At 39.3% G+C, this 501965-nt stretch overlaps 1 protein-coding gene across 1 annotated transcript; it reads right to left on the minus strand.

The window, feature by feature from the left end:
• Positions 1-51747: 51747 nt before the first annotated feature.
• Positions 51748-332799, minus strand: CPA6 (carboxypeptidase A6). The gene is made up of 11 exons (XM_004588030.4): positions 332455-332799; positions 206433-206508; positions 137969-138093; positions 126966-127080; positions 124290-124391; positions 122039-122143; positions 96549-96659; positions 95998-96088; positions 61993-62195; positions 56325-56409; positions 51748-51935 (listed from the first exon to the last, which is right to left on the minus strand). The coding sequence occupies exons 1-11, from the start codon at positions 332568-332570 to the stop codon at positions 51748-51750; spliced, it is 1317 nt and encodes a 438-aa protein (XP_004588087.2). The 5' UTR covers positions 332571-332799.
• Positions 332800-501965: the final 169166 nt, after the last annotated feature.

The following is a 501965-nucleotide window of genomic DNA, read 5'->3' on the forward strand; positions in this document are numbered from 1 at the left end:
ATTTATAAAGAAAATAAATGAGTAAAATATGTCTTTAAACTCAGATATTGTTCTCATTGTCCTCCAGGAAAAGGATCAACACTTTGGACAAGGCAGATGGAAGGCAGCATGGCAGATTGAAGAATTTAATTTAGAAAGAAAAGTATGGAAATTTGTATTAAAGATCATAAGGTAGTATCAGATAATAGGAAAGCTGTATAAAAAAAAATAACAATGTATTTTAAAAAATTTCCAAATCTTGAGCTGTAGGTTGAAGGTAAGATTTTTCCATGAATTTTAAACTATCCAATGTTAATGTTTTACAGTCTGATAAAAATTGAAGCCATGAGCTCTTAAATTTCTATAAACTTAGATTTATATGTTTATCTTTCACTAAAATTATGTACAGTTCACATGATCATAAGAAATAATATTCAAAATCATAACCCATGGAAAAATGCAAAGTAAAACCACAATGTGATAGTAGTACATACCTATTACAATGGCTAAAATAAAAAATGCTAACAGTATCAAGTGCCAGAGACGATGGAGAGCAATTTGAATTCGTATACATGCAAAATGGTATAGAAATTCTGGAAGACAGCTTGGCAGTTACTTGTAAAGTCATGTGACCCAACATTGCTACTCCTTTTATTTACCCTAGTGCAATTAAAAGTTCTGTTCACACAGAAACCTTTGCACCTATGTCTATAGCAAGTCTATTCATACTCTCTAAAAATTGGCAACAACCCAGGTTTTGCCTTCACTGGGTCGATGAATAAACAAACCAATGCATTTATGCAAGGGAATAGCATTAAGAAATAAAAAATTATTGATACCTGGTTCAGCTAAGATGAATCTCAAAAGCAGTGCACTGAGTGAAAGTAGATAATCCAAAAGATTGTGAACTATGCTCTCCATGTCTATACCATCCTCAAAAAGACAAGATAGTGGTTAACCACAGTCATATATGGAGCTAGGAAAAGTCCACAAAGGATTAACACAAAGGAGTTTTTAGGAGTCATGGATATGTTCCATATCCTTACTGTGGTGGCAATTACATGAATCAATACAGACATCTACCAACATTCATAGGACTGTTTACAAAAATAAGTCAGTTTTACTTTATCATATATATTTTTTAAAAAGTCTACTTTAAGTAACACCAAATAACAGTTTTACTTCTATGAGACTACTAAATCAGAACCTATTGGATATAAGCTAGAGATGAGTAATTCCCAGAGATTTTTCTTCTACAGGTTAAAGAAATACAGGTTTGTTACCTTAAGCAGTAAAACAAAAAATAAAAACAAAAACCATAAGTAGTATGAAGATAGAGTAGTATCTGCGGAGTAATGAGGCTAAGGGACCCAGGTAGGCCATAGATTTGAATTTTCTGAATAATTGTGTACAATTCTATGCACTAATAAGCAAGTAAGACTGTAGTAGCACATAAATGGTCCCATTGCAGAAGTTAAATGTGTTGAAATTCTCCTTAAACACATTTAGTGGTTTATTGTTGTTTGAAGCTGAATAAGGGTCCATATTTCCCTAACACATCATAACCCCAAGAGAATCCCTTACCTAATAGAAGATACAGACATTGGATTCTTTTCTTTCTCGCTCGCTCTCTCTTAAAGATTTACTTATTTGTTTATTTGAGAGGCACAATGGCAGGAAAAGAGGGAGAGTAACCTCCCATCTACAGGTTCATTCTTCCAACCAGGAGCTTCATCCAGGTCTACATCCAAGTGTTAGCCCAGGTATTTGGGCCATCTTCAGCTGCTTTCTCTGGTACACTAGCAGTGAGGTGTTATGGAAATGGAGCAACCAGAACTTGAACCAATGCTTTTTACGGGATGTTGGCCACACCAACCCTAACATGGAAGTAATGTTGTGAAACAGTAGATCTCTCCCTCGCACTGTAACTTTGTTTTCAAAACAATAAAAATAAATCCTTTTTTAAAAATTTTTTTCCCTTTTTCAATAAAAATATCTACAATTCTTTTTTAAAATAACTGGTTTAGAAAAGAAGAATCAATAATTCAGTTTCCTTCTAAGAATATAACATTCTCACTCATTAGAAATGCATACAAGAATATATTCTCATTATACACATCTGTCTTCTCCACAAAAAATATTTCAAGTATATAAGATTTTTCAAATGCCCTTATACCTTGCTACACAAAGTGTTGTCACAGGACCAGCAGCCATTAGGAACAGGCTAAAGATGCATACGTTTTGCTCCCTGCCTCCCAGCCTACCTAATCAGAATCAGCTCTGTAACAAGGTCTCCTCGGGGATCTTTGTACAGACTTTGAAGGATACAGAGCAAAAAGTCACTGAGCAGTGTAGTGCTCCATGAAGTTTGCTAAAGAACCAAAGAAAATCTAAGACCCTAAAACTAAAGAGTTAAAAGGGAATCCTGGCTCCTGGATTAATTAAAACATAATCTATTTCACTTGTAATCGATAAATTACTCAATGATACAAAGCCATCAGTGAAGGCCCACAAGTACATCCATGAACTGTTTCAAAAGGGAAACCAAGAAGTAGGCATTTCAGCTAATGCCTAAGCAGCTAAGATGCCCACATGCTACACTGGAGTGCCTGGGTTGTTACCAGCTCTGACTGCTACCTTGGTTTTCTGTCATTGCAAACCCTGGGAAGCAGTGAAGATGTTTTACATAATTGAGTTCCTGCTACTCATGTGGGAAACTTAATCATGTCCTCAACTCCAGTTTTGACTGCAGCCCAGCCTTAGCCTAGCCATTGTGGACATTTGGGGAGTGAACCAGTAAATTGGAGGATTGGAGTGCTCGCTCTTTCTCTCTCTTTCTCTTCCTCTCTTTCTTTCTCCCTCTGTCTCTTAAACAACAACAACAACAAAAGGGAATTAAAAATAGACTAAAACTCTTGATAAGCATCTAGTCACCTTCAGTTAAGTTTCCTGTTTCTGTCTTTTCCTCTATCACATTCTCATTTCCCGAACGGTAAAAACACTTTAGAAGCTTAGCCAAAATGTGACTCTGCTGGGTTTAACACTCTATAATGTCTTCCCACTGTACTCAGAGTAAGAACCGGGGCCCTAACACACTGAGGACACAACCTCACACCCTGTGATCATTCAACTATAGCTATTATCTTCCCGGCTTCACCCACACTGGTCTCCTTGTCATTCCCCAGACCTTTAGCAGCTCCCTCTACTTCTCCATCTTTGCACCCGTTGCCTCAACTTAGGCTCCTGTTCCTCCAGATGACTCATGGTTCATTTCCTTCAGGTCCCTGCTTGAGCATCTTCGGTCTTCCTACCCCTGATCCTTTTTCCCATAAGCACTTTTCATCATTTCTCATTCTATTATTACTTTAGTTTGGTTTATTTTTCCCCCTCTGGAACACAAGTGTCTCAAAGGCTGGCATTTTATTCTACTTTATTGCCATTTCTCTAATGCCTGAAAGAAGAATTGTGGGTGAATGAATGTAGGAAGAAGTCATCCTGTCTTAATTTGTGTGGTTGCCATAACAAAACACTGTAGAGTAAGTAGCTTACACAAAACAAAATATTTCTCATAGATCCAGAGGCTGAAAAACAAGATGAAGAGGCTGGTAAAGCTCTGCCCCTAGATGATAGGTCCTGTCTCCCTGTGTCCTCACATGGCCTTTCCTTGGCATATTTCTTTCTCTTCCTCTTTTTTTAATGCTTCCTATCCCATCATATTAGAATCTTAGCTATCTCCTAAAAGCCCCACCTCCAAACACCAATACATTGAGGGTTACCTCTTTAAATATGAATTTGTTTTGGGGGATGGGGTACAGCTCAGTACAGAGGAGAGCTCAAAACCAATTCACCTCTATCATCACCAAAGAAATTATGCTTTCAAGATGTCTTTCGTTTAAGTCTGTACTTAGTATGTCTTTAAAAAGAACATCTCTCTGACAGAAATGCTGTTGCCATGGGTTGTGCTGTCTGGTATGATTCTATTTGAGCACATGTCGGGGAACTCCATGCTAGGACAATCAGGAGCCTGTGTTGCAACTCTCAGTCAATAATCAGATATTCCTGACTCTATTTTTAAAAGCAAAATAATTCATGACATTTGTTGTAGTTACTACTCAGTCCCATATCTCCCTTGGAATGTGAGTGAAATGTTGCTTTGTAAAACATATTGTAACTGTGCTGCTTTGAAATGCTAACATGTGCACACCATACCATAGTGCAGAAATCCTTCCTGTTTGCTGATTGCTTCTGCAGTTGTGAAAGTAGTAGGGGCAACTTGTTAAAGGAACATGTGCAGTCTTCACCTATATTCTAGGGCTGTAAATCTCACAGAAGGGATTGGCTCTCTGCAGAAAGCACTTTGTCTCAGCACAAATGACCCTACACTCCAACAGCCCAAGAAAGAAACCTGAACAGACAGCAGCATGGCTTGCAGTAGCTCAAGTCCACACCTCCGGGAAGGAACTCCAATCCCCCTTGAAAAGTTTACTGATGCAAAAATTCACTGTTTATTCCAAGCAAAACCTAGTGATGGGCAGCTAGGAACTTGGATCTCCTCTTCAAGCATCTAGTTTTAAAAGCTTATGGTTATAAATTCTCTCTGGACAATGGCACAATGGTTCAAGTAGTTAATCCTTTGCCAGGATCTCATATGGGCACCTGTTTATATCATGACTGTTCTGGTTCCAATCCAATTCCTGTTTATGGCCTGAGAAAGCAATGAAGGATGGTCCAAAGCCTTGGGCCTCTGCATCCGCGTGGGAGACCTAGTAGAAGCTCCTGGCTCCTAACTGGATCAGATCAGCTCCGGCCATTGCGGCCATTTGGAGAGCGAACCAGCAGGTGGTAGATCTTTCTCTGTCTCTCCTTCTCTCTGTAAATCTGTCTTTCTAATAAAAATAAAGGAATCTTTTTTTAAAAAAAATAAATTCCTTCTCTGATTCTTTAAGATATACTCTTCTATCACACAAGCTGTCATCTCAAGGATCTGAGAACCTTCTCTTTGAAAAGCAAACATTCAAGGAGACACTTCTGATTCCTGATTGAGTCCCTGTAGGAAGGTAAGAGTTGAACCTTCATGGATTCAATGATCTAACACTACTACTTCTCATTTTGAAAGATACCAGTAGTTGATAAATACCAACTATCAAGATAGATATCCTCATCACATGGTCCAGTGTCGCCTTCACTTTTTTTATAGGTATTTCTTTTAAAAGATTTATTTATTTATTTATTTATTTATTTATTTATTTATTTTACAGGAAAGACAGATATACAGAGAGGAGGGGAGACAGAGAGGAAGATCTTCTGTCCGATGATTCACTCCCCAAGCAGCTGCAATGGCTGGAGCTGAGCCAATCCGAAGACAGGAGCTGGGAACTTCTTCTAGGTCTCCCATGTGGGTGCAGGGTCCCAAGGCTTTGGACTGTCCTCCACTGCTCTCCCAGGCTACAAGCAAGGAGCTGGATGGGAAGTGAAGCTGCCAGGATTAGAACCGGTGCCCATATGTGATCCCGGGTGTGCAAGGTGAGGACTTTAACCACTATGCCATTGCGCCGGAACCCCCTTCACTTTGTGGCACCCTTCATTTAGCATACATCTTTGGAAGCGTGTGTTAAATCTTTAAGAAGTTGCTTGTTTTTGTTCCAATTAAATTGAGTTCCAGTTCACACTGGACCCACTTTGCTATTACACTAGTTATTAATATATTAGTATTTTTAATATTAAGAAAAATTTAAGATTTTTATCAGCTAACTGCGTTCTCTAACTTTTGTCCAGCTTCATTTGTGTTTGACAAGACCAACCCTAGAGTTTCTATTTTAAGTGGAAATAGGTGGGATGTAGGTATCAAAATTGTATAAAAGCTTTAATACAAGAATTGTTTGATATAAATGCAAAATCAAGTAAAACTGCTCAGGGATTGTGGTCATCGAAGAACAGAATTTGAACCTATGGCATTATTATTTCTTGAACTTGTTACAAACACAAATGCTTGTCCCACCTCAATCTACTAAATCTAAGACTGAGGCTATAGCCCAACCATCTGTGTTTTCACCTGCCCTCATGGTAGTTTGGATACATTAACCTTTGGGAACCTCTGCTATAGAGGGTTAAATTTGTTCCATGTAATAGTATAATCAGGAGTGGTTAGTTGTTAACTTGACCTTGAAGTCTCATTATGTTAATGAACATTAACCTGAAGAATGTGTCTGCAAAATTTCCTTCTCTTACTCTACTCTTTCCATCTGCCTTTGCCCTACTGTATTTTCTCTAAAACGAGAACTAGCACAATACTGGCCCACCAACAGTCTTGGAAATCACCAGTGAGCCTTGGAAATTTTAACTCAATTGCTGAACTTCAGTAACAGCACTGACCATTGGAAAGAGTAAGCAGAATCCAGGGTTTAGAAGATACATTCTCTGTTGGCAGTGAAAAACTGGGCAAACGGAGACTCTATGATGGACTATGTCAATCAGTGGATTCTTCAATGACCTCATCGTGCTTGGAGTGGCGAGACTGGCAGCGATTCAGAACTATTGAACTATCAAAACCCTTGAGCAAGAATCTCGGAGCATGCCCCACATGCTCATCCTTCAGTTCCCCCTTAAAGCTCCTGAACAGCTCAAAATATGCCTTGTGGCTAACATTTTTGTAATTGGAAACATGTTTCAGAAAAAAAAAAAAGACTGGTATTGAAGAATGATAGTGTTTATAAATTATTTCCTTTCATTTCTACTTTTATAGTTTAAGATTTCTTATGTTTTCTTCCAGAATATATAACCAGTTCCTTGTCAGCCTCTAACTCCGCATCACCAGAGATCAGAAGGGATGTTGGGGAAGTAGACAGTCACTCACTCTGAGGAGAGAAAGGAAGGTCACTGGGAGAGGGGAAAGGAAAAGCAACTGTAGTTTTCTGCTTTTCTCTTGAGTAAATGATGAAGGGCAATGGCTCCTTTAGCTCTTCATCTCATTTGAAAATGGAAACACATGTTCAACAAAAAGAAGCTGCTTTTTTGGGAAACATTTTTTCTCCAGAAAACAACAACAACAACAACAAAGAAGGCTATAAGAACTCTGTATTTTGGGAAAATAGATTTTCATGTTTCTCTTTCTGAAATGCTTACACAATTTTGCAAAATATACGATATGCCCACACATACAGTTTCTTTTTCAAGGTGTACAGGCAAAGAAAAAAAATCCTGAAATTTGGAAATATGTGGATCTTATGTTAGGATTTTTATTTTCTAAACATGCAATATTTTCTGGAGTCTTACCTCATCTAGAATGTATTTTAATAAACCATTATTCCTAAATGGCATCAAAAAGTTGCATTATGCATCCTTGCTTCCAAATCAAAGATGGACTCCCAATGAAACTATGGGACATGAGCAGACAATGGGATGCTGGACTGTCTGACATTGTCTGTACCAGCAATGACAGGGCACACTTAAATAATAGACTGATGGAATCAAATTCCTTATGAAGGATATACTATTATAACAACATGGGGAAAATCAGTGGGGGTGGGCTTTTGTGGAGGGGCATTGGGGGGGATCTCAGACTACAAAATTGTACCATAAAATTCAAAAATTCAAAATAAAAATTCAGAAACATTATTTCCTTTAAGAATCCTTCAAAATGATAAAAGAAAAAATAAACAAGTTTTAAAAAGAATCCATAAGACTCTACTGTTTTTCAAATGACCAGAAGTGTTTCCGTGAAATTAATTCAGCCTTGACTTGTATCAATGAGTCTTTAAAAAGGCCTAGAAACACTTCCATAACTGCTTGCAAAAAATCTCAAGTCTGGTTTGAAATGATTCTTGCCTCCTTTGTCAGGGTGTTACAGCCAACGTGTAGAGGGTAGAGGTGAGTTCAGTTGGGAGGGACAAAGTGGTCTCCTCTGGTTCCAGGAGGAAGTTAATGATTTTCTCTTCAGTGATATTATCCACCTACCCCACATTGAACTTGAAGTCCTAGAGCCATTTCTAAAAAATTCATTACTTCATCACTTCGTTAGGCAACAGGTCTTGCTAGTTAAAGCCTTAAAAAAATTATATCAGGAAACCACAGTTTTAGCAGCATTTCCGAACTTTGGTCCATGTCACGCCATGAGCTTGCCACAAACGTCTCAAAGGTAGGACTAGGATGTGGAATTCAAAACTTATTAGAACCTTGTGACTTTGTCAAAAATTAAAGCCCGAAAAAGATGTGGGAGAAATCCTTATTCTGGAATTAAACATATGCTTACTTTCTTCATGCACAGTAACCCACTTGTCTTAGAAAGCCTGTTATATCATATAAGCTCTCATAGGAGGATAAGTAAGACAAGATCCTCAGAGAGCTTATAGTGTAATCCAAAGAGAGTTGCAAACATATAAAACAATAGCCTAGTGTATGAAGCAGGATAGCATAATTGTTAACATAGAGACTTACCCACAGAACTGAAGGAGCAGGGAAGCAAGAGTGTCTGAGTCTTTCATAGCAGCATCAAATGGTAATTGGTACAGTACCAAATAGTAGTAGATTCTAGGATAGATTCCAGATTTAAATGTGCACAACTGTAAGATGAGAAAGCAAGATTCAAATGGAACAGATTAAATTATATGATGCCTATGAAAGTCGTTAGCATGTGTTTTCACTTACTGTTGTGAAAAGCAGTTGGCATTTAATTTAACCCTGAAGGATAAAAGAATTTTAAAATCAGGAGATAGCCTGGAGTTAAAGCTTGAGGCTCAGAGGGGAGGTAGGGAATGAAGCATTTAGTAAATATAAATTTACATTAGATCAAGTCCCAGGATATTATGAAACATGCCACAGAGTTTAGAGGAAGTGTAGGAAAAGGTGGTTATTTTGTCTACTCTTTCACATACTTTATTGTGTTTTCTCTGGTCTAACTGGCCTGGTTTAAAAAAAGAAAAATTCAGGGGTGGGTATTTGGCTTAGCCGTCAAATTGCCCATGTCGCCCATTATAGGTCCTGAATATGATCCGGTGCTCCGGCTCCTAACGCCAGCTTCTCATCAATAGGCCTTAAGAGTCAACAGGTGATGGACTCAAGCAGTTGAATCTGCCACCTCCATAAATATATGCATCAAGGTTCCAACCTCTAGCTTTGGCCTGGCCCAGTCCCAGCTCTTGTAGCTCTCTGGGTAGTAAACAAGTTCATGGGAGCTCTTTTTTTCCTTTCCTGTCTCTTGACCCATTGAATAATAATAATAATAATAATAATAATAATAATAATAATAATAATAAAGGAGAGTAAGGAAATCAACTTGTTGCCATAGAGAAAAGCATTTTGGAAGTACCTCAGTGTCCTAATTAATGAATGGGGAAACTCTGCTTCCTCTACTCCCCAGACTTCTCTACAACCAGTGCTATCATCTCTCCCAACAGCATTAACTCTACCTCTACTGTGTCCTACATCACACTCAACACTCCAGTTCTTGCTACTTTAGTCTCTGCCAACAGCAGCACTGTCAGGAGCCCCCACTGCTGAACAAATCATACCATGGCCACCAGGCATGGCTAAGGAAGCCCAAGCAAAGGAAATATGCCATGAAGTGTCTGCACGCCATCCCACTGGGAAATACCATTGTAGCTCTGGTGAGGCCAAGACACAGCAGGTGGATCCAGATGGCACCTGGTACTCTACAAATCCTCAACAAATTAAATGAAATTTTAATTTTTATAAGGTCTGGATTAAAATAAACTCTGCTTCTTATTGTGTGAATCTTCATAAGTCCCTTTTCTGAATAAGTGGGGTTAAGAATGATAAGAAGCAATTGGGGTGTTGCTAGATTTGATCCCGAGTTCTTAACATCTTCTATCACAGCCCTCGTTACCACTTCAATATCATTTAAAAGATAAGCATGTGCTTTTCCTGGTTACAATAGTGTCCCCTTGTCTAAAGATTTGTTGTTTATTTTGGCTATCTACAGTCAACCAAGCTCCCCCAAAAATTAAATAGAAAATCCCAAGAAGAAACAAAATTTGTGAACTTTACATTACTATTCTCCACAGCATAAGTGCTCACACTGTCCCTTTCTGTGCAAAGATATGAATCATTCCTTCTGTGGTGTATGCACACTATATATGCTACTTAGTAGCCATTTCTGTTATCGTATTGACTGTGGTAAAGTTGTAGTATTGGTGTTCTAGTAAACCTGATTTTACTTGATAATGGATCCAAAACCCAAGAGTAGCAATGCTTACAATTTGCTGTGTGAAAGTGGCAAAGTGTTTCTTTTAAACAAAAAGCTGAAAGTTCTCCATTTAATAAGGGGGAAAACCAATATACATAGGGTTTAGTGTTATCCACAGCTTCTGAAATCCAGTGGGGGTCTTGGAATTCAGAAAAAAGGTAACTAATGTAAAATGATTTTATGTATTTAAGTTTCAAATATATCTTCTATACTTTCTTGGAATTCAGAATGAAGGTAACTAATGTGTGAATATTGTATATATAAGATATAAACATGTTATAGTACTTTATTCATTAGTTACCTTATATATTGTAGATGATATACAAAATACAATTTAGAAAATATCAAACTCTCTTCCTTTCGAAGTTCCCAGAAAAACAAAAAGCAGACTTACATTGTATAGGTTTCCTTTTGCTACTCTAATAAATCATCACAAACTTGAGTGTTGAACAAAAACATATTATCCTGCAGTTCTGGTGGTTGGAAGACTGACTCAGGTCCTACTGGGGCAAAGCAAGTGTCAGCAGGACTTGTTCTTGTGAAGGCTCCTTTTCCACCTGATGGAGGCTGCCCACATCCCGAAGCCTTATCCACCTTTCTCCATCTTTAAAGCCCCCCACCTGTGTCTTTCTCATTTTTCCTCTGTAGTCACATCTCCCTCTGACTCTCTTCTCAGTCTCCCTGCCATTTTGAAGCACCCGGGTGATTAACACTGAGCCTCCTTAATAATCCGGAAGCACCAATTGGCTGTTTATCACCTGCAACCTCAGTTCTTCCTTGACATGTAAGTAGCATGTTCACAGGTTCGAGGTGTCAGGGAACAGACATCCTAGGGAGGTCATTATCTGATCACACCCCAATGATCCATGTCCTCAGAAACCTTAACTATAAACATTATTTGGCTTATTCTTTTTTGAAAAAAGATTTATTTATTTTATCAGAAAGTCAGATTTACAGAGAGGAGTAGAGACAAAGAGGAAAATCCTCCATCCGATGGTTCACTCTCCAAGAGGCCACAATGGTCAGAGCTGCACCAATCCGAAGCCAGGAGCCAGGAGCTTCTTTCAGGTCTTTCACATGGTGCAGCAAGGCTCTGGGCCGTCCTCGACTGTTTTCCTAGGCCACAGGCAGGAAGCTAGATGAGAAGCAGGGTTGCCGGGACACGAATCAGCACCCATATGGGCTCCTGGCACATGCAAGGTGAGGACCTTAGCTGCTAGGCTAACACACCAGGCCCTTGGCTTATTGTTATTAAGGTTGCATAAGCAATGGTTTGGCTATCGTTTTACTGTGTCCCCCAAGGATTCATAGGCAAGAAGTTCAGTTGTCAGTGTGGTAATGTGAAAGGTGGTGCAAGAGTGAGGGCCTAGCGGTAGGTATGTCCTCAAAAGGGCAGGTAGTGTAGTTCTCAAGGAAGCCAGTTAATGCCTGCAAGAGCGGCTGTTATAAAGAGAATGAGCCTGGGTCTTGAATCTCTCTGGCTTCCAATCTCACCACGTATCTGCTTTCCGCCTTGTACACATGATCCACCTGTGATGCCAACTCTCAAGTAGTGATATAACTTGTAAAACTCTCGCCAGAGGCTAAAGAAATGGCACTGCCTCACACTGGACTTTCAGACTCCAAAATGTGAGCTAAATAAAACTGTCTTCTTTACCAGCCACAGGTATTTTGTCATAGTAATAGCAAATGGGCTTAGACAGCATATGGGGAAAAAAAGTAATATAAATTAACAAACTATTCCTCCACTTTAAAAATGAGATAAGTGCATGTGGGGAGTGGAGATTTCTGAGAAACTGCAGACCAAGAGGTCAAGCTCTGCTTTTAGTTCAGCTACTAATCAACAAAGGTGCTTTCATTGTAACAAGTGGATCCTGAAGAGTCCCTTGCCAGATGCCAACGGAAGGGGAGTATGCTAAGTGAGTGACTCATGAGTTCACCATATTTAGCTTGAATAGGAAAACTTTCTGGGAAGAATCAAGAGATATTCTAATTAACACAGAAGTCACTGGCAGTAGTGAAGGCTGCGTATGTCTACACTTGTAGCACCACCTTGTGTAACTCAGGCTGCTGAGTTCTGTGAAGGAAGGATCCTGTGTGCACACTTATTGGAATAGTTTGAGTCTGATTGGGCCCCCATTTCTTCCTCCTTCAGTGTTCTAAAAATACACAGACATAAAGTTACATTTTCTTTTGGCAGGTCACTCATGAGTCATCATCAAAGATTTTTATAGGATTATCTTCATAGACAAGCGATTCTTTAGATAAGGAATGAACAGTAAAGCAATTCACACTCAGAACAAATGACAAAATCTGGAACCTGGTGGTTAAAGTCCTCACCTTGCAAGTGCCAGGATCCCATATGGGTGTTGGTTCATGTCCTGGCTGCTCCAGTTCCCATACAGCTCCCTGCTTGTGGCCTGGGAAAGCAGTCTAGAATGGCCCAGAGCCTTGGGACCCTGTATCCACGTGGGAAACCGGAAGCTGCTCTTGACTTCTGGTTCGGATTGGCGCAGCTCTGGCCATTGTGGCTGATTGGGGAGTGAACCAGTGGACGGAAGATCTTTCTCTCTCTCTCCTTCTCTCTGTAAATCTGAATTTATAATTTAAAACAATCTTTTAAAAAATGAAACAGGACCCAGCACGATGGCCTAGTGGCTAAAGTCCTTGCCTAAAGTGCACTGGGATCCCATTTGGGTGCTGTTTCAAATCCTGGTGGCCCTGCTTCCCATCCAGCCCTGCTTGTGATCTGGGAAAACAGTCGAGGACGGCCCAAAGCTTTGGAACCCTGCACCCACGTGGTAGACTCGGAAGAAGTTCTTGGCTCCTGGCTTTGGATTGGCTCAGCTCGGCCGTCGCAGTCACTTGGGGAGTGAACCATCAGAGAGAAGATCTTCCTCTCTGTCTCTCCTCCTCTCTATATTTGCCTTCCTATAAAAATAAATCTTAAAAATAAAAAAGAAACAAAACCCAGTAAAATCTGAGTCATCAAATAAAGTGAAGAAAATCACTTGTTACTTGTACTTTGGGTAACTTAATTGTAAGTGCCAGGGGATATTTTATTTATTGATAGAGCACCTATCCCCTAAAGACTTTAAAATCACTAAATTACTGTGATGTGTAAGAGAGGTGGAAACGGATATTTAGGCAAAATTTATCTTACATGATGAAGAGGGAGAAGGATCTCTCATTGAAACATTTCCTGTGTGTTTTTTCTTCCTTTTTCACATTGCGGCAGATTCTGAATCCCAGTCTAGTGAAAGGGGGAAAAAAATGAAACTCAGAAGTGGGGTGAGGAGTAAGATGTGTCCTTCACTCATAATGACAGCCTTTCAGAGCCAGTTACTTGTTGATGCTTAAACCCAGGGGTAGCCTGGCATTGTTCTGGGCCCTAAGGTGTATCAGATAAAAATAATCCTTCAATTAGGAGGCCACTGATTTTTAAAAATTCCTTTAGACCATTTACATTCTCAGAGATGCAATTGGTTCCAAACTTTTGCTTCCTTGGTTTGTACGTACAATCACACACAGAGGCTTCCTTGCGTTGTGTATACACACAGACACACACACACACCATTCTACTCTCATGAGGCATTTTTTTGTGCAAAGTAGACTTGACTGAAGTTTTGAAAGACTCTTTGAATCTCACCTGGTACCCCAGTTTTGTGTCATTCACTTGACTGTTTCCCTCGTTCTAAAAGGCCGGATTCCTCTTATTTGGTGATGCAAAGCCAGGTGCCATCTCTTTCCTTGCCTCAGCGCCTTCCTACACTTCTCAGGTGCTATCTTTCTCCGAATGGCTTATCAAAGGTTTTCCCCAGGCACCGTTGCCTTCCTGGGAGGAACTCAAGTGCCAGCTGTTAAGATCATAAACATCTCAACCTTGTGTGATTTATTTTGAATGCTAGTCTTTTCAGGCCTGAGAAAGCTAGCATTTCTTTTGTTCTACAAATATTTTTTGTGTGCTTATTTTATGCCAGACATTATTGCAGAACTGGGAACACAGCAGGGAATTTGACAAAACCCTGGCCCTCATGGAGTTTCAGTCTCCAGGAAGAGGAATTTTTAAACAAAGAATGATGTACACAATTTATTAGCAGCTGTGGTAAATGCAACAGAGAAAAATTCTTGAATACTATGGAGAGAGCATCATTTTGGTGAAAAGGGAGAGAAATGAGGAGTGAGGGAAGGTTTGCCTGATGATATAGCAGGGCCAGAGGCTTCAACAAGGCAGGTGTCCTCCTAGGTCACTTATTTTCTCTATAAATTCTGCCTCTGAGGAGACAGCAAGAAGAGAAAGTGTGGGACCAGTGATGAAGACATCAGTCAATCTACCTGCCTCCCAAATCACGGTGTCTAGCTTGAGATTGGCTCCTGTTTGCTGCTAATGCAAACCCTGGCTCAATTAATTGTATTCTTACCATCACCCTCATGGGAGACATTCCTGGTTCCTGACTTTGGTCTGGCCCAGTCCCAAGCACTGTGGGAATTTGGTGGTGGGGATTGAGTCAGCAGATGGGAGCTCTCTGTTTATGTCTTTCTGCCTCTTACATAAAAGAAAAATGATGATAAAAAAGAATAGGAAATATGGTATGAACTAATTCAATAAACAACTATTGAAGTCGTTTTGTTTGGTGCTGTGTCAAGAGTAGCTGACACTTATATATGAAATAGGTTTAAATATATATAATATGTAAATAAGCAATACATAAACATAAGTGCATAAAAATAAATGCTATATATTATTAAATACATATTATATAGATATTTATATAAAATATACAAACATAAGGACAAATAAATTATATTCATATAGTACAAAATAAATGTATAAATATATACTATAAATGTATAATATATAAACTTACAAATATATAAGAATATATCAATGTGGCACAAAGTGTACAAAAATGAAGAATGATGATTTGCTATGAAGTATGAAGTGAAGTGGCAGGGGTGAGGGCCAGGGGACATTGTGCCAAAGAAGGGCTCCTGAGCAGAGGCCTGGGGTGTAAGGAGCTTGCAGAAGAGTGTTGAGCCAGGGGAAAGGCATTTTAGAGACCTTACTGAGACAGATGCAGTATGTCTGATCACGGAAAAAGACAAGTGGAGGTGGAGGAACTGGGGGTGGAAGTTTCTTGATGTGGGATCAGGAGGCTATTGCTTGTTGATATTTTAACCTAGGGGTGGCCTGACATTTTGTTGGGCCTTAAGGTGTGTAAAATGAAGTCAATCCTTTAATTCTTAGGTCACTGATTTCTAAAAGTCATGTAGGCCATGTGGTAGAGTTGGGGTCTTTTGAGCAAGAGTAAGAGGAAGTTATATGTAGGAGAGGGATTTATCTGATTCATGTTTCAAAAGATCATTTTAAGACAGGATAGATAATAGATTGTTTATTGTAATAGTCTTTTTAAAAGGCTTTTTTTTTTGAGAGAGAGAGAGAGAGAGAGCTCTTCCATCCACTGGTTCATTCCCCACATGGCCAGGGCTACGTCAGGTTAAAGACAGGACCCAGGATTTTCTTTCAGGTTTCTTAGCAGCTGCTCAAATACTTGGGCCGTCTTTTATTGCTTTTTCTAGGCCATTAGCAGGGGACTGAATCAGAAGTGAAGCAGCTGGGACACAAATTGTCACCTGTATGGGATGCTGGTGCTACGATCTATGGTTCTTTCCACTATTCCACAATTACAGCCTCTATTGCAATACTTTCTAATAACCTAAACATGCAGAATTGCTTAAATAAGTTACAGTATAATGTACAGTGGAACTATAAATCCTTTAAAAATGGTAGCACATGCAATTGTATATGCTAATATGTAAATAATCCATAAAAAATCAACTTGCAGTATAATGTATGTGTTATTCTTTAAAAATAAGTCTAAAGGGCACTATTTTATACATATATCTTTGGGTGGTAGCAGTATAGGGATTTTTTTGTTCCTTTTTACTTATAAATATTTTTTAGTTTTTCTATTTGAATAATCAAAAAGCCTTTGGAAATAATGTCACCAGACTTAAGATCAGAATATTGCCTGATAGCAAAAGTATTTATATGTAGTGGTGGCATTTACCAAGAACTGTATTTACCTACTTGAAAACATGAATACTTTTTTTTTGTAGCACATTGCAAATGTTATTCCATAAAATTTATATTGCAAAATCAAAGGTGTGATCACATTAGATAACATTACTTCAAATTAAAATTTGTAGTGTTTCTCTTTTCTCTGCAGGTCTCCTTCCTTGTCTTTGATCATACATTTTCTCAGACCCATCTTGAACTTTTTTTCACTTGCATGCCAGCTTTTAGGGGCTCTACTGTGTTGCCTTGCTTCATTTTCTGAATTAGGATTAGAGACTATTTCTATGATAATTGCACTTAGAATTTCTAATAGAAATACTTTTGGGGCAAGTTCGGTGGAGTAGCAAACTAATACTCTGTCTGCAGTGTTGGCATCACATATGGGCGCTGGTTTGTGTACCAGCTGCTCTATTTCTGATCCAACTCCTTGCTGATAGCCTGAGTAAGCAGTGGAGGATGGCTCCTTGGAAGACCTGGTGGAAGCTCTAGGGTTTGAACCCAACTAGCTCTGTTTGGGGCAGCTGTCAGGGGAGTGAATGAGCAGATGAAAAATCCCTAAGTAACTCTGACTTTCAAGTAAAATAAATAAATCTTTAAACACAAAACTAAACAGAATATTTTAAGGAATGCAAAACTAAAACTCGGTGGAATTTAGTTGAGTTCCAGGTATATTTTTATGAGTCATTGTTCCTCTAGATTTGTTCTGAAAGCATTGCATAATGTTAGCCTTAAATTCAATTCTTTCTGTCCTAGGTGTTAGCACTGGGTAAAACATTAAGTCCCTTACATATTAGTTATTCAATAACTGCAGCACATCTGACTGGATGTCAGTGGGCAGTGTTTAGGGTTTTCTGACTGTAGCAGCGTGGGTTAAAGTACTTAGCCATCTTGGTCTTTCTGAACTCTCTGTTAATTTCCCAAGAATCCTTTGAATTTTATATTTTCATGTCATGTTTTACAACAGTAGACTGTTATAAACGTAATAAGTCTCTTGTACATCATCCAAAGCTAAAGGTTACTTATCTTGTTCATTGCTGCCTTTTTGACATCTTTTCTGTCACTATTGTAGAAACAAGCTGAGATTTCCTAGGTCTTCCAATAGTTTGTGTTCATAACAATTTTAAATAAATGGTGAAGAATTTATTACAACTTACTGATTATTCTAGGGGGAAAAGTACTGATAAAAAGCGATTTTAAGGTAGACAGCTTTAATTCTTTCAGATACAGTAGCTATGGAGATATATCTCTCCATTGTGTCAAGGTGTTAGCAAGAACTCCTCAATACTTGCTTTTGTCAAAAAGCTTTTTTTTTTTCTTATAACAGCCATTGCTATACTAGTGTTTGTATATTCCAGCTATTAAAGTCCTTTGCAAACAGGTTGTTCTTTTGTTCCATTTTTTAAAAAATAGCAACATCATTTGCTGTTGGTGGAGTAACGATACACTTCAGCTTATACGATCCTAATGAAAAGTCCTGATTTTAGTGGAGAATGTATTAATCAGAGCAATGACATTTTATTGCACCACATTTTCTTTTAAATCACCACACTGAACACAAATACATTTTTGATCTACTTATCCAAAGAAGCATTATGCCTTCTGTTCACTTCAAAACCTAACAGTAACCATTAATGTCTTATGGTTTCCAAAGTGCTTTCATACAGATCAAGGATAAAAGGTTTCCAAAAATGTCCTAAAACCTTAGGTAGTGGTTATGTTAAAACAAAAAAGTAAGTAGCTGTGTAGTACCATTAGAAAATCTGACTTCTTGCACTGGCATAGCCAGTTTTAAAGACTGTGTGATATTGACCTACAAGTCTTATAACCATTTGGCCGAAACAGCAACTGGGTGGATTTTTAGTCCCATCAACAAGCACACACTGATCACCTAGCATTTATGATCACATCCCAGAACCCGAGGGATACAAATATGAAATACAGTTGAATGCCACTTTAAAGAATCTCACACTATAATAATTTTTAAATGACTAATTACAGCAGGAAGTGGGATGGAAAGTATTCAAAGTATATTTGTGGAAATAAAAAGGGAAGAACAATAAATTTGGAGAAAAAAATATAAGGTAAGCTTTACAAAGAACCCTATCAAAAGTGTATTAAAAAAAAAAAGCAGAAGAAACTACCAGATTTGTTCTTCAAAGACATCTTCATGGAAGCTTACGTTTGCATTCTGCCGACACAGTCAACAATCAGAGTGTTTTAGAAATTGCCTCTAGAACCTGTTTTGAACCACAGGACAATCAATCTCATCTCTTTGTCATCACATTTGGCTGCCTTCTGTCAAGCAGACAGCTTTCCTCCCTGTGGAGGAGTTAGGATTTGGAGGTTGGCCGGCCTTGCTAGCCTTGTGATCTGTGGAAAAATGAGAAAGGAGGGATGTCTCTGGAATTCGCAGGACTTTATGGGAGTTCTGGTGGTGGTGTTCTTGTTTTCTGCTGAGCCTACATAGCCTGTAGAAGTATAGAAACATTGGTGATATGACTGAAGAAGGCCTGTCTTCAGTAGAATTACGCTGTTCCTGGGTAAGTATCTTCAGTAACATCTAAGAGGAGATTTCAGTCCTTCCATTAAACTGCATGGAAAAGTTAGAAGGAAGAGACTGTGTTTTTACTTTGCATACAATGAAAACAACCCAGGAGCAACTGCTGAATTGGGAAACTGGGGCTAGGACATAAACCATTCATTCTTAATGTTAGAAGCCATACATCTTACTGTGCCAGAGATGGCAAAGTTTTCTATACAAAATAAATCAGAGGTCAAGGACATCTCTAAAATATTTTGGAAGCATGTTTTAGTTTTATATAATTCACAGGTAAAGGAGAAGGGACTAGAAAGAGTGGAAAGGGTGAGTTATACAGTGGAAAATGACTAGAGAGAGAAGGAACTATAGTTAGCAGAAGAAATTTAGGCCCACATCCAGATGTCATACTTTTTGTTATTGCCTTTAAAAGTGCTATGTTATGCATGACCATTAAAGTTCTTTTTGTTATAAATTAAAATAATTTAAAATGTATATACATTTTACTTTATTTATTTTTTTTAAAGATTTATTTATTTTATTACAGTCAGATATACAGAGAGGAGGAGAGACAGAGAGGAAGATCTTCCGTCCGATGATTCACTCCCCAAGTGAGCGCAACGGGCCGGTGCTGCACCGATCCGATGCCGGGAACCTGGAACCTCTTCTGGGTCTCCCACGCGGGTGCAGTGTCCCAATGCATTGGGCCATCCTCGACTGCTTTCCCAGGCCACAAGCAGGGAGCTGGATGGGAAGTGGAGCTGCCGGGATTAGAACCGGCGCCCATATGGGATCCCGGCGCATTCAAGGCGAGGACTTTAGCCGCTAGGCCACGCCGCAGGGCCCTATTTATTTATTTTTAAAGATTTATTTTTGTATGTATTGCAAAGTCAGATATACAGAGAGGAGGAGAGACAGAGAGGAAGATCTTCCATCCGATGATTCACTCCCCAAGTGAGCCGCAACGGCTGGTGCTGCACCGATCCCAAGCCGGGAGCCATGAACTTCCTCCAGGTCTCCCACGTGGGTGCAGGGTCCCAAAGCTTTGGGCCGTCCTCGACTGCTTTCCCAGGCCACAAGCAGGGAACTGAATGGGAAATGGGGCTGCCGAGATTAGAAACGGCGCACATATGGGATCCTGGCACATTTAAGGTGAGGATTTTAGCTGCTAGGCCATGCCACGGGGCCCATACCTTTTACTTTAAATGGAGACACAGAAAGAGAAATGTTTCCAATCCATGTTGGCCCCTCTGATGCTTCCAACCACGCCTGGGCCAGGCTGAATCCAGGATCTGGAAGCTCAAAGTCTCCCACAGAAGTGGCAGGGACCAAAGGATTTATTATCTTGCACTTGTTATCTTCTAAAGTGGGCATTAACAGGAAACTGGAGTGGAGAATAAACAATACTGTATGCAAGTATCACAAGCAGTGTCCTGACGACTGTGCCCTTTGACCATTGCTGAAGCTCCCCAGACTATTCCTAGTGATATTCCAACAGAAACCCATCATGGGAAAATTTATTTCCAGGAACTGTGTGTGTTAACCTGGGTTTTTGAAACTTATCATCATGAGGAAGGTGAGTCCTTGGGTCAAATTAGATCCTTTCCAACTAATGTAAATCTTCAACCCCAACCATGAAGAGACTGTAAGCCAGTGGACTCTGAATAGGATTCATTGCGATTGGAACTGAGAGATTGGCAGCAATCCAGAACTGATGAACTATCAAAAAAAAAAAAAAGTTAACAAATGCTTCTTATGAATCAGCAGGATGAGCACTTTATAACAGAGTACTGCTTAGTAATTTCATGGCAGTGTTTACTTTAGCATTCTCTGTTGGGTAGGTGTAAAATATGACTGTTCTCTAATTCTTAGAGTTAATGATAAAAGAGTAGCTAAATGTGTCATTGGATAAATCATACATTTGTGCAAAATAAAGGTCAAATGATATTATTACATGCTAGCAAAAAGAAAAAAAAATGCCAGTTGGAAAGAAAAAGACAGGAGAACACTGGAATGATTCTGAGCCAGCATACACTTAGAACGGGTCTGATGAATCCAAGAAAGCCCAGCCTAGACACGGGGGACCTAAAATCTTCTGTAAATGAAGCAGTATTTCTACAAAAGGACATAATCAATCAAATTGTTATCGTTATTTTGATTATTTAGTTATTTTCCTTGCATTTGATGCATAAATTTATTTTAAATTTAAAATTGTAGGAGGACTGTAATAAGCATAAGACATAATGTTTTTTAAGATTTTACATATTTAGGGTCTAACATGATGGCTCAGTGGCTAAATCCTCGCCCTGCACATATTGGGATTCCATGTGGGTAATGGTTTGTGCCTCGGCTGCTCCACTTTCATTTATCTCCGTGCTTAAGCCCTGGTAAAGCAGTAGAGGATGGCCCAAAGCCTTGGGATCCTGCACCCTCCATGTGGGAGACCCAGAAGATGTTCCTGGCTCCTGGTTTTGGATTGGCTCAGCTCTGGCCATTGAGGCCACTTGAGGAGTGAACCAGTGGATGGAAGATCTTTCTTTCTGTGTCTCCTTCTCTCTTTAAATCTGCCTTTTCAACAAAAATTAATAAAGCCTAAAATGTACATATTTAAATTAAAACAAATCTTTCAGTCTGTTGGATTCAAGCATCATGTTACCCCAGCAGCTAGCCAATTTCAAACAATGAATCAATCTACAAAGTTTAGTGAAAATTAAATCATGTTTGCCTGTTGGTCTTTATTAAAACTCATAGACTTTTAAAGAGGATTTATTTATTTGAAAGTCAAAGCTACGGAAAGAGGGGGGAACACACACACACACACACACACACGTCTTCCATCCATTGGTTCTGTCTTCAGATGGCTGTGACAGCTGGGACTGGGCCAGAAATAAGCCAGGAGCCAGGAGCTTTTTCCAGGTTTCTCATGTGAGTTCAGGGGCCCAAACAGTTAGGCTATCTCACCCTTTTTTGCCAGGCCATCAATAGGGAGCTGGATTAGAGGTGGAATAGCCGGGAAGTGAGGACATGAATCAGTGTCCATATGAGATGCTGGCATTACAGGCAGTAGTTTTAACCACTGTGCCACAATGCCAGGCTCAATGTATTTTGCACTAATTTTCAATTATTATTTTGTGGGCAATGAGCATTAATATATTTGTTTCAATTTTTTTCTCCTAGTACTCCTTAGTCGGATAGATATATACATATATACTTTAAAATGCCAAGTATATATTGATATAGGAACTAAGTATATGTAAATGAATTATTATATACCAATTAATGGGAAGATAGCAAAGACATTGTTTTTAACCTTGAGAAATTCAAAATCTGGCAGAGAAGATAAATGTGAAAACACATAATTATAAGGCAACCAAAATAATTGCAATAATAAACATGTTTGAAGCAAAAAAGATTAGCTAATCATTTCTAGTGGAAGATAAAAGGGAATTTACTCATATTAGGACTTATTTTTATTGTTTCATTGATTAGAATTTTTACATCCTAGAGTAAAAGACCATTGTCTGTATAGGATTTTCACATTTTATCTCATTATGCAAACATCCCTACAATAGTCTTGAAAGTACGATAGCAAGTTTGCCACACAGAATAACAATTGCTTAACACACCAAGGAAGTGTTGAAACTACCCTATCTCAGGCTGGCGGCGTGGCCTAGCAGCTAAAGTTCTCGCCTTGAACGCGCTGGGATCCCATATGGACTCTGGTTCTAATCCCGGCAGCTCTACTTCCCATCCAGCTCCCAGCTTGTGGCCTGGGAGAGCAGTCGAGGACGGCCCAAAGCCTTAGGATCCTGCACCCACATGGGAGACCTGGTACCTGGTTCCTGGTTCCTGGTTCCTGGCTTCGGATCGGTGCAGCACCGGCCCGTTGCGCTCACTTGGGGAGTGAATCATCAGACGGAAGATCTTCCTCTCTGTCTTAACTCCTCTCTGTATATCTGACTTTGTAATAAAAATAAAATAAATCTTTTAAAAAAAAGAAACTACCCTATTTCATAAGCCATTTTTTAATTTCAGTATATAATACTATATGCAAATATAATACAGTTACTACATGATATACTGGACATATGCAACATTTTATTCATTCATGAAAATCAAATTAATTCATTTGGGAAATCCTGTAACTTCTATGTTCAATATATTACATAGCTGCCAATGAGAAACCAAAAGTTTTTCTGTTTCAGGGATAGTATCCGTTTGTAGGTTAATAAATACACTCAAGCAACTACTGTTTGTGCCAAGTGGCCTAGTATCCTGAGAACTACATTACTAAGATATGGAAGAGTTCAGAGAAAATGCTTAGTTTGGATAGAAGAAAGACATGGCTTTTTTTGGAGAACATGAATTTGAACTGGGTTTTTAGGGATAGGCTGAGTTTTATAGAGGGCTTCATTGGGAGCAAATAACTGCCTCCCCTCCTCAGACAATAATTGAATCATGTGAGCACATTTGTAGGGTGGGAAGAAATAGGTTATATTTAGGCAATATCTCAGTTTGAATGTGAAGCAGAGTTGTGGCAAGTAATTTTTGAAAGGTTAGCTAACAATAAGTCATAGGTGATTTGAATCTTGGAAAAAAACTAGCAAGCCTGCAAACATTTACTAAGGGTTTATAATTGCCTAGGAGTTGGGAATTCAGAGATGATTGAAGTGAATCCTGTGCTCTTGGGCACTCAGACACATGACTGACTGTCTTGGATACAGGTGTAATGCACTGTTCACAGAATCTGAGTGTGCTGTAATGAAGACACAGAGGACTGTGGGGGCAGTTACCTCTCACTGGAGGAGTTAAGCAAAAAATACTAATATATTACTGAAATTGAATTTTTTTTTAAAAGATTTATTTTTATTACAAAGTCAGATATACAGAGAGGAGGAGAGACAGAGAGGAAGATCTTCCGTCCGATGATTCACTCCCCAAGTGAGCCGCAACGGCTGGTGCTGCACCGATCCGATGCCGGGAACCTGGAACCTCTTTCGGGTCTCCCACGCGGGTGCAGGGTCCCAATGCATTGGGCCATCCTCGACTGCTTTCCCAGGCCACAAGCAGGGAGCTGGATGGGAAGTGGAGCAGCCGGGATTAGAACCGGCGCCCATATGGGATCCCGGTGTGTTCAAGGCGAGGACTTTAGCTGCTAGGCCACGCCGCTGGGCCCGTGAAATTGAATCTTAGTAAAGGAGTACAGAAAAAAATTGTTTCCACTGCATACAAAATCCCAGAGACATGAAAGAGTTGGCTTGGTCAAATTACCAAGTATGACACTAAAAGTACCAGGAATTAAGTCTGGAAGTAAAAGGTGGGTTCTAGATGAGAAGGGCCTCATGCCTGTGCTAAGGCTTTTGGACTTAATTCCCATTGGCCTATGCTTTCCACTCTTGGGGTTTTGTGGAACGTCTTTGAATACAAGCAATGCACCTCAGAGTTCTTTCAGTGAATGATACATCACATATCTGTGCTATGGCCCCATAAGATTTTGTCACCTACTGACATCACAGTCATGTTAGTTCGTATAGTACACTCTATAATGTTGGCACAATGATAAAATTAGTGAACAATGCATTTCTCAGAACATCTCCGTATTGTTAAGCATTAATTCTAGTACATGACTGTATTAGAATTTTTGGCAGACAGTGGAAAGGATTAAAAGTCTGGAAACACTCTATAAGCCAGTAGCAACTGTAGTACAACCATTCATATGGTGTAGTTATAGTGTCACAGTGTCTATAAAAGAACTCATAGTCACCACATCATTTACTTGGTTGACTTTCAACATCATGTTTCTCTTGGGCTGTATACTCAGAGGCAGTGTTCTCAAAGTTCCAGTAAGCACCAGCTCTCCCCTTGGTGTACTCTTGTTACTAGAAGTCTCTTCCTTTTATTCTTATGGAGAGTTATTCTCTATTTGCTACCTCACATTTTGTTTAGATCAGCATTCTGTTTGACAGAAATAGCTCTTAAAAGTTTGAACATCAGAAAAAAGTAGATCTTACCTATTGATCCAGAGGTGGTAGGATGTTTGCCAAGCATGAGACAAACAATTCTGTGTTTTACCAGATGGAAACCATTATTAGAGGAAGAGAGAGAGTCTTGAAAGATGTTTAAATAAGTGGATCCTGGGCCCAGCGGCGTGGCCTAGCGGCTAAAGTCCTCGCCCTGAACGCCCCAGGATCCCTTATGGGCGCCGCTTCTAATCCCGGCAGCTTCACTTCCCATCCAGCTCCCTGCTTGTGGCCTGGGAAAGCAGTTGAGGACAGCCCAAAGCCTTGGGTTCCTGCACCCGTGTGGGAGACCTGGAGGAGGTTCCAGGTTCCTGGCTTCGGATCAGCGCAGCACTAGGTTCCTGGAATCGGATTGGTGCAGCACCGGCCTTTGTGCTCATTTGGGGAGTGAATCATCGGATGAAGATCTTCTTCTCTGTCTTTCCTCCTCTATGTATATCCACCTTTCCAATAAAAATAAATAAATCTTTAAAAAAAAAAAAAAAAATTGGGGCCTGGCGGCATGGCCTAGCAGCTAAAGTTCTCGCCTTGAACACACCGGGATCCCATATGGGAGTCGGTTCTGATCCTGGCAGCTCCACTTCCCATCCAGCTCCCTGCTTGTGGCCTGGGAAAGCAGTCGAGGATGGCCCAAAGCTTTGGGACCCTGCACCCGCATGGGAGACCTGGAAGAGGTTCCAGGTTCCCGGCATCGGATTGGCGCGCACCGGCCTGTTGCGGCTCACTTGGGGAGTGAATCATCGGACGGAAGATCTTCCTCTCTGTCTCTCCTCTCTGTATATCCGGCTTTCCAATAATAATAAAATCTTTAAAAATAAATAAATAAATAAAAAGAAGTGGATCCTGTGACCAAAGTGACGGTTTGAGCAGAAGAATCAAGCAGCTGTGTATAAAATGGGTGTTGGGTGATCATTTACAGTTATTATCAGGACTGGAGCCAGGGATTCAGTAAAGAGGGACATGATGGGTTTCCTTTGACTATATGAGGGAGGGGCATTATGAAAAGGAGTAAAAGATGGATCTGACATTCCATGCTTGGTTGAACAGAACACTGGTGCCATTTGCAGAAACAGGATAGTCAGCAATAATGGCTGAGACAGCTTGAGAAATGTGGCTCAAGGTAACCAAATTTTAAATGGTGGCTCTAAATTCAGTGAGATTAATGTTGTCCTTTGGAATATTTTTACAATTCCAATAAAAGTCTTTGGAATAGTAAATATTGCTCAACACTCCAATTTAATAAAAATTAGGCTTTTTCCTCATCGTGTTTCACGTATAATTCCCCTTAAATGAACTTTTTTTAGAGATTTATTTATTTTTATTGGAAAGGCAGATTTACAGAGAGAAAGAGGCACAGAGAAAAAGATCTTTCATCTGCTGGTTCACTCTCCAAGTCACTGCAATGTCTGAAGTTGAACTAATCCAAAACCAGGAGCCAGCATTTTCTTCTGGGTCTCCCATGTGGATACAGGAACCCAAGGTTTTGGGCCATTCTCTGTTGATTTACCCAGACCATAATCAGGGAACTGGAAGCAAAGTGGATCAGCCAGGATGCAAACATAGGGTATATGAGCACAGTGGCCATCGTGGATGCCGGTGCTTGAATGTGGAGGATTAGCCACTTGAACCAATGCACTAGCACCACAATTTTTTTTCAAGTGACTTACGGGCCTGGCGTGGTGGCCTAGCGGCTGGAGTTCTTGCCTTGCATGCGCCAGGATTACATATGTGTACCAGTTCTAACCCTGGCTGCCTTGCTTCCCATCCTGTTCCCTGCTTGTGGCCTGGGAAAGCAGTCAAGGGTGGCCCTAACCTGTACCTGTGTGGGAGACCCGGAAGAGGATTCAGGATCCTGGCTTCAGATCGGCACAGCTCTGGCCATTGTGGTCACTTTGGGAGTGACTCATTGGATGGAAGATCTTCCTCTCTGTCTCTCCTCCTTTCTGTACATCTGCTTTTCCAATAAAAAGAAATAAATTTTAAAAATAGGCGACTTACCTACATTTTAAACATAATCCATTAATATAAAAACATCTACAACACTATAGGCTTTAAGAAGAAATATTTGGGGACTATACCTTTTGGCAACAGGGACATAGTAAATAAGTTATGACTGTAAACCACTTGCCAGTCTCTGGTGGCTGGTAAGTTCACTTCTCCTGAGCAATGAGTCTGTGAGACTGTCTTTGTGACACTCTTCCATCCTGGGGGTTAGGGGATAGGTTCTTGCAGATACCTGCAGAACAGAACACAAGGTGCAAACAGGTAACTTTTAAATAGAGCAATAACCAGGTGACTCTGATTTTTGAGCCCCATTAGTTCTCTTGCCAAGAATGAGGAAGTGAAAAACAACTTTCTCTTGTTATTTCCTTAATCTGAAAAATACTGAAACAAAAACCCCAGAATAGCCCAGTCTCACTATTTAGTAGACAGAGCATACACCAGAATGATAAAATTAAAAAGCTTTCCTTATGATGCATGAACCTGAGTCAGGTGCCCCAGACTTCCTTGGGGATGCCTTTGATGAAGTCTTTGTCAATAGCCCTCATCTTATCAAACACCCAAGATGGCACAGGGAATGATTTGATTGGTTTTCATATCATTAGATTGGTTTCCTGAAATACATCAAAGTGAGCATCTTTGGCTGTCTAGAACCTTAACCGTATTTTCTCTAGTAGCTGCCCATGGAAGCCTGTAGGGTGAGAAGAGCTGGAGTCTGAGTAAAGGCCTTCATCTTGCAGGAGAAGGAAGAAGCATGGCAGAGAGGAGTGTTGAGACTAGAGAGCTGTCTTTCTCTTTCATTGTTGTTTTATGTTCCATAACATTTCTCCCTCCCCCTTTTTATAATGCTAGAGTTTTCCAAATGAGCTACATAATTGTTGAAGGACAAAGGTTCAACATTATTTCACTTTCTCTGGTACCTGATAATGAAAGTGTAGGTGGACAGAGTTATTAACTGACATGGGAAACTTTAAAATAGAAGGCGCATGCTATTCCAAGTTGCAGTAAGAAGGGAAGTGCCTTGACAATGGTATTTGACAATGGCCGAAGTGAGGACTGTGCCTTGTTTCTACTTTTCTCTTCTGTTTTCTACTGAGAGGTAGAAATAGTACTGAATGCTTGGGCATACCTCCTTCCAGTGTCCCATGATACAAACCAAGCATTCCTTCTGGAGGCATTATCCACACAGCTGATAAAACTGAGAATATATAGAATCTACTTTTTTGAACTGTCTGCTTATTCTGTAATCTTTGTGTGGGCTCCCAGATCACTGTGCCAGCAGGGACAGAAGGCAGGATTGATTACATCTATTCAGCCAAAGTCCATTTACAGCAGAAGGTGGACAGTACTATACAACCCATGGTGTGTGTATACATTTCATCAATCTGATTTCAAATGTTAGAACCTTTGAGTGCACGTCTCAATTTGTACACAACCTTTCGACTGGCTTTTAATTGAGGCAGGAGGATATCCTCTCGAGTGGGAGGATAATGGTGTTTATTAGTGCAGCTCATGGCTTCCCTTTTGTAAGCCTTTGGTTGCCCTTGGCTGGAGAGATGTCTGCCACCTTCACTTCTGGGGCTTTTGAGCAGCTGCTTCTGCTTGCTACTTCACATTTTCTCAATTTCTCTTCACCATTTCACAACCAAACATAACTCTATTTATGCATCTTTTTAAGCTTATTAATGTGCTCCATGCCTCCTGGCTGCAAAAAGATGATAAAAATCACTGGAAAAGAAATTCAATAATTAATGAGAGTCTTTTATTTTCTATTTACAGCAATAAGCAAAAAAATTTGTTCAAAAATCTCAAAATGTGAACCTAACCTTCTACCCCTAAAGGCAAGAAAGGTACAGTTCTCTGAACTATAGAAAGAATTCTTTTAATTTTTTTTTAGTCTGGGGATTGTTAACAAGAGTATGGCAACAAAATTTAATTGTCTAGAGGAAAGACTAAAAGTGGGAAATGCTGTCATTCTTGGGTTCTCCAAGACTTCAGAGCGTTAGTCATTTAAGGAGCTCCTGTGGCCATGAAAGCACATTCTGACTGTGCCCGTTCCATCTAACTGGGCCAAGTTTTGGGTATGGATAATGGAACAGCAATCAAAGCAGAGCTCTTTATTGATACGAAAATATTTTCTTTCATGTATTTACAGACATTTTTCTGAACACCTCTTGATGCTACAACCCATGCTCTCTTGTAATATCACACTAAATTTTACTTGAACAAATATTATGAGATCACACATGGAAGAGGGCATACACCATCTGTGGGGAGGTGGGGGACTATCAAGATGTAGAAAGAACCTGGCAATTTACTTTTTTTTTCAGACTAATCAGCCAAAATACTTCATGGATGTTAGCAGAAGACTTGAGATTCTGAGGTCATCGACCAATGACTTCATTACTTGTAGCCTGGAAAGCAGCATGTGCAGGATGTGTTTGTTCAGTTCCCATGGTCCCTGAGTCCTATGGCAGTGAGAGGTGACCATGGTGAAGAACACTAGATCCTTGTGTCCTTGGTACACCTGGTAGGAATATGCAAGGGTGGATGATTAGGGCCAAAACAGATTTCCTCTTGTAGAAAGTAGGAAATTTAGCAAGATGATGCACAGAAAAGACTGGGATGGATAGTTCTCACAGAAAGGACTCATAGCAGTCAGAGAGAACCCTGAGGCATGGGAGACACAGCTTTTGGAAGGACAATGAAGAGTCTAGCCATGACTGCGGCAGCAGACAGAAGGCTAACCAAGTAAATTGGTATCCAATCATCAAAGGAGTTTTTTTCTTTTTTTGCCATTCTATAACTTTTATTGTAAGCTCACAGATTGTACAACATTTTAAGCAGAATGACTTGACTGAATTTCATTTTTTACTATCTGGTGGTAATACAAAGTAGACTGAAAGCAGGGATAAGCTCCATGTTTCTTCTACAAGGTGATCTTGGAATACCACAATTAAACAAATTATTGGAGAGGAGCAGTGAGAGGGAAAGAAGGAGAGAGAGAAAGAGAGCCTTGCCATCCACTAGTTCCCCTCTTCAATGCTTGTGACAGCTGGGAATGATATGGAGTGAAGGCAGTACCCAGGATTGCATCCTAGGCTTCCAAACTGGTGGCAGAAACCCAATCACTTCAACTGCCACTACTGCCTTCCAGGGTCTACATCAAGAGCAAGTTGTAATCAAGAGTCAACTATAGCACCCATATACTCTGATGTGAGATGCTATCCTAACTGGAGTCTTAACTACTAGGCTAAGTGCTTGAACCACCTCACTTCTGTTACATACTTTAAATTCCCTCATTTTCTCTCTAGGTTTCACTACCTTATTGTACATTATGGCCCTTCTTGTGTTCAGGGACTTCATGAACTCACCCTTAGGCTTGGCAGCCCTGTTCTTCAACCCACACTGACTATGCTCAGATATTTATTGATACATAGTAAGAATATTTCTATTTAATTTACTATTTTTTTCAGAATTTTATCATTGTAAACATGTTATTTCCTGGGAGTTCATCCAAATTTTAAAAATATGCCAATATTCTTGTCAGAATTTTTACTTGGCATGATATGATTTATAAATTCAAGTCTAAAAGGTAAATTGTAACATTCAATTTATTAAAATACAAACTCTATTCCAGACAGTATTTCTCTATTCTAAAAAGGAATAATAAAAAAACAAGTATGTGATATTCTCTAATATTATAAATTAAATTAGTTCTATTGAGCAGGAGGAGGCTAAAATACAAGTTCTTTTTTTTGTAAGTTAAGATCCTTCCAAATTTTGCAGTGATGATGGCTTCCTTTTCATTGAGGCCTAATATTTGTATATATTAACAGGTTATAGTGCAATAGTTTAATATACACATACAATGTATAATGATCAAATAAAGGCAGTTGACATAACCATTACCTCATGTTATTTGTAATGGAAACACTGAAAATTTTGAAATATGTAATTAGTTGTGGTCAATCGCTGTTATTCTTCAGTGCTATAGACCAATACATTATTTTTCCTATTGTGTTTAACCCCATTTTGGGAAAGCACTCTCAGAGAGTTCTCATATTAGTTTCCTGTTACCACTGCAACAAATTATAACACTCTGTGGCTTTCAACAACACAAATTTGACCTACAGTTGTGGAGGTAAAAAAAAAAAAATCTGCAACCATTTCCCCTGGGCTGAAGTCCAAAGGTTGGCAGAGCTAGTCCCTTCTAGAAGCTCTGATGGGTGGAGCTTGCCTTTTAAAGCATCCTTCTATATACCTTAGCTTAGCCTTGCTACCTAACTTCAGAGTACATCATTCTAATCTCTGTTTTCTTCATCACATCTCCTTGTTTGGTTTCTCTTTCACCCTCTCATAAGGGCCACTCATCTGGGTCCAGTCAGATAATCTAGAATAACCTCATCTCAAAAATCTTTAACCAAATCACACCAGCAAACTTTGTTTTTCCTGAGAAGGGAAACTTTTCTGCCTCTGAGGACTAGATGATAGACATGCTGAGTGGAGAATCATTTCAGCTGACCAAAATTCCACTTTCCATGGAAAACACAGTTTTTGTCTCTTTCTACAGCTTTATTTGGTTTGGTGTTACAGCTGAGCCAAATGGGTTCTCCAGACATATCATTTACATATTGATCTGACTTAGAATCAGTTTAGAATAGTAATGTCTTGGATCAGGAGCTTTCTGAAGGCATCTCCTTTTCACACAGAATGGCTGACACTTATCTATGCCAGGCAGGCTCATGAACTTTGCCTCTCCTTCCCCCAGTACAGCAGATCCTGGTTGTGTCCTGCCTGTATCTCTCCTCTTTCTCCTTTCAGTGCATCTTGCCTTCTAAACTGCTGGTTTCTGCACTCTTTTGCTAAAGATGTGCCCTTTTCACTGGAACCTGTTCTACCTGTGCTCAGGAAAGCTGGAAATGCTCTAGAAATTATATCACCAATTCCCATCAACCTTAACTCATGAGTGCAACTGGTATATAAATATTCTAGTTCCTTCACATTTCTTTTGGTAATTTGTTTTATCTAGACATAATGTAATTCACATATCATGAAATGATTCATATTAAAGCATTTGATTCAGTGGTTCTCATTGTATTTGCAATTTTGTACAGCCATACTATTAATTCCAGAACTCTTCTTTCCCTTCTTTTCCCCGACACCCCTCTGCCCGGGAAATTTCAGGCATGTTAGTGGGTTCTCTACTCCACATCTTCTCTCCCCTGTTATCTGTTTCTGCTTTCTGTCTCCATAAATTGGCCAGGATGTCTATTTCGGATTTCACATTTATATGGAATCATACACATCTGCCATCCTATGGATGGTTACCTTCAAGATACATACTTAATGCTGATTCCCAGATTGCCCTAGCAGGACTAAGCTCTGGTTGTCTACAATGGCAAAAGGCAATTACCTGGCCACCTTTTCTTTCCCATATTTTTTTGCTTTCCAGTTGGTATTTCTAGGATGATTTCTCAAATACAGTGCTTGCACTTGAACCCTTTCTCTGGGATCAGCTGCTGGAGGAATCCAAGCTAAAATATTGGGATTATTAAGTTAATTCATTATATAAGCAGCAGCTTCTGCAATCTTTAATGCAAAAGACACAGCACAAATAAAATAGTGGCTGTACCTGCTCTCACTGAGGTTATGTAAGCAAGGAATAAAGGCATTAAACAAATAACAAGTGAAATGAGAGTTATGAAGGAGTGAGTGAGAGAAGCCCTTCTTAAAGACCCAAAGATTGGTAAGCAATCAACCAGGTGAGAGAGGAAAGCATCTAGGCACACGAACTCATTCTAAGTGATGCAATGAGCCCAGCACTGTGGAAGATTGAGAGAAATCCATATGGCTCTTGCAGAAAGAGCTGGAGGTGCTTCAAAAACTGGCAGGAAAGAGCAATTAAACAGAAGTTTATTATGCAAAAAAGGTTGAAATCCATGTATAGGTTTTTTCCATCATATGTATTTCCATGAATTCACATACATGGATTTCAAACTTACACTACAATAAATTTAAATAATCATTGGCAAGGAGAGAATTTAGATTTTCTCTCTGCTAGCTTACCTCCCAAATACTCATACAAACTGAGGCTGAACCAGGCCAAAACCAAGAACCTGAAACTCAACCCTGGTCTCCCACATGGGTGGCAGGGATCCAGATACCTGATTTGTAGCCACCTGATGTTTCCTATGGTGCACATTAGCAGGAAACTGACACTGCATGTGGAGCCTAGACTCAAACTCAGACACTCCAGTAAGGCTTGTGGGCATCTTGTATGACATCTAATGACTGGACCAATTGCCAAAATGTAATTAAACTTTTTAATTGCAATTTGCTTCATTGCATTTCGCATGAATGTTTTGAAGTACCCATGTAATTGAAGTAGATACTTCAATATACTTTCAAGGAAGGACTTCTTAAGTTCTAGATGGAGTGGTCTATAGATAGTCTTACATCTCACTTGAGATCATACCCTTCCCAAGGCAGACTTCATCTGCTGACTGAGGGAGGCAGGGGTGCAGAGGTCTAGCCCCGTGCTGTGTACAGGACATTCTGGTGGGCAACTAAGAGCCTTATCTTCTATAGGGTTTGAACAGAGATTACCCTGCTTCCTCAGCCCAATCGGTTTGCTGTTTTCCTTTCACAAGTGTTGACCCTGAATTAACACCTCGTTCCTTCAATTTTGAGTCAAGACCTGCTCCTGGAAAACCCAACATTCCACAGCAGCAACCTGAGTAATTCTTCCTGAGTAATGGTCTGACCAGGTTTATCCTAGAACACGAAGAAAGTGAGGTCCTTGTGGCCTGATAGACATGGACTATTCACACGGAGAATGAGAGAGATTCGGAGAGAGATTCGGACTCCTCATGGAAGCATTTGCATGCAGTTTTGCCCTTGGGAGATTCTGGTTTTTCGAGAACAACTCAGGGAGAGTGACAATTTGTGATGAGCATCAACATTTTGTGATGCATTTCAAATGTATTTCATTCTTTGTGCGTTTCCAAATTTGTCTCAAATGCTAATACTGATATATATAAATATATATAAATATATATATAAATATATGTAATATTGAGATACACACACACACACACAAAACTTTGTCATACTAGTATTATAGCTTGAATTTATACCTGGGATCACCCAGGAATGTGAGCAATAGGAAATAGAGGTATTTTTTCCATAGAGGTTAATGTTAGATTTTATACTACTGGTATTTAAAATTTTATGTTCTGTCTGGGCAGTAGGCATTTTATTATTATTTTTTAATATTTTACACTGCTTTTTAATTTAATTTTTTTCTTTTTTTGTTTTAATTATTTTTTAATAATCTTAGTTGATTAGGGAACAAAGTGTCAAGGGCTACAGGGTGAAAGTGGGTAATACCATTGTTTCCACACCAATATCATTTTACCCTGTATCTGGGGTCAGGGAAAAAAACAAAGGGAAAAGCCCCACCCAACCTGCCACCCATCCCAGATCCTCAGCGGGAGGCGCGCTCTGAGGGTCCTGCTCATACAGTTTTGATAGTTCATCAGTTCTGGATTGCTCCCAATCTCTCAGTTCCAATCGCAATGAAACCTATTCAGAATCTACTGGCTGACAGTCTCTTCATGGTTGGGGTTCTAAGATCAGCAGTTCAGTTGGAGGGATCTCCAAAGAAACTTCATCTGAGATGATCCCAGGCCTGATTCTTCTGCGAGTTTGCTAGTACAGAGTCCAACACTGTCCGTCACACCAATCAACTTATGCTCATGCTGGTCGTTGGGATTGCTGGGTTCATTCTGTTTCCAGCCCTGTCTTCCTCGTGAACCAATGGGTGTTGTAGTCCAGTTCGATCCTGCCCACTTCATACTCGGTCCTCACGCAAACTGCTTGGAGCTGCAGCCTGGTTGGGGCGACTCCCCATAACCCCCACCAGGCCTGCCCCCTACCCTGGTTCCCATGCTTGCCAGTACGCACTGCAGGCTTGTCAAGTCTGTCCCACATCCTGTTTAGCTCTCGCATGTGTCGATGGGCATTGAAGCCCAGCTCAACCCAACCAACCTACTATCCAGCCCACACACCTACTGGCAGGTGCCCTTCTGTACAGCCACCCCTGCCCCTGTCCTGGTGTTCGTGCTGTCCAATGAGAGTGGTAGCCCCGAAGGAGGTGTCCACTATTTCCCTTCTAGGCCACACTCACTCCCAGATTATGCACTCTCCAGTTCTGGCATTTGACTTGACAGAATAAGCTCCAAGTGCCAGCCTCTGCCATCTAGTACTGCGACTAGCCCAACCAACCCTCACCCACTCTAGTTTTTGCTTGCACCAGTCGGAACAGTCAGCCCACCGTGGCCCTTCCCTTACCTAGCCCACATGAGGCCCACAGGTGTAACAGCCCTGCCTATTCTGATCTGCCCCCATCCCAACTCACGCTGTCCAATGGAAGTAGTTGTCCAGCAGGGGAGCCCACATTCCCCTGTCAGCTTTGCCTCCTCCCCCTGATTATCACATGTGCTGTTTGGGTGCTGCAACCACATCTGGTACGGTTCATCTCACCTTGGCATTCCTTATCGTGTACTAGTATGTGTCGCAACTGAACCTGGCTCGACCCACACTCTGTTCTGGCGCTCGGACTCACCAGCGGGTCATGTGAACAGGTTCAGCCTGGTCTGCCCCCAATCCATGCCATGTGTATACCAGTGGGATAATTTCCATAGCCTGTTCTGGGCTGTTTCCTATTGTGCTTCTTGCGCTTACCTGCAGGGACTGTGTCCTGCCAGAGGAGTTGCCCAGGATCCTCCATTAGAAACTCTCCCTGTGCCAGGTTTCGCGCATACCAGTGAGTCCATGAGCCATCCCTGTTCAGTTCACCTCCTGTCCTAGCAGGAACAGTGGTGTTTCCTGACTGTTCTTCAACCCAATCTGGTTCTTATTGCTGGATGTTTCAACCCAGCCATGGCTCTTCCATACCCCCATACAGCTTACACATGGTTTAGTAAGGGCTGAGACCTAGCCTAGTCTGTTATACATTTCCCCTGGTCCTGCAGAGCACCAGATGGTGTTGGGGTCTGGCCCGGCTTGGTGCTTCCATTCCCAGTCCACACTTGTGCCAAGTGGGATTACACTCGTTTCCTGATCGGAACTCAGCCTCATTTACAGCCCATGCGCTCATTGGTGGGAAACTCAACCCAGCTAGAGTATCCCCTTAGCTGCCCAACTGGGCCTATTCCCAGCCTTAGATCTTGTGAAGGCCAGTGGTTGCTCTGATTCAACTTGGTAGAGCCCTTCTCTTGTCCTGTCCCCTTAGATGCTGTGGATTACCATCCCTGTCTTACACAGATCAGTAGGTGCAAGGACCTACTTGGCATGACCTGTGCTCCAACCTGATTTCTGTTGTTTCTTGTGAGTTAAGGTTTGTTCAGCCCTGCCCATTCTGTCCCCTTCCAGTGGCAGCATGGCCCACCCCACATCCTGTTAAAGGATGCACTTTCAGGTGCTGCTGCCTTGACCTGTGCTGACTGTTTTGGGTTCCTGCACCTGTGTGTGATGGCAGGTGGCATGGTCACACCTAACTTAGTCCATCCCAACCCCAGCTTGTGAGCTAACCAGGGGAACTTGTATTTAAACAGGGTTGGGCCCACACACTCTCACAGAGTCTACCCCCAGACCAAGTTCTCTCGCGTGCTGGATAGAGTCTTGACCCTGCCAAATGTGACCACTCCACCACTCCACCAAACAGTTGGGTAATGGTACCCATCACTGCCAAAGAGGCCCCCATCCATAGCATTGGTGTGGGCTGGTGTGTGACGATCAGTGATGTTCCAGGCAAACAGGCCATTTCTGTATTCTGAATTGGGTTGATGTATCTAACTAACTTTAATTGTCTCCTGGGTACTTCCCTCCAAACCACCAGGTCTCAGTCCCCATGCATGCCTAAAACTTCCATGACCTTGTCAGTGGGAATCACCCAAGATGCACTACTCACCTACACTAAAATTGGACTTAGTCATGGGTGTCCCCAGGCAGCAAACATATTTTAAAAAACCCCAGAGTTTGAGCCAGGCGGCCAGCAGGCAAAGCCTGGCACCAAATGGTGCACTGGCCGCCCTGGGGGAGGCCGAGGACTCGTTCACTGCCTTGCGGCAGTGTCTTTGGCATGAGCCCCCAGCATTGGGTCCGACCCGGCAGGGGCACCCCCCCCCCACAGCCGCCACACTGTGAGGAGCAGCACTTGCCCCCAAACCCAAGGCCCAAACCCCTCCCAAACTCACCCAGCCACAAGATATTAGTAGCTGGGCAGAGCTAGGAATTTTAACCCAGTTCCCAAGTTCCCTCATGGCGCACTTACCCTGAGGAAAGAACTCTCTTGGGTCCTGGGGGAGGCCGAGGACTCATTCGTTCACTGCCTTGCGGCAGTGTCTTTGGCATGAGCTCCCAGCATTGGGTCAGACCTGGCAGGGGCATCCCCCACAGCCGCCACACTGTGAGGAGCAGCACTTGCCCCCAAACCCAAGGCCCGAACAGCAGTAGGCATTTTAAATGATAAGTAAATGCTATTCCAGCAAGTGCTTTGAAAAGCATAAAAATGTTAAGTAAGTTGGTGAATGTTTAACTTACATTAGTTTAAACAGGGTTATCCACACTCTGTCTTTATTTTAGACCTTATTGGTGGATAACATCCGGCTCACGCTGTGTAAGCCTTGTGAAATCCTTTTATCTGGACCTGTCAAGGCAACCGCAGACAAGACTAGAAACTCAAGAAATCCATATAGTTGGCTGATTTTTTTTAACTTTTTAAAAATTATATTTTTGACAATCTTTACATAGTTAATTGGGGTAAAAAGGTTCAAGGGCTATAGGGAAGTGGGTAAGACTATTACTTCCATATTGTTTCCTTCATGTATCTGAAGTATAGGGGGATATTGAGGGAGAAACCCCACCCAGTTTCCCACCCACCCCAAAGTCCCGGATGTGGGGCATGCTCTGAGATACTTGCTCAAGTGGTTTTGATAGTTCAACAGTTCTGAATTGCTGTCAATCTCACCACTCCAAGCACAATAAGTGGCATGATTCCTCTTAGCAGATCTCCAAATCCTTAGTGACAAGCATGGCTATTAAAGCAAAGGCATGGCTGCTTAGGTCCCCTGCCTCAAACCCTTCCCAACCTGGGGTTCTACGTCAGGATGAGGTCTACGGAGCCCTGACCTAAAGCTCCCTTTCTCTGCTCCTTTCTCAGGCCAGATGAACCTGAGAATTTTCTTTCCTTCTCCTTGAGTTTGGAGAAGCACAGTGCTTCTGGGATTTTAAGATTTTTTTGGCAGGGGAGGGGAGGCAGGGTAGAGCAGAATGATTTAAAAATCTGCCGTTTAAATACTTGGTTGAACAGCAAAGTAGGTTTTCAGTATGTAAACAGTGAAAGCAATTGCATGCACATGAGGTTCCTGAATAAAACCAGAAGTTTCTATGATGATAAAAATCAGGATGGTAGTCACCTCTGGAGAGGGCATTTGACTGCAAGGTCTTCTCTAGCATGAAGGTAATATTCTATGTCTTTATGGGAGTGAGGATGTGTGTTTGTCAAAACTCACTTAACTGTATTGAAAGATTGTGCATTTTATTTTATGAAAATTTAAATAGATAAAACAGGATAACAAGTAATCAGAAAATAAAAGAGAACTGACTGTAACAATTCATTCACTGAAGATTTAGGTTTCAGAAATGTTGCCTCTACATTTTCTGACTTAAATAGGAAAGACCCACCATCAACATGTAGCTCAACTCAGGAATATAAATGCATTTTAATCCATAGTCAATTATTTCTTATTAGAAATCCAGTACTTCACATGAAACAAAGCTCTATGAACAGAGGAAAAGTGCACATCTCATAACCTAAAGGTGGCTTAGATGAGATTCGCTGCACATTTCTTCAGCCTTTGTAGCTAAATATTCAGTTTCTACCTGAAACGTAGCCATAGTGTTTGGAAATTAGAGGATCAAATCTTGTTTGACTGGAAATTAGGGGATTCCATCTTGTTTGACTACATTCAGGATTTGCACTTGGCAAGGGAATAAGGTCACTCAGTACATTACTGTGACCCCAGACTGGTGAAGGACTGGTAGAATAATATTTAAATTTGAATTTGATGATGTAGTCCAGTGAAGTAGGAAATCAGAAAAAGTAGGATGTCAGAAAAATTGAATTTCAATATACTATAAGCAACAAATAATTTTGTAGTATAAATACACATGGGACACTTACATATTCCTTACATATGTAAATGTGTGTGTGTGTGTAAGGACATATACTGAAACATTTGATTTTGTGTTTGTGAAATTTAGATTTCATTGAATGACCTGTTTTTATAGCCATGTGTGGCAACTATGGAACACACCAAGAGGACAGGCTTCTTATCCCCAGGGAAAATTGAAAACACAAATAATCTGAGTCAGTGGTTCTCAAACTTCAGCTTGCATCAGAATTACCTGCAGAGCTTGTTAAAATTCAGACTGTTAGAGCCTCTGATTCAGTGGGTCTGGGCTAAGGCCCTCCCAGCATTAGCATTTTATCATCGCCAGGTTCCTTGGATCTTGCTGATTCCAGGGATCATGTCTGAGAAATACTCATCTGGGGTGATGTATTACATATGCATGTTCAGAGATTGTTAGAAATGCTGTGTTAATGTACCTTGTTCATTGCATTTCTGCCTAGCACATTAAAATATGCATTGCTAATGAGAGACAATACATCAAACATATTAGGGATTGTAATGTAATATCAATAAGGCATGTATTATGCATTGTTGCTCATGTTTTTGGAGTCTATATCCACTCTACACATAAGCTATTTGCTCCCTGTAACCAATGGATTACCTCATAAAGAGAACAAAATTACACATTAAAATGAGAATAGAATTAAATTTTGATAAACCCATAAAATAGTAATATAGAATTTTTGTTAAATTATATACTGAATAAATATTTAACAAAGTGATATGCTTAGTGATTTTATTTATGCTTTATTAACCACTACAACTTGCACAGCAAATTGTGTATATACATACAACCTTCCTCCAACCACAGGATATTAGGAGGACCCAGAATGGGGCATCTACATCTTATTTCCCAGGGACTGAGTTGTCTTAGAGGAAAATAAAAAAGATACTTGTTTGTGCTAGCCATAAAAACGGAAAATACTGGAGTGTTCTAAAGTGATTGTGAAGCTGGCATTTTACATTTCTACCCTCAAGATTGATATTTTGTTTTGATTTTTTTTGATTTTCTGATGATTAGTTTGTTGATTTAGATTTCAATTTTGAGGGGAGGGGATACACAGAAGAGAAACTCACAGGGAATGAATGAGAGAAAGATACTAGAAATTTTTTAATGGGTGCCTGAGTCCTCAGGCCACTATTTGGAGATTCTTGATCCTGACTACAAATGCATGTAAAATCTAAAGACTGTCTTGTTAGAGAAATATCCTGAAGTATTTGTGGATAAAACTATGTTCCACAATTTTTTTTTAAGATGCTGCAGCAAGAAAAAGTTGTAAGAGGAAAGATGAAATACATTTTGCAAAATGTTAGTAACTGTGGAAACTGGGCAATAAGGTTTATTAAACTATACTATTTTGTGTATGTTTGAACATTTCAGTAATGGATTTGAAAAAGTCTAGAAATTTGGCTTGTGTCCATAACTTTGCTATAAATGGGACAAGGAACCATAATTAAATCCTGTAAATATCCTTTGCTTCAAATTTACAAATGATCATGTTGTAATTACTCAACCAGCAAGTCACCACTGAGCTAGGCTCACTGTGTAGGTAGCATTCTCATGTTACTACCTCCATTCCCAGGTATGTTGACAGATACCTGAACAGTATAATGTACTTAAAAAAAATGAAACCACTTTTCAAGCATTATCACAAGATCCAAAGAATTGTATCCAGAGAACTGTTGAAATTGAGTCAAAATGCGTGGAGTGTGGATCTTTGGTAAATAAAAATTCCCGAAGACTTGTTATTCATGTTTAAGAATAATTTTTTTAGGTTAGGTGTCTGCTGAGATGGCAGCTGCTCAGACTCCTATGTTGAGAATAGGACAGGAAAAAAAAAGAAGCAATACATTGCACATCTTGTTTCTGGAGAAAAAGCAAAGCAACCTTTAAGATTTCTAAATACCATCTGTAACTACTATACATTAAAATAATTTCCTCCAAAGGCAGGTAAATATAAAAAAGAAAAACTTAAAGGGTAAAAACACGCAACTTGTATGTCTATTGCTGTGTGTGCAGAAACATAAATGATTTTTAAAAATTTGGAACACAATCCAAAACCTGGCTGGGTGGTATATTGCCAGAACTGAGTAATAGGTATGGTTTAGGTCCAGGAATGACTTAAGTTTTACTTTTTTATATTTATCAGCATTTTGGGGAATTATATTCTATTCCCTAATAGGGGGTGTATTCTCTCCAAAGTTAAAATCCTTTCATAGTGTGTAGTGTACCTAAGTTTCTTGTACGCTGCTCCAATAGACTGTCAAGTGAGAACACTCCCTTCTGGGGCATTCTGGGGAGGTGAGTTTGGGTGGGAAAAGTAAAGGTAGTGGGTATTTGAGAACACCACTTGTATGTGGCATACAGCACCTCCTTTGGGGATGAAGATGGTGGTTGTGGTAGGGGTGGGATTTCTTGAGCATTGTAACGCAACAGAATGCTGGGTTACCCAGAATGAGCACAGAAGTTGCCTAGAAAGGAGGTGTTAATGTGAACTTCACTCTTTACGATTTTGCTTGTGAGCTGCCTTGACAGGGTAGTATCAATCAGACAGTAATTGCTCAATAAATGTTTATTGAGTAAATTGTCTCAGGGGGTGGATTTTTTTTTCTGGTGAAGTGCTTGTTTGCCATTGGCACAGATTAGTAAATGTTATCCAGTTAAAATTTCAGTTTGGGTAAAAAGAATTTAATCTTAAAATTCTTAACCAGAGTTTCAGATAGATATTTTCCTCCCATTAAGACTTATATTTAAATTAGTTTCCCCTTGTCTACAGAAGATAATGGAAAAACTCTTTTCCCAAGTGGATATACTTTGTCTGCAGAGTACTGCAGAAAAAAAAATGCACACCTTGATTAGTTGAGTGTGAGAGAAGTAGATCAACATGGAATCCTCAAAATCATTTTTGCACAATCAATGAGGATTCTTGCATAATTTGGTTAGATGAGCGACTCCCTCCCCACTTAGTCAAAAGGCTGACCTGCATCCTCCACGATGTATTTTTACATGTTTGGAAACTGTAGAAAACCTTGCCTGGTATGAACACTATGGAATCAAGTCCTTAGCTGTTTTCCATGTGTCACCTCCTTTAAGCCTCATATTATACCTGTAAAAGGACTCTTGTTATTCCTACTTCTCACTTTAAAAATAGAGGAAGACACCCCTGGAGCCCAGGACTGCTAATCAGGACCTTTCCTCTCTTCTGAATGAAAAGCTAAACTTTTTATCCCACTGTGCTCTCTTTTCATTACAGCAATTACACTTGGGACTTTGAAAACATCTTTCACATTCTACTCTTGCCATTTTTTGTTAATCTTTTGGAAACAGAATCTTACATTTTTTTTCTTTGCTAGTGCACCAGAACTAAAAGCCACAGATTAAAATCTATAAGTAACACTATCTATTATCATATTCAACCCAATAAAGGTTTTAATAAAATGTATCATATGGTGCTAGAAATTGGAGCTGGCTGATTAAGTATGATTAATACATGGATACTGATGAGATTACTAGTCTTAGGCTTAGAGCCCAGGAAAGATGACCCATTACAGACTACAGAATTGGCCTGAGAAGTTTAACGATGGCCCTCATTGCTACTGCAAAAGCTCACAGCTGCTGTCTCAGCTACCATTGCCATTTCTGTGTCTTCATTTCCCCCCACCACATGGATTCTGTGTGGTATCTTCTCCTAAGGTTACTCATTACTATCACTAGTTAAAAAATTAAATGTATACTATATTGATTGCTTTTAATATAGGAAGAATATTTAGCATGAAATTTATCCTTAAAATTTTTTAAGTGTATAGGCTACTATTAACTATAGCTATAATGATTTGTTAACTATAAGGACAATGTTGTATAGCAGAACTCCAGAATTTGTGCATCTTTCATGACTGAAACTTTACACCCATTGAGTAGCAGCTCTGATTTCTGATCAAATCATATTGGGTGAAACTAAATCACATCTCTGGGTCCTACAAAAGAGATTGGGAAACTACGCTTCATCGGTTCCATCTTAGCAGGACATATGCTCTTATTTTTAATTAGCATGTAATTATAATACATACAGGGTATAGGTGTGACATTTCTGTACATGTGTATAATGTATCTTGAACAAATAAAGGAAATCAGCACTTCTGTCTTCTTAGCATTTATTTATGATTAGAACCTTTGAGTTCCTCTCCTTTAGAGAAAAAGACAAGTGGGTAGAATATTGCTTTAGACTTCTGGAGAGTCCAAGGGATAGTGGAGAGATGACTGCACAGTGAGCCCAGGAGCAGAGCACACAAGGAGCACACTCTACTTACACAACCAATCCTCTCATGAGAACTACCTTCCAATAGGTAACCCCAAAGGATTCAAAGACTGCCACTAACAGCACCTCCTGGATCCATACACAGAGTAAATCTCCACGCTTCATTCATCAACCATTAATGTTAATGCATCCAATCATAGAACAGAGCTTCAGGTTTAAACATCTGCATAAAGTTGTTGGAGTCATATTCTGTTCAAAATGTAATACCGGTCTACTAACCACTCACACCCACCTGTAGGACAGACAATTTCCCAATGATATTTAAGTGCCACCTAGAAGGATGAACAGGAATTTACAGATTGCTTTGAGATCTGTGAAATGTCGCTTATGATTCAACAAGTCTTTGAAATGAAAGCACTTTGGCAGGGACCTGCATTGTGACTCAGGGAGTTAAACTGCTGCCTACAATGCCAGTATGCCTTGTGAGCTTTGATGTGAGTCCTGACCCACTTGTGATCCAGCTTCCTGCTAGTGCATTTGGGAAAACAGTAGAAGATGGCCCAAGTGCATGAGTATGTGTCATCTACATAGGAGACCCATGGAGGGTTGTAGGCTCTTGGCTTCTGCCTAGCCCAGCCCTGACAGTTCCACCCATTTGGGAAGAGAATTAGCCATGGTAAATTTCTCTTTCAATGTCTCCCCACCTCTCTTTGTTATTCTGGCTTTCAAATAAGTAAGTAAATCTTAAAATATTTAGTTAAAATAAAAAAAAGGACAAGAATCCTGAGTTTTAAACGAAAGATACCTATTAGAATAAAAAAGAACGTTAGTTTGATTTCAAGTGCTCAGTAATGTATTATTTGTGAGTAAATACTACTTGGAGAGACTATCATCACAGATAATTAGTTGGTTTTTTGACACTCCAAATTATTTCAATGCTGCCTCTTTAAAATACCCTTGTGTGTCTCATATGATAGTTTGTGACAGGTGCAGTGACACTATCTTTCAATATTTACTCTTTCATGAAATTTTGTTGACCTTGACACAAAGCCATTAAAGCTATTCACATGTGCTGTCCCACCAAATGAAAACTTGACACAATGTTTTAGGCCAATATTGCTAGATAGTCAGCTAGATTTAAACACATCCACAACACAATTTCTACTTTAGCAAATACCTGATAGTCTTCTTGAGAATATTGAATACTGCTCTGAATTACTGAAGCATTCTATCTAGAAGAGCAGGGATCTGTGTCTCAGCCAAAAGTGTATTAGTAACAGAAATTCAGTAACTGTCTCTGTTTTCTGTTGCTATAACTGCATATCACAGACTGGATAGTTTATAAAGAATAAACTTTTGTTTAACTCACAGTTCTGGAGATTGGGAAGCCTAAGAGCATGGTCTGCCATGGGGTGAGTACCTGCATGCTGCATCATGACATGGTGGGGGGCATCATCACACCATGAGACACAGCAGGTGTGCACTCTTGTTATTTAGCCACAAATGCTATAATTAGGTCCCACCCTCAAGACTTTACCTAATTTTAATTACCTCCAAATGGGCTGAACACAGGAATTTGGGGATTAAGTGTTCCATACATTAAATTTCAGCGAAAGCACTCAAACCATAGAAATAACTAAACCCAATACCAGTCATTTTCTTGTGCTTTCCTCTGGAGTAGGCATGCCAGAAGGTGGGCTTGCTTTCATGGAGTAGTTGGATGTTGCTCTAACTTTTCAGTTCTGTTGCAGTATAATATGGAAAGGCCATGAAACTAACCTCTCAGTTTTATTCGTAACTTAGCAATGAGGCCCAATATAGTTTCTATATACTGTAACTGTTCTGTCATTTAAAATTTTTTATTTTTCAAGATACAGTTCCATAGGCTCAAGGATTTCCCTTCCACCCTCCCCATTTACTCTCTCCTCACTGTTTTCCGCTGCACTATTACAGCAGTATAGTCCTTTAGCAAGTCACAAGTCCATCATTCTTCTATTTAAATGTATCATGGCATTGTAGGTATAGACATTAATAGAGAATTATAAGCGGATGTAAGAACTTCATCTGGGTTGGTGGACCAATGATGGCTACAGGGGTTGGAGGCATAGATTCTCTTAGGCTTCTACTAAGGAAAGAGGATATAGTCCTAGAAGTTGTAACTGCAGAAAAAAGTTTGGAAGTTGGAAATAGGGAGGGCCTACCTTGGAAGATCTCCAAGCAGCCTTATTTTCATGTGCATTATTCAGATGTCTTAGCAGCCCCCAAGTGCAATGTGTTTTACAAAAACTATTAGGTATTCAGTGTAGCTGTTTTTAGGTTTATTATGAAATATTCTGATTCGTGAAAATATTCTATTAAATACAATTGCTCATGTAATTACTTTGCTTAATCTACAGCATACTTTAATTAACATTGCCAAGAATTCAGATTTAATCAATTGGATTTGATCGAGTACAACTTAGCCATCAATGCTTTTTATGATGCAGCAGCGGGCCTGGTGGGGGTTACTGTGGGTCGCTCTGACTAGGCTGCAGCTCCTACTGGTTTATGTGAGGGCCGAGTATGTGCTGGGCAGAACCAGGCTGGATTACAACACCCATTGGTTCCAGTGGAAGTCGAGACTGAAAACAGAACTAACCCAGCAACTGCAAGCACCAGCTGATCAGGGCGATGGACTGTACTTGCTAGTACATACAAGAATCTGGTCTGGGAACACCTCAGACAAAGTTTCTTTGGAGATCCCTCCAATCGAACTGCCAGATTCAGAACCCTAACCAGGAAAAGACAGAGAACAGAACAAGTCAATCAACCACCTCAGCCATATGTTGGCAATGAAATACTGGGCAAATGGAGACTCTATGAGGGACTGTGTCAATCAGTGGATTCTTCAAGGACCTTATTGTGCTTGGAGTGGTGAGAATGGCAGTAATTCGTAACTGGTGAACTATCAAAACCACTTGAGCAAGTATCTCAGAGCATGCCCCACATCCGGGACTTTGGGGTGGGTGGGAGACTGGGTGGGGCTTCTCCCTTATATCCCCCTATACCTCAGATACATGAAGGAAACAATATGGAAATAATTGTCTTACCCATTTTCCTGTAGCCCTTGAATCTGTTTACCCTAATTAACTATGTAAAGATTGTCAAAAATATAATAAAAAATGGAAAAAGTTAAAAAAAACCATCAAATAAACCCGATTAAATGCAAAAAGAAACCAAATTATTGAAAGTGAAAGTAATATGCAGCTCTAAAACCAATACATTTTCTATGTAACAGTACATCATCATGTGAACTATACTTTTTTTCATCATTTAAAGTTGCTAACCATAAAGTTTCATTATTAGTCTGTTTCATTCTGTTTCTATAAATAGCCTATTTAAAAAGCTCATTGGGAGAGTTATAATCTAAACATTTAAAAATTTTTTTTGTGTCTACTTCCTAATAGACTTTGGAGCAAAATCTTAAACTCAAGCAGCAGTTACCAATTTTGGCTTTGAAAAGACAGTTACTAACATCAGTTGTTATGCTCACGGTTATCAGTTGAATTTCATTCCTTCCAAAAGAGATGCATTGATGATATTTTACTCATCAGTTTTTCAGAGTGTGTTTTGTTTGGAAACGGGCATTCCAGGTGCAATTAGTTAAGATGAAATCACATATGGGTGGGGTTGGCCTCTGGTTCAGTGTTACTGTACCCTTATAAGAACAAGGTCATATGAAGACAGAGACACAAAGGGAGAGCACCATGTGATATCAGGAAGAGAATGGAGTTACGTAGCTCTAAGTCAAGGAATGCTAGTATTGCAGACAACTGTTCAGACACTAGGAAAAAATAAGAAAGGATTTCTCTAAAGGTTTCAGAGGAAACATAGCCCAGTTGACACCTAGATTTTGGACTTCTAGCCTCTAGAACTGTAAGAGAATCAATGTGTGCTGTTCTGTTTCCCAATCTGTAGCAGATTGTTAAAGAAACCAAAACACTCACTTTCACTGATTAAATTGAGAACTAAAAGTCAGCAATAAACTGAGTCCACAAAATTACTTTTTTTAATAATGGAGGGAAAAGTTTCTTATAAGCTATTTTTAAAAATATTTATTTATTGTAAACTATTTTTAAAGTGTTTGTTCTTTTTAGTTGAAGAAAACTTTTCAAAACCACTATTTACACATATAAATATATATATAAATACTTTATTTCCTCATACATAGCACCTAGCAGAGTACCTTGGACATAAACCATTCCACAATATATTTTGTGGCTTAAGTTAAAAAGATTAAAAATGAAAATAGGCTATATAGAGTAAGATAACCACTTACGGAACTTGATCCAAAATATGTGTACAGTGCTACTGAAATGTGAGCGTTATCATTGGAAAGAATTCACATAAGGTTCATCAAAGAATTTCATCTTGAATCTATATACAGATAATAAAGAGACTCTATAGCCTGCAGTTAGTAGATATTCAGAAGGTATGTTTTCTGTTGCACTGATTTGACTTTGAAAAATATACTTTTAATACCTAGATTATGTGATAGGTAGGAGCAAATAAAAATATACATTTTGGCTCCTGGTATTAACTTGCTAGCATATGTTAGCAATATTTGATCAGGGCAGAAACCCAAGAATAATTTGGGGAAGTTATCTGTAAATTCTCTAGCTTTTCTCCCCATCACTCTTCACTGCTCTTGGGAAACAACTAAGAGTTGATTACACTTTGTCACAGGGGTGATTTTAAGATGTGAGTGGACAATAGCCAAGAATTTGTACATAGGCAGTTAACAGAGAAAGGACCATGGTGGCAAACTCCCAATCAATCAAAGGGAAGAGTTTCCTTTTATAAAGTTCCCTGAAAGTCACCAGATGATACTGACTGGTGTGCATTTTTTTCAGGTCCTTTGAGAAGTAATACCTTTCCACTCTTGGAGGTCTTTGGAGGTCTTTGTGACCATTTAGTCTTCCTGATTATTCTGGGCACTTTTGGCTTTTGCCTAGTCTACTGGTGGAAATAGCTGGCATAATAACACTCTCCCCTGCTTCCAGAATCAGTTTTGAGTGTTTTGTGCTAGGTGGGGTGAATTTAAGTTCCAATTCTTTGGTTGGTGCATTTATTATTAGAACTAACCCTCAAACTTGTCCAAGATGCATTTCTGTAAGCATACTTCAAAATGTTCTGGAGAAATAAAACTGAAATGCAAGTTTATGATACTGAGCACTTAGTCTAGTGGTTGAAATGCCATATTGGCATTAGAACACCTGGGTTTGATTTCTGACTCTAAACTCTAGTTTCCCATTGAAGCACTCCAGCTGGATTAGGTTCCCAGCTCCTGGTTTGGGTTCTAGTCTGGCCCCAGCTGTTGTGGACATTTAGGGAGTAGATCAGCTGATGTTCTCTCTCTCTGTCCCTCTGTGTCTGTGCTTCTTCAAAAACCAATTATTTTTTAAAGGATAAGTTTATTTTGGTGTATGAAAATTTGAAATAAAAAAGAATTTGAAATGCTTTGGCACAGAAGTTAAACTGCTACTAGCAATGCTGGCCTCCCACATCAGAATGCCGAGTTTGAATCCCATCTGCTCTGTTTCCAATCCAACTTCCTGCTACAGCACCTGGGAAGGTAGAGGAAGAAGGCTCTTGTGTCTGGACCCTTTCCACCCATGTGGGAGACCAGGATGGAGTTCTTGGCTTCTGGTTTTAGCTGGCCTTGACCTAACTGTTGAGATTATTTAGAGGAATGAATCAGCAGACAGAAGAATTTTCTCTGTCTCTCCCTCCATGTATCTCTGCTTTCAACACAAATAAAAACTATTTTTTAAAATTAAAATTTCTTAATATTTTCCATTAACTTTGTGAAAACACCCTCATCACTGGGACTACAAAGTAAAAAATTTACATTAGATTTCTAAAACATAGACAAAACTGACATTTTCTGATTGTTTATAACATTCTAACTTCTAACATTCTAACATTCTAACTTTAAAACTTGAATATTGATACAGAAACAATATATAATTCATCAACATAAAAAAGGTACAGTGGTGAGTTGCTAGAAGTTTAAAAATGATCATTTTCTTTTAAAAGGTTGATAATCTTTTGTGTTTCTTAATTTCAAAATAAAACAAGTCAATATGACAAAGCTTACAACAAAAACAACTGCCCCATGTCTAATTCTTTCTTATATTCAGTTCCCTCATTAATTGTTAATCAGATTAAATGATTTTTCATCTTTTTAGTTGTCATCCAGTGACTCTTGTCTTATTCTTAAATAACAAGCACAAGTGGCTATTTCTTGGTTTTGTGGTCTTCAAGATGGACTACAGGCTTCCTTTTATAGAATAAGAGGATCTAGCTCTCAACAATTCCCCCCACATCACAATTCATGGTTAAATTGTTTTTTGAGTACATTGTACAGATAGTCCTTGATTTACCGTGATTCCGTTTGGGACTTTTTGACTTCATGATGCTGTAAAGACCCCCCGTGGAAGCTGTATTTCACATTTTGAACGTGAGTCTTCTGGGAGAGTGTTTTGCTCACGGATGTGCTCTGGTGAGGTTGAGTGTCAGCCATGAGCAGCTCCCAGGCAGCCTGCAGGGAGCTTGCTTTTGTGAATATATCTATATGCAGCCTTCATACGTCATTGAGATTCTTGTATGACATGCTCTCAAGCCTCTGAAGACATTTTTGCATTCCTTTTTGGCAAGTTTTGGTGGTGTTGAGAAGGTCCTCATGGTTCTTTCTGTGATCTATCTTGTCTTCTCACTTGGGAAGTCTGACGGCTCATTTCATTTATTCTGAAGGTCATAACAGTCTTGGATAGACAGATGCTGAAGAGGATTTGTATTTGCTTTTATCAAATACTTGGGGGTACTACTCTCCAAATTTAATATTTATGAAATCCCAGGCTCCAGGTTTTTCAGACCATTTTGACAGTCTGATTTTGAACCATACATTTGTGTGAAGGCAGACTTGATTGTTCTAAATTCTCAGTGGCAGTTTTTCTCCTCTCCACTCTTGCCCAACTTTGAAATGGCCCATTTTTCTTGAGGTCCACTTCAAATAGTATAGGGGTCTCTAAGATATAACTCATTTTTATTTTACTTCGTTATTTATTTTTAAAGATGCATTTATTTATTTCAAAGTCAGAGTTACAGTGGCAGGGGGAAAGGATGGAGGGAGGGAGGATGGGGGAGAAAGTGTGGGGGGTATCTTTCCTCTGCTGGTTTACTCCTCAGATGGCTGCAGCAGCCAGGTTTAGGAAAGACCCAAGTCACGACAGGAGCTTGTTCTCATCCAGGTCTTTCATGAAGGTGGCCAGGGCTTAAACACTTGGACCATCCTCTGCTGCTTACCCAGGCACATCTGCAGGAAGCTGGATCAGAAGCAGAGCAGCTTGGACTCAAACTGGTTCTCTGATATAGGATGGTGATGTCTCAAGTTGTAGCCTAGCTCACTGTGCTTTAATGCTGGTTTGCTTATATGACATTGTTGAAGTCTTTAGACTTGTTGCTCCTTTTAAAAAAATTTTTAATTATAGGCATATGGCACACAAAAACCAGTAAATAAAGAGGATATGAATAATCTGAGGTCCTGATACATTATATGCTTACTATATTAAGAAAAAGAGTTGGTCTTCTCCTTTGCAAAAATTTTCATTTCAAATGAGAATTAAGTATCTAACTGTCATTAGTAACCTAGATCTTCATTGAAAACATGACGTTTGTTGAAGGAAAATCTTTAATTAATTGGTACATTTTGTGAAAAAGAACTTGGAAACATCTCTTCCTCTGTAATCAAAGAGAACTCAAAAGGGCTAGCTGTGTGTGTGTGTGTGTGTGTGTGTGTGTGTGCAAAATAGTGTTTTTTTCTCTTGTAACAAATTAGGCTACTCTAATTTTTGTTCTTTCCTGTTGTGAGAGTTGACGTTTGTGAGAAATTTCCTTTGAAATTTATAGATAAGTTTAAACAACTTCTCAGGTTATCTTTTTAAAAAAGTTTGTTCATATTTTACTTATTTGAAAACTAGTTGGAGACAGAGAATAAGAGTGAGAAGATTGAGAGTGATATCTTTTGTCATCACTGGTTCATTCCCCAAGTGGCTGCAACATTCAGCACTGGACCAGACTAACGCTAGGGGTATGGAGCTTAATCCAGGTCTTCTACATGAATGACAGGGACCCAAGTACTTGAGCTATCATTTGCTGACTCCCTGATGCATTAACAGGGAGCTGGATTTGAAGGAGAAGTGAATGACAAACTCTATCCCAGGCATTCCAGTATGGGATGTGGGTGTCCCAGGTGGCAGCTTAACCCACTGAACCCCAGTGTCTGTTTCCCATTCTCTTTAAAAATCATTTCTACCAGCACCAAGCAGCCAAAACTGAAACACTCTCTGGAAGTTGACTTGACACTGGTGCCTCTCAGGGACACTTCTTTAGCAGGTGCATTGTGATATTCTTCACAGCCAGCATGGTCTCTGTACAGGTGGGTTTGATGAGCATCTCTGGCAGTAAAAATCCAAAATAGCCAGTGTCACGTAACTCAAATGCAAATGAATAGGGAATTCCATTTTTGTAGGCCCAATCCATTGAGCTCCCAGAGCTCACGTCTAAAAGTTAAAAAAAAGAAAAAGTTAGCCTCACTAAAGAGTTTCTATAATTTTTCTAACTGTACATGTAGAACTTGCTGACTAAGCTGCACTAAATTATGGTAATGAAATATCCCTTCAAAAGTATGATTTAATAGTCACTTTTGGTATCTGGTTTGTGGAACTTGTAAATCATACTTGCTAGCATCTTTGAGGCCATAGTCTAAGCACCAATACTTTGCAAGTATGATGGCTTCAAAAATGAACCTCAATTATGACAATATTTATCTTCCCATCACTATATTTATCAATAAACAACCTATATCAAGAATGTTAAAAATATTTATTTGAGAGAGAGGGAGATTGAGTGAGATCTTGCGTCTGCTGCTTCTCTTTAAATGCCTGCAAGAGACAGTTGAAGTCTGGAGCCTGGAACTTAACTGATGTCTCCCACATGAGTAACAGGAAACCAAGTACTTGTGCCATCATGTGCTCCTTCCCAGGATGTATTAGCAGGAAGCTGAGACAGAGGTGAAGGAGCTGGAGCTGGAATCACTGTTATCAGACATGGGCATCCCAAGTGGCAATTTGTCTGCTGGGTCAAACATCTTCCCCATTTTTCTTTTTTCACTTTTCTAAAAAAATTTATCTTCTAGTTTCTCATCATTTTCAAGTTTTGAGAATAAGATTGTTTATCTCAAGACATCTCATTCTTCTCTTCCCCTAGTTTTCAACTCCTGCTGACTTTGTTTTTTTTTGCTCAGGTTTGTCGTTTCCAGTCTTCTCTCTGCATCCTTAACAGTTTTCTTGGCTCTTTTCTTGGTCATGGTCAATTATATTACAGAGTTGCTCACCAGATTCTGAAACTGACTTTATTGTTCTTTTCTGCCTTTATTTTTGCTAATTTCCAACCCCAAGTCCAGTTTCAGTTCTACATAAAGAAGCTAGAGAAAGTCTTCCTAATAATTACTTATTTATTTTCATTTTATCCAAAAGGGGAAGAGAGAGAGAGAGAGAGAGAGAGAGAGAGAGGAGAGAGACTCTTTCATCTGCTGGCTTAGCCTCCAAATGCCTGAAGAGCTGGTTCTTGGCTAGGATGAAGCCAGCTCATTCCAGGGCTCCCATATCAATGACAGGGACCCAAGTACTTAAGCCATCTTTGGCTGCTTCCCGGGAAGCATATTATAGGCAGCTGAATCAGAAGCAAACGAGCCAGGACTTGAACCAGGCACTGCAATATGAGATGCAGGCATGCCAAGTGGTGACTTCAACTGCTGCATCCAATACCTGCCCATAGAGAAAGTTTTGGCTAAGCAGATGTGTCTAATCACAACGTCCCTTTCTTCTCTCAGTGCTTCACCTGCTCTGTGTAGAGCCCTTCACTGATGGAGCTTTTCCCGTTCCCTCCTGTCTCTCCCTTCGCTTTACCACTTTCCCTATCACCTCATCTACTGACATCAGAGCCCTCTGACTTTTCTCTTTCTAGCTTAAGGGGAAAAATTACCCGTTTTCTGCGTGTGTCATTTATTGATATCATTTGCTACCATTTTATCTGGCTTTGAGATAGAGGGTTGCTTTTCCAGGACCTTGTTTCATGGATCCATTCCCTTTCTCTTGTGTCTGAATTGACTAGGAGATTCAAGGACCCATTTTAGTTATTTTCATACTATAATCTCTTGAAATTCACATTTTAGAATGTTATTTATTTGAAAATTAGAGAGAGAGAGAGAGAGAGAGATTGATTTTCAGTATGCTGGCTTATTCCTTAAACACTCTAAATATCTGGGGCTGTGCCAATCAAGAGGCAAGGCTCCATTCAGGTTTGCCATGGGTGGGAGGGACCCAATCAATTTAGCATCCATAGCCTTCCAGACACATCAACAGGCAGAGAAGGTGGAACTTGAACTAGGCTCTCCAACGTGGGATGTGGTTACCCTCTGTGGCAGCTTGACCTGCTCTTCCGCAATGCTGCTTTTAACTTCTGAGCCACTTCCAGTTGGATTAGCGCCTCCATCTACCTGCTAAATTTTGTTTTTGAAAGTTGCCAAGAATTGCTGTCCAATTTCCTTTTCTAGTTTTTGCTTTCCTTTCAGGTCCTCCTTTGTACTTTTCCATTGCACTTAATATTACTGAACTTAATATGGCTGAACAATCGGTGCTGGCAATGCTGTCCTCCTGGCTCCTGTGACCTCACACACTCCCATGTTTTAGCACCCAGAAGAAAGCATAGGCACTGCAGTTAGAGTGCTGATGCGGGCTATGCCCACTCCCACTACCTGACTTCCCTGTACCATGGTCTCTCTCTCTTTAAGGAATTAAAATTTATTTTTATGTATTTGAAGGCAGAAAGACAAAGAGAAGCTGAGAGAAAGAGATGGAGGGAGGGAGAGTGAGAAATAGATCTTTCATCCATGTGTTCACTCCCCACATGCCCATACATAGGGAGGGGCCAGGCTAAAGCCAGGAACCAGGAACTCAACCTGAGTCTCCCATGTGGTGACAGGGACCAAATGACTTGGGCCATTACATGCTGCTTCTCTGAGTGTGTTAAAAACAAGCTAAAATCACGAGCAGAGGTAGGACTCTAATCCAGGTACTCTGAACAAGAAAGCAGCATCCCAAGAAATGGCTTAGCCAGTGTGCCAAACACATGCCCCTCCATTTTTAAAAAAGAAAATAAATACTAGTTACACACAGTTGTGAAAATGAAATGGAAGAACACTTGAACATACCTAGGATATATTAGCTGTTACTTCACATTTTTAAACCCCGTAAGTGTCTAGTGTGTTCCTTTTGCAGCATAATAGATTCTTAGTCATTTACTAGAATGACAAATAGATCATAGAAATATCTTTGCATGCTTTTTTTCTGAAATTTATATGATCCAGCTTGATATAACATTATTATTACATTTATAGAGCATGTTCATTTATTCAAATATTTCATTTTATGCTAATATACTATATTAAATATAATAAACTAGATCATATTGAGCTAGAATTGGAATCATTATGGGACAGGGACATTTAAATGACTTGTTGCCTCTCAGATTCCCTTTGTTTTGGATAAGGACAGAAGACAGGTTGTGGCTTCTGTGTCCCTCTTGTTAGAGTGCACTGGAACAACAAATAGTAGTCATGGTAGCCAAAGGCAGAGACAATGTGTGCCAGCAGTTGTGTTATGGGATGTGACAGGCTCATTTCTATGGTAACAGTTAGTTCTCAGAAAATACACTATGACTGTGCTTTTATACCTTGCTCGAGAAGTGAGCTATTAGTAAGCCTTTTAAAATTTACATGCTAATCTTTTAATATATATTATGCAGCAATTAATTGGTAATGTGACCTTATAAAATGCTGCACGTTTTTCTCCATCAGCATGACTATTGAGAAACAGTTCAAAGAAGTCAGCCATGAAACCAATAATCAGGGACTTTGAAAAATAAACCTACCGATACTTATGACATTCTCATTATTAGGATAAACTTATTTGACAATGTTAACTGACACACTAAACTTTTCTTCTGATGGCCAACAAAGGTAAATGGTAAGACACTAGGAATATAATGACAGTTTGATTAAGGAAATCGAGACATGTGCTACCTCATTGGGGAGAATAATGAGACATCACTGTATGTACAAATATAGATGCACCCAACAGCGTGTATGTCTGTTCACTTTCCTATCCACTCCTTGTCATTCAGATATCTATGACTTTCATCAGATTTGCTAAATACAATCAGTGAGTATTTGAGTCCGAATGACTGTGAGAACTGACTTTGTCCAGTTCTTCATGTTACAGTGGCAGAAGCAGAAGCCCAGGATTGAGAACTATTGGCCAGGATGACATCCTTGGAGAACGAGGACTCAATCCATATCTTAAGACACCTTGTTCAAGTTCTCTCCATATGCCCATTTGCTCCTTGTTTCATTTAAAAGGAGAAGTACTTCAGAATCACCTTTTGAGGGAAAATTCAGCTGAAGGAGCAAGATTAGAAATAACATTTCCTAACAAGAACAGTGGGGGGAAAAAAGGGAAGCTGCTGTAAGGCTGAAACATTTACTTCATCATCTTTCCAAGGCCCATTTCCACCCTTCCAGCAGCTACAATTGCTTAAGAAGCCCATTTTGTTACTTTCCACTGTCATAGATCTCAATTCAACTTGGAGTCATTACTGCAAGCTTAGCATAGTCTCTGCTTAGAATTTGTTTAAATTGGTACAGTGATTTTTGTCAAGCTGTGTAAAGCTAATCAGATGTAAACTCCCTCTATCTTCCTTGGCTAATTTGAAAGTCCCTAAAACTTTTGCTTAGGGAGAACACACCTTCTTCTTTTTAAAGGGAAGTAACAACACAGGATATTGGTTCAAGGGAGCAGACTCTATTAACACAATGTACACAGGAAACTTACACAATGTACGTGAGGCAGGTCCATATCTGTACTGTACCCCGTATACAGACCGAAGTGCTTTCACAGCTTTATGAGCTGCAGATTCCTGTAATGAAAAGTGGAGAAGTTACACGCTTTATGTTCTTGCACTGAAACTTTCAGAAGCACCAGCATGTTGTTTGAGTTTTATGGGTTATCAACACAGAGAACAATGAGAGACGTATTAGTCAACAGCTGTATTTCATAACAACATGTTACTTTTATGTCCTATGTTCTATTTTGTAATATGTTTTAGAATGCATATACATCACTTGACTAGTCCTCACATCAAACTAGTGAACTGTAATAGTTCCGTGTTATAAATGAGTAAAGGAAGGCTCAGTGTGGTTAAATGGCAATGCTGGGGTGACATAGCAGAGTTACTGGGTTGGGATAAGTACTGGTATTCTCTCAGACTCATCTGGTGTTCTGTTGTCTTTAGTTTGAGGAAATATGTTTCTACAAACTGCAAAATGCTTGACAGGGTAGGCATGATGTGAATTTTGCACATAGCTCATACTTAGCAATGTGCCTATATATAACAGATACTTAAGTATATTTTGTATACATGATGCATAAGCATACGTTTGCAAGGGTATTAAGATAACTCATGTTGGAGATGAATGTTTGCTACAGTAGTTAAGGCTCTGCTTGGGACACCTGTTTCCCGTTATCAGAATGCCTGATGTTGCCTCTCAGCTTTACCTCTGTGTCTGGCTTCTTGATGACATGCACTTCTGGAGACAGTAGATGATTGCCCAAGGTCCATGTAATACATGTGGGAGACTGGATTGAGTTCTGGGCTCCTGGCTTTGGTATAGCCAGACCTGGCTTTTGTGGGTGTTTGGATGGTAAAAGTGTAAATGGGGAATTTCTATTTCTCTGCCTTTCAAATAAGCAAAAATTAGTAAGAAAATCTAAAATTTAAAATTTAAAAGAGAATTACATTGATTCTTGAGTGTAACATTCCAGTGGATATGTATAAAGTATTTATAGCATGCTTGGTTCAAATGAGAAAAATCTTCAATTTGGGAAGAATTATTCTTCCTGGGAATGGAAATAATTTCAAACATGACCTCCAAGGTTACATGAACTTCTCTCGCTGTTTAGGCATCCTTCTTAGATGCGTAAGTTACTCTTCCTACTAATGTTAGGGATTAGAAAAAAGACTCTTGGCACAATCTAATTACTAAAAAGGGGAATATTTTAATATGAACTAGAATGAGCCTGGCTTCCCATTAAAACATTTCCAGGTGGTATAAAAGCCCTAGTTTCAGCAAGGAGTTAGAGAAGTATTGAATGACCAGGGAGATAAAAAAGAAGTGTGTTGAAACCAGTACACAAATCTCCCATTTCAAGTTGCCTGTGAATAATTTAATACTTTAATTGAAGCATTCTGGACAACACGGTGGCATTAGACCGAGCTTCATGCTGCTGTCCTCTTTCAGCTCAAAGTTGCAAAAGGCAGTATTTGCAGCAAATGTCACCCTTAGTGAATATTCAGGGATCAGACATCAGGAGCTGGCGAGCTATTTATTATTGAACTCAATGATGACGACATTCTTCTCACAGGAGCCAACAGAAAAAGAATGTAAACATCATAATGATGTATCATTGTGGAGAATGTTCTGGGATTTTAACAGCTCCTCCAACAGTCTTAGCAATATTCCATGACAAAAGCAGATATTTCTACATTTAGAAGATTACTGCATTTTGCCGATGAGGAGACCTTTGTTCCTCATTGTTTCGATGATGAAATCCAAGTTAAAAAAAAAAACTATTTTAAAAAGATAACTGTCTTAACTTTTTTACACAAAACATGTGCACAGTTTTAGGATTTCGATATCATTGAACATCTGTTGTTCAGGTACAGATGCATATTGGTAAGTGACCCAATAAAAGGTGAAATTTTACCAGTTTTTCCCCATGAATTATTTTCATGGTAGAAAAGCTGAATATCTGTTTATTTATGGACCAATGCCATAGAATAGTGGGTTGAGCTGTGACGCCAGCATCTCATATATGTGCTGGTTTGAGTCCCACCTGCTCCATTTCTGATTTAGTTCCCTATTAATGTGCCTTGGAATGTAGTATAAAGTGTTTCAAGTGTTTGCTTTCCATGTAGGTGAGATTTGGATGAAGCTCCAATTTCCTGACATTGGCTTAAAAGAGCCCCAGGCAATGCAACAATTTGGGAAGTAAACCAGCAGATGGAAGAGTTCCACGCCACCCCACCCCCACCACTCCGCCTTTCAAATAAATGAAATAAACATATTTTCAAAAAAGTATAACTTAGTGATTTGTCTTTTTCCATTGTTTCTATTTTGAGTTACCTGAAAAAGGGCCTACCCCTCCCTTTTTGGTCCTTGGCTACTTAAGGACTATATTTTTAAGTTAAACATTTTGTATTTAAAGCAACTTTAAAAATGACTTGAATGTCAGCAAAAATAAAGTCTCTAACACAATGGGTTATTTTTAAAGGATTTTTAACAGAATTTATTGATTTCCAGTTAATTTTCAGGACTACATAAATTTTTGAGAATTGTAATCTTAGATTCATGATTAGTTTATGCTTAACACACTCGAAGATTTTTAACACTGGCAGTATTGACAGTTTGATGCTTTCCTGTGAAGTAAGCATCTTGTGCACTGTAGAATGTTGAGCAACAGCCTTGGTCTCCATCCACTAGATGCTAGTAAGTTCCCTTACAACTCCTATGATAATCAAGAATATCTCCAGACATTGCTAAATGTCTGTTGACAGGCAAAGTCATCTTTGGCTGTAAAGCACTAATCTACTCTTACATTCCCTAATCAAAGACAACTCATGGAAGGAAGGCGAATTTAAAAAATGCGGAACATTCTCTTGGTATAATTTTCATATACTGCATATTCCACCTCATCTGCTGTATGAACATGAATATTATGCCCATTTGGAAAGGGCTGAATATTTCACTACAGAAATATTGACATACAGATTTCCTTGGATTCCAGTCAAGAAAAGCAACTACCACAGCACCAACAAAAAGAAAACTAATGGCTCCATCGAATAACTAAAGAATTACACCACAGAAATAATTACCACCTGTATGGTATTTCTAAACAGAGGTAATATTCTCAGAATTTTTGCAATGATGGGAATGATGAGAATGATGAATACAATTCGCTCTCTGGACATTCCCTAAGACTTCCTCTGCCCTCCTCATATCCCCATTCATTCCAGGTCTTGCACATCTAGTTCAAGGATTTCTGAAATATCAAGAAATGTGTACATCATTTGGAATCCAAGGTATATGGAGAAAATAACTGCTTTTCTTTTATAAAAGCTTTCATTCAAGTATAACATTGGACTGTAATAAAATAAATCAATCCTTGGTCTCTGTTCCTGATTATTGACACATAACTCCTTTGAGATCTTCAGAGTGTTGAGTGTTTTCTATGCTAATGGGATGATTTTTGTAGGGAGCCCCTAAATAGCTTTAGGATGGGGGTTATCCAAATTCTATCATTAAAGGATTGGAACTTTCATACCGAACCCCAACCTCTGAGGTGGAGGGGAGAGGACCCAGAAATAAATTTCCATGGCCAATGCAAAGATTCAATCAAATGTGTCTATGTCATAAAGCCTCCATAAAATTTCCTAAACAATGGGGTATGGAGATCTTCCACACCAGTGAACACACCAAAGTTTTGGGAGGAGAGCTCAGAGAAGGCATGGAAGCTTTATTCAGTGCTTACCTGTTCTCTCTCCTCATCTTGCCTTAAGCATCTCTTACTGCAGTTGTGTTTTATAATAAACTGGTAGAGGTAAGTAAAGTACATTCCTAAGCTCTGTAGGTCATTCTAGTGGGCTTTTGAAACAGGTGAAGTGTTTAGCCTCGCAATTATGACAGCTATTTCCCATATTAGAGTATGTGGGTTTGATTCCCATATCAGGCTTCTGACTCTAGCTTGCTGCTAATGTGTACCTTGAGAAGCAACAGTTGATAGTTCAAGGGCTTGGGTTCCTGCCACCCACATGGGAGACTTGGTCAGCATTGCATTCCATGCTCTGAGCTTTGACCTTGGTCCAGCTCCAGCCTCTGTAGGCATTTGTGGAGTGAGTCAGTGGAAGAGAGTTTTCGCCTTACTTTCGTTTCTCTGCCTCTCAAATTAAAAAAATAAAAAAAGGCAAAAGAACAAAGAAAAAAGGCAACAACACAAGATAGGAATCTATGACTTTGTAACCAGTTTGGAGAGATGTGCGAGTAGCCTGCATCTCCTTCTACATGAGACTCACAGCAGCTATGAGAATAGCTGTGGAGGACTGAGTCTCCAGATATGTAAAGTCTGATGCTAACTCTGGGTAGTCAGTGTCAGGATGGAACCGAATTGTTGGACATCCAGCTTTTATCAGAAATAAAAAGCTTTTATCAGGGATACTAAAAGAGAAACCACACATTTGGCTTAAGAAGGAAAAAGAAAAAAACCAAATACATATACTGACAAGGACTCCAATATTAAATCTACAGTTCAATGGATGATCACAAATTAAACGCATTTCTGTAACCAGTATCAAGGTCAGGGAATAGAAAGACATTAGTGACCGAGAAACCTTCTCGGGTCTCCCAATTAGTCACCATGCTACTTCCCTTTTCTCTAAAAGTAATTGCTATTCTAACTTCTAACACTATTTTTTGTTGGTTTTAAACTTTATAGGAATTTAGATACTCTGATTTGCATTATGATAAATTATGTTTTGCAATAGATCACTTGTTGGATTTTCAAAATAAGGAGAGAAAGGAACTCTGCTTTTTCATTTTCTGGTAATCTTATGCCTGAAAGTCTATTCATTCTTAGTACCAACTGGTCAAATACATGCCCAGGGACTTACTAGCTTTAAGTAAATAGTGCTTGTAATTAAAACTTGCTTTTAATTAATGAGAGCCAGGCTATAATTTATGAATAATTATTTACTCAATAAAGTTAATTATAGCTCTGCATATGTGACCCAAGCTCTAAGACTAATCAAATCCAATCTGACCTTTTACATATAACCTGTGGTAAGGATTTAGATAGATTTGAAATGATTATATGAGAAGCAGGACAGTGGGTAAGAATAATAACTCTAGAGTTGGATTTTGGGTTGAATTCTGGCTATGAAACATAGTAGCCATGCATTCTCAGTTGGTTTCATTTCTGTTACATTTCTCATTCGTGAAAGAGGGAATAATGCTTTCTATGATTGTTAAGAGTAAATGAATTTTGATCAGGATGACATTCTGCCAGCTCTACCTTCAGACCAGAGATCGTCTCCCCAAGAAACTGTTGAATTTATCTGGACAATAAGATGCTGGACTCTGTGCTTTGTATATGTTTGCAAAGAAAAAATCTTGACTGAATTTGAACTGTAATATTGTAACAAGGTGGAGAAATCCACCATGGGGGGAGGGTACGGGGAGGGGTTAGGGCAAGCCCAGAGCCTATGAAACTGTGTCACATAATGCAATGTAATTAATTAAAAAAAGAGTAAATGAACTCTCTATATACACAAAATACTTAACAGGATAAACACGATATATAGTGATTATTATCACTGCTAATTAGAACAATCATAGCACTGGAAATGAAACATTACATCTGATATACCTATACAGGGTTGAATACTTACCACACAGCTGAAGTTGGGGATAGTTGCGTATTTGTAAGAATAAGGGTACAGCAACATCTGAGCATATGCATGAAATGAAAGGTAAGCTCTAATGTGCTTTCTGTGTTTTCGGAGGAAGTTAGCTACTGCTTTGACTTCTGGCTCAGATTCTGGGAAAGGACCACAATATGTGTCATCGCAAGGGTGCATAGAAGCTCCTTCAACTGCAAGGCAGAAAAGACAATGTGGTAGGAGAGGGCTAGAAAGAACTGAGACACAAATCAGCATTGTTAAACTGATTTTCTATTTCTTAAAACATATGGCTTTATTAAGCAAGTCACCTAGCTTCTTATTTACAGAAATCAATACTGAAAATTCAAGACTGATGCAAATTCCTCTGAACAGTAGGAGCCCTGAACGTGATCTATGTTCTATTTTTTTCCTGAAATTTTGCAAAATATCTTTTTCATTTTTGGCAAACCATTTTAAATGGATGACTCTATTAGCTGTCTTCTTTCGCTGGAGAATTAATTCTACAGTCCCCTAGAGCAGGCTGAGTTCTCCATTTAAATTCTCCACAACATCTGTAGTTTCTGTTTACAACATCGAACACACTTGTAATTAATGCTCAATATTTGCCCATTCAATATCCAACCAAGATTTATACTGTTTTGGGTGCCTGGGATACACTAGAAACCACACAGGGGAAACAAAATCCCTGCTCTAATAGAACCCAACTGCATTAGAGTCTTTGTTAGACTCTGCTCTGTGAAGACAGAGAACACATCTGTCTTTTTTTATTGGGTACTTATTTGTCAGAACAGTAAGGTGGCAAGTGTTCAACAAACACTGGCTGAATAAGTCAATGTCAGATCAAAAGAAAAACCTAGACATTTATAAGATGTCACATAAGATAAAAATTAATACAATAATAACATGAAATGGGGTCAGAAATAATCCTGTAGGACATGCTTAACCAATTTTATTTACATTTGGAATCAACAATATCCAAGTTGATTTTTGTGAAAATCAAGAAGCTTCTTCAATTGTTTGGGCCAGTTAGAATATCTTCCAAACTAAAATTTAAAAAGGAATTTTGTCTTATTTTATTGGCAGACAAAGTTCCTATCCACTGGTTCACTCCCCAGATGTGTGGGAAATAAGAATTCACTCTGGATCATCTGTGTGTGAACGGCAGGGACCCAGCTGCTTGAGTCATCTCCTACTTCCTGCCAGGTGTGCATTAGCAGGAAGCTTACATGTGGAACTGAGGCAAGACTTGAATCCAGGTTCTCTGAAATGGGAAGTGGGCCATTCCCAAATGCCTGCTCCAAGCTAGATTTCAATATTTTTATAAACCAAATTTATAAATTTATGGCATACTTATTGAGAGGTTTGTACCCACCACAAAGTGCCATGGTTCTAAGAAATTTTGCAAATAATTAGAATTTCTGTAATTATTTGCCAGCCTAGGTCATTACTATATATATCTCTCTTCCAAAAACACATCTCTCTTTCTGAGAAAGCGATCATTCTCTCCACGAACTAATGGAAAATGTTAGTGGTATGTATTAGTCGAATTGGCTACTGAGTATGAACAGACAACCAAGGCGAACAGAGCTAACTCTTGAGGACAAGAAGTGTTGTTTATGCTGTAGCAAAGGCAGAGTTGACAGGGTAACTTGCAGCAGTTGAGGTTTCTCTCCCCTGAATCTCCTTATGGAGATTCCTCATGAACAAGCACACGATACAAAAACTATAGATGATGCCATGAAGAGAATGGGAAACATAAAGAAGCTTGTGTGGAACACCAGCATAACTCCATGGGAGGATGTGACTAGAACCATAGCAAATCATTCCAAAAGAAGCCAAAGAAAACAAGAATTTGCCAAATTCTTCGTAAATGTTATAGAGAGCTTAAAAGAGGACACTGGAAGCCAAGAGGGAAAAGGACTTATAATAATATACCAGTCAGATGTCGCAGCAACAAAAAGTTTCACTCACAGGGTTGAATGAATATAATTAATGAATTAATGAGATAGAGTAGGGTTTGAAACTTTCCCAGCAGTCAACAGGAAGGGATAAAGAAAGAATGACAAAAATGAGAGGAAAAATTAGACTGAATATCAATACGTGGTTAAATATGGATCTAGAAAGGAAGGCAAAAAAAATCTGAAAAACTGCTAATTAACATTTCCTCATAATTAAGAATTGAAGAGACTTATTGAGCACTGAACAAAAGAGACAAAGGATAAAATATCAATGCTTTGACACACTAAAGTGAAATTTAAAAAAAGGAAATAATTCCAGTGAGTGAAAAGCAGGTCACATTTGGCTTTTAGCAGTCATGCTAGATGAACATGCTCAAACTATTTTTTAGGAAGAAAATCTGAATCTAGACTCTCATATCTAGCTGACCTGTCACTGAAACATGAGAGTAAAAGAAAGACCATCTATGGCATACTAGGCTTCAAAGTTAGGTTACAAACCGCCATGCTCTGTGAACACACAACAAAATGATGAAGAATTCAGAAAGGCTACCTGACAGGAGAATTACAGGCATGTAAGCAACTTAGTAACATATGCTTTCCAAAGGGAGGTGAAAAAAAGATGTGGGTATCAAATTGTTGGAGATAGCCAGCTGATGGAATGTTGGAAGGCAGGAGACGAGAAGAGGTAACACATATGAACTGTTGGTTTCTTTTGAAAAGCAGATGGGGATATTAGTTAAGTTCAGAAATTAATGAGAGAAAAACCCCTCAGACCTATGTATGGATCTGAAGTGAGGAATAACCGCCGTAAGCAAAAGAGCAATAGAACAGGGGCAGCTGTGGTGGCACAGCGGTCTAACCTCTACTTGGGGTGCCAGCCTTTGGTGTTGCAGTGTCTGGTTTGAGTTCGGCTACTACATTTCTTTCTTTTTTTTTTTTAAGATTTATTTTTATTACAAAGTCAGATATACAGAGAGGAGGAGAGACAGAGAGGAAGATCTTCCGTCCGATGATTCACTCCTCAAGTGAGCCGCAACGGGCCGGTGTGCGCCGATCCAAAGCCGGGAACCAGGAACTTCCTCCAGGTCTCCCATGCGGGTTCAGGGTCCCAATGCATTGGGCCATCCTCGACTGCTTTTCCAGGCCACAAGCAGGGAGCTGGATGGGAAGTGGAGCAGCCGGGATTAGAACTGGCGCCCATATGGGATCCCGGGGCATTCAAGGCGAGGACTTTAGCCGCTAGGCCATGCCGCCGGGCCCGGCTACTACATTTCTGATCCAACTCTGCTAATGCACTTGGGAAGCAGTAGATGATGACTCAAGTACTAGGGTCTCTGCCACATGTCTGGGAGACTTGGATCGAGTTCCTGGCTCCTGGCTTCAGCTTGGCTCAGATCTGGCTTTTGTGGCATTTTGCAGAATGAAGTACTATGTAGAAAATCAGTTTCTCTTTTTCTCTCTTCCTCCCTCCCTGTCTTCACCCTTTCCTCTCTCTCCATCTCCCTCTGTCTCTCCTAGCCATTCAAATAAATTATCTTTTAAAGAAAAGAACAATAGAACATGAACTTCATTATCTTTCTCCCATTCAATAGGAAATGGAATAGGAAGAAATGGTAGAGAAGGAAAAAAGGAAATGGCAGGAATTAAGATGACAGAAATAAGTCTTAATGTTATAAGGATAATGAAGAGTAGCAATACATTAATTCACCAAATGATTGATATTTTTCATAAAAAGTAAATATAGCAATATCAAGTCTACAATAACAAAATGTGCGGTATAAGCGAATACACTAAATATCTGCTTTTAAATTTTACTTATATTTTAAAATTTTGGACTTTTCTTCCCCCCCTAGAAGAAAATCCTCTACAACTAGGGAATGTATATGATGAATTACTAGCAAAAACTGTCAGTGGCATGGGAGGTTAATGGAAGTGGATCCTATCATGTGCAACGGTCCACAGCATCTTCTGCAGGTCTTTGTGAAGTGACCAGGTATCATAGGGCATCCTTTCTTGCCCAAGCGAAGATTCTGGAAGGATGGCAGGGTTATCTTGAGGGTATAGTTGGGTACCTGGGCAGCTGCTCACTTGTGTGCACATGTGCTCTTCACTCTGATGGGTGTTGGTCCATCTGGCCAAAGAAGGAGAGGGACATGACAGTGCTTTTCTAGCCATGGTTCAAAAGAAGTGTCTTCTTCTCTTGAACTTCCTATTGCCTGGAAGGAGGGGGATTTTGGAACTAGTGTTTTCAGCTCAGCCCTGGACCCAGAAGATGGTAACTAAATGAGGACAGCTAGGCCATCTGGATGCACATGAGAGGTTTTCCAAGTTTTGTCTACTTAATGCCCCAGGGATTCTGATACTGAATATATGTGTCTTGATGGATATCTTATTGATAAAACCAAACACTTGCCCCTTAGGTCTTTGATTAGATAACTGTGGTTCATCTCTATGGAAGGCTGAGGACATAAGATGGCTGTAATGGCAGCAATATCAAACAACTTCAAAAAAGCCTGTTTTGCCCGTGAGAATACTTAATCATCTAGATATTGAATATTTTCAAATACACAACTCAGCATTATAAGAGTTACAGTTACTTTAACAAATGTTAACAATTTCAGAAAGGAACTAATACATTTAATGTTTGTATAAAAGTGATTAGCCTCAAATTTTTTATGCACATGCATACAAATTCCCTTTCATTCCCAAGGACATAGTGATAGCTTCATGACTCAGAATCATCACAGAAAAAAAAAAACTGAGCCATTAAATATCCTCCTACATGGTTTAAAACTGTTAAATTGTGTAAAGTGAGCTGTCCTCCATAACGTGAATGAAAAGATAGGTGCAACTGGAGAGAGTCATTTGCAAGAGCAGGCAGGCTAAGGAATAAACAGAAAGAATACAGTTGTGGAGGATGGGCAGGACCACAAAAGACACAGGCTGAGATGAGAGGCAGGACAAAAGGGTCCTGGTTTCAGAAGGGTAGGGAGGCATAGATTACCTTCCCCATCCCCAGACTTGGCATTCTGCTAAAAATATTCTCCCACAGCACTAGCACCTGGATTCCACCAGTGGGGACTGGCGGCTGGGAGTGTGAGGGTACGGGCTTGCAGGGGGTCTGGGGATGGCACTGGTGCAGGCTTGCTGGTACCTGGAAACTCTTGTCCAGGCACGTGCAATAAGCCTGGGGATTTCTGCATATGCTTGATTCTAGTTGGGAAGCAGGTGGAGGGGTCGGAAGAGAAGAGCCCTAGATAGCAATGCTGGCTGATGGACTGCACTTGAGGAATTGTGAACAGGCTTGGGTCTCAGATGGGCAGAGGGGTAAGGTCCAAGGCAGGCATGTATGCCAGAGGACAGGGTCTGGGAACTCTTCGTTGAGCTTGGGTTCCTGGTTGGTGAGCAGAGCTTCAGGCCAGCACACCATACCATCAGAAGACTTGGCTTGGGATGACTGGGCTGGGGAATGCATGTACTCCTGAGCAGAGGGACTATATGGATTGCTCAGGGAAGGGGATATGGTGATGTAGGGGTGGTAAGACTGCAGGTGAGGAATGACTTCTGGGGGACTTCCACCAACAAGACCACTGTAGTTGCAGGTAAGTGAGGGGGGTAAGACTGAGCAGTTCGGAGGAGGGAAGCTAGACAAACTTTCTGGGTCAGACCAATGCACCCACCGACATGGGAGACCTGAGCTGGGCTAGTGAGAATTGACCACCACTGACTACTGGTATATACTAACAATAGTGCTGGGGGCCTACCTGGCAGAGCTAGATCACAGTACCTACCAGTAAATGTAGGAATAGGGTACAAGTAATGTTAGGCTGGGCTATGAGACTAACCAGCATGTGAGAGAACCAGGTCTGTGGAAAGATTCTGTGGGGCATGTGTGGGCTCTCCCATGTTGAACGGCAAGACTACTGTTCTTGCCAGGATAGGAGGTAGACTAAGTCAGCCTTGGTTAAGGACCCACTGGTGTGTGTGTGTACGAGATCTGACACTGGAGACCTGATAGAGGAGCTTGGGGAACTCTGTCACAACACAGTCCCTGCAGGTGAGTGCAAGAACCAAGACTTACAGCAGCCCAGATCAGGCCAGGTTATAGGACCTGCTGGCATACATATGTGTTGGATCTGGGGTGGGATATGGGATAGACCGGAGTAGTCTGCTGCCCATACTGTCATGTGCAGGAATCATGGCAGGGGGCAGGCCTGGGGGCCACTCTGACTGCAGCAGTTCCTGTTGGTGTGCATGAGGGCCAAGTGTGTGGTGGGAACAGTTGGGCTGGGCCAAAACATCAATTGATTTGCATATGAGATGGGCCCAGAGATAGAACTGACCCAGCAACTGCAACCACCAATGTGTGCGTAGGCTGATGTGAGTGACAGATTGAGCCAGACCCTGTACTGGCTGGCATACACAGGAGTCAGGTTGGGATTACCTCTGGCGAAGTTTCTTTGGGGATCCCCCATCTGAACTGCTGGACTCAGAACTCCAATCAAAGGGAAAATAACAGGATCTTGTGGGCTGACTGTGGAGTGCACATATCAGAACTGGGCTTTCTCAGTTGCTGAAGATGGTGCAGTGGACCACATGTCCAGATGCACATGGGGGATATGTCAGTTCATTGGGGTCTGCAGAGGACATGTAGTACCATAGCAGAGCAAAGAGGGCAGAACAAACTGGACAGCTCTCCCCGCCAAATTTTGACAGCCAGTATCTGGGTAAATGGAGACTCTAAGGTGAACTATGTCAGCCAATGGACATTGGAAGGATTTCTTCATCCTTGGGACAACAAAATCAACAGTATTTCAGAACTATCAAAACCACTTGAGCAGATCCCTCACAGCGTACTTCACATCAGGGATCTTTGGATGACACTGGGTGGCTGTCCCCAGTGCCCAGCTATTGATGTGGTTAAGATGTGTCTTCGCTCTTCTTCCCCCCCGTAGATATAGAAAGAAGAAAAAGAAAATTGGAAACAGTGGTCTCATCCACACTCTCCTATTCCTTGACCCTTCCCACCTTGATCAGTGGGCCACATGGGCATGTACCCTTTTCAACTATGTAATTATCATCAAAAATTAAAATAAAAAATAAAACTATTCTTCTCTCTTGGATTTTGAATACTGTTCCCTTGTATGTGTCTCCAAATTTTCTGTTCCTTCCTTCCAGTCTCCTTTATGGGTTTCCTTTTCTCTATCAGTCCTGTAAATGAACTGGAACCTAATTGTGCATTTATCAACCATTTTCTGCAGTCTTCTGTCTCCTCTGCTACTACTTACATGCTGATCCTTGGAGTTGTTCAGCAAGTAATAGCTATGCACACTACATCAGTGTGTAGGTACCACATACTTGCATGTATCTATGAGCCATCAGAGGTTTCTGCCTTATAGATCTTATAGTCCAGTGATGGTGGGGAGACACAAACACTAACCACAGGATTATGTGAATTAGACTAGTAGATATGTGTGATAGAAAACAGAAAAAGGAGAGCAATGTAAGAAAGATCAGGAATCCCGGGAAGGTGGGCTGCAGGTGTAAAGATGGTGCAAGGGTCTTCTCAGAACTGGCTTTGAGTGGACCTGCAGGGCACAGGACTCAGCCATGACATCTGGGGAAGAGTGTTGTTGGCTGGGAAACAGCCAGTCCAATACTTCAAGGCAAGCATGAGCTTGCCAGTGTGGCTTCAGCCATGTGCTAAGGTGACAGTAAAGCTGGTAAGACCCCACCATCAACAGGAGTCCAGACTGTTTTTATAGGTCATTTTAAGCCTTGGGGACAGTAAAATGGTAAGCAAATATAGCATTTTGAGCTGAGGATTATTATCACCTGACTTACATTTTAAAGGGTTCACTGTAGCTGAGGTAGGGGTGTGTGGGGTGTGTGTGAGTGTGTGTGTGTGTGTGTGTGTGTGTGTGTGCTGGCGGCATGGGGACCAGGGTAGGAGCTGCAATCATGAGGTGAGAGATAATGGTGGGATGGGCAGAGATACAGTTACAGAGATGGTCAAAAATGGTTGGAATCCAGGACATTTCCAAAGGTAAAACTCAAGAGATTTCCCAATGGATAGGATGTAGGGTATAAGAGAAAGAGAAGTATTCAAGATTATCTTTCTGAGCAACCGCATAGATAAAGTTGCCATCAGCCTAATGCAAAATGGCTATGGGAAAACGGAGTAGAGTGAAGATGGAGCAGGTATCATTTTGGGATGTTTTGAGTTTGAATTGTCTATCAGATTCCCAGCTGGAATGCCAACAGATGTGTATAGGAGAGACTTTGGGGCTAGAGATGTTCTGGGAGTCATATGCATGCAAACAAAATGATTGTAGACAGAAGGACCAAGACTGAATCCAGGCATTTCAACAGTGAGAGTGCAGGAAGCAGGAGAGGAATAAGGAAACAAGTGGAGAAGATATAATAACCTCTTGGCATTTTTTCCATAACTCCTAGCTAGGTTAGGTGTTCTATACAAGCCTATAACACTTTCGATACTCATTCATTACACAATTTAGTATCCTTCCTTAAAATTGTGCACTTTCCTGGTTTCTTGTTCCCTTGCCCAAGCAACAGTGTTTGATTAATTCTGAATTCATAGTGAAGCCAAAACACCACTCTAGGGGTCAGGGTTCTGGTGTACTCGGTAAAGCTGCTACCTGTGATGCCAGTACTCATGGGTGCTGGTTCATGTCCTGGATGCTCTGCTTCTAATCCAGCTCCCTGCTAATGGTGTGGGGAAAGCAGCCCAAATGTTTGGGGACCTACACCTATATGGGAGACCCACACTAATCTTGTGGCTCTGGGCTGTTGAGGTCATCTTGGGAGTGAACCAGTGGGTAGAAGATCTCTCTTGCTTTCTCTGTAACTCTTCCAAAATATAACAAATAAATGTTTAAAAAGTTAGTCCATTATTATCCTACACGAGCTAAATAAACTGTGTAGTGTTGAGACGGGCTGTACCTTGAAAGACTGACATGAGTGCTGTTTGTTTGAGAAACATATTCGTGACTATGATATTCTATAGCATTTTATGGGTTGGCATCCCACCAATGTTGTTTACCACAAATTAAGTATTGATTCAGCCACAGAATGGGATATCACAGTCAAAAATCTTTTTGCTAGTACTCATCTCTGAATTTTTGCTTTTCTCATCTTCTACACTAATCCTGCCTTTACAAAATAAAATTGAAATCCTGAATGGCTGGATCTCTAACAAGAAAATAAATGAATTCAGATGGAAAAAGATTATTAAATCTGTCTAATTTTATTTATAGTTTTTGAGGATACTATTTAGGTTTTACTAAACTGACATGAAACAACTCACAAATAGTATTGAACAGTAAATCCCTTCAGGATTTTATGTATCTTTGTTGAATGTATTTTTTGAAGAGTTCTGGGCAGGTCTGACCTCAATCACACAGATTCTGATCAGAAATATGTATTATCTTATTGAAAGACAGTGAAAGCTAAAGAAGGGCAATGAAAGCTAATGTACCAGAAGGTGGCATTTCAGGGAAAGAAGCAAAAAGCAACAAAAAAGGCCCAATATCAGGAAGCTATGATATGATTTTTGGAGGAAAGTGCAAGAAGCATCAAAGGCACCACTTCATGCTTCAGGTTTGTGAGCATCTAAAGGTTATTAGTTTTCCCTTAGCTTGCCAGAACCAATATATTGTTTCTGAACGTAAGATCTCTTTCCTATCTTCCACATATATATGTGAACAGCTGTACAATGCAGTGCAGAGTAGACAGGTCTGAGTCTTGTCGACTGAAACAGCACACACCTCTTTTCTGTACACTTCAGCAATGTAACTTCCGCACCATACATCACCTCTTCAGTTTCAGAGCACTGACATGCAAAACTCTGCAACGATCTCATAAATCTAGAATGGAGGCAAGACACTCTCGTATGAGGAAATCAGAGGACAAGATGATGCAAGATATTATACAATCATAAAGTATGCAGCACAGATTGCAAGTGCACGGGAGCACAGAGGAGGGAGAGGGTTTGAGGGGACTAGGAACCCTTGGGAGGCTGTAATGGTAGAGCAGAGACTGCAGGAAGCTCAAGATGGATGGGGCACAACACACAGAAGACATTGAGCAAAAGGTTTTCTTTGTGCTTCGCCATTTTGAATGATAAGATGAGATGAGCTTGGAGCAAGACCACAGAGAGCAACTTGTAAAGCAGCAATGGATTGTGCAGGATGAAGCTGGGCTGCAGCCACTGCCACAGTGCTAGCGGCTGAGTGACAGGCCCTGCTATGGCTACATCTGTTCTGGCAGATGTGGGAATTGATTCAGTTGTTCCCACTGAGGTACTGGAACGTGGTATTGCTATTGGTAGGAAGGAGCGCTCACAGTCCTAACGTGCACACTGTAACATTACGTAACTAAAATTTGTGTTTGGTTTCCTAATAAACAACTTGCAATTTTTCTAATATAGCTTGCAAAAAGGAAGAGGAAAGTGGTATGAAATCAGTATAGGTGTGCTTGGAGTTTTTGGTAGAAGTGAGTATTTATAATCTACAGGGGGAGTAGCAGTGGGGGACAAAAGAGAATGGTTGGATTAAAAATAATGGCTATCATACAGAAACAAAAAAAAATAAGCATTGATGAGGATGTGGGGGGGGAAAGTTACCCTAATTCACTGTTGGTATGAATAAAAACTAGTGGAACCATTGTGTTGGACAGTAGGGAGAGTCCGCAGACATTTTAAAAATACATATACCATATGACCTAGTTTTCCACGCCTGGGAATATATCCAAACGAAATGCAATGAAAGCTGCATATGAGAATTATCTGTCCTCCCATGTTTAAAGCAGTATAATTCTAGCAATAGTTAAGATATGGAACCAACCCAGGTGTCCTTCATCTCATGATTGAATAAAGAAAATGTGGTACATGTACACTATGGAATACCACTCAGACACAAAAAGGATGAAATCTTGTCTTTTGTAACTAAATGGACCCAGCTGGAAACCATTATGCTTAGCAAAATAAGCCAGTTCCAAAAAAGACAAATATCATACGTTCTCTCTATCTCGTGACAATTAATACACCTATTACAAAAAATGTAATCTCTATAAGTGAAATTAACATACTGGGATTTAACTGTTGTTTATAGCTTCAGTGTGTACTTCTGAATAATAGTAGGATTTCCATTTTTTCTTCTCTTTTTCCTTTTCCTCCACTTGCTATGTCATAATACCTTTATATATTTGAATGTTAAGCTTATGACCTTGAAACAAATGAGTATGCCACTGAAATAATTTGGGAAAAAAGCAGAGATTTTGGGGAAAGGGGGATTCAGGAGCCCCTGTGATTCTGAATTTGTATCGTGAAAAACATGAAATCTGGGCCAGGCACAATAGCCTAGTGGCTAGATCCTTGCCAACTCCCAGGATCCCACATAGACACACCAGTTCATGTCCTGGCTGCTCCACTTCCCATCCAGCTCTCTGCCTGTGGCCTGGGAAAGTTGTAGGATGATTCAAAGCCTTGGGATACTGCACCTGTGTGGGAGATCTGGAAGGAGCTTCTGATTCCTGGCTTCCAATCAGCTCAGCTCTGGCCATTGTGTCCACTTGGGGAACAAACCAGCAGATGGAAGATCTTTCTCTTTCTTTCTTTCTATAGATCTGACTTTCCAACAAAAATAAATAAGCTTTTTTAAAAAAAACATGAAATCTACTCACTTTATGTAAATAAATTAAATTAAAAAAAAAAAAGGAGGAGGTTCCTGGTAGGAGAGAGAGGTTGCTTATTGGGTTGTAGTTGGACAGGAGGAAAAGCTTCTTCGTTTAAAAGTATCCACATGCTTATTTATTCTGAGAGAGTTACAGAGAGTGGGAGAGAAAGACAGATAGAGTTATCTTCCCCTGGTCACTCCCCAGATGGCTGCAATGGCCAGTGCTGGGCCAGGTCAAAACCAGGAGCCAGGGACTTCATCTGGTTTCCTACATGAGTAGCTCAAACACTTGGCTTATTTCTGCTGCCTTACCAGGTGCAGTAATGGGGAGCTTGATCAGAACAGGAGCTGTAGGGACATAAACTGGTGCCCATATCCTAGTGTCGCAGGCAGTGGCTTTAGCTGCTATGGCACAATACTTGCTCCAGGAAGAATAACTTCTAATGTTCTATATGGCACAGTAGGATAAATATGGGCAATGAAAATTAATTATACATTTCAAAATAGCTTGCAGAAGGAAATTTGAAGGTTTCCAGTACAAAGAAATGATAAATTTCTGAGTTGTTAGATATGTCAGCTACCCTTAGTGTAACATATTATATACATATATTGAAATGTCACACTGTACTATACAAACATGTACAATTACCATGTGTCAAATAGAAATACATTTTGTAGGAAATAAAATGACTGCTAAGATTCTTTACAGCCTCAGTAGTTTTTGGTTCTAGTCAAAATGAAAAAATGTCAATGTAATTGCCTACTTACTCTTATTTCCTATGTATCTGAAGGAAAATTTTAATAATAAGAATCGTATAGCCTCATTTACTCGATGAACTGTATAATGAAGACTAGAATACTAGGAAGTGAAGACATGTTGTGCTATGCCTCTTCATTCCCAGAAAAAAGATCACCCAATGAATTATTTTGGCAATAGGATACTAGATTTTCCTCCTTGGCCTCTATTTACCATGTCATGAAAAGTAGAAAGTTAAACTTGTAACTGTTACTAAAGGATCATGCTACTATGATAATACGGTGGAAAAAAACAGTGGGAGGGGCTAACAGAAAGGGAGGAACCTTTACACTTATAAAATTTGATTATGGAAAATAATAGACATAAAAATAATAAATTAAAAATATATGCAAAGCCATGCTACTTGATTTGTATTTTGTTTTTATTCTTAGTGGCAGTTTCTAAGGATGCATTGCATTCTAAGACTTAGTTTGCAAATGAAACTGGTTCTCCTCAGTGACAAAGACAGGGCAATGGATGGCAGTTCCTGACGCACGTGGAGGATATGGCAGTCCACTGGGGCCTGCGGAGGACATCTGGTACCATGGCAGAGGAAGGAGTATAGAACAAATTGGACAACAACTCCAGCCAAAGGATGACAGCAAAAATCTGGGCGAATGGAGACTCTAAGGTGGACTATGTTAGCCAGTGGACATTGGAAGGGTTTCCTCACCCTTGGATCTGCAAGATCAGCTGCATCTCAGAACTATTGAGACCATCTGGGCAGAATCCTCAGAATGTGTGCCAAATTGGGGACCCTGGCTTGATATCAGGTGACTGTTCCCTATTCCTGGGTACTATGGCTGTCGGGCGGCTGGGAATGGCTTCTTCCCTTATCTTCCGCTTTTCCCCAGAAATGGGAAGAAGAAATAGAAAATTTGGAAACAATGACTACATCTACTTTTACCTAACACTTGATCCTTTCCACCCTGATCAATTATGTAAACATCATTTAAAATAAAAAATTTTAAATATAAAAATATATTTTATATGCAAATAAAATTTAAAAAATTTTAATTTTATTTTTTAGAAATAAAAAATTTTAAATATAAAAATCAAAGTTTTAAAAGACAAAAAGAAATAATTTCACTTAATTAGTTTTGAGAACCTTTTCTTAAATAAGACTTGCATTCCTGCCAAAGTTCCTGTAACCACTTTATAGATCTGTTTCTCCTTGTGCTACAAACCTTAGCATATAGGCACCCCATTATTCAAACCAGAAATCATCTAAAATCATCATAATCATCATACAGAATTATCAATCCAGAAATCTGAAAAGACCTTTTGGTGTCACTCTTCTTAATTTCTGATACACCTGCTCATTTCTGATGTTCTAGTCAAAGACTTCTCTTGAATTACTATTTAAGGTGCCCTGACTTTGAGCTTTTTAAAAATATACATCTTCAGAAAGCCTGAGTCACATTCACAAAAACACAAATCTGAACACACAAGTTCTTTGCTTAACCCTTGGCAACAGTTCACTACCACCTTCAGGATGAAGGGGTTGGCTGAGTCCCTTTTTTCTACATTGTTGGTAGTAGGCTGAATAATGGATCACAGAGATCACCAGTTCTTAATCCATGGGACCTTTGAATGTTACTTTAATGGGAAGAAATTTAACTGAAGTGATAAATTAAGAATGTAGAGATTTTTCTGGATTATCTGGGCAGGCCCTTAATGTCATAATAGGACCCCTGGAAGGAGGAGATTGGATTTTAGACAGAAGCAGAGGTTTTGTGGCAGAAGCAGAGGCAGGCAGATTTAGAAAGAGAATATACACTGCCATTGGCCTTGAAGGTGGCAAAATTGGTCACAAGGACTTGAGGAGCTGGAAGGTGAGAGAACAGCTTTTCCCCAAGTGCCTGCCTTCTGCAGCGGTGAGGCCTTGCCACAGGCCAGTGAAGCTGCTATCAGGCTTCAGGACTCCAGAACTGCAAGGGGGTAACTGTGCATTGTTGTAAACCACTAAATTAGTGACAATTAAGATCTCTTTCAGGTGGTGAATAAATGAACCATGGCACTTCTGGCTAATGGAATATTACTCAGCACTAAAAAGGAGCCAATGATTGGACAATGGAAAGATAGAGAAGAACCTTAAACGCATGGTCATATTGTGAGAAGGCTACGTTGGATGCTTCCAACTGTAGTAGACCCTTCATATCTGTGGATCTCATGTTGATGATACGACAGATTGAAAAGACTGGAAAAAAGTTGCATTTGTTCTGAACATCCAAAATCTGGGGATGCATAGATCATTTATATGAGAGATCCTCAGATAGTTTGCGAAAATGTATATTATCAAAAAACTATGCATGGATTTGAAAAATATTCATATAGAAATGAACATATTTTAACTCTTATTTTCCATAGACTTTCTGATGCACTTTACAATACAGATCTGGTTGCTAGGGGTTGGTGGAGAGAAAGGGAAACAGGCAGGGGACACAGGTGTTAAGGGCAGTAAAACTACTCTGGTTAATGTGATAGTGGTGGACAAAGGTCATTACACTTTTCTCAAAACCCATTGAAAAGAAAGCCCTGGGTGAACTCTCTTGAAAGCTAGGGACTTTGAGTAACAATGTTCAACTTGGGTTCACCAACTGTAATGAATATATTGCTCTGGTTGGGGGTGTGGGTAATGGGGGAGGCTGAGAGGATGTGGGGGGTAGGTTGGATGGAAAGCCTTGTGCCTTGCTCTTTTTCTCCCATGAACCAAAAATTGTTTTAAAAAACATAGATTGGAAAAAAGCAAAAAGCCCTTGTCCACACTTTCCCACTCTCCCAAGTCAGAATGTCTCCGTCCTCCTCCGTCCTCTGTGAGTGTGATGTGCTTCACCTCTATTTATCAGCCTTCACTCTGCTCCAAATCACAGCTGGCTGTTTACATGCCAGACTCCCGCACTGGACTGCTAGTTTCTGAGAACAAGAGCTGAATATGGTTTCTATTTTCCTGATATTGTGCTCTGCTTGCAGCAGAGGTTCAATAAATGTTTATTGAGTGAATCAATCTGCCCCACAGCAAGATCCCTCTTGGTCTATCCCATCAAAATTCCATTTGTGTTTTTTAAAGTCAGTTATTATAATTTAAGATTATAATAAAAGGCAAGAGATTGCACAAGAGCTTGAACAATGATTTTTTTGCACCCTGTCACACCTTTAAAATATGCATAAATAAAGGCAGAGAGATATTTGAGAATATGAATGAATAAAAATGGAAGAGAAACTAGTTTTGAAAACTATTCCTATTTTATCTGGGATTGCATCTTTCCAAATCTAGGGGGTAGTGAATAAGGCTAACAAGTGCTATTTTTTATTGTGGAATTTTCTGGAAAGTCAGTTTGGAAGCTTTCTCTCAGAGTTACACAGGCTAGAATAACATGCAAGGACTTCCTTTTAAATAGATGCCAGCTCCAAGACAGAATGACTTTGAGCTTCAAAGCATCATGTTATCTGTCAGTTAAATAAACGTATCTACAATTTCATCAGTCAGGAACTAAATTTTAAAAATGCAATATAACATTTTGATTAAAACACTTTACTGATACACATGTTCTATTCATTCCACACAACAAAGCAATATATTTTTGGAAAAAAAATTGAATTAGTATTGAGCTTTGAACTTATTCTCACTTTTATAGTCAGCACATCTATAGCAATACCAAGAGGGATGATGGGGGAGGTGAGAAGAATAGGAGCTGGTCCATTTGGTGTTTATTAGATGAGATCATATGGGCATCTGATTTTGTGGGGTCCCTTCTTTGCTATTCACCACCTTGCCCTATTTGGGTGCCAGCTGTAAGTGGTGGCAGTGAGGAGAGGTGACTGAAGGAGAACTGATTTATTCATAGGCCTGCAGGGTGCCTCTTTCTGCCCTCCCACTTCTGTTTTACTGTCAGGAACTAATTAAATGGAATGATCAAATTTAACAGGTGGAGATAAAGTTTTGGCATAGGGGTATTACACGCTGGAGGCTGATTTCAATTTAAATATTTAAAATTTTTTAAAATACTGACTTATTTGTACTGTTTTAATTTTTTAGGGGTCAATGATGTGCTATGACATGCAAATTGTTCTCTTTTTCATCTGTCTACTTGTCTACTTCTTATCTCTAGAAGTAATCACTTTTACTGCTTCTTTTGTATAATCCCAGAGATAAATTATGTATTCATAGGCATAAAAGCAGTCTTATTTTATCCCTATGAGGCAAATATCTTTTTTACACAAATAGCAGTATTCTTTGCACTTATTGATCTTACTTTGTTCAACTGTGTGTGTGTGTGTGTGTGTGTGTGTGTGTGTGTGTGTGTGTGTAATCCTGGAGGTTTTCCCACTTCAGACATAAGGCAGTTGTTCCATTATGACTTGAATAATACAAACTTCAAAGAATTCATGGAAAATCATATTAAGCAACATTTATTTTGGTGCAAAAAGTTCTGAAATATAAGCATAGTCTTCATAATACACATTTCCATGAGCTTTTTGGAAGATCTCTCATATTCTACTGGATATTCCAAGCCTAATTTAATCAACCCTTTGTTGATGAGCAGCTAGTATGCTTCTAAACTTTTGATATTGTAATAATTTAGAGAATGCTGTAATAAATATCCTTGCACGTGTATCATTGCTAACATTTGTGAGTATAATAGCATTATAAATTTCAAAATGAATTACTTAATTAGTTAATTCAAAAGCTACATGTAGTTTTAGTAGGTATTGTCAAATACACTTCCATAGAAATTCTACCCACATTAAAAAAAAGAATGATTTATTTTTATTGGAAAGGCCAATTTATGGAGGGAAGGAACGATAGAAATATTTTTCACCCCCTGATTCACTCTCCAATTGGCTGCAATGGCTGGAGCTGAGCCAATCCAAAGTCAGGAGCCAGGAGCACCCAGGTAGGTGCAGGGTCACAAGACTTTAAGCCACTCTCCACTGCTTTTCCGGTCTACAAGCAAGGAGCTGGATGGAAAGCGGAGAAACCAGAACACAAACTGGTGTCCATATGGGATGCTGGCACTTGCAGGCAGAAATTTAGCCAATTGGGTCATTTCACTACCCCATCACTTTCTTAAAAGGAGTATAGAATTGTTGAATGCTTTCTCATATTCCTCAAATCTTATTCTGTCTTTTATACACACACAGAATGGTGATATATAATTGACTTATAACAATTATCAATTGGTACACGTTAGACTGCCAGGAAAGATGCTTTGATGTTACCATCATTTGCACATAGACAGGTAGAGAAAACTATAGTTCAAGAAGAAAACCAGAAACTGTTTCCTTGATCTGAACACTGTCTGAACAAACATTCCAAAGGAACACCAGTCTGCTGCATATAGCAAGCGTTCAAGAAATGCCTATAGAATGACTCCTTTGTTTTCACTGAGCTTTTTGAAATTCTCAGTGGTATAGTTGGATGGCACAACTTAAAGTCTCATGGTGGCACAAGATATTGTATTTAAATGCTATGCATCTCCGGATCTGTTTCAATATGTGCACTTTCAAACTACATGCAGCTTAACTGGTCACTTGGCTAATTGTTCACAAGTAGTATGGGTAAAATAAAAATGGAACATGCACAAATACAAATTTGCTCTTTTAAAAAAGCAGAGTTCTCAAATTGAGGTAAGAAAGCACTTATAAAAAGAAAAGACAAAAAAAAAAAAGACAGCAATAGAGTTCCAACTGCAGTACTTTGGTATATTTTTTCCTAGTCCTGGTCCCCACCCCCATGTTAGTAGGCAAATGTGTATATCTCATATGCATACATTGATCATAGAATATATAGATTCAAATATTTTATAGGCTTCTAATCTTAATAAATATATAGTGATATTAGACTCAATATTTCATAAACTTTTATTATTTCAAAATGAATCTCTAACCCATTTCTGTGGCTTCCTAAAAGTTCACAAATGAACGTATATTAATATATTAACTCATTGCTGTATTGTAGAATAGTTGGGTTGTCCTCATTCTCTTTTAAATTCATTTGAGAAATAAAGCCAGAGACAGAAAGAAAATATGATCCACTGGATCACTCTCCAAATGCCAACCACAGCTCCCAACGGGGACCTTAAATGGTCATGTGAATCATATAGTTCACTCATTTGTAAATTTGGAGTTGTTTTTTGCATAAAATAATACTCCTTTCAGATTCTTTCCATGGAAGTGATAATGGTTAGAAAGGGTGCTATCATTTTTGTGAGTTTCTCAGTGACATCTCCCATAGACTTCTAATGCGAGCTTCAACAGCACAGCTTCCAGAATAAAATCTGCAGAGTTCAGCAGGATGGATGTGCCATGCCTTTCATGCTTCATCTTAACCAGGTAGGGCTCCTTGCACCGTTCATGCTCTATTCTATTTTCCTCAAGACCTCCCAACCTCTTCTGCCTCCACTGGCCCCTGAACTCTGCATGCTTTGTTTCATTTACTTTCTGTTTCACTTTAGTCTACCTGATAATAGGTGTATTTTTAACATGCAATCTGCTAAGTCTACTCTATGAGATTTCTCTGACCTTATTAAGTACAGTGTGCATGTGTGTGTGTTACTACCATGGGATCAATGATAGTTAATTTTATGTGTCAGTCTGAATAAACCACGGTGCCCAGATAACGTTAGGTTATGCAATTGTGAGTATTCCTGTAGGGGTGTGTTGGAGTGAAATTAACATTTAAATTAGCAGACATTGAGGAAAGCATGATGCCTTCCACAATGGAGAAAGGCCTTATCTGAAGCGAGGAAGGTCTGACAGGAACGTAAATATTGATGCACACACACAGCAGTGAGTCCTTGAGCAAATGACCTTCAGACTTCAACAGCAACACCTACTCATCCTGGTTTCCCAGCCTGCCAGCTCAGCCTGCAGATGCTGGACATGCAAGCTTCCTAACTGTGTCAATCAATTCTTTACAGCAAATCTTTTTTTCCTTATTGGCACCATTCCTCTGCAGAACCTTGATTAATACAGTGTTTGTAAAATTTCAATTCTTTCTCTGCTTCACCTCTGCACTTCCCTTGCTCGTGTGTGCTTTTCTCCTCCTTCTCTTCATCCATCCTGATCTGAATGATTGTAAACCTCATGAGGACAGGGGATCTGGGGGTTTATCTTTGCTTCCAAGTGTCTAGCCCAGAGTATGGCATGCAGTCTCCTTTTTTTGTCTGAATGAATGGAAGAACAGATAGTGATTTCAACATGCCTCATCAATCTGCTGTGATTTAAATACCCCAAGACATGCTATTCTTGTGTTACTATAGCTTGCATTTTGGTTGACAAATATAAGGAAATAACTTAGCTGATACAATGTCCTTTAAAGTTATTTTTGATACTAGGAGGATGTTCATTTTATCATTTATTTTCTAGGATTTGGTGTCTGTTTAAAACATTTTTAGCCTATTATAGTCTTGGAGTTTTTCTTTATTTTGTGTATGGACTTTTCAAAATATTCCTCATCTGAAATGTTTGCTTTTGCTTTCTGTCATATTAAACACAAATATTTTTTATTGCATAGTTTCTCATTTCTATTTTTACTCTGGCAAAAACCAGTTCTTTATGTAATAAAGATATATTTACAGTTACTATTCATTGAGGGATATGCCATGATTGTTTTAAGGATTTTAATTATAGTATAGTTAGGTTGACTTTTGATTGTGTTTCAAAAACAAGGTTTTCAAACACTGTGTAATGAAGCACTGTTTAATAATAATGATGTTGAAGAGCCTATACAAAATGTAAAAAAAACCTCTAAGACACCAATTCAAGTAAGTAAATGATAACACAGGCATCCTCCCGGCATCAAAAACGATTTTAAGTAGTGCTTTCAGACAGGAAAGCAGCCTTTGCATCCACATATCTGTGCTCAACAAGCTCTTCAGTACACAGCAGCCAGAATGCGTCTCTGAAAGTGAGTCAGGTCATGCTGCACCGCGTTTGGAAACCCTCCAGTGCTTTCCCACCCCACTCAAAGCAAACTCCAAAGCCCTGTGGTTTGCCTACTTGACTTCATCTCCTGCTTCTCCCGTCATGCCAGTCATGCTGCACCCCACTCCCAACTCCTTGTTGTCTCCAGTTCAGCAAAGGGGCCCACCCTGGGTCTTGATACTGCTGTTCTGCCCACCTGCATTTGCTTTGAACAGACTTCCTCTGCTTGTAAAGGTTAGTTTTCTTGGAGTGGGCTCCGTTCGCAGCCTAAAATAGCTGACTCACAGCACCTGGGGAAGCTCTCTTTTCTGGTGTTGACATTCATCTTGTTGCCATTACCACAGCCTTAGTTTGTTTTGTTCATTGTTATTTTCCCAATGTCTGATTCAAAAAGTAAGCGAATAAATGAATGACTCAATTCATGCATGTATCTGGTAACCTGAAGTGACAACTATATAGGCTGTGCTTTTTTTTCTTGCAAATATTTCCTCTTATGCCTCCCAAAATGTATCCATAATTAATATCATTTATTTTTGGGAGTGCTTACTGACTCCTTTGTATTCAGTAATGTTCTGGAGTTCACTAGGGTTTTATGCAGTTTGGGAAATGCTGGGAGACAGTGAAAGGACATGATGAGTCCTGATGTGCTTCTTGCCTCTGTTCAGCAAATCCCGACTTCTAACAACGCTGAAATGTGGTAAACACCACTGTTCACCTATGTCTTCATGTAGTAACAGCATTCAAAAGAGATTAGTTTAATATCAGAAACATTACTTCAAAAGGAATTTGCAATAAAAATAGACATCCAAGGGCCAGGATTAGGGTATAGCTGGTTAAGACCTCACCTCTCTTACTGGAGTGTCAGTTCAAATCCCAGATGTTCTACCTCTGATCCAGCTCTCTCATATGCTTGGGAAAGCAGGGGATCATAATCCAAGTACTTGGGCCCATGATATCGTTACAAGAGATCTAACGGAGTTTTTGGTTTCTGGCTTTAGGCTGAATCAGTGCTGGCCGTTGAGGCTACTTGGGGAGTGAACCACTGAATGAAAGATACTTGTCTCACTCTGTCTTTCAGAAATAAATAAATAAATAAATAAATAAGGTCTTTATTTTTAAAATGGGGTATGTAAATTAAAATGACATTAGGAATCTAACAGCAAAGAAAATATTCAATATTCATTAATAGTAGTGACCCAGAAGGAACACTATAATATATGTGATGTTAACAACAGTATAGTAACAAGAGAAAAAAATCAAATCAGATATGCATAAAATGTTTGAAAATCATAAAAACATTGACTTCTCAACTGCAAATGATTCATTTGTGGGAAATATATCTGAGAGATATAGTTTGATTTCAGTTAAATTGGAAATGTAGTATTGCTGAAAGCAACCAATATAGTGGAAAAGGAATTAGCAGATAAAATCTTTCTAAAGACCCAATTCACACGTTCAAGACAAGATCGGAGGCCTCCAAAAAGACTGACCAGCGTGAGAGGATTACCTGCTGAAACTGGTGTAATAAAAAGACTGGACCTAAAAATCAGTACCAAATGAAAAACCAGCAGCTCAGTGTCCCAACAGCCACGGGAGTGATTCCGCTACCTGAATCAGGTCTTGCATCAAAAATAGCATTTTTATATGCTGCTGACGGCAGTGGCTTTGACAGTTGAGTTCTGTGTAAAAGGCTTTAACATCATGTTTGTTATACCATTATCAAACCTTTTAACATAGGTATGTGTTAATAAAGTTGGATTGAAAACAATAAATAAACCAGCTATTGTCCATCACCTTTACATAAATGATGAGAAAAATAAAGTTTTATTAATAATCTGTGGTTATAAAAGGTTCATTTTAAAAGACGTCTGGGCATGCTATGTGTTAGGAACATGAAATATAAAACAGGGACATGAAATGATTTCTGTGTGTAACCAGTACCTAGATTTAAAAAAAAAAAGGGCTCAAGTGCAACTTCACAAAAAGATAAAATAGCTCTTCACAGTGACACATTGGCTGGGAAATATGTTTGAATATGAAAAGAAGAAAATGAAAGGCTTTAGTGTTTTCATTAAATCTTGGAAACAAAGGGTTCTGAGTTTAGCCTATGATCTTCTTTCCTGGAAAGAATGAAGTTTGCAAAACCATATTTAAGGTTGATGCATTACATGGGGCATTGAAAGGAATTAACAATATATTCTTTAGCTAAGTAGTGCTAAGGAGACAGAGATAATAGCCTACTAATGTTTCTAACAAGTACATTTTTAAAAAAGACAAATTAGCAGAGTAAATGGAACTGGAACACGCAGAGGGGGGATAGCGGTATAATAAGCACAAGGAAAAGAAAAACTAAGCTGAATGTCAGATAAAACTTTTTAAGTGGGATTCTTCGCCAAGGTAACAGATACAAAATGTGAAATGAGATAATTGTGAAAGTCTATGTTTCAGGGTTTCATGAAAAGGCACAAAATCCACTGTGGCAAGCTTAAGGAGGGGAATTTTATTTTGAAAAAATAAATAAGATACTAAATGCTGTCAAAGAGCCATGGGGAAAGAAACCCTAGTTTAGGTCTTCTTGGATGCCATCAAGAGCTGTGACAAAGGAATCAAGATGCCTACTGCCTCTTCTAAGACGGGGGGAACACAGAACGTTCATGAAAAATCAGGAAGGGGAAGTCTTCCCAAACCTGGGATGAACCTCACACCTCACAGTGCTACTGGTCAGCAGGAACTGTAAGAACCACAAAAAGTGATGTCTGGGGTTGGCATTGTGGTGCAGTGTATTGAGATGCCGTTTGCAACACGTTGAACCCCTATTGTAGTTCTGACCCAGATCCCTGCAATGCTTTCTGGTTAGGATTTCTGACTCTGGGGTTTGGCCTGGCTCAGTTCTGGGGTTGCAGCCATGCAGGGAATATTATCAGCAGAAGAAAGATCTCTTTCTTTTTCACTCTACCTTTCAAATCAATGAACAAATCTTGGAAAGTGCCCTCCATTTTTCTTCCATGCTCCAAACCACCTGAGAGGACCACTGTGGTACAGCCTACATCACATCCAGATCTCTGGCCTCATGGATTGTAGGATATCCAGTCAATCTTTTTGCCTTCAGTAGTACTAGACAACACTAGAAAGGGTGTGAATGGACAGAGAATACCTATCCATCGCACATACTTGACATTCTATTCTAAGAGCAACTTAAAACCCCCGAATATAACAAAGCCAATCACATCAGCAAGAACCAGGTCTTAAGTTTCAGTGTTCATTGTCAATTGTTTACATCATCAACAGGACCATCACTCACTTCTGGAATAACAGTAAGAAACATCTTAAAGCTGCACACTTTTATTCTGAAGCTTTTCTTTTGAAATTATGATAGTATTCTTCCTGCGCCATCACTACTCGAAAGAAGCAGGAAAGAAGGAAGATGTTGCCTGACATTGTAGATGCTATATGATTAGTTGCACATTAAGATTTTTTGTTGTAGACATAATTAAGGTAGCAATAGAAGATCCATCAACAAGAAGCAGGCCAATTTTAGTCCTGAGTTAATGTCTGAAATTCTGGCAATACTCTAGAACTGTGACAGACACTATCAAAAGCTCCTGCAAACCAACTTTAAATGATCAAGAGCTTATCTTAAATACACAGCAGGTTTTTTTTTTCCAAAAAATGTTGGTGATGGGACAAACATGAAGGAGCTGGAAAGAAAGCAACTGAAGTTGAAGCCAAAAGCTTGGCAGGCCTGCTCTGGGGATGTACTGGTCTGTGTCCTATAGGCCCGTTTCCATAGCTATCTGTAGAGGAGATTAGGTAACAAGGGAATAAGGCCCAGACACACATCTGAAACTCAGAGTGCGACACTTTCAGTAGAAATGTGGGGTATAAAAAAACCTGTCTTCCTCTCATGAGGAGGAAAAAATATTCACCAGATAATTCATAATCATATGTTTGTCATCACATACATTTGCAAATTCACATTACCTGTATAATATGTGTGGTCCAAGATCAGAAATATGAATAGCACCTAGGCAATCATTATTTCCTCTTCCTACTTACATTCCCAAACTTTCATTTTCTCTGTTTGCTAATGTGATAATGAAAAAATCCCAGTCTTACTGTTGTTTTGATGCCCAGATTATTTCTTTACAGCCACTATCAATTACTTCTATCAACATGAAAGAAAAGACACCTCACATAAAGTAGCCCCTTAGTGGCTTAGAGGAACGGTTAGCAACAAGGACACTGAAGTCAGCCAGATCTAACTTCTCACTGTAATTCAACTCTTGTGGTCCTGAGTGAGTTTCCTAACTTGCTTTTTCATTCTTGGCTTCTTCATCAGTTACGCAGGGAAGATAATAGCATCTATTGAGGAAGATATCACATTGAGCACTTAGTATGTGCTCAGCACATAATGAATCCTTAGTAAATGCTAATTTTATATAAAAAATAACAATGAGAAAACCCCTTATGACCTAAAATCTGTTAATCTCCAGTATTCTATGCCCTTCTTTTTATAGAAATTTATAGAAAGCACAACTCAGCATAATAATTTAGCTCATTGATTTTCTAGTTTTAAAATTTCTCTGTAAGACTACACAGATGTTAGGGAAAGGTCTTTTCTGTCTTTCTTTTCTTCTTTTTTTTTTTAACAGTCTAGCAAATAATAAAATAAGCAAGCAGATTTTCTTTTTACATTTATCCCGATTCCCAAACAATTCTTCAGTAGCTAGTTACAAACTCATCAAATCTTTTAAAACATATTTCTTCATTTATTTTAGAGAGTTACACAGAGAGTGAAAAACAGAAGAAAAGAGATTTAAAAAAGATTATTTATTTGAAAGGAGAGGGAGAATGGATGAGAAGAGGGGGTGAGAGGGAGGAGGGAGGGTGAGAGGGAGGACAGGAGAGATGAGGGAGGTGGAGGGAGGATGGAGGGAGGGGGAGGGAGGGGGAGGGAGGAAGGGAGAGAGAGAATGATATGTTTCACCTGTTGGTTCACTTCCCAGTTAGCGATAATGGGGCCAGGGCTGGGACAGGCAAAAACCAGGAGCCAGTATCTCTTCTCTACAGGTAGCAGGGTCCCAAAGCCTCTGGGATATCTGATCCCACTGCTTTTCCCTGGCGATTAGCAGGGAGCTGGATTAGAAGTGAAGCAGCCAGGACATAGACCCAATGCCCATAAGGATGTCAATGTTGTAGGTGGTAACTTTACTTGCTATGCCACCATGGTGGCCCCTCATTAAATTTTTAAAGATAGATTTACTTATTTGAAAGGCAGAGTTACAGAGAGAGAAAGAGAATGGGTGAGGATGAGGGAGAGGAAGTGGGAGAGGGGGAGATCCAGTTTTCAATTGTTGATTCATTTCCCAAATAGCTACAATGACTGTGGCTGGGCCAGGCTAAAGCTAGGAGCTTGCAACTCCACCTGGACCTTCCACACATGGGGGATAAGGATCCAGATACTTGGGCCATCTGCTACAGCATTCCTAGGCACATTAGCAGGGAGCTGCATTAGAAGTGAAACAGCTGGGACTTGAACCAGTGCCCGCCCAGCATTTTTGGTAGCTTAACCACTGCATTAAGTCTTTCAGAACTTTTGATTGAATTTATAATAACTTGTGCCATAAAGAATGCTTGATACATTTGTTTTGATTTAAAATTGGACTAATTGGGTCTGGCATGGTAGCCTAGTGGCTGGAGTCCTTGCCTTGCACACACTGGAATCCCATATGGATGCTGGTTCATGTCACAGAGCCCCTGCTTCTCATCCAGCTCCCTGCTTGTGGCCTGGGAAAGCAGTCAAGGATGGCCCAAAAGCCTTTGGACCCTGCACCCACATGAGAGACCCAGAGGAAGCTCCTGACTTTGGATCGGCTTAGCTCCAGCCATATCTGCCTTTCCAATAAAAATAAAAATAAATCTTTTAAAAACTTTTTGGACTAATGGAAAATATCTTACAGTCTGCACTGACAGAGGAAGAAATCTCAGAGACCTAGTTCAAGTATCTGCTTGATGTTTAATTGCAACTATATTTTTGTCAAAAGTCATTTGGATTGTGTTCACTGTCCTGTAGGAGGGTATATTTTTATTGAGTTTCTTGCCTGTAATTTTTTTATGTGCATTAATTTTCTCCCTAAGCTTACCTAGGGGGCTAGACAACTATGTGAGCACATATTCAGGTAGCTGACCCAACGCCACACCTCTTCTGCAAGTGGAATAGATTACGCTAATTATTAAATGGTGGTTGTAAAAAACTCTAAATAGGGCTGACGTGTCATTACAGGCTAATCTTCTGTCTGCTGGCTTGGGCATCCCATATGGGCTCCAGTTTGTATCCTGATTGCTTCACTTCCCATCCAGGTCCCTACTTATGGTCTGGGAAAGTAGCAGAGCATGGCTCAAGCCCTTGGGTCCCTGAACCCATACGAAAGGCCTAGAAGAAGCTCCTGGATCCTAACTTCAGACTGACCTGGCTCTGACCATTGTAGTCACTTGGGAAATGAATTAAGAGATGGAAGATTCTCTCTCTCTCTCTCTCTCTGTCGGTCATCTTTCTATATAACTCTGAATTTCCAAATATAACTTTAAAAATTATAAAAAAGGAACACTAAACAGAATTATTATACTTCACAGCCAAATTTAATTAAAATCCTCCTTAGACATCTTTGAGTTCCAAAGTCTTTTTCTAGACGGTCTAGCATTGTTACTTTTTTTGTATTTTCTTCTTGTTATTTTCCATAACATGCCACTTCCCTTCCTTCCTCCCTATTCTCACCCGCACCAATTTTCTTCTGTGTTGTTATAATAGTATAGTCCTTTGGCAACAGTTACAAATCCATCATTCTTCTTTTCAATTATATCATGGAATTGTAGGTATAGGCAATGTTAGAAAAATCTAGTATATTTTCAAGGTATATTTAACAGTTTCAATGGGAGTCCTTTTATTTGGGAGTAGAGATGCATACTGCAACATATCTTCACTGCCTGGTTTGTTAGTCTTCATTGTTAGTTCATCCATGAGAATATATGTATATACATGTTTACCCATATATCTATTTGTTCTGTATTTTGCATGAATATTGCCTTATATTACAGAGAACATATAATATTTGTCATTTTGGGATTGGCTTATTTCACTGAGCATAATGGCCTCCAGTTGGGACCATTTCATTGCAAATGGTAGAATTTCACTCTTTTTAATGGCTGAATAGTTCCAAAAAGAAGATGTGCCACAATTTCTTTATCCATTTCTGTTGTGAAGAGAATCTGGGTTGTTTTCATATCTTTGCTGTTGTAGATTGTGATGATATAAACACAGGGTTGTTAGGTCACTTTCTCATATGCAGATATCATATCCTTTAGTTACATCCCAGGAGTGGAATAGCTGTGCCATGCAGCAGATCAATTTTCAGTTGTCTCAGTACTCTACATACTGACTTCCATAATGTTTGCATTAGTCTACACTCCCATCATCAGTGGAGTAGGCTATCTTTCTTCCACATCCACACCAGCTGGTGTTGTTAATAGAATTAGTAGAATGTAGGCCAATCTCACCGGAGTTTGGTCGAAGCTCAACGCGGTTTTTATTTTCCTATTAGCCATTTGAATTTGTTTGTATGAAAAATGTCTGCTCATTTCCTTCACTCATTTCTTCACAGGGTTTTTGGTTTCATTGTTGTTGATTTTCTGCAACACTTTTTAAATCCTGCATATTAGTCCCCTAATGGTTGTATAGTGTGCAATGATTTCCCAGCGCAAAAATTTCAGTCTTTGTTTAGTATGACACTGGATTTATTTTTTGTATATTGCATAGATTTTGTTGTACAATGTGCCTTCTATGCCTATCTTAGGGTTTTTAGCATGAAGTGATGTTGGATTTTATCAAATACCATCTTTGCATCTATTGAAATGTATATATGGTTTTTATTTTTCATTTTGTTGATGTGGTATTCCCATTTATTGGTTTGCATATATTAAACCATCCTTGCGTGCCAGAGCTAAATCCCTCCAGCTGTGTAGTTGGGGAGTCCTCCAAGAAATCTTGTCTGGGTTGACGTCAGACTTGACTCCCCTCCCCTCCCCTCCTGTCGCTCTCCTCCCCTCCCCTCTCCTTCCTTCCTTCCTTTTCCTTCTTTTATTTTTCTTCCTTCCTTCTTTTGTTTTTTCTTTTCTTTTTCCTCTCTCTCTGTCTTTTCAGATTTATTTATTTTTATTGGAAAGACAAATTTACAGAGAGAAGGACAGAGAGAAAGATCTTCCAACCACTAGCTCACTCCCCAGGTGGCCACAATGGCCAGAGCTGAGCCAATCCAAACCTAGGAGCTGGGAGCCTCCTCCAGGTCTCTCACATGGGTGCAGGGTTCCAAGACCTTGGGCTCAACTGCTTTTCCAGGCAATCAGGGAGCTAGATAAGAAGTGGAGCAGCCAGGACACAAATTGATGCCCATATGGGATCCTAAAAGTGCAAGGTGAGAATTTATAATGGCTGCTTTTCTCTTCGTAGTGTAACACGTTCCTAGGTACAAGGCAACTTAGGCAGTTGCCTACAGCTGGGGGCTAAAACATTTTTTTTTAACATTATGTAGAATGAATTAAGGAATAATATAAATACCTCTAGGGTTGGAATAAGAGAAACTGCCTTTTCAGTATCATCAATATTGTATGGATCCTCCAGAAAGGGGATTGTGCATGCCATGAGAAAAAATATGGGCAAGAGATGGGGTTCAGTTTTTGAAAACATTGGTTAACTTAAGGTACTGTTCAAAATGTCTGCTGAGGTTTCTTCCACCTCTAAATCTTAAAGTCTAGTTCCTACCTCCTTCATGAAGCCTGTTGTTAGTACTCTAGATACATCAGATTTCTGAAACCAAAACGTCAATGCAATCTAAATGTAGCTAGTGTTGACTAGGAAGGTCTAGATAGTAATAATTCAATAAAATATTATATTCAGAATTAAATATATATTTTAAGGTGCATATTAAGAATTTGTATATCCCCAAAGCAATAAATTGTGAGGAGTTTGAATTCTGAGATCTAAGTCTAACTGTTTCAATAATAAATAAATTTAGCTTGACCAAATATTAAACTGTGATGCCCAATAGGCACATCTATGAAAGTATGCTAAGGAGATAATTTTTAAGGTCCTTTCTAACTCTAAACAGCTTATGATTCTTAACAACAAATACCCAAAGGCACATGTTATTAAATATACGTATTAAAATTACTTTCTGACATTATGATGCTAACAAAGAATAAAGGGAGTTACAAAATATATGCAGAATTAAATCAGAACTGCTTAGCCTTCCATTTTTACAGCTATAATTCAATAGCTCTCCTTCTGAGACATAGTCCATCACCAGGAGAATATCGATAGTGAGCTGAAGCCCTGGCACGATTTAATTATATGACAATGCCTGAAAAGCTTAAGGTCTGAATCTCTCCGTGAATTTTTCCTTCCACATCAAGACTTAAAATCTTTTGTCATTCGAGTATCATGAAGGCAACTTTATACTCAGTCAATTCATGTTTGCCAGTTCTCACTTTGCCAAAGGTGCTGACCCCCAATAAGTCCCCCAGGACGTAGTGTCTGATCTTCCCCTGCCTATTATATTTTTGCTTCTTGGCTGCTGTCATCTTCCTCCAGAACTATTGTTTATTTTTATAACAACCATAATTCACATACCATAAACTTCACCTAGTGCAGTATACAATTCAGTGGTTTTTAGTGCATTCGAATCACCATCATAATCTAGTTCCAGAATATTTTTAATCATCCTCCATAGAAACTTTGCACCCACTAGCAGTCACCGACCGTTTTTTAGGCCATCAGCAGCATCTACTCTGCTTCTGTAGATTTATCAATTCTTCACAATTCATATAAATGGATCATATGACATTTGGGCTGCAATAACTGGCTTATAGTGTTTACCATAAAGTTTTCAAGGTTCATCAATTGGTAGCAGGTATCAGTGCATCATTTTATGGTTAAATAATATTTCATTGTGTGGATGTATCACTTTTTAAATTCATTCATTCATTGATAGACAGTTGAGCTACATTTATTTGTTAGCTCTTAAAATTCACTGATGAACAAATGCTTACATTTTGTTTGGGTATACACCTTATATTAGAATTGCTGGGCCATAAGGAACCTTACTCTTGACTTTTTGAGGAAGTGCCAGTCTATTTTTCAATGTGGCTGTAAGATTTTACATTACCACTAGCAAGTGTGTGTGTCCTGTTTTTTAACACTAACATCACTTGTTATTGTGTTTTTCATTATAGCCATTTTTGTGTGTGGGTGAACTGGTAACTTCCTGTGGTTTTAATGTGTATTTATCTGATGACTTTTGACATTGAGTATTTTTCATGTGTTTATTTCTATTTGTATATTTTTGGTGGAGAAAGGTGTCTTTGAATGAATTGCACATTTTAATATTAGGTTATTTATCTTTTATTGTTGAGTTGGCATAGATCTTTCATATTATGAATACATATCCCTTATCAGATATATGACTTGTATGCATATATATCTTCCCATTCTGTAGGTTTTTTCCTAATCATAAAATATATTTAGGTAACATTTGAATTACTAAGGAGTTAAGTATGAATATCTAAACTATTTTCCTCTCTCTTGGATTTACTCTGATTTAGAAAAAGCCAGTGCTTACATCATATTCCATGAAGTCCATGGAGGACAGAGACAAATTTCCAGACCTGGCATAGAATCTACACTCATCTAACTTGCCAAATGAATGAATAAAATTTATGTATTTACTCTTGGTTTTATTCACTACCCTGACTTTTCACATCTTCTGCTGGACTTCCATAGAGTAGTGACATTCCTGTCACAAGCTGAAGTTCCTTAGGAGGCTATGAAGCATTGGAAGGGTGTGCCTGTTTCCAAGGGTATGCTCTAGACTGTGTGCACTGTACTGTTGTACGCAATTGTCACCAGTGACATGGATTTTTCAAGGTAAAAGGCGGTGTTATGTGTTGCTCTTTAATTATGAGATCCCTTGATTTGAGAGAAAGAAACAGTTATTTTTGCCAGCTCAATGTTAATTCAACAGTATTTTAAATCATCCTGGGCATTGACTATGAGTGTTTATTCTGAATTTTACTTATGATGCTGACCAAGCATGTAGCTATGGGAGGATGGATCTGAGACTATGGAGGAGGCCACATCTGCCAGTCCAAGAGGTCAGCTCAATTCACTCTGGACATCTTGGGGCTCACAAACAGTCCCAGCCAGGTCCCTGCCTCTCTACATCACTTCTAAGAAGCTATCAAGATCATTTGATAATTGAGGTTTGACATAATCTCCTGCACATCTAGAGTGTTAAGTCACATGAAACATCAGAAAATTTCAGAAAATGCCACAATCAAAGAAATTCTAGTTGAAAATGCCAATCGCAACTAGGAATCAAAGAAAGCATAAAAATTAGATGTTGAGTAAGACAGAAGCAAGACTCTCACTTGTAACTGGATATAGGCAAGAGTCTAAATTTACAGAGGCAGAGCTGTCCAGTCTGCTAATGTTACCCAGCTCAGTTACTCATTCAGTCACTCACATAATTTGTGTACATATCCAGGCTCTGGCTAACTAGTAAAATATGTAGCTACAAATTTATAAACAGTCCCATCGTAGAAAATGGTGAAAGTGAGTTAAAAAATAATAAATTTGGGGGATATCATGGTCGACTTAAGTTGCTATTATAAAATACCATAGACTAGGTAATTTATAAATAATGAAGATCTACTGTTAATACTTCTGGAGTTTGGGAAGTAGAAGATGAAGGTGTGAAGATTCAGCAACTGGGAGGGCCCTTAAGTCACAGATGGCACCTTCTAACTTTGTCTTCTAGCTACGTCTTTACATGGCAGAAGAGGTGAAAACTCCCTTGGCCTCTTCCAAAGGAACACTAATTCACAATGGCACACTCTCACTATCTAATCATCTACCATATGCCAGTAATGCTACTGATTTTGGAATTCAACTTTTTCTAGGTTAGAGAAACCAATCCCTAAATTTACATAGCCACATTATAGTATTTATAAAATACCCTTTTTTCTTCCATAAATTGAAGCACTTTTAAACCTATACTATGGCTCCTTATTGCAATACCCCTGTAAGGAGAGAGGCTATTTCACCACTTGATTTGGGGTTTAGAGATTAATTGGTTGTGTTTTGAAGGTAGGGTGGAAGGAACAGATTGATCATATTTAGTCTCCTGTTTGGAACTAATTTTGAAATGAATTAGGCATTTCACACATGCAAGTTTCTTTCATTTCTGTAAGAATCCCTTGAGGTGGATGTTATTATAATTTCCTAGATGGAGGGAAAGGGCCTAAATCACTGAGTATGTAATTGTAAAATTGAACCCATCTGTTGCAGTGTAGAGACAAGTCTTTCAGCTATGACAGCTTCTCATTTGGCAATTCTAATTGATTGAGGGCTGCGACTTAGAAGGAAATGTGGAAGGAAGGAGTCTGGATCCTTGTCCAACTATTCTTTCTCATGCTGGTGGGGATGGGAGTAACACCATTTACCACAGAACCCAAAGCCCAGTGGGATGAGTCAGTCTGGGATGGTGCCTCTGTGGAACTACAGGATGGCTTCCTGTTGGACAATCTGAGAGAACAAAATGCAGATTGCAAAAAAGGCAGCTTGCTACTGCTGCTTCCTGACAATACGTTTTCCTCTCTGCATTTTGCACTGTAAGTACAAACCACAGGTAATTTTATCATTTTTATTTCTCTGATACTTGACTGCTTCTTTATTTTGTAACAGGATTGCACATCCTCCCTTTACTTGAAAGGTATCAATGAAACAAGAAGTGCAGCAGAAGCAACCCAGGTGTGAGTGGCAATGAACGTATGACTGGCAAATTGTTAGGTGCTAGACAGGGATGGGACAGCTTTGATCACTGCAGACAGATGACGGTAGGATCAGTGTCAGTCTTATAAAAAAAAGGGTGAAAGCACTTGTCCACATTTAGACTACATATCACAGTTTCCACTTTAGTTTTATGAATGACAAATATTCCTGAGATTTCACTGTTATGGCTGTGTTTAAATGTGTAATTTTCAGGACAGAATTAAATTGTGGCTTTTAATGTATTAAAGAACCTGGGCATTGTGGCACAGAAATTAAGATGTTGCTAGGAACTCCTGAGTTGTATTTCAGAGTGCCTTGGCTCAAGTTCACATGCTGCTGCCGATCCAGCTTCCCAGTAACGCACACCCGAGAGTCAGCAGGTGGTGCTGGTGAGTCCTTAGGTCCCTGCCAGCTGTGTGGGAGACCTGGCCTGAGTTCTTGGTTCCTGGTTTCCCCTTGGGCCAGCCCTGACTGTTAAGAAAATCTGGGACCATGAACAGGTGGGTGGGACAATCCTGTCTCAGTTACTAAGAACTTCAAATTTAAAAAATCATAAAGGAAATGCAAAAGAATTATAGCAAATTATAGGCACAATGTATGTATCTGTATCCATCTTAGATTTTGCATATACAGATAAATTAGCAAATTCCCCACACAGTCCCAGTAGGCTCATCCTTTTTCAGGGTAAAATCTGTGGCATTGGCAAATATAAATTTCAGTAAGTTTCTAACTTACCACACCATTTCACTTTCCAGTTACGATTAGCATCAACTCCACGGCAATGAAATCTTGAGTTCCTTGACCTTGTTTTTCTCCAAAATCGATCCTAGACATGATTAAGAAAATAAGTGCAGAGAAAAATGATTATAAGGCTATTTGTATGCACTCTAGTAGCTCGGTCAGTGATGAGTCATATTAGTGAGGGGGGAGTGTTTCCTCTGTGAACAGAGCAGTACAGGCAATTGTGGAGATCCAGGTTCATGTTTTCAGTTTTTGTCACCGACTTCCTGCTTCCTGTCTTCTCTTGGCTTCATTTCTTTGTAAGCAAAATGGAATGGGTTTGCATGGACCAGTGATTTTTCACATTTTATTTTGAAGTATGAATCTTATTTATCAATTGTGAAAATGAAAGTAAATGTTTGGTATGCTGATTGAAGAGAGAGTGAAGGCCACTTGTGCCTCCTTGGAATCACTCCATGGGATATCCATGAAATTCCCTTCTATCCTATGACACTTCCTAGAGCCTGTTCAGTTCTCTTCCCAATTGGATAGGCAAAGCAACTTACGTGGGTCCAGCTAAAATGATATCCATCGACATTGAACACAGGCATTATGTAGAAATATAGATGGTTCAACATTTTTTTCATGGCTGGGTCACTCCTATATGTTAGCAGAGCCTAAAAGACAAAAGTGACCTGTTTCTTGTAAACTGATCCCAAATATAGGTTTAGGAGAAAAAAAGAGCATAAGAAATACTATATGTTGGGTTAAAAAGTAAGAAGCTATGGAAAGGTATTTGCTTAAGATCCTGCATGGGATCTAATATTGGGATGTCCTATTTTATGTTTTGGCTCCATTTTCAACTCCAGTTTCCTGTCCACACATATTCTAGGAAGTAGCAGCTGATGGCTCTTGTAGAATCACTGTGGCACATGTGGAAGACCTGGCTCTGGGTTCCTGACTTTAGTCTGGTTGAGCCCTGGCAGTTGCTATTTGGAAAGCAAATTAGCAGATGGAAAATCTCTTGAAAATAAATAACCAAAATTTCGTTAAAATAAGAAGTAGCTATCAACTATGTTCTTGGTCATTATACATTATGTATAATGGCTTTTGCCAAAATTAAGCCTTTTATTACCAATAATTTTGTAGCTAAAGTGCAAAATAAATTAATTAGGCACATCTTGCAGTATTTCAGGTCTGGCTAGGTTTTTTTAGGCCAGGAAAGAAACAATCACATTATCACCATGTTTTTGTATAACCAGTTCATTTTAGATTTCATTTAATTAGGGACAAAATAATTCTCTAAATACATTTACTATCTTTCTGTGTTTCACTGTAGCACAGTAGTTTTCTCTCATTTAATGTTGTCTAATTGGTACCAGCCTGAAGTCTTAGAAATTAATACATAGAGATGGCTGTCTTCTGAATTTTCCATGAAAAGCACAATGCACATTTTTGCCATCCATACTATGGCTCTTCTGAAGCCATGCTCTTTCCTTCGATTGTAGCTGACCACAAGCCTTATTTACTTTAGCTTTGACCTAACATAGAAAAGTGTTGTTGAGGGCTATATTGAGGATATAGATATTTTGAAACACCATTCCTGTGAAATGGACTTTAAAAGTTCTTTTGATGTGTGCTTATTTGTAGAATATTTTTGAAGAGCACAGAAAATATGTAATAGTAGAAAGGGAAAGAGAATTCCTTTTCACTTCATACCTGTCTGGATTTTTTGAACTCTTGCCTTATTAAAAGCATAATTCAAACTAGGTATTAAGTCTACTTTATTGAAGCCTGATTGACATAAGAAAGCTGAACATTTTTATTGTATACAATTTGGTGAGTTTAGAAATAAGCATACAGCTGTGAAACCACCATAATAGTCTGTGCCATAATCATGTCCATCATCTATGAAGGTTTCCTATCCTTTTTATTATTTTCTTGTGAACACTGAACATTGGGCCTACTCTTTTAGATTTTGAATGTTTTTAACAGAAAGATACAATAAAGGTTTGAGGTGATGAATGTACCATTTATTTGACTGTTACATAGTATACTCATATATTGAAATGCCACACACTAACGCATATATATATATATACATATGAATCAATTAAAATATTTTAAAACATATACCCTTTTTGCAAATGTTCAAGTATGCAATGCCATACTGCAATTGTTAACTATAGACCCTATATTGTCCAGTAGTACTCTAGGATTTAGTTTATACTATCAAAACTTTGGTCCCTTTTGATAATACCTCCCTGATTCCCTTTCCCCAAATAATTCTTAAATTTATCTACTTACTGCACTGTAAAATATAATCCTTAAAATTTAAATCTTTTACTTCTAGTTAAGTAGGATTTTTGAATCTATCACAGGGAACTTTCTGTTCTTACACAGATTCTATTTGGACAGCAATCCAACAATACTATTTGTTAAAACCTATTGCTGTATTAGAACTAATACTGACAATAAAGGAAAAGGCTAAAAAAATAAGTTAAATGCAAAATTTATTACCTGCAATTTAAGTATCCCTAAGACCAATACAAATTAATAAACATTAATACAATTACATCTTGGTTTCTTTTTGTTTAAGACTGAAGAATAATATTGGCCAACTAGCTTCAGCAGAATTTTCACGTGTGCTTGAATTTCTATTATCCATGTAATGCTGCAAACTGGAAGGAAAGATTGAGTGTGTGATTAAATTGCATAAATCCTGCAATTTTGTGTTTCTTCAATAGGAAGAAATTACCAGCACTTGGAGGAAGTCTTCAGCTGGGAGTGGCGAGAGCAGAGTTTGATGGTTCCTACAGTCCTCCCTAAAGTTCAGTACTTGTGCTTTTCTTGCTATTCTAGAAAAGGAGAGAAAAAATGGAAAGGCAAAGGAGCTTTGGTAAAAAGATGGGGAAAAGCCAAGGCAATTTCTCTTCCTCCCCTCCGAAATATAGCTTGGTTATCTCAGTCCCAATGGAGGAAGGATTGTGTCTTCTGAGCAGACCACCTTAGCACCTCTAGGACCACTGCCAGGGGCCTGTGTTGAGAACATTATCATCCCACGTTCTTCAATGCAAGTGACCCTTGAACTTTTACATTTCAGTGATTATCATTAACATTCTTTTACTTTGTAAAGTAACTTTTTGCATGTACTTTGAGGTTTACAACATGACTTTGTGGCAAATAAATAGATGCTAAAATGTTTGCTATTGTGACTCAAATGAACATGTGCATAATCGCACATAATTGGTTTGTGTGTGACAAGAGCAACTAATATCTACTTGCTCATGAAACTTCCAAATAAAATTTTATCGAGTATAGTTCTCATGTTCTCTCTGTGGGCTTATTCACCCTGTATATCTGCTATTTTCTATCCTTTCACCTACATCTTCCTATTTATGTAGTTGCTACCTCCTGCCCCGTAACCACTTTTTTAAGCTCTCTTTCTCTGTGCACTTGACTTTTCAAGACAGTGTGTGTGTGTATGTGTGTTTTTACTTTTTCTGCTTCTTCTGATTCCACATGTGAGCGAGATCATGAAGTCTGGCTTCTTTAATTTTTTTTAGAATCTCATCTATAAAATACATGAACTCAGTTCTTTATATTAAAAATTATAATTTCCAGTTAAGTTACTTTGGAAATCTACGTATTTCTTCTTGAGAATATGGAGCCCACAGACTTTTTAAAGATACTTTTGGAGATTATTTCATTTTTTTCTATTTGAATTTTGACACATTCAATTCGAGATGAAAGTGCTGAGATTTCAGTGGAAAAGCTCTGTTTTCGCAATTGATTATATGTTAGTCTCACATATAACTATCAGTTTGAGGAGTTTTTCTCCTGTATCTGGACCATTATGAGTTTTTATCAAGGAAGGATACTGAAATTCATCAACTATGTTTTCAGCATCAGTTGAGATGGTTCCCTTTTTTCAGTCTGTAATTATTACAAAAATTCACTGATGGATCTATATATGTTAAAAAATCTTATATTCTAGGGATAAGTCCCACTTAAACATAATGTATAATCTTTTGGTGTGCCGAATTCAATTTGCTATTTTTTTTTTGACAAAAGATTCATTTATGTCAAACAGAGAGAGAGAGAGACAGAGAAAGAGAGAAAGAGAAAATATCTTCCATTTGCTTCTTCACTTTGAAAGTGGCCAGGCTGAAGCCAAGAGTCAGGAGCTTCATCCAATTCTCCCACACAGGTGAGCGGGGCCCAAGTACTTGTGTTATGTTCCACTGCCTTTCCAGGCAAATTAGGTAGGAGCTAGATTGGAAGTGGAGCGACCAGGACTTGAACTGACACCTGTGTAGGATGCTGGCATTGCAGGTTACTGCTTAACCCACTGCACAACAATGCTAGCCACAATCTGCTAGTGTTTTGTTGAGGATTTTAATTTCAGTGTTCATCAGAAAAACAGTTCCTTCCTTCCTTCCTGCCTGCCTGCCTGCCTCCCTCCCTCCCTCCCTCCCCTGTAATGTTCTCTGTCTGAGTCAGGTGTCAAAGTGATGCTCAGACAAAGTTGTCAAAAAAGCAGCAGCGCTGCCTTCTGCAACCTCTAGCCATGTGGCTGTGGCTGGGGTTACTAGTGCCGGCCCAGGCTTCTTGCTGGGGATCCTAGTTCCCCATCAACCATTGCTAGGTTGGGGGAGGGTGCTGGGCTTGTCCTAGCCTGAGGTTGGAGAATTTCCTCCATCCACAGTGACTATTCTGGGGATGGATCTCAGACAGCTTTGAGCATGCTCAAGATTATGGCTCTGCCACCGCTGCCATGTTCATGGGTAGAGTCCAAGTAAGTCTGAGCAGCAGCATGGGTATTTGGATTCCCCCAGCCATGTGGCTGTGGCTGGGGGCACCCATACCAGCCCAGGCTTCCTACTGGGGATCTCAGCTTCCCATCCACCACTGCTAGGCAGGGGAAGGGTCCTGGTTCTACCTGTTAGCAACCCAGTGGCGAGCTCTGGGGTCTTGGGGGTAAGTAAAAAAAAGAATGTCAAACAATGGTCTCACCCACTTCCCTCTAGTGCTTGACCCTTCGCGCACTAATCAAATATGTAAAAATTATCAAAACTAAAATTTATACAATTAAAAAATAATCTGGTTCCCCCCACCAAAAAAAGAATGTTGTCAAAAATACTTCCTCTAATTCTAATTTTAGAAGTGAAGCATTGATGATAAATCCTTGAATGAATTAAGCCATCTGGTCCTGGGATTTTCTTTGTTGGAAAGTTTTAAATTACTTTTTCAAACTTTTTATTCATTCAAGCTTTTTAGTTCTTCTTGATTCAATTTTGATAGGCTATAATTTTCTAGGGATTTATTTCCTTGAGGATTTTTCCCTCTCTGTGTTATCTAAGTGGTGGGCACATAATCATTCAGAATAGTCTTATGATTATTTTTATTTCTGAAATAATGTCTTCACTTTCATTCCAGGTTATATTTATTTGAATATTCTCTTTTTCTTAATTAGTCTAGGGGTTAGCCAATTTCGTTTTTCTAAAAAACAAAAACAAAACCCAAGATCTTCCTGAATCTCAATGGTTTTCCCCCAGTGCTTTTTTTTCCAACTGAAGAAAGTATTCTTTCAAATTATTGAAGAGGTAGAGCAAGGTGGCAAGTGGAAAAATAAGCATCTTTTCTACTAGCCTTCCAATGATAGTCACTAGGTCCCAATGCCTTTTCTGTTCTCTGTCCTCATCTTTATTATTTCCATGCTTTTGCTAACTTGGGGTTTAGTACATTCTTCTTTCTCTAGGTTCCTGAGGTATAATGCCATACTTTTCATTTTAGATCTGTCTTCTTTTTCTTTCAAAGGAGATTTATTTATTTGTTAAAAGGCAAAGTTACAGTGCAAGTGAGGGAACAGGAGCAAGAGCAAAGTGAGAGCAACAATGAGATTTTTCATTTGCTGTTTTTTTCCCCAAATGGCTGCAATAGCTGAAGTTGGACTGGTCTGAAGCCAGCAGCCAGGAGCTTCTTCCAGATCTCTCACCTCACTGCAGGGGCCCAAGCACTTGGACTTTCTTCCATTGCTTTGCCAGGCACATTAGAAAGGAGCTGGATAGGAAGTGGAGCAGCTGGGAATTGAGTGATACCCTATTTGGGATGCTAGTGCCACAGGCACAGGCTCTGTGTGTTAAACTACTGGGCCAGCTTCATTGTTCTTTTTCAGTTTAAGTATTCATTGTCGTATGTTCCCCTTTTGAACTGCCTTGGGACAGCCTCTACTGCTCTCCCAGGCCACTAGCTGGGAGCTGGATGGGAAGTGAAGCAGCCAGGCACACGCCCATATGGAATCCCAGCGTGTGCAAGGTGAAGACTTAGCCATTAGCCACTGAGCTGGGCCCTATTATTCTAAACTTTACTTTATCCTTCCTGTTTATGCTTGTATGAGGTCACTTCACAAAACTGATAAAAACTGAAATAAAAAATAAGCTTATTTTAATGATCAATTATAATGGATTTTAAAGCAGTCTACAGACATCATGTATTTGGAGGAAATTATGCAAGGATTTAAACAACTTGGACCAAAAAAACTACTTTTAATTCTACTTTCCATGAATGATTTGACATGCCATCATATATGCTTATCAACATATACAATAGGCTATAAAGTTTTATGTAAATGAAACTGTGATGAATCACTTCAGAGTTTGATTTTTCCTCTCAATATTAAAAAAAAATATGGGGGAGAAGGTTGGACTAGCAGTATGGTTTAGTGCGCAGAGCTGCTGTATGTGGCACTGGCATCCCATATGGGTGTCATTAGAGTTCCAGCTGCTCCACTTTTGATGCAGATTCTTGTTAATGTGCCTAGGAAAGCAATGGAGAGACCCGGAGAAAACTCCTGGCCCCGGCTTGCGACCATCCCAGCTCCAGGCACTGTGGTCATGTGGGAAATGAGTCAGTGAATAGATGATCTCTATTTCTCCTTCTTTCTTTCTGTAACTCTGCCTTTCAAAAATGAATAGATCTAAAAAAAAAAAAAGGATTTGTGGAGCTAGTGTTATAGTGTAGTGAGTAAAGTCACTGCCTGTGGCACCACTCAGAAAATGTTTATTTGAAAGAATGACAGAGAGAGAGAATGCATCTTACAACTGATGATTCATTCTCCAAATGGCTGCATAGCCAGGGCTAGATAAGGTTGAAGTCAGAAGCCTGGAATTCTGTCTAGATCTCCTACATAGGTGGCAGCTGCCTGAGGACCTGGACCACCTTCTTTTGCCTTCCCAGCACATTAGCAGAAATCTAAATTGAAAGCAAAGTAGCCACGGTTTGAACTGCCACTCTAATTCAAGATGCCAGTGTTGCAAGCAGTGGCTTAACCCACTGAGCCACATTGCTGCTGTCTTTCTTAATATAATTTTGAGTTTCAGTAAGTGCAGCAAAATAGTATTTCATTATAGGTCAACATAAAACATAATGAGTCTTTGTTGGTAAGTTAGGTTGGATTGCTATTTCACTGTTATAGCACAGCGAACATCCTGATACACTTGTCTTAAACATGTGTGAGAGTTTTTATATAACAAGTATGTAGGTATGTATTTCTTAGGTCATGGATTTACAAATGTTCAACTGTACCTGAATTGTCTGAGAGTGAATTAACATTCCACTTCCGGCAAACAACAAGTTTCCATTTGTGAGTAAAATTGCTTTAATATACTTAATAAACTTCAGTCTACATTCATTCATCAGTTCACACTTTGGTTTACATCTGTAGCACGCATCTCGCCGTGGTGTTCTCGTTTCAAATTATCTTGGCCATGTTTGACTCTAGTCTCTGAAACTGTTTTGAAATCAAGGGGTTGATTCCGTTGTTATTCTGTTGTGTACATGTATTGCTGTTTTCATCCTTAATAATTTTCAATTTTAGTAAAAGATTTTTCTCTGTGTAAGTGCTTTATTCTTATAAGATTCTACCAATATTTTTTTCTGTTGTTAAAAGATCCTTGCCTACCTGGTATGAACCTGTTTGGCTATGAGGTCATCTTAATGTGTTGACTGGATTTAGCTAGCTAACATTGGCGTCTACACCCCAGGAGAAATAGACCTAGAATTTCCTTTCTTATTTTGTCTGTCTGTCTGCTTTTGGTATTTGGGCTATATTTGTATATTGTGACTCAGTGATTTTTTTTTTTTTAGTGTACTTGAATTATTTTTTTCTGAATGGTAGAATTTACCTCAAAACCATTCAGGCCTAGAGTGGAAATGAGCTAATTAGAAAAGAAAGACATAACAGGAGAGACATACCTCAGCTTTTTATTTCCCTGATTTTTGCTCTTTTTAATTTGATTCTTTCCCTTGTTTTTTGGCTTCTTTGGTAGAAAGTCTCAGCTCACACATTTGAGACTTAATTGTTTTCTCATTTATTTATTTAAAAGCACAAGTTCTCCTTTATTGCCATTTTGGTTACATTTTGTACTTTGACAAAGATGAAGTTTGTTACCATTCATTTCTAAATCTTGAAAACTTCCCATGATAAGATCATGAGTTATTTATAAATGTTTTATCTTTAAATACATTAATGTGAAGTTACCTTTAAAATAACATTTTTAACAACGGCATTGTAGTTGGAGAATATGAGCCATATAACATAGATTATTGGAATTTGTTGAGACTTGCTTTGTGGCTTTGTATATAGTCAATTTTTGAGAATGTTCCAACTGTGCTTAATGAGGATATGCATTCTTTAATTACTGGGCATGAATTCTACATGTGTTTATCAGATTAATTTACTTTGCTTTAAGGATTTATCTTTGTATTAAAATTTTTCTACTACTTTAATCACTGATAATTCTATCAAAATAACTCTTGTGAGTTTATCACATTTTCTTATATTAAAACAATTTCTGTTTTTCATACACTTTGAGGCCCTTAATATCATTTTAATGATCTTAATTTCTAGGTAATATATGATTCAAGGAAGCCGTTCCTTAGTATTCTATTCTGGAATGGATTTAATTTCCAACACTCGCCAGAACGTGTTCTTCCTCTGATAAACAAGCAGAGTGCCATGGTATTACATATGCCACATTTGTGATTTTTATAACTTTCTAAGAATTGCAGCTATTCTCCATCTGGCCAGACAAAGCAAGAATGATCACGATGTGATGACTGTTAAATTCCAAACGGGATGACTGAGAGGCCTTGCATGAATGCCTTGAATAATAGGACACAGATCATCTCTTTTTTATGTTTTAGGTGAGGGTTTCTAGAAGATTCATGACAATGTGTCTTTTTATTTCCTTTTATTCTAATCTGTAATAGTAGAAAGAATATAGGGCTGTGCTTTTCCTCTAGTGCAGAGCTCTTTTTAGCAATCAAGACACACCACCATGTCCACAGAAAGGGAAATGCCTGCCCATCAAGCCACATCTGGACTTCTGGGTTTAATTTCTTGTCTCCTAATGGTTGTTTATGAGGAAGACTTCCATTCCAATACGAAAGCCATTCACAAAGCAATGCACCACACGCCTCAGTGTGGCAGTCCCTGGGAACTACACTCCTCTCACCTCATTTTTCAAATGCCGCACCAAAATTGATTTTAAGTAAATAAACAAATAAGAGCCACAGTTGTGAGCATTCTTCCAGGGAGATGATATGTTGGGTACTAGCTTAGAGAATCTGAAGTTAATTAAGAAAGAAAAAAAAGAGAAAATAAATCTAGTGGGTATCCCCCATTTTCCAAGACCCCCTTAACATCTGTCAGAATTTATCAGATACAATTTGATCAAAATTGAAGATGAATTTTGCCATTATTTAAGTCTTTGTGAGATGTGTCAATTTATGTAGCGGTGTTTTCATCCACTTCACTGTTTATTCTTTTTTGTTGTTGTTGTTGGATACTGCTTTCTTGCAGCTCCTGGAATGTGGTGGTTGTTTCTGAGGACCAGTGTTGGCTCCTTCCCTCACCCCCCAAAAAAAGTAGCTCTCCAAAATTTATCTACTGGTAATTTAATTTTTTCTAGAATCTGTGAAGGGGAGCTAAAGATAATACACATGCAGTGAAAGGCACAAGGGGAGAGTCAAATATGTTACAGCAGAGGACAAGGGAAAGGGCAAACCACCTTTGTACCTTTGCACTGCCAAGGTGTCTGTATCTCAACACACAAGAAGTATTTAAAATTTAACACTTGAATTAATTAGAGAAGGGGGTCATTTCTAGGTCAATAAAGCAAAGGGAGCTTAATTAATAAAAACAGTGGATGTCATACTCTAAAAAGCCTGTTAAGTACAAAATGCCCAAACAACGGGCTTAAAAGCAATATGACTAAGAGATTCTGTGAATGAAGGATGAAGAAATGATACCCATATGCACACCTGGTAAATTTTGTGCATTTGATACTTAGTATATACTAAGAACCAACCACGTTGTCTGTAACAGGGGAGGTGAAGACTGAGAAATGTTGTCTATTAATTTACATGTAATTTATATTTATCAATAGAAATTATATTTGGAATGTTTTGTCACTCTAAGCCATACTACTTTCTATTTCTTAAAATTTACACTCAGAAGGGCCCAGTGCTGTGACCTAGTGGCTAAAATCTTCGCCTTGAATGAGCCAGGATCCCATATGGGTGCCAGTTCTAATCCCGGCAGCTCCACTTCCCATCCAGCTCCCTGCTTATGGCCTGGGAAAGCAGTCAAGCCTGCGTGGGAGACCAGGAAGAGGCTCCTGGCTTCTGGCTTTGGATTGGCTCAGCTCTGGCCGTTGTGACAGCTTGTGGAATGAACCATTGGACGGAAGATCTTCCTCTCTGTCTCTCCTCTTCTCTGTATATCTTTCTTTCCAATAAAAATAAATAAAATCTTTTAAAAAATTTACAGTCAGGAAATCTAAAATATGATAACTTGTATTTACTCCTGATAAGAAGCAAGCCTCATCTAAACTAACCTTGATAATGTGTTTTTTAACAAATATTTCTCATGACTCAAATTATAACATATGAAATACTAGTTTTACTATTATGAAAATTATATTCCTATAGATTTATTACTGAGAATGATAGAATTTTTAGTATTTTGGCAAAAAATTACAAGGATAACAGAACAATTTTGTTAATGGTTGTTTTGCATTGCTTCAACATATGCATCATTTTGTAGTCTAGTGCTCGTGGGTAGAGGACTTTCCTTTGTGTGTGTGTATCTCTCTTTCCTCTCTCCCTTTCTCTTCCTATCTTTATCCCTATCCACACCCATACGTATATATGGAGAGATAGAGAATGAAGGGGTAAGAATTTTCTAAATTACTAGAGTTGGAATACCACAAATGTGATGGATTTCACTTTTTAAATGAAAAAAATATATATCTGAGAGGGAGAGAGAAAGAGAGAGAATAGATGTTGAACCAAGTGCTGGTTCATTCTCCACCTGCCGACAGTATCCATCTCCGACGGTATCCATCTCCGACAGTGTCTTGTGCAGGGCTGAGACCAAGGCTGAAATCTTCCCCCTTGGGAGCCATAGTGCCATTACTGCTGCCGCCCAGGGCCTGTGTAGCAGGAATTTGGAATTGGGAATTGGAACTGGAAATCAAATCCAGTTCCAATGGGATGCAGGTGTCCTAACCAGCATCATAAACTGGTAAGCTAGATAACTGCCCCCAAACTTCAATTTATTTATATTGAAGATGAATAAAATTAATATGGAATCTACTAAACATAAGACATTATCAATTTCATAAGAGAGTAGAAATAGTTTGGAGGATGTGGAATATTAAAAAGAAGATTGGGGAAAAAAAGGAGGGGTTATAAGGAAACTCAGCATTCTAAAGTAGTAGAAAAAGATACTGTAATTACTCAGAATATGGTAAACAGAATCTTATAACTTTAAAAAGGGATTATTTTCATATGATGAACGAAAACAGTTACATTATGTAATTGAGAACAAAGCCAGACTTGCTTACTCAGCTGAACTCATTAGATATTTAATATGGGTTTAGTAGCCGTCTCAATTACCTGCGTATACACGTTTTTTGTACATTTTATACATGCAATTTCAGTTCTCTTCTGAAAAGGATTTACTTTTAGCAATACATTTCTTAACCAAACTTTAAAACAAACATGGCACAACCATGTTTGGAAGCTTATATGATCATATTACATTTAACCTTTAATTCAGGGAAGCACAATGAAGCCAAAGGAGATGATTATCTAATGGCACATTCCCTGCAAATTTCTTGGATCCTGGGAGGAGCCTTTCCATTCTGCAAAGGCTTCTTGTTGGAAGACTTCTCCTGCAATCACTGCTTCAAGTCTTCCTTGGGGCACCATGACCTCCAAATATTGCTCCTTATACTACCTGAAATGATCTCCCTTCCCTGAAACTCTCCTACTCCTCTCTGTAGATATTTGATCATCTATGTAGTGCTTCTGAATCACATGCGGTTTTTTTGTGAGGCTTAGTCGTCCTGCTGGTCCCAAATGTCAATGGGTAGGTACATACAATGGGGAAGATTTGCTGGTACAATCAGCAGGGTGTTTTCACAGGACATATTCAACAAGGAATATTGTGGTTCACTTGGGGAACCAAGGAAGTTTTAATTTGTGTGTGTGTCCATCTGCCACAGCTCAAATTAGACCCATTTACACAGTATGCACCTTCAAAGTCTACAGCCCTTTTCATTTCAGAGCAGCTGAGTCCCAGCCATTTTCACATAGACCCATGCTTGGTCTTTGTTTTGTCTTTGTGAATGGGATTCAGCCACATATTGTTTTGAAATTTATTTTGAAAGGTTTATTTGTTTTCTTTTTTTGAAGATTTATTTCTATTGGAAAGGCAGATCTATAAAGAGAAGGAGATACAGAATGAAAGGTTTTCAGTTTGCTGGTTTACTCTCCAAGTGGCTGCAACAGCCAGATCTGAGCTGATTTGAAGCCAGGAACCAGGAGCTTCTTCCTGGTCTGCCACAAGAGTGCAGGGTCCCAAGGCTGTGGGCCATCCTCAACTGTTTTCCCAGGCCACAAGCAGGGAGCTGGATGGGAAGTGGAGCAGCCAGGACACGAACCAGCACCCATATGTGATCCCAGCAGATGCAAAGTGAGGATATAGCCACTGAGCTGTCATGCTGGACTCAAGATTTACTTATTTTTTGGTTGAAAAAATGAGATCAGATTAATGCAGAGGAGAGATATAGAGGAAGATCTTCCATCTGCTGTTCCACTCCCAAAACTGTTGTAATGACTGGAGCCAATCTGAACCAGAGCCAGGAAACCAGGAGCTTGTTCTGGGTCTCCCATGTGGATGCAGCAACCCAAGGCGTTTAGCTGTCCTCTGCTGCTTTCCCAGGCCACAAGCAGGGGACTAAATTGGAAGTGCAGCAGCCAGAACATCAACCATCACCTATATGAGATCCCTGCACTTGCAAGGTGAGGATTTAACTACTGAGCCATTGTGCTGGACCCTCAGTCACTGATTCGTACATATTTGAGTTTTTAACTCAAATATAACTGAGTTTATCCCTCTTGTGAAATGGATTGCATTTTATCTGGGTTAAATCTACTTTAAAAAATGATCATTGGTTTGGTCCTGCTTAATGTAAAAAATTTTGGAAAATTCACAAAGCATAAGTAAGGAAATAAAAATCACCTGCACTTCTGTCTTGTTTCAGGAGTTGGTATACTTGTCATGTATATCTGGCTCTCAGGTACTGAACTGATAAAAAAGCAGAATTTGTTTTGATAGAACAGTGTGTCACACATAGTTTTCTTCATTATTAAATACTCCATTAAAATATTTTCAAATAGCTAGAGCTATCAATCATTTCCTTCATGTCTTCTCTTTTTGCTGCTATGCTCAGAAGTCTTCCTCCCTTGGAAATAAGTATTTCCCTGAGTTCTTTTTAAAATATGGAACAAACAAACAAAAAAAAACCCAAAACACCACTGTAGCCCAATTTTCCTCAGCGATATGGAATGATTAGAGGTAAGAGTTAAATGCTATATAAAATTACTTAGGCAAGAAAGTAGCAGCTGTGGCTTGAGAAACCCAATATGGGAGATTGACAATTTCAAAGTCTCAGAAGTCAATAATGCCCCACATCCCTCAATTCATCAGGAGGTGACTCTGAAAAATGAAACAAATGCTAATCCATCTACAGTGGCAGCAAAAAATTAAACTGGCTTTCACACACACACGATGTTAAAATAGGCTGCCAGTGACAATTACTTGACTACTCTGCATATCTCTGCTACTCATTGTGAATTTGTATTAGGACCTCAATAGTGAACTGCTCGAGTCTTCCATTTCCTTTCCTGTAATTATGTGCTATAGACTAGAGAAGTACTTACGAACAACTTCATTATAAGTACTGAGTTATGTCTGGTTATCTGCTGCTCAAACTAGCCCTGTAAGTCAGGTGTTCATTCAGTTCTGCTGCCTGTTCAATCTTTTATCTCTCACCAAAGAGTGTTTCCTTTTTTTTTCTTTCGAGTCGAGAAGGAAAGAAAGAATGAGAAAAGGCAAGAAAGAGGAAGAGAGGCAGGGAGGGAGGAGAAAGGGAAGAGAGACCTAACTTCTACACCAGTATAAAGATTCTCATTCACTACTTTATAGTCCCCAAATACCCACAGTTGCTGGGGCTGGCCCAGGATCAGGAACACAATCTGGGTTTCTCATTTAGGGAGCTGGAATTGCATGATTCATAACCACTGCCTCTGAGTGTTTGCATCAGCAAAAAATTTGAGTGAGGTGTTGCTGGGAATCAAATGAATGCACTCTGATGTGGGGAGGCAAGCACCTTAACGAGCATTTTAACCACTTCACTAAGTGGCCTGACCTAATTTCATTTATTTGGTTCATAAGAATCAAGTGGCATTAGAGCAGAGTTACCGATGTTTTCCTCCCATCTGCTTCTCTGCCCTCTATTGTGCCTCATCAATGCCTGGGCTGGTGCATGGTAAAGTTCTAGTAATGGCTTGGTGAAAAAATGAACTGTTTCACCTGCTTAGTGTAGTGTTGGATTCTTCTTTCCAGACTAATAATATCGCTAGCACTTCAACTGATGCTCCCTATCTTCAATGATAATATTTTCCTTTTCAGTATTTTATCACCTTTGACCAATATTGCCCAATGTTGCCCTTTTATCCTAGTATCAAGGCAATCATCGATTCTTAAAGACTTTCCCTCATTGGTGCCATCTTCTGCAATTGTGTCTCATCTTTCCAGAAGAACTGTAAATGAATTGAGGATAGAGGCAATGTGTCAGGCATTACATATGGAACTGGGCACCATTACAGGATTTAGCTTGCTGCCATCACATAGAAAGGAATGCTTAGTAAGCATTTGATAGAATGAACAAAGGTATTTTTCCCTATTTACACTGCTTTACTATGCATTTCTATGTATATTTCCTGCCAATACGTAGATTCCTGTCCTAGAAGTTTGTAGTTGTTGTCCTTACTTGAGGCTTTCCAACTTCATTTCCTCCATTTATCATTGCTTTTCATCTTAACTCTGATGACAGCATATGCTTTCATTGCTAATCAGTGTTTTCTCATTTCACTTTATTGGGCCAAGTTCTGCCTGGCTTCCAAGATTTACTATAATTTTTTAGTCTCCTGCTGTGTTAGAATCTTCTCATGCAGATGATAAGCTGTTGTCTTGCTAATCTACAATCACATCCTCATACCATGTTCCCTTTCAATATGAGTCATCCCTTTCTTGGAACACTCTTTTATTTCCTTGATCAAATTACTTCTCAATTAAAGTCTAACTTGAGATTCATCTTCTCCACAAAGCTCTCTTGCCAAATTGTCTTCTTTAATCTTCACTGATTCTGATTCCTTAATCCCTTCAGGGACTATAAGCATTACATTTTAGCCTTCACAAACACACTGCTATGTGCTGTTTCCTGGGGATGAACAAATATCCAAATATCTTCAAATAGAATATGGCTGCCTTGAGTATAGTAGCCATGACACTGTAAGACAAGCAGAGGGCTGAACATGTGACCAACAAGAAACTTAGACTTCCTAGAGTTCTTCTAGGAGGACACTATTTATTCCTAACTTTTTTAGTTGCTAGTTTTATTAGAATATATTCATGCTCCTTATAATCCATCATTTAAAAAATAATTCAGTGGCTTTTAGTATACTTGTAGAGTTGTATAGCCATTGCCACTATGTAATTTTATATCTTTATCCAATAAATCCTACAACTTGCCCTTTAGCCATCATCCCCATAACTTTCTCATCTTCCTCAGCCACAGAAAACCCATACTTTAAGTTCACATATCTTAGGCATTGCATGAAAATTAATCAATGTACTCTACGGTGTTTTGTGAATGTTACCTTTCACTATCATCAAGGTTCACCTACATTTTAGTGTCAGCACTTCACTTAATATTGTATGTATGTATCACTGCTCTAGGATGTATAAATATTTCACTCAATTTTTACTGAGATGTAATTCATATAACAAAACTCACCATTTTAAAGTGTAAAATTCAATGTGTCTTTGGTCTATGTGCATTTCTGTACAGGTATCATCAGTATCATCACTTAATTCCAGAACACTTCCATCATCCTGAAAAAAGATACACTGTATCTGTTAAAGGTAAGCTTCAACTCTTTCCTCCTCTCTTTCCTTGGAAGACATTTGTATACTTCCTATTTCCATAGATTTTGAAAAATTCCATTTAATATGGATGGAAGGGTATAATTTGTGCTTTATTCCACTAATCATAATGCTTTCAAGGTTCATCTATGTTATATCTTTCACTTAATTGTTTCAATGGCCAATATAACATTACATTGTATAGATACACTACGTTCAAATTAACCCATTCACCAGATAATTCAATTATCTACTGACGATATAATGGTTACTATGAATTATGCTGCTGTGAACAATCATGAACAAACTTCTGTGCAGGTATATGCTTTTAATTCTTGTGGTAAAATACATCAGAGTAAAAATTCTAGACCACATGTTAACTCTGTATTTAACTCATTGAGAAACTGTCAAACTTTTTAACCCTGATTTTAACTTGGTAATTTCCTTTATTCTAAAATTTAATTATCAAAGCCATTACATTAACCGTTTGTGAGTGTTGCTTTTTATTGGTGTCTACTTGCTGTCTATTTCCTTCACTCCCTGCCTTCTGGCTAGACTCAGACGTACCTCACGCCTTCCTATAAATATTGTCTCCTCACTTTTGCAGAAAGACAACCTCCAAGTTCAATATTTTTCTCTTTGCTTCTGTTTCCTTAGTATCTATTCCAGTTTCCTTTCTCTGATGAATTAATGCCTGTGTCATGCTTCTTGCCCATGATGGATTAAATAGAACTTTATTACCAAAGTGTCAGCTTCTTAAAGTTCCACTTGGGTATCTTTAATTTACATTTTGATACTAAGCCTGCTAGGTCTATGTTTTACCTCTGCTCCCTCAGTACATTCCCATGGTACCTTAAATATGATGCAACATTAGTAGTGGTTCTGTTAACTTAGCATAAGCAAAATTCAACAAGGGAGATTTTACAATCCATACAAACCTCTATTTTTCCCTTTATTTTTGCTTACATGACCTATGAATATTAGGAAAGAGAGAGATAAAAAGTATTGGAATCAGAAAAGTGATGGCTGCATGCTTTTCCAAATAAGTAAATGATTATTAGCTTAAAAGTGTAAAGGCCAGACATTTTATGGAATGCTTTGCATTTAAAAAATGTGCACCAATTGACAGTTACTAATTCTTTGCTGAGATTGTGTAGTTCTTAAAATAATAAAACCTTCAGGACCATCTCAGCAGTCACTTAAGTCTAAAATGCTTCTATCTTTGTCTTTTGAGCTTTGTGTTTCCAAAATCAACATCCAGGGCTCCATCTGATAAGTTACAGTGGGGACAGATAGAGGACTGCTATCAGAAAATGACATGTCACAGTCTCTGTGGTCAAAGAAGAAACGAACCTAACAGCCAGAGCTTGAAATATCTGATTGCACAACAGAGAGTCAGGTCATTTGACAAACAATGTTCAGCAGCAAAGAGAGGGCAAGGGTAGCATGGCCTCTCTCTGTGTAGGCAGTTCTCCCAAAGAAAATGAAAACCAGGAGTGTGGAGCCTGCCTATTACTTGTCTCTTAAAATTTTTATTTTCAGATAAATTTAGATGTATGTGTCATGATAATAACAGAGATACCACCTACCATTTACCCACTTGTAAAACTATAGAGAGATGAAAGTTCCTGATATGTTTGATTCAATTTTTCTGAAAGGCGTGAAAATTGGGTTGAGACTCCTTCTTTTGGCTGTCCAATCACTGTATTTATTAATGTTACCCATTCTTGATTATTACAGATACATGGTATGTCTTGAAATTGAATAGAATAATTCTTTCCTCTTAATGGTTCTTTATTCAAAGTCATTTTAGTTCTAGTTCTTTTGCTTTTACATATGAGTTTTAGAATAACCTAATGAATTGTTCTGAAGTCTTGCTAGATGTCTGATAGGGATTGCCTTAAACTTGAGTATGGATTTGGGAAGAATCTGTCTTTACCATATAATGCCTTCCAATCCATGTAAATGTCTCTGTACTGACCTAGATTTTCTTGCTTTCATGCATTTTATAATTTTTAGCATGCTAATTCTGTGAATCATCACTAGATTTATGCCTAAGCATCTCACCTTTTTAAATAACTCTGTGTGACACTGTTTTTACAGCTCAACATTCATGTGTTGCTTGCTGGTTTACAGAAACACAGTAGATTCTGTTTATTTTGAACCCCATGACCTTACTCAATTTATTCACTACAGATGTATTCTAGATAATCCTTGGGATCTTTATGCCATCATGACATTAACAAATAGGGATCATTTTCTCTATTTTATGTTTTCCCAGTCTCTACGTTTCTTTTTTCTTTTTTTTTTTTCCTTTGCATAACTGCACCAATTAGAATTTCTAGCATTGTGTCGGTCAGGACAGATGACAGGAACATGCTTGTCCTATTTTTGTTCTTAGCCAGAAACTATTCAGATGCATTATGTTAATTATTGTGCTTGCTATAGATTTTATAGAAACCCTTTACAAAGTTGAGGAAGTCCTCCTCTGTTCCTCTTTTCCTGAGAGTTTTACTCTTGAATTTATGTTAAATTTTGCCAAATAATTTCTCTGTATCAGTTATATGTTCATTTGATTTTTCTTTTTAGCTCTGCTTATGTAGTACTACATTCATTAACTTTTGAGTATTGACTTGGGCTCGCAGCCCTAAGCATCAGTGGTCCTTCAAAAGATTGCTAGAGTGTTTATCATGAAAAAAATTGTTCCTGGATGTCAAATTATTTTTTGTACCAAAATAGCCACCTTTTAATTTTTTTCCCACAGACTTTTTGAAGTAACCTTATAAACCTTGCTTTGTCAGAATACATGATTTTTTCATTACTTGCAAAAAATTTGATTTGCTAATTGACTAAGGATTGCTGCATCTTTTTTTATTAATGATATTGGTCTACATTTTATTTTTGTGTTGCTTCTGTTTAGTTTTGCTATCAGTTTTCATAAAATTAATTGGAAATATTCCCTCTTACTTATGAAAGAGATAAAGCAGAATTGGTATAAATGCTTACATAAACATTTGGTAAACTTCTCCAGTGCAACCAATGGGATGTTCTGAATCTTGAGATTTTTTTTTTTAAAGAGTTATTTATTTATTTTGGAAAGTCAGATTTACAGAGAAAAGGAGAGACATAAAGAACCTCCATCCACTTGCTCACTCCCCAAGTGGTCGCAAAGACCAGAACCAAGCTGATCCAAAGCCCAGAGCCTCCTCAAGATCTCCCGTGCGGGTGCAGGGTCCCAAGATTTTGAGTCATCCTTGACTGCTTTCCCAGGCCCCAAATAGGGCGCTGGACAGGAAGTGGGGCAGCCTGGATACGAACTGGCACCAATATGGGATCCTGCACATGCAGTGTGAGGACTTCAGCCGTTAGGCTACCGTGCCCTGCTCTTGAGATTTCCTTTTTTTTAAAAAATAAATTTTAATGCCATGGATTCACTAACCATAATAGTTATAGGTATATTTAAATTATATTTCCTAGTGACTTGTGTATTTCAGTTAATTGGTTCACTTTTGCAAAAGCTGTCTAATGTATTCATGAAGAGATGTTTATAGTATTTTCTCATTATGTTTTTGATAGTTGCAATCTGTGGTGACAACTCCCGTTTTGTTGCTGATACTAGAAATTTGCATTTAAGTCTTTTTTTTTGTCTCTTACTGAAGTTTTGTATACATTTTAAAAGATGTATTTTTTAAAAAGACTTAAGTTTTGTCTCATTTATTTTGATTAATGTGCTTCTATTTTCAATTTAAGTGATTTCTGTCCCAATTTGTAATATTTCCTTCTTTCTGCTTGCTTTGGCACTAGCTCACTTTGGCTTTATTATTTTATTCTTTTTTTTGGACTCCTGTTGGAAGAGCTTATTGTTTTGAGATTTTCCTTTTTTCTAATGCATGCATTCACTGATGCAAATGTCCCTCTCAGCATTGCTTTAGCCATGTCGCCAAAATTTTGACATACATTGCTTTCATTTTCATCCAGTACCATACACATTTTGAATTCTTTTGAGATTTTGTCTCTGACCCATGGATCATTTATATGTGTATTTAACATCCAGGTATTCAGAAATTTTCTTTTTATCTTTCTGCTATCATTCTTTAATTTGATTTCATTATGGTTACAGAGCATACTGCAGGAGTTCAATTATGTTACATTATTTGAGGTCAGTTTTTGGTTCTAAGCTATAGTGCATCTTAGTAGATGTTCCATAGGCATTTGAAAAGAAATTGTAGCCCATTTTGGTTGATTGATCTATAAGTACCTATTAGATTCTATTGGTTAATTGTGCTGTTGAGTTCTTACACATTTCTGTCGATTTTTTTACTTAAATTTTTTATTAATGTAAAGAGAATATATCTCATGTATTTCATAGTTACAATTCCAAAAATACAACCATGCTGTCCTCCCTTTTCCCCTTCCTTAATCCCTGTCCTTCTTTCCTTTCTTATTTTTCCTTTATCTTTTAGAAAAATATAATTTTAGTGCACTCTATAATCACAGGATTAATGCAACACTCATTATGATATTCAAAAGTATATAAAATATTGTTTCATAGGAGCATAAACAAGGGCTAAAATCAACAATTGAATCTCAAGATATTTGCTTCTTTCCTATGCACCTTTTGTCTGTTATTACTACTATATATTAGAGCAAATACATGATACTTGTCTTTCGGCTTTGGTTTATTTCATTAAGCGTGATAATTGCAAGGTGCACGCATTTTGTTGCAAAAGACAGATTTCATTTTTTTATGGGTTAGACTTCCTAGAAAAATCTCTAAAAGCAAAGGAAGTCAAGACCAAAATAAGCAAATGGAATACATCAAACTAAGAAGCATCTACACAGCAAAGGAAACAATCAGCAAAGTGAAAAAGCAACCAATAGAATGGGAAAAAATCTTGCATACTACACAGGGGACAAGGGGCTAATATCCAGAATATACAAAGAATTCCAACGTAACCATAACAAGAAAAGAAACAATGGACAATGGAAAGAAGCAGGCACTTCTCAAAGGAACAAATCCAAATGGCTAACAGACATATGAAAGAATGCTCTAACTCCCTAGCAAAAAACTGAAATTCAAATAAAGAACAATACTGAGGTTCCACTTAACTCCAGTAACGATGGCCCATATAGAGAAAACTACCAAAAATACCTACTGGCAAGGATGTGGGGAAAAAGGAACCTTAACTCACTGCTGGTGGGAATGCAGACTGGTGCAGCCACTGTGGAAGTCAGTATGGAGAATATTCAGACAATTGAGAATTCATCCACCATATGACTCAACAATTGCACTTCTTGGAACACATCCAAAGGATCTGATGCATGAGAAAGCAACATGCACCCCGTGTTCATTGCAGCACAATCAACAATTGCAAAAGCTTGGAAACAACTTAGACGTTCATCGACAGAGGACTGGATAAAGAAACTGTGGTTCATCTATTCTATGTAGTACTACTCAGCTGTTAAAAAGAATGAAATACAATCGTTTGCAGTTAGATGGGCCAAATTGGAGACCATTATGCTAAGGGAAATGAGCCAATACCAAAAAGTCAGACACCACATATTTACTCTGAGATAGTCATCAAAATTCTCAATGCCAATGTGGCTAGGCGTTGTTTTTCTCATGTATGGAATGGCTCTTTAGTGTTTCAATGTGCAGTTTCGTAGTGTCAAATACAATTATTTTTGCTGTAAATCTTATCTTTTCACACTTTTTAGTTATTTGTCCCAATAAGTTCTTGTGGTTCATTAATTGATCATCCATAAGAGAGGGACTGTTTGTAAACACTTGGGGTTGTAAACACCCATTTCAACAATATTTTGCTACATATTATGAATATTGAGTTCTAGTTATTAATTGTAATTCCTCCAGCACTATAAGAGCCATGCACTGGCATCTATTCCTACAAGAAGGTTTTTGATTCCTGTTTTCACCACTCTTGTGCTGCATTTTTATTTTAGTAGCATGTCTGTTAACTTCATGTTGATGAAAACTTACTATTTTCACCCCGATGAGGACTGTGAATGCTGATTTTGTAAGTTAGGGACTATATAATAGAAGTGTAGTGGAGACTAATATGTTCAGATAAGGAGACAACGTGCTGGATGTCTCCATACATACAGACCAGAGATGGATTCCCAGTGAAGGAATTGAAACTATCCTAAGAATAAGATGATGAACGCCATGACAATGTCCATATCTGCATTGTTGGCAAACACTTCAACAACTGCATGATGGACTTGTGACTGTTCAATGAGGACATTCATTGTAAAACTAGAGGGGAAATTAATGCTGGGGCATGGGGATGGATCTTGGGGAAAGGCATCGGTAACACCAGAACCTATGGAACTATATCATAAAACAAAATAAAATGTGTTAAAATAAAAAAAAATGGGTGTGGGGGACATTACCTTAAGTGATTAAAAAGGTATTTTAATTTATTTGAGATGGAAAGATATTCATCTTCTGTGCCAGGAAAGACAGCTGAAAGGTTAAATCCTCACCTTGCAATTGCCAAGATTCCATGTGGGTTCTGATTCTTGTCTCGCTGTTTCACTTCCTATACAGTTCTCTGCTTACAGCAGTAGAGGATGGCCCACAGCTTTGGGATCCTGCATCTGCCCGAGAGACCCAGAAGAAGCTCCTGGCTCTTGGTTTGAAATCAGCTCACCTCCAGCAGTTGTGATCCCTTGTGGAGTGAGCCAGAAGATGGAAGATCTTGCCCTCTGTCTCTCTTTTTCATATATCTGATGTGCCTTTCTAGTAAAAATAAGTAAATATTTTTAAAAGGAAGAAATTGAGGCTTTTTAAAAAAATTAATCTTCTGTCTGCTGGGTTGCTCCCCAGACGGCCATGAAGCCATGACTGGATCATGTTGAAGCCAGGAGCCCAAAACAAAACATAATCCAGATCTCTTATATGGGGACCAAGACACAAATACTTGAGTCATAATCTCCAGTTTTGCACTGTGTGCATTATTAGGAAGATGACTTAAAAGTAGAACGGAGACTTGAACTCAGGTACTCCAATTTTGGATGCAGGTGTTGAAAGCATCAGCTTAACTATGTTACAATGCCTGATCCTCACATGATTTTCATATGTCAACAAGAGAGCAAATGTACCAAGAAAAAAAAGCATGGGTAGGCAGAAATGGGAGAGAGCCTAGTGATAGAGAGAAAAAGGAAATGGGCAAAAAAGAGAAAAGAGGAGAGAGAGAAGGGAGAGACAAAAGTTCTTCCATATGCTTGTTGGAACAACCTGGTCTGGATCAGGCTTCAGCCAGGACCTCAGAACTCAACTCACGTCTCCCACCATAGGTGGTAGGGATCCAGATAGTTTGGCCAGCATCTACATGGCTTGTTTAGCACATGGTTTGTGCATCAACAGGAATCTGAATCACAAATGGTGGAGCTGGGACTTGAACTAGGCACTCTTGGATGGGATGTGGACATCTTAAAACGTGTCTTAACTGCTATGCCAAATGCTGATCCAATGAAGACATATTTTTACTAACATATAATCCACAAAGCATGGGGATATTGACGTGCTCCAGTTACTACTACCAGATCACCCTCACTGGGGTGAGTGATCTCTTTTATTGCATTTCTGGTTGCTATGCTGAGATGGAAAATGGAAGTGGTAAAGTGGAGGCACAATTGGCAGCCATCACCAGTGAGAGTGAAGAAAATTGGGTGAGGATAGGCGAAGCTCAGAAAATGCCAAACTTTGCTGCATATGTGGCAACACTGCTGAAGGAGGAGGAGGAGAAGTTCAAATCCTCTCCTCACTCATCTTTGCAGAAATGAAGCCTACTCTTAACTGATGTTTCTTGTTCTTGCTCCCAAAGCAACTGCTCTCAATGACACTGACTGTCCATGCCTCCTCCTGACCACACAGCCACCCTGTGTTCTGTGTTCATTGGAAATTTAACTTGAGTTAGAGGGCTGTGCAGGCTGTACTCGGCAGAAGCCCAGGTGCTGGCACTCACATCCAGGGAGATGTTTTGGCAATTGGTTTTACAGAAATCTTTCTACACCATTCCCACAGGAGTCTCATCATTTCTATTCATTCACAAATATGCCAGGTTATTTTTCTAAGTACTGGAGATTTGGCAGTGAACAAATCAGTTGGAGTCTCTGTTCTTGGAGTTGGGAGATCTAGATGTTGAGAAGAGGTTTTCTGCATTGGAGATACTTTCTGATGTCCTTCAGTAACGCATGGGATCAGCAGCTACAAATAATAGATGCTCTGTTCTTGATAATTTCTGTGTTCCCCCTCAATTCTGAAACAGCACATAATATGCTGTGTATCCAATAAATATGTGAAAGTTAGTAAGTTAATAGAGTTAGCCATTCTTATTAGCTTTTGTATTTACCTTAGCAGGATGAAATGGCATCTTAGAAGTATATAAATAGCTCAATCAACTGAACAGGGATTGTTGGAAATTTTTCTTACATGATATCTGTAAAATTAAGGATGGCTTTGTGGGTTTGGTAGTGGTAGAAAGTCAGATTTTTCATATTTGGTGCATTCTTGACTTTTCTGAAGAATATTTTTGAAGATTTAGGAGAATTCTCAGAGCCACAAATATCACTAGAGCACATAATTCCCCCATAAAAACATAGTGAGATATAACTGAAATACATTCAGAAATTTTTTGCATCTATAAGATTTTCTTTAAGTGCAGGGAGTAAAATTTGTTGGGTTATTTTCTGGTAAAGAACCATAATCTCATCAGACTTCTTCCTTTCAATACCCGTACTGGTAGCTGGCTTTTAAAGTAAAAATAAAAACCCCACATAACTCACTATATTCTTGCGAAAGAATAAAACAATATCAGAACATATTTAGGTCTTGATCTATATGGTTGGCCCAGAGCTGGGAAAGGGACCCACTCAATATACTACCTCAGGGGCTTAGGATTCAAATAAAGCATGTGGAAAATGATAACTCACATTGAGTCATCAGCAACGAGGGTTACCAAAAAAACCAGATGAAGCTGAGCATATCAAATCCACAGATTCTAAAGGTTGTTTGGCTTCTCAACCATAGACCTGCAGGACAGAGCATCATTGTCTGTTCATCTCTTTATCTTCACAGCACATGTGAGATCATTTTGAGGTGAAAGTCAAACAATGCAGAACTTTCTGAGCTGGATGTAAAATAGGACATTGCTTTGGAATACCACAAATTGAATTTTTCATCTTTCGCTATATATCTGTTGCTATCACTGGTTCCTAATTTGTCACAAACTCATAGAGGCTTGATTCAGTCTTTTTCCCTTCAGTAATGTCTGGGAATTCCAACTCCCAAAGGCAGAGGAGATAAACTAATACAGGGCTAGGAAAGGCCTCTGTCACCATGCAAGCAACCCAAGACAACTAGTGATAAGGTTATCACTGGTTTCAAATTCCCACTTTGCTCTTCAAGCACAATAAAAACACACAGATCCACCAATTGTCTGAATTGGACAGTGTGTGAAGGGTTTAACTTACTTCTTTTACAAACCACTGGCAAAAGGCAGGGCCAATCCATTCTCTTGCATGAATACCACAGTCTATCCAAACAGCTCTTTTGTAAGCTTGTGATCTTCTGCCCAGCTGAAAATAAGAGCATTCTCAGTAACTAACTCAGGCTTTTATTTTTTGATTCACTGACCAGTGTAATTTAATAAGGTTTCAGCATAATTCTTCACTATAGTTTGGCTCATTAAGTAACACACAAAAAAAAGATAAAGAGATTTTCTATCTATGTTGGAATACCAGGCTTGTCCATGCAGAAATAGTAAATTTATTGCCCTAACTATAATCAAAGAACTAGAAAATATACAAGGCCAAGGGCAATGTTTAAGTCTGGTTGTTTCTCCAGTTTAGTATTGTCTGTGACTGTGAAGTAAAAAGCTCATTTTTTCTCTCTCTCCCTATTTATCTACCCCAGATAATTTTTTCTTAAATGTTCCCAAGAAATATTTCTTAAAGAAATAGCTGTATTTTAATAGATGAATAGAGTCAATTTTTATTACACTATAAAAATGGACAAACACAAGGATACTTTAACAAGGAGAGAGAAGAAAAGTTTGTTTTAGCGCACAACATTTTGAAATCCATACATATTTTTTCATTTTTTTGAATACCTCCCATAAACCAACTTGATTTGTAGAATCAAATGACAGATTTTCCCTTGCAATTGATTTTAATAGTATTATGTTTGATCTCCCTTTCAACCCAAAAATCAAAAGGAAGTTCTTGGTGTTATACTCATGGGGATCTAATTTTCATTCATCACTAATTCACTCCACTAATGCTTCAGGAAATTTATAAGATCAGATGCTGTGGCCAGCACTGCAGATTCCCATGTGGAAAGACATGTAACTTCTGTGCTAGCGGGGAGGGCAAACGTGTGTAAATCAATCAACAGTATCTGTAAGTTCCCATGGAACATAAGGTAGAATGCTCACTTGGGGAATAGAAGATGGTTTCCCAGAAAAGGAACATTTGGGCATTGAACAAGACATAAAGTTTGCTTGGCAGGTAAGTTGAAAGAAGCCACTTTGAGCTTGGAGGGAAATCTTAGCACACCATATTTAGGGACCACTTCTATAGCATGTGTAAGAAATGGCAGATGAAACTGAACATGCAGCCAGAGAACACATGAAGTCCATGAATACTAAATGAGATGAAGGTTGATCCTATGTTCTCCAGGAGACTTCTGTGTGTGAATCCATGCTTGTGAATGTCATGCTAGAGAGCTCCCATTGACAGCACGGTAGAGGATGCTAGGGTCAATGAATGACAGGATCAAAAGATAGCTTAGGACTGATCTTATTGTTATAGTAGTTTGGCAATAGATGTAATAGTTTGGCAAAATAGATAACAGGGATTAAGTTAGAACAACAGTTGTGTGGGTGAGAGAAGTGTACTGAGATAGAACAAAAGATATTTAGAATAAAGTATTGTTCTCCATTGGTGGTAAATTTAAAATAAGTGGATGAAATAATGGGGAGCAATTCAGGATGAAACTCATGTTTCTGAATATGGAGGATAGCGATGCCATTCTAAGTTGGATGTACTTTTGCCAGTCTGCAACTAGTAATGTGTCAAAACCATGAGGCAGACGAGCTTATTTAGGTAGTGATGGCAGAGCTGAAGGTGGAAGCCTGCAGATTATCACACCATAATGAACGGATAAGGCAGGAGAAGCCAGTGAATGAACTAGGGAGAATGGTCAGACAAGACATCACTAGCTGGATGAAGATGAAGCTGGAGTCATCACTGATGTGGGCGAGAGAAGCCCTGGAGGAGCTGTGGGAGCCAGAGCAGTGAGACCAGGTTTGAGTGGGAAGGGAGGAGGTAGAGACAGTGACTATAGGTAAACCTTTTTAAGAATCTGGGTGAGAAAGGACGGGAAGTGTTCTAAGGTTAGAAAAGAAGGCAGATTCAGGCACTGAGAACAATGCCTAATTTTCACACATTTAAAAATTATTTTGTTCATTGCAGGTTACCAGCTCTTACATGATTTACAACAGTAACTAGGAATATGCTAATACCAGTATTAACTGGAATAAGCTTCGGTAAAAATTAAATGTGGTTCAAAAAAATTAGGGGTTCTAAAAAAAAAAAACCACTATCTGATGATGTATTAGAATCTAGGAAAGATTACCTTCTTTCTTTTTGCCATAAATTACAGTTGAAAAAGATAAATGTTTTGTAACCAGCTTATATTTAATTAAAAATTTGCTATTTTTACCTTTAAGATAAAAAGAGATCTCCCCTCGTATGATCTTCCAATAGAGAACATGTGAATAAAGCCTGTGTAAGTTTTATTCAGCTGATGCATCCAATCTTGAATCTAAAAGCAAATAAATAAAGAACCGTGCATATCAGACTGTCTCATACTAATGGAAATTTTAGAGAGCAAAAGGAAACAGATAAGCAATGGGGTTTGGGGTTCAGAGTATATATGGGGTAAAAAATGGAACACAAAAATCAGTGTTCCATTTTTATTTTTGAGACACTTAACATTACAGTTTCTTCTCCTTTTACAGAGGGTGGCTTATGCTTTTCCACTGTTCCCTTTCTAAAGCAAGCCTTTTACTATCATGTCCCATTAATACACTGATGGCAGAGTTTTATAGAAAATTAACTGAAATGCTTTGGTTTCTTTCTCAAGATCAAAATTTATTTTCATTTTCCCGCAAGTATTTAACAGGAAAAGAAACAAATCACCTTCAGAAAGACTACCTAAATGACTTGAAAGCATTTTTAAAGCCCCATATATTGTAAATTTTTCCATTAACTAGAAGATACTAAGAAAGAGGTAAGAGGTATTATGTTTTGCATTTAAAGGTTATTCTTCTGAGTCACAAATTGGACGGCATATGCTGAATAATCTCCTCACTGATAGTGATGTGTTCACATTGATTCATTCACACAATCTTATTTATCCTTGAGAGAAGGTATTTTGGGGGTGGATGACTAAGGTGCATACAAAAATGGGTGATATTTTAGACTCAAAAGCCCTGTAAGAAATAAAGAACACAAAAATGTCCCAATGTTCCATGATATGAAATGATATGTGCTGAAAAAACAAATAAATATACTTAGGGAAGAACCTGTATTTTCTTTTCTTTCTATTTTATTTAATCTGATGAGTAGCACACACACACACACACACAAGAAACATTCGAAAAGTTCATGGGAAAATCTCATCACCTTTTTTTTTTTTTACGATACTTTTTAAAATCAGTTACAGAGACACAGGGAGGAGGCAAAGAAGAAGAAGAAGAGAGCGAGGTGGAGAAAGAGATTCCTCTCCTGGTTTAATCCCATGTGGCTGACTGGGCCTGGCCAAAGGCGGGAGCTTCATCTCATGTCCCACTGGGGGTAGCAGGGGCCCCAAGCACTCACACCATCCTTTGCTGCTTTCCTAGGTCATTAATGGGGCGCTACATTGGAAGTGGAGCAGACAAGGCACGAATCAGTCCCATATAGGATGCTGGAATTGTAGGTAGTGGCTTTATCCAGTATACCACAGTGCTAGCCCTGTCATTACCTTGTAAGTATATTTTTTATGAACTTTTCAAAACTCTTGTATATGTGTTTACATCTGTATATGCTTTATTACATTTTAAAAATCCAGCTTTTTACTAGTGCACATTAATAGTACTTCCTTGTACCAAATTAGCTAAAATTTCCCTTTTGGTTCTAATTGCAAGTTTCTGAAAAGTATGGATGTCATTTTAAAAGGAGAATTGTCATCAGGAGAACCAAAAATATTCTTAAGAATACAATGGAATCTTATTACTTTTATAGCTGGCATTTCTTTGACATTAGGAAGAAGCATGGAAAATGTACATATTCATTTTGTACAAATTCATTTTGTTTATCTGTACATATACTGCCACTCTATACATATAGTGGTGGACAAGAAAGAAATGCAAGTTGCAGTTTACTGGAGAAAGTATTAACTACATAATCACATAATCACATAATTAAGCACTATGATAAGTAACACATCCATGTGCTGTGGGAACATAGGCTGTGCTAGTGATGGGTTACATTTAATTGGAAAGAATAGAAAACACATGCCTTCTTGCTTAACCAGAGATTTGAAAAATAATTTGCTTCAATGAACAGTCAAGGATATGACAGTGAAGATGAGATTGCTGTGGATTTTCCAGTAGGCTTAATTAATGCATGTTAAAAGGTTCAGAGGTACCACAGGTGCAGTTTGGACTTTTGGAGGCCTCAACTTTAGAGAGGGTGTGGACAAGCATCAAAGGCTGCCCTACATCAAAGTATTTCCCTCAAATTCTGGGCCATTTTACTTCTCCCCCGTGTTTCCATTAATGCCTTTATTGTTCATGGAAACAGCAACTTCCTCTTCCACTGCACTTTCAGGGGTAGATTGGATAAAATAAGTGGAATTGAACTGCTTTTTTGTATTTTGTACATAGAAAGAAAAGACTTAATTGGGAGTAAGTTGGGCATTTGGTACAGTACTGAAGCTATGCCTTGAGATACACACATCACAAACAAATTGACTAGGTTGAGTTGCAGCTCTGTTAATGTGTACCCTGAGAGGTAGCAGGTGATGGCTTAAGTACTGGGATCCCTGTTAGCCTTGCTGGAGATTCTGATTGAATTCCATACTCTTGGCTTTGACTTGGAATAGCCTTTTTGGTGGTGAACATATGGGGAGTAAATCAGTCCATTAAAGATCCTTCTCTCTGCCTTTCAAATCTAAGTAAAAGAAAAGAAGCACTCTATCCAAAGAAAAAAAATGAAAAAGATGAGTGAACTGAAGGTTTGGGTCCTGTGAGACCTGTAAGTCTGCGTCTTTACACGTCTCCAAATCTTTAGACCTAGCAGAAAAAAATACACTCAGAAGACGAAAATTCTGGGAGCTCCTTCAATTACATACCTCTTCTAAGGAGTGGTACACCTCATAGTTATAGGCTGAGAGGGATCTGCGATTTCTCTGGGTTCTCAAACTGCTTTCCTTTTCCAGTGTTTTCTGAAGATCTTTGATGAGGATCCTGGATTTGAAGTGATAGAGATGATGAAAATTCGACTAAGACGGTGACAACATCAGGTAATATAAACATCTCATACATCTGTGAAAGATGGCTCACAAAGACTGACATGTCTAAAAATACCACATGTCGGAAAAATGATCTTTTTCACTAAATAAAAACTGCTAAGTGAATATTATAATGAATTAAAAGTATAATATCACCAAGTAATAACAGCAGTACTAATTACCACTGCTTGAACAGACTTCAACAATTGAATAATAGCAACATGTACTTACATCTATGGAGTACTTCCCAGGAACCACGTTTTATGTATATTATACTCATGACTTGGTAAATAATCCTAAGTTATCATCATTTCTAAAATGAGAAAACAGAGCCTCAGAGTGCTCAGCAGTTGCTGACGTTGTTACTGGTCAGTACAAGGTCAGCATTTGACCTTGCAATGTGAACCCAAATTCACTCTTGAGAATTCAAGGGCCCAAAGTGACATCATGTAAACAGCATCAGCTGCTCCCCCACTCTCCGCATTCCACTGCATGTCCTCTTTTTGCTGCATCTGTAGTTCATACCTCCTTCTTTGTGGCGAGATAGCGCCCTCGCCATTGGCTAGCACGAGAGACTCATAAAAAGGAAAAGGGGAAGAAACTGCAATCCTCCAGAGGCAGCTGAAGTACCCACAGCTGGACAGAGCCATCTCTGCATGCTAGTGCCCAGAGTGCCAGGGGAAGACAAGTTCAGCTAATTAAAGTGAATGCATCTGGCTGTATTTTGATTTTGAGATCATTGTTGTGGAAGGGGAATTTAAAATGCTTATAGAACATTGGATTAAAATTCAGCTTAATTTGGCCCTGAAAAAGAACTTTGGCATCCATGCTTATAGGAGGGCTTCTCAAAGTTCATGTTTTTCATAATATGAAAATAAACAAATTATGAATAGGATAAAAATAAAAAAAATTATTTAAGGGTGGTGGTGGTTTGTTAAATGGATGACATCACTTGTTGGGCTGGACTACTGGAGCCAGAACACAACCTAGTTCTCCCACAAGGATGGTAGGGACCTGACTGTAACATTGCAGCTTCTCATGTCTGCATTAGCAGGAAGCTAGAATCAGCTGAAGCCAGGGAGTGGAAGCCAGGGCTCTACCTAGGCACTCCTACTTGGGGCGTGGGCATCTTAACAGGCATTGTAATTACCAGGCCAAATGCCTGCACTGGAACACATTGTATGAGTGGGAAATTGTTATTTGGTGCATGATTGTAAACTTTTTTTTATTTTTACTCAAGAGATCCTTAGCAATTTTTCTTAGCCTTACAGGTAGCTAAAAGGCTCTGCTTTCATATTTTATCTTTCCTAAAAGAAATTAATGTTTAATGGTTTAAATGCTATTGAAAGACATATAATAGCATCTTTAAATGATTTAAAGGCTGAGCTATCTAGCCACCCCATTAAAAAATGCCTTGAATTGCCCCAACAAATACTTTTTGGTCCCAGAGGGAAGTGAATATGCTTAGGGTCATGCTGGGCTCAGGATATTCGTTTTGCTTTCATTGTTCATTGTGGGAGATCGTCCCTGGATCCCTGCCTGCCTAGCCCATGTGGGAGGCCATAGGCACATGACACACCGTGTCCCCGGGGGATCCCTGGCAGGAGTCTTGTCTAACTGAGACCCCAACATGGCCTATTCACTCGACATGCAGCCAGAGCAATGGGCTACACCTTGGTTTCTCTTCTCTGCCTCTTTGATGAGCTGTGCTAGGACTTCCTTGGTACGCAACTCTAGGAAGTCAAATGTATCATTCATCCTGCTTTTCAGCATGTGAGGAGTTTGTGCTGAAACACAGCTTCCTGTGCTTCCTGATCTTTAATTTCACTGGTGGATTCAAAAAGATAGACATATCCACTAGCCTGTCGCAATGTAGTGTTGGGCGAAAGTACTGTCAGGACCGCCCTTCTGCCTGCCCCTTTTCCAACCCTATATAAACTTGTAACTTAATAAGCATTTAACAAGTAATTGATCATCCATATATTCTTTTTTTAAAAAAAACTACTTAAAAATGGAAAACATTCTAGAAATCCAATGAGCTGGCTGGAAGCTTGGTCAACTCTCCGCAGCATTGGGGTTGCTCCAAAGCAAAGAGGAGCATTAATCAAGCCCTAAAGACTGTCTATTGGTGTTTTCTTTCCTTCCTTAAGAAGTTATTGAAGTTGCACTACAGGTGATAGGATTTCCATGTACTAAATGAGTTCTCAAGGTTCTAAGGTACGGATTCAGAGCCCGCTGAAGCTTTGTGTCAGTGCCTGATCTTCCTTGTGCCAGCAGGGACTCTGGTTGATCAAGAGGGATGTGGGTTTGGTTACAGTCACTACACCTGGCCCTCTGATGTTTCCTTCCACTGGACCATCTATCATTTTCCTGCTACTTTTATTCTGTCCCAGGAAACTAAGGGAAAAGCACATCAGGGATTTGCCAGAGCCAGCAATCTGTACAGGAATCTCCTGAATTTCTAGCTTAACACATCTATGAAACATTGTACGGCAACCCCAGCAAACTGAGTCTATTGAGTGATCTAGGATGCACCCAAAATCAGGCCATAAGAGACCAAGTTTAAATTAAAAAGTGACTGCTAGGACAGCTCCACCCTCATTTCTTTGTATAGCAGATTGATGAGAATGATATGAAATTGAGTCCCAAACAGTCTTTCTAAATTGTGGAATTTTCCTAGCTTTCTAAATGGTTGATTGCAGTTCCTGCTCCAATTGTGCACATTTCTATAATAGTGATGAGAACTATGGAAAACTTTACAAGTGCTCAGAACAAAACAGTCTTTCCTGGCTAGGGAAGCATCCTCAAAAATGGGAATCACATTGCCAGTTATTTTTACAAATAATTATAAGGTAAACAAATTTTTTTACAGCAGAATGAATATTTTTACTGAGAAGGGTTAGTCACCAAAGGGTACGATTCCCACTTCAAAGATCACTATAGCTATATATTATGTATAGCTGCAAAGAGTGAATGATAATCCTTTGAAAACACCCCAGGCTGCAATAATAACTGTCAATTAAAATGATCTCTACCTACTGGGACCACAGAATTTATTTGAGTCTCATGTGTTATTATCTCGGGACTAACAAAATTTATAATCCAAAATGATTTTTCTCTAAGACAACTGGTTTCAAACACTCATTCCTAAGATTCTATTCTCTGTGACACACAGTGTGATATTCTGTATTAGTTTCACATGAGCTGTATTTAATGACAGGAAATAGAAACTTGTTAAACTAATGGGTATATTCTTTCTTACTGAGAAATAATTAATAAAGCATGTGAGTTGCTACTGAGCACCTATGGGTATAACTGCCAAGCTGTTTTCTGCCAGGCATTTGGAGAATCAAAGCTTCCAATGCTACAGCAGTGAATAAAATGTGTCCTGTATGAGCAATGGTTTTATGCACAGCTGTGACTTTGTTCTAAAATCACAAATAAAATACTTTTCTGTAAAAAGTACCTCAGTACTTCAACAAGATTGCAAATATCTTTATAGCATGGCTGTACCTGTGTGGACCAGGGATGCCATGGTCATTTTGTGTATCTTGTCCCACCCTTACAAACAGGCAGGTCCCTTCTATGGAGGCATCAGCCCATCCCAGCACCTTTCAGCAGCCATCATAGACCCATGTGGCAGGTTTTTAAAAAAGTTTATTTTGTTTATATTAAAGGAGGGAGGGAGGGAACAAAGGAGAGAGAGAAGGAGAGAGGGAAGGAGAGAGAGAAGGAATTATGGGAATGAGGAAGAGAGGGAAAGATGGGAAGGGGAGCGAAGGAGGTGGGAAGGAAGATAAAGGGAGGGGGAGTGGGGAAGAAGGAAAGGAAAGAGAGAGGGAGAGATTGAAAGGGGAAGAAAGCAAAAGAGGGAGGGAGGGATGGAGGGAGGGATAGAGGGAGAGAGAGAGAAAGAGGCAGAGGGGGAGGGAGGGAGGGAGAGAGGGAGAGAGATAGAGGAAGGGAGAGAAGGATATCTCTTTTTAAAATTTTTTAATAATCTTACTTAGTTGATTAGGGTACAAAGGGTCAAGGGCTACAGGGTGAAAGTAGGTAATACCATCGTTTCCACACGAATATTATCATTTTCCCCTGTATCTGGGGTCAGGGGAGAAACAAAGGGAAAAGCCCCACCCAGCGGATTCAAAACTTCTGTGAACACTCTGGTACCAAGCTGGCCCATTCTTGATTGCATCATTCTCAAGGATCTCTACCCAACACTGCGTTTCAACTATTTCTTCCATGAAACTTGTAAACAGCCATAAACTCCTAATAGTCAACACCTCACATTCCCTACAAACCTCTTATCTTCCCACTTCTTACACGCAACATTTTGTTTTCATTTTCTGGATAAGATTGCCATACATTTTATTTGAGTGGTAAGTTTGCAGAGAGAAGGAAAGACAGAGATATTGATCTTCTGTCTGCTGGTTCATACTCCAAAGGACTACAATGGCTGGAGCTGAGCCGATCTGAAGCCAGGGGCCAGGAGCTTATTCTGTGCCCTTACATGGGTGCAGGGACCCAAGGACTTACACCATCCTCTGCTGCTTTCCCATGGATCCCAAGGAGTTGGATCACAAGTAAAACAGCTGGTACACAAACCATCACATATAGCGGATGCCAGCACTGCAGGCAGAGGATTAGTTTGCTACGTTACCATGCCAGCCCCAAGATTGTTATATGCTTTTGGATTGTCCCATGATCCTCCTTAGACTCTTCCGATTAGACTCCAGCAATAAAGACTTGAATAAATGAATTTATTACCAGAATCCTCTGACCATTCTACATTTCTATTTAATAAGTCTCAGCTCATTGCTATGATCTTTCTTATCTGTAGCAGTTTCTTTGCTTAGTTTTTACCCATTTGTCACTTGATCATACATTTCAATTTCTTTGGTCACTAAGTAGAAAAGTGAAAATTTGGTTGTCAGCTATGATCTCCTGAAAGTTTTTTAAAAATTATTTTAATTATTCATATACATGTATATATATACAGAGTACAGTGTGACAACACATTATATGTATTCAATGTGTGATGATCAAATCTGGGTAACATTTCCATCTGCTTGCTGTTGTTTTATGTTTTAACTCTTTGGGTTCCTTTTCTCTACCAAATCATAAAATAATTATTGTGGACTATAGCCACCCCACTGCTCTGCTGAACACTAGAACTTGTATTTTGGTATACCTATTATCCACCCATTCCTAACCTCTAGCAATCACTGTTCTATATTCAGGTAAACACATTTTAGCTTCCACATAGGAGAGACTTTGTGTGTCTGACTTATTTCACGTACCGTGATGTCTTCCATTGTGCATATCTATCATGCATTTTTAAAAGATTTATTTATTTTTATTGGAAAGGCAGATATACAGGGAGGAGCAGAGACAGAGAAGATGATCTTCCGTCTGATGGTTCACTTCCCAAGTGGCCACAATGGCTGGAGCTGAGCCAATGCAAAGTCAGGATCTAGGAGCCAGGAGCTTCTTCCAAGTCTCCCACATGGGTGCAAGGTTCCAAGGCTTTGGGCCATCCTCGACTGTTTTCCCAGGCCACAAGCAGGGAGCTGGATGGGAAGCAGGGCCACTGGGATTAGAACCAGTGCCCATATCCGATCCTGGTGCATTCAAGGTGAGGACTTTAGCCGCTAGGCTATCACAGCTTGGGCCCCTATCATGTATTTTTTTATTCATGCATTTCCAGGCCTTTAGGGTGATTAGTATCACACCTACTAGAAATAGTGCTGCAGTAAATGCGAGATTTAATGAATATTTTGATATTTAAGTATTGTTGTCCTTTTTGAATCTAAATCCAGAAGTGGAATTGCTACATCATTTTGTAGATCTTCCAGTTTTTTGAGGAACCGCCAAATGGCTCTTCCCAATGGCTGCTCTAATAGGCATTCCTGCCAAGTATATCAGCTCTGAACATCCTCACTAGCACTAGAAAGTTTTGACCTTTGGATACTAGCCACTCTAACTAGCATGGAGTGATAGATCATGGTAGTTTGGATTTGCATTTCTCTGAATGGCTAATGATCACAAACACCTTTTCAAAAATGTGTTAGCTATTTTAATTTCTTTTGAGACTATATATCATTTGCTTATTTTAAAATTGGATTATTTAGCTTTCTGAGATTCTTGCATTATATATTCTGGGTATTAATCCTTTGTCAGATGATTAGTTTGTGAGCTTATTTTGATTCTTTTGTAGGTTGTCTCTTCCCTCTGTTAATTTGCTGTGTAGAAGCTCTTTAACCTGATATAATCCCATCATCTGCTTTGGCTTTGTCTGTGCTTTTTAGATCTTTTCCAAAAAAGCTCATTGCTTAAATACCAAGGACTTGAAGTGTTTTCTCCATCTTTTCTTTGAGAAGTTTCATATTTTCAGGTATTACATGTATATGTTTGAGCCATTTTGAGTTGATTTTTAATATGTGGTATTTATAAGGTGGTGTTAAACAACATTCTTCTACATATAGATATTCAATTTTCCTAGCATTGTTTATTGAGGCTGTCCTTTTTTATTGTATGTTTCTGGGGTCTTTGTCAATGATCAGCTGGCTCTATTTGTGTGAATTTATTTCTGGGCTCTCCATTCTGTCCCATTTGTCAATATGTCTGTTTTTATCATAGCATCATGCTGCTTTTGTTACTACAGCTCTGTGGTAAGCTTTTAGAGAAGGTACTGTGATATTTTCAGCTTTGTTGCTTATGATGGGGATTGATTTTGCTATTTGGGATACACTGTGATTCTCTAAAAATGTCAAGACTTTTTCTAGTTTTGTAGAGAAAGTCATTGATACTTTGACTGTGTTCACTGAACCTGTAAATTATTTGGGGTAGTATGGACATTTAACCATATTAATAATTCTACAAACATGAGATGATATTCTATTCTTTCATTCTTCAGTTTCTTTAATCATTTTTAAGGTTTTGTTTATTTTTACTTGAAAGGCAGAAAGAGAAGGAGAAATACAGAGAAAGATCTTAGATCCCCTAGTTCATTCCCCAAATATCCACAATGGTTGGAGCTGGGCCAGCCTGAAGCCAGGAGCCTGGAGCACTTTCAGGTCTCCCCCATACATACAGGAGCCCAAGGACTTGGGCCTTCCTTGGTTATCTTCTCAGCCCATTAACATGGAGTTGAATCCAAAGTGGAGCCACTGAGGCTTGAAATAGCACCCATATGGTATGCTGGAACTGTAGCTGGAGGCTTAATGGGCTATGCCATGGTGCTAACCACTTTCAGCAATATTCTATACTTTTCATTATATGTTTTATTGTTTCACTGTAAAGTTTCCTGGTTAAATGTACTCCTAAGCATTTTTTGGGAGTGTTATAAATGAGACTTTTTTCGGTTTATTTTCCAGTGAGTTAAATATTTTCTGAGCAAAAATGCTACTGACTTTATGTATTGATTTCATAACATAATGTGCTTATCAGATATAATGGTTTTATTGTAGAGTCTTTAGGATTTTCTGTATTTGAAGTCCTATCATTTGCAAAAAAGAATTGGACTTCCTCTTTTCCTATTTCTTTTTTTCTTTTTTTGCCTATTTTCTCCAAGACTTTCAGTATATTACTGGATAAAAGTAGTAGACGTGGACATCCTTTCCCAGTTTGTTTATAGAGGAAATGCTTCCAGATTTTTCCCATTCATCAGGATGTTGGTTGTGGGTTTGTCATACAAAGTATTTATTATGTCATCTATGGCCTTTATTATATTCAAATATGATCTCTCTGTACCTAAACTTTTCATAATTTTAATCATGATTGGATGTTGAATTTTATAGAATGCCTTTTGTGTATCTTTTGAAATGATTGTGTAGTCTATTATCCTTCATTCTGTTGATGTGTTATTTATCAATTTGAGAATACTGAGTTATATCTGAATCTTTGGAATAATCCCAATTGAGCATGGTAAATTATGTTTCTAAAGTGCTGTTGGATTTTACTTGCTAGTAAATTGCTGAAATTATTATCTCTATGTTCATCGGGGGACTAAATGATGGCTTTTTGTTACTGTTGCTATTGTGTGCTTTTTGGTGTTAGGGCAATGTTAATCTCAAGCAATCAATTTGGGAGGTTTCATTCTTTTTTTGGAAAGATTTGGAAAAATTGCCTTTGGAATACTTTGAAAATAATTACTTGGTAGAATTATCAGTGAAACCACCTTGTGCTTAATTTGTTGGTAGTCTTGATTATTGATTCGATCTCACTATTGATCTATGCAGGTTTTCTATGCCTGAACATGATTCAATTTTGGTTAAGTTGTGTGTGCTTAGAAATTAATTCATCTCAGGCCCAGCGTGCAAGCCTAGTGGCTATGTCCTTGCCTTGCATGTGCCAGGGTCCCATATGGGTGCTGGTTTGTGTCCTGGTTGCTCCACTTCCTTTCCAGCTCCCTGCTTGTGACCTGGGAAAGCAGTAGAGGATGTCTCAAAGCCTTGAAACCATGTACTCATGTGGGAGACCCTGAGGAGGCTCCTGGGTCATGGCTTCAGATATGCTCCATGGTGACCAACTGGACAGTGAACCAAGGGCCCAGCACAGTAGCCTAGTGGCTAAAGTCCTCACCTTGCATGCACTGGGATCCCATATGAGTGCCAGTTTGAATACTGCAGCCCCACTTCCCATCCAGCTCCCTGCTTGTGGCCTGGGAAAGCAGTTGAGGACGGCCCTAAGCTTTGGGTCCCTGCACCCACATGGGAGAACTGGAAGAGGATCCGGGATCCTGGCTTCAGTTTGGCACAGCTCTGGCTGTTGCAGCCACATTGATTGGGGGGGGGGGGTGAGTCAATGAATGGGAGATCTTCCTCTCTCTCTCTCTTCTCTGCATATCTGCCTTTCCAATAAACATAAAATAAACATAAATAAATCTTAAAAAAAAAGAATGTGTCCATTTCTTCTAGGTTTTCAACTTTTGTGGCATATGCTTATGTTAATTTGTAAGGATTTATTGTATTTCTGTGACATCAGTTGTAATGACTTCTTAATCTCTGATTTTATTTATTTGAGTTTCTTGCTTAGTTGGTTTGTTGATTTTGTTCATTTTTTCAAAATAACTAACTTCATTTCATCTACATATTATATTTTTGAGATTTATTTTATTTCTGCTTTGATTTTTTCTTTTTATTAACATTGGGTTTAATCTGTTCTTGCTTTCCTTGATCATTGACATCTTTTGTTATATTGGTTATTTGAGATATTTTTATATTTTGATGTTGGAATTTATTGCTATAAACTTTCCTTTAATACTGCTTTGATCATATTCCCCCTAGCCCAGTTCACATACAGGGCACCAGGTGTTGTAAGCTCTGCTTGGTCTGGTCTTCCCCCAGTCCCAGTTCTCATGCTCACCAATGGGAGCAGTGGCCCAGCTGGCATATCTTGTGCTGCCCCCAACCCAGGCTCACATCCTTCCCCTTGGGTCTCAGGTTTACTGATGGGTGCTGTGGCTTAGTCTGGCATAGCCCATCTCACCTTGGCATTGCCATTGGTTAATATAGCCTGGCCTGGTCTGGTTTGCATTTGACTCCATCTCATGCTAGTGGGAGCTGCAGTCTAGCCCAGCGCAGTCAGTCCAGCCAGCCCCCAGTCCTGGCCCTAATGTGAGCCAGCTGGTGTTGCAGGCCAGTGAGGCCTGTCCTGCACCCTGTCCTGGTTCTGAGATCTGCCAGTGGGTATTATGAATTGGCCCAGCCTTGCCCACTCCCAGACATGACCTATACGTATACCAGTGGGTACTGTAACTTGGCCTTGTTACCCAAGCCCCCAGTCTCTCAAACAGGAGTCAATGCTGTTACATCACACTGTAGTCATTTTTCAATCTCTGATTGCCACCTTGTTGTAACTTGAAAAACAATGATCCACTCCGCTCTTTCAGGTCCTCACTTCCTGCCAACCTCTTTGTTTTCTCCTTCTAATGTTCTAATCCTGCCAGCAGCATTAGCAATACACTCTTCATCACCAACATCAGTGGAGTCTGATTAGCCCTTTCTGTGCTGGATGTCACGATAGCACCTGGCAATGTGCTGTATTCCCTTTCTCCGAAGATTTTTGTTTCTACTGATCTCTGTGACCATCTTCCATTTGCTGTCTTCTACTGTTCTAATAATTTCCTAAAAATATTCAATATATCTAATTTTGTTCAAATATATCTACTTAACCACTCAAACTAGAAAACTACATCATCCTTTAACTTTTTCCTTTTCACCTTTTCTGATCCCATTATGCTGGTTCTAATTCAAAGCCTCACTCCATTCTTACCTGGATTGTCACTATATTTCCCTATTCCTTACTGATACTATTACTTACGTTCCCCAGTGGGGAGCACCATCCACAACATGAGTTCTGAACTCCTACCCCTGCTTATCCAGTGACTTTGTTTCTTTTTCTTTCTGACTTGGACATTGTATCAAAATAATACTGAACTTCTCTGTTGCTTCCTTCTGTTCCTTATTGTCTCCTCTGCCTTCCAAGACCCAGGTCGCTTCTGTTTTCTGGTTGACACAGTTCCTGCAGGAATCCTTTTCTGCCGCTTCCTTTTCATCCACTCCAGATCTTTCTAGTCTGTTCTCTTTTCTTCATAGGAAAACTCTGTGTGGATACTGATCATTCGGTAGCAACAGTGAAATGATGTGTTGATGTGGTTGTTTCCTTCCACTATTAGATCACTAAGCTCATCAAGAGGGAATACAGTCATGTCAGTTTTCCTAATAAGAAGAAACCCTAGCTGTAATACTGTTGTAAGTACTTGACAAATAACCTGAATACAGCCATAATTAGGTTTAATTTAGTACAAGTGAATTTTAAAGCAAGCAAAAAAGAATACTTACGTGTACTGGATGTTGGCCTCATGTAAGAAGGCTAACAAGGCTTGGGAAGCATTTTGAAGAATATGAACATCAACAACTGTTCCTTCTGATACATAGGAGATGCTGCTGGGCTGCCACAAATCCACCTGTAGTGCAGGAACCAACCTATAATTCATATTCAACGTAGGTGGGGAAAAATCCATGTCACAATGTCAAACACATTATCTTGTTTTCATGAATTAACAACGAATACATTCTGGGCTAGACTAAAGGGTTGTATCATCAAGGTCAAACTCTTTTGTCTTGAATTTGGTCTCTGAATTTTATCATATCCATGTATAATCTGATCATCATTTAAAAATAACACTTTGAAGATCAACATGTTAAAGCCACATGGTAAAAAGGAAATAAAATAGTTCAAGAATAACTTCAATATTATTTTGATATTACTTATTGTGAAAATATTTGAATAAGTGAAAGAAAGAGAAAGATATATTTTCTTTCATTCTATCACACAAAGTAAATTGTGGTAGCTTGATAGCTTTTCATAACTTAAACCCCCCCACTTTGGATAACTTTAAATGGACCATTCTCCAGGTGCCTCTGCCTTCCCCAACTCAACCTTCACATGCTAATAGAAACAGCCCTTCTCAAAGATTGAGAAGGTCTCCTTGCTATAGTTTTTAGATCAATTTGTGCTTCTTTTATGACAAAACTTTGTCTTACAAGAATATAAAATCCATGAGAGCAAAGATACTTCTCATTGGTAAGTGTATAAAATAGTGCCTAGGGCACGTTATCTGTTCAATCATTATTTTGATGCATGACTGTTGACCTCGTTCTGTGTGGCATTTCTCTACACATTCACTCCTGCAAAACAGCAGGATTCACATCTGTTTCCCGTACTGCAAGTGTCCCCAGTGCTTTGTTCAGCATTTTGCAGCTGGTAGGAGCCCTGAGTTCTTCAAAGAATGACTGAAAGATGGAAGGCAAAAGGACTTTATCAATTGCAAGAGCTTAGAGTGGCATTTCTAGTTGGACATGTTTTTCGCAGTCCTGTCTATCTTCCTTTGCTTTGGGTTTCCCTCTTGCATCTCTGGTCGTGGTTTTGTTAGGAATCTTTAATGGATGCTAAGCCCTTATCTGGTAAGCTTTAGTATTTTATCTTCATTGAGATGTCAGAGTCTGCATGCTGCAAGGGAATTCTAGAAGACCAAAAACATTTTGTGACTTAAGGAAATATGCTTCTATTGGTATAATTCAACCTGGAACAGTATCAAGAGACTTTTATTTTAGGGACAGAGAGTCTACCTGTTTTCTTACCAGCAGCTAACTCTTCCCGCTAACTGACAAGGGCAAACCTGAGTCAGCTAATACGTCAGTCAACAGTCATGGACGAGCGCACAAATGTGGGTTCAGGAGGGATACTGAGAGGCTACTTGATCCATCTGTCAGCCCCTGGGCAAGGATACATCTAGGACTACACCGCAGTGTCCTTAATAGAGGTGTTCATAACACATCTTTTAAGTTTCCAGAAGAGGAGAGTTAATACTCTAATTTGTCTCACTTGCACAAGTAACATGATTGAGAGACTTTTTGTTTTTCTTAATGATTTATTCTGTAGGACAGTGTCATTTATTTTTGTTCTAGTCTTCAGTGAAGAACTGACAGGTTTCTTGCCTTTCTGAGTTGAGGCATTTTATATTTTTCACCTTGTTTCATACACTTGGTTTTCTACACCTTTAGCCATTACAAAAATGTACTTTTGATGTTCAAGGTAACACTTTTCAGTCATCTCTAAATACCTGTAGTGACAAGAAAATTTTGCTATATTCAAAGGTGGAGAGCTCCAGGTGCCTAAAATAAAATTAATCACCACTATAGATGAGTTTATAGGTACTGTCTTCAAGGTAAATGCTAAACAATCCTCATCCAAGAGAAGATAGTGGCTTCCCCACAGTAATGATCCATGGAAGGGACATGCCCTGCATAAAGACCCTGGAGAGTTCTTCCCAGGAGACTCACATGCCACCAGGAAGCAGGTGGCCTAATGGACACTCAACTGGAAAGAATTTGTAAAACCTAGGATTATGGTTTGTTGTGGTATTAGAAGAGTAGATTAAAATGAATTTTCAAATTTTCTCCAATCATGTTTGGGGCAAGGATGCATAGATAGGTAGCATGGTTATTTTAGTCTGTGCACAGAGCCCACATCTCTACAACACATGGGGAATAGCAGTAATCTGAGATTGGTAAAAGGCTCATTCATCCACCTGACAATCCAACCTTCCAATAATGTTCTGATATAGGAATTAAGTACAGATATATTTAATGGCCAAGAAGATGCAGGTTTACAGTGGCTAAGTCACTTTCTAGGGGCAGAGCAACAGAATGGTTGACATGGATGTCCTAGGCTCTGATGTCCACAATTTACTGACCCAGTGATGTTAGGACCTTCTGAGAATGCTGCAGAAAAATAAGCTTCTGCCAAACTCCAGGGTTAGCATTTGAGGTGATCTTGCTTGGTGGATCTTGAAGTCTTTTCTAAGAAGCTATCTTGTCCTATGTATTAATAGCCAGGCATTTTAAGGTTTCGAGAAGTCCACTGAAGATGGTTAATATCAGTCATATCCATAGGACCAAACCACATCTGGATGAGGAGACAAACAGCTCTGAACAGCAAGCAGTGTGTTTCTGGATTACAACATAAGAGAAACATCAACGACTTTGGCGAGACTGTTCCAAGTTGTTCACTATTTCAGGCCTTCCCTGAGAACAGCCACCTGACATTCTGCAGGAAAAGCTACTCCTTTGAAGAACCTTCTGTCCTTGGAATGTGGCATCTGCTCCCAAGTCTTCTTTTCTCTTATCATTGCCAATCACATACAAGTATAATCAGATCTCTTTAAAAGGCGGAGGAGTTTAGTGTCACTGTCAAGAGTATGGACTTTTGGAATCCAGTCCCCTGAGCTATGGAATGCTAGTTCTGGCAGCATCAGCCATGAACCTTTAGCTGAATCTGAGTCTCAATTTCCTCATGTGTACGGTGATGGTGATTTTTAAAATCAACCCATAGGCTTGTGGCTGGGGCGGATTAGTAGGAGTAATGGAAGTAAAGCATGCAGCGGAGAGACTGGGATGTAGAAAGAGCTCAAATAATGATAGTGATTTGAAAAGCATAGAAAGGGAAGATTTGGAAGGAATAAAGACGCAGCTGTGCTTGAGGTGTTTCTGGTTAAGATGAACAGCATGGTGAGTTGTACCCTTATTCAGGAAAACAAAAACCTGGAGTGAATGTAAGGATTCGGGGTGAAGAGCTATGATAAGTAAACCAAGTAGCTGGATTTGAAATCACTGCATTGGTGGTGAATTTCCTGTGTTCTGGACTTGCTAGGATCAAGTTTAGCCTTGGCATTTAGCGTACATGTGATTTGGGACAAATTTCAAGGTCTCTCTTGGTTTTACTTGCTTCATTAGTAAAAGGAAGATGATCACTATACTATTTCACAATGTTTGTGGTTGTTACTTTTATTATCACTGTAGAGATTACAGCTGTAATTAAGTACCAGGGTCAGGCAGCCTGAATTTGAGTCCCAGTTCTGCCCCTTATTACCTGTGTGATTTTGGGCACTTTCCTGCAGCTGTCTGTGCTTTAGGTAACATGAAATTATGCATAATATGTTAGGCCTGACATATTAATGCGTGTAAGTCACATATACATGACCAATGCAAAGTGTGTAAAATCAATGCATACAATATATTCAACACTGGCTGGTGACTTGAGAGCATTCAGTAAATGACAAAAGGTTTTAAGTACAGGAAGCATTTTTTTTTCTTGCAATTAAAAAATAATCACCATTTAGTTTGGCACAAATTTTATGGATTTCTTGGCTCTTGTGCTGGGCTTACTTACTGGCCTGACCTACTTCTGTCTTTTAGGTCAGGGCTGCCCATCCACTACTTCAGTGTCATCAGGATAACTTCCATTGTCTTTCAGCAACTTCAGGGTGACTCCTAAGGGTGTGGGAAATGCTGAGGTACTCCCTCAGCTTGTAACAGATGGCTGGCGTCTCAGCCACTACAAATAACACAAGAGCATGGAAAAGAACTCTCCTGTTCTGTATTTTTGGTTGATTTGGAAAAATGCTAAGCAGAGAATGTATGTGCCATGTAATAAATTTCCAAGTAAGATAACTTAATATTAGGTATGAAGGTGCCTGGTGCTTGATTTACAGACTCACCCTAATCCGATATTAACACATACAAATTCACTGATAAATAACCTGTTTTTTAAAAATTGTATTTACCCTGAGAAAATAGAGACAGACAGAGCTCTCCTTTGCTGATTTACTTCCTAAATGCTGTGATAACCAGGGTTGGATTGGGGTTGTATCCAGGAGCTTCAATGTAATTCAATGTAGGTTTCCATGTGAGTGACAGAGGGCCAACTATTTCAGTCATCATGGCTGTCTCACAGTCTGTGTCAGCAGGAAACTCAAATTAGGAACAGAACTGGAAATGAAATCCAACGCTCTAATATGGAATGCTAGCATTTGAATCACTAGGCCAACCACTTTTCCTCCAGTTACTCTTTTAAAAATGAGTTACTTTTCACTTTATTTGAGAGGCATAAATACAGAGACAGATAAAGAGAAAAATGTTCCATTCATTCACTGGTTACTAGCCAAACATCAGCAACAGTCAGGGTTGTATCAGGTTGAAATCAGGAGCCAGGTACTGAATCTGGGTCTCCCGTGTGGGTGACAGACTCAAGCACCTGAGTCATTACCAGCTGGCTGCAAGGATGAACGTGAGAAGGTGGAATAACAAGTGAAGCAAGCACTCAAACCTAAGAACTGCGAAATGAGATGTGGACATCCCGAGCAGTGTCTTAACTGCTGTGCCAGACGCCCTCTCCTTTAGTTACTCTGAATATTGTCTTTTTGGTCAGGACTCATTGCCTTTGAGTTCTCTCTTAAGATCTTTCTCTAGAAGCTCTTACAAAGTTTGCCAGACTTCCAAGTTTAGGTCAAATACCCTTGCTATCTGCTTTCACAGTATCATGTTTCTTTCATTGTCTTCTGCTGATAATCACATCTTAATGTGGGCTCATTCATCTCTCCTAAAAATTATCTATTACACTAACCCACTAACGCTAAGAAGGGCAAGCTTGTAAATCTCATTGGGTTATTGGGCATTCAGTTTGCGGGGATACCTTGGTCCGTGCAATAAACCCATGTGTTTTTCCTGTTGTTACTCCCTCTGTGGTCAGCCAGTTTGTTTGCAGATTCTCCTATTGAACCTCCAGAAGATAGAAAAGAAGCTCCACGTTTCTTCTACAGAGTTACAGAATGAAGATATCCACCTGTGCTGGTCCACCTCAAGGAATGACAAAGTCCCTTACACCTGACCTTGGCACCCTGTGTCTTCTATAGCACTGACATCACCACCATTTTCATCTAAAGGCACCAACATTCCTCCCTTCAGTTCCTGCTGTCTAAGTGAACATTTGAGGACTTTTAAGTTCCTGACCTCTAGGCTTGAGGCTCTGACAATGTAACCATCACTCAAAGAACTCATTAGAAGATGGAAATAACATTTTACCCTGTTTTGTTAGCTTAAAGCAATTTGTACTTGAGATTCAAAATCTTCAGTCTGGTCTGTAGTAGGGTGCAAATAATTAGAAGTCAACTGGCATATCACCTGGCTCCATAATAACAAAGATATCTGAAGAGCCCTTGGGCTGCAAGGCATCAAGTAACAGAGATTTTCCTCTATCCTCTTTTGATGATTAGGTATTTTAACTCTGGTGTCTTTTCGGCATATTTGATCAGCACATTCAGAAGTATTCCATTTAGTTTCCAAGTGACAGTATGATATTGCACTTGAATTTAAAAATCTGACTCTTTTCTAGACTTCAATACTTACTGGCAATCACTTCAGATTTTGCTATCTATTCATTTTCTTTTTTAGATGCTAGCTCAGCAATTCAAGAAATCAAACAAAACTCATCGTTCACTTACTGAAAAAAAATTCTCTTGGAGAAATGAAAGGAGCTGTTCTTTCGTGGTTCTGTCTGAACTTTGATGTGTTACATCTTAGAGCATTAATTTTCTTATTTATAAATAAAGGGCTGAGAGTACTTGATTTCCAAGCACCACATACAGGCTATAATTATGCCAGACTTAATATAGTTTGATAAAAATCTTTAGATTTTCCTGGAAAGATATTTCTTTTTTTTTTTTTAAAGATTTATTCATTTTATTACAGCCAGATATACACAGAGGAAGAGAGACAGAGAGGAAGATCTTCCATCCGATGATTCACTCCCCAAGTGAGCCACAACGGGCCGGTGCGTGCTGATCCGAAGCCAGGAAGCTGGAACCTCTTCCGGGTCTCCCACGCGGGTGCAGTGTCCCCAATGCATTGGGCCGTCCTCAACTGCTTTCCCAGGCCACAAGCAGGGAGCTGGATGGGAAGTGGAGCTGCCGGGATTAGAACCGGCGCCCATATGTGATCCCGGGGCTTTCAAGGCGAGGACTTTTAGCCGCTAGGCCACGCTGCCGGGCCCAGAAAGATATTTCTAAAGTTCACTCATATATTTTCCCTGCCCTTAAACTCAAAAGAAAAGATCAAACAATTTATCACTAGTATTACCTTTCTGTATTATTTATATTACCTCTGAGGTCAGGTTTGATAAATAATAAATTAATAAATAATGAATGAGCAATACAATAAGTCAACTTTCAAAGTTTATTTATTTGAGAAGGATTGAGGGAGGGAAAAGAGAGAGGGGGAGAAGAGCAGGAAGGGGAGAGAAGAAATTAAAGTGGGAGAGAGGAAATGAAGCAGGGAAAGGGAGAGTGAGATTGGGAGAAAGAGACAAAATGCTTTCAATTTGCTGGTTCACTCCACAAATGCCTGCAGTGTTCATGGGTGGGCTAGGGGTTGACCAGGAGCTGGGAACTCAGTTCATGTTGTCTGTGTGAAAGACAGCCAACTGCTTGACAGCCACGACCTGCTGACCCCCGGAGCCTGAGATTATGAAGCTGGAATCTAAAACCCACCTGTGCATCAGATCTAGGCCGGGGATGTGGGCTACATGTATCTTAGTGGTATCTGAATTTCTAGACCAAATCATTACCCCCATTCTATTTTTAAAAAAACTAATTCTAACTCATGGGCCTGGTGCAGTAGCCTATTGGCTAAAGTCTCACCTTGTACGTGCTGGGATCCCATATGGGCGCAGGTTCTAATCCCAGTGCCCCACTTCCCATCCAGCTCCCTGCTTGTGGCCTGAAAAGCAGTAGTAGATGGCGCAAAGCCTTGGGACAATGCACTCACCTGGAATACCTGGAAGAGACTCCTGACTTTGGATTAGCTCAGCTCTGAACATTATGTCCACTTGGGGAGTGAATCATTAGATGAAAACCTTCCTCTCTGTCTCTTCTCCTCTCTGTATATCTGATTTTCCAATAAAAATAAAATCTTTAAAAAATTAATTCCAACTCCTTTTTGAAAATAATTGCTTCCCTTTTCAAAAACCCTTTCAAATAGCTCCTACTAATCTAAATACTGATTGATTTTTTTGGTAGTATAATACAAGAGCCCATTCATCATTTATCTGACAAGTTAGAAGAACAGAAGTTTCTTTAACTGGTTTCCACCACAGTCATCCTGACTTAATTGATGCTCCTCTCTATTGGCAGAACTACCTTTTTAAAGTAAAATGTTAGAATAAAAAGTGCCATTCCACCTCTTCCAATCATTTCAACAGCTCATAAAAACAAGACCTTGAAGGATAAAAACTAGAGGCTGGTGCATTGGCTCAATTGGCTCATCCTTCACTTTCAGGTGTCAGTATCCCATATGGGTGCCATGTCCAGGCTGATCCACTTCCCATCCAACTCCCTGCTTGTGGTCAAGGAAGGCATTAGAGGATGGCCCAAAGAAGTTTCAGTTCCTAAAATAGGGATTGCATTTCTGGGTCCTGACTTTAACTGGATCAGCCCTGGAAGTTGTGGAAATTTAGGGAGTGAATTAGCATATGGGCTATCAAATTGTCTCCAGAAAAACAAACAAACAAGCAACCAAAAAAAAAAAAAACCCAAAAACCAAAAAATGAAAACTTAAGGTAAGTGTATTATTGGAAGGAAAGGTTACAGGACTTTAAAGGAGGTTAGGTATGCACTATGTAGAAATGGAAAATGAAAAGCTTAAAAAAGATAAAAAGGGGAAATATCAGCAAATGCAAAAATTTAATTGAAATAACTGAATCCTGCAGCTAAGAAAACATGTAGTAAATATGGAGAGTGCTAAGAGAACTGAAAATTGATCTGCTGCATGAACCAGTTATCCCATTAGTGGAAGTATATTCAAAGGAAATGGAATTTGCATATGAGAAAAGGATCTGTAATCCTATATTTACAGCAGCACAATTTACAGTAGCAAAGACATAGAAACAACTTAGATACCTGTTAGAAGAGGAGTGGATAAAGAAACTGTGGTACATTTATTCTGTAGAATACTACTTAGCCATTAAAAACAATGAAATTCTACCATTTGCAACCAAATAGTCCCAACTAGAAACCACAATACTCAATGAAATAAAGTGATCCCCAAAGGATAAATATCATATGCTTTTTTAAAAAGATTTATTTTATTTTCATTAGAAAGTCAGATATACAGTGAGGAGGAGATACAGTGAGGAAGATCTTCCATCACTCAATTCACTCCCCAAGTAGCCGCAGTGGCTGGACCCGAGTTGATCTGAAGCCATGAGTGAGGAGCCAGGAGCCTCCTCTGGGTCTCCCATACAGGAGCAGGATCTCAAGGCTTTGGGCCATCCTCAACTGCTTTCTTAGGCTGCATGCAGGAAGCTGGATGGGAAACAGAGCTGCCCGGACACGAACTGGTTCCCATATTGGATCCCGGCACATGTAAGCCGAGGACTCTAGAAACTAGGCTACTGTGCTGAGCCCAAATATGTTCTTAGTAATAAAAGATAACCTAGTTTAAATTTTCGCCTTGTATGTACTGGGATTCCATATGGGTGCTGGTTTGTATCCAGGCTGTTTCACTTCCCATCCAGCTTCCTGCTTGTGGCCTGGGACTGCAGTCAGGAATGACCTAAAGCTTTGGGACCCTGCACCTGCATGGGAGACCCAGAAGAAGCTCCTGGCTCCTGGCTTCAGATCAGCTCAGCTCTGGCCATTGCAGCCACTTGGGGAATAAACTAGTGGACAGAAGATCTTTCTGTCCCTCCTCTCTGTAAATCCGCTTTTCCAATAAAAATGGGTGAATCTTTAAAAGGAAAGTAACCTTCATGCAAAATACAAGATCAATAGTTATCTAGGTAAACATGCATATATATAATCTTAAGATTAGAAGTAAAAAAGAAATAATCAAAATAAGGGAGGAAATAGAGAGCAAAAGAACCATATATGAACCAAAAAGCTCCTTCTTTGAGAAAATTAACAAAATAGATTCCCACTAGCCTAATTCATCAGAAAAGAGGGAGAAGATATGAATCAATAGGATCAGAGATGAAAAAGAAAATACAACAGTGAATATTTTGGACATATAAAATAATCAGGAACTGTTACAAACAACAGTGTTCCAACACATCAGAAGAAATGGACAGGTTTCTGGACACATACAATTTACCAAAACTGAATCATGAGTTTATTAATAACCCAAATAGAGTATAACCAAGACAGAGATTGATCCAGTGAGTAAGTCCCTTTCAACAGAGAAAAGCCCAGGACCAGTTGGCTCATTGCTGAATTCTACCAAATGTTTCTAGAACTTATTTCAACTCTCCACAAGCTTTTCAAAATAATAAAAAGGAGGTAATCCTTTCAAACTCTGTGAAGCCAACATCACCTTAATACCAAAGCCAGATGGAAATACAACAGAGAAAGAGAACAACAGACTGATATCCTTGATGAACAGGAATACAAAAATCCTCAACAAAATACCAAACACAGAATCCAACAATACATCAGATAGATCATTCATCTGGAGCAGGTGGGATTTATCCCTGACATGCAGGGATTGTTTAACATTTGCAAATCAATAAATGTGATACTCTTCATGTGATCATTTCAGTGTATGCAGAGAAGGCATTTGATAAAATCTAACATCGCTTCATGCTAAAACTCTAAGCTAGATACACATAGAAGGAACATTCTACAACACTCTATGCAATATATGAAAAAATCCAATCTCAGCATCATACTGAATTATCTCTATTAGCAGATGACATAATACACAGGAGAACCAAAGGACTCAATAAGAGATTATCAGAACTCATAAGGTATTTCACAAGATAGCAGGGAACAAAATGAACATGAATTGATGGTCCTGGTATATGCCACTTCATGGCTTAAACTAAATATCTTGAAACAAATTTTACCAAAGTCATGGAAGTTCTTTATGGTGAAAATTATATAACATTAAAAAATAAACAGAAGAAGACATTAAAGGATGGGAAAATGTACCATGTTCCTGGATTGGCAGGATCAATACGATTAAAATGTCTGCATTACCTCAAGTAATATGCAGATTCAACATAATCCCAATAAAAATTCCAACAACATTCTTCTTAGAAATAGAAAAAATGAAGCAAAAATTCATCTGTAAACACAACAGACCATGAACAGCCAAAGCTAGTCATTAGAGTAAAAATAAAACCGGAGGAAGAGTCACAATTCCAGACCCCAAGACATACTACAGGGCAGTGATCTTCGGAACAGTCTGGTCCTAGCACAGAAACAGAGTCAGATCAATGGAACAGAATAGAAACCCCAGAAGGGAGCCCACACATGTAGAGCCAACTAATCTTAAACAAGAGAACTGAAAATAATCCAGGGAAGGAGGACTGGGTAAAGAAACCATGGTACATCTACTCCCTAGAATACTATAGAGCCACTAAAATTAATGAGATTCTGCCAGTTACAACAAAATGGTCCCAATTGGAGACTATTATGCTCAATGAAATAAACCAATCCTAAAAGGACAAATTTCATATGTTCAGATAAGGCAGCATTTATGCAAAATACAAAACAAATACATAAGTAAACAAATACGTGTATGTATTCTTATAGATGGACTTTATAGTGGAGACTAGCATACTGCGAAGCGAAGGTACATTGCAGTATGCTTCTCTACTGTTGAATAAAAAGCAAGACGCCCTGCAATATAGTTAAACATACTAGATTTTGTACCACTGTTTATACTTATAATGCCATGACACACTCAAATTGCAGAATGTTAAACTTGTAACTGTTCCAAGGACTATTCTAATGTGACAATATAAGAGAACATGTAGGGCGGTGAAAATGGGGAGGTAAGAGGAAAGTGGGAAATCTCTATAGCTAAAAAACTGTATTGTGGGGAATAAAATAATAAAATATAATAAAAAGTAATACACAGACACACATGTCAGTAATATATCACTATGTATTATATATAAGTGTGTGGGTGCTTTAGAAAGTGTGTGGTAGAATTAAAAGATGTTTGCATTTGTGCAATCTTTTGAAATTCATGTGTATTTTTTTCAGAAAATGCATTTCCATGAAATTATTGCATATCCTATGTAGATTTAAAAACATTTTGCAAAAAAAAATAAATTACCAAACATTTTCAACTTTTTCGAAGTATCTGTATATGTTGGTATATGTATATATACATAGGCACAGGTTTGTGATTCATACATCACTATATAACAATTTAACATCTATAAGAAAGTTATAAATATTAGCCTGAGTGCATCTGATATTGATGAAAAAGCCTCAAAATATGACAGTATCATAGGGTTATAAGTAGTAACTCTTCAGTTATATTTAAGTAGCTGAAAGATTATATTCTCTTCCAAAGAACACACAGAATTTTTATGAAAAAATGACCCACTTCCAGGCTACAAAACAATTTTTAACAAGTGTCAGAGAACTGATGTCAAACAAATGTTCTCTGATTACAGTGCAATTAAATTTAGAAATCAGTGATTAGAATGATCTATATTTAGAGATGTTAAAACCAGGCTTGCAAGTTTAAATAACTTGCAGTGAAATTGGGACTGAATAACAATTAAACATAACATTTCAGACGTTCATGACTCTAAATGTTCATGTTACAGTTGAATAACGATGGAGAACAGATGAGTTTTGTCTCTAAACCAATAGCAACCTAAAATAACCCTGAAATAATTATGACCAAAAGGTGAAAGGTGGCTGCAATAAAAATTCTAAAACATCAATGAAAGAAGCTGAAGAAGCCACAAAGAATTATAATGACATTTCTTCCTCACATATTGGAAGAAATACTAGCATGAAAATGCCTGTACTACACACAGGGATGTAAGATTTAATGTGATCCCAAGCGTAACATCCCTGACATGTTTTCTTTTCATAACTAGAAAAAACAGCATCAACATTTTTTATAAGACCCCAGAAGATCCTGAAGAGCCCATGCAATCTTGAATAAAAAGAAACAAAATAGGAGACATTACGATACCTGATTTTCACACCACAAAGCTACAGCAATTAGAACAGCATGGTATTGGTATGAAAAGACACATGAGAATCACACATCCCCAGGTAACAGTTAACCACAGTGCAAAGAATACTCCTTGGAGGAATGATAATATTTTCAATAAAGGACACTGTGAAAATTGGGTAGCTGCATGCACAAGTAGGAAACTAGGCACCTACCACTATTCACAACAAGAAGTTGAAAATACATTAAGGACTGAAATATAAGACATGAAGCTTTGAAACTATTAGGAGAGAACACGGAGCAAAGGCTTATAGAAGAGTACTCAGAGAAAATGGGATATTGGACTGTGCAAGGATTTTTTTTTTAAATAAGACTCTAAATACATATGAGGCCAAAAGACAAAAGCAAGTGGAATTTAAACAAGGAACATTTGCACAATAAAGGTAACAATGAACAGAATGAAAAAACAACCTATAGAATGTAGAAAATATTTGTAGGCTATCCGTCTGACAAGGTATTAATAGCAAGGATATAGAAGGAGCTCAAAGAATTTGGTAACTAAAAATGGATAATCCAATTAAGAAACAGCCAACAGATCTACAAGTTTGTACAAAGGAAGACATGTGAGCACCCAGCATATAAATGAAAAAATAATTATTAATCATCTAAAAATACAAATCTTTGATTATCTTTCTAGATATCACCTCAACCCAGTGAATATGACTATTATTCAAGACTTAAAAGGCTAAAAGCCAGAGTCAGGTGCAATGAATGAATGGCTAAATTCTCACCTTGCAAGTGCCAGGATCCCATGTGGGCATCAGTTTATGTCCTGGCTGCTCCACTTCCCATCCAGCTCTCTGCTTATGGCCTGGGAACACCTTGGTCTAAAGCCTGAGTTCTCTGCTCTGGATCCTGGCTCCTGGCTTTGGATCAGCTCAGCTGCAGCCACTGCTGCCACTGTAGCCATTTGGGCGAGTGAACCAGCATATGGAATATCTTTCTTCCTGTCTCTCCTTCTCTCCGTAAATCTGAGCTGCCTTTCCAATAAAAATAAATAAATCTTCAAAAAAAAAGATGATTGCTGGTGAGGATATGGAGATAAGGGAATCCTTGCACACTGTTGGTGGAAATGTAAATTAATACAACCTAAATGTTCACCCAATAATGAATGGATAAGGAAAATGTGGTACACATACATAATGCAATACTAGTCTGCCATAAAAAAGTATGAAATCTTGTCATTTGTAACAACTCGGTTGGGACTAGAGATCATTATGTTAAGTAAAATAATTTAAGTACAGAAGGATAAGATACAAAAGTACAAGGTGTCTCATGTGGAATATAGACATATTGATTTAATAGAATTTGAGAGTAGAACGGTGGTTACTAGAGTCTGGGGAAAATAGGGAGTTGGAGGAATTTGGGAAAGATTGATTAATGGACACTAATCTACAGCTGAATAAGAGACAGAAGTTCTGATGTCCTATTTCACAATAGGGGGACCATAGATAGTGCATTGTAACTTTTCTAAGAAACAAAATGTTGTAAGAAATATTTTTGAATATTCTCACTTCAAGGAATGATAAGCATTTGAGGAGATAAAAAGGTCTACCTTAATTTGAATGTTATGCAATATATACATGTATTGAACATCATCTTGTACTCCATAAATACATATAGTATTTATGTATCAGTTAAAATATATTTAAGCTTAAAAATAGCATAGACATATAAACTATGGAATCCCACTCAGTCCTAAATAACAATGAAATCTTGTCTTTGCAGCTAAATAGACACAGTTGGAAATCATTATGCTTAATGAAATAAGCTAATTTCAAAAAGTAAGTATCATATGTTTTCCCTGTTCTATCATAACTAGTACACAGAGTACAAAAATGTAATCAATATGAGCATGATGGCCATTTCGGGATTGTTACTGTTTAGTATTATAGGAGTTTATAAGAATTATTGTTTATAGGGCCCGGTGGCGTGGCCTAGAAGCTAAAAGTCCTCGCCTTGAAAGCCCCGGGATCACATATGGGCGCCGGTTCTAATCCCGGCAGCTCCACTTCCCATCCAGCTCCCTGCTTGTGGCCTGGGAAAACAGTTGAGGACAGCCCAATGCTTTGGGACACTGCACCCGTGTGGGAGACCTGGAAGAGGTTCCAGGTTCCCAGCATCAGATCGGCGCGCACCGGCCCGTTGCGGCTCACTTGGGGAGTGAAACATCGGATGGAAGATCTTCCTCTCTGTCTCTCCTCCTCTGTGTATATCCGGCTTTCCAATAATAATAATAAAATCTTTTAAAAAAAGAATTATTGTTTATAGGAGTAGGGTTTTTAAAACGTGCAACTTTCTACATGTTGATATCATTAGCTATTGGAGCAGAAAATCTGATTGTGAGGCAAAATAAAGTCTGCAATTGTAAAAACCAGAAAACAAACGAAGGAAGAAGCAGGGTAAGTAGAAGATTCAGGTAGAAGAGAGGTTAGGGTGGGAAAAATCACTATGATCCTAAATTTGTATTGTGAAGTATATGAAATTTGTGCACTATATACTTTTTAAAAACCAAAAATAGCATAAATAAACCAAGAAGGTAGAAAAGTAACAGCACTGAAAATTACAAAAGGACAGAAAGCAGGACATAGTAAAGATGTAATTATAAACTGATGAATAGAACATAAAACAGTAAGGATCAACAAAACCAAAACTTGGTCTTTGAAAAACATTTTAAATGAGAATTGGCAGTCGTGGCATACAGGCTAATCCTTTAGCTGCAGCACTGGCATCCCAAATGGACACAGGCTCTAGACTTGGCTGTTCCACTTATGATCTATCTCTCTGCTTATAACGTAGGAAAGCAGTGGAGGACCCTGCTTTGGGTGCCTGTACCCATGTGGAAGACATGGAGGAGGCTCCTGGCTCCTGGCTTTGGATAGGCTCAGGGTTAGCTGTTGTGATTGGAGAGTGAGCAAGCAGATGGGAGATTTCTCTCTCTCTATATATATATAAAAATTTGCCTTTCAAATACAAATAATTGTTAACAAATTTTCTTAACAACAAAATAATGAAGAGTTGAGTGATTAATATTAGTGAAGAGAAAATGACATGAATTCAGATTCATAAAATTTAAAAGATAGTGAATCCTGTAAATGATAATGAGTAGTATAAAAGCTTAAGCAAATTTAATAATTTCTAAGAAATAATTTACTAAACTATTCGACAAAATTGGCTATTGTTACATTCATAACATGTTGTTCCCCTTCCAATACTTAGTATTCATCAAATGGATATCATGAAATTAATATTTCATTGCTTTTCAAAAAAGTTTATGAATGGTAAATGATAAGTTTTGATAAAAAGCCAGGCATGGGTAGTTTCAGGCCAATTCATTGGATTTGGTCAGTTTGTATTTGCAATGTGTGACTTGTGCTGTTTGCTGATCAGGATGTGTGTTCTTGCCAGCTGAACAATGACTCATTCTAAGCCAAGTATTGGGCTTGACACAGCTAAGATTATCTTTAGATAACCATAAAATGATCCTGCAGTCATTCTCATTTACAGTTCAACTAGAGCAAAGCAATTCAGTCTTGAACTTCAGCACAGTTTGAATAGGATAATAGGTGAAAGGGACTGTGAACCTTACAATCTAATCTAACTTCCTCTTGGAGTCAGGTTACTATCTGCTTGAAACAAGAGAATAATTGCATCATTATAAAGGGGGAACAATTAGAAAAATAAGACATGCTTCAACTAGAGTTATTTCAAATGGAGGGATTTTTTTTAAAAGAAAGCAAAATTTCCAAGTATTCAGCTGAATAAGATTTAGTTTCTAAAAAATTGCTTATTTGAGGAACAGAGATACAGAGACAGATAATGACCATCTACTAGTTCATTCTTGAAATATTCATGATTACTGAGGTTGGGCATGGAACCCAGGAGCTGAGAATTCCGGAAGTCAACTCAGAGAATACCTACACAATGCAGTACAATGCTTCAAGAATAAAATCCCATCTCAGGTAACACTTGCTTATTCTTGCAATGCCTTGCTCCATCTAGTGCCTATTATCAGAATGTGTTAGCTACTCATAAAAGATGTTAGCATCCATTCATTATCAATATCCATTTGCATTATTAGGCAAGAAATCATGGTATCACTGGTTCTCAAACAGAGAAGTTCAAACTCATCTGGGCACAAAATGAAGATTTCTGGGGCTTTCTGTCCACCATCCTGATATCAAGGGTCCCAGTTTGGGCCCAATGGAATCTCCCTCCTGAATATGGTGATTCTGAAGCCTATGGCCTGGGAGTCACAGTTTATGAAGCCTTCCACCTTAATGGGTACTCTTTTCAAGTCATCAGCATTAACATTACATTAAACTTAGCCATAGTCTTACAGCATTCAAATTCTCTATAGTTACTTTTTATATCTAGAAACATTTTACCAACTACTCCACTTCAGTAGTGACTCTTGGAGAAAGGTTAAGTTTTAAGCCAGTTTTGGAGGAAATCTCATTTATGAGGGGTCTTAAAAGTTAATAGAAGATGTGTATTGTGGAAAAAAAAAGTTCATAGATTTAAATTTTATTGTACCAAAATAAACTTAGTTTTAAATTCCATTTTCCATTAACCTTTTGAAATGCCCTTGTATCCGACTGCAAAGAAGGATTTGCAGAGATACTGATGGAGGCAGAGGACCAAAGTCAATGCTTAATTTGTTTTGAGTCATATTTTCGAAGAGTGTTTAAATGCAAATGCAGGCTGTTCTGGTACAATGTGTACTTCTTCAACATGAAATAGGTTTGACAGGATTGATAACATAATTTCAACAGAGTGCCAAGTGTGCATTGGTTCATGCATGATTTGCTCAGTATACTAGTTTTACAACACCAAGTAAGAAACAACAGCTGAACTTAAATTCCTGGTACAGTAGAATATGGCAAGGAACAGCGTATATAGGGTTGTCCACAACCTCCACTTGCCCCATATTCTCCCTGTCGGCTCATCGTGACAAATGCTTAGACATTTCCTCTTGTTTGAAGTTCCTAATCCTTTTGAATACTGTCTTTACTACTACAAAGTTCAGTGGCTCAACCCTCCTGTCTCACCTTTCCATCAAGCTGATACTATTTAATGTAATTATTAATAGTAAAAGCATACCCGTATGTACCATATGTATATAAATTACAATATTTATTAACTAGAATTTAACATACTTTCTACATTTTGCTACCATTTTATAAGCATTGGTGATTATGGTTAATATTCTATCACACAAGTGTTACCCATTTTTTCTCAAAAGCCTTCTTATTTTTAGAGTATAATGCATCTTCTGGAATCCATATATTGCAATATAGCAAAATCACTTGTAAGTCTTAAAAAGACAGAAATTATTATTGTGCTCAGTGAAACAAGCCAGTTCACAAAAGACAAATACCACATTTTGCCTAATTTGTGGTAACTACCATATGGAGTACAGGAAAAGTGTAATGCATATGAATAAAATCAACATTTTGAGAGCTGACTGTTGTTTGTAGGCCTTGTCTATACACTTGAGGAGGACCAGTGGCTTTTCTGCTTACAACTAGTTCAATTCTTTATTTAGTAGAGGGTTATACTTGTATTGTGAGGTACTTTTAAAAATTTATTTATTATTTAAAAATGATCTTACTTAGTTGAGTAGGGCACAAAGGGTCAAGGGCTACAGGAAAGTGGGTAATACCATTGTTTCCACTCTTACATCATTTTTTCCGCTGTATTTGGGGTCAGGGGAGAAACAAAGGGAAAAGCCCCACCCAACCTCCCACCCATCCCAGGTCCCCGTTGTGAGGAATGCTCCGAGGGTCCTGCTCAAACAGTTTTGATAGTTCAACAGGTCTGAATTGCTGCCAGTCTCGCCGTTCCAATCGCGATGAAACCTATTCAGAATCCACTGGCTGACATAGTCTCTTCATGGTTGGGGTTCTGAGATCAGCAGTTCAGTTGGAGGGATCTCCAAAGAAACTTCATCTGAGATGATCCCACACCTGATTCTTGTGTGAGTTTGCCAGTACAGGGTCTGGCACAGGTACTTTTAAAGCACGTCATTATATAAACTGAGGGAAGCATGGGAAAGAAAGGAGTACAAAGGATGGGAGGGCAGGATGGTGGGAGAGAGAGCAGGGGGAGAAGTATCATTGTGCTCTTAAAACTGCATACATTTTAATATGTGACATTTATTTCCTCTATGTAAATGAAGTCTAATAAGAATACAAAAACTAAAAAAGAGAAATTATAGCTAGACTATATAATGCTTTTGTTTTTCTCCCTGAAAACAGGAATGCAGATGAATGAAGCATTTTTTAAAAAATTGGAAGTATTAAGCATTGCTTTCCTGCACTAAATCAAGGAGTCTGTTTTATGAATTATATGATGACAGCAGATACACCATGCTTCTCTTAATCTTCAGATTGTAAACATGTCAGTTGAACACAATCTTAAATTTGTTTGACATAAAATTAAACTCCCAAGAACCAGGAAAATTTCTTGGAGATTTTGTGAAATTTTAAAGTACCTAGTAAGATAGTGAATTTTCTTAAATGACATAATTCATGGTACGAATGAAAATTTCTCTCCACTATTATTAAAGTATATTACTCTTAAAATCATATTTACATATATAATTCAGCAATGTTAAGTATATTCATACACTTATGATCTCCAGAAAAAAATTATCTCTTTTCCCTCTTCATGATTACTTTTCAAAAATTCTGAACATTTGCCAATTGAGCAGGTGGCAATTATGTGAATAACTAAAATGAAATTCAGCTTATAGAATTACAAAGAATTTCAGGGAGCCAGTGGAATTAACCATAATTTGGTTTGAGATAAATACAGGAAAATGGGGAAATATTTCTGATCCCAAGAGTAGTAATGTAGTCAGGATGTGCTGTCAGAATCTCAGGTGGCTCAATACATCCTTCACCAAATGGACTCCTGATGATGCTCATGCCAGCTCTGGAGCGGCCATCACCTCATCTGCTGTGCCTAGCAGACAGAGCAGTGAGTTATGTTGGGGAAACTCAGGCAAAGGTTTTCTGACTAAATGGTGATGAATAAGTCATGAAGTCTGATAGTCACTGCACAGCTTAAGCACCAAACCAGATGTCTCTCACTCTCAAGCTGTTTGCATTTCCTGAATAATCTCAGTCAACAGTCCTCTAGGAATATTTAGATGACCTTTCTCTTGAGATATCATGCTGCTTTATGCTCTGTTAAATGTCAATTTATGTAATTTTATCAAGGCAAATCTGTTAAGTATATGTTGATGTGGAGTATAGATATAATTCACTGTGTCATGTATAGTTCTGCTTTTTACACTTTTTAATTTATTTGAGAGGCATAGGGAGAGGGAGAGAGGATTACGAGAGATGGGGAAAGACAGAATGATCACTAATCTGTTGGTTCATTCCACAAATGCCTAGTATGTGAATTTCATGGTGTTCATGATCTATACCATAGTGTTGAGACTGATATAGTTTGGAAAGGCACATAAAAATATGACATGGAGGTGAAGTAGATCATAATGTTATGAAAAATTTTTTGCAAAAATGCAGTTCAATGAGAAAAAGTTTTAAAAGTTTTATAGTAATTACCTTAGCTAAGGGTTGAGATCATTTCCTGTGGAGAAAGTAGAGGGAAGCGAAAGGGAAGAGAAGAGAAAACAACGGAAAGAAACAATTTTGGATTATAAGCAGTTTGACTAATAGGATCATTTATTTTGTTTTTTTTTAACCACTCTATTGAGATGTGTTTAACAGGCTAAAGAATTGTATGCATTTAATGTGTACAACTTGGTGTGTTTGCATAAAAGTATACATCTGTGAAATCATCACAGCTTATGCCAGAAACATATCCATCATATTAAAAAGTTTCATCCTACTATGAGGAGTTGTAAGGGTTAATAATCAGGAAAGGCCCCTGTGGGAATAAAGAACCCAGTGTTTACAGAAAAACTGGCATCAGCCAATTACCAAAATGCACTGACCCAAGAAAATAAAGAGATTGATAGGTAAAGAACACAATGGGTTCCATGCCTCTTTGTTAACCACATGAGAGCTAGGTTCTGGCATCGTACGTGAGCACACCACAAAGCAACATGTTTCAAGTGCTTAGCAATAGATCAGGTAAAGCTATAGCCTGCCTCAGCGGATCAGGTCAACAATAGTTCTGTGATTTTCATGGTAATGTTTGTTAGTCAAGAATTATGGCTGCTGGACTCAAAGCAGTGGTTCAGTGGCCTTGTATCCACCGGGATCCAATATGGGTGCTGGTTCATGCCCCAGATGTTCCACTCCCCACACAGCTCCCTGTTTGTGGCCTGGGAAAGTAGTAGACGATGGCCTTGGGACTCTGCATCTGTATAGGAGATCCAGAAGAAGCTCCTGGCTCCTGGCTTTGGATTGGCTTAACTATGGCTGTTGTGGCCACTTGGGGAGAGAACCAGCAGATGGAAGATCTTTCTTTCTGTATCCCCTTCTCTCTGTAAATCTTCCTTCACAATAAAATAAGCAAATCTTAAAAAAAAAAGCTATGACTGCCACACAAAGAAGAGTTTTGATATATTGAAACTATATAGAAGAATTGATCGATCAATTGATATGCAGTTCTTATATTCAAAACTCAGACCTTGAGGGGTCACCTCCTTGAGGACCCCTTCTGGCAATCAGGACTCAGTAGTTTCTCTTTCTCAATAAAATCTACTTTCACCTGTTTTGCTAACCCACCTTAATGTCTGCGACATAATTCTTCCTCCTTGTAAAACCAAGAACCAGCTCCAACGCTTGCAACACTACTCTATGTATTTATTATTTTTTGATAAGATCACTTACTATACATTCTACTAAGTAGAATTTTAGTACATAATTGCTTATTAACTGTAGCCAATGTACTGAACATATCTCTATGATTTGCTTGTCTTAGTAAAACTACACTTTGACACTTCTCCCCTGTTAACTACCAATCTATTCTCTACTTTCTTATGAACTTGGTTATTTTAGATTCCTCATATAAACGGTATCTTGCAGTATTTGCTATTCTGGATCTGGCTTTTTCCCTTGGCATAGTGTCCTCCAGGTTTATCCAAGTTGTCATAGTCTTGTCTTGGAAGGCTGAATACAATTCCATCAAGCTGGGACTTAAACATATTCCCCAAAAGGCAACTTAAACCTTTTTGTAACTGCTAGGCAGTGAGTCCAACTTAGAGGTCTTTACAACACGAGAGCTCTGCTCTCTTGAATAGATGTGTGTTGAATATTAAAGGGTTGGAGGCTGCAAGCTCGATTGACTTATTTATTTTTATTGGAAAGTCAGATCAGATTTATAAAGAGGAGGGAAGACAGAGAAAGATGTTCCATCTACTGGCTCATTTTCCCAAATGGCCTCAACAACCAGAGCTGAGCCAATCCAAAGCCAGCAGCCAGAAGTCAGGAGCCAGGAGCTTCTTCCAGGTCTCCCACGCGGGTGCAGGGTCCCAATTCTTTGGGCCATTCTTAACTGCTTTCCCAGGCCACAGGCAGTGAGCTGGATGGAAAGCAGAATAGCCGGGACATGAACTGGTACCCATATGGGATCTTGGCACTTGCAGGGGGAAGATTTATTTATTGACTCATCACTGCAGGCCTAATCTCTGGTTCTTTTATACCCTATTGCTTTCCCCCATGGAAGAGCCTTACCAGATGTCAGCAGGTTGACCTCAGATTTCCCAGCCTCCAGGACTCAGAGACTATACTTAGATTTTTTTATATATTACTAAGTGAGTGGTAATTTCTAGATCATGTGATGGCTCTCTTTTTAATTTTTTAAGGAAGTTCAATAGTGTTGGTGCTGTAAAGGTATTATTTTACATTCCCACAGGTGTTGTAGGTTCCTTGCATTCTAAAATGTTCATTCTGACAAGTGTGGACAAACGCTCTACTGTAGTATTAATCCAAATTACCCTCAGACTAGAGACATCAAACATACCTGCTAGTTACTTGCATGTCTTCTTTAAAGAAATCTCTATTCAGATCTTTAGCCCACTTTCAGACTAGGTTTTTTGACATCTGCTGTTGCAAGAGTTCCTTACCCATTTTGCATGGGAATTCTATCAGATAGCTGGTTTACAAATGCTTTCTATTCCACAAGTTTCCCTTTCACTCTCTTCACTTTTTTATTTTGCTGTACAGCAACCTTTTGGTTTGGTGTAGTCCCATTTTTCTGCACAGAGTAGTTTTTAGACATAAATATTAAGTAATTATGGATTTATCAGGAAAATACAAAAAAATAAAGTGAACAAAGGAGACCCATGTGCTCTTGGCCAATTTTCCTCTGACATTAATATCCTGCTTAATGCTTTAAGAATTCACATGTCATCATCTTCATAGATGCTTATTGTATATGCCGAGGTGTAGTTCTGTGCAATTTTCTCACATGTGTAAATCTGTGTAACCACCACTACAGTTAGGTCATAAATTGTCCCTTCACTGCAGGGTCTGTCATGCTGTCCCTTTACAGTTACATATCCCACTGCCTCCATCCCTACCCCTGGAGAGCCACTAATCTCTTTACCAAGTATTAATTTTGTTATCCCAAAAGTGTTATATAAATGAAATACAGCATATAATCTTTTGCAAGTTCATTCAGTATAACTACTTTGTAATACAATTAAAATATTCTGAAGGTTTCAACAGTTCTACTTATTTTGTTGTATAATATTCTGTGGCACTAACATAGAATTTCTTCAATTATTCAGTGACTGAAGGATATTTGAGTAATTTATAATTTGGAGCTGTTAGAGAAAGAAGAAAACTACTATTACTGTTTATGTACAGATTTTTGGTTAAAAATAAGTTTAATTTCTCTGGGATAAATTCTCAAGAGTTCAATTGTTTTGGACAGAATAGTAAGTACATGTTTAGCTTTATAAAAGACTGACAAATTTTTTTGAAAGGAGTTATTCATTTTGTATTTCCATTCATCAGTAGTACAAATGTGCATTAGTAAGCCATTCTTCTGCATCCTGGCCAGCATTTGACATTATTCTTATTTCAGTTGTAACCATTTTGACAGGTGTGGCAATATCACATTTTAGTTTTCATTTGCATTTCCTTAATGCCTGGCACTAAGGAACATCTTCTCATGTGCTTATTTGGCAATTGTCCTTTTCTGGGCATTTATTGTTAAAGGGAAGGAATAGTTCAACATAAATCTGGGACTAATGCAAGCACATTTTCTCTGAAGGGAGAGCTGTCCTGAACTGTTCCATCCAATCCCCCTCCTTCCACAATTCAGACATGCTCCAAATAATGGCCATAAAGAAAACCAACTCTTTATGATGAAAAATCCTGTATTTGGCTTCAACCAAACACATAACAATTTATTTTAAAAACTGGCAAAGAGTGGGTACATTGGAGAATTATTTTAGTGTGTGCCATAAGGAGTTGCACGCCTATAAATGTGCAGACAACAAGCATTATATCAATGCCTGTCATGTCTGCAGCTAATGAAATGGGCCAATGAAGGATTCAAGGTGGCATTTTTGATAATCTGATATGTAAGAGGATTGCTGAGCTTTATAGGATGCTTCTCTCAGTGTCTTTTTAGCATAGGCCTGCTGGAGAGAAGAGGCAAGATGAGAGAGGAGAGAAAGAGGAGGGGAGTGGGGGGGAATAAAAGTGAGGAAGAAAATGAAGAAGGAAGGAGGGAAGCAAGAGAAAATAAGGAAGAAAGGAAAGCAAGCAAGTAAGTGAAGGAAAGGGAGTATCTATATTCTTAGCATTGTGTCTATGAACTATATTAAATCTGATGTTTGTATTAATGCAACATTAACATCAGAAAAGCATAACAAAAAATAAAAAAACCTTTTACTCCTTGTAAATACATATTTGGCTCTTACCCTATTGATTGTATACTTCTAGGGTATATTTTGTATCGTAAGTTTCTACAAAATAATTATTTGCTTCAGGAGGTAGACTAGCAGTGAAGTTTGAGTAATTACAGGTTAGAATATATCTTGAAAGACATTTTATATTGCAGTTAACCAATATGTCAGATTGATAGACACTTTCCTTGCTCCCTGTGAAGGAAACTGATGAGTGCCCAGGAATTGTTGCATAATTGAGGCCCATTGATCACTTCATCACACATACGAGACCCATTGATCACTTCATCACACATACGAGACCCATTGATCACTTCATCACACATACGAGGCCCATTGATCACTTCATCACACATACGTGCACCTGTGTTTTCATCAGATGACTTGCATGCTACCAGAAGTCCGTTGTGTTTATTCCCAAATTTGTTTATGCCTGTTAGATCAAAAGGGTATGAGTGAATGCGATACACAACTCCAATTTTGCTTCCTAAAATTCAAGTAGCATTGTTGCTGCCCTCTATGCACCTGTTACTTCATCAGCCGATTTCCACAGCGGTAGGTGAAAACAATTTGCAGTCTTTCCAGACCTATTGAAATGAACAGTTTTATGCAGCTTCAGAGGGGCTACCACAATCTGGTCAGTCAACCCCCACATCCTCAGAAGTTTCATCTCAGCTCTGCAGTGTATAGTTTCAGAGATCCTGAGGCATTCCTGTTAGTGCCCTTCTTTAGGGGTCTGGATTCTGGCTCTGCAAGAGATTTCCCGCAAGCTTCTAAATTCAAATAATCCTAACTTATTCTCTTTGTTCATGTGCCAATTGTTGAGGGTGGAACAGATACTAGACACTAGCTGCAATAAATTTTCAAGAGAAAATACGCTTCTATTGAAAGTGGAGTAAGCTGGTCTCAGCATTAGTTTTATTATAGCTAAGAATGCTCATTCTTAGAAGCAAGAATATTAGGTGACTTACACTTCTACTTAAAATGAGTGTTCTAGTGGATTCTCACAGCCTTTATTAATGAAACCTGGAATTTTTTATTCTGTCCTCCAGGGCCTCCTGTGAACTTACTCTTGAATGTATCTCAATCTCCTGTCTTACTGGACTCACTTCTACTTATTACACTTTTGCCATATTAGGTTTATTTCGTTCCATCCAACTGTGAAGGTCACCTAGGCAAATCCACCTTTGGCTTGTCCCCACCTGTTTTGTGATTTAGCCTCTTTTTTTTTTTTTTTTTTGCTACTTTTGCTTATCTCCATTAACTAGTCTTCTGTTTGTCCTGACATTACAACCCAAACCCTCTCATCCACCCACACTAAAATAAATATTTATCACAGTTGGAGGATGAATGGAACTTGGCATGCCAAACCTTTGATATTTGTAATCATATTATGAACACATAAAAGTGGACTATTCTTTATAGTTGACCAAATAGAGACAGCTTCTATACCCATACTATTTATTCTTATTCTAATTCATCGTAAAGGAAATTGTCCGATTTAATTTTTCTATAGAACTCTCTTCATACCTCTAAACTTATAATTACTACAACTTGCTTTTAGAACAAATTCCAAAATTTTACTTTTTGTTATTTAAATTTTTTCATTAATTTAGTCTTAAAAGATAGATGTTAGGTACTCCATCAGTAGGGATTGCTGAAGATATTAAATTTGGAAGAGAACATCATATAATTTCAAAGTGCCTTGAGAAAAAAACAGCAGAGGGGTCTGACCTGGCAAACATCTTTTCAATCAAAAAATCACAGGGAACATCATCAGTCCTGGGGCACTCTGAGCCCTGGACCACTTGAGAGGATACAATGAAAACACAGCATCGTTCTCTGGGGCTTCTGCCAAAGGAGCATGAAAAAATTCCAGTCAAGAGGAAACATCAGAGAAATTCAGGCTGAAGCTGTCTGTAAAATAACTGGCATGAAATCTTCAAAAATATCAAGGTCATGAAAGTAATCCAGTCACATGATTCCATACCAGATGCTTTCACTATAAAGGCCACCACTGGGAGAACTGGTATGTTGAGTGGGCTGGGAGGGTCAACTTATGCATTAGTGTTAAATTCCAACTTTAAGGGCCCTATGAAGTAATTAAGAGAGTGACCCTATTGAAGGAAATTCTCTGTCAAGAAGTTGGTGTGATGGGGCAACTGACTTTAATGTGGTTAGAAAAGAAGTTCTTTGTACTTTTCTGTTTTCAATGTTTGTTTCACAACTAAAAACAAATTATTAGAAAGATACATTGTGCCTCATATTATTGAGCTTATTTTAAAAAGTAGGGGTTTCTAAGAGCAGAATATTGCTCCTATATGGCAGAGGGCAAAGATTTTAGCTTAACCTATAGTTGGAACAGTTTTTGTGGAAGAAATGAATTTGATATGGAGATATATAGAAAGAAATATTCTCATGTTAAGAAATAGTATGTTCAACCACATTACTTGCATATACATATATATATATATATATATATTTTTTTTTTTTTTACAAAAGAAAGCTATTCTTTACTTTTTAAATTCACTTGGCAGGCAGTGATACAGACAGATTGGCAGAAGACAGATCTAGATGTAGAGCACTCCACAGGCTTACAATGACCATGGCTGTGCCAGGTTGAAACTGGGAACCAGAAGTTAAATTTAGGTCTCCCATGTGGGAGTCAGAGACCCAAGTGTTCAGCTGTCACTGCTGCCTCCTAGGATACACATTAGCAAGAAGGTGGAATCAAGAGTGGGATGAGAATTGAACTCAGGCACTACTGTATAGGATGGAGACATCTTCAAAATAGTGAATTGTCAAGCCAAACTCCTGCTCCCAGGTTGTGCTCAAGGAAATGAGAGGCATATTTAAAAAATGGCTAAGATGGGCATGAAGCTTAGGCTAAGGTTCAAATGTTCCAAGATTCAAATACTGATTTTGTCTTAAACTAGCAATGTATCTTTTGACCCTTTTGAGCGTCAGTTTAACAATCCATAATATAAGAATAAAGCTGGTGTTGTGTGAGTCAAAATGAATGAGATTGTGTGCGTACATAAAAGGGCCCAACCCAGTTCCTGTTGCATGGCAGAGCTAGCATAAATTAAGATGATGATGGAAGGCAATGGTGCTGATCTGAACTACAGTTTGAGGTCACCTGCCTTGGTGGTGTAGGACTGTTCAGAGATTTTAGACCTTATTAGCACTTGTACTGATGAGAAAAGAGATGGCTGTCAGAATGGCAGGAAGAAGGCAGGCGTGAGTTTGTTAGGGTCATTCTGTAGGCTTACACAGCAAATTTGATTTGAGGATGAATCCTAGGGGTTACAGACTGCTCTGAGGTAGAGTGAACAGGGCTGATGTTTGCTACATGAATCACAAGGTCAGGAGAGCAGAGTCCTCGTTCCTCTACCTGGACCTTTTCAAGTGCCTAGGTTGAATCGAAACCAGACAAGTCCTTTTCTACTATCTTGTCTTCTATTTTCTTACTACACTTTTATTCTTCCTTTTCTCTGTCCCTTTGTCCTTCCACATTCTCCAATACTCAAAGTTCTATTTACGCTATTTCTAGAGCTGGAAAGCTTCCCAAGAACTGTTCTCAAGCTGATGGTATTACAAATGTGACTCCATTCTTTGCATTCATTCTGTAGTTCTACGCATAGGAGGTTCTAGAGACTGTGCCCTCTACATTTACATGTTAAAACATCTAATCACAGTGTGGTGGTGTTAGAAAGTGTTTGGGATCACAGCTGTAAATGGCTTAAGTTTGCTTATACTTAGGAAAATGTTACACTGCAGGGAGAAAAGCAGCCAATAGCTGGCAGGCACTCTGGGCCTGGTTAATGCCAAATTTGTGTTAACTATCCCAGTGTGCCACCATAATTGTCTATTTTTTAAAAAAGATATGTGGGTAAGGTGGGGAATACTGTGCTGGGACATGCCACCCTGGCTCTCAGGTGTGGTGGGGGTGTTGGGAGGTTGAGGTATTTGAGGGGGGTATACATGATCACATGGGGGGCCTGGGCTAGGCTAATCAGCATTGCCTATCATCTGCTGCACCAGTGCACATGAAAGCTGTTGCTGGGGGACATACCTGGTTGAGCTAGGCCACAGTACCCACCTGTAAGTGTTGGGGCAGGAGGTGGGCCACATCAGGCTGACCATAGCACCCACCAGAATGCAAGAGTATTGTATCTGGGGGAAGATTTTGCAGGGGGGATTATAGGCTTGCCTCTGTGAAACTACAGCACCCACTGATTTGTTTGGAGAGTTGGGGTGGTGACAATCTGAGCTAGGTTGGACTGTAGAATTTACTTGACACTTGTGACAGTAAGGGCTGGAGGAGCATGGGCTGGGCCAAGCTGAAGCACTTGCTGGCACATGCAAAGGCCAGTACTGAGTGTAGACTATGCTAGGAAGGGCCATGCTACCCACTGTTATGGGTGAGATCCACAGCTGGGTGTGGGAACTTAAGGAACTCCCCTGCTGGACTGCAGCTCCTGCTGGGGAGCACAAGAGCCAGGGCTTGGGAGTGGGCCAGGCTAGGCAAGTCTGTGGCACTCTTCAATGTTTGTGTGAGCCAGATCTGGGGACAGACCAGGCTGTGCTAGGTCTCAGAACCTGTTGGCATACACGGACCCAGGATAGGAGCAGACTGGTAGGGGAACTTCATTTGGGCTGTATTTGGGGGCAGATTAGGTTGGGCTAGGCTGCCATACTTGTTGGTATGAGAGAGAGCCAGAGTGAGTGCAGGCCTGCTGAGATAGGCTGTGTACCAGCTGGCAAGTGCCAGGACTAGGTGCAAGTCATGTCAGATTGGGCTGCAATAGCCCCTGGCAGGTGCAAGACCCCGAACTGGGAGTAGGCCTGGTAGAAGAACTGTGAGCACTGCCCTGTTGGTGAGCATGAGAGCCAGGGTTGGGTGTGAGCCAGACTGGTCAAGGTGGCAACACCCATCAGCCTACATGTGGGCTGGGTCTGGGGGCAGGTAGTGTTGAGCTAAGCTTTAGCACTTATGGGTGTACATGAGAGCCTGATGGGATATGGGAAGAACTGGGCTAACCTGCAATACATATTGGCATATTAAAAAGCCAGGGCTGGGGGTGGGCTTCGTGGGGTTTATTGGGGTCTTCTGCTGGTATGTATGAAGACAGGACCTATGGTGGGCTAGGTTTGGCTTGGCCAGAGCACTTGTCAATTTGTATGAGAGATGGGGCTGGGAGCAGAATTGAGCAGGTAGCTGGATACACCAGTATGTGCATTGGCTACTGTAGGAAACAGACTGAACCTGACTCTGCACTAGCTGCTGCACACGAGTCAAGTATGAGGTCACTCCAGGTGAGGTTTCTTGAGGGACTCTTCAAGTAGATGGTTTGACTCAAATCCCAGCCAGAGGTGAAAATCACAAGATATATGGTCTGTCCTTGAAGAGCATTTACTAGGACTGGGCATCCCCAGCTTGCTGATGCCTGTGCAGTGGACAACATGCCCAGATGCACACGGGGGACATAATGGCCAGATCATCCAGGCCAGCAGGGGACACTGACTGCCTTGTCAGAGAATGGAAAGCAGAAGGGATTGGCCAATTCTCCTGACCAAGATTTGAAGCAAGTATCTGGGTCTATGGATGCACACTGAGTTGGACTTGGGAATATTTTCTCAACTCTTACAACAAAGCTGAAAATGTTTCAGAACTATCAAAACTAAGTAACATCCTTGAAACATTCTTCCCCACACTTGGGTCCTGAAGGTGTTATCAAATGATAATTATCCATCCATCTGATGCAGTTTGACAACAAGGAGTGCCCCCTTCTCCCACTGTGGACACAGAAGAAAAAAAAAAAAAAAAAGAAACATTTGTCTTACCCACCCTCATCTGTAGCTTGATCCACCTCACCCTAATTGAAGGCCTACATAGGTGTGCCTCTGTCACAACTAAGCAAATAATATTAAAAATAAAATAAAAAAAGGTGAGAAACGCTAAAGTCATGAAAGGTAGAGCCTTTATGATTGTGTTAGTGCCCTTGTAAAAGGATTGTCACATGTTACTGATGTGGAAATTCAAACATTAATTAAGGAGTTGTTATGACAGAGGTTGACCTCTATGGAAGCCATGCCTGCTGTGCTCATAACCAGGCCGCTGAAAAATGAACTACCCAAAGGGTTGAAGGATTCTAGGATGCGTAAACCCTTTGTTTTACCTGACCCCCAAGCCAACACTCCAAATTGAGGGAGCACAGCCTAGGCTCAGTGTTGACTTAGCAGGTGCGACCATGGGGCCATAAATATTTTTAAAAATACAGTAACTGCCTACCTTGTTAGCCTCCTGTTCAAACCAGCTCTATTCCCAGTTCAGCCAACCAATGGGAGTCCACAAGGTATCTTCCCCAAGGTGGTTCACACCTCCCTTGTAAAATCTCATAGTATCTCATATGAAGAGGTATCTATAGGTTAACACACAGGTTCTTGCCTCTCATTCTCACCTAATTATTATTGAGCCTGAAAAACTGTAAGTTCCTATTTGGCTTTAAATTGGTTAGCAAACAGAATGTAAAATAACGGCTATCGTGGACAGTTCTGATCTGTTTGGGAAGGTCTTCACGGAGAACTTTATCTCTTGAGGAGGATGGGAAGATAATCCAGTTTGTCATGACTTGCTCATTTGTTTTTCCCCAACCTAAGACTCTGGACTTCTTCACTAATGCTCTTCACTAATACTCTCAATTTCCTGGCAGCACATGGCTTCCAGATACCCAAGGAGAAAGAACAGTTAATTTTCCAGAAAGTTAATTATCTGGGGCTTGTCCTCTGAGTGGATACAGGCCATGCAGAAAATTACTACTCTTGTAACCTTAATAAAATTCTGGACATTTCTTGTACTATTATGGATCCCTAGATGTGGGGAAATAGTGAAGCTCCTATATCAGCCTCTCAAAAGCAAAGCATGACAGGGTCCTCTCTTTTGGGAAAGATGAATATACAACTGCCACAGAGTAAAAGAATACCATGAAGCTAGGCTTTCTGAGTCCATTCAAAACAGGCAGGCCTTAGATATACTTATTACAGTCCAATAGAATTTCTGAACTATGCTCAGTGAAGAATGCTGTTTTGAAGTCATTCAAATTAGCCAGATATGAAACTATATTTATTGCTCCTTGGCTGAGGCCAGAAAACTCCAGGACCATGCCAAACAGAGTTAGAATTTCTGTTCATCACTAGGTTGTGGGAGTTGGGGCTGTTGCCTCTCCTTGGCCCTTTAGCTCCTGTACTCTCACAACTCCTCTTTGGATTATGCGTCTTTAATGTACTCATTCTTTTTGTATCTAACAGAATGCAGACCATCTGGCTTCAGATGGTTATAGACAGAGCTTGTAGCCTATTTCATTTTATGACATAACCAGTCCTCTGGAGCACACAAGACAATCATTTCCAAGCCATCCTCAAACACCACAGGACAGATAGCAAGAAAATATACATAACTAGCTGTATGCCTCTATGTCAGCTCAAAGAAAAAGACATAATTTTATGCTACCTCCATAAGATTATGCATTACTTCTCTTGGCCAGGAGTGTAGGGGGGAATTAATGTAGCTAGATAAGCATTAACCAATGTGTATAAGATGGACCAAAGAAAATTGTAGTTCTTTGAAGAAAATAGGAATTTTTGTGTGGTTCAATGAGGAGGGAAATAGAGCATCAACCCTTAGTAGCAAACCTGCATTTACACATCAAGTCTTCCCCTTGTTAAATGAACTTATTCCAGCTCTCTGCTAAGGGGAAGGTTGCGAGAATCCCCATCATTCTGCAGCAAGGAGGCTATTAAGTCCATTGTTAAGTTCTCAGAGAAATTTAATGAGCTATGCATCCAGAAAGCCCTCTACCCAGCAATATCTCAGACAGGGAGCATTGAGGAGAAACAGAGGGGCCCATACCCACAAGCATAAAAACTACAGTCTGAATACACATGGAGCTTTCTGTTCTTTCCTGAAATGCCTGTCTGATCTATCAGTTGTATTCTAATCAGTCTCTCTCTCTCTCTCTCTTTCTCTCTCTTTCTCTCTCTCTCTCTCTCTCTCTATATATATATATATATATACACACACACACACATATACACACATATATCTAGATATATAGATATATAAATTTTTAAATTTTTATATTTTTATTTAATGCTGTTACAGTGGTATCAGTGGTATATATTTGGCCTAGCAGTTAAGACACCTGCATCCCAAGTCAGAGTACCTGAGTTTCATTCCTGCTTCAGCTCCCAATTCTAGCTCCCTGTTTAAGCGGGAGGCGATAGTGATAGCTCAAGTAGTTGGGCTCCTGCCACATGCATGTGAGACTGGGATTGAATTTCTGGCTTTGGCTTCAACCCTAGTTATTATGAGCATTTGGAGAGTGAACTTGCAGATATGAATGTTTTATCAGTCTGTGTTTCTGTCTCTCTGCCTCTTAAAATACATTGTCCTAAAGAGTTCTCTTGGTTTTTTTTTTCCTGCCATATAAGAATATAGCAAAAAGACATCTATCCGTGACCTAGGAAATGGGCTCCCACCAGACACTGAACTGGCCAGTACCATAACCTTGGACCACCAACTTTCAGAGCTATGAGAAATATTTATTTAGTAAGCCACCCAGTCTAGGGCCTTTTTGTTATAGAAGCCCTAATGGACCAAGACAATTTGTATCAGGTCTTATTATGTTGGTCAATAAAATACATCACGACAATGCAGTTCTTGGTTTCTTTGGTAAACACATTGCTTCACTCACAAGACAGCCAATGTTTACCTGTGTCTCTACAATAATGTCCAGTGATGAGTGTAGAGTAGCTACTCATTAATTGGCTTTAGAACTAAACTGAATCAAAAGTTAGGATGATGGCAATTAAAAAAAGGTACCCAACAGAATGTCAAAGCATGATTTCCTTACTTCTATAAAACAGGGCCCAGAAAAACATATGCTTTGATATTGACTAAAACCTGGGGAAATGTGTGTGGTGTTTCAGAACACAGATGTGGAGACAGCTGCCTGAGTTCCTTTTGCGTCAGGGATCTGCTACTGTAATAAATGAGATCCTACATGTACAGAAAATAGCAAACAGTAACAGCTCTAGGAAGGAGAGTTACTATGATAACACTTTCATGGAAGTCCTAGATAGAAAACAGAATCATATCTATCTGAAATTCTTTTCAGGAGCTTTTCCTCCAGGATGACTTGGCTGGGAAACCCATCACAGCAACTCAGCTGTGCTTTGGATGAGAAGAGAAAATAATCCTGCTTGTTATTCCTTCTATTGACTACAATCAAACAAAGATGGCTGTGGAGCTTACTTCTCTCTTCCAGAAATCCCCCTTCCTCCAATATTTCTTCCCATTTGCCCTCCGATGCTGCAATTCTGCATGTCTGGTTTGTCCCTTCAAGGCTAATCTTAATGGATTTTTACCACATTCTCTGAGGTACGATTAAAATGAATTAATGACCCTCCCATGACTGAAGCAGGCCTCTGAAACTGGAAAGCCATTGTGCATTTTGGGGTTTGGTGAGTTTATTGGTAAGTCACTTCTCTGATGCTCTCAGGAAAGAAGGGCATGTTGCAGTACTTTCCACTGGTCCAAGTGTAGTTCCACTAAATGTAAGTTAGGAAGTTCTGGGGCAGGGATTTTGCATATATTTGTTACAATTCTATCACCAGTACTTCTACTGTACCTGCTGCATGGAAAGTGCTTAGTGCTGCAAGTGTTGCAGAGTTGTTTACTATCATGTTGATGAGATGGAATATGTCGGAATCAGGAAGCGGTTGTGCCACCATCTTCCAGCTATAGAGGTATGCAGTGGTCAAATGCAGATTTTTTTCTCTCCTCAATACCTGAGCCTGGGAAGCTTTTTTGTTTGTTTTGTTAGGTAGTGATTTTATTTATTACTTTGGGACGCAAGATAAACAGTGGGAAATTTTGTGTAAACAGTGGTGATTAAAGCTATTTACTGTTTTTGTTTTTGATGATTTAGAGATGAAGGACTGAATGGAAGGTGTTAATTTATTTAATTCAGGCTCTCACTTGTGCCTTAAGTGGTGTGGTGTATTGGAGGCTACTGAATGCAACTTACAATGCTTAATAAAAATCTTTATTCTTTTAGTATAAAAAAAAAAAGAATACATCCTTTTACGAACACAAATTCTACATGAGTGAGTTCTTAAGGTTGCAGGAAGAACAACAAGGAGCTGAATCAAAGGCTTAGAGTGATTTTGAAACTATGATGTTTGCAAAGTGTTTACACGAATCATTGTCTATCAGAGGAGATCAATGTCCATGTTTCCAACCACTACTCCTGTGTAAGGTGAAATTTCAAATGTATATAAAGGGTCAGTTCGGCTTATTCTGCACATCATGTGATGCCAATATGTTCTAATTAGGGATTAAAATTTCCTATAGAATTGTGTGGTTTATTTTTATGCAAAATGATCTATAATATGAAAATATGCTCCTTCCACTTAAACTATGATCAGAACAATGAGTTGGAAACAGGAACGGGAAGACCTGTCCTATGACAAATCACCTTTAGGAAAGCATTTCACAGAGGAATTCTGTAAGGATTATATAACTTAATGCCAAAAATATCACTGAGATTACTGAGAGATGATCTGAGAACCATGGTGTGGTCTTCTAGCTCATTTAGTCGCTGCTTGTGGTTGGATCAGTCCTACTACTTCAGTGCCAGTTGAAAAGGACATCTCCATCAGGATGGCCTCAAAGCAAGGTCATAACAGTGAGCACGTGGGACATGAGGAAAACCAAAACCCTCGGATTAGGTCATGATACTGTTTGTCGTCTTGAGGCTCTTGTGTTGTTGTTAGGGATGCCATAAAGCACTGCCGAATCCCCTCAAAATCCAGGTGTGGAAACTGAGGTTGGGTCCAACTACTTCAAAGGAGGAAGATGAGAAGAATAATGGGACCCAGAAGAACAAAAACAAGGCACACTCTGTCAGCAGCATGTCATCAAACCCATACCAGTCCGCTGGATCTGCTTATTTCTGAGAATCTCACTCACTTTGAAGTCTGTTCTTACAGTCAGAACTCTGGTAAGATAAAGCCCTCTCTTCCTGCTGACATGACAGATGAAAGGAAGCACCTTGTGCTACCTTCTGAGGTGCGAGATGAGCACATGCTGTCATCGGAGCACAGCAACAGAGCAGCAAATGGATATTGCCACCAGTCACTGACACAAAAGCACTACTCCTGTGGTTTTCAAAGGATAAACTACTTTGGAAAAGATCTTTACGCCTGCACAGCCAAGGTTGTTACTAGTGATCACGCTCAGTTTTCCTCCCAGCAAAAAAAAAAAAAAAAAAAAAAAAAAAAAAAGAGTAAGTCATTACCTGGTATTGATCAACTGTCTGGGATCAGGGATGTCTCTCTCTGAAAATGCAGCTTGATTTATAACATAGAGGTGTCTCAGACATTCTGACTTTTGGGGAGTGGAGTTTTGATTCTGAGGCCTTTGACTCACATAGGTCACCGTGGCAAAGTGAACATTTCCTTGGCTGTTAAGATCAAATTTAATTTTTAGTAAGGAATTCACTCTTATAGAGTAACAGCTGATTCATGATCTTCCATTCATTGCCAAACATCTAAGTGGGATTTAAAGAGGTAAATCCTCACCTCTGTGTGAACATCTCAAATCTCAGGGGAGAAAGTAACCAGTTCCCTCAATGTTCTTACTCAGCCTTCTCTTTTCTTCTCTCCCCATTGATGCGTCAGCACTATCACACTTTAGGTTTCCATTAGAAGAACATTGTTCTTCAAAGACAATGCTACTTAGATTTTAGTTTAGCTCACTTTTTCCTGATTGATTGACAGCCTTTTCTAATGTAGTCTTCTCCCATCAGCCCTAGGGTGGGGCACTTCATTGCAGTCTGTACATAGTGCCCCGCCTAGAAACACCATCATAGGAGCCATGAATGTATATGTGGATTCCACTGTTTCATCTCCCATGTAGTAAGTTTATATCTCTCTTCAGCCATCCAACTTATGGACAACCACCTAAGTCACCCCTGGATATTTAAATTCCACTGTAAAACATCTGGGTCACAAATTCCTAGCTATGCTTTCAGCTTTCTGGGTTTTAATTCTGGCTACCTAATCTCTAGATCCTTCTGTCTTTTCCAGTTCTGTAATGACTTTCACTCTTCTTTCTACCTTTAGTGGATAATGTTGTTGATTCTGTTTACCCTAAAATCACATATTTGTTATCTAAAATGCTAAGGAGATGAAGTACTTCAGATTTCAACATTTTTTCAAATTTTGGAATACTTCATTGACCTCACTGGCTTATCATTGTTAATCCAAAAATGCCTAACCTGAAATCCAGACCTGGAAACTTCTTGAAGACTCATGTAAAGTTCAGAAAGTTTCAAACTTCAGAACACTTTGGATTTTGATTTTTGGATAAAAGGATATTCATCCTACAATCTCATCTAACTTTTGTGCTGTTGTACACATAGCACCAAACTCCAATGCCCCAATTAATCTTCTCCTCCCTGTGCCCAGAAAGAGGGAACTGTTGGAGTAGCAAAGGGGATGCAGAGCTTGGTTCCGCTATATGACCAGGACCTTGGCAAGATATTGCTGCTCAATATCGTCTATTAGTTTCTCATACTACAGATGATCAAATGAGATGTCAAGAAATGCTGGCAAGCCATAAAGTTGTTTATTTTGTAAAAATGACTGTTGTTCAATAATCTATATAGTATTCCTTTTGTGGCTTTGGTGGCTGGCTCTGGGATCCCCTCAGATAACAAGATCCACAGATGCTTACCTTCCTTACGAACACATAAGGGGGTAATATTAACATACAACACACTTGGATCCTCTTGTATATTTTAATCATCTCTAGGCTACTTATAATATTAATACAATGTAAATGTTATGTGAATAATTATTACACTGTTGTTTGGAGAACATTGACAAGAAAAAAATCTTGCAGTTTAATACAGATGCAATTTCCTTTTCTGGCACATTTTTGCTTGGCTGTGCTTAGATTTGGGAGTATAGAATTCAGAGATAGAGATGGATGATCCAACTGTAACCTGGCATGAGATCTGAGTTTGATATCCTACATGAATAACCTGAATGGTAAGAATGGAAATAACTTATGAGTCAAGAATTGGATAGTTACAGTAAGGGCATAGCCTTTCTGCCCCCACCTCTCTCTTCATTAGTATGTATTATCACTTACTTAGATAATAGGGAAAAGAGAGTGGACAGACCTGTGCAACTGTCATACTGGTTATCAAATGTGTTGGACTAGCCTGATCCATCTTATGAGATCTGAATCTTGTATCACTTGCGGATGTCCTCTTAAAAAATACAGAATTAACACAAATTCCAAAGTAATCAATGCATTTCAAAATTGACAGCATTTACATTGAGCTGCACATGTGTATAATCTGATAAGTTTTTGCAGGACAATCATTAACTCATCCATCAATGCATTTCTTCATTGACGTATTTAACTGACTTGGTGGTAGTTTTATAATAAAGCATTTTGTCTGGAATCAGCAGACAAGTGCTAGATGTGCACTGAGATTTACTGAAATATACTAGGATGTATAAAACATGGGACCTTTCACATAGACATTCTCACTGCTTTTAGAAGTGTTCCAGGTTATCTCTAAAAATAAAAATTCTGGATTCAGAGTGCTCACCATCACATCATGGAACCTCCCCACTGGTTCTGTAATTTAGGGGATATATAGTGGAAGTGTAGTGAAGACTAATATGTTCAGATATGAAGACAAAGTACTTAAAAAAGACAGGCATTTTTCTTATTCTCTCTTGCTCTGTATATCTCTATGCATACAGACTAGAGATGGACTCTCAGCAAAAGAATTGAAAATACCCTAACAGTAAGATGATGGACTCCCTGACAATGTCCATGCCTAAGCGATTGGCAAGCATTTCAACAACACCACAATGGACTTGTGACTGTTCATGAAGGACATCTGTTGTAAAACTAGAGGGAAAATTAATGTGGCGGGGGTGCTTGGGGAAAGGCACAGGCAACCCCAGAACCTATGGAACTATACCATAAAACAAAATAAAATTTGTTAAAATGAAAAAAGGAAAAAAATACAAATTCTAAAATACATACACTTTATTTGATACAAATCCTGTAAAAATCTGGTCAATTTAATCATTGTATGTACTCCAATGTTAAACATATTCCTGGTAAGCAGATAATGTCCACTTGATGAGAGGTATCGTTTACTTACAACTGTGCTTATTTGATGATATGAAGGACTTTCTACAGTATAGTTTATGCCTTCATAAATAATAACCCTTGTTTCTTTAACTATACTTGTGATTTTGAGTGCTACGAGTTTGTGTCACTTAGCACCATTTCCCCTGTCACAAAGTCACTGTGTTACAGAATTAGAACCTCACTTCAACTGGATTTATCTGAAACTTCATGTCCTTTTTAACTGGATACCTAAAAGGCCACAGTACATGATGAGAAAGTGAATCACAGGAGCTAAATATAAACGCAATAAAACACAACAAACTCACAAAAAATCTCATCAAACTGCTGTTAAAAAATTTGCCAGGGAGGGACCATAGTGGGAGGAGTAATACAGTTTAAACTTCATTAGCTTAATAGTAAATTCACTCTTCATCTAGAATCTTAAGCCTTGCCTTGGATATGATCTCAAAAAACAAAAACAAAACTATTTATGGAGGGCAAAATTGGATCGCATATAACTTCATGTGTCACAAAAATTTTACCTAGCAGGGGATATCTTCTGTCCTTATCATAACTGAAGAACAGGCATTTTTCTTACTCTGTCTGAAGAAGGCAAAAGTATAAAATATTCAGGATCCATTGAGAGCATTAAAGTGTCTTTTGCATCAGAGGATATGTTGAAATTTCTTAAGAGCAGAAAGAAAGCCAGAGAAAAGCTGTAAGTCACAGCTAAATCAAGTGATAAAAATAATTCCACAGAGAATAATTTAATCCCAGGAGAAACCAATATCATTTAAGTAACATGAATGAAGAGTCAGGCAGAACCACCCAGGATGTTTGCCACCTAGGAGCTGTATCTAAGCCTCAAGTCTCTGGTCAGTAAGTGATCTCAGCTCATCTGGCATTGGTACCCACAGGGAAGCCCTCTGAACCAGCCTCAGATGCAAAATGTCTGTCTGACCCTTAACTGCCCTTCTGTCTCTCACCCCTTACTCTTCCTCAAGGCAGATCATGGAACCCAGAATTCCTCATTCCTAAGGTGAGCTAGAGAAACAATAACCCCTTTGACCAATGCCACCTATAAAACCTAAAAATATTACCTAGATATCCCCTCGCCCTACTGTGTGATAACTGGCCATAAATGGACAGCTCCTGATTTACCTTGTCTGATTTTAAGTCATATAACACCCCACCCAGAAGGCATTCTGCCTCTGACAGGAAGGAATGCTGCACAGGGGATCCAAGAAGAATCTGAACAGGTTTATCTCTCTGGATGCTCCACCACACTGTCTAGTTATGATCAGACCACAGCTTTTTGGTCAAATCATATTTCCATGTGGATGTACATGCCTCACCACACCCAACACATGAAGATGGAGAGTTCATTGTAGGGTCTTCAAGAGGAAGGCTCCTGTGCTATATATTTGTTATGGCCTTTTGTCTTATTCATCTGCCTGTTAACCCTTGATTTCACGAACATATCTTTGGGGGGAAAATTTGAACTCCCCTAAAGTCTCAGTTTACTTGAGATGGTAAAACTGTTCCCCTAGAGCAGGGGTTAGCACAACTTTCTCTGTGAAGAACCAAATGACAAATATATCAGGCATTATGGGCCATTTAGTCTTTGTTGCAACGATTCACTTCTGCCACCATGAAAGCAACCAGAAAGGAAATGCTAATGCCTTGTGGAGGCAGGGTTGGCAGCTCTGTTCCAAGAAAACTATTTAGGGAGGCTCAAATTAGATTGCCTATAATTTTGATGTGTCAAAAAATATTATTCTTGTTTTGATTTCTAATATACTATTTTAAAATATAAAAGCTATTTCTAGTTTGAAGCCTGTGCAAACACAGATGGCAGGCCAACTTTCACCCTGGATGGTGGTTTGCTAGTCTCTATTCTAAATGTGCTGAAAAAAGATTTGGGATTAATCTGGTGGCAGAATCGGATAGACACCATTTTTCTATACTGCGTTTCTAGGCAGAGGCTATTTCTCAAGCTGTAAGGAATACTGGGTGACTGCTGTTAGGCAAGCATCATGCTGAAAATTCAAAAGTCACTACATGGATACCCAATGTGATTGTCCTTGGATTGGCTGTTGGTTTGGCTATGCCTGACTATTCATCTGGATCAAGAGTGCATCTTGCGGAGATACTAAGCAAATTCAGCATTGTAGGCACAGTCTAGGCTGGTACAATATCACAAGCAGCCAAGTGGGCGGCATTTTGACTGTCAAGATGGATTGGCTATTCCAGTTGGACTCTTGTCATGTGTATCTTGTGGATACTATTTATTTTATACTGAGAAATATTTTTTGAAAGGTGGAGGGAGAAAAACACAAACATACAGAAAAAGAGGGCTATCTGCTGACTCATTCCCTAGGTGTTTGTAATAGCCAGGGCTAGGCTTGACCAGTTATAATCCAGGTCTCTCGTGAGTCTGTCAGGAAGCCAGTCACCTGAACCATCAGCCTTCTAAGGTTGGCAGTCACAAGAGGCTTGAATTTGGAACAGATGGAAATGGAAACAGGAACACTTATTTGGAGACACACACATTTTAACCAGTAAAACAAACTTCTGCTATGATGGGTTTTGAAGTATAAGAAGCTTTTGTACAAAAAGAATAATCTCAATCACATTTGAAAGAAATATCAGATTATTAATAATCAAAAACATGCATTACATTAAGAATATGTTGCGTAATTTTAAAGTTTCATTAGCTTTTAAGTTCAGCATATAAATCTTACTATTCAATTTGTAAATATATATCTAAATAATAAATCTATATTCTCTTGCTCTTTGATGTATTTAATCATTCAGGATAAACTTCCTGGCTTTGGATCAGTTCCACTTGGATCCAGTCATTTAGGGAGTGAAGCAGATGGAATACCTCTCTGTCTCTCCTCTCTGTGTAAAAATGTCTTTTAAATAAAAAATAATTTAAAAAACTTACTTATTTTTATTGCAAAGTCAGATACACAGAGAGGAGAGACAGAGACCAAGATGTTCCATCCATTGATTCATCCCCAAGTGGCCAAAAAGGTTGGAGCCGAGCCGATCCAAAGCCAAGAGCCAGGAGGTTCTTCTGGGTCTCCAATGTGGCTGCTTTCCCAGGCTACAAGCATGGAGCTGGATGGGAAGCAGGGCCATCAGGACATGAATTGGCATCCATATGGGATCCTGGCACTTTCAAGGCAAGGACTTTAGCCACTAGGCTACTGCACTGGGCGCAATAAATATTTTTTTTTAACATGGCCCAGGTGTGGGTTAGCTTCTGAATCATCAAAATTTTTTTTTAATTTATTTCATTATTTTATGATGTAGTTCTATAGGCTCTGGGATTTCTCTTCACTTCTCTCCAAATCCCTTCCACTCCCCCACCAACTGATTTCCCCTTTATTTCTACAGTAATATAGTCCTTCATAAATGGTCCTAAGTCCATCGTTTTGCTGTTTAAGTGTATCCTGACATTGTAGGTAAGGTCAATGGGAGACTGTCCAGCATCCCATTGTCAAGATAAATTTAACAATTTCACTGGAAGTCCATCTTTGATTTGGATATAGAGATGCACAGTGCATTGTGCCTTCAAATCTGAACATAACAGTCTCTACTACAGAGTTATTACACATCACCTTAAATGAAAGGCCATAAAACAAAACCAACAACAGGAAGAAAAATAGAAAATTTACAACAACATGAAGTTAAATAACATGCTACTGAATGACCAATGTGTCACCGAAGAAATGAAAAAGAAAACAAAACCTTCTTGAAGCAAATGATGCTAATGTATGACCTATGAGTCAGTCAAGAATAACAAAAAAACCCCTTCTTAATGGATTAAAAATGAAAACAAAAATATCAAAACCTATGAGATGTAACAAAAACAGTATTGAAAGGGGTATTGATCTCGTATTTTGCATGAAGGGTGCCTTGTATCAGAAAGAACATACTCCAGTGAAGTTGATCTACATTCAGAACTCTACTAACAACACCTTCTGGCATGGATATGAGAAGAAAGGTAGCTTCCTTCACTGTTGGTGGGAGTGTAGACTAGTACAACCATTATGGAAGGCACCATGGAGAGTGCCAATACAAGTGAAAATTGATCTGCAGTATAACTCAGCTATCCAAATTCTGGGAATATATCCAAATGAAATGGAATCTGCATATGAGAAATGGATCTGTAATTCTATATTCAGAGCAGTACAATCTACAATAGCAAAGACATGGAAACAACCTAGCTGCCCATCAAAAGAGGAATGGACAAAGAAACTGTGGTATATCTACTCCATGGAATACTATTCATCCATCAAGAAAAATGAAATTCCACCATTTCCAACCAAATTGTCCCTATTAGAGACTATTATGCTCAGTGAAATAAGTCAATCCAAAAGGACAAAAATAAATAAATTTTAGGAAGTCATGCTGTGCTTGAAAATGAAAATCTAATTAACTATAATAATAAAATATCACTTCCAGGAACTTGAGAACCAAGGACAAACAGCCTTTTTTTGGAAGGTTGTTTAGAACAGGCATTTGACACAGTGATTAAGATACTTCTTAGCATGCCAGCACCCCATCTTGGAGTACCTGGGTTCAAATCCTGCTCCAGTGTCCAATTCCAGCTTCCTGTTAATGGGCACCCTTAGATGCAACTGGTGATGCCTATAGCACCTGGGTCCCTGCTAACAAACGGGATACTAGCACTGAGGTCTGGCTCCTGGTCAGTAACCAGGAGTGGCCAACACATGGCCAAGACAGCTCCTGGGCAAGATGTGGCCCAGTGAACAAGGACACGAGAGCCCCTTATTTTATCTATCAAAGTTTCAGAACAGTATTACTTACAGTTTTCTGTTTCTGTATTTACCCATGCAACAACATATAACAAAAAGCAAAAAATGAGGGTAAGAAAGAAGAGAAGGGAAAGGGAAGAAAAATCCTCTTTGGCTAAGCATAGGTACTCAGGAGAAAGTGTTAGAAAAGGGTTGTTTGTTTAATCCTTCTCCTACCAGCACAAGTTGAGATAAAATCATTTACCTGAGTGCAAAGGTCTAATCATTTGGTTACTATTAGCTTTGTCATTTTGTTCTCCCATGAAGAGAACTATTGGAGTACCTCCAGAATATTATTTAGAATCTAGTCTTCTTACTCAAGAGATTTAGTGTCTTCTTAAGATTTGTATTTGTTTGAAGGCAGAGTTTGGTGGGGGGAGGAGAGACAGAGAGACAGAGAGACAGAGAGACAGAGAAAGAGAGAGAGAGAGAGAGAGAGAGAGAGAGAGAGAGAGAGAGAGAGAGAGAGAGGGGAGAGAATGAATTTCTACCCATTGGCTCATTCCTGAAATGTCTGCAGCAGCTGGATCTGGGCCAAGCTAAAACCAGGAGTTTTTTCTGGTTCTTCCACATGGATGCAGGAATCCAAAGTCTTGGGCCATCATCTAGTCTTTTCCCATAGCATTAACAGGGAACTTATGCAAGGGGAAGATCTTGAACTTGAACTGGCACCCTTATGGGATGCTGATGTTGCAGACAGTTGTTTAACTGAGATTTAATGTCTTAAAAACCTAAAATGAAGATGCAGTAGAGAGGGAAGAAGGTAAACAAAGGGTAAAAAAAAAGGGAGGGGCAGAGAGAAATGTTAAAAAAAATAACCCAGAGGTTTGAAAGAAATATAATCCCTGGTTACTACATAGCAATTAGGACAGGAATTCTACAGGTCTCTACTGATTACTTGAGCAGTGCTTTAAATTTTTTTTAAATTTACTGAATTCATTTTGAAAGGCAGAAAGACACATATAGAAATATAGAGGTTGTTTCACTTCCCAATGTCTGTAGCAGTGAAGGGCTGTGCAGGACCAACACAACTAGTCAGAAACTCAGTCCAGATATACTGTGTGGGTGATGGATTCCCCAGTACCTGAGTCCTCACCTATCTCCTCCCAGAGTATGTATTACCAAGAAGCTAGAATCAGGAGCAGAGTCAATACTTGAACTCAGGTACTCTAATATGGAATGTAGGCAATGCAAGTAGCATCTTTACCACTGTGCCAAGACCCAAGTAACACTTTCAAGATAGTTTTATTTTTTAAAAAAGAGAAAATGTAATAAATGGGCAACTCAAAATTATTCTCAAATATCAGAGTAGGTTGCTGAATCGGAATGTCAGTTTTTCTTACATTTTGAGTTTTCACTTTGGCTCAGCCTCAACGTATGGTTTATTTCATCAGGCTTATGACTGATGGAGGCTGGAGCCCAGGGTTACATTAAAGATTGATGAGATGCCATACTTACTGGAGCTTTGGCAGAGTGTTCAGAGAAGGGAGCTAGCAATGTGGCAATTTTAGTGTTCCAAATGATTTTTTAACGTATTTTGGAACTTCTGTAAATCAATATTATTTTTAAAGGATTTGATCAAAACTAACTTGACAAATCTTTCTAAGCAGCAGGACAGTCTCTCTTCAAAAGAAAATTGTACAAATGTGATAATACACTTGCTAATGAACAATTAAAAGACTGCTTCAAAGGCTTGTATGCCAATACACAAAGGAGATGAGAATGCAGATATTTAATATCAAAGCAAGGAATGAGGGACTGTAGTCTAATAGATCATCTGTGGGCCTATGGGAGCAGCTGTCTGGAGTTCATGTCTTAAACCTTTCCTGCCTTCCAAATCTACCTAGACTTGAGAGCTCCTTCAGGAATTTGAGGGGCCATTTAATCATTTTTGTGCTACAGGTTGTGGAGAGTCGCCAAGTTTCAAAGCTACTTTTTTTTTGGCTGTAAAAGCCACATCAAAACATAATACAGCTTGGAGAATTATTACTAAGTTAAAATCTATGTAAACAGCACCTAGGTTCTTAAACAGCCTCACGGTTATCCCAGATTACTTTCTAGGGTCCTTCGTCCCACCTAGAGAAGACCCCGGCCTCATGTCTTCTCTGAATGAAATCATTCTCCTAATCTTAAGGCACTCACTTTTTTCTTCATATATTTTAAAAAAGGGTATTTATTTTTATTTATTCAAAAGATAGGAGAAAGGAGAGAGAGAGAGGGAGGAACAGAGATGACAGCTTCATTATAGTGGGTCTCTCTGTTATCCTGCCTTTTAAAAGAAATAAACAGAATAAAACAAAGTATTCATTGCACTGATTCTGGCTCCCATTGCTTCAACTGGGAGGTTTTATGTTAAGTACTTTGCTTTACCCAATGAAAAGAATTACATTTACATTTTCCATTCCCATTACCAATTTCCTAGTTCAAAGTGTTTTTTGTTTTGTTTTGTTTTCATTGGATTTCTGCAATTTCACTACATTTGGGTATTTCTTTATAAAATTTCCTTTGGAATGTTAGCTTGCTGAAAGGATACCTACTTATTTTGTAACGTTTTGTATTTTTTCAAGTCCAGGACATTATCTTATGTAACCATGGTTCAATTACGAAAACCTATTCAATATCATTTTCTAATTTATAATGCTTATTTATGTTTTTGCAAATTATTTAACCTATGTCTTTTTTTTTTTTTTTAACTAGGATCCGATTCGGGATCAGAATTTCATTTACTGGAAACATTGACTTGCCCTTTTTTGTTTTTTAACCTTTTTAGAGGTTTATTTTATTTCAAAGGCAAAGTGACAGAGGGAGGGAAAAAAGCAGAGAGAAGAAGGTAGAGAAGGAGGGAGGAAAAAAAGGAAGAGGAAAGGAGGGAGGGAGGGAGGGAGAGTAGGATGGAAGAGGAGAGAGACCAGGGAGAGAAGGGACATTGCGAGCATGAGGAGGAGAAGAGAAAGGTACTCAGGATGATCTTCAGTCCAGTGGTTCACAGTTGCGACTGGGCCAGCCATCTGCACCTCCCACATGCGTGCCAGGCACCAAGGTAACCGATCATTAACTTCTTCTTCCTAGACACAGTGTTAGGAAGCCAGAGTGGAAAACAAAATAATCAAAACTTGAACCAAGGCACTGAAAAATGAAATGTGGGCATCCCAAGTGGCAGTTTATGTCACTGCCCTTTCTTGCCTTAATATGGAAGTTTCTCAATTTCAAATTTCTTTTATGTCCTTGATACTTGGGAAGAGTACAGAGCAATTACTTTGAAGAATTTGTGTTTATCTTATATTTTTACAAGATTAGATTCTGATTAAGATTTTTAAAAATAGGAATGTTATCTGTAATGTAACTGCCTTTTCTATATCATTTCAGAAAGTATAGGGTGTTTACTTATCCCACTACTGGTGATGTGAACCTCAACAGTTGGTTAATGTGGTGTCTGACTAACTTCTCCACTGAAAATGTACTATTTGCCTTCTGTAAAATGACTATGATCACTTCTCCAATTATTGCTTCCTTACTCCCTGAACTCCAATTTTTTAGTTTTTTTGTTCATTAATGTGTTCTATTCTGTAGCTTATCTTATTTTTTCTTCCATTTAGTCATACTTCTCTCAGAGCGTTTTTCTCTATTTTTAAACCAATGTTCTCTTCAGCCGTGCCTAAGCTACCATTAAGCTTATCCACTGAGTTCTTAATTTTACTTATTTTTCAGTTGTGTATTTTCTATTTTTTTCAACTCTATAATATGACTTCATATGGTTGGTGGTTTTTTTGTTATTCCTAAAGCTTCAGTTTTGATCTCTGAGGATACAGTAAGCTTGGATGCTGTGCTGTGTCTGGTGGCTCCTGTGCCTGGTGCCTTATGAATCTACTTTTGTTTCTTTGTAAACTGTTTATCTTCACTCTTTTTGGTCTGTATATTTAGCTATCTTTGATTATATGTGGGTGTTATATATTTTTAACATATTGATTTATTTTTACTGGAAAGGCAAATTTACAGAGAGAAGAAGAGGAGAGGCGAGCCGAGGGCTGCGGGAGAGGACGTCTAGCTCGGATCCCGAACCCAGTCCGCCATGTGCCCATGGCTCATGGCGGGCTGGGCCCGGACATGCCTGGGTGCGGGGCCTGCTTCCTTCTGGGGTGAGTACACCGAGGGGGGAGGCCTCCGTGACTGGGCATGTCCGGGGCCCACCCGCCACCCTCATTGGGTGGTGAACGGGATTGGGGAGGGGCGCAACCTCGGGCCTGCAGGATTACACCTCCGGCTGCCAGAGGCGAGCCGAGGGCTGCGGGAGAGGACGTCTAGCTCGGATCCCGAACCCAGTCCGCCATGTGCCCATGGCTCATGGCGGGCTGGGCCCGGGCGGCCAGTGCGCCATTTGGCGCCAGGCTGAGCCTGCTGGCTGCCCAGCCGGGAGCTCTGGGGTATTGGAAGTCTGAATCGCTGCTGAGATAGCTCTAGAGTGACCCCACTGTTTCTGGGATCTGAGTCAATCCTAAAGATTCCCAATACCAGCAACTCTTCCTTTGAAGAACTTCCAATCCCTTAATAATGCTGAGCTTTGAACACCTACCAAGTAAAAGATAAGCTCCGGCTTGTCTAGCAGGCTGGCACCTAATGGTCCTTGGAGCAACCATGTGCAGGTGCATGATTTACGGCTAGGAACGGTCCCAATCTGGGATGCCACAGCTGGGATGAGGTTCCCACCAAGGGGTGTATGTGCTGGAATGGGGGCTGCGTTCTATCTAGAAAACAGTTGCAGTCACCCGAGGCACTAGTGTGGGCTGGGATTGGATGCACCAGGCCGGTTCAGATCCCAGCACCATCTGGTGTTATGGAGAAACAGGGTAGATGTGGGACTGACTAGGCTGGGTCTCAATCCCCTTCTGAGCCATGTGTGAGCTGTATGTGGGTATGGACGAGCCATGGCTGGGCTGAAACATCCAACAACAAGAGTCAGAATGGGGTGAAAGCCAGCCAGGAAAAGCCACTGTTCCTGCTAGGACAGGAGGTGAACTGAGTAGGGTTGGCTCAAGAACCCCCTGGCAAGCGCAAAATCTGGCATTGGGAGGGGTTCTGATGGAGGAGCCTGGGCAACTCCTCTGGCAGGACACAGTCCCTGCAGGTAAGCGCGAGAAGCATGATTGGAAACAGCCCAGAATAGGCCATGGAAATTTTCCCACTGGCATGCATTCGGCATGGGTCAGGAGCAGACCAGGCTGAATCAGTTCATGTCATCCTCTGGCAAATCCGATCACCAGAACAGAGTGTGGAATGGGCCGGGTTCGGTTGAGACAAAACCAGTACACATTATGGAACGCCAGGGCGTGGTTGCTTGTACTGGATATGAATGCAGCACCCATCCAGCACACGTGAGATCCAGGAAGGGAGGGGCAGAACTGGCGGGGGGTAAAGGGGCTGGCCCCCTCGCTGGACAGCCACTCCCACTGGAGAGCGTGGGCTGGGATAGAGACAGACACGACTAAGCAAGGCTACAACACCTGTGCGCTGCATGTGGACTAGATCAGGGCCACAGCTTCAGCTGGCAGAAGCTGGCACTGGGGACTAATTCTGCCGAGTCAAATCACAGGACCACCTAAAGAGTGCATAAACCGGGACAGAGAGACCTGGGAGGGAAAAAGTGGGTTCCCCCTTCTTAGGTCACTATTCCCGTGGGAGGGCATGAAAACTAGGACGGGGGCTGGGATGGCTAGATAGAGAGGTACTCAACAACATCTGTGAGGGCTGGATGGTTGAGTTGGTTAGATAAAACTAAGCTTTAATACCCATTGACAAGTACCAGAGCCAAATGGGATGGGGGACAGATTGGTCTTCTGCTACACATACTGGCAAACCAGGGTAGGGGGCGGTCTGGTGGGGGTTATTGTGGGTCGCCCCAACTAGGCTGCAGCTCCCACTGGTTGATGTAAGGGCCGAACCAGACTGGACTGCAACACCCATTGGTTCCAGTGCAACTCGGGACTGAAAACAGAACCAACCCAGCAATTGCAACCACCAACTGATCAGGGTGATGGACTGTGCCGGGCCCTGTGCTTGCTAGAACACACAAGAAACTAATCTGGGAATACCTCAAAGTATCTTTGGAGATCTCCCCACTTGAACTGCTGGACTCAGAATTCTAACCAAGAAAAGACAGAAGACAGAATAGGACAATCATTCATCTCAGCTACATGTTGGCAGCGAAATATGGGACAAATGGAGACTTCATGATGGACCATATCAATCAGTGGACCACCTCATCGAGCGAAACTGGCAGTGACTCATAACTGGAGAACTATTAACTCCACTTGAGCACATATCTCAGAGCATGCCCCACATCCGGGACTTGGGGTGGGCGGGAAACCAGGTGGGGCTTCTCCCTCAATATCCCCCTTTACCTCAGATACATGATGGAAACAATATGGACATAATAGCATTGCCCACCTCCCTATCCCCCTGAACCTTTTTTTTTCTTTTTCTTGTTTTTCCTTCAACTATAGTTAACTATGTAAAGATTGTCAACAACAATACAATAAAATGGATTAAAAAAAAAAACAGAGAGAAGAAGAGACAAAGAGAGAAGGTGTTCCATCCACTGGTTCACTCCCCCAAAAGGCTACAATAGCCAGAGCTGAGCTGATCCTAAGCCAGGAGCCAGGAGCCTCTTCTGGGTCTCCCGCATGGGTGTACAGTTCCATGAACTTGGGCCATCGTCTACTGGTTTCCCAGGTCATAAGCAGAGAGCTGCATGGGAAGTGAAGTAGTCAGGACTAGAACCAGAGTCCATATGGTACACTAGTGCCACAGGGCAGAGGATTAGCCTGTTGATCCATGTTGCTGGCCCCTGCATATTACCTTTTTTGTTTGTTTTTTCTGGAGTTACTAGCTATCTGAGATCAGTTTATGCTGATCTCAGGATATGAGATTTTTCTGGATCACTGAGACATCTTAAAGAAAAACTGCTTATTTCTGATCCACATTTACTCTGTTAGCATCCTAGTCTGAAGCAGAGAATGCTTTATCAGTGTTTCTCCCTTGCAAGGTTTGAGACTGTCAAAATGCCAATGAACTTGTTAGCTGTCCTTTTTATGCAGTAACTCTCCCCAGGTTACCCACTGGTTAGCACGAGAGCTGGCAGACCAGGCCAGGCAGGGCTACAACACCTGTGGGCCTGCATGTAAGCTAGACTGGGGACACGTCAGGCTGGGTGGACTGTTCCTACTGGTACTTGCATTAGCCACAGTGGGTGTGAGTTGGTTGGGCTTTGCCACAGCATCAGCTGGCAGATGCTGGCACAGGGCACAAACTCTGTCAAGCTAAACTGCAGAACCACCTGGAGAATGGGAGTGGGAATGGGCCCACTAGGGAAACAATGGGCACCTTCCTCAAGGGTTGCCACTCCAACTGGTGAGAATGAGAACCAGGACAAGAATAGGCATGGCTAGACAGAGAGTCACTTCCACCAGCACATGTTGTGGGCTGGACAGTAGGGCTGGTTGGGTTGAACTAGGCCTCAATGCCCATTGACATGTAGGAGAGCTGAATGTGATGTGGGACAGACTGGAGAAGTCTGCTGTATATACTGGCAAGCACGGGAACCAGGGCAGGGCAGTTGTTTAATAGAACTCATGGTGGCATCATTTTACCCAAGAGGCTTTTGTGTTTTCTTTTTGTCACCCATGTGTTTGTTTTTAGTGGCATGTTTTTTCGACTCCATAGTGCTGTAATTTTGTTTTGTAATTTTGATGTAATTTTGTTTTGTTTTAGCTTCGTACCTGTTGACTTCATTTCGTGACTTCTCATTTAAGTTAATGCATAAGATAGCATAATTCAGACTACCATATCAGATATGAAGCTACAATGCAATATGCATTCCTACTTCCAAGTCAGAGATGGACTCCCAGTGAAATTGATGGACATCTCTAGACAATGGGATGCTGGACTGTCTCACATTGTTGTACCAGCAATGTTGGAGTACAATTAAATAACAGATGGATGGAATTATGACTCTTTATGAAGAACTATACTATTGTAATAATATGGGGGAAATCAATTTCGGATGGGGATTTGGAAGGGGGAGGATTCCCAGACCTTATGGAATTGTACCAAAAAATTCAAAATAAAAAATAATAGGACCATACAAAAAAACCAAAAACTAATAAATAAAATTAAAAGAAAGTAATGATCAACTTGGGATTTATTTTTTTGCATTTTCATCTTTTTTTAGATTTCAATACAATTTAGTTTAAATGCCCTGGTCTGCATTACTCAGACAGTTTTCTGTAGCATAATTTTTTTCTAGAAGAGAATATTAATGTTTGTATGTTATAAAATCAATTTAAATTCAGTCTTTTACAATATGGAGAAACACATTTTGAGTTTTTATATTGAGCAAGTAACACATGTTGATTAAGAGCAGTGTAATTTTCTGACATATATTTTCAAGTAACATAGTGTATTGATCTTATTCAGATATCAAATGCATATTAAAATGTAGTAAAAATTTATTTCCTGGGATGTCATAAAAATAGGCAAAAACTTCTACCATGCTTTGATGCTTAGGATTCTTAAATTTTGAATTTTAAAAGCAATTTTACAAAAAATTCTGGCTCCAAATAAATATTTTTTTTTTAGGTAATGAGCTGAGAAGTTTTAGATTCCTAATTTACATACCCTTTCATACTTAATATAGCATGTGCCTGGATTTTTTTTTACATTTTTAAACAACAGAAAAGCAAAAGCACAAAGTGTCATCATAACTTTTCCTTAAAATGTTATTTTTGAAATACAATAGCTATCTTAAAATAGTCTATATCTAAAATACTTGGGCAATATGGAATTGGTTAAAACTTTGAGAATAATTTTCTGAATTAGAATATTCCATAGTTACTTGTGGTATTTTAACATAAATGTATTTTCTGTCACCTTGTTTTGACTTAGCTCTCACTGTATATAAAAATGCATTTTTATCATATCTATGCATATAAAATATTAAGAATAATTGGTTAATATGCCATGGTTTAAAAGCGATAGTAAAGAGCTGGTGGTCTCAGCTACATAGTGACAGTATTATTGTATTTGCCACCTGTGTTTTAACATGTTCTTTGCATGCTTGTGCTGGATATACCTTATTCTGGACAACTGGATACTGACCTGGGTCTCCTTGCCTTGGCATGCTTCCTTTGTCACAGCCTGTTTCTCTGGGGAGTCCCACCCCAGGGGGCGCGCTTCTGTGATGAAAACTGGCCAATTCATAGTCCACATTTGTGCTTGTCTCCCTTGTTGGGCTCCTCAGGCTCTCACACTGTAAACTATTTTATGCCTGCTCTAATGATGGTCTCTTTTCCACGGTCACAAGCAGGTACCAGACTGCCAAGGACCCATTCCTATACTTTTGCCAAAATTATTGAAACTAACAAACTCTAAATCTTCTTATCCTGCCTCATCTCCAGAAACTAGAATGAAGGCACTTAGCCCATTTCTTCCTGTTTTGTGATCAAACCCAGTGATTCCTTGTGTAAGAACTTGCAGACACATTTTAATTATTCCAGTTTGGTGTAACCAAGTTCCTCAAAGAACTTCATTTTGTAAGAACAAAGATCTTTAAGAAATGACTATGAATAAATACAAACCAACTTGCAGAAATGATGAGATTACAATATTAATAAACTTTTTATAAATAATTGAAGAAGTACTTTCTGAAAACACTACTTTTATGGGGAATTTTATGCACATACAGGTAAATAAGAAAAGCCTGAAATTTCCCTGTATGCTTAAACGAAGAAAACAATTAAAAATAATTTGTGACATAACATATACTTTACTGTAAGTCTTCCTGTAGAATATCAGATATCTGGATATTAAATAGCAGTGAGTGGTAGACCAGTTGTGCGGGAATATGCAACATACGCACAAACTAAAAATTATCACTGTAAAGATTAACTTTTCATTTGGAGGAACTTTCTAGTTTAGCTTTAATATTGCAAATGCCAACCCATATATATTGTTTAATCCCATTATGGATATATACTTTAAAACGTAACTCATAAAACAATATTTCTACTTAAAACGAGACACATTTCATCTAAGTTTTCCAAAGCATAGCCTGAGAAGCTCCAACTTATTGTTCAGATTCCCTGAATGCTGAAAATGCTTTGTTGGTATCAAGTACTGTGTGAAACAACTTTGCAGGTGGTTGAAGCTTAGAAGTCTGCCACACAGAATTATGTTGGCAAAGCCACAGTCATAGGGAAAGGAATATGATCCAAACTTTAAAACAGTTTTATTTAAAAAATTTATAGATATATCTGAGCTATTTAATTTGTGGTCTACAAAAATGTAAGGCTCCTTTGACACAACATATACCTTCTTCAACAACTGGAAATTGGGGGCAATGCAAAAGTTTAACCCTCCAATGACAGGTGCTAGCATCCACAAGCAGTAGAGGATGGCCCAAGGCCTGGGAATCCTGCACTGACATGGCCTTGCCCTTGCTGTTGTCTTGCTTCATTCCTTCATTCCTCTTCTTGGATGTGTATGGAATAACTCCATTGGAAACTAGGGATTTTCTGGTTGCTTTTGTGGGAGGAACTGAATGGCTAGAGAAGAGGAATACAATGAAGTTTTTTTTAAAGATTTATTTATTTTTACTGGAAAGTCAGATATACAGAGAGGAGGAAAGACAGAGAGGAGGAAAGACAGAGAGGAGATCTTTCCATCTGCTGAACTACTCCCCAAGAGGCTGCAAAAGCTGGAGCTTAGCCAAACTGAACCCAGGAGTCAGAGCTTATTCTGGCTCTCCCACATGGGGGTGGGGCTCCAAGGCTTGGGGCTGTCCTCGACTGCTTTCCCAGACCACAAACATGGAGTTAGTTGGGAAGCAGAGCTGCCATGGCATGAACCAGTGCCCATATGGGATCCTGGCATGTGCAACACGAGGACTTTAGCTACTAGGCTACTGCGCTGGGCAAAGGATGAAGTTTTAAAAACCTGTTTATCCTTTGAACACTTTACAAACATACATCTATTAAAATTTAATTTTTAAATAATTTGAGATCTATGTATCTGAAGACAAAAATAAATTCTCTGATACAATGAGAATACCCTAAATATGTATTTCCCCTACATTAGGAACAAGAACAAGTATTTATTCAAAGATTTCCTTTCTGTCCCTTATCTGATCAAGTTCTGCATGCAGGCCTGTTACAGTTCACTGCCAGATGAAATAAAGACAAGGTTGAAATACAACTGCCAAACTGAATGGTGGAATGAGGTCAGGTTAGTGCCTCAACCGGATGTCAGGAAACCATTTCCCCGTAACAGCTTCAGAATAACTGTGACTCACTTTCCCCAGCAGAAAAGATAAAACCCATCATAAGCACCACTTGGGAGCTCTGAAAATTAAGCAAAGTGACATTTAAAGAATTTGAAACCCCTTGATAGGAAAGAGCTATAGAGGTAGAATTCTATAATTTTGTGTTTTGTTTTCTTTAAACAACAACAAAATTCAAAGCCAATGGCCTTCTCGGATAAGCAAGGAAATAATGTGTGACCCAAAACTGATCTTTGGGTGTCAATACTGGAATTATACCAATTTTGTTTTTTGAGGTTTGACCTGACTTTTGTCGCCTGTATCTTTAAACAAAATTCCTTTAGTTGCAAGGACCATTCTATTTCTATGAATTGACCTTCTACATGGGACAAGAATTGTATTCTTAAAATGTTTCAAAATCAAGGACACAGGATCACTGTTAGCTTTCAATTATATGCATGTACTCTTTATTCCTCAAGTGAAGATGGTTGCAGGATTAATCTCAAACTTGTCATTGTAGCAACTCTTTGACATGATATTGAGGAAAATGTCAACTGTCAATTTCAAAATATGTTGGCTGATGATGGAGGTTGTGTGGATGAAAGTAAACAGAGCTCTGATTTATTAACCTTGGGTTACCCCTATCAAATTGGTTTGTTGTTCTTCAAAACCCTGGAGAGAATGACAGCATGTGTCTCTATAAGGGAACAAGAATCTGAGAGCAGATTGTAGAAGAAAATAACAAAGTTCTTCCAGGGCTTCAAGAAGAGAAAGGGCACATCCAATTCTGACAGTTGGCCAAAGCTGAGGAGTTAGTGTGCAAGACTAGACATGAAGAAAGTATGATTATTTCCTGGAATGTGTGGATCACAGTTCACTTTCACCTCCTTCAGCATTTTACTTATTTTCCATTTTCAATTGCACCTTCTCTGACCATTCCTGGCCCTTCAATTTTCTTCCCTGCTTTCCTGTTCCCCTAAAACTATGAATGTGTAATTTGTTATTTATTCCTTTTTTTCCCAATCTCTCTCCACTAGAGTATGTCTGATAAGAGCTTTACCTTCTTCCAGTGAGTTTCAGTAAGTGACCATAACCCAAGCTCTATCCTAGATATAATTCCCCAGTCTACTTTATTATTTTCTTGCATCTACTCCCCAACCCCCTTGTACTGCTACCAATCTATAGCTCAATGGGAGATCTTGAAACAGTAGGTTGGGATAGAAGCGTAAGGTAAATTCCTTGATCTCAAGCCACTCTGTGAAACTGAGAAATGTCAGTGGACTTTCTTTGCTCAAATCCTTTGCAGTCTTATTTTATTGTGTTTAAGTTCCAGACTGTCTTATTTTCTTGTCCCTTCTTATTTTTAAAAAGATTTATTTATTTGAAAGGTAGAGTTAGATGTAAGAGGAGAGAGTAAAGAGTGGATGAGGAGAGAGGAGAAAGAGAATGAATCCTGTATTTGCTGATTCACTCCCCAAATGTCTGCAACAGCAGGGGCCCAATCTATCCAAAGCCAGAAGCCAGGAGCTCCATCTGAGTTTCCCTTGTGGGTATAAGGGCCTACACACTTGGGCCATCTTCTGGTGATTTTCCAGGCACATTAGCAACGAGCCAGATCAGAATTGGAGCAGTTGGTACTTAAATCAACACCTAAATGGGATTCTATTTCTGTAGGTAGTAGCTTCATAAACTATGCTACAGTGCCAGCTGTGATTTTTTTACTCTTTGGGATCACAAATTCCTTCCCTGTTTCTGTTTGAAAATGAACCAATTTATGTCCAAACTCAGTTCTTCCTTGTAACATCTTTCTATAAGCATGAAAGAAAGAAAGAAAGAAAAGGAAGAAGTCAGCATATGCTAACATTTTAGATATTTCCAACTATGGTCCTTAGCGCTATGGGTCAGTTGAGACTTATCTTTCTTTGTGTTTTATCACTGAACACCAATCTTTTTGATATTGATACCTATGTTTCTTCCCCTGGCTGCCCATGGCTAAACTAATGCCATATTTTCATTTCTGTTGACTTACCTCAATTACTATTTTCCGTTTCAGTTGTCATGATGCTTTAATACTATATAATGCCTCAAATACCTGAAAAGTCTAAGTCTCCATCACATGACACAGTAAGGTAGATATTTATCATGAGTGGGAAGCTCTGTGCTATATAGTGATTCAGGCATCCAGAAATTTTCCAAATCTGGCTCCTCTTTCCTCTTGAACTCTGTTTTATTTATTTATTTTTTCTGACACTCCAGCAACCCAAGAGCAAAGTATGGAGAAAAAAATTCCCATTCTGTAAAATGTTGCTCAGAAATGGCTCATATCCATTGGTTGTATTTTCATATGAACACATCTAGGTGACCACAAGGAAGGTTGGCAAATACAGTTCCCAAGAAGAAAAGACAGGATTTTGTTGAGTCATAATCAGTTTGCCATACAAGAGTCACTTCAGGAATCTCTTACAGTTGAGTCCTTACATCTCCTCAAGTAAACCGGTTATGGATGCATCAACTCTACACTATCTATTCATAACATGGTTCCCATTTCTCTAAGACCTGTGATTCTTGCCTTTCGTGTATCTAATAGTCTAAATGCTTGGGAGCATTAGTCCTTGTGATAACTTTGATTTCTGTGCTTAGCACCTTCTGTTTAATACAAAGTTATTTGGAATCAGAATTATAAACCTCTTACATAACTGCTTAATTAACCTGGAGGTTCTGGGCTCTGGCTTCATAGACATTCTCTATGTCTAGTATTCAAAGATAGCATGAATACAAAGAGCTTTCACTGCTCATCTTTCTTGTGTTTCTTATGTGAATTCAAATCTATTTATAATTGTGTTGTTGTATGGTATAGACCTTATTTGTACAGTTTTTTGCTAGGCATCATAAATTATGCCAAGCAAATTCCTAGGTCTTATAAAAGTCAATATTTAGTATTTGTCATTAAAGGCACTTATGCTTTTGCTATTCCAAAATCAATTTTATATTTTATTTATAATATGTATATTTTGTCACCTATTTAATAACAAGTAATGAAATCTGTGATATGTAGTTGATCAGAGATGTATTAAAATAGATATACTGTCATTTTTCTCATTTCTCATCTCATCTCTTAGCACCTTTTCAATTGCTTCATTTTCACTTGAGAAAAATAACTTTTTAGTGTTTGCTGCTAATTAAGATGAAAGAAGCTGTGACAGATTAACATGTTATTACTCAAAGAAGAAGCTAGATAGGTTGTAGGAGAGATGTCTGATTGGCTAGGTGCAAACCGCTTATGGATAACATTGAAAAAAGATCTATGTCTGCCTGTGGCACAGTCCCGGTTCCTGCCCAGCCTCAGCACACCACATTATAGTGCGTCCTTCTTGTTCTCAGCTACCCATCAAATAGTCATAGTTATTTTTTTTTAACCTAATAAAGTTTTCAGGTGAAACATCTCTTTAAACTATATTAACAAAGAAAGGGACTGCTTAAAAGGGAAAGTTTTCTGCAGAATGAAACAAGATGGTTTAAAACTTTTACCTGTAAAAGTGGGATTATGTGAAATAATCCATGAAGGTATTTCTGGAGTGGGAATATGGCCTAGCAGTTGCAGGGTCATTTGGAATAATGTATCCCCCCTCTAGGTGCCTGCTTTTGAATCTTAGCTCATGTCCCAATTCCAGCTTGTTGTTAATGTGCATGTTGAATGGCGGCTGCTGATGGCTCAGATAGTTGGATGCCTGCCTCCTGCCTGGAGACCTGGACTGAATTCCTGGCTTTGGCTTTAGCTCATCAAGCACTAGCTGTTTCAAGCATTTGGGAGAGTAAAACAGTAGATGCAGGTTTTTCTCCATGTCTGTCCATGGGAAATCTATAATATGATAAAAAAAAGTATGTATAGATTTAAATATTTTGTGCCAAAATAAACTCATTTAAAAATTTCATTCTGCTGGGCCCTTGGCGGTAGTCTAGCAGCTAAAGTCCTCACCTTGCACGTGCCAGGATCCCATATGGGCACTGGTTCTAAATCCAGTGGCCCAGCTTTTCATCCAGCTCTCTACTTGTTGCCTGGGAGGGCAGTGGAGGATGGCCCGAAGCTTTGGGACCCTGCGCCTGTGTGAGAGATCCAGAAGAGGATAGGAGCTCCTGGCTTTGGATCAGCTCAGCTATGGCCATTGCAGCCAGCTTTCAAATAAAATCAATCTTTAAAAAAATCTCATTTCCTCAGAAACTTTTTGATGTACTCTCATATATTTGGTAGAATTCTTAGCTTACAATAAGTGCCTAATAACTATGAAATCTCTGAGAATTAAGTGATTTGATGTCATGCTATCATATCTATCCTTGGCTATAGTCTTATCACTTCTCTATTCTCTTTAGATGCAGTAGTAATGGTTACTCAAGTTATTGGTGTCTTTTCAGTTTGTCAAACATGCCTGTACTGCTTTGGTTGCTCAATACAACTTGTAAATGAAATGAATGGGCTGTCTACTACAAATCAGGTTCTGGAGATGGTGGCTGGAGTATTTGAGCAGAGAGGGATAGGGAATGTTAAAAGAGGGGAAAGAGTATATTCTGCTTTTCTGCTTTTTATACACCCATCAGATCACTGCTTGTCAAGGCTCGTTCCCCGAGTATGTTAATTCCACATCACAGCTTATGCTCTCAACATCTCCGTAAGGGACTAAATGAACAGGATTTGTGATAAAACCTCTCCAATGTCACATTGCTTGGACTTGGTCAATGGATTTCCCCTGCTATATGATGTTCCATAGTCTTTCTACTTTCCTCTTTCTCAATACTCTAATGCTGACTTCTAGTGTAGATCACAAGTCATATCTAAAATGTGACTGAAATGTAGGAGAATAGAAGGAATTCTGATAACCAGATAGCTGCAAAACAGATGCAATTATCAGACAAAAAAATCTTAGAAATATGTTTGTGGGACCATGGGAATGTTAATCATTCTAGATTTATACAGCTAGAAAAACAAAATGGTAGAAAACAGAAAATTTCTTTAATCAAGCAAAGTCTTTGTGGTTGTGACTGATGAATATGCAGAGGCTGCTCTGAATATTTTAGGGCACAAAGAACTGCCCCATATGCATCCCTGATAGCTGTTTTTAGGTTATAAGGAATGGGTTGCTAATCAAATATGTCAGAGGCTTAAAGAGATACAGACATTTTTGATTAAGTAAACCACAAATTGAATCCTATTCAGAACACCTGAGCCACTGATTTTCAGACTCAAACATTCCTGATCATCAGCTTCATTGTATCCAATGAGTTAGTTGCTACCCAAAGCCAAAAATCTTGAAAGTTAGGTGAGGCTCTGGTGGAAGATTGCAGATCCCTGAGGTACTTCTCTCAAACTTATCACAAAACTGTTACACAAATTCTACTTCCTGCATAAAATTTTCTCAGTAATTGAAGAAATGGAGAATCTGTCCTACTTTATATTCTTGACTGTTCCACAATAATCCCTTAACCTATCATTCAACCATGGGGAACCCATTAATTCTTAGTTCTATCTATGTTTTCATTTTTAAAATATATTCAGTCACACATTCTTTTTGGGAATTCAAATTAGGGTAGCTTGTATTACAATTATAGATAAGTAGGTAGATGAGTGAACTACATTTGTGCATTCATTCAAGAATTATTTGTTGCATGCCTACTCCTGCCAGGCACTGGGGAAACAAGGAGGAGTCAGATATTGATCCTATCCAAGGAAGAATAGTAAATAGTCCATTCTCTCATAGGGTTCTCAATCTGGTAATTAAGACAAAATGTGTGGACAAATAACCACCATATGTGAATGTATCCATGTATACATAAACACTTCAGCCTCACGTAAAGGCACACATGAGAGTGATAGTTTTTTTTCCCTAGATTTACCAACCTTACAGATCAAGAAATGAAGGCACAGAGAAACTACACTCCGTACACAGAAGTACTGGATATGAATCCAATAAGTAATTCTTTGTTACTATGCTAACTGCTTTCCATATTTGATATTACAAGATTTCACATGCTTATTTAAATTTATGCACTTGTGCTCTCATATCAGTAATGGTGATTTTTTAAAAATTTATTTATTTTTCACAGAAAGGCAGATTTACAGAGAGAATCAGAGAGAAAGATTTTCCATCTGCTAATTTACTCCTCAAGTGGCCACAGTGACCAGAGCTGAGCAGATCCAAAGCCAGGAGCCAGAAACTTCTTCCAGGTCTCCCACACTAGTGCAGGGTCCCAAAGCTTTGGGCCATCCTCAACTGCTTTCCAAGGTCACAAGCAGGGAATTGGATGGGAAGTAGAGTAGCCAGGACATTAAGTGGTACCGATATGGGATCTTGGAGACTGGAGATAGAGGATTAGCCAGTTGAACTATCACACTGGGCCTGGATTCTTTCCTTAACAAAGAGTAGTAAAGGCCTCAGAATTACCCTTTTCACCAACAAAGACCTCTAAAACCAAGCAATGCAGGGGAAATCACTCTACATTTACACTGTTAGATATGTGAAATATTTGAAAACAGGAAACATTTTTAATCAAGTGGTCTTTCTAGCTACAGTTGATGAATATGCAGACTGTGAGTTCATGGGTCCAAGAAAAGGCACCAAAGTGTTGTTTGTATACTCAGTGGAAAATCTCTCAGTCCCTAAGAAGCACCATCTGTGCCATTGCAAAGGCAACTTCTTCTATTTCTATGTTTGATTATATGCTAGTGCTCTTTAAAAATGGAGTGGTGAGAGATCCCCATCTAACAAAGCACAAGTCATTCTCTACAGTCTTTGTTACATTTGAGTAGAAATCAGGACACATATGAGGAGGGACATGGAAGGAATAGATACTGGAGGGCTGAGTCAAGAAAAGAGCAGTGTTCTAACTCTTCACTGGGCTGTGGTTCCAGAGGTAAGGGCATGACTGAATGGAAGCCTCTCTTAGCACTAACCGAAAGGTGAGCCATTTCTCTTCCATAAAACCTTCCCTATACACATGCACAATCGAGAGGTCCATTGTGTTTCAGATTTGTGGAAACTCAGTATATAGGGGTGGTACTAGGGAGACAGCTCCAGGTGATGCAGGTACAAGGCTATAACTGTTCACAATTTGAGGAAATTTCAAAGAATCCAAAGAGAATCAGGTGCTATCCCAGTTCTTCCACTACTGGATTGGAAGCAGAGCCATTGGGACTCAAACTAGCACTCGTCTGGTATAAGCTGGCATCTTGCTGTGCCACAAGACCAGTCTAAAATTTTCATTTCAGAAAGATCGTCCTGGCTACAGTGTGGAGTACAAGTATATGTCTGTCATGTCCATCTGAGATTTGGTGACAAATCTGAATGAGGGTAAGGATTTGTGTCTGTGTGTGTGTACTAGAAGATGTGATGGATTGCAAAAATGATCACTACTGTACCTGTCTATAGGTAACAAATCAAATGATGGAGCATACAATTCTCTCATAAGGCGCTAGAGTTTGTGTTCCCACTCTCTGAATCTGAACTGGCTCTGTGACTTTGTTTGACCAATAGAATTTGAAGGAAGTGAGTACCTGAACTCCAAGCTTTGTTTTAAAGAGTTTTGTGAGTCTTCTCTCTCTCAGTTTTGGAATCGTGATTCCTGAACAAACTAACCTTGGTTTACCTTTTGGATCCTGAGACCCATGATCCAGTGTCCTGTGACCTCTGCCTACAGCCTGCCGACCACTAAATATGCATGTGGGGCAAGAACAAGTGACATAAGATCTATGAAAGTACCTGCTTGAGATCACCTATGAGAGACTGTGCTGGACCCAAGCTTTCAAAACATCCTCTCAAGGCCCTTAGGAAAGAAAGTTACTACCAACCAAAAAGAGCAATCAAATTTAACGCTTAAAAAATCAATTTGAAAGCAGGTTATTATAAGCTAGAACATTTTAACATAGTCAACTCAAAACATTATTACCAACCCAAGTTTATGCTCAATTCAGTTAAGACTCACTGATATCATCATCATGGGGTGAAAAATGTTTTTAGCTGTAAAAGTATGTTTTGACACTGGCATCCCATATCTGAGAGCCATTTGGAGTCCCTGGTGTTGTACTTCTGATTCAGCTCTGACTCATGGGCCTGTGGAGGTAATGGCTAATGGCCTAAGTGCTTTGTCGTAGGCCATGTGGAGAGCTGGAGGCGGCTCTGGGATCCTGGCTTTGTCTGTCCCAGCGCTAGCTGTTGAAGCCATTTGGAAGTGAACCAGAGTATGGAACCTCTCTGGTTCTGTCCATGTCTAACACTCTCACTCCTTGTCTCTGATATGCTGCATTCCAATTGAATGAATGAATAAATAAATCATTTGTAAAAAAAAAAAGGATCTTTCTAATGTAATCTTGTCTTTATATTACGTGGTTGATCTTCATATGCCTTTGTTATTGATTTGCTAATTATCAATAGCCACACAGATGGAACAAAATGCAAGCCAGGACAAAAACTGTGTTCTCTCTCTTTCGAAAATCATGCCAGAGGAAAACAAAAGAAATTGCTTTGTTACTTTATACAGCTTTTAACAAAATTAGGACGTCTGCTCCAAACACAGACAAAAGTCTGTTATTTTTACCTCCTAATGTCATTCATAACTCTTCTATGTACCATTAGCCACTGCATCAATTTACTGACTGTCTAAGGCCATTGTATTACTTTTCTATTGCTGAATTACCACAAATATTAGCTCAGTTTTGTTGTGTCTTTATTTCTCTAGGTGAGAGTTCTGGGAAATATGGAGCTAGATTCTGTTCTCAGCTATGTCACTGGGCTGAAATGAAACTGTTTGCTGGGGCTGTGGTCTTGCATGGCGCTCAGAATGCTCTCACAGGTTATTGGTAAAATTCATATATTTGTGGTTGTAGGAGTGAGGTCTACAGTTGGTGTAGGCTTAGGGAAGCTTTCCGCAACTAGAGATCAGTGTAATTTCTTGTCTTGTGAAAGTTTAGAGTGTGGGTATTTGATTTATTTCAGGTCATCAAAAGTGAGTCTCTCTGGTTTTCTCTCTAGCCAACCAGCTGAAACACCTGTTTTCAAAGCGCTCCTCTGATTAAGCAGGTTTGCCTAGCTAATCTCCTTACTTTAGAGCCAACTGATTAGGAACTATAATTGTATTTAAAAAATCCTTTTGTAGCAATAATCTAGCTTAGTGCCTCATGGGTTATCTCGGAAAAAGTGTCTGTGTGTGCTCAGGAGCCCAGAATCTTGGGGACTACAATAAGAGATTCTATAATTATATTGTTTCTTTTTGAGACATTCATTTTTATTTGAAAGGCAAGCAGGCGCACACGCACACGCACACACACACACACAGACAGGGAGGGAGGGATAGATAGATATATTTAGAGAGAGATCTTCAATGCCCACAACAGCTGGAGCTGGGCCAATGCAATACCAGGGGCTTAAAAGTCAATTCAAATCTCCCATTTGGTGGTAGAGGTTCAAATAGTTGTACTACCACTATCTTCCAGGGTGCATATTAGCAGGAAGCTGGAATTGGGAGCAAAGCTGGGTCTACAACTCATGTACACTGACACAACATGTGGGCATCCCAAGTGTCAATCTTAACCCCTGAGCTAAACACCTGTCCCTATTTATAAAGTTTATGATACTTCCACAATATGAATGCTACCTCCCATTGTCCTGCTCACAAATTTCCGAATCACTTTAATCATCCAGTTGTACATGTGAGTTTCTGAACTGCTAGGGATAGCAGGGATTCTGAAACTCCTGTTGGGGTATACCCAAGGGGATTAGAGTAGACACCAGACAGCTACAGCTACAACACAACACTGTGGAGAGAGGCCACACCTGGAACTATAATAGCAATGGTCACATTCAAGGTAAGGAGGAGGAATAAAGTCTTCCTCACAAGACATGCAGTTTTCTGACATGGGAATATTATGACTCTTGATATGTTACTCAAAGACATCTAAAAATAATAATAAAAAAAGCTAACATTTTTGGGGTTGTATTCTGGTTTGAAAACAATGACAAACTCTTCGACCAACAAGATACTTTCATGTCCAACAGCTCTCTGATGGGAAAACCGGAAACAACAAAGTCATTAATTTTTCTCTCAACAAATATGTGTCAGCTCTCTGAAAGACATTTTGTTCTTACAAAGCCACTGGTATTCCTTCAGAGGACAAGCAATTCATGAAGAAATGTATGCAGAACACAGTGTTCAGATTCTAATTTTACTCACCTTAAAACTGTTCTCCTTTCATCATAACTTTATTTAAATCATGGTTATGCTCTTAATTAACAATTTAATTGGATGGTGCTTTCTCCATCCAGTTCTCTGGGGGTATGGTTTTTCTGTTTAACTTTCTTGTTTCAATTCTTCAGCAAAACCATAAAATTTAATTAGGAGAGTAGCCAGCTTTATAACAGCAGTTGCATGTCTAATTAGCTATGCTTTAGCAGTACAGTCTCAGAATCCATTCCATGTTGCAGACATATTGCATTTGTTCATGTTTCAGATAAGACATTGTGAATTTATAGCCTAAGCATGTAGTCCAATCACTTCTCATTTTTTCAAAAAGGCTTGGGTAAAGCCAGTGAAATCAGGAAAATTAACGTGAAGTATTCATATGTGAAATGAAAGGCCAAAGGCCAAAAAGTAGGTTTTTAGCATCAAATTACCACAAATTTTTAGCAGTTTAAAAAAACACCCATTTGTCACCTAGCAGATCTGTGGGTGAGAAGTGAAAGAATATTTGTCCCTGGTTTCTTTGGGGTCTCAATGTGCTAAAATTAGGGTGTGTGCTGGTCTGCACTGGGGCCTCAGGGTCCTCATTCAAGCTTATTTGGCCATGGCAGAACCCTGTTTCTCTTGGTTGTAGGACTGATGTTTCCATTTTCATGCTGGAGAAAATTCTTTGTGCTTAACAGGCTTACTTGTTCAGAATCAGCCCACTCTTGGGCATTTCCTTTCTACCGCATCATGAGCCATTATCAAGGGAATGATGTTTGCAGCATGTTCCAGGGCTGTGCTCATGCTCAGGGAGCCATTACATTGGGTATGTACCAAAGGAGGTAAAAGTCTAAGGCTCTCTTAGAATTCTACCACACTATACTTTGGGGGAAGAAGGCAGCTAAATAGACTTCTGGCAAACACTGCTCCTCTCTCCTCTGGAGGTACTGCACAGGCTTTTCAAAGATGCTCTTGGTGATGGCCCTGATTCTATACAATAAGCTCCACAGGACAGAGGATGACAGTCACATTATTTCCTAACTACAGGATGCTTTCTCTGGCTACCCATGCTTGCTGCATTCCACGGTGCAAATGGATCACTTGAAGTCATTTGAATTGAAAATGGTATCAAGGTAATGACTCTCTTTTAGATTGAAACTTAGCCAGGCTTAATACATCCATTTTCAGCCCAATAAAACTACTGCTTTAGTGCAAAGAATGAAGGAAAGTGCAGAAAAGATTTAACAGTTGGGGAATGACAATGTTTTCTCTAAATAACCTGTTGGCAAAATTGGCATTGGAAAACATCTGGAATTTGAAGAAGGTTCATACCATCTTAATTGGTAAGAGTGGTTCACTGCACCTAAATGGTTTGTACAACTGATATGGTTCATCTCAAACATCTGTTTTTTTCCTAATTATCTGGAATGCTGGCCATGTGCAAGGCAGAGAGGGCCCACATCAATTGCCAATGATGAAACCCTGGCTTCTCATTAATGAGCTTAATGAGCTTTCCTGTCAGATACCATTACACATGTATTATCACACTCATGCTGGAGAATTAAATGTGTAAACTTCACTGGAAGCTTGTGCCTGGTTGCCCCTGGGCTCCACCTCATGCACAGTTTCCCTCTGATGATTCTACTTTGTATTCTCTTGCTGTAATACATCATTGCTTTGAGGAGGACTATGTGCTGTGTCATATGAGGCCTCCTGCAAATCACCCAAGCTGGGGATGATCTTGGCAAACCCTGACTCGGGGATCACAGTAAATGAGAGCATGAGAATATTCATATTGTGTGTCTAGGCTTCATTGCTCTGCCAACTCAGGCTTAGTCCTCTCCATGGCAAATATGATGAGAATAAACAGACAAGAGGCAAGAGGCAGGCCTCCCACTGGTCCTAGATGCATGTTCCACACTGTGACTTTGGCAAGTTTTTTAAGCTCCGAGTTTCATCTGTGAAATACCAATAATGATAGTATGTACTGCATAGGACTGTTAAAATGAAAAATGTTTAGAAAAACAATAGCACTGTGGCTCGATCATAGTGACCATGGAGCATAATGGCTGGAGTGACCTCAACATTCTGGTATTAACCTCCTTTCTTCCCTTCAGTCTGTTACTCTCTTCCATCATTCCCATGTCTTTCATCCAGTTCTCTACTAAGCTCCTTTATATCTGAACCATTTCCTCCTCTAATTTATTCCTCACCTTAAGCACTAAGTGAAAACAATTATGCATGAATGTTTTTCTTCTAATTCTTACAAATGAGGACCCAACGTAAATCTGTGTTCAGCAATGCCAGTGTTCCACACCTGCTTGGTTTCCATTGTTGATGCTTTCTGAGAGTTTATAAGTAACCCTGGAGTCCTCACCTACAAAATTGTACTGCCATCAACATTAGTTGATGTTATTCTTAGTTGAGTTATTCTTACCTGTATAACTGTACAAATTCATGTTCACACATTGTAGGGCTTAGCACAAATCAGAGAAAAATGTCTTGTCTCAATATTTGATTCAGATATCCATCCCTTTAATCAGTAGCTTCCAAAATGACAAGTGTTTTATTTTTCCATTAGTACATTTAAACACAGTGTCAGTGGAGATGGAAACTTCCATTCAACACTTGCTTTGCTTCTTTGACACCTTAAGTTCCTGGTGAGCCCCTGGAGTGTTCGGATCTGATTAGATCTGATTACTGAGCAGGACACCATGGGGCTGAGGCTCATACATACATACCCAGTGAAGAGTTAACCTCAATGCCATGGATGTGGAGGCTTCTTTAGGAGATGTTTAGAAAATACCCAGAGAGCTTTGTTGTTCATTAAAATAAAGCCTTATCTACCCACTACATATTTTATAGATTTTCTGCAGTTTTTCTTAGGCATGGACTAGAGCCAATTACCACAGTTCTCATCATGACTTTTAGTAAAAGCTAACACACAATTACTTTAAATGATGGGGAGATCAAAAATTCTAACTCCATCCAATCTACCAAAGATTGAATAATTAGACCTTCACCAATGAAATTCTCTTATCAGACTCACTGAAACATGGCAGAATTAATCAATTTCACTTTCTTATTCTTATCTTTCTCTGTAACTCAATTCTGCTTAGAGAGAAAGTGTTTAGGTTATCACCAGGAAGATTTTAAAAGGGAAAGTGAAGCTCCAAAAACCCACCAACTAAATCTATGCACTCATTAAAGAAACACACAAATATTCTCTGAACCTCTGGAATATTCCAACACTGTCTGGGAATACAGTAATGAGTTGATGCAGCCCATTTCTCTCAGGAACCTTATGCTGTAGTTGGGAGGTAGACAATAAATGAACTGGTGAATAGACTACGAGTCAGATGATTTTTTAAAACTATCCTCCAAATGCTCTTTCAAGCCCTTAGTCTTTACTTCCTCTGCCTAATTAACTCCAATTATTCAATACTGTCAGCAAAGCCCCGCAAACACATCCCAAGAATAATAATGCCATGATAAATGAGTGGATGATTTGTTACCTGAAGTTGGTGGTACATCTTCTTCAGTGCATGTACTTGCCCTTCTGTCTTGGGAAGAAGTCTTATCACCTTATCACTGTTAGAGAAAGAGAGGTGATCCTTATCTTTCAAGAATAGGTATATTAAGTATCCTTTTTCTTACCACGTAAAAACTGCCTCTTTGTTTAAGGCAGCAAACCTTTTCACTAACCTGTAAGGGAGGTACACAGTTCTTAATATTTTAGATTGCACTGGTCTTTTTCCCCCTTGCACAAAAGCTGTGGCATTTCTGGCTTCCTTTGATTATGAACTCATATTTAGTGATAAAGATGCAGAAAGAACACAATATCAGAAGTAACAAGAGGAATCTCCAATGACAATTCCTGATGACAGAAGTTAAAAATTCATTTTTCCCCTAAAATTAATGCTGAAAAGAATATGACTTTCAATTATAGGACATGTGAAGTCTGTCCACTATAGAACCTCAATGGAATTCTTCTCACATGCAGAACAGTAAAGAGAATCCAATTTCTGTGGGAAATTTCACTTGCTTAAGTGGACAGAACTTTCGACTTGGCAGGTGCCAGCCAAAGAGGGATGCTTTTAATGGCTAACAGAAATCAATGAGATATTGATGCCATATTTTAAAATCAATGTTTACAATCATTAATAATTCACTGCACTTAAAATAATATTTGGGAGCGAGTGTTGTGGTGCCATGGATTAAGTTGCCATTTAGGGCCCTTGCATTCCATATTTGAAACCAGTTTGATTTTCAGCTGTTCTGCTTCCTATCCAGCTCCCTGCTAATGCTCTCAGGAAGCACAGTTGATGTTCAAGTACTTGGGTCACCGCCACCTGTATGGGAAACACAAATGATATTCCTGACTCCTGACGTCAGCCTGAACCAGCCTCAGCTGGAGAGCACATCAGCAAATGACAACATTCTCTCTCTTTCTTCACTGTCTCCCTGTATCTATATTTTTGCATTTCAAATAAAGAAACACATTTTAAAAATCAGTTTCTTTTGAACATTCTTCAATGTTCTTCCTTTAAAAGGCTTAAGGACAACTTTAGATAACCTGAGGTGCTGCCCCATTAGTCATGGAGTTCTTTGTGGGAGGACTTCCCTCCTTGGTGTGTCAGACAGGTGTCATCAGTTTCCAAGTGTTTTATGAATGAAGAACAGATCAAGAAGCACAGCTTTAGCATGTAAGAACTGGAACTGTTCAATGTGTTTGACAAATTAGATGCTTATTAAGTAATTATGAATGGATTATCATAAGGGAGATATCTGAGAGTAATTGTCTTCTGAAGGAAGTGTAAGAAAAAAATTAAAGAAATTACCTACAGTTGATATAAATATTTTAAATTATTTTTTTGCCATTTCACAATGACTGAAGATAGAATATTATAGTAGACACAGTGGTACATTAAAACATGTGGAAAATGTAATTAAAATATAAATTTGGGTATCTTTCTATTTATTTTACTTATTTGAAAGGAAGAGGGAAGAGGGGATATGAAGGCGGGAAGAAATGACAGTTCTCATCTGCTAGTTTATTTCCCAAATGCTTGCAATGGCCAAGTCTAAAGCTGGAAGCTGGGAACACAATCCTGTTTTCCACGGGAGTGTCTGGAACCCACATACTTAAGCCAGCACTTTTCCCTCCCAAGGTCCTCGCTGGAAAGGAGATCGAGTTAGTAGCTAAAGCTGTGATTGAATCCAGACACTCTCATATAGAAGGCAAGTATATTAACTGCCAGGCCAAATAACCCAACCTTGCAAAAAAAAAAAAATGCAATTCATACAAACTCATGTATAAAAGTGAAAACAAAACCTCTATTGGTTCATCCACAATGGGTCACTCCAGCCTCAGATGTGATCCAGAAATAGGATAGAACTTGTCTGCTTTTCCGTAGTTTTTAGTATTTAGGTGAAGAGGACTTTCCAGGATGAGGGAATGCTGAGAAGAAAAGATAAGACTCTCAGGGAAATTTCTGATTTTACTAAGGCTGGGTAGTCACTTCCAATCACTGTTGCTTTGATAATTCAAATGACCCTGTTACATCTTCTCTAGGTCTGTAAATGAAGGTGCTATTGGATTGTTGTTGAGAGTTTAGTATGTTATAGGCCCTGCTATTACAATATAGCTTTGAAGATTAATTTCCCCTGAATCACACAAAAAAACAACATCTCAAGTGTTAATGTCATGAATTCTAGATTTCCAGGAAGTATAAAAGAACACAAAGGATGCAGAGGGGAAAACTCATCCCGTCACAATAAAACAGCTTTAAGTATCACCTGCAGAAATTGAATGCAATCACAGTTCTTTCATTCTGGTACACATTTCTCTGACCTTTGTTTTTCTAATATTCATCATACTCTGGCCTCTCCCACCTGACCCAATATAATTCTTGGCAGGGAAAGAAAACTCTGTGGGATGATATGGCTGCTTTGATGGACGGATCACTTGACAACTTACTGAAAAACACCTCCATCTGGGGCCCTGTCAGCTCTTCAAGAGTGCAAAGAAAGCAATCTGTAGCTGTTTCACAGTAGTGAAAAGAACTTAAAAGATGGATAATTTACCTTGGCAATAGGTTCCTCTTCTGTGAGTGCAGGATGTAAAGAAACACCCCTGGGATTATTTAACACTGAAAGTGATTGATCAAACCCAGAATTGTCATTTATATCACACAAAAGTTCACTTCATCCCAGCTTTTAGAAATTTTCAGATGTGACATAGGAATGCATTTATTATTATTCTATTGCTTATCAAAGATCAGAGGATAAGGAAAGCTATTTCGAAAGTCTATGGCATGTCATACTTTTTGTGTAAACCAATAAATTACATTGATGGAATAACCATAGCCAAAGCCGAACAACAGCACTTTAGTTGGTCCAGCACATCTCACAGTCCCTAAATGCTCCATTTGTTTCAACGAACCAAAAGCTTACTCTCTAAATCTGACAGCTACTATTTACTTGGAATGATGGACAATACAGTCGTAGGAGCAGGGAGATTTCAGGTACTGAATTATCTACTGGAACTTGGAAGAGAAAAAAAACTAGCTGTGCACAATGTCAAAGAATGTCGGAGGCTTTCTTTATAACTCATCAGGGGCTGCTAGATGGTAATAACAGTTTAAGACTCCTTGACTATCCTTCATAATTAAGATGAAAAAATTCTAAGTGCTAAATGCAAGTTGAAGTTGAGACTATTAGCCAAGTACCTGTTTGTATCCTTGTGTGTTTGTAATATCAGCTATTTCTAACCTAGAGACCACATATAAAGATAGACTCTAAAAAACCCTTTTAATTTTATATTGAAAGGAAGATGCACAGAGAGAAGGAGTTACAGAGAGAAACATCTTTCAGCTGCTTTTTCACTACTCAAGTGGTCACAATGAGCAGAGCTGAGCTGATCTGAAGCCAGGAGCCAGGAGCTTCTTCCAGGTCTCTCATGTGGGTGCAGGGTTTCAAGGCCTTGGGCCATTTTCTACTGCTTTCTGGGCCACAAGCAGGGAACTGGATGGGAAGTAGAATAGCCAGAATACAAACCAGTGCTCACATGGGATCCAGGGTATACAAGGTGAGGATTTAACCTACTAGGCTACTGTGCTGGTCCCAAAGTTAGGCCTTTTAATTATGTTCCAAGGGTATAGAATAGTAGCAGCAGGCTATCACTCTCCAAACTGACTTCTTTTGTGGTTGTAGTAATCTACACTCCCGATCAATAGTGAAGAGCAGTACCTTTCTCCCTATAGCCACACCAGCAGGTGTTGTAAGTTCTGCGTGTATGCCAGTCTCACTGGCATTAAGCAGAATCTCAACGTGGATTTCATTTTTATCTCTCTGACAGCTACGGAACCTGAACACTTTTTTGTATGTCTATTAGCCATTTGAATTTGTTCTTTTGAAAAGTGTGCATTCATTTCCTTCACAGTGTTGTTTGTTTTGCTGTTACTGAGTTTCTGAACCTTTTTGTAAATTGTAGATATTCATTTTCTATCAGTTGTGTAGTGTGCAAAGATTTTCTCCCATTCTGTTGGTTGCTTCTTTATTGATCATTTTCTTTGCTGTACAGAAGCCTCTCAGCTTAATGTAGTCAATTTTTTTTTGTCTTTGTACTTTTGTTGACTTTTCTAGAAGTCTTTCCTAATTCCTACATCTTGGAGAGTGCTTCCTATGTTTTCATCCAGTAGTTTGATGGTTTTTGGATGCAGATCTAGGTCCATTTTGAGCTGTTTTTTGTATAAGATGGCAGGTGGAGGTCTTGCTTCTTTCTTTTGCAGGCTGCTCTCCAATTGCTGCAACAGTATTTGTTGAAAAGACCCAGATTTTTCCCCTGGATTATTTTCCATTTTCTTGACAAAGATTAATTGATTTCCCTTTTGGGATTTCTTTTCTGTTCCATTGATCCTTTCTGTTTCTGCACCAGTATTAGACTGTTTTGATGACCATTTCTCTGTAGTATGTCTTGCTGGAATTGTGATACCTCCAGCCTGATTTTTATTCTTCAGGATAGCTTTGGCTATTCAAGGTCTTTTGTGTTTCCAGGTAAAATTTTGTATCATCTTTTCTGAGAACAATGTTGTTGGGATTTTGATTAGGACCACGTTGAATCTGTACATTAATTTGGTAATATGGGCATTTTGATGATGCTGCTCCTGCATATCCAGGAACATGTTAGGTTTCTCTATAAATGTTTTCTTCTGTGGTACATTTATTCCATGGGAATACTACTCAGCCATTTGCAAATACTCACAACTAGAGAGCATTATGCTCAGTAAAATAAATTAATCCCTGAAGGTCAAATATATGTTCTCTCCAGTTCAAAGCAACCTTCATGCAAAATACAGTATCAAAAGCTCTTTCAATACTGTTTTTGCTACATCTCAGGTGGGTTGATATTTTGTTTTCATTTTCATTCACCCAAAAACGTTTTTGCATTTTATTAGTTTTCTCACTGACTCATACGTCACACATAGCTTTGTTTGCTTCTTTGATTTTCTTTTCCATCTTTCAGCGACACATTGGTCATTGAATAGCATGTTCTTTAACTTCATGTTGGTGTAAATTTTCTATTTTTCTTCTTGCTGTCAATTTTGTTTTATGGTTTTTCATTTAAGGGAATCTGCGTTAACTGTGTATTAGAGATTATCATGTACAGATGTGAAGAAACAATGCAGTGTGTATCTCTACTTGCAAATCAAAGATGGACTCCCAATGAATTGTTGACTATATCTTGACAATACAGTGCTGGACTCTCTGCCATTATCCATGCCCACAATGTCAGGCTATACTTAAATAGCAGAATGATGGACTTTTGTTTGATTGTGAAAGACTTTACTATGGTAATGACATGTGGGAAATGAGTGTGGGGAGGCAGGGATTTAGGTAGTGTGTAAGGGAAATACTGGAGCCTATGGAACTGTATTATGGAATAATAAAATAAACTGAAAATATTTTAAATATTTAAATAATTTAAAAAATTAAATAATTTTTTTAAAATTAAAAAATGTACTTTAAATAGCATATCTTTAAGAAAATAAGATGTTTTTATTGTTCCATTGGTGACAAAAAAAGAGGTAGTAGGTTATTCAGGATAATAAATCTGTCAGAGATTATTAACATATATTCACCCATTTTATGCTTGGATTTGATCCCCTTGACTTGGAAGACAAACACGTTTACACTGCATTTAATGTCAACATCGAGTTTGTGAGTTTAATAATCTTGAGGAGCAGTAGCAACTGCATGAATAAGACTATTATAATATAATCAATCAATTTAAAATATGGTAAAATGCCAAATTAGAATATATGCCCCTACTGAGGAGAATTTAAAAAAGGAAGACAATCTCTTATCTGAAGAGTGAGAGTTGCCTCCTATTGCCTTTTCAATTTTAAGTTTTATGACCATGCTTGACACCCACTGTAATGAAAGCTATTCTTTTGTGCCTTCACTGTATGACATTTATGGCAGGTATTTCTGGTTTTTAGGCAGTTTCACAGTCCTCATCCTCCTGTTGGAAACTATGAAGTGTTCCAGATTTTTCCTTCTGGCTCCTGGTGTGACTTCACAACTGATGCTGTAACCTCCATAATAAATAAGATTTGGGGGAACTCCTGCTGTTTCATAACGAGACAGAAGAGTAACATTTAATCAAAAGTTAGGAAATAGGAAAAGGAAATAGGAAAAGGAAATAGGTGGCATTGACTGTCCTGAAAATTTACCTAGAACCTAGATCATTACCACAGCCAGGACAACTGAGGAAGTGCAAATCCAAACTTAACTGAGAATTAATCTTTCCCCAATTTTTTTTACTACGATCTCTGCCCCAGGAGGAATATCTGCCTTATTACCATAGCACATGATGTATGTTTATTATTATTTTATGTTAGAGTTTCATAGGCTCTGGGATTTCTTCTACCTCCTCCCCAAATTCTCTCTTCCTCCACTGATTTTTCCTTTGTTATTACAGTAGAATAGTCCTTCCCGGACAGTCACAAGTCCATCATTCTGCTACTTAAGTGTTTCCTAACATTGTAGATATGAACAGCAGAGTCCAGCATCCTATTGTCAACATACATTTAATGGTTTTTTTGGGAGTCCATCTTTGATCTGGGAGTACAAATGCATAATGCATTGTAATTGTATCTTCACATGTGGATATGATAGTCTCCATTACACAGTTACCATGCATCCTCTTAAATGAAGAGCATAAAACAAAATTGACAACAGGAAGAAAAACAGAAAATTTGTAATAACATGAAGTTAAATAATATGCCACAGAATGATCAATGTGTCACTGAAGAAATTCATGAAAAGAAAGAAAAAAAGCAAAAAAACACACCCTTTTTTGAAGACATGAAAATAAAAACAAAATTACCCAAACTCATGAGATGTAGCAAAAAGTGTTGAAAGGGACATATATATCACCAAGTGCTCACAAACAATTAAAATGTCACCTGTGTGGGTCTATGCCCATCCCTGTGTATGATGGCAAGTACTTACTCTCTTGCATGTCATGTTCCCTAACATAAAAGTTCTCACATCTTCTCAGTCAGGTAGCCACAGTATTCTTCACAATTTACTATAGCACAGTGTCAGTCATGTTAAATAACATGCTACTAGATATGGTAATCTCTATTACACAGTTACTATCCATCCCCCTAAATGAAAAGCCACAAAACAAAATCAGTAACAGGAAGAAAAAGGAAATTAACAACACCATGAAGTTAAATAGTACGCTACTGAATGACTAATGTTTCACTGAAGAAATGAAGAAGAAAATCAGGAACCTTCTTGAAGAAAATAATGCTACTTTATGATCTGACCAAAGATGGACTCCCAATGAAACTATTAACTATATGTTAACAATAGGACGCTGGATTCTCTGCCATTATCCATGCCCACAATGATGGACATATGACTGTGTATGAAGAACTATGCTATAGTAATAATATAGGGGAACTCATTGAGGGGGGAGAGGTTGAGGGCGGGGGTAAGGGAAATCCCAGGGCCTATAGGACTGTATCATAAAATGATTATAATTATAATAATAATAGATAAGTAAAATTAAAGAAAAGATACATTAAGAGGATTCCCTATTTTAACTGGAGATTTTACCAATACATATTGGTTACAATGTCTAATCTTTGTGCTTCTTTTTAAAAAAAATTTATTGGAAAGTCAGATTTACAGAGATCAGGAGAGACAGAGAGGAAGATATTCCATCTGCTGATTCACTCCCCAAGTGGCTGCAATGGTTGGAACCAAGCTGATCTGAAGCCAGGAGATTCTTTGGGATCTCTCATATGGGTACAGAGTTTCAAGACTGGGCTGTCCTCTATTGCTTTCCCAGGCCAAAAAAAAAGGGAAGTGGAGCAACCGGCATATGAACAGGCACCCATATGGGGTCTCAGCAGTTGCAAGGAGAGGATTTTAGAAACCAGGCTGTTGCTGGGGCCTATGTGTATATTCTTAAAATTTTTTAAAAAAAAAATTCATTCCATTTTTATTGCAAAGTCAGATATAGAGAGAGGAGGAGAGACAGAGGAAGATCTTCTGTTCGATGATTCACTCCCCAAGTGACTGCAACGGCCAGTGCTGCACCAATCTGAAGCCAGGAGCCAGGAACTTCCTCCAGGTCTCCCACGTGAGTGTAGGGTCCCAAGGCTTTGGGCCGTCCTGGACTGCTTTCCCAGGCCACAAGCAGGGAGCTGGATGGGAAGTGGGGCTGCCGGGATTAGAATCAGTGCCCATATGAGATTCCAAAGCATTCAAAGCAAGGACTTTAGCTGTTAGGCCACTGCACTGGGCCCTCTAATAATTTTTTGTTTGCATATTTTTCTTCCCCTCCTATCTTTCTTGGTCAATTTTTTTTTGTGTTAGTTCTTATGTAGTTGCTTTCAAGTCGTGCCTTGTGTTTCTACTTTTTGTGATTGTTTTTCTTATGTATCTTATGAACATACAATTATAGAAAAACTTTGCTATTACCCTTCCCTCAAAAAAGTAAGATCTTAGCAGCTGTCATGATGGCACAATTGGCTATTCCTCTGTCTGCAAGAACTGGCATCCCCACTTATACCTCACTGGGTGGGACACAAAGATTAGTTACTCCTCACTGGGGTATGGAAGATTTCTCTGCACACCCCTCCTAAACATGCTCACCTAAACTGTTGACATGTATCCTGTTAGAATTATAGAGTTAGACCACCCGAAAAACAGCCAGGTTCAGCGAAATCATGCTTCAATGCTATAAACTGCTAAAGACTAAAATTAAAAGAGGCATGAGACAGCTGAATAGCAATCTAAGCCATTTTAAGGTGTATAGAATACGGTTGAATGTAAACCAAAATTGAAATATCTATGAAGAAGTCACAGGTTGTGGTTGAGAACCTGCATTTTCCTATTAACATATTGGTTAATCAATACCATGTCAATTAATGCCATAATATTGTAAATGATTGGAAATATTATGTTGGGACTTTTAATTGATTGGAATGATACTCTCTCTGCCGGCTCTACCTTCAGACCAGAGATGGTTTCACCAAGAAACTATTGAACTTACCGGGACAATAAGATGCTGGACTTTATGCTTGGTAAATACCTCCAATGAAAGAATGTCAACTGAATTTGAACTACGGAAATGCAACAAGGTGGAGCAATCCGCCGTGGGGGGAGGGTGTGGAGAGGGGCGGGGGAATCCCAGTGCATAAAAAAATGTATCACATAATGCAATGTAATTAGTTTTTTTTAAAAAAAGGAAATGCAATAAAAATACATGTTTAAAAAAAATATAAGAACTGGCATCCCATATGGGAGCCTTTTCCTGTCCCAGCAGCTCCACATTCCATCCAGCTCCCTGCCTATTGTCTGGGAAAGCAGTGGAAGATGACCCAAGGCATCCACATGGGAAACCTGGAAGAAACTCTGGATTCTTGGCTTCGGATCAGCTTGGCTCTGGCCACTGCTGCCATTCAGGGAGTGAATCAGCAGATAGAAGATCTTTCTTGCTGTCACTTCTACCTGGAAATCTGCCTTTCCAATAAAAATAAACCTTCTGTTTAAAAACAAAAAGAGATTAAGGATCCTTTTCCCTATTCTCCTGTGTCTCTCTCTCTCCTTTATTCAGGGTTTTGCTAAAATCATCTGGAATTTTTCTTGCACATAATATGTAACTGTGGAATCGGGTGTGATCCTGACAACTTCTTAACAGGAGGTCATGTGCGTGGAGCAGGGAGGCACTCCAGGGTGGAGCAGGTGGCAAGGAGAAAGCCTGGATCCCAACCATGAAGACTCCCAGACCTTCACCACAAACTATTAATATGAGCAAGAAGGACTATATCCCAACTGCCAAGGAGGCCACAGGGAATTGGATGCCCTCGGAGGCCAAGTACTCTGAGGTCACCCACCCCCAACCGGAGCTTCCGCTGGGGATGGAAGAAGTCCAAACACTACCTTGCAGAAACCAACGTCATCGGAAAGACAACCAAAAGCCCTGAGCGGTCCGCAGAAACAGAAGAACAATAAACGTCCTTCGGGACCAGGGAGGAGAGCTTTCTCTGGTCTGAGCCTGGCTCCACCTCTGGACCCCCACCCTCCCTTGCAATGACCATCAGGATCACTCCGAAAACCCCTCATAGCAAGCAAACAATCATACAAACTAAAAAAACCTAAAATAAATAGACAAACAACAAAAAGTAGAGCTTGGAATTTGACAAGAAAGAGCTGGCATGGATTTGCTCATGCCTCGCTGGGTGGGACATGAAGATTAGTCACTCTTCACTGTGGTGTTGGGGACTTTCCTGCACACCCCCCCCAAAATGTTCTGCACCTTAATTGTTGACAAATGTCTTGTTAGAGTTACAAGCCAGTCTAGATTATCCTAAAATCTGCCAAGATCAGTAAAATTATACTTCAACACAACAAATGGCTAAATACTAAAATGAAATAGACACGAGACAGCTGAATGGCACCTTATAGCCATTTTAAGGTATATAGCAGCTGGTCCTGTATACAAACTAAAATTGAAATGTCAATGAGCAAATCATAGGTTGTGGTTAAGAACTTGTTTTTTTGTTTTTTTTTAACATACTGGTTACGCAAAACCATGTCAATTCCATAATGTTACAAATTGCTGTTAATGTTATATTGGGACTCTTAATTGGCTAGGATGATATTCTACCAGCTCTAACTTTGAACCAGAAATGGTCTCCCCAAGAAACTGTTCAACCCATCTGGACAATAAGTAACTGGACTCTATGTTTAGTATATGTATGCAAGGAAAGAATCTTGATTGAATTTGAACTGTAATACTGCACCAAGGTGGAGGAATCCACCGGGGGGGAGGGGCGTGGGGATTCCCAGAGCCTATGAAACTGTCACATAATGCATAATAATTAATAGAAAAAAAAAGTAAAAAAAAATATGTAACTGTGAATATCTGAGTTGTGTTTCATCAAAATTCCAAAACCCTCAAACCCAGAATGTGCTTGCCTTTAGAGGTATGATCTTTCATGAGCTAATTAAGTTAAAACGGCTTTAGGGTACAACATTGGAATACTGTCTGTTCTTTGAAGAGGAGGAAATGTAGGCAGACACAGGGAAGAGAAGCAGCTGTCTGCAAGACAGAGAGGCCACAGGGAAATCAAGGCTGTGGACACCTTGATCCCAGACTGCTAGTGACAGAACTGTGAGAAGACAATGTCATGTAGGTTAGGTCCTGTGGGTCTTTGTTATGGAATGTAGCATATGCATGACTTCAAGATCTGAGTGTAGAGGTATATGCACCAGAAGCAACATGTTGGGCCAGCACAATGGCTCAGTGGCTAAATCCTCATCTTGGATACACTGGGATCCCATACGGGCACTGTTTTGTGTCCCAGCTATTCCACTTCCCATCAAATTCCCTGCTTGTGTACTGGGAAGGCAGTAGAGGATGGCCCAAAGCCTTGGGACCCTGCACCCATGTGGGATACCCGGAAGAACCTCCTGGCTCCAGGCTTCACATTGGTGCAGCTTAGCTCTGACCATTGCTGCCACTTGGGGAAGTAAACCAGTAGAGGGAAGATTTTTTTCTTTGTCTCTCCTCTCTGTGAATCTGGCTTTCCAATAAAAATAAGTAAAACTTAAAAGAAAGCTACATATCTGGCCAATATTTTTTTGTTTTATTATTCCTGTATTTATCTATTACATTTCTGATCATAACACTGCACTTCATTGTCATGTCTATATCTCCCACTTAGCTCTGAACTCCGGTGTCATCAGAAATTCAATAAATTTTGGTTTATTCTGTGGAAATCCTGGGGTTGTGAGGGTCTTCATCTGGAGCGGCATGGTGCTTGTACCGACTGGCCTACGTTTGTTTTCTTTGCAATCCTCAAGTGATTTAGAACTTTAATGAGGAGCCCCCAGGCAGAAATCTCAGGGCTCTGGAGTGTTCACTTCTCTTAGGAATGCAATCTTGCAAATTCCTTGGAAGAAGAAACCTTGCCTCAGTTTTCCTAGCTGGAGGATGGAATTTTTCTGCATTAGTTCTAAAGCAGAATGCATATATGAAGATACTATGAATGGATTTGTAATTTATTTTTTGGTGAGTTTTCTGAAATGTCTTCACAGTTGCCAGTTCTCCACATCGTCCACTAAAGGTATGGGAATTTCACCTTCAACTTTCTGGGCCTGCCTCTTACGGTGATCCTAACTCCAGAGCCACACAGCAGCACTTCTTTTTTCAGCTCTAGCTTTGTATTTCCTCCAAGAGTCTGACTCTGGACATTTCTTCTTTCATTTTGTATAATTCATGCTATTTAACAGAATCAATGATGAGGATGGAAGAGTTCATGCTATGAAGTCAAGCTATCTGGGAGCTGTGTGACCCTGGGAAATTTTTTTAACCTTTCTTTATCTCAGCCCTTCTATGTGGAAATTATAAATATTGATGTTTAAATTATGGGTTATTTTAAGGATCAAATGAGTGTCCATATAGAATGCTTAGAATTCACTAATTACTAATGACTAATGAGGACTATTTTAATATTTGATATTATTATGCTTTTTAAAACTTTATCCAATAGTTATACTTTCAAGGCTCCTGCCTGCATCAGGTTATTCTCTTGAATGTTTGCATGTTCTAATTGGCTGATGGAATAAAAAAATAATGGAGTTTTAAAAGACTTTAATTTTCTTTTATTGGAAAGGCAGATTTATATAGAGAGAAGGAGAGACAGAAAGATATTCTATCTGCTGGTTCACTCCCCAAGTGGCTGCAATGACTGGAGCTGAGCGGAGCTGATCTGAAGCCAGGAGCCATGACCTTCTTCAGGGTCTCCCACTCAGGAGTTGGGTCCCAAGGTTTTGAGCCATTCTCTGCTGTTTTCCCAGGGAGGTGGATGGGAAGTGCAACAGGTGGAAAATGAATAGGTTCCCATATGGGATCCCGGTGCAGCAAGGTGAGGATTTAGCTACTGGGCCATTGTGCTGGGCTCTGGAGTTTTCTTAAGAGAACTACCTATAACAGATACTGCAAGTGGCCTCAGAATATATGACCCACCTAAGCCTCCCTTTGAGGTGTCCTTTGCTTAGTGGTACACTTCCTCACTCTGGGGCCACACCTAATATGACCTCTAATGTAATGACAGATAAATGGTGAGGTGGAATAACAAGGCAGCTCTGTTCAGTTTGATTCTGCTGGACATTACTGACAACTGATCCACTCAGATCCCATCACTGGGAGTTGGCAGTTGAGACACAAACATGAAGCCCTTAGTTCTGGAATACCAGGGACAGTGGCCATAGATATCAGAAACAACTGTATCACAATGGCAGAGTTCTAAAGCAAGAAATGCAGATACCTGGAACATTGTACTCTCAATTGCAAACCATGAGTCCGTATGCAAGTGTTTGCATTTCCTTAGAATAAGTTTCTTTCAACTGATATGTCTGGAACATGTCTTTCAAATAAGAAAATGCACTGGTATCCAAAACACTCAAATGTTTAATACTTCTATTATTCATTCTTACCTCCATGTCATTGGCTTTATCTTTTTTTTAAAGATTTATTTATTTTAATTGGAGTGTCAGATTTACAGAGAGAAAGACAGCCAAAGATCTCCCACTCACTGGTTCACTCCCAAAGTGGCTGCAATAGCTGGAGCTGAGCTAATCTGAAGCCAGGAGCCAGGAGCTTCTTCTGGGTCTCCCACATGGGTGCAGGGTCCCAAGACGTTGGTCTGTCCTTACCTGCTTTCCCAGGCCTCAAACTGGAAGGGAAGTGTAGAAGCTGGGACATGAGCTGTCATTCATATGGGATTCTAGTGCATGGTAGGTGAGGACTTTAGTCACTAGGCTACTGCTCCAGGCCTGGCTTTATCTTCTCGGATCTAGTTTCCTCTTCACTGAGGAGAATGAGAGTAAGACTGGATTCTAACTTGGACCCCTATTACTGGGCTTGTGCTCTTGATCAAATATTAGAAGATTTATAACCAATGAGTTTTAATTTTTAAATTACAAAAAATTGTATGTATAAGTTGCATTAAAATGTTTTCACTCACACAATAAACAAGATTACATCATATACCAGGCATTGTAGCAGAAGCCAGAGAAACTGCATTTCCTGTTCATGATGGGTAACATTCCCACTGGGGTATTGTCTTGGAAGTGATTAATTTACATCCTCATAATAGATAATAGCTATTATTGTTACGTCTGCATGAAAATATTCTTTTGGTCTCTTAGAATTGAAAGTGTTGGGACCTGTGTTGTGGCATAGTGGGTTTAGCCAATGCCTGAACTGCTGTTCCATATGGACACTGATTCAAATTCTGGCTGTTCTACTTCCAATCAGCTCCCTGTTTATAGCATGGAAAATCATTAGAGGATGGCCCAAGACCGTGGGCGCCTGAACTCACCTGGGAGACTAGAAAAAGCTCCAGGTTCCTGGGTTTGGCCTGGCCCAGTCTCGGCTGTTGTGGCCATTTGGGTAGTCAATCAGTGTATGAGAGATCTCTCTCTTCATGTAACTCTGCCTTTCAAATAAAAATAAAGTCTATGAGAGTCTTTACAAAAGAACTGAGATGTCAGAAGTTGACGCTTTTCCAAGTGTGCTTTACTAAGAACACCAGCAACCGTATTGTGGACACCTTCATCCCCTGTTGTGGCCATTGGTGTTTTGTTTCTTGACCTTTTCATAAATTTTTGAATCAAATAATTCTCAAGTTTTCACAATTTGTGACTATTCCTTCTTAGGCAACTTTTGGTAACTGGTAACTTTTGTTAACTTTTTGGTAACCGTTGTTAGTGGGTCTTGGAATTTCTACAGCAGTGATTGGGCAAATAGGACACAACATAGAAAATGAAATGGGAAGTTATGTAGAGGTGTTTTCTTTGTTGCTGCAAATCACACATGCTCTATTTTTATCTGAGTGTAGTAGAGGATTTCTAATGCCGCCCTTCATGAGGTCAGAGTAGAACATTAGGCCTGAGTGTAGAGGACAGTTGTTAAGACGCTGCCTGGGACTGCAGAGTAGAGTCCATGGGTTCAAGTCCCAAATGCTCTCCTCCTTCTAGCTTCCAGACTAATGTGTGCCGACCCTTGTGGGCAGCAGGAGGTGGGTCTACTAGATGTGTTCCTGCCACCCACATGGGAGAATGAGATTGAATTCTCAATCCCAGGCGAAGTACTGGCTGTCGTAGGATTTGGGGAGGGAGTCCACAGCTGCAGAATTTCCCTTTGTGTCTGTCTCCCTATCTGTCTCTCTGCCTTTCAGTAACAACAACAACAAAACAGAAACCAAAAAAAAAAAAACAAAAAACAAAACAAAAAAAAATGTAAAACTATAGTGGTTGGGGCCTGGTGTGATGGTTAAGTAGCTAAATCCTCACCTTGTATGTGCCAAAATCCCATATAGGTGCCTTTTGTGTCCTGGCTGTTCCACTTCACATTCATTTCCCTTCATGTGGCCTGGGAAAGCAGTAGAGGATGGCCCTAAGCCTTTAGAGGACAGTCCTGTAGCTGTATGGGAGACCCAGAAGAAGCTCCTGGATCCTGGCTTCAGATTGGCTCAGTTCCATTTGGGAATGAACCAGTAGAAGGAAGATTTCTACTTCTCCTTCTCTGTAAATCTTATCTGCCTTTCCAAAAAAAAAATAAATATTAAAAATAAAAAGCTATAGTTGATGATTTGAGCTTCTCCTCCAAATCTGTTCCCCCTCCCCAACTACACCAGAACTTTTATTTTTGGTCAGATATTCACCCCATCCTTAGTTAAAATTGAATTTTGGACAAGATGCAATTTAAAATATAATCCGTTTTCATCAAAATCTATGTTGAGGCTTAATTCCTCAGTGTAGGTGTCCTGAAAAGTGAGGCCTGGCAGGAGTCGATGAGTTCAGAAGGGGCCCCCTTCCCATAACGAGATTAATGCTTTTCTCAGGGGCATGTGTTTACTACTGGGTAAACCCTGTCCTCATTCTCTCATGCACTTGCACCTGCTTTCCCTTCTGCTTTTCCACAATGTGTGGAACATCGAGAGGGGACACATTGGAGGTCAATAAATGTTGGCACCCAACCTTGAACTTCTCAGACTCCAGAATCCTGTCTTCATTCATGACCCAGTTTCAGATATTCTGTTATACCAATAAAAAACAGACTGAGATACAGAACTTGGATTTTCACTGGCAACCTTTGTCCAGGACTGGGCATGTGTTTTAAATTAGCATAGTTAGGTTCAAAGGAATAATCAAAATTCCACAGCAGAGGTGGGGTAGAAAGAGTAGGGATTTGCTTTTTTCATTGAATGTAAACTAGAAATTAAATAATCTTGCTTACCACTGGCTAACTGTAATTATGGGAGGAATAAACCAAGGCCCAGCAGATTCACTCAAGTTTACTGAGGTTGTTGAGGTGAGACACAAAAGGGTGGGCAACATCAATGGTCCCACTACTGGAATTCCTCCTACATAGTACAATAAATTTCCTTTTTATGTAGGTCAATTGGAGTCAGATTTTCTCTTACTGGTAACCCACAGCATCTTGTACAATGATAGAAATGTTCCTGAGCTTGGCTATTTTTACAGGATTGGAATGAGCAAAATCAATAGAATAATTAACTCATGGAGGCACTTATATTGCCTCCTGAAGTCCCTGTCTTTAAAACACCTTTAATTTCTTTTTGAAGAAAAGCTGGGATTTTTTTAAATTTAAAACATTTTTTAATATAAAGAGAACATAGTTCATGTATTTAATAGGTGCCATTCTAAGTAGATAATCACACTTCTTTAATTTAATGGCAGACCAAAAACCTTTGTATGCTTTCAGACAGAAGCTTTAGTGTGCACAGCAGCTCAGACTTATATTCTTGGGAAAAAAATGCACACTTCATAATATTTGCTGAACTGTCTGAAAGCCTGTATCCTGAGGAAGAGTTCATAATCAGTGGCTCATCAACTTAGAAAAAAAAAAACTCATTCCAAAGCACACACAAAAAATTCCATTAGGTAATTCCATCTAGCAAAAGAAATGTGCGCATGTAGATTTGATGTTATAAAGCACTTGAGTCTCTGAACAGCATTTCCTTTGTTGAATGATTGTGTTTTGATGCACATGAAGAATTTCATTAAAAAGCAATAAATAAGAGACAACTTGGTGGAGCATACTCTGGAGAGCTAAATGGCTTCTTCTTTCTTGGGTTGTGGTTTATAGTTGTAACATAAAGTGCTCAGAACATGAAGAATCTCCCTGTGGCAGTTTGCTTAGGACATGAAGATTTAGACTTCACTCGTGGATTCAAGTTAGGCAGAAGTGATGACTTTATTCTTTTTCTGTTGTTGCAGTTATTTTAACAACAGAGGAAAGAAAAAAAAAAGCACAGGCTTCAAAAGCTGGAGCAAGGCACTTTCGTTTGTAACAGAAATGCTCTCAAGGGTCAGAAAGCCTGCCATGGTATCTCCTACATCATGGATGATCAATGCAGATTTGTTGAACTGAACTGGACTTGACTTTGTGAAAGCGAAAACGTCTTCTAAATACTTTGAAATTGACTCTTCTTGTAATCTTCAGGAATTTCCTCTTTCCCCACTAGCGCAAGTCAGAGAGAAAGAAATACAATGTAATCCTGCCATGAAATTAATTTATATGGTAAGAGATTATCTTTAGTATGTCTCAAGGACTTGCTATAAAGTGAATGAAGCCATTATACAATACTAAAGTGTAGCCTCTTCAGAATGGCTCTGAAACTGAGATAAATGCCACCACAACAGAGAACAAACCATTCATTTTACAGCTACTCCACAAGCAAGGACTCCACAAGCATCTCTGCTGTGAAGTAAAATGGAAAGGAGTTACCAAGCGTAAGAGAAGACTTTGTAAAGTGTACAAACCAGTTATATACTCAAGACAGCAATAATTCCCTATTATTCTAATCCTTTTATTAGGGGGCATATGGCAAATGTTTCATAAATTGCATAGAAAATATGTATGGGAAAAGTTTATTTGGAATGATCAGAGAACACTACCTGTAAGGACTTTTCCATATAAAACTTGGAAGATTTGGGGTACTAGATTGACAGCCATTGGCATGTATTAGTTTTGTGGTTCTGAAACTTGAATGTACTTAGAGATTTTATGTGCCATAATAATCTGTTGCACTTGATACCTTGAAATCTCCATTCTTCCAGAGCCCAGCACAATAGCCTCAATCCTCACCTTGCATGTACTGGGATCCCATATGGGTGCTGGTTCATGTCATGGCTGCTCCACTTTCCATTCAGCTGCCTGCTTGTGGCCTGAAAAAGCAGTAGAGGATGGCCCAAAGCCTTGGGACCCTGCATCCATGTGGGAAACCCAGAAGAAGCTCCTGGCTCCTGCCTTTGGATCTGCTCAGCTCTGGCCATTGCAGTCACTTGGGGAGTGAACCAAGAGATGGAAGGAAGATCATTCTCTTTGTTTCTAGTTCTCTCTGTAAACATGATTTTCCACAAAAAAATAATAAACAAACCCATTCCGGTAAAATTTAGAGGATTAGTATATATGCATTGGTAGAATGGAAATAGAATAAAGAAATTCCTAAGAAGTCCCAAATGATAATTTATTCCAACACTGACACCAGAGGTTACCCTGATCAGGGAACAACTTGATAGTTCCTAAGAGCAGCTCTGAGCAAAGTAGGAATTCAACCTAGATACTCACATAGAGAGTCATAAAGGTAACAACCTCAGTAAAAGGGTTACTAAAAAAAATACATATGAAAGATTGTAGAGAGCCTTGTCTGTTATGGAGTTGGCTTTAGATAGAGAAAATAAAGTCACCACTGAGAGCTACGGAGAGTCCTTTAATAGGGTTAGGAATGACATTCAAAATATCTATGTGGTCTCCAAATCCAAGTGAGAAGAGCTTCCTGCTTGGCCATATTGCAGTCTGCTGCTCAGATCACATCTTGAGGCAGCAAGGCATTCATTGTCCTAACTGTAAAGCCAGGGCTGCTGATGGCACACAACTGAGTCTATCGTAAGCAGTTTCCTTCAGCTGATGGGAGTGCTTCACCCAAGCTGAGGGTTGCTTCCCTAGGACAGCCCACATGTGAACACTAGTTTATGATGACATACAATGGCCTGACCCACTTTGTGTTCATTCAAGCAGTTGCTGAAGGGCCAATCCTGTTTTAAATTTCCCTTTGTAAAATCTGCTCAGATTCACTGAAGCTCAAGGCTCTCTCTGCTCAAGTCTTGTTACTCTTCTTACAGATGTTTTGTATGAGAACACTCCCTCCATGACAACCTCCCTTCAGAATCTCTTTCGTGGGGACCTTGCCCCATGATATGCACTGCCTGTGCTTCCTAGAACAAATGCAAGCAATTTCTTTAGGAATCCTCTAATTGATATCCAAAAATTTTCACAAATAATGTTTTCACATAAATAGGAACTCATGACCCAAAGTTACAAAGCATATCAAAAAAGAAAGCATATCAGAACATCAGCATAACCCAAACTTAGTAAAAAGAAATTAAGAAACCTAGGTCCAGGTCTGGTGATCATCGTAGGACTGATTGCACAGGAGCCAGCGACTCTGAGTCTCAGGTGTAATCAAGCTTAGCGTCAGTCTTGGGGAACCAACGCACTGCCTGCACTAGCTGTCCTTCAACCTGAAGCACAGAGAAGGCAAGGATCTAACCACAGGCAGAGGTAGGGCAGGGTGGGTAGGACAGGAGGATGAGCTCAGCATTTTGCCTTGTAGCTCAGTGCCAGTCCAATTGCAGTGAAATCCAGCACTAGGTGCAGACAAGAGACCTCTATTCCCAGGACAACAAGTTTGGTGTCAGCCTGCATGGCCAGGGCACTCCTTTCACCACCCTTTTCATGAATTTTGGCTAGACACTAGAAGCAAGACTGTAGCCCCTGGGGACTGGGTCAACAAAATGAACACAGAACCATGTTTAGATATGGTAAGACCATTGCTGGGCAGATATCAATGGTCCTTGTCCTCAGGTCAGTGCCTCTGAATGACCCTTCAGTGATTCCAAGCAGAGACCCAGGGCTCCATATACCTACACTTATATTCCAGTCAACAGTTTTGGTCAAAGTCTGCATTAATCTCCCAAGACCCCACCCTGCATGCTGCTCTACCAAGACCAACATCCCTCTGCTAGAAATAATGGGAGCAGCACATAGGCACAGAAGACTGTATTATAATACCCAGTTCGAATACAAGACAAAACAGCCTATCACTCCAACACCTGAAAACACATCTTCGGGAAAAAAATAACTTTTATTCTAAAAGTCACTTGTTAAGTGCAAAGGAAGCAACCTACCAAACGGACAAATGGACAAATTTCTATCTAAAGACAGAAAGCATGAAAAAGGCAAGGCATCATAAGATGTCTCCAAAGGATATATTAGTAATAGACTCCCCCCTGAAAATGATTGCTGAAATGTCTGATAAAGAATTCAAAAGAATGGTTAGGAGGATGCTCAGAGAAACTACAGAAAGTTGAGAAAACAGGACAATAATGTATGATGTGAAAGAAATGCAGCAAACAGACATACATCTTGAAAAGGAATCAAATAGCTTACAAGTAAAATGCAAGTACAGCTGAAAACTACAACAATAGATGAGATAAAAGAATGTATGCTGACATATTCAAGAAAGATAAGGAAAAGACAGAAGGGGAAAGAGGAGGAGGAGGAGGAATAATTGGGTTTTGAAAAAACTGGATATCTAAGATTGAACTGTGACCCTTCTTCCACCGCTCACCTGTGCAAAAATCAATTCAAAATGTTTCACAGACCTAAATACAATACCTGAAGCCATGAAACCACTAAAACAGGATAAACATTTCAAGATATTGGTAGATGCAAAGATTTTTTTTTTCATAAGACTGCAGAAGCACAAGATAACAACAGTAAAAGCTGATAAATGTTGCAGCATCAAACTAAGAAGTTTCTGCACAGCAAAAGAATCAATAGATCACCTGAATCAGAAGAGGGGCAATATTTTCAAACTATTCACCTGAAAAGTTTTAATATCCAGAATATATAAGAAACAACAAACTTGAACAACAAAACCTCAACTAGGAAAAAGATATGAATAGATATTCACAAAAGAAAAAACAAATACGGGATGGCACAGTGGTGTAGAAGGCTAATCCCATGCCTGTGGCACTCGCATCCCATACGGGCACCAATTCACATCCAAGCTGTTCCACTTTGATCTAGCTCCCTGCTAAAAGCTTAGGAAAGCAGCAGAGAATGGCCAAAGACACCACGCACGTGAATGACTTGGATGGATTTCCTGGCTCCCAGCTTCAGAATCGCCCTTCTCTGGCTGTAGCAGCCATCTGGGGAGTAAACCAGCGGAAGCAAGATATTTCTCTGCAATTCTTTCAAGCAAAGTAAATAATTCTTTTTAAAAAAGCATAAACACAGATGGTCAACAAATAAATAAGGAAATAATCAGTTTCACAATCTTAAGGAAAATGTAGATCAAAACCAAAATCAGGTACCATCTCACTGTAGTGAGAATGACTGTTATCAAAAAGACAAAAACAGGGTCCAGCGCGGTGGCCTAGTGGCTAAAGTCTCACCTTGAATGTGCCCCGGGATCCCATTTAGACGCCGGTTCTAATCCCGGCAGCCTCACTTCCCATCCTGCTCCCTGGTTGTGGCCTGGGAAAGCAATCGGGAATGGCCCAAAGCCTTGGGACCCTGCATCCACGTGGGGAGACCTGGAGGAAGCTCCTGGCTCCTGGCTTCAGATTGGTGCAGCACTGGCCGTTGCAGTCACTTGGGGGTGAATCATCGGATGGAAGATCTTCCTCTCTGTCTTTTCTCTTCTCTGTATATCTGACTTTGCAATAATAAATAAATAAATATTTTTTAAAAAGACAAAAACAAAAACAAATGCTGATGATGTAGAAAAGGGAATTCTTAAACAATATTGATGGGATTGTAAATTAACACCGCTATTATGGATAACAGTGTGGGGGTTTCCAAGAAAATTAAAAATAAATCTATTTCATGATAGATATACTATAGATATACTATTCTACTTTTCTATATATATTTAAAGGGAATCTATTCAGCTTAGGAAAAGTATATCTGCACTTTCCTACTGCTACAGTACTAGTCACAATGGCCACAATATGGACACAATTAGGTGTCCATTAATAAATGCATGCATAAAAATGTGATAAAGAAAGATAAAACTGCCTTTTTTCTTTATACATAGAAGTATTTAAGAACTCAAGCTTAATTTAGAATAGTAATTAGTAAGGGCTGGTGTTGTGGTACCATTTGCAATGCCAGCATCTAATAAGGGAGCCAGTTTGAGTCCTGACCACTCCACTTCAACCCCGCTCCCTGCTAATATGTTTGAGAAAGCAGCAGCAGATGTCCCATGTGTTTGGGTCCCTGCCAACCATGTGGCAAATAGGCTGGATATCATGGCTTCTGGACTTACTTGGCCCATCCCAGGTTGTGCCCATTTGGAGTGAGAACAAGAGGTAGAAGATATTTCTGTCTCCCTTTCTCTCTCTTTTTTTTTTTTTGAGTGTGCTTGCCTATTTTTTAATATTATTTTTTGATGATTTTTACATAGTTGGTTAGGGTGATAACGGTCAAGGGCTACAGGAAGGTGGGTGAGACCATTACTTCCACATTCTTTTTTTTTTTTCCTTCCTGTATCTGGGTAAAGGGGGAGACAAGAGGAGAAGCCCTGCTCAACCTTCCAAACACCTCTGTACCCTGGAACAGAGGACAGCCACCAAGACCACTCCAGGTCCCTGATATGGGGCATGCTCCGAGGGTCCTGCTCAAGAGGTTTTGATAGCGCAACAGTTCTGAATTACTGCTGATCTCTCAAATTCAAGCCTGATGAAATCTCTCCAGAATCCACTGGTTGACATAGTCCACTTTAGAGTCTTTGTTTGCCCAGATATTCACTGCCAATCCTTGGCTGGGGTAGTTAATCCATTTGTTCTGTCCTCTGTCTTCTGTTAGGGTACCAGGTGTTCTGTATCCTCAATGTGCTCCAATGTACTGCTATATCCTCAATGTGCACTTGGATATGTTGTTCACTACTCAGTCTAAGCCACTGAGGAGGCCCAGCTCTGACACATGCACTCCATGGTCAGACCATCGAACATGCTATTCTCTTCAAGGTTGGAGTTCTGAGTCCAGCATTCAGTTTGGGGGATCCTCAAAGAAACTTCATCTGAGCTGATCCTAGACCTGATTCTTGTTTTTTCTTGCCAATACAGGGTTTGGCACAGTCTGTCACCCAAAACAGCCTACACAGGGTCAGTTCAGTCTCCAGCCCTGTCTTCTACACAGACCAATGGGTATTGCAGTCCAGCTGATCCTGCCCACCACACACTAGGTCTGCACGCATACCAGTGGGAGCTGCAGCCCAGCCAGAGCGATTCCCCAACCCCCCCCCACCAGGCATGCCCACTGCCCTGGTTCCCGTGCTTGCCAGTATGTACAGCAGACTGGCCCAGTCTGTCCCACATCTGATTCAGCTCTCATACATGTCAATGGGCATTGAAGCCTAGTCAACCCAACCAATCCTACAATGTAATCTACACTGGTGCAGGTGGGTGCCATTCTGTGTAGCCATGCCTGCTCCAGTCCTGGTTCTTTTGCTCACCAGTTTGAATGGCAATCCAAGAGGGAGGTACCCACTGTTTCACTAATGTGCCCAACTCCCACTCCAGGATCTTGTATTCTTCAGTTTAACTTGACAGAGTTTGTGCCCTGTGCCAGCATCTGCCAGCTGATGCTCTGGCAAAGCCCAACCAAACCACACCCACTGTGGTTAATGCTTGCACCAGTAGGAACAGTCAACCCAGCCTGGCTTTCCCTGGTCCAGCTCTCATGAGGCAAACGTGTGTTGTAGCCCTGCCCGGCGCGGTCTGCCCCCATCCCATCTCATGCTCACCAGTGGGGGTGGTGTTTTTAAATAAATTGCCATCTCTTAAGTAAAAAGAACAGTGACTAAGGATGGGAAGCAATAGAGGAGGTAGATGAAAGAAAGATAACAGATTAAAAAGAAAAAACAAAGTAAAAAGTAATAGGTTGTAATATTTCACAGCACAGGGGAATGACTACAGCTCATAATATTGTATCATATTATGTATAAAGACTTGGAATATAGATGCCAGCAGGCTTTACACTTTCAGAAAAAGGAAATGGAAATGATGACTGCTTCATTTTACCAGTTTACATCATATTTCATGTGTTGAAATAGTACACAGTTAAAAAATGTGTAAGGATTACATGATAATGCCAAATTGCAAAAAGAGAACAGGGTTAGATATATACAGCCTACTGATATTGGAGTTGTCAAATACAGGGAGGGTGGGAAATTCTGTGTTCTTTGAACATCTAGATGGCAAATACTTAATTTAAGCTTATGGACCATATTGTGTCCGCTGTAACCTCTTAGTTCTCCCAAAGTTGGATATGAAAGCAATCAAGATTAATGTGAAAGAAGCACAATAAGCTGATCCCAAAAAAGACAAATTTCACATACTCTCCTCTGTGGCAACCAATATGTAAAGCAGAAAAAGTATAATCTACATGCACAAGATAGACATTTCAAAATTTAATTGTTTACAGACTTTAATCTGTACTCTTGAGGAATATTAGGTCTTTTTTCCTACTTCTTGTGTGTTGAAACCTTTAGCTAGTGGAGTCTTAAACCTATGGATAAGAAATGAACTGAAAGTATGCAATTGTAGAAATTAAAAAAAAAGGCAGGTGGATGGTGGGTGGGGAGCACAGGCAGGTGAGAGGGAAGGCTAGGTTATCTGACTATGCTTCTAAGTCTATATTGTAATATTTGCTCACATTATATAAATAAAATCAATTATTTAAAATAATGGTGCTTGTCTGAGTGTCAATTAAAAACCAAAAACTTCAAAATCTGCTTGGAATGGGTTTGGTTTAATTGGATTAGGCCTATTTACCATGGATAGCTAACTTGTGAAACATAGGATAAATATGAGAGGATTTCAAAACATTTATGAGAAAACAGAATTGAGAGAAGAATTTGGAGTGGGCATTTGGTACAGTGGTTAAGGTCTTGCTTGGGATGTACACTTCCCATGTTGGACTGCATGGCTCCAATCCTGGCTCCTCTGATCCTGTTCTAACATCTTCCTCATGCACACCTCAGAGAACAACCAATGATGGCTCAAACACGTGGGTCTTTGCTGTCCATGTGGGATATCTGGATTGAGGTTTGGCCCAGCTTGGTTAGTGGTATTTGTGAAGTAAATCAGCAGATGGAAGATCTCTCTGTGTCTCTGCTTTTCAAAATAAAGAAAAAAAGAGAGAAGGAAGAAATAAAAAGAAAGATGGAAGAGAAAGAGTAAAAAAGGAAAACAGGAAGGGAAAGTTTGAGGAAAGCACACATTGAGTATGAAATAATAATGAGCTTAGCTTGGTACAAAAATTATAGAATCCATTCATGTTTTTTCCTCATGCACACTTTCACAAATTTTTTGAAGATCTCTTGTATGTACAGATTTAAAATTTATTTTGCATCAAAATAAACTACTCTGTTTATAGATTTTCTACTAACTTTCTGTCATATACTTGTATAGCTATTTAATAGTCTAAGAAAATGAGAGAATACAAAACAAGATTGATAAAGAAAAACTATAAAAATGACCAAATGAAACTTATCAAATGGAATAATAATTAAATTGGGAACTTAAAGAACAGACAAAATAGTGGATTGGGTGCAGATAAAAAATTAGTGGAAAAAGTGAATCTGAAGCACTTATCTAAAATGGAGTGCAGGGTGAAACCGAAGTACAAGACTCAAAAGAACTGAAGGTTTTGTGAGGTAGAATGAGACAGTCTTTTCTGTTTTCCATCAGCAAACATCATACTCCACAGGGAACTCAAATTTTTGTCTATGGAAATATTTGGTTAAATGTGTATTAATTTGGCTGTAATGGCATTTAAAGCAAACAAACAAAAAAGCAATGAAAATGGCCTTGGAACATTATCTCTAGTTACTTGAAGAATTTCTAGCTTTTTAAAAAATACAGTTTACATTAAAATAAATTTTATTAATTTAGAGAAGATAATTAATGTGAGAAAATGGGCTTTTGGATTTTCTTTTTGTGGTCATTGTGAGTGAATTTTTTTTTTTTTTAGTTTCACATTCTTCCTTTCTTCTAAAACTTAGGTTGACATCTAGCTTTGACAATCATAGTTTGTTTTATTTTCCGGGGGGGAGGGAAGGGAATAACTTTCAATGCTATTTAATTTTGTACTATTGATGTGTTGGTGAATTTTTAAACTCTGTGCTAACTGCACTAAATTATATGAACTGAGAGAAAAAATCAGAATAAGATAAGGATAATATATTATTTCTATTAATTCTATCACATCATTATTTTTATTCAACAGTTTTAGTGCAGTAAGAATAAAGCTGAAATGGCAAGGGAATAGCATGGAAGAAACAATATTGCCAGTTTTCAGAGGTTATATGATTAATTACAAAGAAATTTAGTGAACCATCTGAAAAAGAAATCAAGAATGTAATCCCACTTTCAACAGCTACAAAAAAAAAAAAACAAGATAAACTCAAACAAATGAAAAAAACCTGGGAATAAATTTAATCAAAGAGGCTAACTACTCCTTTAATTAAATTTTTGATGTAAGAAATTGAAGACAACACAAATAAATGGAGAGACATTATGTATTCATGGAGTAGAATTGATATTGTCAAAATTTTCTGATTACCGAAAGTAATTTTCTGATTCAATGCAATCCTTTTCAAAACCTCAATGACAGATTTTACAAAGCCAGATAAAACACTAATAAAATTTGTATGAAACCACAAAACACTCCAAATAGTGAAAGTAATGTTTTTTTCTATAGCACTGCTACCTTTATAAAGTTGTTCAATTACTTAACCAAAAGGCAGATTTTTCATATCAGGATTTAAAAGTATAGGAAATAAAAGGCACAAATGGATAAAATGGCTCATACCAAATTAAAGAGCTTTTGTACAGCAAAGGAAGCACTCATTGACATGAAAAAGAAAATCTGTAGAATGGAAGAAAATATTCACAAAACTTTACTTAATGACAAGGAACTGAGAGAGGAAGAGGGCTAGAATCTTCTGTCCATGACTTCACTTTCCAAATCCTTGCAACAAGTAAAACTGGACCAGTCTGAAGACAAGAGCCAGGATTTGCATCTGGGCCTCCAGTCCAGCATTTAATAGCAAACGTACTAAGCGCATCCACTGCCACTTCCTAGGTACATTACAGGAAGCTGGGTTGGAAATGGAAGCACAAATTCAACCTAGACACTTTGTGAGATGGAATATGGGGGTGTCCCAAATGGTGGCTTCATCCACCGTGCCATAACATTTGCTCTACCAAAAAAGTCCTGAGCAATAAAGAATAAAGCAGGAGGAATTGCACTATTTTAAAATATATTACAAACCTGTAATAACTGAAACAGCATTGCATTGACATAAAATCTGATCTATAGACAAATGTAACAGAATGGAGGCTCTGGAAGGAAGATGTGCTTTGGGAAAGCAATACTCTTTAAAATAAGTAGTACTGGGAAAATTGGATATTCACATACAAAAGAATAAAACCAGATGCCTGTCTCTCATTACATACAAAATCAATTCAAAAATGGATTAAAGACCTAAATATGAAACCTGACATTTGAGAATATTAAGAGGAACGTAGCAAAACGAATTCAGGACATTGGAATGAACAAAGCTTTTCTATACCAAATACTAAAAGCAGAGGAAATAAAAGCAAAAATTGACAAATGGAATTGTAGAAAACTAGAGTTTTTTCTAATAAAGGAAGTAATCATCAGAGTGAAAAGAAAGCCTACAGAATGGGATAAAATTTTCATAAACTTTACAAGTGACAAGGGGTTAATATCCAGAACATTTAAGGAACTCAATAGTAAAGCAAGTAATTCAATTAAAAGTAGCTAGTAGATATAAACAGATGTTTCTCAGAAGAAGAAATACAAATGGCCAAGATATATAAAAAAATACTCAGTGAGATAAGCCAATCCCAAAGGACAAATATCTTATGTTCACTCTGATACAAGGCAACCGTCATGAAAAACACAAAAGTCTATATTTAGGTAGACATGTATGTACATACATTCTCATAGATGAACTGTATAATGGAGACTAGCATACTGGGAAGTGAAGACATACTGTAGCACATTTCTACCTTTTAAAAATAATTGTTTTATTTTTCATAATGATTACATGGTTGATCAGGGTGGGAAGGATTGAGGTATAGGGAAAACTGAGTGAGTTCATTGTTTTCAAATTTGCTATTTTTTCTTCTTGTTTCTGGAGAAAGAGGAGAAACAAAGGAGGGAAGTCACAGCCAACTTTACAAATGTTCCAGTACCCAGAGATGGAGAACCTCCACCTGATATCAACCCAGGGTCCTGATGTGTGCATATTCCAAGGGTTCTGACAAAGTGGTTTGGATAGTTCTGAAATGCTGTCAGCTGCATCCACCCAAGGATAATGCAGTCCTCCCAATGTCCATTGGCTGACATAGTCAACCTCAAATCTCCATTCACTGAGATTTTTGCTGTCATTGTTTGGCTGGAGTAGTTGTCCAATTTGTTCTGTTCTTCTGCTACAGTCCCAAATGCCACATTCTCCATTTGTGTCAGGGTCTTTGTCTACTGCTCTTTTTCACTGAGCAGGACATGTTCTTGCAGGCAAGCTCAAGGACTCAGCCAGGCGACCCAAGCCCTACTGAATTCCTTGCCACTGGGGCTCATGAATCTAGCACCCACTTCTCAGATGGGCCAAGAGACCCAGGCCAGGTGACCCAAGCCCCGCTGGGTCCTCCAACCCTGGGGCTCATGAACCTGGCACCCACTACACAGATGGGCCCCAGGACCTAGGCCAAGTTATCTGAGCCCCATGAGATCTTCCACCCCTGGGCTCACAAACCCAGTCCCCCCCAATAGGTGGGCCCCAGGACCTGAGTCAGATGACCCAAGCCCCACCAGATCTTCCATGCCCGGAGTTCACAAATCTGGCACCCTCTGACACCAGACTGGCATGGTTTGCCTCATCTCAGCATCCATAATCGTGTTGCACAGCCTGGCCCGGTCTAGCCTGCTCCCTCTTCCAGCTTGTGCTGGTGGTTCTTGCAGCCTATCTCCACCCAGCTTGATTTCTGTCCTGGCCCTAATGTATACTGGCTAGTGTTGTGGCCCAATCTGATCTCTTGCACCCTGTCCTGGTTCTCAAATCTGCCAGTGGTTGTTATGAACTGGCCCAACTGATATGTCCCCAGATCTGATCCATATATACGCCAGCAGGTACTATTACCTGGCATGGTTTGGGTTGGTCCTTGCCTTGATTCTTGTGATCACCTGCAGTGACTGCATCCCAATGAAGGAGTTTCCCCAGCTCTTCTGTCTGTTCTCCTTCCATTGGCAGATCTCACACACACCAGTGGGTCCTTGGCCCAGATTAACTTTGTCCACCTTTTGTCCTGGCAGGAACAGTAGCCTCGCTCAACAGACCCACACCCATTCTGGTTCTTACTGTTAGTTGTTGCAGCCCAGGCACACCTGGCCCATGCCCATAAATAGCTTTCATGTAGTTCATTGGGAGCTGACATAGCCCAGCCTATTCTACACCCAAACTAGTTCTGACAAGTATCAGTGGGTGCTGGAGTCTAGCCCAATCTGTCAACCCCCAGACCCAGACAACACCTGTGCTGGGGGAGGCTGTAGCCATGTCCAGCCCAGGTTCCTGACCCCAATCCTTCTCTTGTCCTCACCAGTTGGAGCCCCAACCCAGCTGTGATGTCCCCTTAGCTCCTCAGCCATGTCTGTTCTTACCTACAGCTCTTGGGCATGCCAGTAGAGACTGCAGTTCCACAAGGGTGAGACCACATATCCTCCACAGATTCTGCTACCAGACCCATTTCTCTCATGTGCTAGCTATTGTTATGACCCATCCTAACATCACCCATCACCTGCTTCGACTCTCACTGGTAGGCCCCAGTCTTAACACACACACTATGTGCGCCAGTAAGTGGTACTTCATGTTGGTCGATGCTAGCTACTCCAGCTTGGGTCTCCCATGTGTGCTCGCACTTTGGCCTGACCCTTAAAGGCCCTCTTGTTCTTCCTTCCAAAATATTTGGTCTCAGCCCCCTGCTTACATACACATGCAGTGGCCTAATTTATGGAACTCCCTCAGCAGTAATTCCTCACCTGGGCATAAACCCACAAATCATCCCTCATTACCACCTGTGTGATGACCTATACCCCTGCAAATCCAGACCCCAAGTCACCCAGAATACACTGCCAAGTCACCCGAGGATTTTACCCAGGCCTTTCCTCAGGGAGCCACGTGTCCTGGCTGAATGCACTTGTGACAATCAAAAAGCTTCCAGGCCAGTGAGAACCTGAAAGCCCACTGAGCTTCTTCCCCAGGGAGCCATTCTGCTCGGTTGTCCATGCCAGTGCTGTTTAGAAAGCCTCAGGCCAGGGAGAGCCCAAAGGCCCCTGAGAGCTCGCCTCCACCAGGAAACCATGTGGCTGCATCTCTACTTTTGAATAAAATTTAGACTCCCAATGAAACTGTTAAACATTTCTTGACAATAAAATGCTGGACTTTCTACTATTTCCTATATTTACAATGTCGTGATACACTTTCATAGAAGAATGATGAACTTGTGATTGTTGATGAAGGACTATACTATTATTATAATACAGAGGAAACATTTGGGGGGAGGGGAGTGAGATGGAAAGGGAGAAAGGGGAAATCCCTGGGCCTAAGGAACTGTATCAAGAAAAAAAAAATACTCAATATCACTCTCCGGGAAATGCCAGTCAAAACCACAGTGAGATACTATCTCATGCCAGTAGTATTAGCTATTAACAAGTACAGGCCAAACTATGAAGAAAGGGATCTCTTGGCCACTGTCAGTGGGACTGTATAACAGTCCAGCCATTGTATGTATGTATGCAGCATTGTATGGAGGTTCTTTAAGGCACCAGAAACAGGACCAGTATGTGTTTTAGCAATCTCTCTTCTTAGTAGATATCCACAGGAAATAAAGTCCATTTCCTGAAGAGAGAAGTGCGCTGCCATGTCACTCTTCATACTAACAAGGAATGGAAACAATTGAAGTGTCCATCCACAGATGAACAAAGAAAACGTGGTGCATATATGTAGTGGAATATTCCTTAGCTATAAAAAGAATGAAATTTTGTAATTTGCAGCAATACACACGGAGCTGCAGATCAGTAAAGTGAAACTGGTAGGTGAAACCAGCCAACCACAGTAATTCATGCATCATATCATCTCACTCATGTGGAGTCTAAATCAAACATGATCTTCTGGAAGTTAAAAATATAATGGTTGTTTTCAAGGAGGAAGGAAGAAAGTTGGAGGAGTTATGGGGAAACATTGGTTGATAAATACTATGTTGTAGTTTGGCAGGAGTAAGAAGTTTTGGAATCCAGTTGCATTATTAATTAATAGAAGAAACACCAAGAGATTTTTTACCTGCAGCCCCTTCCTACATGGCCACAACAGTCAGAACTGGGACAAGCTGTGCTCAGGAAATACATACTCCATCTGGTTTCCAAAGTGGGTGGCAAGGACTCAAACACTAGAGCCATCATCTGCTTTTTCCCACGCACATTATCACAGAGTTGGATCAGAAGTTGAGCACTTGGCTTTGAAAGTACTTTTGTCTCTTGGCTCACTCCCCCAAATGCCTGCAGTGTCCAGGGCCAAGCCTGGCCAAAGCCAGGAAGTCAATCTGGGTTTACCATGTTGGTGGCAGGGACTCAACTACCTGAGCTGCTGCCCAAAGCTTACTGTCTCTCAGGGGGTGTGTTGTCAGGACACATGAACTGAGGGCAGAGGTGGCTCTCAATCCCACATAATCCCAGGTAATCCCAGACAGGGAAAGATTGACTAAAAACAAAGAAAATGTCATAAGGGCATTAACTGAATTATATTAAAATTATGAATCTATTTTCACCAAATTACATCATAAAGATAGTCAACGGCAAGACATAAATGGGGAGAAGATAATTAAACACATAAATTTAGATGATTAGTCTGTTAGAAAAAAGACGTATTATAAAAAATAAGAAGACATGAATATTAACAACAAATGAACAAAAATAGTAATAGATGAACATTAGTACGCAAAAAACAAAAACCACAGCGAAATGCCGTTATACATGTACATTTTTTATAAAAGTTTGACAGTTTCAGAAGGCTACTAAAATCACATCTTTGCTCAATATTATATAAATTTGTATAAAATATCAATATCAATATAAAATATAAATTGATTTGGCACTTTGCAAAAAAAATGCTGCAGTGTGAACTGGGAATAGCAACAGGTCAACATGTTCATACCTAATGTTCAAGCAAGCTCACTCTTGAAAACACACATGTGCATATATATAATAAAAGCCAAACTTACATCAATCATAGAAAGACAAATAAATCACAGATATTCCAAAATGGGATGCTGTGTAATAGTGAAAGCATATGAACTGCAGTTGTATGTGTTTACACAATCTTGCATACATACCATTAAGAAAAGTAAGTCTACCATTACGAAAAGTCAGTCACAGAATATACATTTCAGAGATGTAACTGTAAGATTACTTGTGGCACTCTAGGATACATGTATGTGCAGTACTATTTTTTACATAAAGAAACAATAAACTAAGGGTAGACATAACCTTGGGAAGATGTCAGATGGAAGACAGAAAATGGATGTAATTGGGGAGGGAGCACACATGGGAGAATTCAAATATAGTAGAAATGTTTTTGTTGGTATACGTGCAGGTGTTTTATAGATATTTGTTAAAGTATATTTATATGTACTGTTTCACATAGGATACTTCATCAAAGGTACTAATTAGTGCCACTGGAGTTAAAAGATTTCCAGACTCCATCCCTACAAATTTTGTTTCATTAGATCTTATAAACATTCCCAGTGATTACAAAGTGGCTAAGTATACAGATCACACTGAAAAAGACACTGGCTTAGTATAACAAATATGAGGTACAGAAAAAAATTCAAAGAAAAAAATGATAGTAGATGGTTCAGCAAACTGAGAGAAAGTGACTTCATCCACTCTTCATGTCATGAAACCTATTGGGAGGAGAGTAGTACCTTGAGGACAGCCCAGACACTAGGTAGGTCCAACCCATTATAGTCACCTTAGTATGTTTAGCATGCTGTGAGTAAAATTATGCTGTGTGTGTACATGCCATATATGTATGATTGGGGTGGTGAGGAGAGAGAAAGAGGAAATGAGAGAATTTACACAAGCTCCAAGAGCTAAGTAACTCTGATAAGTGAAATCCTGCTTGCAAATCTCTTGCAACATTGTTCTTTTTGCTAGTTGTGCTCATATTTAAGTATCATGAAAAGGAGTTGCAGACCATAGAGACTTTAGGTTTGGGGGATAGCATAGATGAACTTGCAGTGAACAGGGAGGTATACAACAGGTACACAACAGGTATACAACAACAGGTATACAACAAGGTATACAAGCAGGAACAATACTGCATGTCAGGAAAGGCATAATTATGAAAAGGCACAAGGTTGTGTTTTTGCTAGAGCACTTACCTCCCTTAAGGACAAGATTTTCTAAGGGAGTAAGGAAATCGATGCATGCAAGGCAATGAATTTATAGCACTTTAGCTGGCACACACACACACACACACACACACACGCACTTTTCAAAAAATGGATCCACTCAGGAATGCACATAGCACTGAATTTGTATCATTATACAAGTTCTTTCACACCCACCATCCTTCAGTGTAACACATCGCTTAATTTTTGAAATAAAGGAGAAACCCTTTAGTCTTCCTATAGTGCATTGCTCTGATGATATAACAAATACCCAGGAGGCTCACATAAAGCAACAATTAAACAGGAAACCATTGCCCAGGATGGCTGGACTTCATGACTTGCTCTGTCATCACACCATGCTGTATCATTTCATGGGGGTAGACATGTTGTGAAACACAGGATATGGCAGTGTGTTTTCAGATACTATCATAGAGTAAAGCCTAAATTGATGGCAATTTACATTTACCAGGCTCCTTTTCTTTTATCACCTACTAAGAAATTGCTTTATTCTTGAAGATGAAACTCTTGAGAGTCAAAAAAAAAAAAAAGCAACAGAGAAACTACTGACAATGACTGCATATTTCATCCAAGCAACAGCCTATGACAGAGCTTTGCAGCTTATCTGCTCATAAACCCAAAAATTCAATTTAAGAAGGAAAGGGGTTGCAAAGGGCCTGTATATTAATACAAAAGTATGAGTTGAAAGATGGAGGCTGACTCCCCGGATAGAAAGTAAGTCTGATCTGGCCAGTTCGGCAATGAGGTTTGCTTTTGTGAATTCGATGATACAATATACAGTTTCTAAAATGAGCTGTAAACCTACAGCTTGAAGATTCAGAGGAAATTACTTTTCAAAAAGCATGTAATCTATTTTTGTCACATAATATTTTGCTGAAATTGATATAAGGTTGTAAGATATAAGGTTGTAATATTTCAATTTTGTCAAGTCTTCTGTGATATGAAGTTAAACAAACATGGATAAAAGATGCATTCCTTCTCAGATTTCTTTTGCAGGGACATTAAATTGGGAGACCAGTTCTTTGGCTAACAGGGCTGGTTTCCACATCTCTGAGAAGACAGTGACTTCTTGAACTAAGAAAGCCTCTCAGAGTCAGTTGTGGAGTTGTCAGGAGATCTTGGGAGAAGATGTAAGTGGAAAACAGATGTTCATGCTGAAGGTGAGAAAGAATCTACTGGGTGGAGTAAGATATTGCTCATTTATTATTTATTGCCGGCATTTTGTAAGCAGCTGGAGATACAGCAATGACTAAAACAAGATGTTTTCTGATATCATCTGGTTTACAGCAGAGAAGACAGATAATAAGAGAGCAACAGTATTATTTCAGGTAATGGTGGTAGCAATCAATAAAGCATTTGCTCCTCACTGGAGTGTAGTGATTGAGGAAGGAGATTCCAAGTCAACTTTTATAGATGGTGAGGAGTCGGCTGGGGCAAGAGTCAAGAAAAGAGCACTCCAGCAAAGAAAGCACAAGTGTGACGGTCCTGAGGGGATACACAGGTGGCTTGACTGAGGACAAGAAGACAGTCAGGGGTCTGTGGCTGAGAGTGGAAAGAGGAGATGGTGCTGCAGAGAGATGCAGAGGTGCATCATGTTGTGGGTCCTGGAAATGCTGTGAGAAATTTGGCTTATAAGCTCCAGGCAACAGAATCACCTAGAGCATCTTAATCAGGAGCACATCGTATCTGTGTTTTCTCTGTTCCATCCTGGCTGCTCTCTGCAGAATGGAAGGCAGGGAGAGCTGGGGGATGAGTCACTGTCTAGGGGAGAGAGCAGGGCGATCCAAGGCATAGGGGTGGCCACACACCTCTGCTGAGATTGTACACCTCAGGAGAGCTTTCAGGGAAGCAATCCAGGAGGACGCCTGGAGTTTTCACCATTAGCTGACTGAGAAGCCTGCAGTCAGGTTTGGCAAGAAATATGAGTTCCTTCACCTTTGTGGTCATGTTAAGTTTGAAAGTTACTAGACATATTTGTGCTGTTCTTTAAAAAAATTAAATTAATTTTGTTATTTATGTGAAAGGTAGAAAGGTAAAGAAAGAGAGAATGAGAAAGTAAAAGCTTCCAAACACCTGGACCAAGCCAAAACTAGGAACCCAATCCCATGTCTCTGATGTCAAATGGACCCAACGATTTGAGCTGCAATCTGCTGCCACCCAGGGTGCACAATAGCAAGAAGCCAGAACTGAAAGCAGAGCTAGGATTAGAATCAGGTACTCCAAAACAGAGTGTGAGAGTCCCCAATAACCATTACACCAAACACCAGCCCCAGAGAACAGCAGTCTTAAGGACTCACCAAGAAATCTGAACTTGGAGGTTAGCAGGAAGTTAGGACTGCAGGTAAAAAGTTAAGTTGATGCAACATATGGTTAGTATGTAAAGCCATGACACTTGTGTCACTGAGTACCCTGTCTACATGCTGCATAGAATGCTTACAGAATAGAATATCAGAAATGAGATTCGAATCCTCTAAGAGGTTGTTTTAGTCAAAATTTCTCTTTTCTTACTTGTTCATCCATTCTGTTTGTAAAATTAGAGTTTGCATTTCCAGCGGAAATCACAAGAACAATGGGAGTCAGGCAGAACACAGCATCACTGCCAAATCATCAGGCACCCCTTCAGACACAGAATATTGTTTTGCACTGTTTCTTCCTACTTGGTTCCAAATTTGAGTCTTGAGCAAGTGAAGTCTACATCATATCTAAGAACCCTTGTTAAAAGCAAGCTCGAATTTTTTGTATTCTGTGCTGCATTCAAAGACACACAGGAAGTAGAAATAGAGACTGGTAAGCCAGCCTAGTGTTAGCCACATTGTTAAGAAAAATGGGGGTGCTGTTACTTTGTGAGGCTTTAACTCTACTACAGCTTCTAAGAACTTTTATTTGAAAATTATATATACAATTCTGCTTTTCTTCTGCTGTGTGAAAGGAATAAAGAAGCTGCAGAAAACTGTGGAAAAGCTCCCCTGGGAGCTGTGATTCCATTTTCTAAACTAGTCTTTATTTGTGAACCAAAAATAAAAGTTGGTGAAAATGACTCTAAGAACAGAATTGGGAGTTATCATCATTGAAACTGGGAAAACAAAGCAAGATCTCTTTCCATCCTTGTCAAATGTGTTCCTCACTTCAGGGATTTTCTTTGTTTTTGATTATTTTAATTTTGCTTGAGAAGGGAATGTGTTTTATTTGGTAAATGTATGCACATCGTGGGATATGAGCAGCCTTCACACTTTGGAAGTGACTTTCTTAACGTTTGGTATCTATATAATTAACTCAGAATGCGAAGTCAGGAGTACAGCCATTGATTTTTTTTTGTTATGCAGAGACTAAGACAACCAAATAAAATTTCAATAGTTATAAATTGGTATACCTTCCATATTTTCTTAAAAAAACCTTTAGGATATTGAAAAAGATGTCTAGGATTTATTTTTAGTCATATGGGAAACATCTGAGTGCAAAGTGAATATGTCTGATTTTTGTGAAAGATAATTAGACTTGGAACAATGGGCCAAATTGAATGGTTTTCAACATACTTGTCAAATTGTAATGTTTGATACATTTTTTTAGACCTAACAATAAAAAAAATCAACACTCAGTAGCTTTTTTAGTTCTTACTGTTTTCAGGCCTCTTCCAAGGGCTTTTCATGTATTATCTCATTTGATTCATTCGTAATTTTTTTTTAGTAATTGTCCACATCTTATGATAATATATTTGATGATTTCTACGTTATAAGGATTGGGGAACTAGCAAAAGCAGGAAATGATTATCTGTGTATATATAAGGACATCAAGAACCAGAATTGAATTTTGCCAAGAGTTATTCAGTGTCTTAGCATTGCTTTGGGAGTGCTTGGCTTGATGGTTAAGATATTGCTTGCAATGCTTGTGTCCCATAGTAGGATGTCTGAGAACAGTTCTTGGCTCTATTTCCAATTCTAGATTCCAGCTCATGCATACCCTGGGAGGCAGCAGGTGATGGGTCAAGGATTTGGATCCCTGCCACTTACATGTGAGACCCAGGTTAAGTTTCAAGGTTTTGACTTTGGCTTAGTGTAGCTCTGGCCATTAAGGGGGTGAATCAGTAAATGGGAGATCTTTCTTCTGTACCCCCAAACTCTCTTATTTTTCTGACTTTCATATAAATAAAATAAATAAAAATTCAAAAAGGATTACTTTTTAAACAGTTTGTCTAAAAGTTGATTATGTCTATAAGCAATCACTTATAGGAGAATTGTAATGCTATTATTATCTGTAATGAGTTTGTTTGAATCTAGAACTTTCTAGGAAATAACACTGCTATGGCATTAAAGCTCAGTCTGATCACAAGTTCCTTGAATGGCAACGGTGGCAGATACTGTGAAGACTTCATGAAAAGTAGCAAAATGACAAAGATACAAACAGCACAAGATGAAAGGAAGCAACGACAAAATAACTGGTGGAATGTTGAATTAGGCTCTGCATGAGGGTACTGGGTTTAGTTATAGTCCCCTGTGTGATAGAAGAGCCAGGAAAGTCCCCCAAATCTGAATATTTTCCTTCATTATTTCCTCTGTTAAATGCCTGTAGGGATGCCATGTAGGAAGGCAGGGAAATCTGAAAGAAAAAAATTCTGATCTCTTGACACATTACCTAACAAGGTAAAGTGCGGTGTGTGCATCCTCAAGCCCATCACAGTGAAACAAGGATGCTGTGCGCTGACTGGCTCATGTCTACTGCAGCTCACTCTTCATTGTAGCTGAGGAGGGTTTGGGGGTAAGGCATGGATGCACCAAATAAATCTGTGGCTATATCACAATGAGGAAACGGGAGTGACGGAGGAAGGCTAGGCATGACATTTACTTAGATAAATTAAAAAACAACTCTGGGCCTAGCATGATGGTTCAATGGCTAAATCCTCACCTTGCATGCGCTGGGATCTCATATGGATACTGGTTTGTGTTCAAGCTGCTCCACCTCCCATCCAGCTCCCTGCTTGTGGCCTGGGAAAGCAGCAGATGATGGCCCAAAGCCTTAAGATCCTGCACCTATGTGGGAGACACAGAGGAGTCTCCTGGTTCCTGCCTTTGGATTAGTTCAGTTCTGGCTGTTGTGGCCACATGGGGAATAAGCCAGTGGATTGCAGATCTCTCTCTGTCTCTCCTTCTTTGTAAATCTGATCTGCAATTCCTATAAAAGTAAGTAAATATTTTAAAAATCAGAAACAATTCCACTTGCACTTGCCTTAAGCACTCTTGTCCAATAGTCTCTCAAATTGCACAGGGTGGTGGGATGCCTACTGGGAGCGATTTGGTAGGCCTTAATGCAATTGGCCTGCAATGTGCAGGGTACAATCAGAAAATAATGTTGTCAGGCTGCAACAAGTCGAAACTTTCTGGAAGAATATTTTGAGGATGTACATTTCTGACATTTAGCAGTAGCTCAAGAATAAGTTTAATTAAGAAGTATCAGTAAGGGGTTGTTAATATTAGCAATCTAAAATTAATGCAGAAGCCAGAGAGTCAAGGAATTGTTGTCAGCTGTGTTCAAAGGCAAAAAAACTGAAATGTTTCTTTTGTCTTCCCCAAAGAAATCTGCATGAAAACGTAATGGCTTTGTGATTACTTAACTTACTTTCCAATACCCTCTTCTTCAGGTTGCAATTTTTAGTGTTTTCTCCTTAGGTTCTTAATTTCTCCATTTCATGAGTAAAATTTATATGATGGAGGATTCTCTGATGTGTGGGTGTCAGATTTTGGGAAAAACACTGATTTAAAATGTTATGGAATTCTGGAGATTTGGAAAAATGGGAGATTTCTAGAGTACAAATGGCATTCTTTGAATTGTGCTGCACAGGTTTGAAAGGAGACCAGAGCTCCTGATGGCAAGCATCGAGACCTTAGCCTTTGGACTGGCTTCCCTCCTGTGTGCAATTCCACCTTATTTCTTCTTCTTCTTCTTCTTTTTTTTAATCTTACTTAGTTTATTAGGGTACAAAGGGTCAAGGGCTACAGGGTGAAAGTGGGTAATACCATTGTTTCCACACTAATATTATCATTTTTCCCTGTATCTGGGGTCAGGGGAGAAACAAAGGGAAAAGCCCCACCCACCTTATTTCTTCTTAAGAGATAATATGGGAAGCAGACGTCAGCCACCATGTGCACGTGGTGAGCTGTCCCTGGGACTGCCTGGGCTCCAGGGGCTGCTCCCTTTGGGCTGAGTACACCGAAGGGGGAGGTCTCCGTGACTAGGCAGATCCGGGGCCCACCCGCCGCCCTCACTGGGCGGTGAATGGGATTGGGGAGGGGCGCGATCTTGGGTCTGGGAGTTTAAACTTCCAGCAGCCTCCCAGCTGCTGGTGGGTCTCAGGACGGGGAGTCCCATGCCTGGATCCCAGATGCCAACCACCACGTGCATGTGGTGAGCTGTCCCCAGGCCTGTCAGTGTGGCATTTGGTGCCAGGCTCTGCCTGCTGACCACCCGGCTGGGCAGCTCTGGGGTTTTGGTTCTTTGAATCGTTATTTAGGTAGCTCCAGGTTGAACCCACTGAGCTTCTAGGACGTGAATCAATCGTGAAGATTCCCAATGATAGTAACTCTTCCTTTGAAAAACTTGTAATCACTGAACAATGCTGACCGCCAAATTCCAGTCCATGCAAAAGCTATGGCTCGGGGCTTGTCCAGCAGAATCATATCCTGTTACCTGACATGATGATGGATCAGGAGAAGGGTCACATTAAGCAGGGCCATTACATTAACTAGTCCTTGAGAGCCATATCTGGGGCTAGATTCTGTGAGGGATGTGTGGGCCACACCCTGTGGAAATTCTAGTCCTACTGGTTAGCTCGAGGGTTGGGGTGGTGATGGACTAAGCTAGGTGTAACCAAGGAGCCTGCCATCAATCACAGGTAAAGGAACCTGCAACAGTCTGGACTGGTCAAGGCAACAGCACCTGAATGTGTATCCTGAATAGGGTGTGGGGTGGGCCAGGCTGCAATGTTCACCAGCTCATACAAGGCCAAATGGAAGGCCAGACTTTGCCAGAACCTGGCCTAAGCCCAATGGCATGTATGAGAACTGGGTCTGGGAGTGGATTAAGTGGAGGAACTTGGGAAACTCCCTTGGTGAGTCATAGTTCCCACTGGTGAACATGTGGTCCAGACCTGGGGGTTGGACAGGCTGGACAAAGTAGCTCCAACAGCTGGGTAATGTGTCAATTGGTAATGGAACAGGGTGGACCTGGCAGAACTGAGCAAACCTTAGACCACAAGTGAAACTAGAGACCAGGATGGAGCACAGGTCATGCCGAGCTAGGCTCTTGCACCTACTGGTCTGCATGAGCCAGGAACGCTAAGCCATAGTGTCTAAGGCAGAGGTCGGGACAGGTGAGGGGCTGAGCCAAGCTGAGTCAGAGCAACCACTGGCATGCGCGTGATCTACAGCTGGGAACAGGCCCGGTTGGGGAGCTAAGGGGACAACCCAGGCTGAGTTGAGGTTCCCACCAAGGGGCGCGTGGCCTGGAATGGGGGCTGCATTCTGATCAGGAAATGGTTGTAGTCTCCCTTGGCACAAGTGTGGACTGGGATTGGAGGCACCAAGCCGGGTCAGACTCCAACACCCTCTGGTGTCCTGGAGGACCAGGGTAGATGTGGGATGGACTAGGCTGGGTCTCAACCCCCTAATGAGTCATGTGTGAGCCATATGTGGGTATGGACGATCCATGGCTGGGCTGAAACATCCAACAGCAAGGAACAGTTTGGGTTGAAGACCAGTCAAGAAAAGCCACTGTTCCTGCTAGGACAGGAGGTGAACTGAGTAGGGCTGGCTCAGAGACCCACTGGTGTGCGCAAAATCTCGCATTGGGAGAGGTTCTGATGGAGGAGCCTGGGCAACTCCTCTGGCAGGACACAGACCTGGCAGGTAAGCACAAGAAACATGATAGGAAACAGCCCAGAACAGGCCATGGAAAGTTAGCCACTGGCATACATTTGGCATGGATCGGGGAAAGACCAGGCTGAATCAGTTCTCGTCATCCACTGGCATATCTGATCACCAGAACAGTGTGGGTTGAGCCAGGTTTGGTCGCAGCAAAAACTAGTGCACATTACGGAATGCCAAGGTGAGGTTGCCTGTGCCAGATGTGGTTGCAGCGCCCAACCAGCACACGTGAGAACCAGCAAGGGTGGGGGCGGAGCTGGCCGGGGAATATGGGGTGGTTCCCTTGCTGGACAGCAACTCCCACTGAGCTGGGATGGGGGCAGACCAGACTGGGCAGGGCTACAACACCTGTGGGCCTCATGTGGCTCAGATCAGGGAAAAGCCAGGCTGGGCTGATTATTCCTACTGGTGCAAACAAAATTAGAGTGGGTGAGGGTTGTTTGGGCTTAGCCACAGCATCAGCTGGCAGAAGCTGACACTGGGGGCTAATTCTGTCAAGTCAAACCACAGTACTACCTGGAGAATGCATAATCAAGGAGTGGGAGAGGCCTGGGAGGGAAATAGTGGGTTCCTCCCTCTTGGGTTACCACTCCCACGTAAGGGCACGAAAACTAGGACAGGGGCTGGGGTAGCTAGACAGATACCCAAGAGCATCTGTGTGGGCTGCGTAGTGGAGCTGGTTAGATGGAACAAAGCTTTAATACCCACTGACATTTATGAGAGCCAAAGGGGGTGTGGGGCAGACTGGACTAGTCTGCTACACATACTGGCAAACCAGGGTAGGGGGCGGGCCTGGTGGGGGTTATTGTGGGTCGCTCCAACTAGGCTGCAGCTCCTACTGGTTTATGCGAGGGCCGAGTATGTGCTAGGCAGAACCAGGCTGGACTGCAACACCCACTGGTTCCAGTGGAAGTCAGGGCTTAAAACAGAACAGAACTAACCCAGCAATCACAACCACCAGCTGATCAGGGTGATGAACTGTGCCGGGCCCTGTACTTGCTAGTACATACAAGAATCTGGTCTGAGAACACCTCAGACTAAGTTTCTTTGGAGATCTCCCCAATTGAAATGCTGGACTCAGAACCCTAACCAAGAAAAGACAGAAGACAGAACGGGGCAAACGGAGACTCTATGATGGACTATGTCAATCAGTGGATTCTTCAAAGACCTCATCGTGCTTGGAGTGGCAAGACTGGCAGTGATTAATAACTGGTGAACTATCAAACCACTTGAGCAAGACCCTCAGAGTATGCCCTACATCCAGGACCTGGGGAGGGTGGGAAATTGGGTGGGCCTTCTCCCTTAATACCCCCCTTTAAACATGAAGGAAGCAATATGGAAATAGTAGTCTTACCCACTTTCCTATAGCCTTTGAACATTTTTAACCTAATTAACTATGTAAAGATGATTGTCAAAAATACAATTAAAAAAGAGATAATATGGGATGGAACAGAACTGAGAACTGACAGAGTGAGTTTTGTACAAGACAGGTACTAATCTATACAAATCTCTATGACAATGTCCTCTGAAAGAAAGGCTGCAAACAGGGTTTTGTAGGCATCATGAGGTCAGTCTGAGATATTTAAACTGAGATATTTAAAAGAGAGTTCCTCTCTTTTCTACTCTACCCCAGGCCTTGAGGACTTCTAATAATAGGTGGTCAGATTAATTTAATTTTGTTTTTGCACTGTTGGTGCTAGTAACTGGCCTTTCATTACTAGTGATGAAACTGGAGGTAAATGATCTCACCCGTGTGAAACACGCAAATAAACCTTAAAAAAATAGCAAACTTCCACTCAAAATTTTTAGCATGGTCTTCAAACCCACTCCTTGTTAGCCTTGCTTTCCTGTCCACGCTTCTCTTAAATCCTCCAGTCTTCATGCTCCAGGACATTTTTAATATATCTATAATGGGCCAGGATTCTCTGTTCCAAACGAGGACAGATGCATAATATAATTAAAATTCCGATTATACCAATCATTGGGGATACTGAGATTCCACTTATTATACCATGGCTGCTAGTTATATGCCAATATAGAGAAATTGTTAATTAAGAAATAAAACAGGGTAGGTGTTGTGCTGCAGTAAGTTCATTTGTTGCTTGGAAAACCTGCATCCAATATTGGAGTGCTTGGGGTTGAGTTTCACCTCTGCCTCTGAGATAGGTTTTTATTAATAACATCCAGGGAATCAGTACCTGATGGTTCACACTCCAGGCCTTCTCTCTCCCTCTTTATTCTCTCTCCCTCCAAACCTCCCACCTTCCTTCCTTTCCTCCTTCTTTCTCTCTCTCTGCCTTTTGTACAGACAAAAATAAATGCACCTAAAGAAAGAGACAAAGTAATGTGATGCATATATATAACTTATCACTTACAAAGGTGGAAAGGAATATCCCTCTCTACTTATTTGAATTGAAATTAGATGAAGTCATTAGATTATAGTTTATCTTGGAAAAACAGAGTAAAGTTAAAATGTTACTGCTCTAGGATTGACAGCCTTTCCCTCTCTGATGCACACTAATAAAATATTATCATTTACTCTACAATCTTCTTCAGGATTTCCCAGCACTTAGATTATTATTGAAAATGCATACTGGAGAACTTCAAATCCACACTTTAATAAACTGCAAACCTAATTATATTTGCAAAACCACCCGGAGGTCCTACTCTATATTTCAACAGGGTATTCAGCCAGCTGAATGCTAGAAGCAAGACTTCCCATTACCAGAACGTTCTATTCATGAATTCTACCAATGCAATTTATTTTCACATTTGTCATGAGCAATAAATAAATCATGTTATCACGATACAAAGCACATTTTATGATACATTGCCCATTCTCTTCATTGCATTTCTGTTATTGCTTAGAGATTTTCCCAGTGATAAGCCAAAATGATTTGCAGAAAATGAATTAGAAAAGATAGCAACCATAAAATATTCTCTCTACTGTGGAAAATTTCATCAGCCTAGTCAATGTTTTAATGATTCAGGTGTAAAGTGGTTATTACTGAGAAAGTTTTGTAATTTCAAATCTAGTTTGGGATCAGCAAAAACAAACCTCAAGTGGTCTAGTTGTATTATTCAGAAAAAGAAGTACAATGAAAATGTTTGGGATTTTGGATTCAGAAAATCTAAGTTTGAATCATTTAAAGCATCATAGATTTGGGAAGATAACTTTTCTGTCCCTCAGGCCTCTCTGGAGAACATTACATCTGCTTATAAGGTGGTGAGATTTAAATGACCACATACTCCAGTGGAGTGCTTGACATATGATACAGGTTAATTTCAGCATTAAAGAATTATAATGACAAGAAGTGTTCTGTCTTCTCCTGATAGTATATATTCACAAAAAAAACCCACTTGCCTTTGTTACATCGCTGAGTAGCTGCATTTGATGCAACTCCATCAGTTTCTCAAAGGCTGGGTGTGTTTTCTGGGAAAGAGGTTTATCTTGTCAGGGTTTACTTGAGAGTTTAATGACTTTCACATTGGTTCCCACCCATAATCTAGATTAACATTCCCTGGCTGTCACAGGATTTTGGGGTGTGCCAGATTTATTCAACTTCCAATTACAATTCCATTACAAAGAGAGGGAAATTTTTGTATAATTGCATGTATTTTTTTAAGCTTTACTGGAAGCAAAGCATTAGACCATTCATTCCTTTATTTAGTCATATATTCTAGTATTTAGTAAACATGAAACACATACCACACACTGTTCTAGACAAAGAAGAAACAATAGATACCAAAAATACAAAAATCCCCAACCTCTGTCAGGGAGGAAATGCATCCATGAAATTAGTAGAATATTCAGTGAGGAGCATGATGGAGACAGTGAGGCAAGGGAAAAAATACGAAGCCAGATGGGGGCCTTTCAACTTTAAGTGTGGTGGTCAAGGGAGATATAACTGAGAAGGTAGCACCTGAGGGAAGACACGAGAAAATGAGTGAAAAAGTCTCTGGGCACGTGCAGGGGTCCAATCCTGGGAACAAGACTACCATTTGACCAGCGTGCCTGGAGCAGACAAGCCGAGATAGTACGATGCCTCTGAGGACTCCTTTTTCCTTATTTTTTTAATCCCAGTGGATGAGGCAGTTACCCTAGGGTTTTGTCAAGAAGAGGGGGTTTGTTTGTGAACTGAATGGAGCAAAGATTCCCTTTCATATGGCAAGAAGCATGTTGCCCTGTGAGTCCTGAATCCCTCGTGGGGGTCCCTTCACAGCCTCTCCCCTCAGGTACTCGAAGAGGTCCTTGAGTCTCCTGCAAATTTTGTGTCACTACAAAACCTTTTCAACGTGCAGGCTACCTTATGATGGTGAAGGAATTAGAGGTAAAACTAGATGTTCAGCACCACTGCACAGAGAATATATTCTAGAAAGTTCTGAGAAATGGGATATCTGGAACAGGACAAATAGGCATACAGAGAATAAAAAATAACTCCTCATCATCTTCCCAAGCCCCAGGCAGCTACCCTTCTACCTCCTGGCTCTATAAATTTCATTACTTTGGGTATCTCATGAGTGGAATCATTACTATATTAGTTCTTTTGTGCCAGGTTTATTTCACTTGTCATAATGTTCTCAAGGGGTATCCATGTGACAAATTTTATTCATTTTAAGGCTAGATATTCATTTACTGCATGAATATATTTTTGTTCTTTTGCAGTCCACCTGTTAAACCCAGCATCACCATCACAGACTGGACAGTCATCCATTCACATGACCATAACCTCATGGAAGGATCCTGAAAGAGGAAGAAAAGTAGTGCCTGGGGAAAGGAGGCAGTTTAGAATGGGCATCACTGGCTGCAAGTGTGCAATTACAGAGCGTGGCATAGGAGAGTATTATCCTTGTTGACTTCAGTTTCTTCTTGGAATAAGAAGAGTAAAGTAGGCTACAATATATGAGATGACCAGAAACCTGCAACCTGCTTGGGAAGTCCATCCCAATTTTGTTTCCATCTCAGGTATCAGCACTATTCTTTAGGTTTTGTGGAACAAGGATTAACTAGTGATGGAGTTCTAAAATATGAGCTCTTGAACTATATAGCTGTTCTAAGGTAGGGCATGTTACTTCTGAATCTACTGATTTATTGCTTAGCTGGTTTTAGGATAAAGCACTTTGTTGCTGCATTATTTGAATGTGTGTTTCAAAGGGACACAATGCTTTGCAGTAAGCAGCTTGGGAAGTTATTTGATGTCAGGAATGCAGAGCAGATCTCTCCCCCACTAACCCTCAGAACAAAGCAGTTTCTTGACAACCTCAATTAGAGCTGAGTCACACTGAGATGAGAGGAAGCAGGCAAGGGGAAACCATAAGAAGAAAACCAGGAACTGGTGCAACTGAATACTTCTCTAAGAAAATAGGCACATAGGATTTCTAGTTGGTGACACAACCCATCCCCTCAGCCTCTCCACCAGCAGGAGGGGCAGCTCCTGTCTGCCTGCCTGCCTTTTCTGTAGAAAGTTTTATATTCAGAACCTGAAAAATAAAAAATAAAGATACATACAACACTGCCATGTTGGGGGAGAGGGGAGAGTTCTCACTCTCAAAGCAAATGAGATAAGTAACAATTAAAAGCCAGTGAAGAACTTTTTGTCAGTTACACTATGTGGGTGCTGTAGATTTCATTAAACCCAGACAATAACTCTTTCAGCCCGTTAATAGACAGTTATAAGAGCCATCTAACCAGATACTTTAAAACTTATTATGATTAATGCCATGTCTTAGGCTAATAAGCAATGGATTTGCTCACTCTGTTGAAAACAGACAAAATAATAATGTCATTTGACAAATAATGTAGTAGGAAACGGCCTTTATAGGAAGGATGCTGGGGGTAATCTTACAGAGCTTAAGGAAGACTTGAGCCACCAAAGCTTGGACAGAGAAGCAATCAGGATTCCTCTAAAGTTTATCTCAAAAGCTTATGGACATTCCTTGTGGTGACTGTGATTGATGGAATCAGTTCAAGTGACGAACAGAAAATAAAACTGCCATGCTTACATGCTACATTCTAAGGAAAGAGAATCTGATTCAATGGTCTGAGGGTGGCTGTCCATCTTGATCCTACCCCCAACATTTGCAGAGACTGGATCAGAGTGTAATTGTATAAAGATTGAAAGTCACAAATGAAGGAAATAAGCTGATAACATTCTACCCCGTGACCCCAATGAGTCGACTTTCCAAAAGACATGGGAGTCCAGGTACAAATACATAAGTCTTGGGCTCTATGGAGGAGTACTTTGCCCATAGGTTTCAAAGAGAAATGACTCATAGCCTGCTGCCCACCTATTGCTTCCTTTTATTTCTGGCTATGGATATCCCAGTCCACATATTTAACTTCCAAATAGAGTCCCCCATGTACTCATGCTTCTTCTTACCACTAGGGTCCAGGCCTGAAAGTTCAAGTGGATTCCAGAAGTGGGCTCAGGAGCTGTTTGGGAATTCCAGGGTCCTGAATCACCAAAACAGTCAACGGAAGGGACACATTTCAAGCACGATGAGATTCAGATGAGGAAGGGCAGAACTCTCAAGCAACTATTAACTTATCCCTGTAGAATAGGTTAATACTTGCAACATTTACCATTCTGCTTGTACCTGGGAGATAAAATCTCATTTTATTTCAAGGCTAGATTCATATGTTAAAGAAGGGGAGAATCCCAGTACCTATGAAACTATGTCACACAATACAATGTAATTAATGAATAAATTAAGAAAAAAATACTAGGCAGATACAGCCTGAAAAAAAAAAAAGAGAACAGAAAAGAAACTTCATATTCAAACATTTCATTAACTTGCATACCAAAGGAAAAGGTCTACATTATCGAGCCACTCACTAAGAAAGAGGAAAGCAGAAAGAAAATGACCAGAGTAACAGTAAGCCATAAGCAACTTTCTATCTTACTTCAGAAGTGAAAAATAGCTTATTGTTCCAAAGAAAAAGATTAGGCAAGTTTTCACTTCCAAAGTTAAGTAGACTATCAATCCCAAATCTATGGCTTTTCTCTGCAAAATTTTCTATTTCTTTCAGATAAAACAAAGCAAAGCAAAACAAGGCAAAGTGAAACAAGACAGAACACAGCAACATTTGACACAGTTCAGATGAAAAGTCTCCCAGGCTCTGACCCCACTGTTCTCTTCTGGGAGCCTCACTAGGTCCACACATATTTCAAGGGCTCCTCAAAGCCCTTATATGACTGGTTCTCTTTGTGAAGGTATAATTGCTGTTTTTCAATTTCCACTGCTGAAATTGAGTAGTGTGATACCAATAAAATGAAAACAAGGAATGGAAATAGATCTGTTAAGAAATAGTATCAATACCTCCAACTCCGAAGACTGGAAAGATAAGATGGAAAATACAGTTTCAGTATAACCATCTTGGAAATATTTTAAAAATGATAAATAGGATAATATTTTCAAACCAATCAAATGCACTATGATTTCCCATTGCCTAAAGAACCACATTTAAATTCACTGTGTTTTTCCTCTTTCTTGATTTTCTCACCTATTTTTAGCTTTTCATACTTAAACACATATTTTTCTTAGAGGTTGTTTTAAAACGTTTATGAAAAATGAAATTAAAGGATAAGTTTATTTTGGTGCAAAAATAAATTGAAATCCAAATTTTTTTCATAGTATGCTTTTCCCATAAGCCTTATGAAGCTACTCCATATAGCTCTGTCTTAATTGTACTATTATTTTTTTCCTAGAACTGCCATAAACAGTGGCTATTTGCTATGATAATGACTCACAAATATGTAGGCAATAAAGTCTGAGGATGAGTTTTAGAAGCTAAAAGATCTGGGTCTGTGTTCTAGTCTTTCCACAGATAACTATGTGTTACTAGACAAGAGACTTCATCTATATAGTCCCCAGTTTCCACATCTATAAAATGGGAGAATGATAATGTTGTCTTCCCACTGGGTTGTGGTAGAGATTAGTTTATTTAAAGGTAAAGGTTTATAGCCATTCTTGATAAGTGTTAAACTTCCCAACAGATAATTACTAAAATAGGCACATTTGCTAGGGCTTGTGCATTTTTTCCATCCCAACGCATTCATCTCTTGCTGTTCTGAGTTTGCATGTTAGAGCTACTGAACTGCTTAGAAATTCATGAACATGCTATACTAATGCTGCTGTGTAGAAGAGCAGGCTCCTTTTCATCTTGAATGACCTAACTCAAGATAGGACTTCAAGAGTTTACTCTTGTTCTGATATTAATGATGTCTTCCTCTCTCCTACATACTGCTTTTAGGCAATCTTTACCATTCTTCCTCTCTGTGTAGACCTTGTGAAGGACGCAAAATTATGAGTAATTCTAGCTTTTACTAGGTGAGGGGAATCACAGAAGTGGGTCAGAGATTTGTAGCAAATTCCTCAAAGTACAGTGGTGCTCATTCCTTTGGAAAAACAAGTGCCAGAAGACCTCAGGATTAAGGTGCTGGTAAAGCAGGCCTAAGAGTCTCATTATCACCACCAAAGCTAGTACAAGGGAGATGATTTCGGAACTTAGAACCCTGAAAGCAAGGCAAAAAAGTTCTCTTTGGCTCCTTTTGTTTACTGAAAATGGGAAGAAAGAAGTGTGTGGCATTAATGTCCAATGGGAGACAGATCTTGGAAATACTGCTTTATTCATTAATTACATTGTGTTATGTGACATAGTTTCATAGGTACTGGGATTCTCCCCTTCTTTAACATATGAAGCTAGCCTTGAAATAAAATGAGATTTTATTGACTCCTTGAATTCCAGATCTGTAAAGGACTTCTGAACTTACCTGTACTCAACCAGAACTGGTTGATCAGTGTCACAGAACAAGCTATTATTAAATGCAGATCAAGGACCTTAGCGCTCTATGAGTCTATAGGAAAGACTCCCATGCCAGCATCATTCATGGGTCCTTTCTAAGTTCCCCACTAAATATGTAAGAGATGGAAGAATTTTAAAGTTGTGTGGGGTCTTAGAGGACTTTGGGTTCAACTTTCTTATCTTACAGGGTTCTGAAAGGGAGGCTCAGCAAGAACAAGGAGAGAAACAGGGATTACGTTTGGAATCATCTGATCTCTCATCCATGTTTTCTTTTTTTCAGAATGAGAAGCTGAAATCAATTTACTCTCAACTGATAACAAGATAAGTCTCAGATTTAGTTGAAGTGACCCAGATTGGAATGGGAGATGACCGCATGCCCAGCCGGCAATAGCTGCCCTACTGCTCCTGGGCTTCTCACTCTAAAATGGATCCACTGGTGCTTAGCACTGGTGACAGAATGGTGAACACAGCTGCTTCAGCCTTCCAGGCTGTGGGGAGGAAATAAGATTCTCAAATACCAGATGGCTAGCCAACTGTAACTATGACCACAAATCAAAAGGTACCCTTCCTAGATATTGACACAGGCTGTTCTACACAAACAGAAAGTGTTCCAATATTTGATTTGGATGGGTGTTGGTCATGCACATAATTTTTAAAAATAGCCATATTCATGTATTACTAAGAACATTCTCTTTGAATGGACCACTTTATGTGAGTATGCACAAGGTGACATTATTAATTTGATTAGGAAGGCTTTGTTCAAGCATGCTTTACCACAATTAAAAAGTTTAAAGTGAGTCATTTTGTTGCAAGGAAATTATTTTTGTTAGGATAAACTGGTAAAAAGACATTGTCAAAGTAATTTAATTAGCCTCCTATGAATCAAAAATCTGTATTCTCTGTATCTATGTTAGTAGTTTGTATAGCTAAAATTATAAAAATATATAAAATTCTATCACGGGCAGGAACAGTGGATTCAACCCCGAGGACAGCATGTTTAGTAAAATGAGCCATACCCAGAAAGACGTTTACTGCCTGTTTTGCCTTTTATGTGGGCGCTAAGCTAAAATTTAAAAAACAAAGGAAAAAAAGAGACAATGAAATGTTTATCAGTATTGCTGCAATTTTAGTTTCACAACTTTGTCTCATACCTTTATCAAACCAATAAAAGTGTTGCACTTCTAGGTTTTAATGATCTGTGATTATTTAAAAATTTATTGTATATGAAGGAAATGGTCATTTTCCCATTCAACTATTGCTTTAAGCTGTTTTTAACTGTTGTTTAAGCTGAACTAAGATCTTCCTGCTTTTAAATTTGAATTGTTTTTAATTTTAAACTTCTCACTTAGTGAGGTACTATGTCTCTTTACTGTAGTTTAAATTTAAAATATAATATCTGTAATATTGAAATAAAAAGCAAATAATTGAGAAAAGGAGAATGAAGGAAGATGGGAGGGAGGTAAGGAGAAAAGGAGTGCCATTATGCTCCTAAAATTGTATCTACAAATCACATTAAATGTTAAAATTAAAAAAGCAAAACATTTAAATATATACTCATACTTAATAAATATGGATAAGAAAAAGTATATAGATTAATACAGATACATTGTTTTGGAATAGTTTCTATCTGTATCTGGTTGAATCTCCAAATATGAGAGTCACAGAACTGGAGGACTTACTATCAGAGGGTACTTCAAAAGTTCATGAAAAATGATGAATCTATGAAAACCTGTTGTACCAAAACATACACATGTTCTAGTTGCATTTTCCACACATTACTTAAATACTCTCATATATCTTAATGATTTACAGCATACATCACATAGAAACTAAGCTATAACAGGAAAAATAAAAACCTGTTGGAAGATGTAACAGATTTATTTCATGGTTTCAGGAGTTGGTTTTTTCATTTTTCTTTTTCTTTTTGAGATGCACACACACACACACACACACATACTAACTCATGTTGTTGCATCTATTAGTTCACTCCCCAATGTCTGCGATGGTTGATGGAGGGGACAGAGCCAGGAGCCAGAACGCAGACCTGGTCTCCCACCTTGATGCATGCACCATCCCCTGCTGCCTCCCAGTGTTCATCAGCAGGAAGCTGCAGTCAAGAGTCAGCGCTGATATCCAACCCAAGCACTCTGACAGGGGATTCTGCTGTCCTGATCAGTGTCACAACGGGTAGCCAAATACCTGCTCCTGGAATTTTAATGATAACAAAATTTCTTTATGTTTAGTCATTCAAAAAAGTATCTAAGCACCTACTGAGCACCATCATTATGCCAGGTGTGAAGAATCTTCAAAAAAAAAAAAGTCATGCAAACTCTTGAACAATTTCAAAATTATTTGCATGCAAATAAGCTTATTTTTTCCATTCATCCCCATAAACTTCCCCCATATTTTTTCTAATTGTGTAGAAATGAAAAAAAATGTGAACAATAGAGGGAACTGACATGCAAATTTACAGTTATATTACTGACATGTATGAAGTGCTGTGGGCACAAAAGTGGAAACAGCATCCAAACGTTCCCAGGAGCGAAACTTCTGAAGAGCCAGGGTTTGATGTAAGGTAGATGTTAGCCAATAGGTAGCAAAAGAAAGAGAGCAAGCAGTAGGAGATGGATGAATGTTGAGCCAGGAATCACCATCAATTTGCATGTTGGAGTGATCATGTAGATGTTGGTAAACACATATTAGCGGCATATACTAATAAACTGACACAGGTATCCATCATCTCTCTTCCTGAAGTACACAAAGGATTTTGCCAAAAGCATTTAGGAAAGCTACTCTGAATTATCATCTGATTAATTCCAGGGCTAATCACAAATGAACACTTCACTACCGCCTTCTTCACTGGGTGCTTCTGTTCCTGGAGGCTGTTACCCCTTTCCCCAGCCACAAGCAGGGAGCTTGACTAGAAGTGGAACACCCAAGACATGAACCAGTGTCCAGGTGGGATGCCAACACTGCAGAATGGAGGATTAGTTTTATGTGCCACCACACTGGCCTCTGGAAGTTGTTACTTTTTTTTTTTAAAGATTTATTTTATTTTTATCACAAAGTCAGATATATAGAGAGGAAGAGAGACAGAGAGGAAGATCTTTCGTCCTGTGAATTCACTCCCCAAGTGACCGCCAATCAGAAGCCAGGATCCAGAAACTTCTTCCAGGTCTCCCACACAGGTGCAGGGTCCCAAGGCTTTGGGCCGTCCTTGACTGCTTTCCCAGGCCACAAGCAGGGAGCTGGATGGGAAGTGGAGTGCTGGGACTAGAAACGGAGCCCATATGGGATTCTGGCGAGTTCAAGGTGAGGACTTTAGCCACTAGGCCACTGAGCTGGGCCTGGAATGTGTTACTTTTGTGACTGTTCTTACATGTGGTAATATAATTAAGCCATGCATAAAAAACTGACTATGGTTGGTGAAGTTTCTTTCATTGTGGGCTAAATAGGGTAAAAGGCAAATACATTTTAAAAGGGAGTTAGTGGTTGATTTGGTACAATTATTCATGTAAATCTAAATACAGAGGCTTTCTTTACCTTCTCCCAGGAAAAAGAGAGGAGGGAAAAACATTACTAGCCTACAAGAGCAATAGTATAGAATCTAGGCTGAAGTGATACAATTATTTATATTTAATTTGCAAATAATTCTATGAGGTATTATAGTTCTTTAAGAACTTGCTTCTATTCCTCCACACCCTTTCTGTTGAGTCCCTCTCAGTTCTTATCACAGTTACAGTAACTTAGAATGACAGACATTCAGAAGGGACCAAATTGGCTATAGGCATCTGACTCTTGCTTGTATATAATTCCCTCTATCTGTGGGGAATGTTCTTAAAGATCTCCAATAGATCTCCAGTGGATATTTGTTTAACCATGGTTAACATGGAGCCCTTATACTTCAGTGTGCTTCAAAAGTCTGTGGGAAAAGGTAATTAAAAGATAAATTTATTTTGGTGAAAAAATACCTGGAATCTAAGCCACACATAGCTTCTTTTTCATAATGCTCATTTCCTTAAACTTGCTGAAGCTACTTTGTGCTGTTTTTTCTACAGATACCTACTATGATGTTTAATTAGCAGATGAATAACAATAGATAATTTTAAATAATGCGTTATAGTAAAAGTTTCTAAAAACTCACAAGTTGCTTACTTCTGAAAGCTTCCATTTAATATTTTTTTCCATTAGTAACAAGAGATGACTGAGACTATGGAAAGTGCAGTTGCATAAGGTAAGGGGGATTACTGTCTTAATGTTGCTGGGAACAGAAAAGAAATACCAGCACTGACCAAAGGAAAAGAACACAGCATCAGGCAGTCACGGAAATCAGGTGAAGAGTAATAGCTACAATTCTCAGTCACAAAAGGTTAAATGTCAAGCCTGCTTGCTGTTGGTTGTGTTTACCTTTAAGAATAATTTTCTGGGCTCGGCAGCGTGGCCTAGTGGCTAAGGTCCTCGCCTTGATCCCATATGGCTGCTGGTTCTTATCCTGGCAGCTCCACTTCCTCTCTATCTCTCCTCCTCTCAGTATATCTGACGTTGTAATAAAAATTAAAAAATAAATCTTTAAAAAAAAAGAATAATTTTCTTCTAAAATAGCGAAGGTAGAATGTCTTGATTTCTGTTGTTCTCATCTCCTGGGAAACTATTCAGAACAACATTATATGAGAGAGTCTATGGGGACTTCTCCAATTTAAGACATAATAAACATGCTTATTAACACAGTTAAAGAAAATGCTCTTAAAGTAGTCTATTTACAGGTTAGATCTACAAGCCACTTCTGATTGTTCTAGACAAACTTCTGCTTCCTCATGTGCAGTATTTCCTAGTTCTTGGGAGTAAAAAAGACAGATACAGCACAAGTTTATCACAGTTCCTAAGAAAACAGACTATGGTATCTATAAATAGTTGGATTCTGGTATTATTTTTGGTGACTAGCAATGATGGAAAAGAGGCACATCAACCTTAGGCATGTGTTTTTACTCATGTTCTTTAGCTGAATGCTTTGTGGGATGGAAAGTAATACAGACAGAGTGTTGTAAGGACAAAGAGAAAAGTAGCTAAGGGAAGTTGCAAGGAAATCTAGTAGGGATACTGGAAATGATATCTCAATCAACAATTTTATAGCAAACATTCTACCTGCATCATTGCCAGGACTCTGAGTATTCTGAGAAAGACAATACCTGCATGTCAATGATTCATCCTTATACACAAACACGTGTGCTCTGCCATCATTAACCTCTGGACAATTCAAGACAGTGGCTGGGGGTGGGAGAGGGTATTTTCAGTTTTCATTGGTAAGGAAAACTAGTGTCTTTTCATACACAGATTACACTGATGTAAGTAATTATTGCTGGATTAACAACAGCCCAGAGCTGTTTTTCAAAACGTTCTATCATGATGTTAGCTTTTGAAAAAATCACCTCAATGTTAGCTGATAGTCCAAAATGCTGCACAGCTCCAATTAGGCATTTATTAAGTACTGCCAAAACCAAAAATCTGTCTGCACATTGGTTTTCCAAGACTGTAACAGAGTATGATATATTCTTTGACCTTTTATCTTACGTCCTCATACTCTCCCCACTGCACTTCACTCAGCAAGAGAGCTATCCAGGAGGTTCTGCCCAGCAGGATCACATTACTATAGGCTCTATAGCAGCAGCCAGATCATGCTCTCTGTTCCATAAATTTCAGATAATGTGCAGTAGAGGCCAGTGATGATTTTAATGGAAATGGCTACACATCAGGTCAAAATATACAAGTTGTGAAAACATATGAAATGGATGGGCACTTGGCACAGTAGTTAAGACACTGCTTGGGCAGATTCATCACTGCTTCCAGCTTCGAGCTAATGTACACCATGGGGGTAGCTGGTGATGGCTCAGGTGATTGGGTCTCTGCCACCCATGTGGCATACCTAGATTGAGTTCCTATCTCATAGCTTTTGTCAAGTCCATCCCATCTATTTCAGGGAATTAGAGCATTAGTCAGTAAGTGGGAGATTTTTCTCTTTGTCTGTACCTGTTTTTCTCTTTCAAATACAGTATTTAAAATTTTTCTTAAAATGTGAATGATAATACTGCATTTTGCAAGAACGCTTTGAAGTGTCCTTCTACTGTGGCATCAGTTCTGCCAGTTGATGAAAGGACATACTGCCTTTAACTCTAAAATATCCTAATGCATAACTTCCCACAAAGACAGGCAGCTTTTCAAAATGTTTTATTTCTCTATGACTCAGAAAATCACTTGATATTTAACTTTTCTTGCACAGGCTTGGCTGTTCATTAGGTTTATTTCTGCAGGGGTCTTCAGAAGTTTTTGTGTATTCTCTAAAAGAATTTTGAAGAACTTTATACTCACACATTTTAAAATTGACATTTACATTTTTTAAGTTTAATGGTGGCAATGGACATAGTATTTCACACTTGGAGGTATATCAAAAAACAGCCTAAGTATCACTGAACTACAAAACTTCATTGTCATTTTTTTCTTTGAACTTACATTTTCATTTTACTTCCTAGTATTTTCTTCCAGTACCTCCAAACTCTCTACCTCACCATTTTATCCTTTTGTGCAATCAAAACTAAGTTTTCCCACTTCTTTCCCCTCATCTCCTCCAGTGGCATCACTCTCCACCTCAGTGCTCAAGCCATCAGCCTAGAAGGTGCCCTTTATTATTTTTGCTCATCCTATCCATCATCAAGTGGTTTTTTTTCACCCTACCTCCAGTATATAGTCAAATCCACCCTTGCCTCTGCAATACCCCGAGGGCCTCCTGAATATTTGGGAGGAAGTTTGTTAGAGAGAGCTGAAACCTGGCATAAGCATATAGGGACAAAAAACTAGAGCAATTTATATTTCATTTAGAAAGCATAATAACTGAAACACCATTATCCTAGACACTAAACCCATGTAAAGTCCTGCTCAGAATACTAGCAAGACATTTTATTTTAAGTCCCCTAAAATGATGATTTGCTTTTAAAATAGATGAAATGCCAAATCTGAGTTGTCTTGATCCCAAAAGGTCAGATATCATATGTTTGCTCATAATATAATGTGATGTCAAATCTAGAGATAACATATGTGAATCGTACTCTATGTTACTCCATGTTACTTCATACTTACCTGTAGCTAATAGAACAAGAACTTGTGATGTAATTCATTAATAACCATCCACAAGATGTTGATTGTTTATAATCACCTGAGATGGTCAATGTTCCCTTTATCAATGGTACTGGTACTGCCCATAAACAACGAAGACCTAATCTCACTATACCTGCCTTAGGGCTTCAGGATACAAGAATGAACCCACAATAAAATGACAGTCTCCTACATGGCTGGGAGACACTCCAGTGGAAGCATGATGGACTTGGGAAAATTCACGATGGACACACATTATGAACCTAGAGGGGAGAACAGAGTGGAGGGGAGGAAATTTGAGACAGGGGTAGGGGCAGGGGAGAGCCCAATGCCAATTAAGTTGTATCAAAAAAAAAAAAAGAAAAAGAAAATAAAAATCAGAGTTGTCTCTGAATAAGCCCTAATTGCCTCATTTGCTTTAAGCTTCAAGAACACTTAAGGAATTCCAGAGAAAGTGTTCTAAAATCAAATTTTTTCCTAATATGGTGGAGTGAGCTTCAAAATTGAAGATGGTAGCAGCTTGGGAAATTCTGGAAGAAGGAACAATGCAGCTACATGTGATTTGACAGTGTAGATATACTGGGTAACTGATCAACTTTAGTCCATGGAAAAAATATAAAAGGATGAATTGTGAAAAAGGAAGAAGGAAATAAGAAATTTCAATGAAAGAAGCATGGATATCATACCAGGTCTAAATTCTTTGGGTCTTGTTTTTCTTTTATCTGCTACTACTGTTTCACTATGTTCCATAGCATTAAGCCCAGAACCTGATGAGGAAAATAAAGAATATTTAAAATTTCTAATATTATGGTATGCGATGATTTAAATTTGGCCTAGAATTTTAAGGTTGCATCATTTTGCATTTTTTTTCACTTACAATATGAATCCACAGATAACAATGACATATTAGCTCTTCTATTGAATGCAATCGATTTAATTCATTAAGATTTCTTCAACAAAGTTTTAAGTGTTATGTACCTGGCACTATTTAAGAGCCTTGTGTTGAACAGACACTTAAATAAAGGTCTTTCCCCTCCAGAAAGTTTTAATATAATTTTATATGTGAAACATTTTAGCAAAGCTGTGTCATGAAAATGAATAAAGGTAGACGGAGTAGAGAATAACAAAAGCAACCATAGGCATGTGGTATGCTATTTTATATGCATCAACTTACTTAGCTTGTAGAGCAACACTCTGTTACTGCAAGTGTTATCTCTACACCAGTTAAGAAATCTGACACTTAGATCAAGGCCAATTTCATACATGAACTGATTTGAATTGAGGTTTTGTTTCTTGGCTGAGGCTTCGGAGACAGGCTGTACTGATAAGACTGTTTCCCAAGTATAATGCAGAGAAGATGCCTACTTGGGGGCATGGTTATGCTAGAACTCCAACATCATTAGCTTTAATGCTAAAGTCACTCAGCTATATTTACAAGCTGATTGGTTGTCAAAGGCTTACAGTGAAAATCCAATTCTCGGTATGGTATTACTTTTTTTTTTCATCACCATATTGAAACCACTGAAGCAGCCAACATTAGGTTTATGTAGCTTATAGTTTTGGAAATTCAAAGTCTGAACAGTGTATGGTTAACTCTAAACTCAGGATTTTATAATCATCCTTGTGAGAATTATCTCAATGTGAGAAACATCTAAAATGGCACACATCTGGTGACCTGAGGGTTTCTTACTCCGAAACAATTCACAACTTCTCAGTGATACCACCCTGGCATCTAAGCCTTCAGCATGTGAGCCTCTGAGGACATTCAGCACCCAACCATAGCCCCATCACCGCATCGAGAGCAGGGAATCTGACCAGATAAAACGTCATGGGTAGGGACAGACACAGCATGACTATTTTGAGAACAGAACACTCAACGATTCAGTCGTCTTAGACTCTGGATACCTTTCCCAACCAAATACAGTCCCATTGCTGATTTCATAGCTCTCTGTGCTTCTGCTCCGGTCTATTTTTCACAAGGGCTGCCTATGTCAGTTTCTGGGGGCTGTGGTGGTGACCAGAGCTTGTTTGAAGTGGCTTACCCCTCTTTTTACTCATATCACGACTTCCTGTAATTTATATTGAATTCTTCACATTCAATTCTTACTACTCATACATCTTGTCCTTTCATTCCCTTCTTTACCAAAATTGACTAAGTAATCCAGTAATTCTTGGCAGTGAGGATTCAACTGCCGAATACGTTCAGTGATTCCCTGGGAACTTTCTCTGGCGCATTTTTCTTATAATAGGTCTATTTCTCAGCTCGTGAAAATGATTTTTTAGCAGCGAAAACTCAGTTAAATTTGATAGAAGAGTCATTTGTGGGACTGTAGAGCTCCTTAAATACAGCAGAAATGCATCATTTTAGTTGTCATACTAAAGGGCTACATTGTTCTGAACCACATTTGCCCCTTTGGAAGCTAACACAGAGTTCAGTGTCTTCTTCAGTTCAAAATCACCAAAATCTAACAGCATCATTCCTAAATTAGAGATTTTAGATAGAAAATGACTCACTCTACTCCATCAGTGGTATCAGCAGATGAGCATTTTGCTTTTTAATAGGATGATGTCAGGGGGCATTTGAGAACATTCGTGATGATTTAATCTGTGTAGAGATGTTTCTTTTGGACAGTTCATAGATAGAGACAGCTGCGCTTTTACATCGCTTGAAGTGACATCCAACAGAGCTTGCATTGGTAAGGTTTCACCCTCTTTCAAATGAAATGTAAAAGAAATTAGATATCATTTAGTAAAATATCAACCTCAGGCAAGTCTACATTTTCTTTTAAATACTTTAGTCTTAACTACTCTTTAACTGGGTATGTCAGATACTATTTTGTATTTTAAGTCAATAATAGTACCTCCACTGTAACTTTTAAAGGTGTTGTCTTTTGGAAAGAGGGTTACTTCTGGCTTTGAACTCAGATACTCAACTACATTATAAAATTTTAAAAGATTAATTGTACAGAAATAGCCATTATGAGCTGTATGTTTTTTTTTCTCCAAAACAAGATTTTACATACCTACTAATGTTCCTTCAGTGCACTGTACTTTAGAGCCAGAAATAGTAAAAGATGAAGCTCATTTAGCTTGAAGTTATATTACTATTTAAAATGTGTCAAGTATAAAATTCTTTGAATGCTGAAAATTAATAAGGATGTAGTATAAGCAAAATTTGATCTTACAATTTTAACAACTTTTCCTCCCAAATATGGGAAAATATGTGTGTGCTTATGTGTGCACACATGCACATGGAGCTATGTGTCAGGATCACTGTACTCACCTATCCTGCACAATTGTATCGTCCTCTGGAGTCTGCTAATGTGGGTCTCTCCCTCATAAATTGTATAGTGTACAAACTTCAGAATTTGATAAGCTAATACAATTCTTTCCCTGTCATGGAGGAAGTTATTAGTTCTCAATTCAGAACACTGGACAGAAATACTTTGTTTTCCACAAGTCACCAGCAAATGCTTTATTATTGTTCAATCACAACTATGATGATTTCATAGTTATTCCTATTAAAGTCAATGTTTTATTCATTTTCAAGACATCACTTTATCTTGGACCTATTGAAACAAATAATACTGTCCTGAGATTTAGAATTAGAATTTTGTGATATTTTCCCCAATATTGTACAGTGTAGTTGCAATAGTAGTTGCCCATTAGCAACTGAACCTTCCTGAGATTAACCAGTAAGACAGTAAAACACTGAGTATCATAAAGAGTCAGTTCACAATTGGACATTTGGGTCTGTACCCAGCCATGTGCTGTTGATATGGAATGTAGACGTACATGCTGTGCCTTGGGAGTTTTCATCTTTTTTCCACTAGAGAAATAGTCACAAGGCAGTGAAAATATAGGAAAGAATGGTTAACTATATAAAAATAAATGAATGTTGACTTCCTATTTCAGATAACATTAAAAAATGAATTCCAGGAGAATTGTAGCTGTAAGTGGGAAAATTAAAACAATACTGCTTTTAGGAAAAAAATACAGAATTTCCTTAAGTATTCAGAGTAGACAAATGATTTTTTCAAAATGAAAAGTGCTATTCATAACAAGTCTTATGAAATATACTGCGTTAGAATTAAGAAATTATGGGAGTGGGCATTTGGTATAGTGTTTAACAGACTGCTTGGGATACCTGTAACCTACATCAAAATGCTAGATCTGAGTATTGACTCTACATTCAATTCCAGCTTCCTGTGAATGCATACTTTGGGATGCAGCAGTGGTCCTTCAGGTACCTGGGTCTCTGCCACTCATGTGGGAGCCTCACGTTTGGTATCTGGTTCCTGGCGTTAATCTGGACCAAACCCTGTTAGAAGCATTTGAAGTATGAACTAGAAGACAGAAGATTTCTGTCTGACTCTGTTGTCTCTTTCCATCTGTCTAATAAAAGAAAAATGAGGTTTTAAAAATCATTTGAAAATAAATTATTTATCAAAATATGGAAGAGCATTCATGTTATGAATAGTTTTGTAATTATACTTACAAACATATACCCAATAAGGCCTCATGTCTAATATATATACATTTTTTATATATATATATATATATATATATGGCTTGTATAACGCAGTGTCTGGGATAAATATGAGCATGGGCACTTTATGAAGGAAGATACACAAAATAACCAATGAACACATGCATATTGAAACTATATAAAAGCATTTTGCATTTTTAGTAATTACTCAAATGAAAGACAGAGATCACCAACAATTAGCTCAGGTGAGCAAACTGAATGCTTATGATGGAGGCATAAATTGATGCAACTATTTTGGAAGACTAATGTTCCCAATTACTCAACAATTCCTACCACACATCCAACAGAAATACATCCATGCATTTTCCATTAGACAAATGGAATATTTACAAGAATTATAACTGCCAATGCTTTAAACAGAATACAACCCATTGTCTAGAAAAATATATTGACTATATTGTGGTATGAGAAAGAATAAACTATATTGCATTTCTCTTGACAATAATGTTGATGACAGGATACAGACATAAAAGTATGAATCCACTAATAGAACATCCAGAAATAGATGTCACTAAGATAAAAGGGTGGTTGCTATTTGTTGAAAGAAAAGTAATAATGGGTAAGAAACTCAAAGAAACTTCAAGGTGCTGGTAATGTGCTGTGTCTTGACTTGGTTACTAGATTACTATATTCATTTTCTGAAGTCATTTAATATGTATGATTTTGCATTCCATTACTTTATGTTACACCAATGTTTCACATAAGAACAACAGTCCAAACATCCTGAAAGCCAAAGGCAATTTTGTTCAAATTATTTTCTATTAATTTAAGAAGCAGTGAGACAGTGAATAAATGAATGAGTGAGAGAAATTCATATGCTGACACTCCTGAACTGCCTGCAGCGACTGTGGCCTGGGACTGAAGCTGTGATCCAGGAATTCATAGATCCATAAGGTGGGAGCAAGAGTCCAGTTCCTTAAGAAAATTACTTTAATGTTCAGGATCTGCATTGCTAAGGATTTGGAGCTGGATATTGAACACAGGTGCTCTTATATGGGACATGCGTGTCTTCATCAGTATCTCAGCTACTTGGCTGAATATACCTGCTCCCCAAAACATTTCATATGTGTTCTATCTATGAGAGCTTCAAGATTGTAAAGTCCTTAGGATTGCCCTGAATTTAACACAAAGAACACTTCCTTAGAGTAAACATATGCCTCCATGTTGAAAACCTGACTTGCTGTTTGGAAGAGAAAGAAGAAAACCACTCTAGGCATCTGTTTTGGGAAGACTTTAATACCTCTGAAAGTCTTCATTGATAACGTGGTAAGTTAAGTTTTCAATTTCATACCACTGACTCAAACATTACTAGGTCTTTTATAGCCAAAATACCAACAAAGTGCTTGTACTCATGAATATTGGTATTTTGGAATTTGATATTTTGGGTGTCAGAGCTGAAATCTCTTTGTCTACATAAAGCAGTTTGGTTGTAAACAGTCTAGCACTATCCATAGCTATCTGCTTTTAGCAGATAGGAAACTACTTTCAAGGGAAGCTGCCTGACCTAAACAACCTTACAAAATCAAGCAGTATGCTAGGAAAGTTGTTCCAGTTTTTTCGAGTGGAGAGGTTGTCTGCTACTTTAAGAGCATTTCCTTTATCCATTCTAACATTAGGCTCAGTTCCAAGGATGTTAGGGCTTCGTTGTCTCATTTCCTCTCCAAGTGGTACAGTCTGTTGTTACTTGGCTACAATTGTTGATGGTGATCATAACACAGACTAGGAGGTGGGTGTGTTAAGAGGGCTATGCATTGTTGTTGATGGTAGCCATGGAGGTGGAGGCATACAAACGACAACTGATTTACATGCAGACTACTGGACTTGCAGCTATTTTGTCTTTTTCTACAGATTAGTCATAAAATGTGGTTTCCCAGGATTCCAATCTTCATGTCTCTCTGAATAGAGGAATAGATTAGTGTGGAAAATACTACTTGTTTCCTATCCAAACCATACTAGCAGTTTAACAAGTATTAATCGAATGCTTAGTACTTCTAAATAAATAAAATTTTAAAAAGTACTCATTTATCAGAGGGAGAAAGAAGGAGAGAAGGAGAGAAGGAGAGAAGGAGAGAGAGAGAGAGAGAGAGAGAGAGAGAGAGAGAGAGAGAGAGAGACTGCCTGCGTGCAACAGCAAGAACTAATTAGCTCTTATTTAATGTCTGCAATGCCCTGGTCTGCAGTGGGGCCAGGGCTAGAAGCCAAGAGCTTATACTGGTCACCCACTTGAGCCATCATTGCTGTCTTCTGGGGTCTACAATGACAGAAAGCTGGGGTTAGGAGCCAAGTATTAAATCTAGGAACTTGGATATGAGAAGTGGGGGTATTTACTAAGCTAAATGTCCATTCCTAAAAAGCAAATTTATACATTTGTCACATAAATATCCACATGAGTATGCAGAAAATGCACACACAACTACTCACAAGAAGGATAAGTCATTTGGATATAGGTAATGTTTCAACTCTTTTGAACACTCATGTACAAATACATGAACTTTCTGCCAGGTTCGAGCCTTAAATTTTCAGCTGCCTGCCAGATATTTCCATTCTGAATATCCCTATTACCTCAAAAGAACATTTTAAAAGTCTCTTCCTTACTTGCACCTCTATTTTGCTGATTTTATCAATCATATATGCAACTGATCTTCCAGTTACTCAAGGGACAGAACTTGAAGTCACATTTCCTCCCGCTAGTTACAATCTGCACTTCACTGGACCAATTATATTGAGCCCCATTCATATGTTAACCTGGTGAACTGTCTAACTATTTTGTCCATTTTATTTTTGACTGGGTTGTATGTTTTCAAGTTACTGAGTTTTAATTATTTATATATATTTGGACTTAAAAAATCTTTTATTAACTGTATCTTACTCTGGTGCATATTTTACAAATATATTTTTTCAACTTGTGGCTTGCCTTTTTACACTGTTGTGTTTTTTTCCCAAGATTTTATATTTTTAATTTTCATGAAATCAGTTTATCTTTTTGGTATCATATCTAAGAAATTGCTACTTCATCCATCTTGTTTTCTTTCAGAAGTTTTATATTTTATAGTTGTACATTTAGGCTTTTACTATAGTTTGAATTTTTAAAAAATAAATGGTATACCCATCACCATGCAGTCTTCCCCCACTGGGTCTGCCCTGGCGGTTTGGGGTTCTGTGTGGCGCCTAAAATACATAAATAAACAAACAAACAAATGCATGCTGTAAAACATAGATTTAAGTTGCCTTTTTTCTTGGTTTATGGATATTTGTTGAAAAGACTATATCCTTTCTTCACTTCACATTTCTAAGATCTTTGTGGGAATTCATTGGCTATAATTACGTGATTCTATTTCTAGACTTTCTATATTGTGATTTGGTTTCTTTTATGTCAATATCACACTATATTACTGAACTTTCATAATGAGTCAAACTCAGGTGTCAAGAATTAATTCAGGGCCTGGCAGCGTGGCCTAGCAGCTAAAGTCCTCGCCTTGAATGCCCCGGGATCCCATATGGGCGCCGGTTCTAATCCCGGAAGCTCCACTTCCCATCCAGCTCCCTGCTTCTGGCCTGTGGAAGCAGTCGAGGACGGCCCAAAGCTTTAGGACCCTGCACCCGCATGGGAGACCTGGAAGAGGTTCCTGGTTCCCGGCTTCGGATTGGCGCGCACCAGCCCATTGCGGCTCACTTGGGGAGTGAAACATCGGATGGAAGATCTTCCTCTCTGTCTCTCCTCCTCTCTGTATATCCGGCTTTCCAATAATAATAATAATAATAAAAGAATTAATTCAATTTTGTTTTCTCAAAATTGAATGGCTTTCTAGGCTTTCATTTCCATATAACTTTTAGAATAAATGTGGCAGCTTCTAAAAATACTAATGGACACTTATTTTAGGACTGCGCTGAATCAAATTGGAGAGAAAAAAATATGATGGTTGAATTTTGTTTCTTTATACATAATTTGCCTCGTTTTCCTTCTTTTTTTAAAGATTTATTTATTTTTGTTAGAAAGTCAGATCTACAGAGAGAAGGACAAAGATTTTCCATCTGCATGTTTACTCCACAAGTGGCTGTAATGGCTGTAGGTGAGCTGATCCGAAGCTAGGAGCCAGGAGCTTCTTCTGGGTCTCCCATATAGGTAGGTGGGTGCAGGGACCCAAGGACCTGAGATGTCTGGGTGTGGAGCTTTGAGATTTTGATTCAGCTTGTAAAGCTTTTGGACATTATTTATTCACACATTTTGCCTGTGCCTCTCCCACCTTCAGGAACTTTATTTACCCATATAATATCTGCTTGATTTTTTTTCTCATAGTTTGCTAGTGAGTTGGTCATTTATTTTCAATCTTTCCCTTGCATTTTTCACATGAGAGAGCTTTTGTTGCCATGATGTTTTATTAGAGTTCACCGGTCTTTGTCTAATCCCATCCAGTGATTTTTTTCAGCATCACAGTTTCAACATTAGTTTGTATCTATTTCATATTTCCATGTCTAATCTTATCTTCCTTCCTCTTGTACATATGGAATACTATTATAATGACAGGGTTAATTTTTGTAAATTGAGGGCATTTTTAAGTCTGTATCTATTGATTTTTTCCCAATTATAGTTCATATTTTCCCATTCTTTTGCATGCCTGGTCAGATTTAACAAATGCCATAACTGGCAATTTTGCTTTTAGAGCCTTGAACTTTTAAAAAATTTTATAATTATATTTGAGTTTATTCTGAAAAATTAATTGCTACCTAATTCTTCCAAGGCTTTCTTAAAATCTTTGTTAGGTAGGATCTGTTAAAACACATTATAGCATAAGACTAATTTTGTGTTAGCTATTGAAAATTGACTTTTCTGAAATCCTATGATTTATAGAGATTTTTCTACCCTGGTCTTCGGGAACATGAACTATGCTTGTTTAATATGTGGTCTACTCTTCCTTCTATTTTTTTCTAGTGATTACTTTTCCAGCTTGGACAATTTCTTGACAAATACAAGGGACATTTAAAGTTTATGGAATTAAAAAATGAATTTACTTTGGTACAAAAACATTGACATTTGGAGCTGGCATAGTGGCACTGAGGGTAAAACAGATGCCTGTAAAACCAGGATCCTACATGGCTCTGGGTGAAGTCCATGTTTTTCCATTTCTGATTTGGCTCCCTGCTAATGTGCCTGGGACAACAGAACAGCAGAGGTTGATACAAGTCCTTGGGCCCTCACTCCAACATGGAAAACCCATAAGAAGCTCCTGTCTCCTGACTTTGTACTGGCCCAGCTCTGGCCATTGCAGCCATTTGGGAAGTAACCAGCAAATAGAATATCTTTCTGTCTCTGTCTCTAATTCTACCTTTCAAATAAATAAATTTTTAGGGGAACTAATATTGCATTTATGCATAGTTTTCTTTTTCATATGTATTTTTTTCCATGAATCTTTTGAAGACAGCTCCTATTTGTTGATTAATGCTCAGCTGAAGACTCAAGGACATCCTGTGCAGGTCTGAGGACACTCTTCCTCTCTAGCTTTCTCTTTTCTTTACTCTTTACTCTAAGACCTTGCTGTCTTGTGGGCTCCTAAAGGCAACTGCTCACGCAGAAGATGGCTAGAATTCAACTGCACTCCCCTCCCTGTGCTGCTTCTTGGAAACTCCACAGCAGGTGGAGCAACCATGATGTTGCCTTTGCTTATTCTGTTCTCTATGAACACTGGCCTGTTAGCCTGATGTTTCATTCCTGAAAATTCCTATTATATTCTGCATGTTTCCTTAGTTGTCTTAGGCAGGAAAGTATATAAAAATGCACATTGCTTCATCATCATCAGAAACAGTTGTCTTTGTGTATATGTTTTCTTAAATCTTACTTATTATTATTATCATTTTATGGTACATTTTCATAGGCCCTGGGATTTCCCTTATCCCTTCCCAAACTCCCTCCCCCTTCACTGGGTTCCCCTATATTATTACAGTAGTATTATTCTTCATAAACAGTCATATGTCCATCATTGTGGGCCTGGACAATGGCAGAGAGTCCAGCATCGTATTGTCAATATAGTTAACAGTTTCATTGGGAATACATCATTGATTTGGAAGTAGAGGTGCATATTGCATTGTATCCTCACATCTGAATTTGATAATCTGCATTACAGTTACTATACATCCCCTTAAATGAAAAGTCACAAAACAAAATCAAGAGGAAGAAAAAAATAAATTAACATCATGAAGATAAACAATTTGCTACTAGATGACTAATGTATCGCTGAAGAAATGAAAAAGAAAAGCAAGAACCTTCTTGTAGAAAATGATGTTACTTTGTTATCTGGGTCATGTAAGAATTGATGTTTCGGGCCTGGCAGCATGGCCTAGCGGCTAAAGTCCTCGCTTTGAACGCCCTGGGGTCCCATATGGACGCCGGTTCTAATCCCGGCAGCTCCACTTCCCATCCAGCTCCCTGCTTCTGGCCTGGGAAAGCAGTCAAGTACGGCCCAATGCATTGGGACCCTGCACCTGCATGGGAGACCTGGAAGAGGTTCCTGGTTCCCGGCTTCGGATTGGCGCACCCCGGCCCGTTGCGGCTCACTTGGGGAGTGAAACATCGGATGGAAGATCTTCCTGTCTGTCTCTCCTCCTCTCTGTATATCTGACTTTGTAATAAAAATAAATCTTAAAAAAAAAAAAAAGAATTGATGTTTCAACTTCTTATGTCGATTCTACACAGTTCCATGTACCCCATCACATCATCTGACACATAACTACTGATTATTATGATTTTTCCCCTAAATGCCTTCCTTGTCCTCAGGCTCTGTTGCTTTCAAAGCATTCACATTAACTTTGTCACAGCTTTCTTAAAATCAGTGATGGCTCCCCTTTGGTGATAGGCTACAATACAGACTCTCAGTCTGACCTGTAAGACTTCCACAATGACTTCTATTTGTTAATCTAAACATTTTAGGGGTGGACTTAGTGGCACAATGGATTAAGCCACTGATAGGGATGCCTGCATTCCATATCAGAGGGCCTGGTTCAAGTCCTGGGTACTCCAGGTTTCTGATTAGCCCCCTGCTACTGAGCCTGGGAGCCTAGAGATCCTGTGATCCCAAAGATGGGTGGTATTTGCCACCCATGGTGGGAGACCTGGATGGATTTCCTGGCTCTTGATTTCAATGCTGGCTACCCAAGGCTGTTGCAGGCATTTGGGGAGTGAAATCAGTGGATGGAATATATCTTTCTCTTCTCCCTGTCACTCTTTAAAACAAATACATGTTTTAAAAAGCAAGCAAAACAACACTACTCTTTACTATCCCAGCCTTGGGGAAATGAAGTGAGCTTCTGAAGATTACTAGTATATCATCGTTTTTTTGTCTCAAGCTTATTCTACCCCAAAAGAACTGTTTTTCCTTACATATATTCAAAGTCCATTCATTTAAAACAATTGTCAATGAAACATCTATTCCTTTTTTTTGTTATTTTGTTTTTATTGCCTAAGTTACTGTTTGACCTACCAATCAAAGGACTATGCTATTGTAATAATATGGGGAAAAACAGTCGGGGAAGAGATAATAGGGAAGGGAGAAAGGGAAATCCCTGAGCCTATGGAACTATATCATGGAAAATAAAAACTAGAAATAAGTAAATTTTCCATGCATAAGTATTATTTCCTCATTAGGTGATTTTTTTTTCATATCAAGAACTAGTCACACACATCATTACCCCTGGGTTTAAGCTTATCATTGCATCGTGTTGAAGCTTAATAAAATTTCATGGTCATTCACCTATTCACAGTCTCTTAATGAAAATAAATATCCTAGCAGTTCCATGAAATATCATGGTAGTCATGGTATTGAGCTGTGGGACTTTTTAGGTCCTCCCCTCTCTGGCATTTCCCCATCAGAAACAGTCCTCAGTAGCTGTGGCTGTGGAATGATTTTATGAAAGGTTGAGGAGTGGAGAGGGATTAGAGAGCATAAAGCCCCTAGTCTCCTTAATTCAAGACTGGCCTATTGCCTGAGAAACTTGAGCTCCTGCTCAAACCCCAGTGAGCTTCAGCTCTAGAAAGGCATGAACTTGCCCACTCTTCCTCTCTCAGGAGCTATGGGCACCCAAGAAGCAGGTTCCTAATGGCTGGGTCTCTGGACATGTGGGAAAACTGTATTTTCTGTCTCCTCAGATTCTCTCAGACATCCTCTTGATGTAGCCCAGTGGTTCTTAAGACCTTTATACTTGAGGCCTACATTTAAAGACTAGAACTGGTAACCACTGTGGTGTTATAACAGTTCCTGGTGCCTGTAAAAGAACAGACATTCTCAAGGTTATCTCTTGGTTGTGTCTTAGTTCGTGTTATGTTTTATCATCTCCTTGAGTTATCTTCAGGTAAACCCTGACATTGTTCCTCATCTTGATCATTCTTTCTGCCTGGACTGCTTTTCTTAAGACATATGGATGGTTTACTCTCTCATTTCCTTCATAGGTTTAATCCATCTCCATTTGATTTGAGGGGGTTTCCAAAGCACACCTGCTAAGTTACTACTCCATTATATTCTTCCCTTTCTCTTTCTTACCCTGCTAGGTTTTATTAGAATACTTGAAGTCAACTGATAATTCATTTGTTTGTTTCCTGCTTTCCATGATATGGGTGGGACCTAGATACCTAGAATAATGCCTAGCACAAAACTGCTACTCAAAAAAATACTTACTGGATGAGTGGTTTGAACCATTTTTCCCCCAGGTCACTGTCATTTAAACTCATGAGTCGATATTCTTCCATTTTCTGATTAGTACACAATCTCTTTGGTTGTGGCAGAGAATTATAAAATACTTTGCTGATCTCTGCTCTTGTTTTATCATCTAATATTCTAGTGACTGACTCAATTCAGCTGTCTGAGAGACATTACCAGGACAGAAGATCAAGCCGTTAGATATTCACTTTTTCTTAAGTTTTTCCTTTGGGCTGGACTATATCACCCAAACCCCATGCTTGTCCAGCATGAAGTACCATTTGAAACAGTATCTTGGATCAAGGAAATCAATAGCATCTCAGAACTAACAAAACCACTTAGGCAGTACCCCCAGAGCATGCTCCACATCAGGGACCTTGCTATGACACTGCGTGGTCACCCCTCATTCCTGGGTACTAATGTGACTGCGCTGCTGGGAGCAATCCTCTCTTTCCTTCTCTCTCTACTTTCCCTAGTTACAGAAAGAAAAAAAAGAGGTTGGAGGCAGTTATCTCATCCACTTTCCCCCATTCCTTGACCCTTCCCACCTTAATTGGTGGTTCACATGCATCCTTCTCAACTATGTAAACATCATAAAAATAAAATTTATTATTTTTAAAAGTTTCTTTTTACATGTGTGTATACATGTGAGGCAAAAATGGAAGTAAGAATTCTCCACATACATATAATTGGGAAGTAGGCTAGTAGAGTGACAGCAGGAATTATGAGTTTCTAGGCTCAGGAACCCTGCCCTGGATAACCACAAACCCAACCTAGATCACAAAGGAAAACAGCAGAGCCTTTGCTTTCAGATGTGGGCTCCTCAAGAAAAGTTAGAACAAGCAATGCAAAACATAGCGTTATTCAGTGTTGTACTTACATGCTTGATGGTTTGCTCTAAACCAGTATTTTGCAATCCAAACTGTGTGAAAGCACAGTTTACAATCTGCGGTTTCTCATAGGCAACATGTCAGCCACGGAATAGATGTATAAATACAAGTTAAGTACATGAGGGAAGGGATTGGGAGTGGCTCCTCAGACAAAAGAAATCATAAAATTTAAGAAGCAATGGGATGTGAAAACACATTGAGTTGACTTTGTGAAAGAGTGTAGAAATAGAATTCTACAGGGAAAAAACTTGGAAATTAAATTCTGTTATGGAATAGATATCCAAAAGCAGCTTTTTAACTTCAAGTTTTCAGAGCCCAAGAGAATCTCCTAGTCTAGCCAAGTTATCTGTACTTGTCCACCAGTGTTCAAGGTCCTTTTTACCTGCTCCTAAGAAATATCTTTTCTTTTGTCTTAAGATTTATGTATTTTATTTAAAAAGTCAGAGTTACACAGAGAGAGGGAGGGACAGAGAGATCTTACATTCACTGGTTCTCTCTTCAGGTGTCTGCAACGGCCTGAGGTGACCTGGCTCAAACTTGACTCAGTAGCTTCTTTAGGACTCCAACATGAGTGCATGGCCAAAGGAAATGACCCAGCCTCTGCTACTTTCCCAGGGCATGAGCAGGGAACTGACTGGGAAGTAGAGCAGCCAGGACACAACCCTGTGCCCTCTTCTGGCTGGTGGAGGATTAGCCTGTTATGCCATCATGCCAGTCTCCAAACCACATCTTAATTCCAGTAATGTGTTAGTTCTTCCAGGAAGCAAAATAGCAAATCAGAATCTGTTACAGATTTTTAAAAATATTATTCTCTCACAGATTAGAAGAAGTTCAGGACTTCTTAGTTCTAAAAGCCCCGCCAACAGGAAGCCACTCAGGATAAACACCTCTTGGATACCAGCTCACAAGTTATGAGGTCTGATCCAGGACGGAGAGCTTTGGGGATGGGCAGACATGGGTTTAGATGCTACTTCTATTGCTTGCAGCCTGTGACCTTTTACAAGTCACTTAACAGTTCAAAGCCTCTGAAAATAGAGTTGTTTACTATAACAAGTGAACATTATAGAGATATGGCACATACTTAGTGCTGTAGCTGTTGTTTCAAATGATACATTTAGAAAATGCAGGAAGTGGCTGCTTTTCCTCCTCCTCCTTGAGCAGAAGTCAGGGATGTAGGTTTTGGCCTCATATATTACTTCCTCTTGTAACCTAGGCGAGTTATTTTTATTACCCTAAGCCTAAGCTTCCTTATCTATAAAGTGGAGCTAGAGATAGCGGCAGTCCAATCTCAGAGGATTACTGTGAAAAGCAAATAAGACGAGATAGTTTAGTAGCAATGTGAAGTATCATCTGAATGCAAGTTGCCCAGGATACGCCACTAGCTGAGTTTTAATGATAGAACTGGAACTCCTGAAATAAGATACTAGCACGTGTACTAATTAAAACCATCACCGGTGTGCAGGGTGTGTGTGTGTGTGTGTGTGTGTGTGTGTGTGTGATTTTGACTGTTCGTTTCAAGAAAGACAAGAAAGTTTAAAGAAATTCCAGGGAAAAGTGAGCAGAATGGTTGAGATATTTAGGATGACCATATACAATGACTCATATCTGTGAAGTAATGAGAGACTTGGGAAATCAACTGTTTAACTGCTTGCAAAATCTCCGCTTAAAAGAAGTACCTGTGATTTTTGAAAGACACGTATTTTAAGGGAAATATAAGAGTATGTTCTTTGTTAGTGCAGCAATCATCTCACAATATTCATTTATACAAAACTGAAATCCTAGGACACAGAGAACCACATCAAATCCTGACTCCATCACTGTGGAGTTTCTATGGAGATATTCATGAAGGGAAGTTTATTTCAAGCTACATCATTTAGCTCTAAGGTTTGTATAAAAGTAAAATGCTTTTGCTCTGGGAAATAACTAAATAAGATTAATTTAAAGATAACAGTGTAGAATTTAAAGATTCAGGTAAAAGAAGGAAGGAAGGAAGGAAGGATCAGTATATTACACACTTATATTTGTTAAATACATTGACTCTCTTTTCTATGCTAATATATTGGCATGAAAAAATGATGATGGTCATGTTTTAATAATTACCATGTATATACTAAGACCCTGAAAATCTAACGTATTTTTAATAAATTATCTTTAAGAAGTCAAAAAAAAAGTAAAATGCTTTTGTACCATCACTTTAGAAGATGCTTCAATTCTTTCTGTCCCTTCTTCTATGATTCTATGACAGAGCAATTCTCCCCGAGTTTTTTGTCATCTGTTTGGGTAAATAAATTAATAAAACAAATGACTTTAACATTGGTTTTTAAAAAATCCTGGATGAATCCCATCATCGCTTGATTCTGGCACTGTGCTAGACACTGGGAGACACGTATTACTTATCCTATTTTTGGTTAAGCTAGAGATATGAATAAAATGAAAGAGAGAAGTCCCCCTTAGACTTCCATAGTTTACTCAGATCTTAATACATTTTTCCATATATTCGCATGCATGCGTGCACACACATACATCCACTGTTGAATTCCTTCTCAGTGTTTTCAAGATCTTGCTCTTATGTCACTTATTTGCACTTTGTAATCCCATCAGCTGAGAGCCCCAAGGACTCAGTGATCTTCCACAAGCTTCACTCTGAGTGTTACCCACATGCCTTTCTTTCTAGTCAGACACACACATGCTAGCAAACCAACTGCTCAAAACTTTTCGTGTAAGTTTCTTAAGCAGAGGAATTACACATGACTCCTATTTGTACCTCAAGGTACTCAATCAATGTTGGTCAAATTTGATATTTGATTTGGTGGCTAACTAGACTGATGTAAGCCGAATAGTTTCATGTTCTTATCAATTGCTGATATATTAGTGTATTTAAAATTGTCAATGGAAACAAGAGAATATTATGAATATTAATAAACACCAAAAATTAGACATTTAAACGTCTGTATGAATAATTCTCACCACATCAAACAGACTTAATATGTTAAGAAATTTGGTTCCAGCAATCTGAGATGTGTGATATTTTTGGTCGCACATTCAAATGAGCACATCATGCTATGTGAAGAATATTTGTGTTCAGGAGCCAGAAGTTCTGAAATTTGGAGTTCTTTTCAACTCATGAGAACAGAAGAAGCAATTATGTCAAAATGAGTAGCTGATGCAGAACATGGAAGAGGAAACATTAGAAAAGGTCACAGGGAGGAAGCATTTGGAGAATACCCCTATGATATATATAAAACAAAATTCAAGTCAGAGAGTGAACCAACAGTTTTCTTTCAATAATTTCAACTCTAACACATGACTAGCTCTCAGCTAGACTGCACAGAATATTTCCAACCACCTTTTTGCTGTGGCTTGAGTATGATGGGATTATGCCCCCACAGGTTCATGTGATGACATTTAATCTCGTTGTGAGATGTTATTAGGGTGAAAACAATCTGACCATGGTGTTTAGAGGCAGGGCCTTGGAGATGAATTAAGATTAGAAAAAGTTATTATGGTGGAGCCCCCATTTTGGAATCCTGGTGGCATTATAAGTAGAGGGAAGGAACTGTAACAGAGACCCAAGCTGGTGCTCTTTGGTACTGTGATGCCCTGTACTGCCTGGGGACTCCAGCCAGGAGTCCTCCTCTAAGTGAGCCTGCCAGATCTGAACTTTCAGATCTGTAAGCCCAAATACACATTCTTTCTTGATAACTCACTCAGCCTTTGATATTTTGTTTCTATCAATAGCAGAAGGACAAATGCCTATTTTCAAATGTGAAATATATTTCAAGAGACAATGAAAAACAAATGAATACAAATTAGAAGAGGCAGATTCAGTCATCTCTCCAAGTTTGAAGGGAGTTAGTTTCCTGGTTCCAAGTTAGCACAATTATTGATTCGATAAGCCTGTCAGACACTCTTGGGAGGTTTATTATATCCTGAAAATGCCACATAATTGAGTTACACCATGATTTTTGAAAGTATATATATTAAATTTTCTCATTCAATTTTCTCCATCCAGGGGAAGTTGAAATTTATTATCATCTCAATTCTATAGAATCAGTTTAGGACAGGGAATTTAAGACTTCTTATGTGGAGCTGCTGCAATGGATTAACAGGTTAATCCTCCACTGGTAAATGCTGGAATCCTATTAAGGCACCTGTTTGTGTCCTGGCTGCTCCACTTCTGGTGTAGCTGCCTGCTTACAGACTGAGAAAGCAGTGGAGGATGACACAAATTTGGGTTCCTTTAATCATGTTAGAGATCCAGAAGAGCTCCTGGCTCTTGGGTTTAGGTTGGTTCAGCTCTGGCCATTGTGGACATTTGGGAATGAACCAGAAGATGAAAGATTTTTATCATTCTTCTCCCATTTTCTCTGTAAATCTGCATTTCTGTTTTGATTATCCTAAAACGCACGAAGTTGTGTAAAATCTCGCTTAAATACTATAAACTGCTAAATATGAATATGATCATAAAAAAAGAAAGTAATAGCATTCACCAAAACCAAAGGCAAATGTGAAGATCATCCCAGTAAAATAACAACAAAAGACTACATCAAACAGTCACCAACCCTAAAATGACAGGGCCAAATACCACCTATTCATATTAACCATGAATGTAAATGGCTTCAACTCATCAATCCAATGGCATAAATTAGTAACTGAATTAAAAATACAAAACCCATCTATCTGTGGCCAACAGGAGACATACTGTACCAACAAAGATCAATAGAAACTATATCTCATGGATTTTGATGTTTTTATTTTCATTTCTTAAAAGCAGCTTTTTTTCTCATTAAATTCTTCACTGACTCATAAGTCATACCATTTCTTCAAGAAGGTTCTTGATACTCTTCCTCATTATTTCAATTTTGTATTAGTCATTCAGTAGCCTGTTATTTACTTTCATTGTACTGTAAATTTCTGTTTTTCTTCCTGTTGCTGACTTTGTATTGTGGCTTTTCATTTAGGAGGATGTATAGTAACTGTGTGATGGAGATTATCAAATCCAGATGTGAGGATACAATGCAATATGCACCTCTACTTCCAGATCAAAAATGTATTCCCAATGAAACTGTTTACTATATCTTGACAATAGGATGCTGGACTCTCTGCCATTGTCCAGGTACGCAATGATGGATTTGTGACTGTTTATGAAGAACTATACTACTGTATTAATATGGGGGAAATCAGTGGTGGGGAGAAGGAATTTTGGGGAGGGTGTAAGGGAATCCCAAAATCTATGGAACTGTATCATAAAATAATAAAAAATTTTCTGTTACAAATGCATTTCAAATAAAAATGAATAAATCTTTTTAAAAGCTTCATGTGTAAACTTTTTTTTTAAAGATTTTATTATTATTGAAAAGCCAGATATACAGAGAGGAGGAGAGACAGAGAGGAAAGATCTTCCATCCGATGTTTCACTCCCCAAGTGAGCCGCAACGGGCTGGTACGCGCCAATCCGATGCTGGGACCAGTAACCTCTTCCGGGTCCCCCACGTGGGTGCAGGGTCCCAAAGCTTTGGGCCGTACTCGACTGCCTTCCCAGGCCACAAGCAGGGAGCTGGATGGGAAGTGCAGCTTCCGGGATTAGAACCAGTGCCCATATGGGATCCCGGGGCTTTCAAGGCGAGGACTTTAGCTGCTAGGCCACGCCACCGGGCCCGTCATGTGTAAACTTGATAACATAGGGCAAGATATATTTATTCTTTAATAATATAGACCTATGGAAAGACAGTATTGGGAATGCAAGATAGCAGAATAGGGTGAGGATATGTTAAAATAGATGGAGAAGAATTAGCTGAGATGCAGAGAGGGCACAATCCCAGGAAACAGGAGAGGTCAGTCCAACAACAGAGGGATACCTGGAGACACATAGACATGAGGAAGCAGCAGAGACAGCAGAGTGGTGTTGCAGTGAACAGATATCCCAGTGGTGATTGGAGCGCACCATAGGCCAAGTGGGAGGAAGAGATCACCAGGAATTCAGGAGATGAACCCAGCTATAGAACTAGAGAGCCTGCTGATTTTAAAAATCTGAGCATGAGCAGAAGAAGAGTGGCAGAGTCCTAGTAGTCAGGTGTGTGGACAGAGTGTTTTCCATGGCCAAGACCCTCACCAGTGCCAAATAGGGCACCATTTTTACTTCTGTTGCAAAGTCTTTTAGGGGATAGGGAGAACAATAGCGAGATGTGCATGTGGCCTGTCAGATGAAAGCTCCTGTCTGGCTCAGCACATTGCACTGGTTCCCAATGGCAAAAAAAATACTCAGCATCCCATGGGTTCCATCGAAAATAGGCCTGGGTTGCCCCCACAACTAAGTGCCAGCAAGCTCCAGCAAGAAGAGAAAGTCAAAAAAAAAAAAAAAAGAAAAAAAAGAAAAATCCATGCAACCGGTAGCATTGGCAACCCTGTCATCTAGTCAAAGTCATAGCTGGTGTCTCCCTGATCCAGTGTGTTTCTGGTACCATGAATGGGAGAAAAGCTAAGCAGACAAAGGTACAGCCACAACACAGGATCACAGGAGGTGTAAAGTGGTGAGTCAGGAGCCAGGGCAGCAAAGACCAGGTAGAAGTATAGCACAGGAGCCAGGCTGAAACTTGCAGTAGGGAGTGGCACCTACACTCTATATCATCTACAGTGATGGCAAATCAAGAATCAGGCACTGAACAGGATCAGTAGGCTTTAGACCTGTGAGCCACACAGTTTAAAGACTGGCCTTGAGGAGAAGAATCTACTGATCTGAGCTGCAATGACCAAGGGTAAAAGAGACACAGGCACAATGACTGAGGTTACTGACGCCTTCCCTATAAAGCAACAAAAGGATAGTTCAATGTCAGAATTAACTGAGGAAGACATCAAGGAACTGCTGAACAAAGAATTTAAGAAATTTTTCATAAAGTTCTTTTAAAACAAGAAGCACACACATGAGTTCAAGGGACATGTTACACAGGAACGAGTAACATTGAAACAAAAATCAAGCTTAATTATAAATGAAACACAATACAGAAAATTAAAAATTCAATGGAAAGTCTCAATAACAGAATGAATGAGGCAGAAAAAGAATCTCAGAATTAGAAGACACCTCTGGCAATAAGGCTGAAAAAATGAAAAGGCTGCAAGAGAAACTGAGTCAATATAAAAACATTCTAAGAATTAAGACACACAATCAAAAGGTCAAATAAGAGTTATGAAAAGTCCAGAAGGTGCAGAAAGAGAAGCTGGGTTAAAACTTGTATTCAATGAAATAATAATTGAGAACATTCCTAACTTAGAAAATAAATTGGGAAAAATGCAGGAGGGTCAAAGTACTCCCATTAGAGTTTAGCAAAAGTGATACTTGCCATGACACATCATAATCTCTCTTCAGTTAAACATAAAGATATGCACATGAAGATTTCAGTGGACTTATAGAGGAACTCCAATCAGACTCACAGCTGACTACTAAGAATCCTTACAGGCCAGAACAAATTGGAGTGACATAGTCCAGATCCTCAAAGAAAATAATTAGGCCCAGAATAACATACCCAGCAAAGCTTTCCTTTGCTGTAAAAATGAAAGAAAATACTTGAGAAGCAAGCAAAAGCTGAAAGACTTTGCCTCTATTAGATCTGTCCTACAAATGTTACTTAAAGAGAAAAGGAATAGCATCTACCAAAGTCAAAGGCAAACATGGAAAATGTCCTATTAATGACAAAAGAAAATTCACCCATTGAGAATCCATTGCTAAGATGATAGGATCAAAATACTACCTATCAATATTAATCCTGAATTTAAATGGCTTAAACTTATAAAAAAAAAACGCAAACAGATTGGCAGAATGGAACAATAGATAGGAATCATGCATCTATTGCATAAAGGAGACACATCTCAACAAAAAAAGATAAATGGAAACTGAAGTGAAAGGGTGGGAAAGGATATTCCAGGCTACTGGAAAGGAAAAGTGAACTGGTGTAGCCATTTTTTTTAAAGATTTTTTTATTTTTATTGGAAAGGCAGATATACAGAGAGGAGGAGAGACAGAAAGGAAGATCTTCTGTCCAATGATTCACTCCCCAAGCGGCCGTAATGGCTAGAGCTGAGCCAATCTGAAGCCAGGAGCCTCTTTCGGGTCTCCCACGTGGATACAGGGTCCCAAGGCTTTGGGCCATCCTCTACTGCTTTCCCAGGCCACCCTCTACTGCTTTCCCAGGCCACAAGCAGGGAGCTGGATGGGAAGCAGGGCCGCCAGGGTTAGAGCCAGCGCCCATATGGGATCCCGGGCGCGTTCAAGGCAAGGACCTTAACCACTACGCTACCGCGCTGGGCCCAGGTGCAGCCATTGTAATATCAGATATTCAGGCTTTGATGTGAAAAGCATTAAAAGAGATGAAGGACAGCACATAATGATTAAGATATCTATTCAGAAAGAATAAGTCATCATAATAAATAAAGTACAAAATGCCAGGACATCTAGCTACATGAAACCAATATTAATGGATTTAAAGGGGAAAAAATGGGCTACCTTAACATTCCACTAGCCTCACTGGACAGATTGATGATACAGAACCCAGGAAGACAAAAAAAAAAAAAAAAAAAGCTCACTCAGACAATAAGATAAATGGATTTATTTGGTTTCTACAGAGCCTTTCATCCAACAGACAAGAATTTTTTTTCATCAGTACATTAAACCTTCTCCAGAACTGATCACATTACAGGCCTCAACAAATTTTAAAAAACTGGAATCATACCATGCAGCTTCTCAGATCATCATAGAGTAAAACTGGAGACCAACAAGATAAAATACCCCAAAAGATATGCAAATACGTGGAGCCTGAATAACATGCTGTGAAACGAACAGTGAGTTATAGAAGAAATAAGAGAAAATTTAAAAACTGCTTGAAAGGATCAACATAGCATATCAAACTTGTGGGTTACATCAAAGCAGTGCTAAGAGGAAAGCTGAATGCAATCAGTGCCTACATCAAGGAACTAGAAAGGCAGCAGGTAAATGAGGTAGCGATACATCTGAAAGAGCTAAAAAAAAAAATACCCAACAAAATAATCCCAAGATTAGAAGGAAAAAAAGAAATAATCAAGATTGGGGAGGAAATAAACCAAATAGAGACCAAAAAAATACTACATGAATCAAAACTTGTGGAACACAGTCAAGGCAGTGTTAAGAGGAAAGTTCATTTCAATCAATGCTTCTGTCAAGAAATTAGAAAGGCTCTAGATAAACAGATTAACCATAAGTCTAAAAGAGCTAGAAAAACAACAGCAAAATAATCCCAAGACTAGCAGGAAAAATGATCAAAATAAGGGGAGAAATAAACCAAATAGAGATCAAAAGAACAATTCAAAAGATCAACGAATCAAAGAGCTGGTTCTGTAAGAAAAGCAACAAAACAGATTTCTCACCAGCCCAACTAATCAGAAAGAGGAAGAAGATATGAATCAATAGAGTCAAAAATGAAAAGGAAAAAAACAGATCCCTCAGACATACATAAAATAATCAGAAATTATTATAAGTAAGATTACACTAACAAATTATAAGAACAAGAAGAAATTGATAAAGTTTTAGACACATATACTGTACCAAATTTGAGTCTATAGGTCTAAGTAGACCTATAACCTGGACTGAGATTGAATCAGAAATTATACCCCTCCCAAAAAAGAAAAGCCTAGGCTCAGATGGCATCACTAATGAATTCAATCAAATGTTTCAAGAAGAACGTACCCCCCACCATCCACAAGTATTCAATACAATAAAAAGGCAGGAAATCCTTCCAAACTCTTTCTGTGAAGCCAACATCTCCTTAACAGCAAACCAGATGGAGACACAACAGACCAATATCCCTGATTCACATAGATGCAAAAATCCTCAACAGAATCCAACAATACAGCAGATATATCATTCTCCTGGACAAGGTGGGATTAATCCCTGGCATGGAAATAAGGAATTAAAAATATCCCTGTTCACAGATGATGTGATTCTATACATAGGAGAACCAAAAGACTCAATTAAAAGACTATTGGAACTCATATTAAAGTTTGGCAGGGTAACAGAATATAAAATTAATGAACATATATTCATGGCCCTACTATACATAAATAACTATGCCTGAGAAAGACTCTTAAGTACAGTCCCTTTTAAAATAGCAGAGAAAAATCTAAAATACCTTGGAATAATCTAACCAAAGACCTGTAAGATTTCTATAATGAAAATTACAAAACATTAAAAAATAGAAGACATTAAAAGATGAAAAAATTTACCATGTTCCTGGATTGGTATAATAAACATCAACAAAATGTCCACATTACCAAAAGTAATTCACAGATTCAATGTGACTCCAATCAGAATCCCAGCAACAATCTTCTCAGAAAAATAAAAGATGATATAAAAAATTCTTCTGGAAACACAGGAAAGCCTGAGTAGCCAAAGCTATCCTGGAGAATTAAAAACAAGTTCTGGAGAATCACAATTCTTGACCTCAAGACATACTATAGGGCAGTGGTCATCGAAACAGCCTGGTATTGGTATAGAAACAGAGAAGAAGATCAATGGAACAGAATAGAAACACCTAAAGTAAACCCACATATGTACAGCCAACCAATATTTATAACTGAAAATAATCCAGGGAAAAAGGTTGGTGTCTTTAACAAATACTGTTGTGACACCTGGATAGCAGCCTGTAGAAGCAACCAGCAGATACCCACCTCTCACTACAAAAATCAGCTCTAAATAGATGAAAGACCTCAATCTGCACCTAGAAACAATCAAACTATTAGAGGAAAAAGAGGAAGCACTCTCTGAGTATAGGCCTTGGTAGACTTCTTAGAAAAGTCACCAAAAGCACAGGCAGTCAAAACCAAAGTAAACAACTGGGACTACATCAAACTAAGAAGCTTCTGTACGGCAAAGGAAGCCATCAACAAGTGAAGAAACAATCAACAAAAATGAAAGAAAATTTTTGCGTGTTGAATAACAGATAGGGAACTAACATCCACAATTTCCAATTGCTTCAGAAACTCAACAACTGCAAAACAACCTGGACCTGGATGGCTCAGTGGCTAAATCCTCACGTTGTATATGCTGGCATCCCATATGGGCACTGGTTTGAGTCTTGGCTGTCCCACTTCCCATTCAGCTTCCTGCTTGTGGTTTGGGAAACCAGTTGAGAAGATGCAGATTCTTGGGACTCTGCACTCTGCTGCTGAAGGAAACAGTACGGGGCAAAGGTGTGTGCTGGGGGAATCTTTGTGCTGATGGAACTGTATTATGAAAAATAAACAATTGTTTAAAAATAAGGCGGGAGATAGTATCTATGGCAGCATTAACATTTTGTTATAAATAACACTTGGAAGTATAGCAAGTCTTCAGTTACAGTGGCTAGGTTTAAATGCTGGTCTATCATTCATTAGGGAATCTCAAACAAGTTATTTAGACCCTTGAAGCCTGAGATAGCTGGTCTGTAGAATGTGGAAGGCACAAGTACTCAATTAATGCTGTTGTTTTGCAATGTTAAAAAAGATAAAATATATGCATATAAAGTGCTTAGAATAATGCCTACTATATAGAAAATTCTAATTTATTGTGTTACATTTAATTAAAATTTTTTGGTATGTTAATGTAACATCAAGTTATTTCTTTTTAAAATTTTTTAAAATTTATTTTTACCTAAGGGCAGGTTTATAGAGAGAAGGAGAAACAGAAAGATCTTCCTAGTTAACTTACCAAGTGGCTGCAGTGGACAAAGCTGAGCCAATCTGAAGCCCAGAGCCAGCGGCTCCTTCCAGGTCTCCCATGTGGGATTAGATGCCAGTGCTTGCAGGTGGAGGGTTAGCCCGTTGAGCCATCACACCAGTCCCTTAGTTATTCTTCTTTAAAAGATAGTTATCCTCTGTAATCTCTTCAGGGAACTGGCTCTGGAGCCCCCAAAGATGCTAAAATGCATGAATACTGAAGTTCTTCATGAAAATAGGCATTGTATTTGCATATAACCTATGTACTTTCTTCCATGCACTTTAATCTCCAAATTACTTGTAATATCTAATATAATGGGAATGCTACATAAGTAGCTATTAGACTGCACTGCTTAGGGACTACTGATAAGGAAAGAGTTCAGACATATTCAGATCAGATACAACTTTTTCCCATTTTCAATCTGTAGTCACTTGAATCTAAAGATGAAGAACGCCTGGGGTGAATGGCTGGCTGAACAACAGTCTTACATAGTATAATCCAAACTAATGAACAATAGATTTAGTATACATATACATATCTGTGCTTATAAACCAATAAATGATGAGTGTCTGATCTCTAAATGCATTTTGCTGAAGGATGAAAGTCTGAGCATTAATTCAAAAATTATATTCTAAGAACTATACGTGTGCTACTTTTCCTTCATACTGAATAATAAAAGGAAAATTTTCCAAAAACAAAGCAAAAAAGTGAAACAAATAAATTTACATAAGAGCCAAATATGTGTCTCACAAATTTGTAGAAGTAACACTAGTGAACTTGACACATGTGTGCCCATACTATGGACTGCAAGTGCACAGCTTCAAGCCTGATACAGAGATTTAACAGCATCCACTAGGGCTGCTTTCTTCTCCCTCCTTAGCATACTACACACTGTATGTTGTAGCTCCCTTAACTGAAGTGGCCTGTGTGACCAATATGGACACAGTATGTGAGTGGCAGTGATCGATGAGGCCCAGAGACTTTATCCTTGCCACTGTCTTCACCTTCTAATGACTGTTGGACAGAGCACCCTGAGCTCCCACTTTCATAAGCAATGGGAAGAACTTAAGCTGTCACATATTCCTGTGACCATGAGGATTTGTGATATTTAGATTCAAGCTAGAAATGTCTCTGCTAAGAACATTATCGCATCACCTCACACTCCACAAATCTATTATGTATCTGTACACAACACAAATATAATTATTCTGTCTACATGCCATACAAATTTCTGGGAATTGAATAATAATGAAAATAATGAAGTGTTAGTAGTACAGGCCTAGTTTAGAAGGAGGTTATTGCTGGCAATAATTATCTGAGACAAAAATATAAAATCAATCAGTTAAAACTAAACAAACCAAACATTTGGTATCTATTTAGATTGTTTGAGTTGAAAGAGAATATTTCAGTTACAATCTATGTTAGAGGTATTTAGTTAACACATCAGCCATTTTGTGCTAGTCATTGCTGGTACAGGAGTTAAAAAAAAAAGATTTTAAGAATGAGAGAGTGATGAGACTTGAATGTGATAAAGGCACATTTCCATTTATTAAAGTGTGAACGATGTACTGGCAGCTGCTTGGAAATACAATTTCTTTTCATGAATCTAACATAATACATCTCACCACTGTGCGAGTTTAATGAAACTTATCTGCCAAGAATTTTAATGATCATAAATATTTTTTTCCATTTAAGATTTTCCATAGTGAAGCTTATCTTGCAGTGATTCTGTATAAACTGCATTGTTCTTGGCTATATTGTTTCAGATACAAGAAAGTATTTTTCATCAAAGTAATATCACAGAAATGCTGACTCCTAATGAGTGGCTTTCTAAGTGGCCACAGGAAACAAGCCTGGCTCTATTTGTGGAACTCTAGTGCTATTTCTTCACCATTAAAACATGAATCAGAGGCCAGCACTGTAGAGCAAGGTGTTAAGTTGCTAGTTGCTGTTCGCTGTTTCAACATTCTTTATTGTAATGTCAGTTTGGCTCCTGGCTGACTTGCTTGTCATCCAGCTCCCTGCTTATATGCCTGGAAAAGCAGTGGAGGATGGCCCCAAAGCCTTGGGACCCTGCACCCAAATGGAGACCTGGAAGAAGCTCCTGGCTCCTATTTCAGATCAGCTCAGTTCTGGCCTTTGAGGCCTTTTGGAAAGTGAATCAGCAGATGGAAGATCTCTCACTCTCACACACGCACACCTTCTCTTTATAATGTTGTCTTTCAAATAAAAATAGTCTTTTAAAAAAAAAGAGGTCACCTGCCTAGGCCCTCTTGGTGGGCACACATGGTGAGGTTGGACCAGGCTGCTGGTCCTGGGGGAGGGGTGATCTGGCAGGACTTGAGGGTATTGGCTCACAGGTGATCTGGAGGATGGTACAGGTGGGGGTATGCAGGGACTTGAAGCTCACTTCCAGGTGAAGTATGACCTCTGAGGGACTTGAATGGACAAGACTCATATTCCTGCAGATATGAGCGTCCTCAGTGGCTTAGATCTGAGGAAGGCACATCCAGCTGCAAAAAGATAGGGCAGTCCACTGGGGCCTGCAGACAACATCTGCTACCATAGCAGAGAAGGGAGAGAAGATTGCCCAGGGAAGGAGGGTGGGTAGACGTGTGGGAGGGAGGACTGGTGAGAGGAATATGTTGCACGTGGGGAATGAATACTGATAAGTAAAGGGGCTGAGACCAAGCAGTTTAGAGGGAAGAATTTTAGGGTCAGATCAAAGCTCTAGCCTACATGGAGGACTTGGGCTGGAGTAGTTAGTATCGATCACTACCAAATGCTACTCATCAGTGCACACTAAAGCTGGGGTTGGAGGACTGCCTGATAGGGCTAGATCACAGTACCCCCCAATGAGAGTTAAAACAGAAGACTAGCAATGTTTGGCTCAGCCATGACACTAATTAGCATGCAAAGGAATCAAGTCTGGGTGCAAAATCTGTGGGTGTGCATGTAGGCCACCCCTGTGGAACTGCAATTTCCACTGGTTTGTTTAAGAGCTTGGGGCAGTGATGGGCTGAGCTAGGCATGACTGGAATTCTCTGACACTCATAGGTACTTGGGCTGGGTACAGACCGGGCTTGACCAAGCTGCAGCACCTTCAGGCACACCAAAGAATAGAGTGTGGGGCAGGCTAGTATGCAACATCTACCACCTCATACATAGGCTGGGATGGAAGGGTTAGACTATGCTGGGAAAGGGCCTAGCACCTGCTATCATGTGTGGGATCTGGGTCTGGGGCTGGGCCTATTGGGGAAACTTGAGAAATTTCCCTGGTGGGCCATAGCTCCCACTGCTGAGCATGTGATTCAGGCCTAGATGTTTGTCAGGCTGCTCAGGGTAGCTCAATTTGTTGGCAAGTATGTCAGTTGGTTCTGGAGAGGGTAGGATGGGCAGGGCCAAGCCAACCTTAACCCACTAGCAAATGCAGGAGCCAGGATGAAGTGTGGGTCATGCCAGGCTAGACTATCACATCTACTGGTGTGCATGAGTCAGCAATGGGAACAGATTGGGCAGGATTAGGCTGTAGCACCTACCAGTGAGAGTTGGGATTGGAGGTGGGTTGGGTCAGGCCAGGCTGCAGAATCCAACGGCAAAGGCCAAGACCAGAGATGGGCTATTCTGAGCTGGGTCAGAACAACAACTGGCATGCATAAGAGCTGTGGTTAGGAACAGGCCCTGTCAGGGAGCTAATGGGATGCCCGGACTTGGTTGTGGTTTCCACTGGTGAGCTCAAGGCCTGGAACAGGGGTGGCGGTCTGGGCTGGACTTGGCTGCAATCTCCCTTGGCATGGGTGTGGACTGGATCTGGAGTGTGCCAGACTGGGCTAACTGCAGCACCCACTGGAGAGTGCAATATCTGGGATAGGGAGTGGGCCCAGTAGCAAAACTGTGGGTACCTCTCTGATGGGCTGCAATCCACTTTGGTGAGCATGAGAAGCAGGACTAGGGATAGGCCTGGCTAGACAGGTGGTAGTGCCCACTAGCATGAGTGTGGGCTGGAAGATGGAGTGGTTATGATGAGTTAGGCTTCAACACCCAATTATGTGCAACAGAGCTGAATGGAATGTGGGACATATCGGACCAGTCCACTGCACATGCTGACAGGCTGAGAAACCAGGGCTGGGGGCAGCCCAGTAGGAGTTATTGGGGTTGCTCTGTCTAGGCTGCATGGTTTATGTGATGTATAAGTGAGGGCCTACTGTGTGAAAAGCAGGGCAGGGCTGGGCCACAACACCCACTGGTTTGTGTAAGAAATGGGGCTGGAGATAGATCTGACCTAGCAACTGCAATTGCCAGGGTGGATATATCATATCAAAACCAACTTATCCTTTAATGTCATTTTCCCTAAACTTTTTGAGGTATACTCACATGAAGAAGTAGGGAGGTGAGTAAGTGATGAAGGCCTTTACTTGAGATCCTGGAGAGCTGGCTTGTCTGTTGTGCCCTGTGAGGGTCAGGTGGGAAGATGTCCACCTTCAAAGGAGACACCAGGCACCAGGTCTGCTGGTGCCTCGATCTAGGACAAGTCACATAGCTCATGGCAATTCACTGTAGTAACTCAAGCAGGCAACAATAAAACAAGCAGCCACTACTTTTGAGCGTTCTGTTATGACATGTATGTATCAGAGAGGGAAATAATTCTGATCCAACTTCAGGGACATTCTACTTCAATTAAATTTCTACAGGTCTAGTAGCAAGGAGAATATGGGAATATCCCTTCTAAGATAAAGCATTTCTAGCTCCTCCTACAATCAGGAAAGAGATACAATACCTTGTGGATCTCTCTGGAGCTTAGTGGTAATTTGTTCCTCATTTGGAAGAGTCACTTTGGTCCAGTTGCTAAGCGACCCAAAAAGCCACCAGTTTTGTGTGAGGCCTATTTGGTCTAAGGGGAGACTGTGAAACACACATAGACTGAATTATACCCTTGATTTTCCTGAGCCTCCAGCTTATAGATAATGAAAACTTGGGGGGCATCTTAATCTCCATAATCCCATGAACTAGTCACTCACAATAAATCTTTCTGTTTATCCATGTGTATCCCATTGGTTCTTTGAAGAAATTTGACTAATCACAAAGGAAAATTTCTGTTTATAGAATTTTGAAGATGTTTCTTATATTTTCTCCAAAAACATTTTGTTAGAAATCAGATCTAGGACCTGGTGTGGTTAGTCTAGCGGCTAAAAGTCCTCGCCTTGAACGCGCCAGAATCCCAAATGGGCGCTGGTTCTAGTCCCGGCAGCTCCACTTCCCATCCAGCTCCCTGCCTCTGGCCTGGGAAAGCAGTCCAGGATGGCCCAATGCATTGGGACCCTGCACTCATGTGGGAGACCTGGAGGAAGTTCCTGGCTCCTGGCCTCGGATCGGCGCAGTGCTGACTGTTGTGGTCACTTGGGGAGTGAATCATTGGACAGAAGATCTTCCTCTCTGTCTCTCTTCCTCTCTGTATATCTGACTTAGCAATAGAAATAAAATAAATCTTAAAAAAAAAAGAAACCAGATCTAGAAGACTCAATGAAGATTTTCTCTGGAGAATAGTTTCCTAAATCTTTCCACATCATGGCACACGGGGAGAATGATGCTGTTATTAAATGATCCTCATAAACTGAGAAATTTGGATTCCTGGCTAAAGTGGAGGTAAAGAGCTAAGAAAGTTGGGATGGAGTTTATAGTTGTGAAAGTTATAGTGGGGCCAATACAATAAACTGTCCATACACACATGGCTGACTGCTTAACTATGTGTACTCATTAAAACCCCCATGGAACCTAGCAAACCCATGGAAAGCAGATAATCTTAACATGTTTACATCTGTACGATAACTCTTTTACAGCATCAAAGGGTAAAAACCTTACTAGCTTGAAGCATCTGGAACTAACATCCGTTCAGCTCATTGCCTGAAATCTGCTCCTTGCCAGGGCAGAGCAGATACCTGAGATCCATACATAAAACAATGGGCTGAGACATTCCAGGTGGGAGATTTCAGCCTGACTCATGGCCAGTTGTCGCAATAACAGAAAATATATATATATAAAACTACTATCATCTTATGCTAATATTGAAAAAAAATCTAAACAACCCAAATGTTCTCCAACTGGCAAATGGATAAACAAAGTATGATATAACCATAACCCTGATGTACTGCCCCATAATAAAAGGGTTGAACCACTATTAAGCTACAAATGACATAAATGAACTACAAATATAGAGCAAGTGAAAGACAATAGATACAAAAACACACTTCAAACTTTCATTTATAGAATAGTCTAGAAAAAAATAAAAGCTTTTGAGATAGAATGCAGATAAACGGCTGCTGGAACCAAGGGTAGAACTGGGAAATGACTGCAAAAAAAAAAAAAAAAGGAGTAGGGTATTTTTCTTTAAAAAAAATATTTATATAAGGTGAACAAATTTCATGTTTTTCACCACACAGATGTAGGAGCAGAGTGATGCTTGCCACCTTTCCAAGTGGTGAAGTGTTCTAAAGATAGCCTATGGTGGTGCATTTACCTAACTCCTTGAACTGTATCTTTCCATTGAGTAAAGCTGTTTAGGAAACCAATGCAATTCTGTGTGGCAGATATTACTCTCATTTTGCAAATGAGGAAATAGTCCATAGAGACTAACTCTTAAATTTTTATTTGTAACTGATAAATTAATAAAAAAATAAAATCGAAAATATTAGAATGGTGTGGTAGATCAACAGGCTAATCTTATACCTTACAATGCCACCCACATGGAATCCCATTGTCCTGGTTGCTCCACTTCCAATTTAGCTCTCTGTTTATGGCATGGGAAAGCACCAGAGGATTACTCAAGATCTTGGGCCCCTGCACCCACACTGGAAACTCAAAAGAAGCTCTTGGCTTCAGATCACCTCAGCTCTGATCATTTTGGCTATTTGGGGAGTGAATAAGTGGATGGAATATTCTCTCTCTCCTTCTCTCTGTATATCTTCCTTTCTAATAAGAAAATAAGTAAATCTTAAAATAAAACAACAATCTATTTAATATTGAAATGGAGAGCTCTTGAAAGAATAGCATGGCACAAAATGCTGCACTGTTGGGGCAACTTGACCTAAATATTAGACCATTATGATTTCTGGGCACATGTGACCATACCAAAGTAATGAAAAATAAATGCTTCAGTAGAAATATTTTCAAGACAATCTTAAGCCCAAATATTGATCAGAATTGTAAAGCAATCTACAACTCAAAACGAGTTTATTAATCTCTGGATGAAATATTATGTTTGGCTTCTACAATCAAGAAGTTTATAAAACCAGCATGTTTCTTTAATGCTTCTCTGAACTGCATTTTGTAACAGTTTGGTTACTTGAAAATAGTATCTTTAATAGAGAGGCACTATTTACAACCTAAAGGGCTAATGTCTGCTAGTCTCTGGAGCCTGATGTTGATATATTTACATAAAGTAGCATACTGAAAAAATCATGGCTACAGGTTGAATAGCATGCATTCTTTCAGTTTTATAAATATCAGGAAGTTTATAATCTCTGAAAGAAAAACTACTATCTGGTAACTGACCCTAAACTATGTTTGCTAAACTCATATAAATCATTGTTCTGAATCAATACAGCCATTATCTCCAGTAATCCCTGGGCCTCCTTTCCTGGGAGAAGGCCAGGCGCTACAGCTCAGTGGGTGGAAAAAGACTTGCAAATCAACGCATGTTGTGATTCTTCTGATTTTTCTTAGGGGATAAAGGAATCATTAGAGCTAGAATTTCAAGATTGAAAACAATGTGATATTATCAACAAATAAATGCATGGTTACAGTTGTAGCAATTTCCCCTAAGGATGATTTTTACAGCATGTGTCATCTGTCTTCCTCTTTCTTTTCAGCAACTTCAGCTGGGCTTTGCATTAAGTATATTTTGACTGTTCTGAAACATCAACAACTAAACATACTAATGAGTGAAAGTGGAAAACAACTTGGCTTCAAGGGAGTTGCATTTGTACATTGTGATCTGAGAAATTAGCCCAGAATTATCAGGGCTATTTTAGTATCCCATTAACAACATGCTCGTAATTAATCATATTTGTGATGCTTTATGTTCATACTCTCTAAAGACCTCCCTATGGCAGTAAGACCCAAGAATAAGACAATTCTGGGAATATACATCTATTGATTCTCTGACCACAGATCATTACAGATGTAGTTATATGCATAATGTATGATTGGCACTGATATAATTATTTCTTTAAGTGAAAAGCCATATCCCAGTGTGATCTAACAGAAAGCATGATGTAGTGGATAGAGCATTAAGTTCAACAGATTTATTCCTTTGAATACTTATTTGTATACTTATAATAGGACTGTTTGCTGTTAGATACTAAGAATACAAAAAGCAAACTGATCCAATCCTTGGTTCCTGGAATTTCACAGCTTCTGTATTAGAGGGCTACTGAGAACTTCACAGTCACATTATTCATGTTGAGCTTCTGTTGCTGTATCTGGAAAGATACCACTTCTCAACTCTGATGTCATGGAACATGTCCAAAAAAGAATTTTGCTTCACACCTAACAGGCAGTGTTTAATACTTACATCTAAATTATCAGAGGGATGTTTCTTATTTTGTAAATAGTAAACTGTTGCAGTACTATGAGGCTATGTGGTAAGAGAACATGTCTCAAGTTCTTTGAAGAACAAAGAATGTAATAGCACTATGCAATGTTTTCTTAAACCGCACCTAACCTAACTGCTGTCTTCTTCACCCTTTCAACACAGAGCTATGGTAGACATTTGTGTAGTTATTCACATGTCCTGTACAGCAGGAGAAACGGAAGTGGAAGTTTTACTTTATGCACAGAACAAAATAGGACTTAGGAATCTGTGAAACAGTGACTAGAATCAAACAGATAGGCAAACAAGAGAAGGCTCATTTATGAAAATTTGGAGGAGGTGGATTAAGACTGTTTACTTGTGCCCCAATACTACTACAGAGGCTGAACTCTGAATGCAGTGACTTCACAGTCTAGGACTCTCAATCTTCCCTGCCATCTAATGACTCATGTTTTTATTCTCTTTCACAAACTTAGGGGTTGGAAAGATCAGGACAGTGTGGGCACCAACAAACCTACTGCAGGAGAATTTGTTGTGAGTCCCACCCTGCCACTACACTGAATTTAAAACTTTTCACTCATTTACGAAAACCGTATATTGCAAATAATTCACATGGTTAGGACATAACCAATATCACCAGTCAATGCCATCTTAGGTGAAAGCAAAGAAAATCAAGGTTCTTTCGATTTCATTCAGCTTTATCATGACAAGTAAATGAACTCATTTCTGAAACACTAGAGCAGCAGTTTAAGAATTTCTCAAAGTCATCCTTGTATATATCTTCCCAGGACCAGGGAAGCTCAAGTTCAGAATCAATGTGTTTATTTTTAAGATTCTTTTCCCTTTGGAAAAGCACATATAACAGTCTCATATGAATCATTAATTAGAGTTGTCTCTCAGTCATCACTGCTGCCTTATTAAAAAAATGTGAAGCAATGCCCTTGATAGCAGATGTAGATCTGTGGACCTGTACAGATGTTCCCATCTCTGTACATTTTGCACACGGCAGGGTCTCGGGCATCTGGCTTGAGTTACCTGAAGCTGCCCCAGGGCTGAGGTGACTGCAGCATGAGTGGCCAGATACTCAATTCTTTCTGCCCAGAATTTAGAACGTGAATTGTGATACAGAGAGATTACAAGGCAAGTGTAGATAAGCACATGGCTCTCTAGCAAAGGCTTTTGTTCCAGTTTTGAAATCCCCAGGGCAGGGCCGGAGCCTTACAGTAAGATACTCATTTTGGTTTAAAGTAGCTGGAATTGGTTTTCTGTTACTTGTGAACAACAAACCCTTAATACACAATTGAAATGTTAATTTGTTAGAAAGCTAGACTGCGATAGAAGATATAGAAAATACCTGATTCATCAGAGGTTTCTATAAAGCACTGGAAACAAGCTTACTATTCATTGCATTACTCATTTTCAAGCCCTAGGGAATATGAGCAGAGGCCCTGTTTTGGGGAAGGATCAAGGTCAAATAAATCTAGTATGGGGAGTGGGCACTAACCCTCCACCCGGTCTGCTTCAGCTGATCCACACCATCTGAGAAGGTTGCTGGCTGCAGGCAGGGTAGAGTGAGGGGGGAACATGTATAAACTGAACCTTGTCTTCAGCAGTAGTATGTACAGGTATACATGTATGGACACACTGATGCACGCATAGTCATCAGAGAGAGAGCGGGTAGGCCATTTGTCGTGGAAGGATGTCAGAACCCTTGAAAGAGGGGCTAATGATCGATGTCAGGTGGGGAGTGCTGGTTGAGAGAAGGAAGTCTAGTATGACTTCAACCAGTACCCTTGCCTGGCTAACCCAGGAAAAATCAGAGCTGGTATCAGATCCACAAAGCCAAGTAACACTTGGAATTTAAGGGATAGATTGCTGATGAACATAAGAACTACCTCTTCCCAACTGTTCTATATGAGTTTCTTTGGCATGCTGTCTACAGGGACCCACACCAACTGATGCATTGTACTTCAACAACCCAGCTCCTTACATACTGTGATAAACCAGCCTCAAAGGAGAGCAGTGTTTCAGGAACAAGGAGGGAAACAGTGGTGTCTTAGCTGTAATCCCTGAGGCCTCAGTTGAGATGGTGCAACTAGCATCATTGGGCTGCAACCTTACATTCCTGGAGAATCCAGCAGCCCCAAGAGTCATCAGATTGAGTTGAGGACACACAGCTGCACCCTTGGGTGTGGTCCCTGTTAGTTACATAGAGAATACTCCCAGGGACTGGAAACATCAAAAGCACATGAATCAATACAGTTTCTCCTGCTCCCACAAGGCTCAGAGACATACGAAGCATATTTCAAGCACTTGTGGCTTTGCCACAATGTTGGACAGTATCTTGCACACAAACTCAAAGACATATATCCACTATGGAGTGACTGCTGAACCATTTTGGGAAGCTTAAGCCATGGAATCCTCATGAAGAGCCAGAGAACTTCTTCTGGGAATGCAAAGAGAGGACCCTTGGGTTGTGGTCATTGGGGCAAAGATTTAGGACATTAGGACACTCAGAAAGATGCTAGAGCTCAACTCCTTCTTTATGGTCACTTCATTTTTCTGTAGCTGTGCTGTTCATTTTAACATACAAAAGGCACCTGGAGTTTTTCTTTGGTAAATGAATAAGAGACCCTGGTTAGGCAGCTGGTCTCCAAGGATACTTAGCTATGTCATTTCCTCATTTTAGATTTTTATGGTTGGCCTTAACAGCCATATGTGCCTTGTAATCAGCTTACAGCTTTGTTTTTTTATAAAAAGGGGAGAAAATCTCTCCTTGCTGTGGTAATTAAGCATGGTGCAACCTGGCACACATGCACGTTCTGTGTAATAAGCAGACAGTAAGTGCCCCAGGCAGTTTATGGGCAGCTTGGGAATATTCCATCCATTGTTTGAGTCACCCAGATTTATAATTGCAGTTTCCATCAGAGGCATTTGACACAATGAGCAATTCTGAAGTACTTCCCAGCTTCCAAATGGCTCCATTTAGTTTTTCGTTAATTCCCAAATAAGACTGTTTTTCAGTTTATTGACCAGTGGAAGGCTATTTAGTGTTTTTACGAAATAAACTGCTCTGTATAGTTTCAGTTTATAACTGCATTCAGTTGCTATTTTCTGCTTTTTCTTAGCAAAGGACAAGCTACACTTTAGGTGGTCTTATAACTTTTAAAAAACAGTTACAATGAATCCATCTTGTTTTAAACTCATGCTCCAGATTCAAATAATTGTGCTCCCAGAAGTATTTTGTTTTAAATCTCAGGTCTAACACTTTTGTGTCTAAAACAGGATTCTTGAGAAATGTAGCATTTCACTGTTTGGAGTAACTAAAATTTTAATTCTGACTGTAAACATATATGCTTTTTATATACACAAAAATGTGTCATGGGAAGGCTGTGGCATATGAAAGCACTTCTTATAGTTTGTAGGAAAATGGAATTAAAAGGTAACTTCTGTGTAAGAAACCTCTGAAACCCAGGCCTCAATTTTTCACCCTATGTATTTTCTGTGAACTTTTTCAAGGCCTCATGTATCAGTTTCCGAAGATGTTTTCACTACATGCCATGATGCAGAGCCACAGGATTCTCCTGGGCTAGTGTTGTGTGTTAGGCAGCTGCAATAGCAGAAAGTGACTGAAAAGGGAAACAGACTGAGTGAGTAGTGTGCCAGACCAGAAGTGGCGGGCTGGTTGTGAGGACACAGAGCCGCATATCCCCAAGGCTCTCAGAGGACTTCCTAGTATCCTACCAATGAACCCCAACCTAAAGTCTGCCTGTCGCCCCTGGGAACCTTTAAAGCTTTGAATTCAGTGTCCTTTTTAGTACTCGTGAGTTGCTCTGTTGATGAAAAGTGGCAGCTCACAGGCTGGACCTTGACTGGAACTGGATTTAGTAAAAATGGAGGTGGCATGCTAATCGATTAGAGGAACATTTGTTGAAGACTTACTACATATCCAGCAGTGTTGGGAGTTGTTTCTCCTCTTCGTGAATTTATAGTATCACTTGGGAATTTAAAAATACATATGGTTTCACATCCTAGGCAACCAAGTAATGAAGAAAACTCAGAAGCAATCACAGAACACTCCAGTGTTACAATCCTTTGGGTTAGAGCTAAAGTCACCAGGAAGGTAATCATTCCCTGGCCCCTGAGCTATGTTTACTCATAAAACTTCTCACACCAAATACTTGGGATTTCTCCCCAGGTCCGCCAAATCTCCAATTCTACTGACACCAAGTGTCCTATGATTCAATCCCATCCTAATGCTGACTATATGCCACATAGAGTTACCAATGACCCTGAGATGAAGAGCTCGGTATCACACAACTGCCGCTAATTGAGGCGTGATGGCTTGGATCTGGTTCAGCTTTGCTCCTCAGAGATTCATGTGATTGGAGGCTTGATTCGTGGAGTGGTTCTACAGAGAGGTGGAGCCCAAGAGGAGGGTCTTAGGTCTTTGGAGGCAGGAGTTTTTCCTCCTGCAAATACCTGAAGGGTCTCACTAGAGAATCACTATAAAAGGAGCATGCTTGCCACCCTCTTTTGCTCTCTGCTTCCTTAACAATTGATTCTTACTCTAACACATGCTTTTACCATTGCCGCTTGCCTCTGGGCAGTCACCAGAACCAAGGTTGATGTAGGTGTCATGCCCTATAACTTCCAGAACTGTGACATGAATAAGCCTCTTATAACAGTCTATTTCTGGTTCTTTGTTATACTGAAGAAAAACTAATACACATATCAATTTTCAAGATGTGGCCTTCCGTATTTCTGACTCAATGTTTTAAGTTGAACTTGCATAAAATACTTATCAGGTACATTAACTTGTTAAAGAGGTTTACAGACCTTCTTTAACTTTTACTTACTGGTTTATCATTCAAAATTATAATTCAGGGGGTAGATGTTGAGCCTATCGGTTATGCCACCTGCACCCCAAGCTAGAGTTTGATGCCTAGTTCGAGTCCCTGACTCCAGCTTACTGTCACTATAGATCCTGGAAGCCAGTGGTCATGGCACAAGCTGCTGTTTCTGTCACCCAAATGTGAAACCCGGAGTGAGCTTCCAGTTTCAACCCCAAATGGAGGTGAAATCAGTAGGTGGGGACTCACTCTGTCTAGCTGTCCCTCTGCCTCCCAAATATAAAATGTCATCCACACAGGACAGGACACGGTAGACTGCAGGGAACTGCAGAGCTTCCACACTCTCCCCAGAGCCACTACTTTCCAAGTACCTTGACATGTTAGTCAAGTCAAAAGCTCTCCTAGCTATATCATTAAGGAATTGTTTTTAGTGCAGAGGATGCATTTCACCAACATGATTGATTATATCATTCGCTGTTGGTGATTGAATTCAATCTCTAGTCCTTGTCTTCTCCCAGGTAGCCAGGGTAGGAACTGAAAACCTCAGTTATCCTATGTTTTGGTTTTCTTGGTGCTCAGCCGAGTCCTGGAGCTATCTAGATGTCCCCAGCCACAGTGACCTAATTAATATGGTGAACATATACATCAATGTAAGGTTCCAAGCTATGTGCCAGGCACATATAACATTTATTAAATAATAACAGCTAAATGAAAATATGAGTACCTTAACACAAGTACCTTAACACAAAACTATCAGTTTTTTTTTCTCCACAAAGCAGTGACTTGGGTATGGTTGACTTAACTCCTGTTCTTAGTTATTGGTCTGCCAATCTATAGGCTCAACTCCAATAGAGGTAGCACCATCACCATCATCAGTATCCTGTTAGAAATGCATAATCCCAGGCCTCAGTTCAACCTCAGTGAATCAGAGTCTGTCTTTTCAACAAGACCTTCAGGTGATTTTCATGTGGAATAAGTTTGAGAATCTCCACTCCATACATTTCCTACTATTCACCCAGCTAGTGGATTTCCCATACTCTTTTATAAAAGGTCCACTCTGCTGCTTTCATTCTCAGGCGAAAAAAGTCCCTTTCTTCAATATGAAAGTAAATAAATGATTTCATTGGCAGCTTAAATTATTATTTGAGGGACTGGCACAGTGCTGCAGTGAATCAAGCCACATCCCATACGTGCACTGCTTGAAGTGCTGGGTGCTCTGCTTCACATTCAGGTCCCTGCTAATGAATCTGGAAAAGCAGTGAAAGACATCTCAGTAGCTGGGCTCCTGCACCTCACAGGGGACGTGGCTGAAGGTCCTGGCCCTGGCTTCTACCTAGCCCAACTTTGGCTGCTGTGGCCATCTGGAGATTGAACCTGTGAGTGGAAGATCTCTGCATTTGTCTCTCTCTCCCTCTGTCTTTCAAATAAATAAATAAACATTAAAAACTTATTTCAGAGGCAGGGAGAGATGCAGACAGCAAAGGCAGAGATAGAGAAAGCACCCAGGTAAGGGTAAACGCCCCATATGCCCACAGTGTTCAGGACTGGACTTGGTCAACGATTGAAGCTGGCGATTCATCAAGGTCTTCCTCACAGGAGGCAGGGAGCCAATTACCTAAGCTATCACCAGTACCTGCCAGTATATGCATTAACAGAATGCCGAGTTTGTGGCTGAAATCAGGTATTAAACTCAGGCATTCCTATGTGGGAAATGAGTATCTTATCTCCTGTCTTCACCATTAGGCTAAATGTCCACCTTTTATTGGCAGCCTTGGGCAGTTTACCCTCTCCCCATATTCCAGATATTCCAACAAGCCCACACCAGCTGTGTTTGCCTTCATCATTAGACAATGCAATAAATGTACTTGGTGATATGCCAAATTGGCTTAATTAAATGCCTGATTACATACACATGTACAAACACTCGATTATTTCACCAAACAATGGAACATTGTCCTCTGCCACATAACTATAAATGCATTTACCGGTATGGCCAACTAGACATTATAGTTCCTTAATGTATTTATAGAATAATGATGGATTTACAAATTTGCCCTTTTATAATGAAATCTCTTTCGGCAGGATATATCTTTCCCATCTAATTCAAGATGTTTACTTTGATTGTTACTACACTTGATCTTAGCCAAAAGGCTGAGAAGCGATACTTTGATTGTTACAAATGTGGGCTCTTAAGACTTTGGGCCATCTGTGAAGGAACTGAACATGCTGAAGAAAGTTTTAGAGAAAGAAAATAAACTATTAGCCACCAATGGAAAGGTAAGTATTCTGTGCCAGGAAGTGGACCTGAAGTAATAAATAGATTGGGACAAAAGATAAAAAATGTATCTATAATAGAACTTTTAAGTGCATGATTTTTATCTTATTCATAGCTTTAATCTCAGCTGTTTAAAGGATCTCAAAAAGCAGCCAAATGCTTCAAGACTGTGTTGATGAGGTGATTGAATGGTACATGGACAATAGTATAGCCAAAAACAAGACAAAAAAACAAAAAAAACCTTCCACAATTGGGAGGGATTTTGGTACAAACAAGGAATTCATTTGTCAGGTGCGAAGATCTCAGACAAGACAAAAAAACAAAAAAGGTATCCCATTTCTTTTGATTATTCTCTTCTCTTTTTTTTTTGTCTGTAGAAGAGGAAATTAGGAAAAATAATCTGCAACGGAGGGAGCAGCAGGGAGTTTGAAACCACGCAAATGTGGGTGTGGATATAATTGCCTAAACTATGTTTTCAATCCAAAATGAATGGAAGAGGGGGAGTAGAAACTAGTGCTATGAAATAAAGAATAGAGGTGCCCAACTGAGACATTATTGGATTTGTCTAATATTGGTGGGAGTATCTTTTTCTGTTTCACTCCATATTGTTTTATCCCCCAATACAAGCATCAATCACATGCTTTTATAGAAGAGGAAAATGCCTCAGAATCATCTTATTGGAAATGAGAATTCCCCCAGCATCCCAGTTTCCAAAAAATCATTGCTACCCAGATGGTCTATATTATATCTTTCAACACCTTGCTGATGGATAACCTGAGAGCTTAATTATGTAATATTTGATATGTGCAAAATAAGTAAATCATTGTGAAGGGCTGAAAATAGATTTTCAAAAAATATAATCAGAAATTATGAATATTACTTTATATGGCAAAGGAGAGGGCAGAAGGGATTGAGGTAAAAATTTTGAGATGGAGGTTGCCCCAAAAGATTTGAATGGGCCTTGACTGCAATCATGTGTTCTTACAAGTGATGTTAGAAGAATAAAACGAACAGAAGAAACAATACTGCTGGCAAAGAGCCTGGAAAGTGGTGAGCATTAATTAGCAGTCACCAGATGTTGAAAGAGCAATGGACAGGTACTATCCATCAGAGTTGATGCCTTGATTTTGATCTTACTGTCATCCTGCTGGTAGAAACAGGCTTTGGGGAGGTAAACACCGTAGATGATGGATCTGTAAAACCACCAGATATAGAGAGATAGGCAGTAAGGGAAATGTGTGTGCATGTGTGTGTGATATCATGGTCTTCCATTTTCCAGAAGAATGATACTACCTAGGTATTCTACCAAGTCAGACTTCCTAGAGTCCACTTCTAGATCCACCATTGTCTGAATATTCCAATCTGTACAGCAAGATATGTTAAATCCCAATCACTCTTGGTTGGCATAATAAAGAAAATAATGTATCTACCCTAAACTCATGTGTATTTTAAGAGTTAAGACTTTCTGGGCCTAGCATTGCGTTGCAGTGGGTTAAGCCATCACCTGTGATGTCTTATATGACTGCCGGACTGAGTTCTGGCTGTTCTACCTCCCGTACAGCTCCCTAATAATGTGCTTGGGGAAACAGAGGATGACAAGAGTTCTTGGGCCCCTGCCACCCACATGGGACACCGTTTGGAGTTCTGGGTCTCTGGCTTTGGCCAGACCTAGCACTAGCTGTTTCATTTATTTGAAGAGTGAATTTGGGGAGCAAATAAGTAAATGAAACATTGATCTGCCTGTGCCTGAAGGTGCATATGTGTGTGTATGTGTGTGTCAGTGTTTCAGTTATTTGTAAACAAAATTATGCCTTTCAATTGATTATTCAAAACCAAATTTGAGATCAAGAAGACTTTAAAAATAATTCTCTGGAGAAGGGACAGGAGATAGGATATATGTAGTGTGAGGAAAATCGTTCAAGTCCATGGAAGCTGCCCAGACCAGGACCAGGGTTCTGCGTTGGCTGGGACAAAGTATACACGAGCCTTTACTGTCAGACATTTTCACAAGTTCCAAAGTCAGAAAACTTTCTCCAGCAAGAATCTCTCTTCTCTGTCTTTGGGCTGGTACCTTTCCTTAAGCACAGATTTCTCAAATTTGAGAGGTTGATTTTTCTGAATGTAAGTAACTAATGGCTAAACCCCATTTACAAAAGTATCTTCCAGTTCGAAAATTAGGTGGAAAGAAAAGTTTAGATTAGCTGCCAATATTGTCTTTCCTCTCTCATTATTTTAAATTAAAAATCATGATCAAAACAAATGATCAGATTGTGAATTTAATGGAAACAGCAACTCTTTTTTGAGTTGCATTATTTTTGAAGCCTTGTGAGAGATATAGGCAGCAGGTAGAGATATAGTCCCTGAAGTTAGGGAGAGAGCTGTTATAGAAGCTGCACGTTTGCTCAATCACAATGGTGAGGGAACAAAAAAATTTGGATTTGATTCTTTAAGGTGTTGTGGCCTACTGAATTGTTCTGGGTCTACAAAATTCTGTAACTCCTGGGCAGAATCACTTAGAATTGATGGCAGAAGGGATTGGAGAGGGTGAAATAGGAAGCATGTGGACAGTTAGGAGGCTATGATAGTCCCAAAGACATCAAATAAAGAGGGTGGCACAAGAGAAGGAAGTCAAGGTAAGACACCATAACAGGAATAACAAGACTTAGTGAGCTACTAGCCCAGGAGAGAAACAAGGAGGATGAAGGTTTGGATTCTGGATGGTTGAATTTCTATAGAGAACAGGGAAATGGGAAGAATAAAATGCTAAACTATTTTAAAGAAGTTGGCATTGATGCACACTCACATGGTAGTGTCCAGCTGCCAGCTGGACATACAGATCTAAGCTACATGTAAGAAGTCAGGAATCAGCATAAGCAAATGGCTTTAGCCTTGAAAATGCTCAGCATCTTGGAAATAGAGGAATGAGTTCAGAGACACTGGGTTCCCAGAGTGGCAACTTACACTGGAGGGCTGGGCAGAGAGATGAAATCCAGCCATGGAGACAAAGAAGCAGCAAAGAAGTGTGAGGACACCTCATTTACTTGAATAATTAAACAGACTTTCAGGAAATTGAATTTATACAAAAGGAACAGCAGTCAAAAGTGATTAGCCTTCGGGAAATCTTTGTTTGCACTGTATCCTGAACCTTATCAAGTGGCTCACTTTAACATTATAGAATTAGAGGCTTTATGTCCAATTACAATTCTGCTGCAGAACTCTTCCATCATGTTGACCATTTCCTGGCTGCCTATGTTACAGAATGAAGTCAGTGTGTACTCTGTATAGTTCATTCAATGTCAGAAAGATCAATGGGTTGATCTTTTCTCTCCCACTTGCCCAACTAGAAGCTACCAGATAAGACCTTTCTCAAATATTTACTAAGCAGCCTACTATGTGAAAGAACTCACATTAAAAGCTGAACAAACATTATATTCACTTGTATTCTTCCCTCTTAATAAAGAGAGTAAGCATTTCAAATATTTAAACAAATCAAATGCAGTTGGAAAGAAAAGGCTTAAATGTAACATATGGAGTTAATGGTACCAGTTGCTTCTTTTTATAGGAGAAAGAACTTTTTTAAACCTGAGAACTCTGGCTGCCCCTTTTAGATTTTGCAGTCCCCCCTGTGATTTCATTGTATGGCATCTGGTATTTTACTGCCTTGAAGGCCAAAGAGAAAGAGAAATGCCATGCATGCCATTTGCTTTTGTCTCAGTTTTTCAAAAAGGGTCTCTTTCAACTTGGTCTTTTTATTAATGGTAATAACCTTCAAGGCCATCAAATATTGGAGGTCTGGTGTAAATCGATTTTTTTATTTTTACTTATAAATCAGTCATACAAAATTATTTAGGTAAAGAGCTGGGAATAATTCAAGTAGGGTGTGTAGACTGGCTTCACTTTCAGTTTTGATGGTGCTTCCTGATGACAGTTTTTGAAACAAAGTGTATGTATGGCAGCTAGAGATTATGACACAACAAATATCAAGGCAGAGGCTGGTAGAGTCAGAAGTAGATTAAGGACAGAGGTTCAGGATTATGCTTTATGGCAAGGATGGGAAGTTATCTAAACAAAAACGTCACATCAATAGGTTCTAGAAGACGACAAGAAGTTTAAACACTTGCAGACTTGTTCAGATTGTTTACTCATTTGGTTAATTGTCCATGGGAGTTTAGCAATAATATGTGCTTTGGTAGTAGTACCTTTAAAAAGCTTATTGTTATCCCTGCTTCTATTACTTTTGGCAGGTACTTGATCTTATTCAGTGGGTGTCATCAGTAACTCTCAAAAACTACTCAACAGGTAAGATGCATCAGAACCACCCAGGAAGTATTTTAAAAACAGGTCTCCAGGTCCAATATTTGGATGCTCTGGTCAGCACATATGGGTATACCTGGGGTGTTTGTGTTATCATTTATTTAAATCTGTAGGTAACTGATATGCAATCAGTATTGGGGGCTGCTCAGTTCATTCTAGCTGTGTTCAGCGATGTGAATTAGACTGTGACACTAAGCTGAGCTTACATTTTCCACTGGCCTGGTACAGGCATCCAGGCACTGATTATTCTTTGTTTTTTTACATTTTATTATTATTATTATCATTTTATGATACAGTTCCATAGACTCATTTCCCTTATCCCAGTCCCAATCCGCAACCCCCCCAGTTCCTCTATATCATTACTAAAGTATAGTTCTTCATACACAGTCATATGTCCAACATAGCAGGCGTGGACAATGGCAGAGAGTTCAGCATCCTATTGTCAAGATATAGTAAACAGTTTCATTGTAAGTCCATCTTTGTCTGGAAGTAGAAATGCATACTGCATTGTATCCTCACATCTGGATGTTAGTCTCTGTTTCACAGCTACTGTACATCCCCTCAAATGAAAAGCCATACTACAAAATCAATAGGAAGAAAAATTGAAATATACAATGCCATGAAGTTAAATAACATGTTACTAGATATGACAGTCTCCATTACACAGCTACTATACATCCCCTTAAATGAAGAGCCACAAAACAAAATCAACATCAGGAAGAAAAATTAACAATACCAAGAAGTTAAATAACATGCTACTAAATGACTAACGTGTAGCTGAAGAAATGAAAATCAAGAACCTTATTGAAGAAAATGATGCTATTCTATGATCTATGAGTCATTGAATGATTTACAAATGATGGCCCTTCTCATGTGGGCTGAAGTTAAGATACTAACTCACAAACTTTAAAATTATAAGCCTTAAAACAAATATAAAAATTGCACAGGAAACACCATCCTTTTGCCCTATAATGTCCTTACCTTGGAGGCTTCTGGAACAACTGGTATGTTATTTATGTCAATATGGGTTGGAAGAAAAGGTGTCAGGAAAACAATGATATATCCAAGACATGTAAATGAGAAAAAGGAACTCGGGTCTCCTCTTCCCAACCCAATTCTAATGAAATACATACAGACCTGATAAATTAAATCTTTCATGTGGCATATCAGACCGTTTTACTACTTCACGTTTTAAAACAATTTATTAATACTTGATTCTCAGGGTCACAGCAAGTTCATGATAATTGCTGGCACACAATTCTCATGTTAATGTGATATTAATACTAAATGAACAGATTCAATGCAGTTCATAGAAAAAATTCTAAGAATACACACTCACCTTTCCTTCTCATCGCCAGAAAAGAGTGAACACATGCAGTATTCAAAATATTCCAAAATACAAAAAGGAACACATTTCAAAAACTTTTTCATTAAAAATGTATTATGCATATTATTCTAGATGAACATATCTTACAAGATATTCCTTGTGAGAGTTTTATTCCGTAGAATACAGAAATCATGATTTTTGTAATGGGACTTTTATTGGGATTTCTTTAATTTGAAAAGTTCAGATTAGTACTAAAAAAAAAAAAATTCATGTGGCTTCAGGTGCCGTATAAAAAGCAAAAACAATGCAAAGAAGGGAGCAACCTAGAACATTTGTGTAATTTTTGGAGGCAAAGATACTCATTTTTAAACTTTATTATTTTCATGTTATTCGAAAGCCAGAGAGACAGAAAAGGACCGAAGGAAATCTCTGGTTCATTGGTTCTCTTTCTAAATGCATGCAAAAGCTAAGGCCAGGCCAGGCCAGAGCCAGGCGTCTAGAGCTCAGTCCTGGTCTTCCACATGGGTGTCTGCTACCCCAGTGCTTAAGCCATTGCCTGGTGCCCGCTAGGGTGCATGTTAGCAGGAAGGTGGAAGTGAGGCAGAGGCAGGACACATACTCATTCTTGGAGATGGGAAACAGGCATACGACGTGGCTATTAACCCCTAAGACAAATTCCTGTCCCGTTTGACAGTTTAAAGGAAGATACCTCTAAATCCCATAAGGCAAGAAAAATTAAGGGCAGATTTGACTAAATAACCATTAGAAGTGTGTATACTTGCCTTTTGCCTTGCAGAAAAATCAGAACACAAATGACATATTAGTAAAGATAAAAAGGCACATTTTATAAATACATATATTTCTATAATACTCAGAAGATTAATATCCTTAATATGTGGTTATCTCAACAATTGTCAAGAAAAGGAAAAAGAAAGAAGCACAAGGAAAATGAGCAAGGTATGTGGGTTCCCTGAGTGCTTTTCCCCTCTTGAACTCACTGCTTTTGAACTCCAGTGTTTGAAATGTAGACTGAATGCTCAGTGTTGTGACAAAGTGGCTAAGCTGGTACTTCGGATGCCCACATCCCATATCAGAGTGCCTGGGATCAAGCCAGCCTTCTGCCTCTCATTCCGTTCCCTGCTAATGCCCCTGAGAGGTAGTCGGAAATGGCTTAAGCATTTGGGTCCTACCACCTAGGTGGGACACCTGAATGGAGATCCTGGCTCTTGGCTTTGAAAGGTTGTCCCAGTCCCGGCTGTTGTGGGCATTTGGGGAGGGATGTAGAGGAAGAACAATGTTTCTATCTCTGTGTGTCTGCCTCATTGACTTTCAGATAAGTATATAGATTAAAACAAAGTGGAGGGCTTGGCAGCGTGGCCTAGTGGCTAAGGTCCTCGCCTTGATCCCATATGGTCGCTGGTTCTAATCCCGGCAGCTCCACTTCCTCTCTGTCTCTCCTCCTCTCAGTATATCTGACTTTGTAATAAAAATAAAATAAACCTTAAAAAAAACAAAAACAAACAAAAAAAAAAACAAAGTGGAGTCCAGGTGCACTGCCTCAGAGCTCTGCATAGCAGCTGGGCCTCCTCCCATGTAGCTTCCTCAGATTCTCCTCATTTGCAGTGGTTCTCTTCTTATAAGCCTCTTGGCTCTAGGGGCTGATCTCCTCATGCCATGTGTTGCTTTCAACAAACCTCACACACTCCTAATCCCGCCTGAGTTTTCGTTTTGACATTTCTCTATGTGCTTCCTTTCAACTCTGTGGCCAACTCACAGCAGTCTGAGGCCTCTGGAAGCCAACTGTTTACATTCAGAAAGCTCTGTACATAAAGCCCCACTGACTGACACAGCAGCAGCTTCTCCAGTTCCAGAGCTTACAGCCAGCTGTGGAAAGGAACCTTCCTATATAGCCTTTATACACACCTAAATTTAGCCAGTTACTTGTATGCAACAGAGAGATGAGGGTAGTCAAGGTAATTCACGAGAAAGATCTTCCTTTGTACTACCCACAAGTGAGAATAAGCTGCTGGGTGAGGTGCCTCACAGAACCACACAATCATAATCCAGCAAGCAGTGAGAGCATCGTGCGTCCAGGCCTGCCTGCCAAGTTGGAGATGGCTCATCTCTCAACAACGCCCATCTGCTGCCACAGCTGAATCCTGCCAGCTCCTCACGGTCCAACGCCTTGTCTTAAAGACTACAGCCTCAGAAAACCTCTCCCATTTTAGGCTCATCCGCTAAAGTTTTGGTTATCAGTTCCTGCTGAGTTGGTGGCTCCTTTACACTGTTCTCCTATAACTTTAATCACAGCTATAACTAATGTGCACAATTAGGGGGTAAATTCAAAGAAAGCAAGGACCATGTTTCTTTTATGTGGACAATTCAATATGGTACCAGGTACATATTAGATGATTAATAAATACTTGCTGAATGAATGGGTACCGTAATATTTCATTTATGTATGGCATAGCTACTGTTAAGACTCTAATTACTATTTTCTTGTATCCTGCCTATCTCCCTCATGAGATGATTAACATCAAGGATATGAACTTGGTTTGTCTTATTCCTAATTCATATTCTTCAATACTCCTCACATCTCAATTAGCGACATACAAGCATTCAATAAAAATTTGGCAAATGAGTGTGGGGCCCTGTATGTTCTGCTGCTGTTGACTAACTTAAGGGAATATTGAGATCATCATCATTTAACTCTTCAAAGATTCATGGGAAAAATTGTTGAGCACCTACAATTTTCATTTTTTTGAAGTAGATTATCAATATTCAATAAATATTACTCTTCTTTTACATGTACTGAAGTACCAATATGCTCTCCAGATTGCATAATATACAAAAGGATAAAAATGATATAAAAGAAACATGAGATATAATATTCCCTAAGCTGTTCTATTTTTGAGACTATTTTTTTTACTGGATAATAATGGGTCACCCAGAGTTATATTGCAATCTGCCACAAAGTTAACTGCAAATTTAATCTTCAATATTCTTGAACCTAAGCTTTGTTCTTTAAAATAAATGCATCTTTAATCAAGATTTTAGAATGGGGCCTGGCGTGGTAGTGTAGTAGTTAAGGTCCTTGCCTTGCACGTGCCCGGGATCCCATATGGGCACCGATTCATATCCTGGCAGCCCCGCTTCTCATCCAGCTCCCTGTCTGTGACCTGGGAAAGCAGTGGAGGACAGCCCAAAGCCTTGGGACCCTGCACCTGAGTGGGAGACCCGCATGAGCTCCTGGCTCCTGGCTTCGGATTGGCTCAGCTCCAGCCATTGCGGTCGCTTGGGGAGTGAACCATCGGAGGGAAGATCTTCCTCTCTGCCTCTCCTGCTCTCTGTATATCCGCCTTTCCAATAAACATAAATAAAATGTTAAAAAAAAAATATTTTAGAATGTGTGAGAGTAAACCAAAAAAAATTTGCAAGTGACTTGAAAGTGGACTTCATTCAGAAGACTTTTTTAGTTTTTAGGAGAAGTTACCGTTTAGGGAGAGTCTCAAGATCCACAGCGCATTTATAATGTGGATTCATTGGTTGAGAAGTTCAAAGCACTAAAAGTCAGATGCAAATTAAAGATGAGGGATTTTATCAGAACATTTATGCAGACAAATTTCACTCTCAATGTCTCATCAAGGCAAGGAAAAACAGCCCTTAGCCTTGTTACTTGGCAAATCAAATGACATTCAACTTGAGCTAGATTCTGATGATCACTGTTACTGCAGTTTTACAAAGAAATTGATGGTGTGACAAAATACTGGCAAATATTTTCCCTGTGTTTCTTCTTAATGGAATGAGTTATCTCAGACTGGAAAAAAATATATGTTACAGGCTAATACATATGAAAGTGCAATAGCTGTTTCTCTCCAGTCATTTTTTTTTGTTTGTTTGTTTTTGTTTTTTTTAAAAGATTTATTCATTTTATTACAGCCAGATATACACAGAGGAGGAGAGACAGAGAGGAAAGATCTTCCGTCCGATGTTTCACTCCCCAAGTGAGCTGTAACGGACTGGTGCGTGCCGATCTGAAGCCAGGAACCTGGAACCTCTTCTCGGTCTCCCACGCGGGTGCAGTGTCCCAATGCATTGGGCCGTCCTCAACTGCTTTCCCAGGCCACAAGCAGGGAGCTGGATGGGAAGTGGAGCTGCCGGGATCAGAACCGACGCCCATATGGGATCCCAGGGCTTTCAAGGCGAGGACTTTAGCCTCTAGGCCACGCCGCCGGGCCCTCTCCAGTCATTTCAAAAGCCTTTTCCTTGTTTCTAAGTGGAAATCTAAATATCAATGTAATGATACAGTAGTATTGGACCACTGAAGGATTTCCACTTGAAAATCCATCTCCTTAAACACACCTGTCAGCATGATCCCGTTTCTGGAATTATTCTATGCTGAAAGGTCTTGACCTCTATTCCTCTTCTGGTCTCCCAGTATTTCATATCACTCAGCAAGGCAGCTGCTTTGGCCATTTGGTGCGCCACTGGAATATGCAACAATCTCATTTTCACTCAGAAATGAAAAAGGAACTTGCTTACTTTCCTTTTTGGTCATTAGTTTGGCACTGAATGCTATATTATTAAGTTTACCACTTTCTAAATTCTTATTTGCAATGCTTCCAGAACTGTTTTGGCACAAGGCAATGTAGAAGCTAAAAATTCTTGCTGGCAGGTTAAATTTTTCCTCTGAGCCTTTACATATGCTAGGATTGACTTTTTATATGAAAATGAAAGCTATTTATGCCTTATGTATGAGAATTAGCAAATACAGAAAGTATAGAAGGAAGAGAAAATTCACCTGTTAGGGTATCACTTGATTAAAATGACTGCTTAATACCTGAGCTTTTCTTCCCAGATATACTTAATTGTCTCAGGTCACAACTCACATGGAATGTGAACTATTGATTCTGTTCTCTATCCTGTCTGTTTCTTATTGTGCTGTTCTTGAGCATTAAAAATAGTTTACAAATAATCGACCAAAAAGACTCTATAATGTGTACTAGAACATTCCTTGCTGTTGAACAATGTCAGTAGCATCCCAGATTTTGACAGAATAATATTTTCAAAAGCAAAAAATCTTCACCTACATTTGAGATAATTCCCTTGGGAAAGCTCCTTAGAAATGAAACCAAAGAGAATATTAATATTGAAAATAGCTTACATTTATCGAGTTTATATGTGTTGGTTTCTGCTGAAGCATACATAAGATATTTCAATATTAGCTTATTTTGATAGATGAGGGAACTGGGAGAGAGAAGTTAGATAAACTTCAAGCTTGAATTACTGTTACATGGAAGAGGCTAAGATGGGGATGTGGGCAGTCAAGACGGGTAATACTTTCAGGCTACATGGACACACTAACCCCATGTGAGAATATGACCCTATTGTATGATAACCATGGAAGCTGGACAGAATAGACTATTGGATTTAATCTCTGGACGGCATAGAAAGCAATGCCCAGGACTGTTTTTTTTTTTTTTTTTTCAAGAAATATAGAAAGGTTGTGAAACAGACGGAAACTTAATGCATCTTTACTCCTCACCCAGTGGTCCATGCTTTGCTACTCAAGACATGACCTAGGAGTCATCAGGATGCCAAAACTGCCTGGCAGTTTGCAGGAAATGCCTGGCCCCAGGATACACCCAAACCTCAGCTTTGTCAGCAAGACCCCTTTCTTGCACATTAGAGTAGCTCTGGCACTACACTATAAACCTGATAGATCCTTGAAATTCTTGGAAAATTTATGCACAAACTACTAGTATTTCTACATCTAACATAAAAAAATCCTCACTTTTGAGAGTTGAAGTTTAGATTAGGTTGAACTACCTGCAATTGCTGTTATGTTAGATTTTAAAAAGTCAAGTATTGGCAATTGATTGTGGTTCAACTTCAATAGAGAGAAGGCTAAGATCATCAAGCCTACTGGCGTCTACCACTCTCTAGAGATTGGAATTGAAAAGGAGTAAGATGAGGTTCCTTCTCCCAAAGAAAGTTCAGCGGAGAAAGAGTGAACAATTACACCATTACATTACAAAATGATAATGCTCATCAAACACTCAGAGGATTCAGGAAGAAGTGATATGACAAGTTATGGAAGAAAATTATCATTTGCTTCCATTAATGAGAAGGACATGTGTGCAAGACTTAGTTTAATTCCAAAATGGATACCACTGCAACCTGCTCAGACTCTAGGAACACAAGTAGGTAAATAATTAAGGGTTTATACTCTGTGGATGCTAGGAATTACTGTGGGAACTGAGTCAACAGCTGTGCTGTTCTTATTGGTATTGGCAGATAAAGAAAGTCACACAAATCCTAGCACTCAGGACCCAAATTTGGTCACTTCTATATTTTGAAGTCATGGATGTAATGTGGGGAAAAAGAAATGTTCTACCTCAGTACACTTATCACAGAAATCATTTGGGAACAGATGTGAGGTGGGGGAGGGTTCCCCCGACAAGAAATTCTACAACACCAACCAAGTATCCTGTAGTTTTATTTTGTGCAGACACTAACTAGTGCCAAATCTTGCAGTTTAATGTCTTGTTTGTACATAACTACCCCCCACTTCAGATGTGAATTGCAAGCACAGGATTCTGGAATTTTGAACAGTTATAAAACCTGGGTTTCCCACAACCTCTTCCTTGGATTAGTCATTTGTTAGGATGTCTCACAAAACTCAAGCAAATACTTATATATATACCCATTTATCATAAAATATGCGTAAGAACAAATATAAGAGAAGCATAGGGTTGGAAAGGGCCTAGAACATGCAGACCTTCTCCAAGGGTATCAACTACATCCATGATTTTCACTTTTTCAGCATCCTAGATGCTATCTAAACTCCATTCTTTGGGGGGGGGGTTTATAGAGGATTCTGTATGTACATATGTTTGATTCCATCACCAGCCATGGATGAGCAACTTAACCTTTGGTCCAACTCTTTAATCATATTTGGTTCCCCTGGCAACCAGCCCTCATCCTGCAGATGTCCAGGAGCCTCCAACCATTAGTTACCCATTAGTATACACAAAGACACTCCTTTGGTGATTCCAGGGACTTGTGGAGCTAAGTGATAGGAAATGGAGATCAAGATATATGTTTCTTATTATAAGTCAGAATATCACTATGGATTCTTTTTGTGAAGGATTGCCTCCCCACTGTGTTATATAATACACAGAAGACACTTGGGTATAATTAATACTTACAAGTTCCATATGTTTACCAGAAGCTATATAATAATTTTGAACAATGTGTCCTAGGATATACAAGAGGACAACTTCTATTAAACAGTTATCACAAAATTTTCCATTTTTAGGTAATACTCCTTTTCAGTATTTGCAACCCTGCTGTTAGAAAAGCAACACTTGGTGGTGACACTGAGTGTGCTTCTTTACATGGGCTGGTTTGGAGTACAGATGTTTCTCCCAAAGTGTTAAGTACTGATAAACCAAAGGTAAATTGGAAATACTGTCAAAAATGTCTTATACACACTCAGGCTTCCATACTTGCTAGCTTAGCCTATAGATAGTACCTATAGATAGTCATCATTTCTCATTAGGATCTCAGGGCTATCTGCGAGCTGTGCTCATTGCCACTGCCCACCATCACAAGCAGGGATAACCCGAGAAATTCGATTCCGAGTAGTTTCTACTGATTATGTATTGCATTCTCACCACGATAAATATGGGAAGCCTCAAGTTGGAATGTTGCAAGTCTGGGTCCAGTATACTAAATTTAGGGGGATTTGGTTGAATCTTTATATTGATAATAGTTCACTTAACCATTTCATCTAATTTTCTTCTTAAGATTTCTTGCCTAGAAAGAACTAACCATTCAGGCTATTGTGAGATAACTCAACTGTATTTAAACGCTCTGTATGCCAGTTATGTTTCAGGCAAAAAGAACTGCTTTTCATACAAACATGCTTACACAGGCCACAATAGTAGAAAATCCTTTGGTGTGCTATTTCTTTTCTTAAGAAATTGTGCAGGGCTTGACACAATGGCCTAGTAACTAAATACTTTGAATGTGCTGAGACCCCACCAGTTCTGGTTCTGGCTGCTCCACCTCTCATTCTGCTCACTGTGTGTGGCCTGGGAAGGCAGTAGAACATGGTCCAGGGCCTTGGGATCCTTCAACCACAGCGGAGACCAAGAAGAAGCTCCTGGCTCTTGGCCTCAGATCAGCTCAGCTCCAGCTGATATGGCCACTAGAGGAATGAAGAAGCAGATGGAAGATACTCCCTCTCTCTCTTTCTCTGTCTACCTCTAACTGTGTAACTCTGACTACCAAAGTAATATAAATCTTCAAAAATATCTACACAGAAAGTCTCAGAGTACCATTCTCATACCTATAAGGTTACTATTTTTCCCTAGCCACCCCAAGTTTCACTGATTATGCCAAACACCCTTGGGAGATGGTGAGTACACAGACAAAAATAAAAGCATTTTACTCCTAGATTTCTTATCACCTAAAGGGAAACCTTGTAGAACACTTACAAGCCACCATTTAGTAGTTCACTGTGACTACTGGGAACGATGGAGAGGTGCTCTGAAATCTCATGGGAGGCACAGGCACCCACAGCAGCTTGATAGGATGAAGGAACTCCTGCTGGAGGAGGTGGTACTTGCAATGGCTCAGGAAAGGTGAGCAGGGGTGGAGAGGGTGGGTTTTCCCAGAAACAGGGGCAGCTTTGACAAAGGCTCAGAAGAGAGCTGTAGGCAGTTTTGAGATATTTCCCAATAAAAGACTGGAGATAGACCACTATCTGGAGAAATGAGATTGCTCTCACTTCATTGGCTCCTCTGTCAACTGATATTCTGTATTTCCTTTCCTCACTTATTCTCTTGTCATTGACCTTGTCAGAATGCAACAAAATGCTAATTTTCTACCATTCCATGGGAACATAAATGCTATAGAACACTTCTACCCCTGAATACTGACAGCTGTACCACACTCACAGTACCTAAATTCCATCTACATCTTTAAAGTATCAGGTGTATGATAGGATGGCTGCTGCGGTGCAGTTGGCTAAGCTACATCTTGCAATGCCTACATTTCCTGTTAGAGTGCCTCCACTTTCAATCTAGCATCCTACTAAATGTGCCTGGGAGGCAGTGAATGATAGCACAAGTACTTGGGTCCTTGGTATCCATGGGAGAGACCCAAATGAAGCTCCTGACTTGGACCTGGCCCAATTCTGGCCATTGTGAGCATTATGGGAGTGAACCAGCAGTTAGACCTCTGTCAGTCTCTCAAGTAAATGGCAGGCACTCAATAAGTAGTGCTGACAGAATGAGTTACTTCTTTGGGAGAAAAGAGATATGGAATAAATAACCTGTGTGATTGGTGGTAGGATAGATGAAAGTTGAGATAACCCAGGTCAATACCTGTATTGTCTCCATTGTATCAGCAAATATACATTATTAACTCAGTAAAAGATTTGGGAAAATGTGTAGGAACAAGGCAGGTGCAGTACAGGGGAAGGGCCAAAGTAACTGGAGAGTCTTGGGAACAGCTGTGTGGAGAGGCCATTACCTCGGCAAACTGGGCTTCTAGGGAACAAAATTTCATTTCTGGCAGAGAAAAATAAGATAGATTATAAGACTTCAAAATTAAAAGATAATTAAAAAGTTGTTTTAATGCAAAACAATTTTAAAATCCAGACAGTTTTTTAAATAATGCACATTTTCCGTTATTTTCTTGAAGAGCTCTCATCTGCATGGATTTCAAAAAATTTTTTTGCAACTGCGATGGGCATTGTGATTGAGACAGAGGGTTAAAAGCCTATGCTCCACACTCGAATACCAGGGTTCGATTCTGACTCCAACTTTCAATTCTGGCTTCCTCATCATGAGACGGTTAGAGGTCATGATAATGGCTTGATTGGTTGCCTTCTTGCCACTTTGGTGGAAGACTGGCACTGAGCTTCCAGGCCTAGCTTTTGTGGGCATTTGGGGAGTGAACCCACAGATGGGAACTCTGATTCTCTTAATGCTTCTTATATAATTGAACTTAAAAGAAATTTATACCAGAATAAATATTTTAATTAATCTTCCTATTAGCTTTTCATTGTGTTTATTCAACTGAAGTATTGAAGTAATTTTCAAAGCAGATATTGCATTATTACTTAGTCATTTTTATTTACTTCTATATAAAGGTCTGAAAACCAGGAACTGGATTCTTCCAATCATGCCCACCTTCCTGCCTTGTAAATCAAGGGTTTCTAGATTTGACACTGAAAATATACAAACTACTCAAAACATCTTGTTATACTTGCTTATTGTCAAAACCACCTTCATCCAACATGCTTAGCAGTTTTGTTGCCAACTTAGATAGCTATCCCATGTGAATGTGAGGGATAGGCTATAACAAGACACCAGAATATTATGCTACAGATTTTGTGTTCTCATTGTAGCTATGGTCTCGGAAAAAGAAATTTAGTAGCCATTTAGATGATTCATGAATTAGTTGATATAAAGAAGAGATTCTGAAAGGGAGATGGGGAAATGAATACACAGATTTATAAGTGCAAAAACTAGATCAATGTATTCTTTCAGTAACTGGTCGTCTAAAATTCACATACAGCCACTCTCTCTACAAGACACCATCTGGCACAGCTACCTTGAAGATTCTTAGCCCTGCACGGGGATAAGAAATGGTGGTCAGCATGTGCTCATTGGTACTCTTAGTACTTGATTGGTATTGTGGAATGAAGAGTGGTGGAAAGTGTGGGAGATGGAAGACAAGATGGAGCCTCAACTTTTTTAGAAACCTAGGGAATCAGAACGAAGACCAACTCAGCTAAGAAGTTAGGATGACTCATTGTCCACTTAATGCCTCAGGAAGCTAGACTGTAGTGGAAAGGTAGTGGATTTTGTAACATAAAGCATCTATACAAGATCCTTTCCAAGTCATGTTAGCATAATATCTAGCTAATATCTTATGTTATATACTCATTTACAAAATTATAGTATGATTTCCTTCATGCTAGACATAAATTAATGGCAGCTGTTCTTTTTTCGTTTTCAGCTCTTGATTTCACTTCAGAGCTCCAGAAATTGCTTTAATATTAAATATGCAGTGTTAAATATGTGTTCTTTTATTTTTAATTTTTACTTACTTATTTGAGAGACAGAGCAGTGCCTAACTAGTTCATCCATTTCATCCACTGGTTCATTCTCTAAATTCCATCAGGGGCTGGGCCTGGGCTTAGTCAAAACTGGGAGCCAGGAATGCAGTTCATGTCTCCCACATGGGTAGAAATAACTCACAAATTACTTGAGCTGTAACTGTTGCGTACAAAGGGTGTGTTTAGAAGGAAGGTAGAGTCAGGAGTTAAGAGATGAAAATCAAACCCAAGTACTCAGATGGGGGATGTATATGTCTTAGATGGTGTCTTGGCTCCTAGACCAAATACCTGATCCTAAATTTGTATTTTTTTCTTTTACTTCATTTTCACTGTAGCTCTCTATCACCAAAGTTTCAACAGAAAGAAAAAATCTGCTCAAATACTTCAAAAGAAAAGACTTTAATAAAGAGGCTATTTGCAGAGACGTGGACAGGCTAAGGGTATAGGCGAGGCCGACTGAAGCACACAGTAATTGTTGACCCTTAGGTGTGCGGCAACAAGTGAAGGGAAGACATGACACTTCAAGAGATTTGGTCCTTGGAGTTGAGACGGTGCATCAGAAATTATTGTTCAGCTACAGTCATAACTGTGAATGCTATAAACAGAAAAGAAGGACAGAGAAAAAATTGCCCATCCTCTCAGTTTTCCTGCTTTTTATTTGCTTGCTAAGTCCAGAGATGTTGATCGCTCAGGCAAAGAGAAGAGAAAGGCAGAGAATGGATGGGGGTTAGGGAGACCGTACTTTGATCTTACCTGACTTGTTTTTTGACTTTGTAAGGGCTTTTTAAAATATGTTCTCACCCTTCCATGGAAATGTAGAAGGTTGGATGATGTGGCCCCCAGGTAGCATTCAAGTAACAGATTCACCCTGAAAACAATCACGGAGCCGGACTCATGTTTCCATGACAGTCTGCTCATCTCTACCATCAGCTAGACTCTCTGGAATGCTTTGTGAGCCTTCTAAAGTTTCCAGCAGAACAACTCACAACTGAAGACGCCCTTTCTTCATTATCAACTATCATTTCAAGTGACTAGTACCCTACCTCCTGCTTTACAGACAAGTGATCAGATAGCTTTCCCTCTCAACAGAGATGTAACAACACTTTCCCCTTTTTCATCTACAACCTTTCTCTTTTCTGACTTCTACCATCTGACATAAAATATTTGCATATATTCCATATCCCACAAAGCACAAGCAAAATAATAACACCTTTCAACTTTAGTTGTCTGCCTCTTTCTTTCCTTCCCTCTGCCCCCATCTGTTCCATCATGGACAAGTTCTTGCAATTATCATCTGCACTCACTGCTGACTTCCTCACTTTTCATTTGATCCTCAGTCTATCTTGATTTTTACTCACCACCCCCCAACAGGCACCCATAGGCTACATCACAAAAACTATGTCTGTAATGGCTAAATCAGTAGGTGCTATTTTGCAGTAATTCTTGCAACTAGCCTCTCCCCTTCTGGATCTATTATTTTCATTAAACTGATTAGATGTCCCTCTAGAACATTCTGTTGGTTTCTTTTATGGCTTTTCCCTTCCAGTTTATTCAGTGTTGGGCTCTCTTTTCATGCCATAAGGGCTATTGGGGCATTCTGTTTCACACTCAAGGTTTCAAGAAATTCTATCACACTGTACAGATTTGACTAGAGTGCTTACTTCTCTGACAGGCGCTCTGTTCAGTTACTAAGTTCTGAGAATCACTTTAGACAATTTCTTCTTTCTTCTTCCTATTTGGTTACTTACTATAAAAATTCTGCTTCCTGAATGACTCTTTGGTTACCTCTTTTCCTTTCCATTGCTAAACCCTTCTTCCTATTACTGTTGTCACTATGACACCCCAGGCCTCTTGCTACCCATCTATAGCACTTGGATCTTTCCTTCTCAGGGATGAAAAAGAAAATTTTTTGTATATAAATTTTATCATACAAATTTGCATCCACGAGTCTTCATTAGCATTCTGTCATCTCTGTGAGAAATCAGAACTACCTGCTAGCAAACACGGGTATATCACTCCCTCACCTACCTCTGCAGCCAAACTCAGATGCTCTGACTTTCAGGACTTGATCAAGCTCTCTCACTTATAATTCTTTGAACAGAAACATCCGCTGTGTCTGGAAAGCCTTAATCTAATTTCTACTTGTTTTGATGACTGAGATCAGCAGCTTGTACTTTCATATCAGTTATTTAAAAGGAAAAATGTAAGAGATGGCATATTCAATAATGCATTCACATTTCTGTCTTTTCAGATTCATCTCTCAACCAAGAAGCCTTTGCTGACCTTCTCCACAGCCTTTGGTCTGGATTAGGTGATATGCCCCTACACTCACCTGGCACCAAGATTTTTCTCTGCAGGCACAGTGATCCTAGAGTTTGGATTGTTTATCAGCCTGAGTTACTCATTATGCTGTGCACATGGACTGCTCTTTCATCTCTGTGGTCCCAGTCTAGCAGCAAGCCAGACACCCTACAAATATTTATTGAAATGAAATTAAATCCTCCCTCATTAAACACTTTCAAGCTTTGCCAAATTACTTTCCTTCATCCCTACTCACTCCAGGGAATAGTGAAGGGTAAGATTTCTGGAACGACCAAAGGCAGTGTTGTCAACTGTCAATAATACTATGAACTCTGCTGACCTGGTTCACAGTTCTAACTCCATCAATAATTCTGCAAATTTGGAACTTATCTCTATGGAGTTCTAGGCTTTAGGTTTTCTGTCTCTTCCATTTTCGATATTCTGTGACTTAGCATTCACAGAATAAAAAGATATGCTTCGAATGAGCTTGAAGTGCAAACTTCCAAATGTACATCTGGAGGGCATTGTTCTCTCAGGAGAACTAAGTAAAAAGAAGAATGAGTTGGTAGTCCTTCAATAACCAGCATGACCACTGGTATATGGCTCATTAGCTCTTAGCACATTCTCTCAGAATTTGCCTCTGGCTAAAGATTATTTTACACAGCTTCTCTTGCAGCTAAGGATGTCTACCTAATTCTGAACAGTGGGAAGTGTTATTTAAGTTTCTGGCTTCAAAGGAAAGAAGAGTTGGTCTTTTCCACTATCCTGCTGGCCTGACCCTGAGAGACATATTTGGGAAGTAATTAATGAACTTGGAAGAACTTAAGACAGAAAGAGGCCTGATTCTTTGTTGCTACCACCAGCCATAGATTTTCTGTATTTTTATATGAGAAGAATTTCCTCTTTAAGCCACTGAGGTTTGGGGTTGTTTGTCACAGTAAAACAATAACCACCATGACAATGAATAATAATAAAAAATCATATTCTTGCTAAAATAGAATTTTAGACATTTTACTACTAGACATTTTACTGTTTATGACATAAAACCAGACATTTTAGTATTTTCAAAGTACATTGAAAAGAAGGACAAAGATAATTTTGCTGAGATAAATCCATGTAAAAGCTTACATTAGCATTTTAAAACAATAGCTTTTAGGAAATTTAGACCACCAGCCAAAACAAGATCATCATGCAATATTCTCTGCATTTTGCTTCATCATAAATATGCTAATTCCTGGAGGCAGAATGAGCAGACATTTATTTAGCAAGGCAAATTCTAATCCAATAACCAGTTATCCACTGATTGATCATAATGAAGACTCTAAAACATGTTACCAAAAGGGCTTCTATTTTCTGTTCAGTAATTCCATTTATTAAGAAAAAAAAAAAACCATCGTGCTTTTGTAGCTACATAGCCTGTAATACAGACTGTGAAGTTAGGAAACATTAACATCTCTTGCTGCTTTTCAGGGGATGGAAGTGATTATGCTTAATGGTGTTATCCAGAAAGTATCCTGGTGCTATAAAATAAAGGAACCATTATCAGATTGGGTTCCAATAAGAAAGCAGCTCAGAAGCATCCCAAACACTTGTCTTTCTGCCAGTTTTGTGGCAGGTAGAGTCCTGAGCTCCTTAGAATACTGCCTGTCTAGAAGTTGGAGTTAGAGAAATAGAGAGCTGCAGCATTGAATGTCCTTAATAAGCAAAGCATGAGGTCCTAACACAGAGAACATACCGCAGGGAAAAATGCTTTTGGTATAATGAGCTGATAAACAATCAGCACTTAGGGGCTGTACTTCTTTGAGCTAGTACAAAAAGAAAGCTAAAAATATTTTGTTAATAAGGGGCAGGAGCTAGAAGGAGCTTTCAGCAGATACTGGTGAACTGTTTCATTAACCACATACTGACTTGGTGATGGGAAGATTCAAAAAGATGGACTCCCAATGAAACTGTTAAATGTATCTTGACAATAGAGTGCTGGACTTTATATCATTCTTTATACCTACAATGTCAGGATACACTTAAACAGCAGAATGATGGACTTGTGATTGTTGTTGAAGGACTAAACTATTGTTATAATATAGGAAAAATAGTGAGGGGAAGAAGGTGAAGATGGAAAGGGAAATCCCTGAGCCCAGGAACTGTATCATGAAAAATAATTTATTTAAAAAATGATCTGTCATATCAGTTATTTCCTTAAAAACACCCACACAAGCCAATTTTGAAACCCACATTACGTTCTTTAAGTTCCCAATGTCCCCAAATATAGACAGTATCCATGTTAAGCTAAAAATCATGAGTTGAGACAGCTCCTTGTCTTAGGTCCTTGTTTGTGAGAGGGACCTGCTGTCTGATTTGGTAAAGGTATGGTACTGAAACTGTAGTTCTCCAAATTTGACTTGAAAGAAGGTGAAATTGAGGCAGGGAAGCCTGATGATCTGATTACAGAATCTGTGTGTGTCCTCAAGTAAATGTAAAAAAAAATGTGTGTGTGTGTGTGTGTGTGTGTGTGTGTGTGTATGAAATAGAAGTGAGAAAGCAGCCCTGGGCATGGCTAGCTATCCTTATAAGAGAGAGCAAAGGAAAAATGGAATGCTTTCCACAGAAATGAAAGGAAGGTAAGTTTGTCCTCCAGCAATGAAATAAGAGGGTAATGAGGAAATTCAGGAAAGCTCATTGAGGAAGCAAACAATGCAGAACACAAAGTTTGACTCCACACTTCCCCTCCCAACTCAGGAGTTTTCTCAGATTGACAGGTGCACTGCCAGTTACTATGGGTGCTCCCTGGGCAATCAGGGACAATCTTGACTGATCAGGGTTCATGGCTGTCCTACCTAAGAACTTTATTATTTTTTTCTCATAATCTTTATTTATATTTCTCCTGCCCCTTCTTTAAATCCCCCCATTGAATTCCCCTATGTTATTACTATAGCATAGCTCTTCATAAATAGTCTCATGTCTAAGAAGAACTTTAACCACCAATACAGATTTTTGTGATCAGCTCTCATCTTTGCGCTCTAGTCTTAGGGTTGCTAATCACTGTGGGTATTCGAAGGAAGCCAGCAGTTGTGCATGAAAAAATGAAAAATCACTGTTGAGGCACAGAGCAGGAGGAGCCAGGGAGGTAACGTGGAAAACAAGCATGATGTCCCTGAAGTTGAATCAGCCCTGCAGATTCACTATATTCTTCACAAGCCCCTCTTTCCTGGGAAGCCGCTTCCTAGCTTGGAACCTCTTTGCTTACAAGAGCTCAAGAGCAAACTAATTTTTTAGAAGTCCCACTTTCTTTACATCTCCTTATCATCTCCAAATCCTGTTTCCACATGAATAGTGAACTCAGGGACAAATATACTTGAGTAGAGGGGTGTGTGTGTGTGTGTGTGTGTGTGTTGGGGGTAAGGGACAGTACATACAAAATGTATCCATAGACCTGGTTAGTGGACTCTACTCAGCCCTGCATGTACCTGTGGTAAAAGAAAAATAGATGCTGTCATCAGAGCAGCTCCCAGAGAAACAGAAGAAGAAACTCTGCTGGGACAAGGGAGGTTTCTTGGTTAAGTGCAGGGCTGGGGTGGAGCAACAGGGCTCCATGCCTCTCGGTAAGTAGACCCAATACAAATAGGTTCAAATCTCAAGAAACAGCCTTGATGGTAGGAGACCAGTTCTCAGTGTTGCCCCAGTTGAGACACAGTGGGGCTGTGTGACCACATTTGCCATGTCCCTACAGGAGATTTCGACCTCTTTCTTGGTTCATTTAGCTTTGTTCTTTACTCACCCCAGAAGACACTTATTTATTGTACATATTTTCTAATTCAAAAACATGGCCTCTGAATTCAGAAATTTTGTAAGTATGGATGTGACACTAAAATGTAGATTTAGTGGCATTTCAAATTTTTCAGATTAGTAATGCTCAAGCAAGAAAGTCCAAGCAAAAATCCTCAAATATGCAAAAACTCTGAAACATTTCTGGTCCCAAACATTTTTGACAGGAAGATCTAGCTGCAGCTTTTTTTTGTATGTATAAACTTTTCTCTCTCCCAAATTGCAGACTATCCTAGGCATTTCTGTTTGTTAACATTCTTGGCATATCATAGGCATTCAAATGATTGAAATAATACTTGTTGAATGAATGGAGGCATACATTATTCACTATTTTATGTGCTACCTAAGTGTGTGTGAGAGAGACAGACAGACAGACACAGAGTGCACACATGCTAAGGACAGAAATTTCTTTTACCTTTTTTTTCCTATTCTTTATGGACTCTATCTGTATTTCTAATAATGACTCATCATCAGTGCCTCATTATCACCCTAGAGAAAGTGACCAGGGTTACGTTTCCAGTTGTACCTACATAAACTGCTCCTTGTTTTTCTTGTCCTGATATTATCGGCTCCCAGAACAAGATTAAATCTTCACTCTGTCTTGAAGCAAATTCTGCGCATGTCTAAGTGAGTGGAAGATTGGGAAGTATAGTTTGTGGAGTCAAGCAGAGTGCCTACAAATTCCAGTTGTGCTGTAGCAATGACCTCAGGTTGGTGAGCTCTGAACTCAGCTTACTTAGCCTGGACTTGACTTGGCATTTCTATAAAATGAGGCACCTTCTTTGTAAAGTGATTAAGAGCAGTAGTAATGACTTTGTAAGTATTTATTTTAAGTATTAGCTGCTATTAGCTATTTTATTCAATTTTTAGGTACTTACTGAGTGCCAAAAGCCATGCAGTGTCCATATTGTTGCTTTAATCTTCACGGGCAACTTAGTAAGAATGGATCTTATTACCTCCATTATAGACAAAGAAACCAAGGGTTTAAGTGGCTAATGAACTTGCCCAATGTAACAGGTGTTAAGTGCAAGAAAGCAAAAATTGAAACCCAAGCAGTTGTACTTCAGGACTTCTGCTATATTGACTAGCAGGAAAAAGATGATAACTAAGAAGTTCTAAAAAATCATAACTATAGGAATTCCACAGTGTTCCTAGAATTTATTATTTTACTAGGTGAAATTGCTTACTATCACTAAAAAAAGTCTCCTCCCTAATTTCTTGTGATGCAGAAGATTTTCATTTGTTTTGTGCTCAGTATCACAGTGTAGTAAATTAGCAGGTCTGCTTCCAGGAAAATGGGGTGGGCAAAGGAGAGATGTCAGAGTGATGTTTGCTTGGGTAGCAGACTCATTCACTGGCTGCAATGTTTGAGTTGGCATTTGTGGTCCTTGAGGTCCTGCCACAGCAGACTATCAGCAAATATCATCTGAAGTCAAGTAGTTCTCTCATTTTAATGTGTTGTGTGTATTTTTAAACCTCGCTTATGAATGTGTAATTTAATACGGCTATCCTAAAATGTATCAGCTTTTAGCATCTGATTTTCTGAGACACTTGAATTTACCATTTACTAAGCTGCTGTGACACCTCTATTAGTAACTTATGTACAAAGAGGACCAAGCCTATTAATTGTTCTTAAGAGGTGTTCTGTTTCCACTGCAGGTTCTATTTTTTTTAAAAAATTCATGCTTAGGGTCCTATAAAATGATAGTCACATATAATGAGATTCAACAAAGGCCTGCAGACGTATGAGGGTACTTCAGGGAGTTCATAGAGAAAATGGCATTAAAAATGAACTTATTATGTGGCGTAAATATATGAGACCCACACACAGATTTTTTTCAGAATATGCATTTACCATCAACTCTTGAGAACCTCTCAGGTTTTTCTCACAAGGATGCAATAAACAGAGCTACTCTAAGTAGCAATAAGAAAATTAAAAAAAAAAAAATTGAGGGTAGAGACTCTGGATGAACCAAGGCAGTCAGAAATCATATGGAACACTTTTCTAATATGCCTTCCTATCAGAACATTGCCCACTGAGATCTAAACTTACCTAAAGTCATTCTGAATGAGCGAAACAAAATATTCTCAACCAGAATATCATTTGTCTGGTGACAAGAGAATGATACACAGTCCACGGAGCAAAGTTCAAACCCCTCACTTTTGATGACGGGTGAATTCCTAAGTATTTTTGTTTTAAGAGAAGCTCTATACTTTTATTGTGATGGATAGGCAAGGTTCACTTTTTCTGCTTTGCATTGTTTCGCCTTTCCTTCCACCCCTGAAGGAGCTGGTAATTTATACATTGGGGACTGTGTGGCAGCTCAAGAAAAAACAGCAATTATTACTTTCATTTCAGAACAAGAGAGAGGATAGGAGGACTTCTTCCAGAAAGGATCCAGGTGCAGAAGATCCTACATAAAAAAGGTGCCAGCTTTGGCCTCATTTACTCTACCAAGTGGTGCTTAGGGAAGGACGCACACCTGCTCAGCTGAGGCAGGCCTGGCAAATGATCATCAAGAAGTATCACGCACGGGAATAATTATGGACAGAGCCGCAGCTGAGTGGAGGAGTGAGGGCCACTATCCCATGGGCATGTTTAACTTCGTGCCAAATGTTTATCACATCACTTGACATCATCCAGGAACATCAGAAATCACCCATAGCCTGCGTTGCCCGTCACTAAACATCAGATTTCCTCCCAGATCCCTAACACAGATGACAAATTGCAGGATGTAAAACCCCAGTCCTTGTATTCCGGGAAACCTAAAGAGAGCCCCTCCGATGTTAAGGAGGGTAGAAAATTGAGATCATATTACAGTCTACTGCCCCTAACTCAACTAACATCCCTTAAAATGTAGGACATTGTGTTGAAATTTTCTCTGCAGTCATTTGTTTTTAACCCCGGGAACCCTTAAGGCAAGTGCACAACTTATTCGGGAAAGGGAAACATATTTTTTCTTTTCCAGGCAACACTTACAACAAATTCTTTTTTGCACTCTTTCTAAAATAACAACTTGACTAAGTCACTGGGCGCCTCCTTCATAATCCAGATCCATGTGAAAACTTCTCTAAAAGAGTGATTATTGAGCTAGAGCTATTCAAAAAGATTTAACGTCCTGGCTTGCCTCCTCTGTAAAATAATGCTAGAGGCATTATTTAAGGTTCTTCCAGCTCTAAAATGCAGGCATGCCATAATTTCCAGATTCAAAGAATGGCCCCCTGCAAATCTGAGCCAAGCACATGCTGCCTATTCCACAGCAAGCCTTCGGGATAATAAGAACATGCATAGCAACACACTGCTTTATATCCAGGCCTGTGCCTGCTTAACAAAGCCATACAGTCTATTCTAACCTATGGGGGTGGGGGGGTGGGGAATGATTGTTTTTCTCATTCTATATTTCTCCTTCAGAAAAAAATGCCCATAATTTTATAACTGGTTACTTTTCTTCTGCTTATTTTAAGTCAAATACTTTGCATTGCTGAGGTTTGAAAATCTTTGATAATCACTCTGTGGATTAATAAGCACTTAAAAAAAAACACACCTAGTTCTTACATGAATCACGAGTGAATTTCAACCACTGTTGTTGCACACAGTTCTGAAGAGGAGGCTCTATTTTTCACCTGGTAATTCACGCGGTACAACAACATCCTTCACATTGAGCATCCACCAAGGCAAATACTGCGTGCACTGCGCATGGCTACTCCAGAGACAGATTCTTACTCAACACCTGGTCTGCCGTTGAAGTTAGCACTTTATTAAAAAAAAAAAAAAAAAAAAAGAAGAAGAAGAAGAAAAGAAAAAGAGAAGAAAAGAAAAAAAGGCAAGAAAAGCAGACCTGGGCCCACTGCCTTTTCTCAGCGAGCTCCACTGAAAAGCTGTAAATTCTCTGTATATTTCATACAGGGGGCCAGGAAACGGTGCAAATTCAGAGACTCCCAAGTCAGACAAAGTGGGGTGCACTCCGGAGCACCCCAGGCCCTGCCTCCCCCAAGAATAGCCATGTACAGTCTGAACCCATTTCCACTTACCCCGCATAGCGGTTGTTGTAAAGGTGGCAGCGTCCAGGTTGCAGAAACTTCAAAAGGAGCCAGCAAAGAGGCAGAAAAACAGCTCTCTGAGGACTGGATTTCCCCAGAAACTTCATAGTAGTTCAGTGAGAGGACTTACAAGTTGCTTAAAGTACTCTCTCCTCCCGGGGAGGCTGGAGGTAGCTGGCAGCAACCCCTGCACGGAGGCAGGCTGCAGTTCTCTGCGAGGGGGGTGAGAGCAGTCTCAGGAGGGAGCAAAATGTGACACTTCTATCCAGCCACAAGAACAACAAAAAAAGTTTAGGCAGCTGAGGAAGGGAAGTTGCTCTTAAAGACTTGGTCTTGGGACGCCAAGCAGCAGAGCAGCCTAGCCCAACCCAGCCCAGCTCAGCAGCTGAGCCTGAGCCTTAATCAGACTCCCCTGCAGGGGCCGGGCCTCCCTGGTGCTGACTCATGGTAGGGGTTCTCTGGGTGCTGCTGGCTTGGGGTAATTCCTCTGTTTCTGTTCGTTTTATTTTCCCAGTCTGAGGCCCCTAACTTTTCAGGATATTTTATTCCTCTACTAACTTTTCTAGCAGGAGAATCCTATTCCAAAGGCAAGTGATCTGTCTGAGGATGAGGTGAACAAGCAGGCATAGACTAGTTCAGGCTTATGTTTTCATTTCATTTTATTTTAATTTTGAGATTGACTTGTAAGGCAAAATAACAGAGAAATAAGGAAAGACAGCCAATGTCTATCTGCTGGGTCACTCCTTAAATGGCTTGTAATAGGCAGGGCTGCGCCTGGCTGGAGTTAGTTGCAGGTGGGCTAACAAGATGGTTTTGATACACCTGGGGTGTCAGGTGAGACTCCTGTTGTGGCACAGAAGGTTAAGCCAGTGCTGTGGAAGCCCACATCCTTTATCGAAGTGCCAGCTGTCATCCTGGATGCTCTGCTTCCCAGCGAGCTTCCTGCTAATATATCTGGGAAGGCTGTATTTGGGTCCTTACACCCATATGGGACATCCTGATGGAGTTCTTCTGGTTTTCTGACTTTAATGTAGCCCCAACCTGGCTGTTCTGATCACTTAAAGAGAAAATCAGTGGATGGAAGATGTGTGTGTGTGTTGGGGGTGGGGTAAAGCCTTTCAAATAAAGCAATAAATCTTATTTCTAAACAACGAAACAAACCTCAAACCAAAACAAATTTCAGTGCTGTTTCTTGGGAAACATGTTAGAGAAGAATTGATGGCTTGATCTTAACCTGGGTGGAGCTTACATTCTGTCTAAGTGAGTAACTGCAAAATGCTGTTTGACTGGAATCCCAAAGAGACAAAGGAGAGAGATTATGGTGCTCCACTAACTGTAATGAGGCCTACATGCCCTGCCATCTCTGATTGGTAAGATTTCTTGTGCCATTCATCCCTCACACCCTGTTACACCTGTAATAGGTTGAGGGCACAGTGAATAGTCTTAGTGCATGAGCAGGGCAAGCCGCAGCACCTGTGCCACCACATTTGGCGTTGGTTATCTGAGTGTGAGTGAGGAGGCAGCAGCTCTATTGGGCTCTCCCAGCACCTAGACTGATTGTAGAATGTCTCCTAGGGAATAAGGGGGCCTTCAAGGCGGCCTTAGCTGCATGTCTGGATCATTTAGGAGAAAGATCCTTTACATCAGAATCCCTGGGGTGGGATCAGTTGCTGTAAAGGCTGTCCAGGTGATTCCAGTGTTCATGCTGGTCTGGGGCGGGGCTTCGCACAGTAAATTGCATGCAGAACACCTGGGGGATCTTGAGCCCTGATGCAGTCACCTAGAGCCGGAGAATGGACCTTCTGAAAAAGCTTCCAGGTAAAGTTGCTGTAACTGGCCTCTCAATCACATTGTGACTAACAAGACTTAAAGACTCATTTATTTCACAGTGAGAAAGGGAGAGAGAAAGCAAAAATGAGAGAGAGAGAGAGAGAGAGAGAGAATGAATCTGCTTATTTATTTTCCAGATGGCTACAATGGCCAGGGTTGGGCACGACCAGGAGCTTCATCTTGGTCTCCTATGTGGATGTTTGGGGCCCAAACACTTGGCAAATCTTTTGCTTTTTTTCTCCAAGCCATTTAACAGGGAATGGATCAGAACAGAACAGCCAGGACACAAAACTGGCGCCCAGCTGGGCTGGTTGCAGCACAGGAGGCAGCGATTGCCCCATTACCAGCCTCTGAGCTCTGCCTTTTCGTCTCTGTAAACACCAGGGGAAGACAAACTTCAGAGGAACACATTTCCTTCTCATTTTTCCCATGTTGGAGATGAAGAGGGCTTTTAAAGTTTTTGTTTAATTTTTGCATCCATTTTCTCCTATTCTATTATACTAGAGAACCCATTTTGCAGAATGTGCCTATTTCTGTTACATAGGGACAGAATCACCTAGGATTTCTCTTGTCATCCCTGCACCAAGTCTGGTAGCAAGAGTGAGCCAACATTTCTCCATTGTATTCATTTGCTTCTCAAATTTCCTGAAGAGTCATGGCAAAGACCTCCTACATTTACCCATCTAATAAGCTGAGTACCTGTTAAAAGAGAAAGCACCAAATCTTTCCCATTTTCTGTACTAGACAGTTGAATAAAACTCCTTAGAGGTGTTCAAGTTCAGGTTTGTGACAGAACAGAAATGCTTTTTATTAAAAATGATGCTCCAAGGTTTTCTTCACTTCCTCCAGCATTATTTTAATCACTTGTCTGTGTCTGTCTCCCTGATATCCAGCACATCTTCTACTCTGGGGCTTTGCCCATTGAAGTCAGTTTTGTTTGGTTTCCTCACAAGCCTGCCTTCTCTTGAATGCAGAATGCATCCCTGTTGCCTTTGTACACAGACAGTCCCTTCTGTATCCTGGAGGGATTACACCGTTTACTAAAGGAATCAACGGTCAACTGTCTGTTGCGTGAATGATGAAACTAGGAAGAGATTCACTCAACAAACATTTGCTCTGTGGCTCTGCCTCCAGAGACGGGAAAGATCCTCCACATAGCAAAGACACCTTAGCAGAGGGAGAGTCCCCTGGGTCTCCGGGGCTTGTTTCCTTGTTTGTTGACACTGCTGCTTTCTTCCAGAGCTTGCAGTCTAGTGCCCTTGTCTTTGCACTGGTGAGGTTCCTCTGTTAAGCCTCCTGCTGATTTTTGAAACTTTTTTGATCAGGCCAGAAAAGCCTATACCATAGCCAGTAAATTGTTAAAATGAGGGATTACTGTGAAAATAAAACACTTTATCTCTTTGAATTTCATTATGCCAGAACAATGTATAAATCTGTCATATTATAGCACAACATTAAACTAGGAATGCTCAGTCTCTGACCAGGGATTAAGTTCATTTTCAGATCACCCTGAAGGAAGGGACCAAGGGAGCCTGTTCAGGAAAGAGTTCTCTAGACGCTGAGACCAAGGTAATCATTTCCTGGACCATCAGAACTGCAATAGACCTGAGAGAGATCTTATAACCTTCCTAAAATTTTCAGATCAAAGACAAGCTCTCAAACAATGGAAGCCTTCCTAGCAATCTTACTCTGCTTTTTTGAAGGACCAGGTTATCTGATTAAACTTCAGCTGGGAGGAGATAAGCTCCCATAAAATGGGTGATAAATAGAGTCCATTTAGCAAGAGGGAGGAGAAAAGAATAGCTTTACAGATGGATTCAAAGATAAAAGTTCCAGTTTTAAGGCGCTGAGAAGGGAGTGAATTATTAAACAGTGAGGGATTTAGAACTAGGAAGAGATTCTATTTGTTGGCCAGGCCTTTGTCATGTCTTAGTGGAAGAATGAACTTCATTAAAAGAAACAGTATCATGTGGAGAAAGAAAGGCAAGCACATTTGGAAAAGAAAAAATGTCATCCTTGTTTGGGGACTATTGTTGCGCATGATTAGATTATTTTTAAATGTGTTTTTCAGATCTGAAATTCTATGGTGCCATGGGGGAAGATTTTGCAAATCCCTTGTTAAGTACAAGAGTGAGAGCTGTTGAGATTTATTTGAGTAAAGATGTCTGGAGGAGATAAGTGGGTGTGGTTGAGTTTGCAGTACTAGCAACACTCCCCCCTTTGCAGTTGGATTTGTGCTCATTCCTCAGTGCCTTACTAGCATAGACATTAATGCCTCTCGGGTCTTTTTGATGGCTTGCTGCCATTGTTCCAATGGGTGAGAAAATAGCAAATGTGAAGGTAACTCACGAGTTTAGACGCGGTCTGGGCAGTTAGGAAGGGGTGTTCTGATGCATCATTTGACAACAGCTTGCTAACTGCCCTTCCTCCGACCCTATCCCACCCACCATGAGCTATCCCTCCTGGTGCAGAATTCTGTGTGTATTCAGTCTTCCTCTGATCAGCCATCCCCATGACTTCCTCTCTTCAAGGCAAGTCACCTCTGTTTTTTTTTTTTTTCTAGAATCCTTAAAAGCATATCCTTGAATGCAGACAATTTGCTTTCCTCACCTACTACCAGCTGAGGCTTTCGCTGCTCAGTCTTCTCTGTTCTCCCCACTTCTAGCCACATGGTGGCTGAGGCTGGCTACCACCTCCTGCTTGAAACACCCTTCTCTCTTAGGACTGGACATTGTCCTTTCTCTTCTGTCTCCTGCTATTCTTTCTTTCATTTTTTTCTACTTAGAAAGTAGTTGTTTTACTGAAATTAGATCTCCATCTTTAAGTGTATACAAAATTCAACTCTCAGCAAATCAAGACCTAAAGGTAAGAATTGAAGCTATGAGATTACTAGCAAGAAGCTTGGGAAGACACTTCAGGACATTCATGTAGGGAAAATTTTTAAAATATGTCTCTAAGAGCATAGGCGTTTAAAAGATGACACTATTAAATATTAAACTTCTACATAACAGGGTGAAGAATAGAAGAAAACATTTATAAACAATTCACCTGTCAGGAGATTGGTATCTAGACTACATATAGAACCCAAACCATTAAACAACAAGAGAGTAATAAAATGCTTTTTAAATGGGTACATGATCTGAATAGACATTTCTTCAAAGATATAGAATTGACCAAGCAGACTACGAAAAGGTGTTCAACATCACTGATTATCAGGGAAGTCATAAGCACAGGAGGCGTCCTCTGACCCCAGTTAGAATGGCTACCATCAAAAGAGAAAAAGTAAGAACTACCAAGAGTGTGAAGCAGAGAGAACTCTTACTGCCTGTTGGGGAGAATGTAAAGTAATTAAGCCATCGTAGAAAACAGTATAGATTTTACTCAAAATACTAGGGAAAAATCCTACCAATCTGATCTGACTATCCTATTCATGTGTATATATCCAAAAGAAAGGAAGCCTGTATGTGAAGGGGAATCCCACATTTATTACAACACTATTCACAATAATCATGATAGGGAACTAACATAGGTGGCTGTCAGCAGATAAGCAGGTAGGGAAATAAGGCAGTTATCAATAAAAGAATATAATTCTCTCATTCAAAAAGGCAAAGCCCTGATATTTGCAGCAAAATACATAAAACTGGAGATCATTATCTTTGAGTGAAATCAGTCAGACAAAAAAGACAAATACCACATGTTCTCATTAATATATGGAGTCTAAATAAGTTAATCTTGTGTAAATGAAAATTATAGAAGTAATTATTAGAGGTGTGGAGATTGGGGAAAGGAGAGGGTAGAAAACGTGGGTTAGTAGGTGCAAAAATACAATTAGTTGATAGCATTAAATTCTGATGTTCTATTAGTATATTACAATAGGGTGAATATAGTCAACACTGCAGTGTATATTTTGAAATAGCCAGGAGAGAGAATGAGGAGAGAGAGATGTCTTATAGTAAGCTGTGTTTGGCTTTTGCTCCATCTTGATACTTTTCACTATAAATGTGACCTCTGACTTGCTTGATAATTCAGTGCTGGAAAAGGAACTGCACAGAAAAATTAACCATTAAACTTAATGATTCAATTAATTTTATGGAAACAAATCATGGATGCTAAGTTAAGGTGGGTTCGGATCATCTGCAGAATGCATTCTGAGGAAGGAGACATTTGAAACCCAAGTATAGGAAGGACCGCAACCTAGCAGGGGCAGGCTGGTACGGGGAGGTGCTGCAGGCCAAGGGAGGAGCATGAGCAACAAAGTCCACTGCAGAACCCGCTGAACTACTGTAAAGCTTTCTGTGCATCTAAAATTGCATCTACTCTCTGTTCGCCAACGACAAAAAATGTTAAAGACACACACACACTGTTATATAAGGAAGCCTTTCCAATAAAGATAAAACAAATTTTTTTTTTTAAAAGAGTAAGTTTCAGGAGCTAGTGCTGTGACACAATGTATTAACCTGCTGCTTGTCATACAAACATCCCATATCAGAGTGCTGGTTCAAGTCCTGGCTGCTCTGTTCTTATCCAGCTCACTGCTAAGGTGCCTGGAAAACCAGCATAGCAATTTGGTTTCTATCACCTAAATGGGAAACCAGAAAGGAGTTCCTCGCTCCTGGATTTAAATTGATTGGCTTTGAAAAATGTAAATATGGGGCCCGGCAGCGTCGCCTAGCGGCTAAAGTCCTTGCCTTGAACGCGCCCGGGATCCCATATGGGCGCCGGTTCTAATCCCGGCAGCTCCACTTCCCATCCAGCTCCCTGCTTGTGGCCTGGGAAAGCAGTTGAGGACAGCCCAAAGCTTTGGGACCCTGCACCCGCGTGGGAGACCCGGAAGAGGTTCCTGGTTCCCGGCATCGGATCGGCACAGCACTGGCCGTTGCGGCTCACTTGGGGAGTGAAACATCGGACGGAAGATCTTCCTCTCTGTTTCTCCTCTCTGTATATCTGACTTTGTAATAAAATAAATAAATCTTACAAAAAAAAGAAAAAAATGTAAATATGTGCGTAAGTAAATTTAATTATTCTGACACTATTTCAATAAGCATCACTTTTTGTAGTACGTCAGCTTGAATATAATTTCCAAGATCTTAAGGGAACTTAACAATAAAAAAGATAAACAACCCAATTTTAAAAAATGGGCAAAGGGTCAGAATAGACATTTCTCCAAAGAATAATACAAATGGTTGATACTTACAATTACCTGAAAAAATGCTCAACAAAATCAGTCAATAGGTGTGGGGAGAGGCTGACCCCACGTGTATGTTAGGTGGTCACAAGATGGCGGCTGGCTGAGGGCCAGGAGGCGGGATTTTTCTCGCTAGCAGGTAAACAGGATAGGCTATTCCCCCACTGCGATTGCTGGCCTATCAGACAGCGCCAAGTGACCCACGGGGAGAAGTGATTGGTGGAGAACCAGGGCACAACTGGGACGGACGGACAGAAGAAGACGGGGGTGGGGGGTGGCGATGCAGAGACAACTAGGGGGCGACGAGGAGACTGGGGAAAGAAGCAGAGAGTACGGGAAGAAATGTGGTAAGAAGGGTGGCGGAAAACGGGAGGAAGGGTGGCGGGAGAAGCGGGCAGAAAAGCTTAGACCAATGGGTACAGGCGCAGCGGAACTGCTTTTGGCAGTGAGAGGTCCGGTTCCCGGCTTTTCCCGGGCCCTCAGAAGTTTGACCCGGCATTTTTAGTGTCGCCGCTGCTGGGCAGCAGCGACAATTAGGGAAATAAATGCACATCTAAACCATAATGAGATAACATTTCACACATACTCAGATAGCTGTACACAAGTATACAATAATGGTTGTTGGCAAGAATGTTGAGGAATCAGAAGCCTCAGACATTGCTGGTGTGAATGTAGCATAATTATAACTCTTACGGAAAAAGCAGGGATTTTTGTTTCTTCAGAAATTAAATGTAGAGTTGCCATATGATCCAGGAATTTCATCCCCAGCTTCCACCCAGAAGATTGAAAACACATGTTCAAATCAAAACTTTTTGTATACAGCTTTTTTTCTAGTACCTTTATTTGAAATAGCCCAGAAATGGAAAACAAACCAAAATATCCATCAATTCATGAGTAAACAAAATGTTGCATGTGCATAAAACAGAATCTGATTCAAGCACAGAAAAGAATGAACTACTGATACTGGTTGCAATGTGAATGAGCTTTGGAAAAAATGCTGGATGAAAGGTGTTAGATATACAACCACAAAATCATGTTATGTGAATCTTTTATGTGAAATGATCAGAATACATAAAAATCAGGCCAAGAGAAAGTGTAATGGCTTAAAAGGGGGTGGGAAAGACTATTAATGATGTCAGGTTTCTTTTGAGACTGATGAAATTGTCATTGATTTCAATAATGGTGATGATTGTACGAACAGTGATGGTTGTACAACCTTGGGAATACCCTTAAAACTTTGCAACTGTGTACATTAAAATGATAAATTTTATGGTCTATGAGTAATATTTCAGTTCAAAAAATATTTGAACATAGGCAGATTAGATGCCTCTCATTAATAGATAATCAGGGAATCCTTGTAATATTTATTATTTCATGGTACATTTCCATAGGCTCTGGTATTTCCCTAACCTGCTCCCAAAATCTTCCCCCTACCAATGATTTCTTCTACATTATTACAGAAGTATAGTTCTTCAAAACTGTCATGATTCCATTATTCTGCTAGTTACTGTATCCTGACATTGCTGGAATGGACAATGGCAGAGTCCATGATCCTATTATCCAGATATATTTAACAGCTTCATTGTGAGTCCACTTTTGATCTGGAAGCACAAATGCATACTGCATTGTATCTTCACATCTGGATATGATAGTCTCCATTACACAGTTACTATGCATCTCCTTAAATGAAAAGCCACAAAGTAAGATCAACAACAGGAAGAAAAATAGAAATTTACAATGCCATGAAATTAAATAACATGTTACTGAATGACTAACGTCTCAGTAAAGAAATAAAAGAGAAAATCAAGAACCTTCCTGAAGAAAATGATACTACTGTCTGATCTATGAATCAATGAAGAATATGAGAAAAACTTGCTATGAAAAAATGAAACTAAAAACAAAAGCTCAAAATCCATGAAATAGTTTCCCCTGATCTTTGTTGGTGAGATGTGTCTCTTGTTGGCAACAAATAGAAGGGTTTTGTTTTTTTGACCGAGTCCACTAATCTGTAATATGTGATTGATGAGCGTAAGTCATTTATATTCAGGGTTATTATGGATATGTGGTAATTTGGTCCTGTCATTTTAGAAATAGGTTGTCCATTGATTTAGTCTTCTGTTGTTATTTTACTGGGATGTTCTCCACATTTGCTTTGGTTTTGGTGGTGCTACTCCTTTTCTCTGTCAAAAGAACATCTTTAAGTATCACTTGTAGGGCAGGTCTGGAAGAGGTGCATTCTTTGGGATTTTCTTTAGTGTGGAAGAATTTTACTTTAGTTTCAAAGACAAAAGCAAACTTTGCTGGGTACATTATTCTGGGCTGACAATATTTTTTCCTTTTAGAATCTGGAATATATTGCTCCATTTTCTTCTGGCCTGTAGGGTTTCCTGTGCAAGGTCTCCTGTGAATTCAATTGCCATTTCTCTATATGTCAGTTGATTTTTTTTCACATGCATATTTAAGGATCTTTTCCATATGTTTGAGTAAAGAGAGCTTGATTATTATGTGTCTTGGTGAAGATCATTTTTGATCAATCTCAGTGGCAGCTCTGTGCTCCACCTGGATCTTGTTTCCGAATTCTTTCTCCAGATTAGGCAAATTTTCCTTTATTATTTCATTAAATATATTTCTCAAGGGTTCAAATTCTTTATCATTTACTTTATGCATGACTTTGCATACCAGTTCTTTTAGGTGTCATTTTTTTTATATTTCTAAGGTAGAGCTTGTAATTTTATCTTTTTCCCCTCTATTTTATTTTTAATTATATGGTACAATTCCATAGGCTTTGGGGTTTCCTCTAACCACTCCCCATATTCCTCCATCCAACTTATTTTCCCCATACTATTAGAACAGTCTAATACTTCATAAGCAGTCATAAGTTCATCATTCTGTTATTTAAGCATGTCCTGACATCGCTGCTACAGACAAGAGCAGACAGCCCAGTATCCTATTGTGCAGATGTATTCAACAGTTTCCTTGGGAGCACACCTTTCAATTGGAAGAGGAGATGCATACTGCATTGTATCTTCACAACTGGATATGACAATCTTTATTGTGTAGTTACTATACATTCCCGTAAATGAGAAGCCAGCCAACAAAATCAACAAAAGGAGTAAAGTTAAACCAAAAAATTTATAGCACCATGGAGTGAACTAACATGCTACTGAATCACCAATGTGTCGATTAAAAATGAAAAAGAAAATACAAAAGCTTCTTGGAGAAAATGATGTTACTGTGTAACCTATGAGTCAGTGAAAAATTTGATAAGAGAAAAGCTATTCTGAAGAAATGAAAACAAGCACATTAATTAATAGACACATTAAATGAATTTTTTATTTTAACATGCTTTATGATATAGTTCCATAGCTTCTGGGGTTACCCCTGCCCTTCCCTAAGGTCCTACCCCGCTCTCTGCAGTATTTTCCCCTCTAGTTTTACATGGATGTCCTTCATGAACAGTCACAAGACCATCATGTGGTTGTAGTCTCCTAGCAATGTAGGCATGATTTTGTCAGGGAGTCCATAGTATTAGTTAGGATAGTTTCAATTCTATCACTGGGAGTACACCTCTGGTCTGCATGTATAGAGACATACAGCGCTTTGTCTCATATCTGAACATATCTGTCTCCACTACATTTTTATTATATATCCCCTAAATTGCAGAACCAGTGTGCACAGTCCACATCAGAGTGAAAATAATGAGTTTTCATCAAAATGAAGTTAACAAACATGCTATTACAATAAAAATGCATCACAGCAATGTTGAAAACAGGAGTCAAAAAACTTGTTGTAGGAATAGATGCCAGTGAGTGCCTCTTGTGGCACTGGAGGAATGATAATTAGTACTTAGAACTTCATTATTCATGATATATAGCAAAACAGTGTGGAAATAGACATTTACAGTCTCAAGCATTTACAAGCAATCTGTCTCTTATGGATGATCAATTAATGAATCACAAGAACTTATTGGGAGAGATACAGATAACTAGGAAGTGCAAAAGATAAGATTCACCTAAAAACAATGAATTTGACTCTACAAAACTGCAAATTGAAGCAAGAAAGAGCAATTCCATGAGAAGATGAGCAAAATAACCCTTTGCCATACCAGCATTGAGATTTTTGATGGAAGTTATATTAGATCAAACATGTGGTATCTGACCATTTGGGATTGACTCATTTCCCATAGCATAATGGACTCCAATTTGGCCCATCTGGCTGCAACTGATTGTATTTCATTCTTTTAAATAGCTGAGAAGTACTCTGTAGAATAGATGAACCACAGTTTCTTTATCCAGTCCTCTGTCAATGGGCATCTAGGTTGTTTCTAAGTTTTTGCAATTGTTGGTTGTGCTGCAATGGACACAGGGGTGCATGTTGCTTTCTCATGCATCAGGTCCTTTGGATATATTCCCAGGAGTGTAAGTGTTGGGTCATATGGTAGGTGAATTTTCAGTTGCCTGAATATTCTCCATACTGACTTCCACAGTGATTGCACCAGCCTGCATTCCCACCACCAGTGGAGTAGGGTTCCTTTTTCCCTATATTCTCGCCAGCAGGTATGTTGGTAGTTTTCTCTACCTGGGCCAACCTTATTGTAGTTAAGTGAACCACAATGTTGTTTTTATTTCAATTTCTCTTATTGCTAGGAAGTTTGAGCATTTTTTTATGTCTGTTAGCTATTTGGATTTGTTTCTTTGAAAAGTGCCCATTTCCTTTACCCATTTCCTGACTGGCTTATTTTGTTATTGTTGTTGTTATGGTTATGTTGAAGTTTTTTTGTATATTCTGGATATTAGCCCCTTGCACCCAATGTAGTGTGCAAAGATTTTCTCCTTCTCTGTTGGTTGCTTTTTTACTTTGTTGATTGTTTTCTTTGCTGTGTAGAAGCTTCTTACTTTGATGCAGTCCCATTTGTTTATTTTGGCCTTGACTTCCTTTGCTTTTGGTGATTTTTCTAGGAAGTCTTTGCCTGTGCGTATATATTGTAGATTACTTCCTACATTTTCTTCCAGAAGTGTAATGGTTTCTGGATATAGATCTAGGTCCATTACCCATTTAGATTTTATCTTTTTTTTATGGTGAGAGGTGGGATCTTACTTCTTAATTCTGCAGGATGCTATCCAACTGTCCCAACCGCATTTATTAAAAAGACCTTGTATCTTCCCTGGGTTGTTCTCTTCTTGCTTGAATCATCGCTTCTGAGAGGTTAGCAGTGATTCTGATTGGTTTTACTCTCTTTCTACTCCTTCGGGAATTCCTATGATTATAATACTTGATATTTTGATGGTATCATTCATTTCTTGGATAGGTTCCTTGTTTTTTTTTTTTTTTGCCTTATTCAGGTATTCTTCCTAATTAGTTGTGTGGTCTCCACTTGGTTATCCTCCACTTTTGATATTCTTTCTTCTGCAACATTCATTCTATTGTTTAAGCTTTCTGTTGTGTCCTTCTGCCCTAGTATTTCAGTTTGGACCTATTTTATCTTTGTGATGATGTTATTCTTGAATTCCTAAAGATCTTCCCAATGTTTTTCATTGTCTCTGAAAATTTTTATAATGACTTTTTTGTATTCCTTCTCTGGGAGCTCCACATTAACTTCATCCTGTAGCTCTAGGATTGATGTAGCTTTTTGTTCATTTTTGAGGGAAGCACTGGCCCCCTCATCTGGGGTGTTCTCTATATTTCTACTTCTCTGCATGATATTTTGGATCTGTGGGCTGTCTTATGGCTGTCAAATTGTGTGCCTTCTACTTGTGATAGTTTGCAGGCATTTTTCTGATACACCTGTCTGTAGTCTGAGAGGTTGGTAGTTCACAAGGAGACTCACTGTGTCCCAGCTTGAGGGAGGGGGAGTTTCTCTGACCGGCTGCGCTCAGGCAGCAGATAGTGCTAATGGGCTACATAGATTCAGCATGACAGCAATTGAGTCTTGGGGTTTCGCAGGCTGAAGATGATTGCTGTGCCACTGACAACAGTGCCTCCCCCACCCAGCCTCCTCCTCATACTCTGTACCCTAGGGAACAAGTGTCTCTTAAGCAAGGCTTTCTGGTCTCTCTCCAGGAACCTCAGGGTGCAGATTCCTTGAGTGTGAGTGGACCTGGATTTTGCCTTGCATGTGAGTGGACCTGGATTTTGCCTTGCATGTATGTTCATGTAGCGAATGGTTCACTCTCCAGCCATTCGCTCCCTAATGGCATCTCCCTGTCTCCTTGTTCCGGGGGACACCCGAGCAGGCACTCATATGCTACTGCTCAGATAGCTCTCCTTTACCAGTGTTCCACACTCTGGGGTCTACTGCTTCCCTTCGGTTTCCTGGGGGTGACAGAGATTCCTGCTTGTTATCTCACTGTGTGGGTCTGTAACTCACCCAGCTTTGTCCGTGTTGCTGTTTGCAACTGGCATTCACCTTCCTGGATTGTCAGTTGCTGGCTTCAATCCTGTGCTTCCACCGTAGCTCCTGGCCTTTGCAGCACCTGTTTCCCTCTGTTGTAGGGTTTTTCGACCCCAAATACTGCAGCAACCTCAATTCTTGTCTTGCAGGAAAGAAGAATTTTCGTGCGGACACAGTTTAGTTTTAAGATTTATTAGAAAAGCTGAGAAAGGAGACTCCCGTCCTAGTGAGGGTAGGGAGCTCTGAGATAGAGAAGACCCTAGTCCCCTGCCATAGTGGCAGGAGGAAAAGTAAAAAGAGAGACCGGTTTCAATGGTGGAGAAAGCATCTTTTAAGGTTCCCCTCAAAGATGTTTCTCCATAAAAGAAGAAAATTCCTGGTTTCCATGGTACCTGGCCTTGGGACAAAAGGCCAGAAAGGTGTCACTGGCCAACTTCCTTGGTCCCTTTCTAATGATAAAGAGGCCAGTCTGAAGCCCTCCCCCTTGACAATGGCTGGAGACAGAAATGGGCTGAGGCTTCAGGTGGGGAATAGATATGTTAATGTCACCCTTGTCTCTTGGGGAAGTATGCTTCTGATAAGATATGCACTTGTCTTGGGAGAGACATGCTCTGGTGAATCCAAGACATGGTGGGGAAAATACCCCTTTATGTTTGAGAAGAAAAATGACTTGGGGACCCAGAATACCCTGACTGCCTACTACCCAGTCTAACTCCTCACACACCTCCAGTGAATTCTGGGGAGTTTCAGACTCCTCGTCCATCACTTTTCTTTGGCCAGCTCCCTGTTCATCTGGATTCTGTCCCTGAACTTTCTTCAGAGTCATCTCTCAAGTCTTCCGTGATCAGCCATCTTATTCAAAATATTTTTAAACCCAGCTTTTCTGTTTACACCTCCTGAAACTCCCATAACTTATATTTGCCCTTTTAATAATGTCTCTTTATTCTTGAATGTTTTTGTTTTTGGCTTGACCCAGCTCTGTTTCCAGCTTTTTGATTGTTTCCACATTGTGAAAAGAAATATCTTCCAATTCTGAGATTCTTCCTTCTGCTTCATTCATTCTATTATTGAGACTTTCTACTGAATTACAAATTTGTTCTATTGCATTCTTCATCCGGTAATTCAACTCAATTTTGTTTCAGTGTTGTTATTTCCTGTGTGATACACTCCTTAAATTCCTTGAACTCCTGCATATGCTTCTCATTGTTGATAACAAGTTTATAACAACACAGGATTGCTAGCTTAAACCCTCTTTTTGAATCAGCTGTCCAGCTTCCTTTTTGAAGATATACATGCTGTATCATGAACTCATCCAGTAACCCTCATTTCTCACAGTTAATTACTTATATATTAACTCTTACTTCAAGTTGAACAAAAGCTTCCTTGTGCACACATGGTTCAGAGTGAGTCAGTTAGTTATTCCACACACCTAACTAGTAGAAATAGATGTGCCTTGACCACCCACAGCACTGGATTTAATGTCTTGGGTGTGGGAGAAAACTTTTCCGAATTTTGTATCCGCAATTTTCTCAATGTATTCCTCAGTTTAATTGTTAATTTGGCAAAGGCCTTTGCTTCTTTGCTAGGCAATCTTCAGTAATATTCATTGTGCCTCTGTCTCTCCTTTTGCTATTGCTTATTGCACTTCTGGCTAACAGATTCTTCTCCTTAGGGCAGGATTCTAAGCATTTGGTACCCAGTTTTTTGTAGTCACTTTTTTTACTTTCTCCAGCAAGTAACAGACCTGTTGTGCTCTTATGTTAGGCTTCCACCACAGTCTTTATAGCTCCAGCTCCTGGCTCACCACTCTCCACTTCCTGTGATCTCATGCTGAGGCTGCATCGTTGTCTGTACAACTTTTCTCCACTTCTGGTTTGAGCAGTTCCCAGCATTAGGGAGACACCAGGTGTCCTAAATAACTGGGTTATTGGTGGTACTGATCCTGCTGGAAACTACTAGTTGTTAGGTCTGAGGGCTACCTGAACCTATTTTGGGTGGGATCCATAGGATGCCAGATTTGGTCCTTCTAGTCCCATACCCGTTGTCACACTGCAAAATGGCTCCTGACATGGCACTGGGGAGTTCTGGATCTGCTGGCTTTTAGTTCTGGGAGTCACCTGAGTCTGTTTTGGGTGAGACCTGTAGGATGCCAAGTCGGTACTGTTTTTCCAGTAGGATCATCAAATACCCATTTCATCTATGTTTATTTTTAAATTTTCTTGTTATTTTGACTAAAAAGGCAATAAGTATTGTTTTTCAGGCACCCCTACTTTAACATTAAGAGAATGTCTAAATAGCCTTTGATAATAATTTTTATTTTTATATTCCTCAAATTAGATTATTAATTACAGAAAAAATTAGACTTTCAAGGTAACTTTTGCATTACAAGTTATTTATTTGCAAATACAACTGTATTTGTAAGTCCTCTGAAGGACCATACAGAATAACAGAGATTCATGCTTTCACCTTGTAAACTACTAGATATAACTGGATTTCTTGGAAACATGCAATCACTATTCCATTCCTGTGAGAGCAACATTAATCAATTCATGAGGGCATCCTTACCTCTTAACAGTCCCATGTCTGGATATCATCAAATGACAACATTTCAACATGTGCTTTTGGGGGCACCACTCAAACCATTGCAAAGTATTGTTAGTCATCAATTTCAGTTATTGTAGTAATATTTACAAGCTTATTGTTAATTTAAAGCCAGTATCTTCTAGGCCAATGAGTCTCAGTTGGAAATCTACATCAGGTTTTATGAAATAATAGTATCTAGACTGTAATCCAGACTTACTAAATCCCTGTAATTGCTAACCTTAGAATATTCTTAGCATATTCTTAATTTTCTTATTATTGATATTTTTGCTTAATCTATCTCAGGATAATTATACATCAACATTATCCCCTCTGTAAAAATCACATTTACGTGGGCCTGGTGTGATAGCCTAGTGGCTAAAGTCCTCACCTTGCATGCACCAGGATCCCATATGGGCACCAGTTCATGTCCAAGCTACTCCACTTCCCATCCAGCTCCTTGTTTGTGACCTGCAAAGGAAGTAGAGAATAGCCCAAAGCCTTGGAACCCTGAATCTGTGGGCGATGCAGAAGCTCCTGGATCCTGGCTTGGGATCAGCTCAGCTCCAGCTGTTGCAGCCAGTTGTGGAGTAAACCAGCAGGTGAAAGATCTTCCTCTCTGTCTTTCCTTCTCTCTGTGAATCTGACTTTCCAATAAAAAAATCTTTTTAAAAATTTATGTAATTATATAAACTAAAATATAACATTCATTGACTTCTCTCAAACTGGTTCTAATTACAGTTCTGAAAGGAATTTTACTTATGTTTTTTGAAATATCTTTTTCACCTTTTCTTTTTCTTGTCACTATACTCGCATGTCAGTTGCATTATTACTGTTAGGAACTCCAATCAGTCTCTTACGCTTGAAACTTATCAGCAGTAAACTAACTGCAACCATTTTCATCTCTGCCATCTGCAGGGAGCTTCTGTGTTTCCTGATGCTTTTCCTTTTTCGCTCTGAAAATTTAAAGAGCCATCAATAATGGCAAAGGACAATAATTTTGATTCTTTTTCCTCCACTTTCTCCCTTCAAAAGAGAACATGACCTGTCCTTATCCAGGCTCCCAACCCAAACATGCTTCATCATCTTGTTCACACGTTCTTCCCTTTGCCAGCTCCAAAATTCTTCATGGAAAATGGCCCTTTACCTGACCTTTTAGTTGCTTCTGTCTCTTGTTCCCAGAATTTACTTTTTATTTATTTTATCTGCTCCTTCTCTAAGATCTAAGACCTCACTCATTTTTTTTTAAAGATTTATTTATTTTATTACAAAGTCAGATATACAGAGAAGAGAGAGAGGAAGATCCTCCGTCTGATGATTCACTCTCCAAGTGAGCCGCAACGGGCCGGTGCTGCGCCGATCCGATGCTGGGAACCAGGAACCTCTTCCGGGTCTCTCACGCGGGTGCAGGGTCCCAAAGCTTTGGGCCGTCCTCGACTGCCTTCCCAGGCCACAAGCAGGGAGCTGGATGGGAAGTGGAGCTGCCGGGATTAGAACCGGCGCCCATATGGGATCCCGGGCGCGTTCAAGGCGAGGACTTTAGCCACTAGGCCACGCCACCGGGCCCGACCTCACTCATTTTATCCCTTCCCTTTTCCAGCTCTTTTCTTTATAATTTGCTACCCCAATTCCAAACCTCTAATCTCCTCTACTAATCTTAGGATCCTCATGTTCTGTTTAGGGAAGTCCCATTTGATTAGCTTCTTGATTATATCCACATTTCCTTCTGCATGGAGCCTTATTCTATCATAAGCAAGCTCTACATTTGTCCAGAATGCATTTCTAACTCCATTTTATCTGCTTGCTGGAGCAGAAAATTTGTTCACAAAATTTTATTGAACTGTTTCTGAGTAGCCCTGTGGACATGGGATTCCTAAACTGAAAATCAATCTCAGTGCTTCCCTGAGAGCTTTACATACTTTTCTGAGTTAAAGGAAAATGTCAAATCTGCAATCAGAATTTCAACAGCTGCTGTATAGACTCTCAAGGAGATGCTTGTTATCTGAGTTAGTTAGCTTTCTTTATTGAACAGTGCTTGAAACAGGTGACTTGGCATTAAATTCACAGCTGCAAGATTTCTAGGAGGCAGAAAAAAATGTGGGTAGGGTTACATGGACTATAGAAGAAACCAAATCAATCTGTAATCTGAATTCTTCAATGGACCTGGAGTGATGGCAGTAGTTTTCAAAACTTCTTAGAAACCTTTGCTATATATCTTAACAGAGAGGCAAAGAACGACTTTAGTCTCTTTCCCCAGCATTTGAAGGGACACGTTTTACTCTTAGAGTCTCTTTCTTATCTTCTTTGCAGGAGCCGGACAGAAATAAAGACCAAGTTTTTAATATACTACATGAGAAAAAAAATACGCAAGTGCATTTTCAGGGCTTCCTGAAAGTAAAAAGTATCCAACTTATAATTATCCCTTGCATGTAATTTGTCATTTGCACACTGATTTCCACCCTCTCTACCTCTCTCTTTCCATGAGCTTGCTCTGCTTACATTGAAAATGCTTTCTGTATGATGGGAACTGCTCTCAACTGGTGTGTGCCAAACTGTGGCATATTAGATTCACTTGGGGATATTTTTAAAATTCTTGTCAGAATGTGTCTGCAGAGGAGCTGGATATTATTACATTACTCTCTCAAGTGATTCCAAAACTCAGCAAAGTCTGAGAATCATTGTCTGCATAATTTATCTATGTCAATTCACTTAATGTTCACAATACTGTGAGGTAGTAGTACACTACTATTCCTTATTCAACGAATTTTATTGTTCATCTTCAATATGGCAGGTATGGTCTAGGCTTTGGGTATATTGCAATGAACAGCCAGATAAATATCTCTTTTCTAACAGACCTCCTGTAATAATACACTTTACAGGAAAAGAAAGACTAAAAATACAAAGATTACAGTGCCTGTGTTGTGGTATAGTGGACTTTAAATTGCACCTTGATGCCACCACCCCATGTGGGCATTGATTCCTGTTCTGTTCCAATACTTCGGATCCAGCTTCCTGCTGATGTGCTGGAAAAGCAGTAGACAATGTGCTCGAGCCCCTACATCCCCCTGGGAGATCTGCAAGAAGCTCCTGGCTCCTGACTGGCTGAGCACAGCTATGGACTATTAAAAGTGAACTAGTGGATGGAAGATCTCTCTCTCTCTTTCAATCTTCCTCTCTTTTTCTTTATGTATCCCTGTAATTCTGCCTCTTAAATGCATAAATAAATAAATAAATAAATAGATAGATAAGTGTTAAAAAAGAAATTTTTATTTTGAAGAAAGGAAAATAGAAACAATATTAAAACCTATGGGTTGCAGCAAAAACAGTATTGAAGGGTTATTGATCTTATAATTTGCATTAAGATTGCCTTGTATCAGCGAGAACATATGTTATTTGTCTTTTGGGATTGACATGTTTCACTGAACATAAGGGTCTCTAATAGGGACCCTTTGGTTGCAAATGGTGTAACTTCATTCTTTTTAATGGCTGAGTTGTATTCCATGGAGTAGATGTACCATAGTTTCTTTAACAGTTCCTCTTTGGACAGACATCTGCATTATTTCCATGTGTTTGCTATTGTAGATTGTGCTGTTATACTTCACTGACTCATAGGTTACACAGTAACATCATTTTCTCCAAGAAGCTTTTGTATTTTCTTTTTCATTTTTAATCGACACATTGGTGATTCAGTAGCATGTTAGTTCACTCCATGGTGCTATACATTTTTTGGTTTAACTTTACTCCTTTTGTTGATTTTGTTGGCTGGCTTCTCATTTACGGGAATGTATAGTAACTACACAATAAAGACTGTCATATCCAGTTGTGAAGATACAATGCAGTATGCATCTCCTCTTCCAAATGAAAGGTGTGCTCCCAAGGAAACTGTTGAATACATCTGCACAATAGGATACTGGGCTGTCTGCTCTTGTCTGTAGCAGCGATGTCAGGACATGCTTAAATAACAGAATGATGAACTTATGACTGCTTATGAAGTATTAGACTGTTCTAATAGTATGGGGAAAATAAGTTGGATGGAGGAATATGGGGAGTGGTTAGAGGAAACCCCAGAGCCTATGGAATTGTACCATAAAATTAAAAATAACATAGTAAATAAAGAAAGAAACTCCATAGATCCTGCAGATGATAGGTGGTGGAGCAGGAATTTGGAAGCAGATAACTTCAGAATCCACCCTCCCGCCATGCCCCCACCTCTTGTCCTCACTGTGATCTTCTGCATTCTCACAGTGTCCTTGCATAGCTCCCTTCCAGTCATGACTCCACTGCACCCTCTTTCTGACTCAGCTGTAGGAGCCACGCCTTGCCCTTGGCACACATTTGATATCCCAAAGAAGCAAGACTGCAAGTAAGCAGAATCTGTGGCACTATACTCTCCTGGTTTTCCTCCTCTCTTCGGCTGTTCATTCCTTCTATCCTTTTCCATTGCCTGACTTTTGTAATTTGATCATAGCTGAAATTACCACTTACATGCTGACCCTTCCTGTATTCGTATATTGATATTTCTAAGCTCAAAATTTTCTCCAAAAGGCTAGATTTCTAAGTCTTGCTCCCTATTCAGTGTTTGTACTTGGATGTCTCATAGGTATGAAGGATTAACATTTTTAAAACAGAATGTGTGGTTCTATCCTAAGACCTTGCCCAAACCTTTTCCTGTACAAGTTTGCATTTCAGTTGATGGTGATTCTATTCTTCTGAATCACATTTTCTATAAGCACATTGACTCTCCTCTTCAAAGTATCCCTGGAATCCCACCACTTCTTTCGGCAAAATAGCAAAATGTGTGAGTTGTCATCATTTCTCACCTAGAGTCCCACAGCTGTCTTCTTTCTGCATCTATCTTGCCTCTCTGTATTTTTCTCTCAGTGCTGCTAGAATGGTTCCTTAAAGATGCAGTTTAGGGAGCAGTTGATTGCGGTGTATCAGGCTAATTCTCTGTGGGTCTGCACATCATATGGGCATGGATTCAAATTCCAGCTGTTCCACTTCTGATCCAGCTTCCTGCTAATGACCTGAGAAAGCAATATAAAATGAGAACAGCCTTACTATTTTCCCTTTGGGCGAGCACATATAATTTTCTAATTGAATTTCAAAATTTTCATGTTATTTGTTTTGATCAAATTTTCTTGTCAGTCTGAGGGAGGAAAAGGCAAGATCTATAAAGTCTTTTTTCTCCTGTCTAATGGGTGGATATTGCTTCTGTGCCTTGAAGGCATTCAAATCATGATAACATTGTATAAAATCGAAAACCAGGGGCCTGCTTCCATGTTTATTTTTATTCGCATTTAACATTATCCAACTGTGTATGGATCCCCTACACTGAGTATGCCAGTATGCCTTTGGTTCACAGAATTGCTCTGAGAAATTTTGTTAAAATCATGGTGTCATATGTTTATAGCACTATCACTGCTGTTTAGCTGGATAATTCTTCTCTTAGTGAACCTTTTGGATCCTATGAATAATTTTTTAAAAGAGTTGTTTATTTGAAAGAGAGAAAGAAAGAAGTGCCTGCCATCTATTGTTCACTCTACCCAAGTGGCCACGATCCCCAATGCTGGCCCAAGATGAGGCCAGGAGTCAGAAGCTTCGTTCAAGTCTCTCATGTGGGATTATAGCAGTCCAAGCAATCTGGCCACCTTCCACTGCTCTCCCAGGCCTAAACAAGGAACTGGATCAGAAGTGCAGCAGCTGCCGCATGAATTGGTGCTCAGAAAGAATGTGAGTGTCACAGGCAGCTGCTTAGCCTAGTGCACCATGGTGCCAGCTCACCATGAATCATCTTAACCACCTTTTATTTCTCTAAATATTGGCTGGCCATAAACTGTCTTATGATGTTTCTAGATGTTATATGAAGTCTATTCTTTGGCAGTTTCTAGGGTTCACTTTTTGAAAGCGAGAAGATGGCATCTACTAGAGCTTTAAGATGTTGTTTCTCTGTCATCTCACTGGGTTTCTCCTTGGGTCTCTTATTGTACCTGCATACCCTTTTTGTATCCTGAGATGTAATACAAATTGATCTGGAAATGTCTTAATGTTTACAAGACCAAATACATTTTTACTGTTCTCTGATCTTAGGATTTGGTTCTGTTTTAACAATGTTTGTTAGTCCTTTCCACAGTTTGAACATCATTCTTCTTAATGGACAAATAAAAGTTGCTAACATTGTCAGATGCTATTATAGTCCCCATTATTCTTAGTATATAAAATCAAGGGTATTGTTTTATAATGTGATTATTTTATTTAATTTTGTATGAATAGATTGTTTTTCCCTACAAGTTCTTTTCCTTTTAAGTTAGGGTTCATATTTTTCTGGGAAAGTACACTCTTTTCCCTTGGATTAAAAGAAAATGTTAAAAAGAAGCAAATTAGAAAGCTTCATTTTGCTTCTTTTGGATACTTCATCTGATAAGGGTGATTTAGGAGGGTTAATATATAGCACTGAAGTTCATTTAGGTCTAATGCTTTAAGATAATCATTTTCTTAGTAACTGAAAATGTAGCATGTATGCCTGGCACAATTTCCCAAGGGAAAACGTCCCTGAAATGTGTTGATGCCTCTTTTTCTCAGCTCCAGAAATAACCTCATTGTAGTCTCTTATCCCGTGTGTGATTTCTCTCTAAGGATAAGAACTCTGTATACTGAACTGATGTGTTAACAAGACTGCTTGGTATTTTACTAAACAAGGAGACCATTGGAAAATAAACATGGAAATGGAGAGACTTATTAATCAATTCTTGCTAAAATTAATTTTGCCACCTATATTTGGCATATTTTATTTTTTCCAGAAAACTGAAAGCAATTTAAAAAGATTTTAAAATTTATATTGAAATCCAGAGTCAGAGAGAGAGTTAAAGATATACACACACCACACACACACACACACACACACACACACACACACACACACAGTATCTTCAGTCTGTTGATTCACTTCCTAGTGGCTCCAATAGCTAGAGTTTAGCCAGACTGAAGCCATAAGAGTGCTTCAGTGAAAGCCCAAACACACGGCTATCTTCTGCTGCTTTCCCCAGCTTATTAACAGGGAGCTGAATGGAAAGTAGAGCAGTCCCATAGTTGCCCATATGGGATGCTGGCATTACAAGTGGTTGCTTTATGTGCACAACTCTGGTCCCCATTTTTCTTTTTTTTTTTTTTCTGAAAAGCAAAGCATATTTTATTTGTAAGAGAGAAAGAGAGAGAGATCATCCACTAGTTCACTTCCATTGGTTCACTTCCCAAATGCTTACAATGATCCAGGTTTGATCAAGCTGAAGTCAAGAGCTGGGAATTCAGTCTGGATGTCCCACAGGCATTGCAGACTCAGCTACTTGAGCTGTCATATGGCATCTTCCAGAGAGTTCTGTAGCTGGAAGCACAGCCAGGACTCAAACCCATTTCCTGCACTGTGGGATGTTGGCATCCCCAGAAGCATCTTAATGGCTAGCTCAAATACATGATGCCCCCCGAAAGCAATTTCAATAATGTATAACTGCCCTATGTTTTGCTTCATGCAGGGATATTCAGCTGCATACAGAGTACCTACATAGGTGTTATTGACTTTATGGAAGAAAAACATGGAAAATGAAACTTAAAAATTCTGATTTACATTATAAACTTGAAAATGTTTTCAAGGGGGCTCATATTTCTGAATATCTTGTCCTTCTTTTTGAGTGAGATGAACTGGTGTCATGTGAGTAGTCATGATTATATATGTACATTCCGAAACCCCCCTGTTGGTGCCTGAAATTGGTTCACACCAAACCCCCATATGTAGTGAGTTTTCCATACATATGTCCATTACAAACTTATGCACAGTAAGAGATTAACAATAATAATCTATAACAGAGCGATTATCATATTCTGTTAAATAATGAAGTTATTTAAACCTATGAGAAAAAGTTGATTATCCAAGTGAACTGAAACCATGGTTTTCCCATGCTTAAAATGCTTCCCTGATGTCCCTTTGCCTACTGAATGTAATTAAGTTGGTAATTTAAAAATGTATCAAGTCCTTGTTCACAGTTCTTCATGCTTGAACAAGTATTTTATGACAGGCTTTCAGGAAATCTCTGGGGGTTGCTGCAGATATTTATAACCATCTACATGATATGTCCACAGGAACATCCAGTCACAATATCAGGGTTTCAATAATGTATAACTTCTCTGTGTTTTCTTCATGGAGAGATATTCAGCTGTATACAGATCATGGCATCTCCCCAGTGAACATGGAGTCTCCCAGGCAGTTGTCTTTCCTTCTGTAATCCTACTGTTTTCTCTTTTCCTATATTAAAACATTTAAAGTCATGTTTGACTCTCTTGTTATTCTCTCTAGATATCTATCTTTAAAGATTTATTCATTTTACTGGGGAGGAGGAGAGAAAGAGAGATCGTCCGTCCACTGATTCACTCCCCAAGAGGCCACAATGGCTGGAGGTGAGCTGATCCAAATCCACGGGCAGTAGCTAGATGGAAAGCCAGGCCAGTGGGATATGAACTGCCACCAAATGGGATCCCAGCCTATGCAAGGCAAGGACTTTAGTCACTAGGCTACCACACCTATATTCTCTTCTAATACCAAGCTGTACTTTTTCTACCTTTGAAACATTTCTTACAGTTAATCTTTCATCACTGCCGTTTTTAGCTCTGCTATGGTAGGTAATTTACTGAACTTCTCTGTATCTAAGCTTCCTCATATGTAAAATGCGTTAAAATATGTGGAGTCTTTTTCCCATTCTGGAAGTCTCCCTTTATTCCCTGACTTGAGATTGTTGTGAGGGTAAATTAATATACCTGAAATGCTTCCATCATGTATCTGAGGTAAAGGAGGATATTGAGGGAGAAGCCCCACCCGATTTCCCCCCCACCCCAAGACGGAAACAATATGGACATAATAGTATTACCCACTTCCCTATACCCCCTGAACCTTTTTTTTTAACCGCACTTAACTATGTAAAGATTGCCAACAACAATACAATAAAATAAAAAATATATATACCTGAAATGCTGATGACAGTTCCTGGCATACAGCAACTTTTGAACAAATACTAAATATAATTGTTAGTAATTCCAAAATCATTGCATGAATATTGAAATATTATGCTGTTCCCCAGCTGATCTCCTTAGTCAACCCCTATTCTTGTTGAATAAAACTTTCTAACCAAATCCTAAATCCACTTAAATTGTATTTTTCTGCTGAAGAACAGGTAAGAGCTCCATTTTACTTACTTAATAAATCTAAATTTTCTGGTGCATTTTTTTCCAGAACATGGTCTTACCTTCCTTATCACTCATTCATCCTTGTGGTCCACATATTCCACACACTGCACGAAGCCTTGGGGGTATAATGATAAATGAGATATTGCTCTTTTCCTGAGGGAAATGACAGTTCTGCTTCAGACAGCTACAGGGCAGTGCTAATGGAGGCAACTGAGACCTCACTGGCACCCATAGGAGGGATACCTAACCCAATCTGAACTGAGTCGGAAGGTGTTTCTATAATGGAATTAGCCAAAAAAAAAAAAAAAGACAACAGATGTGTGGATGAAGTGGTTTGCAAAAGGCATGGGTAGCTGAGATAGCTTGTAGAAATGAATGGTGGTGTGTTGGAAATGTGATTCAGAGACTGGTGAGCAAGTTAAGCCTGGAGGTGAGGAAGCAGGATAGCAAAGGGCAAGAGATGACACTGAAAAGGTGAACTGAACTGCACTGTGAAAGGTCTTGTTTCTGGACTTTCTCTTGAGGCAATGGGAGAGTCATCTAGTTGTCTGAAGCAAGAGGAGTGAGTTCCAAAATAGATTTGATTAGAAGAATCTTCTGTAGATGAAAGATCTGAGGCAAGTAAGAATACAAGCAATATTAAAGTGAAAGGCTAAGGGGATGAGGAGAGGTGGATGGATTTGATGAGCATTATGGCTATAAATTAACTAATGGAAGTGCAGGAAGATGCCTGAACCAGCCTTGTTCATTTTCAGCTTGGAGGAAGCCCATCCCTCTTCAGTATTCTTATCTGCTTGGTTTTCACCTGGTAGGCCAGTGGCCAAGTCCAACCACATCCACCCCAAATCTTAGAGTCTTTCCACCTCTGCAGGTGGCCCAAGATTGATCTGAAGTAATTTTTTTGGTGAGCTCTGTTGTTTCACTTACATCCCCAAATTCTGTTAGTTTGTAAATATGTGCTATTCATATGGATACTTGATGAATATCTGTTGAAAATCATCCTGCTGGTTATATTTTAATTTTGTTAAGGTCAGGTGCATGTCTTAATCAAACCACATTCTTGTAATCAGAAGGCCAACACTTCATTGGATGTACCAAGCCAGCTGCTCTCAACCTTTATTCATCTTCCTGGGCACTCATGAGAGGTGATATTCACATATCCCTCATGAAATATTTAGATGTCTCTGTAAATCCATTGATTCTGTCCCATTTAAGCAAGCAAATCAAAACAATCCCATGCACAATGGGGGCAATTTAAAGTGTATTCTAATTTAAAATAAGAAGTAAAAATATCTACTAACTTCTGTAGGTGATTAGTAGTATTATTTATAGTAACAAATTGGTTCATGGCTGGTGTGAGATGATACCCATATAAATAGCTGTCCGTAGACAAATCACCTGAGGGCAAGGACATTGTCCCACACATCCTTAAAAGAGTATAGCCAACACATCATACACCTGCTATAAAGCTAAATGCTCGGGCCCGGCGGCGTGGCCTAGCGGCTAAAGTCCTCGCCTTGAAAGCCCCGGGATCCCATATGGGCGCCGGTTCTAATCCCAGCAGCTCCACTTCCCATCTAGCTCCCTGCTTGTGGCCTGGGAAAGCAGTTGAGGACGGCCCAATGCCTTGGGACACTGCACCCGCGTGGGAGACCCGGAAGAGGTTCCAGGTTCCCGGCTTCGGATCGGCGCGCATCGGCCCGTTGCGGCTCACTTGGGGAGTGAAACATCGGACGGAAGATCTTCCTCTCTGTCTCTCCTCCTCTGTGTATATCTGGCTGTAATAAAATGAATAAATCTTTAAAAAAAAAAAAAAAAAGCTAAATGCTTATGGTTCCAAAAGGTAGGAGTTCAGCAATTACAACTATAGCTGGAAGAGTAATGGGAAGGAACAAGTGTCTCTTTCCTATGACATACAAGGTGCTCTGTTGTATTCATCATGGCATGAGAAGATCATTTGGTGGGTTTTATTTTTGGAAGATATTAATTTTCTGGGATCCTGGTGTTATAGTTAACAGAATCAATTTCCTGTGAATTAAATTCAAGTAGCAGAGAATTTCTCTCAGCGCGTATAATATACTGATGAGGATTATAGTAAGATCGCCATATGTTTTATATAACCATAAGTTTGCCCTAATGCTATGGAGAGAGTGAGAAATGAAAATCAGCTTTATCTTGTATAAAAGAATGAGAGCGAAGGGAAGCTCTCAAGATCTTCTCCATTGTGGTAGGCTTTAGCTTTTAGAGATGGATTTCTACGTGGCTGGTGTATAATCAGTGATTTATAGGAATAAGCTCTCCTAGGTTATTCTCTCATCCCCTTTACATGAAGATGCAGCATGTAACTCCTCCATGACCCTCCCAGATGGATAATGAAGTAATCTGAAAGGATAACTAAAGAGGGACAAAACCTAACAACAACCCAGCGCATAGAGAGTACACAGATTGTTCCCGAAGCCTTTCTTAAACAAGAGGAGTGTGGGCTGCTGCCTTCTTAGAATGCAGGTCTCAGCAGCTAAACCCACACAGTACTGTTATCGATTCTTATCAAGTTCCTGCCTGACCACCTCTAAGGATGGAGAGCTCAGTTTGAGAGAAGTCATTAGGAGCTGATGAACATCCTGGGCTTAACCACTAGCAATGGCTTTATGGGCTAAAATATCCCAGGAGGCCTGAGGGTATCTTAAGGTGCCATTATGTAACATATTATTTTAATACTTTCTAGTAAAGAATTCTAGTGTACATGGCTGTGACTAAGATCCAGATGATTCTGGCTTTGAAAGAAATTGTGAAAAGGATAGGGTCCACCACTCAACAGTAATTAACAACAGTTGCATTTAATTGCGATAAATATACTAAAAATACCTAGGTGGTTATGTTTCAGTTCCGTTTTTGGTAATGCACAACACTTCCACATGCATCCTTCCATTTATTTCATTCCCAACAATCCCCAAAGATATTGCTATTACTTACATGTATTACATAGGAGTAAACCGAAGTGCAGAGGCATGAGTGATTTGCCTGGAGTGTCTTGAGGGAGAAGATTGAATTGCAAAACAGATCTCTGGACTCTAAATATTTTGGAGAGCAGGAAGTAAAACTCTCCATGTTTTTGCATGTAATCACAGCTTAGTAAATACTGGGAAAGCTAAAATGGGGGAGTTCAGTTTAAATTCTTATCATTACACTGCATTGACTCTTAATAATTCTCTGTTCTGAGGTGAGCATTGTGATGCAGTGGGTTAAGCCGCCACTGTGGATGTCAGCATTCCTTACTGGGGTGCTGGTTCAAGCCCCATCTGCTCTGCCTCTGAGCTTGCTTCCTTCTAAGGCTCCTGCTACTAATACCACTGGATAGAGTTATCCAAGTGCTGGGCCCCTGCAAATCATTTTGAAAGGCAGAATGCAGTTTCCAGCTCTTGGCTTCAACCTGGTTGTCGTGGTCATTGGCTCATTTGGTTCACTTGGAGAGTGAACCACAGGGTGGAATAAATTTCTCTCTTGCTCTCTCTCTCATCTCTCTCTCTCTCATATTCTCTCTTTGAAATAAATTGGTCCTTTTAGAGAAATCCTGCTTTGGATTCATCTCTCTTATATAAAAAGAATTTATATTATACAAGATCATATCAAAAAGTGTGAAGCATAAGATATACATTTTAGTGCAAAAATGAAATACATGCATAGTTTATCCAAAGTATGCATTTTTCATAAGCTCTTTGAAAACTCTTTACATATTGATGCTTGCGAATGATGCTGAGGAACCTCTCAAAAACTCAGAGATGGAGAAAGGACAGATTTTGTCAGCCAGGTGTTGATGTCAGCTATGTGAGCTGTAATCAGGAAGCAGTTTGTGACTCTGCTGCTGAAGAATAGAAGGGTTGGAACTATACTGCACTCTGGCAAAGATAATTTAGAAATAATCTCTGAGAGACCTGGCAAAATATAAATTTAATTTAGTACAGGGAAATGTAATCCATTTGATAACACTTGATTTGGAGAAAGATTGCATGGATGTCTCAAGTTGCAAGGAATCTTAAGCTGAGTGTTTTATTGCACTGGGTTTGTTGGGGCTCAGGAAATGATATCCTGAATTACGGCTCTTGGATAGGTTGAGTACCTTAAAGTAAAGAATTGGTGTCAGACCCAAGGTCTCTCTGACCTTACCCATCCTGGCACTCACCTTTCTCTCATTCTGTCACACTTGAAGTTTCTCCAGAACAAATGCAATAATTATGAGCTCCTTCCTTTGAGGTAAGATTAAGTTAAAGGGAAAAGACTATACTTGAGGCTGTGCCACAGCCCAGACCAACTTTGTACCAGACTATTGTCTGTTCATTGGGCTTGACCTTCTGAAGATCAATTGCCCTTCCTCCAAAATCACCTACAGCCCCCATTCCCCTAGTAGGAGATATAGAACTTTTTAACTCCTATTGGCTTGCCAGATCCTCACTTTTCATTCTTATGATACTCCTGTGCCTGTAATAAATTTGTTTGTCTTTTCTTCTGCTAATCTGCCACTAGTTTATATCAGCACACTCAGTTATCAGACCATTAGAGGGCGGTTCCTTTTGTCATTACAGTTTCAGCTGTAATCATTTGTATCATTTTATGTACTTACAATATTCTGTTCTGTTAAAATATTCACTGGGTGCCACAAGGATTAGTGGCTAATAAAACTAAGGATTCCTGACCCTGTATCATGACAAAGGCACTGAAGAGGCTCCCATGAGGTACTATTGTTCATATAAGTCCTGCTTCGAAGAAAGAGAAAGTGTCCTACTGCTCCAGTGAACCCACATGCCTAGCAGAGCGGAAGGCACCCAGCCAACAGAGCCTGATGTCATGTCATATAAAACCAAGTACCTGTTCCTTTTTTTTTGAGCTGTTCAAATGAAGTAACAGGCTGCAGTGTGACATTCCACACACCTATTGCTTAGGCAGATGTGAATGGCTGCCACCTGGTGGCTCTATGTAAACTAATAAATTGTATTCTTAGACATCCATCTCTGTGAGTTGGCACAACTGATGATGAGAGTTTATTCTGTTGGGGAATTCACCAGAATTTGCTGCTATGTTAGAAGTGATCTGTCAACCAGGTGGCCTAAATAAGAAGAAATGCTACTGCTATTGCAAACCCTGACAAAATTTCTACCAAGAAAGTGGTGAATGCTGTCTTTTGCTGCTCTCAATAATGAGACATAAGCTGATAGTTGCAATAGAAAATATTATCATTTGTCTTTTCACTAACTTTCAGGTGGGAAGATCTACACACCCCTAAATTCTAAGCATGGCCATTTCATGACTTACAATGCCAAATCAGGCATTGACAATTCAGACCTAACAAGTGGCGGGCCATCACTACACAATCAAGTATGTTTGCAAGGTCGTACATAGACATAAAGCACTCTGAGAGGTGTTTCTGACACTCAAGGAACCCACAATGCGATTGTGTTGCTATAAATACATAAATAGTGCTGTTATATTCAATAAGAATTAAAAACACCTGTAATAATTCTCTAGTTCTTCCAAAATATTGATAGCAATTTTCCTGGATTGTGACCAGTTTTGTCCTAGGCTAGTTTCCAGTACTGTTTAGATACTCAGCCGGTTTGGTAGAACTAAAATGCAGAGCTTGCTGCTTTAGCAGTAGATGCTAAGCTTCTCTAAACCCTTTATTGTCCATTAGTGTGCTATGTGTGTCCCATGAATATAATATCTTTGATGGTAATGACCTTCACGTGTATGAATGAGGTTTCAACCAAAATTCTGATGTGTGTACCTTTCTGGTTCATTTGCAAGATACAAGGATGTTGCCTCAGTGAAAAAAGTTTTTATAAGGATGCTAAGAGAAACACAATTTCCTAACCCAGCACTGAGGAGGTACATCTCATCCATGGGTGTTCAGAGTGCTGCAGCAGCTGAGTCAGAAACAGGCATCCCTCCCTCCCTGCTCTCTATTCTAATTACAGCACTATTCTGGCAGCCTCGGCTCCCATGGCAGGGCTGCAGGCCAAGCTACAGTTTCTCTGCCACTTCCTACTGCCTTCTGCAATATTCTTCTTCTCTCTACATCATGGCTTGTGCCTACCATTGATTGCTCCTGCCATCTGGCTTCTGCTTCCATTGAGATTCCTCTAGAGAGAACATCTCATTGCAGTGGATTGACACTCTTCAGTGCAGAGGGTCTCTGTGGGAGTCTTGGGCTAGATGACTTCATAGTACTGCTGATCAGAGCTGTGGACTCAGACCTTAATCCTTGATCCCATTTGCTTGTGGCCAAGATAATGGGGTCATATAATACAAAGCATGAAACTTGTGGGCAAGAAAGTCCAGTTGGCTGCTGAGGGGCTCATGGGGGTAGGTAAGAGAGAAATTTATAATTCAGAGCCTGCTCATTACAATCACTAAAGCATTACTGTTGTCCCCAGACTGAAGCTTGACCATATCTGATTTCATTCCAGAAGTTAATCTTCAGCCAAGTACATGCGTATTTAGACATTATTATTGAAAAACTGTGTCCTTAATTATAGACTGCATGCTGATAATTTCTCACACCATATGTTCCAAAGCCAGAATGAAACCTGCTGGTTTCCTCTTCTGTTCAGATGTGGCTCACACCAAATGCCTCCCAGGGGACTGGCTGCCCCGTGTGTAGGAGGCGATGAGAAAAGGCTTCATTTGCCTCTGTAATTACTGCCTTGAGACCTGATGGGGGAACTGAAAAACTGGAAAAAGAATGTTGAGCTGTAAAACTGATATGTGATGATGTTCCTGTGAGGATTTCAGCAAAGTAAGAAGAATAAAACAATGATGTGAGCTTTCACATTTTCATTTGAAATACATAGAATTATCTCGAAAGGTGTTTCTTGCTGAGAACTGTTATATTACTGTAGAGGGATGCGTCTTAGGGGTTCATGTCTTAGAAGGATGGTTTGCTGTACCAAGGGATTGCCAGGCTCCCCCCCACCCCTAGGCCCTGCCCCGGAGCCACTGCATTCAAGACTCTGCTTTATAGGCACATGGAAAGGACTCTCATGGCATTGAATCATGTAAATGAGATGCATTCAGAGCCTAGGGAAGGATTGGGTCCCCAGGTGGGCCTGTTCCTGTTTCAGGCTGCTATAACCTTATCCAGGCCGAGTCACAACAATCCAGAGCTCTGGCAAACACATGGTTGCTAAGAGGCACATTCCTTCCTGCACTTGGCTGACATTGAAGGTGTCTCAAGGGAGATCTCTACAATAGATGATCTTTGTTTAGGGCTGTGGCCAAATCTTAGAGCCTAGATAGGATATTATAAGCCCTGACTATGGGGGATTAAATTGCTTATATCTTAGTTCTTAAAATCTCCAAGTCTTGCTAAAATGTACATGATTGGCAAATGTGATGATAATTCTGTTTTCCTGAGGCCTTAAACCTCTTAGATTCAAGAAATGACTTTCTCTGCTTAGTCCCTCAATCCTATGAATAATAAAGGTTTCCAGCTCTTGGTAGCCGTTCCTTGTGCTTCGTTACCTTTTGTGGGTTTCCTTGGCTCCATCTATACCACTGTAAGCAAACCCCTCACCAAAATTCTCTCCTTAAAAATTCAAGCTGATAATGCCATCTGATTTATTCCAGAACTTTGATATACACACAAGCCCAGATAGTTGGGTTTCCAAAATAGTTTCTCTTCAGTTTCCAAAATTTATCAATACACGTGCCCTGAAGGTCTTGCTCCCCCCAACCAATTATGATGGAAGTCGAACCTTAAATGTGATGATATGAGAGCATGAGGATGGAGTTAAAACATGTGTAGATTTGCCCATCTTTTAAAAGAATACTCACAGGGGCCTAGGGCAGTAGCCTGATGACTAAAGTCCTTGCCTTGCATGCACTCGGATCCCATATGAGTGCCAGTTTTAATTGTGACGAGCCTGCTTACCATCCAGCTCCTTGCTGTGGCCTGGGAAAGCAGTCGAGGACATCCCAAAGCCTTGGGACCCTGCACCTGTGCAGGAGACCCAGAAGAGGCTCCAGGTTCCTTGCTTTGTATTGACACAGCTCTGGCCATTGCAGCCACTTGGGAAGTGAATCAACGGATGGGACATTTTCCTCTCTGTCTCTCCTCCTCTTTGCCTTTCCACTTTGCAATAAAAACAAATAAATCTAAAAAACAACACTCACAGGGGTTGGCCCTGTGAGGTAGTGCATAAAGCCACTTCTGAGAATGCCACCATCTCATGAGGGCATTGATTTGCATCTTGTCTGTTTCACTTCTGGTCCAGCTCCCTGATAATGGATTGGAAAAGCAGCAGAGGCTGTCCCATTACCTGGGCCCCTGCCAGCCACATGGGAAACCTGAAAGAAGCTCCTGGCTCCTGACTCCAGCCTAGCCCAGCCCTGGCTGTGGCAGGGAACTTAGCAGATGCAGGATCTCTTTTTCTCCTTCTCCCTCTTTCTCTCTCTGCATCTTTAATTTTAAAAATCAACAATTTTTGAGAGAAGTACTCGCAGAGATCCTTTGCCCTTTCCACACACGAAAAAGCACCGAGAAGAGGCTGTCATGTGGACCAGAGAGTAGTTGTTCAAAGGATACTGAATCTACTGGTGTTTCATCTGGGACTCCTTAGCCTCCAGAACTAGAAGAGAATAAATGTATTGTAAACCCCTAACTCTGCATAAATTTGCCTTTGCAGCATTAGAAAAAAAACACAGAATCTTGAACAGCCTTTAATGGGGAAGCGTTGAGAGAAAACTGAGCTTAAAGAAATTATATTTTAGCTCTCGCTAAGTATTTATGCTGCATGAATATGCCTAAATATATGCTACCTATCATGGTCTTACCTGTGTTCAAAAAGTTTTGTACATTTTTCAGTCTTTCAAAGGACCTCATTGTCTTCCTGTAAATTCTGGTCATATGTCCCTTTCATGCCTATTACTTGCTGTTGATTTTTCTACACCAAACTGGACATGCAGCATCCACGTGCCTTCCGCATACCATCCCCCTCCCTCCTTCAACCACATCACCCTCCGGTTCTCAGGCCTCTTGTTTGCACCAAGGCTCAGCCCAATGCCTCTTCCTTGTGATCTCTTTGCTTACTCTGTTAGCTAGTGTCTATCTGCTCTGAATGTCTGAAGTGGTTAGTGCTGCCACATCTCTTGACCTCCGGTTTAACTGAAGTTTCTTTACAGTCATATGTTATAGCTTACCATCTGGAGTCAGGCATCCTGATTTTAAATGCTTTTTTTAAAAAATTGAATACTTAAAAAAATGAACACTTCAGTGAATATTTATGAAGTAAGGGATCATGGGTAGATTATGTGATTTTTTTCTGTGTAATGGTTTCTTCAATAGATAATAATTATAACTGTTTTGCCAGTTTCATGAGCTAAATATTTATCAGGTTCATCCTTAACTTGCTCTGTAATACCATTTTCTTACATGAGGTATTGTTTCCTATTTGACCTTCTGTAACAATATGTTGTCTCAGCCCTTTAAAGTGTTTACCCCCATTGCTGAAGGAGTGGTCACCTGTGATCATTTGTCTGTTTGAATCTTGTTTAAATGTCCTTGACAGGTCTTCTACAAAGAGGAAGAATCAATTTCTGCCACATCGCAAATGTTCGACAAAGGATAGCTGATAGCTGTATTTAAATTATTATTATTAGTATGTATCACATTACCTTTTCTTTTTTTTATCAGCTCATGTTTGTTTTAGCTTTAAATAAGAGATAATGAGCACTTTATTTACTTATTCAAGTTTTTTAATTGGCATGCAATACTACAGGTTATTAGCATAATTAGTATTTTCATTTTCTTTATTTATGGTTGGGGGACATTCGCTCTTCTCTTCCAGTTCTTTCTGTAGTATATAATTCATTATTATGAACTATAGGCTCCCCACTGTTCTGTGGAACACTAAAGCTTGTTATGCAAAATGGATGAAATTGCACGAAGGTCACTATGTAAAGTGAAATAAACCAGACACAGAAGGAAAAAATTATGCATGCTCTGTCTCATCGGAAGAAGCTGGAAACATATCAGTTGATCTAATTGCAGAATAGTGATTACTGGGGGCTGGGGAAGGTTAGAAGAGGAGGGTGGATAGAAGCTGGGTAACAGGTACCAAAAGAGTCTGAATATCTTGCTTTTAAATCATTAAGTTCCTTTAAGAGGAAGAACTTTCATCCTATTACGCATTGCCTTCTTCCTGATTCTCTAACTTAAAAACACGGCAGTGAGCACTACTTTGTAAACCTGTGTTTCAATGAAGTAAGAAGAGCCCCTGTCCTTGTAAGACATGAATATGTATGTCAGAACAGATAATGCAGTAGATGTTAGGGAAGAAATATTCTCTCTTTATATTCTCATGAGCTATGTGATCAGTTCAAGTTTACTTATTTCAACACACTACAAATACTATTCAGGAGATCAGCAACAATTTCAGTGCTGGATGTAGATAGGACTTGGGGCTGACTTTACTGCTGGCCACTTTCCTATTCCTGGAATTCCTCTTGTTTCTTTGTTCTCCTCAATCATGCTTTTCATTTTCTGGCTCTTTTTGGGTTCTTTTTCTCCATGCCCAGGATATTGTTCACTCGAAGGCTTAATGTGAGATTCTTGCTTCTTTCCATTGTCAGTTTTACAGCTTTCACTACTTCCTGTATGTCAAAGGCATCATGATGGGTTATATTTATAGTCTGCACATTTCCCCTGAAGTTCAGATTCAAATTGTTAGCTGTGTGCTAGACAGTTCATTCTTGAGAGTGCATAGGCAAGCTCAAGTTCCAAAAAAAACAGTGTATAACAATCTTCCTGATGCAGTTCCTCTTTTTGCATGTTTTCATCTTCATTGGAGGCACCATCACTTATTCAGACACTGGGAAGGGTCATAACCTGTTTCCTGTCATACAAATCCCAAACCTGCTCAAGCACTCAGCTCTCACTTTGTGGGTTAAATACTTCTTAGATTCCTTTCAATCAGTTCTGCTTTACTGCTGCTGTCTTGGGTCAGACTTCGTCTTTGCCTAGTCTTCTTCAAGTATGTTCTAGGGGCTAGGACTGTGGCACTGCCAACTAAGCCTATGCTTGTGACACTGTAATCCCATTTTAGAGTGCTGGTTTTAAGTCTGGCTTTTCTGCTTCAAATCCATCTTCTTGATGATGTGCCTAGAGAGTAGTTGATGCTTGGGCCTCTGACACTCGTGTGGGTGAGCTGATCTGAGTTCCTGACTCTAGATGTTGACCTGACCTAACCCATTATTGTGACCATCTGGAGAGTGAATGAGCAAATGGAAGATCTCTTTGTCTTTCCCTCTATGTCATCTGCCTTTTTGAACAACTACATAAATCTTCAAAAAAATATAATGCACTATTTTTTACCCTCCCCTTTTTTCCTTACAGCTGCAAAGACAGTCATTTTTATTTCCTTTAGTTCAACTTAAAAATCAGTGAATGACCCTGATTTACCTCCAGTTTTAGAGGGTATTTAAGTGGTGTGTGTTTCATTGCCACAGTCCTGGCCTACCTCTGCTGTCTCATTCTTCATGCTCCCTGCTTCGCTTTATTCTTCAAGATGCAGGAGCCTTCAGTTCTGCCCACACAGCTTCTGATTTCCCATCTTTGTGCCTTTATTCACATTGTCTTTTCTGCCAAAAACAGCTCAAATTTCTTTCTGGATAATTCCTCCTTCCAGAGTCAATTTCTGTACTACCTCCTGCAGAGAACCTTAGCTGAGTGGTGAGTAAAATGGGAAAAAACAGCGGTGGGTACCGCTGAGACTCAGGATGGGATCTGGAGAGGGAAATTCATCTGACAAGGGAGTTGTAGCAAGCATGGTGGCTTAAACCACATCACACACTGAGCTGAAAACCTAAAACCCCAAACGTTCTCTGATTGGAAATGTTTTAGGTGCTGACATATGGAATTCCGCTTGTGATCTCATGTGATGGATGGCAGTCAAAACTCAGGTACACTGAAAGCATTATATGCAGTTACCTTCAGGCCAGGTGTTTAAGACATATATGAAACATATATCAATTTCATAATTAGACTTAGGTATCATCTCCAAGATTTCTCATTACATGTATGAAGAGTAATTTAAAAATCACCCTCCAATCTAATATGTGAAATACTTCAACAGTGAGCACTTTGGACAACAAATAGTCAACCTGTGCCTTACAATTCTATAGGACACAAGTCTAACAAAGGGCACTAGCCTAAAATCAAGGTGTGACCAGGCTGTGCTTCCTCCAGGGGGTTCTGTGGGAGAATCTCTTTCCTTGTTCATTCCTTGTTGGCAGAATTCTGTTCCCTGCAGTCAGCGTACCATAGGTCCTCAATCTTTTGAGAGTGTCATTGAGGGTGCATCCTAAGTTCCAGAGGCCACACATGGCTGTGCTTCCCCTTCTACATCTCCAAAGACAGCAAGGTGGATCAATGATTTCTCACATATGCTCATCTTGTTCTGGCCCATTATTTCTTCCTTACAATTTCTGCTTCCTTTTCTGATTTTTGAACTTGTGTTATTAGAGTAGGTCCTCCTGGAGAATCTAGGAACTTGCACTTCTCTGCCCTTCACCTCAACCCTCTTTTCCTTGAAAGATGATACATCAAGAGGTACTGAGAGACCAGGATGCTGTGACCTCACCAGCACGGACACAAGAGGACAGTCAAAACCCGAGATCATTTGGTTTGAGTTTCTGTCTCCATTTCTGGCCATTTTTGGCATTATTTTGTATTTCAATGACTAATATTAGCTTTTGTATATCAAATCCAAAAAAGACAGAAAGGGACTGTGTTTTCATTGGTCACATAGTTGGTATTTTCAGAAATGTGAGGTGTTAACAAACCAATCAGAACCTCTCCCCAGAGGCTTGTGCAAAGAAGACATGGATAGATGTGACAGTAGATGAAAAATCATGGAAATAAGGTTACAGTTATTTAAAAGTCTAGTATTTAAAATGTAAATAATTACCTAAAGAGTTAATAGTTTAAATAAACTTCTGAGCTAAGAAATCCATAGAATGATAAAGAACTATAGCAGAAGCAGGAAGTAATTATTATTATTACAAAATTAAACCATTAAACAAAAGATGTATTGAGTGTTAGAAGAAATGTTCCTTGTTGGGTTACCATCCAATAAAAATCCATGTTTGTTTCCTATAAAATTATAGCAAAACCATTTAGCTTATCATTTGTTACGTTTATTACTTATGAATTATTCACTAGGGTAATATTTATTTCTTTTAGGAAATAACCACTATTCCCTAAATGTAGCATATTTATCTTTAAGGGTTTTAGGAGATAATGTATTTTAATTTCCTGCCCTCTAGTGACAAAAATAATGCACTCCTGCCTTTATATTGAATACATTTTTTGCATGGGTTAGTATCAGCAAATAAAATTGTATTAGATAAGTTGAGCAAGGAAATCTGAGAAAGTCCGGATTTTATTAGTAATCTAAACTTCAGCAAAAAAAATATTTTTTTCCATTTTTGTTTGGTAAAAAATTTTGACTCAGAGTTTGGTACTCTGCTTCAAAACTGCTACTTAGGGATGGACGTTTAGCCTTTAAGTTTATGTGCTGGGTAAGAGCCCTCATCTGTGCTCCTGAGTTCCTAACCCAACTGCTGCATACTCCAGCTTCCTGCCTATGCAGACTCTGGAAGGGCAGCAGTGATGGCTCTTGTAGGAAGGTCCTGCCATCCAGCTGGCAGACGTCCAGAGCAATAGAGGAGTTTGGAAAGCAGCATCTGAAAGTTCTCTCTATCCTTCCCTCTCAATCTTTACTCAAATTTTTAAAAATTCAAAAAAATTGTTAATTGAAAGTCATTGTGTTCCTGCTGACTTCTATTAGATTGCAAATGGATTTACTTTTTTTTTTTTAATAATTTCAGGGTATATACTTTATAAAATTCTAGTGTGAAGGAGTGGATAAGTTTACTTTTTTAAGATTTACTTTTATTTGAAAAGCAGAGGAGAGAGAGAGAGAGAAAGAGAGACAGATCTTTCATCCACTGGTTCACTTCCCAAATGACTGCAGTGGCCAGAGCTGAGACAATTTGAAACCAGGAGCCAAGGGCTCCCTCTGAGTCTTCCCTGTGCCGTGTGGGTGCTGCTTTCCCGGGCAGCTGCATGGCAAGTGAAACAGCTGGGATTTTTTTTTTCATTTCAAAAATATTTAGTTTATTCTAATTTGAACAGCACAGTTACACAGAAAGAGAGAGACAGAAAGAGAGAGAGAGAACTTCCATTGGTTGATTCACTCCCCAAATGGCCACAATGGGCCAAGCTTGGGCCGATCTGAAACCTGGAGCCAGGAGTTTCTTATGGGTCATAAACAGCTGGGATTTGAACCAGCTGCTATGTGTGATGCCAGTGCCACAGGTAGAAGCTCAGCCTATTACACCACAGCAATGGTTGCAGTAGATAACTTTATTATAATGAATCTTAACTTATAGAACTGAAGAAAATATACTAATTCTAAAAATGACTTCTTAGGTTATATTTATTTGATTCTTCAAGATCTGGTAATTGTCTATCAAATAAATAGCCTGGGCTTTTAAATCAGAGATAAAAATAATCAAACAGGTTTACTGTTACAATAGGACTAATTAGAAATTTTGTTAGATTTCATTGGTTATACATTAAATTCTTTGAAATTCTGATCACAGACTGCATTACTGCTTTTTCTCTTTCTTAACATTTTGGCATACCTGGGGCACATAATTGGAAATGAAATATGTGTGTTTGTGTCATTGATTTTCATCAATTGCGTATCTACTCTATGCTAGGCACCATGCTTGGTGCCAAATGACTAAATTCAAAGCCAAAGCAATTCCTCCAGCAGGCTCTAGAGGTCTTCTTGGAGCTCTTGCTTTGTGCATTCTGAGATGGTGAGAGTCTATCTGTCCTGATGTTGTATCTATCGGGTCACTGAATTTCGTCTGTATACATCCTGCAAAACATATTACCCAACTGCGTGGAACACATCAGTTAAGACGGAGGACAGCAAGGTGTTTTGCTGGAGTAGGAGGATCTAGCCAGAAACACAAGCTCTAAAGTCAGCTCTTTCTGTGGCTACTTTCCAATAGTAATCACAGTGGTGGCGTGTTGCTCCAGATTTTCTTTTTTTCCAAGTTACATGGAGTTTTCCATCTTTTCACTTTCAGTCTGTGTGTATGTGTGAAATGTGTTTTTTTTTAATTATTTATTATTTAACTTCCTTAATTACATTGTATTATGTGACACAGTTACATAGATACTTGGGTTCTCCCCACCCCTGAAATGTGTTTATTGTAGGCAGTGTAAGGATTTGGCATTTAATTCATTCAGCTGGTCTGTATCTTTTAATTGAAGAATTTAGATAATTTATATTCAAAGTTATTAGTGACAAGCAATGGCTTGCTCTTGCCATTATTTCAATGGACTCTTTTGAATCTCCTTTAAAAAAAAAGAAAATTTGTTTATTCATTTTGAAAGAATTAAACAAAGAGAGAGAGATATCGTCTCTGCACTTTTTCATTCTGCAGATGGCTGCAACAGTCAGATCTGGGAGAGCCAAAGCCAGGATCCAGGACCCAAGAGCTTCATCGGGGTCTCCCACATGGGGGGCAGGGGTCCAAATACTTAGGCCATGTTCTGTTGCTTTTACCATGCCATTAGTCGGGAGCTGGATTGGAAGTGGACCAATTGGCACATGAACTGGCTCCCATAAGGGATATTGTGTTACAGGTGGTGGTTTTACCAACTATGCCACAAGGGCAGACCTATCTCTTTTGTTCTTTTACTATACATTTTCTGCCTTCACATTCTTTCATGATGCTAATTATCTTTCTCTGTTTCTGTGGGTAGGACATTATTAATTATAATCTGTTAGACTGACTATGTGATGATAAGTTGTTTTAATAATTGCTTGCATTGGAAAGTCTTTTCACAATCATTTTTTAAGTTTTTAAAGTTTTGTTTGTTTTTATTGGAAAGTCAGATATATAGAGAGGAGAAGAGACAGAGAGAAAGATCTTCCATCTGTTGATTCACTACCCAAGTGGTCGCAGCAGCTGGTGCAAAATTGGTCTGAAGCCAGGAGCCAAAACATTGAGTCTCCCATGTGGGTGCACAGTCCCAAGGCTCAAGGCCGTCCTTGACTGCTTTCCCAGGCCGCTAACAGGGTGCTGTATGGGAAGCAGGGTCGCCAGGATTAGAACCACCGCCCATATGGGATCCTGATGCATGCAAGGTGAGGACTTTAGCCACTAGGCTAGTGAGCCAAGCCCTGTTTTTCACCATTATTTATAAATTAGAGCTTCATTGGGTATTTTAGGTTAATTTTTTTTTTTTTTTTACTTTTAGGACTGAGACTATCTCTTTTCATTCTCTCCTGGCCTACAGGGTTTCTGTTGAGAAATATGCTTTAAATGTAATTGGGGATCATTTAAAGATAATCTGGAGTTTCTCTTTTGGACATTTTAGGGCATTTTCTCTGCATTTTACTTCTTAAATTTTGACAATAACATGCCATGATGAGGATTTTTCTCATCATGCCTGTTTGGGGTTCTATATGCTTCCTGTATCTGGGTGCTTATATCTTTCTATGAATTGGGGTTATTTTCTTCCAGTATTTCACTGAAAATTTTTTCTAAGGTGTTCTTTTTCCTAAACCTTGAGGAACTCCTAAGATACATTATATTTAGTTGTTTGATGGTATCCCATAGATCCAGAACCTTTCTTTGGTTTTTCTAGGGTTTTTTCCCCCTTTTTCTCATTGGAGATATTTTAAAAGACCTGTCTCCTAGCCCCGATATTCTTTCTTCCTCCTCACCAAGCCTGTTAAGCTTTTGATTGTATTTTTTAGTTGACATACTGAATTCTTTATTTCTAACATTTTTTAGTTTCATTTTTCCTCAATATCTTCATCTGCTTGGTGAATTCTCATCCATATCATATACCGATTGCCTTATTTCATGCAACTGCTCTCTGTGTTTTTGAATAATTTTACAATCATTCTTTGGAATTTCCTTTCAGGCATTTCATCAATCTCCCAGACTCTATAGTCAGATATGAATATATGACTGTGTTCCTGATGGGGAGTCATGCTACCTTCCTTGGTCATGTTGCTGGTGTTTCTATGTTGATGTTTATGCATCTCTTCTGAAGTCTTTGTCTTTGGGAAAGTGCCTCTCTGGCCTACCGGAACGTCTATGGCTGAAGTCGGAGATTCAGAGGTGTGTGTGCTGGGAGGGGGTCAGTGAACTTGGCCACTGTTTGTGGGAGGGGCAGGAGTCCAGGGCAACATCCACGTTGGGCATAGTGGATCTCCTCTGAGTGTAGACAGCAGTGGAAAGGGATGGTGACACTGCTTGATGTGATCACAGCCTCAGCCTTTTTCTGTACCAATGGTGAGCTGCTGATTCATTGCCTAGAGTGATACCACAGTGTTCACATGCACCAATCCGTCAGGCACATAACCCTCACAGAGCACCAATGTATTCTGCAGTGTGACTGCCACACTGTCCACATGACCACAAGATTGTCCCCAGTACTCAGGGAGCTCCAAATTTCCAGAGTCAAAGCGGGCAAGTGCCCAGGAATGCAGGCATATCCCACAGCATTCGCAGTTCCACAGTCTATGTGGACCTCTCACAGTCACGGGACTCCCGTGAGCACAGGATATAAGACTCCACTGTCCCTGGGGTTCCATTCTACCCTGTGGTCTACCCCGGACTCAGAATGAGCCATCCATAGTTCTCTCAGTCAAGACAGAGTTCAGTTGGAGCTGTACTTCAGAAAATTGAATCTGGTGCTTTGGTTGTGTGTATGTGTGTGTGTGTGGAGGTGTGGAGGAGAGGATGGAAACAATGAGGCCTTCCATCATGCAGTTAGGTGTACACTCTTGCTTGCCACCTGCCGGATTTCCTTTCTGGACTCAATGCCTGCAGGGACAGCGGCGTTCTCTCTCGGTCAAAACCATTGGTGGCACTGGCTGTTGCGGCTTCCTGTCCCCTCAACCTGAGGAGGTAGTGTTTCCTCCGTTCTGGGGTGTGTTGCTCGCTGCTATGTCTATCCATTCCCCTCACTGCTCCATGAGGTCTCTATTTTGTCCTGTCCATTCTCAACTGTAAATTTTGCTCAAACTGTCTCCTAGGAATGTAGTCTCATCTTTGCTTTTTCAGTGTCTTCTCCTAGCTAAAATTAGTCTTTTCTCACTATCAGCCATCATGAATTCCTGCTAGCATTAATTTTATCACAGGAATGTTTTGAGGTAGCTCTCATCTAACTTTTCAAGTAAGGAAATAAAAGCTAAAATAATTTGTTTGATGTCACATAGCTTGTAAATAGAAAATCCCAAATTTGGACCCAGATTGGTTTTATTCCACACTGCTGAGAATTAAGAGTATATGTGTAGGTTGGGCCCGGCGGCGTGGCCTAGCGGCTAAAGTCCTCGCCTTGAGCGCCCCGGGATCCCATATGGGCGCCGGTTCTAATCCCGGCAGCTCCACTTCCCATCCAGCTCCCTGCTTGTGGCCTGGGAAAGCAGTCGAGGATGGCCCAATGCTTTGGGACCCTGCACCCGCGTGGGAGACCCGGAAGAGGTTCCTGGTTCCCGGCATCGGATCGGTCGCACCGGCCCGTTGCGGCTCACTTGGGGAGTGAATCATCAGATGGAAGATCTTTCTCTCTGTCTCTCCTCCTCTCTGTATATCCGGCTTTCCAATAATAATAATAAAATCTTAAAAAAAAAAAAAAGAGTATATGTGTAGGGACTCCTTAGCCAAATCCGAGGCTCACATCAGCAATCAGTGTGTCAGTATGTTCTGAGCTAAGACTTGCCTGCTTTTCTCTTGTTTATATGTTGCCTCTTGAACCAATCTCAGACTCTGCAAGGAAGATGACAGGGTCATGTGTAAAGGATCTAGCAGATACTATAGGGCAGTGATAAGCAGCACCTTGTAACTCCAAAGAATGAAATGTCACTCAAAGGGAGCTGTGGGTATTTAGAAAGAACCTGCTGAGGGCCTGGCATGGTAGCCCAGCAGCAAGAGTCCTCTCCTTGGACGCACCTGGATCCCAAATGGACACTGGTTCTAATCCCGGAAGCCCTACTTCCCATCCAGCTCCCTGCTTGTGACCTGGGAAAGCACGGCCCAAAGCCTTGGGACCCTGCACCTGTGTGGGAGACCTGGAAGATGCTCCTGGCTTCAGATTGGCTTGACTCCAGCCATTGTGGCCACTGGGGTGAATCATTTTTTTAAAAAAGGAGGAACCTACTGAAGCAAATTTGAAGAAAGTCAAAAGGAAAGAGGTGTGACACTGATAGTTCCTTAAAAACTGCACTCAAAACTGGCACAGGATTAAAAAATAGTAGTAAACAGAGATTTCTGCTATTCTTGGCCAGGGTTTTTTCACTACCTCTAATGGGGAATATGATAATGTATTGAATTTTTTCTTAATGGTGATTTAATCTCTCAAATGGCAAAGGAAATAATTGAACTGCTGCCACTAATATAGGTATAAATCTAGCCACTGGGAAAATTTGTAAGTGGAAGAATTCACAGGCTTATTCTAGTGCTGCCTTCTATCCTCTTGGGGTCTCAGCATTAAAGTAGGGTTGGATTGGTGTGGAGCGAAGGAAGACACTTTGCAGCTTGAAGGACTTTTCTGGAAGAGGAAGGATATGGGACTGTACCTTAGAGGAAAACTGGTGAGTCATGGTGGCCTTGAGCCTAGAAGTCTTGGTAAGGAAGGATAAATCCAGGATTGGGGAACCAGGCAGGGAGTTAAGTTCTGTGTAGCACTGCATTGTAACACTACTCCCTTTCCTGTCTCTTCAAGGACCTCACTGCTTCACAATGTACACATACTCATTCAGGACCGGAAAGGAGATGCCATGGTGCCCACATGCAGGTCCCATGTAATTCCCAAAATCCCTGCCCAGATCACACCCTGTCTATATATATATAGTTAGGGCACCACTCCCTACCTCATAAAAGAGATTGATACAAGTGAAAATGCACCTTTTGGCCCTTGGCTTCTAGACCATGCTTATGCATCCCTTTTGGCCTTTTCTTTTCTTTTTTTTTTTCTGGGTATGTACATTTCTGATTTATTCTTGTACTTCTGCTACTTGTTGGTGCTTCTGATCTAGTGATTGCATCTATTTTTTATTATTTTTAATTCATTAAATAGATTGTATTATGTGACACAGTTTCATAGGTACTTGGGTTCTCCCCACCCCTCCCCAAACCCTCCCACCAGGGTGGATTCCTCCACCTTGTTGCATAACCACAGTTCAAGTTCAGTTGAGATTCCCCCATTGCAAGCATATACCAAACATAGAGTCCAGCATCTTATTGTCCAGTCAAGTACAACGGCTTCTTAGGTATACCCTCTCTGGTCTGAAGGCAGACCTTCTGGCCTTTTCTAACTATCCCTATCTTTATAACGATTATTATAGCATCACAAATGAGCCAAGACATTGGGAAAGAGGAGCAGATCTCCTTCACTGTCCCTTTTCCTCTTGCTGTATCAGAAAAGTCCTGTTGTCTGGGTGCAACTCTTTTGTCTCCTTTAACTAATCTTCTAAGCATAGCTTGGGCCTATGAGGTCCTGTGGTGCCCCTGGTGGCAGAGGTATTTAGGGTCAAGTTCTTTCCCAGATCACCACAGTTGGATACAGAGTTTGTTCCAACTCTCCATTTAAGAAGTCGGATTTTTTTAAAGACACCACTGTAAAATATCTTTGAGTCTGAGGAGCCCTGCCTTCTCTGAGATTTTTAGGAAAAGGATAAAATGCACTTCCAAAAGAATGATGATGTAATAAAATAGGTTGCAGTTTAACATTCATACGTGTTTGGAAACAACAAATCCATCAATAGCAATGCTAAAAGAAAGCAATTTTAATAGAGTTCAAATTGATTAACATATAAATGTTGCATAAAACTATAAAATGTATTGGAGCTGCTTGATGGCAGCTACTTCTTTTCAAGGCCATAAGGAGGGAGCTGGTAAGAAGTGGAGCAGCTGGGACAGGAGCTGGTACTTCATAACCCGTAGTGTTTGGGGTAAATGCTTCCTTCTGTCTGAAATGTTAAGCTCCTTAAATACAGAAATCATAATATGCTCATTTTTGTTCCTGGGGCTTATTCATTGTATTTAATATAGGTCAGTAAATTAAGAAAAATGGAAAAAAAAAGTAGAGGTAGCATTCTTCAAATAGAGATAGCATTAATTTAGTAGTACCTATCAATTGCATTATAGTATATTTTGCAGAGAAGTTAGATAATAATAAAGTTCTAAAAAATAAGAAAGAAATAGAAATGTGAATGGACTTCTATAAGTTTATGGATAAATCAGTTTAAAAGTATCAGCCTGTTTTGGTGCAACAATTTTTGAGATACTTCATCTATTACACAAGGAAAATGTGACTTGTGAAAAACAATGCAATTATTTCGAGCATTGTTTTGCACCAAAATAAACACATAGTTTTAATTCCATTTTCTATGAACTTTGTGAAACTCCTTTGTCTCATACTTGACTCCATCTGTTAGGAGAGGAGAGGATTATTCAGCTAAACAGGAACAGAACAGATGTAGATAGGACCCAGCAGTGAAATCTTCAGGGACCAGAGCAGGATGAGGACTGAAAGGGCTGACAGGATATAGATGACATGGATGAAGGGAGGATTCTGAAATGCAGATTAGAAAGGCAATCAGGAGAGATCTTCTCCCAATGCTATCTCATTTTGGTCCTGCTCTGCATGGCAAATTTTTTTTTTGCTTTGCCAAGTTTTGTCTCAGGGTGTAGTTGTTTGGAAAAACCAGAGTATGAGGACAGCTGGTGTCTGGGCTTATAGTACTCAAATAAAGTGTCTGGAGGTGGGAGGCAAGACAACAAGACAGATGGCTTGACCCTTGAATGACTACAGGGAGATGGAAATGCCCACCCCACTTCCTGTTTCTGCTGGCAGGCTTGCATGTTTTCATGGAGTGAAAAAGGTGGGAACACTTTGTTGTGGAGGATGTTTAGGCATAGGTTGGAAGCAGGAATATAACAAGAATACGAACTGTGAATGCTGAATGCCATTTATTTCAAATGCAAGAAAATGTCAGATTTACATTCTGGGATGGGTGTTTTTGCAGAACTTTATTGTGGATTTGAAGTTCTAGGATGGGTTCTATTTGTTTGGCACATGATTTTGCAGTCAGTGGGGTGGGAGTGAAGACTGAGTATTAGAACACATTGAAAATTGTCAACTGTTAGGGAGAATCAAGATGGCGGAATAGGGTGAGGACATATTTAAACAGATGGAGAAAGAGCAGCTAGGGTGAAGCAGAGAGGGCACATTCCAGGAAATGAGAGGACAGACCAATGGCAGAGGGACACCTGCAGACTAATGGACACAGGAAAGCACCAGAAACAACGGAGTGGCATTGCAGTGACCAGACATCCCAGCAGCATCAGCCAGCAGCAGCGATCTGAACTGCACCAGTGCCTGGAATGTCACAGCACCAGATGGGAAGGCGAGTTCAACAGGAACTCAGGAGGTGAACCAAGACAAAGAACTGCCCATCCTGCTGATTTGTTTGATTTTACAAGGAGCAGAGAAAGAATAGCAGATTTCAAACAGGTGGTGCAGAAACATGGTGGATTTCACAGACCAGATCCCCAGTAGAGCCAAATCGGGAACCATCTTGTCTGGGGAAGCAAAGGCTATGGGATAGGACTACACATGCACTAAGTTAGGAGCGAACTCATTTCTGGATTGGTGAATTGCAACGATGAGGCATCCTATAGGTTCCATTAAAATAGGTCTGAGTAGCCTCAGAACCCACAACAAGCATACAAGAACTCCAGCAGTGGCACATCAGGTGCCATTTTGTAGAGTATGGCATAGACTTTGAGGCCACAGGGACAACAGTGAGCTGCACATGCACTGAACTGGGAGTGAGCTCACTGAGCTCAGTGCATTGCACTGGTTCCACGGGGAAAATAATACTGACTTTGGCATCTTGCGACTCAAAATAGGTCTGTGTGGTCCTCATACCTAATGGCCAGCAGGTTCCAGCAAAATCAGTACCACCAACAACCTAGTTATTAAGGACACCTGGTGTCTCAATAATCTTGGGAAATGTGTGAACTGGAAGTGGAAGAAGGGTTGTACAGACAGCAGTACAACAACAGCATGGGATCATGGGAGGTAGAATGCTGACTCAAGAGCTGGAACTATGGAGATCATGATATAAGTCTAACGTCCAGATCTGAAAATTGCTGGAGGGAGTGGTACAAGTGACTACAAGCAAAGAATTGTGTACTAACAACAATAAGTAAAATCATATTGCAGACCTGTGGGTGACTCAGCTTAGAAACCTGTTCCAAGGAAAAGACTCTGGTAACCAGAAGTACAATGACCAAGAGCAAAAGAAGAGACAAAGGCACAATGAATGTAACTGAAGTCTCCCTTGCAAAGGAGCAAAAGCCTTTGCCAACTTAAGAGTGTAATGGAGACTATCATATCCAGATGTGAGGATACAATGCAGTATGCTGCTCTACTTCCAGACAAAGATGGACTCCCACTGAAATTGTTTACTATATCTTGACAATAGGATGCTTGACTCTGCCATTGTCTATGCTTGCAATGATGGACATATGACTGTGTATGTAGAACTATGCTGTTATAATGACATTGGGGAACTCAGGGAGGAAGGAATTGGGGAGGGGATAAGGGAAATGCCAGGCCTATGGAACTGTATCATAAAATGATAATAATAAAAAGAAGTTAAAAAATAAAAACCTACAACAAAATCATGAACAGGAAGAAAAACAGAAATTTACAATGCCATGTAAACAACATATTACTATATGATAGTCTCCATTACACAGTTACTATACATCCCCTTAAATGAAAAGCCACAAAACAAAATAAACAGGAAGAAAAAAATGAAATTAACAACACCATGAAGTAAGATATAACATGCTACCTCAGGACTAATGTGTCACTGAAGAAATTAAAAAGAAAGCCAGGCACCTTCTTGAAGAAAATGATGCTTCTCTATGATCTATGAGTCATTGCAGATTTTAAAGAGAAAATAAAGTGCTTTCAGGAAACTAACTAAAAACAAAAACATCAAAATGCATGAGATATAGTTTCCACTGACTTTTGTGGGTGGGATATGTCTCCTATAGGTAACAAACAGATAGGTTTTGTTTGTTAATCCAGTCTATCAATCTATGACATTTGATTGATGGGTTTAAACTATTTACATTCAGGGTTAATGATAAATAGGTGGTAATTTGGTCCTGTCACTTTAGCAATGGGTTGTGCATTGATTTAGTCTTCTGTTGTTATTTTACTGGGATGTTCTTCACAGTTGCCTTTGGTTTTGGTAGGTGCTATTCCTTTTCTCTGTCAAGAGATCTTTAAGCATCATTTGTAGGGCAGGATTGGAAGAGGCATATTCTTTAAACTTTTTTTAGTGTGGAAGAATTTTATTTCACTTTCAAAGACAAAGAAAAGTTTTGCTGGGTACGTTATTCTGGACCGATAATTTTTTTGCTCCATGAAAACCATGTAAACCTGCCAGCAGAAACAGAAAGTGGGGTGGGCATTTCCATCTCCCTGTAGTCATTCAAGGGTCAAGCCATCTGTCTTGTTGTCTTGCCTCCCACCTCCAGACACTTTATTTGAATACTATAAGCCCAGACACCAGCTGTCCTCATACTCTGGTTTTTCCAAACAACTACACCCTGAGACAAAACTTGGCAAAGCAAAAAAAAAATTTGCCATGCAGAGCAGGACCAAAATGAGATAGCATTGGGAGAAGATCTCTCCTGATTGCCTTTCTAATCTGCATTTCAGAATCCTCCCTTCATCCATGTCATCTATATCCTGTCAGCCCTTTCAGTCCTCATCCTGCTCTGGTCCCTGAAGATTTCACAATTCATGATGAGTACAATGAGTAGACCTGTTATCCTGTTTAATGTTATCCTTTCCTTTGTGCCACAAATTTCTGTTTTTTTTTTCCTGTTCTTGATTTTGTTGTGGATTTTCATTTGGGGGGATGTATAGTGACTGTAGTGGAGAGTGAAATGTCCATATGTGAGAATATGGTGCAGTGTGCACCTTTACTTCTGGATTGAGGATGAAATCCCACTGAATCTGGTGGATGTGTCTTCACAATGGGATGCTGGATCTCTGCCATTGGCCATACCTGTAATGATGGACCTGTGACTGTATATAAGGAACTATGTAAATATATGAAGAACTCAGTGTGTTTGGGGGAATTTGGGGAGGGGATAAGTCTCTGATTCATCATCCTTTAATAGCAGGAACTCTGTTTACATTTGTTGAATGAATGTATAAATGAAGAAAAGCAAAAAAAAAATAAAGGCATGGATTCTGAATTGTTACTTGGGATTAGAATTTCAGAATGAGGAGTGACTACAGAAATAAACTGGATGGAAAAAATAAACAAAATAGATTAATGTACAATGGACACTCTACTTAAATCACATGCTCAAGATAGTGGAAGAGACATTTAAAATCTCAAGGACCTCATGACTCAGGTTTGCAGTTCACTCTATTCTGGGAGTGAGGTGAGATCTCTCTTCCTTTCTTGCTGTGGCACAATAAACGGTACTTTATCTAATTTAACAATTTATACTACTAATGTAACACTTTATATTAGTTTAGCCTCTTGTAAACAGACAAAATAGAGAGAAGAGCAAGTAGGAGGATCTCTGTAGACAGCTAGGAAGATGGTATCTTTAGGTGCTTACCTGCTTAGACCTGAATGAAGACAGGAAGAAATGCAAAGGGCTTATGATTCTCAGAGTTCTGACACCCAAATCATTTGGAAGGCATATGAAACAAGGTTTCCTGACCCCCCACTCCAGCATTTTCCACCTGTAATTTTTTTTAATGCAGATCTTTCTTTTTCCAACTGTTTGGGTTACAGGTTGGAGTGTTTCTAGTTATCTGGCTCAAGAGAGCACTGTTTTCTCTCTCCAAACCTGGGGACCTTCTCCCACTTGGTCCCTGAGAAAAGGTGTTTACTTGTTCTATTTGGTTTCATTCATGGTTTTCCAGATATCACTGACTGAATGGCAAGATTAAAGGCAAAATTTTGGAATGAAATATTTTTCTCTTGTGTTAGATGGGCAAATATCTGTTGAACTCTGCTGGTTCCTGGATTAGGCCGTGGTTTGTTGAAACTTGGGGGTTAGATTCACTGATCCCACCTTTGTCAGCATGTTTTGGGAGGAGATTTTCTTGAACTTAGTGGAGTTACCTGCAGCACCACCATATTGCTCAACAGTTCCCATCAGCATGATAGCTGAGCTCTTTTGGTAACAATATGTCATGGTGACCTCTCTCTTCACTCTGGTATGTTTTATTTCAGTGTGGATGAATGTCTTTGAGTCTATTCTGTGCTCCAAAGTCGGCTTTGATGAATCCATAGAAAAGCTGGGTGGATAAAATACTTCCAAACAACTAAGAATGGTTTCTATTTAATGTAGATCTGCGAGAAAGGCAAGGTCCAGGTAAGCACCATTTAAATACAATTTGCTATTTATCCTTAATGCAATTTTAAGAGCTGCAGGAGAAAATTCTATATGGATGTTATAATTTATTTAATGTGTTTCATCTGGTAGGAACTAAAGATATTTTCCAAAACAATTCTAGCATTTCTATTCATCATGGAAGCAAGACAATGCTGGTTTTATGTGAGGCGCCAATATCCTATCAGCAGCAGCACCAGTTTAGATTCCTATGTATAAAGTATCACTTATGTATGGAGACATGCATAAGGGTTATGTGTCAACAGTTTCTATGAGAATCACCCCTGTTATAGCATTCAGTATGAGGCAGGCCTTGTGTTAAGTAATCACATATCATATATCATGTAACCCTGTGACCTTCGTAGGTTGCATGGTTATCCCCTTTAACTAGATGGGGAAAATGAAGTTGACAGGGGTCGAGAGACCATCCCCAGGTACGGACAGTTAGAAGCAGAGTCTGGTTCCAACCAAGTGAATTCTGATGGTAAGGTCACCTCGCTGTTTCTTGTTCCTTTGAGGACCACAAAACTGAAAGGAATGGAAATAATGTAAAAATGAGAACATGGTTAAGGGGAATGTTTTGAAGATTTTTTTTTCTTTTTTTTTTTTTCAGAAAAATGGGTGTTGCATTAAGAAATTGCTAGTTTAAATGGTTTACATTTACCTTTAATCAATATGGAAAGTTATTTATTAAGGCAAATAATTCAGAAGGTTTTAATTTTAACTATGACATCATAGATTAAAGTTAAGTAATGACATTTTTTTTTGTGCTGTGGGCTAGAGTGATTTCCTAGATTTCTGGGTCAAGGTTATATAAGGATTATAATATTTTTATATTCATTGTCATTTTTTCTTTCAAAAGTTTACAATAATTTCCCTTATATTTTCATCCTAAAATCCCAATACTCTTGCTATTTTCAAGGTACCTCCCTTTTTGTTTTTAAATTCTTTAAGTATTACTTGTTAAAAAATTCCTCCAAAGTAGCTCTTTTTAAAAATCTTAGATCTTTTTTTACATTTAATAGTAGAAGCTGAACTTTCCTTGTTGTTTTGAGTTTTGAGATTTATTATGATGTTCACCTTTTTGTTACATTGGTGTTTCTTCTTTTGTGAACACTTTGGCTTTGCTGGATTTTTATCTGGAATCCTATATTTTCTTTATTTTTTATTGTTTTATAAAAACTTTTCATCTACTGAGTACATTAGCTTTCATGAAGTTTCACATACCAATCATAATTACTCCTTTACTTTTAAAATTTGCTGATTGTATTTTGTCATAAAGAAGGTTTATAATTTTAGTCGTCAAAAAGTCTGTCTTGTCTCTGCCTGAATTCTTCTTTATATGCATACTTGATTTCTGGTGGCTCTTTTACTGATACTTTTCAAGCCTGCAGTATATGTTAATTTAGATAATTGACTTGTGTTAGATAATGTGTGTGTGTGTGTGTGTGTGTGTGTGTGTGTGTGTTGGGGGGGATACTATCTAATTAAAATGACCGGCCAGTTTTTCTTCTCTGGTCCCTGTGTCTGCCCTTCTCAATGAGGGACACTTTTATTTATTTTTTTTCCTCAAATGCCAAAAGCCACTATTGATCTCAGCTCTGTCTTTTAGTGAGACAAAGTACAATTGTCAATCTGCTGAAGCTTGTGCCTTGAAGTAATTTTCAGATTGTAATAAAGAAGGGGAATTAGTTTAACTGACTGGACCACTTTTTTTTTGAAGATTAGAGAGAGTTTACACATCTTTACTTGAAAGGTGATCTTGCCTGTGAGAAATGCTAATGACTGATATCAAAGACCTCTGTTGCATCTCCTATGGGTGCTCCATGCATTCTAACCCTCATTAAGGTGGAAGTCCAAAGGAACCTTGCCCGAAGGAGTTGATCATAGCAGCAAGTGCAGCTGGAGCACAGACAAGGTTACCATTGCAGCTGCCAGGTAGAACTTGGCTTCCTGGTGCTTACTGCTTTTAGACCAGGCACTAGGAGTCACCCTCTTTTCTTCCCCGCTACATGCCTGGATGTGCCCATATTCCTTTAAGCTCTATTCTACACTTTTTCTGTGTTGAAATTGCATAGACCTTTTGGAACCAAATGCCTTGGCTGTATCTCTGATAAGGAAGTATGTGGTAATTGGTTTTAGATCTTTATTTTTGATCAATGGGCTCAGATTATTATTGACTAGGAGGATTTATAATATGGAAATTAGCATCTTACAGGTCACATGTCAGTGGGGGCTCATGAGATACACAATAGGGGCCAGACAGGAAGGGCAAAGGGTAAGTGCGACATTATCAAAGACTGGCCCAGAATAAATTGCTGGCACAACAGAAAGGACAGCATCAAACAGGATAATAGGTCTATTCATCATTTCAAAACTAAAATAAACTTTAGTAATATTTTGAGATCTAATGATGAATATTTTTGTGATTAATGTGTTTTCTCCTTCTGCCATTTTAATTCATACACAATTTTGAACAATTGATACCAAAGATGCTAAAGACCAATGCAAAAGCAGACATAAGAATAAATGCTGTGTCTCTGCAAATTAGAGATAATCTCACATTCCGCTGTGAAGAATGATTTGTATGCCCACCTTCATTCTGATTTAATTGTTGAAATCTGTGTAGTAATAAGTCTTGGGTATAAGTGAGATGTGAGCCCTGGTGAAGACAGATTGAGCTATATCTCATCTACAATGCCCTAAGCCTACCTTACCGCTCTGTGTTATAGCACATTGAAAAGAGAGAAAAGTAGAGAACATACCTTTGAACATACCTTGAATTTTGGGCCAGGACCTTTTCTGGGTCTTGAAGGGAAGATATGCATATGAAATCTTTTGTTATTTATTGAAGCTTTGACTAAACTCGTTGTAGTCTCCAGGTGAACTTGACATCTGCAAGTCTTATTTTTCTTGAGTTAGGTACATCCAAAAATGAGTTCTTAGTAAATATGCTGGAGTGGAAAAAAGCAAGAATCCAGCATACTTCAAGGCTGTCATCCAGATCTCCTGGAATAATATAATTTCTATCAAGTGAGTCAGGGAATTCTATGCCACATTCAAGAGGAAATGAAGATCACAATTTTAACATGGGATATACTCAGTTTGAAGTGTTTATCAGATATTCGAGGTGAGGATACTTGTAAGGCAGTTGCATTCACAGTCTGGAGATTAGAAAGAAGAGTCTGTGCAGAAATACAAATGAAGGAGATGTCAGTAGGCAGATGATCTTTAAAGCCTTGGGCAGATGACATCTCCAAGAGAACAAATACAGACTGAAAAGAGAACTAAAGACTAAGCTCTAGGTTATCTCCATATTAAACCATAAAGGAAAAGAGAAGGAGAAAGCAAAGGAGACTGATAAAGAGACAAAAGGAAAAGTAAGAGAATGGGATGTCCTGGGGACTAGCAAATAAAATGTTTTAACTGCATTAAATGCTATTGATGGATTTCATGAGATGAGAATTGAAAGCCACCTGATATGACAAGTTTTCCTGGGAAAATGTGTGGGACAGGATTCAAATGCTTTTTTAAAAATCTGTTTAAAAGAGTAAGAGGAAAGGAGCTGGGAGCAATGAGTACTGATACTTCTTCAAGGAAGTTCTGCATAGGGGAGCGCAGCACTGGCACACAGCTGCTAGGGGTAGGTGAGTCAAAGGAAGACTCTATTCGCAGAAGTAAAATCATGATGTAGGAGATGTAAAAGAATTGGACTAGTACAAGTTATTGAAACAATACCATTAACTAGACTACAGAGAATAAGATCTGATAATTGAATGGTGGAAGCATGAATGAGTGCATACCCTTCCATGGCTCTCTGGCCTTCTGGCAACTTGTTGGGCTCAGTTTTTGGAAGTTGTCTGTAAAGGTCAGTGAAGGTGAGGAGAATGACACAGGGCATTTATCTCTTTCAATCTCTCCTGCATGCTCACCAAGGTAAATTATTTCTGTTCTAAAGGAACTTGTGTAGGAACTGAGTAGTATCAATAAAAACATCACCCATTGAAAGTCATGATTTTATAACAACATGATAGCATAAACACTGTAAATATTAAAGGAGTTGTCATCTTGATCAACTATTTTCTTTAAAAAAAAGTTTCTACACTCCAGTTAATTGTGTTACCTGTCTCAGAAAAAAAAAAAAAAACTCCAGAATCTAGAGGTTGAAAAATAAATGCCTGCTCATTTTAGAGTCAAGGAGCGACTTAAGAGGCAGCCCGCTCTAAGTAATGGTTCAGGGAATGAAGCTCCTTTAATCTTCCAGTCCCGAATCTCACAGGGTTTTAAGTCTTAAGGCGAAGCACATGGCATAAAAGATTCATTTGCTTCTGTCCAAATAACCCAACCTGGCTGATGCTCGTGCATAGGTCTTAGCAAGAATTGCTTGTGTACATTCATTGACAAGCTCTTACCAGAGACACATTTGTGGAGTCCATCTGCACAGAATAACCTACACAGGTAGAGCAGTGCCCGGAGGGCCAACTGCCTCTTGAACCAGAAAGAAAAGTCTGGACGTTTGTGGAAATCTAGTCTGTTTGCTACTAACTGATTCCAGCAGGGTTGTCAATACTAAATTAGAACATTTGTCACATGCTATACTTTATGTTGCATGGTTAGTTAGAGATGAGTGAGTTGTCAGTACGAGTATCCACTCTTCATAAGAAAACAGAATATGAAACCTGGGTAGAAATATACCCTCATTCAAAACAATAAAAACAAACTTAAAAACTTCCGTAAGAATTCTACCCAAAAATATAAAAAGCTTAACTTTGTTTTTGACAGTAAGATAGTTTTCAGTTTATAGTTTTCTTTTTTCTTGTTGTTAAACTAAACAGTTAATGTATTTACTCATCCTAATTAGCACATATAGGTATCTGAGCTTTAAGGGATTATTAAGGAATGATGGTAAAGAATATTATGTAAAGAATTACAGTATTTCATTATGAATAATGTCAGTAATTATATCTTTCCTGTGCATGTTGGATATTTAATTTAAAGGTAATTACTTGCACTGTTCCGTTGTTAGTTATAGCCACATTAGTTATGTATGTATAATTTCAAAGCAATAAATTTCTAACTTTTCTGGCAATAAGATTATTTTTGCATGCATCAGAACTTTTGACACCAGGGATAGGTGATTTTGCTGTGGGTTACGTAGTCTCACTCTTTTGAAATCATTTCCACAATAAGGATGTTGACAGTCTGACATTTATGAATTTGCACTGAATAAAATTCTACTTGTTACTGGGAGAAAAAAATTAGAAAGGCAATTGCAAAAATCAAATATGTTGTCATTTTTAATATCCCACAGTTACAATCTTGCTCATTCTGAGCAGGGAAATCCTTTAGAGCTAAGCAGTGATTAAAAATTATTCTGAGCAATATATTTTATATTCATAGAACTATACACATGCATGCAATCACTAAAGTAGCAACAAATACCATTCCTGGTATGGCATCCAAATCGTGTCTTTAAAAAAAATTGTGTGTTTGTTTATTTGAAAAGTAGAGTGACAGAGATGAGAGAGAGAGAGAATGAGATCTTCCATCTGCTGATCCATTTCCCAAATGCCTGCAACCAGGCCAAACCCAGAAAACAGAAACTCCATCCAGCTCCCACACATGAATGACAAGACCTAAGTACTTGGGCCATCCTTTGCAGCTTTCCTGGGCTCATTGGCAGGGAGCTGGATTGGATATGGAGCAGCTGAAACTAGAATCTGTGCTCTTATGGGATTCCAGCACTGCAGGTGGCAGCCTAACTCACTGTGTCACAACACTGGTCCCCAAGTTACACCCAAGTATAAAGAATTTAGACCAAAACCGGAGCACAAAGACATTCACTACCTCTCAGAATCAGTGACTATGTAAGGATTTCCTCCTAACTGGACTTCCCAGGCCACTTGAGTGGTCATACTTAGAACCTTATTTTCAGTACTGAAATCATGTTCTTTTAAATCTCAGGTTTTTAAGTCAAGGGAAAAAATAAAAGAAAAAAAATTGAAGTTTATTTTTTATGGTAATGGAAGAGACCCTTGTAAATACATAAAATGCTAAAAAGTTAAAATGGTTGCATAAAAGTCATCAGAAAAGCTTTTAGTGCTTTTGGGGGCAATGATGATTCTCATTCTAGCAAAGACAGCAGCTCCTCCCTCTCCTGATTCAGTTTCACTTTCTGTGTTTCAAGACCCAGAAGTCTACTACACTTCAAACACCTTGAAAGAATAATTCTAGAAACAAGCATTTCATTAATTCTAAGAAACTTTTATTCAAGTCTGCTCTTAGGCTTGTTCTGTTTTTCTGTTATTGTTGATAATCTTTTTTTTTAACATAAATTTTTATTGCATTTCCTTTTTTTTAAAACTAATTACATTGCATTATGTGATACATTTTTTTATGCACTGGGATTCCCCCCGCCCCTCCCCACACCCTCCCCCCACGGTGGATTGCTCCACCTTGTTGCATTTCCATAGTTCAAATTCAGTTGACATTCTTTCATTGGAGGTATTTACCAAGCATAAAGTCCAGCATCTTATTGCCCTGGTAAGTTCATCAATGCCCTCTCTAATTTATACATTTAATTTATTTTTATTTGAAAGAAAAGGAGAGAGAGAGAGAGAGAGAGGCAGAGAAAGTTTCCGTCTGCTGTTTCAATCCCCAAAATAACCTCAATGACTGGAGCTGAGCCAATCTAAAGCTGGGAGCCAGGAACTTCCTCTAGATCCCCCATGCAGTTGTAGGACCCCGGTACTTGAACCATCCTCTACTGCTTTCCCAGGCCTCAAGCAGGGAGCTGGAGTGGAAATGGAGCAGCTGGGACACAAACTGGCACCCATATGGATTGCTGGCACCACAGGTAGAGGATTAGCATAAAATGCCACCATGCTGGTCTCTGTCCAGTTATATGTATATATGTATGTATGTATATATATGCATATATATGTGTATATATAACTATATAATATATTATATAATATATGTGTGTGTATATATGTACATATATGTGTGTGTATATATATATATGTATATATATTTGCAGGCAGAAATGTTTATTTGAGCCTTGGGTCTCCCTGATGGTGGGCTGTCCAGTTATATTTTTACACAAGTTTCTGCCTGGGTAATTGTAGCATTCACTGGTGTTCACCAGGTTTGGGGATGGTAGAGCTGTGCCACACTCAGGGATGTTCAGATTGTGAGAAACAGTGACAGTTATCACCAGGCCAAAGGCAGGAGGGTCCCCTGCAAGTGTGGCAGGGACCTAACTACGTGGGCCATCATCTGCTGCCTTTTCAGGTGCCTGAAGCAGAGCGCTGGATGAGGGCAAATCAGAAGGGACTTCAATCAGCACTCTGATGTGGGATTTAGGCATCCCAAGTAGTAGCCTAACCCACCGCACTACAATGCCGGCTTCTTGGGTGGTTTAGAAAGAAAGGAAGGAAAAAGGAAGAAAGGAATGAAAGATGGAAGGGCATCAGGGAACAAAGCTCCCAGAGCCTAGAATGATGATAAGAAAAGTTTCTTGTTACTTGTAAAAGTGTGGTGCCTTGATTAGAGGAAAGATTAAACAGTCAGGTTAGATATGTTATAAGTTTTGAACTCATCAGTTTGGTTTATATGCATACAGTTATGCAAGCATATTTATGTAATTTATGTTATAAGTGCATTATTTACATTACATACTCTGTAACTGATTTAAAGATAAACTTGTGTTCATACTTAGTGCTAAAGCAATCTACTTATGCTGGAAAAACCAGCATACAGTTTTTCATACAGAAACTTAGAAGTATTTACTGCTCGTTTTTGCTTAAGCTCACCCCTATCCTAAGGAATATGCATTTTCATTTCCATTTTAACAGAGTAGCCTAGATAGCTTGAATTTCTGCTTCTTTATCTTTGTCAACATTTTGATTTCCCTAAAGGACACTTCCACGGAACCCATTTTTATTTCTGTATTACCAGAGGAACTTTTTGGTCAAGGTCAATAAGATCCTCGGTGTAATTTCAGAAGGAAATTACAGGAACAATCCAGGTCCTTCACTGTCTGCAGGGAAAATATTAACACCTTCACCTCTTGCTCCTGTATTAGGTTCTGGATAGAAGTGAGCAACTCATTTCCTGAAAGAACATTAATGCTTTTCAATTCTTCTTGCTTGGTTAATGGACACTTCCTTTGCCAGAGGAGTATCTCAGAAATTATAAGAAATGAATGTTGCAAAAGTAGAAAAATGCTAGGAAATATTATCATAGAAATTTTTTTTTAATTTTAGAAGCATTTTGTCATTTGTACGTATATTCATATATATGTAGATATGCACGTGTTTATGCATATATTTATAGTTATGCAAAAGGACTTTGAGGATTTTGGTTGTACTTATTTCAGTGTCCCTAACATTACAGAATTTTTGTTACAATACAAATCCACCATAATAAACAGGGGTTTGAAGTAGTTCAGGATTTCATAACCTCGGAACTGTTGACATTTGGACTGGATGATTCTTGGTAGAGCAACTGTGCTGTGAATTGCAAGGTGTCTGGCAGTATCCTTAGTTTCTACTCATAGATACAGCAGTAGCCACACCCTCCACTTGCAACAATCCATGATGTCTTTTAACATTGCCAGATGCTTCCTCAGGAGAAGTGTCCCTTGTAGGGAACCACTGAGCCAGATAGAAATTTCTGTTTCATACATGGAGAGTTCCAGCCATCATGGGAGCTCCGACGTGCATCAGGAGCCAGTGTCCTCCTTGCTTCGCAATCTTGCTTCAGCTCTGTCCTCGTCACCTAGACCTGTGTATCTTGCTGCAGAATCTAGAATCTCAAAAGACATAGGTTGGCAAATTGACATTCTGAAACGAACAACCAAAAAGACCATAATTAGAATCTTTGTAAAGGCCCTGATTGTAGTGTTGGCAGATTTCCATGTTGCAAATATTCCTACCATGATTGATGGAGAATTCCTGATAGTTACCAGCTAGTTTGCAAAATTCCTGCACGTCGATCATTCTTCTCCCAAAAGGTACTCTTAATGCCACAGGTACCACTGACAAAAGAGAAGGAATGGGGAAGGCACTGCCTTTTCTTAAAGACAAATGGCATTCTCTTTCTTTCCACTTCTACTGCTCAGATTTAGTTTCCTGATTTTATTTGAATAGAGGCTGAAAGGCAGCCACGTATCCAGCTAAAAAATTGGGGAAATCTATCATTGGGGTTGGAGAGAGGACAGAAGAGCGACCAAGAATGACAGAGGAGTGCCGAGCTTGTTTATTGCTTTACAGTTGCAGTCTCTGCTATAGTATTATTTCTGAATTAACCATAAATATGTGTGAATTTTATCTGAAAGAGTTAGAAATCTCAGCATTCAAATGTGAGAAACGATGAGAGATAAATTGTAGGTTTTCGCAAATCAGAAGTAAATTGACTCCAACAATCTATACTTTAGCTCAAGTTGTTTGAAGTTGCCTATGTACCCTTTGGACCCACTAGGAAATAAATATTAGAGAATTTTGGAGTGAGAAGATACTCAAAAATGGTAGTGATAATTATTATAATACTATGCTAATTCAATATTCCTTAAAGAAATCTTGGGGATAGAAGTGTTTTGCATTTTAGATTTTTTTCAAATTCTTAACATATTTGGCTAAACATAATGAAGTATTTTGGGGATGGGATCCAAATCTGAGCACAAAATTTATTTTCATTGCATATGCACCTTATTATATATAGAGCTTGAGGTAAAAATTTTAAAGATGTATTTATTCATTGATTTATTGGAAAAGTAGATCAGATTTATTGAGAGAAGGAAAGACCATGAAAGATTTTCCATCCTCTGGTTCGCTCCCTAAATTGCTCCAACAGCAAAGCTAAACCAATCCAAAGCCAGGAGCCAGGAGCTTCTTCTAGGTCTCCCACAAGACTGTAGGGTTCCATCCTCTACTGCTACTTTCCCAGGCCACAAGCAGGGAGCTGGATGGGAAATGGAGCAGCTGAGACATGAGCCGGTACCCCTATGGGATTCTGGTGTTTGCAAGGTGAGGATTTTAGCCATTGAGTCATCGCACTGGACCCTTGAAGATAAATTTATACAGCCTTATTAGCACACCTGTGGTTTGACTGTAACACCCATTATATGAGGTCATGTGAAGAATTTTACACTGTGACATCATGTCAAATTTCAAAAAGTTAGGATTTTTGGATTTTTGGATTAAGGCTGCTCACAAGTTTCAGAGATAATTGCCATCATAAACATTCAGTTGCCATCTAAATATTTCACACACTTTTATATTCATTTAATATTTAATACTATTCTAATATAGTGAATATGTTCATTACTTTGACCATTAAATGAGGAAATCTAGATATGGCAATGTTAAGCATCTAACCTGAGAATGTACAACAAGTGAAAAATGGGAATGGGATCCATAGTAATTATTGTGCCCAATCCTCTCTGTACACTCATTCCTATTTCTGTCTACATCTTTTTTTTTTTAAAGATTTATTCATTTTTATTACAGTCAGATATACACAGAGGAGGAGAGACAAAGAGGAAGATCTTCCGTCCGATGATTCACTCCCCAAGTGAGCCGCAACGGGCCGGTGCGCGCCAATCCGAAGCCGGAAACCTAGAACCTCTTCCGGGTCTCCCACGCGGGTGCAGGGTCCCAATGCATTGGGCCGTCCTCAACTGCTTTCCCAGGCCACAAGCAGGGAGCTGGATGGGAAGTGGAGCTGCCGGGATTAGAACCGGCACCCATATGGGATCCCGGGGCTTTCAAGGCGAGGACTTTAGCTGCTAGGCCACGCAGCCGGGCCCTCTGTCTACATCTTAAAGGGCAGAAATTCCTGAATTTTCAGGAATTTGTCAGAAATACTGTTTTTGCTCTAATTCCATTTTACTTTAAATTCCTAGAGAGGTTTGCTTCCTGAGCTAGACTCTACAGATGACAAAACTGCCACTGAATTTAGTTGTTAAAAACTAGAGCTTAAATTGAGTGGGTTCAGCGTGGAGAGTGTCGGTGAAAGAGCAGCAGGTGGGATTTAAGTTTTAAACATAGGTTTGTCTTAGAGCCGTTCTGGAAACTTCATAGATTTTTGAAAATTTATTTTTTTCAACAGAAAGAATAACACTTCCCTTTTAGGACTGTAATCCAGATGGAGTAGTTTATGAGGAAGTAGGGTTGTTGCTAAAGGCAGAGACCAAAAAAATTGTCACAAAACAAGATGAATTTTTTTTCCTGCATAATGTGAAAGTGCTCATAGGCATTTCAGGCTTGGTATAATGCCCCGCCATTTTCAGAGTGCAGATTCCTCTCCCAGTGGTAGGCACTTCCAAACTTAACTTCCAGTGGTGGTCCAGGGGATGTGCTCCAGGACAGGATGCATGAAACCTGGGCTTTTTTCTTCTAAGTACCTGTTATGATGAAGTTTAGCAATTAAATGCAGTCAAAACTAACAATAACTTACAGTGAATCTTCACAACTTCACCATATAATTTTGTTTCCTATTATGCTGATAACTTTGACCTTCTCATTTAATGGCAGCCCTTTGCAGCTTTTCTTTGGTGTATCTGAATTGCCCACATCACCACTTTTGTACTTTGAGGCCATTATTAAGCAAAGTAAGTGTCACTTGGACACAAAGCCTGAGATACCAGGAAAGTGAATCTGGTAGCTGAAGCAGCTTCTAAGCGACTGGTGGGTAAGCCGTGTATACAGCCTGGGGATGCGGGACAAAGGCATCATTCAGATTCCGAGCAGGATGAAGCAGGAATGTGGACGATTTCATCACATTACTCAGAATACTGAGCAATTTAGAATTCATGAATTATTTATTTCTGGAATTTCCATTGAATATTTTGGACTATATTTGGCAATGGGTGACTGCAGTTACAGAAAATGAAAAATGTATGAGCAGAGACTACTGTATTGCCATGGGACAGCTCCACATGTGGTCTTAAAAATGTGTCCTTCAGCTCAGGATTTGCTTTCTCAGTTAAAAATATTTAGCTCTGCAAGTTATGCTATGTGAGGGAGGTATCTCTACTATTAGAACTAAATAAGAGCTTCTCTACAACTGAATGAACTATTCAAAGGACCTGCATTTTATTGGCTTGATGACAATACTAATTCTGGGTCCTGGCTGAAAAGGCAATACTTGGAGTTGTGTTATCTGAAGATTTCAGGAAGTAATATCTGCCTCTGATTCAAGCTTCAGTGAGAAAGAGATTCTAGACCAAATGCCAAATCAATCAATCAATAGAAAGGCAATTGTCTTAGTAAAAGGAAACTTGGTTCCAGTTACATTTGCTCTGTATAACAGTGTAAGTAGTGACATTTGAGACTCTTACTGAGGTGTCACACACGCTCCTAGCTCCTTGGTAATTTCAAGCAGCATGTTTATTTTTCCAGAAGATCAGCTGAGTCCTGTTTCTGATAGCTGTAAACATCTAGTAACTGCTTTCAAGTAATACACTGTTGTTGGCCATAAACCTCATCAGTTGTGGTTGAGTGGCCTGTTAACTTACCTTCAGGGATCTTGTAAAATTCTGTAATTGTAACTTTAATGTACATGAGATGTATACTGTGACTTAAAATGGAGTGACCATCAGAAAAGGCGTGTAGCAGGGTTTTTTTTTTTCCTAACAAAAAATTTATCCACATTCTTTCCTAAGGTTACTCTTCCTTTATCAGCATAGAGCTCCGTTAAATTTCTTTTTCTCTGAGTGCTTGTCACTTGATAGCTTGTTGAAAAAAAGACTAAGAACCTATTATTACTTCCGTTTTGCAAATAAAGAAACCTTTTCATCCAAACAAAGGTATATGAAATGCCTAGGATAAGCATTGCACTGGGATTGAGAAGGGAGACACATCTTTTTTTGCCAACAAATTCATACCATGGTGGCAACTGATTCTTCCTCCACATCAATGAGTACTGGTTGATTTGTTGGAAACTGAGCATTTTTATCTTGATAAATGAATGAGAATAGTAAGTAACTGGGTAGCGGTCACTTGGTCCTGACACTACAGAGATTACTGAGACCACTGAATATCTCATTTGAAATTTAGAGTGTCTTTGGCTTTTAATGATTGAGATTGTCATTATTTTTATTTATTTAAATTATCATTACTTACAAGAGAGTGAGAAAGAGAGAAAGAGGAGAGATATTACACCTGTCAAGCTGGGCCTTGGGCTGGTTGAAACTGGGGCACAAATATGCAATTCAAGTCTTCCTCATGGGTAGCAGAAGAGGAAGTGATCAAGCCATCATCACTGCCTGCCAGGATCCTCCTTAGCAGGGAGCAGGAATCAGGAATGGAGCTGGACTCACTCTGAGGCCCTCAGCCAACCAAGGATGCAGGTGTCTGCTTGTTAAATAATTCCCATCTCTCAGCTGCAATAACTCAAATACACTCTCAGAACAAGTCATTATAGAGACATATCAATGAAGGGAAACATCAGATATTTTCAAGTTGCACAGAAGTTGAAAAAAATGTGAAGTATTAAGAAATATTCTAAAAGTGGAGGTTGAACTGTCTTATGTTAAATTTTTCATTATATTTTGCTATGTAGATTGTAACACTCAAAAGGAAGCTAAAGTTTATAGTTAAATATTTTCAAGTTAACAAATAAGGATACTCACAGAAATAGAAAAAAAATTTGTCCTAAAATTGTCTAGAATCATAAAGCATTGAATAGCCAATCTGAGCAAAAAGAACAAAGCTGGATGCAGCACACTATCCAAGATACACTACAAAACCACAGTGGTTAATGAGGGCCCAGCGCAGCGGCCCTGTGGCTACAGTCCTCGCCTTGCACTCACCAGGAACCCATATGGGCACTGGTTCTAATCTCGGTTGGCCCCACTTCCCATCCAACTCCCTGTTTGTGGCCAGGGAAAGCATTGAGGATGGCCCAAAGCCTAGGGACTCCGCACCTACATGGGAGACCTGGAAGAGGCTCTGGGTTCCTGGCTTCGGATCAGTGCAGCTCTTGCCATTGCAGCCATTTGGGGAGTGACTCAGCAGATAGAAGATCTTTCTCTGTCTCTTCTCCTCTCTGTATATCTGACTTTGCAATAAAAATAAAATAAATCTTAAAAAAAAAAACCAACTGAATGGTAGTTGCATAAAAAGAGACACAATGAAACAGAAAAAGGAAACCATGAATAACTTTGGGCATTTATGGCCCAGTTGATTTTGACAAAAAAAAAAAAAAAAAAACAGTAATAAGTAAGGAGGAAAGGATGTTTAATAAATGTTGCCAGGAAACCCATCACCTATGAAAAAAATAAATTGGATCCTTCACTTACACCGTATAAAGAATGAACTCAAAATAGATTCAATATATGAACAAAAGATATGCAGCTATAGAACTATCAGAAGAAAGTCTAGGAGAAATGGCTATTGACCTTGGTATTGACATTGATTTTTCGGCAGTGACCCCAAAATCTCAGGCAACAAATGTTAAAAAGAGATCAATAAGATTGCATCAAATAAAATAATTTTGCATAACAATAGAAATAATCAGTAGAGTGAAAACCCAACTACAGAGGGCAAAAATTTTTATAAATCACACATGTGATAAAGATTAAATTCCTTCTTCTTAAGAAGGATTAAGAAGCTCAATTTACGGCAAAAAAAAATTTGACTGATTTCAAAATGGGCCAATAGGGCCCGGCGGCGTGGCCTAGCGGCTAAAGTCCTCGCCTTGAAAGCCCCGGGATCCCATATGGGCGCCGGTTCTAATCCCGGCAGCTCCACTTCCTATCCAGCTCCCTGCTTGTGGCCTGGGAAAGCAGTCGAGGACGGCCCAATGCATTGGGACACTGCACCCGCGTGGGAGACCCGGAAGAGGTTCCTGGCTCCTGGCTTCGGATCGGCGCGTATCGGCCCGTTGCGGCTCACTTGGGGAGTGAATCATCGGACGGAAGATCTTCCTCTCTGTCTCTCCTCCTCTGTGTATATCTGGCTGTAATAAAAATGAATAAATCTTAAAAAAAAAAAAATGGGCCAATAAAACAACACGTTTTTCAAAAAAAGACACAAAAATAGACAACTGGTCCATGAAGAAAAAGTGCTCAACCTCACTAATCATTAGGGAAGTACAAATGAAAACTACACTGAGAAATCATTCGGTAGCTATTCAAACTGCTATTATCAAAAGTTGTAAGATGGACATTGGTGAGAATGAGGGGAAAGGGAATTCCTTGTACAATGTTGGTGAAATGTATACTGATATAGCTGTTAAGGAAGCTAGCATGGAGGCTGTTAAAATTAAAAAAAAAAAAATAGTACTGAGCCCCGGCATGATAGCCTAGCGGCTGATGTCCTCACCTTGCACGCACCGGGATCCCATATGGGCGCCTGTTCTAATCTCAGTGGCCCTGCTTCACATCCAGCTCCCTGCTTGTGACCTGAGAAAGCAGTGGAGGACAGCCCAAAGCTTTGGGACCTTGCACCTGTATGGGAGACCTGGAAGAGGCTCTGGGCTCCTGGCTTCAAATTGCCTCAACTCCAGCCATTGGGGTGGGCCGCTTGGGGATGAATCATTGGACAGAAGATCTTCCTCTCTATCTCTCCTCATCTCTGTATAGCTGACTGTCCAATAAAAATAAATCTAAAAAAAAAACATGAACTGCCATATGATTTAGCAACCCCTTTGATGCATATAAGATTACTTCAAGCAATAATTGGATAATTGAGTTGAAGATGTTATTTTAAGGCAAAATTTTAAAAATCTATGTATAGCTTGATTAAAATACATGTATCAAAGAACATTTTTGACAAAAATATGTATATGTATAAATATCCAGAGGGAATTAAATCAGTATGTGAAAGGGCTCTCTGTACTCCCACATTAATTGTATCAGCATTCAGTATGTCCAAGAATCAACCTAGGTGTCCTTTGCTGATTGGATAGGTGAAAATGTGGTATATACACAAAGTAAAATACTAAAGAGAAATTAAATTCTGTCATTTGTGACAACATGGATAAACCCATATACTTAATTGAAGTAAGTCAGGCCCAGAAGGAAAAATACCATGGTGATTGTAGTTATTAACAATGTATTATATTCTTGAAAATTGTTAAGGGTAGATGTTATATGTGCTTGTCACAGAAAGGAAGTCTATGAGATAATGCATGTGTTAACTCAATCTAGCCACTTTACAGCGTATTTGTATTTTAAATTATTATGCCGTACATGAGAAATATGTATATTTTTTATCAGCTAAAACAAATCAATTAAAAATTGACAAAAATGGAAGAGCTGTCATTCAGATTTGTAGCAAGGTGTAAAATTCAGGTTCCTAAGATCAACCAATGAGTCCATGAGCACACACAGAAAAACTGATGGTTGAGGTTGGGGTTGACTAATGCTACTAGCTACCAGCTAACAGCTTCTTGGATCTGAACTTTAGGTTTTGTGGACAAAGTCTCTTCAGTTCCACAGATATGAATAGTCCACTCCACCACAGCAGAGAAAATTGCAAAGTATCTGGCAGACATTTTAGAATGAAAACATGGAAGTTTTCTTTGTAGTGTGAATTTCTTCCATCATTGCCAGAAGGTCATTCTGGCAGACTTTGACTTTTTGGGAGTTAGTGCTCTCTTCTGCAAAGATGTAGCTTGTATAAAAACTGTCCACAGCATGTGGTTGATTTGCATGGAGGTCACATTTGTAACCATGAGGTCAACCTTCATGCAGAGAGAAGCTGCTCCTCATGCAGAGATGATATGCTGACACAAGTCCAAGCCTTAATCTAGGTTTATGTTCTAGACTGTTACACACACACACACACACACACACATAAATAAAAAAGAAGAAGAAAAGAATTAAGCAGCCTTGGCCCAGCACAGTTGCCTAGCGGCTAAGGTCCTTGCCTAGCATCTACCAGGATCCCAATATGGGTGCCAGTTCGTGTCCCAGCGTCCCTGCTTCCTATTTAGCTCCATGCTTGTGGCCTGGGAAAGCATCTGAAGACAGCCCCAAGGCCTTGGGAACCTGTACCTGTGTGGGACACCTGGAAGAGGCTCCTGGTTCCTGGCTTTGGATCAGCTCAGCTTTGGCCATTGCAGCCACTCTTCCTCTCTGTCTTTCCTCCTCTTTGTATATCTAAATTTTCAATAAGAAAAAGAAGAATTAAGCAGCCTGAAGTGTAAGTTACTCTGAGGTTGATGAGATTGAGAAATTCAGGACCTATTGTGTGATGCGGCCAGGGGTGTCCCAGCCAGCAGAAGGTGGAACAGCACCCTGGTGGTCATAGGGCTTTCTGGAAGAAGAGGCGTTTCTCATCCAGGCTATAGAACAGGCCACAAAAATACCTGGGAATACAGCAAAATGTGACCACGTGTGACGAAGTGTGGCTTGATTTCTGTCTATAAGTGGTGTATTCCTGCTTTACTTTGCCTCACTGCAGTTGAATTCTGCTGTATTGTAGAGTATCAAGCACTTTGCTTCCTCTTTTTCCAATATAATAGCATTGAATTGATATTGGGCTTGTTTTTGTTTTTGGTTCAGGAGTGGGATATGTTCGGAAGTGTTCTCAGAGTAGCTTTGATTGAGGATGAGGGCGTTGTGTTCTGGAATGGCTTCAGTCATGGTGAAAGTGCCAGCATGTGACCCTTGGTGTCATTGTCTCTTGTCACTTTTTTCAATCAACTCTTTCTCCTGCTAATTTCTATTCCAGAGATTTATTTTGGCCCATCAAGAATGCCTTCAAATTGAAAAAAAAATAAGCTGGACAAGGCAGGGGTATATTTAGGAAGGCAAGATTCAGTTTGGAATTTAGCTTGACAGACTAGAGACGTAAGCCTAGGTAAATACAGGAAAAAATGACACCTAAAGAAAAAAACGTAAGTAAGAGTAATAAGTGCCTACATTATGATTTGTGGTCATGTTTCTACTTAGAAATACATGCTGCATGGATTTTTTTTAACCTAAGAAACAATCTGATATAATTTATTATGAACACTTTAGAGAATTTATGGATATGGAAGAAGATGTAATGTGTGTGTGTTCAAAGGTTTCGCTGCACGTGTTATCTTTCAGACTTGGGTTTCTCATCACTCCGTTGAGATAACCCCAATAGCTACCTAGCGGGCTTCCCTGCCACTAATGAAATAGGCCTGGCAGTTTTTCCTCCACACTAGTACCACAGTACTCTTTCTGAAATGGAATGTGATTATCCTATTATTCTCCTTACGTCCTGAGAACTGTCCCTATTTCTTTGCAAACCAGCAGACTCTCCTTCTTCTGACCCTGGCCCATGCTGAAAGCTCTCCCACAGGCTTTCCAGGGCGAGGCCAGATGGAAACGTTTGCATGTTGTACCTGCATTTGAAAAGCTTCCTTGCAGCACATGTGCCCAATAGACTCTTTCTCTAAGGATGGTCTTACTGTCACCTGTACAGAGCTGCGCTGCCTCACCTCTGCAGCACTGTGAGGCTCTGTGTAGTCGTCTGACTTTCCCACTACAGGCTGGACTCCTGCTCAGTGGGATTTGTCACACTTGTGTTTCAAGTCTTCACATATTATATACTTCCTGGGATACAGGTGTTCAATGAATACTTTTAGAGCAAGAGAATGAATAAGCGTTTACATGGAAATGTATACAAATTATGCTATAGCAAATGTTTAATTAAAAATCACTTTCAAGATTAACATAATTATTCTGAAAGCATTCTGTCAAGATATGTACCTCAAAGTTTGATTATGGCATATTTAAAATTCAGTTGAAGATATTATTAGAAATGAAACAATGTTCTATATTCTTTTGTTGAGTATTGAAGAAATATTTAGGATGCATACAAAATAAACTCAAATAGTACACATGCACACACACACAGAAAGAGAATGAGAGAGAGAAAACTAACTCCCCCTATAGCAGGGATGACCAGGGCTGAGCCAGGATGAAGCCAGGAGACAACCTTATCTGAATCTCTCAAACTGATGTGGGGGACCATGATGTTCTTTGACCATCTTCTGCTGTTTTCCCACACACATTAGCAGGAAGTTGGGCCAGATGTGGCTTTACCCATTACACCACAGTGTCTGTTGTGGTCTTAGGCAGCTAGTTCAGGGACCTGAGCTTGGAAGCCTTGCCTTCCCCACCCACGTAATCCTTTCTGTCCACCCGTGACACTCACCTACCATCACCTGGAATCTGAGAGGGGGTGGCATTGTGTTATTGCATAACAACTCTGCTTGAGAAGCCTTATAAAGGCCCATGGTAGGGAGAGGCTCACTCTCTTGGTTATTGCTTCCATCGCTCTGGCACTCTGACTCCTGACCTCCCCATTACCCACATGCTCTCTGGCTTCCCATGGACAGACTCCAAGGACAGGTAGCTCCTGTGTGTCTGTATTTCTCATCTTCCGTTCACTGCTTAGGCAATTCAAATGTTAAGATGTTTTGTATTTCTAATTTGTGTACTTTCAAGAGTTCTAGGAGAGGTAAGACCTTACAGTAATGGAATGTGGACAGAGAAACCAGGAAAAGGTGAATGTTTGCATCTTTGTGTGTCCAGGTAGTACACCACATGTCTTTTGGGATAGTTTATATTGCTGGGGAAGCTGGGACATAGATCTTCAGTCTAATGGACAGACTTTATGGCAGTGACCACTTGTTCCTTTCACGGGTTTGATTCAGACTGGATTGCCAAGTGGACTTATCATTTACTAATGTCTAGTGGGCCCTGCCATCACCAAGCTCCTTAATACATTCTAGACTTGTCTGATGTGAGCTCTCTTTTACCCCACAACACGCCAGCCCTAAATAACATAATTCTGAAGTGCATTATTTTAAAATTTTGGAAGTATTTTTAAACACAACAAGTAAACTAAATTTCTATTAAATAGTAAGGTCACATTCACTGTCCAGTAATCTGAGTGAATTACTTCTAGGGCAATGTGGTAATATTCCACTTGTTATAATATCTGTTATTTAATATTCCATGCCTATATTTAATAGAATTTAAGTCAATTTATTCCATACTTACCTTAAAGGCAAAATGCCAGTACTTTGTTCCAGAAATGTCTTCCTGGTCATTTTCTTTCCCGTATATTTAGTTTGCTGTGATATTCTTACCATATGGTTAGTATTCATCTTAAATACCCACCCTAAGAAATATTCATACATTAAATACAAATTCCTTGGGGCCAGTGTGGTGGCATAGCACACTACCTTTTTGTTGGGGCACCAGTATCCCATAGGAACACCAGTTCCTGTTCTGTGTGCTCCACTTCCAATTCAGCTCTGTGCTATGGCCTAGGAAGGCAACAGAGAATGGCTTGAGTCTTTGGAATACTGCACCCATAGTGGAGATGTAGAAGAAACTCCTGACTCCTGGATGCCATTTGGGGAGTATACCAGCAGATGAAAGATATCTCTCTGTCCCCTTTCTCTCTGTAAATCTGCCTTTCAAATAAAAATAAATAAATGTCTTTTTAAATAAAATAAATTCCTGATGGAACATATTATATATAATGCATATCAAAAATAGAAAGGATAATTTCTATTATCAGAATAATGTGACAGAATATTCTTACTTGAGGGATTATTTTAAAACAGGAGAAATGGTTACCATGCCTGTGTATTACAATGGAGGTGATGTGAAATCAGGTAGACACTGAAAAACAGAAAAAATTACCAGATCAGATTCAGAGTGGAACAAGTCACAATCATGATGTGTCAGAACACACACACACACACACACACACACACACACACCCAGAGAACCGCAGAAAGGGGAACTTTGATTTCTAAACATTATCACTGATACCTTGCAATTTTCATATGAGAAAAAGAAAAGTTGTTCTTTATTCACCTAGTGTTGTCGTGCATCTTTTAGAGAAGCTACGAGGTTACTTTGAGAAGCTTCTGGTAAACAGAGTTAAAAGATGAGTTAATTTGGGTGGAAAAGAATGAAATCCATGTGTGTTTTCTCATACTCTGCCTTGTCCATGAACGTTATAAGGACCCTGCCTCCTTGAACTTGTTGTGATAGTAGACAGTGCAGTAGGATGAAGGTAGTATGGTGTGATGCTGCATGAGTTCAGTGACATGCCGTGTGGACTGCACACAGGAAGGAGATGAGCCTTAAAGACGGAGACGCATCAGCACTGTGGCCAGCCGACTCCGGAAGGAAAACACTCCCGGCAAAAACGAGTGGGTCCTATACCTGGAAACAGGTTGCTGAGACACAAGGCTATTCTTGAAGGAAACAAGTTTGAGGATTGCTGTTTAATATTTTCAAAAGTATCTTTATAGTTTATACATCAAAGATTAGAAATCGTGTCTGGGAAAAAGCTTATGTGTAAGATTATTTACAATAATGCTCTGAGGATATGTCTGACAGCAATCCACTGGAGGGCAGTACAGAGTAAGAATTATGGCTCCTTGCCTGGAATATTGATTTTTGCTTCAGAACACGAACTGAAGATCACATTATAGCTCGATTAAAAAAAAATGACATGAAGTTGTATTGTCACATTTGAGGCAAGGATGGATCTGTGGTGTTTCCGTTTGGTGGGAAGAGAATGATGATCCTCCTCTCCTGTTCAAAGTATTTATATCTTTCTGACAAAGCAAAAAGTGTGAATTCAAGTATTCTACATTCAGCTGAGCAGCGATACAGTTCAGTTTGGCTAGATTTTCATTAAAGCCTGCTTTCCTAAGAAAATAAATTTCATCCCCAGAGACACTGTTCATCATTTCAAGTCAGACCACACTGCCCCAGAGGCCCTGATCCCAGAACATTGGGGTCAATGTTCTGGATCCTATCCGCTGCCCTGGCAGCCCTGTTCCCTCCAGGGAAATGTATTTGATCTTCTTTCTGAGCACTAATGGCACAATATATAAGATGGAGCTTGGAATCCAAATAGCTTATTTAACTGTGCGAAGAAATACTACTTTTGATTATACAGACATATTTTATTTATAATAATGCTTGCCTTCTTTCTTGCAGTCTATAAGCTCTGGATTGCAAAGGTAAGTGTGAGTTTTCCTACCAGGGAAAGAGTTGTTGGAGTAGCAATTTTTGATGAGCTGGAGGTGTTTTTCAGTAGCAGCAGGTCTCTGAGCTAGGCATCTGTTATGAATTTCTTATGTAATACTTTCTATGTAGGCACCATTGTCATCATAATCATCTCTATTTACAGATGAGGATGTTGTGGCACAAAGGTCAAGTTTCTTGACCACAGTCACAAAGCATAAGTAGTTAGAGCCACAGCTGAGTCTCACTCTGGACACCACCCTCAAATCTCAGAACTACATGGCTCCTCAAAAGCAGAATGAAGCCAAAAAGTCCGTTGACATCAGGCTGGCATTGTGGCACAGCAAGTTAAGTTGCACCTTGGGACACCAGCTTCGCATATCAGTGAACAAGGTCAAGTCCCAGCTCCTAGGCTTCTGCTACAGCTCCCAGATGATCTACCTGAGAAAGCTGCAGAAGATGAGCCAAGTGCCTGGGTCTGTCATCCGCATAGGAAGCATGCAGGGCATTTCAGGCTCTTGGCTTTGCCAGGCCCAGCCCCAGCCTCAGCCATTGCAGCTATCCAGGGAGTAAATCAGTGGATAGAAGACCTCCCTCTGGCTCTTTCTCTCTTTCAAATAAATGCAGCTTTAAAAAGAGATAGGTAATTTGAGCATAGCTTTTCACTTTTGTGAAAGCAAACCATATTAGACAATAAAGAGAATGTTTTATTTAGGCTACTGCATCAGGGAGAATGATGAGCAATGAATGCCTAAAAAAGAGGGAGAGAGAACATAAATATTTTATAAGACAGGAGGATCACAGAGTGAAGGCAGACCCTATCTCTGAATCTACAGGGCAGGGTGGTCCTTTGTTTTTAGTTTGTTGTCCACTTGCAACAGAGAAGTACTAATGAGTGGGAAAACGTCTTGAGTTTTTCACCACTTTCCAAGAGAATAGGGCTCAGAAAGTTTCCTTGCTGAATGGCTGATCGGCAATTATGAACTTCCCAAGAGAGATGTGCAGAATGGCTCTCCAGGATGCTAATTGACATTATTTCTCCAAATTAGACCGTTTGTTGAAAAGAGGGGACAGGGACAGTTATTCCTGAGGACATCTCACAAGAGAAATATAAGAAATGAAAGCAAGAAATGTTAATATAAAGCATTAATTCACAAGACAAGTTTGAGTAAACGCTGAAAGTACCCAGGCCAGTAGATACCAGATCAGTGAAGGTATTTAGGATCTGCATGATTTCACATTGAGCTTTCTGTGTTAGAAATGTGGCTCTGGAGTTAGAATGTCAATGCCCAGGCTAATGTCGTCCATGAGCCTGGTCACCTTTCATATAAGTACCTGCATCACCCAGGACTTTCCCCTTTGCAGTAGTCCAGATGGGACTCTCCTTGTTATCCAAGGAGAAACCCCACCAATACATGACCTGCTGTGGTATTGAGTCCACTGAAGTTCTTAGCTAGCACTCAAGTTTCTGCTTATGGGGCTTCTTCAGATTCTGGGGAGAAGGGCAAGGTTCTAGGCAACACGGAGTCCTAATAGAAAATCGAGTGAACCTCTAAGCAGAAGGCACAGGCGATAAAAATAACCTTTTATCCTCTCCTTGTAGGAAGCCATAGAAACAATAATTATCAAATTCCAGGGGTAGACCTTTGGCTCAGCAATGGAGACACTGCTAAAACACCAGGATTCTACATCGTAGTATGTTGTTCAAGACCTGGCTTTGCTTTCTGCTAATGCCCGCCCTGTGAGTCGACAGTGATGGCTCAAGTCATTGGATCCCTTCCATGCATATGGGAGACCTTCGTTGAGTTCCTAGATGCCTGCTTTGGCCTGATCCAGCTGTTGCTAAAATGGGCATCTGGAAAGTAAAACACTGAATGGGAACTATATGTTTCTGTCTCTTTCTGCCTCTCAAATCACCAGATTCTGTTACTAGTCTCGTGGTATAGCAGGTTGTCTCCGTTGCCTCTGATGCCAACTGCACAGATGTTGATGCCAACACCTTGTATGGTGTCCGTTTGTGTCCTGGTTGCTTCACTTCCTATCTAGCTTCCTGCTGATAGTCTGGAAAACAGCAAGGATGACGTCAAGTCCTTGGGCCCCTACACAAACATGGAAGATTTAGAGGAAGCTTCTAGCTCCTATTCTTGACTTGCACCAGTGCTGGTTATTGCAACAACCTGGGAATGAACCAGTGGATGCAAGATCTCTCTTTTTGTCTCCCTTTCTTTGTAACTCTAATTTTTAGCATAATTAATGTATCTTTAAAAATATAATTAACCTTAAAAAGTTTTGAAGGATCAAATTCTACTCTTATACCAGGTAAATATTTGATACGAAATCTCCATTTCACCATATTCAGAAATTCATTGTAATGGGCAGAATAGTGCACCGCTCCTCCCACCTCTGCCCCCACATACCTCTCCGCATTGCATACTATGTTCATGTCCCAAATCCCTGGGTAGATCCTGCACGTGTCAATATGTGTAGCAGACTGGTCCGGTCTGTGTCACATTCCAATCAGGCTCTCATATTTTCCTATGGGTGTTGCAGGTTAGTTAGTTCAGGTCACCCTACCCCACGAACCAATTGACACATGTGTCGAGAGGTGCTGCCACCTTTTCCAACCTGGCCCACGCCCAGCACTGATTTTCATGCATACCACCAGCAAGAGCTACAGCACAGCAGAGAAGTGGCACAATTTCGAACATACTCTGTAGCAGACCCAAACGAATATCCCCTTTATATCATAAAAATTAGAACTAAAATATATGTTTAAAACTAGTAACTAATGTTTCAGTCTGTTACAAAGAATCTAGTCATCCAGTGATATTAATTAATTCAATGAAATATCACTACACAGTTTTAAGTTGTCTTAGCTGCCAACAATTATACATACATAATATATGTATAACATAGTTGAGAGAGATGTTTGAAATTTCCAAGCACAAAGAAATGAGAAGTATTTGAGGAAATGGATATGCCAACCGCTCTGCTCCAGTCATTGCACATTATATGCCTGAATTAAAAAAAAAATCATGCAGTGCTCTATAAATAGATAGAATTATTATGTGCCAGTTAACAATACAATTGTGTTTTTAGAAAGTTTTAGTTTATCTAAAATTCTTGAAAGCTGTCTTCAGGTTGATATGCCACAAAACATGAATAGTATATGTATTTAAAAATCTGCTGACCTTGATTAAAAACAAACAAACAAATAAAGAACCTTTCCTTCCTTCCTCCCTACCTTTCAAAGGCAAAGTTACAGAGAGGAGGAGAAACATATCTTCCATCCAATGGCTTACTCACCAAATGGCTGTATCAGTCAGGGATGGACCAAGCTGAAACCAGGAGCCACCAACTTTATCTGGATCTCCCACACTGCTCTCCCAGGCATATTACCATGGAAATGAATTGCAAATGGAGCAGCAGGTACTCAAAAGAGCCGCACCTGGAATGTCAACCTCACAGTCGACAATTAGCGTACTATGTCACAACACCAATCTCTGCTGACAGTTTATAAACCTCATTATTCCCTGTTTTTTTTCTGTCCCACATCTGAGAAAAATGATGAAAGAGCTCAAGAACTTCCTCCTTTGGTGCTAGTGGGAGGTTCAAAACCATGCAAGCCCCTGCCTGCAGGTCAGAAACTTCACTCGCCACACTCTGGCATAAAACCCTTCTCAGTCTCCCCTTCCTCTCCAGGAAGCCATTCTGGACTTAGGAGATTGCCCTGATCTCTCTAGAAAGCCTCTTTCTGTGACTAACAGTAATTCTGACACCTTGTTTGTTTTTGTGTGACACTACCTTTGGGTGGATCCCTTTCTTCCCTTCGTAAAGAGCCCCAACATGGCTGTCAGGGAATTTATCACTCCTATTCAGTAAAAGTGATGCTAGCTTTTGATCCATCAATAAATCCATGTATGCTTAGGGAAAGATATGCTAGTGTAGACCAAAAGTCTAGAACTATATTGTACTTAATATAGTACATTGATATAGTTACTGCTTCAGTGGAGAATACATGGCTATATTTAATGAAACCTAGATGATTAAATTATTCTTGTCAATTTCTAGAAATTATGTGAGATTTAAGTCTTTAACACTTCTGAATTCACTTTTCATAAGGATGTTTCCCTTTTTATATTAAAAACATTTGAAGTTGAATTTGCTTGGCTTATGGGAATTTTAGAAATATTCAATTGATTTAAGTGTCTTTTTATTTTTAAGTCAATTAGAATAGAGTGTCAAGGAGATTTTGTAATCTAATTTATTAATACCACTGAAGGAAGAAGCTGTTATATATAACCAATGAGATATAAAAGCTATTGTTAATTACAGGCATATAAACACTCAGAAACCAAAAGATAGTTTGCATAATTGTTTTTAAAATTTCAACCATGAATCATGTATAAATACAGTCCATCTCAAAGAGCTGTTTTCTTCTCAGTGTGTAAAAATTGAACTCAAAATAGCAAACAGATAAACAGAAAAAAACTGATATACCAGTTTCCCTGTTGCCTTTCAATCAGGAGTAATAAGAGTGCTATAAATGATTTATACATTGGCATTGATATCACCAAATAATCATGCCATGAAGTCAAAAGAAACTAGCACTATTCATGAAATGAGTACTCAAAAGGAGTAAAATCAATTCCTGTTCATGCAGCAGAAAGACAAAAACCCAGATCAGAGGATCAGGAACTGATATCACTTTTGGGTACCTGGATCACAACTCAAGAGCACAACTGCTTGTTAACTGGTGAGAGCACACAGGGATCCGCATGCAGGACCAATCCTGTGCAAGTCATTACAACAAATCAAAAGACAAAATGCTCAAACCTATCAAGGAAATTGTTTAGTTCAGTTTATTGCAATAAGGAGAATCTTCATCAGTGGTATTCAAAGAAGTGGGAGGTGGGGTTTTACAAAGCCAGCAAATCATTGAGGAAGAGCAGAGCAGAGAGAGGGGAAGGCAGGCCCTTGGTACTTGGTTAGCTGCTTAATCATTTCACCATTTCTTATAATGTGGGAAAGGATCATGAAAGGGTGCTAGAGGGGCCGGCTGCTTCTCAACTATCCCTGTATCCCAGAGGTCTGGTGAAGTTCAACAAACTCACATTATAGCATGCTCTTTGTATCATCTCCTCCTTGTCTGTGGAGCTGTTATATATGGGTAGTTGGTATTCTCCTGGACAGCGCTTTCCATGCCTTGCAATGTCAGACACTTAGATGGAAATTTCTGTATCCTTCAAAACTACATTTTATATACAGCCTGATTCTATAGTTAAAGATTTGACAAAGACATCATTTTTCTGATTGTAGAAAATTTTAGAAATAGTGTGAAAAATGACTTCGTAAGCAGAAAATAGTATTTTTACCAATTTGCTTTTGAACTTTCAAGATGGGAGTGAAAGTAATTCTAAGAACAAGTTCACATGTTGTAGAAACACTTGCTATGATTGAGAGAAAAAATCACAGACCAGAATGTCCTAGAAATCACTTAACATGGGCAATGTTAACCTTCTCAAAGAGCATTTTTGTCAAAGTAAGGGCAAGAGGCAAACTTAGCACCTGTGAGAACTCAGTGGACTCAGGGAGGTTAGGTAGCAAGAACAACAGCTTGAAATACCTGAGTTAGATGGCTCCAGGGTGCAGTGGAAACACCTGCACAGAGGGGGCAGCAGGTTGGCAAGCTGCTGGAAATCCTGCGGTCCCATCAGACCTGGGTTTCTGTTTCAACTCAATAACACAAGAAGGACTAACCAACAGGAGCTTCTGTAAGTGTTCTGCTGCATTAGAAGAAAATGAGCATTTCACAATTTTTGGCAGAGAGAATTCTGTACATCTATTATATCACATTTGTCTATCATGTGGTTCATGGTTATTTTTTACCTATATTTTTAAATCCACATGCTCTATTATGACAGATGTGTCAAAAATTGCCATCTGTGTGGTGAATGTTTCCATTTCTGCCATGGTTTATGCTGACATATATATATATATATATATATATATATATATATATTTGTGTGTGTTGAGAGTAAGACACACACACACACGCACAAATAGAGAGAGCACCAGATGGAAATGGAGAGATTTCTCATTCTTTAGTTCACTCTTCTATGTCTGCAGTGTCCAATACTCATCTGGCTCAAAACTAAGAACTAGGAACTCCATCTCTAAAGCAGATGGTAAGAAACCTAATGCATATGCCTTCACTGCTGCCTCCCGGGGTCTGCATTAGCTAGAAACTGGAGTTTGGAGCTGGAGCTGGGACTTGAACCCAGCTACTACAATGTTGGGAGTCTTAATCAGTGTCTTCATTCTTAGGCTGAACACTTGTCTGTGCATTTTGAAGTTATGCTATAAAGTGCAAATGAGTTTAGGCTTTTCCGTCTTCTAGTGAGCTCAATCTATTACAATCGAGTAAGGGAATTTTTGCTCCAAGTTTTTGGTCTGATATCTGTTGTGTACATCCAAATTTTCCTTTCCTTGTATAACTTCCATCCTTTTAATTTCATTCTCTTTTTTGTTGTTTCTCAGGAAACTTTTCCTTTGCATACAAGGGAATTATTATTCCTATATGAAAATTTCTGTTTTGCCTTAAGATTTAGATTATTCTTACTAATCCAATTTTGTTTATTTACTTTTTAAAGATTTATTTATTTTTATTGGAAAGACAGACTTACAGAGAGAAGGAGAGGCAGACAAAGCAGGTCTTCATCTGCTGGTTCACTTTACAAGTGACTACAATGGCCAGAGCTAAGCTGATGTGATTCTGGGAGCCACTTATTTTCCATGTGTCCCATGTGGTTGCTGAGTTCCAAGGACCTGGGCCATCCTTTACTTCTTTCCCAGGAATAAGCAGGGAGGTGGATGGGAAGTGGAGCAGCTAGGACACAAACTGGTGCCCATATGAAATCCTGGCACTTGAAGGGGGAGGATTAGCAAATTGAAGATATATTGCAGTAGGCATTTCTACTCCCACATAAGGGGAGGGATCCCACTGAAACTACTAAATATACCTTGACAACATAATATTAAAATTTCTGCCATTGCATATACCTACATTGTTATGATATACTTAAGTAGTGGAATATTGCTGAAGGACTGTACTATTATAATAATATGGAGGAAAAATGTGGTAAGGGAGGGGTGGGAAGAGAAGCAGGGGAAGTGGAGGGGACAATCCCTATATCTATAAAATGGTATCATGGAAACTTACAGCAGCAATAAAAAATACACACATACACACACACACACACACACACACACAAAACAATCGACTGAGAGCTGTTTTCCTTTTTTTTTTCTGTGATCACTCTTGAACTTTTAACAAGGAACTTAATTATAAGGTTAAAGAATCAGTCCTAATATACTTTTTACACCTAATATACTTTTAAGACCCTAAGCTACTCGGAAATGGGAGTGGGAGAGCAGAGAAATTTTTCATATCCTTAGAAGGTGTGAGGAAGACATGAAGTATAACCTATTGGGAACATAACAAGTAACTCATAGACAATAGACTCGAAGTAGTATTAGACAATAGTAGAACTACAAAGACATATAGGGGTAATCAAGAGCGATCCTGACAACCTCTTAACAGGAGGTCATATGCACAGAACGGGGGGACCCCAGAGCGGATCCGGGGTACAGGAGGAGGCTTGTATTCCAACCCTGAAGACTCTCAGATCCTCACCCAGGACTATCAGTATGGGCACCAAGGACTACATCCCAACAGCCAAGGAGAACATGGGGAATTGGAGTGCCTTTGAAGGCCGAGAACTCTGAGGTCACCCAGCCCCGTTTGGATCTACCACATGGGATGGAAGAAGCCCAAATCCTTCCTTGCATGATCCAAGGTCATTGGAACAACAGCCAGGAGCCCTGAGTGGTCTGCAGAAACAGAAGAACAGTAAACTTCCTTCGGGACCAGGGAGGAGAGCTTTCTCTAGTCTGAGCCTGGCTCCACCTCTGGACCCCCGCCCTCCCTCGCAATGACCATCGGGATCGCTTCGAAAACCCCTCACAGCAAACAAATAGTCATACAAACTAAAAAAACCTAAAATAAATAGACAAACAACAGAAAGTAGAGCTTGAAATCTGACAGGAAAGAGCTGGCGTGGATTGGCTCATGCCTCGCTGGGTGGGACACAAAGATTAGTCACTCCTCACCATGGTGTTGAGGATTTTCCTGCACACCCCCCCCCAAAAAAAATGTTCTGCACCTTAAATGTCGACAAATGTCTTGTTGGAGTTACAAGCCAGTCTAGATTATCCTAAAATCTGCCAAGATCAGCAAAATTATACGTCAACACAACAAATGGCTAAATACTAAAATGAAATAGACACGAGACAGCTGAATGGTACCTTATAGCCATTTTAAGGTATATAGCAGCTGGTCCTGTATATAAACTAAAATTGAAATGTCAATGAGCTAATCATAGGTTGTGGTTAGGACTTGCTTTTTTATTTTATTTTATTTTTTTAACATACTGGTTACTCAAAACCATGTCAATTCCATAATATTGCAAATTGCTGTTGATGTTATATTGGGACTCTTAATTGACTGGGATGATATTCTACCAGCTCTAACTTCGGACCAGAAATGGTCTCCCCAAGAAACTGTTCAACCCATCTGAACAATTAGTAGCTGGACTCTGCTTGGTATATGTTTGCAAGGAAAGAATCTTGATTGAATTTGAACTGTAATACTGCATCAAGGTGGAGGAATCCATCAGGGGGGAGGGGCGTGGGGAGGGGTGGGAGGATTCCCAGAGCCTATAAAACTGTCACATAAATTAATAAAAAAAAAAAAGAAACACAGGTGATAATATTGCATTATTCAATCTACCGGGATTTTCTTATGTTCTAGCAGTCTATGTTCTTTGTATTTCTCCCCATACATACAGGATTATTTAATCTTTGGAAATAATCTTAAACACATATTTGTTGATTCATTCTAGGAGGATACAATTCTATTCATAAAAAAAAAAAACGACATGAAAGTAGTAAATAAGGGTAGCTATTTCTCGTCATTTTTTTGTATTCGCAGAGAAAGCAATGTTTCTCTTTGTTTGCTGATATTTCCTCTACCTCCTTGGTGTCAGACTCTGGTGAGCATTTAGCACATATCATCTAGTTCAATCCTTGCAATAACTCACTGATGTAGATAGTATCACTAGTACTTCCAGTTGACACCTTAGAAAAATGAAACTCGTAAACATGAAATAGTGCACTCTGAATCAAATAAACAGGAAGTGTTAGAGGTTTATTTGAAATGTAGTCTCATGCTTTTAACCACTCTTCTATAAAATTTAGTATAAGGGCAGAATGGGTAGGTATCTCTGGACTTGAAGAAATCAGTTTTATAAAATTTTTGTAGTTTTGAAACCAAAATACAAGAAAATCTTAGATTTATTTATTTTTTTATTGGAAAGTCAGATATACAGAAAGGAGAAGAGACAGAGAGGAAGATCTTCCCTCCGATGGTTCACTCCCCAAGCAGCCACAACAGCTGGAACTGAGCCAATCCGGAGCCAGGAACCAGGAGCCGCTTCCAGGTTTTCCATGTGAGTGCATGGTCCCAAGACTTTGGGCCATCCTCAACTGCTTTCCCAGGCCACAGGCAGGCAGCTGGATGGGAAGTGGAGCTGCCGGAATTAGAACAGGCATCCATATGGGCTCCTGGAGCATTGGAGGTGAGGACTTTAGCCACTAGGCCAATGCACTAGGCCCTAGATATAAACATTTTTAATCTTTGCTGTTACTTCTAGGGATGCAGTGATAAGACTTTGCAGTTGAAAATTGTAAGTATACTTCATTGTTATTTTTAGACTTCCTAATATTAAAAACTTCTGAAGTTTGGTAAGTTCCCATCAACTTTATCATCAAATCTATCCTTTAGGTCTTTTGAAACAGTCACTTTGAAAGCCTGCTAAGTGACAAGTACACAGACAGACAAGAAAGAAGAACTGGCAAATCAAACAGAATGTTAGATGGTGTTAGAAACCCAAGCCTGAGACCCTCTGATTAGCATATTTTTGAAAGTATAATTTTGACTGACAATTCATTTGTCTATGAATGTTAACCCAAGTTAGTAAATGACACAGTACAGATCAAAAAGGAGACACTGTGTGAGGAGAATGTGAGGCAAATTTCTGAGGAGGAAAATCATTCTCAATCTAAGTTTGAGAGTCCCGAAACAAACTATGTATGTGTGATTATTAATAAGGAACTTGCAAAGTGATAGTAGGTCACTTTAAGAAAAAAAGACAAAATGAAGAAATAAAGTCAGGAACCTTTTAGAACAATTTTCACAAAGCATTTTTTGTTATTTTTGTTTATTTGAAAGACAGAGTGGTAGCAACAGTAGAGAGAGAGAGAAATTACTCTTCCATCTTCAGGTTCAGTCCCCAAGTGGCCATAGTAGTTAGAGATGGGCCAGACTGAAGCTAGCAATCTGGAACTCCATTTGGTTCTCCCATGTAGATGGCAGGTGTCCAAGCACGTGGGTCATCTTCTACTGATTTCCCAGGCACATTACCAATCAGTTAGATTGGAAGCAGAACAGACAGGGTTTGAAACAGAGCTCTAACAAGAGATGCCACCATTGCAAGCAGCAAATTCATTTACTATGCCATCTCCCTTGTCCCCATAAAGAATTTCTTAAAAAGAGAAATGTATAGTTGGAAATGAACAATGTTAGCAATTACTCACTATATTATGTGCCATGTAATATACAGAATTGAAATCCCTGCAGGAAAAACTGAGGAGAGACAGGTTTTCTTAAGTTCCTCTTGTATCATGGATGTATTACAATTCAACAATTAAATGAGTTTTGGTTATGGTCAGATGGTGATATATCTGCTTTACCTCATGCCTGGGAAAAATACCTTTCATCTCCCAATCTTTCAGTTTTCCAGGCTCATGCTAAATTATTGACACTTTCCTACATGAAATCCTTAATGTTTAATTTGAAAGTAGAATTATCCTATTTATTACAATAAAATCTTTGCACACTATGTAGCAGAAAGGGAACTAATATCCAGGATTTACAAAGAATTTTGGAAATCCCATAGCAGTAAATCAAACAACCCTGTGAAGAAATGGGCAAGGAAATGAGCAGGCATTTTTCAAAAGCATGAAATTCAAATGGCTAATAGACATATGAAAAAAATACTCAGGCTCCCTAGCTAGCAGGGAAATACAAATAAAAACCACATTGAGGTTCCAACTGACTCCAATGAGATTGGCCTGCATTCAGAACTCTACTAACAACACCTGCTGACATGGATGTTGGAAGAAAGGTACCCTTCTTCACTGCTGCTGGGAGTGTAGGCTAGCATAACCACTGTGGAAGTCAGCACAGAGAGTGCTAAGACAACTGAAAATTCATCTTTCACATGACCCAGCTATCCCACTTCTGGGAATATATCTTAAGGAAATGAAATCTGCATATGAGAAAGTGACCTGTAATCCTATATTTACAGCAGCACAATCTACAATAGTGAAGACCTGGAAACAACCTCAATGCCTGTTGAAAAAGAAATGGATAAAGAAATTGAGGTACATCTACTTTGTGGAGTACTACTCAACCAATAAAAAGAATGAAATTCTATCAGTTGCAACCAACTGGTCCCAAATGGAAACCATTATGTTCAGTGAAATAAGTCAATCCCAAAAGGACAAATACTATATGCTTTCTCTGATATGACAACCTTCATGAAAAATATAAGATCAATAAATATATAAGTTAAATATATATATGTGTGTACACACACACATATATTCATCTGGGGACAGCTGTTCTTTATAACAACTTCATCTAACAAGAACAAACATACTCTTTCAAGTAAGGCTTTAGTACCTCTTACTGACTTAACCATAATACTTTGGTTCCCAACACTGTCACAATATCAATCAAATTTCCTTACCAGTTCCAAGGGGAAACAATCCATGTGCAAAGCAAAGCAAAGGAGCAAAATCTGCAGAATTTTGGGTGTCCTCTGTGTGCAGAAATGTTATGAAGTGGAAAGATTAGAACCAATTCATGGTTTCTATCTGTGATGCCATCATCACATAAAGCCCTTACATGTCTGAGGATGTTAGAATGGAAGAGTGATAAAAGGATAAAGCATGGATCACACTCAGATCTTGTTTCTAAGTGTCCCCTATCAGATGCTACTAGGGCTCCTTGGAGAAACGATTGACTCCAAAACTGGGATAAGGAAGGAACATTATGAACTTTAAACACCTTGTAAAGACAGAAATTAGAAAACAGTCACAAAAATGATGGAGGTTCATCAGTTTCCAAAAGCACAATCAGATTGAAGTAACAAATGATAGTGTTCCATAGCATAATGGGATACCTATGATTCAAAAATAATATGGATATATCATATAAAGAACTAGAAGAGAGGAGCTGATTGGCTACTAACACAGAAAAAATAAGGAAATGTGAAACCTATTTGCCAGGTTTGATTAGCTTATGCTTACATATATAGCATATGTGTTTTATATGTGTCTGTGTGTGTCTATGTTGAACTCGTACACTAAACTCTATATGAACATGCATATAAAATTTTTTAAGTGCAATAAAATATTGCTTTAAAATGATAGAAACATGGTAAAGATCAAAACATCAAACATAAAGATGCTTTAGGCCATGGACATGGAACACTTTTTTTTTTTTTTTTTATTGTTAATTATTTTGCATTATGTGACAGTTTCATAGGCTCTGGGTATCCCCCCCTCCCTCCCCCTCCCCTCCCCCTGGTGGATTCCTCCACCTTGATGCAGTATTACAGTTCAAATTCAATCAAGATTCTTTCATTGCAAACATATACCAAGCATAGAGTCCAGCTACTTATTGTCCAGATTGGTTGAACAGTTTCTTGGGGAGACCTTTTCTGGTCTGAAGTTTGAGCTGGCAGAATATCATCACAGTCAATTAAGAGTCCCAATATAACATCAACAGCAATTTGCAATGTTATGGAGTTGACATGGTTTTGAGTAACCAGTGTATTAAAAAGAAAAAAAATAAATAAAAAAAAAAAAAAAAAAAAGGAAAACAAGTCCTAGCCACAACCTATGATTAGCTCATTGACATTTCAATTTAGTTCATATACAGGACCGGCTGCTCTATACCTTAAAATGGCCATAAGGCACCATTCAGCTGTTTCGTGTCCATTTCATCTTAGTATTTAGCCAGTTGTTGTGTTGAAGTAAAATTTTGCTGATCTTGGCAGATTTTAGGATAATCCAGACTGGCTTGTAACTCTAACAAGATATATGTCAACATTTTAGGTGCAGAACATTTTTTTTTTGGGGGGGGGGTGCAGGAAAATCCTCAACACCATGGTGAGGAGTAAAACTAATCTTTGTGACCCACCCAGCGAGGCATGAGCCAATCCATGCCAGCTCTTTCCTGTCAGATTTCAAGTTCTACTTTCTGTTGTTTATTTATTTTAGGTTTTTTTTTTTTTTTTTTTTTTTTTTTTAGTTTGTATGATTGTTTGTTTGCTGTGAGGGGTTTTTGAAGCGATCCCGATGGTCATTGCGAGGGAGGGGGGGTCCAGAGGTGGAGCCAGGCTCGGACCAGAGAAAGCTCTCCTCCCTGGTCCCGAAGGACGTTTATTGTTCTTCTGTTTCTGCAGACCACTCAGGGCTTCTGGTTGTCTTTCCGATGACGTTGGTTTCTGCACGGTAGTGTTTGGACTTCTTCCATCCCCTGTGGAAGCTCCGGTTGGGGGTGGGTGACCTCAGAGTACTCGGCCTCCGAGGGCATCCAATTCCCTGTGGCCTCCTTGGCAGTTGGGATATAGTCCTTGTTGCTCGTATTAATAGTTTGTGGTGAAGGTCTGGGAGTCTTCATGGTTGGGATCCAAGCTTCCTCCTTACCACCTGCTCCACTCTGGAGTGCTCCCCTGCTCCACGCACATGACCTCCTGTTAAGAGGTTGTCAGGATCGCACCCGATTCCCCCCTCATGCATTGGTATAGTAGTTTTAGTGTTGTTTAGTGCTGCTTTGAGTCTGTTATCTATGAATTACCAGATTTGATCTTGATAGGCTATATTGTACTTTTTTCTCACTCTTTTTATGGTCCTGAAAGATTTCCCTGCACTCCCCCCCATTACAGGTTAACATAGCGTATTGAGGGTATAGTAGGTTTTACAGATTTTCGATGTAGATCTTAAGTATTCTGACATTAATTGTTGGTTTATAGATTATATCACCTTATCTTATTGCATTGGATACAGGTTGTTAGAGATTGCACTAATATTACAATATACAGGTACTATTTTCCAAGTTGTTCTCTTTTCATCTCAGATTAAAGCAAACATGTGGTATTTAACCTTTTGGGATTGGTTCATTTCTCTTAGCATGATGGATTCCAGTCGGGCCCATTTGTCCACAAAGAATTGCATTTCGTTTTTTTTTAATAGCTGAGTAGTATTCCATGGAGTAGATGAACCATAGCTTTCTTAGCCAGTCCTCCACTGATGGGCATTTTGGCTGCTTCCAGGTTTTTGCAATCGTAGATTGTGCTGCTATGAACATAGGCGTGCATGTTGGTTTCTTGAGTAGAAGATGTTTTGGATATATCCCAAGGAGTGCTATTGCTGGATCATATGGTATGTTGATTTTCAGTTGTTTGAGTATTCGCCAAACTGATTCCCATAGAGGCTGTACAAGTCTGCACTCCCACCAGCAGTGGAGAAGGGTTCCCTTTTCCCCACATCCTCGCCAGCAAGTGTTGGTGGTATTATGTATGTGTGCCATCCTTACTGGAGTTAGGTGGTACCTCATTGTTGTCTTCATTTGGATTTCCCTTATTGCCAGGGAACTTGAGCATTTTTTCATATGCTTGTTTGCCATTTGGGTTTGTTCTTTTGTGAAGTGTTTGCCCATTTCCCGTGCCCATTTCTTGAGCAGTTTGTTTGTTCTGGTGTTTTGGTTTCTCTGGAGATCTTTGTATATTCTGGAGATTAGCCCTCTATCACCTATGTCGTGTGCGAAGATCTTCTCCCATTCTGTGGGTTGCCTTTTTACTTTATTGATTGTTTCTCTAGCTGTACAGAAGCTTTTTAGTTTGATGAGGTCCCAATTGTTTATTTTGGTCTCGATTTCTACTACATTTGGAGTCTTTTTTAGGAAGTGAGGGCCTACCCCTAAGTGTTGCAGTGTGTTTCCAACATTTTCTTCCAAAAGCTTGAAGGTTTCTGGATGTAGGTTTAGGTCTTTTATCCATTTAGATTCGATCTTGGTGTATGGTGAGAGATGTGGGTCTATCTTTTTGTTTCTGCAGGCTATTAACCAGTTGTCCCAACAGCATTTATTGAACAGACCTTTCCATTTGCTTGGGTTGTTGTCTGTCTTTTTGTCGAAGATTATTTGGCTGTATTTGTGTGGGTTTCCATCTGTTGTTTCTATTCTGCTCCACTGATCTTCCTCTCTATCTTTGTGCCAGTACCAGGCTGTTTTGATGACCACTGCCCTATAGTATGTCCATAGATCCGGTACTGTGATTCCCCCTGTTAAGTGCCTGTTCTTCAGAGTGGTTCTGGCTATTCGTGGTTTTTTGTGTTTCCAGATGAATCTGTGTATCATTTTTTCCAGTTCGATGAAGAATGCTGTGGGTAATTTGATTGGGATTGCATTGAATGTATATATTGCTTTTGGTAGTATAGACATTTTGATGATATTAATTTTGCCTATCCAGGAGCATGGGATGTTGTTCCATCTTTCGAGGTCTTGTTCTATTTGATTTTTGAGTGTTTTGTAATTTTCTTCATAAAGGTCATCTACGCTTTTGGTTAAATTTATTCCCAGATATTTCATGCTTTTCTCTGTTATTTTGAATGGTAGCTTGTTGGTTAGATCTTCTTCCATCTTGCGGCCATTTGCATACACCATGGCTATTGATTTTTGTTCATTTATCTTGTATCCTGCCACTCTGCCAAATTCTCGTATGAGTTCTAGGAGTCTTTGTATTGAGTTTTTTGGTTCTTCTATGTAGAGAATCATGTCGTCTGCGAATAGTGAAAGCTTGACTTCTTCATTTCCAATTTGGATTCCTTTGATTTCTTTGTCTTGTCTTATGGCTTCTGCGAGTACCTCTAGGACTATATTGAATAGCAGTGGTGATAGTGGGCAGCCTGGACATGGAACACTTTAATCATTAAAGTAATTATGCACAATAATGAATCAGGGTCATAAAAGAGAAATCCGTGCTTCTTCTGATAATACATGAATAAAAACAGGTGAAAAGAAGAGAATTTTTATCTATATTTGACAGGTGACTTGGTTGGCAAGGGTAGGAGTAATATTGGAGTAGGAAAGTAATATCTTGCACCCATAATGTCATAAACTGGTTCAGAAATGATTGCTTATGCATGCTAAATTTGAGGCTGCATGTTTGTGAAGAGCATATCAGGTGCAGTTTGTACACAGTACACATTTTCAAGGAACTTTTTAAAGTCCCTTTCTATGTATAAACAAGTACACAGAAACTACAGCAGTTTTAAACATGAGCCATAAATAATATATGAAATCTCACAAAAAACTAACGGAAAATAAAAGACAAAAGATGAGAAAAGTACCTAAATCTAAGTCTCAAAGCTTCAGAAAAATAATTGAGAAAAATAAAAACAAAGAGCATTTCCAGCAATGAGGAGAATGTGCGTTCCCAGAGATGAGTATCCATTTTCATTTTGAAAGGACTTGCTGAGCACCAATGATGCTAACAGTGAGAATTTGTCAAGAGCCACTTTGAATTCTACTGCTGTGAAATTCTAGCATTCAAAAGATAGAATATGTGAAAGAATTTTAGAGCATAATACAGATTATTTACAAATTTATAAAAATCAATTAGCACCAAACCTGTCATCGGTATCACCAGCTTCCAATTAATATGGAATAGTTTAGCACAGCCTATTGGTTCAAAGCACAGCTTATTGGTGAGAAACAGGGTAACATAGAATAATGCCATACAAACTCCAAGGGAAAATTATGGTAATATTCTATGTCTAGCAAAACAATCTCTCAAAGTTGATGGCAAAAGTGAAAGTAATTATTTGTGATAGTTCACATACTTACTAGTGACACAATCACTCCTAGAAAAATACCAGCAGATATTTACCAAAAACTGCATACAAGGCAAAGAGAAAGGACCAATATTGTGGAGTGTTACCAAGAAGCACACAAGAAAGAAAACTAAAATAAGCACTCTTATGAAGCAAGCCTGGGAATCAATGATCCAAGGGTAGCATGGAACAGTTTCAATGAATGTCCTCAAGAAAGCTATTAATTCCCACATGACTGAATGGTATGATTGCAAAGCTAAGTGATCTTGGGGATAAGGAGGTGTCATAGAATACCAATAAGACAGTAAAACCAATAAAATAGTTATATTAATACACTGAGGCGGTAATCAGAGCTCCTTGAACTTCCTGCTTGGATAGTCTCCTTTTCTTTGTTTTTTTTATTCCTTTTTTACCTTCTTCCTTTTTTTAGCTTGTTATAATGTAATGGAGTGGAGAAACAAAAAGGATTTTCTTTTTAGTTCTGCATCAGGAAATTTTTATTTTCTTCTCAAATTGTGTCTAGACAATTGTCACATCCTAATTTTCAGTATGTCCTGGGAGCCTTGATTTGTCTTGAATGAACCAAGCTTTGGTCTCAATTCCTCCTTGGAATCTTTCACAAGCGCCCTCATGACCCATTATTTCTTGTCTAGCATCGGAAGCATAACCTGACTCCTGACTTGGACTCCATGTCTGCTTTTGTTTTGCTTCTTTAACTTCTGAGAACTTTGGTGTGAAGTCAGCCTTCCTCTGACTTAATGTTTTAGTTATAGCAACTGGGCATTAAAACTCAACTCACTATGTGTCCTCTAGTTTTATGCTGACACTTCTATGCCAAAGCCCTGCATCAAATACCTGCCTACTGTGCTGGCCATGTGGAGTAGGTTAGGCTTCATCCCTGACAGTTCTCACCCTGAGTAGGTGAGCACACTGCCCAGTGCTGCCTATAGTCTTGGTCTCTGGGAACTGCTGGTTTCTGCCTTCACCTTTTGGGATCTCCAATTTTGACAACATTTTTTCTCTTCCCTAGATCATTCTGATATGGCTATTCGCCTAGGTTCCCATATATTGTCTCTCATCAGCTTCTTTTGATTCTGTCTACCTAAAAGTCTTATCATTATAAAAGGAAAATTTGAGCAGAGAATTTCTACTGCCAGAACATCACCTTTTTGTTCGACTAACTTTACTGAAAAGACATAGCCACAATCTACCTCTTCTTTCTGCCATAACTGGCAGCCAGCTTTGCCATAATATTGATATTTGTCCCACTTTGGTTGTGGTGTTTGCCCTGTCTGAATGGACAAGGCAAAGAGTACAGCATCTTTCTTACATTGATGCTTTTAGATTGTGAGATTTCTATTTTGTTTTCATATTTATTTTGGCTTCACATTCCCCCTGAGCATATCCACACAATACTTTCCACCTTAGACTCTTCTTCCACGGAACCCAAATTAAAAAGCAGATACAGTGTGGTTTTAAAAGACACCCTGCATATGGACCATTTAGATTGCTTGTGTTTTTGCTGTTATGAATAGTGTTGCAGTGGATACTATTGTGCTTAGGTAATTGCTAGGAGCTCATTTAGACTTGTGCTTCTAAATTACACATAAATTGCACATCTCCATTAATTATAAAGGGCAAAACATAACTTTATAGTTACCTAATAATGGTTAGGTAATATTCTATTGACTTAATATACTACAGTGGAGAAATCTGGCAGATGCCACCTTAATCAAGTGATCAAAGTCAGCATTCAATAGTAGAATTATGTACACTCCTTTACATCAAGTGTAATATTCATCATAGATGACTTGGTATGGAATCCTGAGGAAGGAATAGCATCACTTTACAGTATTCTGTATAAAAAATATCACCGTGACCTGCTCACAAGAAAGCGTTAGACACATTGAAATTGTGTGAAATTCTACATGATAAATGATCAATATTCTTCTGAAGTTTCAAAGGAAAGAATGAAGAACTGTCACAGATTGGAAGAAACTAAGATATGTATCAACTAAATGCAATATGGAATTCTGCTTGGGATCTTGAAAATGATAAAAGATATTAATGGAAATAATGTTGAAGAACTATTTAAAGAGCTGTGATTTAGTTAACAGACTTGTTTATCAATGTTAGTTTCCTGGTTTTGATGGCTACATCAACTGCTAACATCATAACATTGTGTTAACATTATAATTAGGGGAAACGTAATGAAGAAAATAGGTGATCTCAGTAACGTTTTTGCATCTTTTCCATAAGTGAAAAACAGGTCACCTCTTTTCTACTATCTTTGGTCAAGCAGCATCATCTATCTGGACTACAACAGCCTCACAATCACCCCCTCCATTCTACTCTAGACCTTTCTAATTCTCCACACAAACTGCAGAGGGTTCTTTCAAAAGTAGCACATCACTCCAATGTTCATAGACTGTCACTTTTTCCTTTCTATTAAATCAGAGTTCAGACCAATTTCCATATTACAGTCTCTTACCCTTGACCCTAAACTCCTGCCACACATGAGTGTTCGAGTGTTTTTCCCAAGGGATCATGGATTAGAATTGTGGTTCTCAGAGCGACAGTCTTAGGAGGTGGTGAAATCTTAAAAAGGAAGTTTGTGCAAAGAAATTAGGTCATAGGGATGCTGCTGCACATGTGTAGATTCACATTTTTTAAAGGATTAAGTGGAGACCTTGGGGGGGCATTATTTCTGGGTGTGTCTTAGAGGGTGTTTACAAAGGAAATTCGTGGCTGAGTTTGTGGACTGAGTGGTAAACATCTTCTCATAAGGTAGGCAGTTACACAATGAGTTAGGGAACTGAATGGAATGAAAATCTGAAGTCCTCTCTCCTGGAGCTGTGATAGTCTTGTTATACTATCCTGGGCATAAGACCTTGAAATAGGTCAGTCCCAAAAAGAAAAAAATCATACTTCTGTGATCTATGGTATACCTAACACAAAGTACCCAAAGGTGCAATCCATATGAGCAAGACATTTTGATATTTGGCTATTGTTTACAGCCTCTGTCTGTGCTATACACTTTTGAGGAGTAGTGGGGATTTTTCTGCTTTCCAGCTGTTGGTTATGATTGTGAAGTAACCTGAAAGTGTATCATTGTAAAAATTTAAAACAAAACAAAAATGCCTGGTGCAATAGCGTAGCGGCTCAGGTCCTCACTTTGCATTCATGTCCTGGCTGCTCCACTTCCCATCCAGCTCCCTAAATGTGGCCTGAGAAAGCAGTAGAGGATGGACAAAAACCTTGGGACTCTGCACCTGCTTGGGAGATCTGGAAGGAACTCCTGGAAGCTGGCTTTGGATCAGCTCAGTTCTTGCCATTGTGGGCATTTGAGGAGTGAACAGCAGATGGAGCTTTCTCTCCATCCCCCTCTTCTGCTGTAAATCTGACATTCCAATAAAATAAGTCAACCTTTCAGAAATGGAAAAAATAAAGTGAGGAAACAGGAGGATGGGTGGGAACACGGGCAAGAGGGAGGGTATGGAGTAAAGTATCACTATGCTCCTAAATCTGAATTGTGAAACACATGAAATTTGTTCACTTCGTGTAGATAAACTATGTTAAAAAGAGAGAGAAACTCAAGATGCTGTGGCTTTTAGACTCCAGGATTAAGACAAGCAGCCCAGGCCTTTGATCTAGTTCTGAGACCTCCATTCTTGGCCTGTCCTACACAACCAGCCTTTCAGACAGCCTTCTGTGGGACCTCTCAGTCTCCCTGATCATGACGGCCCCTTCCTCTCAAATGTCTTCTAATGTCTGTGTATCTGCTCTATTAGTTCTTTCAGGAGAACCCTAAAGAACACAACGCCTGTTCAATCTATTCCAATGGAAGGAAAAAGAAAGCCAATATAAGAGCTGAACTGCAGTGCTGAGCTGTAAGGCTTTAGCTCTTGAGATAAATTGGTGTGTCAGAGTGGTCCCATAAAGAGTTAGGATGGCTGGGCCATTATATTCTGTCTCCAGGACTGAATAAGATGACTCAGATTGCCCTAGGTAGTTTTGCACTTGAGACTATCCCTGAAGGTGCTAACAACTGGAGCCATCAAGTCCTTCCCCAAGGAGGGGAAATTTTACAGTTCTGTGTCCATCACAGGACACTGGTATTTAGTAAATGAATAAATCTGTCTAAATTCTCAATATACAATTTCTAAGCATAACCATAATTTCTTTATTACAGTACTTGAAACATTTTAATGTGGGTACTGCAGGATATCTCTTCAGAAATTTGGGGGACAAATCCATTCTCAGTGCCCCATTTTATACTTTGGGCTTAGCTCACAAAAGGACTGTTTCTCCTTTTCTGTTATTTATGTTTTTTAACTGCTTAGTACTTACTAGTCACAGAATATTATTTTTGCTGCTGTTAATATTTGTGATTTTAACTTTCCACATAAGCATTTTTTCATGCAGAGGCGTTTTTCTTTTGGTGCCTACTCTAGTTTGAATGTGGTTTGTCCCCCCAGGGTTCATGTGTTAGAGATCTGGTCTCCAGGGAGGTAATGTGAGGTGCAGAATGGCTTCTAGGAGGTGAAGTCTGTTATAAGTTCGTTGAGTTGAAGGAGATACTGCCTTTGGATGGAGTTAATATAGTTCTTGTGGAACCATGGTTAGTTCTCAGGAAAGAGTTGTTACTAAAACAATGGGTCTTTCCCTTCCTGTCTCACTTCCTCTCACACACACCTACCCTGACACCATCTACCATGTTACAATTAGATCACAGGGCCACTTCCCAGAGCAACCGCTGTGATGTTTGACTCCTCAGCCTCCAACATTGTGAGATAAACAACTTACTTCCTTTATGAACTAGTTAACCTCAGATATTCTGTTACAGTAATAGAAAACGAGCTACTACAGTGCCTATATAATTTTATTTTGTAATTACTGATGAGCAATTGATTTTTTTAAAAAAGTTTATAGGAGTGAGCTAGCAGCCAGGAATCAGGAACTTCATCTAGGTCTCCCACATGGGTGACAGGGACACAACACTTGGGAAGTCTTCCCTGCTTTTCCCAGGCAATTAACAAGGAGCTGAATTGGAAATAAAGCATCTGGGACACCATCCGGTGCACATATGGGATGCCAGCCTCTCAGGGAGTAGTTTTACAACGGCACAATAATGCTGAGCTTAAACAATTAATTTTGTGTGAAGAAAGGATCTTCTGCTTTGAAATTGTCTTAAAAGAATATAAATTTGCACTGTCTTTAATTTTTAAATACATTTTATGAATTACAAAAAGAATTGAAGAAAAAGATACAGTAAATAACTTTGATGACCTTATGATGACATTTTTATAGATGATTGCATCTATCATTGCATTATTGAGATACTGTGAAAGTTTTATGATATCTTTTAAGGTTTTAATTGTTGAATATGAAGTAGGCATAACTGACTCTATCACTTTTTTCACTAATTATTATTATTAAGATTTATTTCTTTTTATTGGAAAGTCAGATTTACAGAGAAGGAGAGACAGAGATAAAGATTTTCCATCCACTAGTTCACTTCCCAAGTGGCCTCAATGGCTAGAGCTGAACTGATAGGAAGCTAGGAGGCAGGCACTTCTGGGTCTCCCACACAGACACAAGGTCCCAAGGCTTTTCCAGGTCACAAGCAGGGAGCTGGATGGGAAGCGAGGGAGCTGGGACATCAACCGGTGCCCATAAGGGATCTTGGCACATGCAAGACAAGGACTTTAATCATTGAGCTACCACGCCTGGCCCTCACTAATTATTTTAGAAATTAATTTATGTTCAATGCAAATATTCAAGGACATTTAATATTTTAATGCCCTGTTAGTTTGCATGAATCAGAGTTAACCCTGTTTTAATTTGCAGAGTGAAAGACCAAGTTTAAAGACTTTATTATGGGGTTTTTATCTTGAGTTTGATTTTACTAAAATGTCACTGAAAATTGGACAGTGTGGGAGTATAGAAAAATTTCTATCAAAGAATAAATATAGCTGTAGCCACAGAACATAAAAATAAGACCATAGAACATCTGAGCGTTGAGCATCTTTCTAGATATAGTTTGGGTTTGGAAATGATTTTGGCACAACTGTAGGGTGTTTTGATTTTTAGCTGAATTTTAAAATGGCTTCTTATTCTGGTATAATTTAAGAGAGGATTATCATTTCAATGATTTTCATTATAACCTTGTGCACCCTTGAGAATATTCCATCGTATTAGAGAAAAAAGAAAATGTATTTCAATCCAGAATGGCATAGAACAAAGTAAATTGGTATTGGTTTTCCGCTTTCCGGTGAAGGTAAGAATTGTTTAAACTTCTGCAAATGCGACGGATAAAGTCTATATAGAGTTGCAAAGGTACTTAAAAATTTGTCCTTCAAATATTTTTGATTGATAATAGTGTTAATTAGTAGTGTACTTATATAAATGTATGTGCTTGAATTGTTTTCAATCTTTTAGAGGCAAGTAATATTGTATGGAGGTTTAATATCTTAAAAGTTTTCACTTTCATAGTATAAATATTCACTTTTCTAAACAAAGGAATAGAAGATTCTAAATTAGCAGGTTGGATCTAAAAATACCTTTTAAACATAACACGGTATTTTAGTTAGCTTTCTCCTGAAAGATAGAGCATAGATAGTAGAAAAATCAGAGACATGTCCTCATGGTTTTAATCATGTGATCTCCACCAGTACACCAGGACTGTTCATTGGTGGAAGCAGGGAGCACCATAAATGACCATGGAAGACATTATATTTTGTGAAACATGCCAAACACCAAAGAACAAATACAATAAGATTCCATTTATATGACATATCTAAAGTAGTCAAAGTTATAGAGAAGCAAAATATAAATGGTTAAGAGATGCTGGGAAGAGGGGTGGTGGTCATGGGTAATAGGAAGTTATTGATGGAAAGGCAGATTTACAGAGAGAAGGAGATACATACAGACAGATCTTCCATATGATGGTTCACACACCAAGTGGCTGCAAAGGCTGGAGCAGAGCTGATTTGAAGCCAGGAGCCAAGAGCTTCCTCCCAGTAGCCCACGTGGGTATAGGATCCAAGTCTTTGGGCCATTCTCTACTTCTTTTTCAGGCCACAAGCAGGGAGCTGGATGGGAAGCAGAGCAGTCGGGACAGAAACTGGTACCCATATAGGATCCCAGTCGGTGCAAGGCAAGGATTTAACCACTAAGGCATGCGCTAGGCCCATCTCCCGAAATTTTAAAGACAATTTCTATACCTATTTTCTTTGTGACTTGAACTATCTTCGGTAAAATTTTGAAATGTATGATGAAATCTGTGGGGAAAAGTAAGCTTTAGTGTACACCACGAAAACTAATTAGAAATTGAAAGTGGGATCTGAAATAATGAAGTTGTGGTATGCTCAGTATAGTTCTAGAATATTACAGCCAGATGTAACCTTAATTTGCATATATGTACTTAGGCTTTTACAGGTTACCTAAAGAGAAAGGAGGGGAAAAAGACAGCAGTAGCCTAACTGGACCATCTGGGCTCTGAAAAGGAAAGCATTTGAGGGCAGTCCTAAGAGCAACTTCCTAAAAGCAGTTCTGTGTTTGACAAAGCCTGACCATCTCCTTGTAATTGGTTATTCACTGCTGGTGGAACTGACGCTGTCTTGGAAGATGGCTCCTCCAGGCTCTCTGTTCATGCTGTGTCCTGACTCATCACTTCTCCCACTCTTCTCTGATGGCCTCATGCTCCTGCCCAGACTAGCGACTGCTGCTATTCTGTATAGTTCTTAAATTCACATTGCCACAGAAGACAGTTACTCTGCTTCCTGCCTTACAGGGGGCTTGGACCAATCCATTTCCCACTTCCTGAAACATTGCCCCATAAATGACATGCCCCAGTGCAAGCATCTCCCTGGACCAGGATAATAAAAAGGAACTGCGTGTTTTCTTAGAGGTCCTAGTGTTGAATGCATACCATTCACACCTAGTATCTCCTCCTCAAACCAACAGAGAAACAGAAGCTTTAGAAGTCAGGTCATCATCTCCAAGTGTGGTACTTTTAAAGCTCACTGTGAGCCATGTTTCTGAAGCACATTATCTTCCCATTATTCCTTTGGATCCATTGCAACTGCTTGAGTTAGTTTGGCAAAGAGCAAATTAACAGACACTTGGTTTATGGTATATCTAAACATATTCCTACCATGTCTTCTATTGAGTTATTCATGATTAAAACACAAATCTATGTGATATTACTGGAAAAACAGTTAGTGGACCCTCAACATGTTTATTTTTATTTGTTTTCTTTACTCTAAACAAATGCTGCTTTATAAATACACATACAACACTGCAAGTGAAACTGGCATGAAGCTTCCCAGAGGTTGCTATGACTTGGAAGCCAAGGTGTGGCTTTGTTTCAGAGATTTGAAGCTATATGGATAACAATAATTTCTTTGATAGATAGTTATTGAGAACCAACCATGTGCCAGGCCCTGGAGATTTCACACAGAATGAAGCAGACATGGTGCCTGCTGTCATGAAGCTTAGGGAGCATGTCTTTAATTCCCATGATTTTAGAGTAGAGAAGAAGAGGTAAAGGCCTGGGATGAGGGTCAGAACTGAATCCTAGAATCTGATACCAAAAGTTTCTAATTGAAATGTAGATGAAAGACCTTGAGCATTCAGACTAACAGTCTGAATGTGAAAAAAAATGGGGGGGGGGCGTAATTTGACTTCCGTTTTGATCAAAAGGTCACTTAGAATCAGTGCCATAATGACATTCTTAATATGTTTAGATATACTATTCTGCTATCCAGTAAGGTTTCTTCTTTTTCCTTCTTCCCCTACTCTTATTTTCCAGGATTCCCAAAATTAAACAAATCAAAACCAATATATACCACAAAACTTATCAACAAATAACTAATGGTCAATTCCTTAATTTTTGAAGTTATTTTAAACTTCTATAAGCCCTATGATGTATGATGAAGACAGCCCCACTGCCCTGAAGCTGAAGATACCAAGGGTGAATGAAACCCTACATGAATAGCCTGAGAGAGCACCTTTTAGCGCCTTTAGACGCAGAAGTTTATACTGCAGTACTATGGCTTTGGGTGGAGTTTAATCTAAATCTAAACCAGAGGCTGGCAAACTTTTCTTGCTCCTCTCCTAGTACATCAAACATTTAGGTAAGGAAAGTAACAAGTGTAGAGTATTGTTCTTAGGAGGAATATCTCTTGTATATTTCAAATCCATGCATTAAAGTAGAAGACTTTCTTCCATTTCCCAATAGTTTGCTGTTAAGGCATAAATCCAAGTAAATATTTTGACTTCAAAGGAGATGTCACATAAAGGTTTTTACAGATCATGGAGGGCAAATTTTTTGTATTCTTGAATTGTCTATATAGAGTAGCCTTGAAGATACACCCACGCAGGTGGGTGGGACGTGGACCTGAGAAAAGATGATGAAATATTGGGTAGAAAGATAAGGATCACCTATGTTGAAGAGAGTAAATCTTGTGTATTTCTTTCAGATTTGACCATGACCTCTTTCCTTGTGGAGGGTGAGGTAAGGACAGCACAGAGGTGATGGGATAGGGGTGTCCAGTTAGCAAAAAAAAATAGAGGAAAAAGTTATTGTGAGCTTGTGGTATCTACTTCATCTACAGCAATGTGAATTGCTGCCTGTTGTGTTTCACTTAGACCCTGGCACTGTTTTCACATCCATATTGAAATATATCACACACTTTACCTTGAATCTCTTACTCTTTTTCTACCTTACCCCCCTCATCACTCACATACATTGTCTTATCATTGTAAATGAAACAACATTTTACTGGGATCATTAGTGAAAACTAAACAGAGGCATGCTCAGCTGTTTAAACATGTGTGTTATGACACACAAAGTAGGGTTACTCACAATTTATGATGTGAAGGAAAATAAATGTCTTACATTATTTTCAATTAACTTTTGGTAGCTGAAACATCACAGTTCTCACGTCTCCCATATGTGAGATTTTAAAAAATCCAAAATAGAAACCTCTGTTTTCTTGACTGAACGATTAATCACTCTTATTCCTGGCTTGCAATTTGAGAATAAAAGGAATAATGGCTTTGTTTTGGACAGGCACCCATGTGAACATATACTACTTGTTAACAGAGCTAAAACATCTCAGATTACTGCTTTCTTCACCCTTCAGGTTTCCTTTGTAGAGGATCATGCAAAGTTCTCATCACTCGCTCTCTTCTCTCTACCCCTTATAATCAGAGGTGCTTAGAGCTAATTCTGTTTTTCCATTCCTGAATTGTTCGTTCACAACTTTCAGCCCAGGAATCAACCTCTAAAGTTGTTGTGTTGTGCATCATTGACCCCTGGGTTCTGTCCTCTCATGAGCAGAGAACATCCAGCCCATAGGCCATATTAGGCTTAGGATATAATTTGATGTGCTCTGCCAAGGCAACTGTAGAGAGAATTTAAAATTCAACATATCTATAGAAGGCTCACTTTTGAATTGATAATTTCGTATGGTCAATGAATGATTTCAGAAATATCCCAATGGGGGCCCAGTTTAATAGCCTAGTGGCTAAATCCTAGCCTTGCATGTGCCGGGATTCCATATGGGTGCTGGTTTGTGTCCGGGATGCTCTACTTCCCATCCAGATCCCTACTTGTGGCCTGCGAAAGCTGTGAGGGATCGCCCAAAGCCTTGGGACCCTGCACCTGCATGGGAGACCCAGAAGAGGCTCCTGGTTTCAGATCAGCTTTGCTCCAGCCATTGCAGCCACCTGGGGAGTGAACCAACCAATTAAAGATTTATGTTTCAGCATCTCCTTCTCTATGTCTGCCTTTCCAATTAAAATAAACAAATCTTTTAAAAAAGGAATTATCCCAATGGCCCTTCATAGAACAAAAGCTTCCTTACCCTTGCAGCAGTCTGCAGACACAGGCAGCAGATATTTTCTTTGAAGAGGGACTCTTGAACTATTTTATGGGTTGACTTGGTCATGATGTCAGTGAAGAGTTCGGAAATATTTTTCACTAAAACTTTTAAGGAGTTTTATTTTCCAAATGACTTCCAAGTTTGATGTGCTATCTTTTTGATATGGCTTTCTTCTAAAATAGTCTACTGTCTAGCAACAGTGCCTGGCACATAGTTATGCTAAATATTGTTTTTCTTTGCTTAGCAAGATTTTGTAATAAATATAGAATTTCAGGAGAGAGATACATTAGTATGTACAAGAGGACTTCAAAAGGTCTTTGGGATAGTGGAATTAAAAGAATTGAAACGTAGGTGATTTAGTACAAAACCACCCATTTCCATGAGAGCCAGAGGTGGGAACAGATTGGACATGGCTAGGCTGAAGCACCCACCAGTGAGAGCTGGGACTGGGGGCTGGCTGGGTCCTGCAGCATTCGATGGCAAGGGCCAAGATGGGGAATGAATTAAGTCAGGCCAGGCTGCATTGGAGCAACCACTTTCATGTGCAAGATCTGTGGCTGGAAATGAGTCTGAATGGGGAGCTATGGGTTCAGTTGCTGGGCTGCAGTTCTTACTGGTGAGCATGAAAGCCAGAATGGGGGTGGTGGACTGGGCTCGACATGGTTGCAGCATCCCTCAGGATGTGTGTGAGCTGGACCTGGGTGTGCCAGGCTAGGTTCTAACATCTGCTGGTGCTTGTAATAGCCAGAGTGGGTGCAGGACACTCTTGTCTAGGTCATAGCATCTGTTTAACCACATGAGCCCTGGGTCTGGGGGTGAGCCAGGCATGGATGGACTGTAGCACCCACCAGAAAGAGCCAGAATGGGTGTGGGCCAGTTGGGCAAGGCCTCTGTATCTGCTGGTGAATGCCGTGACAGGAAGTAAGCCAATTCAGGCTGGGCAAAGCACCCACCAGTACATGCAAGATCTAAAACTAGGAAGTGGCCTGACAGAGAAGTTTGTGGACATATTCCCTACTGGTAAACATGAGAGCCAAGGCTGGGAACAGCTCCAACCAGGTCAGGTTGCAGCTCCTATCAGCATACATGAGGGTCAGGTTTGGGACAGACTGGCTGAGCCAGTTTATAGTACCCACTGGCAGGTTTGAGAGCTAGGATAGAGTGTAGGACAGGGTGGACTGAGCCACAGTATCAGTCAATTTGCATGAGGGGCGGGACTGGGGTCAGTCCAGGCTGGACTAGGGTACAGCACCTGACAGTATGAGCTGGAACTGGGGCAGGTGGAGCCAAACCAGGCTGTAGAACCTGCTGGTGAATGCTGAGGCAAGATGGGCCATGCTGGAATGGGTCATAGCATCCACTGGCATACATGTGGTCTGGGTAGCAGGATCAGTTTGGCTGACTAGGCCACAGTACCCATTGATGTGTATGAGAGTTGAATGGGATGCAGGACCCACTGGACCAACGTGCTGCACATACCAGCATGTGTAGGAACAAAGACTGGGGTTGGGCCTGGTGGGGGTTACCAGGCATTGCTCCAATGAGGCTGCAGTTCCTGCTGGTGTGTATGAGAGCTGAGTGTATGCTGGGCAGGGTTAGGCTGGGCTGCAGCATCCATTGATTTATGTATGAGATGCGGCTAGGGACAGAGCTGACTGAATAAGTGCAACCACCTGTATCTGTATAGGCCAATACAGGTAACATACTGAGACAGAACTTGTACTTGCTGGCACACACAAGAATCAGGTCTGGAGTCTCCTCAGGTGAAGTTTCACTGGGGACTCCCCTGCCCAAACTGGATCATTAGACTCAAAACTCTGACCACAGGGAAAATAACAAGATCTGTGATCTGACATCAGAAGGCATGTATCAGAACTGGGCCTCCTCAGTTGCTGATACCTGTGCAGTGGACAACATGCCCAGATGTACACGGGGGATATGGCAGTCCATTGGGGCCTGCAGAGAACATCTAATATCCTAGCAGAAAATGAAATGCAGAACAAATTGGAAAACTCTCCTGGTCAAGCTTTGACAGCCAGTATCTGGGCAAATTGAGACTTTAAGGTGAATTATGTCAGCCAATGGACCTTGGGAGGATTTTTTCATCCTTGGAGCAACAACACCAACATCATCTCAGAACTATCAAAACCACTTAAGCGGTACCCTTGGAACATGCTCCACATTAGGGTCTGTGGGATGACATTGGGTGGCCATCCCCCATGCCCAGCAACTGACGAGGTTAGGCTGCTGGGAGTGGCCTTCTTTCCTTTTCATCCCCTCCCTGCAGCTGCCAGATACAGGAAGGAAAAAAATGGAAGCAATTGTCTTACTCAATTTCCTTCATATCTTAACTTTGTCTACCCTAATCAGTGGTCCACTTGGGCTTACATTCTTCTCAGCTAAGTAAACATCAAAAATAAAATTAATTCATTAAAAGAAGAGTTTACAATCTGGCAAGGCAACCAATCCTTTATTAAATAATCATAAATGCAGATTTACATAGGAACAACATAAGAAAATGGCAGAAGTGGGCCTAGCGGTAGCCTAGTGTCTAAAGTCCTTGCCTTACATGCACCAGGATCCCATATGTGTACCACTCATAATCCTGGCAGGCCTGCTTCCCATCCAGCTCCATGCTTGTGGCCTGGGAAAGCACTTGGGGGTGGCCCAAAGCCTTGGAATCCTACACCCACATGGGAGACCCAAGAGTGGCTCTGGGCTCCTGGCTTTGGATCAGCTCGGCTCCAGCCATTGTGGCCACTTGGAGAATGAATCATTGGACAGATGATCTTCCTCTCTGTCTCTCCTCCTTTCTGTATATCTGGCTTTCCAATAAAAATAAAATAAATTTAAAAAAAGAAAATGGCAGAATAAATGATATGTTCTTTTGATATTACGTAGCTGTTAATATGATTTCAAAGAATTGTTTAGTTATATTGAATATTTAAATATGGGAAATAAAATACAAGGCATAATTCCAATTTTATGAAGATAAATTCATGTTATTCAGAGGGAGGTTGATTGTGCAGCACGTTAGACCATGGTTATTATCAGTGAGGGGATTGTGAGGCACAGAACATGTTCTCTTATGAGGAATTTGTTTTTTTAGCTAAGAGAAAAAATTTTCCCATTGTTTGAATTTACATGCTTTAGGATAAGGAACTGAAATATTAACACTTATTTTTCTCTTTTTGAGCTGGTTTTGATGGAGTGGCATATCAGATGGAGTCCCTGAGGACACAATTCACTGGGTGGAACAGTACCATTTTGGCAAAAATCCTCATTCCATGGCTCTAAAAGATGGGAGGTGTGAGCACACTCATTCCGTTTAAGTACTTGTCTAAACAGAATCAGTCTGCTCCTTGTCTTATTTTGTTTTGCTATTTGTCATCTCTGAAGATAAAAACTTGCCTCTGAAGGAAAATTCCAGAGGTGATGGGGGAGGGTGATTTCCAAGCATATGTTCCTAGGCGTTTGATTAAATGCCAGTCATTAATTAAAATCAGCATAGTTATGGAGCCATTTCACTGTGGAGACTTCCTTCTTCTGTCATCCCTCTAACCACCACAAATCCTATGGGATTAGTGCGTCGACCTTGTGACCTCACTTAACTTTGATTACCTCCTTTAAGGTCCTATCCCCAAACATACCAACATCAGATGTTACTGCTTCATTACAGGAGTTTGAAGGGACACAAACAGAGAAGGACAGGAAGAATTGTTAACTCCCCCTCCTCATCTCTCACCCACACCCCAATCAGTGAGCCCAGTTATTAACAGTCTAAGAAATGATGGTGGGCTCACAGAGCAGTCCTGGTGCCCCAGGAATTGTGAACAAGAAAACTATAAATGGAGGAGCTTCTTCCTTGGTGTGCCATGAAAAACTGGCAGCTTGGGTTGTGGGAAACCCAACTTCTCACTGGGTTCTGATCCCAAGAGTTCCCATACAATAATAGGCAATTTTTATCTGCATTTTTTTAGCTGCACCCTGCTAGTTCATCATTCCTGACATACACCTCCATCTCCATTAATGCTTGTTTAGTATGTGTAGCTCTGAATTCTAACAACTATGTGCTCATTGCCTTCCAGTGTCTACCATCTTATCTCTGACGTCTTTTAACACATTATTACCTGCATACTGAGTTAGAAATCCTTTTAAATTAAGAACACCTCCCAGTAAGGTCAAACATCTTTTCTAATGTTGATTGAAACTCTGGAACTTCATGCTGTGAACCTAGATATCCATCATCAGGAACGTTACAGGGTCAATGTTGCGGCATGGTCGATTAAGTCATTATGTATGGTGCCAGTTTCACTTATTAAAGTGCCAGTTCAATTCCCAGTTGCTCTGCATCCAACCCAGCTCCTTATTAACGAATGAAAGAAGGCAACAGATGCTGGTTTCAATGCCTGTGACACTGTCACACATATTGGAGACCAGGATGGAGTTCCAGTCTCTTGATGTCAGCCAGGGTGGCCATTTGAGGAGAACCAGCAGATGGAAAATCTCTGTAAGTTAATCTGTCACTCTGTCTCTAAATCAATAAAGTAAATCTTTAAAAATAATAATGGCAGGGGCTAGCTGGCACAGTGACATAGCAAGCTAATCCTTCGCTTGCAGTGCCAGCATCTCATATGTGTACCAGTTCATGTATCAGCTGTTCTATTTCTGATCCAACTGCCTGCTTATGTTCTGGGAAAGCAGCAGAGGATTGCCCAAGTCGTAGGGAACCTGCACCCATGTGGGAGACCCAGAAGAAGAGCATGGCTCCTGGCTTTCGATCAGCTCAGCTCCAGTTGATGTGTCCGTTTGGGGAGTGACTCAGCTGTCTGTCTCTCTTTGCCTCTCCTCTCTAAAAATATATCTGCCTTTCAAATAAAAGCAAATGAAACTTTAAAGTAATAATAATGGAAGATGTGCTCAGTCCTGCAGTATAGAACACTTCTTTGACCACTGTTGCTGCTACACAAGATCAAATAAGCTTTCACTTGGCAACTTTTGCTTACTAGGAAAACTATGGAGAAATTCCCCACTGTTAGCCTTAAACATAGCAAGTGCTCTCTACCTCCAGACAAAGATGGACTCCCAATGAAACTGTTTACTCTTTTTTTTTTTTTTAAAGATTTATTCATTTTATTACAGCCAGATATACACAGAGGAGGAGAGACAGAGAGGAAGATCTTCCGTCCGATGATTCACTCCCCAAGTGAGCCAAACGGGCCGGTGCGCGCCGATCCGATGCCAGGAACCTGGAACCTCTTCCGGGTCTCCCACGCGGGTGCAGTGTCCCAATGCATTGGGCCGTCCTCAACTGCTTTCCCAGGCCACAAGCAGGGAGCTGGATGGGAAGTGGAGCTGCTGGGATTAGAACTGGCGCCCATATGGGATCCCGGGGCTTTCAAGGTGAGGACTTTAGCTGCTAGGCCACGCCGCTGGGCCTGTTTACTCTATCTTAACAATAGGATGCTGAACTCTCTGCCATTGTCATGCCTGCAATGATGGACATATAACTGTGTATGAAGAACTATACTATAGTAATGACATAGGGGAACTCAGTAAGGGGGGAGGAAGTTGGAGAAGGGATAAGGGAAATCCTAGGGCCTATGGAACTGTATCATAAACTGATAATAATAAAAAGAAGTAAAATTTAAAAAAATAAAAAATAAAAAGCTGAGAGGAACCCTGAAGTGCCTTTTCAAAGGCACTTTAATGCCTTTGAAAAAAGAAAAATAAAGTAAGAAAAAGCCTCAAGCACAACTATCTGAACTCCAAGGTCATAACATTCCTTTTCAATCTGGTGTGGTTTGTGCCATGTCTTGGTTGGTCTGTGGTTAAAAAAAAGTACTATATTTTAATTTAATTGCAGACTGACCTATTTATTTCAGCTAATTTTCTTTCCAAATACTATTTCTATATGAAACATGTGGCTGTGAGCTAATTCATCAGCATGTTGATAAAAGATATCTCTTATAACTTAGAGTAGATGACTTGATTTTAAATTTACTGTAGCCTGCTGATTTTTAAAATCAGTTTTAAGTCCTACATTCTCTCAATTTTTCTGAAAATCGGATTGATGATTCAAAACTATGAATATATGTGATGTCTAAAACAAGTGCCTCAGTGTCTCTGATGTTAAATTAATTTCTTACTTCTCTGATCACTACTTTTATGAATATCTCTGGGATCTACTTGATTTGGTATTGCCATTCCTTTTGAGTTCCTTTTCAGTTATATGGCCTGAATTAGATTCTAAGTCCCATAAGGACCAGAGATCTTTTGGACTTTGCTCTTACACTGGCAGCACCATTTGACTCTGTGTTATGTGTCCACATAAGAGGCTATATTTCTCAAGCTAGGTCACAGATAATCTCACATATTAAGAAAAGGTCAATTTGTAGGAAGATTAATAAATAACCTTAAAAGTATGTATGTGGACCTTGGGTGGTGGGTGGACTCGGGACTTGGGACATGGGAACACTGCTGATCGAAGGAAGACACAGAGAGCCAAGAACTACAGATCCAAGGTGCACAAAGTTTATTGTGACACATGTTTATATTATGTTTTTTTGTGGAAAGGCAGGATATTGGAACAATGCTAAGTAAAGCATCACAAAGCCAATCTCTAACACCCATTAACTTTCACTCGGTTGTCAAAAGAACACATTCCAGTGAGCGCATTCTTCTTGCAGGTCAGCAGGTGGAGGCTGCATTCCAGGAATGCAGGAGGGTGTAGCCAAGTTGCAGTCACAAGGGCATAGCCTCCAGTGGGGCTCTCGTGCACCCATTTTAGGTACACATTCTTGAGTTTCCCCAAGGATAGAGGGTCTCAATCTGCTGAATCCTGTCCAAACCTCAGACCAGCCTAGTTACACATGTTCATAAAGCAAAAGTCTCAAAATTATGTGAGGCACAAACTGATAGAACGACAAAGATAAATAGATGAATTTGCTTTTTGTATTTGAATGCTTAAACACAGCTTTATATTGTTACTTGGTAAATTCAGCAGGTGGAATGTCAATAAGGATATAATTGAACTCAACAGTGCCATCGTCAACTGGATTTAATTAATATTATGAAACATTGAACAAGAAATTCCACATTTGGGCCATTAAACACAATTTGATGAATCAAAAAAAACAGACAGAAATTATACAAAGTATCCTTTTCAATCTCAGGGGAAAGAAAATAGAAATGAAAACAAAACAAAACAAAAAACCAAAAAGATGGATAATTCCCAAATATTTGGATGTTAAAAATCATATATCTAAATAACATGTGAAACAAAGAAATTTCAAAATAAATTTTAGAACTTTTTAGCTAAATGAAAATGAAATGACATAGTATTGAATTCCAAGTAATGAAAAAATATCTAAATGAATAATCTTTGATTTTTTCAGTAATTTAGAAGAAGAATTAGTTTAAACCAAATAAGCAGAGGGGAAAAAATATGATTTAAGTCAATGAAATTGAGAACAGGAAATTTTTAAAAATTAAGTAAAATAAAAGCAGACACTTTGAGTATATTCTTAAAATTTATAAACCTGTATCTAGTCTAAGAATATCACAGAAAAATGACAAATATATTTTCTCACAAATGAGAGACCATCACTGCTAATTTCACATGGACATTAAAAGGATAAAAGAACATCATGAACAATTCTATGCTTCCAAATTCGATACTGTAAATGAAATGTACCACTTCTTGAAAGAACATGATCTTCTAAAACTCCATAAGACAAAGCTGACAACTAGAATAGGCCCATACCTACTAAACAAATTAAATTAATAATCAATTATGTTGCATAATAAAAAGCAAAGATTCAAATGGCTTTCGATGGTAAATTTTTTAACATCTTTTTAAAATTATTATTGTCATTTTATGATACAGTTCCATAGGCCCTGGGATTTCCCTTGTCCTCTTCCCAAGTCTCCCCTTCCCCCTGCCACAGAGTTCACCTATATTATTACCATAGTATAGTTCTTCATAAACAGCCACTTACATTCAGGGTTAATATAGATGGGTTGTATTCTGAGCCTGTTGTTTTAGCAATGGGTTATGCATTGATTTAGATTTCTGTTGTTATTTTACTGGGATGTTCATTAAACTTGACTTTGGTTTTGATGTGTGCTATTCCTCTTCTCTGTCAAGAGAACATCTTTAAGTATCCTTTGTAGGGCAGGTTTGAAAGAGGCATACTCTTTTAACTTTTCTTTACTGTGGAAGAATTTTATTTCATTTTCAAAGACAAAGGAAAGTTTTGCTGGGTACATTATCCTGGGCCGACAATTTTTTCACTCTGTGAAAAACATGTAAACATGCCAGCAGAAACAGCTCGCTGTTGTCCCTGTAGTCTTAAAGCTTTTGCCACACTGTATAGAATGGTGCCTGATGTGCCACTACTAGAGTTCTTGATCTGCTGTCTGTCACATCTGAGGGTTAGCCGGATCTATCTTGGGTGGAACCTGTAGGATACCACATTGCTGCAGTTCACCGAGCCAGAAATGAGTGCGCTCCCAGCTCAATGCATGCACAGTTCTCTAGCATAGCCATTGCCTCCCTATGCAAAATGGTGCCCGATTCACTCTAGGGGGTGGACTGGGCTGTGAAATCCACCTTATTCTTGCACCACCCATCTGGAACCTACTGTTCTGTCCCTGCTCCTGGTCAAATCATACAGACCAGCAGGATGGGCAGTTCTTTGGGTTCACCTCCAGAGCTCAAGGTGAATGCCCCTTCCCACCTTGTTGCTGATGGAGTTCAGATCACTGCTCACTGACTGCTGCTAGGGTATTGATCACTGTAACACCACACCATTGTGTCTGCTGCTTTCCTGTGTCTCTCAGTCTCAGGTTCCCCTCTGCTGTCGTTCTGTCCTCTTCTATTTCCTGGTCTGTGCCCTCTTTGCTTCACACTGACTAATAATTCTCCATCTGTTTAAACGTGTCCTTATTCTACTCCAACATCTTGATTCTTCTCCTGCATGGTAAGTTTTACCATGCAGGTATTTCAGGAACAAATTAATGGAGTTTTCTGTAATCTCTTACCAAAAAAAAAAAAAAAAAGCAGAATGACTACTTCTGAATGAATTCCATGATGCCAGTACCGTCCTAATACCAAAACTGGTGACGGTACAAACAATAGACTAATATCTTTCAGAAATATAGACACAAAAATCCTCAATGAAATATTAGTATGTCAGTTCCAACAATGTATAAAAACAAATATGTACCATAACCAACTATGATTCATCCCAAGCCTGAAAGTTTGATTGAATATTCAAAATTCAATGAATGTAATCCATCACATGAGCAGAATAAAGGAGAGAAATCACATGATTATGTCAATAAAAGCAGAAAAATCATTTGTCAAAATCCAATATCCATTCAGGATGAATATAAGGGAAATTTATTCAGTTTGATAAAGCACCATAAACATGTATTAACATCATATTAATGGTAACAAAAGGTTGGTGCCTGGAGAACATAAATTCATGTACAGAATTTTGGCAGAAATAGGGATGTTAAGATTAAATGTGATGAAGAGACACAAGGTCTCTCTCTCTCTCTCTCTCTCTGTCATGAGAAGGTATTAATCTGAAAACAAGGAAGCAAGATCTCATCAGATACTGCTGATAATTACATATTGCTTTATGTTATACTTTCCAACCTCCAGAAATCTGAGAAAATAAATGACTGCTCTTTTAAGTCACCAAGTTTTTTTGGTGTATTTGTTAAGGCAGCCCACATTCATGTATTCTAAATACACAAAGAATTCTTAAAAATTCAATAGTAAGAAAATGAACAGCTTAATTATAAAAGGGGTGAAAGTTTTGAGGCCATATCTCACCAAAGAAGATACTATGGATGACAAATAAGTTTTGGAAAATGGTCAACATCATGTGTTATTAGGGAATTAAAAAATGAAAGCACCAGTAAGATGTCACTACACACTTAATAAAGCATCTGAAATTTGGCTAACAGACAACACTAGGAGTTGGCAAGGATGTGGAGCAGCAGAAGTTGTTCAATGTTCTCACTGGCAATGCACAAATATTGTAGTGGCTTTGAAAAGAGTTTGATAGCTCTGTGCAAAGATAAAACACATAATTATCTTGATCATACAATGCAACATTGATTCAAATATGGAAATACTACATCCTGCATGATCCCAGCCATGTAACATGTTGTTAGACAAAATTATTGATAGAGTAAAATAATTATTTGTTTCCAATATTCAGAGAAAAGAAGGTAATGATGAGTTGTGGAGCCCAGAAGATTCTAAGGCAGTACAGTTTCCCTGAAGAAAAGAAAAGGTATAATGGGATGCTATGGGAGAGGTAGAGAGACACACTTAGGAATGCTTTATACTTTCCACTGAACTACTGCTTTTAAAAATTTTGATTAACTAGTTACTTAATTAAATTGAGATACAGAGAGATGAGAGGAGAGAGAGAGACAGAGAGCTAACTCCCATCTGTTGGTCCATTCCTCAGATGCTTCTAATAGCCAGGACTGAGCCAGGGCAAACCTGGGTGTTTGCTCCTGAAACCTAGGAGCTCAGTACGGAATCTAGGTCACCCAGAAGGCTGCCAGAAATTCAGTTTCTTGAGTCAATCCTAGTGTCTGCAGGGTTTGCATTCCTGAGGAGCCATGAGCAGTTGCTGGACCTGGGATTTGAACCCAGATAGTTCAATATGACACATGGGCATCTTAACCACTAAGCTAAACATCTACTTCCTAATCATTCACTAAACCTAAAATTACTGTTATAAGGAAAATTTTTTAGTCTTTAAAAACACATATTTTTCATAATAAAACGGGTAAGTTGTAATATGCCCATATAAGCAGTTAAAATGAGCAAACAACACCTATATCAAAGACAATGATAAAAGTCATACAGTATATGAAGCAAAATATTAAAGTATGTACACCCATATAATGTAATTTATGTAAAATCCCAAAAACAAACAAAATGAGGTTCTAATTTCCTGTAATCGGGGTTTAGGTTGGTGAGCTGACTGCCACAGATAACAATAATGAAATATTGACAAGTTATCTATTTATCTACAATCTTTGTATAGCACATATGTGACATAATATATTTTCCCCCAAAAGGAATCAGAATTGGGAAACAGCCTAACCTTGAACTTATGAAAATTAAAATAAGTAATGTAAGTTTTTGTAGTATTTTACTTCAAAGTACTTCATAATCTGTATCTGATCCAAACCTTACTTGTGGTCTCGGACGGTATATTTTCAGGCTTACAGAGTAGCTGGTCAGTTACAGAAGAACTTTGGCAAGCAGGGAACTACCAGTCCCAAAATGCCTATGTAATATGTATGAGCATACCTCAAAAAGTCCATGGAAAATCAAATTAAAGGCTTTTTACTCTGGCACAAATTTAAGAAAAATTCATACATGCTTTTTGCATAATATGCATTTTTCAAACTTTTTGAAGATTCGCTCATTGACACAGATTTCAATGCCCCATTTTCACAAAACTTTGAAGTACATACATAAATGCAAATAATTAACAGATCTTTGAACGAGTACACATATGCAAAGCAGAATCTGGGATCCAGGGAAAGAATAGCAGTTAGGAGGTGAATTATTAAGGTGACATTTTATTTTTGCCCACTATGGGGAGAACAGAAATTGGGGTTTGAGTAAAAGCATACTGATTCACTGTTGGGAAAGTACCAACACTCTTCAAAGGAGCAAAGCAGGCGTAGAGCCCAGCGAGGTAGCTAAAGCCCTTACGTTGCACACGCCGGGATTCTGTATGGGTGCCGGTTCTAACCCCGGAGGCCCCGTTTCCCATCCACCTCCCAGCTTATGTCCTGGGAAGGCAGTCAAGGATGGCCCAAAGCCTTGAGCCCCTGCACCCACATGGCAGACCCAGAAGAGGCTCCTGGCTCTTGGCTTTGGATCAACACAGCTCCAGTTGTTGTGGCTAGTTGGAGAGTGAACCAGCGAACAGAAGATCTGTGTCTCCTTCTTTCTGTATTTCCATAAACGTAAATATATATATATATATTTTTTAAAAAAGCAGAATCTGGAGTCTCTATTTTTGAATGTCATAGTGTCTATCACATGATAAAAAACTCAAATATATGTGAAGAAAGAGGAATATGCAACTGATACATAAAACAAAATGCAAGCAATATAAACGAATCTCAGAATTTCCAATATAGTACAATTAGCAACAAAAACTGTGAAGCAATAAGTGTAAATATTTTCATGGGAATAACGCAAATGATTCTAGCAATAAATGAGTAAATACAGAATTGGGGAGAGACATGGGAATAGAAGCAGAGAACAAATACAGAGAGTGTTTCAGTTTGTAACAATGACTGTCACGGAGATTGCACCACGTAGACAGGAAGGTACGAGACACTGTATGTGACAGCACAGGGGAGAATGTGGAGGACAATGCAAGAATGTCGTGGAGTCATGTGATAGGAAAGAGTGTGGGAGCCAGTGTTAGGGACAGTATAGATAAGGAAGTAGAGGACAGTGTGGGGGACAGCTGAGAAGACGATTTGGGACTCAGGGTACATTACCAATGTAGAGGGAAATACAGGGTCAATAACGGGTGAGTTTGGAGGACAGTTTAGAAGGGAAGGTAACACTGAAAGGGTATGTTGTAATGTAAGTATTGGGGTCATAACTGCAACATTGCCTCACATGCCAGCTTTGTGACCTAGGGCAAGCAAGTTACAATTGTGTGTTTTGGCTTCCTCCTCTTCCAAAAAGAAGGTGGTAGGGAGCCAGCATTGTGGTGCAGTGGATTAAATTGCTGTCTAGGACAGTTGTATCCTATATCAAAATGCTGATTCAAATCTAAGTTGCTCAACTTTCAATCCAGCTTTCTCTAATGCACTTGGAAGGTACCAGAAGATTGTGCAAGTACTTGGGCCTCTGCCGCACATGTGGAAGACCAAAACAGAGGATCAGGCTCCTTTTTTTTTTTTTTTTTGCCTAGATCAACCCTTGCCATGGCTATTCAAGGAGTGAACTAGGAGATAGAAAATGTCTCTGTTGCTCTGCCTTTTAAGTGAATAATAAATAAATCATTTGAAAAATGAAATAGCGACATAATAATAGACATCCCTCAAAGGGTTCTCATGTCTCAAAGTATTCAACTTGTGTAAGTACTTAGAACAGTGTGAGGCATATAATTATGGCATGTATTGTGACAAAAATGTGCAAATGTTTTTGCATATTTTTTGAACTGGTAAGAAATGCTGAAGTCAAGTTATACAGCTGTCACATTCATGAGTATAATTTTAAAAGTGAGAAATTGAGAAATGATCTTGTCATTAAGTATTTGTGAAAAGGGCCCGGCATGGTGACCTAGCAGCTAAAGTCCTTGCTTTGAATGCACCGGGATCCCATATGGACTCCGGTTCTAATCCCAGAAGCCCACTTCCCACCCAGCTGCCTGCTTGTGGCCTGGGAAAGCAGTTGAGGATGGCCCAAAACCTCGGGACCCTGCACCCACTTGGGAGACCTGAGGAAGCTCCTGGTTCCTGGCTTCAGACTGGCGCAGCACTAGCCATTGCGGTCACTTGAGGAGCGAATCATTGGAGGGAATATCTTTTTCTCTGTCTCTCTTCCTCTCTGTATATCTGACTTTGCAACAAAAAATATATAAATCTTTAAAAAATTAAATAAATATTTGTGAAAAAACTGTTCTGGAAGACATGAGATTATTATCCCATTAAGTGTATACTTTGTGTGTTGAATTTGCCTTTCACCTGGTTTCCTGGAAGCTAAATCATGACTTATTCATTATAGATTTATATTTTAGTTGATTGAATGCATGATTTTATTTTATATAACAATTAGTTACTGAACAGAGGTTATAAGAATTGTCAAGACCTCAAGGGTGGGATATGTGTGGGTATAATTTCAGCCACCAAGGGAACTGAAGTGAATTTAGTAGAGAGTGTCTCTTATGAAATTTACACACCTGTATCTACATATTACCCATATCTCTACACATCTGTGTTATAGAAGTTTCAGGGAAACCTTAATTTTAGGTATTTGTCTTTTTTCCAAGTCAAAGGAAGAAATAAATTTTAACTTCCAAATAAAGTGTGCTTCCAATGATCTTATCCATATAGTAATGTGTCAATGCATCATTATCCTACATTTAGTTTGAAGGAACAAAACATGTTTGATTTTGTCCAAGGGGGAAATCCAGCTTTAAGAGAATTCTGTTTTGCTGTGTTTTTCCTGAGATGCTATCCTGATTATTTGAAATTAGATGTGTCCCTGTGTCAAATGGTGACAGAGAGGGGACCGTTTCATATTTTAGATTTTATAAAATACTGGTAGGAAGCCCACCAGCTCTGCCTTTTCCCTATGGGCAAATGTAGAAGAGAGTGCATATTGAGCAGAGATCTCCTCTGATTTAGATCTCTGAGCAATTACTGAGTAGACACTCTTCCTTTCTCACTCCCCCGTCCTACTGCCATGCCGGTCCATGGAGGACATGTAACAGAACGGCAAAACAAACTATGCCGGCAATGATTGGGGACATTTGGGATATCACATCACAACCTAGCCCATCCTAAATGGCACAGTGTGAAACTTCAGCCCTTGACCCATACTAGCTTCTCAAAAGAAAAAAAAAGCCTCTTAAATATCTAGTTTCTCTAGTTGACCGATTTCCTCACTGCTGCCACTTTCAGTGGACAGTGGAACTTTCTTTTAGCACAGAAAGACAACATTGTAATACAGATTACAAGAAATGCCTGCAGAATGAATTCCTTCTGTGGTTTCTAAGGACTCTGTGTGTTTAGTGCCAAATATTCTGATGACAAATGAAAAATTCAATCAAATATCTGTGTGTTCTCCAATAAAATCTGGAAGCTTGATATTACACAAAACATCTGGTTGATTGCTGGGATTGGAAACTGTCCGTTGGGTATTCAACAGAGTCCATAAATAGTCCTGAAGTCAAGAATTCAGTCTCAGCTGAGGCATAGAAAACCTCTGTTTGCTAAACTAGACCAGGGACTCACAGACTTCTGTAGAAAATGACTTGCGATTTTGTTTAATGTTATACAGCTAAGGAAGTGGGAGATTTCGCCTGATCTGCAAGACATCTCTTAAAAATCCATTTTTACTAACAAGTGTCTTACTTTTTTGAACTAAGAACTCTTTTAAAATGCAAGTGTGGAGCAGGCATTTCATGCAGTAGTTAGGAAGCCGCTTGCAACGCCTGCATCTTTCTGTCAGAAAGCCTGGTTCGAGTCCCATCTCTGCTCTGGCTTCAGCCTGCCTGGGAGGCAACAGATGTGACTCAAGAAGCAGGAACACTGCAACTCTCTCTCCTCTCTTTAAAATAAAGTAAAAAAAATCAACAAAAAGCTTTCTTTTTTTTTAAAGAGTTACTTATTTTTATTACAAAGTCAGATATACAGAGAGGAGGAAAGACGGAGAGGAAGATCTTCCATCCAATGATTAGCTCCCCAAGAGAGCGCAACAGCTGGTGCTGCGCCGATCCGAAGCAGGGAACCTAGAACCTCTTCCGGGTCTCCCACACGGGTGCAGGGTCCCAAAGCTTTGGGCCGTCCTCGACTGCTTTCCCAGGCCACAAGCAGGGACCTGGATGGGAAGTGGAGCTGCCGGGATTAGAACCGGCGCCCATATGGGATCCCAGGGCATTCAAGGCGAGGACTTTAGCCACTAGGCCATGCCGCCGGGCCCAACAAAAAGCTTTCTTGAAAACATATATTTATTTATTTGAAAGGTAAAGTTACAGAGCGGGAGGGGCAGAGAGGGATCTTCCATTTGCTGGTTCGTTCCCCAAAGTGTCACACCAACTGGGACTGGGCCAGGTGGAATCCAAAATCCAGGAGCTGCTTCTAGGTTTCCTACATGAGTGCCAGGATCCAAGCATTTTCACTCCACCCTGGCTTCCCAGGCACAATAGCAAGGAGCTGGGTTGGAACTGGTGCCTCCGGAACTCAAATCAGCACCCATATGGGATGCCAGAGTTGCTGGCAACTGCTTAACAAGATACGCCGCACTGCTTTGTTCCAATAGAAACTATTTCAAAAAGGGAAATTTATGAAGAAATGACTTCTCAAACAAGTAAGTAAATATGCAAATATGGCTGAGGGTAGTCAAAGTATTTTGCAGTATTGCTGCAGCTCAGAAAACAATACTGTGAAGTCTGTGGCGTGGTGATAATGAGTTACAGAGGCAGCTTTGAGTTTTGTCTCCCACCCTGCTCCTCTTTTTCTCCTGAAGCTCCCCTTCCAAAAAGGAATACAGTTGTTAGGAATTTTCATGAATGGGAAAAGAGTAGCCATTGAAGAATGAAACAACTGAAGTTTCCAAGCCAAGGCATCCACAAAGACAGAGATTAGATCACTCCTGAGGGCAGCCGTGAAAGAGTACCTGCGATACTTTTTCTGCAGAACAAGACCACTTTTACACAGGTGCATCTCCCCTCCCCCAGCTTGTCACTAACACCCACCAGGACACCACAGACCCTTCCTAACCCAGCCTCTATTCCTCTCTGTGGCTTGGGAAGCCACGGAAGTCCAATCGTTTGGCCCTTCAGAGAGGTCCCTACTTTGTGTATGACTCTGTGCTATGACTTACTTTTGGAAGACGGAGTATCCTTTCTTCTGTTTCATCTGCTAGTTCACCCTATCAGATTTTCTCAGAGTGAAGGGGAAATTTTCTCTTGTCCCATACTTTGCATGAGGGACCTTCAAAGAAATCCATGGAGATGTCATTATCTCTTAATTCCATCATTTCCACAAACATTTTTTTGTTTTAGTACCTTCATGCTGTAAGTGGGCCGATTTGACTCTAAAATTCATGCATACTTTTAAACTGCAAAGTTATAAAGTACTGACATCAGGAGGGTGGAAATTTCACCCAATCCTGATGTTTATGAGGTGAGTGTGGTGAAATGTCCTTGTGTTCTCGAGGTGTGCCCTGAAGGGGGCAGTTCTCTGGAGGTGATGGTTTCAAAGGCTGGATGGGACTCTCTTTTCTGGGCTTCCTGGCTCACCTTGTGTCCTCGAGGTGTGCCCTGAAGGGGGCAGTTCTCTGGAGGTGATGGTTTCAAAGGCTGGATGGGACTCTCTTTTCTGGGCTTCCTGGCTCACCTTGTGGTCTCTCCACTGCACACACTTCACATGTCACCATTGCCATTCTCCTCAGAGGACCAATCCATGGGTTACTAGTTCTATGTGAGCTTACATAAAGCATGTATACTATCTGGCATGCTACTATAATGACAGAAAAAATTCTGAGAAAAATTCTATCTAAATGCTTAGGTAATCTAAGGCAGTCTTCAAAGGAGAAAATAAGAACATCAATGAAAACTATGGAGAAGGAAAGGGGATTTCAAGGGAAACAGAAATTGCTCCTCAAATTAAGTCTCAAGGAGGAAATTTCCCAACTCTTTTTCTATATGCAAATGCAAACATCTCCTTTATTCCTAAAATAGTATTTTAATTTACTCAGTATGGGACAGATGTTTGGCCTAGTGGTCATGATGGCAGTTAAGATACCTGAAAATATATTAGGGAAGATGTGTTTGAATCCCAAATCTGACTGCCAATTCTAGCTTCCTACTAACATACACCATGGACTGTAGTAAGTGATGGTTCAAATAGTTGGGTCCCTACCACACATGTGAGAGACCTTGATTGATCCCTTGAACTCTGGCTTTGACCTCCCTCTCTGCCTGTTTAGGCATTTAAGGAGTTAACCAGTGGATGGGAGTTCTTTCTATATGGCTCTCTGTCCCAAATAAATAAATACATAAATACATAAATAAATGAATAAATCTGCTAGAATTTCTAAGACAGACAGACACACACACACACACATACACACAGATTTCTTCATTATCAAAGTCTGTAGGTATCCCATGAATTAGAAGGCTAGCATTAATTTGGGGAAACTCCATCAGTTTTCACATATTCAATAATACCCCTGGGCTAGCCAATAATTTCCACCTTTTAAAGTCCACTGAAGCTGTAAGTGTAGAGAGGCAGTAGCTCTAATTATACCTCCATTCTTCCTTTCCAGCGCAGGGAGCCCTGGCTTGTGTCTGATCTGTCAGTCTAATGTGTCTGCCTGAAGCACCTACTCAGTTCTGGGAAATCTTGCTGCCTCACTGCTGCTGTCCTCACAAAAGCATCACAAGTTACTTGAAGGTCATGTACAGTGTCCTCTGTAATCAAGTGAAGGAAACTCAATTTCCTGCTAGAATCAGCAAAGCCTCTGGTACAAAGGGTCACTATGGACTACAATCTTTATATGATTCCCAAGGTCACAGAGGGAATTGGGCCAACAGACGGGTGTAAAATAGAACTGGGCCTGTGTGAATGAAAGATAATGACTTGCAGCTCACACATTTCTATCTAATGGATGCATAAAGGATTTTAAATCTCCACACTCCCATCAACAGCTATGCAGCTAATCGAAGTTTAAAATACTGGCAGTTCTTCCTGTTGTTTCTATTGTGGTGTAGGAGAAGCATTTAATAGCAAATTGGTAGATGGGTCTGGAGAGAAAGAACCTTCCAGCTTACTTGATTGGATCACATTTCTGATCCAGCATCTCTTCCTTCAGATCCTTGGCAATGAATGTTCAATAGCTTTATATTGTTTTTCTCAGTGCAGCCAATCCAACTTTATCATTGTTAATAAGGGTAAAAGCTCTGAAAAGCTCATTATTCCTCTTCCTGCCATATATTTAAAAAAGTTAATCCATTGCTGCATATTGAGATAGGCAGGGAATACGGCTGTTACTACAGACAGTAACCTTCTCTTCTTTTATTTTATGTACCCAATACAGATACACTTCAAAAAATTAATGATAAATAGAATTAAAAGACATGTTTATTTTTGTGCAAAATAATATAAAAATCATGCATATGAGGAATATTTTAAAAGTCTATGGAAATGCATATTTTGAAAAATGCAAACTTTGAAAAAAAGCTTAAATAAGCTTTAAATGATTTCCCTGTTCAGATAAACATAAGTTTTAATTCTATTTTCCATGAATTTTTGAAATATCTTCATGCAAACATTGATTTCTCCATCTAAGCCATGACTGTCCTGTTATGTATTTTTTTATTTATTGGGGCTGGCACTGTGGCATATCGGGTTAAGCCATTCCTTATAGCATTATCATTCCAAATGGGTGTCAGTTTGAGCCCAGGCTATTTCACTTCTGCTCCAGCTCTATGATAATCATCTGGGAAAGGCAGTGGAAGATGGCCCAAGTGTTTGGGATACTTCCACATGGGAGACCTAGAAGAAGCTCCCGACTCCTGGTTTCAGACCTGCCCAGCTCTAACCATTGCAGCCATTTGGACCATCAACCATTGGGTGGACCATACCTCTCTGCACTTTCTCTGTAATCCTACCTTATAAATAAATAAATAAATAAATAAATAAATAAATAAATAAATAAATAAATAAATAAATAAATAAAGATAGATTGATAGACATGGTAGATTTTATCATGAAATATTTCAGTAGTTTCATTCTCAATCTGTTATTCCAACTCCAGTAAATCTGTAGAAGCATAATTTCCCACAGATTTATTTCAAAGGCAAAATTATAGAGAGAGAGAGAGAAAGAAGCAGAGATAGATCTTCCATCTGCAGGTTCACTCCCCTGGTTTGCAACCAGGACCCAGGAACTCCTTCCAAGTATCCCTTATAGGCACAGATGCCTATAAGATCTTTGACCTAGATCTTCATTTGCTGTTTTCCCAGCAGGGAGCTGATCAGAAGTATAGCAGTCAAGACTCTAACTAGGGTCCGTATGGGATGCTGGCATTGCAGGCAATGGCTTCACCTGCTACTTTACAGCACTGGCTCCTGTGTCATGTTATTTCTGATCTCCAAACTGCAATGGTGTTGCGCTATATATATATATATATATATATATATATAACACATGCATGATATATATGACATATGTTTGACATATAAATTTTATATATATGACGTATGTATGATATATATATGGCTTTCTGCCTATTTGGGGGGAAGTAGTCAGCTGTTTGGGGTTTCCTTGAGTTCTCCCATGTCTTGCTAACATGGTAAAACCACAAAACTCTCCTACCTTGGTCATTTCTCATACTGGTTTATCGTGTTGGTAAACCATTATCTGAGGTAATATATCCTTGAACAATGAGCAAGCTAGTTAGCTACTCTCTAGAAAAACAGTGAATCCTCTTATCTCTACTGCTGCCTTATTGTGCTGTGAATAACAACATTCTTCAGAAAAAAAGCATTAGAACAACTTGTAATGCCATAACAGAATGCCATTCCTTGCTCAGTTATTACTCATCCAGCTTATGAAACAGTTGATACCATGTTGAGAGATTTTCCTGTGGGAGACAGATGTAAAAAATTAGATCGTAATGAAGAGATGCTCAGAGGTTTGCACACACAGTTACTCCACATTTCTGTCCCCAAACTGGAGATAAATCACTTTCAACATAGCAATCATTTGCTCTGAAAAGACAAAGATCCTGTCAGAAAAAAAGTGTAGTTGCTGTTTCTCTATGTAATGTGATAACAAATTCCTCTCTGTATGGCTTACTAGGAAGGGAGTGACACCTTTCTTTAAACTGAAAACCATGCAGTGGCTGTCAGGAGAAACCCAATAGATACAAAGATTCTGAGTAAGAAATATCTGCTTTTAGGGAGACAACACTCATTTTTCTACAATGTAAATACTCATATTTAAATCAATCTCTTTTTCCTATACAGATGCCTTGAACTGCTAAATGATAAATTGATTACCATGCCTAGGGAGCTGAGTCCCTGAGTGGCCACCTTGACAACAGATCTCTCAAAAGAGAAGTTGAGGTTGACTAAGTCTTCTGTTACCTGACTTGGACATGTGTAACAATGTTTGTACCATGGCCACTCCTCCAGGTGGTGTTTAGTCAGTGACTAAGTGTGGGAGGGATTCTATGGCAAGTCCGTTTGTGGGACAAGGTGATGCTTGTTGAAGAGTTCTCAGAGGCTTGGAAAACTTCAAGTGGCTTGCAGTGTAAGAGCTTCCATCCTACTGGCCCTTTCTTCTTTCTATTTATATTGAGACAAACCTGCTTTGGAGCCTAATATTTCTCCCAGTTTTTCCCAGCTCCTTGCCCCATTTCCTTTAGACCTTAGTCCTAGGAGGCTTCTAATATGTTCACACCTCTCTTGGTATCTGTTTCTTGCAATAGCTGTTCTTATGCAATAGACTAGGAAATTACCAAAATTATTTGTTGAAGGTTTGGCAATTTTTTAGATCACTCTAATAACATAGTGCCACCTAAAACTATAAATTTCAGGCTAATCAATGATAATTTAAGGCAACTCCAGGAGTTCTAGTAATTTTAGACAGCATTAGAGTAAAATGGCAACTACGCTGTTCATGGAATATTTCAGCAATTTCATTCCCAAACTGCTAGTCCAACTCCAGTAAGTGTACAGAAACATAGTCTCCCACATTCATCCTCGGTTTTCTCAGACTGTTCCTTCCCTGACAAAGATGATTACCTAAGATGTTCTTCCAGCTGCCTCCATCCTGCATTATCTTACTTACCGCTCGGACTGGATTCAACACTTTCTGGTCTGTGAAGCTCAGTTTTCTCCATGAGCAGAATATCTGTTTTCTGTCTTCTTGGCTTAAAAAGCTTTGTTACTTTACTGTTCACCATCAGCTTTCCATTATATTTGGAGTATCATCATGAGATGTGTATGTTTTATTCAGCTGCAATCTGAGTTTCTGATACATGCATGTATTTGTATGTGCATGTGTATGTGTGTGTGAATATGAGTGTCTACCCCCTCCTTTCAAATAAATAAGAAAGATGAAGACAACGTGTTACTTCTTGACAGAGCAGGTCTCAGAGTATATAAAGAAACATCAGAGAAAAGACTGTGCCTCAATTTCAGAATCAAGTGGGCATCAGGATCTGCTGACACAGAAGATACGGACAAATCCATCAAAGTTCCTATTTATGCTGCCCCTGTTGCTGCTGCAAAAATGCTGGAATCCAGTATAAGGGCTTCACAATAGCCCAAGAATTCTTCAAACCCCGTGGAGACAAGGGGATAAATAGCATTTAGAAGTTAAAATTTTGGAACATATTGTAGCTGTTGTAATCAAAACCTCTTTTTAATTAGGAACAATATAACCACTTAACTGTTATTCTGAGTGAATTAATAAAGCTACTCTAAGAATGGTGTTCTATTATTGGCTGATCCATACGCTTATTCAAGTACATATTTATATTATGTTGTAACTCATTTCACCTTGATAAGTGGTTAGTTACTGACTTTTCAATGTGGCGTATTTTGTGCAGTTATACTATTTTTCAAACAATGAATCTTTTTTCCCCCAGGATAACAAGATTTTCACCCCCAAAACATACTGAATAAATACACCGTAAGTGGTATTTCAACATTATGATTTCAGGCAAAGGCACACCTAAATTCTCTCAGAACAAGAGAATAGCATATGGAGGAAATTTAAATTGCACACCATAGAGGCAATTTCATTTGCATGTCACTCAAGACATTTTCCTTTGTATATATAAGACAGAAAAGGCATGTAAAAACAGTATCTCTGGCCTGGTATTTACGTGGGCTATTCTGAAAGACTTTGAAGGGCTCTCATGGTACTTTGTCTCTGTTTTGCCATAAAGATAGATTTTTGTGTCTTAACTAAGTATGGATTTGAGTGCAAGCAAACACATGCTCTCCAAAGAGTATCTTTTTCACCACTTTACCACCCACTATCCACTCTAATATCTTTTATTCTTCTTTGACAAATGAATAAACGTTCCTCATATTAAGTTGTAAGTACAAGCTGTGTTGATTTACTTTAGGAGTTTTACTTACGTTGACATGGTGTTTGTGCTCCTAGGTTAGCGGGCATACGGAGTGTAGGAGTTGTGGGAGCGTGGTGGGTTCCACGCAAGTGTCCTGAGAAATCCCAGCAGTCAGACAGAATTGTGCTGCAGAGTTGGAGTCCCTGAGTGGAGCCCCTGATGGGGCAATGCTAGTAGAGTTGTGGGAGTGGAGAGACAGAGAAGATTCCAGAAGGGAAGAGCCAGCAGTAACATGCCACTCCAGCCATGCGGGCTGTGACCTGCAGCACCATAGCTGTGAGGCTGCTCCTGGCACAAGCTTTCCCAGGCGACAAACCTCAAGCTTTCAAAATTTATATTTGGGGCCCGGCGGCGTGGCCTAGCAGCTAAAGTCCTCACCTTGAAAGCCCTGGGATCCCATATGGGTGCCGGTTCTAATCCCGGCAGCTCCACTTCCCATCCAGCTCCCTGCTTGTGGCCTGGGAAAGCGGTCGAGGACTGCCTAAACCTTTGGGACACTGCACCCGCGTGGGAGACCCGGAAGAGGTTCCTGGTTCCCTGCTTCGGATCGGCGCGCACCGGACCGTTGCGGCTCACTTGGGGAGTGAAACATCGGAGGGAGGATCTTCCTCTCTGTATATCTGACTTTGTAATAAAATAAATAAATCTTTGAAAAAAATTTATATTTGTCCTGCTGGTCTTGGGTCATATTTCTTGCCAGTTATTCCTGCTTCTCTCCTTTAGGGTAGGAACGTTTATCCTGTGATAGTTCCATCATTCTTTGAGGGGGGGATATGGAAATTGTGTTTTTATTTTGTAGGGATTTACAATTAAAAAAACTGTGCCTTGAGTCTCTAGTGAGACTTTAAGGCTTTGAATTAATAATGAAATGAGTTCAGGCTATTAAACTGGGACTGACACTGTGATTCAGTGGGCTAAGTCACCAGTTGTGGTGTCAACATTCCGTATTAGAATGCTGGTTTGAGTCTCGGCTGCCGTGCTTCTAATCCAGCTCCCTGCTATTGGACCTTCAAAAGAAGCAAATGTTGACCCAAGTACTTGGTCTCTACCTATGCGAAAGTTCTGGGTTTGTGGTTTCAGCCTCTTCAGCCCTAACTGTTGCTTGTCTGCTACACCAGCATCCCACATGAACAAAGGTTTAAATCCCAGCTGCTCAGCTTGGGATACTGCTCTCTGTTTAGGTGCCTGAGAGGGCAGCAGCAGAAGACCCAGGTGTTCTGAAGGCCTGGGTGAATCTTCTGGATCCTGACTTCAGCTTGGCCCAGGCCTTACTGTTGCAAACGTTTGGGAATGAAACAGATGGAAGATACGTGTGTGTGTGTGTGTGTGTGTGTGTGTGTGTGTGTGTGTGTGTGTGTGTGTGTGTGTGTGTATACGCACGCATACATGTCTTTTTATTTCTTCTCGTTTTTCTGTAACTCTGCCTTTCAAATAAATAAATCATTAAAAATGAAATGAAGGGGAAAAGTGTAACTGAGAATAATACAGAGCCAGGATTCAAAGAAGAAGTCCCATGCACTCTTGCTCCTGAGGCCCTTCCAGCAGGAGAAGATGTGGATTGTGGAAGACAGTGACACTGATGATTGTGGTTCAGTATGGGCTTAGACTGATGAGTATGATTGTGTCTAAAATTTTAACAACAAAATATAAAAAAACCAACTAAAAGATTTACAGATAGAGAAAAAAACTTGTAGAGCTGTGCAATGTGTTTGTTTTTAAGCTAAGCATTAGTACAAAAGAACCAAATGGTTAATAGAGCTAGAAGTTGTTAAAGTAGGTGCTGGCACTGTGGCATAACAGGCCAATCTTCACCAGTTCTAGTCCCCCCTAAGCTCCCTGCTATGAACTTGGACCCCACATCCATGTGGGAGACCCAGAAAACGTTCCTGGCTCGCAGTTTTGGATTAGCTCAGCTCTGACTATTGTGGCCATTCAGGGAATAAACCAATGGATGGAAGATTCTCTGTCTTTCTGTCTCTCCCTCTCTCTCTGTAGATTTCACTTTCACGTAAAATGAATAAATCTTTTTAAAAAGATTTTAAAGTTTAAAAATTTAAAAATAAGTAAGCTAAGGCTAACTTATTATTGAGGAAATATTTTAAAAATGAAATGTAGCATAGCATGTTTATAGTGAACAGTGGTGTGCAGCATGTCATAAGCCTTCACATTTGCTCACTACACGCTGATTTATCCGGAAAACTTCCAGTTTTTCAAGCTCCCCTCATGGTATATACCCAGTGTATGTTTAGGTTTTGTCTTTCATAGCATATTTCAAGTAGCTTTTCTGTATGTAGTGATACTTAGATGCAGAAAAACTTACTGTTGTGTTACAATTGCTTTCTGAATTCAATACAGTATTATAGGTCTGTAGCTTAGGAGGAATGTGTTAGATCAGAGAGCCTAACTGTATAGTAAAATATACCATCTACACTCTATGTACCTTCTGTTGGTTTGTACAAAGACAAAATCACCTAACAATGCATTTGCATGTAATATTTCTACTCTAATTGAGCATGACAATATTTTGTTTCATAGAATGATCTCATGATTATTCAATCCATCCATTTTTGTTGCAAGTTCAAAAGCATACAGCTATGGATATTGTTAAAGTGGGAGTTCTCTGATGAATTATTTATTTGGTTAGTTGTGTTTGGAAGGTAGAGAGAGAAAGAAAGAAGGATTCTTGAATTGAAGGTTGTATTTTGATGCCTCTTGGGCATTGAATATTCTTATATTTTGATGTGCCAACATGAAAACACTATCGTGGTACCCTTACAGAGTGAACTGACACATTAAGAAAACCTTCCTACATTAAGCAATCAATACTGCAGAAATTATTCTGGGTGATTACAGACCTTAGAGAGATCTTTCACATTATGCTGGCAAGGACCTCTGTATCAACTGTGCTTTCATTCCCAAGTTAATGACAGCCAAAGATTTGAGACATCTGTTAGAACTGGCTATTCTGTGTGTGTGTGTATGTGTGTGTGTGTGTCTGTGTGTGTGTGTTTCTGATGATGCCTTTATTGCCTGCCTCCTGCACCCTAAACTAGGAGGAGCTGTTTTGGAAGGATTGCATTACACAGGCCCATCTGCCCTCCAGCTTCTAATTGTTTGTGACCAATGCTTTGCAGAAGATTGAACAGTGAGGAGTGGAGTGGGTCGCGGAGTACCCTCCTGATGCTCCCTGCCTGATTTGCTGTGTGTACCTCTCTCTATGACTTCAGTCCTTGACAGTGCTCAAGTGGCTTCTGTCTATTGCTACAGATCTTAGCAGCTAGCAAGACAGCTGCCTCCAAAGCATTTTCAGCTCACTTCTACTGTCGTCTTGCCATACTGTTTTTCCTTTTCTCGGTTAATTGTTTCATCAAACTCTCTTAAGTTCTCCCAACTGAATGAGCTGTGGGTCTCTTGACTAAAAAGAAAAGTATTTTCCACACCTTGTTCTCTCATAGATTGTTTTATTTTCACAATGCCTCCATTACAATGATTATCACTCTTGTGGTAACAGAACAGGCCCAGTCCTATTAAAAATTAATGGTTCCTATTTAAATCTAGAACCATAAATTTCAATCTAGAATCTGTGACCAGCTCCAAACCCTTAATCCTTCCATGACATATACTTTTCTTCAGGAAAATTTATTGGTATCATCACTTATAAATTTACCATCATTTTACTATTTTTTAAATGAGAAACTTAGCGTCAAAATTCTCTACCCATCTCCCTCCCACACAAACACTGCTTACCATCCACAATATTGTGATTTTATTCTGCCACTGTTTATTTCACTGCAACTCTCCAACTTCAGGGCAGTTTCTGTTTAGGATGATAAAAGTTAAAAATAACTCTAATCTCACTTTCAGGAATTTCTAGAAAAATCCATTTTAACAGATAAGCCTGCTTGACTTTACTTTTTTTAAAATTTTTTTCTCCTTTTTAAATATTAAATTTATGTAATTAATTTATGATGCAGTTCCACAGGTTCTTGGATTAGCATCAGACAACTTATTTATATTTTTACTTGAATGGCGAAGAAATAAAAGTAGGGAGACAGAGAGATAGAGATTTTCCTCTACTGGTTCATTCTCAGATGCACACAACAGTCACTACTGGGGCAGGAAGAAGTAGATTAGAAACTGCCACTTGGAAACCTTCCGCTCTCTGGGTAGTGTCCCCATGGTCCCCTTCCACCTGGCTCCTCTGCTTAGATCTAGTGGAATTTTTTTCCTCTCCTATTTTGTGTCTTAGGCAGAAAATAATGGCCTCACTCCCTATCCTCTCTTTAATTTGGTAATGCAGTTGAATGTTGCAATTTTTTGTTTGTTGTGCTTATTTTGGTGTGAATTTGATTATAGAAAATAAAGATGATGAGCCTGGCATAGTAGGATAGTAGGATAGGATCCTTGCGTCTGCCAGGATCCCGTATGGGCAGCTGTTCACGTCCTGGCTGCTCTGCTTCCCATCCAGCTCCCTGCTTGTGGCCTGGGAAAGCAGCTTAAGACAGCCCAAAGCCTTGGGACCATGCACCTGCGTGGGAGACCCAGAATAATTTTCTGGCTCCTGGTTTCAGATCAGTGCAGCTCTGGCCACTGTGGCTACTTGGGGAGTGAATTACCAGACAGAAGATCTTTCTCTGAGAATGGAAGAGCTTTCACTATCTCTCTTTCTCACTGTAAATATAACATTCCAGTAAACATAAATAAATCTTTAAAAAATAATAAAGATGCTACAAGGTTCATGCCAAAACCCAAAAGCCCAACCAACCTAGGAGCCAGGATCTCAATCCAGGTTTCCCATAATGGTGGCAGTGACCAAACTGCTTCCTCTCAAAGTACCTATTAGCAAGAAACTGGAACCATGAGTGAGCCAAGGATGTAAGCTCAAATGCTGCCCCCGGACAACTCTCTGAGTTTCATTCACATCTTTAGCACAAAGCCCTGGGTTTTTTTTCCCTGCAGTCCTGAAGTATTCCATTGTGGTATTTACCAGGTCTCTCCATTCCCCAAGCCACTAAACCCGGAAACATCACAGTTTTGCCCTGCTTTCTTCATGATGCTACCCATTCATTGCCAAAACAGTGTTCTCTCTCATGGTGGTAAGCATCGAACTGCATTTCACCCTGGGACTAGGTTATTCTGAGTATACTTGAGGGGTTCAGTATTGATGAGGCAGGGGCAGAGATGAGGTCCAGACTCCAGCAAGCTGACCTGTGAGCCTTCTCTTAAAAACGATGCTCATTTTTGGCTCTAAAGGAGGACAACTTGATAGGAAAACATGGCACATTTCTCAGCACAAATGCTGCTTGGTTACAAGAGGGTTTCATGCAGTCCCTGATGGCTTGAGTGCCAGAGTGCTATTATCATTGTTGCTATTTGGACATAAAGTGACTACATATTTAGTCTCCTCCCTCTCCCTGCCCCTTAATCTCTAGAAGCTTACCTTCTATAGGCTTTTGTCACTTACAGGAACAAATATGTCATAGAACTACTCACAAAGAATAAAATTGCCTTATAATATCCTCTCATTATAATAAGATGCTAAATTGCATTTAATCACTACAGAAACATGAAAAATGGGACCTGCCTAGGCTGATGCTATTAATCCAAGGGCCTGTTGACAAGTTGTTTTCACTGCAACACAGGTTACTTTTGTCTTTTAAGCAAAGCACAGAATTTCCCTCTTTTACTAAACAAGGACTCTTAGAGCAAAAAATTCACTCTCAGAACAAAAGAAGCATATGATTTTATTCTTAGGATGCCAAAGAATGATCAGGGTGAGAATTTAAGATGTTAGTTTAATTATTGAAAGGCAAACATGTAAATAGGAAATGACAAAATAAAAAATGAATTAGGAACCTAAAAAATTCAGGAAATGACTCCTCATCCTTTTCTTGTTTGTTTTGGTTTTCATGATAATTTGTCCTTTGGGGACTCATTAATCAATTTGATAGAAACAGATGCTACTGTTTTATGTCCTTTTATATCATATTTATTGGTAGCCACTCAAAAGGGGCCTCCACTGAGCTGAATTTTCCTAATTAGTAGAATCTGTCTCATTTTCCTGTGGATCATATTGGTTGAAACTCTCTCCTTATTCTGCCCATGCACATGTACTGCACTAAATGCTGTCCCATGATCAATCATACTTGCTTTTTCTCTTTTGTTTTCTTTCCCTTTTTTCCCTTTCTTTCCCTTCCGTTCCCTGCCCTGCCCTGTCCTCACCCCCTTCCTCCTCCTCCTCCTTCTTTTTCTTCTTTTTCTTCTTCTTCTCTCTCTCTCTTTCTTTGGCAGAGACACACATAGAGGATGGGAAGAGAGACAGGAATACTTCCCCTGCTGCCCATGGTTCACACCTAAAATGCTCACAATGGCTGGAACTCAGCCAGCAGAATTTGGGAGCTGGTAACTCCACCTGGATTTATACACAAGGCAGAGACACACTGCTTGAGTCACCACGTTTTTGCCTTGCCTAATTTTTAAAATTTAATATCAACCCTTGTTTGGGTTTTGAGTATGCTCACTTTGGGGATGGTATGACAGCATCAATTCTTCTGGCTCTTCATCTTGTCAAATGCAGATCTTCTGACTTAGCCTGTATAATTACCTAAGTTATTTCCTTATAAGAAATCTCTCTCTCTCTCTCTCTCTCTCTCTCTCTCTGATATTTTATGTTGGGTAAGAAGATTTCATTTAACATATTTAATGCTATTTTATTGTGATCAAAGGTATGTCTAGATGCAGAAGTAGTCTAGTAAGTACTGCAGATAAGATCTCTCTTTTCATAGACATTAAAATTGTAGTTGTTTGTTTGAAAGCAAAGTGAAAGGGGTGGGGGAAAGAAGGATCTTCCATTTACTAATCTACTCCTCAAGTGCCTATAGAAGCCATAACTAGGAATTGCATGTGGGTCTCCTACATAATGGCAGAAACTGAATATTTGGGATTTCCAGTCCTGTCAGTAGGAAATCAGATTGGAAGTGGAAGAAGAAGTTGATCCCAGAAATTGCTATGTGGGATGTAGACTCCTTCCCATTCCTCTGTAGACTTTACATTCAGGCAAAGGAAGACAAAGAAGTAAATAAGAACATTAATAAGGCAGTTACTTTTTGTTGCTGTAACTAAAAAAATAATGGAAAAGAGAAGTGAGGCAGAGTAATTGATGAGTACAACAGTACAGTGCTGATGCCAGAGCACCATTTTGAGGAGTGTAATTTTGGAGTCAGATTTTCTGGTGCTGAACATTGACTGTCAACCTACTGGGACATGTATTTAACCTCTTCATGTCTCAGCTACTCTTTCTATCAAAATGTGATTACTTAATAGCTTCGAAATCATATTACTGGTAGAGTTAATTAGAATACCTCATGAAAAATAATAGAACAGTATTGTTTCATAGCAGATTAAGCTAACACTCACAACACCAACATCCTAGTTGGAGCATAGGATCAAGTCCCAGCTGATCCACTTACAGTTCAGCTTTCTGCTAATGTGCCTGAAAATGCAGTAGAATGACCTAAACATTTGAGCTACATGGGAGACACAGATGGGGTTTCTGGCTCCTGGCTTTAGCCTAGTCCAAAACTGACTATTGCAGCCATTTTTGGGATATCTCTCTCTCTCTCTCTCTCTCCCATTCCCTCCCTCTCTCCCTCTCTCTCTCTCTGTGTTTCTCTCTTTGTCTTCCAAATAAATAAAATAAATATAAATCCTAGAACAGAGTCCATATATATTAAGTGTTCCTAGCTGATACTTATGGTGGCTCTCACTGTTTTTTCAAGAGTCAGAGCCCACAAAGGAAGTCTTGAGTTGACCACATACATTTGGAAATCATGAGTTAATAAGTGATACTGAAAGCAAGTGGTTTTCATGAGGTCAGTTAAGCAAAGACCCTAGGGAAACATCAAAGATTGAAGAACAGATGATAAATAGAAATACAGGGAAAATGTTCTATCAGTTTAACTTCCCCCCACCCCACTGTGTTTCAAGAGTAACTAGGTTAAGTGTCAGAAATTGAGATCAATGTAATTCCCAATGAATTGTGTGGCAATTTGTTCGTGACCACAACAGGAATAAATTCACTACAGAAACAGAATGGAAACCAAATGAAAAAGATTGACAGAAAGACTGTATTTCTGGTTAACAAAATATTCTTACTAAAGAGGTTAGTAGTAGTAGTAATATTTGCTTTACTTTATTTGAAATGCAGAGGGATAAAGAGATGCTTGCCACAGTTGGGCTGGGTCAAACTGAAGTCAGGTGCAAGGGCCTCCATCTGGATCTCCCTCATGAATTATAGGGACCAAGTACCTGAGCCATCACTTATTTCTTCCCAGGATGCACCTTTGTAGGAATCTGGAAGAGGGAGTAGAATTAGGACTCGAATTCCACCACACTGATATGGAATAATGGATATCTCAAGCAGTGTTTTAACTCTAGGTTGAGGACCCACCCCAGTGGTAACTGCTGATTCTTTTCCTAACACCACTAAAAATATAGGAAAATGGGGTGTGTGTATGAAGCAGCAGTTAAGCCACAAGTTGGGATGTCCACATACCAAAATGGAATAGCTAAATTGGATTCCTGGTTGTGCTCCTAATTTTATACTTTTATGAATATAAACCTGGTAGTCAGCACATAATGGATCCATTACCTGCATCCTTGCCACTCCGTGGCAGATCAGATTGAATTCCTGGCTAATGGCTTATACCTGACCCAGCCACATTTCTTTCAGGCACCTAGAGAGTGGATCAGTAAATGAAATCTCTCTCTCTCTCTTTCTGGATGTATATGCTTTAATTCATTAATTAATTAAAAATATACAAAGATAGTAAATGATTTTTATTAAAACAGATGGACTTAGAAACCATAAGAAATTAATGGAAACAACATCAGGTGAGAAATTTCTACAAGCTTTCAAAAGATTGAAAATACATATCTTATCAGTCCAGCAAAAGGGAAAAGATAAATGCAGGCAGGTTAAGAAGGAATAGATGAAAAAAAGTGTGTTTTTAAATTTTTGTTAAATCTCAGAACCCTGAAGGACTTGGGAGTTGTAAGTTCCAGTTCATACTTTGGAAAATGGTTCCTGGAATCTTCTCTAATCTTCACATAAGAAGGTTCTAATTGCCAATTATAAAGGTTGAATCTTTCCCCAAATTATACAGAGAATATCTGCAGCCTTATTTGTGATCTTGAATAAAATGAAAGACTCTTTTCAAGATCATTGACACATGGTAAAAGATTAAGATACCAATATTTTCTTATATTCCAATGAGTGAGATACCTTGTGGTTGGTTGATATTTACCAGTAACAAATGCCAATGGGATGCTTACCATAAAATATAGAAAGAATAAGATGTAAAAAGCAACTAAGGCAAAGTTCAAAATGCAACCAAGAACAAGAAACTCAAAAAAATGTTATTAATTTCCTCAAAGGGATATGAAATTATATCATACTCACAAAACCAAGGTAGAATGTCACTAAAAACTAAATCATCAAAAAAGTGTAAGAATAAGTAATGTCAATATTGAAAGTACAAGTTAAATAATCAAAAGAAAGGTTATTTCTGAAAATGGATGAAAAAGAAATGAAAAATAGGAGGAAAAAGTTAAAACAATTTAGAAGATTAGAGTAAGAGTGCTAGCATCTGAATAAGAAGAACCTCGAAATGAAAACGGAGAAAGGCAAACAAGAAGGAAATAACACAAGAACAATTCTTAGAACTGAAGGACATGATTTTTTAAGTCAAAATGACTCACTGAATGTCCAACCATAAAAATTTTCCAGACAGGCGAATAAAGGCAAAAAAAAAAAAAAAAATCCTCAGAAGCTAGAAAGAAAAGAGATCATATACAAAAGATAGACTTGTTGAGTGTCACAGGAATTATAAATATTATGCGGAAACCTTGGGATCCAGGAAAGGACACATCTAAATGGGGTAAGGGGAGCTAAAAAGCTCCCCTGTCTATGAAGGGAAATTGCAACACAAAGGCTGCATAGCAAGCAAAGGGAGGGTGAGCAGTGAGTCAGGTGACTCAACTGCTGGCAAGCGTGATTTAAAATCCCTGCCAGCACGAAGGTGGCCCGAGCCTATGGTGTGAGAATGTTAAGCCAGCTGCTGTTTATTCCTGAATCTCCATGGAGGCAGACGGAGGACTGGAAGGTCCTGGAAGGGTATGTATGGGCTAAACAGTAGAGAACAGCCTTATGCACAATATACAACATTCAGGTCTCACTGCTTCATGTTTTGGATGGCTTCCTTGGAGTTGCCTGCCAGTGTCAAAAAGAATATCTTTAAAAATATTTATTTTTATTTGAAAGGCAGATACAGATAGAGAGATCTTTCGTCCACTGCTTTACTCCCAAAATGACCCTAATGGCCAGAGCTGAGCCAATCTGAAGTCAGTTGCCAGGAGATCCTTTCTGGTCTCCCATGTGGTGCAGGGGTCAAAGGTCTTGGGCTATCCTCCACTGCCTTCCTCGGCCATAGACAGGAAGTTGCATAGAAAGTGAACAGCTGGTAGTGTTCATATGGGAGGCTAGTGCTACAGGAAGAGAAGTAGCCTGATAAACCATTGTGCAGGCCCTAAAGAGAATTTCTTAAAGCCAACAAGTTCTTTTACATATATTATCTATTCTATTCATCTCAGTATGTTGATATTACATGACATATATTTTTGAAGTGATTGGTTGTATTCCTTGTTTAATATACACTGACACGTGTATGATGTAAATATTGAATTTATTTTCTTTACAATGGAGACAAAATGTATTTTTGAGGAGGAAACTGTCTTGGAGAAAATGCCTTGACTGACCACTAGATAGAATTGGGGATGAGAGAGATATGATTTTTGGCAAAGCCACAAGAGCAAGGTCGCTGCTTGTTAGAATTATGAAGGAATTTCTTCTGCTTCAGAGAGGAAAGTGTGGGGAAGAACAGGGAGCCAAGCCGAGTGAGAGGAGAGTGGAGCTTTGGAAGAGGAAATTGTCACGCATTGGCTGATATGAGGTTAATCAGTCCATCCATGTGGGGAGGAAAAAAATAAAACAGGATGATCAAAGAATTTCCTAGAACGATTGGTGAAACTTGAATATTTGCCATCTGTTAACCACAGGAAAATTCACTATTCTACTGTCCCATCCCACATCTAGTCCTAAAACGTATCATACAGTTACAAACATGTGTACAAATTGGCTTGAAGGAAAAAAGAGTGATTTTTTAAAAATTTACTTTATATAGTTGACAGAGTGGGGCTTGAATGCATCTGGTAATTCATCTTCCAAATACCTACTTTGTTCCTGGTTGGAGCGGAGTGCACCTGGGAGCTAGGAACTCAATCCAGGTCTCCCATGTAGGTGACAGGGACTCTACTACTTGCGCCATCACCTGCTGCCCTTTAGAGTGTACATTGGAAATGGAGCTGACACTAACCCAGGGGATTACGGGATGCAGGTATCCAAATCGGGGTCTTAATCACTATGTTAAATGCCATCTCCAGATATGCAAGCAACTAGGTGTTAAATACAGACGTGTCTAGGCCCAGAAAGAGAAATACAGGCACAGATAAAATCACCAGAATATTTTCTTCCAGGAATGGGAAGGCCTTGAATTTCTACACTGTGGAAATGAAAACTTAAGCTTGGCTCTGGTGACATTTCAGCAAAACGCATGAGCCCAGGTGGGATATAGATTACAACTCTGGCAACATATCACTAACATGACAAACTTTTATGTGTGACTTTATTTTTCTTTAATGGTTCATTTCTTCTCGTTACTGTAACCTAAAACATACTCAGAGTCAACCACAGTTTGGTTTTCATTTAGTTACTTTTCAGAAAAGCCTGTGTGAAATTAATTACATGCGGTGAATAGTATGAGGTTTGTGTGTGTCTATGCTAATATGTGTGAGTTTCCCAGGCTTCAAAAACTCAGACCCATTCCTCATAAAAGAATGCTTTTGAAAAAATCTGATCCATGTGAACATCGTGTCATCTTTCCTTCTTTGTGATGCTAAAATCCCTGTGTCACAAATGCACTACATTTATTCCTATCCCGTTTATATTTTCAACTTAAACATGGTTATTTATATATTAGAGAGAACTTTGAAAAGTTCATAGCAAATGGAATTAAAAGATACATTTATTTTGGTTCAAAAAACCCGTACACAACAAAAAGCTGATGGACTATACATATTACCCAAAAAACTAAAGATTTCCAAACATTTTGGCACAAAAATGAGCTTTCCTTAGGTATCACTTTGTCATGTAATTTTTCATGTTCCATACTACATACATACATTTTACATACATATTTTTTTTCCATTTCTGATCTGGTTCCCTGATGATGTTCACAAGAAAGTAGCAAAAGATGGCTCATGTCCTTGGGTCTCTGAAATCATATGAACTCTTGGTTTTTGGCTTCAGACCTTCCCAACTCCAACTATTGCGACCATTTGGGGAGTGAACTAGCAGGTGGAAGATGTCTCTTTCCCTCCCTAATCCTGCCTTTCAGATAAAAGTAAATCTTTCTTAAAAAAAAAAAAAATCAGCTTTTGGCATCTATTTATCATAGCAAAGGAGCAAAATTATACCTTAGTTGGCCATCCATTTCCTTATCCTGTTTTAATTCACCATCATTTTATTTTTAGCAGATTCCTTTCCCTTTTTGTTTTCTGCTGATTCTCACAGATTCATTTGAGAAGTTCTTCTGTGTTGGTTCTGAGAATCTCTGAGGTGACACTGCTTCCCGGTGCTCCTGATCAAATCAGCATTCAAAAGGGAACTCATTTCTGTGAACACAGTCGAATTTTTAAATACCAAGAGCCATAATTTTATTTTTCTTTGTTTTCAGTGTCAGCGAATGTTCTTTAATGATTGGCCTCTTTTTTATAACAATTATCAGAACATGTCTATGATAATAGATATCTTATTTTCTGAACTAATCCCACATTTATTTTGAAGCTCCCTAACTGAATTCTTGACCAGAAAGTTATAAACCATTAGCAAATCTGTTCCTAAAACAGAATGAGCTACTTTAAACATGTTTTTCATGACCCTATTTTAAGATGTACATTCACTAAAAGGAATGAAAAATCTTGCTGTGGCATCTGGCACAGTAGCTAAGATATTGCTTGGCATGCCTGTATCTTATATTCTTATAGCAGATTGCCTGGGTTTGGGTCTAGCTCCACTTTCTCTTCTCTTCTCTTTCTCTCTCTCTCTCTCTTCTCTCTCTCTCTCTCTCTCTCTCTCTCTCTCTCTCTCTCTCTCTCTCTCTTTTCCTTTAAGATATTTTTGTTTCTATTGTAAAGTCAGATTTATAGAAAGAAGGAGAGACAGAAAGAGTTTTCATCCGCTGGTTCAGTCCCCAACCACAATGGCCAGAGCTGAGCTTGATCTGAAGCCAGGGGCCAGGAGCTCTTCCAGGTCTCCCATGCGGGTGCAGGGTCCCAAGGCTTTGGACTGTCCTCTACTGCTTTCCCAGGCCACAAGCAGGGAGCCAGAAGGTAAGTGGAGCAGCTGGAATATGAAATGGCTCCCAGCACATGTAAGGCAGGGACGCTACATAGGCTATCACGCCGGACTCCAGCTTCACTTTCCATTTTAGCTTCCGACTCTCACATACCCTGGGAGGACAACAGTTGATAACTCAAGTAACTGAGTCCCTGCGTCAACATGGCAGATCCAGATTGTCTTCAGCCTGGCCCAGCCCCAGCAAGGAACCAGTGAATGGAAGATCTCTGTCTCCATTTTTCTCTCTGCCTTTTGAATAAATGAATGATTTTTAAGGGTTAAAAAATTTTTATTAAACAATTTCCAGGTAATGCTAAGTAGCAATAGCTAATTAATGGAACCTACACATAGGATAATTATTGATAAAGCATAAAAAACATGATTTGGCTCTGACCTTACTCTCTCGTTCTTGCATTTTTGACAGATAGCATGGACTCCCCATTCCTGATTTTAGAAGCTGAACCCACTGGATGAAACTGCCTTCATTCCTTCCCTTTACCAGTCTCTGCCTCCAGTCTTTATCATCAGGGTTCAGTGTGGCCCCATGTACATGGGATCCCACACTTTCTCATCTTTGATATCCCATGGTATCTCTCCTCTGTATTTTCGGTTTTGATACATCCATCTAAACTTCAGTCTGCTTCAATCTTCTCCATCAGAAGCAAAAGGTTGACTTCATACTTGATTTCTATAACCTTCCCACTTTTCTCCTACATTTTATAGGCAAACATACAAAAATGTCTGTGTTCACTGTTTCCGCCTCATCGTATCTGCTTTGTCCTTCCACACCCTTCATCTGGCTTCTGTCTGCTTCATTCCACCAAGATGACTCTCTATGAGGTCATCAGTGACCTTTGTTGAGATAAAAGTGTTACTATTCAGTGCAGTGCACCACAATTTCCTTCTCTAACAGCACCCACTCCAGTGGGTCCAAACATTCTGGCCACTCCTTCCCTGCCTCCTTTTCTGGATGTTACTTACGTTTTTCAACTTAAGCTATAGGTGGCAGCTGCCAAGGGCTTGAGCTCTTCTGCATGTCTCATTTTACATTCTCATACGCACTCACACTTTTGCAGAGGTTTTTCTGACCATCCTTTCCTCCAAAATTAACTTGAATACCAAAGATGAAATCAATGTTCTGATAACTCCCTTTTCTGGTGAGACTAGTAGTTCTAGAAAGGAGCTGATGGCTTGCCATTCCTGCAAGGATGAATGATCAAAATGAAGACTTCTTTAACAGCCTTCAGCGCTTTCAAATGAGGAATTTTGATGAAATCATATTGTATCCTTCCTCAAGACTCAGTATGAGAGCACTGGAAGTATCTTGGGTTTATTTTTAAGGTTCTTATTTTAGCTTCAAAGGACCATTTATTACAACAAACCCCATTGCTTACTTCCTCTTAAAAGGACTTCAAGTTTTTTGATAATATGACTTATAAATAAGTTATATCATCAGAATCCTTGATAATAATCTTTCTTCTTTCAGGCATTATTAATTAAAGATTAGCTTCCTATTGAAAGAATTAGTTAAAACATTTATTCTTGAAAATCCTCAAAACTCTACAGTGTAATTTATTATCATGTGGTAGATTGTTTTAATAGATGGATGGCTATAAATTGTTTCAAAAAATGTTAATTAACTTAGAACGTTTCTTCCACCCCCATATGTGTGTGAATACTTTAACATTTCCACTCAGTGAAGGAGTTCTCATTTATGGGAACCACTTGTTCCCAAGTCAGGTGGAATGTGCCAGCTGAAGAAGTTCAGTAACACATTGTAATTGATTTTTGATGTGAAGGAATTTCTTCGAGGATTATTAATTTCAGTTAACTCACCAACTGTGATGAACAGTATTGTAGAGTAGTAGACTGGCATGCACGTGAGAACTAACCATGCCCAAGTTCAGATTTTGACTCAGCTACCTGTTAACTATATTTTTCAGAAGGTGATTTACTTTGCCTAATTTTCACTTTGACACCCTGCATTGGCTTTAGCTATGTATATATGATAGGATTATAGTGATGATTAAATGAAAAATGTATAGAAAATATATGATAGCCACAAATAACAGTAATAACAACAGTTCATTTCAAATCAGGCTAAAAAGTTTACTCAAAGTACCTGTGATTTCTGAAATGATCATGTTTCCTACTAAATATAATATTATTTAAAATATGAACCGAATTTTGTAATTCTATCATATGTAGCTTTCGTCTTGAGATAACCATCTATATTACCCTCAAGTACACTTGAAATTAATTTCAGAGACTGAAATTAAATGGAGATGAACTATGAGAATATTCAGCATGATGCCATGCCCTTAATATAATTTTAATATTTAAAATGGGTGAGCCTAAGGATGATGAGGTGTGTGTGACAAAAGCCCAGTATTTCTTTGACTGCTTACTTATGATAGTCAAAATAACGAAATAATAAACTTATCTGCCATACAAATTGAAATCCAGGACATAGAGTACTAAGTCGTCTATTAGATTTGGAAATAAATTCATTTAGATGTAAAAGACTGTTTATGTTCTGTCTTGTTCCAAATGCTTTAATCTAGCTGTGCTTACTCAAGACATTTGGTTGAATAATTTATAATTAATCGTTTCAAAATACCAAATTAAATCTTATTCTTGTGTTTGTGCTTTTAATATCTCACATAATTGATTTATTTTTTATTTTGCTTCCAATATGCTCTCACATCCACACATTCACTCACAGAGCTTGATTTCTCATCCGCCTACTTTATAGACATTTAAACCTCTGAGAACATAACTGAAATTGAAAGCTTATTAGTAAGATAGCTTCATGTTTTTAATCAGACTATGCATTAGAATAAAGCAAGAGATGAAAAAAGTGTGTTTGATTAGTTTCAGTTACTGTGATCTGTGAGTACTTAAAAATCAAAGTGTTCTGCTAGAAAATAATTTTCTAAAAGTGTGATTCTTGTACACATATAAAATGAACATGTGTCTACAATTTTGTTTATCTTATGAATAAAGTGAAAAATCAAAATTATTTTACAATTAACTGAAATATTACAAAAAGCAGAGGCATTTATAGATGAGAAAACTCATGAAGAGGATAGGTGTAACACAGTCTGTTGTCTTCCAGCTTCTTTCTTTTCCTGATGGGTTTCTCTTACACATCTAACAATTATTGCATCACTAGCATTGCTTTACAATTGTAAAATAGCTCGAAAGACTACAATGACCAAGGACTGTCCTGCAGTTAGAGTTAATAACCCTGAAAGGTTGGTACTGAAACTCTCCACAGTGTAGAATTTTCCACTGGGGCACATGTTTTTTTCTGCTGGTGAAGGTGAAGGTACTGAGAAACAGGATGCTATCAAACACTGCTCAGATTGTGTGAATATTCTTTTAGCATTGGGACTGAATATATTTAGACAGAAGTTCTTGCTTACTTCTCGAAGCAAATCTGGAAGCCGAAAGGATTCACGAAAGTTACATATTAGCAGGTGGGATTGAGACAGGGTAACTTCCAAGCCTGTGTGAATTGACAAGGTCATGGAATATGTTAAGTAAACAATATGGACAGGTGCTCTCTAAGCTTGCCTCTGAATTTATTTTTAAAAATCAGTTAGGAGTGGCAGGTAAATCATCCTGTATCAGAGTGCTAGGGTTAGAGTCTCTACTCCGTTTTCTAAATTTTTCAAGTCCAACTTTTGGTGAATGCATACTTTGGGAGGCAGAAAGTGACAGCTCGAGTAGCTGGGCCTATACTATCCATGTGGGAGACTGAATTCTCTGAGAATTCTCCGAATTCCTGCACTCAGGTCACTGCTGGCATTTGGTATATGAACCAGTGGATGGGAATTTGTCTGCCTCTCAAACAAAACAAAATGAAATATTAAAATCAGCCTACTAAATCAAAACTTCAGCTTAAATAATTAGATACTACAAAACTATTCCATGAACCAGAGGTCTTGCACATTTAACAGTCAAATATGTCATTTTTTTTTTGTCTCAGTTTTTGTGATCACCTTGGCATTGAACTACTCACTTTCTCTTCTTGCTCTTTTATGTATCACTGAAAGCTTATACAGATGAGTTAAAATACTAATGGGCCTACATTGATCTTCTAACATCATGATTCTAAACATCTCTTGCAAATTAACGACCTTTCTTTAGTCTCACCAACCTAGCCCATGTCTATGGCAAGGCGAATGAGAAGTTTCTCTGAACTGGACATGTTGCAGTGTTTGTGTAAAAGTGAGTGGGCGAAGAATTAATTTCCATTTCCACACTGCACAATGCTATCACCAAATGGCCCAGAAGCTCAGCAAGAAAACATCAAGGATCCCATCCACCCATGCAGCCACAGGAGGCATCCATGCACCTGGGAAACTTGCTGCTCGTGCCGACAGCTCACTCAACAAGCTTTGTTGCAACTACAGGACAGTAGCACAGAGTGCAAACAGGCAAAGGGGAAAAGAGGAAAATGGAGATTTAAGGCTTTTGGGCACTCCTGTTATGTTAATTGAAAAATGAGAGTATTTACAGTTTTGAAGATCATCTAAGTTGCTCTGTTTTTTTCTCATTATGTTTGGTGTGCTTGCACAGTTTCGTTTGTAGCATGTGATGGAGTTTAAATGTTTCTCCTGATGAGAATTCAGCTCTCATTAGCATTAATGGCAATCCCACATTGCTCTTCTCCCAATTTTCCAGCTGTCTCTTACCTTTTGGAAAATGAATGTTTCCTTTCTATTCCTTCCCAAATGTCTTCAGTCTTAAACAATAAGGGGATTTTAAATATCATCTTTGTGACTATTTTTCTATTTATAGCTTCCAAGGACTTGAAGCTTTCTTTTTGTGCAAGTTATTTCGTGCATATGCAAATGAACATGGGTGATGAAAAATATATTAAGAATTTAGTTTCTGTGCTGCCCATTGTGATACAACAGGGTAAACTGCAGCCTGAGATACTAGCAAACCATGCAGGTCTCAATTCAAGTCCAGGCTGCTCCACTTTCCAATCCAGCTTCCTGCTGAATGAGCCTGACAGAGCAGCAGCAAATAACTCAAATTGTTGGGCCCTTTTCATTTTCATGGTAGACCTAGCTGGAGTTTCAGGTTCCCAGTTTTGGGGTGGCCCAGCAATGGCTGTTTTGGCCATTTGGATAGTGAACCAACATGCAGAAGATCTCTTTGCCCCCTCTCTCTGTAATAGTTCCTCCAAATAAATAAGTAACTCATTTTCTAAAGGAACTTTATTTCTTCAGTGGAATGCTTTGCAACAAACGTTTTTATTTAGACTGTGTGTGTATATGTATGTATGTATGTATGTCACTCCATGTTGAAGACTCACAGCATTATCTTAGCATGCATTGTAATTGTTATTGTTTGGAAATCAATGCAAAATAGCAAAGCCTATTTCCTCCAGCTAATAGTAATTCTTTAAAAGGAAAGTACCTTTGGCCATTGTTTTATTTTTGGAGGTTCCAATTATATTAGTATGATTAATTGAAGTGGCAGTTCCTTGACTTTCTTAATAACTACATCCTGTTAATTTAAGACCTCACCTTGATCCCAGGTTTTGGCAAAATGCTCTAAAAACAGTTCCAGGTAACACAAATAGCTTTTTGCACTTCACTTTGGTAATTGCACTTTTGATCATATCAGCATCCCATAAAGATTAGAGAAACAATCAGGTATTGGTGCAGGCAACTTGTCACCTTGGTTCAGCTTCAGTTTCATTGACTTGTCTGGATTTGTACAATTCTTTTGAAACTCAGGGAAGCCCTCCCACACAAACAATAATTTGCAGACTCTCAAAGTGCCCTAAACTACTGATTTCCTTACGGAAAAGACCACTCACTCTTGGTTATTTTAATGTGGCAGCCCCTGCTGAGAAGAAGAAAAATAGAACACAAAAAATGACTGTAAGTAAATCCCATGACCATGTGTCCTCTCTGCCTCTTTTTCTTCTCTCTGGTCCCTTTGTTCTTAGATAGTTAATGTGATGACAAGTTTAGATTCCCCTGTCTCTATACAGTTTGTACACTTTTCTGACTCTGATTTCTTAAGAAATGTCAAACAGCTCCTCTACTTCCAATGAGCGCATTTTTCCTCTGAATCTCTAAAGTAACAAATTAATGGCTAGCTTTACTGTTCTCTTATCTGTGACTTCCAATGCATCTATAATAATTTTTATTTTTAAAAAATCAATCAATTAATTTTTAGAGCGTTCTTCCATCCATTGGTTCAATTCCAAATTGCCCCCCCCCCCTCAAAACTGGCGCTGGACTGCATGAAAACTAGGAGCCAGGAGCTCGAAGTGCAGGAACTGCTTCCTCCTGGGAAGCATATTGGCGTGGGACTAGAGTGACAAGCAAAATGAAGTGTTGAACCCAGGCAGTCTAATATGGGATACAGACTATCCAAAAAGCTCATCCACAAAATAATCACCAGCCTTTTAAAAATTTGTTTTTTGAATAAGAATGAATAAATCTTAAAAAAGATGTGTATTTATTTGAAAGGCCTTTGAAAGGCAAAGTTGTCGGGGGCAGTGGGAGAGAGACAGAGAGAAATATTCCATCTGTTGGTTCATTCGCCAAATCGCTATAAGGCGGGAGCTGGGACAGCCTGAGACCAGTAGCCAGGAGCTTTTTCTGGGTCTCCTAAATGAGTTCAGGGATCCAAGGACTTGGGTCATCCTTTCTATATTTCCATGCATATTAACAGGGACCTGGATAAGAAATGGAGCAAAACAAACAAACAAACAAACAAACATAAAAAGAGAAATGGAGCAGCCAGGACTGAAACCAGCACCTATTGGAGATGCTGGCACATCAGGGGGCAACTTTATACACTCTGCTACAACACTGGCCCAGAGTAATCATTTGTACGTATTTCAGCCCACAATTTTGTACCTTCACTTTGTCCTTAGATCGCTTGGGAAGAGACAGAAGGCCAATGAAGAGTTTCAGACATAACCTATACGATGACTCACCCCATATATTGTTGGTAATGACGGATTTCAGAGCAAGATTGCTTGACCAGCAATATCAGCAACTCTTAGTAATTGTTGGAAATGCAGATTTCTCAGGGGTCCACCCTCAAATTGAGTTAGAAACTTGGGATGGAGCCAAATAGCTTGTGTTTTCACAAGCCCTCCCAGTGTTCTCGTGTAGGCTTGAACTGGAGAAGCACTGCTCATCACCCCAAACGTGAACAGTGGTAAGCCATGTGTCTCTGTCATTTACCATGGCAACCTCCTGTTTGTCCCAGCAAGGTAGGATGTAACATATTCTGACTGTATCTGTGAATCCACACACTGGGACTCATGTCTCTTCTCTGTGTCCTTATGCAAGAGTTGTGCTTACCTGAATCTAATCTTTGTCTCTGGAAAGCCTGTATATTTTTCTGTCATTTTGCCTCCTTCTCCAGTAAGTTCTCAAGAGGATGGCAGTAAATTCACTAAATCCTTTTATCTCTCTTGAGCCAATATGTGGCGCAAAGTAGGTCAGAAAGTGTAAAGCCAATGTTTATTTACTAAATTAATAAGTTGCCTTCCCACTTTATATCAGCATCTCATTGCTTTTTAGAATGACTGGTATAATTTCATAGATATACGTAATGTCTTTCTCTCTGGTTTAATTTTAACACTGTAAGGAAAATCTTGCAAGGCAAGGGCCATTTTGTGTGTCTTCCAGCTTTCTCAATATTGCTAAAGCAAAATCTTCCACACATGATATTTCATCTCAAAGTATTGCTTGGGATAAGATATTAAGCTTAGTAGCATTGATTATCTCCAGAAAGGAGATGATATGGGATGGATAATGACAAAAAGAACTTTTGTTATGTATTTTTGTTAATGCAGGTTAAAAAATTGAGTATCCAAAGAATTCAAAACTTTTGGAATTTGCCTGAGAAATTGGACTTACATATTTATCTGGATTTTGAAAGTATGATCTCCAATAGCCCAGCTTCTGGGGCCAGCTGGAGAACCTGCATTCCATATCTGAGTGTCTGGGTTCCAGCCCTAGCTTTGCTCACAGTTCCAGTGTTGTATTAATGTAGACCAGAGGCAGCAGCAAATAATGATTCAAGTAGGGTCCTGTTAGCAACTAGCTTTGACCTGGCCTCATTCTGGCACTTGGGGGTATTTGAGGAACAAACGAGCACATTAGACCTCTCTATTGTCCTTTTCATTTTTTTAAGATGTCTTTTATTTATTTGAAAGGCAGAATGACAAAGTGGGAAAGATAGAGTTCTTCAGTGCACTGGTTCACTCTCCAAATGGCCACAACATCTATGGATGGGCTTAGCTGAAGCCAGGAACCTGGCCACATGGTGGGCAGGGGTCCAAGTACTTGGGACATCATTCTCTGCTTTTCCAGATATATTACTTGGAAGCTGGATCAGAAACTGAGAGATGGGGATTCAAACTACTGCTCTGATAGGGGTGCTACATCCTATTCTGGGGTTTAACATGCTGTGCCACAACACCAGAGCCTGACCATATCAGTCTCTCCCTGACTCATTTCCTTAAAATTAAGGACAGGACAGGACAGGACAGGACAGGACAGGTAAGGAAAGGAAAGGAAAGGAAAGGAAAGGAAAGGAAAGGAAAGGAAAGGAAAGGAAGAAGGAAGAAAGGAAATTTACTCTAGATAGGAAATCGTGATAAAGATCCATCAGGTTCCCTAAAATCATGAAAATATTTCTATCAAAAATATCTACCTCCAAAAGCAGAGCCATGGAGAAGCCTTACACATATCACCCAGTAGTTTCCAGGGCTGTGCCTCAAAACTCAGACCATCAGATAGCCAGAATCTCCTCTGAAACTGTGCTTCAGAGATTGGGTGATGGTCAATTTCATGTTAGTTTAGAATGAGACAGCTGATAGAGATAGCTGGTTTTTGGGTGTGTCTGCAAGATGTTTCCAGAAGATACTAGCTTTTAGATTGATAGGCTGCCTAAGGAAGATCCTCCCTCATCCGTGAGGGAAGGCACCAGCTGATCTGTTGAGAGCCTGAAGAGAATGACCGCAAAATGCAGATTTTCTCTCCCTTCTTAATGGGACATCTGTCTTCTTCTCACTTCACACGTTGGAGTTTCTGGCACAGTGCCTACCATGGTAAAGATGCCCAATGAGTGGAAAGTGTTGCAAATTAGGTGTGGTACTACCTTTGTTAACTCTCAAATAAGTTGGGAAATTGAAATTGATATTACCATCAACAGCAAAACCTGGAGTCTTAAGACACCACAGCAACCTTCATAGTGAGGCTCTCAGCTCATATAAAATGTCTTTGAGTTAGAATAGCAACCATTTTCAGGCTGGCCTCTTCCCATTGGGAAAAATATTCTGTGGTAATTATTTTTTGAGTGATTCACTATTTAAAAATAGGCTGCCTAGAGGGGAGGGAGAAGTGATGAGGGATCCATTTTCCCAACGTTTGAAAAAGGCTTAGCCCCACAATTTAACACACACCCCCTTTATAAAGCAGTTGCCAAAAATGGTGCTTGGTGTTGTATCCCTTGGCCCAAAGCCTCCAACTTGCTATGGGGAGATTGAAAATAATACAGGAAATACCTCATTGAAGGGAAGTTAGCTTATTCTTTCTTCAGGCAGTACCATCTGTGTTGCATATAAATCCTTCTAAAGGTCTTTGTATTATGCTGCATTGAGTATGCTTTAAGGAATGCATTACTCTGGAACAAGTATGTGCTATTGCGCCAACCATGAGCCCAAGGCAGGTGATACCAGTCACTGCCAAAATCTCCCCATTCGCTCAAGGGCACACTGTGATCTACACGTCTCAGCACAACTGTCCCTGTATTTCCCAAACTCATATACTGCCAGTGATGGCTACCCTACACACTCAACATTAGCTCCACTTTTCTTCCAGAAGATTCACCTTTGCCCAGATATCTTCATGTTTCCTTTGCTCACTTTCTTGAAATCATACCTAAGACACTCATGTCCCAGAACTGATTCTCTGGCTACTCTTGAGGCTACAACAACCCTTCTGCTCTTTCACCTTCATTTTATGTGTTTCTCTTTAGCAGTTATTATTAATTTTCTACATATTTTACTTCCTTATTTTACTGAATTTCTATTTTATACTACTTTATGAGTTATAGGATGGCAGGTTAGGGAAAATTTAGAACTTCACAGGTGCTCAGGGTTGGACCAGGTCGAAGTTGGGAGCTAGGAGTTTCTTGTAGGCCTCCATATGAATGGCAGGGGCCCAGGTGCTTGAACCACATTCTACTGCTTTTCCAAGGCCATTAGCAGGGAGTTGGATGAATAGTAGAGCAATCAGGACTTCAACTGGCACCCATATGGGATACTGGAGTCATAGGTGGCAACTCTAGCTGCTATGCCACAGCACCAATCCCAGAGTAGGTTTTCAAGACATCTTTTTGAATGAATGAATGAATGAATATCAACTATCTGACCAGGAAGAAATTGGATAAAACATCAGAAATCATAGAATGTAAGCTCTCTGACAAGAAATGTCAATTTGGTTCTTTATCTACTGAGAGTTTTATAATCTGCCAAGAATATAAGAGCATGCAATATTTGCTTTGTGAATAAATGAATGAAGCTTCCTAATTGTCATAGCATTGTCACAGAGATAAAACAACACGCTTAGAGAAACTTGTTTCTTCTCATAATTTTGTTTTGAGAATTTAAATAAATCCTCAAAAATATTTATATGAGATTAGTGTATTTTTGGATGATTTTAGGAATTATGGGAGTGAAAACTACCTTTTCATAAAACTACATTTTCATAAAGCTACCTTACAATAAGATTTTGAGAAATATTGTGATTTTTCTTCTCTTTTACAATCACTTCTGGCTCTAAAATGACTTCTATGATCCAAATTTACATTTATATTATTCTCTTCAAGAAATAATTCAAACTCTCAGCTGTAACACAACCATCTGTAATAATAAAAATAAATGGTAGATTCACACTCTCTTTATGTTCTTCCCTAAATTTCAGCTACACCTGTACAGGAAGCCTCATGACACATAAACAATGTCTTAACCATTGACTATAAAAAGAGAAAAAGAAAAAAATCTACAACTTCCACAGGAAATTCCAAGCGCAAATTCTCACAGCTACCTCTATTCACTTGTTGTTATTGTTTTGGCCATTGTTTGAACTATGGCTCACAGAGGCGTTCTGCCTGCTAAGTTCACCTTCTTCAGCAAAGAACTCTAGCCGCATACCCATCTAGCGGATCACTCCAACTGCACTTAGACAGCGAGGCTGCTGCCCTAAGCTGCAGAAAATGGGAACTCAAAGCTTAAATTCAGGAAGTTAGATATAAAGTTGAAAGTTTTTTATTCTCAGTACCAGGGAGTGAGTATGTCGTACCTTTCATTGGAGCCGCAGAAGTTAGTCTATATTGCAAGATATTTCATTCACTTCCATCTACCCCAAAGTGAGATAGATAGGAGTACGATCTTCAAAATTAATAACTTTCATGTTATAATTTTTCTTCTTATGATATGAGTAGATATATAAGAGGAATTGTTTTAAGGGACTCTTGATAAGGGAGCTAATACAATACTCCAGAGACATTTCTAATTTTATCCCAGTTATAAACTTTGCCCTATTTATCTAAATTGCAGGAATTTATTTTGTTTTGTGCTGGCCAGTCTTTGACTCGTTTATCTCATTAGACCTTCTTTGTGATACTTTAATGACGTTTTAAGATGGTTAGAGAACAGCACTAATTGTGTGGTGTGATTTGTTTTCTGAGTTGGTAAAAATGCTTGTGTTTTGGCCCTAAATAGGGCAATTTTAGAAAAACAATTATAAAAATGTTTTGGGTGGGATTCCTTAGAATAATAATATTTTGTTTAGATCGTATTTTAATCATGATCTATGAGGAATGGTTTTTATAGAGTTTATGTTAAAGGAGCTCTAGTTTTAATCTAGGAAAATAGTGCATTTCAGTTCTATGCAAACTCATTGCTGAGCTTGGTGTTACAGCTTGTTGCTTAGCACACGCTTTGGTCAAGATAGCATTTACTCTCATCTCTAAACCACTCTTAATTGTCACTGAGAGCAACTGGGGAGAAATAATAGTAACTTTCATTTCCAAGATCTTTTTTTCTCTCATTGATCCTCTGCCTTTTGTGCTTAGATAGCTAATGCGCTATTAAAAAAAAATCGTTTCCGTTCTTTTGAGAGGCAGAGTTAGAGACAGAGAGAGCCAGACAGAGAAGGAACTTCTATCCTCTGATTCACTCCCCAAATGATCAGGCAGAAGCAAAAAGACTGGAACTCTGAGTTGCCAATAGATGGCAGGGTCAGGCATTCGGGGCCGTCTTGCACTGTTTTCCCAAGCAGATCATCAGGGAGCTGGATCAGAAGGGAAACAACCTGAAGTTAAATCAGCCTCCATACGGGACACTAATGTCACAGGCCAAAGCTTAATCCACCACACAAAGCCAGCCTCAATACCTGAGACTTTTCCAAGGAAAGAAGATTCAGTGTGGATGAGTTGGTACAGTGGTTAAGATACATGGGCCACTCTCATTTATGAATATCGGGCTCAGGGGTCAGCTCTGCTCTCCCTTGCGGCTTCACGTGCACCCTGGGGAAACCCAGATCAAGTAACTGGCTTCTGCATTTGGTGTGGTCTAACCCTGAATGTAGAAGGCATTTGGGGAGTGAACCAGTAGATGAAAGATGTCTGTCAGTTCATCATTAATCCTTTAATTTTTTTTAATATGAAAAGTCCTAGGACATCATTTCACTTTATCAGTGAAAGCTGATACCATTTTATGTGTGTGTATGTGTTTTTCATTTGAAATAAACAAACTGTATTTTTCAAACTTAAAAAAAATAAACAAAACAACCTAGGCAATCATATTTGGGTAGCAATGCCAGCAGATAGAAAAACTGTCTCTGCTTTTTAAATAAAATAAAAATGAATAATTTTTAAAAATTTTATAAATATCCACCGAGCACTGTTTCTGTTTTTATAGTGTGAAATAATAAGCTACTCCAAAATTTAGTGGCACAAAATTGCACCCATGTTTCTGTTGTTCAGGATTCTGTGAATTGGCTGGCTCAGCTAAGTGGTTGCTCTGCTACTATTAATTGGGGTGTGCCATGAGGGTGTTGTCAATGGCAGGTGGGGCAGCTATTCCAATACAAATTTATCTCTCACGTTTGGTACCCTAGGTTCCTGTAAGTGACTTGCCTAACTTTCTATTGAGCTGACTGGGTTTTTTTTTTTAATGTAGGAGATTAAGGCTCTAACAGATAGTTATTGGAAGCTGACTATCTGACATTCTTTTAGTCTGAAAGTCCTAGTACATGGGTTGAATGTTGTCACACAGTGGGTTAAGCCACCATTTGGGGTACCTCTGGTCTTAGGTATCAGAGTACCGGGGATCCAGTCCTGCCTTTGCCTCCACTTACAATCCAGCTTCCTGCTGATGCACAGCCTGAGAAAGAGCAGGTGATGGCTCAAATACTTGAAGTTTCTGTCACCAGGGTAAGACCCAGATGATGTTCCTGACAACTGGTGTCAGCCTGGCCCAATGTTGACCGCTTAAAGGATATCTCCCTGTCTCTGTGTCTCTTTTCTCTTTCTCCCTATTTTGCCTTACAAATTTAATATTTAATAGTTTATTTAATAATGTTAGGATATAAGTTCACTGTCATTATTGGTGATACCCAACCACAAAATAAGAATTTTCAAAGGATTTATAAGAAGGGAAGTATGGTTTCTGTCTAGAAACTAGAAAATTAGATGAAGCATCTCTCTCCTTCTTCCAAGACAAAGACAGGGAAAATAACAAACCACTGACATATTTTGAATTTTTAAGAGAGCTAAGGTCACCAAGGCAAGCAACAATTTGAAATCTGGGGAGAGACAGACAACATGAAGAAATGATGGATGAGCATTGTCTTACCTGGCACAATCACCACCAAACACCACATAAGCTGGTAGGTAGAGTCAGCTGACAACTGAGGCTTAATCAGAAAATTGAAAAAATGATTCCTTATCCCCAAATCACATTGTCAAGGGTTGAACACAGAGAGTAGTTGGATGTAATGGGGCAAACAAGTACAAAGAAACCAGGTCAATCAAGAGAGCAGGTGTTAAGAAAGTTCACTAACAAATGAACCCTTACCATAACATGGAATACTACTAGAGGAATTCAAAGATTTAACTTATAACGAAAGCAAACTTCAAACTCAGCTCAGTTTCTGGTTTAACTACCACTCCAAAAGCTTAGACTAAGGAAAGGGATACTCATCTGCAAGAAAAAAAATAGTTTATGTCAGTATCTAGCATCCCAGAATTCAGCATGGAACATAAAGCATATGTAGCATGAGAAGAAAAAAACAATGAAAAGACAAATCAGTCTTTATAATCTGATTCAGACATTACCTCTAACAGAAAGAGAACTTACAACAACTATGATTGACTTGTTAAAGACTCTCCACAGAAAAGGAAACATGTTATTATATATCAACAATTTTAGCATAGAGAAGGAAAGTCTAGGAAAGAATCAAATGGAGCTCTGCAAATTATATAAAAAAACAATAACTATTTTAAAAATCAAGAGAAAAGGATGTCTTTCGGTAGAGGTAGATCTGAAGTGACTTAGAGGTAAATCAGGACAATTGAAGACAGGTCAACAGAAATTACTCAAATTGAACTAAAAAAAAAAAAAGAGTGGAACAGAACATCGCTGGTTAATTTCAACAGTATAATATATACACAGTTGGAATCCCAGAATGAGAAGAAAGGATAGGCGAAGAAATACCTGAAGAAACATTGGCTTGAATATTTACAAGATCAATGACTAACATTAAAGAATGGATATAATAGGCTCAGGAAATACCAAGAATCCTAACTTTATTTCTTGTTTATTTCTTTTTCAGATTTATTTATTTATTTTTATTAGAAAGGCAGATTTACGGAGAGGAGAGACGGAGCAGCATCTCCCATCTGCTGGTTCACTCTCCAAGTGGCTGCAAAAAAACGGAACTGAGCCTATACAAAGCCAGGAGCCTCTTCTTGGTCTCCCACATGAGTGCAGAGTCCCAAGGCTTTGGACCATCATCTTCTGCTTTCCTAGGCCACAAACAGGGAGCAGAATGGGAAGTAGAGCAGCTGAGACATAAACTGGAGCCCATATGGGATGCTGGCATGTGGAAGGCAAGTATTTAGCCACTGAGCCATCATGCCAAGCCTGAGTCTAAGTTCATTTAAAACAAAAATTCAAAGGGGGCAGATGTTTGGTAAAGTGCTTAAGAAACCACTAACGATGCCCACATCCTATCTTAGAGTACCTGTGCTGGGGTTTGTGCTCTGGTTCCTTCAGCTTCCTGTTAATGTGCACTTTGTCGTGGAAAAGGTGATGGCTCACATTGTTGGGTCCTTACCACCCAGTGCTCTTGTTGGCATTTGGGAAATGATCCAGCAGATGGAAGACCTCTTTCTGTATATGTGTCTCTCTCCCTCCTTCCACCCCTGCTCTGCCTTTCAAATAAAGATAAATAAATAAAAACTTTTAAAAACTCAGCCATCATATTTAAACTATTGAAAACCCAAAAGAGAAAGTCTTGAGCACAGACAAGACCCACCTGCTGAGAACAATGAGATTGACAATAGATTTCTTATCAGGGACCAGGCCAGAAAGGTGACAACCCAGTAAACTACTTAAAGCACTGAAGGAAAATTCTATATCTAGTGGAATTATTCTGCAGAATGGAGGAGAAATAGAGGCTTCCTCTGACAAAGGGAGAAGAAGCAAACAGTTCTGTCACTCGGGCCATGCATATAGGGGGAGAAGAAATTGACTGTATCGTTTCCTGGGATGCTGGTTAGAATAAACTTCAGTAATGATAAAGGTTATACTAGTTGTAGTATGTCCACGTTATCTCGTTGGATACCATTTTTCTTTAAAAACACTGGTGTTGGTCTGAATGGTTTCTATGACTTCTTAATATTTGTCTCATAGAAGTTACTATTTCTTTTTTAAAAGATTGATTTATTTATATTGCAAAAGCAGATTTACAAAGAGAAGGATAGACAGAGAAAGATCTTCCATTAGTTGGTTCACTCCCCAAATAGCCATAATAGCCAGAACTGAGCTTATCTGGAATCAGGATCTAGGGGCCAGGAGCTTCTTTTGAATCTCCAGTGTGGGCGCATGGTCCCAGGGCTTTATGTCATAGTCTGGTACTTTCCCAGGCTACATCAGGGAGCTGAGTGGGAAGTGGAACAGCCAGGACAACAACCATATGGGATGCTGATGCTTGCAGACAGAGGATTAGTCAATTGAACCATCCTTCTGGCTCCAGTAATTAGTGTTTCTCTCCTGTAAGTTAGTATTCATTCTTTCTGCAGCTAGATATTTCTTTGTACAGTATATAAAAAGTGTTATGCTAAATAGATGAATGTAACGCTATTGCTACTCATTAGGAAACTGCTCTTTGAAACGGTCTTGCATTGAGGAAGAAATATGCTTTAGGTCAAACAAATCTGAACAAAATCCACCTCTGCAATCAATTCTTATGACGCAGTAACTGCTATGTGGAATTGTTGCTAGAATTCTATAAAGCACATGCACGGTGTTAGGAGCCTGTATCTAATAAATCGTAGTCATCGGTACCATTTGGGATGTTTGAAGATGAAGGCTTCATTGAGAATGTTGTTTCTCCCAACGCAAGGTTTTATATCTTCATGTTCAGTAAACTAAGTATATTGTAGGTTTTATATTTTGGTCCTGATTTCACTCATAGGAAAGTTACTCTTTTTGAGAAGTGACTCAATTCTCTCTCAAAATAGTGAGTTGAATTTTGAAAAAACAAAAATTAGGAAGTCAACCATGATTTTATGAATATTTTTGTGACCAACTAAACACCCACACATACGATGCACTCACATGAACTCTAAGTAAATAAAATGTAGTGCTTCACTGTTCTTCTATTTTTAACATTGGTGTTTGAGTTGGCAGGTTGAATTCCTCTGGTCTGTGTCATACCCCCTGACCCCTGATTTCAACAGTTATCTTGCATCAGTTGAGTACCTACTGCATAAGTGGTTAACACTGTTGTATTTTGTTATTGTAATTTCCTACAACTGAAAAAAAAAAAAAACAGAGAGAGAGAAGTGTCAGGAAGGAGTCCAAGGGGATTTCCTGACTAGCACTGTCTTTGAAGTTGAAGAATATTTTGAGTCAGAGGTTTTTAATTGGGAAAAATGCTAATCACATAGGGAAGAATACCTTTGTAATGTTTTTCTTTGAACAGTAGACTTGCCAGCAAAGGGAAACTCATTTCCATGAATTGATGTTTTAATGCATTTACTTCCTTTACATGGCATATATGCATAAAGATATAATTTTATTCTTAGAAATACTTATCACCTTCTGTAAATTAGGCTACTCACTTTAAGCTATGTCCTACATCCATCATCTCAGAGATACAGTTTTACCCTTTAATTGGAGAAAATAACGGAAAGTAAGTTTGAGATTTTCCAAATTCATCTTCCTGCCATCTCTGAAAGGGGCTTGCTCACAAGTGGTAGCGCTTGAGAACTCCTATTAATATCAGTTCTGGATATGAACTCAACAGACTGCAGGTAAGAAAACTTAACTTCTAAATCCAACCTTCCTAAATAACATCATTTACACAATATTTGAATAAACTGAAATCACCTTTTCTTTTTTGTTTTTTGTTGTTTTATTTTGGGAAAGGCAGATTTTCCAGAGAGGAGGAGATACACAGAAAAAGATATTCCATATGCTCGTTCACTCTCTACGTGGCCAGAATGGCCAGAGCTGAGCTTGATCGATCCGAAGCCAGGAGCCAGGAGCTTCTAGGTCTCCCACACGGTTGTGGGGTCCCAAGGCTTTGGGCCATCCTCAACTGCTTTCCAAGGCCATAAGCAGCAGGTGGATAGGGGGAGCAGCAGGAACATGTACTGGTGCATATGAGATCCTGACACTTGCAAGGTGAGTCTTTAGCCACTGAGCCATCATGCCAGGCCCTGAACTCATCTTAAAATAGAGATTTGAACATTAAGAAGATAACACAAAGAAAGAGAAAGGTTTATCATGACTTAGGGCAAAAGAATGACGCTGTTCAAAATTAATATCAAAAAGCCACCCTGCCATGAAAGACAAATTTATCCAAATTTATTTCACTTCATATTTTCAATCTATATAGTTATATATATGTGTGTGTGTGTATGTGTCTGTGATAAATAGAAAAATATTTTATATTTGATAATGTTAATAATGTTTTTATGTAACACACACACAAGCATTGAAGCCTAATAAGTTGACATTCATTAGGAAATAACACTATTCTGCATTAATTGCTTTTCTGAGATGAAATAGTTATTAAATTTTAACATTTAATGACAGACTGAGAGAGAAGGAGCACTCCCATGTACTGGTTAATCTTGCAGATATCTGCCAGAACTGGGAGCTCCATGTGGGTTTCCCACATTAGTGGCAGGAGCTCCATCCCTTAGGCCTTTGGTACTGAGTCCTGGGCCTGCACTAGTCCGAAGCTGAAGTCAGGGGCCAGAGTCAAGCATCAGCCAGGTTCTCTGTATGTGATGCAGCTTCACTGGTAGGCAAGCACCGGCCCTGAAATAAATGCTTTCATGATAGATGTTTAACTTAAGATACATCCACGAGCTGCAAATGCATGTTTTCATAATCATCTGTGTAGTTTGAATGACAGCTCTACTGTATTGGCAAGTACGTCTATGAGTTATATATGTTGAGAGTATCAGTAGGTCATTGGTTCCAGAGTCTTTTACGATATGAGTAGCAAATTTAATTTGTGGGTTGCCTGTTTTGCCCAGTTTTTATCTGTAGTGATATCAGGATGACCAAAGATACAATTGATGTTGACTTGGAAAAAATGTGTCTTTTTATTTATTTATTTATTTCTATATGTGTATGTGGGCTTGAAGCTCTGGGGAAACCAAGGATCTTGAGTTTGTCACAAGGGAAGGTGTGAATCAAGAAAGCCTAAAGCAAATCAATGTGATGCAAGTTGGGCAAAAGCTCTTGAGAAAACTACACTGGTGGCTTTCCATCTCGTCTGAGGGCTGCGTAGGTCAGGAAAGGCTTGGGAACCAGCTGAAACCTGTGACTGCAAACTATGTGGCTTAAAACAGAGAATGTCTGTGCAGACACCAAGGCGTGGAGGGGGGGGGGGATGCAAAGATTATAGTTATGGCAAAGATGATAGAAAAAAAAAGAGATACAAGTGAAACATGGGAGTTTTCAGTGTCTAAAACATTTAGACATGTCCTTGACTAGCAGACATGTAAGCCAAGCTACTCAATTTTTGAAAATCAAAATCATCTGAATTTCCCAAATATGCTTTCATCTTTGTGTTAGTGAGAAACCTAGGAAAAACGCCCAGAGCAACTTCATAAGTCATCCTCATTTCTAGCTAAAGACAAACACACACAATTTAGAAAAATCCCATGCTTAAACTTCCCAGACGTTTTAAAGTCCAATAAAAATAGTATTCATTTCTAAGAGGAATTTTTGAAAAATCTTTTCTATGGAATGAGCAGTAGGTCTAATGAAAATCGGTGTCCTAATATGATGGGGGGTAGAAGTTTGGGGGGGAACCCCAGCCTATAAAAAATGTATATTCAAAATTCAAAATAAAAATATTCAAAATTCAAATAATTCAAAATTCAAAATAAAAATATTAAAAAAATAAAACAACAACAAAAAAAGAAAATTGGTATCCTGGAAATTTCTGAATAAAACCAAGGGATGGGTTTTCCATGGCACTGAATCTGACTGCATTTTCTCCTCACTGTTAAAAGAAAGAGAAGCTTGTGCTATGTATCAGCTGCTTCCCAAAGATATCTCAAAAGAAGCTCATAGACATTCTCTGACGCCTTCAACTGAAGTTTCAAAGACCATGTCAATCACCAAAAGTAGTCCTTTTATAATAGATTATTTTGAATTCAGAAAAAGAACTTAAAATGAAAACTGCTTTTTTTCTATTCATAAAGATCAGGGATTAAAGTCAACATAAATAAGTGTCTTTTTTCTTATAGCTGGCAAGACATTTTAATTTCTAAAGTATTATATAAGAGCATTTTCCTTAAAAGTAGTGCAACCTATCATCTTTGGAATCAATGGTTGAGGTTACATTATAATAAAGCAAAAAGGTTCTTATCTTTGATAAAATGGAGGAAGACTCATTTTACTCTATTTTATTGGACAACCATTACACATTGTTAAATATGTACAACACTGTTTTATGCATACTAGAAATATTAGCTTATTTAAATTTTGAGTAAACAGAGCAGAGTGTTGTAAAAGATCATTTAAAAGGCATTTTAAATAATAATAATGGATAATAATGCTTCATTTAAGAAACATTATTGACTGTTAACCAATGATTTTGAACTATTTATTTTAAATAATTGATCTTTTTAATCCTTCCATATGTAAAACAAGTTGTAATATTTTCTTTGTCTTGAGGATCCATTTTTTGTTTTATTTTGTATTTGTTTAGTCTTTTGTTAATAAATTTTTTATTTTATCTGAAAGTCATACAGGCAGAGAGAAAGACAGAAAAAGATCTTTCATCTGTTGGTCCACTAAATGCCTGCCCATCCAGAGCTGGGCAAGGTTGAAACCAGGAAACTAAAATTCTAGCAAGGTCTCCTTCATGAGTGGCAGAGCCCCATGTGCTGGAGCCATCAGGCGCTGCCTCCCAGGGTATGCATTAGCAGGAGTCTGGATTGGAACTGGGACTTAAACAGACTCTGATATGGAATACAAGTACCCCAAGTGGCGACAATGTATCTGTTCCAAAAGCCCAACCCCTGAGAGCTCTTTTGAACTAAAAAGCCAACATCAGATGCTAAATTTAATCATGACTCTAGGGAAAATAAAATTAGATTATTCTGCCTAATCAGGAAAACTATCATAAGATGGATTTAATCCAATCTCTCATGCTTTTTAAACATTGTGTAGAATTCTTCACATTCTCAGTATATGGGGGGGTGGGAGCGGTGGAGGTGGCTGCTTCTATTTCTACTGATTCTGAGTCCTAACCACAGAAATTGTTGAAACTATTCAGATTTCAAATATTCTTGTTTGGTGTGCCCACATCTGTCTTCTCAGTTCTGATTTAAGTAAAACAAACAAAACCTCCTTCTTTATCCATCTAACCCCAGTGACTCCGGTTTTGCTTCCAAGAGAGATTAAAACAGGTGTCAGGTGCTTGAGAGACTGCTGTAATTTTGATTTCTAATAGTTATTTAGGCTTTTAAATAAACAGCAGATAAACATTCATGTCAATGAAATAAAAGAAAGAAACTTCTTTCCTCACCTTGCTTTTGCTTGATATTTCTATTGTGCAATCACTTTCTGCGTTTGACTTCTGGGTGGAAGTGAAATATGAACACAAGGTTTAAAATATCATCTACCCCTGCTGAATCATCTATTTTTCTTTGATTACGTTTATTCTGTGAGAAGCTAGGGAAAGTCCACTTTCATTCAGAGTTTCCCTAGCAACCTGCACGCTGTCTCATGCGTCAGTGACAAACATGTCTTGGTGAAGTCAACACAATGATTACATTCAGAATTCTGCTCAGTGAGTGGCACAAATATTTTAATGAAACATACTATGAGATGCTGTTTCTGAACCCATACTAACTCTCACATTTGGAGCATTCTAAGTGTTGCACAAATAGCTACAATTGAAGCTAGATTCAAAATATGTGAAGGAGGGAAGAGTGCTATTTATTACATTTAATGGCAACAAAGAAATATGGCTTCAGAAAGCACACACCTGATTAAATGAGTCTGGTCTGTTTCCAGAAAAGAGAGAGAGATGCATGGGAGGAGTGTGGCAAACACGGAGTATTCCAATCCAGGACTACAACAGAACACCTTGGGAATGATTGATCTGTCTCTCCATCTTCTTTCTAATAGTATTTAGAAACACTCAACAAGTGTTGCTGGACTCTTAGGAAAAAGTGACAAAGGAGAATATAGTAGGGGTAGTGTTCATACTGTTGCTACAGGAAATTACACACAAGCGAGACAGGTGTCCATGCAGACACTATTTGCAATCTCATCTGGATCCTCAGTTCTCTCCTTTCTCAACCTCTGACACTACAACCCAACCAATGAATTCATATCCTAATTTGCTCATCAAAATGAACTCCCTAGCCATGGTACAGTAGGCTAAGCCTCTGCCTGCAGCACCAGCATCACATATGAGCCCCATTTTGTTTCCTGGCCACTCCACTTATGATCTAGCTCCCTGCTTATGGAGAGCAGCAGAGGCTGGCTCTAGTTTTGAGACCTTAATGCCCATGTGAGAGACCAAGGGGAAGCTCCTGGCTCCTGGCTTGGGATTGGCTTGCCTCCAGGAGTCACAGTCATCTGAGCAGTCAAGGAGTAGATGGAAAATTCTCTCCCGTATCTCTCTCCTCTCTTCTCTCTGCCTTTCAAATAAAATTAAATGATTTTTGAGAAAAACAAATCAAAACCAAAAACCTCCCTTTTTGCACACATTGAATCTCAGCTGTATGTGTAACTACTTTTTTTTCTGCTAAAAATAGAGTTTGTGATCTTGCTAATTCTTCCATATATACTAAGGACCCTATGCCTCATTCTTCATCAGGAAACTTTTTATTTTTTCTCTTTCTTTTCTTTACCTTTAACCACGGCAACATCTTTCCATCTGATACATTCCCCTTGCACAACATATAGCGTGTTTTCTTGCCTTTAAGCCTTCTATGACAGAGCCCCTGATCAGGCCAATTATCCCTCTCACTGTCTTCCTCTTCTTTGAACCTTTCTCAGCACTCAGGCTGTTGCTTAGAAATTTCTCCCAGGAACCCTTCCTTGACTTCTCCCAAGTCTGAGTGAGATGACCAGCATGTGTACTCAAGCATTCTGGGCTCAAACCTCTTAAACCATTCCACGCAGAATGATCCGATGGTTTTGGTGGCAGGAGTCATCTGAACCTAAGTTCTCTTGAATTGAGTTTCAATGTGAGCCCCAAGCTTCTCAACTCAAAGACCTCATCTTGTTTTTTCAGTGCTGTGTACTTCCTGAAGTCCAATGACTGAAAACTGTATTTCACACATAGAATCCGATTTTCTAATGGTTTAAGATGATGAGGCCAATTCCAGTCCATCTTATTCCATGATGTATTGAAGTAGAAGTTGCATCTTCTCACTTTTTTAAACATAGCCTTTGTTAGATAGTAAATTATATATATATAATTTATAATTTATATAGTAATTTATAATTTATAATAAGTTTACAATAATTTATATATATAAGTATATATATATTTCTTATTCTGTTACTTAATGTCATTTAACTGCCTGTTTGTATGATAATGTCATATTAGTTTGTAGTATTTGCAGGAGAAATCTCTCCTTCACTTTTCTTATTTTTTTAAGATTCAGAGGCATTTTCTTTCTTGTGTGACCTCAGTTAGCAGTGTATAGTTATATTCATATAAGTGCTTTACAGGCAATAAGTTTGCATGTATTTTACAATTTTTAACCATATTATAACTGGAAAATATATTTTCTATTTCTGTTATATGCTCATTATTTCTGCATAAAATGAAACTCTACTTTTTCATATTTGTCTTTGGAAATTAAAAAAAATTTCTTAGTCATAACATACAAGCATATCAGCAAAATGATGATCCAATTTTATATTTTTGTGTTTCATATCCAGCTGTATTTTATTTTGCCCAGGTCTGTTTGAACTACTGTTGCCCAAGTCTGTTTTAACTGCTATAAGAAACTACCTGGTAATTTAGAAAGAGGAAAAAAAAATTACTGTTCACATCTCTGGAGACTGGGAGGTCCAAGATCAAGGTGCCATAGTTCATGTCTGGTGTGGGGCCATTCTTATGAATGGTGAGTTTGCACTGTTCATTTGCATGGTTAAGGGGTTATCATACTCCCCCACGATCCTTTATTAGGGAGACTACTCCTATACATAAGACAGAGCTCTTCCTGACAGGCCTCATCTCTTAATATTATCACTATGGAGGTTAGATTTCAACATGCAAATTCTAGGGGAACATAAACAGTACGAACATAGCAGTTACCACACAGAAAAATCTCAGAAAGTGGAGTTGTCTGCTTCATACACCCAACTATTTGACAATGAAGCTGTCTGTATATTGGATGACATTATCAGCTAGAATTTTTAAAGAGACATTTTAGATAAAAGGGCTGTTTTTGGTGGTGGAGGCCAGGTTCGGGGAATCTGAAGAGGATGTTGACACACACTCAGGCATTAGGAACAGGTAGAAACCATCGCCACTTCTTCAAAAAAGCATTGAAACAGCTTATTTACTGCTCTTGTGAAATAGATGCATATCCCCTAAGATAAAATATAAAGAAGAATCTGTTAAGTTGATGCTCTATTTGATGAAAGATGTGACTTGAACATATGAAGATATGTGAGGAAAGAAAATTAGATTTGAGAGGAACTTGACCATAGAAGTCTATTTTACAGTTCTTTTAGAAAAATAAATAGCATTTCAATGGATACCTTGGTTCTCTACATGCCTTACACTAGACTTTCGGCCTAGCATGGTGGTCTCAGGTTTCCAAGATAGGGAGAGTAGAAGATGTAAGTTCTTTAGTTTTTATTTTATTTTCAATGTTGTCTACATAGTTGAGAAGCTTGTACACCCATATGGACCTCCAATTAGGGTGGGAGAGAAGTGAGCTATGGAGGAATGTTGGAGGAACGAATGTTTCCGTTCTTTTTTTGTGTGTGTGTCCACAGAGGGAGGAAGGGAAGGGACTGCTCCTTGCCATCATACTACATCAGCACCTAGAGATCCTGATGTAGGGAAGAATATTCCAAAGATGTTACTTGAGTGACTTCGAGGGTTCTGAGACATTGTTGCCTTCATTGCACAGACATTGAGAAAAGAATATTCTCAAGGTCTGTTGGCTCACCAAAGACCCAGGGACACGCTATAAAATTTCACCAGGAGAGTGATCCAACCAGTTTTGCTTTCCATCCTCTGAAAAGGCACTAGACATCGTTACTGGCCTAGATGAGCTGGCTGTCATATCCCCTGTGTGCATCTAGACATGCTGTCTACTGCACAGGCATCAGTAACTGAGAAGGTTCAGTTGCTTTTCTCCCAGAAGCGTAGCACTTCAACTTGTCTAGCTACAAGACAGCCTAGGCAGTTGCCTACAGTTGGGGAAGTTGTAGTTTCTTTTAAGATCTAATCTTTGAAATTTGCTAATTATCACTCCCATTGTATTTTATTGGTAAAAGTAACTTAAAGGGCTAGTTAAATTTCAAGACAATAAAACAAAAAGACTCAATGTTTTAGGGAAGAGGAGCAAAATTGTCAACTTGCAAAGGGACATAATTGATCTACAATGGATAAGTGAGGCAAATCATTCAGTGAAATTATCACACACTGCATAACTTACTGTCCAGTTTTATCTTTTAAAAAAGCGTCATGTGGACTCTACCATGTGAAGTGCTTTGTAGCTTTCCTTATACCCTCTTCTAAAGTGGAATTCTGTTCTGCTATATCCAAAATCGTGTACTCATACCATTAATCAAGAAATTAAGAAACTGCTTTTTTTTTTACCTTGCCATAAATCCTTTGGTTTAAATATTTCACTAGTAGCTGCAGCATACTGCATTTGAAATATACCGTTAAAGTTGGTTAAAAGTAGAGGACTAAGGATCTGTATTTTGCTTAGGTCCTACAAATCACGCCACAACCATCATTAGTTAACAGTTAGGAAGAAAGGGGAACAAAGCCATTACTTTCAAATGAACAAAAGGGAACCATGTAGAAGTCAGACCTCAACACATTTCTGCAAGATAAAAAAGGGGATGGAAGCTTTTGAACAAGGCCGAATGAGAAGTGGTAGCACCAAGTGATGAAGTGGTTGGGAGGGAGCTGTAACAGGGAAGAATCTGTAGGTGTTAAGGTGACAGCATTAATTAAGAAGCTTACATGTTGAGCAACTTAGTGATTTTTTTTCTGAATCTGACCATGTCTTTGTATCCCTTTTCTGTACTCTCTGATGTTAAGACATGAAGTAGCAATCTTCACGGATACTGAAGGTTTCTTCTCTGGTGACATCTGAAGTATCTACGTAGGCAGAATTAGAACATTTGGTGCCAGTACCTTTTATTTTGGCAGCTGGGAATTTCAAGCATAAACATTTTCTCTGTACCTACTCCTTCTGAAGATCTCACTTCATTTAGACAGGACTGGACACATATATTAAGTCCCAAGTCAGCCTTCTGATGAATGAAACCAAGCAAGAAAACAGACCCATGTAACAGCAGAATTAATAACTGTGTAAACATCAGAATGCTATGAGAAAGAAACAACTGGGGATCATATTAGCATATTTACTTCACATGTAATCATGTCCAAATGAAAACTTTAGGATCTAGAATATAAATCAAGTTTTGAACAACACACAGAAAACAAAATAAGGAGAGCAACAGAACAAAACAAAATGGAGTAGATAAATGAAACAGATAAGAGACACAAAGAAAAATTCTAGGAAGTTCAATTCAGTTAGCAGGAGGTCCAAAATAGTATTAATTTAATAATGAAGGAGACAAAATTTTAAAGAAATACTATGGAAAATTCACCCAGAGATCAGAAGGTATCTTTTCTCATTGAAGGAGTTTGCACAGTTCATAGCAAGTAATTGGAAGTAGATCCATATGTAAACAGTATTGAGGTTTTTCCTTCAGAAAACAAAATACGAAAAGAAAATTTCTTAGCACTTGCAGATAGATAAAATAGGTCTTTTAGAAAGAGGGGGAGACTGAAACTAGTGCCAGCTGTCATTGCCAACACTGAATGGTGAACATGATGAGCCACGCATGCAGCATTCTAATGAACAATAATTTGGAACCTTGCTTTTTTACACAGTTATACCTTTAAGAGAGCATGACAGCAAGAGAGTTATATATTAGAAACAGTACAACTCAGAAATTGCATATCACATGCACTCTTCCTGAGGAAGATGTTTGAGATACTTTAGCAAAATGAGAAGTACTGTGTTGTCTACTGAACTGTATCCATTCGAAAATATGGAAGTCATGACCCTCAGTGTCAATGAATAAGGGTATTTGGAAATAAAGTTTTTGCAGATCATCACTTACTCTAAGATCGTTAAGGCGGACCATAATTCAGTGTGATTCCATTCTTACTAGAAAAGGGAAATTGGTACCTATAGACATACACCTTTCGGGAAAGACGATGTGCAGTCCTGAGGAGAGAAATCAGCAACGTCTGAAGCCATGAGAAGTAAGGAGAAAGGAATGGACAGACTCTCCCTCACACTTTTCAGAAGTTCACGCTACAGACTGAGGACTTGATCTTGAATTCTTAGCCTCCAGAACCGTGAGGCGTTTGTATTTTGTTATGACAGCCCTAGGAAATCAATACTTCAAGAGGAAACACTTTCAAAGAAGGGATGATGGAAATCACCCAGAAGCCTTGGCCTTGATGTCAGGATGAGAGTTATCAGGTCCTGCAGCCATTTGTCCAGATTGGGAAAGAACTCGCAAGGCTTTAAGAAGAATGAAGAAAGGAACTGAAAAGGAAAAAATGTCTAGCCTAAGGGGCTAGATGATATTAGTGACTGTGAAGAATGGATGTTTCTGCTTTCTACTTAGCCTGTCCACCAAATATAGAGAAGAAAAACAGAAAGCAAGCAAACAAGCTGTGTAATAAGGTTATGGTTCAAATGTAAAGGAAGCTGAGAGAGGCCATGCATGCCTTTAGCAGCTGATGTTATTATGAAATAGAGATCATTCAGCCCAGAAGCGTTCTCTTGATTGTCATAAAGGCTCTGATTTGGAACTCTGAGAAAAATGTGATTCAGTCTTATCCCATTGGTTGTTTATTCCTTTGAAGAAATATTTATTTTTATTTGAAAGGAAGATTGAACAGAGAAGGAAGGTAAGACAGAGGAAGAATTTTCCATCTGCTGATTGATTCTCCAAATGGTTGCAATGGCCAGAGCAGGGCCAGTTCAAAGTCAAGAGCCTGGAGGCGCCGCTGAGTTTCCTACATGAATGCAGGGGCTCAAGGAATTCAGACATTTTCTGCTGCTTTCCCAAGCATACCATCGGAGAGCTGGATAGGAAGTGGAGCATCCAGGGCTCAAATTGGCCCCATGTGGGATGCCGGCAGTGCAGGCTGAGCTTAACCTACCACACTGTAGCACTGGCCCCCACATTGGTGGTTTCTATAGTGAGTATTAATAAAATTATTTTGTAATATATATCATGATCATAAATCTCAAGCTTCTAGAAAGAACAATGGTTACTTACAGATAGTTTACAGACACAAGCTAAATATTAAACTAGACATTAAAAGCCTGCTAAAGGCACAGGTTCAAAAGCAGAGATGGAAGGTTGTGAAGGGCAGAAAGGCAAAATGGCTGATAGTCTCCTGTCATCTGGTGAGTAACCCAGAGATACTACCTACATATTCAAAAGAAGGAATAGTAGTGTGTTATGTATTTGCATAAAATCATCAATAAAAAACTGTAACTATAAACCTGAATCTGACCTTCCTTAACTCACTAAAGAGTACCTATGAAAACCAACATCTTGCATCATATATTACAGTGAGAAACTAGATGCTGTCTCTCTAATCTAGTTTAATGAAGCAAGATGTCAGCTCGCAACACTCACATCCAGCATCACACTAGGAGTCTTAGCTAACTGAGTAGGGCAAGGTGTATAATTTCTGTGAAAAAATAAATAAATTAACACTATCTTTGTTCATAAACGACATCACTGTCCATATAGGAAATTTCTAAAAATCAATGAATCAGGGCCCGGCAGCGTGGCCTAACAGCTGAAGTTCTCGCCTTGAAAGCGCCAGGATCCCATATGGGCGCCGGTTCTAATCCCACCAGCTCCACTTCCCATCCAGCTCCCTGCTTGTGGCCTGGGAAAGCAGTTGAGGACGGCCCAATGCTTTGGGACACTGCACCCGCGTGGGAGACCCGGAAGAGGTACATGGCTCCCGGCTTCGGATCGGCACGTCCGGCCCGTTGCGGCTCACTTGGGGAGTGAATCATCGGAGGGAAGATCTTCCTCTCTGTCTCTCCTCCTCTCTGTATATCCGGCTTTCCAATAGTAATAAATCTTTTAAAAAAAAAACATAAAAAAAAATCAAGGAATCAAACCAAACCAAACTAAACCAAAAAATAAGAAATAAGAAAAAAACTTTCTGAAAATAAAACCTTATAAGATTATTAAAGCCTTGTAATATATAAGACTAATTATAGAAAACATCATTAGTGGCCTAGATCTTCTTTGAGAACATGGGGCTTGTTGAAGGAAAATAAGTAATTTGTACATTTTGTGAAAAAGCAAAGAGAACTCATACACAATGTTTTTTTTTTTTTTTATCTTGTAACAAATCAGCCCATTGTCTAACTTTTACAGTTTCCTATTGCCACACAGTTGAATTTTATGAGATATTTCTTTGTAATTTTTAGGTATGTTTACTTTAAATAGCCTCTCCAATTTTTTTAAAGATTTATTATTTCTTATTGGAAAGTCAGATACACAGAGAGGAAGAAAGATAGAGAGAAAGCTCTTCCATCCGATGATTCACTCCCCAAGTGGCTGCAACAGCTGGAGCTGAGCCAATCTGAAGCCAGGAACCAGGAGCCTCACCTGGATCTCCCACAATGGTACGGGGTTCCAAGGCCTTGGGCCATCCTGCACTGCTTTCCCAGGCCACAAATAGGGAGCTGGATGGGAAGCAGGGCTGCCGGGATTAGAACCAGTGCCCAGATGGGATCCCAGAGAGTTAAAGTTGAGGACTTTAGCAACGAGGCTATAGCACCAGGGTCAATTAATTTTTTTTTTTTTTTAAAGCTAGAGTGACAAAAAGGGAGAGAGAGTGAGCTATATCTTTCATAATCAATGGTTCACTCCCCAGATGTCTGCAACATCCAGTCTTAGATCAGGCCAAAGCGACGTCTGGGACTTAATCCAGATCTTCTATGTGAATGGCAAGGACCCAGATACGTGAGCCCTTGTCTGCTAACTCCCTGATGTCTTAGCAAGGAGCTGGACTAGAAGGGGAGGAGATCGTATCTCATCCCAGGCATTCCAGGTTGGTATGTGGGTGTCCCAAGTGGCAGCTTCACCCACTGGACCCCAATGTCTGTTTCACATTCCCATTAAAGGTATGTGCAGTAGGAGGAGATTTGTTAAGGAAGTGATAAGAAGGAAGATTAGATAGGCAGATAGATACTGAAATAATTGTATTCTCTGAGTTCAAAATCAACATAAATGTGTTGTTAATTTTTACAAGGATGGTAGCGTGTTAAGTTTTCACAATTAGAAATTCATTATCCATTGATTCCTTGTTAGATTATGGGTTTTTTTTTAAAGATTTATTTATTTCAAAGTCAGATATACAGAGAGGAGGAACGACAGAGAGGAAGATCTTCCGTCCAATGATTCACTCCCCAAGTGAGCCGCAACGGGCCGGTGCTGTGCCGATCCGAAGCCGGGAACCATGAAACTCTTCTGGGTGTCCCTCATGGGTGCAGGGTCGCAAGGCTTTGGGCTGTCCTCAACTGCTTTCCCAGGCCACAAGCAGGGAGCTGGATGGGAAGTGGAGCTGCCGGCACCAGAACCGGCGCCCATATGGGATCCTGGCACGTTGAAGGCGAGGACTTTAGCCACTAGGCCACGCTGCCGGGCCCTCTTATTAGATTATGGCTATGAGAATGATTTAGTTTTATTCAAACTAGTGTGGAAATAATCACATATTTAAGAATTTTAGTCTTGCTATAAGAATATTTTCTTAATATTAATTTCTTTTTTGTCATTGAACATTATATTAGAAATCAAACCACAGTTAATGAACACTGATTTGGTTAAGCAATGCATGTTCTAAAATTTTTACGTTGCCATGAAAAAAAATTAATGGCATGTTCCAGAATATGTTTATTATGATTAAATTGCCACCAAACTTAAACAGAAGTAACTGAGGGTTTTCACATTAATTATAAAGTAAATTAATATACATTGTTTGGTACTGCTTTTTTGTTTGCGATTCTTATATGTATATTAATACAGCTCTAATATTAGTAAAATATTTTTCTATACCAATATAATCTAAGGTCACCTATTATAAGACAGAGGAAATAATAGAATCAATTTTACTCATAGATAAAGAACAATTTGACAATTAGAGGTCTTTATTAATGAGCTGGCCATGTCATAAAACAATCATTCCATTTTCTCATGTGTTGCATCTTCAGCATTATACTTGATCTGATGCTTTAAAAGGACAAATAATAGTACTAAAATGGCAGAGGC

Source organism: Ochotona princeps, chromosome 9 (assembly GCF_030435755.1).
Source record: "Ochotona princeps isolate mOchPri1 chromosome 9, mOchPri1.hap1, whole genome shotgun sequence".
Taxonomy (NCBI): Eukaryota; Metazoa; Chordata; class Mammalia; order Lagomorpha; family Ochotonidae; genus Ochotona; species Ochotona princeps.

Coding starts and splice junctions, on each gene's coding strand:
- CPA6 (XM_004588030.4), bottom strand. CDS start 332,570: ATGAAGTTTCTGGGGAAATCCAGTCCTCAGAGAGCTGTTTTTCTGCCT. Junction 127,081..137,968: donor GAGGCCAACATCCAGTACAC/GTAAGTATTCTT, acceptor CTTCAAATCCAG/GATCCTCATCAAAGATCTTC. Junction 122,144..124,289: donor GATCTCTTTTTATCTTAAAG/GTAAAAATAGCA, acceptor TCTTATTTTCAG/CTGGGCAGAAGATCACAAGC.